Below are 453,372 nucleotides of genomic sequence, written 5' to 3' on the forward strand. Positions count from 1 at the left end.
AGTAGTTACCTTTGGAATTTTGGTTGTATCCATTCAATTGCATTTCTTTTGACTTACTTATTATAGTGCAGCTAAAATGTGAATCTGGTGGCTAAGAGGGGCTCTATCAGGGATAGACCTTGTCCTTGATTCACACTATGCTTAGTCTTTATGCAAGGTCAGCAGCAAGTGTGGGCATGGGGGAGGATTTTTGGTTAAAGGCAGTGATGAGTCACCTCTGGAAACCACTGTAGGCAGGAGACTGCATCTTTCCAGGAGCTAAAAATTATAAACTAGTTAAGAAATTTAGACGTGAAGTTAAACTATTTGAAACTCTTCAATTTCTCATCAAATCTTTTCCCTCAATAGTTTTTTCATTCTGAATATTTAAGTGTGTCTGCATTGCATAGCCACATGTGTTGGTGTTTTCCTGTTATTTGCTGCTTAGACATAACTAGGGCATGGAGAGGATCTTGGAGGAGGTCTAAGATAGCTATCATCTGAGATTTCTATCCTCAATTTGCAGACCATGCTGCGGAATGAAATCTGAATATTCATTTGAAGTTTTGGGGGTTGCTCATTCAAACTATTTGAAATTCAACAGTCATTATCAAAGCTTAAATCTTCTCTTTGGTTCAGTTACTGAGAGAGATTGCAAATACTTACTTGAGAGAATAGTCAGTATGGGGAGATGTGCTACATAGCTCCCTCTTCAAAAATGGGACAGTTCCAGTACCATGTTCTATTTTTTGTTTAAAAAAGCCCCCTAAAGCAATGGGGAAAGAACATCTGTAAATCTGTGTTTTCTTTCCGCAGTTTATAAATGAAAGAGATACTGCCTTAGTGAAGTCTGATAGCTAGCTTTACTGTTTGCATGTTTATTTGAGCAGTGTATCTTTTCTTCAGGTAGTACACTCATTGGTGTAAGCAGAGTAGGTTCCTGTCTTTTCTATGTGCATTCATGGCTTTCCTGTTTTGCCTTTTTCCTATATAAGAATCACAGTCACAGCCCTTGAATAACCAGCCCTCAAGAGTAGCATTTGATGTCAGTGGAGTATCTAGATCAGCATCACCTTCTGGAAATAGGTTTGTGCAATAAAATTCGCAGGCACACAAGTCACAGACTGCCAAAGTTCATGTTGTATTCAAAATTAAAAGGTCTTATTTCTATTCACTGTTGTCATATCTTCCTTTCCCATAGCTTTGTTTCATGTTACTCTTTTACCATGCCTCTATTCTCCCTTGGCTTTCCCACTTCTTGCTCTCCCCAGTGTAAAAGGTTTTTGTCCCCTTGCTGCAGTGTTGTGTCTGGTTTCAGTTTTCACCTTTCTTCCTTTTGCTATGCATGTTTTTCTTTTTACCATTAATATCTACCTGAGATTCCTCTGTGGTATTGACCACTCCTAGAGGTTGACTGCATACACCAAGAGTGAGCAAACACCATCCTGGGGGTGAAAAGTTAAAGCTTCATGATGGCCAAATCAGTAGCTGTAAAAATAATGCTGCTGGCTTCAGTGCTGTGGAGGTCTGTGGATTCTTCATTAAGACAATGGAGAGGGGAGACTGCGCCCATTTTTCCCTGCCACAGCATAATATGAGGTTGGTTGCCCTTGAGAGCTCTTCAAACGGCTGTCTGGATTTTGTCTGTGGCTCTAGTTGGGATAATCAAGAGTCTGAAGAGCAGGTGAGTGAGGCAGGAGACTGATGATAGGGAAGAAGCTTTGAAGAAATGTGAAGGGAGATTTATCTGGTTCCTCAAGAGGAAAATAACTGAATCTAGCATGTAGTGAGCTGCTAAATGGGGTGGTGGAACAAGCTCCTTTAGTACAGAAACGTAGAGCCCTTCTGGGGAGTGTTTTCATTGCACTGCCCCAAACACTCAAAGGTGGACAAGGAGAGGTTTCCCCCAGGTCTTATGAGTGCGTTTGAAGGACAGGTCTTTCAAAAATTTAAAGGAAATCAGCGAAGGAAGCACTTAAAAATGAGTCAAAATGATTGCTAGATATTTATCTTGTTTTGGAATGACCGGGCTGCTAAGGCAAAGAACAGAGGGCAGAAAAGTATCCCCTTCTAAAAGCAGGACAGTGCCTCTAGGAAGCTTTTCTGTTATCATCACCATCATCATTACAATTTTTAAAGAAGAATTTTGTTGTTTACTTTCTGAGAGTTTATCTGTGTAAGTATGACAGAATAGGTTACATTGCTGGTTAGAACTATTCCTGCACTGGGCTGTGTGCAGCTCCCATTCTGCACGGAAGGTAAACGTGTGCCAGCACAGCCAATACCCCCATCTGATTGGAAAGTGATCCCTGCAGGCTCCAGAAACAGAAACATATATTTGATGAGAAGGGGGAAGAAAAAAAAAAAATTCTTTCAAGAATTAATTTTCCAGATCATGCTTTTGCAAGGTACTGCGTGCGCAACCTGAAGCTGTGTATCTCAGATAAGGGCAGAGGGCAGGGATGGAGGGCTGTGGACAGGCGACAAGAGGAACTAACAGCTAAGCTCAAACTCAATGTGCAGCACGTAGATTTATGTGAACAGAAAAACAAAGAATTTCCAAATGTGAACAGTGTTAGAAGGGAGATGAGCAGTGGCTAGGGCAGGGGATGGCTATGCAGCGCAGAATGGCCTGAGTGCATCCAATAAGTACATTCCTCACCTCCTTGAGTTTGTGTCTCGGTGGGGAGGCGGCAGCAGAGAATCCTCCATGTGTTTTCCTTTAACGTGCACAACTTCAGAGCCTGTTTCAGTTTGCTTCAAAAGTCCTCACGTTACCGTAACACGACAGGAGCGAGGTGGTGGTGGTTGTCTCTGGGAGTACAAAGGAAAAAGTCACAATGTGATTTATCCATATATGCGTTTTTTAATAAAAGCTGAGTCTTTCTTTAAGCTAAAATGGGTATGCTGAGATATGTAATACAAAGAAGGCCAAAAGATTTCACAAACCCTTACAGGAAAAAAACCATCACAACAATAAAAAACCCCAGCAAAATAACCCTCAGGTGCTTTGTATTTGTTTACTAACTGGAAACTCTGGATTAATTTAAAAAGAAAATAGCAAATTGGTACTTCTTTAGACTTCTACTATAAGTGAATGTGAACTATTTTGTTCTACAGGAAAGAATTACTGTACTAATCCATTAGTTTACATGTGTTTTGTATACTGAAACATTCACCCTTCTGAAGATGAAAATGGCTAAGTTACTAGTTCAGGATGTCTATACATCTGCATTTTATTCTTTTATTAGTAGATTTTTCTTTCCTATGGGCTGTATGCAGTTATCTAAAACCAAATATTTATCCTGAAGTTCTGTTCCACTCATTCACGAGTGATTTTTCCACTTTTTTACAGTGGGTGTTTAGAAGGACAGGCACACATTACTGGTTAGCTTTTGAATTATTTTAGTGCTAAAACAACATTCCATTTAAAGTGCAAATAGGTTTTATGTGTCACTGAATGCATGAGACTTAAGCTATCTCAAGACAGTGGACTAAATTTTACTTTCAGCTATGTCCGTTAAACATAAAGTAAAAAGGCAATGTGAGAAATCAGAGCGACAAAAAAGCAGATATTTGCATCAGAGAGAGACTGTGTGTGCCGTGTCCTGGTGAACGTCAACAGAAGATTGTTTTCCTGTGGCTACTTAACGTTAGGATTAGTGTGTTAGCACTCACCAAACTGATCCAAAATAAAAGGCACTTGGGCAAGGAAAATTAAGACATCTTAAAAAATAGCACTCCTATTTTTATTACTTTATTAATTTGTTTTAGTATGAATGTGAACTGATAAATGCATTAAGCAAGGCGTCATTGGTTTTGATAGGAAAAAAAATCTTGTATCTTTTTTTCGGCTTTTGGTTTTTGTGGTGTTCCAATTCCTGGAATCATAAAAGTGGACTAAAACCTCCAAGTTCAGGGAAAAAAAAAACACCCAAAAAACGGAATCTAGAGTTACAAAGTATGAACTGTGAGTATATCATCATCCTGTAACTTAAATGCTCAAAACCCAGGAAGTAAATGAGGAGTCCAAAATCTCTTTTGGATTTCGCTGGGGATGGAGCGAGGAGGTGTTAGGAGATCTTTTAACTCTGGTTAGTAAACCAAGGACTTCTCAGTTATTTACTTTCAAGATCCCATAGAATGTTTTCAAAAGCTTTTACTGTGCCTCCTGCTCGCATCTCCCAAACAGGATATGGATTTGTAATAAGAGTACTGAGAAAACTGGCAGAAAAATCCCCAGAGTTCTCAGAAATTTTAATCTTGTTCTTTGAATTCATATGAAGCAGCTTCTTATTTATCACTTGATTTTCAGGTTATTTTTCACCTTCACTTTCACCACTGTTGGGCAGAGTAACTTCACATCAGACCTAAACATGAGGAAAATCCAGCATTTCATAGAGAAAGCATTCATTATGGTGGCTGGGAGGAGTTGGGTTGCAGAAGGACCCAACCTACCAACCAACTTTAGCTTCCTTACCTCTCTTTGGAATTTCCATTGGCTTTGCTTCCCACCATTCATCTGACATCAGGGAAGGGAGGAGACTTGATCATCTACATAAGTTTTCATGAAACTCCCTAGCAGTGGGTCTGAGTGATAAAGCAAAGAATGATAGCACCTGTGTTGCTGTTGGGGCAGCTATTGTCCAGCTTGGCTTTAGTGAGTTCCAACTAATGGTCAGCCAAAGTGGTTGGAGCAGGGAGGTGCCAGACAGCAATAGGATGAGAGGTAATGGCCTTAAATTGTGACAGGGGAAGTTTGGTTTGGATATTGGGAAAAATTTCTTCTCAGAAATTGTGATGAGGTGTTGGCACGGGCTGCCCAGGGAGGTGTTTAAGAAATGTGAATGTGACACTGAGTGACATGGCCTGATGGGAATGGTGGAGTAGATGGGTAGGCTAGATGATCTCAGTGGTCTTTTCCAACCTTAATGATTTAATGATTCTATGAGTGGGCAGCTAGCGCGCTCAGTGGTGGCACAAGGGGATGCAAGGATGGCAGAGGTGAAGATTTCTGGGCCCAAGTCCATCGTCCTCAGTAAAGACTCAGCTCCAGCAGGTCCCTGCTCCCTCTCTGTAGGCCATTTCATGTGGTTATAAGACACTCTTATCTTTCAATAATATCTTCTCCTCCAACTGATCTTTCATGTTGCAGTTTTCATAGTGTGATCATCTCTGTCACCGATGGAATATTTTACAAAATATTCTGTCTATAATATAAGAAATATGCTAAAGTTTGCCATTGAGCCACATGTGAGTGGTAGAAATGAAGATACATGTTGAAAGGTGGAGTTATTGCCTCTGTGAGGCTTATAGCGTGCTGTCAATGTGAGTTAACCCTAAAGCTTCTTGAGAACAGCTTGTTCACTATGGGGAAAATGCTGCAATAGAATTAAAGGGTAATGAAGTAGGTAACACAATGATTTTTTTTTTAGCTATAGCTGACTATTTTTTTCCAAGCTCTGTATTAAAGAGTTTAGCTAAGATCTGTAGTATAAACTGTTGCAAAAATATGAGTGTTAAATCCCACATCTGTTTTGAGTGAGGCAGAGTTGGTTATTAGCTGCATGATCAGAGTACAGACGCTGAGTCTGAATTCTGTTCTTTCCTTAATTAACAACTGCTTCTACAGATGCTTGACAGTGGTTCATAGTGGCAATAATCCCTTTTGAAAATAGTTGTTATTCTAATTCATAAGTACCTTGCCATGGCACTAACCCCAGCTTCACCTCTAATTGTTACGAGAATAATCTGGCTGGTAGCTGGTGTGATGGTTAGTAATTTCCTACTCGATGATTGCCAATGCAAGCAAGAAAATGTAAATTTAAACAAAAATTTGCCTTATATTTGGTTAGAAGAAAGGCGTAGGCATTGAAAAATACTGTAACTCTCATTGTTCAAAATTAAAATCCATTGCTTACTGAGAGTGCTGACAAAAATTCTTGCATGTCTTTTGTTGATCTTGCATGCTGATGCACACGACCTGCTAATGCGATGCTTGGCTCTCCATACAGAGCCATTCATCCATGCTATATGTGAATGAAGCTTCCTGGTTTGTACATGTGCTGTGTCACATTCCTCTGGTTTTCTAACAAAGCTTTTAATTGGTATGCTGTGACTAATGAGCATGAAGTCCCAGAGGAAATGGAGCAGAATTTTCCATTATCCACCAAGATGAGCTTCAAGCACACGGATTATCAGGGCTTGAACTCCAGGATAAACCAGGGTCAAAGGCTCCAAGTATAAGGGAACCTCATAGCTGAAGATCTTGTTTTCATAATATCAAATTAATAGTTTCTCAGCATAACTGAGGTGCCACTGTACAAGCTATAACTCACATTTTGCTTGGACATCAGATCAAATCCTTGACCCTTCCCCATTAAAGTTTCCATAAAACTCAAGTGCTGATGTCCTGCCTGGGCTTTGATTTGTGTAATGATGTGTTGCATATTTTTGTGGGATAAATCTCTCTTCAACTTCAAGTGGAGAATTTGCTCTTCATTCTTCTTCTGAAAAACTGTATTACAGTGTTGCTGACACAGGCTTGCTGTCATATGGTGCACAAGACAGACTTGGGAGGGTTCAGGACCACTTTGCTATTAAAAATAGATGAAATTGGATGTAGTGGGACCAGCATACCTATAGGCTACATCTGGTGACTGAAGCATATAATTATCTTCTCTGCTTTGCATTCAGCGCTCCTAAGTGTCCCCAGCAGGGGACAGAAAATTTTAAAGAAAATTTAAATTAACTAAGCAACTAACATAAGCAACTTAATTAACTATTTATTTAATAAATTATTAAATTAAATAAGCACTATTGAAATTAGTGGAGAAAATTATGGTTACATTTTCAAAAAATACATGGAATAATATTTTCACTAATTCATTACTTTAGAATTTAACCCAATTTAAAATTAATCATTTCTTCTTTTCTAGTAGCCTCTCAGTGTGAGTTCTATTTTACAGTGAAGCCAACAACCCAGAAAAAGAAAAAGAAAAAAAAAAAAAAAAAAAGACTAGCTTTTGGTTTAATTAAAAAATAAAATCAGTTTGCTGACCTGTCACAGTTTGGTGTGTAGCTGCTCAGGGGTTTGAGTGTATGGGGACTGAGAGTAAATGACTGAAGGACAAAGAAACGTCTTCTTGCACTGACCTTCTCCCTGCATGCTTGCTCATGAAACTACAATTCTTCACTCGGAAGGTGATGAGGCACTGGCACTGCTGCCCAGAGAAGCTGTGGATGCCCCATTCCTGGAGGTGCTCAAGAACAGGTTGGAGGGGCCCTGAGCAGCTTGAGCTGGTGAGAGCAGCCCTGCTCATGGTGGGGGCTTGGTGATCTATGATCTTTAAGGTCCCTTCTAATCTAAGCCATTCTATGATTCATGATCTAATAACAATAACTTCATGAAACTATGGCTTATGTCTTGGGAGATACAAGGCCAGAATTAAAAATAATATTTTTTCTTCCACATTCGTTCTCCTACGTTATACAATAGTCTTGTGGGTCTGGAGGGGATAGGCTGGGCAGGGCTTGTCTGTCCTCCCCATGCAGGTGGTTGGTTCATTACTTTGTCTTAGTAGCAGATGTTCTTTATTGCTTACAGCTGAGAAGGTGCTTGCCTTTTGGAGGACTCTTGTAACTCTTTGCTGTTATGCCCAAATCCTGGGAGGAGGTACAACCAGCCTGCACTGCTACCTTGTGTATCCTACTCAAGGAATTCTGTGCTTTTTTTTTTTTTTTTTTTTTTTTTTTAGAATAAAGGATTTGATGTTCCAGCAATATCTTGCCCAGTTGTTTGACAGGACAGTTCCCTTCATACATTGAAGAAAAAGAAAGGAAATGTTGTATAAGCATTGTATTAATAGAATATTAATGTTGTATTATTAGATTCAAAGGTTAGCAAATGCAAATACCAAGAGTGATAAGTGCATTGTGTATTCCAATTGTGATGTATTGCCTTTTTATCCTGTGAGGCTGGGCTTTATGCTGTCTCTGTAATCAGGAGTTCTGTGTGTGCTTTGGGTAGCTGTAAATAATTGTCTGTCCTTTTCTTTCTGTTACACATACCAAGGGGACCACCCAACCTCACCAGTGCACAGTGCCTATTACTGCTTTAAAGCCTGATGGGAAGGGAAAGGGGGCTGAAAGGTTTAGGATGAATTTTCCAAGCAAGTAAAGAGTGCACAGCTGATATATTTTGGCTTGGTACAGAGTCCATCCACCTGCTCATTCAGGCCACTGTTACCTGAAGCACATAAGCAACAGGAAATGCTGTGAAGGTCAGTCCTGCCTTTTGTCTCAGTTTGACAACTTGAAACTCAGAGCAGATCATGACTGCCCACTAAACATTACCACCCTGCAGGCTGTATTCTGTAACTCAAGCAACCACACGTACTGGAAAGCTGTTTGGTCCATCAGCCCTTGCCTTAGGCAGAAACTTAGCATTCCTGCTGTGCAAAGATTGTTCGCTCTTTTCCATTTGGTGGAAATGGTTATGGCCTGCCTGTTTCTCCATATAGGGAAATGTTTGGGAATATCTTTGTCCCACCCCCACTCCGTGTGCTGCTGTAACTACGGAAACCACTTGTCAACTTTGCATTCATGGAGATTAGAGGGAAGAGATGGAAAGTATTGTTTGGGACCCGTGGCATTGGACTATGAAGCGCTATATTTATCTGCTTTGCAGTATGAGGATAATGGTGTTAACTTTTTTTAATGCTCTGACAGAGATTAATGTCCTGGTGAAATATAAGAAGCTACTTAATGTGGAGCCTCACTAGGCAAGAGTAAAATCCAAACTTTTAAAACAAGCGAGAGTATTCATATATATAAATCTCTGTGAAATGAGATGCCATCTACTACTTTTTTGGTGCTTGGTTCGTTGGGAGAGAGCAGAAGTACAGCCCTTATTGACTTAGTCTTGTGCTTAGTGCAAATTCACACAAAGAAGAACAATTTAACATGCGACTGACCTTTTACAGTACGAAATGAAGAAATGGACTGCTAAGGTTACCGGAGTGTGGCAGGATGTTTAATCAGCTTCTTTGCTTTAAAGAACAGTAGGAAGGAGATGATGTATTAAAGATGATAGCTTCTTGTAGATTCTAACTCGTAACACCGGGATCTGAGTACAATAGCAGATTAAATCTCTGTAGAGAAACTTCCTACTGGATTTGCTATTTTTAGGTGTTTGTGGCTGTTTCTTCCTTTACTTCTCGCTGTTTGCTTTTGCTCCCTTGAAGACCTGAGTTGCTTTCTCTGAGATCCGTTTCCATACTCTGGTAATATATTCCAGCTGAGAACAATCTTTTTCTGTTAGTTTTGTCATAACAGGCAAAAGAAGACAGCCGTGCATTTTGCAGTAGTATTTTAGTGCACATGAAGTAAAATAATGACTTTGAGCACCAGATATTTGCAACACGTAAGTGTTTAGCAGCACTACAGACTACCAGGTAGTAATAATAATAAATCAATACAGATCTGCTTTTGCAGCTGGCTAGATGGGATAGTTAGGTGTCCTTTACATTCTGCTTGTCCATCATGTTTGAAACTTCCCAGTTGCTGTGAGTGCCTCATAAAAGACAAACATACAATCTGTAATTCAGATGCCTTCATCTGGCTATATTTACTCTTTGACAAACGCTGACTGGCTCCAGAATAGTTCTGTGTTTTAGAAACTTCATCCTTTTACTCTACCAGGGTCTGTACCCTCTTTCTAGAGATAATGGTTGAATTCATACTGGGACTTCTCATCCCTCCCAGACCTGGCACATCTGGGGTTATTCAGTTTAATTACAATTAGACATTTTTCCTCCTCTCCATCCTCCCTCCTAAGGATGCAGCTCTGTGCATTAATATTCCCCCCCCCCCCCAGTTTCTACTATGACTACAGGGTTACACCTCTTATAATTTGATATCTTTCAGAGGTCCATTTTTGTGTCCATTCTGCCTTTCCGTTTTGATTCTGTTTTGATTGTTTGAGGCAATGAGTATATATTTTACTAAAGCTTCCAGAACCATTTATCTATAATGTGCGTTCTTGGACCGTATATTTACTACTCCTCACTATATTTACTCACAAAGCTCCAGCTTTGTGTTGGACATTACTTATTTTTAATAAGGTGCATTCACAAATATCTTCCTAATAGTCGTGTAGCTTTATTAGGATGCTCTTCATTTTCACTGTATTGAATTTTAATTTTGCCTTTTTTAACGGATCAGCTTTCTAGTTCCTTGACTCTCCAGTATTTCGTCTTTAACTGTTGTGACTCTAAAGCAGCATTCAGGTTTTGCTTCCTCTTAAACCCACTTATGGATTCTCTTTATTCTATTCTAGTGGGCTTTTTTAAGTGGTAAGTTTTTCTCTCCTTAGCTAGTCCTTGAAGTACTGGGCAGCTCACATGTTATTTGATAGTGGCTGTATTTTTCCCTTGTTCTTTGTAGGGATGCAGGCAGATTGGAGCAAGAACCTAGTGGTTGGCAACTCTGCCCATAGCAGGGGCTTGGAACTAGATGATCTTTAATCTAAGCTGATTCTATTTTATGATTTAAATGAAATTACTCAAAACAACTTGTGATCTTAGAAAATTCCTTTTAAGGACCTAGGAGTGAATTTTTCTGACATTCAGCAGTCGCTGCTATGCCAAGTCTCCAACTCAAAGTAATTCCCATGTCTTTAGGGTCAAATTTACTACTGGTCTCTCCATGATGCCCAACAGTTAAGTCCAGGCAGCGAAAGCAGAGATAGAGATGGTATCAATGGTGCATTTTAAATGGCGTAAACACAAAGGAATGACTTGAACACCTGCTTCTTGTCCTGTGGTCTTAATGTGCCCATGTAATGGAGATCTGGGTCCAGAAGAAGCACGTGCATTTCTGACACTGGACTCTCCTTTGGTTGAGATTTTTGTCTCCAGCTTCCCCTTGCCAGGGTGGTGCCTTGGCTTGCAGGTTAATGGAGAAGATTTAACTCCTGCAGTTCCAGCTGATGCTGGGCCAGAAGTGTAGGTGGCAGAGGTCCAAGCAGCAAGGAAATATGAAGAAGAGTAATAAGACAGCTGAGGGTTAGGGATGGGAAAGCCTCTTCCCTCCTCCAACTTTTAGTCACATCTTGGATCTGGTTCAGCTCATCTAGAAGATGAAATTAAATCTGTATAAATATTTTGATCTCACTGTCACAAGGATTGTCAGAGCAGAAATAATGGCATTAGCCTTAAGAGTGGTGTAACCAAGCACCAGTGCAATAGAAACAAGTCTTCCCAATGATACTTACATGTTACTTTACTTCTAGAGAGGACACAGATGCCGTTCTCTCCCTTTCCCACCTGGCACTGGACAGGGCTTCTTCCCTTCACCAGGAATCTGTGCCTGGTTTAGAGGTGAGCTGAGGATGAAGGACACCAGGACAGGGTACCAGATGCCACCCTCCTTTCCCCACTCCTCCAAGCAGGAGAAATGTCTATAGGTATATAGTAGTGATAACCACATTCTTGATCCTCCCATGGATGCTTTCTGGACATGTAAAATGAGATTTCAGTTTTGAAGTGGCATGAGTAATTTGCAATCTGTGGAGTTAGGGACTTTGTTTTGGGAACTGCTGTTTTGGATTTTAGCTATCAAATCAAGATAGCATCTGTTAGCGTTTAGTCTGGTTTTCAGATGAACCTGGATTTTGGTATGGAAATCTAATTAGTCTGAGTCGACCCTCCTTTTTCTTGTATGAAATAAGAATCATTAATTAAATGGATCTGAAACCACTTCTATTGATGTTTTGGGAAATATGGGCACTGCCAGTGTTAATCAAAGTGTAGCCATGTGCCTTCCCAGGACAAGACTTCAGTATATTGGCGCATTTTCATACCTTCTGCCTACACGGTAGGAGCACTTGCTGCTAATCATGTGGCACGTAGCCATGTGCGGTGAAGCCTTTTCTGCTCTCTTTGTGTTTCTCCCAGAAGCATATTCAGCTTTATTTCCCTTCTTAATGAAAGATTTATTTGCCAAAAAACTTGTGGAAATATTTTCACCATATTTTCCCCAGTAGAGTGCCTTCAATTTCAGCTCTTTCCTTTGGCATATTGACTCCAACACTGTTCTTTCTGGATTTCCTGCACGCTTTGTTTTTCCAAGTTTCTATTTTCAGTTTGTGATCATTCTCTTTGCACTGATGGAGCATCTGCCCATAAACTGCATTTCTTTAAAGTAAAAAGCCATTCTGTTACATCGAGGCTTTGAGTTAGGGATGAATTCCAGTTCAATCTGTTGTTCTCATGGACGACTTTTGGTTGTCTAGATTCAGTGACAAAAAGAGGAGCCTGGGCTGCTGATACAGTGAATGTAGCCTCCATAGAGAGAGAGGTCAGGAGTGCTTTAGTCTTCCCAGTCATGGCTCGGAGTATCCTAGACTGACAGTGGTGGAAGAAAATACATTCTCAGGAAGGAATTTCTTTTTCTCTTGCTTTTCATGTATGCTAATGATTCTGTAGTGCTCTTACAATACTTTTGCCTCATATAAAAGTGCATAAAGGACTAGACTGTTGTTTCTTTGTTTCTCAAGTCTATTGCATGGTGAGAAAAAGATGAGAATAAGGGACAGGTAAATCTGGGACTGGCATGATATAGTGAAGATGTCTGTGGTTACCATCTAGTGCTACAGGAAATTGCATGGAGATTCTTTTTTCAATGCAGTCTTCACAGAAATGTCCAGGTAAGGGTTTGTCAAGGCTTAAGTGCTCATAGCACAGCAGATCTTTCAGATACCATTATTAGACCCAAGGCAAAGGCGTGGGCTATATTGGGACAGTTATGGACCTGTGCCTTTCATAAGACTATAAGTGATGCTAAGGTTGCCTCAGCTGTGGCTGCAGGAGCATCCAGTCTTTACAATACCTTTGACAGTACAAAGGGAGCTCTACAAGAGCCTGGTGATCTACTGAACAAAGCTCCCTTCCTTTAAATTAGACAGCCAACTGGTCCAGGCTGAAGAAATGAAGAGGAAGGGACAGATAACATTGTGTCTTTTTAAAAACAAACAAACACCTCCCTGTTTTCTCACTTACTGAGCACAGCATCTCACACATGGGCCAGAGCCCACCCTTCATCACTGCTGTAGACAGTGCTGATTGCAGAGTTCAGTATATGGTTTTGCTGTTGATTTGGCTTTCATTTAATTGAGTTTTTAGAAATGAGGTTGTTCCATGCTGTGCACATTTATACAGACACTCGGTAAATATTTTGCCTTTTCCTTGCCTACCAGTGGTAGCTGCTTGGAGTGAAGTCAGGATGCTGGTACCAGCTTGTTTTAGTTTTCTGACTGCTTACCAGGGTGTGTGTGGCGTTTCTACAGATTTTCACTTAATATGGCAAAGGCAATCTGTCCTCTACTGCTCTCCACAAAGTGTTGTAGGTTTATTTACAGGATTAGCTTATAAAAATACACATACAAAGTGAGTGAAAATTCACTTCCTTACTATAAGTGATCATAACAAAGACCCTTCCGGACTTGAAAGAAAAGGCAAATAAGCATTGTGCTATGATTTAGGTTTCTGCAGTAGGAAGTCTTTTAAAACAGCTCATAGAGATCTTCTTTCTTAAACATTTGTGTTGACCTTTAGTAAAGTGGTGGCCAAAATTTAGAGAGGGGGTTATTTGTTTGTTTGTTTGTCACAAGTTGGTGAGGCTGTTCCTGCTTGGAGATTGAGAGTAGTTTCCTCTTGCTATTGAAGGCTAAGGCTGGGAAGGAAGACTTACTGCAATCTATTTCAAGAATAGTTGGAGGAGGAGGAAATTCCCTTCTTGTTGCTAATAGCTGATGCAGACCATTTTGCTGGAGAAGAAGGATAGTTCAGTAAGTTAAAAAAAAAATTATATACTTTTTAATTTAATCTTGTTATTATTTGGGAAATTCATTGTTTTGTGAATGTAGTACATTTAACCTTCTTTGCTAAGGGAGAGCCGTGCAGATTGGCTATAACTTTGAACTCGGTATATACAAATTTGGTGATAAAGCAAGGGCGAAATGTTCAGTTAAAAAAGAAAACAGCAGATGAGCTGCAGCTTGTGTTGCAAAGCATCTGCCTGAGCTGCTGCTGTACCTCTGTGAGATTTGTAGCACATTACATTATCCAGGAACTTGGATTAAGAGAGACAGGTAATTTTACCCATCCATTCATCTGAAATATATATCTTTTCAGATGTTTTAGGATGCTTTAGGATACTTTCCTCAGTAATTCAGAAACAAGGACCATGTTTAAGAATCAGTAGCCTCGCACTCTACACCTCTCTCAGGGCAGAGCTAGGTCTATTAGTAGGTGAACATATTAAAATTGAAGTGTTTCTCGAGATGTATTGCTTTTTCACTTAAATCAAAAGCAGAGAGATGTAGAAGGAATATATCATTTTCTGCTTAATCCTGAAGCACAAGGATGCTGGAAGCAGATGGCATGGCAGGCTGTGGGAGAAGGGAAGATAGATACCCATGTATGCTTATTGGCCCCTGTGGGGACAGAAGCTAAAAAAACTCAGCACCCCTAAAGCTTTAAATGGTGGAAAATTTGTGTTTGTTCTAGTTTGTTGTCCCTGAGAACATAGGTTTTGTAAGCAAATCGGGGACTTTCTTAAACTTTTGTGCAGCAAAATTCAAAAGAAAATAATTTATGAAAATGAAAGAAGAAACTGGAGTTAATTTTTCAAGGGTTTGTCTGCAAGCCCTTTCAAGCCAAAAATGTTCCTGCAGGTTTGAAGTTAGTTTGCTTGTAAAGCTGCTTGTATACCCAGGTGTGCCATCCTCACACACTATCCCTGTCACATACGTGCTAACATTCAAGAAGAGGCACATTCCTCTGCTAAATGTCTCATCCCGTCCCATGTTCTTCTTCCAGACTTGGCCAGGCAGGACTTGTTTTCACCTTCATCTCCCAGAGACATCATCACCTTGCTTGGATTTCTTACAGGTTTCTGTCAGATGTGCATGCCTAAAGGAAGAACCATTAATGTTAGTTTTGTTCATGTATCCTTTTAAAAAAGACGATGACTACTTTTTAATGAAAGTTAAATATTCACCTGGGAGAGGATTTCTGCAATCTACATGAAAATGTTGTTTACTATAGTATATTATTAACAATGCTGCAGAATTCAGCAGACAAGTGTACCACACGCTGTACAGGAGTTTACTGTGCCTCTTAGAGTTTATAATTTAGTTGATAATCAGCAATATATAGAAGGATGGACACACTATCAAAAACAAAAGCATAGTTTTATGTGCATATAGGTGTATACATGGGATATTTTGAAGTTTGGTCAGTAACAAATTGAGAATTTTAAATTGCCTTCCAGTCTATCTACATGAATTTTAAGTTTGCTTTGAAGAATCAGATATACAAATACTGTGCAACTTTTAGTTTTTTCATTTTCTTTACATCATTTTATATACATCACTTTATTTTGCTATAATTTGGGGTCTCTGCATTTCTTGCAAATGAAAGCTCAGATTTCAACTTTTAAACTACATCTTAGACAAGTTATGAGAATTCACATTCTCTACTTTCATTCTTATCCTGCCTTTGGTAAACCTGTAGGAAGATTGGTCATTTGCCTATAAAACTTGTTGGGTGCTTTTAGAATATTTCAGGTACTCAAATTTTTTTCCATTATCTCTTTTAACTTAGAACTGCAACAGTTATGGTTCCAAAACTTGAGAAGTGAAATTGTAAGGCAATCTTATGCTCACCAACACTCTTCCATCTGACCGTGCTTTAAAAGTGTTTTTAAATTATGCTATATTTGTGTCTGATGTTAAAAAAAAAAAAAGCCAAAACAAAAGCCCTTCTATTAGCTTCAAAATGCTTCTATTAGCTTCAAAATGCAGAAGATGTATATGCAATATATATATTCAAAAGTGCCTATCTCTAATTTAAATGGCAAACACAAAACATAAACACCCCCCCCCAAGCTTTCTCCACAAGTGCTACTGCTTTATACACTTTCTCTGTCAAACTTCTTTGTTGTTGCTTACACTTTCCATATTCTGGAAGAGTCCCACTCTCTCCACGCTCTTCCTGGAGCTCTTCAGCTGTGCCTTATCTGCAGGGTGTGATGGCAGAGTGCTTGTGTTGCGTGCTGCAGAGCCCTGTGCACCCACACCCTATGCCTTTGCATCCTCTGCCCCAGCCCGGCAGAGCTGCAGTGTCCTTGCAGAGCCCAGATACTGGGAAAATAACTGCAGCAAGCAGATACCATGTGTCTACAGTTCAGAAACACTGATTAATTTACTAGTTTGCTGTTGCACAGGCAGGACAAGTAAGTGCGTAGGATTCTTAAAAAAAGGTAGCTTTATCTATAAAATCATAGAATCATTAAGGTTAGAAAAGACCTATAAGATCACCTGGTCCAAGCATTCTCCTGCCACCAGTAGTGCCCACTGACCACGTCCCTCAGTGCCACATGTACACATTTCCTGAACACCCTCAGGTGGGCAGCCTGTGCCAGTGTCATTTTACCTAGTATGAGTTTAGAAGCTTTCTATTGTACATAACTGTCGTCTTAGGAAACAGTAAGGCCTAATATGTGTAGTAAAGCCTATCAAATAGAAGTTAGAAAAAAAGTCACACTAATGAAGTTGCGTATTCTTATCTGGGAACCACCTGGTGCAGATGTTACCAAGCTACATCCAGTTTTGCCTCTACAGTTTAGCATTGCCTTAAAACTCAATGCATTGGGTCCTCAAGGGCTTGAAGTCAGAGCAAATTTTTAAGGTAGTAATTTTGTAGCAAATACTGATTTTTTTGTAGAGTCTGGTGAGTTTCAGCATGGTAAGAGGAAATCCATCCATCATTGGGCACTCTGTGAAAATAAGTGCTTACTTGTTGTTTGGATTGAAACCTTTTGACTTTTTATTTCTGCACTTACTGGTTAATTTAAAATGTAGGAATAAAATTACTAAGTTACATAATACTGGCCAAATCCCGACAATAGTTTTGTAGGAAACAGACCGTGTAAATGCAAAATCAGAATGGTGTGTTTTGCTAAAGTGGTACCATATGTTAGTTGATTAACAAGTTGTATGGATGTTAGAAGATCTTGGCTGCTTGTAAAAAGTAGCATCTGTTTTCTAAGTCTTTTATCTAATATGTATGTATTCTTTGCCAAGTAGAAGCTTTTTTTCCTGCCTTTTTTTTGGTGGCTGTTGTTTGTTTTTCATATCAGCTATGAATTCTGTTGATATTTTTCTTTCCATAGGCAACATTAATACGTTTCTAATATTTATATCTAATCTCATCTCTGTAACAAAAATGCAGTAATATGAAGAAATAATGCAGAATATCCCGCATGTGCAGGTGTTTTATATGAGTGATCCAATTTTTTTCAGCTTGTGTTTGGTATTAGACTTCATGTTTTGCTTTGTTTCTATCTTCGACCAGCAAACCCAGTAACTAAAGAGCAGAATACTTGAACTTTCCTTTAGAAGCTGAATGTTCATGTTGACAGAATTACAGTGAGTGCAAAAACTGACAATGTGCATGCCTGCACGCATCACAGATGTAACTGCAAAAACAAGTGTTGTGTTTTTACACGGTAAAATGTATCGTCTTCCACTTAAGATCTATTTTGAGACCTTACCTAGAGTTTAAGTGGTTCATCAGTCTTACTATACTGACTTGCAGCAGATTCTCTTGTAGCCTAGCCAGTGTTGGGGCTATGGTGAGAGTCAATTATCTGAGGCTTAACTCTGAGTAGGAATGAAATGTTAGGGAAACCCCAGAGAATTTTTAGTCTTTTCATGCCCACTGTGTAGAGAACTTTTGCTTCTCAGTGTTGAAGAGGATCACATTTTGACGTTTCCCAAACAAAGCACCTGAGAAAAACTGAACTTTTCTTAGTGTGATTTGGTGGATTTTTTTGAACTTTTCTCTCAGATGAGGATCATGGCTCAGCAAAGTGCTTTGATGGGACGTGGTGCTTGGGTTTGTGCAGAGTGCTTCGCTCAAGGCCACCTCTTGGGGACAAGGACACGGCAGGAACTGAGGGGCCGGTAGGTGCTGTAGAGTAGTAAGGCCAGACCAGATGCATTTAATCTGTGTGATGGTTAGGTTCCATGGGCACAGAAATTGAGGTCAGATGAGGCTTCACAAACCTCGGATTTATATAATCAAGAGACGTTTCTCTTGGTCTGTGGAAACCTGAGCGTGTTGGCCCTTCAGTACAGGTGCAAGTACTTCAAAGAAATCATTTCTTTCAACATGTTTTCAGTGGGAGTCTCAGGATTATGGAGGACAGTTTTGTTTAGATCCAGATGCAGACTGTGGCTGGCAATGTTGCGGCCTTGTTTGTCTGTTTTTAATTTGATTACGCGTCCTCTGCCGTGGCCTCTCCAGGAGCAACCTGTCCATATTCAGCATCTCTTTCTCTCTGCATCCTTTGGCACCTCTGCTTCAGCGTTGCGGCCTACAGTCCAGCCCAGGCTCTGCCTTCAGCTCAGACGCCAGGCAGCACCCCAAGGCCGCACCCGGCGTGACCCCTCCGGGCGCGATGTCGCCGGCAGAGGGCAGCAGCGCACCGCTCCCGCCGCCCCCCGCTGCCGGGCTGCCGGGCTGCCGGGCCGGGCCGAGCCGTGCGGAGCTTCCGGGCGCGCTCCTCCGGGCTCTAAGGGTGAGGAAAATGCAGTTCAACATTAGTTTAAAAAGCAAAAACAAGCAAACAAAAAAACAACAAACAAACAAAAACACACACACACACAACACAAAAAAACACAAAATCAACAGATATCTTTTGCGTGTTGTTAATATCTCTATTGGCAAAGTCTGATTCCTCTGTTCATCTGATTTCCCCTTACTTTCATTAGAAGGCAGTAATTTGAAGCTGCAGGGGAAGTTTTGAAAGACTGGGCAGAGATCAACCTCTTCTCTCAGGGCTTTGGGACTTTCCATGGTAGGAAGCTGTTTGTTTAGTTCTGCCAAAATTGCATGTATTTCTTTGGCAGGACATTGAGTGTAGCCATGTGATGACCACAGAGCAACAAGTTAAGACAAGTCTTAACACAAAGGAGCAAGGCGAGCATTGATTTCCTGCTCCTTCTGCTGGGCTGCGTGCTTTACAGACAGCAGCTTTGATGCCGGCGGAGCTGGGAGCTTGCTTTTCCTGCAGGTAGCCAAGCAAACAGCTGTGAGCTGTTGTACACCCTCGGAGCTGTTGCGCACCTCAGTCCAGCTGACTGCCTCCCACCAGTCCAAACACCCAGCTTATGAAGTCACAACCTTTTTACTATGCCTTCATCTCTGCAAAGCGTCACAGCTTCTTGTCATTTGTTTTTCCAGGAGAGCTGTAATGGGCAATATAAGATATTTTGTAAGCAAAATATGTTGTTGCTGATGATTGAAGCGATAAACAATGAAGCAGCTAAGCAGGCAGGCAGAGTGTGGTTGTGAGTTTATGTGAGAGGGAGAAGTGTTACCTGCTCCATTGGCTCCATATGTTGCACAGAACTGACATCCCCGCGATGCTCAGCAGAGCCCAGCCTGGATGCCGCGATGTGTCTACATGGATTGGGGTCAAAGTGTAGAAGGAAGTGCTGTTTGCAACTCTTTCTGGCACAGCCACAGCAACCACTTATGAAGTGTTAAGGAGCAGGCTTCATGCTTTGCCTTGCAAAGCCTGGCCAGGAATCATGCAGCAGTTCCATCTGGTATGAGATTGCAAGCAGAAGCGTAGCATAGGGAAAAGACAGACCATCCTCTGGCTTGTAAAGCTGCGTTTTACAATGGTGAGTCTCCTTAGAATATGGTCTGGGTTGTATTGTTTTGTTTTGAGAGAGAAGTATTTAAGAAACTGATTGTCTTGTCTGCTGGCAGAAGAACAATAATAAAATGTGTTGGGCAAAAATAGAAGTAGGAAAGTTTTTGAATAGCAAATCAAGAACATGAGCCTAAAATCAGGATTAGTTCATGAGGAAAACAGTCTACATGGGAATTACCCACTCTCTAGAATATTGTGGGAAGTTACTAAGAACATTAGAAGATATTTCCACCTTCAGACAGTGTAAGGTTTTTCCAAATAAAAACTGTGTATTATTTTATTCTTAGAATGAATTGTGATATCATCTAAGGAGCCACGTTTGTAGATTTTCTCAGACGATTCCTACTACTTCCAGTGGAGAGCTGACCACTTAACTGTCAGTTCTCTTCTCAGTGCCTTTAAACTTATGTGGATACTGCTTTGTCATGGAGGGGCATCTCTGGAGACAAGTTCACCCCATCCTAAAATACGTGTCTAGAATGAGTGGGATGAGTAATTGTGCAGCAGGTGCCTGTTTTGCTTTAGTAGTGTACTAGGTGAATGGCTTACAATACTCATTTGTCTTTTCGAAGGCTAAAGATGGGCAAGGGGAGACAGGCTACCTTCCCTTCAGAAGAAGGAAGCTCTGGGATTCTTAGGTGGTATCCATGGAGAAATCCCATCAGCTGGGAAATCACACTCCTATTTTCTATTTTCTCCTATTTTCAGTGTCAGTATTGCAGATGGGGGTAAAGTAGCTCTAGAACAATCAGTGCTTCTGCCAATCTGCAGTCACATTTGCAGGTCTCTGTTCAGGGTCACTGGCTTCCAGTGCAGAACAGATTTGGCTGCTTTGACCAAACAGCAAATGCAGAGGTTGCTTATACAAGGTGTTTTGACTTGTACGTGCTCCACACCCATGAAGCTTTCATGGTTTATTTACCACTTAAATTTTCTGGGTCAAGACTTACTGAGAGAAATCATTGTACACCCTGTCATATTTTGGAAAACAGTATTTAATTAAACAAATCAGATGTTTATGAGAGTCTTCTCCAACATACCCCAGCAGTTTCCTGTTCCTGCGGTAGCTCCAGGCACGTGAGCACGACAGTCCTTACTGCTCTGATATGCTTCTGCAGTTAACACAGAAGTACATAGTCGTGGGTATGAAACTGCTATTGCTTTCTTGCAAGTTTGATAATTCAGTAAGAATTGCTTTCTAAAGTACTTGAAAATCTAATGAGATTCTGGATAGGCCACTTTCAAGTCAGCCAGTCATAACATTCCTTGAGAAATTGCTAGTAAAAAGTTTCTTACTGTGCATAGCTGCTTAATAAAAGGTGTATTATTCTTTGCCCTTGAAAAATCCCCTGACTAACCAAAAAGAAGAAAAAAAAAAAAAGCTAAAAAATGCTTCTGTTTTCTGGGGAAGAGAGTGCAGGGAGCTGGTTAGATGTCCAGATAACTTCAGGAAACAGTGAAAGCAAATTTCCAAAGGACTACAGGGGCAAAACAACTGGTGCCTTCATTGTGTCTCACAGCCCAGCAAGAAACAAAAGACCAATTTAAGTAGCTTTGAAAAAGGAGCATAAATACTCATCAAGGATGAGTAAATTCTCCTGCCCCTGCCCTCCCTTTTGTGTGGGTGCAGACTCATGCACTGAGTAAATCACAGTCTGCCTTTGGGGAAGTCAGAGCACAAAGGCACCATGCCACAGTTACTGCCACTGACCCCCTGCATTGTGGTGGGGGCTTTAAAATGCTCAAGGGATCTCACTCCACTCCACCTGTCTTCCTGGAGAGGTTGTGTCTGTTAGCAAGAACAAATAGTCAGATTTCATTCTTTTAAATGAGTGAATTACCAACAACCCTGCTGCTGTCAGGTCCCATTATTGGGCACTGATCTTTAAGTAAGCCTTGCCTACCCTTTCACTGGATCCCGTATCCTAAAAGATGAAGGAGAGTAAGGGAGGCTTGATGCCACTCTATGTTTCAGCCCCAGTCATGGCACCTAAAGTCCTCCAGAGTAGCCTCTTAGTAATGGGGAGTTAATGAGGGAGAAAAGATGATCTCAGCCCCCCAAAGCTGTACTGATCCCTTGTTCAAAAGGTTAAGTAACCTTTGGACACTTGATGGTATCCAGAACTACGGATGCTGATGCCATGGAAAATTTGTACTCTATTGTCCACTGTCTCGATGGAATAGCTGAAGCACTGCAAATTCATTCTCTAATTTTCACTACACTAACTTTCCTGTGTAGGCAAATATTTAGGATCTTTTTTTTTTTTTTTTTTTTTTTTTACAACAGACGAAATGATATGACTTAACTTATTGCACACTATTCATTCTATCCCATATCCTCTCTCTAGGAGGAGATTTCCATACAATTCTCACTACACAGCAGTGTTTTGATTAGATCTGGGGTTGTTATTTTTCTGTTGTAATGCAAGTGCTTCTATTTGTCTGCGGTTAGTAAGTATGAGAAAGTGTAACTGTCAACAGTAGTGCTTCTTGTACCTCACTGAATTTAAGAGTAGTTGTGGCAGGTCAGAGGCGCCCAGCCTTCAAATTTGTCTTAAATGTTGGTAATTACTTAAGGGAGAATACTGTACCAAAGACAGTACGTAGTATTCCAGCTCCCAGCAATAGATAGATAAGAGATCACTTGAAGGAAATGAAGGATGATGTCCTTTTTCTTTTTAATAGTTCTCCATTTATTTCCATTAATTTGTTGATTTGAAAAAAATAAAATAAAAAAAATTCTTGGAAACTCAGCAACTGAGATGTCCCACAAGATGTTTCCTAGCTCACCGTTACTGCACAGAACCATGGAATCATTTGGATCAGAAAGGACCTTTGAGATTATCAACCTGACCTACTGAGTCCCATCACTAAAGCATGTTCTCTAGTGCCACAATAGTAGTCTGTGGAATTAATATTCACATCCATGTTTTTGAATCATCAGCTTACTTGTGTCGTTTGATGCCTTGGATCTGTATGGAGAGTGACAATGAGCAGTCTTCCCATATTAAGTTTTTCTTTGTTACTCATGTTTATGGACCTTGACCATACGTTTGATTCATCTGCTCCCAGAACAGAGAGCCGACGTTATTTAGTTGTTCCTCGTACAGAAATTTTTCCATAACTTTGATCATGCAGGTCACCTTTTTTTCTTAGCATTTCTGTATTTGCTATATCTTTTTTGACCTGGAATGAATTAAAACTTCATGCTATATTTAAAATTTGGCTAGACTGTGGATTTGTGGAGTAATGTAATTGTATTATCCATCTTGTTTGTCATTCTTTTCCTAACATTTTCCAGTATTTATTTGAATTTTTAATCCCTAATGAGCACTGAGCTGAAATTTTCACAAAATGGTTATTATCACTCAAAGAGTTTGAGTTATAGTCTGTTCTAAACCAGTGTGTACCATTTTGCTACAGGGATTTCTTCTGTCATTTTACTGCCTATTCAGGCAGTAAAACTGCCTATTGCTAAGTAATGTAACATTCTCAGCAAACTCTGTCACCTCAGTTCATACCCCCTTTGCCCTTTTCCAGCTCACTGATGTTGGGAGCTGCCCAGACCAGTGCAAATGCCTCTGTGATGCCACTGACAATCTCCCTCTCTCCTAGGGAAAGCTGCCTTTTATTCCTGCTTGCTCTTTCCTATTTTTACTTTTTATTTTTTATTTTTTTTTAAACCCGTGGAAGGATCTCTTCTTTATTACATGCCCCCTAGAAATCCAAGCAAGCTGTTTCTGCTGAGTATCACATGTCTCTCCTCTCACTAGCTTGGGAAATGGAAATACAGTTCTGCTTCTGCTTTCATTGACCCATACAATCTTGGGTTTCAGATTCTCTCTGCAACATTAAATCACTAATTTCTCAGAACCCTGTTTGGCTTTTGCTACTTGCTTAACATGTTGTCCATGTGCAACATGTTGAGAGTCCTGTTGGGGAGTGACTTAGCTGCTTTTCTGAGGCAGGGAGAGGTGTTTATGGTTCTTATTTTAGCTCCATCAGCAAAAGAAAATAATGAGCAATAGTGCCTTGGTGGGTGAATTTGTGGTTTATTGAAAGCTGTGGCAGAGCCCACAAGATGAGGAGAGAAAATAATGGCTGATTTTAAATTTCAGCTGTTGGCTGCAGCTGCAGCTTTCAGAAAGCTTTTCAGCCTGGTGCCTGTCCCACTTTTCTTCCTTTTACTGGAAAAGGAAGCTGAATTGCAGCACTGAACACCCCATGGTATGCAAACTTCAAGTGGCATGGCTTTGAGCATAGGTGCGATCAGATGTACATTATTTAAGAAGGGGCTCAAGACACAAAGATGTTGAATTCATCTTTTAACTCAATGTGCGACAAGGTGTTAAATAATTTTTTAAAAATAGATAGTGAATGACTCTTAATCTGTCTGTAGGAGACAGTTTGTATGTTTTATTGAGATATCACTCCCTAAATGAACTAATAGCCTCAGAATTCACAGATACTTATCATGTATCAAGTAAAGCTGCTGCATTCTTACAACTGGTGACAACTTCTGCAGGATGAAGGGGAATTTGTCTTTAGCCAAATAAAGCAACCCGGCAGCATGGCAGTCCCTTGCTGACAGAACTGACAACATTCTACCTTTCAGCAGTTGAGGCTTTATTCATGTCTTGAAGACACTCCTGAGAATTGAGTGAAGCTATGAAGAAAAGGTATTTAGTGATGATTTGCGAAGCACCTCCACAGTCTTAAAGCCTGTGACTAAAATCAAGTATAATTTAAAGCAGTGTTGAAAAGGGCCCTTGTACTGGCTGTTAGGCCTGCTGTGGGGTTGCCCTTCCTCAGGATGTTTCTCAGACTCCTAAAGTCAGAAGCCTACCCAGACTTTTTCATGCAGAGCAGGGCAAACAAATTACCTTGTTGGATGGTTGGGAAAAGAAAGTGGTTGGTAGTTATTACCTGTAGTGTTTTACTCTCTAATTCTGCTAGCCAAACTGCAAATTCTGGCTGTGTTTATGCTCTGCTTTAGAAAAGTAGTCAGATTTGATTTAGATGTTTCAAAAAATGTCAGACTTGTAACTCCCTCTGGCCTAGTTTCCATTCTGCAGATCATCTTTTGCCCTTACCTTTACACTCTTCATTCTCAATCTAAGGGTTGTGCAATGCCACTATAGATACAGGACCTCAAAGATCTGGGAAAAACACTTGCTGTTCTGGACAACCATTCAGTTCTTATTTTTCCCTCTCGGTTATATACATAGCTTTTTTGCTGGAATTCAGCTATCTTTGGATTGAGCACGAAGACTCCTCGCAGAAAAAAGAAACAGTGAGTTAAAAGCATCAAATTAACGCTACTCATGGGTTGTAAACTCATCCTTTTCTTACCTAATGCCCTTTCCCAAGGGCATTCTTGCACTAGTCTCTGCTGTGAGAGAGGATTTATAGGAGCTTATAAAACCGAAACTGGGCATATAAGTAATATTGTCATCTTGTGTCAAAGAGATTTCGATACTTGTTTCCTTCCAACACTTTGCCCAGAATTTTCTCCAGCCATTATAAGGATTTAGATGTCATTTCAGCTGCAGTCTTGAAGCACTATGGCAATAGGAGAGCAAAACAGCAAAAGAAGCCAAAAAAAAAGGGTGTGAATTTATCACTTGACCTTTTTACATTAATTAGGAAAGATTAAGGCAATAATATGAGAGTCACAAATAAAATGAAGTACAAAGCTATATTTTTGTAGGTAAGATGGGTATTGCAAATACAGAGTATTGGAGCATATGCATGTGCAGTAAAATCTGCCTGTTACCAATTAATGTTTAATAACCTTTACGTTCAGAGTGAAGAAAACCTGTCACTGCGTACTGCCTGTTCCCTGTCTTCAGCTATGCGGCATGTAAAGGCGTGTGCTATATTATGAGAGAGATATTATGTATATCTCTGTGCAGGCTTGCACATTTGTAAAGGCAGAAAACTAATACAGTGTCATTTTATGTTGTCAGTGGAGAGCTCACCTGTGAGTCATTACATTGTTTGAAAAGTTTTCACAAGGAGTGCTACAAAACAGTTGGAATTAAATTGTCTTGGGTTATGTTTTTATTCATGAGAGAGACGAAAGCTCTGCTTCTGAATAAGCTTAAACCTTGTATGACACCTTTCTGTGCTGACGTTGCTTATTCTTGCCTTCACCCCAGGCACTTCTGTGTGCTTCTTGCAGCCTGATGAGATGTATCATTGTTACTTCTCTTGTTTTATCTTCTGCAAAAGTGCTGTACAGAAGGTGCAGAATTCCCCTTGTAGGAGGAATAGGGTATGACACAGGAGTTGTGTCACTGCAGCTCACTCTGTGCTCGGACACTTTGCCCTTGCCAGCCTTGCAGCTTGCTCTCCCTGTTTGGAAGGAGGTAGCTGTGGCCATGACTCCTTGCCCTGGGGCACCCTGCACTGCCTCCCAGGTATGTTACTATTTCTAGGGGTAAATTTAGACTATGTACTCGTCTATTACTGCCAGTGTATTAAGTTCAGTATCTAAAGTATCTGTTTAGTACCTAAAATGAGTATCTGACAGTGTCTAAAGAGGGACTGTGAGAAAGAAGGGAACAGACTTTTCAGGAGGATCTGTTGTGATAAGACAAAGGGAAATGGTTTCAAACGATAAGAGAGGGGATTTAGTTTGGGTATAAGGAAGAAGTTTTTTACACTAAGGGTAGTGAGGCACTGGAACAGGCTGTCCAGAGAAAGGTGGATGCCCTGTCCCTGGAGACATTCAAAGTCAGGCTGGACAGGGCTCTGAGCACCTGATTCAGTTTAGGTGTCCCTGTTCATTGCAGGGGAGTTGGACTAAATAGCCTTTAAAGGTCCCTTGCCACACAAACCATTCTATGATCCTATTAGCTGTACTTCAGTGAGGGAATGGGAATGCTAGAAAAAAAGTGAAGAGAGGACAAGATTGTTTTCCAGTATTAAAACCCAGACTAATGCAAGTCTTCAGGAGTCCAGCTAATGCAGTTGATGCAGGTTTGTCACAAAGCATCAACCCTACAGAACTGGTAGGTCTGGCTGACAATAGGAGAAGAGTAAATCCCAGCACTGGAAACTGCTGTTGAGTCAAATATACCCTAAAGTAAAAGGAAACAATTCCTTAGCAGTGAGGATAATTAAACTATAATGCAGTGTGTTAAATAGGAGTGGGTATGTTAGAAAGCCACATTAGTCCCAGTGCTGCAAGAAGGTTTGCATTTACTGCAGCAGCTGTTTGCAGGGTGGAAGGTCTCTTGGATGTGGTGTCAGAGCCACCAGTTCCATCAGCTGACTTCACGGACAAGCGCTGAAATGCCCCCAGATAACACAGTTGTAACACTTGCAGCCCTATATTACAGGCAGTAATTATAATCAATTGTTGGAGTTCAGCCTTTCTGCTGGTGATGTGAGATGTGGATTTCCATACCCTCCCAAGTACAGTTGGCTAGGTATGTGGTATGTTTTCAAGTTCATTCCTTCTCCCCTGCATTTCTTCTTCAAAAAGGACTGGCTGTGCTGGTGGCAGTGGCTGGATGTGTGTGTCAGAGCTTAGAGACTGGGATCATTTGGGTTTGTTTTACAGTGGACATCTGATTTAGGAAATTTAAGTCAGAAGAAAACTTTTTTAGGTTTAAGTCACTGGGAGCTTACTCTGTCATACTGACTTACACAGATCATCTGGGTAGATCTCATCATATGGGTTATGGGAGTTTACTTCAAAAGCACATTCCTATTTGAAGCAAACACTAATGCAGCTGCAGCTTCTGAGATCAGTGTTATATTCATCTTCTGTCTTTTTCATCTCAAGCCACATGTATGGCCTTTGTTTGAGGATCTCACACCAAATGTAATGTCTAGTAATAGAAAGTCAGACAAGATAGTCAAATGGTCCCTGTTGCCTGAAAGCTGTGAAATCCTAAATACCAAAGAGTTTTTATACACCTGAATTAGTAAGTGTTCAACCCAGCAGAAGAGACTGGGCAGGAGTATCACTGCTTTCAGCTGCTTTTGCTTTATTACTGATCAGCTGTTTTCATGGTAACATCAGCATGGGCTGGGAAGGTCAGATGGGCAATTTTCAGGGAAGAGGATGTACACAGTGTCAAGAGGTCATTATATTGCTTACAAGTAGGAGGAGGTTCTCATTCTGCTCTCAGGAGTAGTGATTTCCAAGGAATCAAAATGAGAGCATTGTAAACAGCAGCCAGTGGAACTGAGTGGGTTAAGCCAGAATCCAATCCACAACCTGTAACTATCTCCACTCACTGGAAATCAGATGTGCAAGGAAACAAAGTTAGAACAAGATATTCTGCTTGTCTTTATCTATTTTCAGATATTTTCTGTTGTTTGCTGTGTAGTACTGCATTTTTGCAAAATACAGGGTGAAACTATAGTAAGAATAAAAAATGCCCAACTTACTAATCACAATGGTGTGTACCTATCCTGTGACTTTAGCCTGAGTTTCAAATTCAAAAAATGTCTTTCTTGCCAGTATCTCTGGGGGGGGAATGAAATGAATATATGACTGGGTACAGCCCATGGACTGTGGACTGTAGTGTAGTGTTCTAAAAAAAACCCAAAATTTTTCAAGAAAGACCACCATCATGAATGGTGTGAATGCTGCAGGTTGGCAATACTGTGACCATTGTGTTAATTTCTAATCATTAATTACTAATTATTTTACTGAAACCATTCTTTTTGGTGCAAAGTTTATCAGAATTGCCTTCTGATAAGCAAGTTGGTATGGTAATCACAACATAATTTAAACTATTACATTAATTTTAGAGCCAGACTCCATCAAAGTAAACTTTGTATTTCTTATTAATTCAAGCAGTCACTTGACAGTCTTTTAAACTCCACATGCATTTGGTGAGATCTGAATCTCTGCTGATTCTTTTTAAGTATAATCGTACTTTACAGCAAGTAACTCTCAATCCCTTTGATCACTAAAGCATGCTGCCTCGTATGTTCACAAGCAGATCCAACAGACACCCGTGAAACCAGCAACATTGGGTGTTTCAGATGTTAAGTTTGTTGCTCTGGCACTGCTAGAAACTTGGACCCATTTGAATCCAAACTCTCACCAGAGCTGTTTGAGTGAATTCATCCAAAAGGGAACTTATCAAAACCAAAGTGTTTTACACTGGGGGAAAATAGAATTTGAATATAGAGCAGATGGACTTGAAAGTGACCTTCTCCCCTTCTTTCTTCCACCTCCCTCAGAAACAATTCCCTACACTATTTCTTCCCACCCACACAGTGCTTTTTATTTGATTAAAATTTCCAAGATGTAAGGCACATTTTCCGTTCACAGAGTTATTTGTTTGGTACCTTACAAAAACAGATGTTCATACTCTAGTTCTGTCTTTGCAGGCTGATCTTACTCCTTCCCATAAGTGATGTTGTATGGAAACTGTGATGTGTAAGGAGCTGGCCAGGCTGGTAGGTGTGAGGCTGTAGCATAGCAGGGTCTTCAATTCAAAGTTCTACAGCAGTGTGCTAATATCCGTGTTAGCTCAGTAGTGTAGGATGGCAATAACAACAGGTAAAAAGTCTGAGATAAGGTATTGCGTTACATGAGTCATGCGTTACATGTGCAGTGGAATGATGTTTATTTCACTCTGTCCTATCCTACATTGGCTGGTGGGAAGAGAAGTCACATTACAGTGTAGAATTAGCTTGCTCTTGTCCCATACTGCAGAGATAAAAAGCTGTGGGTGAAGGAGAATAATCATTTTTTTCTCGGTTCAGTGTCAGTGCTTCTTTGTGATGTCCTCTTCCTCGTTGATTTAAGGCGTTCACAAGTATTTACTGCTTTCAAACCTTTACATTTATTAAATAATAAAATAATAATAATAATAAAGAAAGTAGGAGAATAAAGAAAATAAGAATAAAATTTGGAAAACAGAAAACCGAACGTATTTCACACGGTGTAGCTGTTCAGGTGTAGGAGTTGTTAGCTTGATCAGAATATCTTCCCAAGTGAAAGGAGGATGTTCTGGTACTTGGAGAAGCGTAAGGCACTTAACAGCACGGTCCTTTTTGGCAAGAGGTAGGCTAGGACACTGCATCCTTCTTCATAATTGCAAGCTCATCACTATCAAGTGGCAGGTGATTATCACTGCTCCCAAGAGCTCAATTCAAAATGGAATTGGAAAAGTGAATATGTATCTTCCTCTTGAATAGCAAATGTTCAAACTCTTAGTGAAGGTTGAACTCTTTTCAATAGTTTGTTTTAGTGATTAAGGATGGTGGTGACATCTGTGATTTTCAAGAGTGATCATATAATTTGGCACTGCTGTCAGTCTCTGAACTTTCAGGCAAGACATGGTGAAAAGCTGTTGTGGAGATGTGCAGAGAAAGTCATGCTCATTTTTTGTTATATTTTAGATGGAATGGAATTTGACTCTTTCAGCTAATTTTTTTCTTCATGTGTGTGAGAAATCATAACTGAACTGGAATGTATGGAGTATACATACAAAGTCTCCACAGATGTTTTTAACAGCAAAGTTAATTTCATGACACGTAATCCCAGAGGTTGTATTAGATTGTTTGTCACTGTAAATTTTCAAATCAAGTTCAGATGTTTACCTTTAACTTGTTGATAGGTCAACCATTGTCCTTGGACTTGAAATAGGAACCAACTGACTGAAGTCCCTTGCTAAGCAGACGAGACCAAATGATCACAAAGCTCCTCCTACCTCTCAGCTTAAAAATCTAATTTCCCTGATATATAAAGCCAAATTATTGCTCAATTACTCTTAAAGTAGTGTAAACCTCTTTACTTCTATATTTACTTGAATGGATTCATGTGGATAGACCTGTGGTTATTTTCATCTTGCTTGTATGAGATAGTAGTTGCTATTGTATCATCTTTAATAATGCGTATGTTTGAGGGGAGTGAGTCTATTCTAGTTAGTAAGGATTGAAAGGCCACACCAAAGACCGCAATGAACTCTCTGAGCACAAAAGAGCATAGATGCACTCAGTTTTTCATGGCCTATCCACTTCAGATCTAATATTTATTTTGTTCCTGGTCTACAGTAGGGTAGACAGTGCCAGGCTGCTTCACACTGAAAGCATTCATAATATATTTCTCTGTGGCTATGTGATTTGTGATTTTGCATGGACACTGAGATACATCTTTAATTATGGGATGCTTCTTCTGATTTAACTATTGATAATTAACTTCCCAATTTTTTAGCTGTGAATAAACACTAGAGCCACAAAAGCACTGTTGTATATTATGAGTTTTACTAATTGAGCAAAACAGTATTTGTTAATTGCTCCTTTTATGCACATCCTAAAACCAGAAGCACGTAAGTAGCTCTGGGACATTAATTTTAAACACAATTAAAACAGCATATCCTGTTAGCAGTTGTTCTCCATGCATTGTTTTGATATTGATGGGCCTAGATCCGAATATGGTAATTAAAAGGAACTACTGTTATTATTGATCCCACAGATAAACAAATCCCAATTGCGTGCTGTGAACTGGTTAATCAAGTTTATTTAACGTGTTGCTGGTGATTCATCCCAGTGATTGTGCTACATAGCTCTTTATGTGAGCCTACCAGTATAATGATTCTGGCTGTCTCCAGTTTCTCAGTTGCAAAAGGAGTTTCATTAATTCTTTTAAATAAACATGGGTAGCACCTTAAGGCATGGCATTGTGACATACATTAATTAAATCCAGTTTGGGACCAAGAGCTTCTCACTCCAAGTAAGAATGTATTTTGAGATTGTGCAATTCTGACTGCTGTTTTCATGAAGTGGTGTGGTCCCAAAAAGCAGCAGAGACAGCTGTGTTTTGTGTGAAGCTGTGTGGGTTCCTTTGTTCGGCTCTGATGGTATTAAAGCATGCCACATTTTGACTCACTTTTTGCCAGTGCTCTTTAATCTTTTTTGAGAGACTACTTATGCAGCCATGGGCATTGTCCTGAGGAAGCACCCACTTTCCAAGTCACACAATCATGACCAAATAAGCAATTTCTCCTAGATCACCTTTGCTCAGGTCCCTTAAACAGCATTAGCAGTACCATCTACCATATCTCGCAGCAGTGGTAATGTCTTGCATCTCCCATGGAAGCATCAAACCTGCTTAAAGTTGTACGGTACAAAGCCTTTTGGTGTTATATGGCTCTTGGTAGAAGCCATACTGATCTCCAGAACTAACTCTGTTGATGTACAGCATTGCAGACATGCTTTGCTTGTAGGCATTTATAGCTAAGCATGTTTTGTGCTTGCCACTGCATTATGTCAGGATTGGGTCTTTATTTAAAGACCCTTGGCCCGCTCAGTCTCAGTTTCTGAGCCCTGTCTATAGGTGATGTCTTGATACAGCTTTCACACTGCAACTGCGCTGATTCTCTTTTCCCACCAGGGATTTGTGAGTTATTTTTTTAGTTCACAGAGTCAGTGCTCAATGATCCCTCAGTGCCTGATATTCCTGTATGAGCCCTCATCTCCTTCCAGCTGGCTAAGCGTAAGTCATAATGCTTGTCCAGACTCTGGAAAACCTTGGTGTTAAAGGCACATTCCTCAGTATCACAAAAGGCAACATCAGATAAGTGGGCTGGCTGGCCAGCACTTCTTGTACTAAAGTAGTCCCCGGTCAAAATCAGCAGAGATTAACCGAAGGCCAGTAAAAACAGTATCTAAATACAGTGTGCATCACACTATTTTCTTAATATTGTGGAGCAACTTAAGGAGTATTCTGTTGGGAACATTGTACTGCAGACCTTAAATAGCAATGCTAATGTTTAGATTGTATTTTCATCATTTCTGTGCTTTCCGTGCCAGATTTCTGGGACTTTTGCCAGGTTCCTAGACAATACAGAATTAATTGTTAAGAAGAAAAATAAATATTTGTTAAGCGGTAGAGAATATGCATGTCTGATCTAATGAACAATAGTTTTGTGCATTTATTAATTGTTAATAGTAATTCACTGTAATTCACAATTTTTCTGTCTGGAAGGGGGAGCATCGAAGGATGAAGAGAGTGAATTTCCTTCAGCTTCTGTGTCTATATATATGCGTGTGTGTGTGTGTGTGTTTGTGTGTGTGTGTAAACAAGCAATATTTCTGCATTTAGTAATCCAAGTAGACAGGATGACATTTCTGCCAGATTGAGAAGTAGAAAATGTAGGAGAATTTTCCTTGCCTGCCTGGACCGTGTGGTTGAGGTATGATTTCAAGAAATTTTGCTGATGCTGAACTGAAAGTGAGTGTTGAAGAAAGCTTGGAAGTCCAGATGACACAAGGTCTGTTTAGAAAGACAGACGAGATAGTAACTGTTATCTGATGTTGCAGTGTGAGGTTGATTTGAATGAGAAATTGCTTATTCTTAGTATTACTTCAGTAATACTTTGCTCTTAGCCTAATTCGGAAGGATAACAAGAAAGGCTTTGTTTTTAGTTATCTCAGCAGTAAAACTAGGGAAAATGTGGGTCTGCTACTAAATTATGTGGATGCCCTGGTAATGGGATGCTGAAAAGGTGGATATACTGAATGTCTTCTTTGCTTCTGTCTTTACTACAAAGACTTTCCCTTGGGAATCCCAGACTGCGGAGGTAAAAGAGAGAGTCTGGAGAAGACTTCCTTTTGGTCAAGAGGGATATGGTCAGAGATCATCCAGCTGAAATCAGTCCGTACAAATCCATGGGCCCCAGTGGAATGTGCCCACATGTGCTGAAGGAGCAGGCAGAGGTGACTGCTGAACTGCTCTATCATCTTTGAAAGGTCTTGGAGAACAGAAGAGGTGTCTGAGGATTGGAGGATAGCCAGTATCTCTCCAGTCTTCAAGAAGGGCAAGAAGGACAATCTGGGAAAATACTGTCCCTGGAAAGGTGATAGAACAACTTGTTCTGGATGCTATTTCCAAGCAAGTGGAAGAGAAGATTATCAGGAGTAGTCAACATGGTTTCACCAAAATGCTTGACCAACCTGGTAGCCTTCTGCGATGTCATCACTAGCTGGGTAGATGGAAGGAGAGCAGTGGATGTGGTGTACCTTGACTTTCAGCAAGGTGTTTGACACTGTCTCCCACAGTGTGTTTATAATGAAGCCTAGAAAGTGTGGAATTGATGCGCGGACAGTGAGGTATGTAAAGAAGTGGCTGATGGGCAGAGTTCAGAGGGTTCTGATCAGTGACACAGACTAGTTGGGGGTCTGTAACTAGTGGTGTTCACCAGGGGTCAGTGCTGGCTCTGGTCTTGTTCAACATCTTCATCAGAGAGCTGGATGATGGGATAGAGTCAACTTTCAGCAAGTTTCCTGATTATATGAACCTGGGATGAGTGGCTGACAATGCCAGAAGACTGTGCTGCCATTCAGTGAGACCGTAACAGGTTGGAGAGAAAGGTGGAGGTTCAGCGAGGGCAATTGTATAGTCCTATTTATAGGATATAAATAGGGGATATAAATAGGATATAAATAGGCAAGGAATAACCACATGCATCAGTACAGGTTAGGGGCTGACCTGCTGGAAAGGAGCTCTGCAGAGAAAGACCTTGGGGTCCTGGTGGATAACAGGGTGGACATGAGCGGCAGTGTGCCCTTGTGGCCAAGAAGGCCAATGGTAACCCAAGGAGAATAAAAAAAGTGTGGCCAGCAGGTTGAGGAAGATTATCCTCTCCCTTTACTCTGTCTGGTGAGGCCACATCTGAAGTACTGTGTCCAGTTCTGGGCTCCCCTGTTTAAAAATGACAGGGATTTCCTAGAAAAAGTTCATTGCAGGGTGACAAAGATGATGAAGGGGCCTGGAGCATCTCCTGTATGAGAAAAGGCTGAGAGACCTGGGGCTGTTCAGCCTAGAGAGGATAAGACTGAGAGGGCATCAGATTGAGGTTTATAAACATCAAAGCGCAGAAGGCAATTGGACGAGGCCAGACTCTTTTCAGTGTTGTGTAGTGATAGGACAAGGAGCAATGGCAAAAAACTGGAACACAGAAAGTTCCACACAAATATGCAGAACTTTACAGTGAGTGTGACAGAGGAATCGTAGAATAGCCTGGGTTGAAAAGGACCTCAAGGATCATCTAGTTGCAACTCCCCTGCCATGGACAGTGTCACCACCCACTAGACAGGCTGCCCAGATCTACATTCAGGCATTGAATACCTATGGGGATGGGGCATCCACAGCCTTCAACTGGACCTCCAATCTCCAACTGGAACAGGCTGCCCAGATAGGTGGTGAAGTCTCCTTTGGAGACATTCAAGACCTACCTGGATGCCTACCTGTGTGACCTACTGTAGAGAACCTCCTTTAGTGGGGGGTTGGACTTGACCACCAGAGGTCCTTTCCAGTCCCTGCAATTCTGTGATTCTGAGTTATGATCCTGATAGAATAATTCAGTCTGATATTCTCTCCTAAATCAACACGTGGCATCTGATGAAATCTGTGAGATTTTATATTGTACGTCATTAATTTTTTTTGCATTGAAGCCCAGTGGATCTGTCGATTCTCAGACAGGCTTCCTGCTTCTGATCTGCCAAAAGAGAATTAGTTATATGTTTCTATATGTTTTGCTACTGAGGCTTCAGAATCCCTCTTAACTGAAGCCCCTGCTTACATATTGCTACCATTCATTTTTATTGGCTTCGCTAAAGTTGAATTCCTGTATCTTGATTTTCCCTAATTCATTCTCCAAGCAGCTTGAAAGAATTCAGCTGAAAACAAAACCTCAAAGCGCTTATATAATGAATTACTTCTAAGCTAGACGCTAGAAAAGACAGAGGAGCATTTATCAGGAATGCTTGTGGGCTTGGTGGTTACGAGCTTAAAAAAATATTCGGTGGAAAAGCTTTTGTCCCATGACAGAGATTTGAAAGGCTTCAGCTTCGGATTCCAGGGGAGGCTCAGGCCTGTAATCACGTTTGAAATGTTCCCTTTCAGAAGGCTGGCCGGCTGCACGGGAAGCGAGCCGGCTCGGGGCTGCCTGCGGCCGAGCCCATCACCTGTTGGGGCCCAGCGGAGGAGGGCTCGGATCAGCCTCCCGGGACGGCCCCGCCGCCCACCCGGCCCGGGGCGCCCGGGGGCTGCGCGTCGGGAGGGAGCCGACCCGAGCCCCAGCCCCAGCCCTGCCCGCTGCGCTTCCCGGCTTGGAGAGATCGGAGCCTGGGCGGTAGGCAGGGACAATGGAGGAAAATGAAAGCCAGAAACTTGAGCTGTGCCTGGCTTGTTCAACAGACAGCAGGCAGATGAAGGGTAAGTAAGGGGGAGCAGGAAGAGGGAGTTGCATTTAACTATGCCCCTCGTTGCTGCTTTTAGTAAGTGAAGGGAATGCATGGGGGAAAAAGAAAAAAAGAAAAAGAAAACAACAACAACAACAAAAAAGCGTGTCTTTCACGTGCTGAAGGCTCTTGAGGTTTCCCTAAGTCTAGAAGCGTGGCTGTACACCTCCGTGCAGGCTCGGGAGCGGGCAGCGCGGCTGTCAGCCCGCAGCGCTGGGGCAGGGCAGCAGCACTGCGGCGTAACAGCGGAGCTGGGAGCACTTTTCACTCGGGGGTTGCTTTAAATCGCCGCAGATCTCGGCGAGGTCGGGGTACTGCTGTGGGGGAGCCTAGCCAAGGACGCCTTTGCACAATCTGTATTGCACCATGTTTTATCTGAAAGCGAGCTAAGCTGCGAGCTGGGGAGTGCTGTGTGGGACGGTCCACGTGGAGCGTGCGGCTCAGGTAGCACGGGATGCCTAATCTAATCGGCATCTGCTGTAGTGTTTGTGGAACACCTGTAGACGTTCTTGGTTCATGTGCATTGTATTCCTCATAGACACTTGAAGAAAAGTTGTGTTACTGTCCTTCCGTTAAATAAGCAGTCTGTACATGTGGTTCTAAAACTCACACAACTCTGTGTGTTGTACCAGAAAACGTTGCATAGAGAATATAGAAGTTCTGTTTCTTGGAGGTTTCTTGGAAATGCCTTGCCTGACGCTCTTTTGACCATTTTTGAACTTTAAATAGCGGGGCAGTGTGTTCAATGGGAAGGAAACTTAAAGGATACGTCCAAGTAGGGGGGGAAGAAGAAATCCCTTCGTAACATATGTACAGGTGGTGCGAAGCTGACTGAGGTACATGTGGAGCTAGAAAAACTCAGCTCTGACCAGACCCATCTTGGACTGGATGATCTCTTAGGTCTTTTCCAACCTTGGTGATTCTATGATTTTATGATTCTATGATCTTCTGATTCTCCAAAAAATTTTAGTCTTGAACATTCATAACCAAGTTTAGTAGTTTTGGCCCATCCAGTAGCTACATTTGAAAATTTATTTGGGAACAGATTTAATTGCAAAGGCAATCAAGTAGATAGGAATGATTCCCAATAATCTCAGATTTGCTGCCAGCGTATCATAGGTGGGTTTGATTCATGCTGTTAAAATGTATTCTTTTTTTATCCTTTAAACATTGAATATAGCATGCTTCAAGGCTCAGCTTCACAGTGCTAGAGTGTGAAGTGTGGGTTTGACCCACGCTTGTTGCTTTCTAAAATTATTCTGAAAATGTCCCTCTCTTATCACCTGGATTGCAAAACAGGAATGTTACTATTTTAACAAAACTTTGAGTAATGGAGCACAGTGACTTTCTTGACCTTTGTGGACTTCACAAAGGGTGTGACTTAGAAGAATTGCATACCAGATTTTCAAAAATAACTTCAAGTTATGGCATCTAGTCTTTCATGGTAATCTTCCTGATAATCCCAGGCATAGTGCTTCTGTACTGCAGACCCGGATCTTTCCCATAGTCTTCATTTCATGACTACCTGCTGTAGTAATGGGCGAAGAATTCCTGATGTCAGTTTTAAGGTTAGAGCTGTATCTTAACTGTAAGGGTTACTTGAGGCTTTGGATAACCTGCTCTCCCCTCTCGGTCTGCTGAATTTGCTTTTTGTTGCCCTCTGGCTTTGCTACTCTACTGAACAAAAAAGACCTTCAGCCCTTAGCTTCTGAATGTGAGGGAGGGAGAGAAGGAGACAAGTTTATCTTGCACTTCTCTTGCTGTGTTTTCCATTGGCTTCTATTTACTCCTTTTCCAAGGAGTGTACTTGCTTAATTTATCCTTTTGCTACTCTTCACTGTCATCTGGGAGCCATCACATGATCCTTCACACATTGCACAGTTATCTGTAGGGATTGATTTTCTAGGCCCATTATCTTCACTTCTAAGATATGGTCTGTTTGTCCATGCTGTTATTGAGCAACACTGGGATATAAAATAAGTCTTGTAGTTTCTCCTTGGAGTACTGTGGTGTGGATCTCTTATGTTCCAAGTTACACAAGGGTTATTTTACCATTCTTTCTCATCCTGGCCATGAAAATGATTTGTCAGTATTTAGGAAGTGACCAAGAAGGAATTTTTAAGTGACTACTAGGAAAAGATATTCAAATATCACACAGACTTTGGTTTACATTTCAGCCAAGGTGCATAGTATTATCCATGTTGATTTGTTTATTGCTGATTTGCTTAGATTTGGGCAACAAAGCAGTGCAGCAGTTGCTGCACGGCAAGAAAGTCACGTGTTGATGTGTGCTGCAATAGGGCAGGATCATGCTGAATGCCCAGGTCAGCTTGCTGGCAAGACTAGCAATTAGTTTGCATACTTTGCATTCCTTTCTTTTCACTGCTATTTACACAGTATTTTCCTAACATATGAAAGAAAAATAATACAATTTGCTGATCTTTCTAATGTAGTATGTGAAAACTATGTTGTTTTTTTTTTTAATTCCTTCTCAAGGTTCCTTCCACCCATTAACCAATAGTTCTAAAACAATTTGCTTGATATGTCTCATGTTTCAGATAATAAGCTTAAACTACTGAAATGACTGAAGTGAAGAGCTTGAGGGGGCTTTGCATGAAAGCATGCATAGTAGCTGAAATCCACTGAGAGTCATGAGCTCTCAGTTGTGCTTCTTAGTATAGCCATATTGAGGAAGTTCTTGCCACCAATCCAGTGGCTGAAACTGCTGCTGTGACAGTACTTTAAGTGTTGGTACAGAATTCCTGCATTCAGTTACTCATGCTCACACTCACTCCCTAGAGCTCTAAGGGATTTCCTTATTTCTGTCCAACACCTTCGTTCCAGAGTCTCAGCCTCAGGGATACAACCTCTGTGCTCTCAGTGCAATAGATTAGAGATGGTAAATTCCAGCCAGCACCATCCCACCTCTTTTTTTCTCCCATTTAAAATCCACTGAAGTGACTGTGCAGCTTTCAGAAACCATTTTGACTGAGTGCATCTGAAATTGCCACTCTTGCTTTTTGCAAGCAAAATGCTCTCTTTTTTTGGCACTTTTTTCAAAGTAGCCAAGTGTAACTGACAGTAGGTGGTCTGAATGCTCAGCAGACAGGGAGGGTGGATGTTGGTTATTGTTGTGCTTGGAAAGGTTAAATGGTAGCATGAAGAGTGTGTGTGTTCATATGTATTTAGGTTGTCAGAATTGTTCTTGCTCAAAATGAGCGAGTGGTGGCCTATGATGTATGCAGTTCTGGGCCTTATCCATCTTTTTAAAGGATCACAGGAAGAGAGCAGACTGAGGAAAGATACCTCACTTAAAAGCCTACAGCATCCTGCAGTTTGTTCCACCAGTTCTCAGGTGAAATAATGTGGGGCTGCGCAGTGATCTGCATCCACACTGTCCTCCAACAGCTGTCCCATGCTGTGTCTCCAGTGATAGAGATTTGAGGCCACATATGAACAATACTCCCCATGAGCCAAAGGTGTTTCCAAAGCAGTGTCTAAACCTGTGTTCCTCAAAACAAAGTGGCAACTGCAGCCTGGGCTTCTGTTTTCTGTTCTGGTTGTAAGATAAATTCCCACATGCGAACAAGACAATGTTGGTACTTTGGAGGCCATGAACATTACAGGGACCTTACAGAAACATGCAGGATTTTGGAGGCCCAGTCCTGTTGGACCAAAGCAATGGCTTCCCCTTTTAAAGTGGTGGGACTTCACAAAGCTCCATCAGTGGAGTTTTTTCTTTATCACCAGGCTTGATGTTATGTGGGACTTGGCAGACAAGTGGTAGCGTGCGCCAGGAGGCAGAAAAGTACTCAGAATGAAATCCTCAGGCAAGTGGTGGGCAGCCTGTCAAGCTGACTGAGTGAACCATAAAAAGAAGGGGGTAGGTGCCTGCAGACTCCAAATAGCAGTGCCGTATGAGTGGCAGCACCTGGGGGGCCTGTCACCAAAAGCAGAAAGGGCTTTGAGTGGAAAAGTGACAGAAATGGGGATGTATGAAAACCACACAGAGAAAGGGCCTTCCTGCTCCTGCAGAGTGGCTGCTAAGGGTTAACATTACTGTGGGCTCCTGGGCCTACCCAGCACCCGGGGCTTGGAGGGGCCTTTTCAGTGCTTCTGGTTCAGGGCTTTTTTCTTCTTTGCTGACAAAAGATTAAGGGAATTTTCAAAGGTATTAGGTAACAAGGCTCCAGACTACACTTCGTTGTGCTCCAGAGGGTTCATGTTACACAGTTACCTGAAGATAAGCCAGCACTTACCTACCCTCTGTGTCTGCCTATCTCTTTGCAAAAATAGTCATGGTCTTTGGTCTTAAGGCCGGTTTTAAAGTTGTAACATTTATCTGAAGCTTTGTTTGTTTGTTTTGTTTTTGTTTTAGTCTGTACATCACTCAAAACTTGGTTTTCTTTCTGTTTCTTGAGCAATTGTTTATTGAAAGAGCAATGTTGTATTTTCCAGCCCGCTGTCCTGAGATGTATAAAATCCGAGGGAGATCCATGAAATTTAAAACCGTACCACAGTCAGAAATAGAGGAGGAAAAAAAAAAAGCCACAAAACCCTCTTATTATTTCATAGGTGTTTCTGAGCATGTTGAAAACACACTGAAAAAAGATTAAGGATTTCAAATCTGCTTTGTCAAATGAATGTTCTATGTTGGTATCTTTGTGGGATACGAGTTACAGGGCCATTAAGGGTACTGGAGCTCTCTGAAGAACTCTGTTCCTTGCCCTGGAAAGAAAGCGTCCTGTGGGTTTTAAAGGTCAGGGAATGAGGGCCCTGTCAGATCTTCTTTTCAAGACACATAGTGGTAAAGATGATATAAAAGGAACATCTACTTTAATCATGTTCACTTTTCTGTGAGGTACTACTGTGGTTCTGCATTGAAAATAAGTGCTGTGCTGAGCTTATATAAACGATTACATCCAGGCTTCTTATTAGAACATACGTATGCCTAATGATGCAGAACAAGCCATTGGACGCTACCAGACTTTTAAACTGACCTTGCTTTTTTATCAGTCTGATTATTTTCTTTTTCATATTACAGTGAATATTGGGATTGTGTTCTTAAAATATTGTTTGCCTTTTTGGTTTTTGTTTTTCAGACCAGGCAAAACACAGTTTGCATTTAACATCACTAGATGATGCTGAATGCCCCCGATCTAAGGAGCTGCTTTCAACTCCGAACAGTCACGTTTCTAATTCCAAATCCACACGCAACATCCCTCGAAGACATACTGTAGGTGGCCCTCGCAGTTCCAAAGAAATACTGGGAATGCAAACCTCAGAAATGGACAGAAAGAGAGAGGCTTTTCTTGAGCATCTGAAACAGAAATATCCTCATCATGCTACAGCAATAATGGGACACCAGGAGAGACTGAGAGATCAGGTATGAAAATCAAATTTGTGTCTTGCTTTCTGTTAAAGAATGTTTATAACTGCTACCTCACTTTGACTGTGAGGTAGAAAATTGAATGTGTTAACCTCACTACAGAAGGTGAGAATCTAACAAAGAGTTTTGTGTTCAAAGTTGCCTAGGATTCAGATTCTCCTTTGAAATCAATAGAAACAACAATAATAATCAAACTGTTCAAAATTACCTTGGAGTTGTTTGTTGAAACTGACATTTTTGAGGAGCTTTTCATTTTTTTTAGAATATACACAAAGAAAGGGATAAGGTGAGACTCTTGATCTTAGTATATGGATCTCCATCTACTTTTTCATAGCTGAAGGGAAAATATGGAACAGCTGTTAATTTTTGTTGTATTTTCACTATTGGCACCACTGCCTGGGAGAAAGAAAAATATCTGTAGACCATGTCTGTGTGCTTTAGCTGGCTCTGTTACCCTTTCACTTGCTTTCTTAGAGTCTGCTTTTGAGTCTTCTAATACAAACAGACTGGATGTATCCACAGGTATCTGCCTTCTCCAAACTGTCTTGAGATCAACACAAACCTGCCAGGGGTGTACCTTAAGGTGCTTTTCTTCTTGTGTGATTGCAAGGTCAGCAGGAAAAAGTTGATTTAGGGTTGGAGACGATGTGATGATACATTGATGTATTTCTCAGAACAGGTGGAGGCTGCTGTCACGCTGACCTGAATTTAGGGAATGCCGCACAAGGGACTATTCACTGTGTGGCTCTGATTTTGAGTGAAAAGTTAAAGTTGAGTTTGCTAAACCTTGCAGACTGTGTTGTATTCCAAATACATTTTTTTAAAGGACCAGCAGAATGTAGACTTCACTGTTAAGTATCTTGTGCCCCATTATTCTCAGTTTAAAAAATGGTTGACAGCAATTCTGTTGTAATTTCTTTTTTCCAAGTGTTTTCCAAGTGTTTCCATGGGTATTTCAGCACTGGCAGCAAATTAATTGTAAGTAAGGAATAAAAACAGGTTGGCAAAGTACTATACTCTGCTATGGGAGTGCTTATGAATTCCCAGTTTCTTTTGAAGTTTTCCAAGACTTCAGAGATCAGAGCAGTTGTCAGTACCTCCCCCTTACAACTTCTCTTTGACAGGGTCTCTCAAGATCCCAGGTGCTATCACTGCTTCAGTAAGACTGCTAGAATTCATGTGTTTCCTGCTAAAATTGCTGCAAGACTTCAACTCTAATGAGAGTGATCTATTCCTTATTTTTAAAACAGCTTTCCTGCTTTCTTTTGAAAGTCTGGACTCCCCCACACACTTATCTCTTTCATGAACTCTAGTGACTGTGTGGAATGTGCCGGGTGGTGGATAAAGATAGCATACAAATTAAATAAAGGGGGTGGGAGCTGAAATTCGGAGATTAGATCTTCTAGAGTCATGTAAATATTTAGTTCCAGTGTTGCAGACACTGCAAACCCAGTTTGAACAGCCTACAGCATTACACCCTACACATTTTGTAATTTGATCCTTTTCTGAAGGCAATAAATTACAGAAGGAATGCAGTAACTGTTTCTGCTATTTGTTTAAAATGTGTCATCCTTGCTAATTTATTGAGGGTAAAATTATGTGAATGTCTCCTACTTCTATTTTTTGATGATTGGACATATGTATTGTGTATAAGGAGTGTGAATTTTAAAACAAAATTACATTAAAATTACTATCAGAGCATTAGATTACAGTTATTGGGAATGGGGAAGACTGAAGGCTCCATACATTCAGTGTAGTTTTTTTTCTTAATATTTGTGTGTAAGCATGCACACATGTGTGCATCGGAATATATCTCTGTAAATATACGCATGTATAATGCGGGCTTACTTGGCATAATTGTGAAAAAGACTATAATGTCACTTTGCTTTTGAGAGTGTGTATGTGTGTACATTGTATGGACTTCCTTTTTCATTCCCATGTGCATGTATCTATGTGCATAGCAGTGGTGTAGAAAACACGAACTGTACGTGCATGTAAATATATGTATAATATAAAAGCATAGTAAATACTATACAAAAGTAGTGAGATGTGTGGGAGGACAGGAGCTGAAATGCCACCATTTATTTTCTAGGCCATTTTCCTCCCATCTTGTTTCTCCAGCTGCTCCAATGTCTGTGAAATGGCATCTTTATCCATGGTGGGAATTCTCCCACTGTGGAAGATCTATCAAGGGTAGTAGCCAATGCAACACCATTTTCTAATCTCTGTGTCAAGCAGTACAGCTGGAACATCAGACATTCCAAGATTTGTGGTGCATAGTGTCATTTATCTTCTAGGTTGCTCTAAACTCTGCCAGGTCTGTAGCCAACAAAAATGGCCCAGAAAATCAGGATTGGTAATTGTTTCTTTTTTGTGAAATTTCCTCTCTGGCCTGTTTCAACCATCTGTATCTGAGTATGACAGAAGGCCCCTGGTTTGCAGCAAGTAAACATTAGGGGAAGAAAATGTGTTTGATGTTGTCAGTTCATATCGTATCACCTCTGTCAGCAAAGTCAGCTCTGAAATGTTGTCTGTGTCTTCTGCTATGTATTAATGATTTCCTTCAGGCTTTGTTTATTTGGGTAAATCCCTCCCTGAATGTATGTTCTTGGAGCCTGTTTCTGCTCAGATAATCTGCCACAGAACTGCAGGACAATAGTGGCCAGGTAAAATATCAGTGAGGATTACTGGTGGTTAGCTAATGTGGTAACCTGCAGCCTCCAGCTGTGCAGACAGATCGTCTCTCTTCCACCTCGTAGGTTCACCATCCTGCATGTGATGTCTTATTTGGGAAGGCAAAGCTCACAGATGCAGGAACTGTCTTTATTTGTGCTAGGGCCTTGGGATGTGGCGGCAAGGCAAATAACCCACAGCTGTGTGGCAGTCGTGGGGTGCCCCCAGCCTAGTGGCTCATCTTCACACTGTGCTGTGTCCCTTTGTAAGCCAACCCCATAGCCAGACATAAAGACTCCTTCCACCTGGACATCTGCAAAACCAACAGAACAAAATTGTTTTATTTTTATAGATAATGCAAGCTTCTTCAATAGCTTTGAACATGGTGCATCTACCATATCTGTCTGATCCGTGCTGATGAAAGCAGGTTACTGACATAATCCTCAGGAAAGTTAGAAAGAGAAAAAGAAGACAGAGAAACCTCAGTGCTGTGTAGTTTGAGCTGGGCTGGATGAGCTCGGTGTGATGAGCCCCATGCAGCCTGAGAGCAGAGGGCAGAACAAGTGCAAATGCTGGGCCAGACGGAAAGGAGTTTGCAATTAAGAGGTTAAAAATGCTAACCTTGCCATGGGAGGTGGGTAATTCCTGCAGTGAACCTGTTTTACAAGTCACCTCAGGAAAAAAAAAAAAAAAAAAAAAAAAAAGAAGAAACAACTTTTCTGAGGGGCAGAGAGCAAAAATGAGCCTGTAGAAGTTTTTTTCAGAGCCAGAGCTTTTGAGTGTGCCTTGAGCAAATGAGCCAGGCAATGTTTGCCACAGATTTCTTTTGTTATTTAAACAGGGAAATGCGCTGCAGCACAGGAAGGGTTGGGAACAGCTTAGCTTTTTTGCTAGGGTTCTGTGAAGAGTGCATTTGTTGGCAAACAAAATCAGATTTCCATTGATTAAAAAACAAACAAAATAGCCCAACAGCCAAACCCTTCTGGTGCACGCGCAATGCTGAGTGCCTAGAAAATGGTGGTTGGGATTTTTTTGTTGTGTTCGGTTAGGTCTGAACATGACAGGTAACTCTGGCATCTGGGCAGGTGTGGTTATGGTTGCCATGGAGATTTGTGATGTCATGCTTGATAGAGCATGTCAAGACAGCTAATTTAACATGTAGATGTTCAAAAAGTCCCATAGGCCAGAAGTAAGCTGTATGCAAATAACGAAGTTACACTGCAAAAGGGTGAAAGAAAATACGGCAGAGAGATGGAGTGCCTTTTACCTGGCAGCTTTAAAGGATTACCACAGGCTTCATCGTAGATTAAAACTTTGGGAAGTAAAGGAAGAGGATTTCTGAACGTTTCTCTGGGCTCACCTGTGGAATCTCACATTTCGGTAAATAAGCTTCTTTTCTCTCTCTGTCCCCGCTGTAAAAAATGCTTTTGAAATTGTAGAGTTTATTTCAGCCCGTTGTTCTTCCTGGCAGCAAGGCTGAGTCAATACAGCACGTTTTTTTGGCATGGCACGTTGTGTTTTCTCTTTCAAAAATGAGTTCTTTACTGAATGAACTGAGAATTCTGAATTATTTGAGAAGTATTGTAATGTATTATGTTGATTCTATGAATCATGCTGCAAAAATGTCCTAGGTAGTGTTTTGGAGGAGAAACTAAGAATTGAGACACTGTATTTATTTGTAGATTATTGCCAGATGTCTCTCCTTTAGCTGCTAAAATAGAACCCTAACATTACAACAGCCTTTCTTCCAGCGTTTTAGATCTGTAAAAATACTGAGGCTTTTAAATTTTTTTGTTATTTATTTATGTAAGTCATAGTATCAGTTCCTTAAACTGGATATATGTTTTGATATCATAGGATAACTCTGAAGCATTTCCTAATAGGTTTTTTCTTGGGCAAAAGTACATCTTGTAAAGGCAAGCATGTGAAGATAAAGATCTAGTAACAGAAATTCTATGGGGACTTTTGGCTTTCAGGTACAGGTGGTATTTGCAGGTCTTCTTGAGAAAGAGGAGAATCCCTGTGTTCTAAGTTGCAACCACTTCTGTTCTTGCGCTGACCTGGATGGATGAAGAAAACATCAGTACGTGAGGGGTAGCTCCCCACTGGCACTGCTGTGATATGCTAACACGAAGCACTTTTAGTTTTGTTGCTCTGATCGTTCCGTCTGGCAGGGGTTAGGTGTAGGTAGGGATGGGTGGGAGTATGGTAGTTTAATGTCCGTGCTTAAAAATGTGAATGGGGAAAAATCATTGTTTCTGCTGAGTGACTCCTGAGAAAAATCAACTTGAGAGAAACTTTACTTCAGTGTAAACCCTCAGTAGGATTTAGTGTTTTAGTGAATGAGAAGGCTGATGAGTATTATAGATCCATTATCTAATTCCAGGTGAAAAAACATTGTATATGGAATTTCTGACATTCTGCATTGCTTGATCAGGCAAGGTAAAATACACTTTTTTTTCAGAAAATATATTGATACATTCTGCATTCATTACACTTACACCATTTGATACCATGGTAGGGAGAAATTGATTTAATATTATGTGAATACTTTTCTGGACTGTGCTGATAAGTTAGGAAATGATATTTGGTTTTAAGGTGCACGTAATTGTGAAGAATGCAATTTTAATCTGGATATATGTTTCTGGTGATTTTTCTAGCTGAGAAAGTCCATTTCATTGAATTACTTGTGGGTTCACGAACTACCATGCATAATGTGTCTTTGAAAATGCATATATTTATCTGAGAGCTCAGTGTGCTACCGTCAGAACTTGTTGTTGTGTCAGCATAGTTTGTAGGTGTTTATTTATTTGTTTGTTTGCTTTTAAAAGCTTCTGAAGTTGTTTCAGGAGATTTCTGTGAGCTCGTGTCTCATCTCTGCAGAAGGGTACTACCTCCCTCCCTTCATGACACTGCCGTTCCCCTTTGTAAGCCCCACAGAGCATGTTGCACGTTCAGGAATGAGGACCCTCCCCAGCATCCACACGTGTCCCCTGTCTCACATACCATCTGGCGTAAGAATTTATTGCTTTCCAGTGCTTCTCTATAGTAAGGGCAACTGCTCTTACTTGGAGTTGTTGAAAGCACCAAAGTAAAGCTACGAAAGCAGAACATTTGAAACATGATTGCAAGCTTAAACCTCTGCTGGAACCCAAGCCTTTTGCTTTTGTTTATGGAAGGACATGAGATGACATGTCCATTTGTTTTGAGTTGAAACATGCTCTTTAGCCCCCAGATAATGCTGTGATTGCGAGATACTTATAAATAGCTAGATAGATAAATGAACAAAGAGCTGTTTCATTAGCAAAGTAAAGTGGATTTACTTAGTATTCGCTGTAATGGTTGAGGAAGACAAATATTCCTAGCATAATGTCTCAGTGGAATGTCTTTCAACTTTACTTTTTATTTTAAAAAGGTAAGACAAAAGTGTATACTAAACTACTAACCCTTAGGCATCTCTTGGAGTAAGTGGAATTTAACTAGAATGATAACACTTGCTTTGATAAATGTAAGTTCCTTCATTTATATATTTATATCTATCAGTTACAAGTAATAAAAAAAACCTTTTTTTTTTTTTTTTTTTTTTCTTTTAAGGATAACAAAGCAGTTCCTTTTCTTCTTCCCTCCCTTTCACCCTCCCCCATGCAAATCACACACCAGAGCAGTTACTTTGCTCCAACAGGATTAGTAGCTTGCTTTCTGTGGCAACGCCTGTGTTTTTTAAATCACGTGTGTTGTTTATGATTGGGAAGTCCACAGGGCTTGTTCATATGCTTAACTTTGTTCATGTGAGTTTCATGCATGTATTTTTCTAACCTAATGTTATGACAGCAAAAAGTATTTCTAGAATCCTTTGTATTCAGCTGACTGAATGAAAGCATGCAGTGAGCTTCTTTAGGTGCTTATGTCTAGATCCAGTAAAGAATTTAGGACTTAATTCTCTGTTAAAACAAAGTTCAGGCAGCTGCATTCAAGAGAGTTACCCATGGAAACCTCTCCCAGTTACTGCAGGCACCTGAGATTCCTTAGGTTTCAGAAATTTAAGCTTTCCCAGCAAAATAAATCTGGAGGTGTTTATGGATGGTTTTTTTTGCACATACTCATGGTAGTCCTGGTTCTTTCTGAGCTGCTTCAGTGGGTAACTGATAAGTGCATGGAAACAGTCAGCAGAGCCTCATTTGGTGGATGGGGCCACTAGCTCAGTGGTGCTGGACGGTGGGATCTGTGTCCTGCAGAGTGGCTCGGCAGTGGGACAGGCATATCCTGTCTCTCTGAACTTGTGCTTGAGACCTGCATTCCTCTGAGAAGGCTTGAAGGAGTTTGGGATAGGCAAACCTTACATTTTTCCTTTGAAGTTGAGCTCCTGGGCAATGATGTGTTACAGTAGCTGTGTGGTGAGCTCCTCAGGCCAACTGCTTAATGAACCTCATCTCAGGACTGCAAAATTGAGCTTCTTCATGCTCTTTCTGGCTGTCGGGACCTTGTGCTCCTGTCTCCTTGATGTCAAAGCCTCAGGAGGCAGTAATGAAGGCCTGACCCTATGCTGCTGTAGCCTGCTTCTTAAAGCCTCTGCCCAGAGATGGAGCTGTGACTGTTGAACTTCCCTCAAACCGTGGCAATCAGAAAGCTCAATATTCCTTTCTTTACATATCCTGCAAAAGTGGATTGCTGTGAAAGGTTGCTTTGACAGCTTCCTCTTCCAACTCTGCTTTTAAACCAGAGCACCTGAGGCGATATGTTTCACACTCAGCAAAGAATGACACAGGAGACGTGAAGCCCTAGTATACAGACATTTCTGACTGTGTTGCTCCTGAGCTACCTCTCTGTCTCATGCATAGTTCTGGAGGTGTTAGTGAAGGTGTTGGGATCTCTTCCTTGGCAGATAGGTGAAGGTGTTTGGCAGTCAGGTGAAGGTGTTTCGTGAGGGTGGCAGAACATGCTGGTGGTAGAGCTGAGGTGACGGTGTTGCTTCCCTGGTCCTTGGTTCCTTCCATGGCCTGTAATCAACTTCAGTGTTTATGAATATTTGCTCTGTCTCAAGACTATTTCCCTGAAAATGGTTATGAATGTGCTTGGTTGTTCACTTGTCAGCCTAGTAAACCTATCAGCTTTCCGCTGGGAACATTTTTGTGCTCTTTGCACGTTGTCACTTGGGAGGGGAGCTCATATTTATGTCAGTCATTAGCAAAGTAAATGCACCTCTGGACCATCGCTGCTGCACTACAGCATTTTTCAGATGATTTTTTAACAAAGGTAGATTACACTGAAGTCACCTGATTAATTTACTTGGCTTAACTATAATCCCTGTGATTTAAATCTCTTTTGTGGGCTTAAATAAGAGAACAAGATTAAATAAGACAAACAAATCTCTTACGAACATTACAATTTCCTTTCATGAGAAACAGTGCTACTGTTAAAATTGCAGGCAACAACCGTGGCTCTGACAGCAGCCACTGAGATGTGTTTTTAACGTTTACTCAATAGTGGTAATTGTGCCAGTTAAGTAAATTCAGAATCAGGTAGCATTATGTTTTGCATCTTGGCACGTCAAGCTAACAGAGAGACTTCTGGTTGGATGAGATTTGTTTTCCAAGTCTCTGTGTTAAACGGTCCTTTTTTTGTTATTTTTTTTCTGCTATTAATTGGTACCTTTTTTACTGCTGCATTTCGTGTGGCCTTGTGCTGCAGATTGTAGTGATTCCTGTCCTTCACATGGAGATTACTGCATTAGTAAGCACTGAGCTGTGCTCTTTGTTTAAGTTTAGATTTTCACCCTCTGGTTAGTACACAGCCATAGGTACACTTTGCTTAAAAGGAAGAAATTCTACAAAAAATTAATTGTTAAAGTGAGAAGCTGTCCTGTTGGGTCCCTCCTGAAATCTACAGAGACTGATTTTTTTTATAGCTTCTGCCATATGGGTTCTTGAGGAGATGGATGGTAGATAGTCAGCTGTGCCCATCACGCATGCTCTGTTCGTAAGTAGCTACAGACTATTTTGTCTGTCAGCTTAAGATTTATTTTGTTTTTGGAAACATTATTCATGTTAGGCATAAGACTGGATCTTCTTGGTACCTGTATGAATGTCCAATTCTGTTTTGTATTGCTAAGTTTTTGACTTCTTTGCGTCTAATGATATTAAATACAGGGACTCAAGTGAGAAGTTTGGAGAATGTTTTTGATTTTAATTGCTTTTAATCACATTTCCATTTAGCAGACTGTCTCCATGCTCTTATATTGATTGAATTCAAAACAGTAATTCAATCAATGAAGCATTTTTTCAATCTGGAGGGAGGGGGCTGTCTTCCAAGGAAGGCAGCAAAGGAAAGAATTAAACTGAGAACCAACAAGTTAAAACATTTTTTATATTGGAAAGTAGTTGAGTCTTCGAGTCTGATTTTATGTATGACTTGGTGAATTCATTACCAGATACACTAACCATCAGATGAATAAGCAAGCAGAAGGCTTTTGCAATTTGCTCCTATTTTGTGGGTATGTGGGTGTCCAAAGTCTGGAAGCAAACCCGCTGTCTATGTCTATGTATGAGCTCTGGACTTTCTACCACTGTGCTTTGAAAGCATAATTTTAGCTGCATTTATTCATATGTATTTTTAGTAACACAAAATAGCATACATCAGGCTATTGTAATTAGTAATAAATTACTCACAGAAGGAACAAATATTTGACTTTGATTAGAATAAGAAGAAATATCACTTGCTTCTCATTGCCTGAATAAATAGGTAATCGAGTGGCATTGATTGGTTGATTTAAATAAAAGTAAATATATAGAAGAGAGAATTTTTTAGCAGACTATAAGAAAAAATAAAAGTGAATGTATAAATTAGACACTTCTTTAAAAAATGTATACCTGAAAAACTAGGATATTTATAAAAATTCCAGTAGGTACTAAAAAGTTGTTTTATTTCCTGTTTTTTTAAAGGAGAAATGATTGTTTCATTTCTTCATTATCTAAACTGCATTTTTTTCTTAGAAGTCTTTAAAAAATGCACACCAAAACCTCACTGGCGTTCTGAGTTAATTTTTTATTCTGCATATTATTTATTAAAAAAAAACAACGGTATTTTGTACTTAATTTGTGTTAATTGCTATGCAGTCATTGCCGTTAAAAAGACAATATTAAATCTCAGCCGTTTCTGAGGCAGGGTTGTGGGCCAGCCTCAATGTTCTCTGTGCTTGGGCTGGAGTCACTGCAGAGTTGTGGGCAGTAACTCCTGGCAGTGGTTTGAGGGCTTTGCTCTTTATTGAAGATGTTGGCTGTTTCAGTCGCTTCTTCAGCTGCTCACCCAAGCTGCTATATACTTGGCCTCTACTGAAGGGGGTGCAAGCAGGGTGAAGCCTGTTGCTGGCCTTTGGCATGAGAGCATGGAGGGGTGAGAAGGTTTTCTGCATGATGCAGCCCAGGGAGTGCAGAATACGGTGTCTGTTGCTGGAAAATGTAAATGAAAGCACATAGTAGAAGCAACCTCAAAAGCTTTCTGGAAATTGGTGAACTTCTCCCTTCCAAATTTTGCAGAAGAGCTGGGTGGGATGGGGTGTGGAAGAGCAGATCACAAAATGTTTTTCTTGGCCCCAGTGGTGCTCATAGTGATGTCAATGACATTGTTCCTGCTGACTGCAGTAAAGCTGGCTTAAGCTTGTGGCGGGTTGTCTGTCCGACGCTCCTTTCCTCTGGTATCAGATGCAAGCATCTAATTTCTGGCTCATGTGTACTTCCCTTTTACTTTATTTTTGTCAAATGTTTCAGCACCGGATGCTCCAGCACACGGCGTTCCCGTGTGTGTGGACTCCACACACCTGCTGCTGCTCTTCCTTGGCTCCTGGACAACTCCAGCTCCCAGTGCTGGCAGCTGATGGGTGCTGCTGCAGGACAGGGCTCTTTAGAAGGGCTCTGATCCCATCCCGAGCAACTGGGCTAATCTCATACAATCCTCGGACCTTGCTGTGAGTAGGAGTCAAGTTTCCTCCCAGGCTGATGAATAACTTTCAGTAATGCAAGGCCATTGTGGAGGTCATGTGTGATGCTTGGTTATTACTGGGGCTTCATTCCTCAAGAGTTTTTACCATAGCATTAACCGTTTGTATTACTCTGACCGCAGTCTTTCAGAGCTCTTTTTTCTGTGCATGTTTTACCCCCGTTTTTGTTGCTCAATCATGAAGTACTTAGTCTCAGGCATTAATCCTGTCACAAAAGGGTAGGTCTAGCTCATGTGCAAATGTGCTCAATCCCCACCCCTATGCAAGCATGCAACCATGAGAAACCAGTATTTTTTTTCTATGTGAGTCATTCATACACCCGGATGTGCAAAGAAATTTCACATCAGATGAGGCTCTGCTGCATATGCACACCTATAAGAAATCTGCCCTGTGCAGAAGATGAATGCCGCTGCTACTGACTGCTGCTCAATGCCAACAGCACCTGGCTACCGAGGAAATGGATTTTGAGGAGGAGGCAGCTGCTAATGCTCCTGCGGCCCAACCGAGAAGAAAAAGGAGCCTTTCAGCTCTTTGCTGCTCCTCTGGGGCCTCTTCTGTCAGCCAGGTACAGCTCTGATGAAGAGCCAGGGCTTTCCTGTGTGGGGCTGGTATAACAGTTAATAGAAGTTTTTTGATCAATTTTTTTAGAAGACTTCTCCCTGGAAGAGGGAATGTTCTCAAGTGTTCATTTTTATTATTCTTCTGTCTATACATGTTTCTAGGCTGATTTTTGAAAGGCACAAAGCTCTAGATTACCATACTAGTTGTCACATGCTCTTGAGGGAGAGACTGAAGATCTGCCAAAGAAAGTCACCATGTTAACGTACAATTTGATTTTCATCTCAAGGTTTTAAAATTTGTCATACACTGTCCAAAAACCGGATTGCTTTCTTCTCTAATTATGGAGAGTATTGATATGTAATGTGTAATCTGCATAATCTATTCATTGGAAGTCTTCCAGGACTCTGGAATAACTGCTATTTTGTGTGCTTCTTCTGAATTGAAGGAGTTAGCAAACAGAAGACTTCTGTTCCAAGGGTTCTAGTGCTCTGAAGATGAGTGAATCACTTTTTTCACCTCTCTTCTCTTGCTTCTGCCACCATATTTTGAATTTAGATGTCTTTTCCTCATGCTCTGGCAGGAGGTATTGCTTTGTTTTATAGAAGCTCTGAACTCACAAGTTTGGTCTTGTCTTTGCATGACTTAAATCTGTGTGATGGTTTTTTCAACAGACAGTGTTTGAGAATAGTTGCTCTTACACCATATTTAGTAGATTTTTCTGTGGCTGTGTTATACAGACAAAGCTGACTTGAAATTTAGGGAAAGTTTAAATAGTTTATAAAAGGAGAACTAAGGAAATAATTATAAAAGAAGATCACAAGTTCTCAAACTGAAGATTCTGGGGAGATTGTGAGAAGATTCTCAGTATCATTTTTTAATAAACTTTTGGGGATTTCTCATAATTCTTATTAGCAACATACTACTAGAGAGAAAGGGAGTCTTTCTTGTCTTTTCTGTCTTTTTGTTATACATCACAGCTGTATTATCTTAGTTGTAAAAACTGGGGAAAATAACTCTGAATTGATAGAAGATCTTTGGTTTAATGTGATAACTTTCTTTAAAGATTACTTTTCTGAAGGAGATATACAACCTTTCAGATTAGGTTTACCTGCTGTGTTGCATTTTGAACATACCAGACAAACCCAAACACAGAGTAAGACCTACAGATGCATTGAATCTGCCTGGCAAAACCAGAGCAGCTTAGATTATCTTTCAGTATCTTATGGTGATGAGATAAAGGTGGAATTCTATGTATTTTATGTGGTAAACGAATTTACATGTTCTTCTGTTTTGTACTTTCTACTTTCACTTGTCATACTTCCTTAGATACTGCCAAAATATCTGCTTTTCTCCTTTTTAATTTTAGGACTGCTCCATTAGATTTTGAGAGCAGAACAGCTTTTCTAACTTCCTCTGGAAAAGAAAAAAAATTAAAAAAAAGATGTTCAGACAAAAGTTAGCAAAGCTTTTAAGTGACGTTCACGTAGCCACCACTGCTTTGCTTTTGGCTTATCTCCCCTGTGGTCTGCAAACTTACTTGAAGGTCTGAGTTCTGTGATCTTTCAAAGGTCTTTTAAAATGCACTCATCATTTCAAAATGTTCTTTTGCTCAGGGAGAGTTGAATAAGCCTTGTAAAGAGGAAAAGTCTTGATTAGTCCTGGGTAATATATGGCCTTTTAAATCAGAGACTGGTGGTATGCGGGCCTTTTCAGATTGCCTTGAGTCAGTTCTAGGTGTGTTTGGTGAGACAGGTAAGCAGTCATAGCCATGCCTCTACTATTTGATCATTTGAAAATTGAGGCTCCAAGCATTGCCAGGAACTACTCTTTCCAGCTCCACAGCACATGTGCTATCTCCTATCTCTCCTGTCACTTTGTTCTCGTCTAAAATGAAGATAGCCAGTTGTTTGTCATCTAAGCTCCTGCTTCAGACGCACATTAGGCATAATGCTCAAATATCCCTAACAGGAGTATAGTTGTTTGTCAGCAGCGTACTAAAGACATTGTTTTTCACCATTAACTTTCTTAAAAACAGCATGTAAGCATGTGACAAGTTAGATGGTGTATAATAACCAAGCTCTTACTGGAAAGTCTCAATAAGTTGGAATGTGCAAACATCAAACTGACGTCATCTTCCCAGGTGAGTGTCTGGGTTAATCATTGTTCATTGTAGGTGATTTCAAATGCATCTGAATGAATTCTTAAAGGTACTATTTTTCAATGTCATTTTTTGGGTGATGCTATGTTTGTAGCTTGCTTCTGTAGGTCTAAAGTGCACTGAGTTGTGGGAGTTGTACTTGTTTTTCTTAGTCTTATCCAAAAAGACACAATTGAAACAAGTTAATAATTCTTCATATTGAAAAAAATATCTTAAATAAATACTGTGGTATGAGTTCTGTTTAACTTGAAGGAGAGCAGCTACTATACCTTTGCTTAAGAGAGAAAGAGAGAGAGAGAGAGATTTCTTCTTATCAGTAGAGCTCGTTCTTTCCTGCCAGATTATGCTTGACAGAAAGGATATTGGATAAGATCACAGGCCACATAACAGGGCTTTTCCCCCTGTTTTGCTCAATTAGCAATCTGAGAGTCAACAGGACAAAACCTGTGTTTGTTCCTTGACATATTTCTGTGCTACTTCACATGAAAGCAGTTCAAACTTAATCTAAGCAGTTTTACACTGCTGAATTAATCCAACCATTAAGAACAAGCTCATTGTTGAAGGATTTGCAGATACTGTTTCACAGGCCAAGAAACTTTTCAGAGTTTTGCTCAACCACAGTATTAGATAAATAGAATGAAACCGAACTGTGGAGCATGTTCTTCCTGCTATAGCTGAAATATTTTTACAGGGTAGTTCTTTGTCTTCCCTCCTTCATTAGGGGCTGCCACAAATCATTTATCAAATACAGTGACCTTTACAGAAAGACTAGTGGTAGCAAATGCTTAGGTATCACTATTTTGAAAGCTGGATAGAGAAGATTACTTCATGGGAAATGATCTGAAGGATGAAATATCAAAAAGAGAGATTCCTCCCAACCTCAACCTTGCAGTGAAGCCTGAATTGTAGTAGCTTCTAACATAGTTGGACTGTTGGAACATATGACCTGGCATCATTTTAGTCCTGGGAAATCACTGGTCAGTGATATCAGTATAGCATCCACTCTTCTGTCTGGAAAATTGAAATCTGAAATGCATTTGCCTGCAGACATAGGCAGGGGAATTCCAACATCTTCAGTTTCCTCAAGAAGGTTCTAGGGAGAATGATCAGGGCTTGCTGCCCTTGGGGAAAACAGAGGGAAAAGGAGGTGACATTTAACATTTAACATTTGGAAACATCAGCTGATTGCTTCAAGAGTTGTTAATTAAGTGGCCTTATCCTGGCTTGCCAATTTGAATTTGACACAACATTGTTGAGTTTGATCACTCGAACTTATTTTATACTTACAGGCAAATTTATCATGAAATAAGATTTCTTTTGTGAGAATTTAAATGTAGCTGCAAGTCACTTCTTGACATGGTTGCTGGGAATATGTTAAACTGCTGGTTTTATAAAACTGTAGCTAGTTACTGGGATCTGGACTTAGGTAAAGAAATTCATTCTGCTCATGCTGCCAAACAATTGCATTAAAAATCTTCTATCACAGAACTTTGATGTATTGTCCTGTCAGGTACACAATAACTTGTTGCAAAATCAGTGTATTCCAAGCGTAGAGAGTATATTTTAGTAAGAGATTTTCTGTTGTTTCCCAAATATTTCATTATTAAAATTTTCAAAAAAACCCATATTACCACCAACAATAAAAAAATGCTGGCAGATAGTTCTATAAAGATGTGAAGAGAAACTAGTGTTAGAGTTAGTGCTGGTTGAGTAAGTGGAAGAGGATGTGTTGCAGCAAAGTCTGTGAAAAAAGACCTCAGGAGACCATCTGGTCTGACCTTCTGTAGAGAGCAGGGCCTTAGATTAGGTTATCCGGGGCCCTGCTATCTAATCCCAGTGAAGGAGATTCCCAGTGAAGAGATTTAAAGATCTTACGAACTTTGTGCTCACAAGAGTTCCTACTGCAAAAGGAGCAAGAGTTACTTTCCAGAAAGACAGTCATTAGGACAATGTATGTGCACTATTCCAAAAATATGTGTGGTAGCTTAAGGCTCAACTTCATTGAAGGGATGTTGAACTACGGGAGCATTGCAAAAGAAAGTCACAAACTTCCTGTTGGAGTAAGGCATGAGAAACGTGATTTTTTTATTCCTTTGACCCGTATCAAAATAGGGAGGCTCCTCAATTAAGAAATTTAAGTCCCTTGAAGCAGGAGAAAATACTGTTTTAGTATTAGCTCTTGAGAGCAGTAATGAAAATCATAAGACAAACTAAAGGTATGGCTGGAAAGCTAGGCAGATTCAAATCAAGAGTAATACACAACATTTTTCACAGTAGAAGTGATTCATTATTCAGACAAATTATTAAGGGAAGCAAGAAGTTCTTCATCTCGCTAAATCTTCGAACCATGACAGGTCGCTTTTCTAGCTAATACACTTTATTCAAACAAAAGTTACCGATGAATAGGGATAACTGACAGAGATTTATTGGTTCCTCCTTTGCCTCCATTATGCAACTGAGGCTCTTGGCTATTCATACAATTTTAATTTTTCAGGGACTTTTCATAAGGAACTGAGTTTGACCCAGCTGCCTTTGAATGTAGCACTGTTAATAACAATGAGCTATTTCAGAAATTTTAAAAATTGCTTTAGGTCTTAGCAATGAAGGTTCCTTGAAAACATAAGATACAAATTTGAGTTCTATGGGAAATATTACAAGAAAAATAACTGTGATCAGTGGAATTAGGGTAAATAGACTTTACCATTTCTAATTAAAATAATAATATATATTGTTTGATCCCAGTTGCAGTACAAATGTATAGATCAAAACACAAAAACACATCATAACACAAAAAAAGAAAGCCTGAATGGTCACTGCGTCAACAACTTCCTGGGGTTGAGGTGCTCTTAATTCAGAAGTCTTTTCTACAGTGACCTAAATTTTGAGTTTATCCTCAAGTATTTGTTGGGAAAATTCTTACCTATGTCAGTAAAATTTCTGACAACATTAAAGATCTCAGGACTTTTCCACCTTGAAATTCATAGAATCATATAATCATAGAATGGCCTAGGTTGAAAAGGACCGCAATGATCATCTAGTTTCAATCCCCCTGCTATGTTCAGGGTCGCCAACCACCAGACCAGGCTGCCCAGAGCCACCTCCAGCCTGGCCTTGAATACCTCCAGGGATGGGGTATCACTTTGTGAGGTACCACAGAAAGCCCCTGTTGTTTTGTGTATTGTAGTGGGCAAGTAATGGGTCAGGTTATAGTGAATTTTTCTGAATGTGAACTTAACTGCAGTACACCTTAATCATGAGACAACCACAACCAAATTATTCCTGGGTGCCATAAATAAGGGAACAAAAGATCCTTCAGTGGAGCAATGTTCAGTCATGCGTCAAAGTGTAGAAAAAAGTGCACCACTTTGACTGCTATCTGTTGACACTGCAGAAGAAGTGGGAGCCCGTCTGGAGGAAGAAGCTGAGAGAGATAGAAATGAGATTTCTGGAGAGAATGAGAATGAAGTGAGAGTCCAAGAATGAAGAACTTCTGTTAGGAATGGGGCCAGAACTGAGAAAAGGGCAAATACTGTATTTAATATATTAATACAAGAAATGTCAAAGAATATAAGTCTAGATACACTCTTCTAATCACAGCAGTATGTAAAAATACAAAAGGAAGGGAAGCACTGTGTTGCATATGTACTGCTTTGGGCTCAAGGCATAGCGCAGATCTCACTGAAAGGCATAAGACACACACTTTTTTTAAAAGGGTTGAATGAAGTCCTGCTGTGCTGCAGAGCTGATTGCTGCAGCAGAGGAGCTTTGAGACCCCGGGGACTGAGGTGAGTGCCTCAGAAAGCTGCTGGTGCTTAGGAGCTGAATTCTAGTAGCTGGAAAATATGCCATGAATGATGTACATGAGGTTTGTGTGTTTGTGGAATGGGTGTTTTCTTATCACAATAGAAGATATAATGTGTGTGTCAGTTTTTATTAGAAGTATTTTCGTTTTCCATCTGACATGAAATAAGAATAGGAAAGCAAAACACCCAGAGAAGAACTAATGAGTCAGATGTACAGTCAGTCGCTGAGGCTGAATGTGACTTGACACAAGCATTGTGAGCTTTGCTAATAACAACATACTTTATGATGTGGGTGATAGAGTCAACTAATTAATTACTCCAAATGTAAACAACAAAAATGTGAAATGCCACCTTGCCATGTGGTATGGCGTCCTGGGTTTGTCTTTCTGTACTGTTCCTGGGTGTTGGCCTTGTTCCCTGTGAAGAGTGCAGGTTGTGTGCAAGGCTGTGTGGCTCCTGGGAGATGTACTTTTGATGCTGCTTATGTTGGGATCTTCTGCTTGGCCTCGGTCATTGTCATTTCTGCCTGCAAAGTGGCGTGTCCTGTTCTCAGGCTGTGGATTGCTAGGGCTGCATAAACACTGTGAATAAGTCAGGGCTAAGGGAAAACTTTTTAAATTGTATGATAATCAGTGTGAGGCAAAGTGACTGAGGTTGTAAAGCTCTTTGAGAAGCACACTGGATTGAGATATTGGTTTTCTTTCTGTCTATCTCCACGATCTCACTGCCTACCTCTCTGCAGATACCCATCCTATGCTTTGTCCCACCACTTGGTGAAGCCTCAATTTCATCATCTCTGGTACTTTCTGTCCATTTCCTGATAGTCTGAAGGGATCAAATCCTATGTGGTGAACCCCTTCTTTCCAGGACCACTGCTTAGTTTAGCACTGCTCCATCCATGGAGTGCTGAAGTGAGGCTGACATTTGAATGCATGCTACTGAAATGCAAACACTTTGTATATTTGAATTAACGTTATCTTTTTCTTTTTCTTTTCTTTTTTTTTTTTTTTTCTTAAGCATAGAACTGGTATTTTTAAACTATTTCCCTTAGCTGAATTCCAGGATTGCTCCATCCCCATGCAGCGATGAGACTGAAGACCCTGGGGCTGGGAAGGATGGCTGTGGGAGTGTGCATGATCTCATAGACCTGTGCTGTCAGCTGAGTAGGCCAGGCTGTGGTGTCAGTTGGTGTCCCTTGGCTGTCCTGTGCCAACAGTGACACAAACATAGCCAGGAAAGGGAGTGAGGTGAGACCCAGCAACAGTGGTCCTGGGGAAAATCTTTCTCCCACAACATATCTGTGGAAATCTCTTGTACTGATGCTAGAAGAAGATGAGAGTTTCGCCCTGTTTATGCAAAGGAAGCATATTTATGGCTGCTGCCAGTGGAGCACTTTATACAGCATTCTGCTATTTGGATAATAAGCTGCTGAGATGAGGAGAATTTTGGAGTTCATACCACTTTTAAAGTTCGTATAATGCTTTTAAGTACTAAAAATGTGACCTGAAGGAATGTCTGTGTGCTGCAGTGTCGCAAGAGTAAAATAATAGCATATTTTACGTGAAACATTGAAAATATTTTTCCCTTTCTACTTGGATTGAAATATCTTTTCAGCCACTTACCCAGACGTTTGACAAGAGGCTGATGAACTGTTATGGAATTTTACTGTTTAAGTTAACTTAAGTGGTCATGTTTGTACCTGAATGGAGAGACATTTATTTTACTCAGCTGAGTGGAAGGAAATCTAAACTGTGAGATACAAATTTTAGAATGTGCTTGTTTTAATTTTTTTCCTCACTGATGAGAAAATTCATTGTCCTGAATTAAACTGAACGTCAAAATGTCCCTTACTGTCTTTAAAAATAGCCAAGACGTGTTCCACCACACATGCAGGGGATAGAATTTTACTGATGTTGGTATTGCAGTTTGCAGTGTTTGTTTAAGACAAAGGCAGCTATCATTTTAGAACAAGGAAAACAAATACTATCTTCATTTTATTCCTTGTTTTGCACTCCACACATATCCAGAAGTTAGTGATATGGTATCCGAAAGTGATTCATATGAATCATACAGAATTTGAAACCATAACACAGCGATTTTAATAACATTTTCATGTTCCTTAAAAGCGGTAGCCAGATTTATATTCATTTTTTAAAATTTAGAAACAGTAGCATCTGTTACAGATATTATTTTATGCTTTATGAGGTGAACTATTACTCATTCAGCTGGTGGGGCATAGGATGAAGGCTTTCCCTGCAGAAATAAAAGGACAAGTAGAACAAAAAATCTCATCCAGTGAGAACTGAGATGACAATGAAAGTTCAGGGCTGTGATGACCCATTTGGATAAAACAAGGGGCTTCTTTGCCAGCTTCAAACACAGATTCTCACATCCCTGAGAAGGACAGTTTTGCATTAGCTCTTCATCCAGACCAGTTGGTAACCCTCGACCTCACTGTGTTCTCACAGTGAGAATTAAGGGCACAGCGTGAGCAGCCTCCACAGCGCAGCATGAGTGAAGCATCACAGGTGGGATTTTGACTCATTCCTCTGACGGTGCAGATAAGCTCTGACTAGACGGTAGGAATTTCTCCATGAAAGGGAATTGCCAGGTGTTTTATGGCCAGTATGTCCAACTCTACCTCATTTCCTTACAACAGTTAGGGAGGGGTCATGGCTGTGTTCCAGTGGTTTGTGGGTGCCAGCAGATTCCTGGAGACTAAACAGGAGCTTAGAAAGTCTGGGGGCCATTCATGGTCATGCCAGAGATGTGACTAGTGCCAGTAGGGGGTTTGCTATGGGAGCACAGAGCTAGTTGTCTCCCCACTCAGCTCCTTAAGTTCAAGTGTACTGTGTAAGTTTGATTGTGATAATTTTAGTTATAACTAAAAAACTCAGATATTGGTTCACTGGGGCAGAGTAGTTATACTTGGTAGGAACTCAAATAAAATGGGGTGGGAAAGGTATAAAAGCCCTGGGACAAACAACGTTGAAAATATCCTTCAGTGTTTCTTCTGAAAGTGGAAAAAAAAAAAAAAAGACAGGATTATTTTGATTTTTTGCAAAAAAAACAGCAAACAAAACAGATGGGAAATGTCTTGGATTTGTGTCTTCCTAATGTGAAGCACCAAAGGGTATTTTTTCTAGTTTTTGTTTTGAGCATGGGGGTGGAGGTAGATTAATGGGTTTTGGTTTTGACTCCAGTTCTTTCTTGCCTTGCACTTGAAAATAGTGCTTTTTTCCTCCTTTGTACCAGATGTTACACTCTGGAGAATAATTTCTTTGTATTTTCCAAGTTCACTGAACTGCCCTGTATTTTAATGATGGAAATTAGGAAATTAGGAAATGTACCAGTTCATAACCGATGATGTACCTAAGGCTGTTTATAGACTGCAGTTTGGGATCCATCACAACTGAAAGGGCTTAAGAAAATGAAACTTGATACTTTTGGACAGCTGTGTTCTTGTGCTGAGGAGGGACAATCAAAAGAGGAAGGATGACACTGACTTTTTTACATGATGTGAAGTTGGGGAGTTTGCAGTTATCTAAACAATTGCTCAGGATTTACCAGATTCCTGAGTAGCAGCAGGGCAGCACACAGTAAGTTCAGATGTTTGACAATTAAGCTGGTTATGGCAATTTAATGTAGATAGTATTTTCTGAACCTTTTCTTTTTTTCCTTTGCAGGGAACAATTACTGAAATGTGCATAATTTCCTGATGAATTTCTTTTGTGTTCTCTTTGTGGACAGGGTGTAGCACCAGACATTTCTCTGAAATTCTCAGTTCCATTTCCAAGTATTATTTCCAGTGAACTAATTGTGTAAGATAATTTACTATTAGTCACTCCATTACACTTTTCCCTTTGTTTTGCATCATGTTTCTCTGCTTGCTTCTTTCACTTTCTTTTATGCACCCATTAAGCCTCAAATAAGCTGCTTGAATAAGTTTGTCCCTTACGATTTTCTGCCTCTGAGTCCACAGACTGGCACATTCCTCTGTGAGCTCTGTGTGTACCATGGCATTTTTGTGGACTAATGCTCTGCAGCTGCATGGCTAGTTAGCGCGAGCAATCTCCCTAATTAAAAGAGGCTCCCCTTAGGGAGTGGAATCCACAATTCAACACTCACCCTCAAGGATTTGTCTAGATGACGTATCTTTAAAATTCCTACTAATTTTTATGGGAACCTGGAGTGACAAGCTCAGCTGTGGGAATCTACAGTGTAGGTGTCTCAGTTTAGGAAAGATCAGTGATTGTTTGAATTACGTTGTCTTCTAAAAACTGGTATGCAGTGGGTTGGTTCGTTGCCATCCTTGTTTGTTTTTTTTTGAAGTTTGAGCTCTCTAGGGAAGGGACCTCTTGTTTCCCCAGTGCTTAGTGCATAGAGGATACTGTTCAGACATTAACTAATTAGTGTAATAACAATTTTTAGAACTTAGGGTCAACTCAAACCAAACCACAAGGCAATACAAATACTGCAGAAGTCAGTGCATTCTGCAATTCAGAACTGCTTCCATAACCAAGACAGGATTCTGTCTTGTTTTATGAAAAATATTTATATACCAGGGGTCTTTTAGATAAAATGCAGGTTTTGAACAGCTGCATTCATTAGCTTACAAGTAGAAAGGGTAAGCCACTGTGGAATGGTGTGTTTTCTTTCTATAGCAACACCATTGTGGCAGTAGCTCAAAAACAAGTTGAAGGAAGAAACAAAATATGGTTGGGTAGTTCAAGTACAAGGATGTATAAAATGTCACACAGGGCATAAAATCAAAGAGTAGCTGAGAAGGATGCCAGGAAGACTTATGGTTTCTGTTCGGAAGGGCTTTTAGTTACACGTCTTCTTTTTCTTTTTTTTCTTTTTTCTTTTTTTTTTTAATTAAATACCGTTTTGTCTTCTATAGTCTTTTCTTCAAGGTCTTCTCATGTACTTGTTTATTAGTAAACAGCTGCTTGCAATGGAAGACAATTACTTTATAGCCATGGTGATTTCTGCTAAATATGTTTGTTGATTGGGGACTGGTTGCACTTCTGTTTGCTCCAACATAATCCGGATAAGAATAAGTATGTTAAAATAGACAGATAACTCACAGATGGGCTGCATAAATACCAGATAACAAACATAATTACACATAAAAGTTTTGACCTTTAGAAACATTTAAAATAAAGTAACTCTTCAAAGCGTTACTAAATATGCATGCTTATATGACAGCTTTAATATAATTTATGCAATTACAAACTATATATATTATCTGCCTATATATTATACATATACATGTAAATGTAATTATTATAAACATGTTTCCTAAGCCTGCAAAGTAGATGCTTTTGAAATGATATACTTTTTTTGTATACTGCAACAGTATCAGAATTGCTGCTGTTGTTGTTTGTTCAGACTGTTTAAAAGATGGGATTTTTTTGAGTCTGAAACTGCTAAGACATTTTAACAACTACAGATTTATTAAGTCAGAGTTCCACAGTTAACTTCTTTCTTGTCACCTGATGTAAGTTCTTTCACTTGGAATTGTTTTGCCCAATGTAAGGGGATTGAAATCTGGGCACTTAACGTTTTGTCTAGACTTGAAACTTGCTGAATAAATGAAAGACGCCAAGCCACAACATACTAATGTTAGTGATCTAAATGTATTCTCTTTGAATAATCAAGAAAATATTGTCTCCAGGATGTAGGATCTTTAAGTTAACACAAATAGGTCCCTATAGCTGCAGGTGATTTTTTTTGTTTGTTTTACTGAGATATGGAGTTACTTAGGGATAGTGGACATAATATCCTACAAGACTGGGCTCCTATGAATAACATTTTTAGGCTATCGTATCCTAGTCTGTAGAGGACTTTTCAAAACATTTTGGTATTTTGAAGGAAAAAATTTGTAATATTTTTTCTTGTGCTTGGATAAAGTGAGCAACATAACGTCTCCTGGGATTGACAAGTAGATGGCAGTCGGTAATGGCTGAAGTCTAAGTGTGAAGAATTGCAGAATGATCTTCAGTTTTGGTGTTGTAGTGGTAGGTGAGGTTCAACTTTAATAACTGTGAAATGTTGTTATAAGGAAGAACAGTCTTAACTTCATTTATAAAGCACTGAGCTGGGTATTACCACACAAGAATAAGATCTAGAGGTTATTTTTGATCCATGGAGTTGTCAGCAGTGTTCATTAACAATCAAAAAAGCAGATGATTATTGATAGTTACTAGAAAAAGAGAACAGAGAGCAAGACAGAGCATGGGGGAATTTGTGATGTTCAGGCATCTCTGAGAACAAAGAGGCTTAACAGAACTGAACGAGGTTTGGAGAACTCTGATCATCCAAATTTGGGAATGACTCCATCTCCAGTGAGATGACTGGGTGGGATATGATAGAGAGGAGAGGCAAATAACAGAGCTACAAATTTCTGGAGACTGGGAGAGTTTTGGGGCAGCACTGCCATTTGCTTTCCCCTGTTCTTAACCTTTTCTCTGGGCAACTATTTCAAGGTGGTAGTGGAAACAGGCTACAGGAGCAGGTGGACCTTTGGTCTGGTCCTTCTTATTCCTGAAATAATCTGTAGGCTAATAGTAATCCCTAGGTGACTAGGATGCAGAACAGCACAACTTCAGAAGAAACACAGAGTTTCGGGAGGAAAGGAAAGATTTTGCTATGAGTCCTGTGATGCACTGAGCTCAGAACATTTCCAGCTCTCTAAGTCTCACTAGGCTGATTTTCTCCTAGCTGCTCCCCAGTACACTGCTTCAAGTAGCTTTCCTTCTCCCCAGAAGACTGTGGTCTCTTGTCAGTGTTTCCACCTAGAGCTTGCAACTATTTGAACTGTTTCCTGGGGACGATTTAGCCATCTGCTTCTGTGACTTTGACAGGCTCTTCTTCCCTTTCTTTCAGTAGTTGCTCTGTACAACAGATGAAAGCCTGTTTGCGTTCAGCAAGCTTGCTCCAAGTATGAAAGTCAGAGGACTGGGACAGAGGACAGGGAAGCTGGGAGTGTATTGCTGAAAATCTTCCAGCCCCATCCATACTTGTGTCGCACCAGGTTAAACTCTCACCTACTTTGTGACATGCAGCTTATATCATCTTACAGATGAGCTCTGATTTTGGCCTGCTAAATTGAGCTTGAGCGTGGGAGACGTAAATGTCAGAAGGCTAAGCAGGTCAGAGCAGCTGAAGAGCAGAAGTTAAAGTTGGCCCTACTATTACACTTGTGCTTTACCATGTGCAGATGCTGTTGCCTTTGAAGAAATACTATTGACCAAGAATGTATCCTGTGATAGTGCAAGTGGTGGATGAAATCATTAGACGGAAGTGTTAGAGAAAAGATTATTTTTTATTTCAGCATATTTATTCTCTTGTTGACATGTGTTGTACATTTAGTCAATTCCTCATCTCTTAGTTGTTTAGATTTTGTTTTTGTTTTCAAGAAGAAAACATAATTATAAATTCACAGCAGTAATATAGTCATAAACTGCTTCTGCTTTGTTGACATCTTCTGAAGGCAGCAGTCTCTTGGTATTGATTTAGAGAGGGGACTGTATTTGGGTAAGTAATTAAAATTTCAGTGTGTAATTAGTTATCATTACTTAATGTAAATTTTAATGCTAGTAGGAGTCTATGTCTGACTTCTGTTTCTACCCTAAGAAAGTACGTGTACAGAATAGAAAACTTATTTTGTAGTAGATTTATTTAAATACTCTGACTGATCTTTAAGAGTGTTAACCACACCCACTCAAGCTGTATGTGTTTTGGAGGAAGAAGGTGGAAGACCTTGTCTTCTTGTTGTCTCTACTGATTTTCAGCACACTGCTCTTTATGTTGTTTTGGTCACGTAAGTTCCTCAAAATCCAAACTAACTGTGCAGAGAATTTGGTTGTGACCCTTTATAAACTTATTTGCGAAGTGAATCTTGCTCTGCCCCAAGTTGGTGGATAAGCGTGTAGACTGAAAATTCTTAGAAAAGATTCTAATTGAAGAACAGAAAGAATAAATGTGTGTTCATGGCCTGTTTACTCATGAATAAATTTGCCTAGGATATCTGAATTTTGAAACTGGGGAACAAGGAAGAGGAATGAGTCTGAGCTGCTTTTGAGGTTTTGTGGCCAAGGATCTTGCTGGTTTCCTTTCCTGGAGATTTTGTGGCCTGCAGGGCATAAGTAGAGGTTTTTTGCTTTTAGTGTTCAAGAGCACTGTGTTAAACCTGAAAAAAAGATGAAAATATGTCAAATTGACATTCGTCTGGTATATAGTTTAGCTGGATTATAATTCTGGCTCTTTTTTGAGCATGTAATTACATCCAGAAGTGGATGGTTTTCAGCTGTGTTTGAATTGTTCCTTGGTACTTGCACATAACAAGCTACATGCAAAGTTGGTTCTCAGTGTGATTCTCACGTGGTTTCTTCAAATTCCAACTTGAAAACAGTCTGCTGTTGAGCACTCTTGGTGTATTTTTCTTCTTTTTATGACACTCTTCAACTGATGCTTTCTAACTCTGAAGTTTTGCTCCAGCAGAAATTCTGATATGTGGCTTTGATGAGATTCATGGAGGGTGTGCAGTAAGATGTGATGGAGAAAGAATATAATTTGTTAGTTTGTAAAAATAGAAAGAATCCATTCCTATGGCAGGTCTTGGCAATTTTGCCCAAGCTCTTTTGAATGTCGCCATTTACGAGCACGGCTCATACATGCAATGCGCATCTTATTTCCAGCTTTGTTTATTCAGCAACACTAAAGCTCTAATCTCTCCTCTGGGATGGGCAGCATCTGTCTGGCCAGCATTTTAGATTGATAGGGGGAAGGAAGACTTAATACTTATGACTTTCGAAAGACAGAGGCATTTCACATTTTGAGAAAAATGCAGAGAAAGAAGCATACTCTTTTTACGTTTTGCAAGACTTTGTGAGCATGCTTCTTCCTGCAGCAGTGGCTGCAACCTGTATCTGCACAGCCTAAGTGGGGGTCATGGTTTACATTAAAATCCCTCTCTCACGACATAAAATGTAAAGCACCATATAGAAGTGTGAGTTAAAATACAGAAACGTGTAGCAAATCTAGTGGTAAAGACTGATGAGTGTTTTAGACAAAAGTAGGCTTAGAGGGCAGGAATTGAAAGATGCCCAGGATAAAACAGCTTTTTCTTCTCCTGTCCTGAGAATGAAGGTGGCTTGTGAGCAGCTGTTTGTGACTCAGTCATCCTGAACTGTTGCTCTGGAAGCAAGAGAGGAGCAGCGGGCAGGGACAGGCTGTCTTGCTTGGCTTTTGGTGCCCAAGTGAGAGAACGAGGCTCAGACAGCCCCTTGGCCACATTGCACTGCTGGGGCAGCAGCTCTGTGGGGAACAAGTCTTGGGAAAGAAAATTACCACAAGAAAGAAATGTGGTCATTGTTAGATCGGATAGAGAGGGAACTGTAAAAGTTTTTTACTTACTTTTTTTTACAAATTTTATTCATGGGAAAGTCTTCCCAATAAAGAAATTAGGCAGAGGATGCAGCTTAGACTGGTATACTTCACTGCACAAGGGAAAATTCCTTTTCTTTGCAGTAGGAAATACCATAAATGCATTCATTCCCTGTGAGATATAACCACTGTAAACAGCAATGCAAAACTGAACTTTTCAGTTCAGGAAAAGCACGAGTCTTCAAATAGAATCCATGGATAAAACAAGTTAAATTTAATCCTTTTCCAGTAGCAGGAAAAAACATCGACTGGCTGCACAATGTGGGTCATTGGTTAGCTCCTCAGGCAGCTCCCTGAGCGTTTTGTCTTTGTTCTCATGCCACTGAGTGTTCACAAGAATAAATTGTACCATGTCTTATGAGGTCTTGCTAAGTTTGCAGTTTGCAAGGGCTAAATATGAAGTCAAATGATTTAATAGAAAAAGAGTGAATTGGACATACTTCTGTGTATTGCTGTGATCCAGGGTGATGTGAGTAAAGCTCTTGCTATCTGCTTGTATTTGAAACACAAAGGCAGTGACTGCAGGATGCAAATAAAAGGTGAATCAGAAGATGGGTTGAACATCCCTGGTGTCTGGTTGACTGCCTTTGGTACAGTGCTGAGCAGTGATTGTGAAACAGTGCTCTGCTTTTTCTGATGTCACTTCTGATTTGCAAAATGATGTGCCACGGTGGCAGGTCAACTGTCAAGACCCCATTTCCTTCTCCTCTGCAGCCAGCAGGAGTACAGGCTCTAGCCTGTCATGAAGTGCATGGAAATGGAGTACCAGCATGCTGTCATAATTAGAGGAGAAAGGTAAAAAATTCTTATTCAAATAGTTCTTCAGAAATTAAATTTTAAGTGGAAGTTAAATTTGAAGAGTTCAGCTTAATTCTAAGAAGTAAATCTTGTTAAAGAAAAAAAGCCAAAAATCTGTCCAGCACTTAACTATGGAAATTGTAGGCAGGTAAAATGCAAGGAGGTTTTGCCTCCAGATTAGTCAAATTCTCAACCATATTGCCTGATGGCCCCTGAGATCCTTGTGAAACATGTCTAAATTTGCCTGCAGCATTTTAGACTGTTCAGGACCACCTAAAAATACATCTTATCCATTTTCCCTGAGTCCTTCTGTCCAGATGCCCCACAGCATCCTCTTTAAGCAAACTGAAGAAGCCAGCTTACCTTTAGAGAATCCCAGGAGGAAGATGTGAGGCCTATAATCCATTTATAAAATATTCAGAAGTGAAAACCGTTAGTTTGTGGACTTTCCTGAGGCTCCAAGGGAGTGAAGGAGAAGGCAGGAGCCAGGAACCGTGTAACTCTGTGGGACTGTCATCTCCAGGGCCACCACACGTCCTCTCCCTTCCTGATGCCGCGTCCTTCTCACCATAGGGACCCCACAGCTGAGGAACCCCAGAATAAAGCCAGGCTTTCCGACCGGGGTCTGTACCATGGTGGGGAAGAGGCCGAGCAGTCAGCCTTGTCACATTCCTTTTGGATCTCACTCAAAGGCCTGTAATTACATTTGGGTTGGATTTAAATATTATCCAAAAAGCTGAGTCTATGGCCGTGCATTTAAATACAGCATGTGCTCTGCTTTTCTGGTTTAGTGAGGACTGTGTGAGTCAAAAATACCTTACTCATCTGCAAAAAGGCTTAGTCCCAGCAAATCATGGCTTTAATTACAGGAAATAATCATAAACTACTTTATGTGCAATTAAACACACTTTCTTTTGGAGATATTTTTGTAATTTGTATTTTTTCCTTAAAGCCGATTATCCAAAATATTATACTCTTTCATGCCTGCAGAGCAACTCTAACTTGCATATAAATTGATTTTTTTGAAATGAAACTTTCTTTACGTGTAATTGAAACTTGAGTCTGCTTTAACTTTATCTAGGTAATTGATTAATAGGTCAGATTACAGCTGCTGGTTAGTAATAGCAGCTGACAGTTTTATGGTACAGTTTGCTCATTTTGATAATGTAATTAATTTAGAATGTAAATTGACACAATTACAATGGCATATTTTTAGATGTCAACATCTTTAATGTTAATGTTTAATCAGCCTTTAATCGAATGCTGAAACTGTTTGAAATAGAAAATACCTTCCATACCAGGATTTAAGATAATGCTGGCCTGGAGCTCATTAGTCTCATTGGAAGAGGAGTGTTAGTTCTGGACCATACTTTTGATTTTATTTAAGGACTTCTTTAAAGGCATCAAGCTATAGAAACAGAGCAGCACTTGAGGAACAACATTCAAGTTCAGACTGACTGGTGACGCTGTCTGGTATTTCATGGCAGCTGTAGACTTGAAGACTGGGGAAAATGTATCCTGAAGGATATTTGCCCTTGTGGTAGCTACAGTCTCTGGTGTGGGAAGAAGAGAAAGGAGTATCCCTTGTCTTCTTGGTCTCAAAAGTGAGAGGTCAGGGAAGTTCCTACACTTGTATTGAATATCTGTGAGTCAGGAGCAGAAGCTGTGCAAACATCCCAGAAAGCCTCAGCACAGTCCCTCTGCTCAGCAGCAGGCATCATGAGCTGTGCTGCTTCTGCTCTGGGCTCTGACCAGGACCAGCTGCCATCCCAGTTAAAAGAAAGGCAGATGTTAGCGCAGAGCAGCAGATCTGCATTCACTTGGGTGAATCTCAGCAGAAAACTCTTGCTGGCAGGGCAGCTGGGATGCAGTTCTGGGGCAAGATGTCTTCCACCCTGAGCAAAGAGTTTCCTTTGGATTATTGAATATGTATTGCTGGGTGATGGAAAAGCTGTCATAGTTGTGTAGAGGCCGCCTTGGGCAGCCTCAGTGTGCCTACAAAGTGAACTTTCTCCATTGGTGCAGGGATCACTGCATAAGCTCTAACACCTCTGCAGGGATGGCTCCTGCTTTTGGTAAGCCCTGGTTTGAAGCACAGTCCATGGAATTTACAGAATCTTTTGATTCAGCTGTAAAAACTAGACAAATGTAATTAAAGGTCAGATTTGGCCTAGAGCTCAGACATAATATTTTCCATGAGCATTTGTTTTTGCTGTTGGAAAAGCTTCAACCTATAAATCTGTGTGTAGATAATGCTGATAGAGAAAAATCATTGACGAAATAGTTTCACAGGTGATGTTATGTGAAATTTCCATCTACTTTATGTGTGCGTGCCATATAATTATATTCCTTTCTCAGCCATTAACTTGTGCTGTGAAGGATAAGATATTGGAATCCTTTTGGCTTTGTTGATAGAATCTGTCACCCCTGCACGTGTCCATCACGCCTTGGTCTGGAGAAGCCACATGAGTTACACGGAGCTGAGAGCCCTTGGTGGGGAACAGAGGTCCTTGTAGAGGTGTGCTCAGAGGAATACCATGAATGCCAGTGGTAATGTTATCTAGTTAAGGAAATCAGAGTTCTCTGGATTTTACATAGGCAAATGAGAGTGAAAAGGCAGCTGCTACAGGAGAGAAGCGCAGGTTTCACCAAAGCACATATGCGTCACTTGGGGGTTAAGCTATTCAGCTCCACTGAGTTCTTCTTTTTTCACTTGGAACGATAGGTATGTCAGCTGTTTCCATTACTTGTTGATTCAGCAAGACTAATTTGTGATGCTCATTATGTCTGTGCAGATCTACAAACCCCCTACCCTTCCTTTCATCTTTTCTCATTCACTGCTTAAAAACTCACTAAAATAGAAGGAAATTAACCTTGGCACTGGGGAGTGAGAGGAAAAAGTGAATTGTTTCACTTTATGCCTAGGAGGGGAGGTGGCTAAATGTGGTTGGAATGAAGACAGGAGAACCAAGAACTTCCCTCCCTTCCAGCTGTGCTGAGATGTTAGATCAGTTGAGCCATCAATGTGTACCGTCAGCCTTAGATTAGTTGTGAATGTAATCCTTCCATCTTTGCTTTTCCCATGGAGTCACTGCTGAAGCTCTTCTACTGACAGCAGAAAAATTTATTCAAGTACAAGCATAACCATTTGTTTCATGTGTCCCTCTAGAAACACTTGAATAGATCCTATTTAAGTGAATGAGACTGATGCACACCTAATTAGAGACAGAGTCCTCTGTGCTATGCCAAAATGCTACATCATAAACTGAAATTCATGGAAACTTAAGAGTCACAATTTATTTGCTATTTTTAAATCAGACTTTAAAAACTAGAGGAAAGCCAATACACTCAATAAAAGCCTATAATCCAGACTGTAATACAGCTCACATACTGAGATCTGATGCAGATGAGGGTGAAATTGTAAATGCATTGACATTAGTGGCATAGCGCCTCTTGACTTTAGTAGATCCAGGATTTCTTTGGTAATGTGCTTAGAATCTTAATTTACTAGCACAGTAACTAGTTTGGGTTTTCCCATTCTCATAGCCCCTGATGATGTAAACGGCTCCTGCAACAACACTAAAGCATCCTCAGCTGCTTTCTCTGTCAGCATCGACCCTCTCCATTCTTATTTTCCCTCCCTCAGCCCCTTCTCTATTTCACACTGAGCTGTCAGCAGTACACACCCTCATTAGGTGGGCTGGCTTTTAGGCTCATCATTTTCTGAGAGAAACAAACTTATTCAATTGTGTGTCCCATGGTCTGCAGTCCTCCCAAGCAACGTCCCTTGGCCAGTTTTATTGAAGTTTGAAAGAGAAGTTTGAAAAAATAGCTCTCCCAAAAATCAGTGAGTGGAGGAGGCAACCCAAGCAAGAGCCTACCCTGGGTGCTCCAGATGTAGTGCAGCTGGGGCTTTTCCTTCCTCAAGAATGGGTATTGCAGGGATAAGGGTAGGTTTTCAAGGTGGATTTGTGGGAGGGGTTGAAGGGACAGCAAATGGGAACCAAAGCTTCAGAGTGGTGTGCTTTGCAGAACTCTTTTTTTCTATTTTCTCCCTGCATCGTTTCTGCTCCTTCCATTGATTTCAGCTCCTTCTATTGAACATTGGCAACATGATGATCTTTGTCAGAAGGACTGGTAACATTTATTTAAGAGGTGTCTGGTAGTGGCAAATCAATAGCAATAATTGATTTGCAGCTTGTTCTGTGCTCACATCTGTAGAGGATGTGAGTTTCATTTGAGCTAGCTGGTAGTGGAAATGTGTGAAGGGAAAATGGTTTGTAAGAAGTGAGTATTTCTGTACAGTAATGACATTTAGAAGACATTTTTGGAAAATTCATTTCTGATATTACATTATCATGCATAAATGACAATACATTTAATGTCCTTGGAGATGCAAAACAAAATGAGATTTTGCATAAATACTCAAAATACCTAACTACTTTGTGCTCAATTATTCTCATTGGATTGATGAAGAGCATCAGTGTTGTGTTGCTTTAGCTGTAACTTAAAGCTGAGGCTTATTAACTGAGAACAAAGGTGAGGCATACGTTCTGTCTGTTCCTTCATAGATTCCTTGTTCAGCCATATTTTCTTTGCCTTCAAAAGTATTTGAGGATATGCTGCCGGGACAAGGTTGACTACTAATATTCCTTGACTGCCTTTTTCCCTGCTATTACCTAAAAAATAGCATGTTGCTGGCTCTTGTACTTTTGTGTATCTCTAAAGACTCCAGCATTGTACAACTACTGATGTCAGGAACGTTTCTTTTGATTTGAAATTATGTATAGGAGTGTTTCTGCAAAGTGTAAGGAGAGTTAGAGGGACAATGAGCTGACAACTGAATAAAAAATACCTTCATTTCCAGTAGAAGTGAGAACTAATATGTTCTTTAGAAGGTTGCAGACACATTCCAGGGACAGTGAATGCACTAGAGACTAATCTATTAGCATCTTTTGTCTGCTAGACCAGAGCGTAAATATGTTTATTCTTATATATCACAGTAACGAGGGCCATGTAATGGCAGGAGGACTCATGGCCGGCCATCACATTGAAGGAACAGAAAATTTGTAGTTCTTTGATCTCATAAACCAAATTTGCGGTTCTAGTATCCCTGAAATTGGGGTAGAAAAAAAGGGATTGGGAGCAATCAAAAATTAGATTACGATAGTATGTTACTGATGATAGGAGAAATTTGGCTACAATGTGTACTCACTATTTACTTCCTTTTTCTGTAGGAGAGTCTTTCTTTAGTTTGGTTTGTAGGATTCATCTATACCTGAAGCAACTGATTCATGAGTTTGCTTTCCCCAGCCCAGTGTTTCGGCTGTGCCTATGTTAGGAGAAGGCTCCTACGCTCAGTTGTTCCTGAGCAAAGTCTTTGCTGCCTGCAGGCGGCAACGGAGAGAGTCATTTAGTGCTTGTACGGTGCCTCCTTTAGAGATGAGTTTCTGCCTCTAAGGAGTTCCTTCCTGTATGTTATTTAATGCACATTTTATTTTGGGCACAAAAAAAAAAAACAGTGAAAGAGAAATGGGTATTGTTCTCCACATCAGCTGCTTCTACCTGCAGTTTTGAGGGGAATGGTTCCTTTTCCATAGGAAGAGTAGCCAGGGGCCTTTTAGCCAATTACTGCAGCAGTGTGTAGACAGCAGCAAAAGAGGGATTACTTCTGCCTTCCGTAGTGAGCATTAGCCACTGCTGGGCTGCACAAATGGACTTCTTGTATTTATCTACTTTCATATCCTAAGGAAATGGGAAATCTTGAAATGACAAAGCCCTGCTAATAATGAGGTGAGTTATCACCACATGATTATTATCAAGGACGTTTTCTTCTTATTCTAAAATATCTCAGAGACAAATAATGTTCCTTGTTTGCTTTGGAAGGGAAACCATTCAAGTTTACTCTTGTCATATTTCTGGGAAGAATAAAACATTGTTTGCAGTAGAAGATGGCCTCGTTGAGCACGGCCCACCAGTTGTGCTCCTGGCTGCTGCATGCTGCAATGTCTCTTGTCTTTTCTGAGCTTTGTCTAATTGCACCTTCAGTTCCTTGGTGGGCTCAGTTGATGGCAGTAATTTCTGCGTTCATTACCCCCACTGAAGGCACATGATTTGTAATTCATAAAGTAGTGTAAAAAAAAAAACAACACCCATTAGACTTGGTTGTTTTGTGACTGTTATAGACATGGTTTATAAGGCAGGAATTCTTTTGACAATAAACTGCAGTGGACTGTATTTAGCACCTCTGTGTCACTCAGATAAGGCTGTATTGAAGTATCAATGTTCTTATATTATATTGGGAGTAGACTGACCACAGACATGCTGATGTAGACATAATTAATTGTAAATAGAACATGTACTCACATGTTATAAAGTAACAGCTGTAGAGGAAATCTGTAAATCACTATTTGCTGTGACTTCAGCATTAATCTTGTTTTCATGCAAAATCATGTTCAGTACATCAGTCAGCGAGTTTTCACTGCAAACAGATGTGTAAAGACCTTTGGGTAGTGCTCTACTCCTAAGGTGCTTTCATATGCATGGAGCCATCTGTCTGAAGGGGCCTGTAACCTCTTTTTTTAGTTTCGAGCCTAAAACTACTTTTCTGTACAGTGAAACTGTAGAGTGAACCAATGCAGGACTTTGCAGTGCTACACTGCACTTGCAGTGCGGCATTACACTACAAAGTAGTGCCATTCTATGGCTTTATGGTGGTAGCCTAACAGAACTAATCCCACAGAACTAATCCTAGGGTGTTGAAGCTTTCATGAGTTACATATAGTGAGCAGTATTTTAAATATGGATCATATCTATTTTAGTATCTGTGTAACCTTGTCCCAGACTACTTTAAATGTAGATGCTCCCAGGTGCTTTTATGTACCCTGAGACTTGTGTTAAGCATCTCAGTATGCCCAGCAATCTTTGCAGCAACCAAGAAGAACCCAAGTGAAAACAGGAAGCTCCTTAAACCTCTATAAGGGATTATTTCAAATTCAAATTTTTTTCTCAGAAAAAAAAGATAAATTCAGAAGAAGTTTGTGTCACTTTTAAGCCCAGCAAAGAAGATTTTAGTAATTGTTGAAGCTTCAAGATCAAACCATTTAAAATCAACAACAAAAGCAGTGTAAATAGCTTTGTAAAGCTTTACAGAATCTTTATACAAGCAAACCAGATACTGTATGTCTGGATTATGTTGCCGTAAAGGATCTGAAGGGACTGTGGAGGTAGAAGCTTTGGGAGTCTTCCAGCTGCGTCAAGTAATGCCTTGCATTGTTATGTAGGCAAGGCTGTTTTTCTTGGTCATAATTTAGGGAGGATTGTGTATGTTATCACCAACGAATTAGAACCTGAATAACAAGTCTTGGATATAATCATCATAATGTGTTCCTGTTGTGAAGGCACACAGGGGAAAAAAGACTTATTGTAAAATATTTTAAAACTGTTAGATGAAAAATCCCTATCACTTATTTCCTTAGAATAGCTCTTCGTTTAGCTGGGTATTTTCTGTTGAGTGATTCACACTCACATATGCTGCTTATGATTCCTAGCTCAATCATACCACAGCAGTGAGCTTTTTATAGTGTACTGCTTGGTAACATGTCTGCTTTGAGTTCCACACCAAAATGCAATAATTGAACGTGTCAGGCTGTCCCCATGAAATAGAAGTGAATGAAGTAAAATTCATTACAGTATTTTCTCCATATTGTGTACCTTCCTGAAAAAATTACTCTTCATAGATCTTTGGAAAGCAGTACAACTGCAACTCGTACACACTCACATATAGCTTGCAACTATTTATGTATCAGAACTTACCTCCCTCTTGCTTGACATTGTGGTTATTTGCTGAAGGTACAAATATGATGGTATAAGTAGTAACATCTCACTAAGCCTTCAGGCATTGATACTAGGTAGCATTTGTAAGATTTTAGAAGTCTGGAAAGTGGAATATCTTTCAAATGATTAAGTGGATAAGCTGGAAATTTTGAAAACAAACAAGCAGTAAAAACTGAATCAATTCTGTCCTGTCTGGGTAAAAACTGTGATGAAGGAGAATTTTAAATACCTGGGAATGAAAGAAATGCAATCTCATGAGCAAGAGGGATGATAGAGGTGAATGTATTCTCAGTGGCAATGTACTGAAATATCAAACAAAACAGGAATGGCTTCTGTTTCTTTGCTCTTTTGTTCTTTCTTAATTTCTTCCATTCTTAAATCTCTTTCTCCCTTCTCCTTTCTCTTTTTAAGGAAAAGCTATAATTTGATTGAAAACTAGGGCATTCACTGGAAACTTTTCATTTATTTTAATCACCCAGACAGCCCTCAGTCCAAGCAGACTTGGATTATTTCATTCCTGAGATTTCCAGCAGTTTCTGGTTGCTGACCAATGACCCCACTTGCATCTTTTTTCTTTTCCTTCTAGTTGCATCTAAACATAAAATCAGAATTCTGGTTTAACAGCTTTTTTTGACAAGTTTAAAAATGTTAATATATTGCTTTGAGAGAATGAAGTGGCTTGTTGAAACTTCTTTTTAGTGCCTGGCAATATAACAAAGTCATTAGAAAGACATGCAGCAAATGTGTTGCTCTTCAGGTGAGTTTTTTGATGCACGAAGTTTTTGTGGAACACAGTACTGGGGGGTCATCTGCTAATTACCTTCTCAAGTAACATGTAGTAGGTCTTAGTGCACTGCACCAAGATTCAGATTCAGAAGCATTTGCATTGTTCTGCTGTGAATCGTAGAGCTTCATACGACGTTTGAATGGACAGCTATGGGAGATGTGTGCTGAAAGTCCTTAGGTCACATCAACAGTTTCAAACTCCCACTTAATTCTTTCCATTTCTATTAGGAAAGTCCTCAAAGTCAATTACACACCCTCTTTCAGCTCAGATCTGTATCACATGCACAGCGCTCACAAATGACTGGACAGCTGGTATGCTAATTGCTACCTCACTGAACTGACCATAAGAGTATGTATCTCTTTGTTCCTGTAACATTATTGCATAAAAACATTTTCCTTTGACCGTAGATTTTTTTTATTGTCATGGCTTTTGAGTAGATTTTGCTTTGCAAATCACAAAGCTTTGCAATGCCTGTTTACGGCACAAGAAGTAATTAGTCCCACAATGGGGTCCATCTGTGACAGTGAAGAATAAATACATGTTATTTCAACATTTTCGGCTTTGTTTTGTTCTCATTCAGAAGAGATTTTGTAGCTATTTCTCAATTCCTATTTGATACATTCCCTTTTTATGGCTATTTTAAGCAGCTTATTTGGGGGAAACAGTTCAGTGTCTTACAAATAAGCTGCTACACAATATAGGAAATAAATCCTTACCTGTATGGATTATGTGTTTAATTTCTGGACCCACCACAGGACTCCATCTTGGGACCAGTGCTCTTCAACATCCTTATCAATTATCTAGGCAGTGGAATGGAGTGCACTCCCCAGCAAGTTTGCAGTTGACACATCCAGAGGGGCCTGAACAGGATTGAGAAGTGGGCCCATGTGAACCTAATGAGATTCAACAGGGCCAAATGCAAAGTAGAGAAGGACTTTGGGTTCCTGGTGAACAAAAAAAGCTGGACATGAGCCAGCAGATGTGCTTGCAGTCTGGTAGGCCAACAGTAAGTATCCTGGGCTGCATCAAAAGAGGGGTGGCCAGCAGGGAAAAGGATGTGATTGTTCCCCTTTACTTTGCCCTTGTGAGACCCTGTCTGAAGTACTGCATCTGGGTCTGGGACCCACAGTGCAACAGAGATGTGACGATGTTGGAGTGGGTCCAGAGAGGAGGGCCATGAAGATGAGGCTGGAAAACCTCTCCTGTGAAGAAGGGCTAATGAAGCTGGGCTTGTTCAGTCTGGAGAAGAGAAGGCTCTGGGGAGGCTTCATTGTGGCCTTCCAGTACTTGTGTGGAGATATGACAGTGATAGGACAAGGGGGGATGTCTTCAAACTAAGAGAGGAGACTTAGGTTAGACATTAGGAAGAAATTCTTTCCTTAGAGGATGGTGAGGCACTGGCACAGGCTGCCCAGAGAAGCTGTGGATGCCCCATCCCTGGAGGTACTCAAGGCCAGATTGAATGGGGCCCTGAACAGGAGGATCTGGTGGATGGCAACCCTACCCATGGTAGGGAATTGGAACTGGGTGGGCTTTTAAGTCCTTTCCAGCTTAAGCCATTCTGTGACTCTATGATTCTAAGTCTCTACAGACCGTACGTGCTAATTTAATTGAAAGATATGTGAACTGCTACATATCTTAATAGCTTCTACAAAATTTAGCATTGAAGAGTTGGACTTGTTTGCTTTCCCATCTTGAAGTGGTAGTTTTGCTTAAACAAAATGAAGAGGGATGATTTGAACATTTTTGCTGCTCTGCATGCTTTGCAGAGTAGGAGAAAACATAATTTAAAATGGCTATTGTGCTGAAGATTTCTGGAATGTTAGGCATTACATGTTTGACTTTGGCATTTGGTCATCAAAAACTGGAACAGAGCACAGGCTCTCAAGTAGACAGGATCTTGAGCTGGCAAACAAACCCCTCTAATAAAACACTGATGCTGGAAAAGAAACAGTCATCATTTCGTAATGCTACTTTTCTCAGCATGTTTCATTTACTTCTGAAAGTAAAAGATGCTGACCAGATAAGCAAGTGTTGTGATGAGGTGCAATCCTGGCTTCCCTGAGACAGAGTTGGTGCCACCACTGGGTCAGCCATTCAGCCATGAAACATCCCATGGTTGTGGCCAAGTTGCTGATGGCAGTAGCCAGAAAATGACCTCTTACCTAAGGCATCTGTTTCCCCTCTCTTTGTGCTCTTGTGATTGTACTGCGGAGTGGGAGTCTCATTTGGGAATCTAGGCTTTTAACTACATTGCAGCCAATCCACTGCCATTCTCCTGGTCATTTTTCTCAAGATGTTTCACTTCTGATTTTTGACCCAGTGTGTTTCTTGATTCTAAGTCTGTATGGATCCTAGCCACATCTGCAACATTTCTTAATTATCTGGCATGATTGCTTTTAATAGGGATTATGTGTTTTTATTGTGTACTGTATTGGATGCTCACGCAACAGGAAAGCAGCAGGAGGAAATAAGAGTAATGACAAACCAGAAAACAAAGCAACATAGTATTTAGCCATTCAATTTATAAACTACAGTTTTAGTTTAAAGGAATTGACTGCCAGTCTCTGTGGAGTACTAACTGCATTGTGCATTACAGTTTGCTCATAGGGACCTGCAAGGACTTCCTTGAAAGACAAATCAAAAGTGAGACCAGAGAAGCTTGTTTTAAAGCAGACACTTAGCAGTGCTGAAAATGGCAATTCTGGTGATGCTGCAGTAGTGGCAGCTTCTTTCACATCATGCCAAAAATGCTGTATCAGAGAAATATTGTTCTTGCGTCTTTTACCAGTAATGTGTTCTGTGTGTTTTAATAGTTTGCAGATCAGCTATACCAGTTGTTTGCTGCTGCTTTTTTGCTAAATTCAGTAGCTGTTGTCTCCAAGTGTACTACAGTGTGGTCTCTGCTGCACATATTTTTAAACTTCTATCTCTTTTAACATCCTTGAGCCTGGCTATCTGGAGGTTACCAGAGTGCAGCACATCTTGTGCTCTGCACTCTCATCATGTCATTGAACTGCTCTGGAGTGCACCTCCTCTGCCACCTCCCAGGCTGTGCCAGCTTTCCCCATCCTGTCTTCTGAAACACTGGAGCAGCAACCAAGACTTACTCTGTAATGCTCTACTGAGTGAAATTTCCAGAGGGCATCCAAAGACTGTGACAGTGCCTTTGTGGTCATGGCTAAGTGTGACTTCTTGTCCTCATCCTCCAGGACAAGATTCCTGGTACCCAGTGGTGTTTGCAGAGCTGTGAGGCTCCATGGACCACACTCCTTTGGAGTGGAATTTTGGGGAATAAGGCACTGTGAAGCTTCAGCTCATGTGAGCTGCCACTGGAATATTTTTAGGGGACTTGAAAAAGAAATTCCTCAAGTTACACGTAGTTTCAAAACTCAGAGTGGTTTTGGCTTGCTAGTAATGGATAAGATGAAACACAGAATTTTCTAACATTTTCACTCCCTTCATCATCTCAGCAGGAACCCAGCAGGCAGGATGTACAGTGATTTGGAAATTTCTGTGTTCCGTTCCTAGAACAGCTGAGTCAGCTCCAAGGTTTCTCATGGTTGTGTTTTTTGCTCTGTTACATAGGTGGAGATAGGACTGCAAACTGCCAGTGGTGATAATAATGACCATATATTTGTGGCAATTAGATATTGATTTATCTGGAGTTAAGCAGTACTGTTGTTGGCAGGATTACAAGAGCTGGGATGCTTGGAGATTTGACGTTCTCATTGTGGCAGTTGTAGAGCAATAATGAAAGCTCATAAAACCGAAGGCAAGGCATAATACCAGACCAATTGAACGCAGTATGTTTGTGAGCTGTAGTGCTTATTCGGTCATCATTTTTGACCTTTCAGTGTGAACTCTGTTGATTCTCCATCATTTTTTCATGCAGGATAGTCAGCTAGGGAAAACTCTGTCAGACATGATTTCATATAGTCCCCAACTTCAGTGGGACATCCTACTGATGTGATCTTACCAGAGTTATGCACAGAAGTTACATTTTCCTTTGTATACGATGTCTAGAAAGATAAAAAAGTGAATCTGTACACAAATGTCCTTTTGTCTTCTGGTTTTGATACTAAAGCAGAGCTTCGGTAAATGATTATTGTGTCCTGCTGTATGGCATTTGTTTAATTACATATTTGCAGGTTTCCCCATCTTTTTGCCAGAAGATCATGTGGGAAAAGGTCTAAGGATTTTTCTGTTAGTTACAGAGCCATATAGGAATAGAAGTAAGGTAACTTCATTTGCAACCAGAACAGTTAAAACATAGATAATTTTCAGCCACTGACATTCGAACCAAATTCTCCCTGACCAGTTTTTAATAAACCAAGCTTTAGCTCTTCTCTAGTGCTGTTTGTGCAGTCTTGTTGGCATGATGCAAATGCAAAGAAAATAACTGTTTAGCTTCACTATGACATATTCATTAAGATTAGACTGTGTGATCTTGCATCACAAAACCCGATCCAAACCTATGCAGAGCCTGATTTTGCAGTAGAAGGTAGTTGAGCCCAACTGGTGAGAGGGACTCCTACTTTCTGTAAATTGAAGAGGCAAATGCACACATTTTGAGCTTTTATTTAATCCTGTTTCACTGCATCACCAGTTCTCAGTGATGCCAAATTCAGCCAGAAGGGTTGTGCCTCGATACTAGTAAAGAAGGCTGAGCTGGCCTGCACTTTAGCTTTTTGCCCAAGAAATCCTCTCGTCTCAAAAATAAAATGTTAGTCAACTGGCAGCTGACCCAGCAACTTTCTTTACCATGTATTTTCTTTCTTTGTGACTGTGTTCAATGCACTATGCAACTTTTACATTATTGAAAGCTGTTATTCAAGTTCCACTACTTTCTTGAAAAGCACAACATATTTATTTGGCTTTCCTTAATTTCTTTTGCTGAGCAGCTTAGTTAAAAAGTTGCAAGCCACTATTTCCTTTACACTTTTTATTATAACTTCTTTTAACACCGTGGTAAAGCTAGTAATAAGTAACAAAGACATGTATACCACGAGCAAATCTCAGCTCTTACAACTCTTATTAATGATATGATTGAAAATTAATCTCATCGTTCTGTTTTCGTTCTGATGAAATCCTGATTCTTTCTGTCAACTAAAGCCAGGGTTTCACCTCTAGAAACATGACCCCATACAAAAAAAAAAAAAACATTTTATATTCTATACATTTTATGGGCAAATTGGTGGCTATAATAGCTTTTTTTCCTGTCTCACCTTCCTTTTTTCTGAATTAACGTTTCTGTCAGAAATTTCTTCTGCTCATAAGTACTGTGTTATATGATCATGTCAATTTTTCATTTTCTTTTGGATAAAGGCTGCAGGGAGAACTTCTCTGGCATTATCCATAACTCAAAACTATTAAAGCTCCTTTCCAAGCACATTAAAGTTTCAAAATTCCTTTGAAAATATACAGAACAGAACTAGCCTTGCATTCTCTTTGTGGTCTTGTCAGTGCCGTACCAGGGAGCAATGCCATTTTTCTACTTTGAATTCCTCTCATATAACTGCAGGTTGAATACGTTAGCTGCACTGTAGCATTGGGAGTTTGTGCTCTAATGCTTTTATTTATTTGTTAGTTAGGTTTTTAAAAAACCGTTGCCCTAAATATTGTCTTTTGTCAGTGGCAGAACTGTCAAAGTTCTTCCAAATTTTCTGAACTTAATTGTGCAAGGTGGAAAAAAAAATCAGTTTATTTAGTCTTTATTTAGCTTATTTATTAGCTCTTTATGTTACTAAGCAAAGCTGTTCAAGAGTGTTCATTAAATTGATGGCAAAGCATATCCATAACCTTAGTAATTAGTAATAAAATGTATTATTTTCTGAGGATTTTTAACAAATATCAATAAGGAAGTACCATCACCACTTGTAGAGCGGGGAGCTGTTATTTTCCTTCGAAGTGGAGAAACTGAGTCACAAGTTCATGATGGTCAGAGTGCAATTACAGCTGTACCCAACCCAGTTTTACTGACGCCACAGTCCATGGATCAGTTCATCCTTCTAGTCCTACTCAGGAGAATAATGTTTTATATTCCATGTCTCTTCATCACAATTTTGTTCTGAAAGTGCTTCTTTATCTGTGGGGTCACACATGCTTTCAGAGCATTGCTGTGCAACTCAGTGGCTCTACCAGAGCATGAAAAGCACCGAGGCAGCATGAATCACATCGCACATCAGGTCTGCATTCCTTGGCCCGAGGAGCAGGATAACACCGCTGCTGTCCAGGTCTTCTGTTTTCATCATTCTTCATTTCCTCACTATTAGCTTATGAAACAAATGTTGAAGCGCTTGTTGCTGCATGTCGTCCTTTTATCTTATTATTTATAGAGCAATTGTTAGCATTGTGAAGCTATCATTATTTTTCCTTTGTGAAAAATAAGATCAAACATCAGCAGACGAAGACTTCCAAGCATGTGCTTATGAGCTTGTTCCCAGTGACTGTTTAGGCTCCTGCTGCTCCTTCCTGGCGCCCCTTTGGCTTAGCTGCCCCTGCTCTAGCACAGCACTTGAGTGCTCCCACTGGGAATGGTCTGAGAGCTGGCAGACCCTGCTCAATATGTACTCTTTAGCGTTTAGAAGTCCTGTCAAGTCTAGTAAAGCATCTTTTGATTTTTATGGTGGACCACATGGTTGCTGAGGGCCTCACAGAACTTGCTTAATCCTGTGCGTCTCCTGAGGAACATGTTGTCCTTGTCACAGGACATGTGCTGTGCTCTGGAGCCCACTCCTCTCAGCAACCACAGAGAGTTTTAGAATGAATATTGTGGCAAAGGATAATTTGTGATGTTCCCTGCTCTGCTCAGGTTGTTCTCTGACCGCAAGCACTCCCACATAGGCCACATAGGATCACGAGCCCTTGGATCACCCCTTTCTGTTCCAGTCTCTCATGGAGGGCCTGGCTGAGTCCTCAGAGTCTGTCCTGGCTGGAAACAAAGATAGGAGATGTTCTTCCAGATGGAGCTGGGAAGAGATTGGTGCAGACTGTGGAAAAGCTGAAGGGCTCTTCATCAGAGGGTATCTTCATCTGGCTCCATGCTGCACTGAGCTCCTCTGCTGCACCCAGCTGCCTGCATCCCCTCTGCTGTGTGTGCCGAAACGCTGCTGCAGGAGAAACCCTGTTGTCTCCTGCAGCTCCACAGCTGCATTGTCCACTAAGGACCATGCCAAGAGAAAGGAAGATGGGCAATGGGACTTTTTTATTATTATTTTGGATCTTTTCCTTTTCCTTTTTTTCTTTCGGATATGTTTCAGTCTGTACAGAGTTAGAAATGTTGGTTTTACCCCAAATCTCAAATCAGGTTGGGTGCCTGCCTTCTGCCATCCCAGTGCCAGCTCTCATCCAAGCCAGGAAACAGTTAAGGAAAATATTATTGCCCAGCTTGGCTCGGGATTGTTGATTTCCCTTCCTTCTCACATCCATGACCATAGGTCTTCTATTTCTCTACTTTTTTTAGTGCAATTACAAGTTGTTGTAGGACATCTTTTCAAACATGGCCCTAGCATCTGCAGAAGGGGATGCTGCTCGCTGTGTGGCCCGTTCATGCTCCTTGTAAATGCCACACTACAGTGTCATTATGCTGTGTTTATTTTAAAAGTCTGAAGTCCAGAGCTATGCTGGTTAACCCACCACCTTTGTGTAGTCTGGAAATGTTAAAACTGTAAATTATTATAAACAAAGTGCCTTTGGGGAAGCTTATGTACTGTGGTTATTTAAGTAGTCCTATAGATTTCTGTTTTAGCTTAGTGCTTATAGAATGTATATCTGATCAGAGAAATACCCCACAGATTACTAAAGAACAAAGCTATATTTAACAGATGATGTTTTATATATATATATTTATATTTTTTACTTTATTATATATTATCTATATATGCTTTTTAAATTTGGATTTTAACTTAAAAAATAATTTTAGTTTGCTTCATCTGCTGTCCATATGTAGCTATTTCACCGAATGCACATCACTAAAAGTTTAATTGAATCAATCCCATAGTATAAATATATAATTGATGTATATGTACATTTCTCATTCCAATAGCTTCCAAAAGATATCTAAGTGACCATTAGAATAATTTAACAAGAAAAGCATTTTTTTTAAGTGTTTTATGAGATGTAAGTTCTCCCACATAAAATAGAATGGCCTGGAACTAATTTTCATTGGATGTTTATAGTTAGTGGTCAAAAATGTTCAGTCTGTGCAGAACCATTTCCATACCACTGACCCATCTGTTTTAAAGAGACCTTGTCTTGAATAATACATAATATTTGGTCATTGAGGAGGAACTCCCACAGACCATTGTATATTCAGTGCATCCTTGAAATGTTTAACCTCTGGATTTGACAGGTTCAGTGTTGCAGTTTCTGGGCATCATTAGCCCTCTCTGAATATTTTGCCAAAGTAGATAAAGTGCATGCCAAGTAAACTGCTTCAGTTTCCAACCGCAGCCACGAGGAACAAAGTGAATTAAGGCCGAAGCCTAAATTTCTAGGCAGAAGTAATAAAGCTTCTCTTTGTTGAGGTTTTAGATACTGCTTTGGTCTCGTATGCCCCAGTGAAAAAAAAGATGTGTCTTTTAAAAATATATTTTACAGACACTTAATCTTGGTTGTGTCTAATATCTTTCAATATTTTTAAAAGAAATTCCAAGTGGATGAGTTATTTATGTGTTTAGCTTTTATTTTCCATTATGTCTTCTAATAGATTCCAGATCTCATCCATATTGTAATGGCTTCTGTGTTATGGAGGAACACAATTTCCTGGCTGAAATATCCATTTTTCTCGCCTTTCTGACATCAAAGTGCAATAGACCAGTACTATAAATTGTTAACATGTTTGTGAATGTCCATCCCATCAGCCTGGCTGGCTGTGTGCAGGCTCCACCAGACAGGAGGAGACCCCGGTGTGCTTTGGCACACCTGGAAGCATCCTGTTATTCCTAGCATTTGGGTTTACGCACTTGGAGGACATGATGATTAAAGGCTGTGAATGGAGAAGTGTTCAGACTTGAATTCCTTTTTACCTCACTTCCCTCAGCAGACATGTTGAAGCACATGGGGAGTGTAATTTTATAGATCTGTCTGGGACCTGCGGGATGGGGATGGATATGTGAGGTGATGGAAAAAATGAGAGAGAACCCAAACTGCTGTGTTTGCCCCCACAGCCTCTCTTCTATTGCCATTTTGTACTTTAGTTTATTTTTAATGGTGAGGTTTGTTTGAGACTGTGGGCAAAGCAGGTGGCAGGTGACAGAGGAGCCTGGTGAGTGGATGAGTCTGAGCTTACAGCATCTTGGAATTGCCACCCTAACAAGTTCCTGCTTTTATTTCTCTTCTCAGAGAGCATAAGCTCCAGGAATTGTACCAAAGCATTCTGTGCTCAAGAATTATTCCAGAGAAAATGTGAGAGCCTATAATTAAACACTTGTGCATAGAAAGCAGTATTAGAAGAATAAATTTGGTGCCTGTCTCTCCAAAAATGGTTGAAACCGTAAATCATCTACATAATAGATAATCATAGATAGAACAAACTGTAGCTGCATCTGCTGATTATTTTCTCCTCAACCTCTTGTGTACAATTAAAAATTCAGATTTAACAGCTGGGAATGATTTTCAAATGTTGATCTGCAGCAGAAAGTTCTATTCAGAAACTTCCATCAGTTCTTTTATCTCCACAGTTCATTATTTTTTTCTTGAATGGCTTACAAAAGATAGTACTTGACCTGCTCTGTATTGAGATAGCAATCATTATAAACTCTGATACGGATTTATGCTTAATGATCCATGTTACATGGCTGTTCAACACCAGACAGATTGAATATCTGTCAACAGGCTAAACTTTCTTTGGTCAAGAAACTTGGTCTGTTCATGTTTTATTTTCCTAGTGAAGTGTTATTCAAAGGTTTCTAGTTGATAGTTGTGAAGAAAATAAGATATAAAGCTCAAGTGAGAGCCTGTTGAAATCAGAGATGATGCGCAAGAGCTGTGTGAAAGCTCAGTGTAGATGTTAATGCAATCACCCATCATTATTCACTCTGCTTGGTATGGAGTTCGGTTCTGTGTAGAGGTGCACCAGAGATAGGTCTGTATAGACTGTATGTAGATAAGGTCTCACGTATCATTGTGCATCACATGCATGTGAATTCCAAGCATTTGGGGAGTCAGAAACAGCCATTCCAGTTTTAGGTTTTATAGGTTTGTGTTTTGTTGGTATTTTTGTATTCTTTTAGTAATTTAATTATTTATATATTTTTAACGAGCCAGCAGGTTCTGGATCAATTAACTGAACGTATATGCATGTGCACTTACGCACTTTATTTACAACAGCAGATACTCAGAGATCTTTCTTTAGTCTTGTAGAGTGAACTGTGCTTTTGCTTTCTATAGTGAAGGACTGTTCTGATGAGCCTGATAAAGCAGTTAATCCTCCTAGAAATTGATTTTTTCTTAAAAGAAGAGCCCCCAAGGAATTTTCAAGAGGCATGCTAAGAATTTATTTCCACCTTTTTAAATTATTAAAAAGTTTGTAATAGGGCTCTGTGGGATAATAGCTTACCTCATACCTGGGGTGAAAAAATTCCAAGGATAGAGTGGTGGACTAGAGATTTAGTCTTATGAATGACAAACTGTTAAACCCTTCAGATTCAAACAATACAAGGGGCTGCCTGCACCTCAGAACTTCATATTTCTTTGTGTTTATAGATTTACAAAATGAGTTCAGAGAGGTTGTCTTTGGGTCTTCCTTTGGAGTGCAGCTGCAATGTAATTGTAAGGTACCTGTCAGGGAAGAGAGCACTGAGGGAAAGCAGTGATGACTGTTTTCAAATCATACATTTTTATACTGTGGGAAGAAAGCAATTACAGAAAGGTTACCCTAGCTTATTATTCATGAGTTTTCTGAGCTTTTAAACAAATTGTTGTGCAAATGCTTATAATCTCATCATCTTCTGTCTCTCAGAAGGTGTTCACATCCCCACACATGCAATAGATAAAGCAAACTTCCAAAAATAGCCATTCTGTTTGTGCTTGCGGTTCCAGATGATCTTGTTATGGCAACCAGAGTTATCTTTGGGCCTCATGGATCCTTTTCACACAGTTCCTATTACAGTTGGAAGCTGCTACTGTACTTCAGAACAGCCCTCTCCTTTTTGGGCGCCGTGCTTGGGTTTCAAAGCCAAATGCAATTAAGTCATCCTGATTAGATCACTAGAGCCTTCAGAGAAATCTGCTCAGTAACATGCCTGAACTTTCACTATGGTTCCAAATGAATAAGTTTTTGGTATGTGACTTCTCTTTGAGATGTGGAGCACTCTCTTTGCCTGAAGGAGTATCTGGTTTTGTATAAACATGGAAGGTTTCAGACCATTTGAGGGACACAGTGCAGAATAATTTCAAATGTGCTAAAGGTCTGAAGTACATATTTCAGCAGTGTTAGTAACAGTGCTCTGCAGCTGCTTCATCTGCTGACAATTTTACAACTCACAGAATCACAGAACTGTAGGAGTTGGAAGGGACCTCAAGAGATCAAGTCCAACCCCTCTGCTAAAGCAGGTTCCTTACAGTATGTTGCACAGGAAAGTGTCCAGGTAGGTCTTTAATATCTCCATAGAAGGAGACTCTGCAACGTCCTTGGGCAGCCTGTTCCAGTGCTCTGGCACTGATGGTGAAGAAGTTCTTTCTAGTGTTAATATGGAACTTCCTGCATTCCAGTTTCTGCCCGCTGCCCCTTATTCTACTGCTGCTTGCCCCAGAAAAGAGTCCACTCCGATCAACTTGACTCCCATGCTTTTGATGTTTATAAACAGTGATAAGACCCCCTCTCAACCTTCTCTTCTCCAGGCTGAACAGCCCCAGGTTTCCTCATACAGCAGGTGCTCTAGGCCCCTTCATCATTTTTGTGGCCCCTCCACTGGACTCTTCATGGGAAATTATTGAATGGGGGAACCCAGAACTGGACACAGCACTCATGATGTGGCCTCACCAGGGCAGAGTAAAGGGGGAGGATAACCTTCCTCAACCTGCTGGCCACGCTCTTTTTAATGCTCCCCAGGATACCATTAGCCTTCTTGGCTACAGGGGCACACTTCTGGCTTGTGGCCAACCTGTTAGCCACCAGGATCCCCAGATTTTTCTATGCAGAGTTCTTTTCCTGCAGGTCAGCCCTTAACTTGTACTGATGCATGTGGTTATTCCTCCCCAAGTGTAGGATTCTACACTTGCTCTTGCTGAACCTCATCAGGTTTCTCTGCCCAGTTCTCTACCCTCTCCAGGTCTTGCTGAATGGCAGCACAGACTTCTGGTGTGTCAGCCAGTCCTCCCAGCTTCATATAATCAGGAAACTTGCTTACTCTGTCCCCTCATCAAGGTCATTGATGAAGATGTTGAAAGAGACCATACCCAGCATCAACCCCTGGTGAACACCACTAGTTATAGATCTCCAGCTAGAGTTTGTGCCGCTGATCAGAACCCTCTGAGCTCTGCCAGTCAGCCAATTCTCAACCCACCTGACTGTCCACTCATCTATCCTACACTTTCTAAGCTTCACTACCAGGATGTTGTGGAAGAGAGTGTCAAACATAGTTCCTTCTCCCTAACACATCTGATAGGACCTTCCAGGCAGCACTAGCTGAGATTCGTCACTCCTTTGTCCTTACTGTATGTGGCCCTGGGTGCATTCAGCAATAGGTATAAAGTCTTCAAGTGCATCTTCCTACTCCCAGATGCCTGCGCTCCTATGATACACCAGAATCCACCAGAGTAGTAACCAAATGTTGTGAAGGATTGCGCATTGGATATTGAATAGTCTCAGTGCAGTAGATAGCTTTGGGGTATCAATTACCAGCAAATGTGAATCCTTGCAGAAAATACCACTTTACTTTGAAAATTATGGACATTTTTGCATGCTAACTGCCAGCTGCTTTCTTTGACAACTTCTGCTGTCATTGCAATGGTCCTTAGGACAGTCTACATACGATATGGGAATGAATGGCCAGTGGATACATGGTTTTACCTTTCATGTCTTCATGTAGGTAAGACATGGACTTAAAAATACAGGGAGCAGATTGAAAGTAATGATGATGAAAATACAGATATAAAACTGTGAAGACAAAATACACAGAAGAAATCCCCTAAGCATCTGATACTGTCAGCTGTGCCTCCACCTACTTGATGATAGTTGGCTCGTTTCTTGAGAATGCCCTGACTTTGTTTTTGTTTGTTTGTTTTCAGTGCTAGATATTCAGAGAGAGTTACTGAAGACTTAATCACAGCCCAAACTGTGTTAGGCCAGCAGAATTAGACTGCTTGAAAATATTCAAGAGCCAAAATATGTCTCTGAGCTCACCAACGTTGTTGTTTATAGCTCATCCTCAGTTTAGTAAATAGTAAGCAGCTTTTTTTCTTAGCTAAGATCTGAATACTTATTGGCAAGCTGAATCTGTCTTGTTTACTCCTAGGTAAAGCAAACAGTTGCAGCTCAACCTTAAATAGTGTGATGAGAACTGTGTGCTGTATTTAGCAAGTAAATATAAGCATGTTCGTGAGAGACCTGAAAATGGCCACTGAAAATTCAAAGTAAAGATTGGTAATTGTCCACATTCTTTCTTTTATTCCCTGGGGCATCAAACTAATAAATGATAGTTAACACCAGGCTGACATTTTGGAGGATTCTTGTTTTAGAAGCCAGACGGTTAGAGCTACTTATTTGCAGAGTTCCAAGCCTTTGTTTGCAGTTCACAGAAATACGACGTTACTGCTTTATATTTTACATAAGCTTTGTGCCCCTGAAGTCAACTATATGAATGGTTGACTTTTTCCTTCCAGCAAAACGTGTACTTCACAGAAAGCATTTTTGTGTGCTTTTCTGAAGCATTCAATTTAAAATAAGAAAATCAAGTAATGGAATGATGGCCTGAAATATAGTTGGCAACATTTTAGACTTTAGTGCTGAAATGCATTTCTTTTGCAGTAAGTTTACTAAAATGCCTTTCTTTGCAACCACCAGTGCCATAAGAATGCTGTGGTACTTGCTCTGAAGGTCATATTTATTAACAAGAAAATAGTAATTGGAAAAGAGATAAAGCACAGTCTGTTGCTTTAGAAATTATTCTTTGAATTGGCCAATTTTCAACTGTAAGGAGCTCTTGAAGGATTTTATCCCTCATACCTTTTTTTTTTTTCCCAGCAGCACACTAGTAAAAGGGTTCTTGTGAGATTTCTGTATTTTCAATAGACAGAAGAAATCTAAATTGCCTCTAGGCACTTTCTTACTTCTAATGAATTAAGCCTGATCCAGAGTGAATACACACAAAATGGAAAGATACAGTTTGGAATTGTGTTTTACTGTTAATACAGGATGTTGTGAAATAGTAGATTCAGGCATTAGGAATGCAGCACTTTGAGGTGGTAGTTGTGACTGTACTTGCTGCAATTTGAAAGCATTTTCTGCAGGTCTTTATCAGTTAACTTTTATTGCTATTTCTTTTCCCATGATGAAGAAGCGGAAGACCCCTTTCTGGCAAAGAAAATTGTCCCTGTAAGTTATGCTGCTCTAAGAAAGAGTTGCCCTCTTGTATCCTGCTATTCCATATCCACCATAAAGATTTTTATGTTTAGACTGTTACTGCAGAAACTGTCGAGTTGGAGACTTTGTTTTTCCTTTCTTTGTGCTGCCATCAGTTTTAATGGAACAATGTATGACAGTGGAGGAGATGGACTTTATCTTACCTGAAAATGAATTTCTCCAGTGCTGTAATATATTGCGATTGCACTATTACAATACTATTTTATTCAGAAAAGAAAATATTAAAAACACTCAAAAAATATCAGACAATTTTAAAGATCTCTGTGAAGGCTAAGTATGGTCTGGATCAGCTGTTCTGAGCTATGGCCCATGGAGGATTTGATGGCAGTCTAAGGGACAGACTGATTCTTAACATACAAATGACTTCCTGCTGTAAATTAGAAGTTACCTCTATTCCATATATTTCCGTTTATTTTTTTCCCATGTAAGTGGTTGCAGTATTTGATGTGTGCAGTGCACACAAGTGCAATCGATGCAATGCCATCACAAGGGCCTTGAGCAAAAGACTGGTATGCAGTGGAGTAGAGCTCCTTGCTTCGCCTAATGATCTGCCTTGCTTTGATAATGAGTCAAGTGGTTGGAGATCTGGAAAAAAACTGTTCCCTGCTGATTTCCCTTGGTGCAGAGAACATCCTGGTTTAAGGATGTGTTGCTGCATAGACAAATTCCATGAAAGCAGGTGAAGGGTTCTTTCAGGAGTTGTGTTTCAGAGATTCTTGCACTGCTGATGGCCTCCTTCAGACTGCCCAGCATGGAGCAATTTGGGAGAGCCCCGCAGCTACCTTAACTTATCAGAGCCACAAGATGGGTTTTATGAGCTCAGCTTTTAGTTCAAAGTGGCTGGCAGCTACTTGCTTTCGACATCTCTGCAGCTGAAATCAGGCGTATCCCATCTCCTGATGTGTGGTCTGGAGTTTGGAGGCTCATCTGGAAAGCGGTTGGCTCACCTTGTGAAGGTTAGCAGTTGGTAGGGCTTTCTTTGTTTGCTTAAAATACCAGGAGTACGCAAACTTTTTGCCCTGCTACTTGGACCGTGTTTGTAACACATCTTTCTTAGTTCAAACACAATAAATACAGTTGCTGCTGATGCAGGCTTTAATAATCTGCTATCTATCACAGTAACTCCAGAGGAGATTTTTTCAAAGGGTAAGTATTGTTTGGGGGTTTTGCTCCATTTTAAATGCTGTGTACCAAGGATTTGTTCTGGATTGCACATTATCATTATTTGTTTAATATTTACTAAGGCATAAAGGGAGTTTAAAGTTGCCCGCTTTCAGAAAACATTTTATTCCAAGTTTCTATTAAATGTTTTGTGTAAACAAGACTTGCAGTCTTTGCTAACTAGGTTGAAGGAGTTTGTGATGTGAGAGTGTAATGTCTACAAAATGCTTTTAAGGATGTTTTTGGGGTGATTTTTTTTTTTTTTTTTTTTTGGTGCTCTTAGGCCACATAAAATATTTTTTTCATTTTAATTTGATTTCTAGGCACATAAAAGAAAAAAGCAGAAGAGTATATAACTAATTTAGAAACACTTTTCTAGATGTTCTTCGCTTACTATTTTTACTTCATATTATTTAGTTGCATGCTTTTGTCTCATTGCTCTTGATAGAACAATATCAGTTCTCCTTCTATGCAAAAGTTGCCTTAGATAAATTGCTTAAAATTTCTCCATGAAAATTTTCCTAAAAGCTCACCCTTTTTCAGACAAATAGATTTAAATGAATTTTCTAAAAAAAAAAGATACTAGATGTTAGGAAAGTATCTAAGTGGTCATTTTTAACAACAACAAACAGTCCATCCATTCGCATCCCAGAGGGGTACATTGAATAATAGATTTCTTGAATTACATCAGTGAATTAGAAGAGACAATTAAGTATTGTTGCTACTGGCTATTTTTGCTATGCTTTGTTGTCTTCTCCAATTAGAGCTCTATCAGAGATATAGATGTAACATGAAATTATTTATTACTAGCTTCTGAAATAATCAAATGATTAGTTCGTTTTAGAATTCAGTGTTCCCTGAGGAGAACAAGACATAAATGTATCTTTCAGCAGTGCTTATTGTGTCATTGCCTTATTGGATGCTATCAAAATTAGTAGCCACTTATTAAGTTCCTGAGATAAGCAGAACAGAAAGCAAGTCAATCCATGTTAAAGCAGGTATGATCATCCACTGGATTTTTTTTTTCCACTTGGCTTTCCAATACTACCTAACCTTCAGTGAACTCCCTTTAACATCCGCTTTCATAGAATCTTCTCTAATCCACTTTCATAGGCAGATTGGGGTTTCTGTGTGATTTTTAGAAATGGAGGAATAATGATGCTTCTGGGAATTTCAATAACTAGAGAAAATGACTGACAATGGAGATTTGTTTAAGAAGGTTAAATGGATGTTAAGGTAACACAATCAATGTGAATAGATGTCTGGAATATTTCACTGTCTTCATAAGGATTTAAGTATTCCCTCTTATGTTGCTCAGATTAGATTATCTCTTCAATTTCAAATCACTTTTGTCCAGAATTTCTAGGATTTTAAAAAATTTAGAAGTTCATAGAATCATAGAATTGTTTGAGTTGGAAGGGAGATGAGAGGTCACATAGTCCAACTCCCTGACAAAGAACAGGGATATCTACGCTAGATCAGGTGCTCAGAGCCCTATCCAGCCTGACTTTGAGTGTCTCGAAGCATGGGCCTTCTGCCACCTCTCTGGGCAACCTGTGCCAGTGCCCCACCACTCTTATTGTAAAAATACATTTCCTTACATCCAACCTAAATCTCCCTTCTTTTATTTTGAAACCATTTCCCCTCGTTCTATCACAGCAAACTCTGCAAAAGAGTCTTTCCCCTTCTTTCTTACAGCCCCCTGTAGATACTGACAGGCTGCTCTCAGCTCTCCCCAGAGCCTTCTCTTCTCCAGGCTGCACAGCCCCAGCTCTCTCAGCCTGTCCTCATAGGGAAGGAGTTCCATCCCTTGGGAACATTTCTATGGCCCTCCTCTGGATGTACTCCAACAGGTCCATATCTACCTGTTTCTGAGTCTGTCTTCTGCAGGAATCTACTGAAAGATCTTGTAATATGAAATACTTGTCATACACCTGTTACCTGCAAGATTAAATATCTTTCCCTCTCCTTTCTGTGGGGATGGTAGTGTATTTCCCACACAATCAGCCTGGATATTATGTTCAGTTACAGCCAAGTCATCAATTTATTTTGTGAAAGGCAAGTAGAGTAGTGTAGCAAGGCTACACTATACCATAGTGTATACTGTAGTAATAGAAGTATCTCAGAGTCATAATTCTCTCAATCAGAATTGCTACAAGCTTCAAATAAGAAGGTAATCCTTTGAGAAAAAAAATGCACTTCTACAATGCACACTTAAATGTTTGATCTCCCAGTTGCATCAGAGAATGTGAAGTCTTGATGTTTGGAAACACAATATGCGTTTCGCTGTTTAGATGATAAGAATGTGTGTCTATCCAACACAATTGGCAAGTGAATTATGAGACCCAAAAAGAAAAGGGGTGTTGTTTCATGGCCAAATCAGGAATATTTTTTTGCTTCAGGAGGTAAAACTTAACATGGTATAGCTGCAAAGACATCAACACACATTTTCACGAAGTAAGGCACCTTCACCCATGTTCAGATAGACAACAAAGACCACTACCACTGCCAGTATATTTTACTTTAAAGTCATTTTCTACAGAAGCATCTATTGGAAGATGAATTATTCTCAAAATCTTCCTGAAAGAGCAGTATATTGGGATCCATTTTTTTCTCTTTGAATCTTTTAAATCCCTTTTTAAGGCTTAGAGATGCTCAAAGAGGACAGCACTGTAGGGATGAAATCCTGGCACTCTTGTAAACTCTGTAGCAAAAAAGAAAAATTAGAAATCCATGAACTTCTGCAGAGTCAAGACTCTTTTTATGCGTGTATCTTTAAATCACAAGACTCATGTGCTTGCATAATTTCAGTAACCAGGCAAATGTTCAAATGCAAACCTACTTTATCTTCTGGCTACAGTATTTATTGACTAGCAAATACTGGTGCCATGCAGTTAGAAAGGACTGAGATGCAGCTTTTTCAAATATTGCATATATCTTTTTCGCTTGAACAGATAGCATTGTCTTTTGCTGAATTTAGGGGAGGATAACCATGGAGGAGTGTGATTTCATTGAATGCTCATGCAAGAGTAGAAGAAATTATGTACTGCTCATCTGGTTTTGTGTACTAAAGGTTACTTCATTTTGAATGTTTTACCTTTAATTTTTTTAATTTGGTGTATTCTCTGTAGCTTTAGGAATACTAATGTGTATGTACAAAAAGTAAATAAGCAATGAGAAAATGTTATGGAAATTCAACCATACATATTTTTTCACTGTATCTACCTCAAGCATCCATAAGCTATACCTATTATCTATCTTTTAGGTTTACTTTCTCTTTATTTTTGATAATTTTTCAATTATGAGCGGTGCTAAAAGTTGTAATTATAAAGATTTTCAATGAACAGAGATACTAAAAAGTAAGGAACCCAGCATGAGAAAGGCTTAAGCATCTGAAGAGAAGACACAAACAATATGAGAAAACAAGATTTTAGAAAACTGTTTCTCTTCACAGCACATGAGGGTATGGAATTGCACATTCCTTTCTACATGAGCATATTGTATTTCCTCCCCCACTTTTTCCTCCGAAAGGCCTTAAACTGTATTGCAAATTATTATCCACTGGCGCAGGGCCTGGACCCCTTACAAGTTGGAAACCATTTTATATGCTGTAGATTCTTTTCAGTTTTAAAGCCCTGTGTTGGCTTGTGAACAGTAATGACGTCAACTTGAAATCCAACTTGAGCTCTGTACCCTGTTCTGTAAGTCTTGTAAAGCAAGTAGCATCCATGTATTGTTTCCAAATGGGATTGACTTGAACTGCCATTTCTGATGAATGAGCTGACGTTGTGGTTTGTTTATTATTGTTTTTTTGTTGTATCCCTTAAACGTGAATGGATAATTTTAGGAAGTATTTTTTGCAATATGTAATTGAAACATGTTGCAGTGAGAATGGCATACAATATGTGAATTTGTCTCTCTCTCTATAAATCTGAAACTGAAATTAATATTTAAGTTTCCTTATCAATCAAAATGTGCAGAGTAATTTTACAATAGTGATGTCAAGATAATTTTCCATAAAGTAATGTTGGCTGGCATTAATTAGTCCCTTATATCATAGCAGTGATATCTGATTGTATTAAAACCAAGATTTACTTAGGACCTTGCAGACTGTCATTGTTTATATATAGAATTATCCGTACTTCGGAGTATTTATCTCACTGATATGAGGTAGCTGATGTTACAAGATGATGAGACTGACTTATTCAGCTAGATTCCACTCTAATTACTCTATATGCTATTTAAGTGTGAGCCGGTATATGCTGCACAAAGGCATTTTTGAACTTATATCTCTCTTGTAATTGTATAGATGACAGCTGAGTGTTTAAGAAAAAGGTGGACGAGAATAAATTCAGTTAATAATGAGATGGGCAGGCTTTTTATATTTGATATTGTCCAAAATTTTAGATGTTCTAAGAAAAAAATTAGGAGACAGAACCTCACTACTGTGCTGAGACTCCTGTGACCCTTGAAGAAGGTTAAGAGCAAATTTAACGTTGTACACAAAAATGATACTTTTCTAAAGTAGGTTTTCCCTGCAGTGTGCTAGAAACTGTTTGTGGGTTAATTATTTCTGAAATCTTGTAAGCTTGATAGGTATTGTGAACTTCATTTTATATGGTGGGCCAAGGGCAAGAAATGGGATTTTATTAAGGACTGAAATGGGAACCAAAGCTTGGTAACTCTTGGTAACGTGAAAAACTGAGACTGAATATCTTTCCAGACCTGCTTAAACTGAAAAGGATCTGGAATTTTGGGGTGTGGGAGAGAATTATAGCATGTTTGGAAGATTGCTGCTGTGAATAGCATACAGTACTTAAGCAAAATAACTGACACATTTCTCTGTGCTCAAGGGAATTCTGGTCAGTGGAAGGTTTTGAAAGTGCTTTAGTATATGAGGAAATAATTAATAAAAGAACACCTGACAGCGAATAGTTTTGCCACTACAGTTTTGCACTGATTTATCTTAGCAAGATCACCCTTGATGAGTGCTCTCCAAATCATTTCTCCACTACAACCTATTTGCTTAAAAGAGCTTAGATCCATTGACGCGCACAAATGAATTAGTTTCTGGCTTTCCGTAAGAGTGAGCACAAATGCAGTCTACTGGGTATAGTTTTGTAGCATCATGGTGCAGGTAGGTATTATACTTCACGAGCTCTTGCCTGAAATTTCAAGGTCAGTAGTTAAAATGGTAGTTGTTGGCAGATACCTGCAGTACCCATAATTTAGAGTTGTTGGAAAACCTGATGCTGTTATATCTTATGAAGGAATCCAACAGAAAGATAAAACATAATCTGTGTAAAACCACAATTTTTATCATGCTTTCCCGTATCTTCTTCTTTTGGATGAGGAGGGAAGAGCAACTCCTGCAACCTTGTTTACTTTGTGTATCTTTTACAAGGTTTAATAGGATGAACTGATTACTGCTTAGAAAATCAGTTACATTTAAACAATAGTGAAGCCAAAATGAAGTTTAAAAAGGAAGAATTCATAAAAGAAACATTACCATTCAATCTGAGCAATGGAAGAAGACAAGGCCATGCACTTTTTTCAGCATTTCAGATGTTTTTCTCTGTAAGCCATCAGTTGTCATTGCATACACCATACTGCGCTTTTTGATAGTGATTGTTGGACGAATAACCACATCAGTGAGTTCAAGTGAAGTTGAGAGGAAAATGCCACAGAAAAATGAGAAGAAAAAAACTGTATTCTTTACACATCATACTTTTTCTATTATTCTTTCTTATGTTTCAAAATTCTGAAGACAGCTCATGCAATTATTTTCATTCTTAGGTCATCGTTGTTTCTTAATTCTTTTATAAAGATTCATAATCACTTTTTGTTATTTATCTTCACTGATGTATTGTGATTCCAAGAAGAGATGATAGTGGTAGAGAGAAGTGAATGAGTAATAGGGGAGACAGACTATTGGAAACAAAAATACTGTGTCTCAAAAGTGAAGTAGTTACAATAAGAAATATAGAGAACATTCTTGTCATTTAACTTAGTAAAGTTTAGTGTCTGAATCCATGTTTAAACTGCCAGATACTTGAGCTATATAGATATATAGATAGCTCTAAAAGTAATGACTTCTATTTATTTCCATGGAAACTACAACAGATACAAAAAGCACAAGAATATTATTTAATAGAGCAAATATTCCACTACAAAATGATATTTTTCAGCATAGTCACCACCACTAGCTATGCATTTTTCCCAGCAATGAACAAAAGACTACACGCTGCACATATAAAAATCTGCACCCATGGAGGTGACCCACTGTTTCACAGCTGCCATGTAGATGCCATCATTACTAGGAAAACGTTGTCCCTGCAGTCCATCCTTCATTGGCCCAAACGGATGGAATTTAGGAAGCACAAAATCCAGACTGCACTCTGGGTGTGATAGGACAGTCCAACCAAGATTGGTAATGTGCTTCACTGTCTTCAAACTGGTATGGGACCAGGCATTCTTGTGTTGCAAGAGGAAGGACATCTTGTTGTCTGGCCTGACTCTGCAAGTTTGAGCCTTCAGCTTAGACAGTGTTAGTCAGAGCAGGTGGTTTGTCTGGATTTCAGGAAGTCCAGAATGATCACCTCTTTTCTATCCCAAAAGACAGTGCACATTTCTTTGGCCACTGAGGGCAACGTCTTGAACTTTTCCTTCAACAGGAAATTCACATGTCGCCTCTCCGTGGACTGCTGTTTTGACTCCAGCTCAGGGTGCTGACACCACATCTCATCACCAGTAATGATACGATCCTGGAAACTGCCACCTCCAGCCTCAAAGAATCATAGAACAGTTTGGGTTGAGAGCCTCAAGGATCATCAAGCTCCAACCCCGGCTTCATATTGATTCAATAGGTCCTGACAAACTTGCAAATGATGTTCTTTCTATTTCTGCTTGCGTATTTGTGGGACCTACCTGGTGCAAACTGTACTCCAGCATTGCCACTGTCATTTCCAATGCATTGGAACCAGTATTCAGCTCCATACACAGTTCCCTGGTTATAATTAGTGTGGATGAGCTGCTTGAGATGCTCTTCATTTTGTAGTGTGACAGCTGGCCACTTGAGTATGGCTTGTCTTTCACATCACTGTTGCCACTGTTGAAATGCAGTACCCACCTCCTCACTGTGCTCACATCCACTGTCGGGCCTCCATAAACATTCAACAAGCATCAGTGAGTATCAGTGGGTGCCATTTTATGCACACCTTTGCTTCATCTGCACTTTCATGTCACACTCTGTTCTGTCAAGCCTCCCCTCTGCTGCCATCTGTCACATGGCAAAAAACGTAATGGAATATTGGTAGAAGGTTCAACCTCTACTGCCATACCACCAATATTTTCCTCTGATATGGGCCGATGTATTTAAAGTAAGAGGCATTACTTTTGGAGCAGCCCTTGTTTCTGTGTGATTTAAAATGCCTAATCTGACTATTACCTTAAAGTTGGTTGTTTCCCTTAAAATCTTACTGGAATTAATGGGTGACACAGTGTTTTCTTTATTGAGGTACCTCGTTGCAGACTTGTATGCATCATGCAACAAGCTTTGAGATTTTCTGTTACTGTTTCTTTAGTTTTCCGTGTCTGTACAATTAAGCTTTTAACTTGCAGAATTTTGAGACACACACACACACACAAGAAAAGATGCTAGTTCAGATCCACAGGTTCATATCAGGTTAATATCACCTCAGAGAAACTCAACCAAATTGACATTTTTTTTCTTGCTTGCACCAAACGTTTTTTTTCCTGTTTCATTTCATAGTGATACTTGAATAACTGTAGAAGGGATCAAACACATCATAAATACTAAAATTATTTATTCATTTATTGTCTTGGTTACTTTTATACAGAAGAAGGAAGGGAAGGGAAGGGAAGGGAAGGGAAGGGAAGGGAAGGGAAGGGAAGGGAAGGGAAGGGAAGGGAAGGGAAGGGAAGGGAAGGGAAGGGAAGGGAAGGGAAGGGAAGGGAAGGGAAGGGAAGGGAAGGGAAGGGAAGGGAAGGGAAGGGAAGGGAAGGGAAGGGAAGGGAAGGGAAGGGAAGGGAAGGGAAGGGAAGGGAAGGGAAGGGAAGGGAAGGAAAGGGAAGGGAAGGGAAGGGAAGGGAAGGAAAGGGAAGGGAAGGGGCTGATGAGATATTAGAGCACACTCTTACAGATTATTGAAGATCAACCAAATAAGTTCAAGTCCAATTTTGTTTAAGAAAATACTCTTGTGGACTTCTCATATTCTTAATTACATACATATCTTAAAGCAAAATTCAATTATAGAACCAAGACTGCAACATGAAGGACCTGCCCTGAAGGACCTTGCTTAAAAAAACAACAACAAACAACCCAAAAAAGCCCCAAAGCTATTAAGTTACTTCATGTGAAAAAGAAATGATTTTTTTTCTGTCGTAGTAGCCATACAACGTGGAGTACAGATACAATACTGTATTTCTGCTCAGGCAGTGCAAAAATATGGAGCTGTGATATGGTATCTCCACATAGGCAGAGTGACAACAGAAAAGGGAAGGCTGTGTGACTCTAGAGATCTTCTGTACTCCTTGATGACCAAACAGTTATTAATTTTACAGGTGCAACTATTTTATTTCCCTACAAATTATGATTTGGAATATGACTAGGATTCCTTTGAGATGTTTTAAAAGTTCTCCTTTTCTAGTTGTTTGATTTGAATTTTTATTAAATATTTTATAAAATTGTATTATTTCAGCTTTAGTCCTCTCTAAAATTGAATGAAGCACAATTTTTCAGTAATTTTTTTACAAAGGCCGAGGGGAAAAAAAAGATAAAAATGACAGCAGAGAGATTCTTTTAACTTTTTTTGTTGTTTAGGAATTTTCAAAAATACAGTTTGCCAAGGTAACAAACATTTTCAGCTATAATGTTCAATGAGTGAGAGCCAAACAACTCACTGTGAGGGATGCTGTAAATCCTGAAAAACAAGTAGTCCTAACCTTTCCAGGGCCCTCTTGCTTTATTCTCCTCCCTCTGACTGCATTCTGTGTTTACATTTGACTGGTCTTTTTGTTTCTCTTCTTCCTTTTTGGACCCTTCTGGCCATCTCCACTTTTTCAGCAGTTGCATGCCTGTTTCCTGCAGGTTGCTTGTAGTTAACCCTGTACATTGTCTCCGTATTTTCATGTGATAAAAGACTTCACTCTTTCCCTGGCAAAAAAGCCAGGTATCTGTGCATTAAAATTTCTGTCAGAAAAATGCCTGTGGCCTGAATCAACTGAGTTTTCCCATCCTATCACTGTTGTTTTCCCATCCCATCACTGTTGAACAATAACACTTTCTTGTATCTTCCCTACAAAACCATTGTGCACAGGAAATAAGCAGTTGATCTTCATTTCCTTTCCTCATTCTCAAGCTGTTTAAGAAGACCTCTGAGTCAGCATCTCATTTTGTCATGTATCATCATCTACACACTCATCTCTAGCCTGTTGTGCTTTATCATTTACCTCCAGTGTCAGCTGATTGCATGTCTCTGCAGGATCTCACCCAGAGATGTAAGCCTAGGAAACACTAATTGGCACTGTAATGTCCTGGCTAACCTGACTTTGCTCCATACCAGACCTCTGTGCATATCTCTTATTTTAGCCGCTTCTTATCCTGGCAGCAATGTCATCTTCCTGGGCGACCCATGATAAATGTAGTGTGTTTAATGTATTCTTCCTTTGTAAAGACTACCTTTTCAAAATCCATCAGGAACATAAATCAAGTGACCGTTACATGGGCTGGGAAAAAAAGAGAAGCATAGCATTCTCCTCGATATGTCCACTTTTGCAGTACTGCCAGTACCTCAGTGAAAGGCACTTCGAATTGTATCAGCACTGTCAGCAAGAATTGCAGGGCTGCATTCCTGCTGTGGGAGCACACTGCACTCCCAACACCATTCTGTGACATTATTTCAGGCTGACTCAGAGGGACAGATGTCTCCTACTAAATCATCAACACAAGTGTCTCCAGCATCTGCTTTTTCCTTTGGAGACTTAACATTTCAGTGTTCAACAGGCCTGATCCTGCTTAAAGTGCTGAATACTTTCCTTTGATCTGCTTAGCAAGCAGATCCCACAAGGCAGGCATACCTTTCATTTACCTTTGTTTTGAAGGGCCTGGAATAATGACCAGCACAGTCAGACAGCCTCGAGATATTAATCCTTGTCCTCCCTAAGTTACTGCATGCTAACCCTTTGAGTACTACCTTACAGCACTGTTCACCAGTCATTTCTCAGGACTCAGTTTGATGACATTCCCCACATTCCTTGCATCTTTGCTTTCCTCTGATGACTTTTAGCTTTCTACACCTTTTCCCAGGGCAACGGCTCACTCTATTTAGGCTTAAAGTTCAAAAGCAACATGTTTGGCAGCTGTTTCATTTCTCCATGGTACTTTTCTCATTATTGCAGATACTGGCTCCTGAAATCGTTTTTTCTTCATGTAGCATCCCATCCTGCTTGCACCTACTGTTAGTGAAGTTGTGCAAACATTCATTAACTGGATGTGGTGGCTCAAGCTAAGTCTTCCACTCTTTTTCTTGGCCTTTAACTTTTTCTGCTTTTCTCCAGAAGAAATTACTTAAGCTCTATTGTTGATTTTCTCCATATCAACTTTCCACCTGCCTGTATTTACAGGTTTCTTTCACGTTAGCCCAAGAGTTGGTACCACTTATATTCGTCTTTCCTCCGCTCTGCTCTGCTCTGCTCTGAGGGCCTTTGGTGACAGACAACAAAAACCGCTGCCATCGCCCAGCTCACTGGAACTCACGTCATGCTGGTGAAGCTGATCAAGTGTGGTTCATTCAAACTAGCTAATCCCATGTCTGGGACAGAAGGCACAGGCCCTGCGTGACTTAGTTTAGTAGGAGGTGCAGGATCCTAAGGCCACCAGAGGTTGCTCAGAGCACATTAATTGAGTGTTCAGTGCTCCACAGCTCTTTAATTCTTATAAGTCCCATCCATGGTTTGTTAATCTTCTGTGGAATTTTCTTCCACATCCTGTTTTTCCCCTCATGTAGGTTATTCGCTCTGATGCCTCACATCTCTGAAGTACATTCATGGAGTCAGCAAGGGAAACTGGAGATGGGGCTTGTCACAGGAACTTGTACCTGGGATGTGGAGATTGCAGCCTTTGCTGCATGTGGAAGTTGCTAAGTTCTTCTTGAATTCATTTCCTATCATTGTGTGCTATATATATCCCCAGGCATGCCCACAGTTAGAAAAAAATAAAAACTCCTCTACAGTCTAGGAGCAAAGGAAGAAATAGATGTTTTCCCTCTTTAAATACACTTGAGGTCACCAGACTTCTGATGAAGGCATTGATGCGGTATCGAATTTGGAAAGGAATATAGAAAGTTAAGAAATATTTTGGAAAGTTCCAAATGAGGCCATGCTTCAGGTTTGGAGTCAGATCCAACTATCATCAAATTTCATTCATAATAAGATCTTTCTGTGGGTTGCAGCAATAGCCTTGATTATATTTCTCCCATGTGGGCATGTCTGGATCTTCTTTAGGTGATCCAAAGTTGGCTTTATAGTATCAAGGAGGCCTCTTTTGCCTCTGGGTGTGGAAGTCAGTGTTCTGCTGCACTGCTGGTGTCATTTGGTGTTTGAGTGTGTTTCATTTTTTCCTGCCAGACTGTTTATACAGAGATAGCTATTTCTTAATTCTGCATCACATGCAACACCATAGCATTTTAGAATGACTCTGGTAAAAGGAGAGAGTGACTCCTAGATGGACCAGTTTCATGTATTTTAACTATGAATCTTCACCTAACTATTTGCTTTAGAATTAAAATAAATGCATTGTTCAAAGAGGGGGGAAAAGAGCGATATTTTCCCTCGATTAGGGATGGGGTCCCTCATTTCCTAATTTCTTTTGGGAATAGGAAATTCCAGAGAAAGAGCACATAGTTGTAATTCCCCACGAGCATGTCAAGACTTGAGGAAATATGTAGCTTCCATTGGTTTTATGCAGTGTCTTTAGGGAGGGTGACTGATGCTCTCTTGACTCGGCCATTCTGTAAAATAACAGCCCTTCCAAACTGTGGTCTTGAAATGTAATGCAGACCAAGCTTCAAGCAGAAATGCATTTTGTCCATTGGAAATCTCACATATTTGGCAATGAGATGGGGTTTTGCCCTTAGAAAATCCATATTTTTTTATTTTTTTAATCAGAATAGTTTAATTAAAGGTCAGACAGAATTTTTCAGGTTTGTGGTTCGGTGACATTATAAATGCATGAAAAACCATTAGCAACAGACTGTTTTGTCTTTGTGGTTTGGAACTGGAGTTTATCCAGTTGTTGCCGGAAGGCTACATTTAATTTGTACTGTGTTTGCATAAATGGCCTATTCGTAAAAATCACATTTTACTTCAACAATTGTAAATGATGCATTTATCACAGGGAGAAAAATGATCTATTGTTCTGTTTAAATAGAACAGTACTGCCCTTCCAAAGTATCCAATGGAAACTAATGAAAAATCTTAGTATACATACTTGAATATCTCTTATCTTGTCCCCACAATCAACACTCATATGCTCATATTCCCTGTATTTCTAAAATTTAAGAGATTCTTGGAATTTCTCTCTTACTTACGATGTTGGCATTGTAAGTTACTTGCTAAGTAAGATTCTTTAACAATGATGTCCTTGTTATCAGTGCAGTGGCAATGATTTGCCCAGCGCGAATAGTTCCATGTTGTAGTAGCACAGCAGCTGTCATGGGAGCCTGGTGCTGGCTGAGGGGAATCCAGTGCTTGGAGAAGGTTGTTCAGAGAGTAGCATGCAATCTCCTCCACCCTGCACCCCGCAGGCAAATGAAGTCTAAGCAGAATATAGGACTTCTGCCTGTAAGGTCTCAAACATCAGTAGGCTATTTGCCCTCCAGTTTGCATCTCATTCATATGTTTGGAGAATTATAAACAAAGTTTATTTGAGTTGGTTTTTTTTTTGTTTGTTTGGTTGGTTTTTTTGTGTTTTTTTTTTTGGTTGGTTGGTTTCTTTTTTTTTTGTGTGTGTGTTTTTTTTTTTTTTTTTTTTTTTTTTTTTTTTTTTGCTTTTAAACCCATTTAGCACATCTTCACAGTCTATGTTCTTTATGATCAGATGTGGAATAGTTAAGAGAGACATAATTGGAGAACACTTCTTAGTCATACCATAGTTTATCTTTTATTCTTTTTTTTAAGTTGGGTTAATCAAGAGTAATATAATATTGCTAAGTTGTGCTGAAAGGATTCCATGTCTCTGTAGTAAGTGAGAAACTCACTCTGTAGTACAATGACTGCTACCAACCCTGGCCAAGAATTCTATCATTCCTTTGGAAGAATGCATATTTTACAACTTCTTGTTAGATGCAGTTGCTACATATATTTTTTTGAATCTGTGTGGCTAAACTCTCTGCCATTAACTCTTTTATCAGGAAAAACTTTCTCAGCCTGTTTGACTTACCACCACATGTAGCATATTTGAATTGAGTCCAGAAAAAGGTCCTGAGAATATTGCATATTAAGCATTGAGAGAACATGTTGCTCCCTAACACACATGCCTCTTCTCTTCTCTTCTCTTCTCTTCTCTTCTCTTCTCTCTTCTCTTCTCTTCTCTTCTCTTCTCTTCTCTTCTCTTCTCTTCTCTTCTCGTTCTCTTCTCTTCTCTTCTCTTCTCTTCTCTTCTCTTCTCTTCTCTTCTCTTCTCTTCTCTTCCCTTCCCTTCCCTTCCCTCCCCTCCCCTCCCCTTCCCTTCCCTTCCCTTCCCTCCCCTCCCCTCCCCTCCCCTCCCCTCCCCTTCCCTTCCCTTCCCTCCCCCTCTCTCTCAGTATACCTTCAGTATGTAGAGATTATTCTCTTTTAATTCTGTTGTTCTCTTTTTTCCTTTCCTGTTAACAATTATCTTTCCCCCTCCCCTTCTTTTTTCTCTTTGATCCACAGGTTTTGCAGTGCATGTTGGTCTCCCTTCATTCAGAACTTGACATTCAAAGGTACTTGATGAAAATTGAATCCTCTCAGAGAGTTAGTACTGTACTTTCTTTTTTACTGCACTCTGCTGTGGATTGAGTTTGTTACCTTTTAACTATGTGTGGTTTGCATCACAACTAGCGCTCTCAAATAAATACAGATCTGCATGCTTTTTCCCTCTGAAAGTGGTGTCATTCATATAGATTAATTGCATATGGGAGTGTGATGCATGTGCATCAGTTGATGATTTTTTAATTCTGACTTTTCATTTAATGGCATGATAGATACAAAGTCCACACTCGTATTTAAGATAGATGTTTTGAAACCTACTAAAAATTCAGTGGGAGGTCTTATATAAATCAGTCAAATCAGATCCCTACCAGCTGACCCAATTCTAATTTTATTTGTGTATTTGTTACAAAATAAAAATTTCTGCAAAGTTGAGGTCAGATCTGTGGATGCGGAAGTAAATATTTCTGCATTTGATGTGCTAAAAAGCTTAGTTCTCAACTTGCAAATTGATCTTTTTGAGAGAATTTAAGTTGAAGGAAAACATTTGCTGGATACCCAAGTGGGATAATGGCCGGAGAGCAGTACTGGGGGCCCAGCTGAAATATAAATTAACATTTAAAAGAGTCCCAATGTAGAATACCCTGACGTTGTTCTACATACGCTTCTGCATCTTGGGGCTGTACTTTCTTTGTCTAAAGTCAGCCCCTGCTGTCATGCAGATTTGGAAGTGTTTCTCTGCACCTTGCATCTCAGTGTAAGGCAGGCTGGCTGAGGGAAAGCCACGGCACCTGGGAGTTTTTGTTTAAATCTCCTGAGCACCTCTGAAGTTCCCTCTGTCACATCTTTCTACCTATTGCACCCCTCTTCTATTTCTATGTGACTTCTTCCATGGATATCTGTTAAAGATTTTTTACACCCTTGCAGTGCACGCCTTTTAGATACATTTCTGAAAGGTGCTACAGAGTGGGGTTTTTTTTGTTTTTTTTTTTTTTTGTTTGTTTGTTTGTTTTTTTTTTGTTTTTTTGGTTTTTTTTTTTGTTTTGTTTTGTTTTCTACAAAAGCAGAACCGTGAAAGCAGCAAGCTAACACGTGCTGCCAATAAGGAAGGAGGCCTCGGAGCACGCGGCTTATTTGCTTCCCCGCTGCTTTTGTTTCCACTCGGAGAATTTCAATGGGCCAATAAAAATGCTGACCACGGGGAAGATGGGAGTGGCAGGGTGTGGGGAGCAGGGAAGCTTCTCACTTTTGGGCCGAGGGAGGAAGGAGCAGAAGGGCATGGTGACAAGCGGGCAAAGAGGAGGTGAAGCTCCGCTGTGGCACAGCACCCCTCCTGCAGCAGCCCTGTCCCACTCACCGACCTCCCTCCCACTTACCAGCATCTGTGGTGAGGGATTCTTCTTTTTTTCTTCCCCCTTCCCCCGGTTATTTTTAAAATAACGTGTTAATGAAGATCTCCTTATTCGCTTTTAGAAATCAGAAAAACAGGTTTTTCCAGGGCAGCTGTGGGCTGGAGCCTGCACTGTGCTCCTTTGCTTTGGGAAACAGACACCACAAAAACAGACCCTCCTCTCGTTTTCCTTAGGCACATGTGTGGGAGAAAAGGGATGGGTGGGTAATCGTCTTCTTGAATCAGAACACACTATCCCCTAGGTACATCTAGGCATCTGGTATTTATTCTTTTTTTCTTTCTTTCTTCCTTTTTGCATGTGGTTTTAAGCATGTAAGGATTTTTCCCCTTTAATCAGCATAATGACAGTTTTTGTTTAAATCATCCCTTTTAATCTTTGAATTTCTCATGACAGTTCTGGGGGCTGTGTAGGTGGAAGTCACCTGCAGCTGATGAGGCACAGCCGTCTCCCACTTGGAACAAGGGATCATTCTGTCCTGTGAATGCTTCACAGTGGGGTTTTTAGGAGGGAAAAGAGAAATAGCTTCCAACTGAAGCTGCCATAAGATTTTAATTAGGACAAATGCTGACACCAGGGCATCAATTTATGGGTAACCTACTTAAAGTAATAATAAACTGAGGCTATGATGCAAGAATATGACAGAAACTGTGAAGGGGTGAGTTTTGGGAGCAGAATAGATGGGACAGTGGAAGCTTTGTGGAGAGAAGTGGTGAGGTGATCCGTCACTTCTTGAGTTGAGCTCTCACGTAGATAAATACTTCGTGTCACCAGGCATTAGAATACAGCAGAGCTCCATGTCTCTGATTTCTTCAGTGTAATTTTTGCTTATTGCCAGTGGATGACTGTTTGTTATATCTATCATTTTATTTTAATTTCCACCTTAAAATCTCAGACTGGTGTTGGTAAAAAGAAAAAAACAGACAGCCTTGGACTTAGCTAGAAACATTCTGAGAAATATTTCTGTAGTGTAACATGGATTATTTGGGTTGGTTTGGGTATTTTTTTATTTTTTATATTTGATGTATTCAAAAGAGATGCCACAGCATGTTGCATATTTCAGTCTGGACTTGTCTGGACTAATTAAGCTGCTCTTAGGCAGGCTGCTGAGTTCCTCAGGGCACATTTTCGAATGCGAGTTCCTCCAATTAAACATCTGAATAAGAGGTCTGGCAGCATAAGTGCTGAGCACCTACAGCTTTTATTGCTTCAAATCAATATCTTTACTGCAAACACACTGCTTTCCAGAAAAACAGGCTTCAGTGTATCTGCGTGCCTGCAGTTGGGAACCAAAGACTGGAAACGTTGCTCTGTCTCTATCGCTTACAGCAGAGTTGCATGAAAAATTCCCTGCTAGCTCGGGGATCGCCCTGCAGAAGCTGAGCAGGGAGCGTGGCAGTCAGCAGCAGCGGCTGTCCTCGGGATTAAAAGAAATGGGACTTGGCGGCCGGCCACAGCAGGGAGTGCGCAGCTGGCCATGCAAGGCTCCTGGGAAAACGTGTGGATTTTTCACATGGTTTGAATGTCATTCCTACCTAAAAATATGGTTATAAATCCTGACAAATGATGAGACGTGATTTTTTTTTTTTTTTTCCTGCTCAGAGAAAGAGATCGTGGTCAGCATCAGTGTATACAGAGAATGTTGGTAAAGATCCTTCCATAGGCAGAGTTCTGCCTTCAAACGTATTCACAGAAATGGGTGAGGCATCCCATGCTGCAGTGGGCTTAGTGCCTCGCAGTGGGACTGACTGCAGCGAGTTTTGGTGCAGCATCTTTACAAGGGGTCTCTGCCTGTCGTCTCTGTATGTAAGAGCATCCCACTGCATCCATTCCATAGGTGTAATATGAATTTAGTTGTACATAGGCATGCATAAGCATTTAAATTTTCTGACAAAGCACTATGGAAAACATTGTTATAATAATTTCTTAACAGTAAGAGCACGTAGGTAGTATTCATTTTCGCTTCAGCAGCAGTTATGTCACTAGTTCAGACAAGTAAAACCTTGTAGTTGGGATCATACAGGACCCTGAAGACTCTGTATCTTTGGAAGAAGCAGATCCTTCCTTCAGACAATGGTAATTTGGAGCTGACACAAATGGGATGAGGAAATACGACTGCTATGATAATAAGAGCGCATGTGCTGTGACAATATTTCAGAGTTAATAAACTCATCATACATTAAACACAGCCTGTTTATATGTGCATTTGCAGTCTGTTTTGTATCCAGTAGCCATCTTTGGCACAAGTCACAGGAGAAACTATCTACCTGAAAGTCATGAAAAATAGATCTCCGTTGTTCTTTTTGTTTTTCTTCTCTTTTTTTCTTTTTATTTATTTATTTATTTTGAAATGTTGGGAAGAAAGTCAAATATTGGTTTGCTTCCTTTGCCTGTGCTAAGTGTGTTCTCCAGAGTACATGTTTAAAGAGAGTTACTTTATGAGGGTTGTATTATTTTTTTTTTATATCTTTGTTTACCATTCATATGCTGCCAGGGGTGCTAGCAGCTCTGAAGATGTACACGATAAGATGATTCTCCTTAAGAGATAAATTTCAGTCAAGATAAGGACTAAAGAAGTTCCTGGAGATAGGAAATAGAAAGTGTAAATTGATCAAGAGATGAAATTAAATTCTTCTTCAGGTAACGGGTACATAACCTGCTAGGTTATTTTTGTCTGTGCAAATGTGTGAAGTGAAATTTGCAGCTTTTCGAAACGGAGAAGAATGAAAATAAAATCAGAGATATTGATTAGCGTGGTAAATAGCATAATGAACATGGAAGGAAATTGTGATGAGCAGAGCAATAGAACTCATTAGGCTGAAAGGTGAGCATGATAGTGATAGGCTGATGGTTGGATTAAATTCCAACCCTAACGATTCTGTAATTACATGATTCTATCTGGGCATACCTGGAGGCAGAGGAGAGCAGCAGGGCAGAGGCAGTGCTTCAGTGGCTTGTGGGGGCATCTCTAGTGTCCTGGGACTGCTCGCCATGTTGGCATCTCTACCACATTTTACTTTCCTTATTCAGGTACCTCTGGTCTCACTGCTCATTATTTGAAATCTTACTGTGTTCATTGAGCCATGTACTTTTTTGCTTCTTTTTCTGAGTCAGTGGAAGAACAGCAGATACATTACAAGTGCATGCTTTGAACAAGCTGTGACAGCCAGCCAGCAGCAGTGAGGCTTGATTAGCCATAGCTTTATTTTTTATCAAGTCCCAAGAACGGTTAGAAGATACCGGATCTTCTGTAACTGCTGTATGATACCCTGAAAAGATTACAGAGATGTACGTCCTTGTATTACAAAAGGATTAAATAAAATCATCTCAAAACTCGCTGTGATTATATCTAAGTTTTCACCAGAATCTTTCAACTTTTGGCCTTTTTGTTTCTGCTGAGCTTCCTACCCAGTACTAGCATGGAAGTTCAGCTCAGCTGGCTGAAAGATCAATTCAAAGCAGTCTGCTCACATAGCTGTGGGGGAAGCTGTGTCTGACTGAGGACATTATGGCCCAAGCAGTGTTGGTACAGGGGAAAACAGAGCCCTGCTGCTTTAGCTCTAAGCCTGCTTCTGTTCTGGGTCACTTATCCCAACGGTGTGCCTAGGAAAGCGCTGGTATTTCCTCGGTTTTGCGTGTGTGTGTAGAGTATCTGCTTACAACTGTCCTGATTTTAGACAGTACTCCTTCTTTGTGAGCATTCTGACTTTTCTTCTGTGTAAAGTACTGTATTTCTTGCTAGCAGGCATATTAAAAAAGCAGCCACCTTGGTGTAGTAATGTCCAGTTCATTGCTCTTGCTGGATCTCTGCAGCATGTAGTTACAGTGCCAGCCTGTTCCAGGGGCAGCCATCCATCCACTCTGTGGCTCTGCCTGTGTTCTCATACTTCCTGAAAGATGAGCTGTATGATGAACACTTATTTTGTAAATTCTTATCTGCATACCAGATCCCCATAATTAAGTATTTAAAGTTCTGGATAATTTTAAATACAGTAATGAACATGCTATGGAAATATACGTAAGTTATAACTTAATAATCTGTCTGATTTATCTGATTTTGTCGTCACCATGCTACAAGGGTTGGCGGTTGCTGAATGTTTCTATCCTGCTTTCTTTGACTGTCGTTACAAGTCTGTGCAGTTTGTGCCTCTGTACATGTTTCTCTTCCTCTACCCACTTCATGGGCTGTTTTTCCGAAGTTTTGCCTAAGAATGAGCTTGGTTATTAAGTAGCATTGAGCAGGGTGCTCACTGCCAATGATAAAAATGCTTTTTGATCACACATGTGCTGGTATCTCCCAGTAACTTGAATAGCCTCTGTTGCTGTGTTTGAAGGTTTTTTTATAATCTGTTTAAAATTCAGAATTACATCTGAAATACAATGTTTACATGAATTGAGCAAGAGAAGTAGCATGAAATCTTTCATAAATGTGTTTGTATTCACAGTGGATTTCATTAATCATAGAATAGCTTGCATTAGTTTTACATTTGTGCAGCCTCAGTTTCAAGAGTGGAAATAGTATGGATTTATACCATATTAAGAGTAGGACCGGGTTTCATATCTGAGCAGAATGGAATGAGGGCGGCTGAAAGGGATGTTCTTAGTTCAAGGGGATGTGTCAGACCATGTGTTAGGTGCTGAAGAATTGCTACAGGGATAGCCAAAGAAAAATGACGTTGCTGAGGTTGTCTCCATCTGTGCATTTACAGGACGCACTGGGCACAGCTGAGATTCTGTCTGGTTGCTTGTGGTTATGGCATTATCTCCTTACTTCTTAAGTATGCACCTGTTCATATACATAGATTACGTGCAATGGCATGACTCTGATGGCATCTGAAGGTTCAGCTGAAAGAAAAAAGTAGACAAGTGAAAAGCAAAATAAGCTTAATTATCAGAATATTTTTCTTAAAAGTAATTCCCTTCTCAGCAAAACTGTGAAAATCTTTTGCAGGTTGATTTTGTTGCTTTTCTTTGCATTTTTTTTAATTTTTTTAATTTTGTTATGGCTTTCTTGAAGATGAGGATTATCACATGCCTTCTAGCATCCTATTAATGGATACCTACAGGTTAAGTTATTAATTGCTGCAAGGGGTTATGAAGCTGTAATGACATGATTTTGTAGTACTCCTGCAATATGCCTGTGTAAATGAAATGCAAGAGCTGCTCCAAAAGTATTGCCTTCATTTTCATTATGTTGGCCCGTGACATCAGAGGTGGATGTTGGTGGTATGGCAGTAGAGGTGGAACCTTTCTGACAATATTCCGTTACATTTTGTTGCCATGTGACAGATGGTATCAGAGGGGCTTTATAACAGAATGGTGTCTGACATGGAAGTGCATATGAAGCAAAGAGATGGCATTGAAATTATTTTTGCATAAAGGAATTACCTTTTCACACTTACAGATGCTTGCTGAAGGTTTATGCAGGCCAAGCAGTGCATGTGAGCACAGTGAGGCAGATGGTGTGTTTTGGCTGTGGAGTGAGCAATGTGAAAGACAAGCCACATTCTGGGCAGCTATGTACAGCTGTCACACTACAAAATGAAGAGCATCTCCATCAGCTCATCCGTTCAAATCAGCAGAATATGACCAGAAAACTGTATATGTAGCATTAGCATTCCAAACTGTTCTATGATTCTTTGAGGCTGGAGGTGGCAGTTTCCAGGATCGTATCATTACTGGTGATGAGATGTGGTGTCAGCACCCTGAGCTGGAGTCAAAACAGCAGTCCACGGAGAGGCGACATGTGAATTTCCTGTTGAAGGAAAAGTTCAAGACGTTGCCCTCAATGGCCAAAGAAATGTGCACTGTCTTTTGGGATAGAAAAGAGGTGATCATTCTGGACTTCCTGAAATCCAGACAAACCACCTGCTCTGACTAACACTGTCTAAGCTGAAGGCTCAAACTTGCAGAGTCAGGCCAGACAACAAGATGTCCTTTCTCTTGCAACACAAGAATGCCTGGTCCCATACCAGTTTGAAGACAGTGAAGCACATTACCAATCTTGGTTGGACTGTCCTATCACACCCAGAGTGCAGTCTGGATTTTGTGCTTCCTAAATTCCATCCGTTTGGGCCAATGAAGGATGGACTGCAGGGACAACGTTTTCCTAGTAATGATGGCATCTACATGGCAGCTGTGAAACAGTGGGTCACCTCCATGGGTGCAGATTTTTATATGTGCAGCGTGTAGTCTTTTGTTCATTGCTGGGAAAAATGCATAGCTAGTGGTGGTGACTATGCTGAAAAATATCATTTTGTAGTGGAATATTTGCTCTATTAAATAATATTCTTGTGCTTTTTGTATCTGTTGTAGTTTCCATGGAAATAAATAGAAGTCATTACTTTTAGAGCGACCTTTGTATTTCAGCAGTGATGATTTCCAAGCCATTTTGGAAAGCCGAATGAAGAAACACTGAGTAATCAAATTCTTTGTGTTTGCAAGTCACTTGTCACCTCTATAAGCTTTCAGACACAAGATCCTGTATTTACAACCTGCAGACTAGTGCTGACCATGTCAGAGGCACTTCAAAGCATACTTTAGTTTACTGAGAACAAATGTTGTTAACTTTAACTCCTGCAGAAATTCAATGCTCTTGAACAACTTTTATTGCAGGACATTGAATAATACCTAATGTTTTAATATTAACATTTCAGAAATGGAGGATTTAGTTTTCTCATGAGATATTTCTGGTTTATTATAGTTGGTGAGCAACTAGACAGCTTAGCAACAACAAGCTTCTATAGCCAGCTTATGAAAATCTAATAAAAGTTCAAATTCTTCATACTTTCAAGGTCACATAGGGAATATTATTTGATACATGCCATTACTGAAACAAGTTCACCTCCTCTTGCTTCAAAATCAACACTGAAGGAGCCAGATGTGAACAAACATACAACATCTTGGCTTTCCAGAAAGAAGGAAAAACTTCTGGATCTTGACAGTGTCTTCAAATGTAGGGTTGAAGTTAATTTTAATACAGGAGATTTTAAATGTACTATCATCTGGCTTTGAATGATAGGGAAAGTAAACCATGTGCATTTTGTGGTGTCTTGTGTCTGGTGCAGTTTAAAGCCCTTTAAAAAGTTTGTATTTGCATACTTGTTTTGGGGCGGTGAGTTTGCTTTGCTTTAAATTTCTGCTTGTTGTTTTAGTTTGTTATGGTAATGAATTTGCTTGAGAGACTGGAAAATTGTTCTTGCAAAGTAACTGTAACATGTTACTTGAGGGAGTTTCACTGAATGGAGCAAACAGTACTGAGTGTATTTCAGCACTCCTTTGTAGTCAGCAAAAATTGCTCAGGTCATTGTATTTCCTATTGAGTGCAATTTTATTATGCAGATCTTGCAGTGATAGTGTCAGTGGAAGTGCACAGAAGAAATTCTCTGTCTTCTACTGAGAGTCTGTCTTTTCAGTTACTGCGTTTAGCAATTTAGTAATGTGGTTGCCCAATAAAATCATAGTTAATTTGGTCAATTAGAGAAGATATTTTTTATATGTGCTGATACAACAAAAAACAAGATAATTATATATGACTTCAGGTAGAAATTTTGGGTAGCTAATGTAGCCTAGCTGCATGACCTGTACCTTTCATGGATGTCATAGCAGCATATTTTGAGACTGATAGTTTGTGACTGTATCACAGTATTTCTTGTCAGGGTATTTTTCTTAGTAGACTGGTCAACATAAGAATAGTGTTTTAAATTTTTCTCTGTTATAACTTTAACAGCAAATAGCTAAAGTGGCACAGACATGCTACTGTGCTGCTGCTGTCCTCTTCATACTTTCATATGCTGAAGGTTTAAGTGGAAATTTAAGAAAGCACAATGAATACCCTTCTGATCTTAAATGTTCAGTATGTGTGTGTAGACATGCCTATGGTGCAGTAGTTGTTTGAGCATCAGGGAATGGCATTACTGTACATCTCTTCAGCACGTCTTGCCCTGAGGGCCTCGTTAGCAATGAAATTTGCAATGTGAATGTACAACAATAAAATCCTTAGCAGAATACCCGAGGACACTGTTTTCTTACACAAGAGTGACCTTCAGTGCACCAGTATTTGTAGAAGTTTGGACCTTACTTCTTCTATTCTTTCTCTCACCCCCCCACCCTCCCCCCAAACACACGAATATTCTGGTTCCAGTAGACAAATAATGCTATACTCTGTTTTGCAGACTAGAAGCCCGAAACCATCACAGAGCCCACAGCCCAATTTGGGAGACCAGACAGAGCATCTATCTGAAGCATCTGCTGATTCCTTAGAGGCCATGTCTGAGGGTGATTCCCCAGTTCCCTTCTCAAGGGGCAGCCGCACGCGGGCGAGCCTTCCTGTGGTGCGGTCAACAAACCAAACCAAGGAGAGATCACTGGGTAAGCCCTGCTTCACTGCCTCTGCTCTCTACTCTACTTTCTATATATACTTTCTATATATAAAATAGACTTATAAAGATTTTGGTGGAAGGTTACTTTTCAGAAATAAGCTCAGGATGGGGTACTGGCTAACCTGGGGGAATGGTGAGATTATTTTTGTAGTATCACAGCCTGCTGTGTTGATGTGGACTCTGTACAAGTCTGTGCCCACATTTTCTGACAGGAGATACTGGCTTTGTCTCTTTGTCATCTCTTCCAAGCTAGACCTAGTCTAAAGCAACCTAGAAACATTGTTGCCTGGCAGATTTAGTTCTCAGAGAAAACATTTGGTATTTGAACAAGAGAATGTGAATAAGATACACTGATGGAAATGCCTTTTTCTTCAGGGCAGTGCCCTTCCATCTGGGTGGAGACATGACTGACACAGAAACAGAGGTGTACAGCTCCACTTGCTGCCTTTTTCTTTGTTATTTCCATATCTGAGGGCTGAACTGAAATGCATTTTGAGCTGGAGCTGCTGTGCTAACAGTGGGTGCTGTCTGGGAGACTTATCAGCTGATGGATGGAGCAAGTACTGCCTGTTTTTTTTTTGAGGAAAGACACCAGAGGGCAGTTAAGCTGTTGTGTGCGGGTTGCTGAGGAAGGTATGTTTCTGCTCAGAGGCAGTAAACAGAAATGCTGTTTTCCTTTAAAATCTTCTCTTCTAAAAGAGAGTGACATAAAACGAAGACTGGACTGTAAATCATTTATAAGCTTGTAAGCTTATCACTGTACTTTACCTATTCCTCAACAAGCTAAGACAATTTCTGTCAAGTGTCATGGTATCTGAAAAACAAAATAAATGGGAAAAAAAACAGGACAAGGTGTTGGGTTGGAGGGCAGAGCAATGGGGTATTGTTAAGGGCTGGGCTCTGCTCAGTGGTGCCCATTGGACTACTGACACGTTTAATACTCTGACCTGCACACTACTTTATGGTTTAGAGTTGTTTTTAAAAGCAAGCTTGTAGTGTTTCTAACAGACGAACAGAGGATTCCATCTCTGTCTATGAGTCACTGTTGTCTGGGGAGTCCTCAGTGTGGCTTGTTTTACCTCCAGGATTTCTGTGTTTGCCTCAATGTGATGTGAAGTGAATCAAGACTTGGAAGGTTTTTGTGTGATGTGAGGTCCAGCCTCTCCAAGTGGGTTTCAGTGGGCAGTCAGCATCATCCGTCACTGGGATCTCCTGCATGTACATGTGCTTTCCCTAGGTCACGTGGGAAACCTCAGTTCTGAGATTCTGCATGAGGAGCAAGCCAAGAATTGATAAACAGCTTTTCATTGACATCAAAAGGGATGGCCTTCTGTGCACTGGCATTTTGTGCAGTGTTTTCTCCCCAGAAGCTGACCCAGAAAAACAGTTTTTATTGTCAATATGCAAAAATTCTTAAAATGACAGTACACTCACATGTTCATCACTACAAATAAGCCTGGTGATAGGAACACAAGGAAGGCCATACTGGATTAGACCACAAATCCCACTGGCCCCACATTTTGTCTGCAGCACAGCAGGGACCTTAGGCAGCTAACCAAAGCAAGAGTAAGAGTGTAGGTGTGCTCCTTCCCCTGACTGCTCTCCCACCCTCAAGCTATCTTCAGCTTAGAGATTTCCTGGTTATGGTTCCTGTCTGTGTAATAACCCTCTAGAGATGTTTCCTCCAGGTACTTGTTCAGTCTCCCTTTGAACTCATGTAAATTTTTTGCATTCACAACACCGCAGCTGTGACTTTGGCAGCATGTTTCATTGGTTTACTGCCCAACCATTGCTTTTTTTTTTTTTTTTTTGCTTTGTTTTGTCTTTATCATGTCTTTATCTTTGTCCTTGTGCTGGAAGTGACAGCAAATATTAGATTCCTGTCTGTTCCCCTAGGCCATCTCTCAGTTTACAGGCCTCTCTCATCTATTGAACATCTACTGTCCAAGCTGGGAAGTGCTGCTATAATCACATGTTCCTTACCCAGAAACCACCCCATACATTTGATTACCATTACTACCATTCTTTGAATTTATTCTGGTTGGAGAATACCTTTTTTTGCTGAGATGTGAGGACCAGAGTTGCAGAAGCTCGCTCTTATGTAATCCATTCTTAAATACCATTTTTTAACATCTGTTGCATATACCGAATTGTGTTGCCTCCTGATGGAAGACTGTCACGTGAAGGTGTTCCATTTTATTTAACAGGAGTGACTTGAGACCATGCAAGGCATCCCATCTCAACCCATCATTCCTACGCTAAGCCAGTCCATGCTGTGGTTTATCCTAGCACGTGCAGGCAAAGTGCAGACAGAAGAAGAATGTATACGAAGGAATGTGATATGAAACATTTGACTTGAGGGGTTTTTAGATTTGAAACTGGAGCAAAATAAGACATCTCCCCCTTGTGTTGGAAGAGGGGTCACAGCTATATGTGTGGCTTATGGGATCATCACACAGCCAAATAGGAGACAATACATTGTCACCACCCACAGTACGACGTTTCCAATTTGCTCCAGGGGCCTATTAATAGCAAGCAATTTGTTGGAAAAGATAATCTAAAAATGATTTTAAAATAGTTCAATTTAGATTGTTATTCTTCAGTGAATTTCTTTTACTGCAATATCTTTTTCAGTCTTTTCTGCCAGTGTACGCTAACGCTGCTGTGAGCAATGTTCTGAAGTATTCCTGTTGGGCTAAGGGCAGTGTTTGTTTTAAAAAAACAGGAACCTGTTTATAATCTTAATTTTAAAAGCACTCTGAAAATAATTCTTTTCATCTGATTATAAACAACTATGTATAATCACCTCCCTTTCCAACTCTGTTAATTTTTAAATTTAATCTAATTTAATCATAAATTATGTTTTGATCATCAGCCAACATATTTTATTGTGGAAAATGATCAGGTTAAGAGAATTTTATTTATTTTGCATGTAATATCTCAGTGCTATTATTTTTAAAAATAGATTCTCTCTTTGGAATTCTAATTCTTCTACAGCTTCCTATCTTACTAACTGCATTTGAGATGGTTGGTTTTTAAACTGTGGTCTGAGTTAACATGGAGCTGAAAAGGAATAGCAGCAATATGTTTTGGCTGCCCTAGCATCATGGTTGTGTCAGTCAGGACTGATCAAACAGGACATGGTGCTCTGACATGTGAGGCTGTCTCATGCCATGAGGAGCTGACCCAGAATCAGTATTCTAGTTCTTGATCCATGTGAAATTTCAGCCACAGCTTTTGAAAGGAAGGTCTTTCTTGGCTAAGAGGTCCTTCAGAAATTGGCATTTCTCTCATCAATCTGCAGCTTGGAGACAAAGTGTAGTATTAGAATAAATTAATTCACTGCGCAAGAGAAAATTAGATGTATTTTCAAATGTGTGTTTGAAAGCTGGGATTTCTTCCAGCATGATAACTGTGGGAAAAAAATTATCTAGCAAAACTGTCAGAGTGAGAATCAGCTGAAACCTGGACAGCACTCAAAAGCTTTCAACAGACCTCACTTGCAGTTCGCCCTGAAGGAAGCAGAGCCCAATGAGTGCCCAGCAAGGCCACTGCAGCAGCAAGTGGGTACAATAATGGCTGGCAAATATTTCAGCTTGTAGTATCTCTCATGTAACTCATTTTTGCAAAGGGTGGGCCTCGTGCTTTGTAGGGGTGGGTGCTGGCATCCTCTGTGGTAACAGAGAGGTTGACATGATCATTGCAGCCCGAAGGGCAGGGTGTGATTGCCAACCTCCAGCAAGAGAGAAAGGGAGAATAGTAGCAGCAGTTTCCATAAAAGCACAGACATTTGGGTTTGAGAACTGAGGGAAGGAGAAGGATAGAGCTCAGTGACTTGTGGGCAGTCGGTTGTGTGGCTGCTGCAGGCACAATGGCTGACAAAGCACAGTGTGAGTGGGCTCCTCACTCTAACTGTGTGCCTAAAATCAGGTGACATGAAAAGGCCTCTGCAGAAATGTCTGATCTTGCCAACATTTGCATTTTCTTTGCCTTCGGAGGGATTATGACAGCAGTGAAATTACATAAATGATCAAGGATTGGCATGAGGAAGGTCTTAAACAGTCACGGAATATTTTGAATATTTTTTGTTAGCCCCCTCAGCCCTGAGTATCAGCAGGCATGAATTATAGAGTCCATTACTTTTGCTTCTGCTTTCTATGGAAATGCTGATTGTAATACTAACACCTGGATCTTTTGCAGCAGTTCTTGCAGAAATTCTTAAAGCCTATTCAAAAGAGTTTCATGGCCATAGTTGATAAGAATCATAGAATGGCTTTACTTTGAAGGTGCCTCAAAGTTTCACCCTCTGCTGTGGGTGTGGTTATCAGCCTCTAGATCAAGTTTTCCAGGGCTAAGTCCAGCCTGGCCTTGAACACCTCCAAGGATGGAGCATCCATAGCTTCTCTGGCCAGACTTTTTCAGTACCTTACCACTCTCTCAATAAAAAACTTTCCCCTGACACCTCATATAAATCTTCCCTCCTTTTGTTTAAAACCATTCTTCCTTGTCCTGTTACTGTCTGCCCATGTAAATAGTTGATTTCCCTCCTGTTTATAATCTCCCTTTAAATAGTGGAAGACCTTCTTCTGGACCCTCTCCTAAAGCTCCACATCTTTCTTGCGCTGAGGTCCCCAACTTGGATGCAGTATTCTGGATGGGGCCTCATGAGTGCAAAGTAGAGGGGGACAGTTATCAGCCTCACCCTGCTGGCCACCCCTCTTTTGATGCAGTCCAGGATCCTGTTGGCTTTCTGGGCTATATGTGCACACTCAGTTACCATTTTATTTTCCAGAAAGAGCAGCTGCTTGGTTGCTGCCACCCAATGGTGGAAATAACTGTGTATATGGAATGTACTGTGTGTATGGAATGCACTGTAAAACTTACTTACACAGAAAAAGATAAATAGTAAAGAAGTAGACTTATTGGTGGTAATTAATTGTTATTTACTATTTATGAGCTGGAAATTAAAGCAGGCATGTTAAATCAGGCAGAAAATTTGTGAGCCGGCGTAGATTTTATAAGAGAAGTCTGTATTTATTAGCAATGGAACTGTCCCCTTGGATTCCTTAGAGTAGGACTGAAGCCTAATGAAGTCAGTGGGAGCTTCAGCTTAGTTCATGGGAGAAAAGCTCCCTGGGAACTGCATTTCAAATTAAGACTGAGGAGAGCTTTAATGTATTCAGTCATCTTAAAGAAATTTTCCCTATCTTGTCTTTTTACTGTGTATGCAAAGCAGCCAACATGCAAAAAGGTCATGTAAATATTTGCTGTCATGGTCAGATACATTAAAGTAAGCTGGCAAGTCTGTAAGAAAAACAGCCTGAAACAACTAGTTCCAGTTATGGAATTGAAACACAGATCCTAGGAAATTAAAATATTGCAAGGTAGCAGCAGTTGCCTCCAACTTCTTTTAGACTTCAGTTTCTTTCACATTTCTTCAAACTATAGCTGAAGTTTTTGGACTTGGAAAGAGAATAAAAACCACCTCTTACGTGAAATACTTTTCAGCAAGGGACCGAAGGAAGGTAAACAATCATACTGACATACAGTAGTGCTGAGGGTTTTTTCTGTTTCATTTATTGTCCCTACATGATTTGTGAAAGACAGCTATATGGAAGAGTGAAATGTGGGTCTCCCCAGGCATGCTCTTATGCACTCACATTTACTCTTTACTTACCACAGCCTTCCTTTGATACAAGAAGATCTGTGTACCTTAAAAAAAAATTTCCAAGAAGCAAGATCATCTCTAGTACATACTGTCTCAACAGAAGCACGTTCTGTCTGACACTAAAAAGCTGACTGTCAGTGTATTTTTAGATGTATTTTAGATTCAGCTGGAGCTGAATTTGACCCCATTGCAATGGGGTGTATCAGTGTGGTTCCAATGGACTCGTTGCAGTGATATTGGAGTAGAAGATATGTAGTGTGTGAAGTAAAATCTGTGCTAATCTGTGCTAGCTTGTATCTGTTATTACTATGTCTGTTAAATGTTTTCTGAATGAAATCTTCATTATTTATTTGCATTGCAGTAATTCTAAAGGACTTTCAACTAAAAATGTGACCTGTGTTGGGTAATCTGCACAGTGAGAAAATGCCCATATCGGACTTTGCTGAGTTCAAGAATTTGGCCAAGCAGGGAAGTGTAGTGCCTCACCCTCAGCACAGTGCACTTAGGAATCATTGCCAGTGCTGACAGCAAGTCTCTGAATGAGAACAGCTCTAGGATTTAGTCATTGCTCCCACTACATTTTATATTTTTAGGTAGCGATTCTAATGCGTAGTTGCTGTATAGAGCTGGGTGTGCATTCAGGTTTCTGTTCTGAAAGGGAAATGCTGTCATCTCTTTGCTGTCATGTATGGCTGTCTCTTGACCTGTTTGTTCTTATTTGCATTTTTTGCTATAAATTAGGCTGAGTTAAACAGACCAAGAGGATTAGCGCTGCACCAGAGTCTGATTGATAGCTTGCTGACTAGGGTACTCTCTTGGGATAGTAGAGTCAGTGATCTGAACAACTTTCAAACTGTCTGTCTGGATTAATTTTTAACTGCTCAAATGTCTCATAAAAAAACTTCTGGTATTGTTGCTTCTGCCCGGTTACTTCCTGTGATGAATATACTGGTAGTGGGGATGAGGGAGAGCAATATATTTTTGATGAGGGAGAGCAAGGATATTGTTTAGCATGGCTTTAGAAAAGATTTTAAAGGTTTTCACACACCCTTTACTGCATCATTATAGCCACACTGGGGAGAAAGAGGTAGCCTTCAAGATGGATAGGGCTTAATATTTCCATGTCCAGCTGGTGGCTGGTTTTGAATGGTCTTCCTCAGGAGTGGGCTCTGGGGACAGTAATTTGTAACAGCAAACTGGCTGTTGAGATGGAATGAACCAGGGTCAGGGTCTGAGTTAACACTAACCATGGGAGACCTTTCAGTGTGTTGGAGAGTCAGCCTGCCACTCACTGGAACCCCAGTGAGCCAGAGAACTGAGCTAGCAGGAACCCTGTGATGCTCAGCAAAGGGGAAAGCAAATGCAACAAAGCATAGGGAGGGAACAGATTGCTTTGGGAGCAGCTTTGCAGAGAGAACTTTGGGTCTAGCAATGAAATGGCTATAGGCCAGCAGTGAAAACTACATAAATGGCTATATGAACAGAAACATAGACCCTTCTTATTGGTATTTGTGAGATTGTACATTGAGTATTACCTCCAGTTTTGGCTCCATTAGTATGAAAAAGGTAATAGCAAACTGAAATGACCCCAGTAAACTGACTTCTTGGCAGTCTTCTCCTTAACTGTGCTAAGTTTGCTAGTCCAAGATCCTATTTAAACGTAGGCCTCAATGACAGAAGAAGTCAAATTCTTGTTAGGACTATAGACATGGATTTCTGGTGTGATGTGAGAACCAAACATGCTCTTACATGCTGGTTGCTCAGCCCTTGAACTTGCTACTGACAGCAGAGAACTCTTTGGAAATTGAGTACTGAAAACGAGTCCTGTAGTTAATTAACATGGAGGATTTGTTAAATGTGGTGGAACAACCAATCATGTATGGCCTGTGAATATGGAGGAATTAGATGGTCAGATTCTGCCCTAGAACACATAACTTCTACATGGTTTAGTACTAAAAAAGAGGCTTTATAAGCAGCAGTTACCACACAAATAATGAGTTCTTGATATAGGTGGAAGGAAATGCAAGCAGCCACCATCTGGCTCTCTGTTTTTTCTAGGGAAAGAGCAACCCTGCCAGGTTTGGCAGGGAGGTTGAATCTAGATGATCTTTGAGGTCCTTTTCAACCCAGGCCATTCTATGATTGTAGGATTACAGGAAGTTTAATGTTTTCTTGTCTTTTTTTTTTTTTTTTTTTTTTTTTTTTGGCTATTGCCTCTTTAAAAGTTAAAAGGAAAAGCATCACTACATAGAACTCTTGCTTATGGTGTCCACAAATGCTTAATGTGTCTGTGTAGCCTTTGGCAGACACATGCTCTGAAGCTATACTGGATTGCTACCTCTGGCTGGGAGCCGGCTGGCCAGGGCTCACAGCTTCTGCAGAGGCCAGAGGCTCAGCTTCTGGTCAACAAAAGCAGCACAGCTGCTACACCCTGATACGAAAGTCCTGCTCCTGTTTGTGTGTATTGCTCTGGTTTTGCTACACTAAACTGTTTGGTGAGTGTGAATTGGAGTCTGTCAGTATTGCATGGCAAAGCTTGTGGTCCCTCTTAAAAATAGCTCTGGGATGCATTGACTTCCTAGTTCATCTCATTGAGTTGTTCACTCATCAGTTTCTTCATGTTCGGTCATTAAATATCATGGGCTTTCTGTGTTCCTCCAAGTTTACTGGCATCTTTTTATAAGTTAGGAGTATGAAAAAGTCATTTTGCTGGTCAGTGGAGCTATTCTGGGAAGAGCAGAGGCTTAGATGCAATTATTATCCAAAAGTCATCTGTCAGATCATTGTTTTCCACCTGGCAAAATGGGTTAAATCAAAATGTTTCCCCAAACTCTGTAGATTACCAAAATAACTGTCTGCACTTGACAGGCTGCTGACATAGGTATATGACAGTCTCTTTTGCCAATAGGTAATTTCACATTTTTTTCCTGCGATCAGATAGAACAAATACAAGTTTTCCCTTGATAAAGAATGTTGTCAGTTGTCTTTCAGAATTTTTTAGCTTTTTATTCTTTGCCAGTTCAATGTGTTTATTTGTAGTAAAGTGCTTATATTTGAGTGACACTTAAAATTCTTCATCTCTCACACCACTTTGATTGAAATTATTTGTAACTAATTCTCCGTGTTTTTTTTTTTCACTAGGTAGTAAGTATATTGCAGAATTACAGCAAGTTGCAGTAGATAGCAACCAAGGATGAAACAGCAGTGAGAAGTACTACTGGACTAAATTCAACAGTTCCTGTTTTTATTAAAATTGATGCAAATAACTTAATACCTTGAGCAAAACTCTAGAGGTTACTTGGGAATAAAATTATATCAAATAAGTAATTTCTTTTATTTCAGGAAAAGATGTACTTTTTGATTTTCTTAGTACTTGAAGACAGCTAAGAATATTTATAGACACATTATGATCATGGAAGATACATTTTCAGCAGGGAGTAACTAATGGAAACTAATATGAGAGCTTCAGGCTAGAAATACCACAAGGGTCATGGCAATGACCTCAGACTAGTAGAAAATGTATGTGGTGAAATAAGAGAGAGAAGTCTTGTGGGTGTGGAAAGAAAGAACTGCTGTTGAGGAGATTCTTCCACAGTGCTTAGAAGTGTTACTGGAATAAATGTGTACCTGGATAACTTTTGCAGAATTTGTCAGTAAGGATACCAACTTCATATTATCTTTTTTTATCTGATAGTGAGGGAAGAACAATATGGCCTGTGCCACTCTTGGTTTTATATTTTATAATTGTGTCAAAGATAAACAAAAGGAAAACTGGAATGATCTTGGCGCTGTAGTTTAAAAATTTGTTAACGTGTTTTTGAGGAAATGTTCAACAGTCTTTATTGTGATCTTCTCTGGATAGCCCTGAAATGTTCCAACAGAAATAGTCATCATCAAGATTGTAGAAGTTATCCTTAGAGTTTAAGATTGATACAGGTCTCAACAGAAACAAACATGGGTTCATTTTCTCAGTTCTGCTCTTGGCATTGCTGCTGACTTCAGTGTGAAAGTGCAGATGGAGTCAGTGATTCAGTGGCTGTTTGGTAGAAGATCAAGTTAAACCAGCATGTAAAGACAAAGGCTGTCCACTGTCTCACAAAGATATGGTTAAATGATGGTTAGGTAAAGAGTAAAACCAATGCAATGACAACTTTACCAAACCTTGACTCTATGCTATTTAGTTTACTTTTGAAAACGTAACTCAGCTTGATTTCTGGCAATTCTTACTGTATTTTCTCACCGTGTACTCTATAATTTTTCTCCTTAAAATAAAGCTTTCTTTGCTAATTTATCCAATTAGCTGTTCACCCAACAAGTCCTAGAGGTTTTCCATACATATTTCTCGCATTTTATTAATACCTACCTTTACACCTTTGATTTAAAGGCATCCCAGAGCTGTCAGTGCATCCAGCTTTTGATTGCTTTATTCCAACCACCTTTACTAATTATTTGGAACTTTCAGATTGGGTGCAAAATTTCCGGAGGTTAAATAGAGTGGCTGCGCCAAAAGACAATTAACAGTGCCTTGTTCATGCCACTGATTTCCGTAACTGTGGGAAAGTTTAAATGCATTAGCACACAGCAACAAGCATCAGCCAAATACATTAATACATCTCTTCAGGTGGGAGCCAATGGAATAAGATGTTACTGGATGTCGGATTTTCAGTACAGAAATTTGCAAGATGTCTCACCTGGGTGATGAGTTTCTTGTGGCTTCTCAGGAAATAAACCAATTGACACCAGTGCAAGCTTTGACTGTATTTTCTTTCACAACACTGAGAAGTTACTTAACTGCTTTGCCTTGGTTTTGTTTCCTTGATTGTGAGCATAGCAGTATTTTACCATTTAAAATTTATTGTGTGAGAGAATTAATTGGTATTTGTAAAGGTCCTAGAATATTATTTAATCATATTTGTTAACTTATTCTTGATCTATCAGGTATTTAACTTTTCTTGACTGTTGAATGCTCCATGGTTTTCTCTCAAAAATAATCAATTTGTAGACATGATTCCTGCTCTGTAAATAAAAGCCAGTTGTAGTTAAAGTTCTTCTAAGCATCCTCAAACTAGCTTTCAGCTGCCCATTTCTGGGGTCATTTCTAGCAGTAAAACCATGATATATGATGTTTGGTCTGGATTAGGTCAGCACTGTGGATTAGATGATGGTGCTGAGAGATGTGAGCTGGGTGGTGTCATGGTGCTTGTGTAGCATTACTTTTTTCCATAGGAAATAAGCCTTTACCACTTGTAACCAAGGAGTTAGGAGCTTGCTGCTATGAGTATGGTATAGCTCCTTGCCCTGTAGACCTCCTGGACTCACGAGTTCAGGGATGGTTCACCATAATGTAAGCTTCCTCAATGGCTTGGTGGATTCCACAACTCTTGCTACAGCGCCAGCAGCTGTATCTGAGCCCAGCTCCCTGCTAAGGCTCTACTGTGGCTCTGGGAGCCATAGTTGCAACGTGGGCAGTCCCCAGAGCTGTGCTAGCTGAACTGAAGGCTCAGAGGGGCTGATCTGGGCACTCTCTTCCCCCAACACTTGAGTAGTTACCACATCCGTGTGACTTGGCCTATGTAAAGCAGGTTAGCAGTGCACCACACAGTACACTCTGCTTTGCACATAGATGAACCCTGAGGGAAAAGACTATTTTGCATGTCCTTCTGTCAGTGACCCTTCCTAAAGGGAGGAGCAGAAAGTGGTTTGGCTTTGAAAGACCTCTGTATGCTGGGAAGGGAAGGGTGATCATGTGGTGTGTAGCATGATCATCAGAAGATCTGAATTGTATGCTTGTGAGCTGTATTTGAAAATGGTCTTTCACCTCTCGAATGAATTTCCCCTTTTATAAAGGGGAAAACATACGTTTCTGTTAACAGGAATTTTGTGAAGCAATTTGTAAAGGGGTTTAAGTTTCTAAGGCCTAGCTTATACATAAATGTTTTTTGCTACAGCCTGTGTTTCATGCTGTAGCCCATTTCATAGAGGATGAAGAACAATCAGAAATTCCAAAGGTGTTTCTGAGCCTAAGTTATCCCAGCACGAAGAACAGGGAAGCCTACCACTGCAGTTTGCCCTGTGGATATAGAAAAGCCCAGGCCTGGCAGCATCTGGGAATACCCTGAGGTGGCAGTGCAGCATGGACGGACCTGGGCTTTGCAGAGTTTCACGGCACAGATCCTCATGCACGCTGTTGTTACCTTTCTTCCTAGAGTAGCAGGGCATGTAATAGTCCAGTTTGGTGTGTGTTGTTTAAAACTCAGCATAATCTTTGTGTGTCAGGTAAATCTACTGTGACAGAAGCATAAGTTCAAGAGGACTTGCACAGTATACAAAGACATTAACATCTCTTTTGTTTAGCATTCTTTCCAGTACCTTTGCTGACTTGTGCCTTAATAGAACCTGTACCAGAGTTATATTCTATTTCTTGCTTTAATTCTCCAAGGGAGTAATATTTTAGCTGAAAGTAAAACATACCTCAAAGCTCCAGCAGCTTCTGTGAAGTTGGCCATGGGGATATTGCTAGAGTTCAAAGTTTCAGCCCAGCAATGTGTGTGAGAAAACTAATATCAATTACTTAAAACAATGCATTTTGAAGTCTCTTCATCCCATCGTGCTGAAAATGGGTTTGTAAGACTAAGCAGTTAGTTTTGTCAAATAGGAAATGCACTAAAGCATCACTATGTCATGAAGCATATTGGACACCTCAAGAGGGTAGGCAGTAGATTATTTAAAGAACTTCTGATTTGAGAGAGAGTAAGGAAAGGAGAATTTATTATGCCTTTGACAGTGCGTTTTACCCCTACAGTAATACTGTGGTCAGAACATGTCTCTGAATTGTATGTTAAAGATCTCTATTCAAAGTCAGGATCTTTTTGGATAGCATGCATGTTTGTTTTGAAAATTGAAGATAACTGTAGTGCTGTTTTGGATCAGTATTTTGTGGAAACATTTGAGGACAGGCAGAGTCAAGACTTTTCTAAATAAGTCATGCTTGTGAATGAGAAAGATTTTCAACTCTACCATTTATGCTGTGTAATGTTTTCAGTAGCTCAATGTTCAGAAGGGATTTATTGACCTAATATGCAAAAATAGCATTTTCTGCATTCTGTACAAATGCTCAAACTAGGCAGAGAAGAGAGTTACACACACTTGCAAAGCTATAGGTGAAGTCTGTTTTTTTATTCAAAATACAGTTTTTTGCTGTTTAATCCAAGAAAACTTCCAGTAACAAAACATTGAACATTCCTTGCATTCTGCCTAAGTCAAAATCTATAATCACAAATGAATAGGTGTATGTTCTTGGAGCAATTAATTAAATACAGTCATTGAAAACATGTGGTATTAAAATGCAGTTAGTTCCAAATTCTTAAAATGTTTCACTGTAGCGTTTATTTGAATGAACACTAAAAAGCCATTTTTACCTTAGAAGAACATAGAGATATGAATGATGCCTCAAATTAAAAATAAATAAATTGTTTAATAACTCATGATACATTGACCAATTTTAAAATTTACCAAAATTTTCAGGAAAATTTTCCTTGATCTTTTCAGTCTGAAACAGTTTTTTTCAGCTGCAGGAAAATGGAAGTTTATATTTGAATTCCTAGAGGATCTGACTGCAATTTTGATAAAGGAAAAACAGTCTGTTTTATAGAGGAGCCTAATATTAAATTATTGAGCGATATTGAGTAGTTTGTTAAGAATTCTTAAAAAATTAATCTCTTTCCTAGCTGTGAGCACGATTGCTTACCAACTGATTGTACGTAATGGGTATGTGTTCATTACTGTACAGCAATTTTGGACAGTGTAAGTGACAAATACTAAAGACTAAGAGAAAGGAAAGCACATCTTAGATTAAAGTATCTTCTGTTCTTCTCGCTGTATGCCTTTACATTCTAGGACTCTAGTTGTTCCTATTGCTTTTGATCAGTGTCTGGAGCTCAGGACTGCCAATCCCATTGTTGATGACTTTCAACTGAGAATGTGTAACCACCCATGTCTAGTGATTGGGTGATAACTGCTGGTAACAGCATTGAGGATCTTGAGCTCCTAACCTTCCTGTTTGTATTCCCAACCCTCCTGTTTGTATTCACCATGTCAACAGCATATGGTGCACCTATGCTGCAATTATCGTGATGAATTCAGTTTATGTAAAGTACCATGCCTAGTTCTAGTCTACCTGCAGTTGTTGTTGGCAGAGGCGTGGCAGCACAGAGCTCCACTCAGGCTCCAGAGTCTGCCTGAAAATGTAGTAAGGACGTGGCAGTAGTTAAATTTGAATGCTCTGCATCTGCCGTTACATGCTAGCAGCATCCAGACTAGGTGGTGTAAAACTGCCTTGCTTGTACCTACATGAATGACAATGAATTCACTGCTGATGTTTCTGTAATAAGTGTGTAGGCTGCTCCAAAAGTAATGCCTCGCATTTATTTCCATGGAAACTACAGAAGATACAAGGAGCACAATAACAGTATTTGATATAGCAAATTCTCAGCTGTAAAACAGAATACTTCACCATGGTCACCATCATTAGCTATGCATTTTTTACTAGTGATGAACAAGAATCTGCATGCTGTGCTTGTAAAAATCTGCACCAGTGGATTTGACCCACTGTCACTGTCACCACTACTGAAATGCACTAAGCTCACATCTCACATCCACTGTTTGGTCTCCGTACGTGTTCAGCAAGTGTCTGTGAATGCCAGTGGGTGCAATTTTTTCCACATGGAGGAATTCAGTTCTACACCTTTGCTTCACACTCACTTCCATGTCAGATGTCAGACTGCCCTTCTGCTGCCATCTGTCACATGGCAACAAAATGTAATGGGATATTGGTGGGAAGTTTCACCTCTACTGCCATACCACCAACATCTGCCTCTGATGTCGTGGGCCAATAGGAGATATTACTTTTAAAGCAGTCCTTGTAGCTATGTACTTTTTGTCTTTATTGATTAAGAATGTCCACATTTTGCATTTCAGCATCTAAGATCACTCTTGTTTCTCCCCGAGTGCTAAGGATGCCTATTAACACAGCTACAAAACTGAAAGGATCTGAAATTGTTTGTGTGTGACCTTAGTCCACACTCCTGCTGGGAGTTTCACCTAGGACTTTATACCATATAATGCCAGCAAATTGAATTATGAATATAAAATTACTAGTGCTAAAATGGAAGTCTGTTTTCTGGAGGGGATTTGTTGGGTAAGCACGAGGCTAAGACACAAAACTTTTGTTTAAGGGAAAATGAATATAAAATGGTGAAGGTCTTCCTCAACTGCTTTAAAAATAAAAGTACCTTTTGATTTACCCACACCTTCCGTTGTAGAGCAGACATACTGCATTTGGAATTTTCCAGTAGCCTTCTTGAAGTAAACTTCTGATTTATCTAAGAACAGTAAAAATAGGCTTCTCAGCAAAGTGTGGTACTCTACTCCTATCCTGTGTTGAAAAAACATTCTATTTGCTTTATGTGCAGAGATTGTGAGTTGATTTTTCTGTCCTCTGTATGGGCTTGAGCTGTGTTCCACATGGACTTGGAAGATCAGATCATTTATGTGCACATATGAATAGTAATTTCCTATTTTATTTTGCTTGTAGGTGTTTTATATCTTCAATATGGAGATGAAACAAAGCAGCTGAGGATGCCAAATGAAATCACTAGCACAGACACAATTCGTGCCCTTTTTGTAAGTGCCTTCCCCCAGCAGCTGACAATGAAAATGCTAGAATCGCCTAGTGTGGCCATTTACATCAAGGATGAGAGCAGAAACATATACTATGAACTGTGTGATGTGAGGTAAGTGTAAGAGGAATTACAGCTGTTGGGTTTTGGATTTCTGTTGTTGTTGGTGATGTTTTGTTTTGTTTTACGCAGTGCACTTAAAGATTAAAAAGGTGTGGAGCTGATAAGTATCTAACAGAGGCTTGACACTTAAAAGCCTGTTCAGTGATATCTGAGTAATATGGGAGGCTTGATCTGGCATTGCCTTGAGCTGTAGGTGCAACATCTGTTGCACAAGCCATTCATGAATGGTGTATCTCATTCATATATACATACAATTCATGCAGGTTCTCATATTTAATATTTTATTGCATTTTAGGTGAGACATAAATATTTAACATACTGAACACAAAAATTTACAGCAGATACAGCTTTTTTCTAGCAGAGCAAAATCTCCAGGTGAGCCTGAAGTTTCAAAAACGAATGTTACTGATGTCCTCACAACACTTTTAATTATTTATTCTCTTACACTGCCAAGGATTTGTAGCATTGGTGACCACTGCTGCAGCAGCCTCACCACCTTCCTTTTGATGTCAGTATGCAGCAACTGATGCAGTCTCTTTCCTTCTCTCCTTCTGAGTTCGGTCTCTGGCTAACATCTGGAAGGTTCTTTCTGTCATCTGTTAGTCATGTCTGTGTTCTTCAAGCAAAAGGATCAGATTCTTAGGGGATGTACCAAGTCTCAAATGGTGCCATAACAAAACTCTAAGACTACTAAGATACTACAGGCATGTTGCACTAAGAACTGCTCAGGGCAGATATGGTATGCTTTTGTGCCATCCTTCTCGCTAGAAGCTGTGATGTAAAACGAATGGACAGAAGACCTTAAAGGAATGGAGAAGAAAGTAGAAAAGATGTTTCCTTTCTGCCAGTCAAACTCTAGTGCAGGAAAATGATGTGAAAGTAAGGGAAGTGCATTACCTACTAGTGCCTCGTTTCTTCTGGAGATTACTTGACCTGGGTACAAGTTGGGGTTTTTCTAGTACTGCCACTTCAGATTCCCCCATTACTCTTCTTTCTAGTCTTTGAACAGTATTGCACCTCACTTTTTCTCCTCTGTCTTCCTTTCCTCAGTCTCTATCCAGTGTCTTGTTATCAACCAGCTTCATGGATTTCAGTTTCTGGTTTGTTTTCTTTTTTTAATCTTTCTTGCTTAGCAGTCTTCCACAGCATAGTTTGGCCACTGTTACTCCAGTTTTAAGCCCCATCTGATTTTTACATCCTCATTCATCATGTTCTCAAGTTTCTTATACTTCAAGTAATCTATTCCCTATATCTGATCAAGTGATTAAATCAAGATAGGTGTTACAATGTTTCTGTTGCTGAGTGCCTTATTGCCAGCTGTAGTCTGGCCCATCAGCTCTTTCCACTTTATCACTCCATCTTCCCTTGAGTTTCAGACTAACAGTTTATGACTTCATCCCCTCCCTGCTCCAGTATTGCCATTGTTCATTATCTTAATACCACTCCACTCCACCTTTCTTCCCATTGCAAGCATCACTCTGCCAGAATCAAGCATATCTCACTCTCTGCTTCCTCTGTTCCTATGCCTGTATTGTAGATGATTTCTAGAGGAAATGCCATATTCCAGCTGACTTCCTCTATAACCAAATGCCTCCCTTCAGCTACCACACTCCTCTGTAAGGAAATTTCAATAATTCTAGTTTACTGGAGTCCAAAGTATGCAGCACTGGTAGCATTTTTAACATCTTTTAATGATTTCTATGTTTTCTCCTTTTCTGTTCCTTACTCTTTCACGTGACCTTTACACAGTGTCTCCCCACAGAGAACAGATAAAAAGTATAATTTTCCTCTTCTTTGCTTGCCATCTCTTCCTTCAGTTGTCTTCCTTCTTCCTTGCCTTATACGCAAGCATTTCAATTGACTCTAAGCTCTCCACTTGACTCATCTTCCTCTGTGCCTCACGTCTTTTGCCTTGTGTTATTAATGTCTTGCTGTATCATAGTGCCTACTCTTTACATTGCAAACATGTTTCTGTACCTCCCAACAAAACTTTCTCTGCACACAAAGTAAATCTCCACTGTCCACCCCATCACCTTTCTCTCCTTCACTAAGCCATCACATACAATAACTGCTGGTGGAGGTTTACTTGTTCCAGTTCAGTCAATCTTAGACCCATTTCCACCCTCCTTGGGGCTTTATTCTCTTAATTTCTACCTGTCTTTTGTTCCTAACTGTTCCATTATGATTGTTCAGGTCACCAACTGGCTAGCTTTTGTGAACATTACACCCTTATTTTCTCAGATATCTGATGTGTACAGTCATTGCTTACTTCTTGGAACTTTGATCACCCTTCATTTCTTCCCCAGTTTCTTACTGTTTCTCTCCTCTCTTTCTGTTATCGCTTGAGGGGTCATATTCTCAAGCACTGATTTTCTGCTTTTTTTTTCTATGAAAAATTATATGTGCCAGTGAAACTAGCTCAACTGTCATTGTCTTCCCTGTGAACATCTGCAACTGGGTTGTAGTAAACCTGCTTCTTTTCCCCAATGAAAATCTTGATCTTCTCTTCTAACAGTCTCAAGCACCATTAGTTTCAACTCAAATTATGTTCTTCATCAGACCATCCCATTTCCTTTTCTTTTATTTCTTTATTATTTTTTCTTATTTAATCCTTGGGGATAAAGCACTGCTTGCTACTTGTGCTCCCAAATCAGTTGTTTTCTTAATCTTGTTCATGATTCTGCTTTCACTGTTGACTTTTTCAGATTTTTTTTCTGTATAACATCCCTCTGATGCAGCCTTTCATTTCACACCATGTAGTGATAAAACACTTGGCTAAATCATCAACTTTTAAACATTTTTTGACACCAGCTTTAAACATCTAGATTTTTTTTACATCAACTGTTGTAGCGTTCTTTTCCTGACATTCGATGCAGGTTCACTCTACTCATTCGAAGGAGGCAATAAAGGCTATTCTCCTACCTCGTCAGGAAGACTGTTTCACACATGTTTTTTCACTTGTCCTGTGACTGTATCTTCTCTATCTGATTAAATAAAAACTACTTGTCTTCATTATGAGGGCCACTCCAAGCCCACTTCAATGCTACTTTTCATTTCTTGTCCAGTACCAAGTGCCATCTGCTTCCACTTGGCTGGTAATGCCAACTTTCACTGTACATGTCTTTAATTTTCCAACAAGTGCCTTCATGCTCCCCCTTAGGCAGCCTTCTGTCGTGCTTGGAAAGAGTCCTCCACAAACATCTGCAAAGCCACTGTATCGCTCTTCTTCCAGTCCCACCTTCACCCTTTCTCATGCATTCCCTATTCAGGGTGTGACCATGGTGCCAGAATCTGCTTATTGCTCTTCAGCCTGGAGAGGCTATGCTCTCCTTGCATTCCCTTATCTTTCTGCAGCTATCTTTTTGTCTTTTGTGTTTTTTACTCATCTTGTAAGCAGGTAAAGAGGTTGTTTTCCTAGGATGTTGATACAGCACACACATATCAGTGAGGCCTTTGAACATGCCATGGGCATCTGGGAGTTACAGTAATGCAAATAGTAGTAATTATGAATATACAGTAATATATACCTGCTATCAGTGGTGTTTATCTTAGGATAGCAACATGAGGTGAAACAGAATTCACTTCAGAGATCAAATGCCTAGTATTTTGGTGATTTGCCTTACAGCAATGTTTTACTTTAACATGTCATGTTCCTACAAGAAGTATTTATGGAGAATGCTTTTTTAAAAAAAACCTCCAGTTAGTTAAGTACCATCTCATAGCCATCAGAGTGAAAAAAGGAACAGATAAAGTTTATTTAAATGAAAAATACTGCATTTCTTGAATTAAAAACAAAGGAGTTAGCTTTGCATCAAAAAGAACATATTTCTAAGTCTGAGGCAGAGAATGGTAAGTGAGACTACCGGCGCAAGTCTCAGTGCAGAAGGATCACATTTGTAAGATGGAAAACAGTTTATATTACCATAAATAATTGAAGAACTTGCACTTGCCGCAAGGTAGCTATTTTCCTATGCAGCCTACAAGTAAACACTCATAAATACTAACTTTCTCATCAGCCCTGCAGTTCTTAAACAGAAGGCACTGATCTGTCTCTTGAGCTGTGGAGTTTCTTTAATAACTACTTGACATCTACAACAGCAGCACAAGTTCTGACTAGCTACCCATTCAAAGCAATCACTGATTGTAATATGACATTGGAAGAAAGAAATTGGACCTGCCCAAGCATCCTTTCCTTCATTTTTAAATGATAATCCTCGTGATTAACATCAGTTCAGTAGACTTGTAGCTGCACCTGGAGGAAAGGAATTCAGTCACAGGTGTGAGTCAATCCTCTAGAGATCACTACTGGGAAATGAAAGGAATCGCAGTTTTGAAAGGATGTGAGTGAATGTAGATTGGAGACTTTGCTACTGATGAAATGTGAACAAGACATCAGCAGAGTTCAGTGCAAATTTCTAAGCCATAAAATTAACAAAAGGTAGGTAGGTTTTGAAACAAAATAGAATACTTCTGTCATCTAGCTCTTTCCTAAATGCAATAGTTTAAAAATGGACTTATGAATGACAAAGTGTTCAATTAAACAAAAGAAATTCTCAGGGCTTTCTGTCTAAACCATTTCTGTGGGAGATTTCATCAGAACTTTTACTTGTTTATTTGGTTTTCATAACTGCTTTTGTGTTTCCCTTAAAACCCCAACTTTATAATAGATAAAGTTTTGAGGAGTAATTTATTTGCTGCTGCATTTTTATTTTTTGCTTATTTTTTCTGATCTGTGAACAAGTTGTTAATTGGAATTGCTTCAAGATTAATTGCAATTAGAAAGACTGTTTTCTTTTTTATTCTCTCTTCCTAGAATAGCAAAAATTCATGTGGGTTGCATACACAATAAAACATGTAAATATTAACTAAATCCTTCTGAGCACTGAGTAAATGTTGAAGCTCTATTGTCTTCAAAGTGCTTTCACTCTGTGGCAGGACCTTGAAAGAAACTTAACACTATCTAATTTTTATGGGTGTGGATTTGTAGTGAAAGAATGATACTTCCCATGGGAAAGAGAATCAAAGTAGACTTTTGTTTGTGTGTGCCTAAGCTATGGCATTTGAGTTTTTCTTATAGGTCGGCTGCAGACTTGCTATGTTTGTCTGTTACCTGAAACTTTTAGGCAACAAATAAAATTACTTTCATCTGTTATCATTGCTGATTCTTTTGATTCCAGGAATATTCAAGACCGGTCTTTCCTTAAAGTTTACAACAAAGATCCCGCACATGCGTTTAATCACACTTCCAGAGCTGTAAATGGAGACATAAGGGTAAGTACTAGCATTGCATTTATACTCTTCTTGCTTCCAGTTTTTATGTTAATTGTTTAATAACTCTAATATATACACAACCATTTATAAAATGTAGGATATGTGTACAGCACATACAGAACAGGAAAGTGATAAAGCTTTCCACAGCTAAGAAACTTTAACTACTTTCTGTTTTCCAGTTATGAGCCCTGAGCATTAGCTGTTTATTTGTTCTTGTTTACTAGCATTAAAGCATGTGAATCAAAACAATGTCTTTAATTACTTATCTCGGGACATGGGGAATCTTCAAAGTTTATAAAGCGTCTTCATGTTTCCAAACCTTTACAGTGAAGTAAGGCAGGGTGTTACTTTACTCCTGCAAGGCTTCAGCATGGACTGGTTTAGAGTGTCCAAGCACGTATACCTACCTAAGTTGAAGTCTGTTGAAACATTTTGTAAATTACCTTTCCAATAAGAAATACCTATTGTAGTGTAAATGGCTTGGGGCTTTTTTTCTAGAATTTTTCTGTATATATTGAACGCGGTCTGGCATATTTGTATTTTCACATGAACATTCTGTAGTGGGAAATACAGAGAAGCCATTTGAGACGTGCTCTCTTGCACACTGTCTCTTTGTCTATCTTTTACTGGACTGTGTTTTCCCCTTTGATGCTCAGAGGACAGGAGATGTGGCTGTGTACAAGCACCTCTTCCACCATATTTTCGCACCCAGTGTCACAGACAGTGACACAGCAAGCAGTGGTGAGGTTACACAGCTTCATCTCCTGTCTACCTGTGGGGACTGTCCCAGGAAAGCAGAACAACCAAATGAGCTTGATGGGTCCAGAAAGAAATGCCTGTTCCACCTGTCCTGTGACTTTTATGTGTGCTCCACAGCTGATTCAAATGCGCTGAAAATTTCCTGTGAAGGGATTTGCTTAATTGTGCATTTGCTTCTTGTTTTCATTATCAATTCTGAGCATGTCACACTGCTTTATTATTAATATTTCATGGAAATACTTCTGCTGTTTCAACAGTTTAGCGCCTCATTATTTTAGAAAGATTGCAATAGTTTATTTACAGGCACTATTCTCAACCACTTCTCATTTATATACTTCAGCTATAAAATGGTCCTTTTGATAGGTCAGAAATCTAATTACTAGATTATTCACACTGTTGTGCACACAATGTGAGAGAGCAAATAGATGTGCTTCAAAGGGCTAATGTGATAGCTTTTACTGTCTTCCTTGAGGTCCTGAAATTTTTCAATTCTTCTTTTATTCCTGTAGCAGTAACTGGATATATCTGAAACATCTCCTTCATATTCAAAAGCATGACATACCGTCGCTGTACATTATGACCTTAACTGCTATAGCAATGTTACTGTGACTTTATAAAGTTAGACTGTTGTTGCGTGTGCAGTGAGTGGTGGATGTATCTACTGTGGCTCTATTTGTGTTCTCTGGATGTGTTTTCAGACACAGTTGACTACTGTGTTAGCTATGTAAATTCAAATGTAAGGACTGGTTATTTGGTCCTCTTCCAGCTGTGTAGTGCCTAACAGAGTTGTTTTGAATACGGGTGTTGCTTTTGTGCAAAAGCAGCATCTGTATTAATTTGTATTGCTTATTTTAAAATACTTTTTACAACAAGTACATACATTTAATGCCTCTTGATTGTGACTAAGTAATCTTTCTTTGGCCATCACTCAAAAATTAAGGAGACACAGTGATAGCCTTTGCAATAATGTTGTTTTCGTGGTAGAATATTATATTTTACTCTGCTGAAATGACAGAGGTACTGTTTTGAAATTCTGTGCATCCAACAAAACAGCTCTTTTCTCAGTTCACAAATTTCTTGCCTCTCTGGTCCGAGAGGTGAAGTCAAAATCAGGATGTTCATAGGGACACTGCAGAGAAACATGCAAAAGCCTTCCCTTTGATCCCTGTAAACTTCTGCACTTCAAAGTTATGAGCATGGAAGCAGGCAATTTCTTGAGTGCCGGAAATAATTACATTTGTTTGTCTAAGGATCGGTGTCTTATGGCTGGGTTCTTCCTTGTTCAGTCAGATCCTCGCCAAAGCTTTGCCTGAAGTAGAGAGCTCTGGTAGTGTTCTCTCCTCTGGAAAACACATGGCAGCTTCTGCTCAGCTTGGCAGAAGCACTGTAGGATCTTCTCACAGTTGTCTAAATTGGCCAAATTTGTAAGACCATAATAGATTACTGACCTCTACCTTTTTTTTTTTTGTTTGTTTTTTTGTTCAGTCTGCTTCAAATTAGCCCTCAAATTCACAAGTTGTTAGGTTGGGAGAGAACCACCCTCAGGCAGTGTGATCATCTATACATCTTCCTTTAGCAAATGGTATTAAAGTTAGGGTTGGGGGAGGGAGTGCAAAAGTTATACATTTTATGCATATGGTAGTGCATGTGCAATGCTATGGTAACAAAGTGAATGCAGAAAAAATGCTGCTTCTTGTCCCGCATTCTCTGTGCATTCTTGCACTGGGTAAATTGATGCTCTTCAATTTCATGTGTTCTGCAAGCACTTAAATTCCTTGCAGCGGGAAACAGGGAAAGAATCTGGTAACCACTGTGCACAGTAAACTGTTTAAAAAATTGACAGAAAAGCAGCTTATTTTCAGGTGAGTTGAAAGAACATTATTTAGGGTGTCAAGAGCTGACTGTTGTAAATACATTTTTCCATGGTGATACTGGGAGTCTGGTTCTGTCTCCAGTCATGTGTGAGTTAAAGATGTTGGGTTTTATTCTGTGAGTTGGAAGATTGTGCCTTTACAGATTTTTCTACTGTTTGCCTTCTTGTCCCTTTGGAACGTTTATCTCTGGGTTTGATGATGTTCAGGCTTCTATTCATGTGATTTATAATCATTTCCATGTAACGGACCCAGAATAATCTCAGAAAATGATGTTAGCTGCCAGCTTGGACACCTGTTTTAACTACCAAACAGATGTGAGACCTGTATGGGAATTGGCAGTAACACTTGAAGTATTAAGTATTACCCACACAGATGAGAAGCAAGAGGCATGTGGAATCTGTAAAATTCAGACATCCTACCAAACCATTCTCCATTCTCTCATCCCTTAACTCTAATTTTTCTGGTCTTCTTTCTGTTTCATGCACCTTTCTCAATGGACTGTGTTGAAGAAAGGGGATTTGCTTGGGCTTTAAACGAATTCTAAGGAACAGTTTCTCTTGAAATCCTTCAGAGTGCCTTATTTGCTTACTGTTACTGTGCCATGGCTGTTTACATCTTGAAGAGAATTGTTTGTTTGACAAGTCTGCCATGATGAATGTTGTTTCAAGCAAGAGGTAGCCACATAGTGCTGTCCCACTGAAAATGTTTGTACTTTTCCTTTATTTTTTATTCCTTCCCCAACATGTACACTGAAAATCTGCAGCAGCTGTTCTCTTTGGATTCTTTGTGTTGCTGCAATTCTTTTATTCTGTTGCCTGAGCACATAATATTAATCAGCTCTTTCTAAGTCTCTACGCAACGATACTTTCAAGATACTGTCTCATGTCCAGATGTGGAAGTTAAGATCTTTTTATTTTCTCCAGCATTGTTATGAATTACAGTACAAGTGCATGTACACAACCATGCTGCTCTGTGCAGTTAGAATTAATGGTTTGCACATTCAAAGGGGGAAGACTTTCTCAGATTTACTAACTGTTGGGTCCAGCTTGCCTCTCATCTCACATTTTGGAATGGTTTATGGGTACAATGCCAGTAGATAACACTAAAAAGCAGCAGATTTTTGTGTGTTGCTAAATGAATTCAGTGTTTTGGAGGTATGAGAACTCCGTTTGTTCTGTGTTGTTGCTGTGACTTCCTGGTGCCATACTGCTGACTTCAAGTTGAAAGGATTCCCCACTATAAGGACACAGCGTATTTTCTGTTCTCATTGCCTACCTCCTCCTTTTATGGAGGGTCTGAAATAAGAAGAATCCTAAATTACAATCTCACCCCTCTGTCCCTGTAACTTGTCTGCCTTTCTGGTGGCACAGCTGGATATTAATGATGTCGGATTATGTAGTGGTTTGTTTTGAGCATCATTTGTCTGCCAGTTTGAGAATCGGGGAAATTTTATTTCATAACAAACCAGTGGCTATTTTGCTTGGCAGTCTTTTTCTTCCCACCCACTTGCCCTGAAGCCTGTGGGTTACACTTTGTTTCAAAATGTTCTAGACCCACCATGTTTTCTCTTAATTCCATGGCTTGACTGAGACTTTACCAGGTCAGTAGTTTGTCCCAGACCTCAGCTGAGTGGGTGAGGCTGGAATATTCAAGGAATGCTTGTTGTGGCTGTTGTTGTATTTAGGTACGCTTTGAGGTTTTTCTTTTCAGAAATTGCTTTTCTGTGAAAAGGCAATTAGGGCAAGTTCAGTCAAAGTCAGGGAGCGGGGTACGTGGAAACTCCGCTGCTCTGGCAGTTTGAGCGGCTAAAAGGTGATGATGTTCCTGGCAGCAACAGGGCATCGGGCTGCCAAGGTGAGAGGGGATGAGTTAAATTGAGTTGTTCTGTGGAATGATTGCAGACGTTTGATAAGTTGGGTGAACAGTTACGTTGAACAGCTTTTGCTACAGAAACTATGCAACAGCAACTTTGTTTTTCACCTGAAAGTGCCTGGCTAACAGCTTCACTCTCCTCTGCACTATGCCTTGATGAAATCTTGAACTTAAAAAAACCTACAAGTGCTAAAAGCCCTCAAACAACTCCCCAAGAGGCATACCAGGGGGCTGAAATTCAGTGCTGGTTTGCAGGAAAAATACAGAGATAATAAAAGCAGGGTCATCCTTCTATGTTCTTCAGATACCTGTGAACATACATCCAACTTCTTTGAGATGTTTAGCTTTTTTTTTTTTTACTGAATTGTTTGTAATCTTTACATCAGAAACATAAAAGCTGCAAATGCTGCCAAAATTACATTTACTCATTACATGCATGGCTAAAAAAAAAGTAACTCCTTGAACTACATAGAGGTATTTAGAAGAAAAGTATTTATTGAAAAAGAATTCTTGCAGCAAATCAGCAAATCGAGTGAAAGTGCTAGAATGCCTATAGGACAGCATTTGTGTAAGTTGCCATGTGTTTGCCTTACTGATCCTATTACTATAAAGCTTAATTTTCTTTTGGGAAGAAAAAGGAAAAAGAAAAAGAAAAAGAAAATGCTAATATTTCTATTATCTGATACTGAGCTTCCAAATGATACAAATCTCATCTTTCCTGCTGTTTTGCTGTCTGCTTTTCCTAATGCTCTTTTTGTCATTGAGAGGTTATGACAACATGAGCCATATTGTATTTATAAACATCACGTGTTTCCTTGATATGACTTGCAGTGTCTGCCAAACAGAACACATGGAAGAAACATTTCTCATTAGCTCAGCATTGGTTTTGGTTATACTGATTTCCGGGACAGGAAAAATGCCTTCCTCACTCAGATTCAACTTTCATACAGTAGAAAGAAAGCCTCTGAGTGTCCATGAAATCGTTTGAACAGAGACGCTGCAGCTCTCTTAACCCACGTACTTTGTCTGAGGGAAAGAGGAAAAGTGGTTTGTTTTAAAGGGAAGCTGTAATAGCATGTATTGCTGAAACTAATTCTGAATTAAAATACCTGCCAAAGTCATCTAGAAACAGAACTCAGCAAGAGATGTAAGGTAAGATAATGCTTATAAATAATGAAAGGTATATAATTCGTTTTCTTTTTCTTCTTCTTCTTCTTTTTTTTTTTTTTTTTTTTTCCCAAACTAAAAGATATTTTCAGATGAACTGGGAATTTAAATCAAAACAGTGAAATCTGTTTCTTCTTCCTTGAGCTGTTTGAAAAAATAAATGCTTAATTGCTTACTAAATCACAAAGCTCTACTCTCAGGTTTTATGACTAGTTACATATTAAACATTTAAAAAGTTATTTTCCAGCTTGCCACTACAAATCTTGCTGAGATTTGAACGAAATGTATAAAAGAAGTCTCTGATGTTCTGATTTTTTTTACTGTCATGGTTTTACTACCTTTGCTTTGAATGGCTTGTCAGTAGTTGCCAATTATTTATGCAACAGAAGAGCAGCAGACACTGAGAAGTAGCTGCATCAAATCAGACTGTGATGAAAGACTGTAAATGTACCTGCTCTCTTTCCTTCATATGTCCTTTGATATACAATACCTACTGCTGTATAAAGCTTAGGTTAGTGGGAAAGTGGGTAGAACTGTAAAGAAAATTTCCACTTTTATTTTAGCTTTGCGTAAACCAGCATATAAATCTCAAATGTTTTCTGGCAAAAAGTCAGTCTGTTTAAAGACATAGATCCTGCATTACAGTGGGATGTGTGCTGCACTGTGGATTTCTTAGTTGGATGGCTCTGTGCTTTGATGGATTTCATTTTTTTTCCCCAAGTAAGATGTGTATATAATATAAGCTTGTTGATTCTGCTGCTATACCAACAATTTAAGAAATACATTTAACAAATAAATAAATAATGCAGATGGGTTTTAAGTTTACAACAAGCTTGCTGTTGAAAGAAAGTATAATGTTCTTAATTGTAAAATGTTCAGGGAACATTAGCTTGCCGCACCCTTGCTGTAATCTTCCAGTTAGCCCAAGAGGAGCATCATATGGTAGATATCACAAAACGGTTACCTGGAAACTCCCAGAGAGCCTTTTCTGTGGAAACAGATCAACTTGCAACCACAGTGCAGTTGTTTTAATAGTGTTTTTAGGGGTAAAGCTCTTTATTGCCCACAAACAGGCCCATATTCAAGCTAGCCTGTCTTTCATGTTGAGGTTTGCTTAAAGTTTGCCCTGGAGATGAAGAAGTTACTTAATGACAACATCTGATGCCCCCTTGTGTGAAGGTCTCTTCAGCCCTTCATTAAAATTGGAATCTTATCTCTCACATAGGTCTAAGGTTCTCAGGCAAGACTTTCAAAGTCTTCACTGGGAACTTTCCCTGAGTAAAAGCATGAGGATTTCATTTAAGTCCATTTTTATTGTCTACTGGTTTCTGGTTTTGTTCTTACTCCACTTTCTTTTACATAATGTTTCCTTGTTCCAATTCTTTAGATGTTTTACTCTTTTATTTTTTTTTCTTTCCATTGTCCTTTCTTTTAGTAGAACAATTAGCATTAATTTAGCTGTTTACTTGAAATTCCTCAGAAGCTGGTGGGGTCAGATGCTGCCAGAACTCCCTAAACACACTGATAGATGATAAAAATTTCTCATGGCCATAGCCCCACTTACTGGGAGAGGAGGTCCTCTTTTACCTCCGTTGTGCACCATGTACCTTATCTGCATTGCTGGGGCTAGTAACAAAATCTGACCAAGCTTTGTGACTTCCTGTTAGTTTTCCAAATGAGGTTTTACTTGAGGTTTTACTTATGATCACTCTGTGAAGGTTGCTGTTTTGGGATCATGAGACTTAGAACCCCTATGAAGTTAGAAACAATGTTTTTTCCTCATCAACTTGCTGCTGGCTTATCAGTCAGGATCTTAGATTTCCCAAGAAGTTTTTCTCAAATCCAGAATGTGATTCTTCATGATTGTGGCGCAAATTCTCTGCTTTCCACTCAGTCTTTGTTTCAGTCTCCTATTAATTACCTGCCTAGTAGTTAAAACTAAAGAGAATTAGTTCTGTTCCTATCTTTTGACACAGAAAAAGAGCAAACCAGTACCTAGAGTCTAGAAGACATCTAAGTATTTGATGACTTTGATTTCTCTCCATGTTGGAGTGTATGTTTTTTTAATGTGAGCTCTGGAAAACTGATCAGAGTTCTGAAAATATGAGGAGTAAAAATATCTTTTCTTGGATTCATGTAAGATCTGGGGTTAAAAAAAGCCTTTGTTGGCAAAAGCAAGACAGTTGCAAATAAGAGCAGGCAACAGGACTCCATGAGAAATGACGTGATGCTGGAGTTATTTTTTTTCATGAGTATATGCCTTTCTGACATCACTGCAAATCAGAACTTTGTGTGACTGAGAGAAAGGACCAACAGGGTGTGTTGGGGAAAGGGCTAGGCCCTTGGGCACTTAATATTTACTATAGTTAGCTTCACCTTAAAATAAAGTTATTTACTTCAATCAGGCGGACAGAAGACTGATTGAACAGGTTGTGTACTTTTTTGGATAGAAGGAAGTAAAATGAAAATAAAATGTAGGGCTCCAACTGGTTGCTGCAGCAGTAGCACCTCTAATGTTGCTAAGATATACTCACACCTGCAAATAATTGCTGGGCCTTATGGCTGAGAACTTGGACACGTGCATTGCAAAATCCAGTTGTACAGCTTCCATGACCATTTCTCCGTCTGGTGGTGTTGATGCCAAAACTCAACACCGCAGATCACTTCTTCTGATGTGCTATGTCCTTACTTGGAAAGAAATAGCTTTTTACAGGTATAGTAGACGTGCTGCTAAGGTCTTTTAACTATCAGCTCTAATGTATAGCATTTTTATATTATTAATGTCTTAAGCTATTCTATAATAGAAATCATGTTTTGACTATTGTTTGGTAATGTCAGATGAGACCAAGGGTGATGCTTTATGTTCATTTAACCATATCAGCTTGTTCAGTTTTATTTGGCTTCAGCACAGTGGGAAGAGATACAAATATGGAACAAAAATAAAAGCTGAATCGTTAGTACAGCGAGTCAGAAAGCCATGCATTTATTTTGATTTATGAGTTCAGTTACTAACAGCATTTCTTTTTTTAAAGAGAAGAAATTTGAGACACAGCATATTTAAACCAAATAAAAATGCTGATCTCTACCAGGAATGTCCATGTCTAAAACTATTCCTTTTTTGGGAAAAAAAAAAAAAAAAAAAAAAAGGGATGACCCCATCAGTTCAGCAGTGCCCTGAGGAAGTGCTGAAACTGAGACTGGTCTGAAGGGTTTGGCTGCCTGCGTTGGTGGTGGCCCTCTATGATATGTGCTTGATCTCTTCAAGGGGAACAGGGTGGGGGGGGAGGAAATGCCTGCTGCATCTTCATGAATTACATGACTCCTGTTTGTTTTCAGAATGTTCTGCCTAAAAAAGCAGCTGTGGGAAAGCAAAAAAGAAACAAGCAGTTGGTTAAAACACAACACTAGTTATGAGGGGTGCCATAATGTTAACTTAAAAAAAAATCAGTAACAGCTTTTATATGTTCAGTCCAAACAGTCTAATAGCTTATGGGCTGGGTGGGCCATGCTATACTGATGAGATAAATGTGGATATTGGCAAACCAATGATGTAATTATGTAAATCCGACCTTTTTAGGATTGAAATGTGTTATGTTTCAGTGTGTTTATATTTTTGTCATTTGTGATAACACCCTGAAAAATCTTGGCTGAAATGCTAAGAGGTTTCTTAGTGTACTCACCACGCTACTCTGTCTGGAAAGAGTACTAAGGAAGCGTAGAAAATCAAGCATGAGAGATGTATTAACTTTCTCTGCTTAATTGGATAATGTAGCTTTTTTTTTTCTTTTCTTTTTTTTAACTCTCACATTCCGTTTGTTTGTTGGAAGTTAAATATGGTCATAGAAATGTGGAAAGGAGTGCCTGCTAGATACACTGATCTGGGTGTCCTGATCAGGAGTGAAGTAATGCAGGCTGGTGGTAGGGAGATAGCTCAGACAACAAAATGTTTCTGAGGGAATAACCCCCCACACAGCAGCACTAGAATTTCAGTCTGGCCAATGCAAAATGTTCTGCTGCATGTGTTGCATTATGTGTTCAGATTGCCTCATGCATGGCTAGACTGGAATTCCTCATGGGACTGCTTGGGGTCAGACGTGGCCTGGTGCTCCCTTCCCCTCCAAGCAGAGATCACTCAGCATGCAGCCAAATTGTCCTACTCTGTGGCAGTGTCTGCTAGGGAGTTCAGACAGGTTCACTATTGATGTCACCAGGCTAATCCAAATGTACAGCCTGCTCCTCTAGCTAGATTAAAGCTGATGCATGTTGTGAGCTCCATTTTTTTTCATGTCAAGTTGATCAGTCTGATATTGCTTTCACCTTATCTTCACACTGGGTTCTTGTTTTACACCTGGATAAAGTGATCTTACTCCGGGGACTGAAAGAACCACTGGCCATTATGAAGACCTGAGGTGCGGGTGTACCTGGGGAGCAGTCATAGCTATGTGAGATCAAGGGGCTGGTAACAGCATGGAATTGGTGTGGGAAGAGTTTTATAAGAACTGCATGCACAGATATATAGAGAAGTCTTGCCACTTGTCAACACTTGGTGATGATTGCATGCAACTACAGTTTCTGCTGTCCCCCCACTAGTGACCAGACAAAAGGCAATAACCACATCTGTGGTAGCTTTTGGCACTCAGCTCAACTGCATGCCAAGTCCTGGAGATGCTACACCAAGGCCTGACTTGCAGAGAGCTGTTCTCTGCAATGCCTGAAGGACACAAAGCTCTTTTGAATCTTAGCCACTTCTTTCGTGGGAATGGCTGAACTTAGTACTAGGTTTCAAAAGCCATTTGCAGCTTTAAAGTGCATCCCAAACCTCTATGCTTTGAATATGAGAATGGATTGCAAAGGCAAATGATGTTCACAGCTTTGCCCCTGACCTCATGCATTCACGAGGTCACTCCAGCTGGTTTTACCTGCAGCTCACATCTTTCCTAAAAGTCACCCTCATGTTCTGACCCCTAGCAAAAAACACAAAACCTCAGAGTATCAGCTCAAGCCAAATAAGTTTGTGTTGGATTTATTTTCTTCTTTCTCTTCCTTCTCCTTTCTCTCTCTCTCTCTCTCCCTCCCATGCCTGCTATGTTAGGCTACAGCACTGTAATAACAAGAGCTAATGCAAAATCATCTAGACATGAAGAAAATTTACATTAGTTCATGGTTTTCCACTCTCAGTCTGCTTCCTCATTCTTTTGTTCCTTTTTGTGTGCGTGTGTTGAATTTCCCTTCATGCACCGTATTCTCTTGAATTTCACTTTTTTCTCATCAGTTCCTCAGCATCTGGCTTAATTTTTCTGATTTTCTTTCTTTGAGATTTATTATCCTTTTTTTTTCTTCTTTTTTTTTTCCTCAACAGTCCATCTCCGATATTACTCTCTTTCATCTCTGGCCTTTCACAAACTCTTAGTACTGTTCTCCACCCTTTCCCATTGCCCTTTTTTCCTTTTTCCTTTTTTCTTATGTAATTTTACATTCAGAATTCTCTGTTGCCTTTTTTTTCCTTTGCTTACTGTATGTCTTCACAGTGTCATTTTATATATTGTTTTCAGATTGATTATTGCTATTTTTTATTAATATTTCTGCATTCCTTATGGGCTAAGCAGGAAGAAAATCATGCTACAACTCAGTACTCGACATTTAGGCTTGAAATCTTCAGACATTAACAATAGTGCTAATAGTAGGACAGAGGAAGAGAAGAATGACAAATAGAGGTGATTCTATATTTGTCTGTGGATAAATAAATAATGCTTATTACCAGCTTTAGGCTAGAGATACTTAGTTCTTTGCTCAGTTGAACAGAAACTGCAGCCCAAATTGGATCCTCTGAGGTGGATATCTGCAAAGTCCACCAGTCCATCATAAGGAATAGCAAGCCACATCTGCAATGAAAATAGCATTCTCCCTTCTAGCTTTAGTATCTCAGCTTGACTTATAAAAAAGAAAAAGGAAAAAAGAATGGGTTGAAAAACAGAGCAGAGATCGAGCTAAATGAAAAGGCATATGGACAGGCTCATGGTAAAGAATAAGTCTGCTCTTCATAAACTAGGGGGAGGAATTGCCTCCCAGTGCCATCAGTGGGGAGAGACAGGGAGCACCAAGGAACAGCTTGTGCCCCCCAGACAGAGGGACACAGCTGACTTGGGGTGCCTGGCTGCCATTTAATGTAACATGGGGTGAGACAGATGCTCAGCACTGAGCAGCTAACGATGCCAACTTTACTTTTGAGAAGTAGTGTGTACATGGCTGTGATACATGCTGTGATACTTTCCTATGCGTAGGAAAATGTCTTTGTTTAAATCAGTGCAGAAGTGAGGGGGAAGCATGAGGTTTGAATTACAGAGCAGAGAGACAGACTGCAGACCTGACGTAATAGCTCAGTTTTGCAGAACCTTCTTCATGCGACTCCAGTGAGAGTTAGCTATATTTGCTCTAGTGTACTTAGAGGGGCTTATAGAATTTCCAGCACCTCCAGGATTTGATTGCTTTTATTCACTTGCCTTTTTTTAATCCCTAAAAATCTAAAATTCCTGATTAAGTTGACCTTCCATCACCAAAAGATAGAACTAAAGAGTACTGCCCGCATGTTTGTATACCTAATGTTATACACACATCACAATGATGTGTAGCTCCACCCTGCAGGCACAGCCCCCTTTACAGTGGTTCGTTCTAGCTAGTAGCAATCTGTGGTGTGTGGTGTTTTTTGTTTGTCCTTTGCTTTTTGATTTAAGAACTAGGGATTTTGGATTAAGCATGAGAGAACTTTATGGTACATTTGTCTACCGTGAGGCATATCTGTTTCACTGAGTGCCTTAGGAGTCAGTAAACCAAGGGAATAACAGGCAATATGTATGTTTAAGGGAAGATCTGCACACAATCTCAAGCCCAGTACATGTCAGGCAGCTAGAACTGTTCCATTCCCTCTCTGTTTAGATTGGTCTTTTGGATTCAAAGATGAGCTCCTGTAGGATTATGAATCCCTGTAGATATGAATATATCACAGGCCTATCTGAAAATGTTATTGAGGGTGATGGAGGGCAGGGTGGCACTGGAACAGCCCAAATGGGCAGGACACCTTGATGCCCTTGACGAAGGATAGCAACTCAGGGGCTCTGTGATCTGTTCCCCCATTTCTGGGGAACATACCATCTGAGAGTGAGATCAGGGTAGGATGTGACCACTTTTTTATTCCTCTGCTGAATGATGAGGCAAAGCAAGGGGTTGATATTTCTCCTTTCAGTGAAGAAAGTGAATAACCCCACTGAGAGGTTTCTCGTGTTGGAGTAGAAGGGAGAAAGATGGTGGTGGTGGCTCTCATGCTAACAGAGGCTGCAGACATGAGATTTTACAGACAAGTCCATGCATAGGTCTTTGTTCTCCTCCATTCTTTTTTTCTTAGATCAGAATTAGATGCTGGGTGGGCTGTAGGAATGAAGAAGTCATGTGAGACAGATCTTCATTGAAAAAACAACAACAAAAAGGCCAGGAAAAAAAAAAAAGCTTCATTCAGAAAACAGCTGTAAAAAACATCATCAGCAAAATGTCTTTCCATTTGGATTCTGCTGGATTGAATGAACTTCTTGCATTTAAGAAAGACCCCACTGACTCCATCACATGCTTTGCTGCAGAGTTGAGCTAGTGATGAGCCACTCAGCCTGTATTTCCCTGTTTTCTGTCAAAGAAATGGTTGTTTACAGCAGCACCAGCATTAACTGCTTAATTGTTTCCATCCAGGAAAGTATTATTAGGGGCGTAAGGACCAAAAGAGCTGTTATCAAGAGTTGAAAGGACTTTGATCATCAATCAAGTAATAAGTTAGTTACATGTACGCCTCGTATTTATGCCCCATAGCAGGCTTCAGAATTTTCTCTGCCTTTATAGCTGTGTATGTTATTGATGTGTCTCTAACACTTCTCCACTGAGACTTGAGGGGAGCAAAGAGAAGATAAATTAATGTGATGGGCTAATTAATGCAAAGATCCAACAGATTTATGTTGTAAATAATGTAGAGTAAAAAAAGTAGGGTGACTGGTGATTTTATTTAGTGGTAACTGTCATTAAGATAAACACAAATTTGGAAGTAGTAAACTAGCCCAAACCTTCAGACCTGATCTGAAGCGTAGGGTGTTGTGCTTCTTAAGGGCATGCCCTTTGGTTAGATGGGGGGTTTAACTGGAAAGGAGTTCTTGTTCTATGCAGTACATTATAAACAAATAGGTGGCAAGTAATTAAACACGGGATAATACACGGCAAGTTAGACAAGGCTTGAGGGCTCTGATAAAGTAATTGAAATGGAAAGTATTACTTCAATGGTTTGTATGCATTGTTAGAACCTACAAATTAAATTACAGCCTTGGTAGAGATATATTCTTGCACTACTTATGATGTTGTGCCCAATGTATTTTAAAATTAAAAGAAGATTTATTTTTCATATGAAAACTTTTCATATGCATCAGACATACTCAAAGACTATTGCATATAGTGCCAGATGTGTGGAGAACTAGTTGTAGTATGTTCTGGGATATACTTTACCATGCTAGAGTCCAATTACTGAAAATGTGCATCTGACCAGCTTGCAATTCATTACAAAGAAACTGCAGTGAAATATAGTGATCTTTTTTACCCTGCATATTAGCATAATAATGTGATTCCTCACTGCAGGTTTATTTGCCTGTCAGGAAGAATGTGGATGGCAGAATATACTCTGCACTTGTTGGAAAGCATCTGACATAAAAGTTTATTTGGATAATTTGCCTTTATTTTTACTTTTGGTGTATTTGAGTCTGGTTGGTCAGCAGACCTAAGCAGCTTTTTAACTAGGCAAAGTATATACATCCATACATTAAAAGGGGATGCTTGACTGGCTAGTTAGCCCTGCCAAATATAAACCAGATGCTTCAACAGTAAATACTGCTTTACTCCTATACTGCAAGAAACAAGCCTTGACTGATCAAATTTGAAATAAAAATAAATAGGTTTAACGTTGTTTCTGTGCTATAATATTACTTTATTATAGTTCTAGTGCAAATATATAATACAAAAAATATTTCAAAATATTTTTACAGTGAAACTAGAAGTGATACGTTGAAAGACAAAATGAATATCTTTACACTCATTCAAGTCTGTCTACAGAGCTAGACCAGTAATGGTGTACAACTTTACAGTGGGTGGTAGGAATCAGAAGACACCGCATTTGACTGCAAATCTGGAGGACTCCTTGCTGCTGGGCTATGGTGTAGTAGGGAGAGGAACACCAGGTTTTTTGGTTTTGTTTATGGGATCTGCTCTGAGCTTTGTCATGTCACTTAAATGCTGTCTATCGGCTTACCCTTCTGTAACAGAAGTGAGTGATGCCTCCCTCTCCAGCTGAGAGAAATACACTGAAATAGAAGCCTTACTCCAGTAAGGTCCCTTATAAATGGCTCTGATGTTGGCTCATGGTCATGTGCTCCAAAATACAGTTTGATTCTTTTGGATGCCAGTAATGTTGATAAAAGCAATATTTTTCTTGCGTGAAAGCATGGCCAAAAAGTACAGAAGAGAACTGCAGCGCTGTGAAGTGCTTCAGTCATGAGATTACCCTATGATGTTTAAGTCCCTCCTCTTTCACACTGTTAATACTGCATTTGTAAGAATACATTTTCTGTATTCTTTGAGAGGATGGAAGGTGTGGATGCAATCTTTCTGCTCTCGATAGTTGGGGTTTTTTTGACTGTTCGCTTCTCTATTGTGTCTTTATAACAAAAAAAAAGAAGGAAGGGTAATCCTAATGGTTAGCATAGTGTGCTGTAGCTATCTCTGAGACTGATTTATGCTGGCCCCAAAGTTCAGGTTAGCCAGGAGGCTCAGGTCCTGGTTAATGAGTAGACAGCCAGGTCCCATGGCTGGGTGCTGTGCCCGGCACAAGAAGCTCTTGCTTCCTCCTGCCAGCCGTTGCTACCAAGTTCGCAACTGAATGGTGGCTGTATTTTTTTCTAGAATTGTTTATGCTGGCTTTGCTAAGTAATTAGAGATCTTCTTAGTGGGGAATTAGTATGTGTGTGTTTCTTATTGTTACCTTTAAAATGCCCTCCCTTACCTAACCGAAGGTGACTCGCTGCTTTATTTATGGCTTTCCCCTTTGTGAGTCTCCCTTGTATTTCATTCTGTAACATTAGTCTCCTATACATCTCATAGGCACACATTAAAAAATGGTTGAGCAATTGAATCACATAGTGTTGCACAGTTTGTGACTGGGTGACATGCCAAGGAGGTTATTTAGTGACTAATTTCAAAGGGGAGGAGAAATTGCAGCGTTGTCATGTGGAAAAGTACTTCAGTCTATTGAAGCAGCGTTACTGGATGACCGGGTAAAGCAAGATGGCCTGCCCCTGTTGTGAGCAGAGGGAGCAAGGAACATTTTCTGTAACCTTTTCCCAGAAGGCATGGATATATAAAATGTTGTACTGTAGACTGAGGATTTAGATTCAAGGGTGAAAACAAAAAGTGCTTTATTAGAAGAAGTGGAACCAAATGTTCATCTTACTGCTGTAGCCATACAGGTGATTTCCTTAAGTAACAGTAAGTGGCTTTAATTATTTCAGAGCAAAAATCCTATGGAATATGATGCTGTTTCTCTGTAGGTAAAGTGGGCTAAGAGTAATAAGACTGCTACTGTTTTTAATTGTTGAAACAAATGCCCAGAATAGCATCAGGACAGCTGAGAAATCATGCCTGAAGGATCAGACTGTAGGATTTGATCTGAAACTCTGTTCTGCTTGTTCGCAAGATCCATCTGCAGCAGGCATGTTGGCTTAGAGGCAAGGTGAAGCAGTCAAATATTATTTTTGATATTACCATTAAATTTGTTTTGTTAGAGCTTTACAGATCTGTTTTACATTCAGTAAAAAGTGAAACAGGTATTCTTTGTTTTCCCCATGGGAGCTTTAGGGTATGGTATGAATTAAGTCTATATGTAGTCAGGGATATAGAAGGACATACTGAGACACGTAAAGTACCTTGAGGTAAAACATTTGGATAGCTGTAGGGTCTGGGTTCGTAGACAAGTGTGCATTGAAGATTTAAGTATAAAGTAAGGGACAATAATGTTAAGAATGTGTTTGATGCTCTATCATATGGAAAGGGAAATAAGGCTGCAACTGAGCTGTGCTTAATTCAAGACAGTGTATGTGTAGCTGAAATATTATGCCCTACATTTACTCTTCTTGAGGTTAAAATAGTGCTTATGCCATTTCCCTTGTACATCGTCACGAAAGATAGAAAAGCGTGGGGATGAGATGCTGTGATGACATCAAGTAGTATGGTGAAGACAATTGTTTAGGATTCACTCAGGAGAAGAGTAACTGATGAAAGAAGTCTATGAACATAAAAACTGGGGAAATGCCTTATCCTCAGAGACATCTTACTCTGTCTGATTGCATCATTGTTGAATGAAAATCACATAGAATTAGTAATATAGATACCATATCCACATATGTCCCATAAACTGTTTTTTTTTTTTCAGGTGTGATATTTAGAACCAGAAAATTACAGTTTCATAGATGTTCTGAGTTCAACTCTTTTTGCACCATAATACAGAGATTTTGCAGCTGGACATATATCAAAACTGTGCAAAAGAAGCTAGAGAACTGAATCCAAGATGGGTGCTAAGAATGGGAAGTTTATTACAAAAAATTACTGGTATTTCTTAGGGAGTTCTGAAAACTCTTTATCTAGAAAAATATCCAGAGGGAGATAATGGAAATGTATGGGGCATGTTAAGAACAGAGTTAGGTGGGTCTCAGAGTTCCCCATTCATGGCAAGTTTGAACATTTGAAATCGGTTTTATTTTGGAATTACCGGCATGTGATTCCCATAATGAAAAAATATTGTGGAAATTGATTCCTCCTAGAGCTCTGTAGTGTGGGCCAGATTTAGCGGAAGCCAGGACTCCAAGGTTAGCCTAGGTTAGCTGTTTCATTGTCTGAAATATCTCTTTGGAACATCAGAGGACCCATCTTCAGCCAAAATTGCTAACTAAATTAGTCTGAAAGCACTGCTGAGGAGTGATAAGACATTGAAACTCCTGCTCGTCTTATTCCATGATCTTGAAGGTCATTGTAGAACTGCCCAGTACTTCACTCTGCCAAAGAGACCATGGAAGAGCTGGAGTCCCTACCCCTCAGCAGGCTCTGACCAAGTTGTCCCAGGACTGTGAATCTGGAAAGACAGAACTCTAAAGCACTCCATGAATGTTTCATAAGGAACCATGTTGGTATTTGACTTAAAGCTGGCAGGGAGGACTTTCAACTCACTTTTGTTTAACTGACATTTTAGCAAATCTTTCAGCTCTTCTAAGTTAGCATTGTCTGATGAAGTTATTTTTCTTTGGAAGGTTCCTGACCAGAAAAAGCTAAGATGATGGTAACGTGCTTTCAGTATGTAAGTATGCCATTGGGCAGCAGGAGGAACCCGCAGATGTAGCCAGCCTGGCTTTTTTTTTTTTTTCTGAAATGGCCCAACAGAATGAGGAAATTTGTAGGAATTAAAAGAGACACAAAGAAAAGACAAAGACAAACAAGTGTGACAAACTTTCAGTGATGTCTGATAGCATGAGGATTTGGCTTTCGAGAGACAGTCATGGTACATGTACTTAAAAATGTCATTTTCAAACTGTTTACTGTTTCTGTAATTTTCAAATGCACTATGCCATATTGTAAACGATATTATTTTAGAAATTTCAAAACTCTATCTGACATTTTTTTTTGCAAAAGCTCATTTGTGCTTTCAGCTGTGCAAACGCAACCTTGGTGAAAGACCAGCTATGACAGATATGATATAATATAGAGCAACTAATGATTAAACTGAGGATTTTGCACAGCTAGTACAGTAAGGCTGTCAATTTATTTTTGCTAGAGAAGATCTAATGAATTATGTTCTTGTTGGGTTTGGGGTTCCTTATGTAAACCTTCCCTGATTAACAAAGTGAAGGTCTGCCTCATTTTTAAGAAGATTTTCTTTTAGTGGGCAAGGTCTCTTTATCTTGAATGTATTTGTTATGTAATGAATTGATCAGTTTTGTTATTACTATTCAGTTTTTATGTAGCATTTTCATCAAAGATTGCCCAATTTCTTGATAAAGTTATTTGCAAGTGTCCTCAGTTTACTATTGGGTGAGCCAGCGTTAGGAGCAGATGTGCAGCTTCCTCAGGGAAAAAAAGGGTGCTGACAGGAAAGAAAAAGTAATAGCTTTGCGTGCCTGAGAGGTGATTAATGGTGTCTGCTGGGAACTCCAGGGTGTCTTCAGGACAATGCAGGGATGAGCACCATTACAGAAACATGCTTAATCTAGGTATTTTGGCAGGCTGAAATCCCTGGAGTGAAACCAGTTGTGGTGCTCTCTCGATAGGCAAGGCTTAGTAGAGCAATGGGAAGGGCTGCCAGGTCAGAAACCCTCACCTACTTTTCTCTTTGCCTGTGCTTTGCTATGAGATTTTAGCAGATAACAGTGTGAGTCAAGGTGCACCTCTGGCATCCAGTTACCTGGGGAGATGAAGGGTTGGTGTGGTGCTAATGAATCAGCAGTAGTGCAGTGCTACCTGCCACTGCCCTGGAGTGCTTGTGGGCACAGCTCCCTATGCCCTGTCCCATGTGTGATGCAGGTATAAAGAAGAAGCCCAAGAGAGAGAAGAAATAATGACTGCTTCATTGTGAGAAGCCCACCTTATGATACCATGACTCTGTCCTTCTTTCAGGGGAGCTGAGCTATTCAGAGAGCCCGGAGCTGCAGCAAGATTTGTGTTCTGCTATATGCAGAGACACTGGGTCTGCTCGGTCTTTATGTGAGCTACCAGAAGCAAGGGAAACTCTTTGTAAAGTCATCTTTAGATGGGCAAATAGAAAGCTGGTTTGCTACCTTTCTGCATATAATAGTATTTAAAATACAGCAAGTTACTGAGTATGCAAGCTAATTTTGAAATAAAAAGCCTAGCTGGTTTTATCTGATGTTCACTCTTCTGTATATGTCCAATGCCTCTGTTCTGATAAAAAAGAAGAAATCCAAGTTTATATCTTACAAACTGCAGTATTGTTAGATTGACCAGAAACTTCCTCAGGAGATGCTTAAATGTGGTGTGATCTTTTTTACTATTGAACGTGAAAGATTCTCACTGGTGCCTTTTGCCTCCAGTGTTCATACAGAAATGGTTGTACTAGCCATCGCCACACTTTAACCTCAAGGACTGACAAACAAGTTTCTATTTCAAGGATGTACAGGCTACAGAGAGCTAGAACAAGGATTTCTTAAGCTATGTGCTCAAGAAAACCACACCCTCAGGCAAATATATTACATAGCTGCAGTTGAAAAGCACGTGATCCTATGCCTACGTTAAAAAATCTTTTTCTTCTCAAAGCAATTGTCTGTGGCATCACCTACTATTACAGGCTCAGATAAGCCTGATATTATCTTTCTCTGTCTTGAGTAATGCAGCATAAGACAAAGAACATGTGGCTCAAAGCAGCCTACATATTAGAGTATGTGTGGGACAGGAAGAAAAAGAACAGTGCAGAAAGTGGAGTATATATGGGGGAGAGTAGTGTGCTTTGAATATCACACAGAAGATATATAGCTGAGAAGCATAAGAGACCATCATTGGAATTTCTGAAGCTGCCATTAATGAAGAATCCAGAGATTTTGGGGAAGGGAGAAAAGTAGAAAGAGAAAATATCGACAGGTGGCAGGAGGTCCTGTAATGTGACCAGTGAGGCTGCCTGGCCCTCAGCCTTGCCAGCTCACATGCCCCAGTCCTCTGGCCCTGGGCACCCCAGACTCCATGGCTCCAACTGCTCTCCCCTTCTGCACACTCCACCCAGGACTGAGTCACATCCTAAAATAGAAAGGGAACCTTTCAGGAAGGGGCTGTCTGTTCGATCTTTGTGCCCTCCTAGCCCAGTGGAGTCTTGTTTCAGGCTGTGCACTACATGCGCTATATTAATGCAAAGAGCATTAATAGAGTAAATAGCTTTGTAGCCATCAGTACTCAGACACAGGAAGTTGAGGAATAGCTGAGCTACATATTTGAACTGATCGTTTCCATCCTGAAGTATGGGAATATGGTAAGATGGAAAATAGGTATTTTTCTTTGACAGATTTCTTTAACTTATGAGGAATGAATGAGCATATACAGGAATATGAAGTCCAGAAGTTAGTGGATATAAAATCTATTGCTTTCAAAGCTTCCCATGGAAATTTTCTCTTCAGTACAAGGAAACATCAGAATTTTCCTTTCACTGCAACCCAGTGTATCCTAGTGCCTGTGGTTTGTGTGCCAGATACTGTTGGAACTGTTGCAGTTTTAGCTGATATAACTAAGCAGAACGTGATACAGCCTGTATGGTGGGGATCAAGGAGGTCTTTCTTCCTCCATTCTCTCAAAATATCTCTTTTGCAAAATATCTCTTGCTGTCTATACGTGTGAGCCCAAAGCAGCTCAGAGCTGGGAGAGTCTTTCTGTTCTGTTGGCACAACACAGCTTGGTGTGCTGCAGTTTTTCTTCAAGTAGATAAAGAACTCTGTTGAATTTCCACCAGTAATTTTATTAATACTGTTTTGTTCTGTTATATTTTAAATTCCAGACTTCAGTAATCATCTGTGAAAATTAAAAAAAGCTATCCCATGTTCCCCTTTAGCTGGATAATGCTTCTGACCCATCCCAACTCGTTCCTTTGTTCTGTTGCGTGTATTTATTATTGCTGCTGCCACAATCAGGTTATCTCTTTTCTTCTTTTTGATACCTGATACTGCAGACTTTTGATCTCTGGCCCTGGGGAATGTCATTTGTAATTCCCAAGAGTGGAGCCTGCTGTGATGAGAGCAGCTATTGTTTATATACCGCCATACTGCAATTCCCTTACCAGCGGAAAAACCTGTGGTGGGGCAGGAATAGAAAGAATATAATTTCTTGCCTCATCAGCCATGGATCACTCTTCCTGCAGTGAATCCAGTCACACTGTCAAAGCAAGGAGTGAGAGGGGAGAAAAATGATGAAGATTTCAGATCAATGACTTCCACTGCACAGAAGCATGTGCTGTGTAACTTTAAGAATCCTTTAGAAACAATGCAGAGAGAAGCTGAAATTGCCAACACAAATTTTGGAAGCTTTAATTTTTTTTCTGATATACTTGGTGGAACTCAGGTGACATTTTATCTCCTTGTTTATCCACCTGACCTGTATGGCACCAGAGCAAGCACATGATGCTTGCTAGAGGGAGAATTTCTCTGCTGCGTGCCGCTGATGATGCTCAGTCACCTAAAGAGGTCATTGTTGGGCAGTGTGATGCTGCAATCTCAGAAGCACAAGTATTCTCTGCAGGTTTTTGCAGTGGCCTTAGTTAAGGAAGCACTCATGTATTGGTAAGGAAGTTTTCTCTTTCTTTTCATCGTTTACTCAGTCCTTACTGTGAGCAGTTAATGATGCTGATTATAAAACTATAATATTCAGTAGCTTTCTGAGCATGTTCTCTATGCATTTTCCTAAGCTGTCTTATCTTTGGTTGTGGTTCAGGAACTATTAGAACATGTTCTATAGGGACTGACTGTATTCATGCAACTTGAGTGTCAGTGAACATTTGCATATGTCCCTTATGCTTTGTGTACCTTTTGCATAATAAAGGCCACATCAAGGCATTAGGAAAAGCCAAATCCTGCACTGAAGTAAATGGAAAATGAGTTTTATTGTATTGTATTGTGTCTAAAGAGTTCAGGTATGTTTGTGATGCCTGCATTTTCTTCCTGGTGTGGAATCAACAAACTCTTTAGCCTGTGTGTCTGATCACTGAACTTTTTCAAGTCCGTATCAGCTATGTGTAAATGGATAATATGGTATTTCCAGGAACAAATGTATTTGTAAAACTCTCATATCCCTTTAACATGCAGGTCTTTTTATTGCTGTCTATAGATCCCAAGATGTTTTATTTTTTGCAGATGACAAATTATTTAATCTTGAAGGTAGTTTTCATTTCTGTGAATGTTGATGTCGTCACAATCCGCATCACGTTCTGCTCCTTTGGTAATTTTACATCCTGTATGTTTTTTCTTTCATTTCCAGATGCAGAGGGAAATTGCCTATATGGGCCGAGATGGCCCAAGCGCTTCCCGCTCTGGATCTGCTGCACACCCTGCCCATGCGATGCCCAGCTCTCCACCCTCCACTCCAGTGCCCCACTCCATGCCGCCCTCTCCATCCAGGATCCCCTATGGAGGGGGACGTCCCATGGGTGTTCCAGGCAATGCCACCATCCCCAGAGACCGGCTCTCCAGTGTGTCGGCATCACGCTCCATATCGCCAAGCCCAAGCGCCATTTTGGAGAGGCGGGATGTGAAACCAGATGAGGACATGAGTAACAAAAACTTGGCCTTGATCCGAAATGAAGGTCTATATGGGGACCCATACTTGTTTCATGAGGGGAGGATGAGCGTGGCTGCACCCCACAGCGGACACTCCCTTGATGTCTCTGATCACATTGTCGCCTACCATCGCAGTGCCATGAGGTCATCAAGCACTTACTGTAACCCCTCTATGCAGCCTGAAATGCTGGAGCAGTCCTTGTACAGGCAAAAGCCACGAAAATACCCGGAGAGCCACTTGCCCACACTCAGCTCTAAAACGCCTCCTGCCTCACCCCACCGGGTGCCTGATGTGCGCATGATCGATATCCATCCCCACCATACTGCACATGTCCCTGGTCATGCTATCCAGCCTGACAGGGCCTCTCCCAGCCGCCAGTCCTTCAAAAAGGAGCCAGGACCACCTGTGTTTGTGGATGCCAAAGTGCGAAGCGCCCTTGGCCACGCGGGCATGGCAGAGGCTGTGCCGTCTCCCATTGACAAACAGGCTTTTGGCTATGGGTCACCTGCAATGCCCAAGGACAAGGAAACAAGGTAAGGCAGAGCCAGACCTTAATTTATGCAAATAATCAATGTTCCTAACATACTCATGTTGTGTTGGCATGCCCAGGGGATGCTGTGATGTGTAGGAAGCTGCTGTGCTGGGCTGCGCTGTTTATTAGCTGTCTGTCAAGGTAGTTAGTAATTTAGAGGAAATGCGACACCACCCATTATTAATCCGAAAGTATTGTCAGCTCATGATGAATCCCTAGTTATTTTCATTTGTGCAAATTTCAGTCATTGGAAAAAATATAATAAAATAAAATGATAAACTAGGATTTTTCTTTCCAGGCAACCAGATCATGTTACAAGAACAAATGATGTTCTGTTCCTGCTAATAAGGGAATATATTTCACCCCCGTTAAGAATGACACTCTGATATTACAATTTTGGTTCTTTATGGAGTGGAGTTTTTCTCATCTAGTGTTAGGAAATTGGAAGAATTTATCATTACTGTCTTATCTCCTGTAAAACATGAATTTGCATAAAAATAGGACAGTTGTTTGTAATAATGTTCCTCAAGGGGAAGCTGCTGAGAAGAGCAAGTCTGTCCCAGGGAAGAAATTGAAACAAGAGCGCTGTTCCCAGTGATTCTTTCTACCATCAGAAATAGTTGGTGACCTGACTGTTATTAACTTTTCTGCACTGAGAATGATGGTGATGATCTCTCCTCTCTGTTAAGGACCAGCTTTACACAAAGGTCTTTCAAGGCATCTCCTGCTGTAGACCCTGCCCTAGGAGAGAAAAATCATTAAGCTGTCTGTCCGTAATTGTGTGTTTGTATGAGTTGCTCTAATCTCCAGCATATTGCTTGTGCTGTTAACTTTTATAGAGCTTTTTAGGGAAGTGAAGATGAATAGCTGGAAAATGCTCAGTTCACAAAGGCCAAAGGTAACTACTGACTGCCTTAACCAATGGGGAGATACAGAGCTTCATATGGCCCCAAACTTCTCTTCCATCTGAGCAACTTTATTAACAATTAGATGCCTCTAACTATGCTAGGCGGAAAGAAGAATGTATTGTGAAGTCCCTTGTTGGGGAGAAAATGGAAAATGGAAGAAAATCAACTTCCCTAAAAAATTACATGCTGATACCAGCTTAATATTTATATTGACACAAGGAACTGAGTCTAGAGTCACTGAAACCTAGTTGGTGTTTATTATTTCTAAGAAAAAAGATCTACGTTCCAGAAATATTTCAAGCATCCAGTATGACAACTAGGAAATAATTTGCACATTTTCCATTTCTAATCCAAGAGATCAGATAAAAAATTCTACAGGATTCTAGTCAGGGGGCTGGAAATGAGGGAGCACACCAACAACTTCCCAGTCTATGCCACTTTTTTTCTTCTGAGCATCTCATCTGTTCACTCTAGTACATAGGCTGTGTGTTTGTGAATATACAGCTCTACAGTTGCTTAAAGACAGCATTGTACCAGGAGTTTTAGTTTTGGTTCCAAGATATATTTACAGTGATGAAAATAGCATTTGCATAATTATATTCCCAAATAAATACATGATCTTAAAATTCAGTGCGGTGTATTAGCCACATAGCATTGAAAAAAATCATTCTGAAAATGTCTCTTATGTTGTAGGTTTTTTTAAACCTTGAGAACAGTGACTTTATAAACAATAATTCCAAACACTAAAAGCAGTTAATGCAAATTGCTATGTTTTCTAACCCCTGCAGTATCAAGGATGGTGTTGTGCTCAGCCACTGTGCATGCAGAGTCGAGTGTGGGCTAGCAGCAAAAAGGCAGGTTTGCTTATCTGTTAGTCTTGACAATACTGAGGAGGGAAGTCTTTTGTGTTTGCACGCTGGATTAAGAATCTCCCCATCCCCACTCATTCAGCTTTGCAGATAGCTAGGAGTGGGTTGAGGCCCCTGCGAACATCAAACCCATCATCTCAGCACCATTACTCCTTCAGTCACTAGTGAACTGTGCTGAAAAGAAAGAAAATATCTAGTGACTTCTCTTTTGAGAAATTACCTTGAAGTAGTGCTGTCACGACCTCAGGGACAACACAGAGCTAAGGCAGAGCATAAGTACAAGGCAGAGAAAAGATCAAAATAAATATTGAGAATGCCAGTTTAGCTAAATCTCTCCTTCTGCATTAATTCTCCTTCCGTTCTTCTAGTCAGTGGCTGAAGCAGGTACCTATGTATTTCATCAGAATATCCTGGGTACTAAGAGCAGATCAGACCTCTCACTGAGCATATCTTGATTTTGTTGAAGAAATTACATCTGTTATCTCTGACATGTTAACTGCAGCAAATTTGGATCTACCAAAGATGAAAAAGATGAAAACTACATAGCATCTCCTATCTCTTTTTTTCTAGAGTTTCCCATTTTAATTTTACGTTGTGCTTGCCAGTCTTGTTGAGCCTGTTATTTAAGTCAGAGTTGAGGGGGATTTTATTTCTTCATGTAATTCTTTCTTTTATCTGTTTTACCTCGGGTATTTTCAAGGTAGCTAATTCTGCCACGAAAGGAACTAAATAAATTCTCAGAGTAATTCATTTATCAGAAGACTTCTATATAAAGGACTTTTAAAACAGTGAGAAGAAAGGAGTTCATGGAGATTTCAAAAATTAAAATATTATTAGTATTCATACACACAAAAGATCAAGCAAGTTTCAGCACTTCATCTTTCCGGAGTCAGCGTTCCTTAAATATGAGGTTTACAGGAAGAATGAGTAAATCTTTGTAAGTGAACATAAGCTGTTGGAACAGTGATTTGCCACCATTTTTTGAATGGCTCATTTATATGGTTTATGGTGGACAATTCTAGAATCTACCACAGGCAAAACAGATGTTTAAATGTTGGCAAATGGGGAGAGAAGATTACTCAAAAGTGCATTGAGTTAAATGCCGTTTAACTTACATTCCTTGCATTTAAAACACAGGTTATGTTGCAAGACATTGGGCAGTTTCATGGCTGGTGTTCAATATGACACATCTCTAAAATGCAGTCCCAAAAAGAACAAGATAACTCTATCCGGTTGTTGTTTTTTCCCTCAAAAGGAGTACTGTGCTCTGGTTTTTCTCTGCCCCAACACAACTTCTGTTCTCTTCCTCTGCAGTTAGAGACTAAGGTGTAACAGACACATTTAGATTATTGTATACTGTTCCCATAATAACAACACTTCATTGTTTGTTACATTAAAGTATGAGTAGCCACTATCACGCATCAGGAAAAAATGTTCATACTCTGTAAAGCCATGGGCAATGAGAGACAGGAAAGGTGGACTTCTGAGATATGCTCTCTCAGACAGGGCTGTACCCACTCCCAAGGTCAGGCAGTGATTGAATTGCTCTCTAGGACTGCAAATAACCACAGAAATGTGTGCTTACTGCACCAGTACAGATCTGTGGCCTAGTGTTTGCAGTCTGGAAGCTTGCGTATATCTTTGGAGTTGGAAACAATAGAACTTTTCCAGAGGTCCGTGATTACCAGTCAAAAAAGACAGGTGAGCAACACAGATGGAGGAATGGTAAACTGCACTTTGACTTCCTTCTGCTGGGGGAAACTGTCTGGAGGGAAAAAGATACAGGCTCTTGGAATTATCAAATAGTATCAAAGCTGGCAGCACTTCATAGCTTACCTTTTCACTTTAACTTAAAGCTGCAAGAAAGTTTGAATTTAACCTTGTTCTTGTGAAATATTCACCTGTGGATTATTTTGCCCTTGGAAAGAGAGCAGAATAGGGAAGAGCTCCATTGTTCTCTGCCTCACATCTTTCCTGGAGTTCACTGTTTCAAGCAGAGTTTGAGGTCTGACTGCCATTTCCACTTGTTACTAGAGAAGCCATTGGCAAAGACAACCTACTCCTGTTCCTTCTTCCTTTCAGTGAAAAGAGAAATGTTCATCTCATAGAGTGATGTAGAAAGAAATGTATTTTTCCTTGTCTCTGACCTTCTTTTTATTACTGCATATACTTCACTTGCTGCAAAGTATGAATATGTAGTCACTGGAAATCATTCTCCAGGATAGTCTGCTAATTAGTTAGTGGTGTCAGACTTGGTATTTGAGTATGTCTGTTATGTTTGATCACTGCACTGCCTAGAGTAGAACAGGAACATGAACTAACAGTTGCACAGCCCAATTCTAGTTTGTGTCTATACAAAGTATCTTCCCAGTGTTGTGAATAATAAAAATGCCCTCAGGAAAGGGAAGAAACATGTAAGTCATGCTTAAATAGCAGCACAATGAGAAGTGGATACCAATTTAACAATACGCTGTGCCCTGCTTGAGATTACTTCCAGTTAGCTGCTGTAGGTGGAATGACATGAAACCTCAGTGAGGCTGTAGTGAAGAAGCCAAGTGATGAAACCTGATGTCTCAGTTCAAAGAGCTCTTGTACAGGCAAGAGTTAGCATTGCTTCTGCTGAATTTGGAGAATGAGATGCTGAGGCAGGGCTTGATTGTCTGGGCATAGCTAAGCCCATGAAACAGGCTGCTGGGAGGAGGAGGGCTGGTGAGGCGCTTGTACCTGCTTTGCTGGCAGAAGTCTGTGAGTGAAAAGTCAAAGCCAAGTCTTGACTAAGAGGCCAGCTAGGGCTGAGCATCACTTCTGACCTTGCCCCCTCCTTTTCTGCTTCACCATGCCCGGCTCTCCCAGCATTCGCTGGAAAACAATGTGAAACAATGCCCTTTAGTGCTCAGGCTGATAAAACAGCACATTCTTTCCTAAGTGCTGTAGAAGTGACCCTCCCTTCTCTTCCTGGGTGGTGGAGAGATTCAGATTTGTCTGGGAAATTAATTTGGGAACTGAGCTGTACTTCTTCCTTCTCGTACTCCTAGAACTGGCAAAGAAGCACCAGCGAAGAGCGTTTTTCTGCCTGCCCCTCTCACCTGATGCTCCGCATCCTGTCCTGTCCTGTCCATGGGGACCTAGGCCTACCCCATGCACAGGGAGCCCAGCCTGCATCAGCCACTGGGACCCCAGCCTCCCCCATGCACAGATGGCCCTGTCCTACTCCATCTGTGAGGACCCTGGCCCACTCCATTCATGGGAACTCTGGCCTGCACAGTGCAGGAAGGGATGGCAGTGGTAGGCTGCACTCCCCACATTCTCTCTCCTGGACCACAGCAGGAAGAAAAGAATATAATCTTGAGAGCCAAAAAATGTCAGTCACCACAGTGCCAGCATCCCATAGCACAGGCGGAGGTGAAGGCTCGTTCTCTCCTTTGAAGCCTCTGGCTCTGCTGGGTCACTGTAGTGATGGCTCCAGCCCCTGCCAGAAAAGCTGAGGTGGCTGTGGAGCCATCACTGCTCCTCCATGTCCACACAGCAGTTGGCAGAACCAGTCCACTGGCCCTCCAGCCACCTCAGCCCAGCACAGCCATGCCACCTGGCCGGTGCAGCCTCTCCTTGCCCCTGCCTCCCACTGCCTTCAATCAGACCACCAGGTCTCCAAAAAACACTTCATTTTATTTAATGCCTGAAAGGCTTCTTCTTTAAGGCACTTGTTTTGGAAATGTTTGGTGCTAATGGCTATAATGAGCCTGGGTACTGTGATGAAATGATTATGGGAAAAATCCTGCTGTGTATTTAAGGGAGCAGCTCCAGAGCACGTGTAGATTCTTCACATTCTTAATGCTTTTACCATATGAAAAGTAATGTACTCTGTGCAATTGATTGCAGTGTTTCATTCGTTTTTCATCAACTCCTATCTCTGGAACATCCCTCTCCCTCTTAACAACATATTTTCCTAGATTTCATGGCAAAGGACAAGATCAGCTTTGTGTTGCCATAATCTTATTTGAAGCAGAAAATTGTTTCCAGATTATCCAATGTGGGGTGGAAAAAACATGTTTATAAATTGGTAAAGCAGATAGACTTCCAATTGCGTTTAGTTCCAGGAAGGGTTTGTGATAATTATCTGAGAAAAAAAAATGTTTTTGTTATTAAGTGTCAAAAATGCTGCATTAAAATTTGTTAGAATATATTTATCCCAGGTTTTTTGTACTTGTTTCTGTTCCAAAGGTTACTGTACCTGAACCAGTTTCTTATTTTAAAACTTTTAACAGTGGAAATTCTGCAATGTATTTTTCGGTTTGAAGGGAATTAGGTCGATTCACTAGTCTTCTCACCACCGCTCAAAATACCTTTCAGCATGAAGACAGAAAAGTAAGGAGCGCACATTGTATTCAATCACAGTAAGAACATTTCTGCTAGCTGGGGATGGACTGAGCATGCTCTTGGTCCCTCCTGTGTCTGTTAGCATCTCATTAGTTGCTTTGCTGTCCTGTTTTCTGAACATTGGGCGTTTTGGAGTGTCTTCCAGCTATGATATGTGTGTTGTCCCAGAAAACCTCTATTTCATTCATGGAGTGTGAATGAAATAATTAGCGTGGATACCCTGGCTGGCTTATGAGTTGAACTGGTTTCTCACTCTGTGCCATTTCAGCTTGCCTTTGTATCAATACCTACATTTGAGTTTACATGGCCCTAATCAGTTGGCATTACTGCTTTGGCCACAAGCTGCAAACGATGTGAGGGGGGTGGCACTGCTGCTCCTGTGTGCCCAGGAGAGCACAGTAGTGATGAATGATCCCTGTGGCACGCTGTATCTGAGGCTAAGCGTGCCATCTCTACCATGTGGTCTGCCTCTGTCCTGTCTTCTTCCATGAGCCATCGCTGCTTGACTTGCTTTCTGAGAAGTGTTGTTCTCAGCCGTCTTCCAAAATCACTGTCAGTGATTCCTTTTGTGTGCTTCTGTAGTCACATAAGCGCTAGCACAAAGGGACACATTTTCAAAAGGTCCTGTCTGATATCCCATGCTCATGTGTTTCTGCGTTGTGATGTGCCATTGATGCACTGGCATGAGAAAGTAGGTACCTGTGTGAGCAGAAGGCTGTTATGGAGCCTACAAGGAAGTCACCAGGTACCTGACCAGTGTATGTATCCATGTAAATGGTATGCAAAGATGAAGACATGAGTGTTAGCCTTCTTATCCAGAAAATGTTGTTGTTGCTTAGTGGAATTTGGTAAGTTACAGAAAACACTGGCCATACTTCTTACAGTTCTTCTTCCTCTCCTTTCTTCTGGTTTTTAGGAATTTCTCTGGAAGTGGGTGTGAAAACAAACCTGCTTTGCTATCACTGTGCTGCACAGCCTGTGTTCAGTGTGCTGTGCCTGATCTGTCACACTTCTGTCCTTTGCAGAGCAGTCAGTTGTGATGTCAGGTGCAAAGGATTTGGGCTGGGAAGTTGTCAGCTCAAGCGGATTAAATGCTTCACAGATAAAATACTGCTTTGGCAAAATTAAAAATAGTAACAAGTAGTCTAAAGGTTTAATCCAGAAATCTTACACACAAACAAAATTATTGGCCCAATAGAGGTTAAAAAAAAAAAAAAAAAGTAATAATAATTAAAAAATGTAATGCTGAAAAAAATATTTTTCACTAATTTCAAGAGGCATTATTGATTATTTTAGGTGCCTTTTTTGTGCAATTGCTAGAAGTTTATTATCTGGGTTGCTTTTTTTTTTTTTTTTTTATATAAACTATGCAGATGTCTCTTTTATTGTCTGTTAAATGCAAAAGCTGTCCAACCCAAGATGTGGTAAGCTGCTACCAAGGTATATGCAAACTGATAGCCATGAGCCTTTGCACAACTCTGTAGTGTCTTTCAGTTCCTATGGTAATCATTCACCTAGAAAAACAAGTCTGAAAGCAAATATATCTGGCTTTAACAAACGGTTCTCTTGTCTTTCAGAGAGAGGATACAAGCCATGGAGAAACAGATTGCCAGTTTAACTGGTCTTGTTCAGTCTGCGCTTTTAAAAGGGCCAAATACAAGTAATAGCAAAGATGCTTCTAGGTAAAAAAAGAATTCATTAAATCTGTTTCTCTCTAATGATTTCAGTAATCAATCAACAAAAGTACTATTTGAATGTAATAGTAAGAAAACGCTGAATCTTTTAAAGTATCTTTGCCATCCCCATGAGAATGCTAGGCAGAGAGGAAGAATATGCCAAAGAATAAATAGATATTACTGCATTACTCTTCTTTGTGTTAAAAAAGAATTAATGTAGGTACATCTCTGTGCTTTCTACTGTTTATATACCATTCCTTGCTTAACTTGTCTTAAAACTCATTGAAAAGAAAAAAACAACCGTTCACAAGCTACTGGTGATTTAGATTAAAAATGTGTATGCAAAACAAGGCCATTTAATTTACTGATGAAAAGCCTCACCAGTTTTATTATTAGTTAAATTTATAATTTTTCTTTTTATTGCTCAGTGAGAAGATGATGTTGAAAATTGTGTCCAACAAAAGCAGCACTGATGCTACAGGTAAGATAATTCCTTTTTACTTTACAAATTATTCTAGTATATGAATGGCCCTAGCTTTACTAGCATCCCAGCTTATAGAAATGTCAACTTTACTTACATTCTGTTGGCTGCTCTGACAGATGCAAAGTTTAAGTTTAGGCTATGGAAGTCAGTCACATCTTTGTTCAGAGATGAATTTCTGACAGTTTGAGCTGGAATGAAAGTCACACCTGCAGTGAATGGTTTAAAAAAGATACAGGCTTTTTGTGGCGATTTTTCTAGTGATTAATCTCATCTATAATATACATCTGTCACTGACCCCAGATGTATCTAAATCAGTGTAGAAGGCTAAGCTTTTATTTCCTATTTTTGACACCTGAACTTTAAGGTTATTTTACCAGTAGGATGATTCTATGTGTGTGATGTCACTGAGGAATTCAGCAGTGAGCTAGATAGTACTTTCCCTAATGGAGCCATATTGATCTGTTACTAATTATTAGCGTGCTCCTAAATTGTTCTGAGCAAGTCGATTATGGCGAAGCCTACAGGATCTGGTCTTAATTTAGCTTCCCACTCGAGAGCTGCTAAGTGTTTAAACGGTGGAGTTAATGCTGTTGTGAAAGATCTCCATGTGACTGGAGCTCTTTGTGTTTGGGCTGCTGCTCTTGATGTCTGCAGGGTGTGTGTGTGGGTGTGTGGGTGTGTGTGTGTGTGTGTGTGTGTGTGTGTGTGTGTGTTTATATGACTCCTCTTCATCCTTTGTCATGCACTGAATACAAATAAAGGCAGTTCCCTACTTCCTGATAAGGCTGTTCCCACAGGGTGGTCTGTGCTGCAGCAGGTAGTAAACCACACACATTTACTAGCAAATCTGTTACGCACTTAACTAGCCTTTCTGCTGGAGCTGTTAATTCAAGTTCAGGATTCCTGTTTATCTGGAATTGCAGTATGTCTTTCTAACCAACAGAAGTCAAACCAGACCTGGAAACTATCAAGCAAATGTAAGAGAGTGCAAGGTAATGTCCTGGAGCTGGAGCTTTGCTCCCAAGCCATTCTCTGGCCTGGTTCCAACTCTTCCCTTCTGGCTGGCTCCTGACTGGGGAGAGCAATACTTGAGGCTGTGAAGAAATAAGCTGTAATTTATCAGTTTGAGGCAACCTATTGAAAATTCCTTCATTTTTTAAAACAGCTGCAAAATGCTCTTTGGCTTTTCTCTACTTCCTTGTCATTAATCACTGCAAATTTATAGTATTTCCTACTTGCATAGGCCACATATCATGCAAATAACCTATACAACAATCAGAATATGCAGATACACTGCACTGCAGTGTGGATGTCCCGATCTAAGTGAGCACTGCTTTTATTAGGAATTTAGCCCAGGTGGCCTCCAAAGGTTCACTTTCAACCTTCTCCTTTTCATGTGTTCGTATGTGAATGAATTGCTCAGAAAGAAGTGGGAAATTAAATGATATTCATTGGAAGGACTACACCACGGAAAGCAAGGGTAGAGATTCTTTGGCCTGTAGATCATACCCAGTCCAATAGAATAGCATGGTTCATCTGACCAGCAGCCAGTTTATGCTGTCATTCCCAAAGAGCCTTCACTCCTTTGTTGTGTAACTGGAAGCGTGTGCTTGAAATGGCAAAATTACATATAATAAATAGATGTCCTAGCATGGGAAGCAGGAGTGACCAGTTTAATTTACTGTCAAAACATGAGATCAGCATCTGCCAGGTGCTGACAGAAACACTGACTCTGTCATACAGCCATGCCCATACCCATCATCTAAGTAAAGATGCTACCATTTCACAACCAGGCAGTTGAATCTAGATTATTGTCCCTTCCAACCCAAGACATATAATTCTGTGATTTCAGTTTGATACCATTCTGATCACTCGGGAAGATAGAGAAAGGGCAGTGGGTCTGGACACGTAGCCATGCAAGGATCCAGCACCACAGAGTATCATTGTAACTCCAGCATCTGTGTCCTAAACCCTGCCCTTCCATTATGACACAGCCACAGAAAAAATCAGAAAATTAAACTGTGTTTTTGAGAATTGAAAATTCCACTGTGTGGAAAGGGAAACAAGGTGTGGTGCTCACCGTGCTAACTGCTTGGGCATTGTCAGCCCTATCAGCTAATACTGAGGACTGCTATCCTAAATAATAGAATATTCTGCATTTGTACCTTCTTTCAAAATTACGTATAACGAGAGACAGTAAGTCAGACACAGGCAACCTGTCAAAATATACAGAATGTTTCTCCTTTAAGTAAATATGCTTGGGTTTAAAAGGACCTGAAGCATACTTTTGCAGGCTCCTTTTTTGTTCTGCAATTCACTCCAATCTTTATTAGCCATTAGACAGTTGAATTCAACAATTCCAGTTGACAGCTGCATACTGAGATACCAGTTTTAGCAATTTCAAAGGCTATTTGCCAGAAAAAGTGGTATAAAATGTTGATTGAGCAGTCCTTTCTAGAGCAGTGGTAAGCAGAAATGTGAATTACTTCCCATCCTGAACAATAAAACATCTGTGCAGGATAAAATTGGTTCATCGATGTTGAACCAACATTGTATTTTATAGTATGTGTTCCAGTGATGGGAGACATGCATGCAAAAATAGAGAACTAGCTCATTTTGGGAAGGGAAACAAACCGAAATTTGTAAATCTTAGATACTTCTGTGTATCTAGATTGTGAATGCTACGTTTAGTATTTCATATATATTACACTGTTGTATTTAATGTGTTCTTGCTTTGCTAGTCTTTAGCCACATTCTTTACCCTCAGATATTAGAGCCTAAACAAATTTTACCTATTTTCCACTAGGGTAAATGGGCCTGTAATAAAAACTGTCTGCTTTTCTTATGTTTTATTGCTTTAGGCTCAATTTTTTCACAAGAGGTGAGTTCAAAGAGCAGTAGACTTCCACATTCTAGCTGTGTCTCTCCTATTCATGTTTGGATAAATCTCATGACTGAATCCTTACAGCTTTTCTCAGTTCTTCAAAGGTGAATGGCAATCAAGGCATTCTTCATTTAGGAACAGCTCAGTAGCATGTGACCCAAAAAACCAAGCCTTACTAAAAAGATCGTAAGATTACTAACAAATATTCTAGGAAATGCTCACCCACTCTCTTTTCTGCCATATTTTGTTCACTGAGTAGTAAGAAAGATAGATTAAATGCTGCATTAACTGTTTAAATTTATATCAGTTATATCTTGGATTGGTAAACAAAAATGAACAAAACCAGTTGTTCTTTGCCATTTGCTACCCTGTTGGAAGAAGAACAGGAAGGAGATTTCAGTACTTCCTGAAAAGGGTTCAGGAGCCTTTCTTTCTCAGCTAGCACTGCCAGTACAAATCAAGAGAAGGAGATGGAACAGAGAGAAGTATTACCCATGTAGTGCCCATATTTGATTCCTCACTATTTGTGACCTGTGCTTGTCAGAGAATTTCTTCTCTTGTGCATATCTATTTGCATTTTTCATATGCACAACCCTTCTTGTAATGATCTGTGAATTTAAAAAATTGTCCATATCTGGTTGCTTATCTCACATTCAAAGGTAGATCATGCCAGTTCTTGAATGCAGTTCAGCATATCCAGGTATATCATGATCCTGAATTCATTCTGAATCAGCAAGATAAAGTGGTACACAGATATCTGTAGAACAGTTTGTTCTTTTGAGGTTGCTTTGGTGTCTGACCATAACATCTTGATAATGATGAAGTTGCAACCTCAATGTTGCATTTGTCTGTTTGTTCAGTGGATTCTAACCGGATGATAAGAGGACTGAGTAACTGTCACATGGCTCCCCAAATGATCACAGTCACAGAATGGCCAGGGTTGGAAGGGACATTGAGGATCATGAATCTTCAACCCCCGCTGCCTCATGCAGGGCCACCAACCTGCACATTTAATACTAGACCAGGCTGCCCAGGGCCCCATCCAGTCCGGCCTGAACACCTCCAGGGACGGGGCATCCACGACCTCTCTGGGCAGCCTGTGCCAGCACCTCACCACTCTCTCTGTAAAGAATTTCCCCCTGACATCCAACCTAAATCTCCCCTCCCTCAACTTAAAACCATTTCCCCTTGTCCTGCTGTTATCAACCCTTTCAAAGAGTTGATTCCCCTTCTGTTTCTAGGCTCCCTTTAGGTATTGAAAGGCTGCAATGAGGTCACCCCACAGCCTTCTTTTCTCCAGCCTGAATGAGCCCAGCTCCCTCAGCCTTTCTTCTTTGGGGAGGTGCTCCAGTCCTCTGATTATCTTTGTGGCTCTCCTCTGGACCCTCTCCAACAGCTCCCTGTCTTTCTTGTACTGGGGGCTCCAGACCTGGACGCAGTGCTCCAGATGGAGCCTCACAAGAGCAGAGTAGAGGGGGACAATCACCTCCCTGGCCCTGCTGGCCACCCCTCTTCTGATGGAGCCCAGGATACCATTTGCTTTCCGAGCTGCAAGGGCACACTGCTGGCTCATGTTCAGTTTTTCATCTATCAAGACCCCCAGGTCCTTCTCCGCAGGGCTGCTCTCAAGGACCGCTCCTTCCAGTCTGTATGGATGCCTGGGATTCCTTCAGCCCAAGTGCAAAACTCTGCACTTTGCCATGTTGAACCTCATCAGGTTCATCTGGGCCCACCTTTCTAGCCTGTGGAGGTCCCCCTGAATGGCATCCCTTCCTTCCACCGTGTCAACTGCACCACTCAGCTTGCTTAATTTGGGAAGAAACACTTCTTGATGTCTTCTGATGGCCTTTTTTCTAACCTGCTCTTAGCATTTTCAAGAGAAAAAGAAATTCTGGAAAATGGAAGAAGAGCAGTGTCAGCGTGATGGAAAGGTCAGATGTTGGGGATTGGCAGCTCTGTTCCTTGCTTTCCTTAGCCTGGGCAGATAGCACACCTTTCTCTTTCCTGCACCACAGTTCCTTAGTGCTTTCAGAATAGAGATAGCTTGCAGCTTAGCTCATTGGCCTTTGTAAAATAAGTTAACATTTATGTTTTGTCCAGAGTACTAGGGAATTTGAGAGGATTTTTTTGCTTCCAGCCTCCCTTACCTAGCTCCAACATGGGCTTATTTAAAGAGCTATGCAAGCCAATGCTGTTCCTTTCCCTTCAGCCCATCTGGCTGTACATCTAATCACAAAGCTACAGCCTGGGCCTACTTCCAAAAGAGAGCTATGCTCCCTAGACAAAGCAGCCCCTCATTCAGCCGTCCTTTTATTCCTTTTTGATGAAAATATGAATCTCAGAGAAAACAACCGCTGATCCTCATTCTGCTCCTGTGCCCTATGGTTGTACGGATGTTTTTGTGTGTCAATTCTTCAGGAGTCCCTTGTCGTGCTTTGTGGCCTCTGAGCAGAGCCTGCAGCAGGGCTGTGGTGGTAGCTGAGGTGCGTCATGACAAGAAGAGGTGGCTGGGGTAGCAAGGAAGGGAGATGGTTTGTAGGGAGTGGAATACATTTATTGTTTACAGAAGCAGATCACAGTCCATCTATACTAAAAGGAAAGCAGGCACCCCATGCTGTGAAAATATGTGAATTGACTGGGTTCCAACATGCGGGGAGAGACTAGAGGGGACTGATTCATTCCTTGGCTGCATAGCCGCAGGGTTGGGGGCTGAGCTTTTGGAGCTTTTTCTTGAGGCAAAGAATAGCAGAAAGGTAGCTGCGCTTTCAAAAATAGTTCGAATTTGTGGCTAGGGATCAGAACTCGTGGAGGCTTATCCACGTTTTTCAGACTCTCTGGTGATTTCTGTCTGTAGGGTTTATGAACTAAAAAGCCTTTTCTTTTAAAAGTGCAAAGCCAGTACATGTGGGAGGAAGATACATGCTTAAGTGTAGGAAAAAATGCAGTGTACGTGTAGACAGGTAAGTATTGGCATATATTAGATTGAAGCATTGAGTAGGTACAGAGTGGCAGTGAACAAGCAGTGCTTATTTCTTAAGGGCTGCTTTCTGTTAAGCAGCTCTTTGAAAGTCAAGAGAGCACTGAATCATAAGGAAGTATGGCAAAATGCAGAGCAATTTGCTCATCACTAATATGAAGAGTGCCATGGTTGAAGCACCGAGAAGGTCTGGCTGGAGCACATTTAGGTGGAGTATAGCATTACAAGGGCCAGCTTTTTGTTAAAGCACGTCTTTGGAAACCTGTGGCATGGCACCCCATATACAGCACGTGTGCAACCTGTCCTTTTTCTGACAAGATTTGCAAATGTAATTAAAGCAAGAAACATGATTCTTCTGACTTTCTGAAACCTGGTTTAAATTCCCTCCTTCAAAAAAATGAATGCCTCTCCTCAGATGAATTTTGAGGTATCCACATGTTGGCAAAATAATAACAATATGTTGTTATGCTGAGCAGTACCCACCTGGGCACAGTTGGAGATTTTATTTGTTGATTACTAGAGATGAATGGAGGTGAGGCTGACCACTCTTGGTTCCATGCTCTTACCAGGCAGAAAAATGTGTCATGACCTTCTTTGCACTGAAAAGTTGCTTCTGACAGGCAAAGAAAAGCTCACAACACTACTTTTGACTTGATTTTGCTGAATCTGGTAGAGTGTGTGTTTGTGGGAATAAATTCTGACTGAGGTCCCTGTGCACAGTTGTTATTTATCAGTTATTTATCAGTTTTCTCAAATGTTTGGTTTTAATCATAGAGAAGGAAGAAGGTGCAAGGGGGATGATGACATGGCACAGAAGTTTGGGGAGTTGCAGCCATACTGTCATGTGAGCTTGAGAGACAAGGTGATGCTGTCGATCAGTGGCTGTGCAGTCCTGCATAGTGTTGGGCATAGAAGAATGGAGTGAGTCCTACTATTAGTCTGTCATTTTGCCTCTTGGCAGTGGGGAGAAGAAGGGACACATTAAAAAGACAGTTTGAAGAATATGGAGCATTTAAGTGCGTATTACCAAAAGACAGTTGTAACATGACTTCTCGCTGATGAGCTGGTATTTAGCCTGTAAATAAAGCTTCTTCCCAGGTATTTGAGACTTAAAAGAAAAAGCTTGGTATTGATGCTGTGTAGAGGAACAGCATTACTTAATGAGGAAACTCTTGTGATGACTTGGCTTGCTTGTTATATGCTGTATTACCTTGTAAATGCAGTGCTGAATAAAAGACTGTCTAAGGGGGAGTAGTAGGCTGCAAATTGATTGGAGAGCAGTTCTCTACCATGCTATTATTTCATTCCTTTTCTCTTGGTTTTATACCTTTGCTGTTGAAGACAGTTGATAGAAATAATGCAATCGTACTTTAAGCAGCAGAGCCCAAATCTCTATACAAACCTTTTCCCCATGCTTGGCAGTTTGAATCTCTTTCCAGTGATAATCAATCACAGTCCAGGACTCCTGCGAATTTGCATCAAGTTGCTCCAAAAAGGCTCCAGAGAAGACAGTCCCAAAGCTACTTGCAGCACCAATTGAATTTGCTGCTGTTCAGTATAATCTGCATTTACAGCTAATTTTCCTATCTCAACTATTTGTGGTAGGAAGCAGTTTTGTCGTAATGCAATACTCTGATATGGTTGAGGTTCCAGCACAGATACATTCAGATATTTTATAGTCTCTCCTCAGCATTTTACTGAATGGTAAGATGCCAGTCCTCTCATTCACAGCTGTGATTTTCTTCTCTTGTCCCTCTGTGTGAATTGCATGTGGATTCAGTGTAGAGAGAAAGAACCATGTTTGCACTTTCCCTGCTGGTGAGCTCAACTTCTTGCTGCTGCTTACTTGCAGGTGCTGCTAACTTATCTGGGGGGAAGAACACATTGGCAACAGTGGAGTCAGCTGTCATTCATCATCCTGCTGGGACCTCGTCTATGCAAGTCAGCCTGCATGGTATGAAACGCAATGTGTCAGATCTACGACTGCAGCTGCATCATATGAAGCAGCTACAGGTATGATTAGGGAAAGTGGGTGTTCAGTACACACCTTTCTTTTTCTTTCTTACTCTCTCCCTTAGTACACATGTGATTTGAAGTAGAGCTATATAGAAAAGCAGAGTCCCAAGTAGCCCAGACACAAAAGCATTACTGCGCCAGTATATGCTACTCGAATAATCCTAGAGGTATGAGAAGTAGCTGAGGGTAACTGTTGCTTCTCAGATATAGTGAAATAACTTGATTTCTAGCTTTGTTGAATGACACTAGACATTAAAGTGGCAATTATGTTATAATAATATTGTCTGTGATTACAATTTGGACTCTGCTATGCTATGTGCTGTATAAACATGTTGGAAGAGCCACGTTCCTGATCCATACTGTTTATAGTTGAGACAGCTTTTAAGTTTCTGAATAAACAACTTTGATGTAAGGAAACGCAAATGTAGCTGAGGATCAGTAGGTATGCATTAAGCCAGAGTTTGAGTCCTGTATTTACAGAATGCAGAAGAATAACTAACTCAAGCAGCTAGGGGAAAGGACGATTTCGAAAGTTACTGCAGAGGTTTGTTGTGCCATACTTAAACTCACATTTTTGCCAGTACCTTCCTAACACACGTCAAGACTTGAGAACCTACAAGAAAAGATAATAACAACGAAGAGTTAACCAAAACTGTCTGTTGATATACATAGTCGTGCTACCAACGTAAATATGTGCTGCTCATCTCAGACACTGTGAAAACAAATGTATGTAGCTGTACCTTCACTTAATTAGAAACTGAAAAACACTGTGTATTGTCTCAGAAGATGTAAGAAGAGCTAAAGCAATGTCTTACAAGACAAAGTGTACAATGAGGAAAACGTCAATACTCTGCCAGTCTTCCTTGTCTGGAAAATGACATCACATGTTTGGTATTGTAGGGCTGCAGCTACTGCTGTCCCTACTAGGGAGGTTTTGAATATAGGAACAGTTCTGTGTCCATCTCCTTTGATTTGCTGATGAATTTTAGAGCAGAATGATAATAATATGATATAATAACAATATGATTCAGAATGATTCATCAAATATGATTCCAGTTTTTTAACAAAAAGAAATTGAGTTTGAACCAGCCATGGGGCAAGGGAGCATAAAGGTGAAACGAATAGACATCAGAGTGATGAAAATGTAACTGAGAGAGAAGGTCCTGTTGCAAGTTCCTATGTTCATATTGCTGGTGATGAAGAGATGTTAGAAGGTGTTTGGGGCAAGCAGTTGAGTCAAGTAGGTGACCTCTGCCTGTAACACAGCTCCCATGATTTTACTTTTTCTGTAAAGCTGACTTCCTTGGGATCTCTACCCTTACATATTATATAGGAGTGGACATTGTTGCTTGTTTGTGCTTCAGGCCACTGCAACTCCTCTGCCCTTCCATAACTCACTGCTAAATGACCACCAGCTGCACTTGCTATTTGGCCTTGCAAAATAGGATAGAGACTGCAAGTGTTGCACTGGTTGCAGTGAAAGTACTATTCTTATAGGGCCTGCCAAGGAGGTGGCATTTCCCCAGCTGCCACTTGTCTCCATGGCCCTGCCCAGGGCAGTATCCTTGCTTATGTACCTTGCTTTTGTTAGGATACGTTGGAGCAAAGAAACTTGTACCATCTGAGCAAATGATGACTGCCAATGAAGTCTAGAGTAGGGAACAAAAAGGGATAAATCCAAAGTGGTCTCATTAAATCCAGCTGACTTCCCTTATTTCTAAAATGATAGCAATTATGGGTGCCTTATGCCAAAAGTATGTGGGCAAATTTGTGATAGTTGGATGCAAGAGCTTGTAGCTTAAGGGAAGTTCACGCATCTTATATAGAAATTACATTCATGAGACTGAGATTGTTTTTGTAATGTTCCTGAAATGGTGGAAGTATTTTGTACAAGAGTTCACAGCTTGTGAAGCAGCAAATGGAATAGTTAGTTTTAAACTAAAGAGTATTAAAATATCACATATTTTGATGGAATTTTTGATGGAAAGAAAATTGTGCTCAATTTCTTCGTAAAAGGGAAAAAGTATTTTTTTTGTTTTTTCCAAGTTACGTGCATATTGTCTTTGGCAGTACTTCATATTTGTTTCTTTTGGGTTGTCAGTCAGTTTATTCCTGTTTGTGTGAAATTTTCATCCAGTGACAGTCTAAAAGAAACACTTACAAAGAACTGGAAAAGATGATTGCACAGGCACAAAAGTTGGCAGGATAGCTAAGAAGCAAGAACAGGACATAAAACTATATTTAATACTGTCTCTGGTTCAGTTTTGAATTGATGGTATCATTGCAAATTTTTATTCATGTGCTTTAAATAGAATCAGAGGGACACGTGATGGAAAGGACCCATCCATTCACATATGCTTTGTCTGTTATGGCAAAATCATCTTTAAAACATTTTCAGCAGGAATTGATCCAGATGAATGGATTCACACAGCGGTTAAGTGTGTATGTTAGCAGATGCAACCAACAGGTTTTGACTGCTTCACCCTATAGTTGGATTTTCACCAGAGATTCTTGAAGCAGTGAAATTTGCATACAGCAGTTATAAGACATTAGATACCACCTTGCTAGTCCACTAGTATCTTCTTTAAGCACTCTGATTTTCAGAGATACTCAAGGAAGCCTAGTTTCATGATGATGTTTTCCTCATTGCCTGTGTTCTGTATGTACTTGTTGGAAAGACTGTGGCATGTAATGAGTGCAGTGGGGTAGTTCTGTACTCCTAGGTGATGACAGCCTTTAGTGGCAGGTTTGAAGCAAGCCTTTAGAGTATGTGTTCATGGTATATTATCATTAGCTTGTCTGTACTTTAAAATTTATGTCTGTTCCTACCGTTCTTTAATTGAAGACATTTGAAGGGGAAGCAGTTAGATCTGATTAAGGTTCAGCTTTAGAAATGTGCATGCGTGCTTGCTTTTCCCTCAGTAAATGTATCACTTGCAGGGAAATGAGTGCTGCCAAAAGGATAGAAAATGAAATAATAATACTGTCATAAATGGTACATGATACTCAAATAATCTCACACGTGTAACTTTGAATTAGACATTCAATTATGTTTTGAACTGCATTATAGAATTGGTGAGACTAGATTTAATCTATGCATGGTTACAAACTTTAGGAATTAGATAATAAGATTCTGCAGAGATCCTGAGCTGCAGGAAGTCAGTCCCTGTTTGTGGATGTGCACTGTGTGTCTGGGAGGTGGGTGGTCTAGAAGCCTCTCCCATCAGGGCCTTGCATGCTCCTGCTGGAGAGGGCATCCCTACTGTGTAATGAGAAGCAGGGCTATGAATTGATAGCTTGTTTTCCAGTTAGCTGTCTCATGAATAAGAATTTGTTTAAAGTGAACTAGGCTGGTTATCAGGTTATTTTCAATCCTGGAGTATTTGTGAGGAAACTAGGAGTCAAAATCAGTTCCAAACTGTGCAGGGAAATATGCTAAAGTGGCCAGAGACTGCCTTGTCTTCCTTACCGACAGCTCTTTCCCTCTACTCCTGCTCCCTCTGCCTTTTGTTGCCCTTTGGCTGATCACTCTACCCTGCTTAAACCCCTGGTTACTGGTTTGCCTTGATTCCTTCTTTTCTCTACCTGCACCCATCTTTACCTCCCTCTCCTCATCTTCTGTCACTGTACTCCAAGCATAAAGAAACCTAGGTTTGTCAGAAGTAGGTAGGTGTTGGTTGAATTTTCATAGGAATGGCTGAAACATCTTTTTGACACAAAGATGAATCATTTCCCAAACTTCAAGAGCTCCCTCAAACACTAAGTTTAGGAAGTCCTGAACATGCTTGCTTTTTGAAATATTGATGAGTTACATTTTTATTCCCTAATCTTGTTGTCAGAAATGGATGAACTTTTATAAAATGAATGAAACTTTCCCCTGCTATTCAGGAACTAGATAAATTGAAGTGACAAATGCCTTAGCTGTAGATGTCACTATAATAAATATACAACCTCATAATGAACGTATTAAATAAGCATGTTTACTATTGCACACACCCACTCAAGCACACAGACCCCATTTTGGTATGCTGGGAATCACACAGCTGAGGAACATGGAGGTCTGAAATTCTATACACCTGAGGCTCAAGTTTGACTCTGGAACTTCTTCTTGACCTCAGATAAGTTGTTTCACATTTCCGTGTCAGATTTCCCCACTTTTTAATGAGCTGTGAATAAACAGTATGGATGAAGCTTTACATGCTCATTCTCTCATTTATTAATTTATTTGTGTTTAATTCTTGAAAATATAACACAGTGAAAGTAATGTTTGTCTCAGATAGCTGTCCTGATCTCACTGTGATTTTAATATATTAAATCCGAACACTAATCTTGAGGTAGGGAAAAAGTGTACATGGTCTGTCTTCAAAAGAATCCTGTCTAGTACAAAGCAGCTAACAATGTTTATAGATCTGTAGTGTTTCAAATATTTTCCAGCCTCATTTTTTCCCCTTACTGCTTACACTTATCTTGGGCTGAGTTTTGAGCTTACAACTCCTGCTTATCACAGCCCAGTCTCCTCTGAACACTCTCAGTGAAGTGTTACCCTCTGTCTCATCATAGTTGTGTCACTGGAGAAGGCAGTCAGGCATAATGACTGAAAAGTTCAGAGAAGAAAACTGAGTTTGCTCCTCTAATTCATGAACTGATTGGAAAGAACAATCTGACAGAGGCTTTTGTTCCTCTACTTCCCAGGAATTCTCTTAACTTCAGGAGAAGTCTTGCTGCCTTGTGCTGCCTTGTATGTAACCCATTTTTGTGATTCTTCCTATTAAGCAGTATTTTTTCTTTTTATGTTTGCCTGTTAAGCTGAAATATCTGGAAGGCAGTTGAAGGATTGATTGCTAGCTTTAAAAATGAAATTTGGTATCCCAAGGTGGTTTTTAAAATCTTACAGTATGACACTGCTGCTAGGCTGACAGAGTTGTTTTGTTTGCCTGTATCCTGAAGTTGTGACTAGATGGAACCCTACTTACTGCTTTGTGTGAACTTGCGATTTACATAAAAGACTTAAGGACTTATAAAGAAGACTTAATTTGTGTGAGTGCTGAGTGTAGCTGCACTAGGGCTATCCACACAGTACAGTCTAGTTTGTTTTCTTAGTTTTGTTTTGTTCTGCAAACTTAATATCAGTTTAAAAAAATGTTTTAGATACTTAACATGAATGTAAGAGAGAATGAGAATGTAAGATAGTAGATCTCTTGAGAAAGAAGTGTGAATGGCCAGCTTTCAGAAAATTGGCCTATTTTAAAAGGTTATTTTGTGGCTGAGAGAGGTTTTTTATTTCACAGGTGAGTATGTCTGTCACCAAATTACATTGGATGATACAATCCTTTCTCTGCCACTTGAGAGTGAAATATTCCGTTCTGAGAATGACAATGCATTCCAGCTCCACCATCGATGTGTGTGGCTATCCAGTAGGCATGCATATGTGGTACAATGCATAAGCATAAGAGAGATGCACAAAGTGGAAGTCAGGCTTCCAGCATTCTGGTGAGGCGTGATTAATACTTGGTTCATGCTGGACTGAGCCTTATAAAGGGGATGCAGTCCCTACAGAAGTTATGCTCTGAAGGTGATTTATTGAACCCAGCATCTTTTGTTCACCAGCTGACAACTAGAAGTTAGATAAACACTTTAGAAGCTAAGTGAATGTGGGTTTTTCTCACCTCTACCATTTCCTCATGAAATAATGTCTATAGGTAAAGATAAAGAGGGAAAGAAGAAGGTAAAAAGTCACTCTAGCTGTAAAGCCGTGTTTATTCCAACCTATTTCTGAGTTCTGCAATGTATTCTGTTGCCAGGGATGTCAGTCAAGCAGGAGAAATTGAAGTTGATTTCTTTTGTGCAACAGCTGCAGAACCAGGAGATGCTGAGGGCAATGGTGAAGAAAGCAGAGCTGGAAATCAGTGGCAAAATGTTTGAAACGGTGAAGAGGCTTGAAGATCCTGTGCAGCGACAGCGCAACCTGGTGGAACAAGAAAGGCAGAAATACCTCAGCGAGGAAGAAAAGATCGTAAAGAAATTATGGTGGGTTGAGAAAACTCTTAGAATTTGTTGCATTTCACTGTTGTTTTTTGTTTTTGTTTTTGTCCAGAAATATTCTTCTTCACCACTGTCTTCAACGAAACTGGGTCTATGCATGCCCTTTTAGCTATGTTTCCTTGTCTCATATTGTCTGTAGAACCAGGTCTGTTTTGTACAAATCGCTGGTCCCTGAGTAGGAGTCCTGCTTAGCACAGCTCACTGGGCAAGTCCTACCAGCATGAAGAGTATCAACCACTTCAGAATTTGCCTGTAAGGAAACAGATGTCTGTAAGGAACAAGATCACCTGCATCTTCAGAAAGACTCCCCCTACCCTAGCTTTCCTCTTCTGCTTTACATATAGCATTTTAGGGAAACAGAGAAGAATTTTGTTAAGAACAAATGGATGCAAAAGAAGGTAATGATTAGCTTTCATAGCATGGCTGATGCAGGAAAGAGCCACCTAGTCTAACCCCTGTTTGAGCAGGGCCACTCAGAGCAAGGTGTCTAGGGCCACATCCAGTCAGTTTGGAAGCCCTTTAAGAAGGATGCTCCACCACCTCTCTGGTAAACCAGTGTTTGGTCACCCTCACAATAAAGAAGGGCTTCATTTTGTGCCCGTCACCTCTTGTACTGGTACTAGCACCTTAGAAAGGAACTGAGCTGTTTTCTTTGTTCTCTCTTTTTAGTTATTTATACACACTGATAAAATCCCCTTGAGCCTTCTCTTCTGTTGGCTAAAATGTCCCAGTTCTCTAAGCCTTTTCTCATAAGAAAGACAGCTCAGTCCCTTCTTCATCTTTGTTGTCCTTTGTTGGGCTCTTCTCAGGATGTCCATGTCTGTCTTGTATTGAGTGGCCCAGAAATGGACACAGCACTCCAGGTAAAGTGTCACCAATGCTAAGTAGAGGGGAAGGATCACCATTGCTGACTGCTGGAAACACTTTGCCTAATGCAGCCAAAAATACCATGAGCCTTCTTTGCAGCAAGAGCATATTGCTGGCTCATAGAATCATTAAGGTTGGAAAAGGCCACTATGATCACACAGTCCAACTATCAAGCCACTGCCACCATGTCTGCTAGACCACATCACTCAGTGTGAAATCTACCTTTTCCTTAACACCTCCAGAGAGCTTTTTCTGCCAGGCTACTACAGCTGGATGACCCCAGCACATCCTGGTGCTAGACATTTTCTCTCCAGGTGCAATTGCAATTGTTGAATTTCTTGAGATTCTTCTTGTTGAGATTTCTTGAGCCTATCTAGGTTCCTCTGGATAGCAGCATGACCCTCTGACTTACCAGACACTCCTCACAGCTTTGTGCCATCTGCAAACTTTCTGAGGCTACATTCAGCCCCATTATCCAGATCGTAAACAAATGGATTAAATAGAACTGGATGCCATTTTGATCTCTGGAGGTATACTGCTAGTTGCTAGCATCCAACTAGACATTGCTCCACTGATAAACACCCTCTTTCTGAGCTTTAAGTATGAAAGTCAGATTTCAATAGTAAATACTTCAGCTATTGCATTTGGAAGGTAGGGGAAGGTCCTAAATAGGGTACTCAAGTTTAATTGCAATTAGCAGTGCCATTGTCTATCTGAGACTCACTCTTAGAGTAAAACTTACTCATTGGGATTTCCATATGGTAAACTACAGTTAAAAATATGTGTGTTTTTTTTTTTCTTTTTTTTTTTCTTTTTCTATGTAAAGATTTTTTATAAGAATACCAGGACTGCTAGACTGGTTGGATCCATTTGTTTGCTTCAGTCCATGTTCAGAGTTGGGAGGCAAGATGAGGTTAAAATCAATGAACAGTTTAACTAGTTCTAATGCTCTCATTTGTAGAATACTATTTAAATAATTATTTCTCATAGTAGTTCACACCAGATGAATGGCTCCGTAATGCCAAGAAGCTTTATAGTCTGCTTTCATTGGAAATGATAACTGGAGAGCCACAGGAGTACAGTTATTGACTGCTGAAGAAAGTAAATCTTTCTTTTGACCAGTGTTATGTCAGTTGAGTATGATCTGTAACAAAAATTGTGCATCTGTAAAGACAAAGTAGAATGTTTCTGAGGGAATATATATTTTCTGTGAAGAAAAGTTGTGTGCGGCAGTAGTCCATGTTGGTATATATAGCAGGTTTATGGTCTTAACATAGTGTTTCAGTCCCAAGAAACTCACCTGCTGTTCATCATTTCGTTCATATTGCTTAGTTTCTAGATTGTTTGCTGTCTGTGGAAAAAAACCACAAACATTTGTGTGATAGTTGTTTATAGGATTGCCTCATAAAATGGATTCTTCGTGAGGTCAAGTGCAGTGTTGTTAGTAGTTACAGCTGCTCATTTAGGATACTGCTTTGATTGCAGTATGGCTTTTTATCAGTGTTTACAAAATCTCCACTGCTTCTGTGCTACTTTAGCTCAGTTATCAAGGGGCAGCATCCTTGTGAAGCAAGTGCATATTGTGCTATGCCAATTTACTGTGCAGCTAAGCAACATTGAATGGGAAGGTATCATTCATTTGCTAATGTTACAGGAATGTGTCTTAACTCATTCATAAGATTTAAATGTTAGCTTAATCTTTTTGGAGATGTGTTGGAAACAAATATTAAATCATACATTTGTTTTTCTCTATGCCCAGTGAAATTTCTTCATCATGTATTTGCAGGCTTGCAGAATCAGTGCTCAGAAAGAAAAGCACATCTGATAACAATGCTTGAAGTTCAACAGTTGTTGCCCTCTTGACCTTTTCTGCATCATAGATCTAGATCAGTTGACTGAGTTCATGCAAGATAGAGCATAAGGACTCAGGCAATGAGTGCAGAAGTGTATTTGATGTTCTGTAGCATGAACTACAGCTCCATCTAAAGAAATAAAGGGAATGTTCTTTTTGTCTCTTAAATCTCAGCTTAAAAACTTTTCTTCTGCAAGCCTGAAGATTATCATTGGAAAATTAAAATTAAAAAATATTGCTGGTTTCATGTTGTAAACAGCACAGATGTCAATATACACCTCAGTACAAGTTTTCTGTTGAGCAGCTCTACATAAAACATACAGAATTGTGTCCATGTGTGTCAGTTGTAGCAGGATTACAGTTCAGAGATATATAATGAAAACCAGGTTAACCAAGGAACACTGATAAACATACAGTTTGTACCCACTTGTAACAGGGAAATATATACTCAGAATTAACTGAACAAGTTTTTACTATCCAGTCTTTTCAGCCAACATTAGAAATGTCATATATTATTCTTTCTGGGTTGCAGATGCTAGCCTTAAAATTGACCAGACCAAGGGCAAATTGTGACAGTGTGACATATTGCCCAATGAAGTAATTCTGTGGTAAGGAACACGTTACAGTTATTAGTGGTTTATTATGTTGTAGGTTATTATAAGCACTTTAATAGACAGGTTTTTACAAGCAGAGTATTTACATTATATCCATCTCTGATGTGCCTGATAGATTTTAAGTTTGGATTTCCTTGTAAGAATAGCCATGCTCAGAGAGCCAGTAGTAGCAAATGCTTAAGTAGTGTAAGAACAACACTGAGCAATGTGCTCAGAGTGCATCTCCTTCATTTCAGTGACTTTGTAGCTCAGAGATTTTTCAAATGAGATGGCACCTTCATATCCAAATCTCTGTGCATTGTTTACCTTTCATGAAAGTATGCATTTTTATAAATTTATGTGCATTTTGCTGTGTATATTTTTCAAGTTGGAGGAATACTGTAATGAACCTCTTTCACTTTTTAAAATCTCTTATGTGTCAATCAATCCTCAAACTCTTAAATTATGCAAGGCAGAATATTCACTAACTCTAGTCATAATGTTGGAGATTCCCCACTCCTTTTCTGCGATCATGGCTTTTCCAGCCTGAAAAGTCCTGGTCTAGTTAGTAGAAGTTTTCTTTTCTGTATTCTCTTTCATTCTCTTTTCTTTTCTGTAGCCTTTCTAACTCTGCTGTACATTCGTGAGATAGGGTTGGGGAAAGAGGAAAGCCCTGCAGAGGTTGTACGAATGCGTCTACAGGAGGACTTCATGCAGTGACATGGGGATTGTCTCCCTGCTCTGGTGTTCCGTTACAAACCCAGTGTCACACGAGGGCTGATTATCAGTTCAGTGTCCATAACTGTGTATAAAAATTGAGGTTTTGGGAGGTTTGGGGGGTTTCTGATTTTTTTTCTGTGTTTGTTTGTTTTTGTTTATTTTTCTTCTTCATGTGAGCATTACCTTACATTTACTAGGTGTAAACTGAGTGTTTGGATTTTTTTTCCCTGGTCAGTTAAATTCAGATGATCCATCTGCAGCACTTTGCAGTCAATTTTCATTTTCATTCCCCTGCGTAATTTAGTATCTGTTGGAGGTTTTTTGACTATACTATTCATCCTCTGTTCTAAATCATTTATAATATGTTGAAAAGCACCAGCCCTAGCACAGATCCCTATGGAACCCACCCGTAAGCTCCATTCATTGAGTAAGCTGTTCATTGGATCCCTTCCCTTTATCTCCAGTACTATATCCACGAGAGAATTTCCCTTCTTGTCCCACAGCAACTTTTCTTTCTTAAAAGCTTTTATTTAGGTATCTTGCTGAAACTCTTTTGAGCTGTGTCTTGTCTATTTTTGCTGTTTTCTTCAAATGACCATCTGGATTTGTGAAAGCTCTTTCTGTAAGTCACATTAGCACAATATATTTATCCCTGGGTCCACTAATTCTTTATTGTTTATTCTTTTTTTATAGCATCTATCAGTTACACTAGCCTGAAGATGTCAGTCTCAGCAGAGATTACCCCACTCGCTTTTTAAATTTCTGTTTTTATCATCTATGACACTTTCCACTACTCTAGTGCCAAAGAAATTCTAATCAAGAAGTAAGATGCCTAGCATTAATAGTTCAACTGTTTCATCCTTGAGTTGCTTTTGAACTCCAGGGCAAATGCCATCTGGTCTGGGTGATTTGTTGCTACTCATTTTGCAGTATCCGTGAACAGGTTACAAAACAAACTAACAATCTGAGACAGATCCTCTGATGCTTTTTTGCCTAAAGAAAGATCTCAGCATAACAGTTTGTCCCTTCTCTGTAAAACATAGATGTGTTTATCACGTATTGCCTTCTGAAACTGTATTAAGGTGATGGCTTGTTAATTGGGTTTGCACAATCAAATCTGTAAAACCAAGTTGTTTTCCCATTTACAGAAGAGAAATGCTGGATACTGTTCCATCTGTTTAAATCTTTGACTCCCCAGGGATGAAGTTTCTCTTCCCTCAATGTTAACAAGATGAAGCAGTGTAATATGGCATCTTCTGAGCTATATTGGGATCAGTTGTCATGTTTGATAGGTTCACTGTATGGAATTAAAGGTTTTTTTTTAATCTATTTCTACTCAGAGAACAAAACAAAAAGACACTGCCTACTAGTTAGCTGAATGTATATCCTTTATCCCTGTATTTCTGACAGTCATAAGCCTACCAAAACATCCTAGCATTATTCTGTGTTTGCTCATTTCTTTCCACCTGTGAATAAAGTAACGTTTTTGTCTGTGTCTTTTTTTATTCCTGGGGGATGCAAATGCCAGAGAAAGGTGTTTTTCCAGTGCTGAAGTACAAAGACGGGGTGGATTTACCCTATGATTCTCAAAGTAGTGCTGGTATCAAGACATGAAGGTTGAAGAAGGTGCAGGAGTGTAGAACATAATTTTGGAGGGCAGCAATGTCCACTGTAAACTGCACTATAGAGAGTGAGTTACCTCTTTTTCCAACTCCTTCTGGGAGCTGGAGTCTTCTTTATTGCAATGCAGAGACAGGGACAGCAGACTCCTGCGTTATTGAATCTTCTGCTGCTGGAAAAGTATTGTGAGTAGTGTTCCCTTGCTGCCATCGTGTGGTCCCTTCAGTTGTTTGCTGCAAGTATGCTTGTGCTAGTGGAAATCAGGGCTCTCCCTGTCTTTTTCAGAGTATTTGGGAAGGCAGAGTATTTGGGAAAGGTCATCTTAAAATGGGAAGAACATCAGTTATCTCCACCCACATTCAGAAGCAACTTGTGATTATTAATTCAGAAATGTTTCGTGGTTTCTAAAGTGTTTGGATTGAAATTAATTCTTTTCTGTGTGCATTTTAAGTTCAGATTCTGTTACTATTTCTGCTTCTCTGTGCATGAAAGGTGCAATTGTATTGTCATTTATTGTTCTTTGTGGCTATATTTCCACTTTAATGACCTTAACTCAGAGTGGTGCTGCAGTGGCTTTACTCCTGCTTATCCCATTTCTGGACATTGATTCCTCTCTCACTCCTGTCTTGTTCTCCCCTTATCCATTGACATGGGTATGTGGAGTGGCCTGGCTGAAAATAGTAATTTTCTGCTGGATTTGCATGGCAATGCTGGCACAAGGGAAATAACAAGGAAATGCAAGACCCATAGTAGGCAGTCTTCTGCTACTTCATGGCAGACGATCAGCCCATACCTGGCAAAGTTTTGACCTTAGTGATTGCAAGAAATGAAGTCCAGAATTAGGTTAAAATGGTACCTGATTGTCAGTTCAGAGTTTGCTTTGCATTGTTCTCCAGCACGCGATTAAACTGCTTCTCAGAATATTCCTGTTAGTGAATTGAGTATCTCAATAGAGGCAGATTTCTTTTAGAGACAGTTTTCAAGAAATGTTCTTTTGAAGTGTTTGCTTGTGGTTTTGTCTAGTTGTGTATAATACAGTTATTTTTGAGATCTTTTCGATGTGGAAACTCTAGCTAAAGCAATCTGGTCTTAATCTCAGGAGGAAAACAAGTGTCCCTGCTCCACATCCCCAAAAAAATACAGCTTATGTGTCTGAATGCTTGAATGACAGTGAAAATTCGTGTGAAGCGAGGAAGCAGTGGAAAAGGCATTGTGAAAGATGTAGAGGAAGCACCAGATGGAGCCTGAGGAAGCATGGGACATCCCTGATTGGAAAAAAACATCTGGAGTGATTAATTAGCTTGAATTAACTAATGCTGACCAAGAGCTGCAGACAATGCACACTTGCTGTTTCATCCTGGCTATTTGTGGAAACAGGACGCTGTATCCTGCCTGGCAGGAACAGGCTGCAAAACAGGCCTGTGTCAAGGGATCATGAGTGCCAGTTTTTCGGTTGTCACTTCACTGTTGTGCCTTCCTTTGCGTGTCATCAGCTGTGAGAAAATATAAAGTGCAAACCAGTACTGGATGTCACGCTATAGCATGTATGTGGCCTTCTGCTAGGATTTGCGTTCACAGGGGACTGGCTGTTGGATATGTTTCATAACTCCATTGCCCCTATGTAGCGCAGTGGCTCTGTACATGTGCAGCATTAGAAAAGTCAATCATTTTATCAGGTGGTTGGAACTTGATGATCCTTGGGGTCCCTTTCAACCCAACCCATTCTGTGATTCCATGATTCTATAATTTGGGCAAGTTACAGGTGCCTGTGCTTTGGGCATGAGCATCCAGGAGTCTCCTGTCTCGTCATGGTGCCTTGCTAGATTTTTTCATCCTGTGGTATCATATTTAAAGATGCCATGGTTGAGATTTCTGATTTAGTTTAGTCCATTCATTTACATATACTTGATTATAATGTCCTGCTTAAATTTCATGTCCACTTTTTTGTTTTGCCAGTGAGCTAGAGGGATTTGTTGAAGACCTGAAGAGGGACTCCACTGCTTCCAGCAAGACGGTTACACTGAAAGATGTTGAAGATGGAGCCTTTCTTCTGCGTCAAGTGGGAGAAGCTGTTGCCACCCTTAAAGGTATCTATTTATGCTTTTTTGTTTTGATTTTCTTCTTTTGACCACAGTAGGTGAGAACACTTTTGCCTTTAATCTGAGGGCATAATCTTTCACTTGCAGTATATTTAGAGTTATGATAAGGCTTGTTGCACGGCCCCTGGAGAGAGGCTGACACTCCACTGTTCAACTATCACCCTGTCATCTGTCTTTCCTTGAGGCTTTTATGATTTCCTCTTCAGCTTCACGGTTGTTGTCTTTGCAGGAGAGTTCCCGACGCTGCAGAATAAAATGCGTGCAATCCTCCGCATTGAGGTAGAAGCCGTGAGGTTCCTAAAGGAAGAACCACACAAGTTGGACAGCTTACTGAAACGTGTGCGCAGCATGACAGATATCCTTACCATGCTCAGAAGGTGATATATCTTTTCTTCAAGCTAGAGAATTTCCTCAAGCATTTTTGGGTTTGTGTTCTTCATTTCTCCCCAAGCAGTATGGAGAAATGCAACTTGTTTGTAGCATTTTAGAGTTTATTCCTAGAGCTTTCTCAAGGGAAATCAAATTATCCTTTCCTGTGCTCTGTGCAGCAGCTCTGTTCTTACCAACAGTATCAGTTGTTCAGACTTTATAATTGAGACTAGTTTTTTTTGAACACTGCCAGATACAGGATGTACGAGGATGAGAAAGCTTACAGAGTGACACCAGTCCTGTATATGAACTAGTTAGCTGTAGGCATTCACAGCAATGTGAGTTAGTAGAAATGTTCTCTGATACTGAAGTGTGCATCTCCAAACACAGTCTGTAAGAAATAGCTTAATAAAAGATTCAGATTGGATAAAGACATCCCAGAGCATTCTGAAAGAAATAAGTATTTTCTAGTATGATTGTGTATCCGTGTAAATTATTATTATTATTATTATTATTTTTACCACTGAGAATGCTTTAGAGAAAGTGGAAATATTTGATAAAATGTACGTCCACTGAAGACCAGAGTTTAGTTGTACTTGTCAGAGTATTTGAGCAGCAAATGACTACTGATTTATATGAAGCAGTAGGCATTGGATTTAATACCTACTCAAAACTCAGTGAATAAGGCCAAACTGTCAAGGATAGGGGATCTCAGTTTTACTTCAGTTACGAACAAATGTAAGTCGTAAGTATATTGCTGCCACTGTTGTTCTAAGGAATGTAGGATTTGCATTATTCCCATACATCCTGGAGCATATGTAAAATGGATTTGCCAATACTGGCAGCAGGATAAAATGCTTTATGTAACAGGTCTCCTAAGAGCTATCAGTTATTTTTCCTTGTAGATAAACATTCATATCCCTTCATATTAACCACCCTTACTTAAAAGTGACTACAGTTATTTCTTGCCTCATTTTGTTCAGGAAATAAACAGTAAGCTATACATGTCAAAGTTTTACCAAAATTTTTTGGTGTTTAGTCATGTTGTTTATTTTCTCCAGATGAATTGCATATCAGCTCTCCTAAACTCTGTTTCTATATTGGAAAAAATGGATGTCATCTGATGGATAGCCAAGCTTTGAGCTTCAGCCATTTCACAGATAATTGTTAGAAATGGTTGGCTTGACTTCCGTACTTTACTCTATCCCAAACTGTTGACAGACAAAACCTTCCTGAGGTATTGTTTGAAGGCTTTGTTTTGGCCATTTGCTAAACTACTGCTTCACGTTCTGTGTAGCTACCACGTTCCTTTCTGATAGTGCAAGAATTATGGCTTATCTAGGCTCTGTGTAAAAAAAAAAAAAGTCAACTGATTTCCATTCTCCGTCTGAAATCAACTCACTGTAACTCATAGTTTGGTCAACAAGGGCCAGTATGTCCTTGAAAGATTTTAAATACTTTAAAAGGCAAAAGCATCCTAATTTGAGTGGTCTCTTTAAAAATCAAATTCCCTGTCTGTTAGAGAAAGCGAAAAGTCACAGATGTTCTATAAGTTTTTTCTTGCAAAAGCTTATTGTTAAATACTGCTTGTGTATGCTAACCATGCTCCATGCTGTTGTGTTGCTTTTGGCTGATCAGACATGTTACAGAAGGACTGTTGAGGGGTGTGGATTCCTCCCAGGCTGTACAGTACTCAGCTATAGAAAAGTCCACTGCAACTGAAGCTCTGAAAAATCAGGAGGAGCCCAAGCAAACCCAAGGACATGCACAGCAAAACCTCACTGCAGTCACATCAGAGTCCCAGGTATCATCAGTCAAGTCAGAAGTCGTCCCCTTCTCCACAATGACGGTCCATCACGTGCAGAGCTCTCCCGTTGTCATCCATCAGTCTCAGCACTCATCAGCCCTGGTCAACCATGCCCAGGGTTCACCAGCTGCACCCAGCCACAGTGAAGGGCTGCCAATGAGCAGCCACCCTTCCACCACCCCACCAGCACACCCCCAGGAATCAGCAATAGGATCCCAGCCCACCCAAGGCATGCCAGCACTACAGGTCTCTGTCAATGGCAGCACCATGCAAAGTCTTTTCATTGAGGAAATTCACAGTGCAAGTACCAGAAACAGAGCTGTATCAATTGAGGTATGGTGTACTCTACTCACCCAGTTGTTGTCTTTTTGGGTCTGAGCTCCCAGTCTCACATCTGAGACTGAAGGTGGGATTTTCAAATGCATTGTGAGGATTTACATGCTTAATCTCTAACTACACCATGCACTTCTGAAGATACCCTCTGGTTTTAAATGAACAATATAAAATTTTACGTATTTTAAAGAATACCCTCTTTCTGAACAATATTATGTGATTCTTTGGCAACACTTGCATTGTTGGATTTCATTCATTCCTTAAATCTTCATGTCCCCTGTTATGGAGAGATAAAGATGAAACAGTGTGAGGTTTCAGTGGTTTCACAGAGAGGTAGGCATTGAGGAGATGTACAGCTGAATTCTCATGTCTTATTACAGGCATGCACATTAATCACCAGTATGATATAGTAGATCACTGACCCAGATTTAAATTCTGCCTTTGTTCTTTTAGCAAGCAGTGGTATGTGTCAGTTTGTCCTGTATTTATATCCAGTATAATGGAAGTCAGAACTATTTTACAATTACTGCATTTGTATATTTCTCTAGAACTGAGAGAATCTATCTGTGGTGACCTATGAATTTTACACATAGATTTTTTTAAAAAGTAAATGGTCACAACAGAAATCAGAGAGGTGAACTGATGCTTTACTGTTTTTGTCTAGAAAGCAGAAAAGAAATGGGAAGAGAAAAGACAAAACCTGGATCACTATAATGGAAAGGAATTTGAAAAGCTCTTGGAAGAGGCTCAGGCCAATATAATGAAGTCAATCCCTAACTTGGAGATGCCTCCCCAGCCAGCAGTCCTGCCTAAAGGGGATGCAGGGGAGAAATTTGAAGTCTCAGGTAAGTTTCAGTAGAGTAAATGGTCCTAAGGAGATGCACATTTGGAAAAGATAGGTCATTTATTCCACTTCCTAAAATTGTTTCAGTGTAAAGATTTCTGTGTTCTTGATCATATCCATGAGTAGTCTGTGAGGAATGATGCAGGTCCAGCTGTAAGAATGCAGGCCTGTATCATAAAAGTAGTGGTGTTGCAGATGCAGGGGTGGGTGACTAGCTAATTGTGAATTTCCCCACACTGCAACTGAATTTGTCCTTTGGAGATAAGGGCTCCTTGTGAGCAGGAGAATAAGAGTACAGCTTCATTTTGACAGAGATGAGAATGTTTGTGCACTATGCTATATCTGTCTATAGCTTTTAGACTCTGCTCAATTTTGCACAAATTTAGCAATATGGAGCAGTCTGGAAAGAACCAGAGAGTTTGAACACAAATTATCTCACCATCAAAAACTCAAGCACTTTTTGTAGAAGTTTCTTATCGAAAGAAGATCAAGACATGCCCGAGGTTTCTGCGGATAAGAACTCAACTTTGCACAAATTCTTAGAATCAGCACATGGAAGCTGAAGCTAGAAAAAGATAAAAATTAGGTGTCAAATTTTAGCATTCAGAGTAACTACTCACTGAAGCAAGTTTAATTATGAACACATTGCATTATTTACTAATTCAAATCTTCAGTAATATTTTATTTTTTTCTGAAAGGTTGCTCAGACACAAGCTCTGGGCATGATGCAAGAGCTGCTTTAAGAAATCTTTCAACCTGTGTTAAGTCTGACTGCTTGATCTTAATGGTCCTTACTAAAACTTCAGGTCCTTCATAAACTTTAGGTACAAATAAGAGCGGTGTTCTGGGTGAGTCTTTCAGAGGTCTGAAAAAGTCCTGTGATGCTACATGACAAAGTGTCTTGAGGGAGTGGATGGGGAAGGAAGGAATGAATGAGAGGGCCTTTTGCAGTAAGGATTCACCCACAGCTATGCTATAGATATACCAAGTAAACACTCCAACATCCCCAAATGATATTAAAGAGAATATTGCAGCCTACTCTTCTTTATATTTGTTATGGATTAATTGCTCTAATCCATTTTGAACCTGCTAATTTACCATTTGCCTCCCCAGTACCATGGCAGTAAGCTCCAGGAACTCGTTTCCATCCTGCGAAAGGAGCTTTCCTTCCTCTGTTTTGCACTGATCTCCTACCAACATCACTGAGTTTCTCACAGTTCTAATATTCTGCGGTTTGGCAAACAGCAACTGTGCATTTATTTTGTTTAACGTTCCTGCATTCAGAACCACCAGATTGAGGGTAATGGGTTGAGCCCACAGAAAGGAGCGGAGTTGGGCACAGGCCCCACATCACTACCATCGTAGAGAAGTGCTTTGACTTTACAGGATCACCTTGTGCTACTAGAGAACAACTGATGGCATGGAAACCCTAGTGGCATGTATTGACAAAAGAAGTAATCTAATGTAAAGTGCATCTGGAAAGCCACTGTTGTTGCAATTCTGCAAGTCAGTGCCAGATAATCACGGAAGGCAGTAACAGAACAGAGGATTTCTTTAAGCTTAAGCAGCTTTAAAGAACATTTGATCTAAGAGGGGAACAAAGATGAGGCTGGGTCAGCCAAGGGCTCTGTCCTGTTTGGAGGGGCCGGAGTATCAGAGGAGCCTGACGCAGTCCCACAGCAGACACTTATGCAATAACTTGCCCAGAGGGAATATTTATCCCTAAACAGATGTTTACAGATGGTAATCTGAAGTCAGGAGGTTTTCTGAGTTATGCATTCCAGCTGTTCATATAACACCGAATAGCTACAGAAAGGTTGTGTTGTCAGTCTTGAAAACATTGTAAGCAGCAGTGTGAAAGCAGCGACTATTGCTATGTATGATGCTTCGCCTGTGGCCAGAAATGTACAGGGACAGGTCATGAGCAGGGAAAGTGCTTCTGGGAAAAGTGCTGTCTGGTGGAGATGGAGAAGCAGTAGCTGAGTGAGGAGGTAGTAGTGGGGGTAAATTCAAGTTTGAGAAACTGATTTTCTCTTGGAAAAACTCCCCTGAGAAAGTGAGGGCTGGGTCTGCTTGACTGTTGGATTTGGAAACTGTTAATTTGGAAATTAACAAAACGTGTGTATGTTGTGTTATGTTCATGCTGGCTTTGAAAAGAAGCCAGGGGAGTTGCTCCTGGTGCTCCTCTGCCCCTCACAGTGGTGAGAGGACTCATGGAACTTGTCTGAGTGTAGCTAGTTCTGGTTAACTACAAGGCTATGCTGCTGTTCCTGTCCTATCATCTTGCCAAGAGCATCTCCCAGCTGAGCAGAAGTGTTGCTGCTTGCTTCAGAATTGCGGAGAACAGCAAGCCCCTAGGCTTCATGTCTTGTTAGTATTCATGCCAGTTGTGCACACTTTCAAGGGAGGCTGCAGGGTCCCTGTTTTAATCAGGTACCCAGCTGAACCTGCACCACACACGGACAGGTGAGTGATTTCCAGAAGTGTGCTGACCTATTGCACTTGTACACCAAGAGCTGAAATCCCAGCCACAGTGAAACTGGAGACAGGAGTTTTGCTAAAAATTTGTGAGTGAAGTGATGTAGTTTTGATGGGCAAGTGCAAGACTGTTATTGTGCATGAAGGTTCCACCTGAATCACAAATGTGTTTCTGTCTACATGTATTCGTCTGCAGGACTTTTTAAGATGCTCTTTTTGTCCCTTCTGGTTGAGGCAGGGCTGAAAATACCTTCTTTCACCTCTGCTCACTCAGTGCTGCCTTGTTTACTTGCAGAAGATGCTCCAGATGCAGAGCAAGATAACGACAAGCTGACCAAGTCCCCACCTCCTCCGCCTCCACGGCGCAGTTACCTGCCAGGGTCAGGACTGACCACGACGAGATCAGGAGAGGTCATCTACGCAGCCAGGAAGGAGGCAGCTGCTGGCAAGGTTTGGTGACTCAGCCTCTAGGCAGTCAGATTGCTGAAGAATGACTGGCACAGAGGTGCATTCTCAAGCTTGGGCTGTGTCTGTAAACCACAGAATACGTTGAGACAGAGCTATGTCTTGGAGAGCTACTGAAATTGCTTGCCAGGAAACACTACTGTCAGGCTAAATGAACAAGTAGGGTTTGATCAGTTCTGTTTAGAGCAGTCTTAGCCTTGCAGTGCTTCTCTCTCAACAGTAAAGAAAGCAAGTCACAAGCTGATTTGTTTACAGTTGTAAGAAGATTAAAAATTAAAAAAAAAACAAACATGTGTTATACAGATGGGAAAGATCAGCTTAGAGTTGAGAGCATGTTCACAGAAATGTTGCAAATTAGTTTTTTTGGTTTTCCTTTCCCCATCTCTTCTTCTCCCTGAAGGAAGTAGTGGAAAGCCCAGGTGAGGCAGCTGTTACTCCTACTCCTATGAGGTAGTAGTGAAAAGGGACCTAGCAACAGGTGCCTTTCACAGCTGAATTTACTGTTTGCTTTGCATCAAGAGGGCTCAATTATATTGGTTGTCTGTGTTTTTTCATCCCCTTGTAGGAAAGCAGTGAAGATGCTGGGCAGACAACGCAACCCAAAGCACCTAAAGAAGATCAGGCATTGCCTCGAAACACAGGGCTTGCTGTAGCATCAGCTGTAAAAGATGAAGAAGAAGAGGAAGGAGATAAAATAATGGCAGAATTACAGGTAGGCCCTCTGGGTTGCTCATGCACAGGTATGCCCTTTTGGAATCAGTAATGCTTCTGGAGTCTTTGCACAACTTCTAGCTCAGAACATGAAGGAAAGTAGATCTGCCATTCTCACCCAGTTCCAGTTAATTGCACTGGATTGTGCACATTTTGCGAGCACCACCCAAAATATTTTCAAGAGGTGTATACATGAGAGGCTGCTCAAGAATACAGAGGTTGCCACTGGGAAATCTTTCATGACAAACATGTAGATGGATCAAGTAAAATAATGATATTTATTTGGTATGATCTCTGGCATAAGTGTTTCTCAGTACAGACCAACAAGGTGCTGAGAGTCCCTCATTTAGTAAGAGAGAATATGGGGTGTGCTTTTAGCAGGCGTTGCTCATTGTGCCATGGTCCAGTGGTTTTGGAGTGTTTGAACATTGGAACATTTCCTGTCCCATGCTCTGTAGGCTCTGTAGTTGGCATATTACTCTGCCAGTGGCATGGAAGTAGTGTTTTCTTGCTGGTCCTTCACTTGACAACACATAGGCTGGTTTAGCACAATGACAGCAATGCTGCAGTAACAACCAACTATTCCAGCTACTATCAGTGAGCTCCAGCCTCCTGGAGCACCTTCTGTCCTCTTCCATGTCCCTGTGAGCAAAGAAGATGCAGTTAGCTTTCACAGCTGTCACTTCTGATGTTTGGGGTGGCTCAGAGCACTGTCAGAGCAAGAGATATTCCCTGCTGCCCACAAGAACGTGGGCTTGGTGCTGTCTGGGGAGTGTTTTCAGCACCAGGGATGTAGATATCGGTGACGCTTCCATTTGATGTGTACGCCCTGCCCTTGGCTCAGTTCTCAGTGCATAAAAGAGCCGGTTCACAAGGAGCAAGTGCAGGGGCTTACCCATGTCCCCTGTTAGTTTGTTAATGGCTAATGTGACAGGAGAGCTGTGGGCAGTGAAGTTGTTGCATTGTCTGCTTACCAGGAGAACAGCCCAGCTGCCTTTCCACTTACGGCCACGAAGTAGAGTTTAAGATCCGGGAAGGGAAGCTGGGGGGCTAAGGGAGAGAAATGGGCATGGTGACTCAAAGGTATTGAGTGTTAAATGCTAGTTTTGAGGACAAGCAGTGTTCATTTTGAACAATAATCAAACTAGTGGGTTATATATTAATAGCAGGTTATAATAGCGAGTCTGTCAACAGTTTGACAGAATGTAGGTTTTGGAAAGGTCAAACTGTTTGGTCTAGGAGCTACAGGCTTATTCTGATATCAGTTATAGGCAGAACTGGAAAACTAGGTTTGGGATTCAGTCAGTGGAGAACTGAAGGACAGGCATGTATAGTTATGCTCACCAACACAATGTAATGGAACACTGCTCAGTCAAAGGAAATTACTCCCTTTGATTAAGTAACAGGTAAATGTGCTTGAACTGAATTGTATATCTGTAAATATTTTTGTTAGTCATTTGATCGAATATCATTCAGATTAAAATCTGGCACCATCAAGTATACAGGACACTCCCTCCCTCACGTACCCCCAAAAAATCTTAAGAGGACTGAGAGCTGTGTGGCTCTGGAAGTGTTGCCCTCAGAGCAGGGGCTTATAGTCCACATCCCAGAGGAGTCAGCTACACTCCTTACTTCCAGGACACTGATGGAGGTACATTTAAAATCTTTACTGTTCAAATCAACTTAAGACTATGAGAGCAGGGAGATGATAGCAATCAGTTGATGACTGCAAAACATTTAAGTCACTGAAATATACAGTCTGCCTGAAGAGCAACAAACATAGGCCAGACCATAACTGTATGTATTGGAAAGGAGCTGGAGCTGCGGTAACAGGCTGACAGGAGCTCCCAGGGGGAGTGCTCTTCCCACAGAGTTAATGTCTGCTTTGGGTGTAGATGTGAGAACAGGGAGTGTTTTTATCTCTGTGTACAGAGGATCAGGAAGATCAGTGCTGAGCTGCTGCATCTGTGACCACATGTCCGTGCATCGCCTGTTTAGAAAGGGCAGTAAGGTAAGAAGGTTCAGAAGAGTACAACGTGGAGGTAGTTTCATGTGAAGCATCTTCTTAATCTAGCAGAAAAAGCATAATGCTGATCAGCTGCAGAAGCACAGGCTGTACGTGTACACTGATACAGATATTGTGGAGCAAAGGTGAGACATAAGCAAATCACATAGGGAAATAGTGGATTCTTCATCACTTGAAGTCTGAAAGACCTGAGGGATCCTTTGTAGATGGTATGCCTAACTCAAAAGTGCATCACTAGTTTCACAAACTGGTAAGCTAGGGACAGTCCTATACCTTGTACTATAGTAGGAGCAGTACTGCTTGTTCTGAGTTCTGTGTAATCTTAGCTACTCTGATCAGTACAGACATGCAAACAGGATGTGATGGAAAAACAGCAGCAACTCTGCACCATGATTTTTGTATGGGATTTTTTCATTATCATTACTTACCTGATTTTGCATAAATAGTCAATAAGCATGTGAAATACAATTTTTCATTTTTATTTTTATCTTTTTATTCAAATCTGTAAACAAGGCTCTGAATTTCATTAGAGTTGCTGGGAACTAAATGATTTCCTTAATATATGGTATGGTAATATAACCTTGCGTTTCACATGTTGTGTAACTCCCACAAGCACCCTCCCCCCCCCCCCCAATTCTCTGGCTGGCTGGCTTGTACATCTCAGTGGTGGCAGACAGTGCCAGTAGTGGCCTCCAGAAATCCCACAAGCACTTGGAGCCAGGACTGTGCAGTAGTGTCAGTGATGGTTCTGCTTATCTGGATTTGTGAGCCAATTGGATGGAGAAACCCAAAGGAAATGGAAAAAGGGCTACAAAAAGGTTGAGAAATCCTGGCTGTGTCCTGGGGTGCACATGGTGGGAGGCCAGTGGTCCCCAAGCCCATCTTTTGGGCTGTTTCCAGAGCAGGAGGAACCTGAAGAGTACTGTTATCATCTGGAATGTTAATGAAGGCTGTGGTAGAGACAAGTCTAAAGTTTTAGTAATGCTGCATGGGGAGAAGTGGTATTACATAGCTTTTGCATTATGTGCAATGAGGCCAACAAATCTGGCAGCTGAGTAGACATCAGCGGGTGAGGAACAGGTATTACTTCCCTTCTTCTCTCATTTATTGACTGTGCAAGACCTGCAGCTTCCGCCTTTTCTTCATCTTTCCGCGGGCAACAAATAGACCACTTCCAGATGAGAAAACTTGGGAAATAAATTGTATTCAGCTGTGATTGTCCTGTCCAGGCATACACAAACCCTCTGCTAATATTCACTGGAAGATGGAAGTGAGGAAGCACAGGAAAAGATTCTGAGAACAGTAAATGGAATAAAGTGAGCTGAGCTTTGGACTTTATTTGTTTTTACATGTAAAACTTTAGGTTTAGTTGTTAAGTGATACCGGGGTCAAGGACAAAATATGTCCAGTGAATACACTGAGGAGGTATCAGCTGCTGGGAAGTAGGTATTGTTACAAGCCCGAAGTTTGTTGTGGGCCTCCTGGTTAAATTTGGATAGCTGGCAGCACCTCTGGGTGCCCTCATTGCCCCTTATGTAGTGGTGGAAATCCAGCTCACCTTTCCTGCTTGGGGTGCGGAGGTCAGCATGACAAGTTAGTGTGCAATCTTGGCAGATTGATGTGCTCTGTTTCTCTTGGTCACATAGTCCAAAATCTATTCTATTTCATGAGATATTAAACAATGTTGGTGAGCTGTTGTGAATGTTAAAAAGAAATGCTCTCTTTGTAGTTGGTCATCTCCAGACAGTTCTGTGTAAAAGCTACTTGGTCTCCTGATAACCTGCAGTATTTATTTCCTAGGCTTTCCAGAAGTGCTCTTTTATGGATGTAAACTCAAACAGTCATGCTGAGCAATCCAGAAATGATACACATGTTAAAGACATAAGGCCTGGGACTTTAATGCATCACAAGGAAAAGAAGGTAACAAGTGGCGTTTGTAAACATGCCACCCGGTCTTGGCATAACCTTCTTTCCTTACTTAAAAACTAATCTTATATCTTGTGTCCTCTTCTCTCTAACCCCCAACCACAACTGCCCAGCAGTTTCCTTCTTTTTATCCCAGTATGGACCAGAAATGCTCAGATGAAATGTTGTATTGTTCTTGTTTTTAGTAGAATTAGTAGTTCCTTTCATTCTCAAGAGTCAATTTAGAGAATTTATCTTTTATTTTACTTCATTTCTTCATCCTAGAAAAAGTCATTAGATACTCAGAAATCCCATTCAGTTTGCTGAAAGACAGAGACAAGATGGACGGCCACATTTGCCCTCCACACTTGCCTTCATGATGGTTAGGGCTCAAGATTTGTACTTAGACATTATACTAACTCATGGGACTTGAAAGAGGTGCCATGTGTCTGGGTCCACAGCCAAGTTGGGATGAATTTTGCACTATGTCTGGGATTGCTGTTTGAGTTGATTGGTGTTAATGAGCAGTCGGCGTGTAAGATGAAAAATAGGACAAGTATTTCAGCCTTTGCAGACTTCTTTTTCAAGTTTAAGTGTAATTAGTTGAATTGTTGTTGAGTTTAGGTGGTCATGCAGGCATGACAGCTTGTTAGCCAAATGCTGGTTTTGCAGTGAAGTGCTGCTGTGGTGGGGAAGACAATGCAGCTTTTCAGCACAGCTTTTCAACTTTGTAGTGCATTTTTGTGAGTGTATGCAAACTGGAAATAGCAGCAATACCTCACCTGTTGTACCTTCATTAGTAACTCCTCAAGAATTTTACCAATAGCATTGCATTTCATCCTCCTATAACAGAATTTGGGGTGAAAGGTAAAATGACTTTTGACAGGTCCTGAAGGCAAACAAGAACTCCACCTGTACAGGGCATTGCAGCTCTAAAATACAAGGTAACACATAGAATTTGATATCTGAGACCTCCTATAAGGCTGCTGCTGCCAGAGCTTCTCTAAGATCAGTTCTGGTCTAAAGAGGCAAGCAGCTTGCTGGGTGAGTGCACAAGATCGTGGTGATGTCTAAAAGGAAAAGTTGATTTGTTATTGAGTGTATGACAGTGTTACAAGGAAAAAAGAACACGTCCTTTTTTATCCCTGTTAGTCCTGGTGTCAGAATAAGATCATACTGTTGTACAAAAACCTGCGTTACCTCTAAGACAGCAGGCATGCTGTAGCACAAATAACTCTTTGAAAGTTGCTGCCAATTGCTGAAACCTGCCATTTATTAGAACAGAGAATCCAGGAATTTAAGGGTTATTTGTAAGGTCTATTTTTGTCATCTGACATGACAGAATGATTTAGTCACTTTAATTGTGGAGCCTCGTGGTCATGATAAATTCATAAAGGAAATGAGTTTTGTTGCATTTCTCTCTTGTTGTTAGAAAGGCAGCCCTTTCTAAAATGAGGTGTATTGTACAATGGCACCTTGAGATGTTGCACTGGTGCTTAGAACAAGAAGTGCAACTGGCTAAAAAAAGTATAGTGAAATGGGAATTCACACATACAGTCAGGGTGTTGAGGGGCAACAAGTGCCATTAACTGGAGTGATGCTGGGAGCTCTGGCTTGTAATGGAAGTGGGATGCACTTAGCATGTAGCTAGTCTGGGCCTGAGGTGGCTGCCACGTTTTGTTCTGGCACCAGATCTCAGCATAAAGTACAGGCACCTTTGGCCTGCAAACTGATGCCTTGCTGTTTGTGGTTGGTTTGTGCAGTCACTCCTCTTCATTCAGAGATATGAGGGACTTTCAAGGTGGCCTTGGAGCAGCTGCACAGCCTTACTACTGCTGGTACGCCTTCAGTAGAGAAGGGCTGAGGCTCTGGTTGACCACTGACTTTCTTGCTCCTGCACGGTGATAGTGGTTCTTCAGTTTTTCTACATAAGATGCTCATACAATATAGAAGAAAATAGAACAGATACAGAAATCGTACTTTGTGAGCCCCCTGGCATTGGTACTGTCATTCATTTATCCCAGCTTAGAGAGTGGCTCTCCTGTCTGATGTTCTACACATCTTGATGCTAATATAACTCATCCTACTTGTGTGTTAAGAGTTAAGTTTCTTTGCTCAGGCAATGTCAACAGAAATGATGTTTGGTTTACTGCCTTTAGTCATCTGATGCCAGATTTGTTTCCTTCCTGGTGAACCATCTTTGCGTGTAGATTTCTCTCTTGCATTGGTCATAGGTGTGGTGCCTCCTAGGTCATACCCTCACCCTGATGATTGATGTTTATCCTAAGCTGTCACTAGCACTTAACAAACCAAACAAAAAATGATAAAAACAGTAATAAGAAGCCTGATGTTATGAAAAAGCATCTCCAGGGGACCTCATTAAAGAACAAAGAAAAAGCATCCCTAAAATTTAATTGCTGGGGATATACTACTTTTGAGCTAATGGATGATCTCTCTGCATACTATTCAGAGTTCCTTTTATAAATAAATGTAGCTCGTTGTTCCAGTCTGCACTCCCAAGGGTGCTGCAGGCCGCCTCTGGTAATTCTGAGGGAAGGACTGCTTTTAAGCTGCAGTAGTGATTTAGAAATGTTAAGACTGTGGCCATCCTAACTGTAACAGCGCAGCATGGCTCAGGCATGAGCAACATTAGAAGCAGCAAAATGTTGTAATTTGAAAACCAGCTTTTTCCAGGAGTTAATGTACTTTTGAAGGCAGGCAGACTATCATTTAGCTCTCTACTGAGCTTGCTGCACTGAGCCCTTATGATCCATCGCCCTTTGATGTGTCTCAGCTAAACCTACTTTGAACCTTTTCAACTTCAATCTTATATAAACCAGGTTGTTTCTTTTCTCTTTAACTGGAAGGTAAATGAGCCAAGGTAGTAATGTGTTGGAAATAAGGTAACTGTAGGGTAAATATGCTTTTGCATATTCTGGAGGCTCTGTTAAAACAGGAGCCCTAGTAACAGCAACCCATGCTGGCCACATGCTTAGCATCGAACAGTAACATCTTGCTGTTCTGCCAGAATCTGGAATTCTGCCCTGAAGAATTTCAGGAGTCATATGACAACTTCAGGCATGCCTCTGCAGCACTAAACAGAGTGGTGAGTTCATGAGGTCTGCGCTTCCCCTGAGAATATGGTGATTAATTTTGGGGGAAAAAAAGTCCTGTAAAAGTAACAGCCCTGAATAACTGAGTAATCCGACTTTCCCCCTTAGGTGTATGGGGCTACAACAGGATCTCCCACAGATAGTGACCATCCTAAAGAGAAGAGGGAAGGGAAAACTGAAGAAGAATTGGGTTCTGATTCATCCAGCACAAATGACAGTAAAATTGGCTTTTCAATGAATGACAGTTCTACATTTAGCAAGGGTTTGTTTGTAGACAGTAGAGACTATTCTAAGAAAAACCTCCAAAATATGAGCACAAACCTGCCCAGTGTCAGTTTGGCAGAGGATGACAAACGAAGAGGGGCTCAAGATATTTTAGGATCCCATTTTGCAGCTGTTGAAAATGGAAAGCCAAACCCAAACTACCGACTGCCACAAGATGCTTGCCAGGGTCCTCCGCAGGGTGAAGCTGTGCCAAGTGCTGCCAGGTGTGTCCCTGTCAGCAGTGTTGCCCCTCTGGTGAGACCCTCCCAGGAGGCTGCAGGGTCTGCCCCCTCCTCACCTGAGCAAGAAGCTCCTGCAGGCAGCTGTGGTCAGGTTGTGCTGAGACACAAAGCAGCCAGAAGCAATAGCACTGAAGAGGCAGACTCTCCAGCTAGCTCTCCAAGTGAAGACAGCCCACCCACTGAAAACATTGCCTTCATGATTACCAAAACAGCTGTCCAGGTACTCTCGAGTGGTGAAGTCCATGACATAGTCAGCCAGAAAGGCAGTGATGTGCAAACAGTGAACATTGATGCACGGAAGGACGTGGCATCGGAGAAAGGCATCCCAGAAAGCTCTGACAGCGAAGAGCCAGTGGTCTGTCTGGACAAAAAGCCTGTCATCATCATTTTTGATGAACCGATGGATATTAGGTCAGCATATAAGCGTCTTTCTACCATTTTTGAGGAGTGTGATGAAGAGCTAGAGAGAATGATGACTGAGGAGAAAATAGAGGAGGAAGAGGAGGATGAAGAAAATGAAGCATGTGAGATTTCTAAGAAGAGCCCTAAGGAAGAGCCCCCGGTGCTTATTGACAGAAAAGCAATTGCAGAGTATTCAGCAGCTCACGGTCTCAACGAGCAGTATGTGTTTAACCTCCATTCTGCCTCTGACTCCACAGAAACCAGGGCTTCTGCAGAGCAGGAGAGCTCAAAGACAAACTTTAACAAGTACAGTCAGATGTATGGGCTGCACACAGAAGCAAACTTGGACTCTGCCGATCAGTTTGGAGGCAGGCAGGATTCTAAGAAAAAGTTTAAGTTTAAATTCCCCAAAAAGCAGCTGGCTGCTCTGACACAGGCGATACGTACAGGAACGAAGACAGGGAAGAAGACTTTGCAGGTTGTAGTTTACGAAGAGGAGGAGGAAGATGGAACCCTTAAGCAGCACAAGGAAGCCAAAAGGTTTGAGATCACCAGGTCCCAGCCTGAGGACCTCGACAAGAGTCCTGCAGGGAAGCAGGAGGCCCTTCCCAGCACTGCCGTGCCTCTATCTAGGACTGATGAAATTCGGCAGAGCACATACCGAACTCTAGACAGCCTTGAGCAAACTATAAAGCAGCTGGAAAACACCATCAGTGAAATGAGTCCCAAAGTTATGCCCGAAAGCACACACAGCTCTGAGGGAAGCACTGTCCCCTTCTCTGCCCCACTAGTACCAGAGGTCCCATCCCGAGAGCTTGTAGTGCTGGATGAGAGCCGTGGTGGCACAGAGCCCCCTCCGCCAGTCCCAGCCACTTCACGTAAGGTACCTTAGTCTGAGAAATCGAATCTCCAGCTGCTTTCTAAACCTGCAATAATCACCATTAAACACGAGGGTCTTGTGATTTGTTCGCTTCCTCTCAGGTGGCTTGTCTGGGCTCCCACAAGGTGTCTAACAGCTAATGGACATTGGGTTGGTTTACTTTGCTGCTGTTTGGTGACGGGCAAACGCAGGGGAGCTGGGTCCGATAACCCGCTGTGTGAAATGACGAGCGTCACTGACACGAAATCCGGTTTGATCAGTAGCTGAGCAGTGTTCTCCATTTGATTCCTGACATTAACACCCGCGGTGCGAAGCTCCAGAGCTCTCCCTGCATGTCGTTCTGTGGCTGTGTCGGCGCATGGTGTGCGGCCGCCCCGCAGTGCAGCTGACCACGTGCTCCCCTTCTCTCCCCCCGCCCCCCACCATTTCCGCAGGGCCCCAGCGCTGCCTCGCAGACGAGCCGGATGCCGGTGCCCATGGCTGCGAAAAGTAGACAAGGAAGCACGGAGAAAGCAGGCAAACAGCACAAGCTGCAGGACCCACGCCAGTACAGACAGGTAGTTTTACCCTAACCCGGGGTTTGGATGGACATTTAATGTTGTTTGTTAACTCAAAAGCTGCAGTGACTGACTGACTATGCCAAATAACGGATGCCTGTCTGTCGAGTGAGGCCTAACTGGACGTCCTGGAGCCCGGGGGCATGCCTACCTACTGATCTCTCACATGCCTGTGCATGCCTGTCTGCAATAAAACACCTGCTGCTTTTTGTTGGGTTTTGTTTCGTCCCGTTTTGTTTGTTAACCTGTGGTACTCAGCCCTAACGTGGAGATGTCAACTACCTGTTTACTTTCCCTTTGGTCCATGCGGGTTCCTTAGATCGGCCAGGCCTGCGCGGAGCCCCGGGCACTAACCTGGGGTGCTCTGGCTGCACATTAACCCTCCCATCGGACGTGTCTGCTCACCCTGAATAACCCCGGAGCATGGCCGTGTAGTGAATGGTCTGTAAAAAACCTTCGGTCGCGCCTTCTCCTGTCCGCGCTCTCTCTATGCACTCTTCGTTGTGTCCTTTGGGTTTTCTACCAGGTCCAGTCCATGGCTGCCAAGGCTTAGCTCAGGCCTCGAGCTGCAGCTCTTGCTCTGTGTAGGGCCGCCCTCCCGGGTCCTGTTGATTTGTCGTTACTGGCTTTCTGACAAACTGTCTCCTGCCATCTTTATTTGCAGGCTAATGGAAGTGCTAAGAAAGCTGGTGGGGACTATAAGGCTACTTCCCCCACCCTCCCCGCTTCTAAGATCCCTGCCTTTTCTCCCACTTCTGGGAAAAGCGGCTCTGCCCCCGCTCCCAGCGGTGACGGCCCTAACCCCCTTACCCCACCCGCTAAGCCCTCTGTGCCCCCCTCCGGCCTCCTCGGGCCCCAGGCAGGCCGCATGGCACACTCGGCCTCCCTGATCCCCTCTGTTGCTAACGGCTCCTCCAAGTTCCAGAGCCCGCCCTACGCCGTGAAGGGCCACCAGCTCTCCTTCTCGCTGCAGACTCAGAACGGCCGCCCGCCCCCTCCTTCCTCCTCCACCTCCCCCCCGTCCTCCACCTCTCCCACCTCACTGAACCAAGGTGTGAAGAGCATCAGGACCATCCACACTCCTAGCTTCACCAGCTACAAGGCGCAGAACGGAAATGCCGGCAAGTCCTCCTCCCCCGCGGCCAAGGAGCCGGCCTAGGGGCCGAGCGCTGGATGGCTGCTCCTTTCCTGCAGCCGCTGCTTTAACCAGGGAGCGTAACCGTTTTGCTGTATCGCTGGAGGCTTAATACTAACCATGTGCTAAATACTGAGTTACTGCACTAGAGTAGAGTGAAGCTTTTTTGTACACCTTTTGTTGCTGTTGTAATGATAGAAGAGCGTTTTCCCTCCGTAGGCAGCACCTCTTGCAAAAAAGCGTGATGGTGTGTGTGTGTGTGAGCCGAGTGCCCGCAGCGGTGCGCTGAGCATGGCTACACGTGTGGCTGACGTTTAGTAAGCGGTTTTGTATGAAGCTATTTTTCATTATGGGGACTAGACGTGAACAGAGATATACTAACGTGTGATTATACACAACTGTAAAACTGAAACCGAAATATTTTTCTTTTATTTTGGTGTTATTTAGCTTTGTTACAGATTTCTATTTTTGTCAAGCAATGTCACGGTTCCTTTCGAGATCTTTTTGCCAAAACATTTTGATACTATTGTAATGTACATTTGGAAGTAGTATGCTGGACAGTAAACCTCTGCACCAGAGACAGAACAAGACTGGTCTTAGTGCGCAGGAGGCAACTCAACCTATTGCACTGCCATTCAGAGTATATTTGAGAATTTGCCAAGCCGAGAAAAAAAGTAGTTTGACACATGTAGGCAGTTGCCGATTATTATTTTCTTCCTTAGCTAAATTCACCCTTCTCCTTCAGCTTTCTTTTCCTGAGACCTGGTAACCCATTAATGTATTGCATTGTGGATTTTAAAATGTACACTTCTGTACTGTTCTGTATACTGGCAAACTTTTGTACATACATATAAATAGATATAAATAAATAAATACTATATGTGGCTGGGCACATAGAGTAGTTTTACCACACCAAAGTTAATTTTTATGCATGCTTTCAAAGTATATATGGGACAGAGCTGAAACAGATTGGGTAATGGTCACACCGTAGGAGAAAAAGCAACAAGCTTGCAGAGCTCATGGTTTTGTAAATAAATTTATTTGTATAACACCCTGATGTAATATACAGAACTATGATAAGCAAAGATCTTTACAGAAATAAAGGGCTGCATGCTTATGTTTTCCACTTTGTCACTAATAATTTTTTTAGTGGTCACAAGTAGGGTTGTTTGTCTTACAGAGAGAAACTGCTGGGAAGAAAACCCCCCATTTTCTCCAGATTAAAGCCATATGTAAGCAGTAATTTCAAAATGGAGTCTTTTAAATTAACCCAGACAAGAGCTAATTGCTGGGCTGCTGGGTTAGAAACGCAGCAAGAATAAAAGGAAGCCCCTGAGCCTTGGAAAAGATGTAATGAGGAATTGTCTGCCTTCCCTGTGCTGCTTTGTTCCCACAGAAGAGCAGGAGTTTTCTTGAAACTCATTTCAAGGCTGAGCCCTCAGAGTGCATCCCTTGTAGCAGGAACAATTAAGTATGCAAACATCAACTCATACCTCATGGACAGGAACAGACTTGTGTTCTGGCAGCGCTTGTACTGGTCCCCTGTGAAGAGGACATGCCTGCAGGCTGACAGCCCAGCACAGTCCAGGACCTGCAAAGCCAAATCGAAGCGCAGCACAATGCACAGCACTCTGAGCGAGGTGCTGGGCTCCAGCCATCTCCCAGCCTTTGCAGGACAGCTGTGGGCTGATACTGAAAAACTTGACATGTTAATATCTGGTCCTTGGTGACATGTGAGCAGTCCCTTGTGAGCCAGTCTTGGCCAGGCGCTGTGTCCCTTTGCTTGTCGCTGTTCTGCCCTGTGACACACACCGCGCCCAGCAGCTCTGTGTTCCTTGCTCCCCAGCCCAGGTTGGTGACTATTAAGCCAGGCTTCTCAGCTGTACACAAAGCACAGAGAGGCAGTTCTGGTGGAGACCAGCAGCCTCAGTTAGGGATGAGAACCACCCCAGCACGAGGCTCAGTGCTAAAAACACCAGCTGCCTCATGTCCAAAAAGAACTGCAAACATGCTCAGCAGGGTACCATGCCTGCAGGGCACCAGCCATGAAGGGTGTGCACAGCCTTTCTGCCTCCAGGTGCTCAGGGCCGAAATCCATCTGACTCCTTGCTGAGTGGCAGCTCTCCCTACCTGCTTCAAAACTCACCAGTAGGGTGACATGAATAAGGCAGCAGCTTCTCAGTGTTAAGACTGCAAACTCTAGCTCAGGGCACCACTTGCACAATGTTCCATGCTAAGTCAGTCCTTTCCTCTCCCAGGTACGTGTCCAACAGCATACTTCTTCATCCAAATTAGCATAACTCCATGCTTGATTGCTACCTAAATGATGGCAGCTCAAGGACATGGCTTTATAGCAAGTGAAGACATTTTGAACTCCTTCTTCCCCTGTGCAAGGAGTTTTCATAGAACCATAGGGGTTTAAAGGGACCTCCGCCGATCATCTAGTCCAACCTCCTGCTGAAACATGCTCCCTACAGCAGGTTGCATGTGTAGGCATTCAGATGAGTTGAATATGATCAAAACTATTAGATGACTAATATTAGGTATGTGTAAGCATTAGTACCAACCTTCTAAGTCTTCTCCAGGCTGAACAGCCCCAGGTATCTCAGCTTTTCACATACAGGAGACGCTCCATGTCCCTCGTTACCTTTGTTGCCCTCCACGGGACTCTCTAGAAGTTCCTGTCTTGAACTAAGGAGTACAGTAGATGAAAACATGGGACTGTTAAGAGTCTTTCTACAAAGGAAAGGAAGTCTGTGTGAAACCTCATTTACCCCTACATCCTGGCCCCTACCATTCCTTTTCAATGATGGGAGACATGTAGGAGCAAGTTTTCTATGCTCATGATGTTTAACATCAATACAGGTATGATGCTCTGCCAAGTGGATGACAGCAGCTGTTGAATAAGAGAGAGAACAGGCAAAGGAGTGAAGTAGTTGCACAAGGAAATAGAAGAAAAAAATGTAACTGGTGAAGAGATGACACACACGAGGGATTTTAGGGTACAAACCCATCTTCCTAGTTAAAACTACAAAAAGTCCCAAACCCATAAGTATACGGACCATTTAGGCCAGCAGATATTAACATTTTCTGACTTGAGGAAGATTGGGAATATTGTGGGTGCTTCTTCAGTGTTCCAAAAACACTGGACTAAACACAACGCAACTCGCTATGACATTTTAAAACCCATCATTAAAATGAATTCACTTCGTGCAAAGAATCACCAAAACAATTTTATTTCCAGTGTTTAAGTGGGTATGCACACAGGCATGATACAGGTTTGGATTCATTAGGTCTTCATGCAGAATTATATTCTCAATAAAAGAAACCAGTTCCATCCAGTATCCACTATCTACACGCCTATGTTACAACATTTATATCAAATCTGGTATCTGAAGAAAAGATACACATGTAGTATGTACATTTAAGTTACTTATTTTACAGAAAGATTAAAAATTCAAGTCACATAAAACTCAAAATCTGTATTAAAATTGGAAATATAAAACTCCAATATTTACTGGAATGCCTAAGGAATGGAAGCTCTGTAGCCACCTGTGTTAACATTTGTAAAATGTAATGAAACTCGTTAACAGTAAAATGCATTCATTTGTTTGTAGTAAGTTTCTCTAATTTAACAATATGGCACCCTAACAAACCAAATGAATTTATGATGAGGCACTTGTTAGTGACTAAACCAAAAGAACAATTTTTCTGCATACTAATGCCAGGCCAACTCTCAGTCAGAAAACCATGTATACACTACACAGCTTGTTGCATCAGATGCTTTGTTCAACATTTGTATGCAGCCATCAAATATACTTTTTCTTAAAATATATATATATATATATATATGTATATATATACACAGACACACACTTTACCTTTAGTGTTCTTCTGGCTGTGGCAATGCACTGTGAAGACGTTCCACAGAGCATATTGATGAAACCAGCCCAAATGAAGGCTGCATAACAACAACAGTACAGGAAAAAAAAAAATATATATATATATATATATGTACACACACACATACACACAGTTACTGGGAAGCGTAACATTAAGTTAATGAATTGCTGTAGTGGACATATCTCCCCATTTCAAAGATACTGGTAGAACCGAGATCTAACCACTTGGGTCCCAGACAGTTTATGAGGATGGGCATCAACTGCTGGGCTGAAGTTGTTTTTGTTCATATTCTGATAACTTTCACCGTTTACCTGGTCTGGTGGCTGAAATGGTCCCGAAGGTGGTGTTCTACTGATTGAAGTCAAGCTGCTGGAGGAACTGCCTTCATCTGCTTGCATCTCAGCAGATAGAGGCAGATCTACCTTTGATGCATCTGCTAAGCTAGTGTTCTCAAGTCTGGGCTTTCCAGTTTCACCCGTATTAAGGTCAGTTGTGCTAGTGCGTAAACGTTCTCGTGCAAGCCAGTCTGAGATTGAGAGGTCCTGGGCTGGACATTTTGGCTTCAGACGATTCACAGCTGAAAGCTCAGATTCTCTCTCTCTACTTTGACTCGGCTCTTGAACTTTCCAAACATTCAGGACACTTATTTCATCAAAATCCCTCTGTCCTCCAAGCGTATGCCTTCGCCTGATATTTTTCCTCTTCACCGTCTCGGTAGAATTAGCCTTTTGATTCCCAACTCCAAACATGTCATCTGCAGATGATTTGAGCCGCAGCTTTAACCTATCTGTAATTTTTAGTCTCCAGGTAGGTTCTTGTTTGTCAGTCTCACTTCTGCCTGACGTAGCTAAACTGCTAGTCGATCTTCCTTTTTTCATTATATCAAACATTTTGGTCACAGCAGGTAAGTCCTTCTCGCTCTTTGCATCCCCAGAACCCTCACTGTCCGTTTTGTGCCGCGCAGACTTTCTCCTGGACAGCGTATCACATTCAATAAGTTTGTGTGAGCTAAAAAGTCTGCGACTCTCTAACTTTGGTGTTGAACTTCCCTCAGTACAACTTACTTCGCTTTCCTCAGAGTTCCTCCGACTGCTCTTAAACACTTCAGAAACTTTCCCCTTGGACAGCCTTTCAGCAGCAGAGCTGGTGGCAAAGACGGGGAAGTCACTCTCGCTGTCTGTCTCCATAGGACGCCCTTCGCTGATCAGCTCGCTTCTTTCATCATCAGCATCTTCTCCCTTGCTTTCTGTTACTGACTGCACTTCAGGGCTCAGCATACTGGCATCTAAGCCAGTTATATATATAGAGGATGAAGTCGTTGAATAATCTGAGGTGATGGAACTGACATCAGCTGCTAAAAACTCACTGCGTTTAATTTCAGGGCTGGCTATCTTTTTGCACGAATATCTGTGCTGGGAAGCCTGAGAGGAAGTGCTAAGCATAGTGCCAGAGTCAGACACTGTCTCTTCAACCTGGGAAGAAGACTGGGAAATGGGCATTTTAGGGTTATGCTTCTGCAGAGTTTGCTGACAGCTGAGACTTTGTGATTTTGTACGTTTTTCATGGTAAGGCAGTGAAGGTTCCTCTGAGAGGACGCTCTCTTTCCTTAACGACTTCTTTTCATCCTTTACAACATTCACATCTTTTTTACTGCTGTTCTCTTTTTCCTTCAGGACAAACATCCTCTGTTTTCTCCCTGCATCTCTCTCTTTTTCATATTCCCCTTTAGCCGTGTCCTCTTTTGCTGCGTCACCCCGAGATTGTTCTGCAAGCTCCTTCTTGGAAAACACATTATCCAACTCATCTTCTGAGCTACTCGGCTGTGGTTTCTCTTTTGTTTTTTTCCGCTTGCGACTAGCTGCTGCAAAAATGGAGGACACAAGCAGTTCCTTGCTATACTGATCCTTTCCAGAACCCCAAGAACCCTGTTTAAAAAACAGACAGCAACAAAACAAAACATAAGGCATGATTAAAAATCACAAAGAAATACCCATTGCACGAGACTTTAAAAAACCTCTCCTAAGCCTCAGAGCAGAAAGCCTGTCTCCGTTCAGGAAATATTCTTCGTTCAGGAGATATTTCCTTGCCATGTAGTTGACATGATACTGCCCAGGTTGACAATTTTCATCCTGAAAATTGCACTTGTTGAATCCCTTCAACTCGACAAACACTTGTTTTTATGCACAGCTACTTAGTTTTTGACTGACTAATAAAGCAAGCTCCATTAATCAAGACAGCTTTTTCAAGACTATTTTGTAACAAAAAGTACTTCACAGATGAGATCCCAACAGTGTGGTTTCAGTTTCTACCTCCCTACCTATGTGAGAAGTTTAATTTCTCAAATTATTCTTCAGTTGATTTTTCATCTTTCAGTTTCTGAGTTTTAAAATCGTATCAATTTAATAGTGTCAATACAACAAAAGCCATAGCCATACAAAACCCAAATTTAGGTGCAATTACAGAAAATTAACAGAAATAAATTTCTTCCTGCCCTTAAAGGCATCTGCCTTTAGAATCACAAAGAAGCAAAAAAGATGAGTCCACTTATTCTGACTTGTAAAATTCATTACAAACTATTTCAGCTACACTGACCACAGTGCTGCCTGGCCACCTCAAATCCTTTCCTGCTTCATCCCAGACTTATCAGAAATGACATGGTTTTCTCTGACTGCTGACCAGTGTGGCCTGTACACTGCCAACATTCAAAAACAGAAAAACAGAGACAATATAGGGCAGTCGCTTACAACAGGGGACCTTGACCATAGCTGGATTGAAACATGACATCTGTGCCAAGGTCTCAACAAAAACAACTCAGATGTCTGTGTTCAGACAGACAGCATCTCCCTCTGAGCTGAGGAAAGACTCAGACTAGCAATGAAGGATTTATGCTTAATGATGGTCCTGAAATCTCCATCATTTGTTACTGATACAGCACTCCAGAGAGGGAGACATGGGGGAACAGTTATCACGGAAGTACTTACAACAAAAAAAACTGGGACTTCGTTATGGAAGGGACCCTGCTAAGTGATTCCAGGTACCTTTTCAGAGAATAAGCTACCTAGTTCTATAGTACAAGTTCATAGAAGCACTCTAATAAATTAAGCAAATATCCAGCACATCTCTGAAGGTTACAACTACACCACTTCAGAAAATACATTACCTTAGATTTTGTTGAGTCACTAGTAGCTGAATCTGTGGAAAAATTAAAAACAATTCTGCTCAGTTCCGTGAAATTTTCTTTTTTTGCTGTTGCTTACAGACAATGCTGGACTTATGGAAAAAGACAAGCACAGAACAAAATGTGAAGCAAATAAAAACCAGAACAGAGTGAATAATCAGAGCTCACAAAGATGCAAGCTGCACCACAGAAAGCCACCGCCATGAAAAGATGCTGTGAATTGTAGGCAGAACCAGCTCAATGATAGGAATGGCAAAGGAGCCCTGTTCTTCTAAATTAAAAACAAAAAACAGAAATACTAATGTTTATTCAATGTTTTAGGTAGACAGCCCCTGCAAAACCGCAGCTGAGAGACCTTTTCAGGATTGTAGCATGTACTCTCCTGAGATTCAGGATACACAAAGCAAAATTGAACGTCTTATCACTGTTGACTGCCCTACGTACAAATCGTGGTTTGTGCAATCATTTTGGGAGACTTGAGTTTTTAAAGGGATTAAGTTGTATTTTGTGTGTAAAACCCCAATTATGTATCTCTCTTCACCTGTGACTAGATAGAGGTGGAATTTTATTTGTAAATCAGCTAGATTTCAGCAGCTACCAGTTTTGTACATTTCTATAACAAGCGCTATCATGAAATGAAAAATGGACACCATAGTTTCACTGTCTCGCAAAACCCAAGATTATACAATTATAAAGGGGGTAGGAAGGGGCTAGCACAGCAACTAAAAAATATGAACTTGGATGCGTTCCACCTTTAGGAACTTGCTCCCTAGGAAGAAAGAGCTGAGCCCCCTGCCACACCCCTTTTGGACACATGGCTAATGCTTTATGACTAGAAAGACTGGTAGACCATACCATGCTATTTCTCCTCAGGGTCTGCTTCAGAGATAACAAGAAACAGCAGAAAAACTTTTAAAAAGTAGCATTGATCTGTTTAAAATACTCTTAAAAGAAAATTTACAGCACAGATCAACTTTTTGGTTTTCCATTTACAAGAAACGGGGGTTTCTGCAGACAAGGCAGCTACAGTGTGGGCAACAGTCCTCCTTCTTCCTACAGTTCCAGCTGTCCATCAGTGACATCACAGAATCCACTAATGACATCACCGTGTGATAGACTCCTCCCACTTCACCTGTTACAACATCAGTATAAAGTGACTGCTTCAGAAAGTGCTGAGCAACCCTTGGAAAACTGAAACAAAAGCTAGAGACGAAGGGAGAGCATTTGTGGGATACAACATGCTGGGTTAGTGCAACAGTATAGTGAAGGGAAGGGGGAAAAAAGTCACCAAAAAAGAGCCTGCATTGCTTGTCCTTAGCCACATAAGAGGATGGCATTCATAAACAGAAGGAAATCAGCTTTAGTATAGACATACTGCAACATACGCAAAGGGTCCCCCACTTGACAAGAAAAACGTAATATTTGCATTCCTAATGAGCAATATTAGTACCCCACTGCAGATCAATCTTTCTGCCATCACAACACACCCCTTTACAGCAGCGTATCTGCTTCACCTTACAAGGATGATTGCATGAGTTACTGTGAATAAATAAAATAGAACATGCAAACCTCATCTTTTAACGATTATACTCTTGTTAGACAAAATTCTCTAACACATCATGCATGATTACCAACAATTCAAATCTCTAAGAAGTGTTAATGATCTTTAAGAAAAGAGAAAAACAATTTATTAGTAAAAGAAAATAGAGTGAAAGAGTTACAGTGAGTAAACAGAGTAGGTTATTCTAGCCTACAGACTAGCACTGTCCAGGCTGTTACCTGATACATCTCCAGGAGACACTCCCGTTCTTCCAATGTTGGTGAGTAAATGATCTATGTTTGGCACTGGCTGAGATTCTACAGTGTTTTCCTCCTGCACTGCTGTCTATAGTTAACAAACAAAGATGTCTTCATCATCGTTTCACAAATAGGTCATTATGATTCAAAAGCATTTAGAAAATTGCATCATTCACCTGAGGACACGCTTTCCTCATATATTCTTATTTTCCCATTTGGCTCTATGCTTTTTAAAACAAATGCATGGTTTCTCTTTTTCTTTGTTGGCTTTTTTTTTTTTTTTTTAATTAATTATTGCAAGGACTAGAAAGCTAAAAAGGTATTTTTGAAGAGAAAACCATACAGTGATGCAATAAAAAAAAAAGTACGGACATTCTAGAGGAAGCAGAAGCAGTTTCTAAACTAAGGTGATCAGAATGCAAATATTTATGCCACAATACTTACAAGGGGTTCTTCAGCATCATCTTCTGTGAAAAACCAGTCATGCTACAATTTAAAATAAAAACGGTGAAAACTCCACAAGAAACACAAAGGCCAAATGTGGAACAATCAAACATGGACTGAAAATTATAGCCTGGAGTTCAAAGGATAAATACCAGACCCAAAGTGGCCCAATAAGAGAGAGCAGATCTGTGTAAGAACTTACTCTTTAAGGAATGAAAATCACCCACTTACTTTTTGGATGAGTGTTTCTACAATTTTATATTGGTCTGGCATGTGGGTAACCATGTGTGTCATGTTATCATCGGATGTCCTCACAAGCGTTGGACCAAACACTATGGCCAGGTTTCTTGGTTCCATCTAAGAAATGAAGAATTTCCATATATCATACGTGATGGAAATGGGAAAATACAATAACATAAACTCAGTATTTTAATATAGCACAATTGATATTTGAGAATCATTTTTAAAAGACAAATAAAATTTATTTAATAAAACATTACTGATTCAGGTAAGAATTTACACTACAATAAAATCTTCCATACACAGATGTAATGAACGCATCCAACACTTCTGAAATTCAAAATCCAACTTTCATTAACCCGTGGCAAATGAATAGCTCCACAAGGACAGAAACACAGGAAAAGACTGTTATGCTTCAAAAAATCTGGCTTTTTCTTTTTAAATAGAACAGAAGAAAAATTTTTCAAAGACATTGGCAATTCCCTGTGAACAAACAGGTTAAGACAGAAAGTAAACAAATGGCATATTATGCCTACTGACCAAGAACTCATTCAATTCACATTTACTATCAAGAACGTGGCAGCACCCAATGTGACAGACCCAACACAACTACTCATAGGCAGAGTTAAGTCCAGTAATGTCACAACTTTAATCATCTACTTAATTCCCTTTTGAAGTTACATTTCTGTCAAATAATGGCAAGAAAGCAGCAGCAGAACACTAATCTTCTATTCACGCTTACTTCTCTGACTTTCTGCTATGACAGAATAGGCTGAAAATGTTCTTGCTCTTACGAAAAGGAAGTTTCAAAGAGAATAACCCAAGGCCCTGCTGCTCACTTTGATGTGAACTGTGGCCTGCAGCATGTCATATTACTACACAACTTCATTCCCCTGCCTTATATATTTGATAGTATTTATATTATTTAAACCATATTTATGCAAAAATATACAATGAAAACATAAAATGATAACTGATTGCTTTGGACTTAATGGCATTTACTATCTTAAAACATTAACTACAGTTACACTAAAAGTTCTATTTTTTGTTTGTCTATATAAATACAGATGGGTCTGCTCATTTTTAGAATGGAACCTGCCAATTTTATTTTAAATATGACATTGGTGCTGAGGGACATGGTTAGTTGGCATGGCAGGGATGGACTGATGGTTGGACTAGATAATCTTAGGGGTCCTTTCCCAACCTTAATGATTCTGCAATTTTCTGTTCTGATTTAAATTTGGCCATAGTTCATCTATTCTACATAAATCAGTTATTTGGTTTCTTTACTGTATCCCAGCAAAAAGGCATTGTGCCATCTGCCCTGATGTGAGCACCTATAAGCACACCCATACTGCACAGCTTTGCATTCATCTATGCTTCCCTGGAAAAAAAAGGGATACTGTTATTTGCATTTACAGTAGGATTACAGCACATACAGAAGCACTTAACAAAAGCCAATGTCCCCAGCCAGTGGAAATGATAACAGGTGTTAATTAAAAGATTGCTACCCTACATGTCATGCTTTTTTTCCCCCTCTTAAACCATTGAAAGCATCTAAAAGGTCAAACATTTGAGTTATTACAGCAAATCCTACTCTTCAGCTGATTTCAGTGTCCAGGAATGTTGGCTTCACACAAAGCTGATACAACCAAGCCTTTGTCAACTGGTTCATTCAGGTCACAGACATTCACTTAAGATTTGTCCCTAACTTTTTACTCTGAAAGATTCCAAAATCTAATAAAAGACTGATCTTGTATTTTATGGGAGTTTGCATAGTTTAAAAAACAAAAACAAAACAAAAAAAAAAAAAAAAAAAAAAAAAAAAAAAAAAAACAAAAAAAACCCCCAAGTTCTTGTTTTACAAAAGAGTGCCATCAGAGACCTACTTTCATGCTACCTTCAAAGTCAACTGTGCATTCCTCCAGGCTTTATATTGAGAATATGTGCCATATTAATTGTTAGTTTAAACTGGTCAAAATCTCTGACCAGACACACTCCTACTGGTGTCTAAGTGGATTACATGAAATTTACAGACTTGGGATAAACCTAGGATGCAATCAGTTATTCAGAAAACAACTAGCATCAGTTCAAATAAACTCAATACACACTAAACATGAATATTTTGATGGGATGTAATCCAAAAATCTTCCAACATCACAGAGGTTTTAATCTCAACTACAATAATAAGTTACAGTCTTAGTCAACAGAAATAATCATGCACAAAAACTTGCTCTTAATGAAAGGGATCGAAACAAAATATATTATGCTTTTGTTTCTGTTACCTTGTTCTTTTCAGAGTTCTCTGCTACTGTCTTGAGATGCGCAGAAAGAAATTTGAGTGTCTCATAATGATGTTCAGGTAAATCATGAATCTGAAAATGATGAACAATCACAGCTCAGAATATTAAACGTTTAATGCTTATTTTGTACTATACCTACAAAGGTATACCCATACTACACAAGACACCTGATTTCAGCTTACCAGTCTCTTCAGTGTTTTCAAACGTTCAACTGGATCTTCTTTTCTGTTGGCATCTATAAAATCTGCATATTTGTCTGTTTAAAAAGCAGAAATCAATCACAAAGGTAAGACCTTTGGAAACTAAGCCTATTATACTGCATACAAACACAGTAAGGTAAGAGTGAGGAGAAAAAAAAACCAGCCTTCACAGACCATTACAACACTGAAATTGTAAGCATTACTTATTTTTGTTTCACATTAAAATCTAAGATTTTCATGTTTTTGTTTCTTAAATCTTATTGAGAAAAATAGATTCCAACTCCAAAAACTGATTTAATCTCCCCTTTACTGTGCAGGATAGTTTCAGAGTGATGCTCATCCGCTGCACTCTGTGCACTCACCCCTGCAATCCCCCCAGATCTGAGAAACATGACACTAATTAACGGTAGTAGAGGACTGTGTTCATAATCTCCCCTGAAAAGTTTATTTTGTTTGGTTTACTGAAAAACTTAAGTATGAAAAACAATAGTGCAAAGGTAACATGGCATAAAAAAAATTTCCCAAAGTCAAATTCTGCTGTTGCTCCCTATTCATTACTACTTCTAGTGGAATTTTAAAGACCTAAATTACAAGATTGCCTGTAACCATCAAATCAGAGCTCATACCAAAATCTTGCTGCCTTTCCATCCCCCTGCCCCCCTCTATTAGCAACAGAACAAAAGTGAAAAATAAGGTTTGGATGGGTTTGTTTTGGTTGTTTAGTGTGCCAAAGTAAACAGAATATTAAAACGAGTACACTGAAATATTTGGGCACAGTATTTGAACACTAATTATTGTACAATTAAACAAATTCTATTTGTAGCTCTTGTTTTTAAGTTCTATCACAGTGACTCCCTGTTCTTTAAGGAAGTAAAATCATTTATTGCAGAATTCATTCCACTGCATTTTCTCTCAAATCATCTGAAAGTTTCAAGACAACCGTTCAACAGTAGCTCATAAAGAAGAAAGCGAAGGTAAACAACTCACCATTGGTGAAAAGGGGTTCTGGGAGCTTTCTGAAGAAGGACTTCAGCAAACTGCTTATGACATTCAAGTCTCGCCATTTCTAAACATTCAGAAGAAAATGAGACAGTCTTTGTACTTCTATAATCATAGCACAACTAGAAGCTTTCAGAAGCTCAAAGTGGAAACGCCGTGACTGAAGACTTACATCATCATGAACATCTATGTCAGTCATTCCTTTGTTGAGCTCCTCTTGCATACTGGAGATGGCAGCATTATTTCCAGGAACTCTGTAAATACCTGTGTACTCAAGACCTCTTTCTTCAACTAGTTTGCAGCATATATCAACAATCAATGGGATATACTGAAGAAAAAAACATTTTGTGTGTATATATATATCTGTATATATACACACACACACACACACACACGCACATCCTTAAAGTATACATGAAAAAAGCATTTAAAAATCACACTGGAAAGAAAGACTATTCTTTCATACTTTGTTGGTATGCGCTGGGGGGCAGTCATCTAGTCTGACACCAAATGTTCCTACTGCAGATGGCTTCTTTTCAAATGTCTTCCTCATAATGCTTGGAATGCCTTTCCTCCATGTCCCCTTGTCTTTAGGTGGGCTTGTCTCATCTTTTTGTCGTTAGCGTTACATAAATAAGAAAGCAAAGACACATCAAGGCATTTAAGTCACAGTAGTTACTACAAATACAGGTAACATTTACAAAAAAGAAAACAGTGTGTCACTGTCCTTTCTTGTTTTTAACCTTTATTCCTGGCCCAGTTTCCCACAGCAACTCGCTAATGCATCTGAATATACCCATACTCAGAAAAAGGAAGTGGGTAGATGATACGGTGGAATTTTATTCATTCCAAGACTAAATATACATGAATTACAATAAAAAAATAAAATCCACAACGTTCCCTAAAGTAAGATCACATCACTGCTGAGTGACGATGACATATAAAACAGCTATGAAATGAATACAGCCACACTAATGTTTGACATCATGCAGACCTACTTTCAGTAATTAGCAGATTGCAGGAGCTCCAAATCAGTCCCCAAAGGGACTCAAACTCTTTAGAATATTATTTATACAAAATCAGATTAAAAGTTCAGCTGAACTCTTTATTTCCATTATACAACTCATGTAACAAATTACAATTCCCATTCACCCTGTAGTGCAAGTTTTCTACTACGCGTAGTACTTCTTACTCAACTATTTTTGGAAATACTGTTTCTGTAGATTTAGAATTTACTTAACATCTGCAATTCACTTACATTATCTGCAGCACAGAAATGAGTAAGAGAATCTTTGTTAGGGATATATACACCCGCAGCTATGATCACTAGTTCATACTTGGTTTTCACATGTATATTCTTGAGTTTGAAAAACCCGAATAAAGCACCTTGATAGCTTCATACTAGGGCAATGAGGAACTAAAGAAATTATTTAAAAAACAAAAGAAAGAAACATGCAAACCTTTAGTGAGAAGCTTCCTCTCCGACTCATCCTTGGGAGAATGTGGACTCTGGGTCCTCTGATCTGCTTTAGTTCCCAGCAGAGTCTGCCTGATACTTAGGCTCTGACGAGGTGTTTTGGGAGATGGCTCTGTTTTGCTGCTTGAAGAACTGAAGCAAGGTACATTATTTCAGTAAAAAGAAGCTAGATAAGCATACATACAAAAACTACTGGCAGCATGTAATTTACTTACCTCATCATTGTACTGTATTCTTTAATCCTTCGGCTAATTAGGTCTCTACTAGTGACACCAGTGTCCTATAAAATGAATTGAGATCTACTTTATAGTCTTACAAAATACAACAAACAGGTTTTACTTTCAGAAAACATTACTTCCTCCCATCAACAGAACACATATGAAAAACAACATTCCAGTACACTTAAAAATCTAGCAGGCAGTCCTTGGGAACAATAAACACAGAACACTTGAAAACCACAAGGAAAACTGAAGTGAGTAATTACACATTAGATGTTACTATTTTCAAAGCAGTAGGTGTATGATTAGATCATGTTAAACTGGAAGTTACTTCAAATAGAAAACATGCAAGTCAACAAAACCTTCTATGAAACAAATCAAATCTTACATACACACAGTAGTCATACAGTTACTACTACATATACAGCTAAAATGCCCTGAATTCAAAACATGCTTTTACCCATCTAATGACACATACATTTTATATATGTATGTATATAATGTATTTTTTTATATATATATACACACATATATATGGTTATTTTGGTGATTATTTCAGAACTAAACAGATATGCACGCCCACAAATATGAAAACATTCCTCTGTTGTTTATCGCTGAAATAAAAATGCACTGAAGACCAGGACAGATATTATATGTTATATATAACAGCATGTGCTTGCTTTATGTTTAGCATTAACATTCAACTCATAAAAACATCAACATTTAATCAAATAAATGAACATCCTTCAAAGTCTCAATTTTTAATTACTGAGAAAATTATCACACCATGCAACTGCACACGCTAGTTTGCAATGCAAGTCTGATGACTGAACATTGGTTCTATACTACAATTATTTTTGATTGATGCATTAGGGATTTTTATTATCTTAATATAAAGCTCTTCTAAGTCAAGTCAACAATTAAATTAATTCCTTCATTTCAAAATACTGATAATGAGAATACAATCATGCTTTAATAAAAAAACAAACTCAGTATACTTACCCAACTACCTTGCCTATCACATTTTCTTGTATGCTCCTGCATACATTTTGATCAATTGTTTAGTCACAAATTTTGCTGCAGTATTAAAAATAATATAACAATTACCTCATCATTTAAGTTGCTGTTTTCTTGTATTGCCTTAATCCATGCTAACATATTATCTCTGTCCTCAGCTTGAAACAGATACTCGCAGTCTGATGTGGTGAGTCTGAATACGTTTTTCCTCTTGGTTTCACAGTATGAGATGTCTATCAAACAAGCATTGATGCTTATAGGTTGTTCTTCTTCTGATGGGGTCATTTGTTCCTTTTTATCCTTGTACAAATAAAGTGAATGACCTCGAAGAACAACATATAATTGTTTCCATGGCCGAATGCTCCCACCAACTCGCTGAAAAATATAAACCAGTATGTAAGTTTGGTTGTTTGCTACAATGAATGTTTCTGGGTTAAGATAAGCTACCTCCAGAAGCTTTAAAAACTATCCATAGCATATTTAAGAATGACCTGCAGAAAGCTTTCACAAAAGTGGCACTCACTAACTGTTCTCTGTCAGAAAATGGAATTGTTAGATAGCCTGTCCTCTCTGATTACCCACTGAGAGTTCAACTGACAGTAACAACATGACCAGAATTTCACAGAGGTCTTAAAATAAACACAGCACAAAAATATTTAGAGGATTCTTGCCCAGTCTTTTAAAAGTTATTCAAGTCAGACTCACATTTATATAACAATGTAATTCCATATCCCCACTTCTTAAGTGTTATCCCATACACATGGAAGTTAATGTGAACTCAACTCCAGAATGTTCATGAATACTAGAGCTCCTTATTATTAGCAAAGAGAAAGAAAGCCACAAGCTACATTTATCTCAGGATGGATCTTTCTACTTATGTTGTTAGAAAATAGTTTATTTCACAGAAATGCAATTCTTTCAAAAGTAGTCTCTAAAAGAAGCTAAGAAATTCATTAAGGTAAATCTTCTAACAAACAGGTCTAAAACTCAGTCTTTATTGATGTTCATATCTCAAAAATGTTACTAAGAAAGAATAACCAGAAAGCTTCAAGTTCCTTACCTCAGCTTTCCACCAGTTTAATATTTTTGCCAGGTTAAAAAATAGAATGAAAAAAAGAAAACCATGAAAGGTACCTTTCCTTTGTCTGTAACAAGCTGACGAAAATGGAGCCACCCTTCTTTGGAGGCATCGCCAAAGACCTCTGAAGAAGAATCTTTTCGGGAACCAGAATCTTCGGAAGATTTCTGACTGTCTGTGACCTAAAGAGAACATCACAGAAAGAAACACAGTATACTTCTAAATAAGTTTCTCTATTATCTTTATATGCAAGATCGTATCTATCAGTGTTCAAGAGGCATTTAGATACAAGATTTAATAACATGATTTAACTTTTGGTAAGACCTGAAGTGGTTTGATAGTTGGACTTGACCTTTGTAGGTCCCTTCCAATTGACTATTCTGTTCTTCAACTTTAAAAGCTGGCACCATATTCAGGAAAATATCCCTAAGAATATTCCCGTGGCAAAATATGATATCTAAGGTTTCCATAGGATAGTACAAAAATAGGGATCTTGCCAGTCTCAAGAATGGGACACACACAAACGATGGGAGTCCCAGTCTCATTATTAAGCTTTTATTGGAGGCACCATAGATATGCTTCAGACCGAGGAAAATGAAAAAATCAAGAATCAAGTGGGGAGACTACAAAACAACAGACCACATTTACTTATGTTACATGCACAGCACACAGTAACATCCAATTTTAAAAATCAACACTAAAAATAATTTGATGGATAGCAATAGCAATCACATTCAGGCGTCTTTAACACATCCTTTTGTATCTGTCAGTTGTATAATTCATAAAACTTGTCACAGTAACTGTTTTTGAGAGTTGTTAAATATTTACTTACCTTAATCCCCTTTAAGCTAGATACATGCTTGATGGACCTGTTGGGACAACAACAGATATTCAAATGAGGCTTTACAAGCTTAAAAAATAAAAAAATTCCAAATCAACTGACATTTTTCATGAACTTACGATTTTTCCTCATCTCTATAGTCATCCAGTCCTTCATCATATGACTTGGATCTCTCTGGTTTTGTGGCAGGCTGGCTATCCAGGACACTAGGCCTAATGGATTCTATAAGGAAGTAGAAATCTTTTAACATGGCAGAAAACTGACTCACATTTCTACAGCTTATGTCAAGCAGAAAAGAGGTTGCAATTTTCACACCTGATCATTAGAGAGTTAAAAGAAAAAAGTAGCATGGAAAGAAAATCAAATCACCACTCACCATGATCATGAGAAAGCTGTCGCCGAATTAAAGGAATTGGAGATGTAGGACTGGGAGGAACAGTTGTTATAGCAGGTGCTTGAGAAGCAGATGCAGAAATAACAGCAGAAGCAGGAATGTGTGCAATATCATGGTCAATACTAGGACTAGTCGGTTCATCTACAAAGGTAATATGTCATAAATTAACAATAAATGCATTAATCAAATGCTGAAACTAAACGTCTGTCTGAACTTGTCATTTCTGGGATATCAGATTAAGTATGAAACACAAAGTCTTTCATACAAACACTGACGGTCCAATTAATGCATACTGTTAAATGTTTGGGGGATTTTGTTGTTGTTGTTTTTTTGAACAGGAGTCTGTTTCATTTCATAAGGATGTTAAATCATACATTAGGGATAAGAGCAAAGAAAATTGTATCTTATCATTATGCAATTATATGAGAGAATGAAACAGAAATTGTGCTAACCTCTTGTAATATGATTTTCAAGTAGGCTGGTTTTGTTTGTTTGCATGCACATGAAAAACAAACTTGATACATCAGTAAGTCTAAACTCAAGAGACAGCCAAGTACTACTTCCTAAAACAAAACACGAGCATTCCACGTACCAGAAGCTTTTTGGATTAAATCAGTATTTCAACAGCAAAGCCAACTTGCAAACAAAAAATATTTGAAATATAATTAGCATAGAGAGTACTAATCCTCCCATCCTCCACACATTCAGATACAAAAGCAAGTATTCACGTTATCAAAGATGGCACTACTACATACCAATTATTTCTTCCACTAATTGCTCATACAAACGACTGCATGCCGTACATGCCCAGCACCTCACAGTCTCAACTGCCACACGAGTCATCGTGAAAGAGTCCAAAAAAGTTTTAAGTATTTCTACTGTTTAACATGCTTCTGGCAAGATGGAAGAAGCTGAAAGATGCCAATTCGAACACTCTGAGAAAAGAGCTGTAACATCTTGGAGCACACCTCGGCAGTACAACAGAAATAATTGTACTTCATGCTTCGGCAGAAGAGAGGGGTGGAGAGAAGCGAGTCACAAGCAGGGGCTGGACTGCACTGCCATAATGAATATGAATGTATCCTAGGTGCTAAGAACTGCAATATGCAGAGCTTCTGAAAAGCCCATTGAAATCAATGGACACTTGCAAACAGAGGTTTATTCTTTGCCTTGTGCCAACACAACTGCGTAAGCTGCATTGTGCTGTTCTAACGGTCACTAACAGTTCTGTTAAAGGCAGCACACAAAATCTGGCAAAGTAACTTTAAAACAACATGACAAATGATTAAAGTACTGAAAGATTTAGCCATGACAGCCCTACTTTGCATGGAATGGTTAAATACAGTAATTTTTAAGGTTTTTATTTGTTATTTTCTAAAGCATAATCCTCTACCTCTAAGCCAGCTGTGAAATATGAACATGAATAAAAAGGAGAGCAAAAGAATTCACAGCAAATCCATGACATTAAATGGAAATAAATTCTGTTTGCATCCAGTGATAAACTGAAGCATCTACAACTTGTCCGATGCAGCAGCAAGGACAGAGGAAGAACCTCAGCTATGCTACCATTTTCCAAACTACAACAGCTCACTGTCCTATTGTCATCTTTTTCATCTGCTCAGCTTCCCTGCAGCAAATCCTGAGAAGAACACTGATGTTGACTAATGAATATTTCCACTCACTGAACAATTTTTCAGATGATTTACTTCAGAGCATACAAACTACAAGTGCTCGGCTGCAACTTAGTTCTGTTACAGGCTTATCTCAAAATGTCACAGGCTCTACTTCAGACCTCTTGAAATAAACCTGCAGGAGGTGGTGAAGAGAGGAGCTTAAGCAACACTACACAGCAGCCCACAGCAAAGCTACTTAAACACAAGATTTTGTCTGCAGAAAAACAGTCCAAGTGCTTGAAAGTAACAAAAATTATTCACATTTCAGCAAATTTGGTATTTGACTCCTTAGAGGTACTTTCTGTTCTGAAAGCCCTGTGTCAGAATTTTTAAAGCCTGCAGTGTGAAACAACAAAGAAAAATGAATCTTTTGAATACATATATACAAATATTTATAACAGTGAGAGTCCAATTCCTCCAGCAACGCTGATGTTGCAGTGTATTACAAAAACACATACAGAGCACACCTCCAGTGCTTTCAGTGGAAGAGGACAGAGGAGATTACATGGTTACAAGACCTATGATATAAAAATGCTTCTGTAATTGACGTCTCTTGCTGTATTATGTGCTGTTGCTTAAAACAGGATGTTGGTTATTACTTTATTCCTTTATTCTAACAGTGAAGTGGGTGCCACTTGATGAGACATACTGCTATTTTGGATGAGAACAACGCTGCATTTTGGAGACAGCATGGACTCCAGCAGTAAGTGGCCACGGAGCTGAGGTGAATTCAGAACTGAGACCGTGGGCATCCCTCTTATCTCAAAAGTCTGTGCTGTGGATGCCCTAAATGCACAGCTTCACACTGGACAGAGATCAGAGCCATGGCATTCTTCTGCAAATGGAGCAGCAACAGCCAGCAGGGATGCACATTTAGCTTAGTACAGCTCTCCCAACAAGTCTGGACAGGGATACTTCAAGAAGCTCATCCTGTAGTACACAGACAAGAAACAGAATCCTACTCTGGGACCACTTTTCCCCTCTGCCTATAGCCAAAGATTAGCACAAATCATCCCTGATGAGCACATCTGGATGCTGTCCTAACTGGAACAGACACCACCTTCATGGTGAAAAAGCACTTTCCTGCTATCACAATCAAACTACTTCCCTGTTAAGCTTCATAACTAGGGAGACCATGTAATTAATTCTCATTTTTCCTATAGGTCATGAGTGGCTTTTGCAATATACTGAACAGATTTATAGCATACACATTTATAGCAATTATCTTGAATTGCCAGTATATAGTAAGATTATCTACAACATTCCTTAGACCAATGCTCTTCAGCATCAACATATGCTACTTGAAGAATACTTAAAGAATGACTCAAGATCATTTCTACATAGGTAGCAACTCATCATCCCATTTCTTAGGTTAACAGAGAATGAATTCCACTCATATCACAGTCAGAATAATAAATCATCACAGTTAGAGAAAACAAAGAAGAATAATAAATTCTTCAATGCTTTAATTTCTTTTTTCATATGCAGAAGTAATTCATGGAATGTATTGCCTTTGTTAAAAAATACGCACACTTATTTGCCAGTTCTTTACATCAAAATTTCTATTTTCCAGTCTAGAGAGGAAAATAACAAAAAAAAAATCCTATTGTAAGTTTTCCTAAGACTAAAACTGGTCTCCCTTAAAAATATAAGAACTTTATTTCAAGTCTGACAAGTTACATATGATACTAGTAACTTTATAATATGATAAAGACTGCACCTGAGACATGCCATGCAGTCAGGCACCTTCAATACAGGTATCTTCCTGCTACAAACTGCCAGTTTTCATTCTTGCATACACTTAGAATATACTAACTGATGGTGACAATTTGATTAATTACAATAAAAAAGGAAGATAGAATTAAACTTCACAACATGATTGCAGCAAAGCAGAAAAGAAAACACTGGTAAATGTAATATTCCATTGGCCATCAGTGATTTGAAAAGTTTCTTCTACATGGTGGCATGCTAGAAGGAGAAACAAATACCTATTTTCCAATGTTAAACAAGCAAGGGTACTTCTGTTTCCTCAGTGGAGCTGAAATCCTCAAAACGATTCTTTCCCACTTCCACACACTCAGTGAGCAAGCAGCTCAGGGACAGCTTGGTGGGCACTTACACCAGAGAAGCAGAATGAGGCCACCCAGTACCCTAACTGAGGTAGAAGTGGAGCAGTAGGGCTCATTTCCACAAAGTGTCAGAAGCTCCCAGTGATGCTCTTTATTTCACAGTGGATCTAATTGCTACAGGAGTCAATCCTGATGTTGTTTCAGAAAGATGCAAGCTTTAATAAGACTGCAAATGATATCACTGGTACAGCAGGGGAATAGTTGTTCAATACCTTCCAAAGCTGAAGGTTACTCATGGCAAGCTTTTATATAATGTTGAGGTGATTACAGAGCAAACTGTGATGTATGCCATACAAGTTACTGCCTGCTGATTCAACACACTGCAAACACTGCCACTGCTGTTCAATTAAAACTAACAGATAACTGCATAAAACCTCTGTATTTTGACTTTTCTCTTAAGTGTTTGTCAAATTTGTCCGTTTGAGTTTCTTTGATAAACCAATGAGCCTGTGCCACAAAAGCCCTCACAGAGCAAGGGAGGACATGTGCTGCTCAGCAGTCGATGCAAATGACTGCACAAAATGCAGTGAGCCATGCAGAGCAAACAAGCTAGAGGAGAAGCCACACACATTCTCTTCAGTTTGTCATTACAGGGACTGATGGTGTCCCTTCAGTTGTCTGTAATAAAGAGGGTAAAGCCTTCAGAAGTACTTCCAGTTTCACTTTTCGTTTGAGGAAAGAATGTGAGTACCACTTGTTCCACACTGCTATGAAGCAAACTAAGACCAGACATCAGAAAATGACCTCTACATGCTGACAGTGTTCCCAAGGGAATGACAGATACTGCTTGTATACACAAGAATGCAAGCATGCACCTGATGATCAGCAACAGCCAGCCTTTGTGGAGAGCCTTTCAGTGTAAGAACATTTGTAGGAGGTAAGATACAGAAGATTTCTTAAAAACTGAAAACTCCAACTACAGTTAACTTGTGTTAGCTGATTTGCTAACTGAAGCAGAAAGAAATTTGTGCACAAAAACACGTTTCTGCTGCTACGCACTTGGAGATTATGGACCTTCAAAGGAAGAGCACTCATACACAATGTATATTATCCAACAAAAATATTCATAACATTCTGGATCTTCAAAGACACAAACTCTACTTCACATAGAATAAATTCATTAACTACAGCAGCAGAACTGGTGATTTCCAAATGGAGGCCTACAAAGGTGAAGTGTGACAGAGGATGTACCATCTCTGCCCTGTGGATGAGGTCACCTCAAGTTCCTTTGCTGGTGACTGGAAAAAAAGTCACTTCCAAAGCTAAAAATCAGCTTTCCTATTTAGCACCCTTCGGACCTGGCAGTGTTGCAAGCAGCATCTCAATAGCTCAGAGGCCCCTTGCTTCCCTATGAAGAAGCTGAATTTAAGCTGAATACAGATGTATGAATAATGATCTACCTATTCACAAGATTCATTTTCCTTAAAAGTCTGTCAGGGAGACAGTCAAATGAAAAGGTCATGTATACAATTTCATCTGCATAGTAAGAAGGCCAGAAATAATCAACAAAATTCTGTTTCACTCAGTCAAAAATGAACTAGATCAAACTAACTCTGCTATCATACAAACAGCACAACAAACTGACATATAACTCACAGAAGTGGCTTTTAATTGCCTATCTCAAAGCACAAGCTGCTGCACTGTCAAGACTTGCTCCCTTTATACTCTAAGAAGGTTTTGCTGGTTAAGATTCTGTTGTTTGCTAGTTTTTAAGTACTTGCAAAGCTGACAGCACTGATTGTCTTTACAAAGAACCACTTCACATATCTACTTTACGTAATTATCCTCATGTAGCCAAACGAACATAATGGAAACATGTCTGCATGCTGATCACATTCATTTTGGTAAGCCACAGAAACAGGACTGGAACAAGAATCCCGAATCATCAAATCCAGTCTTCCATTAATGCACTTGAGTAAATAACGCATTTATTGCAGTGATGGAGTTTCACTAAAACAGAAAAAGGCTTCCCTGTATTGTTCCCCATGTAAGATCTATGACAATATGTTGTTTATTTCAGTGTTAAGCAAGTAAACATACAGCTATCCATGTCTACAGAGTAACAGAAAGCATTACAGAGTGGTTCTAAAGGTCCCAGATCACACTATTATCCTGCCACATGATCAAAATATGTACAATTCTCAATACACGGTTTTTTGGTCAAGAACTCTTACAGCGCTCCTTTATTACCTGTCATTATTATTTTACATTATAATGATATACTAAGATTTGTTTCAAAAACATTAACCATTTACCAAACAAATCTGATGCTCCCATTTCAATTAAACTCTTAAAGAAGTTACAAACATCTGATTTCAAATTTTAAGTTTTAGTTAAAAGTGGGTTTTTGAGTTACATAAACATTTTTATACACACTAATTTGTAATTCTGTGTTTTGGTTCTTTAATTTCAGAATACCACAATGATTCAAAAATTGTTCTTTGCATAAGATATACAGAAATGTTCAGCCTGGAGCAACAGCAATTTGGCAAGCCACACTGTAAAACTCAAACAAACAAACAAAAAAAAAAAAATAGAAAACTGATGCTTACCTTAGAAACACTGGTGACACGTCTAAAGCTGTGCCAATGCTATTGCTCAAATAATGAAGCAACAGTCCCTCAAAAATGAACATGTCAGCTCTTGTTTCTATTGCCACTACATTTCTATTCTCATGGATTGGAATAGTTGGTCAATGATTTGTAGGAAAAACTAAATCACAGTGGCTAAAGATTTCTGTATTCATCTTGACTAGTAACAGCTTTTGCTCAAATTAAAGTTCCCTTAAAACACACCTATCAACCATCCACATTCAGCCACCATTTGCCATTAAGGTATTCATACACGATGGGTTGACAAGCAATGATCTCTGCTGTTTAAGTCTGAGATTTTCAGTTTCTCTCTGCTAGATGCATTTCTTACAGTAAAAAAAGAACACGTATATTCTCTCAACTATATCCTAATTATATGGGGAAAATACTCCATACCTTTTTCTATTCCTACATAACTTTTTTCACAGTGTGTTGCGCAAATATACATAAATTCATTTTCTAGTTCCTAACAGCATTCTGTTTGTATTCATATTACCTTCTGAGTCCAAAGTGCTTCCAGAGAAGGGCTTCGAGATGAAAACACAGTACATATTTGATTTTAAAAAAAGGCAAAAAACTCTTTCAGAAGTTTTTGGCACTGAGAAAGTTAAAATTTATACACCTCTACTTTCAGCACTGCAGAAGCAGAATGCCACCATAGTGAAAGAAAAGTGACTAAACAGTTCAACTAAAGCTAGGCATTTTAGAACCTGAAAAATTTCCTCCCCTAATCCCAGAAAGCATCTGGGAGCACACAGAAATTTAATTTGGCTGAGGAATGCTGTCAAGCGCAGGTGGTTGGAAAATGAAAAGGATCAACATGAAGTATGCTGGTATCTGTGTTGCATCAGGCAAGGAGAGGACAACTTATTTCTATGGTACTTTGGTGTTACCCAGCTCAACTTCTATCAGATATTCACAAATTAATAGTGAAATGAAATGACCTAAAAACTTTCTAGGGTAAGGCTGTACTAGATATTTTCCAAAATGGGACCACACCTCTGAGGAAAAGTCTGTTAGTACCTATGTGATATTTCTGCGCACATGAAAAGAAGCCCATAGTAGGAAAAACTATAAATGACACTGATCAGAAAAATCTAAAACAATGTTTTAACATAGATCAGAGATTTTAAAACATCCATGAAAAAGTTATTTTTCTTGTGATAAGCCATTATGAAACCTACGCTGAAAAGAACATTCAGGAAACATCACTGGCTAAGGCATTAAACTACACTGGTAACTAAAGACACCAGAATCAGTTTCTCCATTGCTGGCTGCAAGTCATAGGCATGCATACCAGACACCTAAGAAATATATTAAAATAATTTTTTTCTGTGTCAACTTTTTCTCTTGTAGTTCCAAAAGGTAAGTAACAATTTCCATCCAAGTGCTGGTTGACACATCCAAAATTACCTTCTAGATCAGAAATGTATCGTTTCTTTCCTAACAGAGAAATTGCACATAAATTCTAAGTCTGAAAAATATACATTAAACACTGTAACTGCTAAAATAATCACTGGCAGAGATGGTGGTATTTTCACTGGTCCAGAGAACAGACGAGTTTCTGGTTAAAGGGAATAACCTATCATTAGACTAATTGCTATAGCATGAAACAATAAGATAACATTTCAAGAACAGAGCCCTTCTTTGGACCTGAAATAGAAACAGCAGCTTTCAAATCTAAACACAATAGCCTGTATTTAGTAGTACACTGAAAGTACTGAAGCTTGCAGTGCCAGGGTGTGTTCTTCTGTAAAACCAGCAACTTTTTCATTCTGCAGGATCACGTGCTTGCCTGAAGAATTTGAGCACGCAATATGTTGTTTAATTTTTTTCAAATCTACTTCTCTTACAAAGGGTATTACTACATCTACCTACAAATCTTGCTCTGAACGGCAGGCATCTCTTTTCCATCTGCAAAAAGAAAACTAAATTTAATCTCCCTGCTTCAATACAGAACTTTGTGAAAGGACCAGTGTCAGAAGGCAGTTCTCCAGCACATCACCACAATCTCAGCAAGAAACTGCCAGAAGTAAGCTTGATTTAAAGTCTGCTCAGCTTTCTGCATGCGGTGCAAGGAATCACAGTATGTAGAAAGAGATGCTTGCAAAATATTCCTGGCTCAATTTCCTACCAAATTATGATCTAGTCATATCCACTTCTTTTAATGCAGTTGCCAGCAGCAAGGTAAATCACAGAGCGACTGGGTTGGAAGGGACCTTGTATCTTCATTCAAAGAATATCACAGAATCACAGAATCACAGAATTGTAGGGGTTGGAAGGGACCTCCAGAGATCATCGAGTCCAACCCCCCTGCCAAAGCAGGTTCCCTACACCAGGTCGCACAGGTAAATCCACAGGTATATCCTCTCAACTACCAGACAGAATGAGAAAAAAACCCCAGCAATTTTCCTTCAAAAGAGTTAAAGATCTTTTAACTGAGTTTCAAAGTAGATCCAGAGTTTTATCTTTCTGATAAGAGCCAGTTAAGCTTATAAACGAAGCTGTAATTAGGCATAATGATAGTGGAACAAGCGAATTTAGAATCAGGCATATTAATTCAAACTTCCTAAGACACCCAGCCTTAACAGCATTTGACAGCCTTCCTTATGAAGGGAGGGTTATTTCATTCTGAGTGTGCTGGAGCTACAGTGGAAGTTTTCCACAGCTCCTCTACCAGCACAAGCATTTCTCATTCAGGAAGGCCACGGTGAGTGCTGCTGTGGCACACAGGGCTGGTGCTCTAGCAGCACCACTTCATATTTCCATACTGCTCAGGAGGTTCAGTTCAAGAGACTAAGGAGCACAGATGCATCCCCAAATCTCCATCACATGTGGTATTAGGCCAAGAGACTGTGATGGAGAGTTACAACTTCCTTTCTTCCGAGTGGCTCAGCCACCAATGGAATGAAGCACAACTGCCATGTTGAAAGCTTCTTTGAACTCTCATCATTACATTCCTCTAAAATCTGGAAGCAAGCCACAAGACTTGCTAAGACTAAGAGCTCACGGCACATCTTCATTTAAATCAAGCCCAATCTTTTCAACACATTCTCCTATTATAAAGCAGATTGATTTCACTTTTACACATTTAAATTATGTAGGGTCAGAAAACTCCCAGCAAGCAGTCTCAGTGAGTACAAACACCACACACAACTTAATCAAACATTAACACTGACTTTAGGCATACAACTTTAGAAAACATGCGCAAAGACTGGCTATGTGCCTAGCAAACCTGCACTAGCGCTGCAAGGAAAATAAATGGAGTCTTGAGAACCGTCCAAAAAGTAATGATGCATCCAGTAATAATAATTTAAAAAAAAAAAAAAAAAAAGATCTATACACCTCTCACTCAACAGGGAAAAATATATGAAAACCATCTGCTAGCTTTTGAAGAAAGCATTTTTGTTGATTGTTAAAATTCTGTCAGAAGAATGAAATACTGCATCTTGTTTCATATTTCTGTTCTACAATAAACACAAATCTCCTTCAATTATTTCAGTCTTTTAGCAGATACCATAGCTAATTTCACAGGAAAAAGTCATTCTACAGAAACGTATTAGACAATAACTGTGCTAAAGCAAGAAAGCTCTAACTCCCTTTAACAGTTCCCAATACTCTTTGATGGTTTTATGGATTAGGTTTTCTCATACATAACTTTGACAATCAAAATTCAGTATTTTTTAAATACTTTTTATACTAAACTCAAGAAAACGCAGATATAAATCAGCTTCTGTGGAAAATGGTCTGCAGAGACCTGGACTCCGAAGGATGAAACCAGTCACAACCAAAAAAGCCAGAAGACATAGACACTGAAGTAGAACAGAAACTCAATGTGTCACTGAAACTCTCTTCTGCAGATGATTTCACACCCTAAACCTTTTCCCCTCTTCCCTAATCGTTTTTTTTTGCTACTATTTACAACCCTAAAGGCTAAAGATAATTTGGAAGAAAAAAGGAAAAGTGCTCAGACTATATGATTCAAGATCTACAGAATTCCAACACTTTTTATATCATAGCCTATAGGCAAATTTTTGCATCTTCTGCTTTCATGGATCTTTTTATTCATAACCTTATTAGCTTATTTACTTGCTAATTCACCTCATTTTTCTGATATTCTTTCACCTGAAACAGCCTTCATTTCTACAAAGTCTCACCTGTTTCAGAAACCTTTCTCTTTACCTTTTCAGCTGTCTAAAAATCAATTTTCTTCCTCACAAACTGCTGTTACATCCCCATTCTCCCTTTACTGGATTACATGTTTTATACTGTAAAGGTAAATATGTTCCAAAAGGCACTGTAACTGCTAGGTGTCCACACAAATAACATCAGAGCAGTAAGTGGAGTGATCACCAGACAGTTACATAACAAAGCCTTCTCCAGGGGGCTGAGCAACATTCTAGAAAAATTAAATCACAGTAGAGTTCTTAAACCCGATCCAAAATTCTAAACAAGAGTATTTTTCCTCTATTGAAAACTGCTTTCAGCTTTTACCACACTAATATTATTTGAAATGAGAAAAGAGCCCTCAACCCCAGGATTCTCAAGGACAGAAGTCAGCTACCTGGCATGGTGCTCTCCAACTTCTTTAACAGAGAAAAGCACAATGTATACTTTAACAGTTCAACTCACCAATAAATGGAATAGAAGCCAAGGAATCACCAGGCGGGGTGGAACCGGATGCTTTCCTTTCTTCTATCCGTTTTATGTGGACTTCCCTCCGAGCATCATTAGGTAACCAACAGGTGGTGTCCGAGGCTGCCTCTTGGTCATTGACTGCAAGAATGTAGGACTGATGCCTCAAAGGCTGTGGAGTTTGGTGGCCAGAAGGTGATTTGTCCCGCATGACAACTGCATCTTTGTCATTTCCTTGAACATCTGTTTGCAGAATTTCAGGCTCATGGGCATTTTCTCTTTCCAAATCATGACTCCTTTTCCTGATGGAAACACCTGTATTATCAGAGGTAGTTGAACTCTCACTTGTTTGTTGAACACGTTTGGCAGAAGCTGGAGACAAAGAGGAGGGTTGCATGGTTTTGCCCATTTCTGTTCTGTGATCTGGGGCACCTTCTCCTCGGGTTCTTGACTGTTGGTTTAACAGGCCACTCTGATGCAAATGATTTACAGTTCTTTGGTCTTTGCTGGCAACAACATCCAAACTCTGGTTAAGGGGAAACGATGGTTTTGCTGCATAGGAGGAATTCTTCAAAGAGCTACTTTTAGAACTTCTGGCTGTTGTGAGAGATGTCCTTTCTTGTGAAACAGCCGTAGGTTTTGAAATTCCCCCAGGAGTTTGCAACTCTCGAGAAGGCTGCAACATTCTTATATCTGGTGAAACTTTCTGAAAATGAGAACCAGGCAGAGAAGCTCTACTACCTACTCTCCTACCATCTGAAATATAACCACTTGGAGCCAAAGGAAAATTTTGACCTCGAAGGGACATATGAAATGCATGTTGTCTAGGTCTCTCATAAATACCTCGCCGATCATCTTGTTCAGAAAACCCTGTCCACTTGTAAGTCTTTCTCCTATCTCCATTTGTGTCTGCCATAAGACTCTCAGAATGAAAATTTTCTACCATTTCACCCTGTTTGCTGAGATAATCCCATGACCGAGCCCTGTGATTCCTTGCACTAATCGAAGGTGAAGTTAGTGTATCTTGTGAAGCACTTCGTGGCCACTCTTTCATCAACACAGGATCTTCAAGTCGTTCCTGGGATACACTTCGCTGCCGGATCTGTGCAGATTGTGGAACCCTGTCATGAGAGGTGCTCCTGCGTCGTACCTGTGAAGCAGTGCGATTTGGCACCACTTGATTGTAATCAGTTGTATTCTGAGAAGCTGCTCTTAAACTATCTAATCTTTCCTGTATCGTTCGGGAGCCATACATGTGCATGCGCCTGTTATCAACATATTCTTTGTAGGTTTTGTAATTCTTCCAGTCTATGTGCTGGTGTGAGGATGGAGAACTGTAATGATTTGTAGAGATGGAGGGAGAGTCTGTGGCTTGAACAGAAGGCCTAGTGCTTGGGATTCCTTCCGGACATACTACATAATTTGAAGCCTTAATCACTGTTCCATTTGGATCACCTGGCATTGTTAATGATGTCTGTGGAAGTACAATGGCAGTGGATGCTGAAGAAGATGGTGATGTGGTTCGTGCTTTTAGAGTGGTTTGATCTTTTAAGCCATATCTTATTTCTTCTGTTCTGTGTGATGGACCAGCATGATTATTTCTGCAAGATGGCAAATCTACAGCCTTCTCAGAAGGCACAATAACAGTCCTTACGGTTTCATTGCAAACACACACAGCTGTATTTGATTTTGCAATGTCTGTTGGTGACGGAGGCACTTGTATTTCCATTCTGTAAGCCCTCTCTGGCTGTGTCAATGCCCGTACTGGTCTGCTGACTTGCTGTTTCCCCAGTGAGAAATCAGAAGATAGCTTGTCACCAGCTTGTGCCACAACAGAACTGGCAGATGTCAGACGTGGATAACATATTGGTGGTGGTTCAGGTATGTTGTGGGCATTACCACTGTAAGCTTCATTGCCTTTCAGGTAGGCATCTTGGGAATAAGCCTGCGGACAGAAGATTCTGTGAGTATTACGTAGTAAAGGAGACAGAGAAGTCCCCAAATACAGCATTTGCACAAACTTCAAGAGATTGAACACAAGTTTGAAATTCACAGTATGTGTAATTTTAGACAAAATACTAGTTTAAAAAATTAAGAATAGAATTCCATCCCCATACTGAACACAAAACAGAATAAAGAAAATAATTAAATACATCCCCCCCCAACAATTCGGAAGCTGAACTGATGACCAATGCTAGGAGATAGCACAGGTAGAGCACTGAGTCAGGTTTGCCAAAAATCCATGAGCAGAAAACATAGCATTTTTCTCAACCTTTATTTTTGCTTTCAATCGCAATTCTACTAATATCCTTCCCATTTAAGCTCTGTATTGCTGGGGACCAGAATTTTACAGCAGTTGACAGGTTAAAATGCTGCACAATAAATTCAGCTAGCACTAGAAAATTCTCTAGTCATATCATGTATAGAAGAGCTCAATTCACTTAGTACATGTGAAAGTACACACACAGATATACACACACACTCATCTAAGATGTCCTCTACATAAAAGCTACTGTGCCTAAACATAAAATGAATAAATTGAAGCAGTAACAATCTCTGTTGTGAGCCAATACCCTACAAGTAATCTTACATTTTGTGGAAGACAGCCAGTACATGGCACACAAATTTTACTGCAAAAATATGAATAATATGATCATTTTAAACTTTGAGATACAAACACTATGAAAATCCACACATATTCACTACTGCTACAAAATACTAGAACAAACTAAATTTCAAATTTATTTCCTTAGTGCTTTTATTTTCATCTTTATGCTTTAGAGCCTGACTCCTGAGAAAAAATGGTTATACTGAATGTAACATGTTTCAATAGCCTCATTTTTGAAAAGCAACATTTACCATTTTGAAATTAACAGCACATACAAAAAAAAAAAAAGTTAATGAGAAGCATACAGCATTTCTAAATGACAGTCCATTGCTTAAAAACTTCAGCATGACTCCATTCAGTTTAAACATAATGAAATAAAGAGCCAGCAGCAGAGCCTGCCAATGCAATTGAAGATTAATATGATTTCTCAAAGCTTTCACACATTTAGGTGTGGTATCATATCACAGCATTTGCTCTCAAATCATAACATGCTCAAATCCAGAATATCAATGTGTCCTGTTTCAGTACTACAGATTACAGAAGTCTAAGGGCAGCCATAAAATTAATACAGAGCAAAGTACAGAGGTGGGTGAGGCATTTAAAACATTGGTGCAATAAATGTTACGCTAAGCATTAGTGAAATATTAAGGCACATTGAAAGAAAACCAACCAAGTTAACAGGCACAAACCACAAATTAAGATATTAGCATTATCAAGAGAATTCAGCTCTACCTATGTCATTTCCAACAAACTTGTCATTTCCTATTCTTGCTTCTCACAAATCACTTCAGAAAAACATGCCTTACAGAAAATCAGAAATGGCTACTGTATGCTTCTTACCAGTGCTGTGACATCCTTTGTAAACTGCAGCTGGCAGAAAACAGGAAAACATAGTAAAAGCTGCTTACAGATGTAAAGACAGAATTATGTTTTCATATTGATGTTGGATACAGCAAGCTAAAAATACAACTACACCGATTTCACTGGAAGGTACCAATAGAGGTAAAGGGCAGTAGAGCATAAAAAATAACTTCACCCTCCTTCTGAGCGTGTCCATCTCAGGATTTTATCTGCTGCTTGCATTTATCTCCTGCCCTTACAGAAAACAAAATACATTTGTGCCATTTTGCCTTGGTGCTTCCGTACGGCTGCCTGTACAGAGCTCTGGTTCTAATAATCCAGACTTCCCTTCCACTACAGCAACATTACTGTCTCTCATTTCCCCTGGGTTTCTCCCATCCCTGCTTCCTGGTGACGAAACAACAGCTTTATTATGCATTTAAAACAGCACGCCCCTTCCTCACATACATCTCAACACGACCACAAGCTGTCAGCTGACTGCAGCTGCTTTCATGCCATACATCTGAAATTGGAGGAATGATGCTGCAGAAACACTCCGCTCATGTGATTTATTTTTCCTCCATTCGTAGTAAAAAAAAAAAACCAACAAAAAAAACCAACTAAATCAAGCCAGATTACTTCTGCACGTGACACATCTAATGAAGGAAAGGAACATACAAAGATAAATATTTCTAAATCTTTCAATAAAATGGTTATTTAAGATTGTGATAGGCAGTAAGAAAAGAAATGGAAACGATGCCAAAGAAAAAGAAAACAGATGGTAAGGAGGTCACTGGCATGCAAGATAAGCAAAAACAACCCCCCACCCAAATCAGAAAAGGATTACCACGTTACAGAGCTGATAAAAGTTTAAAACGTGGGATGGGCATATTATGTCAAGATAAAATACACTGACTTTATGCTTCTGTAAAACACGCCCACGACAGACAATGCTTCATTGACTTTGACAGCAGAAAGGCTGAATTCCAAAGCTGCTGTGATCTGACTGTAACTGCATACTACAAATGAGTATCAAAATCAACGCCTAGATCTGACAAAAATCAACCACAGATATTAAAACTTCTTCAGAAACAAACATTCCTACAGGGACCAAAACAAGGCTGGCTAGATTTTCACTGCCCTGCCCCCTCCCTAAAAAGAGCAGGTTTTCATGACTGCAGATATATTTGAAAGACTCCATTATTATGAACAAGATATTCTGATGAAAGGAGAAATATACTTCTTTTAATTTCATTCCACTCATTTCCCAAGAAATCATTAAAACAAACATAACCCTTCTTCCAAGAAAGATAAATTACATTAAGAGCTGTGATATTTTTGTAAAAGGAATATTTAAGCTCTGTTTCATAATCCTGATTACAGTCCTGCAAAGATTAAGCAACTTTCAAAGAAATGCACGCATCAGAACTGATCTCTGTTCAAATAATGCCACACTGAATGATGCATTATCAACTTTTTGATTACAAAATATATTAACTGCTTCAATTGAAAGGTGATAGTTAAATTTTTACTTTTTAAGTCAGTAAAAATGAGAAGCACACCAATTTACTTGTTTGTAGTCATACACTGCTTAGTTACTTAGTGTATTTTGCTACAATATGTAAAGCACAGTTTGAATATTACTGTCTCATCTTAGTTTTTCTAGTGATACGTGAAAATATGAACTTTATCTGTGATTTCAACAGAAAGTTTACTGATAAGTAAACTGATAAAATCCCGATGAGAACTTCCCAACACAGACACCTGCCGTGCACCTTGAATTCCTATGGGAGCTGAATACTCAGCAGTTCATTGGAAGTTCCACCATGATGTAAAAATCAGTCTTCACGTTTTTTACAGTTTTTTTCCCATCTTATAAAAACAAAAACAAAACCACCACCACAGCACAAAAAAAACCAACAACACATGACGTCAAGTAAAGCTCACCATACAACAATTCAGTAGAATATTAGTATCTTGGATGGATAATATTCAGTTTCTGGAATAAAACTACTGACTGCTCATTAAGAATTCAGCGTGCTTCCAGTTACTGGGATCAATCTCTCTCTCACCTCACAATCTGCCTTTGCTTGCACCAAACCTGCAAACTCCAAAGAGTAAGGATGAATTTCTTACTATGAGTTTGTGTAACCATATTTGGATTTTAACTGATGAGGTGACACAGTCATGCCTTATGACAGGAAAAATAAATTGTTTTAAGCAAATGAGACATTCTACACAACATTTTATTAAACACCTGAAATTCACATGGATTTGCTGGTATTCATTATTTCCCAATTGAGTCTATGCACACATTTATAAACATTATTAAGTTACACTAAAAATAACTTTCCAAGTGCACAGCATCAATTCATACAACAGATCCTGTTCAAGACGGAAGTTCTGAAGAGTGGTATCTCTAAATGTGCCTGACACTTTAAAATCCAGTGACTCATATGCTACGTTCTTCTTTATTTACACAATGAGTAATCAGCAAACACGTAAATTCCAACATGAATATATCTCAAAAGCCTGGCTCCCGAACCCCACAGACCTCCCAGCACAAAGTCTGCTGACAGGAGTCAGCACTAAGGCTCACCCAAAAGCGGGCTCAACATCAAATCTCTCTATAGAGTGCATTTACACGGGACTTTTGCATCATATGGAGAGCTTCTGAATGACTGAAGAGTGTCATCATTTGATCACCTCTTGTTGTGTTTTTCAAGTATTAAATCTGTAAACCTGAAGGTTATGAAATAGCAACGATTGATTAAATACAATTAAGAAAATGAACTACACAGTTCACCAAAACGTGGAGTCTACATGAAATCTCCGGTACTAACACATACAAGATTCCTAATTTCTCTCTCAAAAAAAAAAAGGTTAAAAAAGCTACACAAGTTTTATGTAGACAAATCTAACTCGAAACACAATCATATTATAACCTTCTCTTCCTCTTTTTGGTCTCAAAATGGTTACAAACAAGTTTTCTTTAAATAAAACCATAAATGGAGAGATGAAAGATTGCCGTTTAAAATACATTTGATAACCACAGACTGACATTATTGTGGGCCTTCCGGCAACAAGCAGGTATCACAGTCCATTCTTAAGCTCTGAATTCAGGCACTGTTGTCCTTTAAGTGTATTTTTTTCTTTAAAAATAAAGGCTTCCAGCATATCTATCTGAGCCCTTTTTCTGCCATCTCTCTTTGGCAAGCTAAATGACAAACTATATTATTTTCCAAATGTTCACATTCTGCTCTTGCTTGATAAAAAAAATGTCTCTCCACTTTGTTTTCAATCTTGATTGTTGAAAAGGCACATTAATAACAGTTCCAAATTTTCACAGTATAGAACAGAATGACAACTTGCATAATAATTTTTCAATATCTCAACTGACACTGCTTTGCATGCATACAAAAAGCACATTTCTGTACCTTTATTATATAAAATGAAGCACTCCAAAAAGCCATGCTTTTAAAGAAAAAATTAGCATTACATAATTGAGCTTCAGTCCTAATTAATTTTATTCTTTTGGAAGAAATTAGGAAGTTTGCTCTGCAATCTACAAAACTGTGCAAACCACCACTTGCTATGGCCTTTGACCATCATTTTCTATTTTTTGCCTCCTAATTCCTGCTTGATAAGGCAGAGCTATTTCCAGCAACACTCCCACAAACTTGTTTTCCTTCCCTTTTTGTCATACCTGCTGTTTTTGTATTTCCATCTGTATGGGAACTGCTAGATCACGGCCTGAACCTCTGATTGATCACCTGAGGCGAGCGCTGAGTCAGCCATGGGAGCACAGGTGAAGGCAATTCTCCTGTGCTGTTGGAAGGGTGGAGCCTGGCTGCACCTCTCCTAAGGCCCATTTAAGAGCTGACTGCCAGTGAGGAAGGAGCTCTTCTGGAGATCCACTCTGCTGGAGTTTTGTAAGTGAGCCCAGAATACAGGTAAGCTTTCTATCTATTCTCTTTTTGTTATCATAATCTGCTTTGCCTAACTATCTTGTTTATTTCATAATTATAACATCTTAATATTCATTGATTACACACCATCTAATTTGTGCATTCCTATATTTCCAGCCAATCCTTGTTTTGTCTACAAAGAAAAACCACTTGTCCCTACCTCTCACTTCTCTTTCAGCATCCTCATCAGTTCACCTGAATTAGCCATATACACTTGCCTTACCTTAAAAATACATATAAACAAGCAGAATTTAAGATTCACAAAAACAAACAAGATGACCCAATGTGAACCTTGAATACTGGAGCTAAAACTCTAGTGTTCTTACTTCTCTTTCCTTCAGGCTTTTTTTTTTTTTTTTTTTTATTCCAAAGTGGCCTGAAACACTATAGGCACAGTTGTGGAAGATAGCCCTCCGCCCCTCAGTTCGCAAAAACATATCTGACTAACTTAGCTGGAAAATCAGACATCTGTGCTGAAATTCTGAAACTTTCCCAGCCAAAAGTGAAGCCACAAGGAAAATTTTAAATATATAAATACATTTGTTTGTTTAATCTACCACTCAGCACTAAGCTACCACCAACACTTCAATTCAGCCACTGCTTTGTCTAGCTGCGTCTCAGAAACTTTCACAGATGGGGCTACCATCTGCAACAATTCCAGTGCTATAGTACCCTTTCAGTAAAAAAAATAAATAAATAAAAAAATTGCTACTATTTTACCCTTTCTGATGTCTAATTTGAATCTCCTAAGATGTTATTAAGAAAAACCTATCTCCATGATTTTGGTAACTATCCCTGTAACTGTGGATTGCTGTTAGATCATCCTTTAGCCAGCTCTTCACAAGGCTAAATCCCAGCTCCTGAACCTCTCTTCTCACTGGCTGCATGTTGCAAGACCCTGATCATCTCAGTAGCTCATTCCTGGACGTTTCCAGTTCTTTCTCACCCTCCTCGAACTAGTCACAAAGTTTCAGGAATACCACATCAGCATTTCAGGTGGTGAAAGATAACTTTCTTCATCTGCTGGATGTGGTGCCCCCAATGCAGCCCAGCCTGTTATTTGCCTTACCTCACAATTGCACACTGCTGACTCAATGACCCTGCTGTCTACTGTAATCTCTGGCTAATTTTCTCTTACTCAGCCAGTTGCTTCCCAATCTGCACTAATGCATGAAGCAAATGCATGTCAAGCAAAGTTTATATTTTCCTCACTTAATGTCATGAGGCACTGGTTGCTCTAATTCTCAAGAATATCAAAGTCCATCTACACTAGAACTTCGTCATCTGTCCTTTCACCTAATCTTCTGTGTCATTTGCTTCAAAATATAAATAGTCTAATTCAGATTGCAAATTTTAAACTTTAATAACAGTTTATATAATCAAAATATGTATGAAATAGTTCGAAGTTGTAAAAAAGATACGTAAACTAATCTCAATTTTGGAAAGAAGCATGAAGAAATTAGTTCTTATCAAGACGAAGCTTTTGCCATGGACAGAGATGGTTTTAAATGTTCTTCCCCCCCATCCCCAAAATGTCATTTCCAAGATCAGCTCAATGAATGAGCGAACATGACTTCGACAGTGACTTCACTAATGACACAATTTCACATGTAATTCCCCTCTAAGTAAGCAGCACATGCATGTCACAGCAGGCAACAAAACATGGACTGCAACACTCCACTGCTTTTACTAACAAATGGATTTGAAGCACTGCTCAGGAAATTTGACAGACTTCATAGACAACATTTCTATTTCTGAAGACTAAACTTGAGGTTTATCTTTATCTTAATATTTATAGGAGTAACTAACAGTGCTCATGTTCCTAACCAGTCATTACCACACCAAGTAGACTGGGAAATAATACAAATGTACACAGCCAGCATCATTCTTGAATATAATGAAACTATTTTCTCCTACTCATGCAGACAAACCTTTCTTTAGCTACTACAATACCCACTAGTGCAGAAAACCTGCATTTATGTCAACAGTTTACATAATGCCATACAAAGATATTTAGTGAAATTTGACATATGTCAAAAAAAAAAAAGCAACTAAACAAAAAATACTATGGTAGTAACTTAATGTTACCATTAAATTTCTGTCACAAGTGTGTTTTGATTCCTGTATTAATGAGGGTACTGTACTTTGCAGTTTATCATTCATTTTGAACATATACTGACAAAACTACTACTACAGAGATTGTTATCATTAGGTAAGCCATACTTCATCCAGGAATAAGAATTTGCCATGAGGTTTGTACTTCATTCAGATACACAAGTTTCAGAAAAAGCTAAGATAACATTAATGAAAAGGATAAGAATAGAAAACAAACAGTCACAAAATACAATTTTTTCTCTGAAAACAAGAAGTAAAAGGAGTAACATCCTGGGCTGTTACTCCAAAGATACTGCATTTTAAAGGTGGGTGTTCAGCTTTGACCCAAGTTATTTACCAATCTTATATTAGGACAGCTAGATCCTAACATCCGAGGGCAGATGATGATCAGTCACCACGTTCAGAGGAATCACTTGCATTTTCTGTTTGAGTGAAGTTACAGCAGTGGACCATGTCTCAAAAGGATGCTAACTGTTATTTTAAAAATTAATATATTTCTCCCTGTGACGTTCTACAAGGGAGAAAAACCACAGGACAAATGAATGACTTGTCATATAATGCCATTCATTCCTATTATTTACATTTTCAGGTGTTGCAGCTCTGCTATCAAAAACTGACACTTCTTCTGCATGGCAAACTGCAGCTATCCAAAACCTTTTGCTTCTGATATGTCTGAGTGCACTCAATGGTCAGTCTTGCAGAATACAAAAAACATCTGTCTCTTCACAGCCTTCCTCCAGCAGATGATACATGGAACCAACAGTCCACAAGACAGGCCTGTTTGTACCCAAAAATACATCACAGCAAACAGGAGGAGAAATTCCTTCATGTCACATCAGAATCATCTATCAACCCATCATAAGAGCAGACCAACAGCAATCAGAAGGAATTCATGCAAGCTGTATGCCCTTCTATGACCAAGTGACTCACTCAGTAGATGAGAGGAAGGCTGTTGATGCAGTATACCTAGACTTGACTGTCTCCCACTATTTTCATATTCCTACACAGTCACAGTTTATGAAAACTCTCCCCACTGCCCAACCACCCAAACTCATTCCACGGCCCCAGTGTTTCCAGTAATAATGAATATTTCTTTGTAAAATATTCTCAAATATTATGACCATGATAATAGACTTAGCTTGTTGGCCTATTCATCCTTTAATGCTGGAAAATGCAGCTAATAAAATCCACAGCTCCTTCATAGCAGTTACTTAAAATCAAGTCTTACTATCACTGTGTAGATTAGAAAACAGTTTTCTGACTGCTAACCACAAAATCTACCTTGCTCTCTGTTATCTCCCTTCCTCTATTTCCAATTATAAAATAAACTAAACACCAATATGTTGGGTGTTCCTCCAATTATTCAAAATACACACATATAGTATTTCATTTCCAGCTCTTTTGAACTTAGAGACACTACACGGGAGCTGAATCACCTCACCTATATAGCAGGACATCACTTTAAATTTGAAACAGGGTCATTATATAACAAAATATTCACACCAGTTACAATTTTAAAAATTGGTAATCACTTCAGGACATTCATCACATCACTTTTTTTTTTTTTTTAACATAAATCTACTAAGAATTAGTGAGTTATTAATAAAAACTAATTTTAAGCTCCAGTTTTTTAAGCTAATTTATTACTTCAAATTTAGTAATGATTCTCAGTTTCTTTACAATTAGAAATGCTAGTTACAGAAACTGACCCAATTCATAAATTCTAACGTAAGGAACTGAAAACAATTAAATAAAAATATAAACATTATTTTAAGATATCTTCTCTTTTAAACAAGATACTAGAAATATCATATGAAGCAGGTATTCTCTCATATATTTGGATTCCTCTGAAATTTCAGAGGTGGCAAAGAAGTAGGAGAACATCTAAAGAGTGTCAAAACCACTAAATGTTAGCATTTTAATTACTTGCTAGCATCACAGCTCAAAGACTTCAAAATCAACAGCAAAATTTTATTTTCCTTTAGTCAGCATACATTTGAATGTAAGCCTCATAAACATACCAATTGAAGGATGTCCTCGTCTTTTGGCATAACACTAAGTTCCAACATGCTGTCACTGAAACAAAACAAAAAAAATCACACGTCAACTTTTGGAAAATATTTTCAATTCATATTACAAAGATAATCCATTAACTTCCATCAGAGCCCCAGGAAATAACAGTAGAACAGAAATCTACCTGAAGAGTACATCTGCATTCTCTTTAAAACCAGTACATTAAGCCAATACACTTCATGAGTTTTATAGTCCTGATATATATTAGTTGACTGGAGCTTCTCAGACAAAACAAGGTAACATCTTTCAGCACAAGTAACATTTACCTTTTGCTATATCATAAAGAAATTACATGAAATGTCAGGCAATAGTAAGACAAGCACTGACTTGTACTGTTCTGCTCACACCACTCCATAGCAGAATCAACCTAAACGTGCTTAGTCAAATGACATCTGAGAAACAGGTGAAGAACATATGGTTCTTTAAGTGCTGAGACTGCTGGTAAGAACTGCTGAAACCAACAGCAGCACTTTATATGAAGTGATAAATAAAGATCCTGGCACCTGTACCATTCAATACACATAATTCAAATTTACAGGCAAAATCAGGGCACTGAATATCAAATTAATTAATGGTTATCCAGAGTCAAATACTGCAAAGCAGTGAAATCTACACCTAGCACATATCAAAGCAAAGTCTTTTCATGAGCAAGAAAGAAGAATATACTCATAACACTGGATAAACAACAGCTGAATTCACTTTTATGTCACCTGAGTTAATGTAACACTTTGTGAACTAGAACACATAGGTCCAGAGAAGGGCTATGAGAGGGACCGATTGGTACAGATAGTTTTAACTAGACCAAAAAAACAGAAAACAAAGAGATTATATGTGATATCTAATAATCTCACATTCAGAAATCCCAGAAAAAAGGATATTTAAAAAAACAACAAAAAAAAACAAAAACAAACAAACAAGTAGGCTAGTATCAGCACAAGTACCAAAAGAAAATAACCTAACTGGACAGATCAGAGTAGGACTGAGCTTATCTGTACTGAGCAGTGCAATTCACTGCTGAGAAAAGACAGAAGCAGCACAGAGACTAGCCACTAACTTCAGGACACACAAGACAGTCTATGAAAGCACTGAAAAAGATCTCTATTCCTTACTCCTGCAGAACTGAAAGTTGTCACCTCAAAAATCTAATATGTGATTTATTATGCTTTCACACATGAAAAATGTTTTCATCTGCGGTTCCTCTTCCAGTTGTTATTGGCCACAGACACAAGGCTGCATTCCAAAACAGCAGAGTAAGGATATTAGGTTTCACAATACTCTTAATCCATTATTCATCTTGTAAGATTTATTCTCTAAAAAGCACAAATTAATTTAGGTTTGAAACCAAATATCATCAGTGAGAGGTTAACACTTTTTCCTTTTAGATCAATACACAGCTAAGAAAAACAAATCATCAAAAATGTTTTTGGAGTTTTTCAGAATACTGAATTTTAAGACAAATAAAAATATTGACCCGTATCTTCCATGTGCATTTACAAAAGCATTTCCCATTTTGACTGAGGACATAAAAAGCAAAACTATTTAAATGATTCTTTGCCAGTGGCGCCATCAGGAGAAGCTATTGTATAAAGTATGGGTGTTAAATTATTTTCTAGCTGTAAAATTGAAATAATAATAGTAATTATACATAGTAATAAGTAATAGAAGGAAATGCCCAAAGCTACAGTATCTAAGAAGTGTTTGAGTTCCATAAATGCGGATAGCACATGCTTACATTTATTCTTAAATCCTAACAGACAACTTATTAATAATAAACTTTGGAAATTAGTAGTATGATATATAGCATTGCTCATCTTCAAATTTATTTACATAAATGAAATTGTCCTACTTACAACTCAACACAGAACAATTGTTTTATACAAATATATATTATGTTGTTCAAAAAAATATATGTATTTAAAAAAGGATTAAAAGTTTAACACCTTCTTTGGTGAAGAAAGAGGTTCCATTCAGGAAGAATGTTTTATAAATTATTCAAATTACTGTTTAATCAGTCCATTCCAGTTTGTCCACAGAACCTTCTGGAGACAATCTGGATCTTTCTGCTCTATATATTTTTCAGAGCACTCAGTGCTTTTCAATTCTAGCACCAGAAGTATGTATATTAGGCAACAGTTTTCAGATATTGTACTGTAATATGCAAACACATAACGGACAAAACATGAATAAGAAACATGACACAAAGTAAGCGCTAGCTTACACTAAGACATCAGATACAGCATTATGAATTCTCAGGGACATCTATCATGCAAATGATTTTCATTACACTTCTGAGCAAAATTTAAACTTGACTTGGAGGAATCAAACTAAAGCACTATGATGGGCTGTCATCATGATAACTATTCTCATGCGTTCTTTTGCAGTAATGCACCAAATTCAATAGCTAAGCTGTACAACGCTAAATAAACAACATTTTCAAGATGGGTTTGTAAAAAGAAACCAGAACAAAAGTGCCAACCAAGAAACAGCTGGCAATCAGTACGCGTTTTTTTGGTTTTTTTCTAAATGGAACCATAAATAATATATGGAATTTACATTAGTAATCTGCACATCTCCAAGCTGATCACATAAACAGATGAGAATAAATTCTTAATGAACCAAATTAACAATCAAATGCAAAGACCAGGAAACCCAGACTTCACAGTGATCTTCCAGCTGATCTCTAAAGGAAACAATTCTTTCTAGAAACTCTTTTGGGGTGTGCCATTCATTATCCAGAGGAAGTAATCAGTGCAAGCTTAACTTGATCATCTCCAACCAGAGGAAAGCAGATAATGTCCTTCACAGGACAAAAACACTTTCCAAGAACAATACAAAACTTGCTTGAATTCTAGTCCATCCATCGATTTCACTGGAATTTATAGGAAGTCTTCATTTCAACATCAAAACACATTCATATGAATCCAGCATACAATCACAGAATCATTTAAGTTGGAAGAGACTTAAGATCAAGACTCAAGATCATCAAGTCCAGCTATCCCAATTCTCAACAAAATGGAACACACAGTATTGTTGATATCCACAGCCCCTGCTCAGTGAGCAGCATCCATCAGGCACATCTTCATCCTGATGATGACAGAATCTCAGGCTTCTCCAAGACCTGCATTTTCTCTGCATTTACGAAACTTTTACAGCCAGCAGCTTTTAATATAAGACACACAAAAACATATGTTCACTTTTTTTTATAAGACTTTTGAAAATAAACATTTGGAAGATAGAATTTTGGAAGAATCAAAGCACGCTCTGCTATCTGGGCCTGCCAGCTCCCCAGTGCACCAGGGGCCTGCTTGTACTAGTTGAAGGTGAAGTTGTATTAAAACACATGAACATCACTGTCTCAAGGAAATGACTTGCAAGCCACAAAAACATATCACACTGTATCTCCTTGAAACACTCCTGAGAGAAACAGCTCTTCAGTTACCAAACTACCAATGCTGTTTGGGCAGGAGCTTTGAAACAAAAGGCTGGTTATTTCCAAAGTATTGCTATTTGCTTCCAAAACAAAACCAAAACATGGGTATTAAAACAGAGAAAAAACTGAAGTGCTAATATTATCCATCCTGGTGCATGAAGAAGCTACTAAGTTCTGAAATCTGCAACATTCTATGATGAGAACAAATATCTACAATTGAACTGCCTTCCAGAAATACAGTAAACTGTATGGAAATAAAGTTGCAAAAGCAATCTGATTCAAAAACCAGGAAGCCCAAGCTGATTTTCGTTGCTGAACAGCGAGTGGGGAAAACACTCCTTAGAGGTTGCAGAAAATAATATACACTGTACTCTTACACAAAGTGCTCTGAAGATGAGGCATTTATGAAAGAACAAGCACTCACAGTTGGCAATGTTTGAGAATGTAATTAAAAATATTAATTAAAAATACTGCAATTAAAATGTATAGAAAATCATTACACAATACAGATTATAAATGAAATTGGTTTTAGTCATGAACAAAGGATATCCCAGCCAACAACTCAGTTTTTCGAAAGGCTTTTCAGCAAGTCTCCTGCACAAAACCTACTAAAGAAACTATGAAGTGATGGATGAAAAACTAGCTAAAACTACCAGAGCTGTAATGATGAAATGGATGATTTTAACATCAAGACTTTAAATATATTCAAAAGTGAACTTACGCAAGATCAACCTATCAAGGCCCATTAAGTCAAGTGATGCAGATAAAATCTTTGTCTCGGTAAATACCTACAGTGGATAGGCACAGGACCAAACACACTGGTTATATGCCAATGTTTTCATGCTCTTCTACCAAGAATCTATTACTGAATAATGTCTGAGAGGGTACTGACATAAAGAGACTATCAGTTTGATTCAGGATGCCAATGTTGATGCAGGAATGGTATGCTAAAGCAAGATATGCACAAGGTACAGTAATTTCACTTACCAAAGAATGGTACTAGCAGCACAAGAAATAAAATCTTGACATCCAGAACAAACTGCTCAGAGATCAAAAATAACTGTTTTCCAGTAAAGAAAGAGCGAGTTCATTCTTTAATCATATAAGAAGCTGTCACAAACAGCCATGACTGCCTTTAAGCTACAGGGAAGATGCACCTGACTAGTTTTGGAATCCAAGCTATTTTTATGGTATTTATCTGTTAATATTAAGACGTTCAGTTGAAGACTTCTGAATGGTTATATTTTCCATTAAAAAAAAAAAAAAAAAACCAACACAAAAAAAACCTTCATAAACAGACATGATCTTTTGCGATGATCTTACGATAGAATCACAGAACAGTTTGGTTTGGAATGGACGTTAAAGATCTTTTAAGTTCCAACCCACTTGCCACAGGCAGGGATACCTCTCACAAGAGCAGGCTACCCAAAGCTCAAACCAACCTGGCCACTGAAACACTTCCAAGGATGGGGCATCCACAGCTTCTCTGGGCAACCTGTTCCAGGGCCTCACCATCCCCATGGTGAAAATTTCCTGCTTAATATCTAACCTAAATCTACCCTCTTTTACTCTGAAGCCATTAACCCTTGTCCTGTCACTGTACTCTCTGATAAAGAGTATCTCTCCAGCTTTCCAATAGGCCTTTTTATGTACTGGAAGGCCACACTGAGGTCTCCCTTCTCCTCTTCAGGCTGAACAACCATACTTCCCTCAGTTTTTCTTCACAGAGGAGGTGCTCTGGCCCTTCAAACATTCTCATGGCCTCTTCTGGACTTGCTCCAACAGGTCCCTGTGCTCCTCATGCTGGGGGCCCCACAGCAGAATGCAGTAACGCAGTGGGGGGGTCTCATAAGGGTAGAGTCACCTCCCTTGACCTGCTGTCATGTTTCTTTTGATGTGACCCAGGATAAGCTTGCTTTTTGGGCTGCAAGCACACACATTGCTGGCTCGTGTTTTTCATCTACCAACACTCCTAAGATCTTGTACTTGGCCTTGCTGAACTGCATGGGAGTCAAGGTCCCTCTGAATGATATCCCTTCTCTCCAGCACGTCTCAAAGCATAAGCCGAGGGACATTGCTCACTGATCTCCACTTCAACATTCAGATGCTGACTGCAACACATTCAGGGCAACCATCCAGACAGTTATTTATCTATTAAGTGGTACAACTGTCAGATTCATATCTTTCTGTTTCATAGACAAGGGTGCTGTCTGGGACAGTATCACCTGCTCTGCACAAGGCCAGGTAGATGACATCCGTTGCTCTTCCTTTATCCATCAACCTCCTTGTAGAAAGCCACCAAATTAATGATGTACAAGTATGCCTCAACTCAGGTAACCAAATATCCTCATTTCTTAATTAACAATAGTATATTTATCTTCTCTGCACTTGTGGAAATCAGGAAGACAGATTCTGCAGCATGCTGTACCAATTCTAGTTGCAGTAGATAATCACTGATAGAACCATGTTCAGGTGCATTTTGTTTTTCCCCAGTGTGCAGGGAACACACTGTTGTGGTACAGTTCATTACTTACACTAATGGGTCTGAAGAAATCTTTATTCACAGGCAGATGAGGAGTTCAGAATCTGTCTTGTTCTAACACTGGAAGATGCGATCAGTCTCTTAACAGATTTCATTACATGTCCAACAGGTACATCATTCAAAGCAAACAATTACGCTCTGTGTCTCAGATACACACTATTGTACAATATTAATGTTTTTACAAAAACAAAATGAAAAAATGATTCATGATTAGTGTTACCTCCAATCTTTTTTAAAGGTTATGAGGAAGACAGATTCGATCTTTCCAGCTCTTGCACTGAAAATACTAACAACATCAAACGTTTCAGCATACCTTCAGCTAGAGCTTTGCCATTTCAGAAACCTCAGACACACACAGCCTGTGTGATATCTTGAATAAAAATCTATACTAAATTAGGAATATGAGGATCTTCTTTCTCCTACTGCTATCTGTAAGCATAACTCAGTATTAATGCATGAAGATTCACTAAAGAGGGACTGGGGTATGCAACATTTATTTAGAAAACATTCTTCCATGCTCATCATAATACATCTTCTTTCCATATAATATTAATGCATTGGAAATTTGTTCCTATTGAACAGAAATTGACACCAAGAATATAGAAAAAGTGGAGACAGATTTTAGATATGAAAGTGGTTTGAATCTAGATTTGTGTACAGAGGTGATATAACAAGCCCTGTGAGTTGCAAGAGCAACCAAATTTCTCAACTTTGTGCAAGGTTTGTAACTTGTTGCAATAAAAAGGAGAGCCGAGACGTACTGCAGATGTTTTGCAGGTATTTTTTCTTTTTTTTTTGCAGGTAACTTTTTCTCTTACCAGGTATGCTGACCTCTAGTTATCAGTCCCTGGAAACAAACTAGATTTTCCTAATTTCAACTTAAGCAAAAACACATGCATGTTTATGCAGCCCTTATAAACCTATTTCAAGTTTATACAACTTTCCTCTAGAGCACTCAGTATGATTTGCTTACAGGGGACAAGTACTGACATAAATAGACTGGCACAATAGAGCACACCCATTCTCAAACCTTTGCTAGTATTCAGAAAATACAGGGAAACAAAGACTGAATGTACACTATGGAAAATGATATCATGACTTAGTAAGAACCACTACAAGCAGTGATTTCCTGCTTACAATAAAGAGCAAGTACGACACAACAGAAAGTATGACCTTACCTGTTCTGTATTAAAGCAATGACTTGAGAATACGTCTTTCCAATAACGCTTTCTCCATTGACTTTTATAATTCTGTCACCTGTAAAAACCAAAATTATACCATCAATTAATCAACTTGTCTAGACTTTTTTCACCTCCTTTTCATTCTGCATTTCTGTATGTCACAATAAACAACACGAGAGGAAGAAAATTAAAGATGTGTAATAAAATTATTTGTAAACATATACAGGATGACAAGTTCCAAGACTTTTCGTAGAACATATTCAGTTCTAAACTTCCAGTTAAGTCACCCAGAATATCATGGAAAGAAAACAAGAAGCAAGCATAAGCTGTATCATGGGCTCACTTAAGCATCCAGTCTTCAAAATAAAGCTTTAGATGTCTGACACTACATACTGAATTATGCCTAATTCTTCAGCAGATCTTAAGTAGGTATTTCATTCCAAACAAACTCGAACATTAATTCAGAACGCTCCAGAGATAACTGTATGATCTTCCTTTATTATCAGCAAACACTATCATTCTGTACTTCTTCTGAGAAAAAAAAAAAAAAAAAAAAAAAAAAAGTAGTTTGAAAGATGCTCCAGGTCCCTACTTCATCAAAATAATCCAAGCTGTTTCCAAGACATTACCATCTCTTCAGCATCTCTTAGACAATAGGGTAATGGGATATTTCTTATCCATGCCAATCAGCCTTTAGAACTAACATTACTTTTATCAGATTTCTCCAGTTTGTTGTACTTCCCTCATTCAGAACTTTAATCTCATCATAAGAGGCAAATATATCACTGAGAAGACACGAAAAACTTTGCCTTGTGAGCTATTTTCAGCTGTTGATGAAAAACCCATTCTATTCCTTCAACAAAAACAGTACTGATGTCACCTCTGATCAGAAGAACAGAATTACTAATAAGGAGAAAATGGACCCTGAAAGTATTACAGGCCTGGAGAATTTTAGAAGACTGCTGGAGAAAAAAGAACTGAAAAAAAGGACCCATACAAAGTTAGCCAAAGGGAATGGCTTTTTCCAACACCACTTTGAAACTGAAAGTTCTTTGTGTCCTTTTGACGTGATCGAATCAAAGACAAAGGAAAAACAGATCAGTCTGAAGACTCATCCTGACTCAGTGGCAGTAGTGTTCCAAACATGTGCGCTCTGTGCAGGTTCCCTAAACAGACTCCAGGAAGTTCCAAATGTATCAATCCACATGGATCTGCCAACTGCTTTTAATTAGGTCATCATGTAACATCAGGAAACTAAACAGGTGTAATATTTTCCATTTCATAAAAGTTCGTGTGCCACTTTGTTGGTTACCATTCTCTTCTTCACCTTCAGGACCTTAGTTCTTTCATTTACTTTGTAAGCTATGAAGGGAATATAGCTCTGCTAGTCTGGAGATCACAGAACTGCAGGGGTTGTAAAGAATCTCAAGAGGTCATAGAGTCCAACCCCCCTGCTAAAGCAGGTTCCCAACACAAGTAGGCATCTAGATGAGTCTTGAGAATCTTCGTAGAAGCAGACTCCACAACTTCCCTGGGCAAGCTGTTCCATCACCCTTTCCATAAAGAAGTTCTTCCCCATGTTTGTATGGAACTTCCTATGATCAAGTTTCAGGCCATTGCTTCTTGTGCTATCACTACGTACCACTGAGAAAACTCTGGCCACATCCATTTGCCTCCCACCTCCCTTTAGATATTTATAAACATTAATCAGACCGCCTCCAGTATTCTTTTCCCCAGGCTGAACGGATCCAGGTTACTCAGCCTTTCCATGAAAGGGAAATGCTCCAGGCCACTTTTGTGGCCTTCCACTGGATTCTTTCTAGGAGATCCTTGTCTTTTTTGAACTGAGGATCCTAGAACAGGACACAGTATTCGAAGTGTGGCCTCCCCAGGCTAGAGTAGAGGGGGAGGATGCAGATTTTTGCCTCAAATGCAGACATTTGATAAGAGAAGGAAAAATCAACTGTAAAATGTAAGATATAAAAGATGCTACTTTTATTATTCACTATACAGTGCTATTTCTTAATGTTTACCAGAAAATATTCAGAAGAACTCACTTTTACTCCCAACTTCTGCAAAGCCACTGTGCAGTTGCAGAACAGTGCAAAACACCATATAACGTTCTTATACTGATGCAGCAGCAGATCTCTCCCCGCAGAGCTTCTCCAGTCTCAGAAGAGCTGAATGGATCAGACTGCAGCAGGACAGATGTGATGTGATTGTCCCTATTGTGATTCTAGAGAGATTCTGGAGAGTCTGTATGCACATTTGAGATTTGTTTCTTGTTCTTTGGCAAATTGGACTAATTGGCTTCTGTTTACATAAGAACAAAGAAAGTTCAGTAATTCTGTCTCATTGTTTTATATATTGAGACCAAGTCACTGCAAGTAGGCTGCTTTATAGTACAGAGTATTCCACGGTCCAAAGCTACCGAATACTCATATGTTTGGAGACACAAAGTGGAACTTTTTAGGATAGATAGCAGTGCCACAACAGAATTGCATCCCTTTGCAATTGCATGAAGAACGTGTTCACAACCACACTGCACTGTGTGGAAACACAACGGCATTTCATATCAGCAGCCAGTTTGGAAAACAGTGTGCTCAGTCTTCATTCTCCACACAGAGAACTTGAGGAAATCAAGGATAGAAAGAACACAACTATGTCATAAATGGTTCAATTGTTCATGGTAAAGTGAAAACCTTTTCTTCTTTGTTTTGACACGGAGAAATGTGAGGTAACATTGAGTGAATGTGATTATTAAGAACTTAGGTAGAAAGACTCTTGTAGTGTTAGTGCTTGATCTAGCAGTCAGCAACTCTACCGTTGGCAGGGGGTTGGAACTAGGTAATCTTTGAGGACCCTTCCAACCCAGGCCATTATGTCAACAGTTAACAACTACTATCAGTCACATGGATTGCGAGGCACCTGCAATGTATGGTAAACCCTATACCTGTGTTGCACACATACAGTCACACTAAATAATTAGGCTGAGAAGTTAACCATCCATCATTAAAACAAAGTTAATTTTGAAATACTTGACATCACTCTGAAGTAAATCCTTCCAAAGTGTTGTAGAAAATTGAAATGCTATGGTTGTCTCTCTAAACTCTGTCCTTTCAGGTCATATGGCAAGCCTTCCACAGAATACCTCAGATTCTTCTCTGGAACTTAAAACTGGCTTTTCTCCAGGTTGATCTGGAACTTGCCCACAGATGTAGATCTTTTACTCAATATTCCCATAGAAAAATGCAATTAGGAATACTTAGCAAGCAAGTCATATTATCTTACCTATTTTCATGCAGTTTTTATTTTCAAAGAAATACAACAGTGAAACTGAAAGCATGCATCTAATGAACCAGAATATGAACCTGCCAAAAAACCCTCAAGTGGGACCACACTGCGTAACTGGCTACTTGAAAGCAGCAGTTGCAGCCAACTCTGAAGAAAACAACTTTGCTCAGCTTCAAGTTCATATCAAGAGGAAGGCCTGAGTCTGTATTGCAAAACAGAGTAAAAAAGCATGAAGGCTTTTACCTAAATAATATTTCTATTATAAATTCAGTGGTCCATTAAATATTTAAATACCTATCAAGGTATTTAATCTGAACACATTACAGTATCTCCTTTTCTGAACACATTTTAGTCCTTGGTATTCTTGCCTAATATAAATCACAGCACGTAGACCAAGGCATGGGAGGTATGGATCTATTTCAGTTGTCTACATTTCAATAAATATTATCTAAAATATTTATGCTTGGAACACAACAATACATTCTCTTTAATGATATACATCAGATGTTAAATATGTAAGTATGATGTCTCTAACTCTAGCCAAGATAACTTCACAAGAGAGTTCAAAAATACTCAAAATGAATTGTCTTGCATTTAAGATACACCCTTCCTTAAATTTGTATGAGTAGACCAAGTTTTCTGTTGAGTAGCAGCTGACAGACAGCTTACTGATTCTGGGTAATGAACCTTGGGTTAGGACTGCTAGTATTACAAAGTGAAAGACCCTACAGTAATGACAGTAAAAGTGACTACTTAATATTAGATTTTTGAGCTTCTTTTTTCCATTATTGTGACTACAAAACAAAGCCAAAATGCAAATACAATTGATTCTAAAAAATACATGCTTAGTGTCTGTATCAGAAGTAAAGCAGTCTACCTTGCTGTTCATTCTGAGTGCTTTAAAATGTAATTTCAATACAGAGATTGAAATACTCTGTTATATTTCAAGATATAAACATGAAGTAGTAGCATGACCTAATTAGATATAATGACTATCTGCAGTGTTTCCAAAAAGAATATTCCAGTAGATTAAAAACATATCTTTGCATGGTTTTTTTTGTTCTTCATTCTGGATTCTTAAGATCTCTTCTATGCCTAAAAATAAAAAATAATAAAAAAAAACCCTACAGATTCAATCTCTTTTAGTTTGGCAAACACTGAACAGAGTAGGAATTAACATGGCTTCTCCGCACAACTTCAACATATGCTGCATTTTATCAAGCTAAAACATTTCTTTATATAATAGCCTTAAAATAATGCCAACATAACCCTTCCCTCAATAACTACTTAAGGAGAAGTTAAAAAAGAAAAAATATAGCATATGCTGTAAAGAAGCATTTAGAATTGTTTTTAAACTGCAGATCATCCTACAATATTTTTTATTTCTTTAGGAAGGAATGTACAAAAATTACTCTAATACAGACAAATGCCAGCACACAACTGTTTTCAAAAGAAAATGCAGACACTTCACTGTCTACACAAACACAATCCTTTCACAGGAATCACGTTTTGCCTTATAGAATAGAAATATGTGTTTGTAACAGAATCCATCTACGTAGCTTATATCATTTTAAGACCTTCCCTTCTAACATCGCTTTTTTCCTCCAATATTTAATACAGGTGTTAAAAAATACCTGGCACTTCAGAGAAAGAACCTCCTGTCTGATCCAGAGATTATAGATTAAACAACTGGTCATAATTTAATACAAGACAGACTTGGATTATTATTTCATTTAAAGGAAGTATAGTAATTTGGAGGACAAAAACCTGAATGTTTTGCCATTATCAATAGGTAATAAAGCATAAGAAATAGGAGCTTATCATGCCATTTTATTTATCACATAATTGTTTGTAGCCTTAAAATAATAAACAAGAGTATTTAGACTTTTATGACTTAATACATTTCATGTAGCACCCCCTGAAAGTACACAGTGGTGCTTTTATGACAAAAATCCCTGGATGACAATTTCAACAAGAGAGGTTATAAACTTCCTAATGAAAGAAGGTTTAACGGAATACAGAACTGCATGTAGAAGCTTAAATTGTATTTTTATATCATGTATACAAACATCCTATCAATGTTATAGAAAAACAATACCTGTGCACAGTCCAGCTTCAAAAGCAGGTCCACCTTCTTTCACCTGTTTAACAAATATTGTATCCATAGGCTCCAGTCTATTTCTTTGTTTTCCTGAGGGGAAAAAAGAATGTCTTTAAATTTTTCAATTACATTATAACATTTTCACTTTAAAGAATTATTCTGAAATGTAATCCAGCCCCATTAATCATTACACTGAATACCATAATCCAAATTCAGGGAAGGAAAAGATGCAATTTAGTGATGGGATTCAGTAAGTCAGGTTTTTGGTTGGACTTCATAATCTTGAATGTCTTTTCCAACGTAGATGATGCTGTGATTGCAATGAGTGCTCGAGACAGCATTTCTCCTAGCTATGCTTAGACCTTTCAGGTGCTGAGAGTGGGAAAGCATGCATACCAACGTAAGTGTTCTGATAAATGTAGTTTTTTCCAAGTTCATTTCACCATGTCTTTGCTACTTCATTATCATGCTAATTCCTACACTGTTCAGTATTACTCTTTCCTCTTCTGGATTCCTACCTAGATATTAAGCTAGAGTAAGATTTAGTAGAATAAACTTAGAAATAAAATCTTGTTCGCTTCCTTTGGAAGTGAGAATCATACAATCATCGCACATTCTCAATGTACCCTTCTTTCTTGGCTTCCAGAAATACTGCAAAAAGCAAAAGGTGTCTGTAAGTCAAAACTTTCCTTTCAGCCTGCCAGAAGAATGCTGTAGAACAAATGAAGATCAGCACAGAGTATTACCAGCCTATCCTGGCACTTCTATCCTACGTGGTAGAGAATGCAAGCATTCACAGAACAAACGAGGGATTCCTCAAAGATTCTTCAAAACTTGACTGTGACAGCTAGTCCTTCTCAGTTCCTATCACCAGTCACCCTGTTGGGGAACATCACCATTTGGAGGCTACACCATGAGCCCCCAGGAGAAAAGATATGACTGAGAGTAAGCAGAGTTTAGTATGCTAGAAAGCCCTGGCATAACATAGAGAGAGGTGTAAACTGCAATAAAAAGTAGTAAGAGCAGTAGAGAATAAAGAGATTACACAAAATTAGCACTGCCAATAAAAAGGAATACTCCATTTTTATTTTTTATTCACTTCTCCAATGACGAATGGTTGACTTAGCCCAATCCCTGAAAGTGTTCAAAGGCCAGTGTGGATGGGTCCCTGGGCAGACAGATAACGGGAGACAACCCTGCCCATGGCTGGGCGGTTGGAAATGGTCTCCAAGGCTCTTTCCAACCTATGGTTCCACGAAACGGCACTCCTTTTGGAAGAACTGACACCACAGCTTAAATATTCCTCCTGGTCATGTTTACTAACCTACAGCAACACATTCTTTCTCAGTTACTGACTGAATAAAGCGTCCCCCTTACGTTTATTTTTTTGGGTTTTTTGTTTGTTTGGTTGGTTTTTTTTTGCTTCATTTCCATGAAAGGAAAATGCATGATCTAAACAGTCTCAATAAATTGCACAAAATCAGACTTCTCATTCTCACTCACATTTTTCAAATACAAGTTTTAGCCTCACTGCCAACATTTTTTAGCCTTGCCACCTTATCAAAACAATTCAACAAAACGACTGTAAAATAGTCTTAAAATAACTCCTGATGAGTTGAGAATAATTCTAAAGGTTGATTTGATAGAATCAGATAGCTATTATTTATATACAAAGAAACTGAAACATTAATTAAAAAATCCAGCTGGCAGTTGAGTCCCCAAATAATTTAAAATTTGATTAGCAAGACACAGCTACAAAACAAACAAAATGTTCTTTATAAAGAAAAGGTAGTATGTCATTTTTAATCTGCTGATTTAAATAGACACTGAACACGATAGGTCTCATCCTATAAGAGTCAAGAACATTTTAGCAGATTTAGACAAGCTCCTAGAATAATTTATTCCAGATGCCATGAACAAAAGCTTGCTCCATCCAGAGTGAAAAGATAAAAAGTACCTTTTATAGGATCAAATATGCTTCCCAGTATTGTCACTTAACTTGATTGAAGAGATAGAATTCCAACAGGAACAAGAAAAGTAATAGTAATAATTTAGCTCCCACAGCACGTTTGATTTGTAACACTTAACCCCTTGATGTTGGGTCAGATATTATCTCAGTTTTTTACAAAATGCCCATCAGGAAGAGCAAGTGGCCTATTGCTAGCCTGCTTAACACTTACAAACGCTACCTTGTCCATGCCAGAACACACAAGAGGTCAAGAATTCATTCAATATTAGACACAGAATGCCTTTAACACAGTTGTTACCTCAGTGTTAGAAAATTGTACAAATTTATGCAGACCAGAGCATGAAGGCTCCCCTGAACACTCAATTTCTTACCAACCTGCTGGCAGAATTGCACCTACACAAAGAGGTTCAACACTGTAAGCAGTCACTTTAGGCTTTTCCAGCTAATGCAGGGACCAACTTGCAAAACCAGTGACACTTCAAGCATGGCTTATTGTCCTGCATGTCAAAAAAAGCTATACTGAACACTCATTTTCCCCAGAAAAATGAACCAGCAGCCTAAGGTTTATGATCAAAGTAAGGGCAAAAAATTAGGATGAGAGTTTTACCATACTGTCTACACTGTCTCACTGTCTACTTGCAGGTTCATTTCACAGTCTAGTAAAATCCACACACAAGTGCAAGAAGAAAGCCTCAGATTCCAAAGGTTTGGAGACGAATGCATGTTCTTCAGTTCCCCTTAGTCTTCTACGTACTTAGATATAAACCAAAAATTCTTTCCTTCAGTGAGCATATAAACGAACTTCCCCCAGTGTGTTCAAAGCATGTATTTCTACTTTAAGATTGAACCTCAAGCGAAGCTAAAAAAAAAAAAAAAAAAAAAGCTGAAAATAGCAGTTAATTATACTTTCTTCAGACCAACTGAAGACTGATAAGACGTAAAGATATGCATCCAATCATCACTGTACTAAATTCCAAGTAATGGGTAACCTAATAGCTTATCTCAGGTCTTAAAGCTTAATACTTCAGTTTAAGAACTATACACACATACACACATATATATAAAATATATATTTAAATATATATACTTTTTTTTTTTTTTTTTTTTGAAGAAATTAATTGTAGAAGGCACTACTACAGTTGTACTATTTGACTAAGACAGGTCTCCCTCATACTGTCACACAAAGGTCAGAGCACAAACTATACAGATGTACAGCAAGCATGAGACTGAAGCCCAATTATGCTGTTTGGAAATTGTCTGTTTAGAGATGCCCTTACGGACATTCCCTCATGGAATGAGCTGCAGTCCAAGAATGCTTTTACATGGCAAGAGTTAAGTCCAGAAATGGAAATCCTGTGCAATGGAACATAAAATAAGTCAAGCATTTTACATAGCACTAAGAAGCAATGCACAATTAAGTTGCAGAAGAGACTGCTCGGTAACTATTGCTTAAATGCAAGCTGTTTTTACAATTAAGTCTGCATTCACTTAGCCACTCTTCTTCCCTATAATGCCTTTTGTTTGGGGAGTAATATCTAGTAAGCAACATCCTATTATTTCTTTCACAAACAGCTATTATATAAAGGTATGTGTGGCGTAGATCTAAATAATTGGCTATTTGTGGTAAGAATTTAAAGACATTTGATTCAAAATATTTTAATTAGTTTCATGTAAAGGATTATTTTCAGTTATTTTATTTTACTCACTCTAGAATAATTCTTTTAAGCACCCATTTCAGCACCACCCTATGCATGCTCAAGAGGTTGCATAATTTTTTTTTTTCATATTTTCCACATCATTGCCTCTAAGCTTTAGCATGTATAAAGCCTACTGAAAGGTAAAAAGCCAAAGAGGAAACAAAGATTTATTTATTCAAAATCAGCATTCCTTACTCATGATGTGAAATTAAATCTCACTCCTGCCACAAGCTGCCAAAAAGCAGTACTTCCCGCTTTCTGCTCATCAGTGGCAGAGCTCTGAATGTATCAGACAAGGGCGTTCCCTCATCCATTTCCTTGGCATTTAAACTCCCTCCGGTGGAAAGACAACGCCCAATGCACCAGGACCCCAGTATACCTAACAGAGCATCTTCCAGCTCTCAGTTGTCAAAGGAGAAAAAAATCAGTCCCAGCATATCTGATCTTCATAATCCTAATTGGAAGTGATCGCTGAGCTAACAGCAACTGCACTACATGCACATACTGTGAAAATTCAGACTGAGAACATACCTTTACTACATAGTTAATTAATGCACAATTCCACCCCCACCTCAATACTCACAGCCTCTGGGCACAGAAATGCTTACAGTTAGAACCGCTTATTACCGTGAAACCTCCTGCAGCCTTAGATACACTCGTCATTCACTCCCAAACTAGGTTAACAAAATGAATATTAGCTTGAACAGAAATAGACCAAGCTGTCTTTGCAGGCATCATTACTTGCATTTCAGTATGGCCAGTTTTGTGCAGCTGTATCTTTCACTGGTTTACTTCAGAAACAGGAAGCAGGAGATGAACTCATATGCTTAATTTCTCCAGAAGTGCATTTAAAAACAGAGGCGCAGTTTCACATAGGAGTAGTAATAATAATAATTAAAAAAAAAAAGCACACAAGTCTCCAGTCTGAGTAAATGGCCAACAGCCAAGGTAAGCTGCAGCTCAAACCGACATCCAGGCAGTAAGGTCATTTTGCTAACAGAAAAGCCGAAGTATTTCTCTGACTACGAATATTCCCTCAAAATTATGCAATTCAAACTACAATGTGACTTTAGAGTATGTAAACTGATGCTGAGCTTTCACTTCAGAGATTCAACACCAGAAATAAAGCAATAAAACCGCCAAATACTTAGAAGGCTCAAGGCAAAAAATTCACTGGCTTAAACGAAGGCAGGATAGACTCAAGAAATCTTTATAATGAAGTTATTAGTCTAAATAAGTGGAAAAATAAGCCTGAAAAAGCATAAGGAACATTCATAATCAAATGCAAGACAAATGCAAAAAAAGCAGCTGATTGCAGCAAGCAGGTTTTCCCTAGCCAACAAGTTTTCATAATTGTATGTAAGTCATGTAAATAGACCATTTCACAATTGCTACTTGAAAGAACTCACGGGATTGAAACAGAATCTACAGAATCACAAGAATAATGTACTTTGCTGCAGCTGCTTCTCCAATTAACATCAAACAGAATTACACAATCTTTTTCATAAAACAAATATTTATCAGAATTTATGACCTAACCTTCAGACTTCTTAGATCTGCCCACTGTGATTGCAGTCAGTGCTACCTTCATTCTTACATTCTGATGTTCACAGTGTAATGGTGAAGGGAAGCTTTCCTGCCATTTTTTGGAATACCAGAGAGTACATTTTCATCATAGCCAGATCATTTGCAAAGTAATAGCATTCTAACCTGCTTGATTCTCCCATTTCATTTCCTGTCTCTTTGACCTGCTGAGCACAAACCTGCAAGTGCTCAGGACGCAGTACAACATGATTCTCTTGTAAAGCCTCTCCTAAGAATCTGCTTCCTAACAATATGCTATTTCTCTTCCTCAGGGCATCTGAACCATGCTCAGAAAACTTCATAACAGAGGAAATGAATAAAAGTCAGGGTTCTCTTTACATTATGCTGAGTATTTTCAAGAAAAATAAATATCTAAAAAATAATATAAATAAAAAATAAATTAAAAAACAAACAAACAGAAAACCATTCTCTAAACATACGCTCATCTAACACGATAGCTGCAACAGCTCCTGGTCTTATTCAGCACATAGCTAAAGCGACTGAAATCCATACCATATATTATCATTCACCCTATGAAACAGCTTACTTACGAAGACAAGTTTTTATGTAGATCTACTCAAGGGCAAGGGAGCATTGTCCTCAAGCATGAAGATCTACAAATATGCTTCTGGATATTCGAGACACTTGTACTCCATATGGTTCAACAAGAGAGAGGGCAGTGATTCTCTGACAACTTTCAGGCAATGGGAGGAGAAATATGCACAGACACAGTGGGACAAACAGTTCCAAATGATTACTGAATCAAAAAAAAAAAATACTCAAAAAAAGATAACTTACAAGTACTGCAGAACTTGAATTTATTAACAGATTTAATTAAATACAGATCATTAAAACTGTAAGGAGTACATTTAATGGAGTGCAACTGAAGACAATTTTGGATTTTATAATCTGAAAACTGAATTTCATACATAGCAAGCATTTCTCTACCAGCAATCGCTGCAGAAAAGAAGTCTAAAGGTCTTAGTTGAGCCCCAAGGGACCTTAATTTCACCCACTGTCAAGTATGAGGTAACTCTACTAAAAAAAAAAAAAAAACAACAAAAAAAAAACACTGAACAAAACATAATGCCAAGGAAGAAAAACAAGTAAAATAGTTCTCTTCAGTCATTTAGTTTAAAAGCATCTGGCACTCACTTCCATGATTCAGGAAAAATATGTTCTGTTATTATTCATAACACCTCTGGTATTTTGATTAGGCAACTTCTAGCTTCAACCACTTGGCTAACACAGCCTTAACTTCACTCTCAAGAAAGAGGAGAGCAGGGAAGAATCACCTGGCATTTTCATGAAAAACATAGCCCGTATTTAAGGTGAAACTGTTTTCTCAAAAAGCATTTTCCCACTACATCAGTTGCCAACACTAGGATTTTTTCCAATTCCCTCAAATCCGAAAACCAACCTCAAGTTACAAATTGACGTACAAGTTAACATATGATTAAACAGTCAAGAGCAATCAATTCCATTCCCATACACACATACCAGAGCACAGCTGACGTTGGAAGGGACTGCTGCAGGTCACCTGGCTGCCCAGGACTGTGCCCACGTGGCAAACACAGCCATTCAGTTGATATCTGTTGTGAACTATGGACTCTCTCCATAGTCCATGGAAATTATACTCACGTACATCTCAGGATTTTTATTGAAAGTCAAAGATTATTTGAAGTCCTTAGGAGTCACTGAAAGGCCCTATACATGTGACGAAGTGGAAGGCCATTGTTAAACGTTCTAGAAGGTGCACATCCAGCTCACATCTCCATCAAAAACTAAATTTAGCCTTCTGACAGCACTGTCATTCAGCAGTAAAAAATAAGTTGAATTAAAGAGGCACAAAAAAGGACAACTCGCTATGGCACCACCATTCACCATGTTATCTAACTCTTTTCCTCTTACTCCCATCCCACTACCTTAAGACTATATCTTCCCAGCAATCTACTGAACTTTCCAAATATCTGAGTTCACATTCATTTGTACGTTGTCCCTTATCAGCACTGTTCCCACCATCGCAAGGACAATCAGTTTATTTCCACAACAGACTGAGCTTTAATAGATGATGCTAGAAACCTTGGAATTAAATGCAACACTAGGAGGACACAAACCACCTTACAGAATCAACATTCTGTTTAAAGAAATAAGACATCAAAACCACATGAAGTATTACATAAGCAACAGTCAGAAATAAAAAGTCTTTCCTGCATTTTTTCCATCATTCTCCTCAATATGAAAACAGACTAATATAAAACCGAAGGAGCTCAAGCAACACATTGCAACTTAGGCTTAGTTTAGGCTTAAAATTTCTGTCCTTCAATTTTCTAAGTCAGACTCATCAAAAAAAGTCTGGCGATCACAATTCAACAATCTAAAAACGCCAGTGAAAACAGATGTCTGAACTCTCACTGGTAGGCGCACACTCATTAGTCTCTCTACAGAAAAGGAGACTGAATCTTATTATACCTAATTCACTTTTTTTTCTCTCTCTCTGAGAAGATAAGCTGCCAGTTGCTATAGATACCTCCATACAAAAAACAGGAAATAAGAACACTATATTAAAAAAAAAAGTGATTCTGGATTGTAATGATTGCTAGATTTCTAGGCACTGTAATAGCATAGCTTAAAACTTGTATTAAAGTTCATTTCAGAGACTATTACTACATACTTAGCAATGACAAATATTTAAAAAAATATTAAGTACAAGAAATCACAGCCATTCTATATGCACTAAACTTGTATTTTGTCAACTACAGCTTCAAGGAGTGTTCGAAAGATGACATTCACTGTATCAATGCACAATATATTGAGTACAGATAGATATCTCTGTATATAAAATCCTCCCAAAAGGTTGCCTTTGTAGGCCTGTGTGCAAGCCCTGGCCTATAAGCTGTCCAATGACTTCCTATCTATCTACTGCAATGTGAAGCTCCATGCATTCTTTCTGCCCTCTCACAGAAACAGTCACACTGACCATCCAGCCTGCCCTTCCCATGGTGCTGGCCGTGCATATCTGCAAGCTCTCCAGCTATGTGTCTCTCACAACTATCTCGCTGTGTCTCTGTGATCCCACTGCAATCGCATGCAGGGTTTCAACTCCTCCTCATGTGTATTAGTGTACAGACACTTCAAGGAGCCATTCAGAACAGTTACAAGAGCTCTCTCCATCATTCTGTCCTGAAGGCACTTCCTTATTTATGTGAATAAACTTGGTGGCCCCTTTCTCTCCTGACTGTTGACAGAAGATCACTCCTGTCCACATCACTCTGATCCCTTCGCTTGCCAACTCAGCCCCCAGCTTCCTCAGTCTTCATCTCCTTTTCAAGTCTTTCCTTTTTTAGAGCTCTTCTGGATATCCCTAACTGCTTTGAAAAATTACTGCATACTAAAAACAAGATTAAGCCAGTGGCAAGATCTGAATATATGCTGAAAAAAGGCTGCATGAAAATTCTACACCAGAACATAAAATCATATGAAAATATTCCATTCACTGATACATCAAAGCTGGTATGTGCTTTCATTTTTGCCTTTTAACTTAATTAGGTATTCAGTATCTTAAATATAAATGTACTGCTTTCAATAGAAGATAATAGGAAAGCTTTTCTCTACATTCACCCACCCAAGTCTGTAAATGCTGAGAGCTGACAAAAAAAAAACCCTCAAATTTTAAATGTAAGCTTAATCTGTGAAAAGGCTATAAAGCAGACGGCAGAAATCTTAATTCAATTGAACTGATAGCAGAAAGCTGACAATTTTGCACACATCGCTTCACAAAAATGAACAGCTCAAATGCCCTCAGCTTCATATTCAACAGAGGAAAGAAGAAAGCTCAAGTGAATCAGCACCTACAGACTTCAAAATAAAAATGTTTGCGATATTTTCACTGTTAATTATGTCACAGGTTCACAGAGGCAAGTTTTCTAACCCAGCTGGAAGGAAAACGCATGACATTCGCCACTAGATGGCTCCTCCGCACGCCCAGCAGCACCAGGCCCGTCCCAGGAGCGCGCCCGGCCTCCAGCGGGGCAAACCGCCGGCGCTGGGCAGCCAGCGCACACCTTGCAACCCCGAAGCGGCTCCGCTTCTCTTTCATCCTACATCGCTTTTAGCAGCCTTGGGATAGTCCTTCAGCGAATTTTTGGCATATCTGCTTTTGCTAAATTAACGTGACTTTGTGAAAACGGAAAATGAGGCATACTTTTTATTGGTTTTCTCCTCGCGAGCTAACTGTTCTCCTTTGAGGAAAGGAACAACTTGAAGCAATGTAAATAGGAACAGCTTAACAACCCCAACCCTGCTTGAGGTCACACCAAACTTTGGGGAAAACGTTGAATCTTTTTGTCCTGTTTCATTATTTTTAAGGTATACCACACGACAGTTGCTTTTCTTATCACTCAGTACAGAGCACAAGCTCAACTTATATACTTGCATACTTATCTTCCCCAAGTATGTTTTGTACCCTCTGATCTGTATTTCAACGCGACAGTGAACTAAGTAGCTATAAATAAGCAATAGCTGAGCTATGATTCATAGCTTAAGCAGCTACATAAAAATTTCCAGAAAGCCATCTTGCTCCACCTGCACAGGTCTCGTAACAAACCACATAAATGTCTGTTTGCTGCCGGTCCTCTACTGAAAAACAGCTCAGATGAACATTTTAAACAGCAGACACACAGCTGCATCTTTAGCTGATCCATCTCTTCCCTCTATGAAAAGAACTACTGACTATGAACATAACTGCAGAACTTCCTCCTCTACAACACAGCCGACATCTCTATGCTCTTCTTCTGACAGGACTGACTGCATTCTCTTCCTAAAAGGATCTACCTTCTCATTTGTTAAAATGGATAAAAGTAGCGGCAAATTTAGGGGCAGAAGTTGAGTGATGAGGAATTCAAGAAGACTGACTTTTCACTTGTTAACATGCTGGTGAATACAAATGAGTAAGAGCAGAAGGATGACATGCACAAACCTATCACTTTTCCCGAGAATAAAATTCAGTTAAACTGTTTGCCAGAATGCTTCCAGTATATCACAGGTACATAAAAATCCTGAAACAGAATTGCAAAACGTCTACTTTCGAACTGAATGAGCTATTTTTTAAGAGTAAGTTGAAACCAGGTACTGTTCTCTAGTACAACGTAAGAGGATCACAACTCACTAGTAAAATCAGCATTCACTATGCAGTTTATGAACAAAGGTATCCAGGTTTAAACAAGCCTATCCTCAAAGAACTGCACTGGAATGCCATATTAAGGACAAACTGAAGCACTGCACATTACACATGCACTGCATCTAATCCTACATCCTTTGCATACCTGATTATTTTGACAGAATACCAAAAACGGGAAGCAGGACTTGGGTCCCCACCTGAAAACCTGACTTTCTAACTTAAATTATAACATTTATTACCCCTTTATCCCTTATTTATTATTATCATTATTTGTATAATGAAACAAAAATATGCCAGCAAAAAAAAAAAATAATAAAAAAAAAAAAGAGAAGAGGCATGAACATGGAAACAACTAAATGCTAAAGAGAAATTCTAGCTAGGTGAGACTGAGACATAGTTCTGCTTAGTGAAGAAGCTAATTAGTGTATTTTTAAAAAGAGAGCAGACAAATGCAATGTAACATGGAGAAAGCTATGAAAACAAAGTGGAACTGACACACATAACCTATAAATAAGTTTTTTTTTCCATCCCTTCTAATAAAGCACAAGATAGTCTTATTCACAAATTTTATCTGACATCATGGAAAAATATTCAATGGATTTCAAAATGTACACGAAAATAACAAACCATTGAAAATGACCAAATAAATTAAATCCATACTACTAAATACTGAAGATAGCACTACTAGGCTGATAAGGCGGCTGTATACCACATGCGGATGTATGTTTGGTTTTTTTATCACCAGTATTAAGACTAAGCTCATATACTTCTGTGCTGATTCTATCAGAGTGAGTCTCAATGAGAACCAAATTTCAAACCAGCTACACTCTGATGCATTAAAAAAAAAGCGCTTTACAGCGTAGCTATACGAATACAGATAGTGAGCACAATCTCTTCATAGTACTTTGCACAGAAGAACAGTAAGGCCTAAACACAAAAGGAGTGTAAAAACTTTGTCACTAAAAAGGCAACAAATGTGTTCTTGCCTTTTTATCAAACATACAACAAAATAGCATGAGCAGCACAAGTGACACAGCGTGTACAGCAGTACACTGTTAACAGTAGTAAAGTGTAGCAAATGCGTAAGCTAAACAGGTGCAGCTAAATTACATTTCCTTCCCTTTGTTCTGATGCCAAGAAATTCACTAAGGATGGCACTTAATTTTACATTTTAAACTCTTAGGTAGTTATTCAAATGTGTTACATAGCTGGAGATAAACATTTAACAGACTGAATCCGTGAAAGAACGAAAATAAAACATACCTTGTCTATTTCCATTCTCTTCATCCTATGGAAAAAGAAAGATTGCACATTAAAAACTCATTAAATGGAGAAAATACATAGGCATCTATAAGCTAGGAGGATTTAAAGAGTACTTGTAACCTTAACTGTGCATTTCAATATTTCATCCTTTTTCACAAATATTCCAGCACTGCAGTATTAAGGCTTTAATTCTCAAATTGCAGTGTAATTCCTGTTTGCATAGAAAAATTAAACAGTTCCATGAAACATCCTCAAAGAAACAACTTGAAAGGCATTATCTGAAAACAAGTGTAGAAAAATATCCAAAATACTGCCATGAAGCCTAACACTGCACTGGAGCTGTTGCAAGTATGTTTCTACCCAGAAGTCAAGCATATGCTGCTATCATCCACAACGTTAAATAGTATGAAAGACATCTTTCTAACACTTTTTTTTTTTTTTTTTTTTTTTTTTTTTTAATAAGCAAGCTCTGAATATTCTTAGTGAAATTTGAAACACGAAATTTGTTTTGCCTCCAGTGCTTCTGCTAGAGGACAAATACATATTCCAATTGCTTATTTAGGAAAAATTTGAAGACTTTCCTGCTGGTAATCTCACTGTATTTTACAATTCTAACTACCATTTATCACCCACAGTCCTTTAAAAAAAGCCTACAACTGGAATGTAGTGATGGGGAAGGACATGCTTAAAATACCATATAATTACTTCAGTTTCTCGTTAGTATTTTAATATGAATGAGACTTTTGATAGAGCCTGGATAATTTCCTGTTCAGCAAAATTCTACTGAAATTTTTAACTGAGATGGTCAAAATATGGAAATGTGTTTTCTTTCTGAACTGTGACTGCATGGATGTAATACATTTTTCTACTAAATATTTTCTAAGTAGTATGTGCTAGCCTAAGGACCTGTACTTCTAAGTTTACTTCAGCTCTGCCTACATCAGCCTCATCCTGAAGGCAACAAAGAGCAATATGATGACCACAGAAATACTCTTCACCTGTACATCCTTTCCTACTTCTAAATGTATCGATTTCAAATTTCTAGGCCTTTTGTATTAAAGACAGATCACCACCTTTTTCATATTAAATACTCTCAAAGTAATTGAACATTAATCTCAGTATACTCTTCAAGAGACGAAGACTTGATGAAAGAGAGATCTACACATGCATACGGTGCTGCAAAGTGAGACAGCTGTCCTTCCTAGGTGCGGTGCATTTCTTTCTTGACACACAGAAGTAAAGTACAGTCTGTGTCTCAATACACTGCAACAGTACAGAAGTTACCACAGTATATGCTGGAGTCTTAAAAGAAACCACATTAGATAACTATAAAATAAATACATAAAATAAATTTTAAAAAGAAAGGAGTAAGCAGAGTTCTGGTACTGCTCTGACTTTCTAAAAGTCATGATTGATGATTATCACTAAATCCTTAAATTGAACAGTCTTGTCAAATAATATATTTATATAATAATATATAATATAATATAATATATATATATATATATAGTTAAAAAAAGCAATGCTTATTCTTCCCCACTCAGTACAGCCTTTGAGGAGAGTTCTTTGCTCCCAAGAAAATTCACTCCAATGGCTTTCAAGTTGCAGCCCCCTCTGACCTGAAGCAAGCATTGCTTTCCATTCCCATTCTTAGCACACCCTGCAGTCTCAAAGCCTCATGCTCTGTCCCAGATGTGCTCGGTGTTTCCCCCATGTGACAAGTCTTGTCTTCTCTCCAAAAGGACTACACCTGACCACAATAGTTTCTTTCAGGTAACTTTCCAGATCTCTTTAATGCCTCTACCAATTTATGTTGACTTGCAATAAGGTTAGGAGGTACTAGAACAACATTGTCTTGAAATAAATCTAAGCTACAACACAAAGCTATCCCTGAAGTAAACAAAGACATCTGCACTGATCTGGAAGAAAAGTGACTTGCAACAACAAGGACTCTGACAATAAGAAACTTGAAGGGGATTGAGAAAACAAGCTGTCCAGTCAATGACACCTTTGACTTCCAATTGCAACCACTACCTCACATCAGAGGTAGCTGCACCCATTCTCTGATGTGAAGAAGAGACAAGGTTACTACAAGATTTTAAGATGGCCAGAAAGCCAGATCAGAGTTATCACTGTTCTACTACCATAAAAAGCAAAAAGCAGCATCTTCCCTTCCCCCAAGACTGTGCACTTTTGATTAGTGAAGAGACAGGAATGATACTTAAGCTTAGAAATAATGACTGAAACTGTACTTAGCCACTAACCAACATGATCTTAGGTCAAATAAGAATGGCACAGAAATCAAATTTGTCTCATGTTAGAATCAAGCACAATAGGTAAATTTCATTCTTCACATAACTTAAGTACAAATAGCTATAAAAACCATCCTGTAATGGCCCAGGAATAAAAACTTTGCTGATGTTACTTTTTTCTTCCATCTCACGAACATGAAGAAGAAAATATAAAGGTTCAGGTTAACTTACAGAAGTGCTTACCAGAGCTCTGTCGAAACAAAACTTATCTTTATAGGTAGTTGAACACCTACAACAATCTAACAATCCCATGATTTTTCTTTTCGTAAGCCAGACAAAGAAGAATGAATTACTCAGATTCTGACATATCATAGAAGAAACAGAAGGGAAAAGGGTGCCAAGAGCTCTCTTGAAGTTCTAGCTCCTTTTTCTTCCTTCAAGACACGTCTCGAGGATTTACAGGTATCAGCACGCTATGCGCTGTTTTGGGTCTCTTTCAAGAGCTATCAGATGTGGATGAGAAGAACTCCTGATCCCCCCAACATCATTTGCTATTCCTTGTGTGCAACTCCTTCTGCATATGAAAATACTATTGTCTGTATGAGAAGATCTATGAGAAATTTAACAGAAAACATATCCCACCACTTTGTGTTTAAGGAATTGAATCCTGCTTATGCTATTTATTTTCATATATAATGTGAATGGGGTTTGTTCCGTTGTTTTGTTTTCCCCAGGAAATGCTAACAAGTCCATACAACTTGTTCAGCTCAGCTAAGACTTCCTCACTCCTCTTTCCCTTTCTCATACCAGACTTCAAACAGGGATTGGTCTTGGCTGACCCTCTGTCAAAAAACAGAAATTTTATTATGACCTGATAAAGCTAGTAGTCTCAATAAGCTTCAATAAGGATACAAATACAAGCTCAATAAGGACACAAATTTCAAGCACAAGTGCCTGCTGTAACTGAAGTTAACTGGGAAAGATGTACTAATATTCCCCTGCAAGCTTTTTTATTCAAAATAAATCTTTCAGCCACTAAAGCAAAAAAGACATTAACTAAAGACTCTTGTAGAGACATGCATCAATCAGCTATGTAGGAAGAGTGTGAAGTTTCAATAACCATTCCTTCCTCCTGGCATCAATCTATTCCTCTGCCTAGCTGCAAAACTAAGAAGAAAACTCAGAGGTATGGTGTATCATTATTTTAAAGTAATTGATTGTGCAAGTTCTAATCAATGCTATTTGAACTCACTAGGAGAAAAACCCTTCTCAATACTCAAAATCTTTACCAGCATTAAATGGACTTCCCAGCACGAGGCACTAAAACAATTTCCAAATGATTCAGTCATGAAGGAGAATACATATCACTCTTCAGTAAGGCAGACCAATTAGCTGCTTAACATTTTTAAATAAACAAAACCAATAAAGTACTTTAGCACTATTTCTATTAAGCCAGAAAAACCTTCTTCAGCCTAGGCTGGTACCGATTTTTCTCTTGACTTAAGGAGGACTGCAAGATTCTTGTTCTTTTCAGCAGAAAGAAGAAAACATGGAAAAAAAGTGTCTAATATCCATTAATTTTACAATATTCACAAACTTGTTCCAGGCCATTCTCTTAGGACCAAGTTTGAAACAGAGCTCAGTTCTGAAGAGGTAAACAACCACAACCTATGCCCCATCCCTGAAGTATACACTAAAGAGTACGCAGATAAATGAGATCGGCTTTGAATTAAAAAACAAAAAAACCAATAATAACAAAAAACAACACAACAAACTCACTTACTTTAAAAGAAAATTGAACTGCAGATTCTGGAGGGTAAACTATGAAGTGTCTTAAGGTGAAGCCAAAACCCTGAGATGTCCTCCTTAACACAACAGTTTTTGGACCAGGCCAAGAGAAAGCTTCTTCTTCCTCTGATGGTGATATAGCTTCACTTTGCTCTTTTCCATCTTTATTTTTTGATGCCTGAAATAAAAGAGACACAGATACTAGTTGTAAATCACAATTCAGTTGCATTTTAGAAGCGTTACTGTGCACTTGAGAACGTAACTTCTCCTCTCACATTCAAAATAACCGGACAATCACTGACATTGTCTTCAGAAATGTGAACTGCAAAGCAGCATCCTTATGTTATATCTCTGGTCATACCACTTACCAAATTAAAGTTTCATATTAAGAAACTCAATGCTCGACAATTACAGGTTGAACTGAACCTGTACCCAGGAACACATACAGCTTGTTTTTACTTGCTTTTTAGTTTACTTCAATATAAATATCCAGATCTTTTCTGTCTTTTAGGACTCCATTTCTGACCATACAAAGCTCTCACACATACAAATACAAACTCCCTTTTTCTGACTTAAAACACAGGTATGGTTTTCTCTACTAGTATCTCCTCATGTATAACAACTGATACAAAATAAAGTGTAAAATTGATTAGGCTTCTTTAGCAAGACATCCTTCAATATTTTTTACTTCATCTGTTATTTTTTCCACCCTTAGCTACATTCTCTGAACATTACAGTACACCTGCAGTAGATACATAAGTAAGAAGGTTTAATTTACCACTGCTGTTAGAACTACAATCCCACTTCTGCAGAAACAAGACCATTTGTTTCTTTCTTAAGGGTAATTCTATATATCTGTGACTTGTGAAATACAGGATTTTAAAAAATATTTGCGGCTTTACATGAAATTTTCCATTTCAATTTTTAAAGTGAGTGCCACATCATTCATAACAATTCAAACAAGGCTGAAAACATACAAAGAAAGTATGCAAGAACCCTATGATCCTCCTCTAAATATCCCAGTTCAACGATGCGTGAAACAAATTTAGATACCAGAGCCTATAGCCTATTCAAAGGGTATTCAAACAGAAATAATAGTCTTCTTGTCCTTCTGCAGCACTGCTGCTGTGGCTCAGCAACTGCCTGATACGTGGCAGAATTTTCTGCTCGGATTTCTTCTTGGACTGCTCCAAAATAATCCCTTTTGCTTTAGCCTCACATCTGCTATGTGAAAATGAAGCACTTCTTGGTAAGGTGGGCTCAGCCAACTTCAATCAATATCTACAGAGAATACAAAGCATTTCAACTTCCACCACAGTGACAGCAATGTGTATTACGAGGAAGTTTTCGCAGCTGCTTGGTGAGATACTTAATTCTGTATTCTGTTATGTAAAACAAAGCGTGTTCCTACACAGATGCTAAGGACACAGCCCAGAAAACCTACATCTCATTAAGTGCCTCGAGGGCAGCTGCCTGTAAACCAGCCTTCTACCTCCCCTCACCCTATTCTTCAGAGAAGAAAAATACACAAATGATGGAACTGGAAGCAGATACTGGACTTCTGCATAGAAGCAGCGAGCTGGCCCCATGGCACTCTGCTCCTCTGAACATCCCGGAAGAACCACTGGCAGATTTTGGAAAAGAACAGTAAACATGAAGAGCTCAATCTCTGCTCAGTCTGTCCATGTCAATCACCTTCATCCATGCTTCAAAGTAGTAGTGCAAAACAAGACTGTGCAATTAGATGACTAATGAATGAGAAATTAGTGAGAACTGAACTGCCAAGATTGGCTTTAGTTTAAAGTTCAAGCAATGCAAAGATCGAGTTAAACGTGACACAATCCTCTAGCCTATCAGGGTGGTGCTGAGGTGCTTCCCACCAATCTGTTCAGCCTTTGAACATGACAATATTTTTTCATTTCTGCACAAATGATGTACCTTCTCAGCTTTCCATTCCCATCACATGAGCAGAAAAAGTGCCATTAAGAATGATTGTTCTGATCCTATTAAAATGGCATAATTAGTAGTTCATAATAAAGAAGTATCATTGGCCTCAACATTTGACAGCAACTTCCTCCACTAAGTGACAGGCTACAGTCACCACACTTTACTCCCTCCCCCTTGACAAAAGCCACCTTAATTAGCCTAAAGATAGTTTTAGTATGTGTAACAACTGATCATTCAGACACACAGTGAGCTGAGGTCAAAATACAGCCAAACTTCCCTACGTCTGAGGAGCAGGAGATGCAGTATTTGACTGAAATGGGAAAACAAGCTGTATTTTTGCTATAACTCCAGGTCAACTTTTACCTTTGTGACAGTTGCTGAACTAACAGATATTTATGGATAACAGTGTTCCACAGGCAAATCATTACTTCCTGAAAAAGCACGCCAGAAATTGAAGAGTTATCTTCATGCTGTCCTTGGACCCTTGCAAGGTCTGCCAGCAGCACAACAGAAAAGGCCAGTATTGATAATAAACGCGAGATGTGGTTGGTAACAGCAATTCTGAGCCCCTATACAAACAAAAAGCAACGTGAATTACAAAGAAAAGAGTCAACATCTGTTGAGTGACCCTGTGAAGTGTCCAACCACAGCACACCCACCCAAAACATCTCTTGCCAGTGAAGGCTTTAAAAAGGAACAAAAAAGTTTTCAAAAATACAAACAAAACAAGGATTCAAGACAGCAAGCAAGAAACAGATGATGTTCAGCATAGGCAAGAATGTTATTGAAAACAGAGATCCTGCATGGTCTTGTGATCCAAAAATGATAGCAATCCAGTTACAAGTATGTAAGCATCTGATATCCTTACGGTGATTTGTCTTTAAGAGCAATGATGCACTTCAAGAGAACGAAAAATGAATGCTTTATTTTCATGTCACATAAAATCTAGCAAACCAGAGATTACTTTGCTGTATTCCTTACTGAACGTCTGAATGTTTGATTTGGTAAAATACAGTCTCTATAAATTCAATGCTCAACATGAATGTCAGAATGCACACAATCGAGTTCAAGGACTACAGAATCCCAGGCTACAAAGAAAATGATTCAAGCGTCATTTCCCCCAGGATTGCTTCATATGAGGTTTTTACACCAAGTATCTAAAACATCATTTCCTGTTACATGCAATTACAAGGACATACAGCAGATGCTTAAGTGCCCTGTAAAATACGCATTTGGCTTTGAATATTGTATTTAACCCTGCTTTTATGGGTAATAAAAGCATCCATGAAAAATCTGGTACTTTAATCACCAGGAGTGATCAGTCTGTAGAACTACATAAGATCAGTAAATAGCACCAGTGTTTCTAAATAATACTATGTTCAAATAAAAAGTAATATCAAAACAATATTTTCACATTTTAAAAGCCAAAAAAAAAGAAAAAGCAAACACCCACCCACCCAACATGGCTCCAAAGATCCTCTCATCCTCTAGCTTCTGAACAATTACTGACAGACCTACATAAATGACATGCTACAAACAGTCCAGCAACAGTCAAAAGGGATTGCAATATAAAATATCAGTTGTTTTCTTGGCTGTCTAAATAGATAAATAGATGTACTCTGAGTTCTATCTTCATAGATGAATAATAGTGAACACAATACATAATTATATCTTGCACTACCAATACCTGAAGAAAATTTAAAAGTTGCTTTAAAGTTGAGATTCTTTATCATCAACAAGCTCCCTTTGATCAAGTGGCCTCTAGCAGACCAACCACCAGATGTCCTTTATTGGTCTGGTCCCTAACTTTAAGCCACAAGCTCTCAACATTGGTCACGGCTGCCTTTTAGAGGCAGTTCTTCACAGTCTATGGCTCCCTTTCAGGGGCAATTCTTCACAATCTACCCACTTCTTAACATAGAGGGCAACTTCCCCACCCCTCTTACCCTGCCTATCCTGTCAAAAATGCCTGTAGCCCTCAATCATTTGCTTTACACATCTGATTTTAACATTTTTCTTTGATCAAACAGAACTTTCACAAATTATGTAAATAACAGCCTTAGAGTGTTTCCCAAACTATATTTTCTGGGGCCTAAATTTAACAAAGACCAACAAATAGACTGGACTGACTGGTGGGCTCACCCATCAGCAGCTCAATAAGTTTAGTCTGTCTCCTGCTTCAAGATTCAGTATTATTCAACGTTCAGCTAGTCCACCAAGAAACATGCTATCTCAAACAGCAGTTTAGCTCAATGTGTATATGTTGAACAGATTAACTGGTTGATGTCACTTGATTTTCCTGATTTAACTGCCATCAAATGATTTTTTAAAACTACTGACATAAACCAGAACCAAAAAGGATCTTGCACAACATTATTAATCCCACAATTAGCCTGAGACAGTAACAGGATATTCCAAATGCTATAATAAATGCTGGGCTTGCTTCTAAACAATGGCATTTCTTGTTCCAGGTTATTTACTTTCCCTATTTTTCTAACCAAGTAGCTATTACTTAGCCAACTGCCTTGATAAACTTACAATTTCAAAGAAAAAAAGCTTTCCTATTTCTTTGTCACATAAAATGTAAGATTCTTTAAAAAACAGGAAAAAAAAAGGTCTTTCTGGCTAAGACTGAATATAACAAATGCCTCTATGGGAAGAGGATCTTGTTATCCACATAATAATGGCAGGTTTTGCTGCAAGTCAGGTTCTTCTATAATAATCACACTGTTCCACCATCAGTTTTCAAAAAAAGTTAGAATAAACCACTGACCCTTTTAGTCTCAACCACACAGAGAACTTCAAATGGCTTTGCTAGAAGCTGACAGAAAGTCAAAGAAATAATGAAGATATTCACCACCACCCCCTACCCCCTGAAAAAAAAAAAACCAAACAACCACCTACTTTTCTGGTACATCTATGGGACCAAAAATGATGAATCACAGAACTTCATCTTGCTCAGAGGACAGCACGTCCCGTTAACCTTCTATCATCACCTTCTGTCACCTGGTCTCCCACACCAAGTGACTTCAGGCCAGTCACTCAATCTAATAGAGAACATGTGGTTCCCTGGTACTACAATATGAAACAAACATAATCCCCAAAATACATTGCCTCTGGGTGTTCTTAAAGCATGCAACATTTCTCCTAAAAACATCTTAACGCTAACGTTTAACAAAGATTACGCAACTTTTCTTTTTTTTTTTTTTTTTTTTTTTGAGATTATCTCATCGTTATTTGCAGTATAGCCAGCATCCAAAAGGAAAACCAGACAGCATTTCATCTTGCATCACCTCAAAAGTGGCGATACTACTTATATAACTTTTTATACATGTATTCACAGAGTGAACAACTTCAGGGAGCACTCCACTAAATTACCATTAGTCAGACAAGTCTACTGGACAATATACATAGAATGGCCATGACAGCGTTGTACAAGCAGGCTAAAAGCCCTTGCCATTCTTCAACGAAATCCCAAGCTCTACGATCACGTGCTGAAGTGGTTGCGATGCACAGCAAACTGACAGTTCTCGTATCTTTAAACCAGCCTGGAATGTAAAAGTAGTGTTTTACATAAAGTAAATAATTCCCAGTCAAAGAAAAATATCTACTGACACATGGTTGGCACCTTACGCAAACCTATCCTCCAAATATCCAGGAAATAGCTTTGTCCTTGAAACAGATGAGTTCAATCACTTTCACCCTCAGCAACACATTCAGCTGTTCACTGAAAAATCCTGCAAACAGACAATCAGGAAAAGCAGAATGCAGAAAGTCCCAAACCCACATTATTTCAGGCCTCCATGTCAAAAATTCATAGCAACCCTAGAAGTAGGGAAGACTGCAACACAGCAGACTGGAGTGAAACTAGTACACGATGAGCAGTCTTATCTACAGGAGTGATACCATAACAACACAATCAGCACTAACAGAAGAGTCAAGCAGCCTGAGACATGTGCATGTATTGAAGCACAAAAGAGTTTTTCCTGCCACAGAACATTCCTTTATGTTCCTCCATTCTTTCACAAAACCGCCCATAAAGACATGGATCCCACTGCACAGATAGTGCTGGAGCTAGTGACAGGTAGCACAAGAAACAGGGAAAGATACTCAACTCTATCCCATCCACTTTATTGCTATAGTTATATAAGAAAGCTGCAGGAAGGACTTACCAGTGACAGTAATTACAGACCCTGTTCTCAGCAGGCACCACGAGGCTGCCTTGCTATGAAGCACCTGAAACTGGACATGAAGATGTAAACAACCCCTCAAAGCTCAAATAATCTAACAGCTGTGAAATTGCTCTCACTGCAAGAAAAACAAAAAAACAACTGAGATGCAGAGATAAATGGAGCATGAATCATCGCACACACAACTATGGCACTCACAGAGGTATATGAAACTGGCCTAGACTGCGCCCTCTCATCAGGGCTTCTACTAATAGCAGAAGAGTGTCTGTTTTTTGGAATTGAGAAGCACAGCTGTTTCACAAAGACGCTCCTCATGAAGGAAGAGGGAAGACTGACAACTCAGCAGGTGTGAGCCCTCGGTCACTAGGTGCCCACTCATCACCTTTGGCATCAATGGGTGCACATGTGAAGCACAATGTTTGCTGACATTCCTCAAGACTAATGCTTCTCTGGAATTGCCACTGAGGAAGATGCAGTAACTGAGAAGACAAGAAAGGCCAACAGACTGAAGAACTCAGCTCTCCAAAACAAGGTCCAAACCTTTTACAACTACAGTTACTATAAAGAATGGTGTAGATCTCAAACAACAGGAAGAGAGAAACAAATTACTAGGAATCACCCATAAGGCTTAGAGCAAAGACTGGCAGTGTCACTTGTACCATCTGCCCCTCACCCAGACAGGGCAGCCAGGCCCTGAGCCCTTACCAACAGGGGTGAGGAGATCCCTGCAAGCAGCCATCCTCTGTCGTCACATGGGTTGTACTGATGACCATAAAGAGCTGAGAGGCTTCAGAGCAAGGCAACAGCACTATAAAAGCACTGAACAGAGCAAAGGTCTTAGAGGAAGGCCACAGCTCCAAGTGCTTCCCTCACAGGAGCCCTCTGTAAGACTCGGGGTGTCAGGTCAGCAGACTAACCAAACTGAAATCAGGCACTTGCTGTGAGGTGCTCCTGGTAGCAAACCTGCTATCACCACCTTGCAGGAACATGAACCTCACCTAAATGAAATATTGGATCTGGAATAGTCTTTTAACTCAGTACCAAAGATAGTGGCTGCCTGCCTGTAGCAGAGACTAGAAGGCACAACAACAGACTTTGAAATTTATCTTGGAAGTGAGTAACTCAATTCAATAAAATGCGTTAATCATGTACTCAAACCAAGGCCAGGTATGGAGAAAGACTCAAGAGAGTGATACATGATGACTCCAGAAGCATGAAGTAAGTGGGGAAAAAAAAATATGCAACCTTTCAAAAACAAAGATTCTGTTCCAACAAAGCAGTTCACACAGGGAAGCAGACATCCCCAGCAGACAGGAAAGCAGACATCGCTGCTGCCATGTGGACTGCATAGCTGGCAGAGGGACAGGAGCTTCCACGTACCTTTGTAACCACCGACATAGTAAACATCATCATTCGATGGAGAAATAGCATCTTCAAGAGGGGATTTCAGTCTTCAAATAGGTCAAGGCAGAGCAGAAAACCTTAAAAAAAAACTTGTCCACGTGTGCACCTTATTTTACACTATTAAGTTTTCCTTACTGTGCTCTACTGCTTATGAAAGGGTGCTCTGTGAAAAAAAGTAGTAGATGCTTCTGTCAGTTCCATCACCACTCCATAGACCTTAAAAGCACAGCTGGAGGCTACTGCCAGCAACCTCTACCTTCCTCCCCCCCCCCCCATGCTACAATGCTCTCACTGAAATTGACATTTTTTGGCCCTAAGCCTAAATAAAGAAAAAAAAAAAAAGTTAGAGGAAGCCTGTATATCTAAAAAAACCTCAATCTTCTTGACAATAAGCTAATAACTATATAACTAACTAGCTTTACACCAGCTAAACACTCAAGAATTTAATGATGTGACAATCTGAAAAAGGAAAGTCCTAACATCAATTCTGTAGGTCTGTTCAACCAAAAAGTTAAGTGCTACTTACCTGGCTCTGGATTAAATGCAGCAACACCAGCTGGGTCTGTTAACTGAGCCCAGCTGGGCCTGCTTGGGTGAACAAAACCGGTATGCAGCTCAGCAGGCCAAGGGTGATCCAGAAACAGTTTGGCTTCCTTGAAGCGCAGAGGGTTTTATCCAACAGCTTAACCAGCTCTTTATGCAGAGCAAGCTCTGTTTTTTTCATACCACAGTTCTGATACCTACATTTTTTTACACCAAGAGCAAGATCAGGTTTGATATGACCAGTGCTCCACCACAGATCAAACATGACTGAAGAGGACTTCTCCAGAATCAGCACCTAACAGGCTCCTTTACCTACACGTATTTGTAACTGATGTATCAGATCCCCCCCTTAAATACCAGATAGCAGTGAGTTCAGCATACTTCAGTTCGTTACGGGCACATTTTAATAGGGTATACACACACACTACAAAAATATACTAGATTGTGTATGCACATGTATATATATCATTGTTGTGAGCTTCTTTTTTGCAGTAGTAGCTTGTGCACAATCAAAACCTGTAATGCTTTAATAGGAATCTTTTCAAAAAGCCAAAGGGCATTCAGATTTAGCTCCTACCTTTTACTTTCCACAGAGCAGCAGCCAATTCCAATCACCATCAAGAAGCAGAGTGAAAATACAGGGACTTCACAGGACAGAGATGCAAATTATTTCAAAATCTGTTTTTGTTTATATCTTGCAATATAGATTTAGAATGCTAAACAGTTCATTGGAATAAATGTAGTCACAAAAACATTAAAAACAGAAAGAAATTTAGAACTTCCTTGTTTTTTTATGGCTCATTAGCAAAAGCCTCTCCTCTTAACAGCAACATCCTCCTTAAATTGGAAAGAAAGGAAACATCTGCAGGGCTGGTAACAGCAAAATGTCATGTGATCCTAATTTAGCTAAATCAGAGCTTTTGCTTCTCTGCTTGTTCTGCTGTTGCTTGTTAAGAATAGGAAATGCTTTGTATTTAACCTAAGAGTCAGATCTGGAAATATCAGAGACAAAGCACACTTCTGCCTCCCAGTACAGAAGCAGTGCTTGAGGTTACTCCATGCACGGTAAAAAACTGCCTCAGCAGTCTGACAGAAGAGCAGTTCACACAAAGTCATAGCCTGCTCATGGCTGCCTTCCAAGGCTTCTTGTAGCCTATGGAACTTTGTGATAAATCCACAAATAAAAGTTGCCCATGATCCATTCTGCTTCCTACAAATGGGGAGAGAACAGATCTTACCTGTCCCCAACTAAGTGCACTACTGCAAAGTTAGGAGCTAAATTGGATGAAGTTCATACTCTTTGCTTTCTGGTACAACACAGGCTTTATCATTCACTACATACCAGATAGCTTTCACTGCATTTTCAACAGATTCTACAACAGCACACCTACTCATGCATGCAAGTTAGTTCTGCACAAACCATTAAGTAAAACAAGACCACTGCACAGTATACAACCTGAGCTGTGCAGGCCATTTCAATAATCAGACGCAGGACAGCTTTAAAGTCATCTGCAGAAGGACCTACACACTTTTCCAATTCATGCTGTTTCTTCTCCTTATCATACCCAGAGCCTGTATCTTGGTTACACAAGCGATCAGCTCTGCTAAGGACAGAGTTTAAGCCTTTATGCACTTCCAGCGAACACTTGAGCTTAGCCTGGGCTTCTCTGTGATGCAGCCACCATGCTGCACTATGTGGGCCTGGCAGTGGGACAGAAACACGTTTTACCCCTGCACCCTCTCATGCAGGTATGAAACTGATCTCTCAGAGAAGCTAGTGATCTTTCCAATGTAAGTAGAATATGCTCATTCCTGTTTCAAAAACATGAAGTTAAAAGAGATTAGCTGCACTACTTTAACTGTGCAAAAACATCACCGTAACTGCCAATTATTCCAACAGTTCACCCTTAAGGTGATCTTCAGATCTTCAACTCAGCCATCCTACAGTTTTACTCAAGATTCCGTTCCATGTGCACATGAATGCCTGACCTGTCGTCGTCCCCCCCCCCCCCCAGCAAGCCTTTAGAAGATCAGGGAATTGACTCTCAATGTCAAAATCCAGATTGTCACCCTAAATACAGTGATTTCAGGCAAGATGCTATTTCAGATTCTATCCTGTTCGCAGAAGACGTGCAGAATCACATGGGGAGTTTTAAGCATTTCCTTGAGAAAGAAACTATTCATATCATGCCTGCACTTCCTAGGAAAGAGAAGTAACACAGAGAACATGGCTCAAAATACCACAAAACTTGCAAGACAATGTTTCAAGATCCTTTACAGCCCTACATACACAGCTTCTTCCCTCCAAAGCAGCCTCCAGATACATAACTAAAACTACCCGGTGTTAAAGTTTGCAAAGATTATAAATGCACACCAGCGAAAATGCACCACTTAAATATAACCCTGGTCCCATGTTTTAAGACACTTCATTTGAAATAAATTATATAATGTGCAAACTAACACTGCAACTTTTAAAAGCCCTACTCTCAGGAGTACTCTATTTATGTATAAATCAGCATACACAGATGCAAAGCCACACGTCATATTTCAAAACCCTAAGTTTGTAATCTACTGTGCATGTACAGCACAGAGTAAAGCAGCTTCTTCAGTGAAGAATTTAATTTACCTCGATAAGATACACAGAAAGATGGTTTAAAAAAAGTACTGAAGTCATTAACTTGTAAAAAAAAATAATCTTAAATCTTTATGTCAACAGAGATGAGGTATCACTAAGAGGATAGAGAAGAGAAAGTTGTCCACAGGATTTTCAGTTTAGCTGCAAATCCAGCAGCTTTCAAACACTGCCTTACAATGTGATCATAAGTGACCTGCGTATTTCCTCCTAGCCTGCAGCCCTCTTGTCAGCCAGAATGGTCAGTACAGCTGATGACTAAACCCCTGTTGTATTCTGTCTGGAGCATGGGGTGGGGGGCAGAGGAGAAATCTATTTAAACAAAAATCCACTGGCTTATTTAAGAACTACTTGTCCTTACATGCCTATTACTCCAGTTGGAATTGCTCACTGTTGCCGAGTTACTTCCCTGTACTTCTGAACATGACAAAATGTTTCTCCAACAGCAGTGCAAATTCCCACCATGAGTAAAGCCACCAGCTATTTCCTGCACTGATTTTACACCTTTTACTCAAGAAATCTGAAAACATCACACTCTGCACTGTTATGAGACAAGATTTTTATCATATTCCCTCCCACCCTGAGACGGGAGATAAACAGAAATAAGAATACAGGAAGATAACATAACTATTACATTTCAAAACTGTTATCCAGCTGCAAATATCTGAAAAGGAATGCATCACCTTTGTTATTTCACCCTCTAAGTGACACTCAGAAGACTGAAATGTTTGGTTGTTGTTTTTTTTTTTAATGTTATCTGAGATTCTCTAGAGGAGGGGAAATAGCTGCAGTGCAGCAGCCACTGCAGTGCTTCTGCATCCTAAGGCTTGAAGGCAATACAACAGCTGAGTTTGCACTGCAACTTCTCATCCTCAAACACTGTTTTACAGAAAACGTAGCCTACAGAATTAACCCAAGGTTAAAAAATAGGGATCTTGGCTGCTATAATGCCACCACATGACCACTTACTTTCTCAAAGACTATCCTGACGTCTGTGGAAGTTCTCCCACGGCTGACAACTTAAATGGTGAGGCATACTCTTCCGTACATGAACCTATCTGACCATCTGTAAGCAGACAGAACTCTGCAGAATATCTGTCTTCAACTAAGAAACTGGAAATTTAAGTACTCAGACAGCTGAAAGACCATTATTGTTACTTTTAGAGGTGAAGACACAGCAATAAAAAACAGTAGCCAGGTACTGTTCAGCTAGGAATTTGGAACAGTGAGAAGACCTGCTCTCCTCCAACTGGTAGCAGCGTGCTCAGGGCACAGCAGTGACCTGCTCCTTGCTGGCACAAACACCTACACTCAACTCATGGTATACAGTTCTACTGCCTAAGACTCGAAGGCAATGCTTTTGTGATACAGGGGTAAAAAGAGATTACATAACATTGTCCTATAATTTCTTTTACATTATCTACCATTAATTCTTTCAGCCATCTGAAGAAGTGGCATTGATTGTTTCGGAGCTGCTAGTATGTTCCACCTTGGCCAAGAGGTCAATGAAGACACCAAGCATCAAGAGTTTGCCTGAAGGCTGATAAAGAACGTCCTTACCAGGAAACAGAGGGAAAGTTCTGCCGCATCTTAATGAAGATGAACTAAGTTATGTTATTGAGTAAAATCACTACTTAATACTTCCATACAATTGATCAAGGACTCTCACTGGGGTCAGTACTAGTAAACTATGACTCCCAGGCTACAACTTCTCAAACATCAGACTAACAAAGTAACTTTTTAAGAAAGATCAGAAGCAATGCAGAACATGGGCACAGGCCCATGGAGAAGAAAATCTGCAAGTAATTCCATCTGGTTTTGTAGTCGTTACTGTGATAAGAGAATGTGAAAGCCACACCCTTCAATCCCATGCCATGTTCAAGCTAAAAACTGTAATCCATTGATACCAACAGAACTACAGTGCTGCGCATAGTCCAGTAATCTGATTGTACAGGTTTCTAATTTAGCACTGAACTCTACATACTTTTTGCAAACATTCTAAGCATATAATAGAATTCTCTATCAGATTCAAAAGGCCCCCATAGTTACAGTAATTGTCTTGCTACACTGTGAAATACTTTATTTTTAAAGACCTATATTACCATGGTAGACAGAAGAAAATACTCATATATATTTGTTCTCTTCCTGTTCTAAGAACCAACTTTGGGAACTATGTACCAGAGGAGATGAGTAGAGTGTATGCCAGCAAAAAGTTGTAAGAACAGTTCTATAATCTGATTCAAGAAATCATTAATGACATGAACCTGCTTTATTGTCATTAATATTTTTTTCAAGAACATAGATTTCAGATGCTCATTTCAGAGGAAGTGTTTTCTCACACGGTAAGTCTTCAACTCAGCTCCTAGATGGCAGTAATTCACTCCCCTGATGCTTTACAGAGGTTAGAGTGAATGAAAATCGCAGAAGAAGTTGCATGACCTCTGCTAGTTCAAGGATGACACACGCCAACTGGGAGCTGCGCTGTGCAAACACACTCCAGCAAGAGCTGTTAGAATCATCATAGAATGAATCATAGAATGGCCTGGGTTCAAAATGACCACAATGATCGTCGAGTTTCAACCCCTCTGCTATGTGCAGGGTCGCCAACCACCAGACCAGGCTGCCCAGAGCCACATCCAGCCTGGTTAGCCTCAAACTGTACTTACCTGCTCTCTCATCTGCAGGCTTCCTGAACACTGCTAGGAGGAGCAACACTGCTTACAAGCAGTATGCATCTCTCTCCAGGCCTGACTGCATCTACACTGTACATGGCATTCTAATGCAGTAGAATGGCTGCACTAGTCTCTTCCTGGTAGATAATGTAATTAAACTTAAAAATTCATTTAAAAGCAAAAAGAACAGCAGCAACTCACTACGATGTACTGTTTACAGATATTTTACTTTCAGAGAAAAAAAAAAAAAACACACTACAATATAGCCCACAAACCACAGTAGCCATATATTCTACTTATCTAGGTAAAATGAGTAACATCAAACAGTTCTGCAACATTTCTACCTTAAGCAAGCAATTAATTGCAAGAATATTGATCTAAGGCCTGGTTTTCTTTCCAATTTACTAAGAAATAGCTTTTAGGTTATGTGAAACCTGCCTAGTTGGGTGTTCTTTTTTCTTTTGTGTTGCTTTTAGTTTATTGTTTTGTTTTGTTTTGTTTTTAACAGTTCATTTCATTCTACTGCTCAAAAAACAATTTCACTTTTCCTTCCTCCTTCTAAACTCATTTTAAAGTTTCATGGGGCTGCCCATATCATCAGCCTGGCCTTTTCTTACTACTTCTTGGTTTCTGAAGCACAGGAAGCTGTTGTCAGATTTAATTTGCCTATACGGATGAATTCACATCTATGTGCTTGCAAACTAGATCAAACTTAGTGATAGTTGAGCATCTGAAATGTAAGGCTCTAAAAGCATCCATTTGCCTCACATCTTTCCAACTCAACAGATGAGATTCTTTAAATTATAACACTGGGAAATTATTTTTTAAGAAGGGTGTATTGTTTCTACAGACTTGCATGTATGGAGGGAGTACTTCTGGATCACTTGCCTCTAGTTACTGTACTGGAACTGTAATTTTTTATAAAGCCTTCTCCTTAATGCTGCAAAAGAGTACAATAAGTTCTCTCCAGTCACTGCCTGAATGCTAGGTGAGAAACATAGGTTACATCCACCTTGAAAGCAGCACTGCAACAGAACAGTATTATTTTATATCCCTAATAAGTGGCTTATATTTACAAATATTTCCATTCAAAATCCAGGTAGGGTTTTCTTCCTCCAGTTCTGCATGAAGTAAGTCAATCAGACTTAAGAGGTGTCCAAATAAAGAACTGAATAGCATTCTGTGTTATTTTATCCTGTATGTTTGAAGAAGTATGCAATATCCAACCTTTTCTCACGCTATTTTCTCTCATATCCATGATAAATTTTGAAACGGTCAGAACGTTTGAGCTCTGTTAAACTGGGGAACAAATCAGCTCTATATTTATTCACAATGCAGATGGTGCTGGCACATCTCCCCCTTCCTGTATGTGATATATCATCTTTTTGTGCAATTCATAGAGTAAATCCTCCTCAAAGATTATGACTCTACCAGAGCAATCTGAAGTACTCCAAGTGTTAAAAAAGCAATTATATGGTTAAAAGCACATTTTACAAATTTTATATCTTTATTAACTGTAGGAAAATCTTTAGATTATGGCTTTATTCTTAATACTACATTTTCCAATAGGATGGGGGGAGGGAGGGGAGAACGACACTAGAGCTTCCTCCCCCCCACATTATATTAAGTTATATAATCATATTAAAATATTGTAAGAATAGAAAAAAACAAACCTGACCACTCCAAGCACAATAGAGGTTACAGATGAAGCTCCATTTGTGATTGATCACACAGTCCAGAATCTTGAATTGGGCCATGTCTTGCTATAGCGCAGATTGCTGCCGTGCTCTGACTCAGCTTTTGCCCGAGTGATACTGAAGGATATGAGAGCTATGCAGTAATGACATTCAGGAACAAGGACCTTCCTTCCTGCTCAGATTCCTTTCCCACCCCAACCATGTGTCAACTCAACAAGATAAATTGACAGAACTGCATAACATTCTTCAAAACAACGCTTCCGAAACTGTCAAATTATGCATTCTTGAAAAAGAAATGGGAAATCAGAACATCCTAAGAATTCTCACTACAGCAAATACAAAAAGGTGCTCTCAAGCTGTGCTTGATTTTTTTTTTGTTTTGTTTTGTGTTTTTTTTTTGTTTTTTTTTCCTTTCCTGCTGCTGCTGAAACCAGTCCAAACATCACCAATCATTCATATCATAGATCTTAAACTTGCTTAGCAAGTGCTTAGGCACAGCTATGATAATGGCTCCTGCACTTTCACAAGATCCAAAAGCTTTGTCTTCCGTCTTAAAGCATAGAGCCACTTTTCAAAGCCAGGAGAACTCCACAGATTTCACTGCAGTCACAGAGGTTCATATGCTTCATGTTCTTAACCCATCACAGCACTATGCACAGGAATGCTGTCTGCCTTTTGTAACAAAGGATAAGGACTCCCCCATGGGCAGGGGAGTGGAAGATGGAGTGCCTGGATCCTGAGAACTTGAGAAGAAGTACTGGAAATGTTTCTTTCTTCCTTTACATATTCCTCTTTTGCAATCTGCAGACAACCCTATCTCAAATATACACTTCCCCCTCTATGAATTGATTGTCTAGCTTGTGTTCCCCTTCCCCTAAAATTACAATTAGATGAACCACTAGACTAGTTACAAAACAACTTCAAATTATCTGAGGTTTAAGCATCACAACTAACAATCAAACTCTCCCAGACATGATTTTATCTATCAGCTGTAGCTGCAAACAACTTAAAACCAGAATGCCTTATTTCTGGAAAATGTGTGATATCCCAAGAAACGCCCAGTGAGGCGAACAGACCCCGAAGTTCTGACCCAAAGCCAAGACAGGAGCAGAGACAGCTCCACAGGACATTGGCGTCAGGTACTCCCATACCCAGGCTCAGCTACTCCTCTAGTAAGAGGGGGACAAGGAAAATACAAGAGAAAAGGAGTTGATGAGAAGAATCCCATTTGAATGAGCGTTCATGCACTGCCTCATGGAAGAACATCTGTTTTGATACAGGAGAAAGTATTGAGAAGCAGGAGAAAGTATCTAGCAAAGGCTACAGGACCAGGTGGCCAATTCAACCTTTGCTTTACTAACAGCTAAACTACTGAAAATTATTTCAATCATAAAAGAAAAAGTGGACGTAAACTTGAGAGCCAAACAAATGGTTCTGCCAAATAGCGGCTTGTAATTCTGAAGCAGTTATACAGGTCTCATTTGCTTTTAATCGAATCAAAAAAGCTTGATCCAAATTCTCATCCCAAGGGCTCTGGGAATTAATGCCAAAGTCCAAGGAAATCTCTTCCCTTCTCATCAGTGTGAAAGTCTGAAGATTGCCAGAATACAGCTGTGTGCAAGAAATCTATGCTTTTTAAGATGTACATGGCAGAAATTCTCTATTATTATTAAGGAAAAGGGAGGAGAGCAATATCAACATGACACTGCACAAAATTAATATAGCCCAAGAAAAAAAATACAGAAATTGAAGCGCTTGAGATATTAGAAGCATAAGAGCTCTTTGTACAAGTGAAATGGCCAGCACTGAAGCAGCCTGTGCTGACAAGAGGCTGGAAGACAAGTCCCACTTAGCAACTATTACTGGGTGGAACAGACACACTTTCTCACAGCAGACATCATAACTGTAAAAGCCTGAGAAAATTTGGAGCAGGAGGATGCTTGGGGAGGTTTGATGAGGCGGGGATACTGCAGAGATGCCAGAGCAGAACAAGGCAGCGAGGCATACAGGAAGTAAAGGCTGGAAGGAGGCACAAGTGGGCGCCTGTGGGAGCAGCAGGCAGGGGTGCTGGCAAAGCCCACGCAGCAGCCTGTGTGGGGCTCAGCAACAGCCAGCTGCACATCAGTTGCGCTGTGGAAAAATGCTGTCATCAGCTGAACAGGGTGGAGGGAAGAAGGGAAAGGAGGTCTGGAAAGTTAAGAAAAGGTTGCTTGTTTAGACCGAAAAAATAAACACCAACCACACACTGTCCAATTCTGCAACAGTCAGTCTCACTATTAACTAATTTTAGATTTATGTATTATTATCCAGGATTTAGTCCCGCTAAAGTACTCAAACTCCTCATAAGTATTCAACATGGCATGTTAAAAATACTGCCCACAATTTAAGAAGTCAGTTCAGCCTCAACAATCAAGTTTGTGCAATTCTTCACCTACAATCAACAGCCACTATGAACCTGCTACTTTTTGGCATTAACTTTCAAACCTGTTATAAGGAAATTCTGAAACAACTCATCCCCCCCAAATCTGGCCAGTGCTTATGTAATACTGCTGTTCACTCAGAAGTATCTGAATCCTTCAGATAAAAACAAATTACAATAGATTGCAGTAGGAAAGCATTTTCAGACACAGTCAGTATTGGCTTGGCTTTTTGCCATTAACAATCAATATCAAAACACTTTTAAACTTCAATAAGCATGGAAGGAGACAAGGACCAAAGTTCTTATACAAGCCAGAGTGTTTGCTCACATCCTCAGATAAAAGGAGGAGCTCAGGAACTGCTACAAGAGCTGCACCTGCAATAGTAAACTGCATTTATTGCCTAAAAAATGTCCCTTCAAGTCAGTCTGCATACTTCTAAGTTTAACCCGCCATTACTGAAAACCATTCCTGACAGCCTTCAGGTAGCCTGACAATTGCTCCTATTTACAAGAGACAACCTCCTTCCTGGTACAAGGTTAAATCAAATTCCGCTACCTTATTTTAGAACAGAATAGAATTTTCTTTACAAATCACTGTTACGTGTTTGTTGGAAGACCTCATGTATTTCTTTCAAGCACAGCTACGCTTTAAAGAGCCGCTTAGAAAATTCTTGAGTAAGTGCACAAGAATTGATGGAACTACCTTCAGGTAGGCACACAGTAAAGAGTTTTCAATACTCAACTTACTAATGCCTTCCTTATGAGAAAGTTTAATGCAAAAATAAATAACAAATTAGAAGGCTTACATCGTTTTGGTATAACCTTTAAGAACAAGGCTTCCACACTGAATTTCGAACCGGGGAACAGAGGCCAACACAGCACATAAAGGTACACTCCCAGCAGCACAGAATGACAGCGGGCACGTATCCATCTCAGCAGGCTCCAAAGGTCTCAACATTCCATTGCCCAGAGAGCCCCTTGCTGCACTGTAAGTTCTGATTGAGAAAAGGTGCCGATGACACAAAAGATTATTTAAGTTACTCAGTTTTCCTGTATCTTTACACATACTAATGCATAGACACAACTAAGGTCATCTTTTAGAGTCAGCCATGGAAAACGTACTTCAGTAAATGATGATTGGACCGAAAACACAAGTGAGCTGAGCAAGTCCCATTCCAATCCATCAGTTATTTATTACTCCACCCACCCAGTTAAGAGACTAGCGCTCTTGCAACCAGTAGCAGGCATTCCCTTGGCACTACCATACAAAGTACCCACAAGGATTTTGCTGCACTCTGCACAGATTAATACTTCATTCTTTCTTGTAACAACATTTTAGTGATTTCAAAAAGAAAGCAGAACAATAGACACCAGCAACAAAAGTAAACAGGACTTCTGAATTGGCTCTTTCTTTCACAGCAGATGCCTACAAATCTGGAAAGCAATTACTTTCTCAGAAGTTACAAGGCTCTAGAAAGGACAAGATTTTGCTCATCTTTCTTCTCCCACAGGCAGAAGCCTTCAGCAGTACCTCTGGGTTCCGTTTGTTTCTGTTAACCACAGTTGTGCACAGTGTGCACTTGAAAGAATTTCAAGAGCTGCTCAGATGTATCTCAGAGGTTGCCAGTGAGGTCTAGATTCTTAATGACAATGGTGAAGCTCCAGAGGAAGTCTGGCCCATTTTAGTAAATGAAATTAAGAAGTACAAAAGAACTTTCGAAGAAGGAAAAGCTCATCAAACAAACAAACAAACAAACCTCTCCATTGCTCAGATCACAAGACTGACAAAGAGAAAAGTTTACACACTGAGTCAAGAGCAGGAAGGGGCTGAAATAGGATTTCCATTCTGAATTCTTTCCCATCATTGGAATTGTTATCAAAAGCTATGAACATTAAGTAGGGAAAAAAAAAAAAAAACAGTAAATGCCAAAACCACCTCCCTCCATCTTAAAAAAAAATTTGGAGTGTTTCCTTCCCCCAAATCAACTTCTTTTTAGGACGCAATACAATTGAGAGAGCTATCAACAACAAATATCCTTCAGGGATAAATGCAGCTGTACAACAGCTGGTACAGAACCATTCACAAATCACACAGAGTTGCTTCTATGAACATTTTAAAGACATTGCTAATGCAGAATGGAGTTCTCATCTGTTCGGTTGCACGACGATTTCCAAAGTCACAGGGAGCCATTCTCACAGAAGTCAGAAGTCTTGTTCGTTTTCAAGGAGACTGGATAGACATATATACATTTTTTTTTTATATGGAGATTGTTAGGCTGAATCACAGCAAAGAGAAAACCCTTCTCCCTTGAGCTATCAATTAACAAGTAAGCCAAACAGCTGTCCCTTTCTTAGATGTTAGCTTAACACAGTCATCTTCAGTAGCTCATTTTCAGTAGACTGTGTTGTTGGTGTTTCTTTAACTTCTGCTTCTGATAAGACACAAGATGCATTTTCTCTCCCCCTTTATCTAAGTTGTTCATTTACAGATTTCTTCATTTCAGAGAGTAGGTATCCAAAACAAAACCAGGCCTCTAACTTCAGCTGCTGGAAAGTATCATTTTCTAAGTTATTCCACAAGAAACAAGCATTTTACAGAAAAGAAAAAAAAAAACACCACAGAAGTCTCCAAACTGAATGCTAGTAAGGGAGCTGGCAATCTTTAAAACTGGAAGAAAGCTTCTACCATTGCTCTGTTGCTGAGATGCAAATCCATGTTTAACGGTGACTGAACAAGAAATACAAAGCAACACTTATTCTTAGACAAAGCACACTTCTGTGATAGCACTCAGCACTTCTGTAACATCACCGCGTTAACAAGATCAAACTCGTGAGAACATGAAAGTTTCCGAAGCTTTCATCACCACTACCTCAGCTCAACTGATCATTACTTGCTTACCACCTTCATGCTCCTGGAGGGCAGAACAAACACAGCACACTCCTGTGGAAATTCCTGTCTGCCTAACTCCCTGCCCCACAACTGCATCAGTTCTGTTTCAGAGTTTATCTGTTCTAACTACCCTTTGTTTTATAGATCAAGATGAAAAAGCAAAACATCTAAAAGAGAAGAAGCAAGTGTATCTGATACTGTGTTTTGAGTTAAATGAGTACTTTTCACCTGGTTATGTTACATCAATTCCACAAAAAAATGCACCATGACTTCACTTGAGCTTTCTCTCCATGGTTACCTTTTAAGGCCTGACCAAAACACTTCAATGCTCATAAGTAAATAAAACCATAATCAAATTTGTCATCACAAAAATGATGATGACTGTAAGCTACGTTACTCATCATGTCTATACTGCATGCATGTCTCTAGAAGACAAACTGTACACAGTGGCAATGAAAATGTTAATTATTATTTTTACTAGCTTAGAGAGCAGGGAGGTTTTGAATTTTTCTTCCCCAGGAACAATGGTAAAAGCATCTAAACTAAATCATATCAACTTGTATGGCTTTTGTAACAACAGCAGAAGTACTAAACTGGAACGAAGGTTTCTGTTTGCAGAGAAATAAGCACATGCACTGGCACAGTCCTCAAGCACTCTGCCTGCCAGGTGGCACCTACTAAAACGGAACATCATCAGATGCAGCACTGAAAGGTTCAACTCTGTCCGAAACTGGCTTGGGCACTTCCACAGGCATAATGCTAACAGACACTACTTTTATCTCCACATTCCTCACTGTACTGCTGTACTTCCATGTGACAAGTTCTGCTATTTTTTTTTTAATCCTAGCCCAAAACCAGAACTACAAGGTTACTTGTCTGCCCAAGATTGGGCTTCAGAATCCTGCAACTTCTATTCTGAGGATAAATGTTTTAATAAATAAATAAATAATGCCTTACGTACATTAGGGCATAAATAAGTACATGGGAAAATAAAGTTCTATCCCTGGTGATTATAAAGAAAATCCTTCACATGCATTAGGATGCTTATTACACAGCGTATCTACTATAACACGATTAAATCTTCTCAATAATCTGGCAATCTCTAAATACAAGATCTGGATAAAGCTAATCACTACGTGCAACCACAGTGAAGCACCTCAGATTATAGCCCAATATCCTCTTATTGAGACCATGATTTCTCCTCAGTTTCTCCATTCTTTTTTAAAGTGTTATCAGATCTGTCATTTGACATTCTGAAATCATCTTCAGTTGCTTTCAGTGTTTTTCATTTTAGAAGACATATGCACTGGATCAAAGCTCTTCCTCACGGTTCTGTAGCTTTCTGCCCTTTCACTAAAGCATTTGTTCAGTCAAAAATGGATAACCCTGTAAGAAAATACACTTTGGAAGAAGTTAACATCCAGCAAGCTTTGGAATTCTAAGAAAGTTTATGGTTCATTTTAACAATAAACTTTATCAGGTTACAACATGAGTAGAATTGACTTTGGTCTCACGCATCCTGAATCTCCCTCTCATCATCTTTCCTCCCCTAAGTCTCCCTCTGTGGGAGGAAATGTAAGTTTTTGGCTAGGCTGCAGTCATGCCAGTGCTGACAGCCAAAGCTCCCCCCACCTCAGCTCCAGTGGGAAGCACAAATCTAAGTTTCTCCTCCACCCAGCTGACATGTTCCAAATTTCCAGGCACTTCCTTTTCTCCTTTCCTCTCTTCATATTTTACCAAAATTGGCCAGTGAGTTCAAGAGTACCTGCAAAAGAACTAACTGATGAACAGACTGATGGCAACCACAGAATAAATAATCAGATTCAATAGTTCTTACTTCTTTGTTTCACTCCATTACAACATCTGTTTCCTACCCTATCTTTTGTCCAAAGAACACGGGCCCTGCATTTTCAAGTGTACTGCCCTACACTCCTTCCACATCCCACTATTACACAAGCCACACTTTATAGCTTTTACTTTGAACAATAAATCATTCTCTTCTCCATAGTCCTGCAGTATCATCGTTATTCTACAAAACCATAGGGGTCACAGTCCTCTCATGAAAAGTAAAACAGACATGCAGTGCATCAGGGCTAGCATTTTTTAACACATTTCAATCCACTACTGCTTGTATGAATTCTTTACCATGGACATCTAAACCATGGACATCTAAAATAATTACAATGAAATGAGCCTATATCCCTATTCTTGTCCAAAAAATTACATGAGCATAGGAGAAACAGTCAGGTTTTCCTGATCATCATAATATAATCCAGCACAGAAGGAGGAGTCTTGGAAGTTTCTAGAGTGTGTGGAAGATAACTTTCTCACACAGCTAGTAAGGGACTCTACCAGGGGAGGTGCCCAACTAGACCTGTTCACAAAGAATTGGTAGGAGATCCAGACGTCAGGAGCTGCCTTGGGCATGAAATGGCAGAGTTCTTAACTCTTAGTGAAGTCAGGTGGGGGGGGGGGGAGTCAGCAAAACTACCACTTTGGACTTCCAGAGGGCAGAATTTGAACTATTCAGGACACTGGTAGGGAGAATCCCTTGGGAGTCTGTCCTGAGAGGATTCATAAAGGATGGACACTCCTCAAGCAGAGAGTCTTAGAAGTGCAGAAGCAGGCTGTCCACCTGTGCTGTTAGATGAGCTAGTGGGGAAGAAAAGAGGTGTGCATGAACAGGGAACTTTTTCTGAAGCTTCAGGAGAAAAAGAGTCTACCTCCTGCAGGAGAAGGAATGGACAACTGAGTACAAAGTTGTTAAAATATGCAGGGAGAAAATTAGAAAGGTAAAAGCCAAGCTTGAATTCCACCTGGCCACTGTAGTAAAGGAGAACAAAAAACTTTTTTTTACAAAGAGCTAAGGAGAATCTCCATCCTTTACTGGACATGGCAGGTAATGTGACAACTGAGGATATGGAAAAGGCTGAGGTTCTCAATACCTTCTTTACATCTGTCTTTAAAAGTCAGACCAATTATTCCTAATCTACTGCCTGACCTGGAAGTCTTGAATGAGAAGCACAATAAAGCCCCTACAATTCAGGTGGAATTGTGGACTTACTACTCTACCTGGACTGCCACAAGTCCATTGGGTTAGATGGAATCCACTCAAGGGTGCTGAGGGAGCTGGTGGAGGTGACTGCCAAGCTCTTTCCAGCCATATATCAACAGTCCTGGTCAACTGGAGACGTCCCAGAGGACTGGAGGCTTGCCAACACGACACTCATTTACAAGAAGGAGGATCTGGGGAACTATAGGCCCATTAGCCTGACCTTGGTGCCAGGAAAGGCCATGGAACAGATCATCTTAAGTGAGATCACACGGCATGTATGGGGCTACCAGGGCATCAGGCCCAGCCAGAATGGGTTCGTGAAGGGCAGGTCCTGCTTAACCAACCTGATCTCCTATGATAGAGTGACCCACCAGGTGGATGAGGGAAAGGCTGTTGATGTAGTGTATGTAGACATCACCAAAGCCTTTGACACTGTCTCCCACAGCATTCTCCTGGAGAAGCTGGCAGGCTGTGGCTTGGACTGATACACTCTCAGCTGGGTGGCCGGGCTCAGAGAATAGTGTGAATGGAGTTAAAATCCAGCTGGTGATGAGTCACAAGTGGTTGATGCTGGGGTATATCCAGTTTAAAATCTTTATTGATCACATGGCATCTTGGCTTGTATCAGAAATAGCATAGCCAGCAGAACAGGAACATGATCATCCCCCCTTACTCAGCTCTCCTGAGGCCACCTCTCAAGTGCTGTGTTCAGGTTTGGGCCCCTCACTACAAGAATGACATTCACATCCTGGAGCGTGTCCAGAGAACAGCAACAAAGCTGGTATCACTGCATCTAACTCTATGAGGCATAGCTTCTGGAGTACCATTGCACAGTACAAGGGATCAGAAGCCTACCTCAGCAGTGGTCAGACCTAAGCATGTAGTAGGGAAATTCAAATACTAAGGTATTGACCATATCGATGCTAAATGGAGCAATATATTAGGCTGAACAAAGGAGTATATCTGAAATCTCAAGTATTTCTAGAGTTCAGACAACTGGACATACTTTTAAAGCATGAGCAGCAGTATGCACTAGTAAACATTACTGCAATACCTGCCTGAAGGATAAAAAGCCAGAAGCCAGATGTCCAACTTAGTCTGCATTTAACAGGCAATTACTTGCAGCACAAAGGAAACGTGACATGATACTTTGCTCTTTTGTAACACTAGAATTTAAAAACCTTCCATTTCATAACCACAGGATAAAATAAACTTTTTATGACAAAAACAAACAGTATGCAAAATACACTTGTAGCACTGGCAAAGACCTGTTCTTCCTCAACTAGAAGCACTGCCCCACTCCATTTAGAGGAAGTCAATGGCTTCGCCCTCTAGCCTCAAAATTTCAATTACACTATGAACCCAAGGTAATTTTCAGTGGTTACCACTAAAGGGAAGTACACTGATTGCAGAAAACCACAGAATCAACACACTCAGCACCGCAGGGATGGTATCTAAGTACATCTTAGTAATAATGTGTCCCAGAATTCTATTTTTAAACCTTCTTTTGCTGGCAACACAATTCATCCATCCAAAATTCGAACAAGAACTAAAGCTCATCACACCCTCTGGAAGCTGAGATAAGCAGAATAACACACTTTCCCACAGCATAACATGTAAGAACACAAGTAGGCAGCATCCTAAAAACAGAAGTTTGCCCCAATTTGCACACCAGCTAAAGCACATGGAATTCACTAGCATGAAAAACTGTCTGATGATGAGTAAACTTCACTTCTTAAATGACCTCTATTGCATACATGAAGTATGTAGTGCTTATAAGATGAGGTTAGCCAACCCAGCAGCTTGCATCTTAGGAGGTAAAAAATGAGGAAGTCGGGAAGTCCTGTGCTCTGCCGCTTCCCTTACACTTCCTACATGTAACCCCAACACATTCAGCACTACAGATAGTGGGTCTATATGGGAAGGAACATCTCAGCTTGCTCTGGCTTTGGGAGAGAAAGCACACAGCACTGTGAGACAAAAAAATGAAGTGCAGCAGCAACAGGGTGGGAAGCCCACAGGTCATGAAGAGCCACAGATGGGTAAGAATAATGCCAGAGACACAGCCAAGCCTTGCAGATGGAAGAAAAACCTCCTAGGGACTGCAGAAAACTGGTCTCTGAGTTGTAGCAACCTGTACAATTCATAAAGACAAAAAATGAAAGCCTCATCTGAAACTAACTCTAGAAGCAAGGGCCTACTTCAGTCTGTGAAGAGTGACTGGTTGACAACTTTTAATTTGATTTAATATTTTTTTTCCAACCAATTTTGTAAATAGAAGTGAATAAAATGTCTCTTTGAACTTCAAAACATTTTAGGGTTACCACTGTTGCTAGAGGGTACAGACAAAGCTGCACCAGAACTCTGGCCAACAGGATTCCACCACTTTGATTTAGGAGTTTTAACTTCACTCCAGCCCTCAACATGTACGCATGTAGCTTCAGCAATGATTTGGAAACCAGTAATAGCACCCACGGAAGTAATGACAGTAATAAAATGAGGGACAAGCATGGTTTCTGTGGTACAAAGACCTAAATCATTTGTGACTCTACCATCACCACTTATCATTCTTAGAAGCACATTAGTCTCAGACCCATCTTTCTCCCTCCTCATTCCCAGTATCTTGACAGAAGAGAAAGATGTACATGAAAATAACGTAAAAGCACAAGAAAACTTCCCAGCATTAAGTCAAATCAATGAGAAATAATCCTCTAGAAAGCAGATCTGCACTTTCACTGAACCACTGATCCTGAAAACAAGTACCAAAATACAGGTGCTACACAAGCAAGGCAGTTCTTTACTTAGCAAGTAATTTTTAATTTTTCATACCAAGATGTCGTCGTCTGGAGTCAGGTGACAAAGAAGAACCCTGAATTGTACCTAATCATCACCCTATGTCAAAACTCACGTGGGGAGAAAGAAAGCCATCTCCTTCTCAGCCCTCACAAAGAAATTCCAGAAGACAGACTTAATACCAAGATGAATCATCTGTTACTTTTATTTCTGTGCCTGAAACACCTTTGTCTCCAAAAGAGATGCCACCTACACCAGACCAAAATAGCACTGTTCTGCTGAGCTTCACCAAGTAACATGCAGGCGGGCCTCAAAATCTGTGTGTGATAAAAGAACTCAATGTTTTGCAAGCTCTGATTTCTTAATATGTAAGAACTCTGTAGTCTCGGATAACTGCACTTTCCTGGCCTAAACATAGTAAGAAATAATCTCATTTTTATTAGAAAACATATGTCAGTAAAGTTCATTCAACATAATAAAATAATACTGGAGGAAGAACAACATACAGTTCTAATCACTGTCAGTGGAGACCACCAACAGGGCAAGCAGCTGTTGAGGTCTTTGCCCAGTTACATGGTAAATGCTGCTGAAGAAGGCTCCTGGACTCCAGCAGCCCATTCCAGTGTTCAGCCATCCTCCATGAAAAGATTCTTTACTTGTCCTCAGCTAGAGTTCACATTACTTTCACTGTACTTTTGAGCAGACTCTGACTGTCCTTTCCACAACACCACTTCAAGCAGATGAAAGCCCTGCAGAGGGACTTCAGCCTTCCCTGCCATAGGCCTGGCCATGCTAGCTCCACTGGCCTCAGAGGGCTGAGAAAAGCCCAGTGAGTGCCAGGCAGACAGAGAATCACATCCCTGCACTTCGAAGATGACACTCCAGGAGTTATGAACAATAAACATGAAACTACACCAGTATGCCACACAGGTAAACCAGTAGGAATTATAACACCAATGCTACCCATAGCAGGTGTATGCATTCATTTTCTCCTTCACTGAATTGCCTGAGCCATCCCATCCATAGCTTCTAAAGCAGCACGTAAAACCTTTCTCAAGTCTTTTACCCATTCAAAAAAATAATGCACTACCACACACTAAACTAAGAAACCCAACAGCAGATGTAACTTCCTGTTCAGCAAAAAGAGCTGAAGACGAGTAGGGTGACAAAGGATGTCAAGTGGTCCCCATTTTTAGGCTACACAACATTGACTGACAACACAGTGACAACCAAACATTTAATAGAACATCAGCAATCCACCCCTCAATGTTTGTTTCAAGTTAAGAACTCTTCATCCGCACTGAATACTAAAGAAAAAATTTATCCTGGAAGAGTCCATGTCTACAAAAACTGGATACATTTTGCAGAGGAACTGTTAGGTGAAGGCTTGAACTGGTGATTGAGCATCTGGTAAGGGATGTGGCTGGCCTAGGAAGCGCAGGCAAGTGTTGGACCTGTTCTCCCAAGTGAGCAGAAGGGGTGGACCCAGGTGGAGACAACTCGGGTTCATATAAGAGCCAGCCACTGAAAGGAAAACTCCCTTAGGACACAGGCTGCTTTTTAAAAAGGAGTGCTGTGTAACCAGAGAGCCTCTGGATGTCAAAACATTATCAACTTAAGGACAACTTTTGACACTGTCTCCCATGAAGTCCTCACAGACAAGCTGGTGAAGTATAGGCTAGATAAATGCATAGTGAACTGAACTGAAAACTAGCTCAAGTGTCAGACAAAGGTTTGTGATCAACAGCAAGAGGTCCAGCTGGATGCTGGCCGCTGGTGGTGTGCTCAAGAAGTCAATACTGAGGCCAAGAACTATTTAAATCTGCTCTGATGACATGGACAATCAGGCAGAGTGTGCCCTTCAGCCAAGTCCCCAGATGATTCAGAACATGTTGATCACCATGGGCATCTGCCATTCAAGTGGATGTTGACGGGCTGGAAAAACAGGCAAACAAGAAACTCAAATAGAAATGTCAGGTCACGCACCTGGGGAGGAATAGCCCTGAGCACCAGCACAGGCTTGGGGTCAATCAATTGGAAAGCAGCTCAGCATAAAAGGCCCTTGCACTCCTGATGGTCAACATGCTGAACAACGTTCACAAACGTGACCTCAGAGCAAAAAAAGCCAACTCCTCAACTCCATCAAACAGAGCAGTGAAGAGAAGACAAAAGAGAAAATTCACTCAGAGAGCCAGAAATTGTCATATAAAAAAACCACAGGGGAAGAGGCAGTTCTCTTAGGCAAACTTTGTTAATGCATGAAGGAGACACCAGATGAAGAACGTTCACACTGCAGCCCATGATTCACTGTGAAAAGATGCACAGGAATCTTTCTACTTTTCCTCTCTTTAAGATTCACTTAAATTTATGAATTTACAGATAGGTTTTAGATATTCTATCTAGCTATAACATCAATAAAAATAATTTGGCTTTGAAGCCCCTATAATCTAATGCTGTAAGAATGTTATGATGCTTGGGATATCTGTACTGAAACCTAGCACCAATTCCCTGGAAATATGGCTAGCAGAAAGTGTACGATGCAAATTATTTACTTATATTCTAGCATGTAATAAAAGAATAACAGAACTGGCACAACTGTTTTTCTCAAGAATTCAAAGGCTTTTTCCAAAAGTCCACTTACTAGAACTGTTGCTCTAAAGCCTGCTGAAATCAGCAAGAATCTGCAGCTGAACAGACTGTCACAGGTTATTTTATGGAGTAATATGGTAAGAACAAAGTCATTTTTCATTCATTTCAGCTATTAGTACTTTTTTTGATAGGAAATCTTCATTAACATAAACCACCATAAAATCTTTTCCTTCCCATAGATTTTCACTAACTTCTGAAATCATCTGTACTTAAGAATCAAAAAAAGTATTCTAGACTGCAAACATTTTAAGCAATAACTGCAATGGAACTTCAGGGAACTGGATGGAAGTCACAGTACAAAACAGCCTAATGGAACAGTAAAGCCTCTACTGCTATAGGTAATAGCAGTATATAGAATAATGTAAGTCATGGAATGGGTTTGTGAAAGAAAAAGCATCCCAAAAAGGCTTTACTACAGAAAAAGAACTAATTAGAAATATATCTGTAGTGAGAAAATGCAACTATCCCTATTACTTTCCCAAATGAGAAAATGTATCTAGAAGGAAGAAGCCAGGTTTCTCAAAGAAACAATGGCATCCCAGGTTAGAGAACACTGGGAAAATACTACTGCTGCTCATCACAGGTTGTAAAGGTTAGTAATCCTCATTTGAGAGCATATTTTTGCAATTCCTGCTTGCTTGTTCTCCTAGTACGGAAGACTACAGGAGCCTTTCAAGGAAAAAAAGCTTACGGTATCTTGGGCTCTAAGAAGCAAAGAGAAATCCGCCAGGCCAGATTATCTAAGAGGGGGAAGAGACTGCAGCATTAACTGAACTTAAGGTCAAGTCACTCCCACAAATCCTGTTCTTAATCTCATACATAATACCTTTCCCTCAACTCATCTGGTAGCATTAATGGCTTGAATTTAAAGGGAAGAACTTTGAAACATCATGATTCACCCTTCTGGCACTAACTAAAAGGAATCAGACATTACTGATGATGTTTGTGCTTCGCCTCCCTCACAACAGAGGCAAAACATTGTATACAGATAAAAATCCTGGTTTCTGAACTACAGGTTCCCATTCTGAGCATGAGTGAGCCTTGGGACAACTGCTACATCTCTAATTGACACTGCATCATCCCAAATACTACTGTCTCTTACGTGGCCATGAAGTGAATAAAAAGGCTGTAAGAGGTGCCAGTTAGAATCTTTTTCTCTAAATAAACTCATATCAAGTAACGTAGGAAAACAGATATCACAACATTCTGAGGTGAGGCTTAAACACAAGAGGTCTTCCATAATTTTTCAAGTTTAAGTATATATAATTTGCCAATTTAATTTAAAGAGAAAAAACTGATTGTCCACATACAAGCCTAACAGAACTGTTTATCCCATACACACCTTGCTGAGTAACTGTCTGCTATTACCACAGTCTCTTCTCACCTTAAAGAATTTGGTTTCTCCGAATCATGAATCACTGATTACACGAGCAGAAACCACCTCCACCACGAAAGACATTTAACATTTCAGGCCCAGCTTTAAAAACAGCACCAAGCACCATGGGATGGGTTGGGAAGGGGCAGGTAGTTATTCTGCCCACCAGACAAAAACCTGAAATAGCAGAACTCACTTCAAAGTCCTGTAAGAGATGAACCCCTCTTAACCTTCTTGAGAACTGATTTTAAGGTGAAGAGAAGTTGCTTTTTGTCAGGTACAGCCTTTCCCTCCACTATTTCCCATACCTATGTGCCAGCAGACCCCAAAGCTATGCAGTTTGCTGCGCAGCTCCTCAAAGAGCTATCTTTATACCTGAGTAGGTACCACAGAACCAGAGTGAGAGGGGGATGCAGGAAACCAACTCTTCTACAGTAGGCAGAAGACCCATTGGCATCATCCACCCAAGGAGGAGAATGGAGTTCTGCTACAGCCCCCGGGATTTCACTGGGTCTGTTGCTGAGTACTTGTGAGATGATGAGCAAGTAGAAAAGTATGAGAACATAGAAATGAGAATATGAGATGATCCACTGATGCATTAAGAATTAATAGAAACTTTAACTAAGCACTCTAAGTTTAATACCTAGCCTGAGCTTTCAAGAAACAAAAACAGATTTAAAAAAATCATGACATTTGAAAAACTGTATTTCCAGCTGCTGATAGCAAACAGCTGCCTTGTTTCAGCATGCTTAGCACAGAACCACAGCCTTGGAGAGTCGAAAGCAGAAGAAATTCTGGTGAGCTACCATGGAACTGGCACTACAAGACAGGAAGAGTTCCGTGGGTCAGATCAAAGATTCACCCAGCCCTCCTGCAGAGATAATAACTGCTGACAATTGAGAGCAAGCATCACTAGAGCATTCTCCAAGCTTCAATTGCAAATCCAAAACTCACTCCACTACAACAGTATTTAGTAACTCTTCCAAAAACATACCTGGATTATCCTTCAGCTTCCATACACACCTTCAGCTTCCAAAGTATTATAATGATGAGTAACACGCTTAATTAACTGTTATGCATAAGGGCCAGCTTCTTTTGCTCATTCTCACTCCAATACTCACCTGACATATATTGGAACAAACACTGAAACACTGATCCATACAAATTCAAGGGAGACTGAGAAGGCCACCACATCTCAAGTTCTCACTACACCTCCACAGTCTCCTCTTTCCTAAACTATGAAGTCCTAAATTCCTTGGGTTTGGTACACACACAACTCCATATGCTCAATAATCATAACTGCCCTTCTCTGAGGTGCTTCTTGTTCTACTATGTTATTTCTCAGATGGGGAAAAACAAAGAGGGAAGAAAGAGAACCAGGCCTAGACACATCAGCTGCAATCATGCCACGGATTTACGCACCAAGGCATGACAGAGAATGTCAGCTGTTCAATAGTAGTAGGAAATGGATGACAACTTGCTTTTTTGACCACCACCAAGAGTTAAGCCAGTGATTCTTTAGAACTAGCAATCACAGCTCTGAGGACTTCACTCATGAGCTCCAAGTCAATCATTACTTCTCAGCATTTTCAATGCAACACAGTTTTAACCTCCCCCATACATACTGCTTGACATTTATGCACACCGAGTTTTCACTTTATAACACACACTGAACATCAAGGGGTCCTTCAGAATTTCCTCACCAACATTTATCTCCACTGGTAAGCAAAAAATCTGTACAAATAGAAAAATAAGTATTTTGCTTCCCCACTGCCACTTAACTCATGAAAACAGCAGAAAGACCTGCTGAGCTGTACAGCTGAATCATACTCTCAGTCACAACGTAAACAGAAAAGAAAAAAAAAAAAAAAAAAAAACCTATTCAAAACCACCGACAAAGTCATAAAAAAAAAAAAAAAGACCAGCTGAAGGGCATAGGCTATGCAATGCTACTAGTATTGGCCTGCATCCATTATACAGCGTCCTGTTTTGTAACACTTCCATACATAAAAAAACCTTTGTTCCACAGCTACGAGAACACTTCTGGACACTTCTGGACTTTTTGTTTTTCAAATAACAATAATCAACTTTTTTTTTTTTTTTTTTTTTTTAATGAGAACAAAAGAGATGCAATTAACAAGCTTGCAAGATTACCTCCATGACATCAGTATCAGAATACCAGCTTACCCAAGTATTTATGGGTACTGAATTACTCCTGATTCCAATGCACAGATTGCTAGAAACAAATTTACATGAATAATCTTCAATCTGCTAGCTTTCAACCCAGTGTCAATTTGAGGAGATGGGATACTTCAACATCCTTGGAGCAGAACAACAGCCATTCATTATTCCTTTCTAAGGGCCAGAAAGAAAATCACATTCAAGGCTCACCTACAGGGAGCTCCAAAGCAACTTCTCGATAAATTTAAATAACTAGCATAAAGAATGCTGGACTGTATTCAGACTAAACCCAAATGAAAACAGGGTAAGTACAACAGAAGGCCTGTAAAATTGCCATGAAAATTGATTACTCCAGACAAAGTTTACTTATTCACCTTTCACCACGGTAAATGGAAATAATAAAATTTAAAAATGCATGCAAGAAAGGACAGGTAAGATTTAACAGCTATTGATGAATGAGAAATGTTTGTGGCTACAGATGGGAATACTTTTCACAATAATCATAGGCTCGCTATTCAAGTTGCATCAAAACCAGAAAGCACAACAACAGCAATCCAGAAATTAAGATGAGACTGATCACCACATGGGAAGGAATGCCTTCGTTTTTGATTTAACCCAAATCAGATCCTTACCTTACAAGAAGAGATCAGCACTTAAAGGCGGTAAGAGCCACCTCCTTGAGGTGCACACACCGGGCCTAATGCTGCTTTCAGTGGCCCAAACACATTTTGATTCTCAGCTGAGAAGGCTGCCCCAGTACCAGGAGCATATCATTGTGTAGACTTTATGTATCTAGTATAAGCCAAACAATCTGTAAGGGCTTCTGGAAATGTGATTATTTTCCTTGAGCTCACCTCCAGGTCAAAACAGGTAGCTCCCCCAGGAAACATAACTGTATTCTAACCTGTTCTGCCTTTGCACTTTGAAATAAAAAAGTACACAGAAAATTGAATTAGAGGACATCTATATGTTGAATGTTAAGTTGATTTAAGCAGCACTGACTCCCCCACCCCGAGAGCTTTAATTGTCTTACGTTCTCATCAACTCCTTAATATGAAAGGTCCTAAATACTTGGATGAAAAAATAGAATAGGAGAAAATAAAATACATTTTTAAAGGATGGGTGATTTGCAATTAAATTTCAGTAAGTAGTAATACCCCCATTAAAATGTAGAAACATGCAAGTAGGAGGGCACATTACCACGTCAATCAGTAAAACAAGACGAATTCAAAAACAAGCTCACTTTTCTCTTCTCAACAGACGCGCACCAACTACATTCATTACTTGGAAGTGTTTAACATCACTATTCTCAATACGATTTAAAGCTTTCTCTCATTTCTCATTCCTGTCCTTCCAAGTGGAAAAATAAAAAGAACAAATCTCAGAATTAAAAATAAGGAGGATTAGGTCATCTAGGCAGCCCACTGATGCCAGTGCAAGATTATTCCCTACAGTGTATTTGCTTGTGCTTAATGCAGTCCATACAGTGTGTCCTAACACATTATGCAAATGCCACATACATAAAAGAAAACTGTCTATCTTGCAGCGCACCCCTCCACCAAAAGCCGAGCTGTAATTAGCCACGGCCCCTAAGGAGGCTCCTCATTCACTCTTAGCGAGGCAGCAGCTGCTAGCAAAACGAAATTAAAAAAAAAAAAATTGAAACATAAATAATGCTACTACCTACATTTCCAAAAGTGTATGCTCATGGCTACAAGCATGAGCCCAAATTTAAAGAGCAGCTGGTATTTCTCCAGAAAGCCCACACAGCACCTCTGATGCCCGGTACCAAATTTTTACTACCGTGATCCCAATCAGGCTCCCTCAAACAATGTGCTGCTCAGAGAGCTGCAGCAACAGCTCCCAGTACTCTACTCAAAAATGCTTTCCAAACTGCAGGTTTTTGAGCAAAAATCAGGAAGAGAAAAGCAGCAACATTTCCTACTGAACAGAGTCTGGTGATGGCATTCAAAGCTGTAATAGGGCATAGATATTCAGAAAGACGAAGCAATTATATCCCCACGACACAAACAAGGAGATCCAGAGAGCAAAGCCCATAGCTTCACCTATCAACAAGCAAAACACAGATTTTAGAGATGGTGGATATCATCTCCCCAGAAGAGTTTTTCTTCAAATCTAACAGCAGGGACCAAAGAGCAAATTCAGAAAACTGTTTCACCCTTACAAAACAAACAAATAAATAAATAAATGCATAACAATTCAGGAAGCTCCAGTGTAAGGACTGGAAGAAAAGTGTATTTCCTTCTGTTTAAAAACAAGAGAAAAGACAGACACAACAGTGGAAAGCCTTCCAATGAAGAAGGTCTGGAAGTATTTAAGAGCTGCATACATCAAACAGCTTATCCCACCTTGCAACTGTAAGATGGAAGGCATTCACACAGAAGGTGGTGACACACTGGAAAAGGCTGCCCAACAAGGTTGTGGATGCCCCATCCCTGGAGGCATTCAAGGCCAGGCTGGATGCGGCTCTGGGCAGCCTGGTCTGCTGGTTGGTGATTCTGCACATAGCAGGGGAGCTGAAACTCAGTGATCATTGTGGTTCTTTTCAACCCAGGCCATTCTATGATTCTCTTTAGCACCTTCAGGGTTACAAGATGTACAGCTTCTGAGAAAAGGAACACAAAGTCTGTTTGATGTTGCTGCTCCCACCCATCACCTGCACTTACTTACACTTCTACTGCATTTATCTACTACTGGTGATGAGGAAAAAGGTGCCTTCATAAAAAACATTAGTGAGAAGTTATAAGAAGGGCTTAGACAGGAAAAATACTCACTGTTTACATTAATCTGCACTCTGTATAATGAACAGGCAGAGCGTAACATGATTATTTCCACTATCCATCAATCTGATCAGACAGCGTAACTTTTATCTTTATGTATTATGCTTGGCACAACATATTATTTAGTATATAGATTACCTATTAGGGGAGGCAGACAAACTCTTCCTCTGCAGCACTGAGCTAAATCCAAGGACTTTATGAGCTCACAGGAATTGTCTTCTGCAATGAAGGAGCCACACCTAACAGCTCAGAATGACTTCTGGAGTCCAGTCCATTGACACATGGTCTCAACAGCAGTTACGCCACCCCGCCACTTGCAGAAGGGCTAAGTCAGGCCTTTTAGAAACAATGACCTCTTCTTAACAACAGGAAATAAATCCGTTTTCATTTAACATCATTTCCTAAGTTTTTATATGCTGCTTCCTAACCTTTGCAATTCAACATGCAAACAACTGCCACAAAGAACAACACAGCCACCGAACATTAGAATAGCTTCATTTTTCTCCATCTTCCAGTTGTTAAAGCAAAAGAATAAAAACAGCTACAAGCACCAAGATATATTCCTAGCAGGTTAATCAAACCTGAAACATAAGTCTCCACAGAAAAAGATACAGAAAGGTTTTTGTTTTGTAATGCTCACAGGTTGCACACATTCCTGTTATCATCATCTCCTCTACAAAGCAACATACACACATATTTGCAAAATCAAAAAAAAGAAAAATCAGCTTTTACTTTTTCCAAAGGCGCTACTGAGCTACAAGTCTGGTGAGCTACAATTTAGTCATCTGCCAAGATGACACTTTTGTACATTTAAGTAGTACAAGATCACAAATGCATAAAGTGCTATCAGATGCTTTCTCTTTCCCAACTGTTTGCTCAGTTGTTTTTTGTGCACACAAGTGAACAGCACAGCCAAGGAATAATAATACATCAGAAGGAGCAGGGATATTATTTTTGCTTTTAGTTTAATAACAGGGACTGTTTAAAAGAACTCACAGTAGGAAAAAGAATCAAGTCAGTGCCTTGCTGTTTATTAAAACTGCTAAAGAAAAGCGCATTAGGGCCAGCTCACTCTAAGGTATTGATAAATGATCAGAATGCTAGACTCCAATACATACCAGTAAGTTTACAGACGATCCTACGTTGGGAGGAGCTGTTGATTTCCTTGGGGGGAGTAGGGAGGCCTTGCAGAGAGACCTTGATAAACTGGAGGACTGAACAACCACATGTAGTTTAAGGCAAGTGCCAAATTCTTTCTGCACCTGGGATGGTGCAACCCTGGATACTTGTACAGCATGGGGGAATGAGAGCCTTGCAGAGCAGCCCCATGGAAAGGGATCTGTGGGTTCTGGCTGATGGCAAGGTGAATGTGAGCCAGCAGTGTGCCCTGGCAGCCAAAGGGCCAACCGTGCCCTGGAGTGCACCAGGCCCAGCACTGCCAGCGAGTGAGGGGCTGTCTGCTCTGCGCAGCCTCAGCTCCAGCACTGGGTGCAGTTTGGGCCAATGGAAAGGACATAAAACTATTAAGGAGCACCTAAAGGAGGGTAACAAAGATAGGGTCTGGTGGACAAGACATACAGGGAGTAGCTGAGGTCACTATGTTTGCTCAGCCCAGAGCAGAGGAGCAGAGGGGAGGCCTGATGGCAGCTGCAGCTCCTCACAGGGAACAGAGGGGCAGCGCTGAGCTCTGCTCTGTGTGACAGCAACAGGGCTGAGGGAACGGCATGGAGCTGTGTGAGGGGAGGGCAGCCGGGCTCAGGGAATGGTTCTGCACCAGAGCGTGTTCAGGCACTGGAACAGGCTGCACAGGGCTGTGGGCATGGCCCTGAGTACTGGAGTTCAAGGAGTGTTTGGACACCGCCATTGGATGTTGCGTTTGGATTCTGGGAGGTCCTGGGCTGAGCCGGGGGCTGGATTTGCTGATTCCTCGGGGTCCTTTCAACTCCAGATATTCTATGATTTACCACTTTAACGAGTGTATGGCATACAGTAAATGCAGTTATTTTGCACTGGCACAGTTCAAGGTGGTCTTCAATCCACTGGGCTTTTCTTCCAAAAGTTCTTATTTTTCAGACAACAAAGGTGTCTTTTTGGAAAGATAAAATTCACTTTTTTTTTTTTTTAATTGTCAGGTGCAACTACTCTTGAAGACACATCCCCGCCTTTTCTGAAGGAAATCAAGAATTTGCTGCTTTATACTGGGACTTACCAAATTATTAACATTTCCCTGTAGAAGAGGTCTGTGTTCTGTCAAATTACCTTAGGCTTACTCTGACATAAACGCGAGCAGCAGCCAGCATCAGGCTTGCATGAACAAACAGGCTTTGACTCAATGTTTTTGAATAGTTAAGATGACCGCTCTTCCAGGTAACTCCATCTCTTATATGTATCAAATCTATTCTCCCTTGATACAGCATTTCTGCAGAGTTCTCTGGAGCACAAATAACAGCCACTCCTAACAATAAGTTTTCTTGCTAGTACTGTGTATTATTTTACATACAAAATCTTACAAATGCCTTTTGCTAATTTTTAGTTGTTACATTACATTTAAGCTTCTTTACATTATAGTTCTGCCTCTACACATAGAAACGCTACTGGTCTCCACAAATAGAGTTCCAGAGCAGCTCACACATTTACAGGTGTAATTACTGCTTGTCAGTCTGTACATATCTAAGTACAGCCCCCCAGTGCTTGTGCTCCCACACTAGAGACATAAACACCTGAGTGTCACCACCCTAGGCTTACCAATGTCACCCCAACTAGGCTGGTATAATAGTAAGCAGAGTCCACTAATTATCATTCATGAAAATGCCACTCATTTTCTATTCTGGCTGTCATTGTTGTCCTCTGGTTCCTCACCTGTCCAGCTTATGCAGTTTTGTTCCCTCTGATAGGATATTAGAGAAAAATACTGTAGAACTTTTCTTCCCCCTGTGTTTGTAACCACAAATACTGAACTTCTGGAAGCACCACAGAAGCTAACTTTGCTTTTATTGTAGTCTTTGGAAATGCACCTCCTAACTATTTGATCAATACAGAAACTCCCAGGAATTCCTAAAGATGGTCTATTCCTAGCAATCCACCTGTTCAGAAAAGAAAAAAAAAAACACTCCAAATTTCTTTGCAGTAAAGTATCAGATATTTCCAATTTCCAATTAAAAAAAAAAAAATGCTCAAATGAGTGCCAACAGAAAAAGTATCAAAAACTCTTAAAATTTATTGATAAAGTATTTTTTCAGAATTCATAAGTAAACAACGCATTACCATAAGTTTGCCTTTTAAAGCCACAGTTATATTTTTTCAATCCTACATTTTAACATTTTTGATTTTTTTTAATGTAGATTTACTGCAAAGTGCAGCACAAAGTGATTTTATTTTTTTTTTAAGTAAATGCAAAGTAGTAGGCAGAGAAAGGGAGTTCATATTTACACTAACAAAGAAGCCAGCACCAGCCTTGAATCTGGACAAGCCTGTAAACATGATGTTGTGACTAAGGCAGTACTGCCTGTAACCCAGCAGGGCTTAATCTCTACAGCAAAACACCACTACAACCTGACAAAATGGAGATAGCATACACTTAATAATCTAAAAGCAAGAGAAACCACACTTTCACTTATCTGTGAATTTATGTGAATTCATCCTTATGAACATAAGCTCGGCAATTCTTGTTCCCATTTGCAAATGTGTGTCAGATTTCAAGAAGAATGGCAAACAGCCCTGAGAGTCCCTGGCCCTCTCTGCTAACTCCCCCAAGAGCCCAGAATACGTGATCTGTCCCTTTGAACAGGCGCTGCAAGCCTGAATGCATGATCTTTGTTCTCAACAATCATTTCAGTGCAGAGCTCCAGAGCAAGAGACCACGAGGTACAATGTCAAGGCAAAAGGGAAAAAGAAAAGTGAAAACCAGAAATCATGGTAAAGCAAGACAGAAATTGAACACGAGATCAGAGTAAATAGGCAGCCAAACAAACAAAACAAAAAAATTATCTACCCACATGTGCACTAAGTAAAGGAGTCAAAGTGTATGTCTGCACTTTGCCCATCTCTGTGTGCAAAGATAACAGAAGCAAGAGTTTCTTGCTAACAAGCTCCCTTCCCTTGTCCAATTGGTGTCTTACCAAACCCTGATGCTTATAGCTGTGTGCTTTCAAAACCTCTAAAAGGCTGGAAATCTTAACTTCTGCTGCAGCTGCCTCGCCCATAATGAACACAGGCTGTGCCTGAGCTCTTCCTCACAACTTGCTGCACTTGCAGGTCAATGGCTAAACATTACATGGGCTGGAGTTAATATTGCATTACAATGTGAACAACATATGGAAGACAGCATCCCAAAAACATAAATCACTCCCCCAAAATGCTAATACCTTTAATGCCAGTATTAGCACTCCATAAAACCCCCATCAACTTCTTCGCAAAATCAACAGTTTTGGTTTGAGTATTTTATTTAAATAGTAATTTCATTAAAAACATTTCCTGATTTTTTTTCCTGGAGAAAACGTCCTCACTGCCCCATGCACATCCTATTTCAGTAAGATTGTTCACATACAGCACACCAGCACTGGGCTCAATAACTGTTCATCAGCTGAACCCAGACAGTAGATCACAGGCTCAGAAGATCACAACTCTCATTCTCTCTTGGTCTTTCACACCATTCTATGGCAGAAATAGAAGAATAAGGAAATAAATTGTACTTTAAGCCATGTACGAATATGTATGCTAATGTGCCTAAGAAAGCACTGCAACCTTGATTAGCCATTCACAAGGCCCATCTTCATTCAAGCAAAGATTGTCAGGCCTGTTGTGATTAAGGCAGTCATCAGCGTACAATTATCAGGGTAGGAACCTGCTTTCTTAGCAGCTAACATTTAACTGCAACACCAAAATACCAGGCAAAACAACAGGCAGCACAGCCCATTTTACAATCCCACACCTATTAGTTAGCTTTAAGACAAGGAGCTGCAGAAGTGCCAGAGGCCTCATCAAGGCTTACCAGGAGGGAGAGGTGGATTTGGAGAGGAGAGCCAGAGCCAAGAGACCAACAAACTCGATAGAAATAAAAAACAGATTTTCACTTTAACACTTCAACATGTGGCTGCTTCCCTCTTTGCATTTTACATGAACAGTATTAAGGGATATACTCTCCAAAAACGCCCAGTTTTCAGTTCAGAAAAGGACATCAACAATAACACAAAATCCACATACTAATTAACAGTTTATCACCAAGTCTGAAACCTCACCATCTTCTGCTTTTACTTAGTACTCCTATTTTGTCCTCGCCTAACCCACCTGCTTTAAGAGACCACAGCGGCAGTGAGAAAAATCTTACACCACCATATGTGCCACTTTAAATCAAGGCAAAAGGGTGAACTGAGGATAGCAGCAGACTAAAACCTGCCAGTTTCAAAACCAGCTTCCCTTTCCCAATTCCCTACGTTCAGTATCAGCCTGCTGCAGTTCAGTTTCAGCAGACAAAAGGCAACTCTACATAAAATATGCCCATTTCACAGCCTTGAGCCTCAACTCAAAAACAACACAGAAGTTTGTCTTTGTGAGCAAAGTTAGAGGCAGACCTTGGGACAGCTCGGCTGAAGCTGTTGCATGTTTTGTTGGTCCGAAGTCAGTCGTTTGGCAGACATTTAACGCCGTTAACAGGGAGCGCACAGGGAATCACTGGATACAGCTCCACGTTATAGTTGAGGAGGGCTGCTTGTCTCAGCACGCACGGTGACACCACGGGGCACGCCAGCAAGTTTTTAAACTCACAGAGAAGCATTCCAGCACCAAATACCACTGCTAAGAACGCGTTTAACGCCGGTCACAGGCCGCGAACGGGCCGACACTCCCACTACGAAGCACCGGGTTCGCGCTTACCGCCGCGGGGAGGACGAAGCCGCACCCCGGTGCCGGCGGGGACAGGGCCGCGGCGGACCCCGGGGCCAGGCTGGGCGCGGGGGCGGCCGCATGGCCCGGGGGACGGGAAGGGCCGGGGCCGCCCCGCCGAGCAGCCCCACACCGCTCCCAGCGTCCAACTCCCAGCAACTCCGGGGCGGGCGGGCAGGAAGAGAGAGAGGGAGGGCGGGCAGGAGGAGGGAGGAGAGGGGGCGGCCATTAAGCCCGCTCCAGCCAAGCCGTTGCTCGCGGTGGCCGCCCGGCCCCGCGCTCGTACGCTCCTACCTGGCCGCCGCCGCCGCCGCCCGGGGGGGGCTCGGTGTCTCCATCTCCGCCGGGTGGCCCCGCTGCCCACCGTGTCGCCATTATTTCATTCCCGGTTACAAAGGAGGTGCAAATCCTCTGGAGCCCACATCGAGGAGGGGAAGGGAGCGGGGAAGCAGCGCTGGAGCCGCTCGCACACACCCAGCGCGGCGGTCGCGACGACGACGCCGATCCCGGGGCGGCCCGGCCGGGGTGCGGGCTCGGCCCCCGTCACGCAGCGGCCATGGGGCAGTGGCCGGGCCGGGCTTCAGCGGCGCTCCCCGGCGTCCGCCTTCATGGCTGGAGCGGGAGACAGAGCAGAGGTGTCAGTCCCGGCGCGGAGCCGCCGCCACCCGTCCCTCGTTGGGCTAATCGCGCCCGCTCGTCATCTTCCTCTTCCCCCAACTCCTCCTATCCCGAGCCCCGGCCGCGGGGAGGAGAGGGAGGCGGGGGCGGGCGGCGCCCGTGCTGCTGCCGCCTGGCTGCACGCGGAGCGGGACGGGGAACGGAGCGGGGCGGGGACGGACGGCGGGAGGCAGAGGAGCGGCGGGGCCGGGACCGCCGGCGGCTCCGGGCCGGCCCAACTTTGATCAACTCGCGAGGGGCGGGCGAGAGTCGGGGGCCGCCGCCTGTCCCGCGGCCCTGGGCCGTGCCAGCGGCGGGGCGGGCCGCCGGCGAGCCCGCTCCGCCGAGAAAGCGGCAACAAAAGAGCACAGCCCTCCGCTGCCGAAGCCGGGCTTTTGTTCCCCGCTCCCAGGCAGCGCCGCCCTTCCCCCCCCCCCGGCGCCGCCGGCGATCAGACCACCGCGCCCCGCCCGCCGCCCCTCCCTCGGGCCTCCGTGCCGCTCCACCCGAGCGCGGCAGCCAGCGGCCGCCCGGCCCGGCCCTGCCCCCGCCCGGGGGCCATCAGGCGGCGCCAGCTGCGCCCGCCGCGCTGCCGGCCACCTGGGCACCGGCCTCCCTCCCCGGGGGGGAGGGGGATGGTGCTGTCGCCCGCGGGGTCGGTGCGGCTCAGCCACCGCCGCCCCTCCCGGGCACCCCGGTTCAGGAAAGACAAAAACCCCGCTCCGCTGTACTGCCCCTACCTCCCGCCCCTCTCGCTCGGTGGCGGCGAGCTTCGGGCCCCTCTGCCCCGCGGTGGCGACGAGACGTACCCGGAGCTCTCGTCCCCCGCCCACGAGCCGGCGGTTTCTGTTGCTTCCGAAAATCCGCCCGCCTCGTCAGACGACACGGACGGTGCAGAAGCTGGCCGCCGGCCGCTGCCTCCCTCTCCCCCCCTCAGCCTTCCCAGCGGGAGGGCTCCGCGCGGCGCTAATCGCCGCCTTTCCGCCCTCGCGGAAGACGCCGGGCTCTGCTGCCGGCCCCGCCGCGCACCTGGCTGCCCGCGCTCGGGACGGGGTCAGGCCGGCGGGTGCCTGTGGGAGACGAACGGCTCGGAACGAGCTTGGCCAGCTCCCTCTCGTTTCTCATCGTCACGCAACATTTAAGATTTATTTGCCACCCGGCCCCCGCGCAAACTTAAAATTCAGTCCACGGATGTCAAGAAGTCTAAAGGACCAGAGTTAAAACCTGTGGAGATTTTTTAAAGAGTGAAGAAGGGGAACGGTTGGGGTGCTTTTCCTGTTTAGAAGCCGTTCCCGAACGAAACCGAGAGCTGTAGCCGTGTGCTTGGCTGCGTGCTGCTCCCTGCGCTGCAGTCATTGTGTCAATCTGCAGAACATCATTGGAAATCTATTATGTGTATTAAATAAGTTCCATGTATTTGTCATCATTGCTTCTCCTCTGGGAACCGCAGTACCGGCTCCAAATCTAAATTAGCATCATAACTAATATCTGTGCAGAAAGTTGTCAGATTTATAAAATGTCTCGGATTGAAACATGAATAGACTATCTGAGCAGTCATTTAGTATCTGATGAGTCTATTTATATCACCAGAGCTACATCAATACAGTGACAAATATCCCATTTTTACTTTTCTTACACTGCCAATCAAATTCTCAAGCTTTAGTGTTCAAAATGTAACAGTGAGGCAAAAATATCACAGAGGGAGATGTGATCCCAGAATCACACATTGTTTCATGGCGAGGCCAAGGGAACAGATATTATTATTAACTCTTGGAAGCTTATATTAGTGCAGTTATCAAAAGAATATTTGCAGTGCCAAATCCTCATTAAACTGTATGCACTTCATTTTCTTCTCCTTAATCCCAGATTTCTATTTTTGTGGCAGATCTTTTTGCTTAGAGGGCCGGGATATCTGTAGGACTTTCATGCGTAAGGCTGCTGTAATTTTTCATGCTAAATATGGTGTCATCGTTACAACAAAACTTACAGAAGGAGGCAAGCTCTTAGAGACGTGAGCATTCTCAGATCCACACTGTACAAACGATATCTCAGAGTCCCTCAGCCACCTTTGAAAGTGATTTAATAAAAGAGGTTGCAAGAGCAGAATTAGGGTAACAGAGAGCTGTAATTTCACTTTCTCACCTTCCAGTCTGAAGGTGTTGACACATAGTCTGTTAGCAGACAGCTGCAGCAGCTTAAAGTGTTAGCACCGTCCTACTGTTTATTATCACTCCTTGCTAAAGAGCATCGTCCCCACAGGAGAGTTGGTGCAGGCGTCTCTGGAAGCACCTGAGCAACTTGGGTGCAAAGTCTTCCTGTTTGCTTCAGTGGCAGAAGTGGGCCTGCACTGCAGTCATTCTCCTGTGCCAGTTCTGCTGGATGAGTGATGACACAAAAATGAGGCTCTAACACAACTTGCTGCCCAAACAGTTTTGTTGTCCCAGCCATCCTGAAGGGCCACTCTTTTCTCACCAGGTGCCACGATGCCTGCCACAATGTGCCAGACCTGAGATGCTTGAGCAGGGAGCTGGCTCTTCTATAGCCCTGCTTTAGAGAAAAACACAAGTGGAGAGAAACAGAAGCTAAAGTGAGAGCAGATTTCTTATAGGACTTCTTAGATTAGATTAGTGTGGAGTACCTGGTAGGATAGATTAGATAGGCAGTAGTGGGAGATAACAGTAAATGCTGGGTATTCTGTGCTGGGAGAGAGAAGACTGGAAAGTGAGGAGTCCAATAGGAAGAAGTCAGAGTTTAAAGGGCCTGGGTTTGGAAAACTGAGTGGGAAAAGATTTTGTTCTAAGCAATTAGACACATTTGGTCTCAGAAACTGTCATCTGTGGGAGCTCTGGAGGTGATCCTTCCAGTAATGCTTCCTACTACAGACCGCATCTATCTAAATCTCACAGTCAGTTCAGGCTGACTATGGACACCCCTGCGACTTCTGTTTCAGACTGCTGCCAACTCCCCAAAGTGTATGTGAGCACTGCAGCAAGCATCGTGGCTGTGGGCTTTCTCAGCACATAGTCAGGGACCAACTGGCATCAGTACAACAGCTTCCATATCCCAGAGATATTATCTGGTGCCCTATGTGGGGATGATTCATTAGATTCTCCACAGAACAGCCGGTCAAAAGGATGAACACATTTTTCATTAACTGATCTTTCTGGGATACTGCAGTTCCTTCCTAGACAAGTGAAAGCCTTCTATGAAGCCGTGGCTGGAGCTACACAATAATCTGACCACTGTCTGCATTTGCTTTATGGATTTCTGCATTAAGATTCCTGTGTTTCAGCCGTGATACAGGGATGTTTTCCACCCAGCACTGGCACACTGTTCTTCCTGGATACTATTGGGGATGGCTGTTTTCTTAGTAATTGTATAATGAAATTTCCCTCTCCCTCTGTGGACTTCCCTATGACCTCCCCTCTGGCTGCAGAGATCAATCCCATTGCTGCCATGCCTATGTCTTGGCTCCCATGTGTGTGCTGAACTCTGACCAAAGTGCCTCCCTGCTTGTATTTCAATCTTCTCTCCACAAGCGATCACACCTACCTCACTTGGCCCTGGATGCTGATGCTTTCAAAGTGCTCCAGAGCACTGCCAAGAGGAACTGCAGCCAAACCTGCCACTGGGCCCATAGTAAGAGGAGGTTTTGGCATCACGAAGCTGCAGTGATGCTGTCATACTGTCTCTACCAGCTGCACCCTGCTGCGCTAGTAGTAGTCCCATTTTGAGCGCATGCTGTGTTCTGCCTGCCTTAATTCCCTGGTAAAATCTCTGCCTAGATGAAGTTGTGAGGAGAACACATTTTCCAGCTGGAAAGCCACAGAGGTTGCTGAAGATGTGTGGGGGGGGTGTATACCTTGAGGTGGCAAGGTTCAATATACTGAATTGCATGGGCTCCAGTCTGGGACACAAGGATGATTACCAGCAGTGCCCGTGAGTAATGAGATGTGCAGAGTGGCCTATGGAGCAAGCCTGAGGACAAGCACTGGGTTAAACAAAGGGGAAGTGCAGTGCCCTGAGAGTGCCTGGGCACTGAAGCAGATCAGAGCCAGCATTACCAGGCTTGCTGAATGCAGGTAAGGAAGAGAGAGGTGCTTTGTAAGAGCAGAAGTGTCAGTGCTGATTCACATATCCTCAAAATATCCTCTACCACTAAGCTGACCACTCTGGTGGGCAACACGGCCTATTGCCTTCCCCTGTCATAGCTGTAAATGGCTTGAAGCAATGAGCCAGCTTGGGTGTGATATTACATAAATGCATGGCAGGTTCAGGACTGTGAAGTGAAAATGACTACTGGGTGTACTCAGTGAGGCTGTGTATGGAATATTTCTGGCTGCGCTCTCAAGACCTGTGTCTCTGGCACTGTGACATGGGAAGGGGCAGCCACCTTCTGTGCAGAAGCTGCCAGGAGCTGATATCCCTGACTTTATTTTCTATCCTATTCCAGGACAATTCTAACCCCTGCTTTGAGGACACCTCAGCTTCTTTCCTGTAACAGCACAAGGCTACAGAACTTACCCCACAGAGTGAATGATGGGCTGGGTGTCCTGACCTGAAATGATATAGAAATGGTCAAGTTGTCTCCTCCCATACCAGCTGTGCAATGACAGGGGAGAGTTGCTTTGCCAGGCATCATCGTCTAGGGTCAGGCTTTTCTTTGGACCTTGTCTTTCACTGCTACACAACAGAGAGACTTTTTATCCAGGCTATGTACGACTGTTGCTCCCTAGCCCTTCATGTTCTCCTCAGGGGAGAATACAAAATCATAGAACCAGTAAGGTTGGAAAAGACCACTAGGATCACGTATCAACCACCAACCCATACCCACCGTGCCCACTAAACCTATCCCTCAGTGCCACATCTCCACGTTTGTGAACACCTCCAGGGACTGTGAGTCCTCCACCTCCCTGGGCAGCCTGTTCCAATGTGTGTGTGTGTGTGTGCATATGGCTTCCGCATCTTTTTCAAATAGGAGGTATGACACGACTGCAATGACAAAGGAATGTGCCTGTGAACAGGTCAGGGTTTGGAAGAGGGGGCAATGAACTGTTTGTTCTCAAAACCCTTTGTAGGCTTGAGAGTACCATTATGGCTGTGTGGATGGCAGGGCATCTAGTCCTCACGCTGTTGGGTTTTTAGCCATTTGTCTTCTGGCAGCTGTCTACTTTGGGAACCAGCTAGCTGCCCTATGAGAAGCAGCATCTCAGCTCCCCACATCTTCAGTGTCATCTTCTCAGATCACAAAGTTGGGGTGTGAGAGAGAGCTGTCTGTCAGGATGCGGCTCACCACGCAGTTCGGGTGACCATGTCTGAGGCACAAAGAGAAGTCAGGACTTCACAGAGGTGGTTGTTCCTCCTGGTCAGCATCACTGATGCGTCACCAGGCAGAAAGGAGGCTGTGAGCAGGTAAGAGGCTTGTGCTACTTCATTTCTCCTCAGAGCAAGTATGACCAAGTGGCAAGGGGGGTTTTTCTTCCAGGAGACGTGTCCAAAACAGAGATGGTGGAAAGTTTCTGGTATGCTATGAATTCAACCCCAGCTACTTCTTAATGCTGCTGCGTGGGCCTGGATATAGTCTCCTCAAACTGGACCCAGAGGCTGCCAACCTGAGCCCAAGCAGGCTGATGTGCACCTTTTACAGCAGTAAGCTTCAGTCGTTCACTAAAAGGAAACTTGGTACTCTGTTAAGTATGACATTGTTCAAGCCTGCAGGAATTTACCATCATCCAGCCAGAGACAAAAACAAACTCTAGGATAATTCAGTGTGCCCAGGGGAATTTGTTGCAGTGCAAAGTTTGAGCAAGCAGATTATGACTAGGAGGAGCCCAGCAGAATTCACTTTACTTTTGTCTCGGGTTCCTAGCAATGAAAAGCTACTGAAACATGCTGAAACTATAAGCAAAGCAAAACTGTTGTTTTTCACATTTTGCTGTTGGAATCTGTCACTGTGGAATAGCAAAACACTATGGATGTTGTTTACAACAAGATTTCATAATTTTCTAAAGGGCTAAGGGAAGAAAATCACTCTCATCTTTCTGCATTCGCTTAAGCTATGTGTGTTCTTTCATTTGTTTTAAAGTAGAGGAGCCAGTGTCTAACAGATAAAGTCATCAGCCTCAGTTCTGTTGCGGCTTTATTCACTTTGTTAACAATGTTAACTTGTTTTAGAAAACCAACAGGGACTATTAGATGTGCAGCATTTTCCCTTAAAACCATCCCCTCCCACACAGACACACAGAGTTTAAAAGAGTTCAAGATAATAAATATCCAATGTATTTAAATTTGGCCATGACAGAAAAGGTTTGAGTGCTCAAATGGTGACAATTTTTGTTACCCTAGCTCCTCTGCTGAAATAACAGCTCTGTATTTGGCTCTCTGCTGTCTGCTGAGGCGTGATAAATCAGCCCCATTTTTTGCAATGTTTAGTTTAACTACTTAACTGACAATTGAGGTGGAAGTAGCTGGTGATTAATCGAGTGCATGATGTTATCACTCTGTCCTTGCTTTATCACATCAGCAGCAGCTTGATTTGCTGATTGGTGAAGCTGTGCTGGAGCAGCACAGAGGTGTGAACAGCCGTCTCCAAAATTCAGGCTGTTCCTCTTGCTTTTCTTCTGACTGTCCACACCTTCCTTCAGAAGGGGCATGGTGTGACCGCTTCCTGCTGAGCCCTGCCATTGGACAGGTCTTCCTCTATAGATAAGGCTGGATCAAGATAGCTTTCAGGCATTAAAGATCAGAAGAAAAAATAATACATTTATATCATAGGAATATATTAAACTCATTAGAACCCTCCCTCCTACCAACAGTGACATGCTCCACCCAAAGCTGCTGCTTTCTTCTTTTGTCCACTCTGTCCAAAGAACTTTTACTTCATTTTGAGCTCATCAGAATACAGATACTTTGTAGGAACCAGGTACCTCTAAACCTGACTCCTGCTACTTAAACTGACTGCTGCTCAGCTCTCTTTTCACTGAACAGACACAGGAGATGCTCTCTGGGACAGCAGGAGGCATCTAAAGGCCAGAAGGTCTCTAAACCTGTAAGCTGATTACTGTTTATGGGGATTCTGAAAGTGATATTCCTCTCCTCTCCTCTCCTCTCCTCTCCTCTCCTCTCCTCTCCTCTCCTCTCCTCTCCTCTCCTCTCCTCTCCTCTCCTCTTTCCCACCACCTATTTTCCTCTTCTAGCTTTTAAATACTGAGACAGAAAATGGGGAGACAGTATCCAGGAGAGCATGCACCCCCTTCCCACCCCCTCTGCACCTCCTCAAACAAAAACAAAAACAAAAACAAAAAAAACAAAGAAGTGGGAAGGTCGGATTGTATTTATGTCAAATTAGTGAGACTTTTCCAGTAACGTTTGATATTCTAACAGAGCAAAATTGTCACTGTAGCTTCTTGGAAGAAGTCTTATAAATTCCCTAGAAAGCTGCATGCAGCTTTAAGAGTCAGGACTGTCTGTGAGTGCTGCTTTAAAGCGGCAGAAAATATTTTCTTTACTTTCTTTATGGCTTTTACAAACCCTTTGAACTATTATCAGTTTCCACAGTAGATGCTGGCTGATCAGAGTTAGACATGCTATTTAATGAGTGACTGCTCTAGTTTTAAGGACCATCAGAGACAGCTGTGAGCATGAGCAACACTGGAGCTGTGGTCAGGCTCCAAATGCCTCACCTACCTGTACTGGGGGGAAAAAAAAAACAACCAGCACACAAAAAAGGCAGAAGTCAAGCCATAGCAATTACTGCATGCAAGGAGCAAACATGCTCATTTACTTTAAACAAGCGATGTTGACTGCCTGTGCAAACGGCAGGTTATAAAAAAGAAAGTGGAGAAAGCATTGAATGTAACATATTTCTAGTGTGACTAAATTAATTATTAGCACCCTCCTTCATTTTTTTCCTGTTAAGAATGGCAAAATTTGATCCCAAAATCTGATCAGCAATAACATAACGCAAGTGAGAAGTCAAAATGAAAGCAATGAGCTAAGAAACGAAGCCACATTTGCAGAGTGTTTTCAGCCCAGTCTTCTGCTGGGACACTCTCAGATGTTCATTTCAGAACTGCTTTCCCAGAAGAAAGCAGCAGCCAAATATTTAAACTCATTAGATATACTCAAATTCTTCAGTGCAGCACGGGGCTGTTTCGCATGCACCAGTCTCCAAACAGCTCCATGTGGATTCCATGTCCACACAAAGGTCATTTGCAGGATTAGACCAAAACATTACAAGAGAGGCAAGAAGAAATCGTCCAAGTTAATTTAATTCTCAAGGCGGTCCTTAAGCCCTCAGCAAAATACATAACAAACTCTGAGGACAGGAACGCAAAGCATTTTTCCCCCAAAAAATCTAAGGACAGGGCTTTGTCTTTTTGATGCAGTTGGAGTGGCCTTTTGTGGTACTCATCTGGGGTTGGACTGTCAGATATCAGGACTGTAGAGTTGCCTGAGTTACAGGCCACAAGCACTATACGACTTCTATGAGGTTAATTGACCTTAATAGCTGGGTCTGGATAATATACAAAAGAAACCCAGGAGGAAAAAGCTCCTCCTCAGTATGCTGTACTCCTGTCTGCTTTCCTCCAGACCTGCAGTACCGGCTGCAGGACCAACCTCTCCATTACCTGGGGTTGTGCCAGGACTTCTCTTTTGGAGACATCATTATGTGTTAGAGGAATCTTGATGAAAGCCAGAGAAAAAGCAAAGATTCACACCAGTCATTTGTCAAACTTCTTTGTTCACTAAGACCTTTTTTTGCTGTGCTGATAGCTTCTATGCTTACTTAATCTGCTTTCCCTTATTTATTGATTTCTTTTACAAAGTAACAGTTGCTACAGCATTGCCAGCCCAATAATTTTCTTAAAATTTGGCAATGTGGCCTTTTGAAATGTGTGATGCCCCCAAAGCACGAAAGAGTTAAAGAAAAATAAACAGATTATTGCAACTTCAAGCATTTCAAAACAGAGGTAAATAACAGCTGTGCACAGCTCAAGTCCCCTTCCAACAGTTCCTGCTGTAGCAAAGGGGATGAACCGAGTGGAAACTCTGCAGCAGTCATCTTTTGGCTTTTCCTCCTGCAAGATATTCTGTGATTCCATCTCAGAGGATTGCACTCTCGATAATGAAAAAAAATTGTTTGTACAAGAACAAACATGGGGGCAAAGAGTCAGGTATGCTGCTTGTATTACTGGTAAAGGATGGCCTGTGTGCCGTCCTCTGAAAACAACTAGCTCAGGCAGCTGCTCCTTTAGCCGCACCTGGAGCCAGGAGGTTATTTCACAGCTGGCTGGACTGATGAAGTCCTCCCTGACATGTGAACACAGCTGGACATGGCTTTACATAGCTCCTCAAAGCTAGAAAATGACAAACCACTTTCTTTGCCCCTCCGACCTTTTCTGCTACTCTGGGCTCAAATTGGGCAGAGAGACAACAGGTCTGGCCAGAGGAAAGCCTGCTGCAGAGAGCTGGGCACTGCTGGATGAGGGGTTCAAAGCATCCCATACAGAGCATTGCTGGAGCACCTTAATGCTGCCACATGTGGCACCCACTACAGAGCAGACCCGTAGATGGCTTGAGGCTGTGTTAGGCTCACATGCCACTCTTCAATAGCCAGCAGGTCCAGCTAGACACTAGAAAGCTTGGTTCCTCTCAGACAGATGTCAAGGCTTTATTCTTGTGGTCTAGTCTTTTGTAGTTTTTGCTCATTTTATATTCCAAATCTTTTCATCCTCTGCTCATGCAATTTCCATTGACTATGCATGGGATATGTGCAGAATCTAGAAGTTCTTCAGAGTATTGGCTGGAAATGTTTTAATTAAGTGGCTCTCACTCCCTCTCTCCTTCTGGCTCTTAATGAATATACTTGCTTTTGGTTCCAATTCAGAGCAGGAGCACTGCTGAAATGTTGAAAACATTGACAGATTAGTACAGCACATACTGGGTACTCTCTTTGCAAAATTAAACATCTCATTCACCTTTAGTTTAGCGTGCTATTAAAACCCAGAATGGGGTGTTCTTGTGCACAAAGCTGTTCCAACGTGGCTCCAAGTGCAAACATATCTCTATGGATCTGGCTGAAGCAAACCTAATAAAACAAATTTCTAACACTCCAAGGCAAGTAAATTTTTCTGCATGCCTGGTGCTCTCTGCTCCAAGTGCACCAGAGACCAAGGGCAGTATCCACGACACCTGATTTCAGCCTCTTATAAATAGTTCATGGCACTGAGCTCGTTTGCTGAGCTCTCTCAGTAGTCAGTGAAAATACAGAAGCTGATGGTTCACACACTCTTTTTAAGAGGAGTTGTATCAGCTTTAGGGTTCTTGTTTCTCCTCACCGACTGCTGGGAGATCTTGGACTTCTGTAGCTGTAATGAGTTATTATCAGCACTTCTTCTTCCTGCCACCTTCATACTGGAGGAAGTACAATAAAAGTGATGCTTTATCCCTGCATGTAAAACAGCATCCTTCTGATGAGCAGCAGTGGACTGCTGTGCAACTCTGCTACAAGTACTAATTACTTCTATATTAAGAAATAAGCGTGACATGTTAACATTAAGGCTTTCATCCAAATGTGTTGGGGAATTTTCTCCTCATAGCATTGCTGTTAGCTGAGCGTTTTAAGTGAGACAATTCAATTACATTAATTAGGTATTTCCTATTTCTTTGGCTTATCACTTCATAAATTGTAATGCTGTTCTGCAGCATGAGAGTGACAGTGTGACTGTTCTAGAGGATTGGCATTATGGGAGCTTTGTTTTTAGTAAGGAAGGCTTTTCATTCTAAATAGAGCACCAGGGCTCGTATTTTGAAGGCTTCTATAAAAGAAAATATTGACTTTCAGTTTAGTTTTATCCATCATGTTACAAAACTTAGCAGTCAGTCTGTTGCAGAGGATGCCAGGGATGGTTGTGACCCTGGAAACAATCTGCCTGATACACGTCACAGTTATTGATATCGAAATTGGACCCATTTGATAGTAATAAAGAATTGAGCAGCGGTGTCCACTGGTGTAAGAAATAATTAGAAAATCCATTGCACAACTGACATACACAAACCCAGAGAAAACTAAAATATTGAGCAGTGATATAACTGACCTCTACAGAGGAGAGGAGTTGTACCCTGTGCCAAATGCATTAAAACTGAACTCAAATCTTGTCTTTTCACAGCATATACTCTCACAAGGGCTGTTTTTATTTTGTTTTATTTTGTTTTATTTTGTTGTTGTTGTTCATCGGAGATCTGTTAGGTACGACAGCACATTGGAAAGATTTGCAGTACAGATATTCTCTAAATTATTCTGTGGCAAGGAGTGGATAACAGCTTATCTTCTTCACTGCTGAATAATGTGGTAACTGGAGTTCCATCCCTTCTGTATAACTGAAACTGAGAACCAAAGCCTCCCTACAACAGATTGTTTTCCAGTCCTTGTGGCTGTAGGACAGCCTTTGGGTGTGACTTGAACTCATATCAGTGCAGTTACTCTCCTGGTGCTGCCAGCAAAGTCCAAGAACTGCCACATTTATCACAGTTATGATATTAATTTATGAAGTGCATACAGCTCAGAGTTTTAACAATAATTCTTCCATAGGGATGAGTGTATTGAAAGGTACACCAGATGCTGAAGGTGCTGTTGACTACAGATGTGATTTAAAGGTGAAGAAAAGATGTTATGAAAAAGAAGTGCCAGTGGGGTCAAAAATGGATTTAGTTTTGCGCACACGGGAGAAACTGTGATTCAGAGACCCATCTAAAACAGGCTTTTGGCAGTAAGAAGGGCCAGCTGGAGAAACCATCATATTCCAATGGATGCCAAGGGAACCTGGTAAGGCCTCTGTGGATCACTGGTGTCAGGTCCTGCAAAGCTCTCCTAAGCCTCTGCATATCTCACTGTGGATCCTCCTTTATCTACTTGCTTTGGTGTCAAGAAATAGAGTCCCACACATTCCTGAGAACCGAAATGGCAGCCTCCCACTCGCTCCATACTCACATGCTGCCATGACAGGGACTGCTGAGGTGGCCTGCAGTTCCTGAAAGTCTCCACGTGACGGTGGCATGAGGAATGAAGGCCTATGTGAAAGGGGTACTTATCATTATTTCAACAATTATGTATATGAATTATGTATATTCTTTACAAGGAGAGTGGTTAGGCCCTGGAACGGGCTGCCCAGGGAGGTTGTGGATGCCCCGTCCTTGGACGTGTTCAAGGCCAGGTTGGACGGGGTCCTGGGCAACCTGGTCTAAATGTGTATGTTTGGTGGCCCTGCTAGGCAGGGGGGTTGGAGCTACATGATCCTTGAGGTCCCTTCCAACCCGGGTGATTCTGTGATTCTGTGATTCTGTGAATATAGTATTGAATATGCTTTTTTTCCTGCTCAATTGTAAGAAAACCCTTTTTCATCTTTCTTTGAGATTGGCATCCAAATGCTACTGCGTCTCAGTACCTGCAAAACCCACTTCTGTTTCTGAAGTACACTTTCCGTCTTGATTAGGATTTACAGGAGTATAGTCGTGTCGAGGAAGTCACTGAATAACAGCAGGAGATGCTCCAGGCACCTCACCATTTTTGTGTCCCTCCATTGGACTCTCTAGAAGCTTCCTGTCTATCTTGAAATGAGGAACCCAGATTTGGACAGAGTACTCCAGATGTGGCCTCACCAGGGCAGAGTCCAGGGAGCAGAAAAAGTAGAGGAAAGTCAAGCAAACCAACAAGTCCTCTCACACATTTTTGTACTAGCCTCAGGGCCACCATGCCTCATTACTGCTCTCACAAAACTACTGTGGTGTGGTCACCCCGACGGACCCCCGGAGGTCTTTACAATACCAGTAGCACATTAGATGTTCCATCTACATCATTTACAAACTTTGGAGCTTTTCATGATTTTCTATTTCTGTGGAGAAATCCCTACAACTATAGCAGCCGGTTTCTAGCCGTGTGACTGGTCGTACACATAGCCCATAATTACTGAATTGGTATTCAGTGAGCAACGCTTTCAATGTGTGTTTCATCCACTGTGTAGCTAGATGGGAATACACGGCTCCATCCTTATTTCAGTGTAAAAGCATGCAACTGTTTAGTGCTGAACCAGAAGAATATCTTTTCCTGTTGTACCTCCAAAGTAGTTCTGTTAGGAAGATCTACTTCTAAACTAGCACATAGATGTCACTTAGAGACAGGTTGTAATGGGAAACATTTGGGTTTTGGCTAGATTAGTGCATTTAAATGGATCAATGATGAGATGCAGCTGTAGGGTGGAGGCTCTTTAAAAGCTGCACTGCTCATTGCCAAATACAATGAAATACGAATGACTTCCAGCTAACTTATTGTTGATCTTTATATGAGGGAAATTTTGCAACATGAGTATTTGATACTGCAAAACTGCACCATGGGAAAAAAAAAGATACACAGGAATTATGAAGATAAGACATAAAAGTCATTAAGGGAGGAAACAAAAGCTGAAAATACAGGTAAGGTAAACGTGAAATGAATCGAAACAACCAAAGGTGGGGGGGAAATCAGAAATATTAGAACTCTTTCCAAACAAGGGATGAAAATAATGGAAGGCTGTAACAGGAGTGGTAAGGAAATTGTTAGTGAAAGAATTGCTGCAAGCATTCAGAATTACTGATATAAAGAAGAATCTCTAGGGATGAAGCGTGAAGCTGTACAAATTCAAAGCTAAGAAAGTTAAAATATGATTTGAATTTTGAAACACAAATATTATTATATTATAATTATATTGATATTTGAAACACAAATAAAATATTTTGCTGTGTTCTACTTTCAGTTCCTGATTTGGATTACATTACTCATCTAAACTTACACATTCTGATATGTAAGAAAAAGAGACTCAAAATGATTCCACTCGATCTTCTTGTTTCCCAGGTCATTTCATTTTTCCCCCTGTATATCCACCCCAGCCACAATCAGTTTATTTGCTTTGTCTTTGACTGTAAGATGGGAAATTCTCAGGCATCTCGTGGCAATCTAACAAGAGTTCAAAAACTAACTCCTTCTGCCAGCTGACAGAGAACATTCTGCGTGAAATCGCTCAGCCGAAAACAGCACAAAAAAAGTCCCTGACCTGTTGTCCTCTTCTGCAAACTGTAGAAAATGGGAACAGTTCTAGAGATAACAGAAGTAGTTTTTATCACATCCTTAAACTTGCAGAAAGCGATACGCAAAATTTTAGTCACAAGAAATCCTCAAGATGTGACCCCATTTGGGTTCAGCTTTCTTCAGTTCTTCAGTCCAACAGTAATGCAGTGCAGCAGACTTCAGTTAGGAAATACAACTGTGTGCAAACGAAAAGAGAAACTGTGGACTAACCACTCCTAATTGGATAACCTGTAGGTTTACATAACAAAGGGTTTGAATAGTGTAAATGGACAAGAAAGTCATTTGTAGCTTCTCTGACTCCTCTCATCACGTTCATTGTTTTTCCAAGTTTTTACACAACTATATACAAGCTGTTCTGTTGTTGTAGTTATTTGTTGTTTTTTTTCCCCAAAAAAGTTGGCGTAGATGGATTAGGGACTGTTTTCTTGGCCTGCTGTTCTTGAGAACTGGAAACTTGAATAATACATGGATAATAATATACTCCTGGGGCCAAATCCTACCTTCATTGACTGCACATGGATGTGGTCTGTCTTTCACGTGAACCATGACAGCAGACCTTTTCTAGCAAGCAGTTCTAGAGACGTTTGTAGGCTATGAGAGTTGCTGTTACTGCAAGGCTGTATTAAACTTTCACATTTTTAATTGCTTCAGTTGTGCCATCTAGGGGATCTCAGCCCAGCATGGTGCATGGTAGAGGAATTAGTGAGGAGTCAGTGCAACACAAAGGCGATTTTTGGCAGAAAACTCTTATGATGGACCCACACAGGTCTGCACTATGGGGAGGACCTGGGTCCGTGGGAGCATCACTAGGAACACCAGCAACCTAAAGCTGTAGCACTCATATGGCACAAAAAAAATCAGTCACATCAGCATTTCAGCCTGACTGTGAGGAGGAGAACACAGCGCAGCTGTGGGGTTGGCAGCCTTCTGTGAACAGACCCTAAACAAGGCAGAATATTTGATTTCAGAATAAGAGAAACTGAGACCAAAACAGCCTTTCAAAAACACCTAGTTCATCCCTATCCAGTTCCATCTGGGTTGTTCCCAGCCCTGTTTTTCAGTGATTTATCTGGTCTATTTTTAAATGACTCAAGAGATGGAGTTTCTACCGCTTCCCATGGGAAATTGGTCCATGGTCTGATAGACACAGCCAGGATGTTTTCCTGATGTTCAGCCTTCAGTGGTTTTGCTTTGTTCAGTTTAATCTCATTACTCACAGTAATTCCCCATTGGTCGGTGCTGAACACTCAGCCCCTCTCCTTTGTGCTTACACCTTCACAGTTGGATACGGTTGTCTTTAGAAAAATCCAGTAGGCTTGATTCTATATTATTCACTTTTTCAAATGCAGAGACAAATCAAAAATGTGAGCAAAGGATGGAATAAATTACTCTTAGAGGTTGCTTTGAAGATTTAATCTACTTCTATTCAGAAAACCCGGCTGAGTCCCGCTCAGGTCTTCTAAGGTACAATGACTGGTGACCCCACATCCCACCACCTCCTTCCTACCTGTGTCAGAAGTATGGGAACACATTACATGAGGTAGGAGTAACTGATGTGGAAAAGCAACACCAGTTATCTATAATAAGGGAGTATAGAAACCAAAGACTTGCAGGAAAATGCATTTAGTGGAGTGGTGTCAAGAAAAGATTACCAAAAATATCTCCGTGTGGGTGCTGCTTTAACTCAACTTAGGAATACCAGACAGTAACACTGTAATTAATGCCAGAGAGACAAATCAAAATTTTAGCTTAAAAAGAATATGGCAAATCTGGAGTAGAAAGACTGGTGAATCATAAGCATGGGGAAAGCTGTTGAAATGTTATTTGTGGTGAGATTCTTCAGGGACCAAGTACAGAGAGGAAAGAAAAGGTGACTGAAAACAGCTATTTCTTGAGTGTTCAGAAAATGCTGGAAAGAGAACAAAGATCCTGTAATACTTTGTAAGAAAGTTTAAAGGTGTAGAAGCTGAAATAGAACTGTGGAAGTGAAATGAAAGCACGAAGAGTAACCTGATCAAATCTCTTGGAAGTAGGAGACAGATCAGAGGAGGGAACAGTAGTATGAGCTAGAAGGAAATCAATAGAGGCTTTTGTGAGGCCCTTAAGAGATAACTGGCTTCCGGAAGCTTGGGTTGCAGTGCAGCATCAATAGAACAGGCTGTTCCTTGTTAGCCTTACTCATAAGAAGGCTGCTGAGAGAGATGAGATGAACTATTCCTCTCCTTCTCTCACAAGCTCCTGTCTTTAAAATACCGGAGTTTTAGAAGTAACAGTTTAAAATTAAAATGAAAGATACATCTTACCTCCAGTTTTGAGTTTTGGGGGAGTCGTGAGCTAGGGATGCTGCAGCAGAAGGGACAAAAGCTAAATCAAGGAAGACAGAGGTCCGAAGTGAAGAAAGCACTGCAAGCAATGATTGTAGATATGCTGCCCAAGGAGCAGATCACAGCAAGGAGAGAGCACCTGGGTGGGCAGCTGAGATCGGGGCAGGTTGGAGGGACTCAATTATCCTTGGGAAGCCTTGCTCCTTGCACCTATAAACATGCATTTTTTTCTTTCACAGGGAATCCATCAAGGAGACAGCAACAGAACATTATATCATGGATAACAACTAATTTTGTAGTGCTGACTTTATCAAGAGCTGCTCAAACAGCATGTGCACAAGCTCCAGGTGCTTGCCACTTGAACACAACTGTAATGTAAAAACATTCAGATATTATGTGGGACAAAAACCAGTTGTTATGGGCTCAGGCATGTCTGTTCCCAGGAAACTGCATTGCATCCCCGCCCATCTGGACTGCCGTGAGGTGCAAAAGAAGATACTCTGGCATATCTTTGTGACCTAAGTGTAAAGTTATTGTTGTTATGTGATGTGCTAGTGGTAGAAATTGGATGAACTTGTCTGGAGACAGCAGAACCTTCTTTCCACTCACTCAATTCAGATAACACCAAAGAGATAGACCCTAGCCAGAGACATCCAAATCAAGAGATAAATTTTAAGCCACACAAGATATTTAGATTTGATTTTTAGATGTTTAATTCAAATGTCCTCTCTTGCTATGGATGACCTTTTGCAATGATTGTTTAAAAATTAGTTTTCTATGATTTCTTGGCTTTTTTTCCCCCTCACTTTTTTTTTTTTATTGCAGTGTGATTTTTCAGTGTCTTTTCCTTCTTCTTGTCTTCCCCTATTTCTTATATCTCTTTTTCTTCTGTCAGTTTTTCCCTACTTATTTCTCTATTCTTTCATTAGTCTTTCCTTCCCACACCATCCATAGACAGGTGGCATTCCCCATAAGCTCATGTTCCATTCTTACTCATTTTCCAGATCTGTAGTTATCGCCCAGTCCTTTAGTTCCTAGAAGTGAAGCACACAAAGAGAGGAATGCAGATGTGTGTTGGACCCAAGCTTATTTCTTAAATATTTCCAAGACAGATTCTGCCTTTCAGTGGGTCATTAAATGGATTTGGCCATGTTGTACACTCATACCTTGGCCACTGTCTGAATAACCAAGTCAAGAAGATTCATAGTGACTGTGTACTCATTACTAACCTGCTGACAGCCACGGGAAAAACATGTCATATTATAACCAGCATGGCTTGTGACACTATGAACTGTGTGGACAGATTTTAAGGTTTTAATATGGTACCATTACACATTTTGACTTTCTACAACACAGGACAACATGAAGTGCCTGGTGGCCTGGTCTGGCTGGCCTCCGCTCAAGCTCTCAGGAATGAAAAAAGACTGGGCAATGGCAATTTAGAACTCTTTTGAACTTTTTGAAAAGATACGGAGTTCTGCTGAGGGGATTAGGAATTATCAGCGTACATAGTTTTTATGTTATCTGTAAAGCAACACTATGAAAATAAAAATATTGTGCAGGCCAAAATCTAGCGATCTGTGTTAATTCTGCATTTTGTACTGACTCCACCTAAGCCATTTGTCTGGATATTGTTGGCTAGGCAGTAGTGGTATGGTATGCAACTTCACTTAATTGTCCATTTTCAGGATCAGCCTTTGGCTCAAAAAGATAAGAGAAAAGTCAAAATGGAAAGCAAGAACCTGTGATTCACAAGATGTTACAATCTTTGGTTTCTTGACTGAAATTTCTGAAATGAGAACCACCTGCTCCTGGTAGTAAGGAAGCATCAGTGACTGGAAAGTCCAATGCCAATTTCAGTAAAGTTTAAATAGAGAAGAGGGAAAAATAAAGCTACAATTACAAAATTCTGCCAGAAGCTTCAGCAGTGGTCCTGGGAGACTGGAAAGAAAGCACAGCAGATCCTTTAGAGTCCGACAGTCTTACAGAAGACAGCTAATTCCAGTGAAATAAAGGCAAAACAGAATCACAAATGCAACAAAAGGCAAAGCAGGACAATAAAAGAAATGCAGCAAGGTAGACACGAGGTGGTATGACAAAGAGGCAGCAAGCAGAGTACGCTCCAGCTGCTGAGCAGGGGGGCAAGAAGGTGAACTCCAGGGCAACTGCACAGTCCTACAATGAGATCCTCACCTCAGAGTGTTGCCATTAAATAGGACTCTGCCATCTGCAATGCCTCCACTGGGTTTGAAAAGCCATTGGCACCAGGCCCTACAGCAGCTTGCTTTCAACTGTTGCGCTTCTTTACTTAGTGTGAGGGTGAAGCTGACTCGTATCTCTAACATCAGGGCTGTAACCTTTCAGTTTTTGAATTAAAAGGTGAGGCTGACTACATGCCCACATCATACATTTATGCCATGAGAGCCAGCTTAGAAATGTCTGCAAAGGGTCAGCTTGTAACACTCTTATCTGAAGTACTGCTGTACAATTAACAAATGTGCAGTCAGAAGAGCGACATGGTTAGGATGGTATTTTACAGGCTTATAGTTAGAAAGATTATTGTGGTAGAAGGAGACAATAAAAAATGAAATGTTCACTTGTGTCCTAGGCTCACAGTAGAAAACTCCAAAAGGAGGGATCTCCAGAAAGAAATCTTTCCTGAGTGGCAGTCAGCCCTTAAATGGGGGCTAGGAGAGGTGCAGCCAGGCTCTACCCCTTCTGGTCACGCAGCTGAATCACCTTCACCTGTGCTCCCATGGCTGACCCAGTGCTTGCCCCAGGTGATCAATCAGAGGTTCAGGCTGTGACTCAACAGTTCCCATACAAGTGCTTTACCCTTGGATGTCATCATGCTCAGCCATCCGTGCCGTTGGACGTACCTCCACTTTCTTCTCAAGAGCAACTTAAAAATATGAACAATGAAAGAAAGATGGTGTCCAGAAAGAACAAGAGGACAGCACATGACCCCAAGCAACACAGAATATCTGGGTGGGAGGTGCTGAACACACACAACTGCTACTTTCAACTGTAGTTGTAAAGGAACTGAAAGAAATCCGAATTAATGTCATGAGAGCTCAGAGCGAATGGCTTGGCACAAGCCCGGCCTGTGGTTAGTTTAATCATCTATCCGGCTCACCCCTGGTAAATCAGGGTCAGGAAACAATGAGAGGGCTGGGGACTGTTTGCGCTGTTGTTTGCTGACTGCCTGTTTAAAGGAATGTTGGAGGAATGTGCCAAGAATCTGGCCTGGTCAGGGAAAACGTTCTCGTTTTTGAAAGACTGACAGACCTTTACAAAAAAACAGACGAGAGCCGACGTGTCAGTGAAGAGCGCCGAAGCCAGCTGAGCTTCTCGAAGTTTCTCCAGCTACTAGAAATATTGGAACCAGCAGGAGAAGCGGCTCCACAGAAGGCCAGGCTTGTGGCACTGGGCATGGCCCGCTGTTGGTGCTGCGGCTCAGGGAGCTGCTGGCAGCAAACCTCGTGCTGTGAGGCACCTGCACTGAGCGGTGAGTGGCCTGTGCTGCATTGCTGCCTGCTTCCACGTCACCACCCTCACCTGGGCCAGAATGGAGATGAGGCCCTGTGTCTGTTTATCACTACGGGCTCACAGAACGAGAGAAATTCTAGAGCTAGCTGTTCTTGCTTTAAGGCTGACTTACTGCACCCTAAAACGTCACTGGAGTGAGAAAGAATAACCTCCTGGTGGCTGAAATAACTCAGTGTTCTGATGGGAGCATCGCAGTGCACTGTCAGAGATGCACAGGGAAAGAAAAAGTGAGTGAATGTGCTGTGGAAAGCATGAAGGAAGGCAAAAAGAAATTTGATTGGGGTGAGTAGTCCAGGTGCTGCCTTTCTAACGTACTGCTCTGTAATGCACTGAGCCTCTAAAAGGAGAAAGCCAAAGCAGTGGGTTCCCTTAGCCACTGTTTCCAGCATCAATAAAGCTGAGCTGAAGAGAGAGATGGAGCAGGGATCCTGTGAGTGACTGAAAAAAGCTGAATGCAGGAGAATCATAGAATCAGAAAATCGTAAATGGCTTGAGTTGGAAGGGACCTCAAGGATCATCAAGTTCCAATTAGCAGGGTTGCCAGTTGCTAAATCAGGTCCTAGACCAGGCTGCCCAGAGCCCAGTTCAACCTGGCCTTAAACGCGTCCAGGGACAGAGATCCACAGCCTCTCTGGACAGCCTGTTCCAGCACCTCATCACTCTCTCAGGAGTTTTGGTAGAGTTCTGGAAAACAGTGAGAAAATGGGAAAGAGAAAAATACATTTTAGCTGAAACTTCATTAAAAACAGGAATAAAAATACTGGGTTTTGTTCTAGGCCATTTTTCTATGTCCATATTTCTATTAACAATTATACATAATTAAGAACATTTTGCCTTTCACAGAACAATTAACGCACAGGGAAACATGCCCAATTGTGTATTTTGAAGCTAACTCTTAAAGTGAGTTTATTGTGATTATTTTTATATAACTCGGAACAGTGAAGGAAAATTCACAGGACTTGATTTCAACTTAGATGAGCCTATAGACAGAATATCAGACTGTAAGCATTTGCTTCCCTGCAGTGAGTCACTTGAAGACTTTTGAAGATATGGGGCTTTTTGCAAAGCGTGTCAAGGCAGAGGAGAATTTCCCCCCTTCCCTCCCAAAGCCCCAAATTCTCCAACAATAATTTCTAAGTTTGGAGCTCCTTATCTGTTATTAGCTATGCTACAGATAAATACAGCACTGGGACTACAGGACGCTGCATTTCCATATGCATCAACACATCTGAGGGAGTGAAAGCAGCAGCTCCTTTCACCAGCAGCGAGAGGACACTGGCCAGGCCCTGCTGCTCCTGTGCTTAAGTGCCTCAGTGCTGTAATTTTGGCAAAACCTAAACATGGAAATTACCTACATACCTGATTTTCAAAATCCTTCACACTCACCTAATTATCTACACTGAGCCATGGGCTGGCACAGGCTGTAGTCAGGAGTTTGGGGCCTGTAAAGCAGCACCCGGCCTCAGGGGGCAGATGAAGAGAAGAGGTTGGGGACACAAGCGGGAGCAGCCAAGGACGAGAAGAGCTGGTGCTGGCAAGAAGCTCAGAGGAGGCAGCACTGGCACTCGTGCAGCAGCTTCTCAGAGGAAGGGCAGGGATGCTTCAAGAAGTTAACTGAATGACTTTCTTTTAAATTTAGAGCATATTCTCAGTGAAAAGCTAACTCCTACGTCTTTGCAGTTTTAAACTGTGATCCCAGCTGTTCTAAAGTTGAGCGCTGAGCTGGGAAAATACCAGGAGACCTCAGCATGAGGCTGGGGATGAAGCTGGTGGTGGGGCTGCCATCTCCTCTCTGCCACCATGTCCTCCAGAGGTGATTCTGAGGAGTCCTGGACAGTTGTGCATTTGATGAACTTTACTGAGAATCAAATAACTGCATTTCCATCCTATTTGGTAGTGTATGAAATTCAACTGAAAATTTAAATTCTTGGAGTTAGCAACAATACAGGCATTTCTACCTTTAGGCTGATGCCATTATTCTGGCATGCTGAAGGAATGACATTCACATGGAAAATTGCTATATTTTCATACTATTTTCATACGTACACCTGTACTACACTAACTAAAAACTAGTCTGATAACTTGCTGAGACTTCTAGGGGTGTAACCAGGGGAGTGTGAGCACTTGTATTCAGTCTGTGTGTCTGTGGAGGAACTGGGCCCACGTTATTATTTTGCTACCCAAATACACAGAACAGGTGCTCCTTGTTCTTGAGGAGCTTACACACAATTTTCACAACCTATTTTTACTTTATAAAACACTTTTGTTCTCCTGCGTACAACAATTTAAATGTCTCATGCTGAGGCTGAGACAGCGTAAACACAGTTTGAGGAATGGAAAATAACATCAGCAACGCTGCGCCCGTCCGAAGAATTCAGATCATCCTGAGGTAGTGCCATGACGTACCTTGACTTCCTTCTTCCCTTTTGCACAGGAAATGTGTTCTTGTAGTTGACTCTTTTTCTATAAATAAGTGGGACATAGTCAGGAAAACACTCTCCAGCTTCAGACTCCACTTTGTGACCTATGTGGGGACAATATCAAAATATTTTGATGCGTATTTCGGCTAGGCTGCTGCAAGATATGGTGGAGGTTTGACAGAATCAACTGCATGCCAGACCTGACCTGGATAAACCCTCTTCTATTCTTGGATGATACTGGAGCCAGAAATACCACAGCGAAGCAGGATGTTGGTTGTGCAAATTTGCGTGGCCATGGGCAGATTCCTCCCCAGCTCACAGGCAGCTGCAGCCAGGATGCTACAGGGCCCTAGGAAAACACAGAAGGCCTTGGCAAAGCTGGTGACACATGGGACTCTCTCTGTGCTTTGCAAACCACTTAGCTTCTCCATTTTTACACTTTTGGACACAAATCAGAAGTCTTTCTCCCCCAAAACTATCTCCTTCTTTTCTTAAATATCTCTCATAGAAGATATCTGTAACTGCCTGCTGGTGGTATTTCAGCTGTTCTTGGGGTGTGTTTTCCCTAAGGATGACAAACTCATCCATATTTGTGGCACATTCCAATACTGCATTCACCAGATCATCCTTCTCTTTTACTCCCAGCACCTGCTGAGCTCATAAACTGATTTCTGCCCTACACAGACTAGGAGAAAATGGGAGAGATGGAAGTAAAAGATGTAGGGAATAGGGTAAAGCCTGAGATGGAAAGACTCTGAAGCCTTAGAAAGTAAGAGAGACTGTGAGTAACCACACTGGGATCTAGTCAGATGAACTAACATAGATGCATAATTTGTTTGATTAAAGGCAAAGAGAGATTCAGATTTACTTTACATAGCTGACTCTGTCTCATACATAGCTTAGGCAAAACAGTATTTGGAAGCTTAAATTGGCTGTTTGTAGTTAAATGCTTGAAAGCAGTTAATAGCATCCTGTTATTATGTGCAATGCCTTCAGGAGGAAGATAAGCAATTTTGGTTTATTACGGTTTTCTTTCCTATATGGCACAAATGGGCCCAGGATCAAACTGTCTCTCAGCAGAAACCTTCCTTGTCCACACTCATTCAGCAGGTCATATTTAACCATTTTCAGTATCCTTCCTGTACGCTCACTAGTGGACTCATTCCAATTAATGTTCTACAGTTAAAGCTTGCAAGGACACCTCATTTTTTAACCTCTCTTACTCTGCTGCTCTGCTACTGCTGAATACAACTCTGTCTCTGGCCTGCCTTTGGTGCCATGAAAGCTGTCTGCTTTTTGTCTCTGTCTGTGACTGTTTAGGCTGAGCTATGTCTTCCAAAATTCAAATTTTGAGCACTCTCACCTCATTCCAAATTTCCTAAGAAAAAGCAGAAACACTACTCCGGTAATCCTCATGAAAACCCAAACAAATAAATCAATTAAACACTTGTATGACTCAGAAAGACAAAGAGATATTGATTCCCAAATCAAAGAATGACACAATTGTACTTGCCTCTCCTTTTCATTCTGGTACCTCCCATTTTCATCCCAGGTTGCATGTTTTCCCATTCTATCCAGATTGGGAAACAAACATATTTTCAAAGGAACAAAACCTGAAGGATGCGGGTAGGCACCTAACCAAACAAGTGAAATCCCATAATTTCTTGGATACTTACGAACTTTCAAAAATCCAGCCCTGAACAACACAGAACCAGGGCTTATCTCTCCTGGAAACAAACAAACAAACAACTGTCCGTGAGTGACATTAAAGTGACAAGGATTTGGTTACGACGCACCAGGATAAAGGAGAGAATACCATGTGACAAAAGATATACCTAATGAAACTAGAGAAAAACAACCTGATGAAAAAAGGTAAATACTCGTAACAATTTAAGAAAATGAAATAGCTAAGAAAAAACATTTCAGGATATCACTGATTTCTTCCATTGCTCCCATAACATCTTTGATGTTTGTGGATGTTTTTCTACGCAATTTCAATAGCTGTAAATGTGTAGAACTGACCTTCCAGCAAGTGTTGTCCCTTGTCAAGCCTTATGACTTAACAGCTCTGGCAAATGCGGGGAGCTTTACTAATGGTAGGACCAGAGGGTTTTGCAACAAGTGATTTAATCTAATGAAACGCTGTGTCATGATTAGAAATGAAATTTTCTTGTCATTATCAGAGGTCCAATCATGCAGGTCTAGAAGAGTACTGGATCACAATAATAAAGTCACTTTTGTTTCTTTCTGCAGTGGAAAAAGAAGGGAAAACTGTCAGGACACTCCCGAAGCAAACTAAAGGTCAGTCTTTGAATGGTATCCAAACCTTTTTCTCCCTTAGTATTACAAATAAATTGCTGTACTGCAGGCTCCAGCTGTTTGCCAGTAGTTCACTCCTCTGTGCAGAAGCAGAAGGAACGAAGCATGACAGCAAAGTACTGCACTAATTGAGTTGAAGTTTTTGCCAATTTGGAATTTGTGTTGTGTTCCAAAAAAACCCGTGGTAACAGTGAAAAGTGCTCGTGTGGATACGTGTGCTCACGTGAGAACACAAAGGAACCAACCAGTGGTTTCTGGGCAGAAAGAAGGATGGTGTCAGCTCATAATTCCTGGCAGAGGAATGTGCAAATTTCTCTCTCCAGTCTAAGGAGGAAAATAAATTAAAATACCCTTCATAGAACGCTTAGACATTGCATTCATCTCAGCTCCTATAGGTAGACAATCAGAATTTCTGGAAAACATTTGAAAAGGTAAAAGAAGGGAAAGACATTCCTAAATCGATGGCTTCACAAAAGGGAAAGCAGGCTTCTATCGCTTGTTGTGATACTCTGTGCTTTTGAGATTCTCATCTAATTTTTAACTGAAACTGAAAATTAAAGTGTTCCAGGGAGCTAGAGTCAATTGCAGACTTCTTGTCTATCAAGTCTGATTACAACAGAGGCTTTCAGTACTCTTTTATCTGGATACAGTGGAAATGCAAACATGGAGAGAAGCTGATTAGGTCTTCAGTCTAAAGAAATACTAAAATTTTAAATTCCAGTATTTTTATTCCAATAAACGTTATTCTCACTACAAAGCAGTAGAGATGACTTCTGTCAGAAGTACATATCCAAGTTAAGCATTTTATTGCACGCAAAGAGTGATGATTTGACTCCTTCCCAGGCCAGAAGCTGTTCTGAATACGGCATACACAATTTGTTTGTTTTAGCAAACACCTGAATGTCACATAGAAATGTAATTACGAAAACAAAAAGCTTCTAAGATTAACACAGTATGTTCAGGAAATGCATCACCAATAGTAAGCAATCAAAAAATCCCAGGCACATTTACTACTTTGTTCAACTACAAATACAAGCATGCAGCAGCATGCTTGGAAAAGAAATAATTACGTACATACCAGTCAGGTTATTTAAAATTCCTTTACTTTCAGATATTTTGGAACTGGACCAGATACAAGCATGACTGAATTGAATGAAATCTAAAACCTGAGGACTGCTAAACATTTACTCAGCTTTAAACCAAATAACTGCCTCTGTTCATCTGTATTCAGTAGGTAGGGAAAGGATGCTGGTGTTAAGAGCGCATGAGAAGAAAAACTGAGACGAAAATGGATGCCTGCCAAATACATGAACACAATGTCCAGAAAAATAACTGATGGTAAAGAACATCCTCTCTTCTTCAGCAACAGATGTTACTGAACTGATTTTAAAAAAATGCATTGCTTTGTGGGTCATAGGGTGCAACTGCAACTGAAAAAATGCTTAGTGGCCTTTCAGTTCAGGAGCACTGTGACACATGCAATCAACACTGTTATTAAGCCATGAAACAGACATGGGAAAAAGTAAGGGTTGTTTTTTGTTTGCTTGTTTGTTTTAAATTATCTGAACAGAATGGAAAAACTAAACTCAACATTATTGAGACATATTTGCATAATGACCCACTGCCTGGACGGGCTTTGTTCTGTAAGGGTACAAGATTCAAATATGATGTTAGAAGTATAAAACACCTCTTATTCACAGTATAATTGCACACGTAAATTCACTACTGAGATTCATATAGTGCTTTATCACTGTGTTTAAAATACGATGGCAGGAGGAAATAAGTTTAACTTGAATAAACATTCCAATTTCTTCTTATATTTTCTATAATTAAGTTCTTTTTTGTTGGTTACATAGATTTTAACAACCTGAATCTTCCAAAGAAACAACTTTGACAAAGTCTGAATGAAGTGCATCTACATATTTTCACACTAATTTCATGCTAATTCACCTGTTCCATTCTTTTGTTGTTGTTGCTGTTGGCTGATCATAGCCGCAAGGGGAATTGGGCTGCACTTTTTTGAGATGAGAAGATAAAAGGACAAAGTCTCAGGGATCTCCCACATTAGGCTTAAGCATGTCAGCCTGCACCACATGTCAGTGCTACTGAATCCGTGGAAAACAGAAACATTAAGTAAAACTTTCATACTCTCATAGAAGGAAAAAAGATGAAACTTCTTTCAACACCTTTCACCAGAGGTGTGGGCCTCTCTAAAGCAGAACGTTATTCTGTAAAGGAAAGCTTTTCAACATAAATCTTTAAAAATATAGGCTAAAAGAGTAAAGAAAAAAGGGCTTCAACATTAATCTAGCAATCACAGTAATTCTTTGATCTCACTTCATGTCATTAACATCATGGATTTTATCCAAATAGAAGTAGATTATGAGTGACAGGATACATTCATAACGTACATTTTGATTAACAATTAAATGCATGTTTTGGAAGAGCTTTTTGGGATATGCAAAATATGCTAAAGCGGGAAAACAAACAACTGTGCTTTGTAACAAGAGTTCTTACAGTATCTGCGTTAACTTAAAAGAAACCCACGCTGATAAGAACATACCTCTTGCAGTTCAGAGTAAAGCTGTTGGTACAGAGCTGCTTACATTTGATTCCCTCAGGAAGTTATTGAGCACTGCTGTATACAGCACAGAACTAAATGTTTCAACTAAATACAGCACGTAAACTAACAGACTTCTTCCAACACGATGTACGAGGGAAACAAGGAATCTCCAGAGTCTACAACATTTACAGGTTAACTTATTGCCCCTGTTCTCCTGCACATTTTTTCCTTTCTGACACTAGCTTTCAGCACTGTCAGATCTGTATTCCTTAAAGAAGACATACAGTCACAGCAAGTCTCAACTCAGTTATTTGTTATTGTTTAACATTAAACTTTTGTGCTTGATGAGGTTTAATTAAGAAAATACACACAGAACACTATGCTAATTTTTTCACTTGCTTGTGTACTACAGAAGTCAAAGGATACTATACAGAAATGGAAGCCTGCCTGGTGTTTTCTCTTGGTTAAAATTCAGCACATTTAACTGATAAGATCTATGCTACATCACTTACTAGAAGCAAGACAACTTCCAAGCTCAGATCAACAGTGTCTTGCAAAGGTCCATTTTGTACCAGCACTCTAATTCAGTGCATTCTGAGAGTTACAATTTCCATTTGGAAGAGGCAGTAAGGACTATCTGAAGTCATACAGCATACAACTTCAGCTGAAACTTCTGAACTGTGGAACTAAATAAAAATAATGTTTTCAGTTTGGTAGCAGCATATCCAGCCAAAATCACACGGACGCTGAAGTTCCTAAAATTCTCTATAATAAACTTAATGCACATAATGACATTTCTGAACAATTTTTGCAACACATTATGAACACATAATGTGAAGTACATTAATTGTAATGGATGGAATGATGGACTGCACAAACAAGATGCATTCACAGTGAGCTGAGACAAATCATTAGTAAAAAGAAATTATACCGTAATTTTAGTACTTAAAACATGTAGTAACTTTCAATGTCTACTTCAGATTTTAGATAGGAACACTCACTTCTGTATATATTCATCAGTACCTCAAGAGTAAATCCCTTATTACACTGAATTAATAGAAACAGAAGTCAGTTGAACTTCCTTCTGGGAGATGCTTGAAGGAGTGCAGTCAAATTTCTGCTTCTCTGAGCTTACAAATCTTCTGATGAGGGTGTAACTGCTTCAGACTCTGTATTTTGCTTTTCCACGATCATTGATAACACATATGTGCTGAAAAAAATTAAACACTGATTACAACAGCATAGTTAATTACATTATCAATCATTAATGCATTGTTCAGAAATAATTCTGTCTGGCCAACCCAGTAATCTTGCTATTATCCTTCCTCTCCAGAGACCTGAAATTGAATTCTGATTTCACTTTCTACTTACTGCAATTTCTGGCACTCACAATTGCCAGCATCCAGCTCCACCCCTGGAAGTAACATAGGAAGCAATGACAGGCTAGTGAAGCTTGCATCGTTATCTAACTGAGAAAAGGAACATAACAGTAAAATGCCCAAGTTGTCTAAAGTAGCTGTATTTCAGTTGTTACTGCTGTCACTGCATTTACTGGGAGTGAAGGAACTGTGAAGTTCTAGGCGCACAGAAGATAGAAGCATGGCAGAAGTGAAAACTTCTGCTTTTAGTGGCTAAGAGGCAGGAAGGAACCATCCACAGTGCTGAGCAGCGACTCCTCTGGATTATCTGAGCTTTTGCAAGGAGTTCTACACTCACTGGGAGGATCCAGCCATGGCATTAGACCCCAGGAATAAGGTAAATTACAGTCTCTAAAACCCCGTAAAACAGTGTTTTTTTTTTTAAATAAACTTACGTTCAGATCTCTGAAGTACTCGTTGTAGTCTAAGGCATAACCTACCACAAATAAATCTGGAATTTCAAATCCATAATCTGTATTGAGATAAATAACAAACAGCATCAGTACTAGATAGGTGGCTCCTATATAGCCCTTAAATACATCTGTTGGTTTCCTGACCAGAAAGCTACGGATAGGCAAAGTCAATTCAGGTTATGTTACTTTTGACTAAGACACCAAGGTCAGCAAGCAGCCCATCATGCTCACAGACTGTTTGTGACGGGCTTGTGAACAGTCAGCGGAGAGCAGGAGAGCTGTTTACAACTACCAGTGGTACAACAGACACATTGTTTAAGGAAACCAAAATCAGAGCCAAAAAATTCTGCTCTCCAGAAGGGGCAGCTCCATTGGTATATGTATGCGATGACAACTGTCCAGAAGCACATAAGTGACAAAAAAAAAGTATAACTTTAATTCAGAAGTTGCTCACAGAACTACTCAGAGGGTTGTGTATTTTCTTCTGAGGGTATGCAAAACTATTATGCATATCATCCTACCAAAACGTGTCACATGCTTCTTAAAGCCCAATCTTACAAAGACTCATGCCCATGCCTAACCAAGTAACTGCATGCAGTGTGGCTGAATCATACAACTCACACACTTCAAACCAATCTTAGACATGCACCTGTATGAGTGTGAAGTCCTGTGCAGTATCAGCACTATAGAAAATGAGTTAGACTCTCTCTGAGTTGCCTGTTATGTAACCAGAGAAGAACAGAACCTTATGAAGACACCTTGGAATCACAGATCCAATATGTGAGGAAATGACATAGCACTGTTAGTGATTTAAAGGGTGACCTGATGCTTTATAAAATTCATCACAGTAAAAGTAAACAAGAAAATGGAAAAAACCTGTTGTAGCCACATACCTGATACTACATCATTTTTTCTATGAAATCTAAAATGACAGTAGCTTGGTACAGCTTCATTTAGGGCTCTGATTAAGCATAGTACAGGTACCAAAATTGCAGAGAAAAGTGGTGCTGCTATGAGAAAGCTTAAAAAGCCCATTTTATCTTTTACTTTTTTTTTGGGGGGGGGGGGGGAGGGGTGAATATTATGTTACTGTATCATTGTTTACCCTTTAAACAATAATACTTCTCAAAAATATATTTTTAAATGTTACTGTGCTATAACTATACACAACTTACAAGTAATGAGGTCACTAAGAAAAAGCTTTTGTGTTCCAGTGAATTCCAGCAGCTCCTCTAAAGAAAAGTTAATAAAGAAGGAAAAGGAAGAAATGGACTTTCTCTTCCACATAGCTTGTCAGGGAGAGGAGAGAAAGCAATCACCTTTCATGGGTAACACTTAACCCCTTCATAACTTCCTTATGAAATCTGTACTCTGCAGAAAACATCAAATAAGGCTGGGATTAAACCATAGTTATACAAATCTTTCAGTTGCATCCCATACTCCCCCTGCCAACTGATATCTTACAACACTTCTAGCAGTCCACCTAATGACAGCATAACAGTAACTTCTTGAACTGGGATATAAAGAATTTCACAACAGCACTTACAGTCTGGTCTGTACCCATCAGGCCAAGATGTTCTTTTCACCAACAAACTGTAAAAAACAAAAAAGTCTAGATATTCACCAGAATAAAAAACTGTTTTCTCTGTCAAAAAATAAAAAATAAAAATAAATAAATAAAAATCAACCCACAGCTTCTGAGCCACATGAATCACTGTTTGTTACCTTTCTGCTACTTCTTTGACAATAATCTAATGATAGGGAAGAGATGGGTGTGTTTCCCTTCAAAGTCTATCAATGCCAGTCTTGAAACGGCTGGACAGGAATGAATGGGGCTGAATGTCACTGCAGAACAATATAATAGCATTTCCTCTCCTGTCCTCCACCCTCCCCTTGGTGACTCAGGCAGCTTCTCTGCAGAGCTCCCCATGTGATAAGGCAGCACAGCTTTAGAGCAGGATCTTGGAACAGGAATCCCACTGAGAAATATGTTGGGCTGGACTAATTAATTACTAAGTTTTGTGATCATTTTACTCACCTTGCCACTTTAATCATTTTTGGATTATATTTTTCTATATGATTAAGCAGAACCTTCATAGTCCTTCCAGTCCCAACAATATCCTTGTAAAACATGAAAAATACAGTAAGTTGAAACAAAGGAAAGCTGAAAAGAGGAAATCTGGACAATGACTGAGCAGCTCCACATTCTTATTTTGTAGAAATTATACTATTATACACTCTAGAAGCAATCACTTTCTACTCACAAAATAAAGAATGAAAGGTCTCCCCATTTCCTTCTAGTACTTGGGATCTTACAAGGGACTAGGGATGACTTTATTGGGCAGTGCAAGTATACAGGGATCAGAACTTTCAAATTATGATCAAGAATAGCAAATGTCAATACCTCTCCATCTCAGGGCCAGATCTGCTCTATTTGTTGTTTTCTTAGCCCAGTACAAATGAGTATTTTCCAGATCTGCTGTGCTCAACCTAATCTGAAGGAGATCAGTACATACCTGGCTACACAACTGAACACACATGGGGAGCAGCTGTTGATGCTGAACTCACTGAGTGTGTATTTTTCATTAGCAAAACCTTATATTTGCTCCCCAACTATCTACAAACATAAATAGAATTTGCTGCAGACATTTTTCAAGTTTACAGCAGTTAGCACTGACAAGGAGGGGGCTTGTAGCAGTTACTCAGGTAACCGTCCATCTCTGTGGCTCATGACTTTTTCCCCTTTGCTATGGAAAGACATTCCAGCATCTATTTGTTTTCTTTGTTACACCATCCAGCCTACTTCTCACACAAACAGACTGGGCCTGAAATGTCAGTCAGGTCTTGACATGCTCTTGAAGCATCCCAGTCAATTTTCTGACATTTTAACGCAGAATCACCTACATTATTAATTAAGAAAGATTTTGCAGCACCACTGAAGTGACACGTTATCTTCCTCTAGAACTGAATGCTGTTGATCTACAGCAGCAACATATCTATGATGGATCTTCCCAGGGAACACTCCAGGTTGCAGTGCTAATGAACAGGAGCCATGGAGACTTGAGAGAATGACTGACATTCCCATGCAGTGTGTGAACAACCCTGAAGTTGTAAAGCATATGTAGGGCTGTGTTGCCATTTCAAAGTCATGCAATAGGGAAATTCAGGGCACAATTGCAATTGATTCGTAGTCTTCCAAGGTACAGAACAACCTGCAGAACAGGAGATTATGAAGCTCTGAAAACAACAAATCAAGTGACATAGAAACACAAACTCCTGGCTATCACAAAGCAGAGTCCAAATTAGAGTGGTGGCAATGTAGTTTGGTCTCTTTGCAGTTGCAAAAAGACTGAGAGGTTATTAAGTAAAACAACTCCCTCTTCACCAGTTCCCAGTCAAACATTCTAAATACAGCCACGTTTTAGAGGTTAAGTGCGCAACAAAGACTTCACTAGGTGACTTTCTCCAAGTACAGTATGACAGAAATACAGCCAACTTACCTCAACAATTAAAACATTCTGGAAAAAGAAAAGAAAAAAAAGTTACACAGTATTCACAAACCAAGTGAAAGAAATGTTTGAAAAAGTGATAGGCCCATGTGCACATGTACAGCTGGGTAGGACACCGCTTCCTGTTTCATTTCTGGTCATAGCCAGGGACTATGAGTTTATTCAGCTTTGTCTGGATTATCCCCCTTGTACGAGAATGGTTGTAGCTCTGGAGAACACCAGAAGTGGAAGAAATACAAATGGGATGAACTGCACTTCCTTGCAGTGTGTCCAGCAGTGTACTACAGTGTAACCAATAGTTTACTAAAATGTACCTAATGTTAATATTAGGCTGCAGCAACCATATTCTTACTCTAAAATTCTTCTCTCCCCATACCTCCAGAAATCTCACAGTGAAGGATTACAAGGCGAGTTCTATGTCTCACTCTCAGGCTGCAAAGTACCCTCTCCAACTACTGCTGCCCAAATCAGTAGCGTTACTTGAAGAGAAGTGGTCCAAGACATGTCAGGCCTTATCACAGTGTGATCACAAAGGCTCAGCTTTTTGCTGACATGGCTCATAATTGTCCCAGGAATCACAGTATTTAAGGCGACTTCTGTTCTCCTATTAAAAGCAATAATAAGAAATAGGAACCTACTTATTAGAGGACATTATTGTATACATGTTCAAAGGGATAGTGTACTCTCTTGAAGTTTTGCAATAGATCAGCTTTCTGAGATGGAACTTAGAATAACAGAAGCCAATTTTTTGTACAATATCTATCTACCCATGTATTCATCTTACATGTATATGATCACTACACATCCTGCAAAACCTTGAGACAAATAGTTTCATATCCATGCAGTTGTTCACCAGACAAGCATACATTCCCTCTCTTGCAAGTTTGTTGGCTTTGCTACATAGGTAACATGAAGACTGTCTAACTTTCCTTTCAATCACACAGTCCCAAATCTGAGAGCTCTGAGAAAGACTCAAACACCATGGAGATGAAGCTTGTGCAAGGTCTGTATTTATAAACAGAGTGGCTTTGACATCTCGTTAATAGGTATATATATATATTTTTAATCTGCATAATAGAACTGATCAATATAGGTCACACACACATACACACACACACATATATGTCCAGGTTGCAGTCCCTCCTAATAATTACAGTGCTTGGCAGGGAATTGTGGCATGCTTCATGCACACAACCACTGCAGAAGTGTGTTTCCACACACTGTATAATCCCTAGATGCTTCTGAAATGGCAAAACATTTGGTAAAGGTGTGGAGGGAACTCCCAGCAGTAGTTCAGTCAGCGTCAGCAATGGAGGTATCACTCAAGAAAGCCACTAATTTAGACTGAGCTCTGATGGAATGCATGTTAATCTCAGAGAGTGGCTCCTTTTTGGTGTTTCCAAAACAGGTTTCACTGGTCGTTATCCTGCTTGGCACTCCTGACTTTCAACCTCCCAGCTGCTGACAAAACTCTGGGTCTGAAAGACCTAAACCTGTGGAGGTAAGAATTCAAAGGCCTCTCAATTAACGGAAGACTAAAGATGTCCTACCTCTAAAAACTTTTGCCATCCATCTGGTCCAAATCCCCTGCAACAGGGACACCTACACTAGATCAGGTGCTCAGAGCCCCATCCAGCCTGACCTTGTGTGTTTCCAGGAACGGGGCATCCACCACCTCTCTGGGCAACCTGTGCCAGTTTTTCACTACCGTTACTGTAAAAAATATTTTTCTTATATCTTGTAGAAGAGGCTCACCTGTTAATGTCAGTCTGACACTCTGAATTACTCTGCCAGTTTACTGTGTTTCTTGGTCTATTGACAAGAACTTTGCACTCAAAGGAAGAACAGATATTTCTAGTGACAAGACCTATCCAGCAGGTATGGAAGAGATGTGAAACACCAAATCTAGCATGGCAGAGACTGCATTAGTGGTCTGTCCAGGGTTCTGTAGAGGCTGATTCCTCTCCAGTTGAAGAATAGGGCAGGGTAGGAGCTTCATCAATCAAGGCCCAACCCTACAGTTTCCCAGCAAGATAAACAGGACAGCCCTGAGGCAGACTCAACAAACAGTCTAGATTATCAGTCAGTTCATGGCAAGGAGGCAGGTCTGAGGCTAAGCTCAGATGTTAGTCCACAAATCGGGATCAAGTCCAGTGAGAGTAACCAGGGCTAAACACAACCTGCTGATTGCCAGATCATTCACAGTGACGAGACAGATCCAAGGTTAATCTGGGAAGTCAGTCTGTGAGTCAGGGTCCCGAGTGACAGAGTTGGTTGGTAAGGCACAGGAATGGCTGGAGCTGAATATCCTTACTCACACAGATCGGTCATGGATTGAAAACCCAGGGTTGAGCATAACTGGGATCACCATGTTCACAGGTGTGGATAGTGGCCCTGGTTGAGACTGTTCTGGATCACTAAGGTCTAATAAGAACACTCAGGGGACTAACAGATTGAGAGAAAATCATAGTCCTGGGATGTTTCATCTATAGACAAAGATGTGTTTCTTTTTTTCCTAGAGTAGCTAGCTTCAGTTATCCTATCATGAACAGCAACATAGATACTCTTGCTTACTTGCAAGCAGAAATCATAAATGAAGGGAAAGCAGTCTCTCTGGCCATGGAACTGAGATTGAACCAATAGGGAGGAACTAACCTTGCTAGTTAACTAATGAGAAGAAATAATCATAGGTATTAATAGAAAGCAGGGCTGAGGAGATCTTGAAAGATCATTTAGATCTCTTTTGGTCCAGAGAATCAACTTAAGCTATTCCTCACAGATAATCCGATTTTCCTCTTCTTCAACATGATGATTTCAGATTTGGGATAACCAGGTAATATGTCTCAGTGCCTCAATTTCTAAGAGAAAAAATACGGTAGAACTTCTGTTGCTATTTGGCCTGAACTTGTTTTGCTGTGGACACAGGAAAATAAATAAATAAATAAATAAATAAATAAATAAATAATTCTTTCTTCCACATTTGAAGTACATAAATTTCCTGTTTCCTCTTCTTCAGATTAAACAGTTCCTATATATTTGTTTTCTCACAAGTTGCATTTTCTATATTCCTAAACATTCTTTTGTTCTCCTCTAGAACCCATTCAGCTGGTCAGAATTCTTCTCCAGCTGTGGTGCCCCAAGCCAGAGAAAAGCCTTTCCCAGTCTCAAGAAGAATAAAAGAGCCACTCTCCATACCTTTTAAATTATCCTACTTTCTATAAATTCCATACAGAGGTTACCACTTCTGTAAAGCTGTGCTGCTGTCTCATGTTCCACTTGTGATCCACCTATCGTCTCCAGCACAGAACTGTTGCTTAGTCAGTCCTTTCCCACTTGCAGTTATGCAAAAGATTCTGTATAAACATGGAAGTTAGTATTCATCTTGTCTATTGTTGCACGTCATTCTTTGCGTCAAATTCTTAAAATAATTTCTTAAGATCATAATCCTATATCGTAGTATTTTTCCAGGTAGTATCATTAGCATTAAATGCTAATTTCATCTTTAAGTAATGAATTAAATATTGTGGTTATTGAAGAACACGTTTTAATGCACCCAGTCTGACAGTGAGGTACAATGGTTTCTTGAGAACATCTTTCCAACCAGTTATACATCCACCGAATAGAAATTTAATTTAGTCCACATTTTACTATCACAGATGACTCATGAGAAGGAAGGAAAATGAATGCGGAATCAGACATGCCTGAAAGGTTTGTCTGGCCACTACACTAATAGCCACCTGCACAAGACTTCAACAGAGGGGTAAGATCTCATACTGATTAATTACCTTGAGAAGCAATGATACTGGTGGACTCTCAATTTCTCTAACCAGTGTTCTGTTATTCCTACCACTTCCTCTTCAGATTCAGTGAGCCCAAGAGTTGTAAATTACATACACTGAGAGATTTGTTTCTTTGAAAGTCCCTTTAATCAGGCAGCTGTCTAGCTAAGGAAACACAGATATTCTGGTTTGTATTGTGCATACTCTCATTATTGCCAAAACATGATTATTTTCTATGCTTTGGAGACACCCTTTACGTAAGAACTTTGTAGTGGATAAGCCACTATAAAATATTTAGATATGAAAACACATATTAGTAAGCAAGCATCCTGATAGTCAAGAATGATTACACTAATCCATGTTTTGATTAGTCAGGCTTACTGTGACTAAAGTCATCATATTTAACTTTGGCTTGTGAATGAGAGCATTCAAAGTAGTTTGCCATCCTCCAGCACCAGAAATCATCTCCAGGAAAATAACATGATGTGCTGGGACACAGACTGTATTGCTACCTGTCCTCTACCTTTCTACTACTGAAGTGGGCAACTGCTTGGAGGGCTCCAGGAAAGGGGCATCACTGCAAAGTAGCAAAGAAACAAACTTCCAAGGAGTGTTTTGACACACAGTATCTGAAAGCAGGTAGTGGTGATATACAACTACAGTTGGTTGAAATGGATTTGCTTTTTTCTTGAGCAGATGGATGGGAGAAGATAAAAGAAGAATGAAGTGGATAGAACACATTAGTACACTAACAGTAATGTCATCAGCATCCTAAATGGAAAACTGGCTGCATCCAGCATCCCTTGGGAAAGGTAACAGATATGAGCAAGTCTTTATTCAGCTTCACCATGAAAACCACCCACGAGCTGGGGAGTAAGAGACTGGTAGAATTCATCAGCTTGTGATGTTACTGCAGCAACTGACAGCTGGACACATGATGTGACAATACAGGATGCCAAAGAAAAGGTCTTTATCCAAGCATATGTAAATATTTGAGGCTCCTATACCACAGAGATCAAGACTGTTTTGTCCCTTCAGATACAGCTGTGGTGGCTGCAGAGGAGGAAACCACATGAAAAGTAATCTGGCCTTCTGGCATGCATTTGATATTTTTTATCTATTTTTGGAGCTTGAAGAACAGGAAATAGGAATATTTACTGACACAGTGACTAGATTGAAAATGGCTTAATTTCTGAGCCATTCTCAACAATCCAAGCTGTGGAAGTATGTCCATAAATCTAATAGTGATTCCAACATATCTTATAGTGAGACAAAGAGAGAACATTCAATTTCTAAAATATATCCTGGAAATACTTCTCATAGTCCAAATAAAGAAGGGGCAGTGGCTCAACTCTAAGAGACCAAAACACCTTTCCACTGACTCCTTACAAAAGTTCCAATAGCTTTCATTGCTCATGGATCAGAGGAATGGTTGGGAGCTGACAGGTAGGGGTGACTGTGATTTGTCCTGTGATCACAGCTTTCTCTACCAGGTAGTAGGCTGGTGCAATACGTGTCCTTACTGTGTTTTATAAATGCAAGAGAAAGTTTCTGCAAAGCTTAAAATTCTCCATTTTTGAGTGTCCAAGATGCACACAATTTCAGACTCTGCACATAGATATTTGCACTGAGCAGAAACAATATTCACAACATGAACTGTTTTGAACTGAATTCACACAAAGATAAAAATTTGCTCTTGTATCCTTCTTTACATGGTAATAAACACTGGTTGTCACAAAAAAAAAAAAAGTGTTTGATGGTATTACTGTTATATATAATGAAGAAGCAATCATTTCTGTATTTCGTATTTATCTTATACGTAGTTCCTGTATTCAATAGGAATTTCTTGTCTCAAAAAGACATAATTTCACTTCTATTATAAAATGCCATGCATTTGTGCATTTAAAAATTAAAATGGATATCTGCAAAAACTGAGAAACAGTCTTCTGTAATCTACTGCCTTTCAGTGCCACATGAGCTAATACACAGCTTGAAAGTAGGCTGGTATTGTAAGACATGTAAGGAAAATCCTGACTTGTGATAAGCTGAAAAACACTCCAGCCCTGAGTCAATACATTTCTATTGTTTACCTTCCCACAGGTCAATAACAAATGGAACAATGTCAGCTAACAAGACTAAGCAGAGTAATGAGATCATGTATAAATCCTGCCTGATAGTAATAAGTTCAATGGAAATTACTTTTTTTCTTCCTGGAAAATAATGACTTTTTTCCCCTAGATTTTGACTTCATGTTCCACTTATAAGCTTTATTTTAAAGGAAAAAAAAAAAATCCTATGCTTTGAAATAATTACTTAATAAGTGTTTGTCTTTGTACTCATATCAAATGTAATTTTTTTGTAAGTGAAAACACAGTTATAAATTTAGAAAGAGAGAGCATTTCCTGAAAAGCAGAAACTCTACTGAAATAATCAAATAAACAACAATACTTAAAGCAATAGTACAGCTAACAGGACAAACATAGTCCTTGCAAGTATAGCAAGGAAATCAGGTAGGTATTCTCCTTAAATGTCTCAGTGTAAAATCAATAGAATACCACGTATATACATTTTAAAAAATAAAAGCTGTTAAAAAACAAAAAGAACTGAAAAATGAGAAAAGTAAAATTACTTCAAACCTGGAAAAAAACACCTTACAGTGAAGCAGGGTTTGTAGCAGGAAGTAATAGCTTTTATTTAATTAACAGCCCAGTTCCCAGCAGGAGAACATTTTTCACAAAGGAACTTTGACCTCTCAGCCCACAACCTCAAAGAGACCACAAAATACCTTCAACAGCTGAGCCTGGGAACAAAAATTCACAACTGCTGTATGCAGTAGAAATCACGGACTCGATGAAATATGGAGTTTATGGCACATTATAATCTTCCACCGCAGCTGACCTCCAACTCATTTATCAATGTTCCACAGCTGATAACTTGCTCTTATTTTAGCTCAGAGGAATTCTTAACATTTTTATCTGCCTCTTTGGTCGTAGGGCAGGTGATCGTGTAGGGCAATTACCCTTTTCTCCCAAACTGTCTAACTTATTGCATGTTAGGTTAAAATTCATAATTATTGCTAATCTGTACTTAGCTTGAAGTTTGCTGATTCTCTTCAGACTAACAGAAGGATCTGCGTACTTGAAATGTTTTTTCTTCCAACTATAACCACTGGTCTAATATGAATTTCCAGTTGTTAATTCTACCTTAAATCCTTGCCACTACTTCACAAACAGGCTCCCAATGGATTACTTTATCTAAAAGAAGCTTAAGTAATGACTGGACGATGGGTAAACATGCAACACGTAGCAATATAAATTTGATAATGTTAGGCAGCTCAATTTAGTAAGCAAAAGGATAAAAAAGGCAACAGTCAACAAAAATGTGGTCAGCAAAAAAGCTGACCAAATTCAGATGGGAAAATTAGGTTCGCATTTCAGCAGGGATGACAGTTAACTGTTAGTAAAATACTCCTGAAGTTTGGGGGCTTCTCCATCAAGGTGTTAAAGCTGGACTTCAAAATAGATGGTAGCTCCAAAGAGAAACTTTGAAGAATTTGGTGGGTGGGACCCTTCAATCTAAATTATCCAGTGGCTCAAACAAGAACATAACAGTACTTTTGGATCTTTAAAAGAAAACAAAAATAAATAAAGGAAAGAAAAAAAAAAGAAAAATGGACAATAATGTAGCCAGATTTGTGGAATTTTATGGCAGTAATTCAAAAGAGCTGCTGTAGGTTTTGGAAAGCCCATAGAAGGTAACCAGACAGCAAGCTCAAAAGAAGGGACAACTTTTCCTACACATCTTATATGTGAAACTCTTTGCTGCAGGATCCTGTAGGACTGTTAGAGGCATACCTGGAATTACTAGAAGATTAGACAGATGGAATAGCAATTCTAGCACTGGATCTACTCAGAATGATAGCCTGGATGTAACTTTGATTTAGAAAGTCTATGTACTAGCTGTGTTTCACATATCCTTTCCTAGTAAGATTCCAGTTAAGTGCTGCTGAAGATATAAAATGAGCCCAAACAGACCTTTCATCTTATATACTATGGCAGTAATGGTCTTATGTGTGTTACAATCTGTGACAAACAGAGAAAGTTCTGTGTAAAGTAAGAGAAGAAATAAGAGACATGAGTCATAAGAGAGAAATTGCATTATGCTCCAGTAGCGTATTCCCATATGACAAGTGGGGCAGGAAAATGGTGGACAGTGGGTATATTTATTTAGGTGAGGTGTATTAGAGATTTGCTATGACATATCTTGATAAAAAGAAGTGCAGACTACTGAATGGTGGACACCTTCCTCTGAGTGAAACCTTGCCTTAATATGAGCTGATCAGTTCTTCCAGGAGAGCATTACAATAGTGATGAAATGCTTAAACTAATGCAATGAAGCACATAGAAAATAAAAGATATTGGCCTTCATTATTTCTCTTGATCTTATCTTCTGATCTTCTCCAAAAATGCCAAAACCACTGGCTGTCAAAATGATATGTTTAGCATGACTAAGGGAAACAGTCTTCCAAAAATAACATGAAGATTGATCCATGTTACAGACAGCTGGAACATTCATGGACTCCATAATTATATCATACTAACTAGGTTGCTAGGTTTTTTTTTAATTAGAAGTTCTTGGTAACTTAACAAATAAGAAAAATTAATTTTGTTCATGCTCTCCGTTAAATACAAATAGTGATAATTGCATAATTATATTGGTGTAATTTTGAAAATAAATTTATTATCCCAACTAAATGAATATGTGCTTCTAAAATTGTAAGTTTGTGATTTTGTCTAACGTGCCTCATTTGCATGGATTCAAGTTGACATGGTGTAGGAACTTTTTTGACGGTTAAAGGACGGATTACATTTGGAATGAAATGCAGAATAACCTCTGCCAGTGGAGACTTTGGACTCTGTACCCAGCTCCAAAACTCTTGGATTAATTGTCTCTGATCTCCGTAATTCCCAAAGTTTTGGATATCAGATTAAAATTATAATTCCATTTCTCTCCAACAAAGACACAAACCTGAAGTAACGTACAGTATACTAAGAAAAAAAACCCCACAATTACAAATAAAGGAAGTAAATGACATTGACAATTCACAACACTGGTCCAGCTGGATCTACTAAAATTTCTATCTGTTTCAAAATTTATTTTCTATAAATTCCACAATACTTCTAGTGTGAAGAATCATTAGTATATTATAAAGTATGATTACAGTATTAATACTAAACAGCAATATATTATTAGTGTTTTTACCCAATCTATATAAACTTTCATTACCACCTCACTTTGAAACAGCACCTCTAGTTTACTGTGCAGTAATTACCTCCTGTTTTCAAAATGTATCCATCTTTACAAATACTCATGATAATTTTTACCCACATGAACATTTTAACTACAGAGCAATTGAAAGCTAAGCATTTGCCTAACTATGAAATTAACTACTGAGAAATTTTACGTTCATCACTTTCAACATTAAAGGAGATGTAGTGAAATTACATTTTATCTGCATAGAAATGAATAGTTACAAAGCATTAGAGTCTTAAGTATCAGGACTCATTTTCCAAGTACCTTCACTGATAGTTCTTATCACTGAAATCTTAATTTTTGCTTCTGTGACCTTCTTCACATAAGAATGTCAAATTGTGGATTACTTCTTTTCAGGTAGTTTGGGTCTCTGTGTTAACTCTCCTCCTTCTCTGTCTGAATACCTCTCTTTTTCATTATTTGGATCATTATACATTTTTTTTCTGGTCTTTTAATATTTTCAAAACAAGAGCATATTCTATAGAGATACAGAGGAGAAATTCTTCCTTCCAAAGAGTTTTTACCCTTAACTGCTTTTTTTTTAAATTTTCTTTTTAAAAAAAGTTTAACTTTCTTTAAGCTTTCTAAGAAAAAAAGCATTGTTACAGCATAGCATGTTCATAATTATACTCGATTTTTTATTTTTTTTTCCACACAAAGAAATGATTCAGCTTTTCACTAAGATTTTTGGGTAGTCATAGTTCAAGGTATTATTACTTGATGAAGAACAATTTAAGATCTGAATCTCAGAATCTTTTCTGTAATTTTCTGTTAGAAGTTATTTATGGCCTCTAGTCTTACAAAAAGTTAATGGAACTTACAGGCACTCTCAGAAACACTTTCCATGATTATTAAGTGAATATGATTTAACCTGCCATATTAATTTTTCAATATAATTACAATTTTCTATAATAAGTATTCCAAGAAGTTAGAAGCATTTAGCTGACTTAGAAGCAGGAAAGTTGAATTCCACCCATAAGCCTTCCACTAATTCATCCAGTGTCTTTAAAGCCAGCAGTTTTAAAAGCCAGAAGCTAAACTAAGGTACTAAAACACACTTCAGGAAAAGATTTACACTGACTGTAGGAGGCTCTGAATCAGTCCACAAAAGATTGATTAGCAAAACATGCTAAATACTTCCACTAATTGCTTAAGTCAACAACAGATGGAAGAATTGGTGTCAGTGGACATAAGGCTACTCCTTCGTATATCCAACGTTAGACGCACAAGTCCAAGCATTTGAGTTCAAGCCTTGTTCAGATCTGCAATCAGAAAAACAGGTCTTAAGGAAACCCCATCTTCATGTCTTATAGTGACAGTGCAATTCAGTTGTTCACTCATCAGCAGAGACAACCACACATACAACCTCTGTACATGCCCTTTCAGCAAGTCAGACCATGTTCTGTTTCATCCCATCCCACTCTCCTTTCCAGCCTCTCTGCACCCAGCTTCTAACAAAGGGCTTCATCCCTAATCGGTAACCACCATGGTTCCCAAATCAGCGCATCCACACTTATCCAGGATCCTGTCTCTTTTCCCAACACAATCCCAAACATTACTGCTTTTTGGCCTTCTCCTTCTAGCTTCTGAATAGCCACATCTTTTGTCCCTGCTCCAAACCTGGGAGCAGGGGGTAGTGCCAATAAGAAAAGGTCACCAGGATTTTCAATATGAGGAAACACTGTACTTCATTTTTGGCAGGAGCAGAACTACTTGGGCTAAATTTTTCCTTCTCACTCACATGTATATGTACACAAAAGATCCAATACAAAAAGTAATATTTCGCCCCAGAGAATTCAAATTATGTTAGGCTGTGTCTGGAAAAGATATAAACAGCTGAAACTAGGATTTGTCTCACCAGGGTCTCATCAAGAAAAATTGGCATTTGAAGATGAGAAAGGGGCTGGCCAAGAAGATAAGAAAGGGCTTGGACTACCTGGGAAGGAGAAATTATAGGTGTACTGACAGTTCTTCTGTGAAGTAGAGAAACATATGTAAAACCATTGTAGAAGAACAGGTTACTCCAGCAACTGGATATTAGAGAGCAGCAAATGAATTACTATTTCACAAGAACATGATGAACGCTTTCAGGATAATTTGCAAAAAACACCCACCCATCAGAATTTAGAAGTGTAAACTGAGGACATGCGTATCACTAAGATATTTGGAGAATACTAGCATTTTTTATTGAAGTTCTAGCTGCATCCAGATCTATTTAATACTAAAGAAATATTCAACATTTACTTTTTCTATTCTTTTTCATGTGCGACAGTACAACAAAGCAAATGAGATAGCTAGTGCTAGCTACATTTGACTGCTTTGAAGAAGATATTTAGTGCCAACTAATACAAAAGTAACTGCATGTACAGTATGAATAACAAAACTAGTATTATGTTGCCTTAATGCATAAGTAAAGAATCCATTTCTGACCATTTTCCACACAGACCATTTGCCTAATGAAATCAGCCTTCCTTCCTCTTCAAAGCACTGCTTTGTATCATCATGGTTAGATGAAAATAGCCTTTTCACTGGCTCAAACCACTCCATTTCATTACCACAGTGTACAATCATTGTGCAAAGCAAATTCAGTCATACAGACCACCTGATGTTGAAATAAAAAAATCCCATTTGATTAGCTGAGTGAAAGGTACTACTGCTGCACTTTGTACAGCAGGCAAAATTATCTTAAACCCCTCATATGCTGAAATTGACAGGGATACTCAAACTGCACTTTACTTGCATGCACCCACCAAGAGTAGAAAATACAAGGCTCAGAACACAAATAAGCCCTGGGGAGGCATTCCAGCACAAATTTTGCCCGCAGTATCAGTGACGGTATACATGGAACTATTTGGCAAATCCCTACACTATTGGGATGAAGGGGCCACTTCTGACCTTTTGAGGCATCTGCAATCTGAATGCAATGGCATTACAGCAATTCAGTGGAGATGAATATATTTCTTTGATTGCAGTATTAGTATCTGTCTTGAAAATGACAGTTCATGTGCAAAATTACACAGCTTTTCTCAACCACTTGTAGTGGATGGATTTACTTTCTGAATTTTAAAATTAACAAACCTTTCCAGTCAGCTTTGACAGATCATCTCCTCCCATTATCTGCATATCTTGCATAGACTGATCATTCTGAAAGAAAAAAGACAAAACTTTGAAACTGGATGTAGCAATATAAAATAGAAGTATAAAAATATTAACAGTATTTTTATCTTTCACAGTCTTGGATACTGGATATTTGGATACTCAAATAATTATTAGCACTGATTTATGACAGAAAGACATTAATTCCTGTGGCTTCTACTATCTCCTGATTGTATTAACACTAAGATCAAGCTTCAGGATTCACTCAGCCAGATAACATTGTTTTTTTGTTTTTTTTAATAAGTGATGTTCCCTTGGTTGCTCTTCCTTAGCACAAAAAGTGTAACATATTTGTCCCTTCCAAAACATGAGAACAGGCGCAACTCAGCATCTGACAAAACACCTGTAAGTACATTCTTTTTGCAGAAGAGATTTTATAAAATCTTCTTCTTCTATAAAAGGTACCTTTGTCTGTCACTCACACTCAGCTATGAAAGAAGAAATTCATTCACGCTTTTTCCTGGAAAATGTTTTGTAATTATCATTTTCTATGCAGAAAAGTTACAGCATAGATGCATATGGCCATACAGTTTCAAGAGTTTATTTCTTCTTTTTCCACTAACATGAACATAAAATCCATGAGATCAATTCAGTAAACCAAAATACTGTCAATCAGTCAGAATGACCTTATCCCAGCAGAACAGTATGCTTTGATTTTCCTACTAGGAAAGGTATCTGTGAAAAAAAAAAAAAAAATAATAATAATAATAATAAAACAACCTTCAGTAAAACTTTTTCTTTAGATATATTTGCTTTACAGACATTTGCAACTGATGTCAGTTCTGATGGAAAATTCTCAGACAAGCTCTACTTTAAACTGACTAACAGCAGCACACAATGTAAATGAGGGAGGAAATTAAAAAATACGTAGTCACAGCAAGTCTGTATGACTTTCCTAAAGAAAGCAACAGCAAAATTAAGTATAATTAATATGGGTTTTTTTGAGAAATTTGTGCATGTGCTACTCTAATCTCCCTACTCACAAGAGATAGGGCTGGTCCACCTTTATTAGTAGCTGCAGTGCTACATGACCCTGCAGTTCACTAATAACCAATAAGCTTTACCATTACGAACAAGTGCTGAAAATGTAACTTGAGAATACATTTGCTTTTTTTTTTTTTTTTCATAAATAAACCCAATGCTCTGAAGTCAAATTTTTCAAAAATAACCAGTGAGACAGCAGCAGGAGCTCTGAGGTAGGTGAGGATTTCCTGGTGGACTGCAGGGTTAGCAGCAGGGTGGCATGGTTCCAGCCACATGCCTCTGCACTTCTCCTGTGCAGATGGGAGCTGCACCTGCTGGTGCTCCCAGCCCAGGCAGAGCCCCAGGGCTTTTAAAAGTGCCACAGCAGCCACTTGGTCACCAGCAATGCTACAACCCCAGCAGCCATGCATGGTCTCAGCAGCCTCCCTACGTAACTGTAAGCAATGCTTGCAGCATGGCCCAGAGGAGAATTTGTCCAGGTTTGCATACTGGAGACCCACCAGAAGAATTCACTTTTGCTCCAATTCCACTCCCTTAAAAAAATCCCGTACCACAGCTTTGCACATCCATAGCAGTCATTGCCTTAAGAAGACAGAATGTAGCCCTGTCTTCACTTTTTCTGCAGCAGATATAGGAGCTCTAGATGTTTTTCATGCTGCTCTGATTCATTTCCTGGGAAACAGAGCTAGAGCTGGAATGAGAGTTACATCCATATGTCTTCTAATATAAATTCCAACATTTCTCTTATTTTTGCAAGAGTAACAGAAAAAATAACAAAGCAACTGATTCCTCATAAGATTATTTTAAAACTAAATAATAAGTAGAGGCAAGGAACATTTAAGCCTTAAATGCATAGGCCTTTTGTTGTAGAGCAGGTCATTCTTCAAAAGTCAGGGACATATTCAGGTCAAGAGTAGTATTAGACTATAAAAAGAAGATTCTAATATCTATCACGGAGTGTGTAACCAAGGCAGTGACAAAATATTTTTTCATTTCCAAATGAGAAAGGCTAGAATTTCAGTAACAACCAACACACAGCAGTTGAAAGGGGCAGTTGGCACTTGGTTGCTAGCTGAAAAAGAAAGAAAAAAAAAAGGAAAAAAAAGAAAAAGAAAAAAAGGAAAAAGGAAAAAAAAGACCAGTGAGGTATAGCAATTAATGAATTTGTTTATTTTTAATTTAAAAAAAAAAATCTCTTTCAGCGGTCTTCACAGCAACACTGTTTCCTCTGCATTTGGTATTTCTGGCTTCAGCTGAAAAGGAGATGCTTAAATAGCAACTTTATTACTGGTGAGCTGTTAAGCAAACACAAAAGCCATTGAGAGCCAAGGGATCTGAGCATCCCCTAGGCTGGGTATTTACACAGTGGTGGCTGTAGCATAACCGCACACCATTAGGAAAATCCTTGTGTTCTGACTGGAGAATGATTGCTGTCAGAGGACAGGGCAGAGTGTTACTGTGTCTAAACACCGTAAGAAATGCATCTCGGAATGCTCCATACAAGGTGCTTTCAAGAAATATGGAATAATGTCTAGCATCACAGGGTAGTTATTCTATTAGGGAAAAAAAAAAAAAAAAAAAAAAAGTTTCATTGACTTCCATGCCATTTAGAACCATTTCTAAATTTATCAATTAATTCACAAAGTGAAACACATACCTGCCAAATAGCAGGTCTCAGTAACACAATGTCACATTAGAGTAATTGCAACATTCATACAGAGAATGTGCACACTACGGTTGCCATAGGAACCTCACAGTGCTTTTTCCTGAGTTCTCAGTTTATAATCTCAAAATAACACTGTACTAAATGTTAAGTATAAAGCACAATAAATGTCAGGGAAAAAAAAAAAAAAAGGAGATCTGATTCATTCAGTACCTCTTGTAGCCCAATTCAGAACAGTTTGTTTAATTTTCACACTCTCAAGTCATTCAGTGCTCCTCTTTCCCTTTGGGAGACATTCCATATTTTCACACAACTGATACAATTGAGTCTACAGGGCTTCTAATAAATGCAAAGACATGAATTAAAGTTTACTTTCAGTATCCCAAAGTTCCTCAGTATTTGCTTTCTAACATATTTAACTGCTATCAACAACATTTTTGCTGTTAAATGCCTGAGACTAAATATAACATTCCAGATAGACATCCGAAAACCACACTGTGGTTTTGTTTGTGCAGCAAACAGTGCATTGCCCTTGTTCCCAACAAATCACAATGCATTTTGTGCTATCCCTACATCTCCTTGCATGCTTTATTTAATACAACATTTCTCTTTATTCCGTATTTAATAAATCTGCATTTTTTCAGGAAAAACTTCAATGGAGTTGCTCTACTTGCTGTGTTATGTTTTCTCACCTGTTCATCTTTGTTTTCTGATTTTATTTCCTGCACATCTTGTCATTATGTATCCTCACACCCTATGAATACTTAATGAGTGAAAGCTAGAATGCTGCAATTTCCACCACCATTTTTTGCAGCATGCGAGATAAAACTTTGACTTTCTATGTTGATTGAAGGTATAGATATTTAAATTCCATCTATACTAAGTCATGTCTTTTGAACTGGGCGAGGCACAGAATTATTACATCTCACTTACATCTCCTGAGATCAGCAGTTGGATACAGTTCAAGTTACAAGTGAAATGAGTTGGGTGGTCTCAGGAAAATTTATTATAAACAACATTGCTCATCTGAAAATTGCACCAAACTGTGAACATCTGTTACTCTGCAAAAGAAACAGAATCTGGAGTACATTAATACTGGGCTCAGTGAAACAAAGACTTTTTAACCAAAAAAAAAAAAAAAAAAAAAAAAAAAAAAAGAAAGTAGTTCTAACAGTTTACAGTTTAAATGCATAATCAAATTACAAAATGACACCAAGGCATTATCACACAGAACACATACAGTCACTATAGTTTGCACAGCTCATATGCAGCTTCTTGGGAAGAAATGTGATTACTTTTTTTCCATCTAAAATTCATTGGAGAAACAAAAGAACGTGACAATCAGAGCAGCTCACCAATGGGCTTGTCCTACACATCCACTAAGCAGAGCAGAGTTCAGTCCATACATTCACATAGGCCTCCCCACTAAGCTTGTCATTAACAGCACATGATGCACGCTACTGCTAAGCTCACAGGATCATCCATTACCTTCAGTAAAGATAGAATTACCCTGTCCCTAATTTAGGCATCTGAAAGTCAAAATCTATGAAACTCATCTTGGGCTCCCATCGTAATCACTGGAGGAAGCCAGATAGATCAAGGAAACCCTCTATTTCACCTCACGGGCAATCTACAGCAAATAATTCACACCTAGATGTCTAATTGTCAGACATCTGAAGTTAGGTGAAATTAATCCCAGCTCAGTAGACTGAGATCAATATTTTCATCCCATAAACCTCACTGAGCATTCAGAAAAAAGTTATTTTCAATCACATTTACTGCAGGCATATAAGAAGCAATGATCTTGACTACTTTCCACTACTAACATTCTGAACTCTCCACTTTGGATCTCTCACACAAACAATTAATGCAATTCCCTTGATTCTAACAGGATAATTTGCTCGTGTGTTTACTCAAAGGTTTCATTTTAGCTACAGCAAAGTATATTGCAGGAGAGATTTTAAAAGGTACAACCAGTCTAGGACTTCTCTTTGCATGTAAAAAGAAATAAATTAGCAACCAAACTAGTCTTTGCAATTTTTTTTTTTCAAAAATATTATCTAGGATGATTAATAGGACTCTACAATCTAGATTTCCAAGATTATAAATATAAATTTACCAATAGTGTTTACCCATTGAATATCAAAAACAATTGGATTTCATTTGTGTGGGGTTCATTATCTGGAAGAACAGAGTCTTAAAATGTCTCAATACAACAATAACTTGTGTTTGATACCAGAGAAAGGATAGCAGCTGGGCTGGATGTGTAATAGTTCCTCTAAAGGCAATTGGAATAGCTACATTTTGATTGGCACTGAGGGAACAAGGTGGATGGCACTGAAGTCAAAGGGGAGATGACATTTGCCAGGGTAATGAATGATGATTATATGAACAAAATTCTTGGTACAAAAACTGATATTTTGAAACCTCACACAGACACAACTGACTTATGAAATAGATAGAATTTCAGAGGCATGGCTGTGTGGAAGGCAACTGCTTAAACAGACCGCTGAAACTGAAATGGAAAATGACAGAAAACCCAAGCAGAACTATATATTTTGGCATAAAATTAACATGTATTACAGGTACGTTTTACAGTTAAGAAAAAAAATAGCACTCAGATGAGAACAGAAGCAAATATGACAAGAGTTTACTTCCCAGTTCACATCCATCAAAACTGAAGCCACAGAAGCAATGCCTCTCACATAACTTTAAATAGAAAATTATTACTTCTATGTGACTGAACTGAAGCTAACTGATTCATAAGAGAGCCGGACTTTCTCCATTTAGCAAATAGCAAGGTAGAAACTAATTGTAGGTATTTGCAGAATGTAGCTAGATATATCTGCAATTATAAATATTTCTGCTTTGGAATTATGTACTGTTCAATAATTATATCATCTTTTGCTACAGGACCATGCTGTATCATTTCTGTCACAAACATAATAATTAACATGAATTTTTTGATGTTCCAGTTTGGATGCAGACATCCTAGTATAGAACTTGCTTGCTTTGCAGGCTGCCTCTGAGAAGTGTACGTGTTGGTCTGAGAAGTGTCAGTATGATATCCACATCATCTATCAACGTATTTTGACTACTGAGTAAAGTCAAGCATTTAAACATATCAAGTACAAGCTATTAAATTATCTTCAATATATCATCACAAATAAGAAGATCAGTGGAGTCATTATACACAAAGTACCATACTTAAAAGCAACATACACTTGAAATGATACTATTTTGGGTTTCTTTCTCTGAAGAATAACAGCTATGAACAAAGGACCTCAAGTGCGTAGGTCAAAACATGAACTGTTTTCATGATAGGAAACTGGGAGGACCATCTAATTAGCAACATTCAGAGAACAGCTAGTAAGTCCTGCCAAGCAGAAGGTTGTGCAAATGAATGGGAGTGATATGGATCATTCCTGGTAAAGACTGGAAAGCATACCTTCCCTTACCAAGAATCAAACGTGCACTGAAAGGTAGACTGCAACCTCCGGGGCACACCCGTATTCAAAACAATCCAGTGCCAAGTCACTGATAGATTTGTAGGAGCTGCCTTAAGTACCTTATGAACATAAAAAGGATGATGAACCAACTAGAATTACAGTAAACTGGCATACAATCACTGCTAGGCACCATTTGCTGCACAGGAACAGTAAAGGTACATTTATATTTGAAGCACTGACGGCTTTGTACATCTCCATAAGCCTTGAAGTTGAGGCCACAAAGCCTTCCTGACCTGCTTGTTAACTATACCACTAACAGTGCTGCACTGTCTCCTGTCTTACTGCCAGCATAACCTGAGATAGATAAACCCATACAAGTACAAATTTACAACCCGAGCTTCAGTTACTACAGCGTAAGACATACCTTTACATCTCTATGCTCCCATCTACAGTATGACTAATTTCACTTATTTCTCATTCTTTTTCCTCCGTGTTTTTATTCCTAAACAAAAAGCTCTATCACACAGATTTGGAAAAGCTTCAAATTTAGGCCTGTCTATCCTGTTCCAGGGAAGTCCAGAGCTCTGCAGTGAGAAAGTAGGCTGTGGACAGGGAAACATAAACAATGAACTTGCTTGCAGCAAGGAACTACTCCTCACTAGCTGATGCAGTAGCATATGTATAAGATTCTTCCTTTCTATAAAAGCAAGGTAGATCCTTCAGCTTAACTTTCAGGATAACAGTAACTTATTAAACTTAAGAAATTGGACTGTTTATAATCATTTGCTCACACAGTCAGTAATTTCTTGTATACCAGGACTCCTATAGGTATTTTATGTTTTTAATCCAAAGAAGGTAAGGTATCTTGAAACAAGCATGATTTAGTAGGTACTAAAAATTAATCTCTCATAGGAAAGGCTTCCATGAAGATCCTCTGATATCTACTAAAGCACAAACTGCCACTGAAGCTTTTCACCTCCTGGTCAAGGCATTTGGAATTGATCCTTCTTGTGTGTACTCTCAGACATTAGCAGAGATGGAACTGACATACTAAGTAAATACAGATTACACCTGTAAATAAGAACATATTTGCTGGAGACAAATACTAAAAGATGTAAATTCTTTACAGTATGGTTTTGTGGGTGGGTTTTTATTTATATATAGATTTTTTTATGCAGGATGCATGTGTTCAACACCATATTTCCATATATTACTAAGTTCTGTAGATACACAAAATTAAAAATATTCAAATATTTTCAAATAAAAAAAGAGTTCTAAACATCAAATCTAAAACTTACAGGAAAAAGAAAAATTCAGGAACCATGCTTGCCAGAACTGCCTTAATCCTTCTCAGGCACTCATTTAGGTCTGCCAAGTGGTATTACAGCCCACATGCAAGCCGACGATCACAGCATGGCCGACTGGGGCTTCTTTTCTTCCTCAGTTCTCAGTAGACTGCCATGAGCTAAAGATTGTAGGGAAACCTCTTGTTGCTGTGCCAAGGCAATGCAGACATAGAGGATATCAAGCAGGTTGTGGTCCACTATATTATTGTCAGCAAAAAGAAGATCACTGTTGGTTTAAGTCTATACTAAGTTGAGTATCTATCTTATACCTAATTACTGTTTATCATTACATACACGAGCATCACAGCAGCAGGACTAGGAGTCACATTTGCTAGTATTAGTATGCCAGCTGGGACACTACCAGATCCACAGGTACTGTCTTACCCCATGTTTCTAATTCTACTGAAAAGTAGCACAGAAAAGTAAACTAACAGCGAAAAAAAGTACAGCAAGTTTGTAGTTCTGTACTAAAAACATTGAGAGCTTCTGATAAGATGGGAGAAAGCAGGTTTATCTAGACTAAGCACAAAGTACCAACCTCCTGACCTGACCATCAGCAGCTTCTAGGATTTGATGACAAAAGGAAGCTAGGAGAGAAACCTTCAAACCTGTCACATTGCAATGGGCTGAAACAACAGATAGACAAGTTTAAGCAAATTCTCAAGAAATAAAAAACTCAAATGTTTAATCCCTCTTAGCAATCTGAAGCCTAGTGTACAACTGACTATCACAATTACTACAGCTCTGTAGTGCACTCTTTCATACCACTACATTTAGTCCCTTAGCTAGTGACAACTTGGAAACTTCAGACAATACAAAACCTTTGTCAGTTTTCTTGAAAAGTTATTTTCTAGTATTTCTTCTCCATTTAAATATTCAAACTTATGTTTATCAAAGGAAGAGGGAAACCAATTTTGTATTTGTCACACTACTAAGCATTGAAGTAACACAGCACTTTTTGTTATCATTATATTCCTTTACAGTAACCCTTTTGTTTTATGCCTTACAGCATCCCTGAGGTGTGGCACATCACACATGCTATGATCTGTTTTAAGAAACAGCATTTAAGAGATGCCAGTAGAACAGAGTCATAGAATTCCTTGAGAAAATTAGAACCCTCAGGCATCTTTTAATTAATTTTGCCCCATTTCAGATCTTAAAAAAAAACCATACACTAAATAGTATTATTAGCATCCAAATAAATGAATCAAGGTGGTACTTTGCCAATGCATAAACATGGCAAGGTACTTTCAATCTTGCCAGATCTCATTTGTACAGCAGGATTAGCGACCATTGTGTTCTGGACCTTTCATATAGGGAAAAGCCTATCTCCCTGATACTGCAAAGCAACCTGAAAATATGGTCTCTCCTATTGATGATAGATAGTATTGCTGCAGATGTCATTTAGCAGTACCTTGCTACATTTTTGGCAGAATACACAACAAAATATTTTACTAAGACTTAATTTCAATTTTGTTAGGCTTTGTAGCAAACCACCGCTTTACAACAAATACTGCATCCAGGGGAACTTCAGAATCTAATCCTTCTAAAAGACAACCTCTTGAATGATCTTAAATGATATCCCTTGGTGCTTTGGATCTGTTCTCAAATCAAACAGTTTAAAAAACATCCACAGTCTCAAATGTCAAGATGTTCCAGAAGGCTGGATTGCTGAAATATACCAAAGATTAAGGCTCATGAAGAAAATATATTAAAAAAGTTAAGAAAAATGAACTTCAGATTTAAAACTTCATTTTTTCACAGTAGCTGTACCCTCTGTGACATGGTGTAATCTAAAACTTTTTTTTTTTTTCCAATTTGGGAAACATTTTTCAAAAGAAAAACATGACAGCTTATTAGAAAGACACTGCCCTTGGGAGAGACAAATTCCTCCAGAAAGATTAGAGAAAATCTCTCAAGGAGTTTGCATTAGATCTGAAGTCCAGCAGAACAGAGTATCGATCCCATATTATCTGAAAAGTATGTGTGTATATGTATTTTTTCAGTTAGAATTCCACAGCTAAAAAACATAAAGCAATACAAATGAAGGCAACAGCTAAGCAGGGAACAATGACTAAAAATGAAGTTTCTTGAGAAGGAAGGCAGCTGCTAGCGTTAATGTGTCTCATAAACTCCTTAAAATAGTATTTTGATAGTGCTGGGGAGCTCAGCACAACCTTGCCTTCACAGCCACATCTGTTCCCATTCTGTCCCCATGGCAATCAGGCTGCTTCCTACTCAGCTCTCCCCCGGCTGATCTGTTTGGTTCGCCCGAATCTTTTATATGTGAATCACTCAAACACTTACTCATACTTTAAAAAAAATCCCTAAGAATTCAGATGGTGTTAACATATTTAAGTGGTGTGTAGGTGTATTATCTGATGCATAAAGTTACAGAGATCACCTTTCTATGAGCAAGTTTTACATTATAGATGAACTTGATAAATTGCCTTTATGATAGGTTTATAATGATCTTTGTTGAACTATGCCACAAATCAGTGCCTTAGATTATTACTAACACTTTGACCTGTAAGCAGCATCCAACAGGAAATGCTGTATGTTTTAATTAAAATCACTCAGAAACATTTTATTGCTTCTTACATTCAAGACAGCCTTGAGCAAGTGATGACTTTAAGCCCTCATATCTCAAAGCTCTGCAATCAGATTGAATGGAGCTGTGGATGCCTAGGAGAGCATCCACCTCCAGATCATGACACCAACTCTTTGGATCACATTTTATTACGAATAGTAGGGCTTTTTCCATCTGGCCTTGGAGCACCAGGAAATGTAGGCTGGCTCTCTAAAAGCAATTAAGGTTGATCCTTGATAAAGGAGAGGTGGGGTCTGAGGCTCCATCTCCAGTATGGAGGATTCACAGGCTATGGACAGACCCATGCCTCCAGCTGGAGCGGTCCTGGCTATGCAACTTACTGCTCACCAGCTGTCCCAGCTGCTTGTAACTCCCTCTGGCAGGGGCTGCTGGGAGGCTGAGATGCTTGTGTGCAGCTGGTTCATTAGAAATGGACCTAGCTGGCTGGAGCAGTTTGGATGGGAAGCCTCTGGAAACCACTCTCACATGGGCTGAACTGTGCTCAGAACAAACTGAGCTGGCAAATGTGACTGGCACGAGGACACCACACCCAATGAAGAATAACAGGAGGCTGTCACTGCTCGAGTCAGTGCAGATGCAGTCAGGAAAAAAAAGGCCCATTTCCAGAGTCTTAGCTTATACAACAAACTAAGAACTATCCATACCTGGTGTGACACAGATGTATCTGGCATGAACTTTTCTCAAAGCTGTCATCCTGTCACACTGCTAACACCAGTCACATTTTAACCAACTGGGCTGACATTCCTCACATGATTTTTTTGTAATTATTCAGCCAGTTGCAAGAATAAACTTTTGGAACAATTTCCACTACTAACACTTGTTCAGTTATTTCTCTGAAAAGACTGAGTGTCTCTGAGGCTGACACTTTGCAGTAAGACACTACTGCAACTCAAAGCAGTTTTTGTTTCCCTCAGGAAAATCTTTCTGTTTTTAAACAAATCTTAACACTGGGAAAATGAACATTTGGACACAGATTGGAGGAGTTTCGAGGGCTGTGAATTCTAGCACTTTAAACATTCTCTCTGCACAAAATACGATCTGTTTCCACTGTTCCTCATCTTATTAACAACTTCAGGTCTCATCGAGTTTCAGAAAATGATGAAATCCACCAGAAATCCAGAGACAGGTTTAGTGCCCGCTTAAGACTTGGTAGTATCTTCAGCTTGGATCTCTACAGGGCCTTTTACTCATTAGTTTTCACAAATCTGAACATTTCACAGAGCTTTTAGTCAAAAAGATTCTACTACTTGAGGATCCGAATATAATTTTATCCGTGGAAAAGTACATCAAGACAAGATCCCTCTGCTAATGCTTGCAATAGAATTCTAGTCCCAAGAGTCCCATGTTTTGCTCGCCCATATGGCAGACATCTATTTGGCAGCACTGTCTATCCTCACTAGAACACATTTCTCAGCACAACTACAACTTAAGGTCCCTATCAGGAACACTGGTAGCTTCTGTGGACTAAAGACTTTTGTTGCCAGTTATCTTTTAAAAGATATAATGTTGCAAATTTTTAATCTCTGTACAGGTGTTCAGTTTCAACAGGGCTGATCACCAGCTGCTCTCCTGAAAAAGGTTTAGAAAATTAATATTTTTTTAAGTGTTGTACACGTACAACCATTTACCCATCAAATTGATCTTCTGCAGATAATATGGAGTTCAATCCTCTGGAAGTATTGCAAAATTTGGCCTTAAAGTTCAAAGTTCAAAATTCTATCAGGTAGGCTCTAATTTCTAATTCTTCCGTGGCTACTTAACATCAAGGAAGATGAAATGATCATCAGCCAAATTGTGCTAATGAAGCAAAATCAAGGGAATTCAGAAGTTACCCAAGAGAAAGCCTGTAACTAACTGCAAGAGCCGATGTGGGTTCCCTTTCATCTCAGAACACACGTTTTTCTCAGGAGATCATAAGCTGTGTTATGACAGCAGGTAGGTATGGAGATAAACAATCATCATAACACTGCTGAGGAGTTTGGGGATTGGTTGCAAATCATTAAATCCAAACAATGCACTTAGTTGTTTCTTTTCTGTTGCTGCAGTAGTAAAATCACTAAGAAGTTACTTGCTTGTAAGTTGATCACAACTTAACATTTTAAGATCTAAATGTAAAGTTCACACTTAAAAAATAAGTTCTGTACAATAAAATTATCTTGAATAGGAATAGGTGATTATGCAAAGAACAGATGTACATTGCACACAGTGGTTACAGTCTGATGTCTCACACTGCTGTGTTTTTCAAAATCTAAATATTTAATAATGGCATATGAAAAGTAAAGCTGTGTGGCAGAAAAATAAACTATTTTACTACATTTACTAACTAGCTTTCAGCTTACTCATTAAAAAATCCCGGTCTCCTTACTCCTACAGTAGAGTGGTTTAGCAAAACTATTTACTGAAATGGCCTCATACGGACAAAAACATTCAGATTTCTACTAAACAATGATTATTTTGTTGCTTGTTTTCAGAATTTTGCAGCAGTAATGGGCCCGTTTATGCCAAGATTAATAACCAACAGTTGTAAATATATTTCAAACAACTGGAGGCTGAAGAGGAAACAGATCATATCAATGGATTTGTTTGTGAACCGGCTTGAATGCAACCATTGTGCATGGATTACAATTCAAGGCCATTTTTCTCTATTAGTTATGTTCTGGAAACTATAAATAATGTACTAATTTTAAAGGATTGCATGAATTGGCTCAGTCCACAGAATCTTCTACAAGTTCCCTCCAAACTAGCAAACAACGATCCTTTGAAGTTCATTCATATTTTTTCAGGATGATTTTCAACAAAATCTTCCTGCTACCAGAAGATGGAAAATGCACTTCCAGAATCCACAGGCACTGCATAGAAAACAGATCAATATTCTGCAATAATCTTTGCTTGACATGGAATCTGTAACTATGATATATCATCTGACTGTCACAATACATCTACAATCCTCTTTCAGAAGTGCACTATGCACATTCAAGATAACAGAGATGATTGGTCTGCTGTCATGTTAGACCACACAGGTATACCCAAAGAAATCACAGAAGTCTATAAGAAAATGATCAAACTCACTCCTAGTTTAGCTCAATATCCTTTTCATGGGAAAAGCTATGCCATCGAGATTCATTCATCCTGCTCCAGAACATGAAGTTTACTATCATACTAATTTAGTATCACATAATAATTCTAAGAATGAAATAGACAGCTAGGGAAAACAATACGGGAGAAAAAAAAAATTCAGAAGAACAAGTGCACATAAAGGGCACACTGGTCTGCCTTGGATGATATTTGCAAGCCCATTTTCCTTCTCTATTGCTTTTTATTCTTGACTTCAACTTTTCATGTATCTGAAAACTTTTTAAAATTTTCGTATGAAATGCAGAGCTCTGACTCCCTGTGCAGGAGTGATTACTTGGGAAGAAAATTCAGTACAGTGAAACTGAATCACAGAATCAGAGAATGGCCTGGGTTGGAAGGGCTCCAAGGCTCATCAAGTTCCAACCACCCTGCCACAGGCTGGGCCACCAACCTCCAGATCTGGCACTAGAGCAGGCTGCTCAGAGCCCCATCCAACCTGGATGTTCCAGGAGCATCCACGACCTCTCTGGGCAGCCTGTTCCAGCACCTCACCACTCTCTCTGTAAAGAACTTCTCCCTGATATGCAGCCTAAATCTTCCCTCCCTCAACTTAAAACCATTTCCTGTGTCCTATCGCTGTCTACACTTGCAGAAGGTTGATTCCCCTCCTTTTTATAATCCCCTTTTAAATACTGGAAGGCTGCAATCTGGTCTCCTCACAGGCTTCTTTTCTCCAGGCTGAACAAACCCATCTCCCTCAGCCTGTATTCATAGGGGAGGTGCTCCAGCCAGATCATGGCTCTCCTCTGGACCCTCTCCAACAGCTCTGCATTGTTCTTGTACTGGGGGCTCCAGACCTGAACACCCTTCTTCTGATGGAGCCCAGGATACCATTGGCCTTCTGAGCTGCAAGAGCACACTGCTGGCTCATGTTAAGTTTTTCATCCACCAGGACCCCCAAGTCCTTCTCCACAAAGCTACTCTCAAGGAGTTCTTCTGTACATGTATCTGGGATTACTCCGACCCAAGAGCAAAACCTTGCATTTTGCTTTGTTGAACCTCATTAGAATCACACGGGCCTACCTTTCAAGTTTGTCCAGGTTCCTCTGGATAGCATCCTTTCTTTCTAATGTGTCAATGGCACCACTCAGATTAGATAGTATTCTCCCACTCAAAAGTCCCTATTCATAACTTATGCTATATTCAAATCCAGTCACTTTGAATTTGATATGTAAGATGTTGCCAGATTCTATCAGTATTTCCATTGTTTTCCCTTAAAACTTTGCATGCAGCTTATCCATACCTGCATCATATTTCAGGAGAGGACTACTTTAGTATTTCTTTGTCTGGACATATTGGTTCTTAAACCTTCAGTTCCTGTAACTGAATGCACAGGTTGCAGCCTTGCCTGAAAGCATATTTTTACTTCCTATAGAAACTGAACTGTATTTTTCCATTTCCTTAGCTCACCAGAATGCTAAAATGGTGCAGTATGGATAGCTAGGAAGTTTATATATGTGCACAGCAACTTAAAAGCTCAGATGTAGGTCAATAAAGAAAAAAATAGGTGTACTTAATTTGTAAGCAAATTTTGTATCTGTAGGTGCAGAAATATACCACTTACAAAGAAATAATTACATCAGTCTACCTCAGATCTTAAGAACATAAACAGTATTTTTAAATACAGTTTCTTATGTTGGACTTCTGAAAATAACTATAAAATAATGAATTAACAGTGTTTTCCCGTATTACTTCTATATAAACAAAAGTCAGTTTACTGACATGCCAATGAGATCCTGAAACAAGGCAACACTTGCAAAACATGGGAATTTTTCTCATAAAAACAATCAGTCTTATGTACATATTTCAATACCTCCCAAATCAAATAAAACCATTCTGATTCTAGAAGTACAAGCAGCCACTCATATTGCCAATACCCAGAGAACTTAAATGTAATGCTTTTTAAAAAATCAATTCATTTGATGAAGAAGTTTAATGATATTGTCACTGATGCCAACATCTGATTTTAGGTCACAATTGCAGCCCATTTGCACTACACAGTTAAATCAGGAACTCCCCAGTTTAAAGTATGACCTCTAAAAGTTGACTAACCTTTCAGTATTGAAGCTGGAATGAGACAATTCAAAAATCCCATGAATTTGAGCTGAAATTAGTTGTTGGTTTTAAACAGCTGGAGGGGAGGGAAAGGATACATATCTGAAAGAAGTACATTGAGAGCAGCAGGATTCCCTTTAGAGAGAAATAGAGAGCAGTTAGTAAAAGGAAGCAGAATAAATTGTATGAAAAGAACTGTTTGTAAAACGAAAGAGGAATGAAAACAGAAAAAAATGAGTCAATATAATAAGTCTTCATAGAGAGCAGAACAGAAAAGGCAAAAGGAAGGAAATTAGCAGAACTGGTAGTGCTTCAAAACTTCACATGGTCTTACTTATAAAACTGTAATTATTAGAATCATGTTGAAGTGTAAATCACTGTGGGTATGCTGTTAGAGAATAAACTGACATGAAGGCTTTGGTAGTCTCATATAAAGCTGGGAGGCAGAGTCATTCAAACTCATAACAGCTCCAATGTTCTGACCAGAGCTGTGTTGCACAGGGCTATGATCTGAAATTTCAGAGAAACTCCCCTTACCTGTAACTGAACTGGACCCAGCTGTAGTTCAAAACGCAAAGGACAGCAGGCAGTGGTACTTTTGTCAGCATTACAACTACAGATCGCTCACTGAATGAACCCACAAACATTAACGTCATTTTGAATTTACACTCCAATATTGCTCAGCTTCTCAAGACAAGGCAGACATCAAGCACTGCTCCAAGGACAGTTCTGTTCCAATCAAGAATAGTTTCAGTCTGACATCTGATGGGAAGCTTTTATGAGAAATATTTATTTTCTAGAAATTAGATGCAATCAGTAGTTCTGGTGAAGGAGTTAACTTCCTGCTGAAGCACCCAAAATATCCAGCCATCAAATGCTAAGATAATCCAGAACTTAGCCTTGATGATTGCATCCTGTATGCCCAAATTTGTATTGCAGTTTCAGCTTTATATAGCATGCTGTTACTTTATTTCTTAAGTAATTATGTGAAGATTTCAAAACTTTTGTGGTATATGTCTCATGTCACCTAAGGATTATGGGTTAGCATTGCTAATAAGACTTGACTTGTCACCCAGAAGAGATATATTAAAACTGTGGTATCCTCACACTGGATAAGAGAAAACTCAGTAGGAAAGCCATGGGCATTACCTATGATGTTAAAAAAAAAACCACAAAACAGTTTAAATAATTGCATTATTCTCTAAGCAGTACTACTGAATTGCTGTCATTGCCATGCTGAAGAAAAATCTTTAATTTCTACATACCTTTGTATGAGACTAATCTAGTTTTCTGATTTATTAATTAGCTCTATAATACTGGTAAATAACTGGAAACTGTATTGTACAGTCTTTGTATTGCACATGTCCTTCACACACCTTACTAGTTCTTGAAACAGAAGCCCTAGGACCAAGCTCTAACCAAATGGAGACAAAAGGCACTCATACTCTTCTCTCCTATGATGGAAAAAAACGGTTGGATTTGCAAAAATTAGGAAAAGCATATGGTTGTTGAGAGCAGAGCAAAATGCCCACCAATCAGCCTGTCTGTGGAAAGGACACAGAGATACTGTGGAAGCTCCTGAACTCAACAAGTTCCATTTCAAAGAGAAATCATCCCATGCATTCGGTGTACTTCCTCAGACATTTCTAGGACAACTTCTAGAAATGCTCCCTCGCTATGGGTGTGAACGAGAAGTACAATGTGGAATATAAATATGTACAGCTTATGCAAACAGAAATTGTAATCACACACTCCAAAAAGATGCAGGCCATCTCATTATCATTGCCCCACAGAAACAAATGAATCATTACTGCAGAACTTCTTCAGAAGATAACAGGAGGACTTTGAGCCTGCCTCAGCACTGCATTTGGTTCAACATCTTATTTAATTTTCTTATAAAGCACTATCATCATCTAGTGGTATATTTTGCTTCCATGTAAACTGCATGTTATCAGGAACAAAGCACTTCATTTACTTAGCATTGAATATGGCAGAGATTTATTTCCTTGAAGTTGTGCCAAACTGTGGAGGGATACAAGGAATGTAAAGAGAAGTAACATGAAATAACAACAAAACTGTTGAGGATTTCAAGAACAAACAACATGTAGACATTCCACAAGATGAGAACTTCAATAATTTTATGTCCAAAAGTGATGACAGGCTAAATAAAAAATACAGCTTGAGGATGCTTCATACTATCACTCACACTATTCAGAAAGTATACAGGGTTGTGAACAAATATTTTGGGAAAAAAAAAATCACAAAAAAATATTTTGAAACAAAAAGATTTTTCAAAGCTTTTTTCTTGTAATTAAAAAAGTACCACAATTGTGAGAGTCCACTATTTATTATGAACACACAACTGGATGTTGACTTACGTGGTAACTTTTCAGTCTAACAAAATCGACTTTCATGGAGATGAATCTTTCTGAATTTCTGCTGAGATTTTTGATGTGCTCCACAAGGTCAGCACAGAACTTGTAGCCACCTTTGAGAACACAGAGAACCACAATATCATTGTCTCCAATGTCTTGCATAATATCCTTAGCCAGTCGTTCTGTCCTGGGGCAAAAAAAAAAAGAAAAAAAGATGAAATAATGTTAGGTGTGCGTTCCCTAAGTTTATGGTATGCTTTCTTATGGTTACAAGGAAATAGAATCATAAAAATATTGCATGGCCCACAGTCTGCTTCAGCACCTTGACTTGGTTTGAGTGGGATTGAACAACAGGCAGATATGCAGGCTGGATGCAAGACGCAAAGCATGTGAATCAAGCTGGATATGTTTAAATTTATTAATCTCCTAATTATATAAAACGAGTAGCACATCTCACTGTGTGCTGAATTCACAAGCACTTCAGAGACTTCGGAGTAATAGGTGAAACACTGCATTCAGTTTTGTCTTGGAGGAAACTTCAATATAAATTATTTCTGTAAAACGACATATCTGATTATTTTATTTGCTACCTGAGAACATTAAATCAAATGAAAGAGAGGGAGGAGAATTATTAAAAAATATTTCAAACTGACAGGCTTTGGAGAATGCTACAAGTACAGTTTTAATAAGAATATAAGCAAGTACTATAAAGACATATCTCATCAATAAAAATTTTATGTAGAGTGCAGTGTAAGTGACTTGTTCTCGGTCACACACATGAGAATAATCAAGGTTATGTCCTGATTAACCTGCAGTTGCAGGGTCTTCTCTTCAGTTATTCTGCATTGCAAACACAATGTGGCAGATTGAAACCAAAAGACGCAACATTTCTGCCACTTACTAGTACAGAATTTTTCAAGATGAAAACAATAAACTTGAATGTTCATCTCAGATAGTTTTCATTTCTAAAGAACAAGGTAGAGAGTATTTTAGATCTAAAACAAATACCTGGTCACTGCTAGAGGTAAAACTCAGATCAACAGAAAACTGAAAATGCCATTTAATGTTCTGAGCAAGAACAACTCAGTGCATTGTTTTCTGTAGAAGCTTTTTTTCTGGAAAGTTTTTTGATAAGTCTCTGGATTAGATTAGTAGATTCAATAAGAATACATTTCTTGGCAATATGTAATTTATCAATAGATAAATCCCATAATTTATCCTGCATCTTTCATGATCGTATTTTTTTCTCTACCTGCAATAGAAATGTGTTTGCCCCTATATATATATACATTGAACTTGAGTGAAATCTACACATATGCATGTACCAGCAAAGAACAGACACTAAACTGAAGCTAACAGACTAGTTATGAGCCAACATGACATATTTTCACATCTTCGTAATGCTCAAGAAAATTCTGTAAAGCAATAATTCATATTTTTAGATTCAGAAAACAGACGTATTGTGAGATTATCTTGTTAGATCTTAAACATGTAATTCTTTTTATTGAAGTACAGACCAAGATTAGTAAAAGTTTTTCACTTATTTTTTCATTAAAAAAGTCTTTTGTCATCTCTTATCAAGTCTGAGAGTTATGGGGAAAACTTTTTATTCAGAAGAACCATTTTTCTGATGATATTTATTTATATTATTTCTTAGATTGTCTTAGGAAATGAAATTTCCAAAAATTCCAAAGACCTGTTAGTATTTTAAATGAGTATGAACTCCAGAGCAGACAAAAAGGTACTCAGTAAAAAGATGCCAGTTTTTAAACCTATGTACAGAGAAACAAGAAAATTTTCTCAAGTGCTGAGCCTTCTTCCTACAAGAAAATTTTGCATGGTCACAATATATTCAATTCTGTTTTCTTGTCCATCAGAACAGAATGAGCCTTTTCTGGAAGAGTACAAAAATACAGTGGAATTCATTTTGCTGGAGTACAAAAACACCAAACACCACTGTTACTTCAGACAAATTTATAGTGAATCCCATGAGAAATAAAGTAGTAACATATTTATTTAAAAAGATGAACCAAGAGTCAGTTGGCCTTACACAAAAAAAGACAAAAAAGTCAACACAATGGTAGCTGAAAAGGTGATGAAAGAAAGCTTGTGTTTGAAACAAATATAGGAGTCATTACTCTTCCTTAAGATGAATGTTTACAACCTTCTTTCAAGGAGTTCCAACAGTTTTAATACTTGCAACTGGCTGTTTAAATGCGGAAGGTAGAAAGCTGCAGATTAAAAATATCCCATGAAATCCATTCAGACTGGTTGGACTAGATGATCTTATCAGTCTTTTCCAATCTAAACGATTCCATGATTCTATGCTCCCAATACTTTCTTAAGTATTACCATTTTTCATTTTGTAGTTTTTGAGAAGATTTTTAACAGCATATCAAATTAACAACTGAGTATCAACACTGAGTTGGACTACCACAAATATCAAAGCAACTTAGCTGCATGCACTGAGAGCATACAGGAACTATTACTAGGAGGTATGATGGTTGATGAAGCCTAGGCAGGCTGGCTCTCTACACAGCTTAAATGACAGAAGTCAATGGTGCAGTCTGGAACAATCGGGTTAGTCTACATTAATGATTTCTATTAGGGAATTCTCAAAGTTGTACTCAATTACAGATTTTTTTCTCTCTTTTTATGTAAAAAACATACTACAGGGTGCAAGAGAAACATTCAAGTATTACTATGTGCAGAACTTTGTATTTGTCCTTCCTGTGTCGTTTCATCCCTCCTGTACACTGGCACTTCAGCACCAGTGTCTCTATATGATCACATTCTCTTTTTTGTGGGAATCCTGTACCATTCAGTGTCCAAATCAGAAGCTAGGTGAAACAAATTACACAATGAGTTGCAAGAGACAGCAAGTCTATCATTTCTTAACTGTCAAGCAGTATTTTTACATCCCAAATTAAACAAATAAATGTATAATACAACATATTAGGACAAATGTTATATATACACTGCCTGCAGATAACACGGATAACAAAAAAGAATTCAAATACTGACCAAAGTATTTATTTAATAACAAAAAAAGCCACACATACCTGTCAACAATAATGCCATGTGGAATAAGCACGTATTCCAAATCTCCATAGTAGTGCTGTGGATAAGTGAACAAATCCAGACTGTATCCAGGCCAATCATCTGAAATCTGAATATTAAATAATACTGTTAGGAATACCCAATGGTGTATAACTGATATAAACTCATTCGTTTAGTACACTGGACTGAAATAATAGAATGACACACACTCTTCCATATATGCTGACACATAAAAAATAAGCTTCAAAATTATGTAATCAGAAATTATTATTTTATTTTTTCTATTCATTATTTTGCTTTTGTGTACCTCAGAAATTAAGTGTTAGTGGGGTTTTTGTTTTGTTTTGTTTTTCCAAAGAACATGGGAAAATTCACTTGAGTTACAGTTAGATATAGAGGGGAAATAATACTGAACTAGAGCAAGTCTAAGTTTCTTACTACTTGCAAACCGGAAATACAAATGTAAGATTTCCAGAAAGAAAGGACTCTGCAAAGGCAGATTCAGACAGTGGGCTTGGAAGGTATAAAATCATAAATTAAAAGCATGAATTCTGCTTTAGAGGTAGTGTAAAGCCACATATTCTATAGACAGAGCAGTACATATAGTAAATTATGTGCTTCATGGACTGTATTCATAAAAATCAGTGAAAGACTGTCTTGCCAAAAGCAAGGTTCCAAATTTAAGTAAGTCATCAAAGATAAACTTTTACCAAGAGTTCATGTGTCACCTCAATATCAGCTAGTCTGTAAACTCACACATTTACAGCAAAAAGTATTTTAAGATTTAATACACATTAGCTTCATAACTGTCAGAGTACAACAACTATGAGAATACAATGGTAGTAGAGATTATATAAGGCAAAAATCAGCCAGGCAAAGTTATCAGTAGATTCCTAAGAGAAACAAGATGCTACAACTCCTCGCCAACAATTTTCACAATACAATTCTGCATGAAAAACAAGACCTGCAAGTTCAAAATCTTTCTTGGAATCATAATTAAATTTTGCTTCAGTATAGGTACATAGATTCCAGTCTGTACAGATACGTGTAGAGACTGGGAGAAGAACCCATAGAGAGCAGCCCAGAGGAGAAGGACTCGGGGATTCTGGTGGATGAAAAGCCAGATATGAGCCAGCAGTGTGGAAGACCAACAGTATCCTGGACGACATCAAAAGAGGGGTGGCCATTAGGGTGAGGGAGGTGACTGTCCCCTTCTACTCTGCTCTTCTGAGGCCCCATCAGTAGTACAGCAACCAGGTCAGGGACTCCAAGCACAAGAAAGATCTGAAACTGTTAGAGAGGTCCAGAGGAGGGCCATGAAGATGATCAGAGTGCTGAAGCGCCTCTCCTGTGAAGAAAGACTGAGGAGTTAGGCTTGTTCAACTCGAAGAAGAGAAGGCTCCAGGGAAACTGTACAGTGGCCATCCAGTACATAAAGGGAGCTTATAAGAAGGATGGAAACTGAAAATTTACATGGACAGGTAGTGATAGGACAAGGGGGATTGGTTTTAAACAAAAAGAGGGGGATTTAGATTAGATACTAGGAAGAAATTCTTCACTCAGAGGGCAGTGAGGCACTGGAACGCCCAGAATGCCCAGAGGAGCTGCGGATGCCCCATCCCTGAGGTGCTCAAGGCTGAGTTGGATGGAGCCCTGGACAGTGGGATCTGGTGGATGTCAATCTTGCCCACGGCGGGGAGTTGGAACTAGAAGGGGTTCAAGGTCCCTTCCAACCCAAGCCATTCTATGATTCAGAATAAAGTGATACCTAACAGGTTTTCTTCACAGTCACATTCCTTGAGTAACTTATTGTCTTTCTCCTTGATCATGTGAATATTAGTTAGCAGGAAAAATGCTGAGAGACTTGCCTTTGAGAAATGCACCTCTGCATGGCATTTCTACTAAACATGACTTCTAAATGCCAGTCTCTGAAACTAACCTCTACTTATAATTTCATCCAGTAGAGCAACAAACCATGACACTAAGATACCTAGGCTAACATGGCATACTCATTTCTGAGCTGTTCCTTCACATCTGTAATCTTGTTGAAGTTACCTGCAGTGCTGTGTAGTGCTGCATGATAACAGCGCTACATCTCACAGATTTTTGGTTGGTTGGGTTCTATTCCACATCCGTGGACAACTACAGACACCCATACCATCAGGTGTTCTTAGCTCTGCACAATAGTTTCTGTATTAAAAAATAATAATAATAATAATAATAAAACAACAAAACAAACCAAAAAGCTTTGTTGGCAACTAGTATGCCTGCGCATAAAGAGCATGACTCAGAGATCACTGGAATCAATGAAAGCTTTTCCTGACTTACACAAGCCTTGAGACTACACATAGGAAAAAAGTTATTTAGTTATGTTCCTCGTTTCCACAGAAACAGGAGAGTATAAATATACTCCTCAGCAAGAATTTTAATGAGGCAAATCTTGCTTCAAAAACATTGCCGCTGAAGGCCTGGGAAGCCTGTTTTCCTGTCTTCCTTCTCAGGGCATAGAGGTGGCTGACACTTATTTAAATATTTTGTAGCAATGAACTGTCTGGCACAGTCCTGCACAGAAGCACTTTAACATAAAAGGAAACAATTTCATGTAGCGATTTGAATTACGTAAGAGCTATAAGCTCTCACAAAAAAAATTCCAATATCAGTTCTTTAAGTCAGTATCACTTCTTTACGCATCTTTCTCATCAAATTATATGTTTCTAAACATGGTGCACATCACACGAAATGAATTGAAACTGCTTCAGAATTCATACAAATAGACATCTCTTATTCAAGTTACAAACTATCCTTTCTGAAACAGCATCAGTATGAGACCCTTATGCTTTTATCTATCCTTCTGGTTCTCAGGAATAAAAAACTAGAATAAAGAAATTCTTATTTACAAGTGTCCACTGGCATTTGGCAAATAAAATTAAATTCATATGTACTTTCTAATTAATTGCTTTGTAATATAATAAGTCCATTCTGTAGTCTACTTTTTTTTAGACTGACATTTCCCAACAATATGCCTTAGAAAATCTGATTTATCCCAAAGCTAATCAGAGTGTTATGCTGTAGGACAATTTTCAGGTAACTGCCAATTCTGATGAGCATTTTGCTTGTGAACTGTGTGATTACCCTCAGTAGCAAAAAAAATGTAAATCTCAAATTAAATTCAACTTCCGTTCCATAGAATCTCAGCCTCATTAAAGTTGGAAAAGACCACTGAGATTATCTAGTCTAACCATCAAACCATCTCCACCATGCACACTGAGCCACGTCCCTCAGTGCCACATCTACACAGTTCTTGAACACCACCAGGGACAGTGACTCCACCACCTTCCTGGGCAGCCTGTGCCAATGTTTCTGAGAATAAATTTTTCCTAACATCCAACCTGAACCTCCCCTGGCACAGCTTGAGGCTATTCCCTCTCATCTTATCTCTGTTACTTGGGAGAAGAGGCCAACCCCCACCTCAGCACAGCCTCCTTTCAGGCAGTTGTAGAGAGCTACAAGGTCTCCCCTGAGCCTCTCCAGATCAAACAACCCATATCCCTCAGCCACTCCCCAGAAGGCTTTTGCTCCAGATCCCTCACTAGCTGTGTTGCCCTTCTCTGGACACACTGGGGACTCAATATCTTTCCTATGGTGAGAAGCCCAAAACCAAATACAGTGCTAAAAGTGCAATGAGTATTTCCGGCTTTAATCCTTGAAAAACCTAAGGAAAAATTTTGATTGTTTTGACCAGATAAATAAACACAGATACTAATTATATTGGTACACAAATGTGTTTAAAAAAACCCACAGTGAAAGAAGCAGCTATTTCTTAAGTTCATGTTCAGCATGTTCAAGCAGCCCAGGAGAAATTTCTTGGTGAGTCTCCACAAAGCTGATCGAATGTACACAAATAAGAATACAAAAACACATGGCAAGATCTGAAAGACTTCCTTTGAGACAGAAAAGAGAAAACGGAGAAATCCAACTGAACTACCTTCGGAGGAACACTGCTGGCTTTGTTGTCCAACCAAGTGGGCACACAAGGGGCTAAGCACAGCTCTTCCCTTAAAGTAACAAAGGCCTGGGTTCTGCTTTGGTACGAAATACGACAGCTGAGCACCAAGCAAAATCCGTGTTTTGTAAATGCAAATCCTTCTCCCGGTAGTTTTTGGAAGGGTACCAAGCAAAAGCAGCGAGGAACATACATCTCTGCCGTAGCACTCTCTCGCACATTACGACAGGCACTGACCATGGCAGAGACCACCGGGAGAAGGCAGCGGCCGTAGCTCAGCCCAGGCGCAGCGGCGGTCAAGGTGTGAGCGCCGAGCCGCCGCTGCGGGAACGTCAGAGCGTTCCCAGCGGGGTGCCAGCGATACCGCGCAACTCGGTGTCTGTTTTATAGGATAAATTCACTTGCGCCATGGAACAACGAGCACATTCCTTCACTTCTGCGTCATTCATTCATTCCCACAGCGCTCAAGCGCCTTTCTGAGGTGCTCGCTTCCTCCCGCCACACAAGGGCGCGGAGCAACGTGACGGTGCTTCCCCACGGGCCCGCACCGCGCCAAGGCAGCCCGGAATCGCGGCGGGAGCCGGAGCGGCTCTATGGACACCTCGAGCTCTATTAATCAATACGTTCTGTCAAAGCCACGGCACGGAGCGGGGCTCGGAGCGGGGGCAGGGCCGGGAGCGAAGCAGGGGACCGGCCGGGCCGAGCGCAGCGCGGGCGGGAAGGAAGGAAGGGGCGGCGGGGAAGCGGGAGGGGTCCCGAGCGGCCGGGCCGGGCCGGGCGCCGCTTGCATTTACCACAACGCCGCGGCCTCCGCCTCCCCGCGCCGCCGCGCCGCTCCCGCCGTGCCCGGCCATCTTCCTCCGAGCCCGCCCGAGGGGCTGCGGCGGGGCGGAGTCGAGCAGGGCCGGGCCGTTCGGTGCCCCCGGACCCCGGCGGGAGGTGGGCGGCAGAGGGAACGGCTGGGAGCCGAGCTGAGGGGCGAGCCCCGGTGTAGGCCGCGGAACTGGGGGTGTGCGTCCCGATCAGCGGCTTTCGGAGAGGAAGTACCGTGATGCACGCGTTAAAATGTGTGCCGTTCCGAGTGAGGAAACGGCGGCGCGTGCAGAGCTTTGTCTATAAAAGGCGGTTGGAGATGGAAGGCGCCTGGAACTGTCTGAAGCTTGAGAAGGGCAGCGCTGCCGGAAGGCTGGGCAGGAGCGAGGCACCGTGCTGGAGATGTGGGTGCAGCCCGATAAGGGGCCCGGGCCGAAGGAGCGAGGTGGATAAGATTAAAGCGGTGTGGCTTAAACGGACGGTTTAACAGGTTTGCACTTACACTCTAGAGAAGGAGAAAAACGAACAAAAAAAAACCCTGTCAGGGATTTTACTTTCCATTTTTGCTGACTTCTGAGCTGATGCTCTCCCCCAGCACCGCAATGGTGTTGGAGTAAGCAGCATCTTCAGGAGCTGGACTCGATGATCATTACAGGCCCCTTCCTATTCGGGATATTCCATGATTCTCATTGCCTACAGCCCACTGCAGCCTTTTCCATGCTGTGTGTTTTCATTAGACGGGAAGCAGAACAGGAGCCACCCTCCTGCCTTCCCTCCTCTGCTTCTATAAAATTGTATAATGCTGTCCTTTCACAATCTTACAGATGAGAAAGATCTTGCATCCTTGAGGTTGCTCTGAGCATTGCACACCTTTAAGTTTCTTTTTGCATCCCATCATGTGGGGAAAATCCTAACAGTCCCTCCACCCATTGCAGGTAGATACAGGGTTTTTTGTTTGTTTGTTTGGTTGGTTTGGTTTTTTTTGAAAGTATTTTATATTCCTAAAAGTGAGATTTGGTTATATTTTTACAGAATTTATCTGTTAAATATAGAGCCCATAGAATTCTGCCACTCCTACACTAGAAACTATTAAAGGAAGAAAAAGTTGGTTTTAGGGACCTGGGCATAATGAAATATGTTTACTTTTACCTAAGCAGCTATTACAGACCAAGCAGGAAGACATTTTAGTTTGCACACTGCTTTCTGTAATATAGTCCAAAAGATTCAGAGGCCCCAAGTCATAACAGATGGACCCTGACAACTGGATGCATCAGGCAAACCAGGAGCCTGGTATCCAACATGGGTTGCTTTTTAGGTGCATATTACTTCACTCCCACTTGCATTAGAAGTGATAGGACAATTAATAGTTTAGGAATCTGGTGTTAAGAATATTTTAATGAATTAATCTACAATTACAGTCTGGATAAGTACTACAATAAAAGACCTTGTTATAGATGCTTCGGTTCTTACATGAAGTCAAACCTGTGTGTTTCTTAGTGAGTTAAGAATCTACTCTTAACTATTGCTACAACTGACAACATGTGTCCAAGAACAGAGGTTCGTGTTTACAAAGTGATACAGGCCAACTCCAAAATGTATCCGTCTTGGAAGTGATCCCTGCATACCAACACTGAAGTATCCTGCAAAAAGATGGTCCACAGTGCATTAAAGTAAATTTCAAAAAAGTTAGTGAATTTGATAAAGAGCATATAAAGATGTGCACAAGCCCACATACATAGATTAAATAAAGTTATTTTCATAAAATATATAGGAGATCTTCATAATGGGCAAAATCCCTAAATACTTCTGTACTTCGATTGCATATCAACATTTCATAGATCTATTCAGAAATAAAGTCTAATTTTTCATCTAAACTTTGTGCCCACAAGCACTTTTCAAGATCTGAAGATTCTTCTCGTTTGGAGGTGGGCAAGAATCCCTTTGCCATCAAGCAAATGCAATCTGATTTAGTTCCTATCACATTACAGACAGAGCTGTTGTCGAATAAAGATCACAGTCCTAGGATGTATCATTTTGAAGCTAGTTAGATTGCACTTGGGATTACAAATTATTTTTGCCATTGCTGAATTCCTACTGGTTACTTCTACCACTTGGACTAGTTGGGCTACTATGGCAGAGTTTTCTGCCTTTTATTAAACCATGTTCTTAATCTGTCCACAGGAATACAAAAGATTGTTCTGACTATTACAGACAGAACCCCACAGACAGAAGTTTAAAAATTTGGAAAAGATTATGAACAAGATACCAAAAAATGAATTCCTCTGGCACTGTGTAGAAAAACATAAGCAGGAAACATTTGTTCTTCCCGTCAAGGTTGGATGACTGCATTTTGTCAAGTCTTCTGGTACACTTCTCTTCCAAGAGTTTTACTCTTGGGATCACTTCAGAAGTGTAATGAAGTGTCACGTCTTGCTAATAACAATAAATAAGAATATGGAAATGAAAAACTAGATAAAATTAGCTGGGTCATAGTTGGGAAGGGTAGTGCTGCTATCAACAACTGCCAATACAATCCACCAAGCTGCTCTTTCAGCATGTATCTTGATCTGTCAGCAAGAAATGTAATACAGGTTTTTTAGTCTTGTTGCAAATGTGACAAATTCATGGTTCTGTAAACCCACAGAATTAATAGTAGAATTAATAAGGTTCTTTGTGCATGACAGCAATTAATCTGCTAAGAATGCTGCTATTGAGGTATATATACTTATTGTATATATTGTTTTTCTACAGAATTAACTGATGTAGAATGAATTAATTTACAGTAGATTTTCAAATTAGTGCCAAAATACAACTATTTAAAGCATGGTATTAGGGTCTTAACTGCTGAAGAACTTTCCTACTATGTTTTTTTAGCTGTTTGTTTATAAACTAAAAATAGGAGGAAAAGAGTAAACACTTTAAGACATACAACCATGGGAAATGATCAAAGGGAAAAAGAACAAAGAAAATAGGGTAGAACAGTGAACTCATACTAACAAGTAGGTCTGGACACATAGCCAAAAATCATAAAGCAGCAGACGGAAAAAGTGACACCCAAAGAAACAAAACAGAGTTTGGAACATATATACAAATCCCTTGTGAACGGTATTTATATCTTGAGCCTTCACAGAACTAACTTTATAATTTCAGTTACACATCCTTTCCTCTCTTATTCTGTTACTGATGAAGGCAGCACAAGTATCCACCCTTCCACAACTATAACATAAAGAAATACTGAAAATAGGAGGCTGGCAAAAACAAGAAAACAGTCCAAGACAAACATTTTCACAGGGTTATCTGTTAGCCTTAGAAGCTCCATTATGTATTCCCCTCCCAAGAAGCCATAATAAACATTTGACAACACAATTTAATATGTAAACACCAAAAATAAACAAGAAAAGCATGAAAATCCAGAATATTTCAAGAGTTATAGGTTACCTAGGTAGAAGCTTGCCAATTAGAGGATGAAGATGTCTTATTTCTGGTTCTGCCTGTTGCTGCAGTTGTTATGGGAATAGCAGTACTGTAAACAATCTTATGAAGCATAAACTGGCATTTGCTATTTGTTGTTATAAGTGATCACCACCACCACTGCCACCCCAATTATTTACCTTTTAGGTAAAATGCTCACTGAAGACAACATTAAGTTTAGCAGACATATTACTTCAGGGTATGCTAAAAACAATTCAGAACTGCTTTCATATCCAGCTTTAATGTATTCCAGAATTCCGAGTTCTTCTGCATTACCTGAGGCAGTTATTAGTCCACAGGGTGACTGCTGAAGACCTGGAGGGCAGCAAAAACTATTTGCCAGATTGTTAGTAATGTCTGTGAGAATGTGAAGCGGCATTTCAAACTACCCCCTGCATCCAAGTGCCTCGGAAATCACAGCAGCCTACAGCAGCATGGATGCTATACTTCCCTTTATGACTACTGTGCTATAGCAGCTAATGGAGTGGTGCTACAAATTTCTGTGTTCGAATTCAGTAGAATTAACATCTTTGGTAACTGGAAAATTCACCTTTATAGCAGCATCTAAGATCCACAAATGGAACTCAGAGCACTTAGCTATCACAGTTAACCAGTACTGAGTCTACAAGACTGATGTAGCCTTTGAATAATTTGAATAATTATTATACCATTAAAATGGTTAAAAGCTGACAGTCAGATGTTAGTCTGTTTTTTAATGACCTTTAAATCTGCGTTAGGTACAGCATGACAGAATTTGCGACTGACTTTGATTTGGTCCGTGATAAACATCTTTAATACAAAACTACATTTTTGTTTGTTATTAATCTCACTGTGCCAGACTAGAGCAACTAGATCTTCACTCTGTAATTTCCTGGCTCCCGAAGATACTCATCCTGCTCTTCAGGTTCATGTTATTTATACAGAGTTCTTTATAGCTGGAATAAACGCAAACAAAAATTTCCTTTTGTCATTTAATACTAGAATAAACTTTATTTCCTTCATAATATTATGCAAATATTTCCCCTAACCAGCTATTGAGAAGTATTGACGTTTGCATGATAAAAGGTTATTTTCAAGGAAAGCTGTTCACATCATATCCTGTGACAAATTCATCATGCACAGCTATGAGAACTAGTCAGGACATTGTAAATACATAGTGGGTCACACCCAACGTATTGAATTTAACTGTTAGAGTTTGTTCTCCTTTTAAAAGAGGTTACTCACATGGCTTTCTCTTTCCCATCCGCCCCTCCCGCCCCCCCCAAGAAACTACAGCAAATTTAAGAAAATCTGCAAAACAGATTTTATAGTGTATTAAACAAGTAAACAAATAACAGTTTAAAGATTTTTTTTTTTCCAAAATAGCTCAGTCTTCTTTGATGTAATTTTGTAGACTTCACAGCTTGCTTAGAATAAACAGTGCAGTAACAGTAATAAAAGTATACTGAAAAAAAGAATCTGGACCAGCACCTCTCCTGTAGCACAGGCATGCTAAATGTGCATGGCCAGCCAACCACCACTCTTCAGCTGCTCCGAATGACCCACACCCTCAGAGCACTGGAATGCTGCACTGGACCATTTGCTCATTTTATGGTCTGTGTACAAGACAGACCAAAGAGCAAAGTGATTGCTTCTTTACTCTGCAGTACCTACAGCCACACGTTGAACACGACTTATTTTTTCCTCTGAAGAGAAAATTATTACATTTCTTCCTGAGCTTTAGTATGGCTCTCAAAGCAATATTCAGAACAGTTCTAGAGGTACTTATTCATCCTTACATCCTTACAGCTCTGTGAATTAAAGGGTTGAGTCACCAGAATTTTCCATATGGGGACTCACACTTTGCGTATGGGCTCAAATTGCAAAATGAGAAATGCTACATTAAGGGCTACCAGTGAAAAAGCCAGGTATAAGACATTTACCATTGCATTTCAAAGACAGCTTATGACAAATAAATGACTAAATCATACTGCATCAGGGAATAAGTTAAGTGACTTAATTTTCTCTTCCTGCAACTGTTATTTTCCAATTGCTGAAACAAACGAGATGAGTGTTCAGAGAGAACAGATTCTTTTGGTAAACAATTTGAATCTGTTCCCTCAATTGCCTGGTCTTGATTCACCCCCAGATGATCATATTTATTTTTTGTACAAGCACCTAGGAACTCTATTTACGGATGAAAGTTCTACTGTGCCAGACACCATGCAAAGAGAGAAAAAGATGATCCAAACCACAAGTAATTTACAATCTAAGCAAAACAGAAGAACAAATAATTACTGAGTGCCGGGGTGTTCAAGGAAACTGCACAGGTCAGCACAATAAATTCTAATCTCAGATTTACAAGCAGCCCAGCAGTTAAATTCTTAGTAGGCATCCCTGGAAAGGAACCTTTAAGAAAGAATTTGAAGACAAAGGTACTCTAGCATTTGTGCAAATTTCTCTGTGCTGTGGAGTCATTGTGGAGGAAGGCATGAGATAAGAATTAATAACACAGGTTAGTACTGTGATCAAACAGAAGTGCATTCCCTTAGCAGCATCAAAGATAGCCAAAATGAATGCAATCTACCATTTGGCTATGTTCACTCACATACAAACAGGTGTTAGAGATACAGTCTAGAAAAAAAAAATATTAGGTGCATTTTTTATAACTTGGTGAAAAAGCAGTCGTATTTACCTCAGCACCATTTGAACAGCAAAGAAAAGATAACACAAACAAGAAACTCAACTCACCTTGTGTTCATACCATAATGCCAGTGCTTAGCCTGAAGGATGAAAACTTCGAATTTACTCACAGTGCTTACATAACATTATGAAACAAAAAAGAGCTGGAGCAAGATCAAGGCAGAATGAAATAAAAATACAATCTGGGAATTCAGCAGCTGAGTATAAATGACTACCTCTGGTATCCACTCACAGGGAGCAATGGCCAGTCTTACTGAGTTTGGTCAGGCTTAACACCCCTCTAGTTATCAGACTCCAGACTCAGCAGCTGGCTTCCCTGACTATGGGAAATGTCAGGGAACCTTAATAGTAGGTTTTCCCATCAGTCCCTCCTATAATTATATTCTTAATACTATAAGCATCATAAAACTGAGGATGAAAGCACAGCCAAGGAACAGCATTTATCTAGGCCTCCATTAACCTGCATATAGGTGAAGTTTTTTTTCTGAACGATGACTTCATTAGTGCTGTTGGTGTTTACTCTGAAACATATGCCAGTGAAAGGACTAGATTTCAGCTGTGCGGCAGAACAATTACAACTGTTTGTGATGCCAATTTTTCACAAAAAAATACACAGAAGGCCAGAATGTGCCTTCCTAATAAAACACAACCAAAAACCACAAACCAAACCCCAAAATTAAGCAAGACACGTACAGAGACTTAGGAAAATGAAATTATTGAGGAATTTCACCCTCACTATTTAATGAGAGGAATACAGTTACTCTTCTGCAAGGAAGGTTTTGATGAGCTACCTTCAGACTTAGTGTCCAAGCACACATACAGACCCTGAGAAGACGCTTTCAGCCACATGGAGCCCATATGCTTTCACCAGTTCTGTCACTTGCTCGAGGCAGCTCTATCAGAGCCTTGCAATCAGGAACTCCCTGTGTTTGTGATGATGCCATATCTGATTCCTTACTTCCTGAATATAAATAGTTTCATTCTGAAGAACAGCCAGTCAGATATTCATCATAATTCCATGTTGCTATATTTAAGAAAATAGATGCACAGTTTGTCATGCTTAACTTTCAACAGGAAATATTTTCAGTTTGTGGCACCAGAGCTTCTACTGACCAATACAGAATTCATATCTTCTTTAGAGTGTATCTTATGATGGCTATCCAATGCAGTATTGATCATTTAAAAACAGCTGGCTGAAAAAATTACTATTACATATCAAAAGTAATTTGATTATTTTCTTTCTTATGATTTAATTGCTTATCAGTAAGTGAGTAATGAAATTAGAGAATGTTTCAGCTGGTAATACTGCTTATAGCCTGTGAACAGAACTCCCATAATGGTGGCTGGTTTTGAAAATGAAGTTTTAACTGTATTATAGAAAGTGTCAAGTCCCACAGCACCTGTACTTAGTTCCATTATACTGACAGCCTACAATAAATAATCCTGCTGAAATTTAACTTTCACATTTGCAAAAATATATTGAATTTCTGAAGTCTAAACCCTATCCAGTCAGGACTAGTGTAATTCTACAGCCCATCTCCAGAAATTATGGAATTATTTCCACCTGAAAATTTAGAAAAGCCAAATGTAGAAAAAAATTACAGTAAAATGAACAAACACAAAAATCCAAACTATTCTAAACTCAGTTTTTTGTAGGAAAGCATTCAATCAATCCCGAGTTTGTTTTACTTTCCCATCAATTCTTTTTCACTTGCATACAAACTGGTCACAGTTAGATAGGAAGGTTATCACTGGCAATAGTAATTTTGAACTGCATATTTATTACACACAATTTCTTAGTTACATTAAATTACACATTGCTTATCTGCCTAGAAAAAACCTCCAGCTTGTGTCACCATGATGGCCAGAATGCCATAAAGTAAAGATGAAGGAGGTCTGAAACTTCGGCTGAAGAAAACTAATTGAACTGTAAATAAAAACAAAGTAACAAAAGGCACTGTAATGTTATGTTGAAATGTTAAGAAACGTGTGAAATGACGTGTTTCTACATCATAGGTTTTTGTTTTATTTTATTTTAAACTAAGAAGACAGTTAAAAATGTTTTATAACTGAAGAACATTATAACTTCCATTAGCAATAGAAATTCTGCTCTCAGGTCTGCACACTTGCTTTTCCTCACTTTTGGGATATGCAAACTCCAACTCTGCATTTTAAGATAGCTCTGATGATAAAGAAAAGACCCAAATCCAGATCTTCAGCCTAGTTCAGTCAAACAGCCTACTTAAAACTGAGAATGATGCAGTGGGAATGCATGCTGTTTTGAAGTCAAAACTAACAGTCATGTTTAGTTGTACAGCATTTTTTAAGAAAGGCGCCCTGTACTTCATTAGCAGATAAAGTGGCATGTTGTTAAGTGATTATAGTGGTGCTCTTGAACTATACTGTATAAATCACGAGTAAGCAGTAAATGAAATTTATATTTATGAAAAGAGTTTTATCCCACAATTTTTGTTTTTCAAAAGTAAACATTATTGCTTTCCTGTAAGTGAGAAACAACAAAATAGACATCTGTCTCTCAAGCTCCCCTAGCGTATGCCATAGACAAGCTTAAGATGCACAAGAAATGTAACCTAGAATCACCATTAAATCTTCAAAGCCCTTTCCAGACAGGCTTAAAATTTGGCTTTTAGAAGTTCAATTGAAATTCTTGACTTCATCCTGTGCTGATGTCACTTATAAAGATCTCACAACAGCTGCTGATGGAAATAATTGATACAAGATAGAAAAAGCTGTGTCTGGAAGCAAAGGTTAACCAGTAGGAAAGAATAGCATTTTTCCTTTTCATGGAAACAGATGCAGTACACTATGCCATCGTGTATCATTTCTATCTACACAACTCAGGTGCTTGTATATAGCTTTCATTCTAATGTTACACATACAGTAGCAATTAAAGCACAATTTTCTACTTGAGTTGTAGATTTAATACAGTATTATCACATTATTTTTACATAAACAAAACGTTGTGTAGAAACCAAACTGTTTAGAAATATAATCATTCAAGCATTTAAGTAAAATGCAACAGCTCTTTATTAACCAGAGCAGAAGCCACCCCACTCCGAATGTTTACCAAGGTGTCTTCAGCAGACAATTATTCCACTTAGTTTGGGCTGTGTAAGGAAAGAAGTGCCCCAAACATACAGAACAGTATTTTTTATGCCTGATGTTTATAGGCATTTTAGTTGTCAATAAAAATTACAAAAAATAATAGATTAAATTCATGTTCATATAAAGTTATATTAAGTTTATTTGAAAAAAAATGAGTTGTACAGTTGAGAATTAGAGAAGCTGTTACAAATAACTAAGAAGCTGCATATTTCTATTACTTGAATATTTCCTTCTGAATAATTTCAACTTCTTTTGAGCTTTAGGTTTTTTTTCTTGGATGGACAAGGGTAGAGAAAGAGAAAAGGAGGAAAGAGGCAATGTCTGAAAAACAGTCCTTACTCATTTGCAATGTAGATAACTTTGTGCTTCTCAATTACATCTATGTCATGCTCCAGTTGCTTCATCTGTGATTCCAGCTTTCCTTTATACAGCTTCTTGGGTATAGTGTCTATTTCTACTGAAAGACACTGAAATTCGTTATACACTTCCTCCCACTTCTTTTTCAGCCCCTAGTGCATTACAAGAAAAGGAAACACGTGAGAAAAATTCATTAAAAATTATATGCACATAAATCACTTTACTTTAGGTAAGATTGCCCTTGATTAAGTGCATCTACTATGTACAATCTACTAAGTTGTAGAAAGTATATCAGTGTGATTAACACAGTGATCAACAGTCAACTCCACAGCCTATCAGTAACTCGAGGAACACTACATTTCATTTCCAATCCTCAGCATCTTCAAGAAAAACTGTACCAAGTTAATAGATTCCTTATTAAGAAGGAATCTATGGGCAGTTAACGCTGACTGCTCGGTTGTATCTGATTCCAGCATGCTTACTGAGGAACCACTAGGATTCATAAAAACTGCCTCAAAACTCATCACTCAGTTGACTGCTTTTTTCAAAAAGGCAACAGGAATTATTTTACAAACTTCACTACAGAAACCCCTTCTGCCATAAACAGCAACCTGACTACTGCGGATACCCCTACACCATACGTGGTGCAACTGACCTTAAGAAATCACAAGAACACCAATATTTGAAACTGAAGCCCAAATTAAAATGCAAGTCTCACTCAGTTTATACCACCAGCAGCATCATTTCCAGTAACAGAGACCCTCCTAGCTAAAAACCATTTCAACAGATACACCGATTTCATGGCACACTGTGATTTCCAAATTCATGTCTTCTCCACTATTATTGTTCATCTTTTCCACCATATTGGCTAACTTGATTACTGCCTTACTGAATTTACATTTAGAAGAATTACTCTTAGTCCTGGCTTTGAAGATTGTTGCTTCTATTTCAGAGTTCAAGGATTCTCATGCCTATAAACTTGTCTGATTTGGTCCACTGTGTGAGCAGATTGAAAAGAAAAGAATAACTTCTTCTTGCAAATGCTGAGTAAACAGAATGTACATTTTAATATGAATTAATATATCATTGATTCAAAGTAGCGTATCTGTTGCACAGAAATTCACAGTTTTTGTATATTTTTATTCAGCATCTTTTGCTGCCGACAAAGGTTCTTCCACATAAATTTAAAAATCCTATCTCAACACAGGCAACTAAGAGCAACATACAAGCCTACTTATTGACTGTCATACAAAGTTACTTGTCTTCCAAGGCTGTAAAGTACTTAAATGAAGTTCAGAGTCCACCAGGCATAAGGTACTATTTACAAATAGACAGCCATGAAAATAAATACAGTTTTTCCAAAATTTTCAAAGAAGAGTCATGAATAACTTTCTTTTTAAGTAATTCTTCTTTGCATTAGTGAAAGCTGGTTTGGAAATCATTGAAAACACCTTAGAACATCCACTCATCAAAACGTACTCTATCCTTGCAGAGTAGAGAGATGGGAAGCAGATCATCGTTCCCTGTACAAAAGTCTCCCTCACAGTTCCTTCCACAGCAATGCAATATGTTGACCACTACTGCTCTGGGCTAGATGACAAACTGAATACCTCATTCTATATAAGGAATGCTAATATGTGCTGGATCAGTGAGAAATATGACTGCATTTATCACCATTTATTTCATTCTCAAAAATCCTAACCAAAGTAAGCATAACGGAGGGTTCAAAAATGTTGTTGCAAATGATTTGCATTTATTTTTGTAAGCTCATGAGCTTTAATTTTGTTCTCAGACATCTACTGCCACGTATTCCTTCAGATCAGATAATGCACTTGTTTAATATCTGTGTCAATTATTTTAAAAGACAGGATTTCCACAAGTCCTCAGCTGAGCGCCGAGTAGGAGTCACATACTCTGGGGACATTAATTCCTCCTGACAACAGAACTGATATAAGTAATCTGACCCAAGAATAAGCAAGCATTTTTGAAAAAAATCAGAAGAAACTGCTGAGTTAACAAAAATAATCTTTTGTTTTTTAATTAAAAAAGATTTCTGCTCAATGTTGTATCTGAAAAATATGGAACATGATCAAACAAAATTAGACTTGTGAGCAGCAAAACTCACATGCCTCCTGTCAGATATATATTTGCTGCACAGTTCATTCGTTGCATCATCAGCTTGTCTCACACCTTCCCTGCCATCTTCATCTTCAACTTTGCTGTTATACTTTTTCTATTGCTATCAATACAATACTCTCACTTCTCTCCCATACTCCTCCCTAGGCATCTACTGCCTGTTGCATAAAAGACACCACTGTGGCTACTATTTTGGATTTTACTAATTAATCAATTAATCTCTGTGAGTCAGATATTCATCATCTACTCATTTGCTTAAGATGGACAGACTAAAAAACATATCACAGGAACATAAACCTAATTTTCATAGGAAGTTTGACTAAAAAGTAGTCATGATGAATACCAGTTTAAGAACTGGACATAATTTTTAAAATGTTTCTTCCCACTTTTTCTCTTTTCTACTTTTCTACTTCTTTTTATGGTATTATTTCATTTTAGAAAGACTTGTGCACTAAAAACTTTCTGAAAGATAGTATTCTAGACAGTTTGACAAATGGAATTTTCCAGTCATAGCTCTACAAATACATCAGGTTTAGTGCTATTCTCTGTTTTTCCCACATTCAAAGCACGACCTTATGTTCTATCCAGTGAGGTCACAAGATGAAGACAGAAACTACCAATAAGTGTAACAGTAGTAATGATATTGTACATCAGAAAAAAAAAAACTGCTATTAAAAAAAAAAAAAAAACAACAAAACTGTTTTTTTTTTTAATGATTCACAAGAAGAGAGTCAGAACTGTCTCCAGATCCACATCTGTGATTTTCTGCATTTCTTTGAAGCTTCGCTGAAATTCCAAGTCATTAAAGAGGATACGAACCTAACTGAACTGAAAACTGATACCAGCTCCCTTCAGCTTAATTTACAACTGTTCTATAGCTCCATCTAGTGAAGAAGTAGGCACTCATTTGCTTTGCTTAAAAATCTAATACGCTTTTATCATTTATTTGGACTTACATTGCCTTATTAATCTTATGCACATATTACTAATTACACTAAATCACAATATGCACCTGCAGTAGACATTCTCTCTCTTCATCAGATAGCTGTTTCATGGCTTTTTTCTTGAGATACTCCAAAACATTGTTTTCATATTCTTTCTGAGCTTTCTTCATTTCTTCTCTTCTCTGGGTTACATATTTTGGTGTAACACCATAATCCTATAACGACAAGGAAAGGGGTCCTAATGTGCTTTTAAGAAGAAAACAAATGCATACCTGTCACATATAATGCAACACATTTAGAAAGACAGTCTGAAAAGGAATTTTGTGCCACTGAAGAATAGAATCTTAAATTACCATGCTCTTGGAAGCATGAAATGTGATCCTCTTCGTATTCTTATGAAAATATATAAACAATTTCCCTCAAATTTTTTGTCGCAACCTCAGAAGAGAATTCAGAAACCAAAACATTTATACAAAGTGATGTTTGAGTGAAAAGTCTGAAATTTATTAATGACAGCAGGCTACTTAAAATTTTCTCACACAGCATTAAGTTCTACTGTCCACATTCCTTGGATACTGTCATTGAAAGGTCTTCCTGTGTTCTGATTTCTGCTAAAACATTGCATGCCAAAGATATGGCACAATGTGAACTGGAGAGGAATGACAGACTATCTCATAATGGCTACAGCAGATCTGTGTTTCTGAGAGGAAAAATCTTTTCTGGATATCACAGACACACTTGGGGAACACACAGAATATACCTTCTTTCAAACAAATGCTAGATGATTCACAAATTTTTCAGTGTTGAGTAGTGCTCTTGATTATGTTAGCCACGCAGAGGTTCTGCAAGGACTGCTGCTTCATTTTTCTGCATCTTCCCTGTGACAAGCTGTGTCACACATCATGTCTCTTTTTGCATAACTTGGCTATGAATGAACTGCTGTTGTCCTTCACAATTCACTATCCTTACCTATGTACTTGCCATACTGATCTGTGTTCCTTCATTAAACTGTAAACTTTTATTACCACACTTCAGTTAAAATACCTTTTAGAAGGTTAGCAAGTCTGTTGACTAAAATGTCCTCACCCACTTTGCTCAATGGATCCCATCTCTCCATTAGCACCTTGGAAAGACTGTTACATGAGCAGAAGCTGAAGAAACTGGCTCTGTGTGTCCTTATTGGATACTCCAAGAGATCCCAATGCAAAACACAACACATTTGTTATTGGTTTAGCAGCAACATTCTGCCACATTTTTGCTGAGAGCATAAGCAAGTGAATACAGAGCAAAGGAAAGGCAATACTCTACTGCCAGTGATTTCTCCTTCATCAATTTCATAGGCCTACCATAAGCAGCAGTGATATTAAAACATCTCAAAAAAAAAAAAAAAAAAAAAATCTTAAACATTCAATAGGAGAAAGAAATAGAGAATCTAAAACAGGCATCTACTAGTACTTTCACTATAATTTAATAAAACTTACCTTTTTCTTAATATATTTTGGAACAAGTCCTGAAGTTTCAAGCAAGTATTTGTCTCCCTGTCTTCTATCAACATAAATATGTTGAGGCTTTTTAGGCAATCCTGTGATAGCAGCAACTGCATTTGTTTTTATAAAATTCTTTTTACTCTGAATTCCCATAACTGGGCGATCTGTCCTCCGTGGTACTGATAATGCAGGCAGTTTCCTACTCTCCTGTTCTTTTTTTCCTGTGAATTGAGCATGTAAACATTCTCAGCAATAACTCTATAGAGCTTTGCCGTTTAAAAAGAGAAAAATTATGCACAAAATTATGCACAAAATTACATGAAGTAGAAAGCAGCTGTAACTACACTGAAAGGACTGACTGGGATTGTACTGTAAACTGGGACAGTACTATAATAAAAACTAATATGCTTGTTGGGAATAATTGAAGCTTAATTAGTTTAGGAAATCCTGTGTTGTTTTGTAGATAAGTTTTCCAAATAATACGCCACTCAATGTACTCCTTAACTGTAGTGGCACAGGACTTATAAGATGTAATGAAAACTGTTTTTATCAGAGGTGCTCACTATCAGGACTCTGAGCTCACTGGTCCTGACCAGCATCATTCAGCGCACCTCATTTCAGCCCAGCCCTGGGCAGTCAGTCCCTAGCTCATCTAGCTCAGGTGTGCCTGCCCCTAGACTCCTCCTGAAGTGCCTTGTAGAATCAGTGGATGGACCTGGCCTGCTACCTTGTCTTGTCTGATGATCACCAGGCCACTGACTCATTTTCACTCACTCATTTCCATCACTGCTCTGCTTTGCTTTCATGCTTCTGCTGTGGTGAATCTGCTCCTGTTGGTGAGGTCATTTTTAGGTCACCCTTAATTCCTGGCCTCCCTAAGGAGTGGCACTACTCCTGCTCTTCCATAATATTGCTTCTTACCCTCCTTTCTCCAAAGAATGCAGGAACCTTTCCTTTTTAGTGTAATCTCTCCAACACACCAACAGAAAGTTGCTAGTCCCCGAAGTACTGCCAATTCAGTTGAGTGATGAAAGATAACTCATTTCCCACCATATTTCCCAGCAGACGGAACTCCAACTTACATTAATATGTAAGAGTACATTCCTACAACAGCTGGCTTCCTGATGCTGACCCTACAAACCAGTGCTTTTCTGAGTTTGTTTTGAAAGCTTTCCATAATTTAGTACTGTAGAACACAGACAAATCTGTTTCTCTAAGGACATCATTTTGGAAAAAGGATCCCTGAAGCTTCTCAGTGAGCACTTGCTCACCCTGACCTGCATAACACTGGTGCACAAATGATGTTTTGGGAGCCCCCATTCCGCAGCCAGTAACACAGTTTGATTAAAATGAATGCCAGAAACCAGTAATACAACCAGACAAACCAGTAATACAACCAGACCAGTAGAAGATTAGGAAACATACCTTTTTTTTTTAAGGAGTTACTTACTGGGTAATCAAACTCTCCAAGAATGACATTATCCTAGACTTTAGGGGGGGAAAAAAGAACAATCTTTCTGCTTTGTCTTTACCATCCACTTTTTAACTAGATAGATCAAACCCAATTTTCAAGATGGCATAGGAATCATTTAAAAAAATGCCATAGTCCCACAGATGATAACTGGTTAAGTTCCAAGTAATGAAAGTGCCATGCATTAAAAAGAGGTCAGTAAGCAATGTAAGTTTTCTGATGTAAGTATGAAACTCCATTCAACACAAGTACAAGAATTTTCTGAGTTAAAGATGTAGCTTGTTCTCAAAACCTGTTATGATCTAATCACAGCAATGAGATTACCGGTCTGAATAGTAGCTATGATGTGTCACAGCCATTCTGAGGTACATCAACTCTAAATGCAAACACACCAGTACGTGTTATTTTTAATGAAGTCATGAATTAGCAAGTTGAGATAAAAATATTTTAAATTGTTCTTATGAGAAAAATAGAACAGAGTGCTGAATGCCAAAACATAGTCAGTTTGTAGGAGCTAGCAGAAATTTTGCAATACTTAAAAGTACTTTAAAAAAAAGTATTTAAAAGGAACATCATGGACTGCTCCAAGTTATTGGTGAATCAACATTCTTATGTTCATCTAAAACATGCGTGCAGCAATTTAACAAGTTCTTGATCTTGAAAGCATTACTGATCAGATGCCATGAAGCATTACATTCCAGTAACTGAATGTTGTTCAGCTTTCCTGAAAAAGAGATGATCTTTGGTAAAAACCACCTACAATACCTACAGGACCTCAGGGACCAAAACTTACCTTAAGGTTCTGATAATTCATATCACCTGAGGCAGTACACCTCCAAAGGCTCCCATCATAGCCTGTATTTTCAACGCTAAAGTCATTTGCATGTACCACATATGCTTTGGTGCTGACCCACATGTTCTCTTAGATGGCATTTTTTTAATATGGTACTTTAAGCTCTTCTGTTTTTCTGTTTGTTTGTTTGGTGTGTTTGATTATGCCTGAAGATAGGGTGGTGGAAAAAAACTGGCTCTTTAAAATATTCCAGTTTTCTTATTACTGTGGTATACAGCTCTCCAAAAAACGTTCTACACTTTGGACAATGCTAGTCAATTCAATGCCACAGGATTAAGAGGCAACAGTGAATACTGAAAAGCTTTATGTTGGTGACGATCAAGACAAATATATATATTTACCTAAATAACTTTAAGCATTACAAACAATTAGTTCACTTTTAATATGCCTGCTAATATTATATACTTGATTACTAAAGATCAGTTGCAGGAAAGAATGACACACAAATCTAAATTTTGTAACTGCAAATTGAGGTATCAGAAGGACAGATCATGCTGTCAACACAGCTTCAGTCTTTAAATGGCTGCAGCTGAGAAAGAACACCATGCCTTTCATGTGATCAACGCACACACTCACTTGCTGGCAAAGTGGGTTCCTTGGAGTGTTTCTTCAGAAAGTTTGTTGGAGATGGCACTGCAACTTTTGCTGGCCCCATAGTTTTCCACCGCGCTTTACTTTTCTCTATTTCAAGCTTCACAGACGGCCTAAATGTCGATATATACCTTTGATGTTAAAAAACAGGCATAAAGAAGTTAAAGGTCAGAAAAGGTCACAACAAAAGACCACGCTATTTCATTTTGTATCTTTCCAAATGCCACCACTCCCATAACCTCCCTGCTAAACTTCAGCTCTGTCTCACACAGACAATCCATGCCCATGCCCATGCCCATGCCCATACCCATGCCCATACCCATGCCCATACCCATGCCCATGCCCAACCATATCCGCAGACTTTAGTGCCTTGCCAGAACCGGTCACAGTGCTTTACCTCCCCACGTACCTGGGCGGCTTGACGGGCTTCTCCTCCAGCCGAGGCAGGAGGTTATACACGCTCTCCTGGGCCGCCATCCTCCGTCCGCTCCCGCCTCCCACCCCTCGCCTGAGGCTGCCGCCGGGCCGACCGCGGCCCTCACGCTGTCGTCGCCGCCGTCACCAAGGAGCCGCGTTGCTAGGCAACAGCGCCACGAGAGGCGGGGCCGCGCCACCTCTTTTCCGCCCCTCCTTTGGCGGGAGGCGACCGCCGGGCGGACGCGACGCGTCGCGCGGCTGCGCAAGCGCGCTTGGCGGAGCTGAAGCCGACAAAGCTGCAGGCGGGCGGTGAGGGCCGCGCGTGCGCAGTGCGGGCGGTGGAGGCGCGCCTGTGGGGTGCGTGCAGTACCTGAGGGCCCCGCCCCGCTTCGCCGGTACGTGGGCGCTGAGGGGCGCCTGTGGGGAGCGGGGCTGTGCCGTGCCGCGACGGGCCGAGCCGCGGGCCGGGCAGGACATGGCGAAACAGAGGTTTTGCCGCTGCTACTCCCGAGGGCTGGGGGAGTCCAGGGCTGCGTTGGCCGAGCAGTGGGAGGGGGCGGTGAGCTGCGGCCGGGCTGGCTCCGTGGTGTCCAGCTCAGCCGTGTTTTGCGATCCGTCCGTACCCAACCTCCTGTCCGCGCTTCGGCGCCTTCGAGGTGTCGGGACGGCGCGTTCCCCAGCGGCCGGGCCGGGCAGGGCAGCTCGGGGCTCCCTCAGCGGTGCGCTGCGGTTGCGTGGCACGCGGCGGCAGCTCCGCTGTGTCCCGAGGTCGGATCGGGGCTTCCTTTTTTGTGTTCGTTCTGTTTTACAGATCTCACGCTCGGAAATGAGCTCGAGACCCCTTCCTGCAGATGAGCGAGGCTCCTAAAGATATTTGAGTGCCCACTGATGTTCTGGAAACCTTTAGCAGGTGTCTGGCTGCCGCAGAGTGGGAATCCTTATGGCAGCTCAGATCTGTCCCCAGAACGTTCCTGCCTCCTTCGCTGTACGGTTTTGTCAGCGCTGCAGCTGCTGGTGTAGTTCGAAAGTGATCCTTTCCCCTGCACCAGTTGCAACTGCTGTGGTTGCTCATCTGCTGCTGTGACTTGGCTTTTACACTTGGTAACTGGTAGGACTTCTCGCCCTCCTTTAAGGCTTTTGCAGAAACGAGGTGCAGAGGTTGATTTCACACATTTGCCGCCTTTTTTTTAAATACCATCTCTGCGTTTTGGGCTGTGGGGTGATCATGGGAAGGTTGAAATTCTGAAAAGGCAAGGGGAGGTTTTTTTTTGTGTGTGTGTGTATTGGAAGCTCTGAAGCATGATAACGATTTGTCTTGACCTACCTTGAGTTCTCCAACAGCCACCACTGACTTGTTTGATCTCTGCATTTTAACCATACGTTGTGTCTTTGCAGACTTTGTGTCTACTCTGGTAGCTAAGAGCAGTTTTCACTGTAACTCCTGTCATCATTAATCGTTGTTTAAATTGTGTACATCTGCAAGTATACGTAGGGGCCTTCAGCCCTCCAAGTGGAAGGTTGACGTGTACTGTCAGAACTTGATTTCATTGGAGGTACAGGTATAAGCTCTGCTTCAGTACAACACCCTCTCACCCCTAAAGCCTGCTGGCACAAGTAGCTGTAGCTGAAGGTGGTTGGTTTGATGCTCTTACTGGACTGATGAACTGCTAGACATGAAGTCTAATTCACACCATTTTCATAGTAAAGCCCTGCCACCAGAATAAAAATGATTTTAAAAGAGCAGTTCAATAATTGCAACTTCTTCTTAGGACATAGTAAAAAGTTTTTTACATAATAAAAAGAAAAGCTTGCAATTATTGAACTGTTCTTTTAAAATCTTCATATCTTCATTCCTGTAATACTTTATATCGGTGCAAGGTTGGGTGAAACTGTGATAGATTAAACCAAGCAGCTGAATAAAATCCTATGCACATTCTTGCATCAGATTTACAGAGTTGATTTCAGGCAGCCTCACAGACTGCTTGTAACCGTATGCAAATATGGCAAGTATATAATCAGAGAAGTCTGTGTCTAGTTCCTTCCTTGCCTACAGCACTAATTTTTGAGGCTTTTGTGTTCCTGTGTCCTAGATTCATAAAGCAGTTTGGATGTTCTGTCCTGCAGCTGTATTGTGTACTAAGTACTGCACTGCAAAACACTTCTGGAGTACAACTAGAGGTGCAGACATGATTTGTATGCCCTTTGTTCGTAAATAAGGTTTGAAACTATTATGCTCAAAAAATAAAATCACTAAAATATTGTCTTTTTTTTTTTTTAATATCTTGAACATATTCATATTTGGAAGCTTAAGTATCACTTTCTGACCCTGTTAACTGTATGTGTATATTCACTTCAGTGCGTTGCCATTACAGAACAACTTTATAATGACACTGAATATTACAAATACTCTTGAAAGATTTTTTTTTTTTTCCTTTTAAATAGTCGTTACAGAAAACTTTGTTGCACCTACGTATTCCCTTATACTTTAGAAGGATTAGAAAAAAACTGTGCAGTATGAAGTGCCCATCTTTACTCTGGTTTATACCTTGTAGTTACAGCATGCTTATCATGTACAGGCTGCAGACACCGAATATAATGATATTTAGGGCACTTGCTTTTAAGCTTATCTCTCCATACAGAAGTAAGCAAAATGGAAAGATCTGAATAATTGGAAACGCTTTGATTTTGAAACACAAATAGTAGAAATAGTTTGGTAAAGAAAGCAGAGCATGAAAGAGATCTAGAACACATAGCAGAATCTAGAGTGAGGAGCACCTGAAAGTGAAGATCTCTGTGGTTTGCTCTGAGAAAACTTGGGTCTCCATGTTACTTTTAAAGTTGGAGTGACCTGTGTCTCTAGGATCATTCCATACTATGCATTCTGATGAGGTAGGCCAGGGTCTTAAAGGGCTCCTGTGGTAACTGTAAACATGGTTTAACCATTGGTAGGTCACTGGAAGGTGTTACAGTACATTTGGTTCTCACCAGTCTTATACAACTCTGTGTCATCTTCTGTCCTCTGTAGTGGTAAAGCACTGTTGGTTTCAAAACTGTCTAGAGAAAAAGCTCTGTGAAAGGTTTGGTGACTTACTCTAAAGTGAGTTCCTGTATTTGTTCTATTGAGTCTGTTATGACTAACTCAGGGAAACACTTTGTCACTAAAAAATATTTTTCTGGTCTGAGTAGCTGATAAAGCTGAGAAATATTGCTGCAGTGTGTTGCACCCATCCAGCTGCTAGATGGAATGCTAGCAGCTAGATTGATATAGTTATTAGAAATAGCTGATTGCAGTTTTGGTTAGGTGTTACATTGCCAGGAGGGTGGGAAAAAGAAATACCGCTTGCATTGTTGTCAGCCATCTCTGTCCTGCATGCTGTAACAGCTAAAATAAGTCTTCAAAAAAAAGTGATTTTATGTATGTATTTATATATACACGTATATATATATATATATAAATTTAAAGAATTGATGAGTGATCATATAGTTATATTAATTTTCTAAGGGAAATTCTTTGTTCTTCTTCAAACATTTTCAGACATGAGCAGTGAAGAAATAGGCAAACAAGTATCACTTTGTTATTATTATTTAAAATGAAAAATGACTCTATTTGGATTTTTGTGCAAATTAGTGCTGATTTTTCTCGCCCAGCCTCCCTCCTTTATTGAGATTCTGAGAGTCCTTCACCCTGTGGCATTGAACATAACAAACAAATCGTGGTTTGCAACTCCAGTTGTGTTGGCAGTGATTTCTCTAAGCAAACAAAAAAACACATTGAGGGTGTCTTGTTTAATCTGTGTTGAGAATGCTGCTTTCCTGCTGAATCTTTAATGTGCTTTTGGGAGTGGAGTGTTTTCATGATGTCTTTCTCTCGCTTTGCACAAACCACATCCAATACAATTCCATTGTAGGAGCTCTTCACAAATCGCTTGCTCTGTCATTCCATCAGAAGACAGCTGGATGCAACTCTTCCATCCTTGCTGTTGCACAAGTCTGTGAGTTTTTGTTGTATGTAGGTGGGTATTTCATTTGTGGTGGTTTTTGTTTTGTTTTATTTTGTTTTTAGAAAATAAAGATGTCTTGAAATTGGGGAACATACAGACTTCAGTATTGTAATTGCATGGAGGTACTTTAGTTAACTTTCATTGTTTATGAATTTGTACTTTTAAGTAAGTCTATTTGATTAAAAAAAAAAAAAAACTTGAATTTTAATTCCTGTTAACAATATTATATGCAAATAGTATTGTAGTGCTAGGCCTGGTTATCCTTATTTAACCTGAGGGCAAGGTCTGTTTGAAGTTAGGTTTGTCAGTGAAGCCGAGCTGGAGCTATGTAGTAGGAATGGAATGGATGATCTTATTTTGAAAAATACATACCTCCTATCACTGACAAAGTCATAACTAGATTTGTGTTTTAATTGTTGTTGTTTTCAATTTTATATCCTTTAGGTTTTGTTTTTTTTCCAAGATGTTTATTGAAGAACTAATTGCTATTTTTTTCTTTTTGAATCAGTTCAGTGGGCTGACAAGGTGGCTTGAAAGAGGAAAAAAAAAAAAAAAAAAAAAAAAAAGCAGCAGAAGATGTTTCACACTGTTCAGTATCGACCTTTGAGACTGATAACCCAAAACAGTCTTTCTAAAATTTGTTTAAAGCTGATGTTTTCAAGACTGGTAACATTGGAACGGATATCAAAGTCATGGTTCTCAAGCCATTCTCTTGTTGGAAATAAGAATATTATCCTGATGGGACCTCCGGGTGCTGGGAAAACAACAGTTGGGAGAATAGTAGGTCAGAAACTAGATTGCCCTGTCATAGATATAGATGATGATGTCCTTGAAAGAACCTGGAATATGAGTGTGTCAGAAAAACTGCAGGATGTTGGTAATGAGCAATTTTTAGAGGAGGAAGGAAAAGCCCTTTTGAGGTTTTCAGCATCTGGAAGTGTCATTTCCCTTACTGGGTCCAATCCAATGCACACTGCTGGCATGCAGCATGTGAAAAGAAATGGAATAGTTGTGTATCTTGATGTGCCCACAGTGGTCATTATGAGTCGGCTGAAGTCAATGAAAGTGGATCGCATTGTGGGCCAAGGTCCTGCTGCTTCTCTTAAGGACATACTTCAGTTTAGGAAGCAGTTCTACAAAAGGTGGTACGATGTTCGTGTTGTTTGTGGGGGCAATATGGCAGCAGAGGTTGTAGCAGAAAAGGTGCTTGATGCTGTGAAGAGATACCAAAACTCAGAAGTGGAAACTTATGTTTCAACTAGGAGTACACAAAAAAACTCTCACAAGTATTTCAGTGATGTTGTTGTTGAAGGCTTAGCCTCAGATGGAGGACTTTTTGTCCCTGAGAGAGGACTTCCAGTGTTGACTGCTGAAGAATGGCAAACTCTAACAGGAGCAACTTATGCTGAAAGAGCCCAGGTGATACTAGAGAGATGCATACATCCTGCAGACATTCCTGCTTTTAAACTGAGAGAAATTATTGGAACTGCATATGGAGAAAACTTTACTTGTTCTAAAATTGCCCCAGTTAGACATTTGACAGGCAATCAGTTTCTCCTTGAGTTATTTCATGGACCAACGGCTTCATTTAAAGATCTTGCGTTGCAGATGATGCCACATATATTCGCATACTGCATTCCCAGGAGCTGCAATTACTTGGTTCTGGTAGCTACTTCTGGTGACACAGGGAGCGCTGTCTTAGACGGCTTTAGTCGTCTCCATGACACTGACAAACAGAGAATTGCTGTGATGAGTTTTTTTCCTGAAGATGGAATAAGCCCAATTCAAAAATCACAGATGATTGGTTGTCAGAAAGAGAACGCCTGGTCAGTAGGTGTCAAATCTGATTTTGATTTTTGCCAGACTGCTATGAAGAAAATCTTTACCAACTCGGATTATACTGGCTATCTTACAGTAGAGTATGGCACTGCTTTAGCAGCAGCAAACTCCATAAACTGGGCACGATTGCTTCCTCAGGTGGTTTACCATGCCTCTGCATACCTCGATCTTGTTCATCAAGGTATTATTACATTTGGAGACCCCGTAGATGTTTGCACTCCTACAGGGAACTTTGGCAACATATTGGCTGCCTTGTATGCCAAAATGATGGGAATCCCTATTAGAAAATGCATTTGTGCTTCCAATGAAAACAATGTTTTGACAGACTTTATAAGAACAGGTATTTATGATTTGAGGGGAAGAAAATTAGTTCCAACTTTTTCACCAGCAGTAGATATTTTGAAGTCCTCCAATCTTGAGAGATACTTGCACCTGATTGCTGATGGTGATGGACAGCTGGTGACGCAGTTATATAACTGGCTGGAAAATCAGGGCCACTTTTGCCTGCAGAAAGACCTACTTGAAAAGCTTCAGCGGGACTTGGTGGCTGGGTGGTGCTCTGAGGAAGACTGCCTCGCTGCCATTCACTCTGTCTACAGCACTACAGGATATATTCTGGATACACACACAGCTGTTGCTAAAGTAGTTGCAGATCGATTACAAGATAGAACTTGTCCAATTATTATTTCATCTACAGCTCATTATTCTAAGTTTGCACCTGCTATCTTGAGGGCCTTGAGGATTACAGAAATAAAACAAAACCCATTAAGTCAGCTTCACTTGCTGAGTTCTTACAGCCCTCTGCCTCCAGTCCACTGGGGCCTATTAGCGACCCTGAAAAAGAATGAGAATGAGGGTCACCGGGTCTGTGCTGCTGATTTAAGTATGTTGATGTCTTGTATAGAAACCTTAATTCAAAATCATTTTATGAAAGTTTTCTGAGCAACCGGTCGGATGTGTACTGTGTCATTTGTGGTACCCTGACAAACTGCATGTTTTAATAAAGTCATTATTTATCAGGCCTGTGTCCAGTTCACAGCGTAACATCCACAGTTGTATACTCAATTGTCCGATCTTCAGCAGTATTCTTATTCTTATGCATGTGAGATTTCTAGTAGTACGGAACAGTTCTGAATGGAGAGACTGGAAGCTTGGAGTGTTCTTGCAGGCCACATGCCTTAGGGACAGCAGCAGAGCAGGCTTTTCTTGGTAGCACTGTCTCCTTCACAAGCTGAAGCATTCTCCCCTGAAGGAGGGAGGTAATGAGGTCTGACCTGAAGCTAACGGCTCTAGTTTTGTGGCAAGAATGATGTGATCACCTGACCAGGAGGTGATCAATTAAAGCTTAACTCACTTCACTTAGGACGCCAAAACACAGTAAGATAGCGGTGATGCTCAGATATTACCAGTGAAGTGTGATTTCACTATAAAGATTAAAGCATACGTATTCTGTTAATCCTTGAACCGTGTTATTTTATGGTATTCTACTTTCTTGTATGATGTTCTTTTTATGTTTTGTGAGGCCAACATTTGTGCAAAACATCTGGTTATTTTGTTTTTCAGACATCTTTTTTTTCCTTCCAGATGTTTTTCTGCGTATGATGGAATCCTTTCTTTAATATTTATAACTTTTGAGATACAGCTCATCCTCTAGTGTGCCAGTAGTCTTTTCTAGATCTTTTCTAGTTTAACTTTTTGGCATTAGAATACTTCTTTAATGCTATTGACTAGTGTTAGCATCAGTCTTCCTAGATAAGATCTAAACTTAAGTATTTATTTACATTTATTTATTGTATTCTATTTTTTCATAGAGTTCATATAGCTTTCTTTTTCTAATTCCTTCTGTTGACATGTGTATATTTTTTAGATTAATGTTCTCAACAATCATTCTCAACATTCTATCTTTGCATGAATTACAGTGAGGAAGTGTCTCAGAGGTCTTTGTAGCTCATCAAGTAAAGTGAAGGATGAACTTCAATGCCTGGCAAATGCAATAGCATCAGAGGTATTCGTTGTGCAGCCTGAAGTAGGTCTCTGCTAACAGTCTGTCTGTGCTAATGACAGGCTCTGTGCTGGTTGTTTTTTTTAGTTGTTTTATTTTTTAATTAAAAAAAAAAAAATAGAGCATATTGCCTGAGGAGATTGTATGGTTGTGGGCAATCTTACTCTGCTAATTGTGGACTATATTTATCAAGAGCAGGAAATATATCTACATTTCATGCTATGAGAAATACTAAGATAAGGTATTGGCAAGTTGTGAATGGCAGCCAGTTACAGGTAAAGAGCTGGGAGAAGTTAGATGGGAGTATGTATACCAAGATTGAGAAGGAGAAAGGTATTGGCAAGAGAGGTGGTAATTGGTGACGTTTTGCCTCTTTGAGAAGCAGCATCTCATTTATGTCAGGACTTGATCTCTTGCCAAAATATAGAGACAAAACAGTGCACGTAGAATCATGCCTTCCCTTCTGTTGTGTGTCTGCTTGTACTTTCTGCTATATCAGAGGTGCAGAAAACACTATTCAGCAAACTACTTGAAAAAATTCTCCATTTATGTAATGTTCCATTGTAAACTGAAAGACCCAACATGATGTGCATTTGCCACGGTGAATATGTTGTATAATAAAGTTATATGTAGCTGATAAAGGTGTGAGTGACCAAATAGCTTTTTGGGTGCTGCCATTTTTGGATGCCCTTCCAAGATCTGTCTCGTTACTTTTTTTGTTCAGACCTGATTTCTTATTTCTGCAGTAACTTCAGAAAATCTTCTTCTAACATGAGAATGATCATACAATATATAATTTTAAAATGTTGTGTAAGTATGCTGCCAAAAAAGAAGCAATGTGTTGGTGATTAGAGTCCATCTACTTTGCATTTCTGAATTTATCACTTTGGTTCCTACATTAGTCCCAAGTGTAACACTACAATACATGAGTTCTAAATTTCTAAAGTTAAAAAAAAAAAAAAGAAGTCAGGTTTCCATTACTGAGATGGGAATGGGTTTCAGTGTAAGGACTTGGGGAAATTCTGTACTACTTGGTTCCATGAAGCTTAGTGTTGTATGTTACCATAAGGCAGTTTGTCACACGCAGTTGCAATGCAATTCTTGAAGTACTTCCAAAGACAAGCTTGTTTTCATAGGAAGTACTTGAAAGAGAAAAGCTGAGGTTCTAAAAAAGATTAGGCTAGAAGACTCTGACCTACCTGGAATTAACTGATTTTTAGATAGTAACAACTAAGCAACATATCTAACAAGATCTATTTTGGCATGACTCAAGCAATCAATATTTCAAAGTTCACGGCTGTAGCTCAAACTTGGTTTGAAGGGGAAAGTATTAGTAAAATTCCAATTTACAATGTTTGACATGGTATGAAAATATAAAGGGTCGATATGGTTACATGAACTCTGTAAGAACTCAGCTGTACTTAAGGGATTTTGTGAAGCTGAAATACACAAAGGTAGTGATTAAAGAGCATGTAAAATATTGGTTGCATTTCTGAAAATGTCTTAACAATACAATACTTGCTTGATTGCATTGTTTAGGAAACGTAATAACTGAACTTCATCATACATGAAACGAACCGTGTGCCGCACTACTTCTGTCCTAGTAATGGGGACCATGAGACACTGCAGTAGTGTCGTGATCCCAAAGCTGAGGTGTTTGTACCCACGTGCTGACACTGTTGTGGAAGCTGCAGCACACAGTCCTCTGTCTCACTTTGACACGCTGGGCCTGAAGGAATGGGAGAGGAGCAAATAACTTCCTCTGTGCTCACTGCGGAGAGTGGCCAAGAGGACAGAAGGCATTGAGGGAAGCAATTCTTACCTTTTCCCAGCCCAGCTTCTCTGAATGTCATTCAGCAAAATACTGTAGTTCAACAAACATTGTGCCACTGTGATTGCACTTTTTCTTCCTTGCTGCCAGTTTAATGAAAGATTCAAAGGGCAGTGGGTGAGTGAGTGAGTGAGCTCACCATTGAGTGAGCACAAGAGCTGGTTTTTGTCTTTTTCAGACGCTGCATGACAACATCCTGTGTGTGTAATGTGTGCTATTAACTTCTTTAAGAAAAAATGATGCGCTAATGATGCACAGAAGCACATGTACATTCTGATGGTCAGTAGGATTCTTAAAGCTGTTTGGGATTAATGTACACATTTGCTCCTATTTGCTTGAAGACAAGATGTTGCAGTCTAAACAAATGTAAGCTGGGTTTATGGAGAATGGTAGAGATGGGTATGTATGCATACTCACAACTTTGTAATAGCATAGCTTTATTTAAACTATTAGTTTCTGTTGGTTTGCTTTGCTGAACACTACTACTACATGTAAAATCTTAAAGACAGGTGTAACAAGGAGCTCTTTGTAATGCCACTGTTTATACTTCTTGTTATAAAAATATTTATATGGAAAATACTTTTTCTTGCAGTTTTAGCAGCTGCTTGTTACTTGCCTTAAGTCAAAGCTCTGCTTCTCAGGGTGACAAGTGATTTTTAGGTAAAGGGTCAATAGAGCAGTTTCAGTTGACTTCAGAAGAGAGTTCTGTTTTCTTAATGTTTTAAAATTTAAAAAGAACTGCTATTTATATTTTGAAGGTAATGATATTTAAGGGTTGAAACTCTGAATGAAAGATTGTTGTTTTTCAGGAGATGAGGTTTGCTCTTAGAAGACTTCAAGAATGCGCATTGTTATTAAGATCACATTTGGTATGCCTGAAGTATGCCTATAGTTGTTTGTGTACACTGCATTTTTTCTAAATAAATACTGCAGTATCCACACTATAGCATTTTCCTTGCAAATATATTCTTAAGTCCTTACCAATTTGTGATACAAAGGAAGTCCTCTGAAAGAGATGGTTTCAGAATTTGATGTGCTTTAATCTCATGAGATGTGCTCTTTCATGTGTTTACACAAAAATTAGATATATAGTAATTGAACTACACAGAGGAAAATGCAACAGTTACTGTTCAAGTCTGTGAATGCCACAAATTTTAAATCCTGAGGAGCCGCTTAAGCAGGATAAGATGAATTATTTGGCAGAGAGTAGTGACAAATCACAGAATCATAGAATGGCTTGGGTTGCAAAGGACCTGAAGGCTCATCAAGTTCCAACCCCCCTGACTCAGGCAGGACCACCAACCTCCAGATCTGGCACTAGAGCAGGCTGCCCAGGGCCCCATCCAACCCGGTCTTGAACACCTCCAGAAACGGAGCATCCACAGCCTCTCAGGGCAGCCTATTCCAGCACCTCACCACTCCCTCTGCAAAAAGCATCCAATCTATACATTCCTTCCTTGAGCTTAAAACCATTCCCCTTTGTCCTATCGCTGTATACTAGAGTAAAAAGTTAATTCTCCTCCTGTTTTTAATCCCCTTTAAATACTGGAAGGCTGTAATGTGACTCCTCACAGCCTTCTCTTCTCCAGGCTGAAAAAACCCATCTCCCTCAGCCTGTCTGTGCAGGGGAGGTGCTCCAGCCCTCTGATGATCTCCATAACTCTCCTCTCAACCTGCATTTCACCGTGGCCTGGAGTAGATCCATGTCTCTAAAAACAAAGCTTTGAGGCCATTCTTTCCAAATAGACCATCACACTGCAGGAAATACTCACTGGGAAAATGTCTGGAGACAGCAAGCTTGAGCTTTCCCAACTGAACATGCATTTGTCAGCATGTCTTGTGCCCAGAATGCCTGGTGAGATCCTCAGGTTTCAAAAGGAGAATGCTGTCAGGGAGCTTATATTGCTGACTGTACTTCACTCTCATAGAACCTTTTACAAGAATGCTACGCCCAACTGCAGTAACCACAGCTTTCACTAACGCTGCAGAACTGGACAAAAGAGTCATAACAGCAATGAAAGAATTTTTAAGAGGCACTGTCACGATTGTCTTGGTAAGCAGGATCTGCTTACTGTAATGAGAGCATGGAAGAATAAGCTTTTAAGCAAAGGTTTGTTAATGAAGTAAAGGTCTTTTCAGTCAAACAGAGGAGTGCTTCAGTAACTGTGAATAGACTTGGGCAAGTCGCAAGAGGTAAAAGAGGTTCACAGGATGGAAAAAGTTTCTCTAGGCTGAAAGTACTGCATGAATTTCTGAAAAAATGTAATTTGATAGAGGACTAAAACAAGCCAGATCCACGTTAAGCAAGAGGTCGATGTAAGTGATCACAGCAGCCCATCTGAGCTGTCCCAGGAGTGGCCTGCATGGCAGCAGCTGTATGACCGATGTTTCATGGAGGCCTGGCTGAACGTTAGAGGTTGCAAACTCATTTCATATCTCTGTTAGTGTTATCGGTATGCAGAACAAACTGTGCTATAAATGGGCTTCTGGATATGTTTAGCCTTGCGCTATCTGTCACTGGAGAATTGCAAATGGTCTACTAATGCACATCCTGACTTGACTTATGGCTATTAGGATATGGCTCATTAGTTTTAAATTTCATTATACGATGCATGTTGTGATGATTTGTGCAATACATACTTTTATTATGAAAATTACGCGAGCATAGCTGGCAGGGAATTGTCTACAAAAATGTCAGCTGTATTGAATGTGGCTATTGATTATTCATCTTTATAAGCTTTTCTAAGTCACAGATCTCTGAAGGATTATTAGACGCTTTTGGTCCCCTTCTTTCTATTCTTGTTTACTTGTCATTTCTCCATGCTTTTGTGAGCAATTTGGGATCCAACAGCCATTTTCAATTCATGTCCAGCTCACAGTAAGATCTGTATAAAACAAATTGGAACATCCAGTGTTTCGTTTTTGTAGTTCTACTTCTGTATCCAACTGAAGAGATCCCATGAAGCTTAGAGAAGGTAGAGTGTTCAAAGGGTTCTTCTTTAGAAGCATTTTGAGAAAAATGCTTGAATTTTCTTACATTTCAAACTAATTCCCTAAATTACATCTAAATAGACAAGCATGTAGTGGACTTTTTGCTAAGTGCATGTAGCAACCCAGTTCTATTTAAAATGCTAATGCACACCATCTCCTAATGACGTGACTGTTCTCGGCATAGTTTATTAGCATTGTATACAGATGGGGAAGGAAAATCCATATTCACAGACATTTTCATTCAGAATGGTTAATTATAGATGAATAAATTGTTAATAAACTGTACAGTTTGAAAGGTCATGTAGGAATAGCTCATTTCTGCATAAATGGTGTTTTGCAGTGAAAATGGAGTGATGTTTACCTGGAGTCATTATATACAGCTTTTAACCACGAGATGGCATTCCTAACAGAAGTTTGCTAGGGAGAGCTTCTGGCAGCTTCAGAAGGGCACTGAATGAAAGGCTGTCAGAAGTGTTTGTAATGTCATATGAACCTTTTTTGTTCTCAGTTTTGGAAAACCTTATTAATAGAAACTGACTAAAACTCATTTAAGTAGGAAACTTCCATGTTCACTGATACGTGTTATCCGCAGGAATATGTGATGGTTCTTGTCAGAGAAACACTGCATTAATTCATAGCTTCACATATTGTAAATGTTGAATCAATTTTGCTTAAATGCAAACAGATAAATAATAATTCTTTAATATTTAATTTAAGAACACAAATAATGCCATCATCTCTTATGCAATACTCACTTGCTCATATTTTAGACTGTCATGTACAATATAGGGTTTGTAGGGAGTTTTGGGATAAGGAAGAGCAGATTACAGTATTCATGGGGAAAAGTATAAGCAGTTTGTCTCATAGCTTAATATTGAAATGACCAAACAGCATCTTTTCAAACGCCTGTTGTTCAGGCTGATAACAGAGCCCACACAACCCTGCTGTCTTTCAGGCTTTATATCTTTTTCACTTTCTTGTTATCGTAGCACGCTGAAAGCAAACACTCTGTTATTCCTTCTCCTTAAATGCAAGTATGAAAGGAGCAGAATACAAACTCCTAAACCAATGCAAATGCACTAGGTTTCACAAAGCATAGGGACATGCTTATTACACCCCTTAACACTTCTTTTTCTACAGTTCTCGTTTTACTGTGGTTATTTTTTGCTGACTGCAAGGTCAGACCTGAGCTGAGTACTGATTTATATTTCCTTTCTAGCTAGTCCCCTGGATGCTTTGGTTTGGTAAAAAGACATTACAGTGAGTTCATGCTTAAACTGGAATCCAGTGCAACGTGGGGAATTTTTCTCAAGTCTATTTCAACACAACAGAAACAGCTGTAATAGACTAAATTTATTTGTCTTGGTAGCATTTTGGTAGAGAAGCTTTTGTGGCCTTAGAATATCTTTTCTAATGCTTGTGTACATTGTCTGCTGATCCTTCTGCTCCGCGTGCCACCCCTGCTGATGTCTCAGCCCTTCTGGTTTGAGTTTTGATCATTTAATGCCGCTGAGAGGACAGAGCAGTGGCTGCTGTGTTGCTGACACTGATGACAGACTTTGCAGAGTGAGCAGGTACTGCTTTGACATTCAGCAGCTGTTCCTCAGAGCATGCTGTTACACTTCGATCATCTCTCCGTGGTGGCCATACAAAGCAGAATATGGAATATTGTTCAACAAAGGCAACGGTCAGCCAGAAAAAAACCCTTTCAGAGTTGGCAGGGTGGTAGAACCTACCTGCTAGTAGGAGAATGAGGCATGCAGACTGCAGCAGCACGCTGCATGAGCTCGTCGTATCTGATGTTGGCTGCCATTATCGTTGGGAGTGCTGAACATCTCCTGCTTGCTGCAAATTCTCAGTAAGTGTGGTGAAGTGAAAATGGCTATTTCAAAGATGTGGAAAAGGCAATAGGAAGAAACTTATATATTGTAATTATGAAATAGATGTTAATGGGAAAGTAAATTATTTGTAATACTGATTTGTTGCCATTATCTTTCAAGCTAAATTATGGACTGAATTTTCTTTTTAGTAACTTGGCATAGCACTGGTTAGATGTGGAGAGGGCTCCACTGAGAAGCAGCATGTCCTACAGAGAAGGTTATTAAAGAGGAAAATCAAAAATAGTATGGAAAGCAACATTCTCTGCTCTCAGTGACTGATGGAAGGGGCCTATCCTGAAGGCAGTCAGTGAGTGGAAACGCTGGCAGCTTAGCAAGTGGAACGGGTCAGTTGAACCAATGACACAGTCAGTAGGGATTGATGGACATCGCCAGTGGAAACCTGTGGTCCCAGCTATTGATAATATTGCCTCTGTGATGTCTCCTGATGTTCAATCAGATGAATGTGTGCTCCACTTCCCAGAAATGAGGGGAAATTAATGCAAATGAGCTTGTTTTTTTGCCCAAAGTTCTCTCCCTTACATGAGAGCAACTGTGAGTTCATGTGACCAAGCCCTTGTGTGCAGCAATGTCAGAAAGAGTGGCCGTGATGCTGTCAAGTAATTGTGCTAATATTTTGTGAAGGACCTGCAAATTGCTTTGCTAGTACAAAGCACGTCAGTGGCTAATTTGATGTTGTTTATTGTTTTTGAGAGGTTGATAATGAACGCTTGAAATGCATCTTATGCAACTATCGTTGAATAAGCATTGCTTTGAATAAGTGTAAATTGGGAAAGGAAGATACGATATTGAGAATGGTAGCCACAAGCATTGTCACTTAGCATACGTAACAAGCATGCCCAGGGCAGGCATGAACAGTTACCAATAGAAGCTGTGTTTGTTCTTGCAAGTGATTTTATTGTTCTGAATGATTCATCATTTTGGATTACATTTTTTTATAAGAGATTTTGCTGGAATAAATACACTCCAAAAAAAGTGACTTGCGTATCTCCAGGAGACGCCCAGGTTTGTGTACCGAGCAGAAGTTAAGTTTGTAAGGTTCTTCCGTGAGGTTTTGAAATAGGCAGTGTACAAAGGGTTGTTATGCAACGCGGGATGTGCTTTCACAAGGTGATAACATCGGCTGCTCTGTCACTCTGCAATTTTCCTCACTCTCAGAAATCTAGAAATATGCAGAGGTTTTGGAAAATTATCAGACACTGTAATAAACTTCCAAACTGTGGTTGTAAGCATTCCTACCATTGCATTTTATTTGTGATCAAAGCAGTGTGTTGAATTGTCTGAATTTACACTGGATGCTGAAAGGCAGCCCTCATGTTCTTTTATAAAAAGCAAAAAGGTGTTACATTTTTCAGCTGTTCAAATCAGCTTTCAAATCTGAATCTGTTTTCCTCCTGCCCCTTCATCATTGGTGGTAAAGCTCTTAGTTTTCTTATTCTTTTATGTAGTGAAAGGAGATGGCTATAAGCACAGGTCCCTTCCCTCTCAAACGTATCTGAACAGAAAACAGACACAATTATCTGCTGCATTACTTTTACTTTACTAAAGATGATTTGCACCTAATATGCAGCTAACATCTTTTTCATGAGCAGAACGGCGGAGCTGAGCCAGACGATCTCAAGTGCCAAGTGACTTTCCAGCACTGTGCAGAACCACCAGGAAGGCTCGATGAAAACTACTTCACAGGCTACTAAGATCTCTAGTGCCCGGCATGGTAAATTGTTACTCATTTCCGCAAGGCACAGCTGACAGCTGACAGTGGGAAATGAAGAAATACAAACTATGTTTCTTTTCTTAATTCCATCCAAAATGAAATTTGCCTTCTGTGAGCAATTGGCTTGTTGTGCCAAGCTTAGAGTGGGTCTGCTTCCTCCCCTGGTGGTAATTGCTTATGGATAAGTTTTTGGTCAGGTCAGGGGCTGCAAAAGCCACATCATTTGTGATGAGATTTTGTTCGCTGTACTAACTGCATGATCTGAATCATAGATCAAATTGTGTATAGATGTAACATCCTGGAAGTAATGGTACAGCTGAGAATCTGACAAGTTATTGTGCCCTATGGCTACGGCATCCATGTGGTAAGGGCCAAGAAGGCAGAAATGGGCATCTCTAATCCCCAGTGTCCCTTAACTCTCCCCTGATGAGCAGTCACCTTAATTTGTTTTTTGATCAGTTCATGAAAGCAAGTTAATTATGTGATGGCCTTGAGTTGCCCAGAGACAATTTTGCCCAGTCCCACGTTCCTAATTTCCCTACTGTAGACACTACATCTACTTTCATTTTTTTTTCTTTTCTAATTTTCTTTCCCCTATTTTGACAGCTGCAGAAGATGTTGGTTGTGATGATGTGTTTTGTAGATCTGTTTTTATAGGATAAGGAGATGAATGTGGAGAAGAAATAAGATACATAGCAGTGTTTGGAATGTCACTGAGACCACCTAGATCTTTTTTTTTTTGTTTGCAGGGCACATGTCTGTGCAATGCATTTAAACTTTTCGCCATCTTAGCGTTAAAAAAATTAAAATGTTCAAGTCCTTTTCCATAAAGAATTCAAAATCAATCTTTGTAGAGTAAGCTTAAGTCCCTATTACAATACAAAATACCAGAATCATATTGTTTAAAATAAACACATATCTTGTAATTCTGTGATATAAACACATATCTTGTAATTCTCTGGAATTCTGTGGTTAGCACAGGTAAGTTTCTTTGAGGCTGCTTGCTTGGACTGTAGGTCGAGTTTTATTCCTCTCCTATAACCAGTTGTCCTTTGAAATGTTCATACTGAAGTTCTGAGAACTGTGTTGTTATTAACTCTACTTCTGATGGCCATCAGACAGCGGGGCTTCACAAATTCCCATCAGTCCTGAATGTAACAATTTTCAGTGAAAAGGAAAACCAGAAGATATAGTTTTATTCTTGTAACTCGACCTAAGGGCAGAAGAAGTGTATATGTATGTAGAAACATGCTGGTAATTGATAAGCTGTTATCTTTCTCAGGAAGCTCGAAAGTGATAATTTTTGCAGCCTTTCTTTTAGTTCAAATTGGTTAGGGAATGCTTTATTCTGTTTCTGCCCTCCTCCTCCCTGATTTCATAAGTGAATGACACAAAAGAGAAGAGCTATTTTTTAAATCAGACTTCAACATACAGCAGGCAAAAAGGGAAGGAAAGCAGCAGAAATTAGACCTAGTCAGTGAATAGTCAGAAGCTGGACACAATGTGGCTGACGATGTGTAAAAGCCCAAGACTGGAATTGTGACCCTTGAACAATTGATTTAGACAGGACCATGGCTCTAACACAGGCCACCTCCAGTCTGAAAATCATGCTCAAGAAGTGGAGCTGTGGTTTTCTTAAGAGATTTGTGTAAATTCCTGCTGTGACTAAGCCAGGTACCAGGGAAACAGCAGCTTTTTTTTTTTTTTTTTTTTTTTTTTTTTTTTTTTTTTTTTTTTCCCCTCTTCCTTTCCGATTTGGCAATAATTCTGAGGTAGAGGAAGAAGAAAGCATGGAAAAAATTTCTGAACCTCAGATATGGTGTTTAACATGGGATGAGCATTATACTTTGTCAGTCTGTGTGACTGATGCTGTAAGAATTTTTCCTGATGGTGAAGGTTTCTGGGGTGCTTTGTTCAGTTTTGAGAGACAGACAATGTGAGAAAAATTGTACATATGCATAATATATGTAGCATATACGCATATATAGAGAGCATACATTTCAGTTTATTTCATACAGAGAAGATCAGTGCATCCTTGCAGTACTGGGCAGTCTGCAGGCTCAGGTGGGGTTGGGCACTAGGCCTCAGATGACAGGGCTCGAAACAGCAGCTACAGAAGTGAGAGGAACATTGGTCCAGCTCTTCCCAGGCCTCAGCCAGATGTACCGTGCTCAGTTTCCTGCCGTCTCAGTCCCCCCACCACAGTAGCACCTCACAGCCTCTGAGGTCTGCCAGGATGGTACCCTGGGGCCAGTACCTAGGCTTGGCAGAGTCCTGCCACTGGCCTCGGTGGTGCCTTGCTGCAAAATGGGAGAGCGGATGCAGCTCTGGTCACTTTCTTGATGGCATCCTGTGTGAGGAGTGGCTACTGCCTATTGGGTTTTGTGCAGCTTGACGGACATGTGTGTCGTTGCTCAGATTAGACAAACCATGAGGATTTGTGCTGATCTACATGAGTGTTTTTACAAGACTGAGATGGAATGTCCAGGCTGCAATACTACTACAAAGCAGCAGAAACCACTTGTATGGGAACAGCTGGATCACGGCCTGAACCTCTGATTGATCACCTGAGGCGAGCGCTGAGTCAGCCATGGGAGCACAGGTGAAGGCAATTCTCCTGTGCTGCCGGAAGGGTGGAGCCTGGCTGCACCTCTCCTAAGGCCCATTTAAGAGCAGACTGCCAGTGGGGAAGGAGCTCTTCTGGAGATCCTTCCTCTGGAGTTCTGCAGTGAGCACAGGACACAGGTAAGCTTTCTGTCTCTTTTTGTTATTACAATCTGCTCTGCTAAGCTCTCTTGTTTATTTCATAGCTATAACATTTTTATATTCATTGACTATACACTACTTCATATGCTTTTTTTCTTTCCCCCTCCCCCTTTTCCACGTTTTTTATGTGCTGTTCCTCGCCTCATTTATTCCCTACTGAATACAGCCTCTACAACCAGCCTTGCACTAAAATTGTCTCCTGTTACCTTCTCTCCTCTGCTCTTATTTACCTAACAAAATACCTCAAATCCTAACCACAGGGTGCACTCAGCTTTGGCCCACAGTCCTGATCCTGCTGCCCTGTACCCTGCTTGCTTCAGGTCTGAGGGAGTAAGCAAAATTCCCAGCCCTGATGTGAGGATGCAGAGGTGGGCCATCACTAAGGGCAAGAAACCCTTCTGCATTGTAGCTTATGCAAATGCCCCCTAAAAATAGCTTTGTTTTGTGATGTCTGGATCATCCAGGCTGCTGGGCCTAGCATGGCAGCTGTGTGCAAGAATACCGTGCTTCAAATATGGCAGAAGTAGCTTCTCAGCTGCCTTTGTGTCCTCTGATTAAAGAAGGCATCTCGTTTCAGGAGTGCCATGTGGCCTTTTCAGTCCTGATGTGTGCACGTACAGTGTCTACTCCTAGATTCATCAGGGTGCAGCAAAGCCTTGTTGAAGCTCTGCTGGGTCTGACTGGGGCTGGGCAGGGGAGAGATGTATGTGGCTCCTCTGGCCCAGCTCAAGATGCTGTCTGTCCCTATCTCACCCTGTCTGTATTGACAAGTTGGCTTCTGCCAGTGTTTTGCCTCTTGCCACCAGCCTCTTACTGCTGCATCTCATACCCAAGTGTGAGGATGTAAGACTAAAAGGGAATGCCTGGTTGATTTAAGCTGGACTGCAAGTAGAAATTGGTTCCATCCACATTCAGAATTTGCTTTTGTTTTTAAACGAAGGCGCACGAACAAAATGTTTGGCAATTTAGCGGCTCCTGAGACCATTCTGAGAACCAAGTTCATAGCAGAGTTTTCTCTGCTTTTGCTTAGGTTATTCATTCTGACACATACTGAAAGTTACATTTTTATTCACCAGTTTCAATCAGACAAATCCTTGTATGTTTTTATTACAGGATGTAATGACTATGTAGTTTGCAGCTGTAACTTTGGTTGCAGGAGCAGTGCTTGCTACTTTCTGTTATTTGAAAGAAAACCTTAATGATTGGAAAGTACAAGCATTTGGGAAGACTAGAGATGTGAATTTGTAATTAAAATGATGAATAAATTAGTTCAATATGTTCTTAACTCAAGGGAGGAATAGACAAGTGATGGGAAGCCAACTTTGAGGCAAGGGCAGAAGGCAGGAAAGTGCAGTAGTAGGAAGAAAGGTCATAACTCATTAATATCCTCAAACAACCCCCTACATTAATGTTATGGTGTAGAAGGGGAGTGCAATAGATTTTCAGAGCACTTGGCAATATTTCAGATCAGAGTGCAGTGTTTGTGATGCAGAGTAATGGAGTAAGTGGAGAGTTGGCTCACTGAGCTGATAATTAGGTACAAAGCAGGAAACAAGAGGCAGCTGTAAATGGACATTTTCTTTTATTTGGGAAGAAATTAGGCAGTTGTGTTGAAAAATTGTTTATTACAGAGATGTGACTTAGTTTGGCCTATAAACTTGGTTCCTGGGTGATTTTTTCTTTCTGCAGCCATTCAGCAACAGCAGCCCGTGAACACCAACTGCAAAGCATTGGTGTGACAGTGGGTGAGAGGTCTCCAAAACTGCTAAGTGTGAACACAATTTAGGCATAGTTGGGAAAATCTATCCTGTGAACTGACCTGCCAGCTTGATTGAATCACTCTGGAGCCTAGAGAAGGGCAGCTTTATTAAGAAGCCAGAGGCTTCCTAGTCACACTGCCAGCACCTTCCCTGCTGCGGCTGCTGCTTCCCAAGCTCCTCTAAGCAAATTGGTCTGAGCCAGAGGGGTTGCCGGATAGTGTATAGCAGCATTTAATCTTTGATGTTTGGTAAGCAGAAACGCAAAAGGCACATTTTGAAGAGACCTGCAGCAGTCTGGCAACTGGGAAATAAATGACCCTCTTCCACAGCCTGCTCCATGGCACCCTGCTGGCCTTAGCTGCCTCCTCTGAAGTCAGATTTGCTAAATGTTCAGCTGCATCTGGGCTCAGAGATCACATTATGTAGCCCAGGGAGAGCAGGTGGTCCTGTGCATTCCTGTTAGCATCAAGCCTTGTCCAAGAGATTGGCTTTTGGAGGAGGGGGGAGACAGGCAGGCAAACGTGCAATTCATCATCCTTGTTTCCAGCTGACTATGAGGAGCAGCCACAGCTGCTGCCCTGCTTCAAGTGGGCTCTGAAATACGGATGGGTTGAAGGATGTATGAGGTTTTCTTTGATGATAACAAAAATAGCTGCTTTGTTCTCATATCTATCAAGTTAAGGCAGTACCCTACAAGAAGTGATAATTCCAGAGCAGTTTTTGCCTTGTAATTAATGTATAAATGAGGCAAGTATTTTTGCAAATGCTGGTTAATTTTATTATTATGAAATTATTGCTCACTTTCTCTTTGCTGAGGTTTTCAATGCATCTTTTCCAACTGAAACACCTTGAGTCATCAGGCAGAGGGGAGAACTCATTGCTTTGAAACAAAACTAGTGGTCCCCAGCAGAAACCCACCTCTAGCCATTGATGGTATGCCTTTGTGCTGGAAGTTGTTGAGGTCCAGGAGTTGGAGTAGTTATGCAAAGCAGATGTCCATTGCTTATACAAGAAGGTGTTAGAAGGCTGGGAGGATTGGAGGCAGTGCAGCTGTGAATGCACTTTCCAGTTTTCTCTAAAAGCACACAGCAAGCACAGAAAGATTTGCTTGTAATTTACCAAGTCTTTCAGAAACCTGAAGGTTCCAAGGCTGACTTTGGTCCAGGAGAGGCCACGTGTCATGTATTGTGACTGTTGTGGCTGCAGAAATATTGTCACTCTAAAAATATCACCTACACTGGAACTGGGGACCCTCATGGCTGCTGCAGCAATCACAGGGCTGAGCTCTGTTCCCCAGCATGGCTCCATCCCATTGTGTCCTGTCTCATCCTGCCTGAGACTGGAAATTAATTACATATTTATTAACTTTAAAATAATTATCTATGACATTCCTCCTTAACACTTTCATTATTGTCTTGTTTGGGTTAAGAGCCACATACACTAGAAAGTGATTCCCTATGAATTTGAACATGAAATTTGTACAGGAGACGTACATCTTTCTTTTCAAAGCAATCAAATTCTCATTCACTCTTTTCATCTCTCTCATGCTTGCCACATGTAATAAAGCAGAAAGACAACAAGGGATATGGTCACTGGGGATCCTTGACAAGTGACTGAAGCCACTGAAGTTTCCTATTAATATTACATGTGGAAACTCTGGTAAAGAAATGCTACAGATTCAAGGTCAAATATTCAGCTGTGAGGAGATAATCAAGTCATAAACTTCCTAAACCCCCTCAGTTCAATTTTACTTTATGTACCCTTTATAATATAGTATTTAATTACACCATCACAGATAATAACCTCTCTGGGTCTTAGTGACACTTTCAGAGTTTATCTTCCATGTGGGCAATTCCAGACAGAAATGTATTTTAAAGTGATTAAAACAGTTGTGCCATTAAAACGGGGCAGCTGTACCATGATCGTGGTAGTTGTAGGTCTGAAGTAAGTGGGTTGATAGGAAAAAGCCCCATCTCTTTCTTGGTACCTTGCCCCACAGAAAATGTCATTTGCTGGGAGATTTTAGCCAGAGATGTGGGAGATTTGCCCTGAGCATCCATATGTAAAAGGGTCTCTTTCTGAGGGTGTCTCTTAAGGATTACTTTATTAGAACCCACCAAAGAATGATTTGAGCTAAGCTCTAGGGCTAAAGCTTCAAAGGTGAATTCAATGTGACCTGACAGCCCTGTGGTGAGGATAACCCACAGAGGAGAGCATGGAGTCCTTTTTCCGCTTGTCCCTTACTTTTCACTGGAAATACCATGGCCTAAGGGGCCTTCCAGGTATGCCTGCAATTCTTCCCCACCACTCACTGAGCCAGCAGGTTCCTATCTGCCTGCAAGGGCTCATGCAGGGTGGTTTTAGGTTGCCTATCCCTCTGGTACAGAGCTACAGGTCAGGCCTTAACGAGCCTGAGCATGAGGAAACTCTTGTGCAAATCCTTGTTAGTGGGAGCAGTTAGATATCAATTTGTGCCTCCCTTTTCTGTTTGGCAGCAGCAAAGCACTCAGTGCAGAGGTGGTAAAGAAAAGCCCTGTGCTGAATTCTTCCCCAGCAATTCTTCCTGCCTGTCTGGGGCAGCAGCAGCAGCTTGTGTTCAGAGCTGCCAGGAATGGCTTCCCACTAAACACTTGGTTATGTTTGCATGAAAAGGCACAGATAAATAACAGAAACAGTCTGCCTAGGTCAAGTTCCACCTTTTTGATTTTTGTAAGTGGAAAACCTGAAAGAAGCTACTGATGTGGAACATACTGAAGATTTTTGAATTGGCCTAGGGGAAAGCAGGGGAAAATCCAGTAGCTTAAAATCTTTTCTGGGAATGATTTACCCTGTGTTTTCAAAAATAATGAGACCCTCTGTGAGTAGGTAGACAAATGTCACAGGTTTGTGAGGGGGGAGAAAACGAGTTTTTCTTTTGGAAAGATTTGATTGATGTGATCAAGTGCTCCTGTTCCTGCTTATTCTGGAAGGGCGGTCTGTGAGGGTGTTGGTGCCTGTCCAACTTTCTGATGGTGCTCCAGCTGGCTCAGAACCGCTGCACACTGAGAGCAGAGCCCTATGAGAGCACGGATTGGCACATTCAGCACTGCACAGAGAACTGAGAACTGTGTGTGCCTACATCGCTACTGTGGGCAATCCTTGGATTTCTTGAAGGATGCTATAGAAGACTGGTTAGAAATAAAATGATCAGATGAAAACAAGCAGCCCTGTGGTGGGAAATCAGTCCCTTTAACAAAGTGTGGTGATAACGGCTGGGGCAAAGCGGCTTTCCCTGGCTCTGCGGCTCATCTGCAAAATTGCTGTCACGAGGGGACCAGGCTCACGCTGTGCAGCAGCACGAGGCCTCGGAGGCCCAAAGGCAGCCTCCTGCATGGCCAGGCCTCGGGAGTGGCCTGCATGTGGCTGCCAGCCTGTGGGCGCTCAGATATGTTGCCTGCCCCTTGTATTTGTCATGTTTTAACACGGCAAGCAGCCCTGCTCAGCAACGACTAAAACATCAGTGTGTTATCAGTGTTGTTTTTCTCCTAAAGCTGAAGCATAGCATCATAGCAGATACCGTGAAGAAAATCGACTGTCTCAGCTGAAACCAGGGTAGCAACCCACATCTGTAGCCCAAATGGCAATGGTGCCAACACACTGCCACAGCCCGCTTGGCTCAGGGGCTCGCTCCTGTTATCCTGCACCAGCTCCTTTAGAAGGCTAATGGCACACTGCGGGTGCTGCCAGCAGGCAGCTGAGCTCCACGAGGCCCGTGGTGCCTCCAGAGTATATTGCTCATTCTGCCCTCAGTGCACACATCGGTGCCTCCGCTGTGGTTTGGGGGGGAGAACTGCCATGCCATGGTGTTGCTTGCTGTTGTGCATCTGACCCATTTGAGAAGCTGGAGTGCTGGTCTTTCTGAAGACGTCAGAAAATAGGCTTCTGCAGGTTAAATGATTGGCTAAATGTGTTACTGTTTTCCTAAGAGTATACGAAGTGCTACAGATACTCATAAAACTCTGGATTAATGTCTAAAAATCAGTTAAAATTATTTTAGTGTATTATTTTAGTTTTAATTTAAAATCTTATTTTGTGATTTTTATTCTTCAGCCTGCTCTTTTTGATTCAACAGAGCCCTTATGCTTGCGAGTTACTATTAGTACATGAGGATCAAAGAAAGAAAGCATGAAACTGCACTATGGTCTCTTTTCATCCTCTCCTGAGGATGCTGCAACCAAGCCTCTAGCCTGGAGGGCACTCCTTTTTGTTGACATCGGGAATGGTGCCAGGTGCTTTTTTCATAGCACATATGAGACTGAAATTGCTCATTAAAATTCCTTCCCACCTTAGTGCACAGTGCTTGCTGAGGGCTGCCCTGGGTGTTGACCGTCTGTGTCAGCAGCATCTGGCTGCTCAGCATCCCTGGCCTGGGAGAGCCTGTCTATCCCTTCCTGAACCTGCCTTGGGTTGTTTTGGCATGCTTTCCAAGTTTCAGCATCTTTGCTTTATGGATTTAATGACCTCACCAGTTTATATATATATATTTTTTTTTTTGAGCTCATTTATCTTGGTTACATTTGCTTAATTGAGACTAATGTTTTGTTGAAAAATTTCTCAGTCCCCAAGCTGAGCTTTTGAAGTGAATAAATTTGGCTAAAAATTTGCAAATGAGCTATTAATATTTCTACAGCAAAGATACTTTCTTTACTCATCACTTCCATGTCAGCCTGGAGGGATTCCCTTTTCTGAACTGACTGTCAAATGGCTGCCAGCATTTCTTTCTCTGCCCCTAGAGCTGGGCCCCATGTCTGGAAGCCTGGTCTTTTGTGGCTGCTGTTCTGGAGCTGTGTTCCCACTAAAAGCGAGCCTCTCTTGTATCCCGAAAGAGGGAAAAAATGACTTTTTTTTTTTTTTTAAATCTGTCTTCCTAATGCTGTTTAATAAGCAAGTTTGGGTCATTATTTGCATCTTAGGTATGGGTATCATCATTGAGATAAAGTTCAGGAAGAGGAGGCAGAAGTAGTTTACATGTTAATCTTCAACTGGAGAAGTGCCATGGTGCCATCTGAAGGTCTTCCTCAGATCTTTAGGGGTCATATCTCACATAGCTCATGCCTGTTTTCATTTCCTGAATCGTGTGAGGGCATGATTAGAAAAAAGTAGTGAGATGTCTGGAAATAGCTAGATCCAGGCATTACAGAAGGAAGAAAAATGTCATCGTGTTTGCATTTGAGTAATTGGTCAAATCATCATGAATTACAGATCAAGCTGAAAATCCAATTGCCTGAAATTGGCAAAGAACTTGAGGGATGCAACTTCATCTTAAAATAATGAGTGTTCTATCAAGGGAGAATCAAGAGGCAGAGCCAGTCACACAGGTTGCATTATTTAAAAGAAGCACTCCTATGTGGAAGGGTAAAAACATGTCAGAGTTTGGCTAGGTTAGGGGCTGAGTTTGGTAGCTATGTTGCAGAGGGGTCGGACTGAGCAGGATAAAAAGAGCAGCCAGCGTTTTTGGATCCAAGCAGCAAGCTGATGACAGATATACTGTTCTGCTATAATCTATGGATTATTGTCTAATGACTTCAAATTACTGCTGTTAACGCTAATCAGTTGCACATTGTTGAAGAACAGAATTGCACAGGCATGTGCAGAGAAGTGCACCCCAGTAGCTGATGCATGGCTTGGACTGAGAGAGGCTGTCAATACAAATACATGCTGGAGCAGTTGAAAAGTCTTCGGGAAGCAAAGCATTTTTCTTTCTCTTTAGAAGAGCCCAGCCAAAGGAGGGAAACTCACTGAGTCCTTCCTCTATCTCTGAAAGGAAAAACTTTGCCTTAAAGTCGGGAAATTGACTTTGTGTTAATATGAGGAGGTTCTGAATGAACAGAATGTGATAAATTGGTTGCTATTGGCATGCCTTGCTACGGTATTTATAAATATTACATAATATTAGTTAAGAAAGATCAGGTCTTGCTTTTATACACAAGGAACCAGGCCATCCCATGAAATGACAGATACAGAAATATTGAGATTTATTTTCTTATAACTGTGCTCTGAAACACATTTACTTTTGGATACCCAAAATTAGACATCACCAAGGGGACTGATTTTTTTTTTTTTTTTTAAGAAGTCGTTGATCATATTCCAGCACTGAACATAAAAGCCCCTGAAAATTCAGGCATGATGAGTATGTACAACTCTATATTTAGGTATCTGAATATGAAATCCCTGGCTGTGATCTCCAAACTAACTTATAAAAGCATGCAGAGCTGCTGTGGCTCAGCTCATCCTTGCTTTACTCAAAACCCTTTGTGATCTGTAGGTATATTTTTGATGGCTGAATAAAAACAGACCAGTTTTATGGGAATCTTGGGAATAAAATAGCATTTTTTGCATGCTTTTATTATTATTAACTTTATTTAAAGCTGAATAGAGCTCTGGAGCTTTTGGCCTCCACAACTACAATAAAATGCTTATGCACTAAAATAGTTCTACTCCTTGCTCATGACTTTGGGCTTTCAGCATAGTTTTTGGAGAGGAGCTATTTATGGACTGCAAAATAAGGTGCTGGAGAAAGGGATTTAAAGCATGTCCTTGAGCTGTTCAGGGAAGCTTTGCAGAGTGGGAACAAAAACTTGTGTCCACACTAGTGCCTACCAAGGCTGCCAAGGAAGGATGCCTGGTTTGCGACTGCCTACGTGCTACAGTGGATTCATCTCCCAGGTCAGGGATGGCTCAGGTCTTTACCTTGTTGCTGTCCTCTAAGGGAAGGAAGTTTCAAAAAGCTTTACACTGTGATTTTAATTGGGAAGGTTTCTACACAGAGGATGTGAATGAGCATCCCATGAGGGAAAAGCCCAATCTAAACAGAGCCATGCCATTATTTCATCATACTGGGGTAATATGCAGTGATGTTCAAAGTACGCTAAGGAAATATTTGTTCAAATCTCTTTTAAACATAGCACAATTTGTAGAAGAAAATACTGCTTCTGGAAAGGGGCTGTCATCGACTGGCTCAGCTGCAAGATGAGTCCAGCGGCTGCCTGCAGATGGAGGAACACTGGGGAAGAAAAGATACAGACACTGAAAGGATGGGGCCAGCCCACAAACTGGCATGTGTAGCAGGTAGATGCTGAGGTTTTGCTATAAGCCCTCCAAATTATTCACAGAGCAAATGCTTTGCTATTTAGCCAAGAAAGAAACCAGCATCTGGAGGGGATGGCACCATCTGGGCTGTGTGACAGCAAGGGGCATAACTTAGTGACATGGCTGTCTTCTCTTGTCTCTGTTCTCTGCTCTTGAGCTTGTAACTCTACCTCGAGTAACACAATTCCAAGCATTCAGCATTTCTAGACATGCTTGTTCTTAAACAAATGTAAATCGTATACTATCTGTATAACAAGGAAAAGCATCATCCTCATCAAAACAAAATAAATCAGTATCTCATTGCAGTGCAGCAGCCTAAACTGTTAGACAGTTTATATTTATTCTGTTTTATCTGATTGTTTGTAGCTCAGTGGGAATTCATTGCTCGAAAGCCAGGCTCTTGCCTTTGGAGTTCCCCCACGGTGCCTTATAAACACACTTCCACCACAAACTTCTCTGCACCTGAATGAGTATGTGTGTGCAGAAAGTGGTTTTCCATACCCCAAATCATGCTGTGAAACTGGGAGGAAAGGGGCTCTGCAGAGAGCATTGCTTATGGCACACAGCATCTGCAAATGGCTAGCAGCAGCAGCACCAATTTCCTGGCCAAAGGCTGATCTGAAGGAAGGGCTGTGAATCCAGCACCTGAATTTGAGGTTATTTTACCAGCAATGGTGCCCTTCATTCCTGGGTGGGAGGTGAAGAACAAGGAAAAGGCTTTGAGTCTTTGTTGCCTTCCTACAAGTCCAAAAGGTGCCTTGCACTTGCATGATATCCAGAAATCCTGCCAGGGTGAAGATCAGTGGTTGGAGGAGCAGCTCTCCTGACACACTGGAGAGAGAGAGAGAGAGAGAGAGAATGTTTGCTGCATGACATTATATAAACTTTAAAATAATGAAGTGTGAGATCTTTGCTTTGTTTGTGTGCTTCCATGGGGCAGTGATTGCTCCCAGTGGACAGGAGCAGCATTGCCCAGTTCCCTGCCACGTGCTTGCAGCCGACAGCATTCATAAGAGCTTTCCATATTTCCTCCCTTACACTAAATTGAATTTCTCTCCTGCCAAACACAGCAGTGAAAGCTAGTTTCTATCTGTCACGGATCAGACAAGGGTGGAAAGAAGGCTCACTGCTTTTTCCCCAAGAGCACCCTGCGCTTCACTCGCTGACCAGTGACCGACAGACCGGTCACTTTGTCTTCAGAGCTGTCAAGTGCCTGCCTGGCACCGTCTCGTCAGTGATTCAATCATGTCAAGATGAGGAAGGACGTGGTTTCAAAACCTTGAATGCCCTTCGTTCTCAGACTGCTCTGCCATGCAGCGTGGGCTCTTCAATCGTCTCCTGGATGAAATGATCTCATTAGGTGATTTCAAAGAGCTTGATGCAGAGTGGCCACCTGCTTTCTCAGAAAGAGTGTCTCATCAGCTTTCCTGGAACTGACAAAGCACATGTGAGAGTGGTGTCTGATCACTGAAAACCTTACTTTAAAGATGTAGTGCCAAGATTTTTTTGTCAAAGCAAGAGTGAAACAGAGCACTCCTCTGTCTCCTGCTCCTTCTCTCTTCTTCCACTTATCCCCTCTATTCCCAAGCTTTTTTGTCTCCAACATACTTCCACAATGATGAGATTTATCCATTACCGTTATTTACTGCAGTATATGTAAGCACATGTGAACAATTGATAGCAGCTTTTCAGTATCTACAGGGAGGATATAGGAAAGAAGAGGACAGACTCTTTAGCAGGGTCTGTTCTGATAGGACAAGGGGAAATGGTTTCAAACTAAAAGAAGGGAGGTTTAGATTGGATATAAGGGAGAAATATTTTACAATAAGGGTGGAGAGGCGCTGGAACAGGTTGCTCAGAGAGGTGGTGGATGGTCAGACTGGACTGGGCTCTGAGCTGTAGGTGTCCCTGTTCATGCAGGGGAGTTGGACTAGGTGACTTTTAAGGGTTCCTTCCAACTCAAGCAATTCTATGATTCTATGAATGGATATAAATCCCCATGGGAAAATTCTGCCTCTGAAGTGACAAGAGCTTTTTGATTTCTAGTGCTCAGTGTTATAGTTAAGAAAAGAAGACTGTGATCCTGAAGTAAGACTGTGCCTGGGGAGTTTTACTGACTCAGTGACAGCGGGTTAACAGATACAATCACAAAATTATAGAATACCCTGAGTTGGAGGGGACCCACAAGCATCACAGAATCACAGAACCACAGAACGGAGGGCTGTCTGCCTCTGGTAAGTCAGACCACAGTTTTGGTCACCATTTTTCTCATGGGAGTGTATCCTGTCTCCAGAGGTGGGTGATGTTACCAGCTGGATTTATACAGCCCATTACAGAGCTACCTGATCTGGCTGGAAGTGGGCGCCTGCGAGGTTTTGCATTTCACTGCCAGCCTCTCCTTTTCCTCCTGGTCTGTAAACAAGCAGCACTGGAAGCATAACTGCAGCAATATATTGAGGGGCTGCTTGCTATCTTTTAATAAACATCAGAGACTATTTGCTTGGCTTACAAAAGAAAACATTTTTTTCACCACAGACGCTACAAACTGAACCCATGTGTTTGAAAGCTGGGCTGCTTTCCTGCGCTGTGTGTGCATCAGTGGCTGAGAATCAGAAGGCAGCGTTTATTTTTTCCAATGATGCAAAGAGCAGATGGACTCTGCAGTGCTCCTCTTGTAGCGTTGGCTTTGTGGGGCTATCAGTTTTATTTATTTTTTATTTTTTGTGAGATATATGTCTGGGTAAAGCAGGAGAGGACATACATTGCAAGAAGAAAATGCCATTTCATGAGGTTTTTATCTTAGTATACTTTTTAAAAAGTTACTGTTGGCTTAATCCTTGATATTGCTTTCGCTTGGAGCCAGACAGATTATGGAAAAAATGCAGTCTCACAAGATAGCTTTTAAAACTTACCCAGAGCTCTTATATAAAAGTATCCTTCTCTCACAGCATCCCAAGATTTGCCTTTTTGTCTCCGCCTGTGATCTTCAGGATATTATTTAATTAATAATATTTACAATGTGTCAGCAGTTAAGTGTTGCTTCAGTTCTGCGTGTAATCTTTATACACCTGTAGTCATGGAGGAAAATATCTGTTACCCTGATCCATTGGAAATGATATAAAATGCTGTTTTCCTTTGTGTTGCACTGGGAATGCGGTGCTGGCTCCTTTCTGCTTGTGCTCAGCAGAGCAGGGCTCAGTGGGCCCAGTGCTCTGGAGGAGAGGAGGCTCAGGGGAAGCCTTATTGCTCTCTACAGCTGTCTGAAAGGAGGTTGTGGCAAGGTGGGGGTTGGCCTCTTCTTGCAGGTAATAGCAATAGAATGAGAGGGAATGGCCTCAAGTTGCACCATGGGAGATTCAGGTTGGTTATTAGGAAAAACTCCAAAAGAGTGGTCGGGTACTGGAACAGGCTGCCCAGGGAGGTGGTGGAGTCACTGTACCTGGTGGTCCTTAAGGAATGTGTAGATGTGATACTAAGGAACATGGTTTAGTGGACAACATCGGTAAATGGTTGGACCAGGTGATCTGAGAGGTCTTTTCCAACCTTAATGATTCTATTGGGTTGGACTCGATGATCTGGGGGTTGGACTCGATGATCTCTGGAGGTCCCTTCCAACCCCTACAATTCTGTGATTCTGTGATTCTATGATTCCATGATTGTATTTCTTGAAAGCAAGTCAGGCTGGGATTTCACATGTGTCAGTGAGTGGGAATCCATCTAAAAACCATGGCTGCCCACTGGCTCACACTGCATAAAACATGCAGAGCCATGGTGACCTTCAACAGTCCACTGCTTTGAATGCAACTGATGAGGATTAATTGATTCATCTTGGGCCATCAGGCCCCAGGAAACATTATTTTCTTCAGTCAGACTTAGTAATGGTGAGCCTTTAAGAGTGGCTCTTCCCATACAGAGGGCCCTGCTGAGTGAGCCATTAGTTATCCTTATCTGGGAGAGAGGAGGCGGCAGCTCTTACAGCTTCTTTATCACTGCAGTGTGAATTCTCTGGGAATGATGGGGCTGTGGGAAGGCTGTACTGAGGCCAGCTGCCTGCAGCAGAGCAGAGGGCAGGCTGCCTGCTTCGGAAGTGCCAGCTCCACTATCTCCACAGTGAAATTGTGCTTCTATTCTTCAAAGCTGCTTATTTTTCAGAGGTAATGACTAACAACTGCTCCCTTTCCCCTACCCCCACCCCATACTTTTCTGATGATGTCTGACACATTTTATTTTGGCAAATAACTGGAGCTCAGTGCTTCCCCTGACCGATGGATGATCCGGTTCTGAGTCCAAGAGCTTTGAAGCAGGCTCTGGACGCCTGGCTTGGGTGTGATGCTTCTTGTCTGTGGGAATCCCAGAATAGGTTTTGAAGAATAGCATGGTTGGATTTCATGTTATGAAGCACTTCCTTTAAGGTTTCAATGTGGTTTCTCACATTCTTTCCAAATTTGACTATGCCATGGCTGCTCTTCTGTGGCAATGAGAACAATAATAGAACGAGGGGAAATGTTTTCAAACTAAAAGAGATTTAGATTGGGTATAAGGCAGAAGTCTTTTACCCAAGAGTGGTGTGGTACTGGCACAGGTTGCCCAGAGAGGTGGTGGATATCCCATCGTTGGAGATACCCAAGATCTGGCTGGACTGGTCTCTGAGCATCTGATGTAGCTGAAGGCATCCCTGTTCATTGCTGGGGAGTTGGACTGGGTGACCTTTAAGTGTCCCTTCCAACTCAAACCATTCTATAATTTGATGATTCTGTGGTTTCTTGAGAAGGTATTGAACGTGCTTCACAAATACACAATCCAGTGCTAGGGCTGTGCTGAACTGGGCTGATCAGAAGAGGTGTTCTGCGTGGGAATGTGAGAACATCACTCTGTTCCTTCTCCCTTTGAACCTGACATATCTGCAGGAAGAAGGAACAGACTTGCTCCAAACCCCTCCTCACAGAAGTCACAGTGTCACCCTGCATTTCCGTGCAGGTCTTTTCAGCCAAACAGGATTTTGAGCTAGGTCTGTGCTCTATGGGCTTCTTCACTGGAATTTCCTATCAATTAGTAAAATACCTGCCCTCCAGGAAATCTGGCAGTTATCTGCCTGTCCAAAGCACCTGTATTTCTGCCAAACTGTCCATCTTGTACCTCCTTTGCGTAACACACTCTGTTATAGTGCATGTTTAATACAGCATCATTGTCTGGGAGATGACATTTGCCTTTTGCCTTGACAGGCGTTTGACAGTATCTCACCACCTTTCCCATTATTTCCCCATGACAAGTTCTGTTCGTAATGAGGCTGAGAATAGGGGCTGCTTTGCACTTATCACGGAGGTTGTCACAAGCACACTCATCCCTGGAAAGGATCCTCAGTGCGCGGTTGGTGTGGCTGTCACAGCAGAGCCTCTCCAGGATTGCTTCTCTCTAATGATCAGCAGAGCCCTGCAGGGCCGCAGGGGATGCAGCTTAGCAAGGCAGCGAGCTCTCTGCAGGATGAGTGGCTGCTCTGTTGTTTTCATTATCTGTAGTATTCACACAAGCATTCATGACTTCATTTTTTTCCTTATCTGTGATCTGCCGTCCTTTTAGCTAGAACCCTTATGTGATAAAAGACTGCCTCTCCCTGGTTGATAACTTTTGAGAGAGAGACATGTATTAGCTTACAAAATACGTACATTACCAACCAAAAGTAAAAATAGCATAGTATCAGTCTTGTTTTTAAAACAAATTCTTGGTCTAGAAGTGCTTGCAGTTTCAGTTTTAGAAATGTTCTGTTTCTTCTTCTATCAACAGAACCTTGTTGGGGACATCCACTGAGGATGATAACATTGCCAGGTGCTGAAATTAACAGCCATTTCCTAAGGGTGTCCTCCTCCACGTATGTCTTCCAGCAAAGGAAAAACAGAAAAAATGCAAAGAAATCTTTTAGAAACCAGAATATTTTCTCCAGTCCCAAAAGTCTCCTAATTCAGAATGCACCATCTTGTTTACGCTACAGAGCTTGTAATTTTCTTTACGATGCCAAAAGTTGTGAATATCTGATGACATGAAATTTGGCTTGATGATGTGCTGCTGGCTGAAGCCGTACATGAGACGGCTCTCTCAGCTTCTCATGTCAAGTATTAAAACAGGACAAAAACCCTGGGGGAAAATGTATGTTTGCTTTTCTCAGAATTTAGTTAGGATATGAAGGTGCTAAAACAATACCTTTTTAGCTCACATTTGTCTATAAATTTAGGGTGATTTTCCTTTTTAATGGCAAAGCAGATCTGTGTCACCACGGTGACAGGTAGCTAAGGCTCATGGCTGATGTGATAATGTTTGTCAGAGAAACGGCAGCAGAAAGCAGCAGTCCCTCTGCCAACAAAAATTTTCTATCAGCCCTGTAGGTGTCTGACGCCCAGGCACAAAATGGGGACAGTTATACAAGAACAACTCGACTTCATCACGGATGATGCTTGTGTATGCAAATACTGGTGTTGTGAATCCAATTAGGTTTCTCTGCGTGCAGGAATATGCCAAACTAGCTGCATCTGATCAGGCTGATTGAGGGCTGGGTACGCATAAGGTCACCCACCAGCAGAGCCCAGCATGGATACCTGGAGCCAGGAGCAGGCAAGATAAAGGTACAGTGGGATGGCACAATGGCAAACCTGGGTAGTGGAGAAAAATAGCAGGATTATCCATTTTATATCTTCAAGCAGCTCATTTTCAGTTTTCCTAAGGTTAGTTATTGCTTTCTCTTGGGACAAGTAATGACAAAAATCCTGTCTATTTTTTTGGGTGTTTTCAGTGTATGCCCTAAGCAGAGCAGTGAACAGACGCTGCCATGCACAGAGGCTGGGTGGGAGCCGCTTGTGCAGCCGTTGTCAATGAAACACTTCCGCACTTAATGAAGGAGTGGTGTCATTTATTAGAGCAATTTTACTTTAGGGCCTCCTGAATATTCATGGCATGCTGGTTCCTGCTGATCGACGTTTCTGTTGACTCAATGAATCAGCCGATCTTGTGAAGAGTTTAAATCGGCCCCAGCACTGACGGAAACCAGCCTCAGATTGCCTAATAATCATAAGGATTTCTGTATAATAATATAATAAAAAAATAATATGTTTATGCTTTTGTCTCCCAAGCTTGGATTCACCCAATTCATATGCTTAATGCAACGCCTCCCAGTGCATGCAGGAACAATGTCCCTACTTTCCTGCACCCATCAGAGGTTCCCACACTGTCAAGAAGTCTTCTGGATGTCTGATCCAGATACTGACCTGATAACTGTTCTCAGAGACCAGAGACCTGTGATCATCCTTCATACAGTTAAATTGCTTTCCTATACTTTGCACAGCACGTTCTTCTATCAGCTTTCCTACTCCCATGATGCAATTTTCTAATGGTTTAATTGTTTTACCCATATGCTAAGCATGTACCAAGCAGGGTCCTCTCATTAGCAGCTGTTGACCTGTAAACCAGAGCTGTCAGGAAGGAAGCCCAGAGAGTGCGCTGCAAAAAAGTGATGCACTTACTGTTGTTGTCTGAAAGAAATTTTACATTTAATCTTGAGCACATGATAAAAGGTGCAGAAAAAGGACAAAGCAATTCTGCTAAGGTGAAAGACTTTCTATAAGACTTCAGTAGTAAACTTTTGATAATAGATACAAGAGTGGGAATTATAGCAGAAAGCTCTCAATCCTACCTGAAAGATCACTCAGTGATAAGGAAGCCAGTTCTCTCTTATTTAAATTTACCTGAGCTCTAAGGAAGCCCCCAAGCTATCTACATTTAGAAATCTTCCCTTGAACATGAGCTCAGATAGAGTTTGAGCTCTTCTTTTATTATCTTATCTCTATTAAGAAATGATCCCTATCTTTTAAGGCCAGCAGATACACCTTCTTGCTGTTTGCAGTCCAGATTTTTTTCTGTTTATCCCACAGATAGGCACATCATGGATCATCTCTCACTCCTTGCCTACAGTCCTTTCCTGTTACTTTATTTCCTATCAGCTCTCATAAGTATAGTTGAAGTTGGAAAGAGACTTGTGGTAACATTTAACCTTCTCTGTTTTACAGTATTTCTAGTTTGTCTAAAGGCATTTAATATTGCCACAGTAAGAGTTAAGATTATTCAGAAAGTGTGTACAGCAATATGTGCAGTCCATGTATGTCTTCTCATGTAGACATGTATGTCTTCCCCCATAGGTATTTCCTAGTGCTCTTGCTCTGCTCAAGAGTACCACAGTTGTCTTGTCTAGACCTCTGTAAGCAATTAGAGGGAGCACAAACAGGCATCACATCAAGCAGCTTACCTGTCACACTTTTAAGCACATCACTGCTTCATTTGTACAGATACAGTAATAAGACTTGACAATTTGGGGGCTTTGGGATATCACTATTGCCTGAAACGTAACCTTGATCAACATCACCCAGTACTTAAAGTCTTCACCAGGAGAAGTTATGCTGTCACTAGTTAGCTTTCTTCCCCTGGTGACCTTGTCTGCTGAAGAAGGTATTCATTTGAGTGGGAAGCACACAGCTTGTGACAAATCCTCAGGTTTGTCTTTTATCATCATCTACTCCCCAGAAAAGGGAAGAAATGACAGCAAGTGAGGCAGATTATCCTCATAAAATGAAGTTGGCAATTTAATAGCAGTTGCTATTGCATACTGAGAGTTTATAATAGAAGTTTTTAATTGGAATTCATAAATTGCTCGTGGACAGGTTCCCAAAAGATCACTTATCATCATTCCACCCGTATAAATGACTGACAAGGTAGATGAACATTTGGCGTAAGACATAAAACTCAATCTTATATCCCTTTTATCTGGTTTGGCAACACAATCTGACAATGTTCCACAGAAAATCAATAACAGTAATAGCTGTCTCATTAGTGGCCTTCACAATGTTGCTGATTTGGCTTCTTTTGTGGGGCCAACCACAGGCTAGAGTGTTTTTCTTCTTTTATGGGGTATCCCCTGAGATCTAGATATATCAGAGATGAGCTAATAGTCCAAATTACTATTAGAAGAGTTCTTTAAAAGAAGTCCCAGCCTACTTCATGAAGATCTGCCCTAATCTTCAGGGTCTAGTTTTGTAGCTCAGCATCTGTTTTCCTGCAGGAATAATTTTCCGTCTAAAACCTGACATTGAATTCTCTTGATCTTTTTCTAGGAAAATGATAATAGAATGAAGAATAACTTTTCTATTTGGTTTGCAAGAGATCCACTCAGCACCATTAGCTAAGTCTTCTGACAAACTAACAAAGAGCAAACATCCAAAGAGGATGTTGAAGGAGGGAAGAGAGAGAGAAAAATGAGCAAAGACTGTGTGGAAGCAGAGAGAAAACAGTTATTCTGTACTTCTCACCTGCAAGAAATGCTCTCCCACATCTTGGGAAGCAGAACCTCAATACGCATAGCAGTTGAATAGGAGGACAGATGTTTTAACAACGTTCCCCTTTACCAGCTTTTAGTGCATAGTGTGCATTCCTCAGAGTATGGAATATCCCTCAGGTTGGTTTAGATCGGCTGCCTTGCTGATGTCCCCTCCATAGCTCTTGCCCACCCACAGCCTCCTGGCACTGGGAGTGTTGGAGAGAGCCTTGATGCTGTGCCAGCACTGCTCAGCAATAGACAAAACATTGGTGCAGTATCTTGTGCCGTTCCAGCTACAGGAGCAGAGCACAGCACTGTATGGGCTGCTGTGGGGAAAGTGAACTCCATCCCAGCCAGACCCAGTGCAGAGAATTGACAGGCAGAAGTGTCATCATGCGTGCAAAGAAGTGCAAAGAAAATCACCTAAGATTTATCAGAATCTTCTCGTTGCTCTTTCAGCCTCCCCATGGAATAACAACAAAATAGAAACATCTCATTTATTAGGAACATGTCTTTAACACTTTGTATATGCTGTCTCAAAAGAGGAGCAATTTCTCCATTAAGTTAACCATTCCAAATAGCTGGTTCTGATGAAAAAATTTCCAAGGAATATTAGGCTATGTTATAGTTTCCCAGCTGTGAGTCAAGAGCATAACTTTCAAGCTACTAATAAAGAAGGACTCTCTGAGAGGCTGCACTCTCCTTTCCCCAGCAGCTCTCAGAAGTGGAAGTCAAAGAGGTTTCCAGAATGAATGAATGCAATAACATTGTGCATTCAGTTTGCCTCCATACCTTCTGTTCATAGCTATTTTTTTAAGGAATATGGAGTCTTCTGCAAGGGCAGCCAGGTTAGAAGAGATGGGAAGTCCCTGGGAGGGTTGTGGAGAACCAGGACACCTGTGTGGCTGTTCCATGGCTGCGTCAGTCTCCTTTCTTTCTTTAGTAGATGCCATGGTATACCACTGGTAATTTATTTTCCTGCCTTGTCCTTGGGAAGAAAAAAGAGAAAACCAGCTTACCTGGGGTAGAAAGAGGGGGCAAGGCATTGTGATGGGACACCATGGTTGCAATGTTCTGAGTATGAGTAAGGAGGGAAGGAACGATGGTGTGGTTTATACCTTACAGACCCGGCTGTAACTTTTAAGGTATTTTCGTATCCTTCAGCTCAAAAGTGCCAGAGAAAAGTGGGACCCAGACAATAATACAGATGGTGAAAATAATTAGGGAGGTAAGACACATCGTTTCAGTAATATCTAATAACAATAACAACCTCCATTTCATTCTAATACTTCTTTGGCTAATCTTGCTGTTTTATTTTTAAACATTATTCAGAGAGAATTTAAAGAGCTTGCTGACAAATTCACTGCCTTCTATTTCAGGAGAGCCTTGAGAGATGCTGCTAATGAAGACAAATGAAGGAAAAGGAACTTGACCCCAGAGTATGAAATTTTGCTCATTAAGAAGTGCTTCCAATTGGCTGATTGATATTATTTTGATGTAGATGGGGTAATTAATGACAAAAAGTAATGCAGCAGGATATGAGTTGTGCAGAATGCACTTCAGTCAATCTACCTTTTATTATGTCTTGGTTTATTTATGCACGCTACATTTGTTATGCTACTGCCTGATGCGGTTCCCACCTTCATTTGGAATTTCCTTCACTTGTTTTCTTCATTCTTTATGCTATTCTGGGATTTCTTTCTTTTCTTTTTTTTTTACGTTTCTGCATGTAATTTCCTAATCTGTTTTTAGTAATACAAGGATGCACTTTCATGGCCACAAGGAACATTTCTGCATGTGAAACATTTCTTACAATAGAAACAGCCATTGAAACAAACTACATTTCCTTCCTACTTCATTGCACAGGCTATGGGTATTGCCAGTAAATTAACTGCTAGGAATCTCCCCTGTACACTCACATGATTACTCTGTCCCAGAAGGAAATGAGGAAAATCTGAAATTCTTTACATTTTTTTTGGCTGGGTGGGTGGAGGAAAGAAATGCCAGAACTTTTTTAATGACACATCCTCCTGGAAGGAAGCGGTCCTGTGGTTTTAAGCCAAAGGATTTAAAACCAGTAAAATACCACTGTACTTTTGATTTAGCTTCTTGATGTGTGAATAATGCATGCCACCAAAGAAAAAGACAGGCTAAAAATACTGAGTGATGTGAAATGACCCTTGGACTGATCCTATAAATGTTTATGCATGTGAATAATTTTACACAAGCTTACTAAGGTGATAAGAGAATATGTTCATGAAAAGTTACTGACCTGAATGTTTGTCTGGAGGATCAGACTGTTGCTATGGATATTTTTATCCAGATCTCCCAAAGAAAACTTGTGTAATCATGTTTGGTGTGATTCTCTATCCACTTCCCTTTCGTCTTTCCCAAAATCTTTGAATCTTTTGACATAAACCTGGTACTTACTCTTGAGGTCGTACAAAGGAGCTTCTTAATATAGTGTGTGACTCAAAAAATAATTGCCATTTAAGAAAAAGACACGTTCTTTTGTGCAAGATGCAAAGAAGAATATGGAAGAAAGTGCCAAAAATGGGAGCTTCCAGCTTTCTGCTACATGATAGTTTTCCGTGTGTACATCTCCAGATCAAGGGAACTGCGACTGGGCGAAGAAGGGGAAAGTGACCTCACATGCCCTGTAAGGAAGAGCGTTCTGATGAGCTGTTATCAGGCAATAGCTGATGCTCTGGAATTTCCTCTAATGACAATAATTTGTCTGCTTGCATATTCTCACTGACATTAAAAAAAAGAAATAGGGGGGACCAGGTATTCCAGGTATTCCAGCAACTTTGATATCCCTGGTGACTTTATTCAGAAGATGTTGAGACAGAAACTGAATGTCTATGGTGTGGTAGTGTCGCATCCCTACTGGGAGTGAAGTGGTTCACGTATGTGTTGCCTTCAGATTACAAAAGTAACTTCAGATTAAAAAGTAACAGACTGCCCCATCCTGCTCCCTTCAAATACTAACATCCTTGGGAGGATGAGCATCCTCCAGGACATAAAAGTGAGATCGTACCTCCTGAAGACACCCAGTGTTGACAGTATGGTTTTGACTAAATCAAATTTTAACACAGGTAGATAGGGATAGGACAAGGAAGAATGGTTTTAAACTAATATAAGGGAGACATATTAGGTTTTGCTGAGAAGGTGGTGAGGCTGCCTACAGAGGTTGTGGGTGCCCCGTCCCTGGAGGTGTTCAAGGCCAGGTTGGTTGGGGCCCTGGACAGCCTGATCTGGTGCCTAATTTAGTGGATATTCTTTCCAAACCAACCCATTCTATGATTCTGGGATTCTGTGATTCTGGTATTCTATGACTGTATTCATCACTCTCCTGAACCTAGACAAGCTAAAGTAGTGCAGTGTTTGTGCTTCACCCTAGAAATGCCTGAATTCCTCACTCTTTATAAATGAAACATATTAGGAAGAAACAACTCTCTTTAAAATGACTTCATCCATGGGAATATCCTCAGACTGGTTCAGGTATAGGCACAGAAACAGATAATTAGGTGAGCTCATTCTTCAGCCTGTTTCAGAGAGCTAATGACTCCTAAAATTCAAAATACAATACTCTAATAATGAATATTATTTACTCTGTGTGGGCTACTTTCATGAGATAATAACAAAGTGAAGTGAAAATTCATCTTGCTGGAAATATGTAATATTGCCAAAAGAAAGCAAGCTCGCACTTTCCCCAGTGAGAATTACAGAAAGCGAAAAGCAAAGGAGTTTGATCTTTTGGAATTTACTGCAACATGCTGGCTGTTTATCTGAAACAAGAGGAATGGTCAGCCAGCTGGCAGCCTCCTGGAAGCCTGCATGTCTCCTCTGAGCAGATGGCACACACAGAACCTGAACACAAAAACTTGTCCTTTTGTCATAGGTGCTCAAAAAATTGCTTCAAAGTACAACAGCGGACTTCCCTGTGACCACTGCCACTGCTTTCAGAGAAACAGCAGGGAGCATTTCAACATGGATACGAGACCATTCAGTACAAAGTATTTAATTTTTCATGTTGAAATAAGCCTACCATTGATCTTTGTGTTGCAGCACCAAAACCAATAATGAGAACAGTAACCACTCTGGTAGACTTAGAATCATAGAATCATAGAATCATAGACTCACAAGGTTGCAAACGACCTACAAGATCATCCAGTCCAACCGTCTCCTCATCACCACTGCCACCACCAGCACTAAACCACATCACGCAGCACGTCATCCAGACGCCTCTTGAACACTGCCAGGGACGGCGACTCCACCACCTCCCTGGGCAGCCATTCCAGTGCCTGACCACTCTCTGAGAGAAAAAGTTCTTCCTTATGTCTAACCTAAACCTCCTCTGATACAACTTGCGGCCATTACCCCGTGTCCTGCTCGTTGCCTGGGAGAAGAGGCCAAATCCCTCTTCACCACAGCCTCCCTTCAGGAGGTTGTACAGTGCTATGAGGTCTCCCCTGAGCCTCCTCTTCTCCAGACTGAACAATCCCAGCTCCCTCAGCCGCTCCTCATCAGCCCTGTGCTCCAGACCCCTCACCAGTTTTGTTGCCCTTCTCTGGACACGCTCCAGGACCTCAACACCTTTCCTGTAGTGAGGGGCCCAAAACTGAACACAATACTCAAGGTGCGGCCTCACCAGTGCTGAGTAGAGGGGGATGATCACCTCCCTGCTCCTGCTGGCCACACTATTTCTAATGCAGGCCAGGATGCCGTTGGCCCTCTTGGCCACCTGGGCACACCGTCGGCTCATGTTCAGCCGAGCATCAACCAACACCCCCAGGTCCTTCTCTTCTTCACACTCATCCAGCCACTCATCCCCAAGCCTATAACGCTGCATGGGGTTGTTGTGCCCAAAGTGCAGAACTCGGCACTTGGCCTTGTTAAACCTCATCCCATTCACCTCAGCCCAGCGGTTCAGCCTGTCTAAATCCCTCTGAAGGGCCGCCCTACCCTCATGCAGATCGACACCACCTCCCAGCTTGGTGTCATCTGCAAACTTGCTGAGGGTGCGCTCAATCCCCTCATCTAGGTCATCAATAAAGATATTTAACAGGATGGGCCCCAGTACTGACCCCTGGGGGACACCACTTGAAACGGGTCACCAGCTGGACTTCACTCCATTCACTACGACCCGCTGGGCACGGCCCTGTAGCCAGTTCCTTACCCAAAGAAGTGTATATCTGTTCAGACCACGGGCAGCCAGTTTCCCCAGAAGAAGCCTGTGAGGGACCGTGTCAAAGACTTTGCTGAAGTCTAGGAAGACTACATCAACAGCCCTTCCCTCATCTACCAGACTAGTCACCCAGTCATAGAAGGAGATGAGGTTGGTCCAGCACGACCTGCCTTTCACAAACCTGTGCTGGCTGGAGACTTCTCTGTCTCTTCCAGCCTCCCTGCACCCATCTTCGCCACGCCACTTCCCTGTTTCAGATATGACTACAGACTGGGGGAGGAACTCACTGAAAGCAGCCCTGCAGAGAAGAACCTGGGGGTCCTGGTGGATGAAGAGCTGGTCAGGAGTCAACAGTGTGTGCTTGTGGCCTGAAAGGCTAATGGAGTACTGGACTGCATCAAGAGAAAGGTGGCTAGCAGGGCGCGGGAAGTGATTGCACTAAGAAGGGCGACTTGTTTTCCTTCCAGTACTTGAAGTGGGGAGACTGACTTTTTGCACAGTCTGATAATGATAGGATAAGGGGGAATGGTTTTAAGCTAAAAGAGGAGAGATTTGGGTTGGGAGAAATTCTTCACTCAGAGAGCGGTGAGGCATTGGCGCTGCTGCTCAGAGAGCTGTGGGTGCCCCAACCCTGGAGGAGCTCTAGGCTGGGTTGGATGGGGCCCTTGGCAGCCTGAGCTGGTGGGGGCAGCCCATGATAGGGGGTGGGGATGGATGGGATTGAAGTTCCCTTCAAACCCCGTCATTCTCCAATTGTATGATTCTGTGATGTATGGTCTGTAACTCAAACTCATTCCATCTCTCTCATTTTACTTTTCCTCCATTTATTCTTTAATGACTATTTATGAACACTTTATGCACATTAGAGCACACATGAAAATATTAAGTTCTCTGGGATAATTACTGCAGGAAACCTTTTTGGTCATGCACCCTCCAAACTGCAGGCAACTTTCTGGAACATTTTATTAGACAACCTGGAAGCAGGAAGGTGTCATGGCTACTAATTATTGATCTCATTGGCAAATCAGTCCGAGGGCTGTAAACTCTGCAGTTAAAACTCTGTGACATTTCTGATTTTTATCAGAAATGCTAAAATCCTTGTTGATAACTGGTTACTGTCTCTGAGTGGGATTCACTATCTGCCATTCGTTGTGGTGAGGCAATACCCGTACCCATGCGGATCCTATGACATGCAAAACCCGTTATCCCGGCACAGCAGCCTGATATCTAATAGGAAAAACGCCGATTTCTCCTAGAACTGGAGCCAGTGGCACAAATGCTCTTTCTTGAAGAACGGGACGAGGTGGCGGAGCTCCCCCTAACGTTGTTTCCATTCCCTACAGCCCAGCCCAGGTGGGTGTCAGGGTGGGCGCTGCCCCGGGACACGGCATGCCCGCACGTCTGGGCACGGTGCTCGGGGTGATGCACCCACATCAGGAGCCCCTGTTGACTCACCGAAGGTTTCAGCTTGGCCCACTCCCTGTACTGGGCCGTGTTTGAATTTAATGATCACTCCATTGCTAAGAGCCCTAGGGAAAGGTCTCCATAGCCATCAAGGTTACTAACTCTAAATAAGGAGCAAACTAAAAGCCATATTTTTAGCCTACCTGTAAGGATTAAGTGCGACTTCCATTTGCTGACATGCCAGAGGCCTCATACCATCAAAGGCCTCAGGGTATTGGCTGAAGTGAAAAGAATCTTGGGGTTTTTTTTTTGCCCTATTTTCATTTAAAACCTGCTTCCACAAGAAGATATAAAGAGGATTCTGCTTAGGAGGAGTAAAATCCCATGCACACACTCAAGCATCTTATCTCTTAAAGCTCAATGGACAGCTCTAAAGTGCACAAACTTTTAACAGATAAAGGTTATTTTATGAAATATTCCTGTTTCCAGGCCCCAAAGCCTGTAAAAGCCAATGTCAGACATGGAACAGAGGCATTTTAGAGGTCACTGTGGCCTGGATGTAGTGGGGTGATGTTCTACATCAGTTTTGAGGCTGGGTGGGGTAACTGATATGAGTTCTGTTGCCTGCTGGCAGAGCTTAATCTGAAATATTGATACAAGGTGAGAAATATTGCAGACTTCTTCAAAGAAAAGCCCCAAAGAATCATAGAGTCATAGAATGGCTATAGAAGGGTCCATAGAAGGAACCTCAAGGATCATCGAGCTTCTACCCCCCTGCTACAGACAGGGCCACCAACCTCCACATTTAATACTTGACCAGGCTGCCAGGGCCCCATCCAATCTGGCCTTGAACACCTTCAGGGACAGGGCATCCACAACCTCTCTGGGCAGCCTGTTCCAGCACCCCACCACTCTCTTGGTAATGAAAAGGAAAAATGGCTCAGAGTGGCAGCAGGGATGCCGTGGGGCTCAGTTATTGCAACACTCCCATCAAGACTAAGTGTTCTCAACTGAAAAAAAAACACAACGAATTCTGGGTGCTGATCTCAGCATTGATGGTTTGTATAAATTTAACAATTGGAACTGCCAAAAGAAGGGGACCAGATACATTTTAGAAACATTTATTTAAGTTTGAGTGACTTCAGAGCAGGACCTGGACTGAAGCTGGAGTTGAAGGAATCTTGGGTGAAAGAACAGCCGTTGCTTCCTTCCTTGGATTTCTCTCTCACCATACAAATGGTATTTAAGCACTTATAGTTCCTTCAGATTAATGTCTAAACTAGTTTTATTAAGACCCTTTGATGAAATTTATGATAAACATTAGAGCAAAGGTTCACACTGTGAGTTTAACACCCTCTGTTTGTGTCTGAGCATCTGTCTGTGGATGAATACCTACCCTGACAGGCCCTACCCATCCCTCACAGCCAGATCTCACAAGGGACGATTCAACAGACTGTGTTGGCCTTTGGGGCATCCTCATTTCCTGCAGTTCTGTCAAGATCCTTGAAGCTGTAAGGAAACTGCAGGCTTAACATGAGCTGTAACCTTTGTCACAGGACTCTCAGCAAAGGCTAGCACAGGCAGCCAACATCGGATTAGAGACAGAATCTGCCCAAATGGCATTTTTTTTTAATCAAGAATTTTGAAGACTTCAGCCTGAGGACAGATGAAAAGGGTGTGAACAAATCAAAGGGTAAAATAACTGCTACAAAATCTTGTCTTGCAAACATTACACCTGAGTTCCCAGATATTATTTTTTCCTAACACAATTTTCCTCTGTCAGTTCTTTTGGCGTGATCTAATGCTGCAGACCCTAAAAGGTCACTGGCTGTAGGTGGATTTATACAGTTCTGTTATTTCAAATAGAAATACACCCTGAACTTTGTATGTTTGCTCCCTTAATGTCTTTGAGATATTCCAGAAATGAGATACTAATGAATAGCATAAACTCTGTAACTAACCCCTGCTATTGCAGGGAGAAGGAAAACAGCCAGTGAAAAT

General features: G+C 40.1%; 5 protein-coding genes across 5 annotated transcripts; 2 read left to right on the forward strand and 3 right to left on the reverse strand.

Annotated features, from left to right (window-relative positions):
* Positions 1-35,895: 35,895 nt before the first annotated feature.
* KIAA1217 lies at positions 35,896-208,818 on the forward strand (the record flags this gene model as incomplete). Its single annotated transcript, XM_079537971.1, has 20 exons — positions 35,896-35,965; positions 41,094-41,377; positions 116,745-116,940; positions 132,212-132,410; positions 137,597-137,690; positions 160,448-161,280; positions 169,011-169,115; positions 169,538-169,590; positions 177,307-177,467; positions 183,322-183,497; positions 191,121-191,251; positions 191,493-191,640; positions 193,271-193,772; positions 194,437-194,617; positions 197,390-197,544; positions 198,125-198,271; positions 202,097-202,216; positions 205,423-207,105; positions 207,537-207,659; positions 208,324-208,818. 20 exons carry the CDS (start codon positions 35,896-35,898, stop codon positions 208,816-208,818), a joined length of 5,856 nt encoding a protein of 1,951 aa, XP_079394097.1.
* A 4,070-nt stretch (positions 208,819-212,888) lies between these two features.
* ARHGAP21 (Rho GTPase activating protein 21) lies at positions 212,889-319,298 on the reverse strand (the record flags this gene model as incomplete). Its single annotated transcript, XM_079538360.1, has 25 exons — positions 212,889-214,622; positions 215,858-215,889; positions 217,655-217,760; positions 218,117-218,158; positions 218,348-218,473; positions 220,642-220,731; positions 220,842-220,915; positions 221,847-221,925; positions 222,031-222,186; positions 222,325-222,467; positions 223,319-223,455; positions 223,551-223,615; positions 224,661-224,945; positions 225,705-225,830; positions 226,481-226,517; positions 226,609-226,711; positions 226,866-227,024; positions 237,909-239,856; positions 241,360-241,389; positions 249,464-249,518; positions 256,666-256,744; positions 262,061-262,153; positions 273,756-273,780; positions 277,791-277,973; positions 319,218-319,298. 25 exons carry the CDS (start codon positions 319,296-319,298, stop codon positions 212,889-212,891), a joined length of 5,988 nt encoding a protein of 1,995 aa, XP_079394486.1.
* Positions 319,299-348,039: 28,741 nt separating this feature from the next.
* On the reverse strand, positions 348,040-390,000 carry PRTFDC1 (phosphoribosyl transferase domain containing 1; the record flags this gene model as incomplete). Its single annotated transcript, XM_079538544.1, has 9 exons — positions 348,040-348,087; positions 348,691-348,767; positions 350,255-350,301; positions 350,747-350,829; positions 352,209-352,226; positions 364,388-364,453; positions 382,087-382,270; positions 385,146-385,252; positions 389,941-390,000. 9 exons carry the CDS (start codon positions 389,998-390,000, stop codon positions 348,040-348,042), a joined length of 690 nt encoding a protein of 229 aa, XP_079394670.1.
* Positions 390,001-399,573: 9,573 nt separating this feature from the next.
* Positions 399,574-407,554, reverse strand: ENKUR (enkurin, TRPC channel interacting protein; the record flags this gene model as incomplete). Its single annotated transcript, XM_079538576.1, has 5 exons — positions 399,574-399,747; positions 402,744-402,890; positions 404,157-404,383; positions 407,063-407,208; positions 407,487-407,554. 5 exons carry the CDS (start codon positions 407,552-407,554, stop codon positions 399,574-399,576), a joined length of 762 nt encoding a protein of 253 aa, XP_079394702.1.
* Positions 407,555-412,012: 4,458 nt separating this feature from the next.
* THNSL1 (threonine synthase like 1) lies at positions 412,013-414,276 on the forward strand (the record flags this gene model as incomplete). The annotated part of the gene is made up of 1 exon (XM_079538019.1): positions 412,013-414,276. Exon 1 carries the CDS (start codon positions 412,072-412,074, stop codon positions 414,274-414,276), a length of 2,205 nt encoding a protein of 734 aa, XP_079394145.1. The 5' UTR covers positions 412,013-412,071.
* Between the last annotated feature and the right edge of the window lie 39,096 nt (positions 414,277-453,372).

Source organism: Tetrao urogallus (assembly GCF_951394365.1).
Source record: "Tetrao urogallus genome assembly, chromosome: 7".
NCBI lineage: Eukaryota > Metazoa > Chordata > Aves > Galliformes > Phasianidae > Tetrao > Tetrao urogallus.